At 38.8% G+C, this 576716-nt stretch overlaps 4 protein-coding genes, 1 long non-coding RNA gene and 2 pseudogenes across 27 annotated transcripts; 4 read left to right on the top strand and 3 right to left on the bottom strand.

Moving 5' to 3' along the window:
* The first annotated feature begins 108986 nt into the window (after positions 1-108986).
* ATG10 (autophagy related 10) lies at positions 108987-416653 on the top strand. 12 transcript variants are annotated; one of them, XR_004739826.3, is made up of 9 exons: positions 109179-109232; positions 119120-119236; positions 188254-188361; positions 299300-299438; positions 312639-312736; positions 395230-395327; positions 396000-396115; positions 396259-396347; positions 396754-400829. XR_004739826.3 is itself a non-coding variant. In XM_035291257.3 (8 exons), exons 2-7 carry the CDS (start codon positions 119129-119131, stop codon positions 396109-396111), a joined length of 663 nt encoding a protein of 220 aa, XP_035147148.1. In that variant the 5' UTR covers positions 108987-109045; positions 119120-119128; the 3' UTR covers positions 396112-396115; positions 396259-400829. The 12 variants fall into 12 exon arrangements, 10 of the variants coding, with proteins under 10 accessions (XP_035147148.1, XP_078222010.1, XP_035147150.1 ...); XM_035291257.3 differs by lacking the exon at positions 109179-109232 and adding an exon at positions 108987-109045 and having other exon boundaries at positions 396259-400829; XR_013532597.1 differs by lacking the exon at positions 395230-395327 and having other exon boundaries at positions 396754-396886.
* Positions 141248-141364, bottom strand: LOC118151717 (U2 spliceosomal RNA; annotated as a pseudogene).
* LOC144581584 (uncharacterized) lies at positions 347434-392744 on the top strand. 2 transcript variants are annotated; one of them, XR_013532598.1, is made up of 2 exons: positions 347434-347553; positions 392645-392744. XR_013532598.1 is itself a non-coding variant. In XM_078365891.1 (2 exons), exons 1-2 carry the CDS (start codon positions 347444-347446, stop codon positions 348438-348440), a joined length of 522 nt encoding a protein of 173 aa, XP_078222017.1. In that variant the 5' UTR covers positions 347434-347443. The 2 variants fall into 2 exon arrangements, 1 of the variants encoding a protein (XP_078222017.1); XM_078365891.1 differs by lacking the exon at positions 392645-392744 and adding an exon at positions 348029-348440.
* Positions 416654-416705: 52 nt separating the features above from the next.
* On the bottom strand, positions 416706-418930 carry RPS23 (ribosomal protein S23). The gene is made up of 4 exons (XM_002744797.4): positions 418896-418930; positions 418280-418439; positions 417043-417163; positions 416706-416901 (listed from the first exon to the last, which is right to left on the bottom strand). Exons 1-4 carry the CDS (start codon positions 418897-418899, stop codon positions 416755-416757), a joined length of 432 nt encoding a protein of 143 aa, XP_002744843.1. The 5' UTR covers positions 418900-418930; the 3' UTR covers positions 416706-416754.
* A 293-nt stretch (positions 418931-419223) lies between these two features.
* Positions 419224-459964, top strand: ATP6AP1L (ATPase H+ transporting accessory protein 1 like). 11 transcript variants are annotated; one of them, XM_054252136.2, is made up of 9 exons: positions 419224-421320; positions 437517-437562; positions 444571-444611; positions 444866-444924; positions 445002-445190; positions 446321-446556; positions 451430-451480; positions 453856-454096; positions 459518-459964. In XM_054252136.2, the coding sequence occupies exons 1-9, from the start codon at positions 421311-421313 to the stop codon at positions 459818-459820; spliced, it is 1176 nt and encodes a 391-aa protein (XP_054108111.1). In that variant the 5' UTR covers positions 419224-421310; the 3' UTR covers positions 459821-459964. The 11 variants fall into 11 exon arrangements, with proteins under 11 accessions (XP_054108111.1, XP_054108112.1, XP_078222008.1 ...); XM_054252137.2 differs by lacking the exon at positions 437517-437562; XM_078365882.1 differs by lacking the exon at positions 444866-444924.
* A 36192-nt stretch (positions 459965-496156) lies between these two features.
* Positions 496157-502221, top strand: LOC118151481 (uncharacterized). Its single transcript, XR_013532599.1, has 3 exons — positions 496157-496319; positions 499014-499058; positions 501572-502221. It is a non-coding gene; the product is annotated as an uncharacterized LOC118151481 (long non-coding RNA).
* A 42173-nt stretch (positions 502222-544394) lies between these two features.
* Positions 544395-545617, bottom strand: LOC100404353 (DNA dC->dU-editing enzyme APOBEC-3G pseudogene; annotated as a pseudogene).
* Between the last annotated feature and the right edge of the window lie 31099 nt (positions 545618-576716).

Below are 576716 nucleotides of genomic sequence, written 5' to 3'. Positions count from 1 at the left end.
GTATTTTTGGGGGGTTTTGTTTTGAGACAGCATCTCACTCTGTCACCCAGACTGGAGTTCAGTGGCGTGATCTTGGCTAACTGCAGCCTTGACCTTCCAGGGTCAAGTGATCCTCCGACCTCAATCTCTTGAGTTCTGGGACTGCAGATGCCACCACCATGCCCAGCTAACTTTTTTTACTTTTGTAGAGACAGGGTCTCACTATATTGTCCAGGATGGTCTTGAACTCCTGGGCTCAAGTGATTCACCCACTTTAGCCTCCCAAACTTGGGATTACAGGCATGAGCCACTATGCCTGGCTTCTGTTTTTCACCTGTGCAGCATTCTGAAAGATGTTAATTGTGTGGTCCAACTCCATATTACCCACAAAAGAGGTCAGAGTCATGGAAAAATCATGATTAGTAAATTAAAAGGTTATCAAAACACTACTTTGAAGTGCATTTTCTACTTATATTTAAATATGGCCACTGTGGTAAACTGGGAGTTTTCAAAACTTCGAGATGGATAATAGGTAGCTCTATCAACATCTAAAGCAGCTTCATTCTTCTTTATCAACTTTACTACTTTCTACTACCTGCTTTTCTCCTTTCAACCTTAGGCTAGGAATGAAATCTATCACTTTTTCAAGACACCAGCAGATCATCACCATCTAAACCTTGCTTAGACATTAGAATCACCTGGGGAACCTAAAAAAAAATTTAATGTTTGAGTCTCTCACAGAAATTATGTTAGTGGTCTGAAGTAACCCTGGGCATTGAGATTTTTAAAAACATCCCAGGTTATTATAACATGCAACAAAAATTGAGAATCATTGATCTAGTCTCAACACGTTATAGTTTCTATTAGCCTGAAGCCATGAAATATGTAACTTATCAGTGCCATTTATTCCAGGGACAGAGAACTAACTGTAGTCTAGCACTGCCTTTCAGAGCTTTTGCTGTACCAGAACAAACAAGGTCTGTGGTAATCAGCCATGTTAGTCAGGGTTCTCCACAGACACGGAACCAATGGGAGATACAGTATATATTTAATATTTACATAAAATAATACTTATGTGTGTATATATATATATAATTTATTTATTATAAGAAATGGGTTCATTGATTATAGAGGCTAAGAAGTCCCAAGATCTACAGTCGACAAGCTAGAGACCCAGGAGAGCTGATGGTGTAGTTCCAGTTTAAGTATGAAGGCCTGAGAACCAGGAAAGCTGAAGGCATAAATCTTAGTCTGGTGGGAGGATCCAAGATGGCCGAATAGAAATAGCTCCAGAGCGTAGTTCCCAATGTGAACAGTGCAGAGGGTGAGTGCTCACCGCATTTCCAAACAAGTTTTCACTGCCCATGGATCAGGAGATTCCCGGGCTGAAAAGTGCCACAAGTTTTCAGCACAGTGGTTTCAGTCAGTGCTGGGTTGGTGCACAGAAACTCACACAAGGCCACCATTTCAACCGGTGCCTGGAACGCCTTGGAGATAGAGTCACCCATTCAACTGAAAGGGAAGAAGCTGAGACGGGAGCCAGGCAATTTGGCTCGGCAGGTACCAATCCCACAAAACAAGCAATCTGAAAGCTCTGGATTGAAAATTTCGCAGCAATTACAGTTGGGCCCAGGGTGGTCCAGCTCAGTGTGGGGAAGGACATCCCCCACTGCTGTGGCACTCCACCACTACCAAGGCAGTTCACACAGCAGCTGGGCAGAGCCTGCCAGAGCTCAGCAATGCCCCTGCTGGCAGACTGTGACTAGACTACTCCGTGTGGGGTAGGACATCTATGAAAAAAGGCAGCAGCATGACAAGAACTTATAAATAAAGCCAACCTTCATAGGTCAGAGCACCTGGGAAAAGAGAGATATGAGTTCAGCTGCGGCAGACTTAAAGGTACCTGCCCAGCAGCTCTGCATGGAACAATGGAGCTCCCAGCACAGCACTTGAGCTCCTATAAGGGACAGACTGTCTCATCAAGCAACTCCCTGATCCCCATATACCCAAAGAGATGCCTCATAAAGGAGAACTCAGGCCGATATCTGGCAGGTACCCTTCTGGGACAAGGATAGCAGATGAAGAAACTGGTGGCAACCCTTGCTTTTCTGCAGCCCCCACAGGTGATCCCCAGGCAAGAAGCGGGGTCTGGAGTGGACCTCAGCGGTCCTACAGCAGAGGGGCCTGTTAGAAGGAAAAGTAAGAAGCAGAAAGAAATAGCTTCAACATCAACAAAAAGGATGTCCACTCAGAGACCCCATCTGAAAGTCACCAACTACAAAGACCACAGGTAGATAAGACCACCAAGATGGGAAGAAACCAGTGCAAAAAGGATGAAAACACCAGAAACCAGAAAGCCTCTCTTCCTCCAAGGGATCACAACTCCTCACCAGCTAGGGAATCAAAGATGGATGGAGAATGAGTCTAATGAATTGACAGAAAAAGGCTTCAGAAGGTGGGTAATAATGAAATTCTAAGAGCTAAATGAACATGTGCTAACCCAATGCAAAGAAACTAAGAACCTAGAAAAAAAGGTTACATGACATGCTAACTAGAATAAACAGCTTAGAGAAGAATATAAATGACTTGATGGAGCTGAAAAACATAGCACAAGAACTTCATGAAGCATACACAAGTTTCAATAGCCAAATCGACCAAGCAGAAGAAATGATATCAGAGATTGAAGATCAACTCAATGAAGTAAAATGAGAAGGCAAGAATAGAGAAAAAAGAGTGAAGAGAAATGAACAAAACCTCCAAGAAATATGGGATTATGTGAAAAGACCTAATCGATGTTTGATAGTTGTATCTGAATGTGACAGAGAGAAAGAATTCAAGCTGGAAAACACTCTTCAATATATTATCCAGGAGAACTTCCACAACCTAGCAAGGCAGGACAGTATTAAAGTCCAGGAAATACAGAGAACACCACAAAGATATTCCTCAAGAAGAGCAACCCCAAGGCACATAATCGTCAGATTCACCAGGATTGGGATGAAGGAAAAAATGCTAAGGGCAGCAAGAGTGAAAGGTTGGGTTACCCACAAAGGGAAGCCCATCAGATTCTTAGGTGATCTCTCTGCAGAAAACCTACAAGCCAGAAGAGAGTGGGGCCAATTTTCAACATGCTTAAAGAAAAGAATTTTCAACCTAGAATTTCATATTAAGCCAAATTAAACTTCATAAGCAAAGGAGAAAGAAAATCCTTTATGAACAAGCAACTGCTCAGAGATTGCATCACCACCAGGACTGCCTTACTAGAGCTCCTGAAGGAAGCACTAAACAAGGAAAGGAACAACCAGTACCAACCACTCCAAAAATGCACCAAATGGTAAAGACTATCAACACAATGAAGAAAATGTGTCAACTAATGGGCAAAACAACCAGCTAGCATCAAAATGGCAGGATCAAATTCACACATAACAATATTAACCTTAAATGTAAATGGACTAAATGCCCCAATTAAAAGACACAGACTAGCAAATTGGATTAAAAAGTCAAAACCCATCCATGTGCTGTATTCAGGAAACCCATCTCACATGCAAGGACATGCATAGGCTAAAAATAAAGGGATGGAGGAAGATTTATCAAGCAAATGGAGAGCAAAAAAAAAGCAGGAGTTGCAATCCTAGTCAATGATAAAATGGACTTTAAACCAACAAAGATCAAAAGAGACAAAGAAGGGCATTACATGATGGTAAAAAGATGAATGCATCAAGAAGAACTAACAATCCTAAATACATAAGCAGCCAATACAGAAACACCCATGTACATAAAGCAAGTTCTTAATGACCGGCAAAGAGACTTAGACTCCCACACAAAAATAGCGGGAGACTTTAACATTCCACTGTCCATATAGACAGATCAACGAGACAGAAAATTAACAAGGATATCCAGGACTTGAACTCAGATCTGGACCAAGTGGACTTAATAGACATCTACAGAAATCTCCACCCCAAATCCACAGAATATACATTCTTCTCAGCACTGCATGGCACCTACTCTAAAACTGACTACATAATTGGAAGTAAATCACTTGTCAGCAAATGCAAAAGAACAGAAATCACAACAAACAGTCTCTCAGACCACAGTGCAATAAAATTAGAACTCAGAATTAAGAAACTAACTCAGAACTGCACAACTTCATGGAAACTGAACAACTGGCTCCTGAATGTCAACTACATAAATAATGAAATGAAGGCAGAGATAAAGATATTTTTTGAAACCAACAAGAATGAAGACAGAACATACCAGAATCTCTGGGACACATTTAAAGCATTGTCTAGAGGGAAATTTATAGTAACAAATGCCCACCAGAGAAGTGAGGAAAGATCTAAAATCAACACCATGTTATCAAACTTGAAAGAGCTAGAGGAGCAATATTAAAAAAACCTCAAATCTAGCAGAAGACAAGAAATAACTAAGATCAGAGCAGAACTGAAGGAGATAGAGACACAAAAAAATCCTTAAAAAAATCAATAAATCCAGGAGCTGGTTTTTTGAAAAGATCAACAAAGTAGACAGACTGCTAGCCAGATTAATAAAAAAGAAAAGGGAGAAGAATCAAATAGATGCAATAAAAAAACAATAAAAGGGGTATCACCACCAACTCCACAGAAATACAAATTACAATCAGAGATTACTACAAAGAACTCTATGCATGTAAACCAGTAAACATGGAAGAAATGGATAAATTCATGGACACTTGCACCCTCCCAAGCCTAAATTAGGAAGAAGTTGAAATCTTGAACAGACCAATAACATTGTCTGAAGTTGAGGCAGCAATTAATAGCCTGCCAACCAAAAAATAGTCCAGATCCAGACAGGTTCAGAGCTGAATTCTACCAGATGTACAAAGAGGAGCTGGTACCATTCCTTCCAAAACTATTCCAAACAATACAAAAAGAGGGAATCCTTCCCAAATCATTTTATGGGACCAACATCATCCTGATACCAAAACCCAGCAGAGACTCAACAAAAAAAGAAAACTTCAGGCCAATATCCATGATAAACATAGATGCAAAAATCTTCAATAAATTACTGGCAAACTGATTACAACAGCACATCAAAAAGCTTATTCATCACTATCAAGTAGGCTTCATTCCATGGATGCAAGGCTGGTTCAACATATGCAAGTCTATAAATGTAATCCACCACATAAACAGAACCAAAGACAAAAACCACATGATTATCTCAATAGATGCAGAGAAGACCTTAGACAAAATTCAACAGCACTTTATGCTAAAAACTCTCAGTAAACTAGGTTTTGAAGGAACATACCTCAAAATAATAAAAGCTATTTTGACAAACCTACAGCCAATATCATACTGAATGGGCAAAAACTGGAAGCATTCCCTTTGAAATCCGGCCAAGGATGCCCTCACTCACCACTCCTATCCAATATAGTATTGGAAGTTGTAGCCAGAGCAATCAGGCAAGAAAAAATAAATAAAGGGCATTCAATTAGGAAAGGAGGAAGTCAAATTGTCTCTGTTTGCAGATGACATGATTGTAGATTTAGAAGATCCCATCATCTCAGCTCAAAATCTCCTTAAACTGATAAGCAACTTCAGCAAAGTCTCAGGATACAAAATCAATGTGCAGAAATCACAAGCATTCCTATACACCAATAACAGACTTAAAGAGAGTCAAATCAAGAATGAACTGTCATTCACAATTGCTACAAAGAGAATAAAATACCTAGGGATACAATTAACAAAGGATGTAAAGGACCTCTTCAAGGAGAACTAGAAATCACTGCTCAAGGAAATAAGAGAGGACACAAACAAATGGAGATACAATCCCTGCTCATGGTTAGGAAGAATCAATATTGGGAAAATGGGCATATTGCCCAAAGTAATTTATAGATTCAAACGCTATCCCCATCAAGCTACCAATGACCCTCTTCACAGAACTGGAAAAAACCACCATAAACTTCATATGGAACTTAAAGAGAGACTGCATAGCCAAGACAATCCTGAGCGAAAAGAAGAAAGCCAGAGGCATCACACTACCTGATTTCAAACTATACTACAAAGCTACAGTAATCAAAACAGCATGGTACTGGTAGAATAATAGAGATATAGACCAATGGAACAGAACAGAGGCTTTGGAGGTAATGCCACACATCTACAACCACCTATCTTTGACAACCCTGACAAAAACAAGCAATGGGGAAAGGATTCCCTGTTTAATAAATTGTGTTGGGAAAACTGGCTAGCAGTGTGCAGAAAGTAGAAACTGGACCCCTACCTGACACCTTACACTAAAATTAACTCCAGATGGATTAAAGATTTAAACATAAGACCTAACACCATAAAAACCTTAGAAGAAAACCTAGACAAAACCATTCAGGACATAGGCATAGGCAAGGACTTCATGACTAAAACACCAAAAGCATTGGAAACAAAAGCCAAAATAGACAAATGGGACCTAATTAAACCCCAGAGCTTCTGTACAGCAAAAACAAAACAAAACAAAACAAAAAAACCCACCAATTATTAGCGTGAACTGGCAACCAACAGAATGGGAAAAAATTTTTGCAATCTACCCATCTGACAAAGGGCTAATATCCAAAATCTACAAAGAACTAAAACAGATTTACAAGAAAAAATAAAACAAATAAAACCATCCAAAAGTTGGAGAGGGATATGAACAGAAACTTTTCAAAAGAAGACATCTATGAGGCCAAGAAACATATGAATAAATGCTCATCATTGCTGATTATTAGAGAAATGCAAATCAAAACCACATTGAGTTACCACCTTATGCCAGTTAGAATGGTGATCATTAAAAAATCTGGAGACAACAGATGCTGGAGAGGATTTACACTGTTGGTGGGAGTGTAAACTCGTTCAACCATTGTGGAAGACAGTGTGGTGCTCCGTCAATGACCTAGGAAGAGACATTCCATTTGACCCAGCAATCCCATTACTGGGTATATACCCAAAGGATTATAAATCATTCTATTATAAAGATACATGTACACGTATGTTCACAGTGGCACTATTTACAATAGCAAAGACTTGGAACCAACCCAAATGTCCATCGACAATAGACTGGACAAGGAAAATGTGGCACATATACACAATGGAATACTATGCAGCCATAAAAAATGATGAGTTCATCATGTCCTTTGTAGGGACATGGATGACTCTGGAAATCATCATTCTCAGCAAACTGACACAAGAACAGAAAATCAAACACCACATGTTCTCACTTATAGGTGGGTGTTGAACAATGAGAACACATGACAACAGGGAGGACAGCATCACATACTGGGGTCTGTTAGGGGGGCTAAGGGAGGTACAGCATGGGGTGGGGAGGTAGGGGATGGATAACATGAGGAGAAATGCAAGATGTAGGTGATGGGGGGAGGGAGGCAGCAAACCCCATTGCCATGTGTGTACCAATGCAACAATCCTGCATGATCTGCACAGGTACCCAGTTCAAGTCCCAAAGCAGGAAAGGATGAATGTCCCACCTCAGCATTCAGGCAGGTGGAGTTCCCTCTTAATAACAGGAGAGTGAGCCTTTTTGTTTCGTTCAGGCCTTTGACTGATTGAATGAGGGCTACTCGTACTAGGAATAACAATCTGCTTTCCTGAGTCTACTGAGTCAGATATCAACCTCATCTAAAAATACCCTCACAGACACACCTAGAACAATGTTTGATCAAGTATCTGGGCATCTGATGGCTCAGTCAAGTTGGCATATAAAATTAGCTATCACACCAACATAGTACTTAAATAAAGAGGGCTGATGGCAACTTTAATGGGAAATTAAAAGCAAGTTAAGCCAGAGATAACTCATATGTTTATAATCTGCAGCAGATAACAGAGATGATTGTGAAATTTTCAGCTTGTTCTAGTTCCAATTAATTGTGCACATTCTGTTGAAGCATTCTACTGAAGCACAGGAAGAGAGCAAATTCCTCTTCCCAATCAGTTAAATAATTACATACTATTGGTGCCTTCAGCTGCCCCTTAGAAGAAGCTGAAGGAAAAGAATAGGGAAAACAGAAGAGCTTAGATTGTAATTATAAGTCTTACAAAATTTCCTTCCAAGGGCTTGAATTATCAGTGTGTAAAAGTACTCAATAAATACTTTGGAATGAATGAATGTATAAAATTTAAAAATGGGACTCAACCTGTGACTTTTTCAGATAACTTTTAAGGAGATACAGGACGAGGCAAGAAGGGTAGAAGAAAGCATAAGAGATCCTCACATGGTATGATCAGGGTAAGATTTGTTAATGTGTGAATGTTCTCTTCTTTCTCACTGTAAGGAAGAAAGAAGACTCAATAGATAGGAAGGAATAAAGGAGAAGGCCATAGCCACAGGAATTAGGTTGATCATAAGAATGAAAATGGACAGGCCATTTTGTGAGCTCTCAAGGAGTGGTGTTTTAGAATTTGGTGACTAGAAGATTTTAGAATAGCTGTGGGAGGGAAGAGAACTGGAAAGGAAAGGGAATTTGATCTGGAGACATGGTTCTGTAAACTGAGAATTCATTCTCCTTTGGAAGATTGAGATTAATAACAGATTTAAACAAATTCATTTTGTTATCAGGATTACGCTTCTTTAAATACAGCTCAGTTCAGAGGTAAACCACATGCAGCTCTAGGATTTATTCAGGTTTCATGTTTTAAGTCTGGAATTCTCTCTATAGCATGTTTCTCCCTTTACACTATGTATAATCTCTTAATGACTCCACCCAACCTAAATTTATTTCCCTTCTTATAGAATGAGATATATCTTTAATTTAGAGATGGGGGTTAAGAATCCCCATAAGATAAATGAAGCATCTTTTCTCATTGGTGGTTCACCTAGTATGAATATGAGAATGCAAATTAAATAAGAATCATTTATTCTTTTTTTCTTTCTTTTTTTTTTTTGAGACGGAGTTTCGCTCCTATTACCCAGACTGGAGTGCAATGGCACGATCTCGGCTCACCACAACCTCCACCTACTGGGTTCAAGCCATTCTCCCGCCTCAGCCTCCCGAGTAGCTGGGACTACAGGTGCGCACCACCATGCCCAGCTAATTTTTGTATTTTTAGTAGAGACAGGGTTTCAGCTTGTTGACCAGGATGGTCTCAATCTCTTGACCTCGTGATCCACCTGCCTCAAGAATCATTTATTCTTATAAATAAAGGTGGAAGGTAAGAGGCTAAACTTAGGTATGCCCTGGGATTCTAGGCCCTTTATATCAATTATCTTTATTTTATTCTCATAGCAGTCATGGAAGATAGGTATGTTTCTCTTATTTTACTTAAGGTTACATAGCTGTTAAATAGTAGATTTGGATTTACACTGTAAAATTTGCTGTTCTACTATACCCTGCATAATGGGAGCTTTATTATCTGGCCACATTTTTTTTTGTTGTTGTTTATTTATTTAGTTTTTTTGAGACAGATTCTCACTCTGTTGCCCAGGCTGGAGTGCAGTAGTGCGGCTTGGCTCACTGCAACCTCTGCCTCCCTGGTTCAAGCAATTCTCCTGCCTCAGCCTCCCGAGTAGCTGAAATTACAGGCACCCACCACAACACCCAGATAATTTTTGTATTTTTAGTAGAGACAGGGGTTCACCATGTTGGCCAGGCTGGTCTTGATCTCCTGACCTCAAGTGATCCACCCACCTTGGCCTCCCAAAATGCTGGGATTATAGGTATGAACCACCACACCCAGCCTTCTGGCCAGGTTTTAAAAATTCCGTATAAGTCATTGGTCTGGCTGGCATAGTGGCTCACACTTGTAATGCCAACACTTTGGGAGGTCGAATTTGGGGATCACCTGAGTCAGGAGTTTGAGACCAGCCTGGCCAATATGGCAAAACCCTGTCTCTACTAAAAATACAAAAATTAGCTGGACGTGGTAGCACATGCCTGTAATCCCAGCTACTAGGGAGGCTGAAGCAGGAGAATTGCTTGAACCCAGGGGGTGGAGGTTGCAGTGAGCCGAGATTGCGCCACTGTACTCCAGTCTGAGTGACAGAGCAAGACTCCATCTCCAAAAAAAGTCATTGGGGATTTACTGAGAGTTACATCCTTAGGTGTCCGCTGCTTTCTGTAGTAAGACTATAAGTGAATGAAAGTAATGTTTGTGAAAGCCTTTTGGGGCATATAGCTACTTTTCCCTCCAACAAAACATCAAGCAAGCAGCTTTTCTTTTTTTTTAAACAATCCTTGTTCCAATTCTTTCATTCTGTCCATTTTGGAGGCAATGCCAGTTACTTAGCAGATTCAAAGAAATAATACAGCAATTCAGATTGTAGAGGAAGAGACTATCTCTATTAGTAGATGACATGATCTTGAATATTAAAAATCCTAAGAAATACGCATGTACAGACAGATCGACACACACACCGATTAGAACTATTAAGTGTTCAGCAAGGTTGCAGGATATAAGATCAATATAAACAGTCATATTTCTATGTACTCACAATGAACAATTCAACAATGAAATTCAGAAAACAATCCACTCACAATAGTATCAAAGCAAAGGAACAAAATACCGGAAGAGTGTTGATTCATACATTAATGTCAGCCAGAAGAGAATCTTCAGTGGCACTCACAGATCTCATCCTGGCTCTTGGCTAAGTTTTTTTGTTCAAAAATTTAAACGAAGATATAGCTGACTAGGACATATTAAAATATCAGATAAGCAAATGAAGCAAGCTGGAAGAAATGAATGGAGTGGATATTTGGAGTGAAATTTAGCTTGTACATGACTATGTAAGTAAGAAAAGAGAAAGGCTGTGTGTGGTGGCTCACGCTTGTACTTCCAGCACTTTGGAACGCCATAGTGGGCAGATCACTTGAGCTCGGGAGTTTGAGACCAGCCTGGGCAACATGGCAAAACCCTGTCTCTACAAAAGTTACACAAAATTAGCCAAGTGTAGTGCCACATACCTGTAGTCCCAGCTACTCAGGAGGCTGAGGTGGGAGGATTACCTGAACCTGGGAGGTTGAGGCTTCAATGAGCTGTGATTGTGCCTCTGCACTCCAGCCTGGCAATGTCTGAATGAGACTCTGTCTCAAAAAAATAAAATAAAAAGGAAAAGAGAAGAATTTTACATTCATTTGAAATTAAAGTGAGAGTTTCAATTCACAACGTAAATTTATGTAAATTAAACTTTATGCAAAAAGTCAACAGTCTTCTCCTTTGGGACATTATGTAAGAATTTGAATGGACAGAAATAGTTTTTACTCTACAAAAAGTTATTATGCAAAAACTATGAGCTAGGTGCTGAACTTGACATTGGGATGGAAAATATCTTAGTCCTGGTCTTTGCCCTCTAGGTTGTCATAGTCTGGGGACAGTTTAATGAGGCGTAGTATAGGTCAGGGTCCCAGGTGGAAATAGATGACACACTCAAAAAGGTAATTTGAAGTGTATTTAATTGTAAAAACATTTGTTAATGAACGCCTAAGAGTAAGAAAACCACAGATGTGATGAAGCACCCAGAGAACAGCAGTAACAAAAAGCTGGTGCTGTGCCAGCCTGATGAGACCTGGGCCATGGGCCAGGGCTGCTGAAGAGAAGCTGTGGCCTTATCTAGGTTCCAGAAATCCAGAACCTACCAAACTGTGGCCTGGCTGAGAGGAAGGTGGGAAAATAAACACCTTAACATCTCTTTCTCCCTACCCTCCAATCTCCCGACTTCCATTGGCCAAATCCACCTGGAAGCCAGGGGACAAGGGACTCTGGTTTGGGCTCTATGGTCTGTAGACATCAGCCCCACAGGGTACAGAACAGGATGGAGAAAGGGAGAGAGTGAACTTAGAGGGCCAAGGAGAGAATATATTGCACAGACCGGTAAAGCAGATCATTACCATGATCTGTGATTGTAAAAAGACCAACAGTCCGTGTTTAAGAGGGGCCTTGGAAGTTGAATGAGGGCTTGACATGTTGAGATATTTATCTGGAAAGAATAGCATGTACAGACAGGGGCATAAAAGAGTGCCTGCTTGGGAAAAGGACAGAAGTTCCGTGTACACATAGAGGTGAGTACGAAGGGTGGAGATTGCGGAAGAAGTTGTAAAACATGGATGGAAAAACACGTCTGGTGGGCAAGTCACCTTGTGAAGGACTGTCTAAGTTAGGCTAAAGGTTTAGCTGCTGTGCCAGACATCCAAAATAACAGTGGCTTAAACATAATCAAAGTCATTTCTCTCTTATATTTCAGACTGAGCTCGTGGGCATCTGTGCTCTGAGAAGTCAGCGGCAGCTCCACGCTCCTTTTATCTTGCTGCTTTGCTCTCATCCACGTGGTTCAGGACAATGTCACTATGCCCACATGGCATACTCTTTCCTTTTATAGAGACACCTAGAAATTGTATATGCCATATCTGCCCCCATCTTACTGGCCAGAACTTAGTCACAAAGCACATCTTACTGCAAGGGAAGCAACAAAATGTAGCCTTTGATCTGAGCAAGTTATGTCCCCTGATAAAACAGGGGCCTTCTGTTATTATGAGGAAGAAGGCAAGGTAGTGAAGAAAACTGACATTCTTTTCATATTGTTTTCTCAAGGTGAGGTCCTGCAAGTCACAAAGGGGACGGGTTCAGCGGGAGCTGGGGATTGGTAGATGAGCAGGGAGTAGTTTCTGTGTTCCATGTGTTGGAGTAGAAGTCTGCTTGAGTGGGTCACGTGGTAGGAGATGAGATACTTGGAGTCAAGGACATTCAAGGGTCACAGGCTCCATGTGTCATATGTGGAAACCACTGGCACATCTAGAAGGCTACTGTCACTTGATCTTGCACTGTGGATGCTGTTGCTTTTCTCATCCCATGTATGTAATAAACAGAATAAAATGGGGGCTATTCACTACAGTCGTATTCTGATCCCTGCATGGGCTTAGAAAGGAACTTTTTTTACCACATAGGATTGCAAAACTTGGTGCTGAATGAGGGATTTACACCTGCCTTTCAAACACGGGGCACTGCTGGTAGGCATAGAACACTGGGTGTGTTGATTGCTAACGTGATTTATGGCAGTCCCGTGTATTCAGCTACATTCAGTGACCTTTCTTCCACAGTGTCCTCTACATTGAAAAAATTGCTTCGTTCTACGTCAAGTCCTTTTAATCCTTTTTCAGAATCAAGTATGAAACAATTTCCAATGCATTCAACTCTAACTTTCTTTGCTCATTGTTTATTCCCTGAAGACTGAATGATACATTCAGAAGTTAAAGCAAGTCTGCTGCTTCGTCCACAGTGTCTTTAACTTTTTTGTCCAGCTTTTCAGTCTGGCCCCTAAATGAACCTTTCTTTTTTTCATTTTTTACACATAACATTTAGCTCCCCAAAGTTAATCACTTTTGTCTTCAGTTAATCATTTTTGTCCCCTGAATCATGTGGAACCATCAGTTGGGCACATGAAGGTATAACTGTACATGTGAGAAACAAAGGCAATGAAGCAGTTATGCATAAAAGTAGCATTTCCAAAAAGGGAGGTGACATAACAAAGTACCTAGAACTTTGGCCTCCGGCTGTCCATCTGTCTGTCCATGAATCATGCATCCATGCATCCATGCATCCATCCATCTGTCCATCCATCCATCCATCCATTATTCATTCAACATTCCATTCAAAACTCTTGCAGCCAATCTCTAGAGAGCCTACCAGGGTTCAAAGATTATTATCAGATGTTTCCAGTTCTTGAAGAGTTTCTATGTCATACCTGGAGCAGACTCAGTTTTGAGGCATGGATGAGAATAATTGAAGGAAGGGGGATTATGCACCAACTGTGTCTTAATTACCATGCAAAATATCACAGATTAGTAGTAGAAGACAGATGCATACATAACTGTATCCTTGTGTCATCTGTGCTATTAGATTGATGTAAAAGTCATTGTGGTTTAATATAATAAATATAATAAGAGTAGGAGACCAGATGAGGACAAGTTGACTCTGCCTGGGATGGAGGAGGAAAGCTTTTCAGAGGAACTCAAGTTTCACCTGGTGCTGATGGATGATCATGAGTTGCCCAGATAGAATGGTAGTGAAGTTGCTATAGGTGAAAAGAGCAGTGTGCACAAAAGCATAGAGATGGGAGGAACAGGGCAATTTTGGTCAATGTCAAGGGTTTCATGTGTCTGGCTTACAGGTCACTGGAGATAAACGCTAAGAGGAAAGACTAGAGAGGTGCGTTGGGATTCTGTATGCCAACCGGAGGCATTTGAATTGTATTCTGTAGCTATTGGGGAGTTACTGAATGTTTATAAGCATGAAAGTAACATGATCAGATTTGTGTTTTAGAAAAATGGCTGGAGAAAATAAAGTGGGGGGAAAGAAACTAAAACCATTATTTTTGTCTAGCAAATACTGATTGAGTGCCTACTACAAGCCAGGCATCTTGTAGGGGCTAGGCACACAGTATTGAATAAAACTGTCAAAAAAATTTTGCCTTCATGCAGCTTCTAATGGTGGAGGGAGACAGTTAATAAGCAAAAATATATAATCATTCTGGTGGTCATAAGTGCTATGGAGAAAATGAAGCAGGGAGGGAAGATAGATACAAGCTTTGCCCCTTTGTAACCACCCACTGAGAAGGAAGGGAACATTTGGACAAAGACCTGAAGGAGATGAAAGGGCAAGCCATGTACACATCTGTGGGAAGAACATTTTAGGCAGAAGGAATTGCAAACCTAAAGTCCTCAGTGTATTATGAGAGCTCTGCAAACCTCAAGGTGACAAAAGAGATGGATTAAAGACTTAAATTCCTATGTTTACATGAATGGGCACTGAGCCAAAGAAATACTGATCACCTTTTATATATCACTCAGAACCTCCAGTCATTTGTTTAAAAGTATTTGAGTATGACAGGCTAGAACAGGATCTTCTTTCATAGATCATTGTTGGGCCAGAATTCTGGAGAGAGGTAACTATGGTTTCTCCTAACACCATAGAGCAGCAGTTTTTCATTTAAGTAGTAAAGTTCAGTTACTATTCTGAAGCCAACAAAATGTGTTTCTTTGTCTCTATTGTAGTTTTAGGCCATTTGTTTCATTTTTTAGATGCTCAAAAATCTTACTTGACCACATTTAAGGGAAATTGCCTCCAAACCTAAGAGATACACTGGCTTGGACGGCACAGGTGGAAATTAGCAAGATGAGCGGAACTGGGAATGTGTCTGCTGATCATGATCTAGCAGAGTGTACTGCACACACAAGAGATAAAAATGAAGCCAGAATCTGGAATGAGATCATTAGTGTATACCATCCTGGTACTGTAGTCAGACCACACACATATTTAATGCACTGAACCCACCTTGAAATGCCCTCAGCCTTAACAGAACAAGGTACTAGAAAAAATAAGGGGGAGGGGAGGACGCTAAGTGATCCATAATGCTGTCAATGTCACAATCCATCGTGAACAGCAGAATAAAGTTAATAGGGAAAGTTCTCTAGTGCTTGTTCAGCTGCCTGCCACCCAACTGTGCAGCAGAAAAGCAAGGAGGAAACAGATACATCATTATAGAATGTATCAATAATAAATTATAGAAATGCCTTACATATAAGGAGTAGTTCCCTGTATTTATTTGAAGTATCAATCCTTAGGATTGTGTATTTGACCACTCACTGCCAAAAAATATAGACACAATCTTAAATAATTTTTAAAGACTATTGATATTTTAGTAATAAATTAAATTAACAATGTGAGTCAAAAATGTTGAAGACAGAAATTGTAAAATGTCAAGACAAAGAAATAATATTTTTTCTTGTGTCCAATAAGTAAAAATTGCCTTGGAATAAACACTAAACTTATTTGTAGCATACGTAAGAAGCATCTCTGGAAGTCAAATAGTCTATCTGAATTATGTTTTGGAGAATTTCATGGTTAGAGTAGAATATTCTCATTCCAAATCTATGTACCTTTTAGCTCCTAAAAATATTTCCTAAACTCATCCAGGATGACACTATTTGGTTCTAGAGTCAAAATTTATATAATTCAACAAACAGCTATCAAACATTTATTTAAAGGTTAAACACCTTCTGTGTGCAAGGTGCTGACTAGGCAAGGAACTGCAGAAAATTCAACTTGAGTAAAACTTAGCACCTGCCCCCAGAGAAGGTTAGGAGGTCAGTAAAAAGTCGGCACAAAGGGTCAGATTATACTCAGTGGGGTTTAAAGGAGTGAGATGACTGTGGGTTAAAGAAGTCGAAGAAGGCTTCAAGAAAAAGTGACATCTGATTTCAATAGGGAAAAATGAAGTTGTTTTGAGTGAGATGGGGGAGGCAATTCAGGTAAAGACAAGGGCATATCTGAGAAGAGCGGTTTCCATTTTGCTGGAGCATGTATACCTATCAGAGTCATGAGACAAAGCTGGGAAGGTGGACTGCAGGTATGGAGTCTCTGGGCTCAGATGTCAGCCTCAGGAGTCAGGAGTAGATTCAGGCGGCAGTGGGACTCTACCAAAGTCGATGTGACATGATGTGACATGACACTGCTCTATTTATGCTCTGATGCCCATGCTTTTGTACTCAGTTGCATTTGCCAGCTGAAAGGGTGAGGCTGGTTCTCTAGCCCCTGGGGGAGAGATTGGTTTCGTACTACAGATTTACTTAGAGGACAGAGCACAGTAGGAGTCATTTGGGCCTGCCTCCCCTTAATATTTTTATATTAATACTCACAGTAGGAGTCATTTGAGCTCCTTAATATTTTTCCAAAGTGAAGAAAAAAAAAGTCACCCACAAATATTTATTTAGTGCCTATGAGATGAACAGTGGCAGTTTGCCCTGCTCTAGATTGGTGGTAAAGTAGCAATTCCAGCCAGAAGCCAAATAAAAGCTGGAGCTCATGTCAGAAGAGGACAGCTCTACAGATGTACACCCACTAGACAGCCTGTGGACTCTCTGCTTTTGCAGTATTGAACTATTATATATTATCTTCTCAGTTAATTTTTTCCAAGGTTAGAAAAAGCAGGAAACAGTTTTAGGTATTTAGAGAGATTCGAAAGATATGATAGCCATTCCTGAAATACAGACATTCAATAGAAACATTTACCTATAAATAATATGTACCACATAACATATAATCTAAAAGTAGCATGTAAAGTCCAAGAATGTTTTCTGCTATTCCTAGGGGATGTTCAGCACGTATACACCGTGTTTAGGGATCCTCTTACTGGTGGGGAGCTGTTGTGTTCCATTGTCTGTTCTGAGCACCAGAAGCTTGGCTGCAGTGGTCAGTTGGGTCTTCCTAGTCCAAATATATATTTTACAGAATCTAAAATGATTCTTCAAGTTGAGACTTTTTAAAGATACAGAAACCTTAATTAGAAATGATTGTAGAATGAGATCTTTACAGTAGAAGCTCATATTTGATAAGAACAAAACCAGTAATGAGTCAATTAATCAAAATATTTGGTTAAAGTCCCAAATTCTAAAAACTATAATAACATGGTACACACAAATTCATTTGATAATATTTAAATGGAGAGTCAAGACCTGCCCTCTATTCTAGTATAAATCTGTATTTTGAAGTCTTTTTTTGCATAAATCACATCCATAACATATCTCTCTCCAGTTTCCATTTATCTAAACTGAATCAGACATTTCTGAGGCATTCTGAATCTAGACCATGTTGGGCTTTCTATGATTCCTGTTCTAGTCTTTTAAACTTTTCTTGCTAACACCTATTGTAATAGTCATTTTTTAAAACTGTGACTTTCCAGAGCATTCAACTCTGAGTTTCAGAATAAGAACTATACTCTTTTCTGCTTGTCTAGTTTGATGATTTTCATATTTAATTAAAATATGCTTAATTAATTAAAATACTACAATCACAATTCTAATTAACCCAAACAGGCCTGGAAACAAACACAACAGACTCTTGGTTAGTAAACAACAGCAGAAGTGGGAGCAGAAGTCCTTGTCTACATTGGAGAGTAGTTACTGCCCTCGAGTGCCCAGCATGCTGTGCACATCAGAAAATTTGGTTCACAGAGGGAATGGAGAGCATCTGTGAATCTGGCAAGTTGGTTAAGTGGAAGTCAGTTGAGAACTTTGGTAGAAAGTGAGCTAAGCAGTTAATGTGTATTTAACTATCCAATACATGCTGTGTGCTTCTGGATTAACATCGCTAAAGGACTGGTTAAATTCTCATAGACACACACATACCTAAAAGAAGAAATATTTTGTTTTGTTTTGTCTTTTAAGATGGAGTTTTGCTCTTGTTGCCCAGGCAAAAGTGTAATGGTGTAATCTCGGCTCACTGCACCCTCTGCCTCCTGGGTTCAAGTGGTTCTTCTGCCTCAGCCTCCTGAGTAGCTGGGATTACAGGCATGTACTAGCATGCCCAGCTAATTTTGTATTTTTAGTAGAGATGGGGTTTCTCCATGTTGATCAGGCTGGTCTTGAACTCCTGACCTCCGGTGATCTGCCTGCCTTGGTCTCCCAAAGTTCTGGGATTACAAGAGTGAGCCGCTGCCAGCCTAAAGCAGAAATATTTTTATCAGATGTAGATAAAGGAAATGTTACTTCTGGCCCTGTTGGGAGCTTCCTTCTCTCTGTTAATATTCTCGAGTGTTTGATCCTGAATATCTTTTTGTGGTGTAATATCTATATGTTAGTATTTTCATATTAATAACAATTTAAAAATATCTCAATAAAATATAGGTAGTATTTACCTGGCAGGCTTTTATAAGAATGAGTGAAACAATGCATGCAGAATCTTTAGCTTTAGCCCTCTCTGTCTGTTTTGCTTTTGAATGCAATTATCCAATGTTTAGGCTTTTAGTAGAGTCTACAACTAATAAATGTTGAAAGAATAATAGAAACAGGAAATGATGATTTTACAACTGTAATAATTACTTATTTCATCAAAAATTATTAATGGATGCTAAAAATCATTGCATAAAAAAAATTGAGAAATGAAATGTTCAAACAAATTTACCTCATGGAGAAATCTGGTGGCTAGAGACCTTCACCAAGAGACATACTTAGTGCCACCAATGAGGTACAAACTCACATTGAGAGGTCCCTAATTTGGTGCACACAATGTAATTGGCCCCTCCTGCAAAAACCCAAGTTTAACCAAAATCTAAGCATGAGAAAATAGTCAACCAATCAACTAAGAAACATTTTGCAAAACAAAACATCAGTAACAAAATATCAATGTTGCAAACTAGAGAGAAAGAGTGGGAACTGATGTAGGTTAAAAGAGACTGAAGAGGCCAGACACAGGGGAGTCATGCCTGTAATCCCAGGACTTTGGGAGGCTGAGGTAGGCAGATCACCTGAGGTCAAGAGTTGAGACCAGCCTGGCCAACACGCAGAAACTGCATCTCTGCTAAAAATTCCAAAATTAGCCAGGCATGGTGGTGAGTGCCTGAAATTCCAGCTACTCGGGAGGCTGAGGCAGGAGAATCACTTGAACCCAGGAGGCAGAGGTTGAAGAGACAATTGAAGAAATTCAAATATGGCCTGTATAATATGTAATGTTATCATATAATGTCAAATTTCCAGTTTTATGATTATGTAAGGGAATGTCTTTATACTTAGGAGAAAAGTGTCAGCAAAATAATGTATATGTATATAAAAGCATATATAAATATACATGAACAAATACACATATATATGTACAGTGAGAGAAGGCAAATGTTACTAATTGGGAAATCTAAATAAAGGTTAGATGGAGGTTCATCTTACTATTCTTGGAACTTTCCTGTAGCTTTGTAATCTTTCAAAATAAAAGCTGGGGGAAATAAAGGCATATCTGTAGCTTTAGTATTGCTTTTCTTAATTTGCAGTTACACAGAGCTGTGCAATATTAGACCAGGCAGCATGGAATCTGCAAGATTTTCCTCTGCCATTATCCAGAAATAGGTTTGCTTTGTGATGTGTAGTCTTTTCCATAGCCACCACCCACCTATACTAGAACTTGCAAAACCAAAAATTGCCTCTTGCAGAATAAAGCAGAAACAGCCTTGACATCTTTAAGTAGATTATATGCAGATTTTAAGAAAACTTGATAACTGCGAAAGATGTAGTAAAACACTGGACTTCTGACAGGGCCTCAGGGGTGCTTGCTGGAATCCCTACTAACCGCATGGAAGAGCAGCCTAGTCACCCGGGTTCCCTATGCAATGTATCAACCTGAAGTATCCATCGCTGAGAAGATTAGGAAAAATAAACTGACCAAAGAGCAGACATAAGAAAAGAAAGGTTGATGGCAATCCTGTGAGACATGCCACCACTGAACCAAGGAGGACTCAAACAAATTCAGGAGAAGGTATCTGACTACCCAGGCTAGAAAGGCAAATGGACAAAGAGCTTGCTCAGCTGGAGGCTTCTTAGTGGAGATTCCGGTGCCCAAGAGCAAAGGGTCAATCCTGCCACCCACCAACAGAACAAGATGCACACCACGGCACCGCCACCGTGGAAATGTGGCATTTCCTCACCTCATAGGCAGTCTTGGCAGGATCCAAATATGAGAAAGGGAGTCCTCATAGTCAGGAAAACTACCAAGGTAAACTCTGAATCACAAGATCAGAAGATTCAGACAGGCGAGAGGCACGACAGAGTAGTGAAGGCTTTCTGCCTGCAGGGTTGACTGAGACTCCAGGGTTCTTGTCTTTTATTTTTTTTGTTTTCTGAAACCGAGTTTCGCTCATGTTACCCAGGCTGGAGTGCAATGGCGCGATCTCGGCTCACCGCAACTTCCACCTCCCGGGATCAGGCAGTTCTCCTGCCTCAGCCTCCTGAGTAGCTGGGATTACAGGCACGCGCCACCATGCCCAGCTAAGTTTTTTTATTTTTAGTAGAGACGGGGTTTCACCATGTTGACCAGGATGGTCTGGATCTCTTGACCTCATGATCCACTGCCTCGACCTCCCAAAGTGCTGGGATTACAGGCGTGAGCCACCGCGCCCGGCGGGCATACTTTTCTTTTGGTGGCAGTGAAAAAGAAGCTGAAGACAACAAACGATAGTAAAAGGACCGATCCCCACCTGTGCAGGCTGTGTCATGTAGCCTCAGGATCAGGGACATGACAAGGGTATAGGAAGGCTCTGGGGCCTCTTGCTTTTGGTGTGAGAGAATGGTCTTGTTTGTTTAAGCCAGACTTCAGTAGTCTAGAATGGGAAGACATTTTGAATAACAACAGCAAAAAAGTCAGTCTTAGGAGAAATGTAAAAACAAAAAGGCCAAAGTAAACAGGCCATGAGAAGTAGTAAACACATGCAAAAGTTGTTGCTACTCCTACTTTATCATACATGGATTTTCTGCCTCTATAATCAAGTCTTTCAGGAATCACAAACATTCTCAAGAATATAAAACATCAAAAAATAAAAGAATGCTTTAAATATGGTAATGCACATGGGATAATGATACCTAAACCTTTTGAGTACTTACTCTGTTCCAGGCACTGTTCTAAGTACATTGTCTCATTTACTCTTGAATTCTCTGTGTTAGGTGCTATGGAATCCATATTACTGATGGAGAAACAGAGGCATAGAGCAGTTAAATAGTCTACCCATGGGAGAGCTAGGGTTTGAAGACAGAGCATGGTGGCCCACATGCTCTTAACTCACCATTTTTACTTAGCTTTCTAAGCAATATCTATGAAATTATGCTTTTGCTAGTGTATAGGGTTTAAAATTTTTTTTAAATTAAAACAAATGCATAACTATTAAAATCTCTTGGTTTGCAGCAGTATGAATGGCCCACTTGGGCACTGGAAGAGTATGAGGCTCCAATTTCTGGCTTCAGAATCACTTGGGTGTAGTAGAGGAAAAGGCAGATTCCTCAGTCACACCATAGATCTACTGAATCAGAACTGTATGTAAGGGACTGCCTTTTAAACAGGCTCTCCAGGACATTCTTGTGCAGCCTAAAGTTTAAGAACAATCCCATTATGGGTTCCCCCAAAGAACGTAAAATGGCCAAGAGTTGGCTATTGAAACTGAGATAATTAAAGCATTTAAGCAAGATAATGGGGATGAAATCGGGACCATACCAGACCACCCTAGGAGAGAGCTGTGGAGAGCATTAGAGATAACCTGTTGGTGGTGAAGGAGAAAAGCTAATGACTGAAAAATAAATGAAATTCCTAGTTTCTTTTGCACCAAGAATGATACCCCAGGAGAGTTACTTTGCGGTCTTGTTTGAGTGACAGTTTTACTGCTGCTAAATCTTATCAGAGAATGTATTAAGGCAGCAGTACGTGATGGTCAAGGTTAAGGTGCCTAGAAAGGGAGAGATGGAAGGCTGCCAAAAATCAGAAGTCCACAAAGAAGAGGTGTGACTGAAGCCCAGGGCCCAGTAGAACCTGATGGAGGGAGCCAGTGAAGAATCCGAGCTGTGGGCAAAGCAGAGGTCGGCTGACTCATGGAAATCAGAGGAACAACTGGAGCTGGATAAAGAAAGCTTTCAATTTTACATCTCTGCTAGTAGAGAATTTCCATGTAGGTAGAGACCCAGTCTTTTTTTAAAAGATGTTTTGGTAAGCCAGACTGTAAGGAAGCCTTAGGGCTTTGTTTCAAGGTATGAAACAAAGCTTAGTATGCAGCTCTTCTGCATACTAAGCAGGCAGAGCTGGAAAAAGCCTGGGGGAGGGGTAGCTGTCAGAGAAGAAGTTTCTGCAATGTCCTGAGGATAGAGAAGAGGTATCTACATGGATGTCTCCAGTGAGGTGCTGACATTGTGTGATTTGACCTTTTTCCACAAATTACCAGAGAACCACACGTATGAACAATATGTTGGTGACTAGATTCCTGGAAGCTGGGGTGTGAGTGATATGGTTTGGCTCTGTGTCCCCACCCAAATCTCATCTCAAATTGTAATCCCCACCTGTCAAGGAGGGACCTGATGGGAAGTGACTGGATCATGGGGGCAGTTTCCCCCTTGCTGTTCTCATGATAGTGAAGGAGTTCTCACAAGGTCTGATGGTTTAAAAGTGGCAGTTTCCCTTGCAGTCTCACTCCTGCCACCATGTAAGATGTGCCTTGCTTCCGCCCGTCACCTTCTGCCACGATTGTAAGATTCCAGCCACGCAGAACTGGAAAGTCAATTAAATCTCTTTTGTTTATAAATTGTCTGGTCTTAGGTAGTATCTTTCTAACAGTATGAAAAGGGGGCCAGGCGCAGTGGCTCACACCTATAATCCCAGCACTTTGGGAGGCCGAGGAGGGTAAATCACAAGGTTAAGAGATCGAGACCATCCTGGTCAACAATGTGAAACCCCATCTCTACTAAAAATACAAAAAAATTAGCTGGGCATGGTGGCGCACACCTGTAGTCCCAGCTCTTGGGAGGCTGAGGTAGGAGAATTGCTTGAATCCTAGGAGGCAGAGATTGCAGTGAGCCAAGATTGCACCATTGCACTCCAGCCTGGGTAACAAGAGCGAAACACCGTATCAAAAGAAAAGGAAAAAGAAAAGGGACTGATACAGATAATTGGTACTGGCAGAGTGGGGTACTGCTATAAAGATAACCTGTAAATATTGAAGCAACTTTAGAACTGGGTAATGAACAGAGGTTTGGAACAGTTTGGAGGACTCAGAGGAAGATAGGAAGATGTTGGAAAGTTTGGAGCTTCCTAGAGACTTGTTGAATAGTTTTGACCAAAATGATGACAGTGATATGGACAATGAAGTCTAGGCTGAGGTGGTCTCAGATAGAGATGAAGAAGTTATTGGGAACTGGAGCAAAAGTCACTCTTGCTATGCTTTAGCAAAGAGATTGGTGGCATTTTGCCCCTGCCCTCGAGATCTGTGGAATTTTGAATTTGTGAGAGATGATTTAGGGTATCTGGTGGAAGAAATTTTTAAGCAGGAAAGCATTCAAGATGTGACCTGGCAGATTCTGAGAATGTTCAGTCATATGTGTTTACAAAGAAATGGTTTGAAATGGAAACTTATGTTTAAAATGGAAGCAGAGCAAAAAGGTTTGAAAACTTTGCAGCCTGATCATGTGATAGAAAAGAAAAAACCGTTTTCTGGGGAGGAATTCAAGCCAGCTACAGAAATTTGCATAAGTAACAGGGAGCTGAATGTTAATAGCCAAGACAATGGGGAAAATGTCTCCAGGGCATTTGAGAGACTTTGCAGCAGCCCCTCCCATCACAGGCCTGTAGATCTAGGAGGAAAAAATGTGGTTTCCTGGGCTGGTCCCAGGACCTCCTGCTCTCCTTGGGACTTGGTGCCTTGCATCCAGCCACTCCAGTTCCAGCCATAGCTAAAAGGAGCCAAGGTACAGTTTGGACTGTGGCTTCAGAGGGTGCAAGCCCCAACCCTTCATGGCTTACATATGACTGAGCCTGGCAGGTGTGCAGAAAATAGGAGTTGAGCTTTGGGAGCCTTTGCCTAGATTTCAGAGGATGTACAGAAACACCTGGATGTCCAGGAATAAGTCTGCTGCAGGGGTGGAGCCCTCATGGAGAACTTCTGCTAAGGCATTGCATAAAGAAAATTTGTGGTTGGAGTCCCCACAAAGTGTCCCCACTGGACGACTGCCTAATGGACCTGTAAAAAAAAGGCCAGTGTTCTCCAGACCCTAGAATGGTAGATCCACTAACAGCTTGCACTGTGCTCCTGGAAACATCACAGGCACTCAGCACCAGCTGGTGAAAGCATCTGTAGAGGCTATACCCTGCAGAGCCACAGGGGTGGAGCTACCCAAGGCCTTGGAACCCCAGCTCTTGCATCAGTGTGCCCTAGATGTGAGACATGGAGTCAAATGAGATTATTTTGGAGATTTAAGATTTAATGACCGACCCGTTGGGTTTCAGACTTGCATGGGGCCTATGGCCCCTTTGTTTTGGCCAATTTCTCCCATTTGGAACAGGAACATTTACCTAAATGCCTATTCTCTTATTGTATCTAGGAAATAACTAACTTGCTTTTGGTTTTACAGGTTCATAGGCAGAAAGGACTTGTCTCAGATAAGACTTCAGCCTTGGACTTTTGTGTTAATGCTGGAATGAGTTAAGACTTTGAGGGACTGTTGGGAAGGAATGATTGGTTTTGAAATGTGAAAAGGACATAAGATTTAGGAAGGGCCACAGGGCAGAATTATATAGTTTGGCTCTGTGAACCCACCCAAATCTTATCTCAAATTGTAATCCCCATGTATGGAGTCGGGGGGACACGTTGAGAGTAGATTAGATCATGGGGCTAGTTGCCCCATGCTGTTCTCTTGATAGTGAGGAAGTTATCATGAGATCTGATGGTTTAAAAGTGGCAGTTTCCCCTGCACTCTCTCTCTCCTGCCACCATGTAAGATGTGCCTTGCTTCCCCTTCACCCCCTTCACCATGATTGTAACTTTCCTGAGACTTCTCCAACCATGTAGAACTGTGAGCCAATTAAACCTCTTTTGTTTATAAATTACCCAGCCTCAGGTAGTATCGAGCCTAAGGTATTAGAGCAGTGTGAAAACAGACTTATACAGGGAACTGAGAGTTGCCTTGGTATAGTCAGAGCTTAGTCAATTAACCCATGCAGACAAAGGGATGGCTGCTAGGTGGGTTATACAATCAGTGGATAATTTGTAGGTGCATAGACCCAGCCAGAGAATGGAGGTGGCTTCGTTTGAACACATCGCTGGGGTATGTGTGACAATGCAGGTTTATGAGAGCCCTGAAAGGCACCAAATGAGGCCCAAGGAATCGAGTCCAACTGGAGCTGGGTTGGGAGAGAAGTATCATGTGAGGAAACATTTTTGGAGGGACTTCACTCAGAAACAAAAGAAGAACCTTCACAGGGCTACTGCCAGGAACAACCAGGCTAGAGAGTTTGTAGTTCATAAGTACCAAAACAATGCAAAGGAAGAAACTTTCCCCTCAAGATGGACAAACATCGAAGCAATTGGGGGGTACATTCTCTGGTAACATGAGAAGTGTGTACAAGAATGAAGCCAATCAGTGTAAAGTGATACCTGTCATGAGACATTGTTGAAACCCTGGTCTCATTTGAAGAGGGTTTGATAAAGAAGGCAAAGGGAAAATATGGAAACCCTAAAATTAGCACAACCCTAGCCTGTGACCTGGAAGTGGTTCTTTTTCTGTAATGGTGCTGTAGCATAAGGCCCTCCAGACCCATTGACTCAGTTACTTCCTGCCCAGCAGCCTCTGGTCTTTCAGTTTAACTATTTCATACACATTTCCAAGTGGCTTTATTTTCTCAAAATCTATTACTCCTCTAAAATTCTGAAATGTGTAACTTCTTTTTATTTTTAACCCCTTTTCTATATATATGCATCATTTTGAATTTTTATTCCATTCTTAATATTAGGGGTTCTTGAGAATTTACCAGCCCAACTTGAACTTTGGATTCCCATTTCCCTTAGTTTTTACATGAAACCTCTCAAAAACTGTACATCTCCCACCCCCCCCCAAAATTCAGGGGAGCTAAAAAGGAAGGGAAAGGAGGCTGAGATTCTATGGAACTGACTATGGTGAACACCAGGTTTTAGGATGGGTAAGGCCATATATTCTGGTAGATAACATGATGGAAGTTGACTTTACTCTTCCAATATAAATGATACAGATGTCAACGAAGATATGAGATGATATCAAGTTTGTCATGATTCGGTGAATATGCCTCGAAGGGCTTCCCTAGGGAAATGCATTAGAGCAATGATGAAGGTCAGTTCTCTAAAATGTGAAGGTGGCTAGGCTGAGGGAGCATCCAAAGGGGATTTTTGCTGTATTTTGTACCTCCTACTATATCATCCTGAGACTCCAACAAAATTATTTTATAAGGTAGCAAAAACGGCTCTGGGCTAGCATTGTCATCTGGATCTAGCATTCAGGGTTGAAGAACAGTCTCTTATGTTACAGAACTACATTGCAAAACCAGCCACAGATTATAGAATTATCCCTGGGCATGGTAAAGTGAACAGTCACGCTGCAATACTATGATGATGACCAGTTTCCGTGGGCACGTGTTGTCACATGGCCAGTGGGCCATGAGGCCTAGGAGGGCACTGAGCAGGGCAGGTCTTGCCTAGCCACCACCAGTAGCTCAGCTGTTTGAGGAAGGAGGGCTTGCAAGTGAACGTTCAACAGTGGGGAAGAGGAAGGGAGGGAGTGCAGATCTGGTGCTGCAGAGCAGTTCCAACTGGCCCTAACGCATTGCTGAAAGTGAGTATGCCGTGCAGGGGAAACGTAGTGATTGATACCCACTGTACTCTGAGCACCACAGCTAGAAGGCCACTCTCTAGAACCCCCGGGTACTTCTGTTACCATAGCTGAGTTCTATAATTATCCAGACAGAGGTTATTTGCTCCCCAGACTGCTGCATAACAGCTTAACTTATCATTATTCATAAGTAAATTAAGTTTAAAATGATATAAATATATGAAATATGAATGCAAAAATCAAGGCCATCCTTTAGAAAACCTGGTTAAATATTTTGGCAAGATTCAATAAAAGTAAGTTGCTGGGCAATGATTAAAATAGAAAGGTTATTATAAAATTATTGAAGGATTCTGGATTCAGCTTGTCCAATAGTATCTTTAAGTTTTTGCTTCCCTTTAAATGAGTTGGAAACAGTAGAGGTTGTATAATGGGTTTACTTTATGCAAGAAAGACGAAGCAGAACTCCAATCAACTCACTGACATTCAAGTATAATAAAAAGCCTGGGCCTTATAGCAAAAGCTGGGCACAGTTACATTAATTTAAAACAAACATTTATATGTGTATCTATGCTTTTTCTTGTGATCCATCTCTTTAACCATCATCTTTCATTAACCAACCAACTCCCCATCCTGATTGCACTGGAGAAGAAGCCCTCTGTGGAACTTCCACTCTCATCATTCTGTTGAGCTCCATGGAATTAGGAATTCCCATCCTCAGTCTCTTCTTGGAGGTACAGGGCAGGAGCATTTTATGAAGGAGGAACTTCAAAAGGGATTGTGTAATTCAAAGGTTAGCTAATTTCAGCCTAATCATGACCAAAATAAAAAGGACACATATTTCTATTTATCAGCTGAAAGTGGCACCACTATAGCAATAGCATAAACCCAGTTACAAATCCCTTACATAACAAGCTTTGAAATTAAGATTTTTAAAATACATTTAGATGTAGTTTCAGAATTTGCATTCTTTCCATTTTGTCCACGAAGACTTTGTTAATGATTTTATATGACATAATTTCAAACGGTCCTAAATATAATTTGCAAAAATTCAGAATGCCCTGCATAAGAAGCAACCCACTCTTTCTGAGATAGCAAGAAAACTCTATTCTGGTCAACACCTCTCTTCTTGATGGCAGGGTCCTCTCCCTGAGTTTGTTTTTGACCCAGAAACTTATGTTCTTGATAAGTGGTGATGCTGATCTTTTTGAGCTTTTTCCCAGAATGAGTCACTTCTTTGAGCTCTTCTCTTTCTTCATATGCTGTAGGTCTCTAGCAATATCACTGGGCTTCAGTTTTGTCAAGTTCCTCAATATGAATCTTGCGAATGTCTTTGCAGCTTGCTTTATTTTTAAAGTACAGAACCAAGATATTTATCTACAAAAGCATTTAACATCTGTAGGCAATCAGATTTCTTCAACATGTCTCTCTTCAGCACTAGGTCTCTAACAAAAGTGTCAAACAACTCTAGACCCTTTCCAGTACCTTCAGATGACCTGTTATAGTCCTTTAGATTAAATATGAGGCACTGATACATGTTATCTTGGCTCTACCAAATGTCTTTGGCCAGTGTTTCTCAAATCGAATTCTAGAACTTAGAAAGGCCAACAGAGAGTTCTGAGGGCATTATAGAAATCAGAGAAGCAGAGACAAAAACGCCAATAAAAGGAACTGTTCCCCTCTCTCCTCACACCTTCTGTCTGAATTTCTTGCTTTTATTCAGAAATAGCTCATTTATCTGAATGCACTTATATCAATTATGCAGTTATATCAATCAACGGGTATATTTGTAGCACCCAGAAATTGAGCAAAAAAGGTCTCCAAACTCCCAAACTTTTCAAATTTTAATGACTGATATTTGAACCTTTTTCTCTTGTATGTAACAGCTTTTTCTGAATTATAATTCACATACCTAAAATTCAATCTCTTTTTTTTTTGAGATGAAGTTTTGCTCTGGCACCCAGGCTGGAGTGCAGTGGCATGATCTTGGCTCACTGCAACCACTGCCTCCTGAGTTCAAGAGATTCTCCTGTCTCAGCCTTCTGAGTAGCTGGAACTATAGGCTCATGCAACCATGCCTGGCTAATTTTTTTTAATTTTTATTTTTAGTAAAGTCAGGGTTTCACCATGTTGGCCAGTCTGGTCTCATACTCCTGACCTCAGGAGATCCACCTGCCTCAGCCTCCCAAAGTGCTGGGATTACAGACATGAGCCACCATGCCTGGCCTAAATTCAATCACTTAAGGTGTATAATTCAGTGGTTTTACACACCCCCCCCCACACACAGATATCTGTATATGGTTGTGCAAACATCTTGACCATGTAATTTCAGAACATTTTTATCACCCCCCCAAAATACTCAAACTCCTTAGCAGCCTCTCCCCAGTCTCCTTTTCCCCCAGTCCTAGGCAACTATGCATCTATTTTCTGTCTCCATGGATTTTCCTATTCTGAACATTTTATATAAATAGAATCATGCAATATGTGGTCTTTTGTGACCAGCTTTCTTTCAGTTAGCATAATATTCTCAAGTTTCATCAATGTTGTATGTTTACATCCATGAAGTACTGTATGATATGTCAGTACTTCATTCCTTTTTTTAAATTATGGTAAAATATATGTAACAAATTTATCATTATAACTACTTTAAAGTATACCATTCAGTGTCATTAAGTACATTTACAACATTGCACATTGACAACATTGCACAATCAGTACCATTACCTAGTTCCAGAACTTTTTCATCATTTCAAACAGAAACTCTATACCTACTAAGCCTTTTCCCAATCTCCCCAGGCCCCAGAAACCACTAATCTAATTTCTGTCTCTGTAGATTTGCCTTTTCTAGACATTTCATGTAACTGGAATGATATAATATGTGGTCTTGTGTCTGGTTTATTTCACTCAGTATGTTTTCAAGACTCACCCATTTAGCACATATCTGTATGTCATTTCTTTTTATAGCTGAATAATATTCCGTTGTTTGGATATATAACATTTTCTTTATCCATTCATCTGTTGATAGACATTTGGGTTGTTTTTACCTTTTGGCTATTGTAAACAGAGCTGCTCTGAACATTCTAAACAAGTTTCTATTTGAACATCTGTTTTCCACTCTATTAGGTGTATACAGTCCTGTGCCATGTCGCATAACCATGTCATGTTTCAGTTAATGGTGATGGACCTTCATATACCATCGTGGTCCCCTAAGATTATATTAAAATAATACTATGCTTTTACTATACCTTTTCTATGTTTAGATTCATTTAGATACACAAACACTCACCATTGTGTTACAATTATACAGTACTCAGTACAGTTATAACATATAGCCTAGGTGTGTAGTAACTTGTACCATCTAGTTTTGTCTTGGTACACCGTATGATGTTTGCATACATGATGAAAGAAAGCACAAGAATGATGAAATCTTCTAACAAAGCATTTCTCAGAACTTTTCCCCTTGGTTAAACGACGTTCTGGATAGTAGATCCTTATCAAGAATATAAAAATAAAACCTGTGTTTGATTAAGCCGCTCCAACTGAGTTTGTTATATACAGCCACAAAACCCTAAATGAAACTCATAAGCTTTTTCTGAGGGCAACACATGTAAAGCCTGACACATAATTCAATTAATGTTGTTATTAATTTTACTACATTTGAATTCATTTGAAGAAATGAGCCCTTGTTTCCTATGATCTGTGAGAAAAGAAAGAATAAAATTATTTAAAAGAAATAAAAAATTGAGTTCTACAGCACCTATTAGGTCTTAAAGATATTATTTAGTAAATGCTTATGAATTCCTATTATGTGCAAGACACTATGTGGACATGATACAAGGTCAATTACATAGTATGTGGCCTGTGCAATCACAAAGGGCCCTGTGCCTGCTTTAATTCTCTGCTGTCATCATCTTGAAATTCTTAATAAGTTTTCAACAAGAGGCTGCACATTTTCATTTTGCACTAGGCCCTGCACATTAATTACGTAGCCAATTCTGTTATGAGGAATAGGAAATTCTTTTTGTTCAGAATAATAGTTGATGTTTCTAAAAATTACCATGTGTTATTCAGAAAACATTAAATTCTGCTAAATAAACTGTTTAAGAAGACTGAGAAATACAGAGTACATTCTAGAAACATCTTACTGAACCTGATGTAAATAAAAAAGTTTTGACATTTAACAGGTAAGCTTTAGTTATCTGAAAAAATCACTTATTCAGAACAGTCAAGAGTCTGATAAATAAAATGTCAATGTATTTTGCAATAACTAGAAAGGGAGAAGATGCAGGCTTTGTTGTGGTAGAAGTTATTAGGGGTTGGAGATTTGTATTGCTAAGGTTTTGGGGTTTATGAAGTAAAACTTTTGAAGCAGATTTTCCCTAGCTTATTACTGGTATAACATAAAGGAAGGAACTAGTTGTGATACCCTCAATAAGTCACTTAATCTCTCTTAATCTTAGTTCCCCTTTCTGCTAAATGAGAATGACATGTCGCTGACAAGTCTATGTGGAAGATCAGACTTTTAGCACTGTGTCATATGAGGTGCTCAATAAATGTCTCCTTTCTTGGTGAAAATTTAATTAGCACAACCATCGGAAAACTGTACAGAGGTTCTTCAAAATACTAAATAGAATTACCATATGATCCAGCAATCCAACTTATGGGTATTTACCCAAAATATTTGAAATTTGTTTGTCAAAGAGAAATCTGCACTTTCATGTTCATTGCAGCACTATTCACAATGGCCAAGTTACAGAATCAACCTAAGCATACGTGAACAGATGAATGAATAAAGAAAATGCATATTTACAATATGGATAATATGCAGCCTGAAGAAAGAGGGAAATATGGTCATTTGTGACAACATGAGTGGAGTCAGAGAATATTATGTGGAATGAAATAAACCAAACACAAAAAGACAAATCCTGCATGTTCTAGCTTATTTGTGGAATTGACAAGAATTGAATTCACAGAAGCAGAGTAGAATGGTGGTTATACAAGATGGGGTGTTGGGAGAATGGGGAGATGATGGTCAAAGGATACAAAGTTTCAGGTGGGAGAAAGAAGTTGAATAATAGTTTTTTTTTTGAGACCTATTGCACAGCATGGTAAATATAGTTAGCAATACTGTGTCATACATTTCAAAATTACTAACAGAGCAAATTTCAAATGTTCTCACCCCAAAACATGGTAAGTATTTAAGTTGATAAATATGTTTCTTAGTTTGATTTAATTATTTCACATTAATTCACAAATCTATAAGGACTTTTAGGCTGACTGACAGCCCCAAGGACGCCATGTTAACCTCTGTGACCTGCCCGGACACTCCAGGTGAGTTCCTGGAAAATCTAAAGTAACTGGAAGACCATGAAAAGAGAAAGAAATGATCAACCCCTACTTAACTTTAAGACATTCTCTATTGTTCCCTATTCCTGCCCCAATTGATAGGGCCACTGGACTTTGTGACTGACAATATCCCATGACCCCCTCCCAGCCTGCAAAAAAAGCCACCCTCAACGGTAATTTCTGTAACTTTCCACTGCCCACCCCAAACCTATAAAACCAACTCCTATCCCATTGCCCTATGCTGACTCCTTTTTCAGCCTCAGCCCATCCGCACCTGGGTGAATAAACAGCCTTTTTGCTCACACAAAGACTGTTTGGGGATTCTCTTCATTCAGAGTATATGTTCTAACAAAATCATAACATAATTTTGTACCCCATAAATATATAAAATTATGAATCATCAATTTGTATTACATTTTAAAAAGCAGTTTTAAAAAGTTAAATAAATATCCCTTTCTCCCATCCTTTTCAAATATCTTTTAAGCACCGACTGTGTGCTATGATTCATTCTAAGGACTGTGGACACAGCTGAGTAAGAATCCTTGTTATCAAGATCATATTCTAGTAGAGAAAGGTGATCGGTAGGCTGAGAGCTAATTATGATCATTTTTGGTGGCAATATGCCTTCATGAAGATTAAATGGATGGAGGCTGCTTTAGTTAAATGGGTGGTCAAGGAACAGCTGTATGGGTAGGTGGCAAGTATGTTGAGATCTGAACAGTGAAACTGAGGCAGGTGGGGATCCTGGCCAAGAGTGTTCTTAGCAAAAGGCAAGGCAAGAGCAAAGTCCCCCAGAGTGGAAAAAGCTGTGTTTGTGTGGAGACCTGAGAAGCCCTGGTGACCAGCACAGGGCAAAGGGTGGAGTGGCTGCCAGCACAGAGCACAACTCGGGGTCCTGGAGGGCTCCCACTACCAGCATATGTGTGTCCTAGTTCAGGAGAGGCCTGCAGAGGGCTGCCGGCAGGGCAGATATGTGATTTCCACATCAGGAAGATTCCTCCAGCTGGCTGCTCTGGGAAGGATCAATCAGATGGAGAGGAGGGATGCAGCAAGGCTGGCCATGTGACATTTATAGGGGGGTCGTTGTGTCTTGAGATGTGGTCTTGGAAGCCAGTAAGCAGGAGTTGGATTCAGAATGGAGGTAGAGCTCACAGGGCATACTATTACATGTAAGGGTGAGAAAAGGAGAGGGTTTTTTCTTATTCCCTGATGAAAAAGTAATTCATATTTGTTAGAGAAAGCCTGGAAATCTTAGGGAAATGTTATCAGACTACCTATTTTAATGTGTAAACTTAGCTTTTCCTTGAACAAAAATTCTACCATTATTGTTACTCTTTTAAAGGTTTCAGTGTGCCTTATGAGAGGCTTGGATGATTATTGAAGTTTAAAACAACAAAAATTAGAGAGAAAAAAGTGTTTCACCCTGCTTAATACAGAATTTCCTAACCTTATTTGATCTTAAAATCTTATTTATTTAATTGGATGGCTATTTTGTATAACATCTATTACCATCCCTCTCAATTCCCACCAGAACACATGACCTAATGCTGCATTGGATCTTCCCCCTTGTTTCTCAGTATCTCTCTTACAGAGCAAATTAGATTGGCAGGTCCCAAGCTCAGGCTCGTTTATTTTCTGCACCCACACAGTTCTCCACGAAAACTTCATGAGGATTTAGCCTTGTGTTGGCTTTTATCCCTCTCTTAACATTCTAGGAGGTTAAATGTTTTCTGGTTCTTTGTTTTGTAGGTTTTGCTTGTTTGTTTTTACTGTGTTCCTAATCTAGAGCTGTTCTATCTACCAACTATTCTGAAAAAAGAGGTAGGAAACTTGTGTAAAATTATGCTTAAAATTGGCATTGTCTCACAAATGTCTTTCTCTTCATGTAGAAAGCGACAGCTAGAGGAATGTGACCTATGCTGATAACATTACCCTAGTACAGATAGGAGAAACTGAGTTTTAAAGCCGAGAATGCACATCTAAGTGTATAGACGAACTCCTTAATTTAAATTTAAGCTTGGTTATTTAATTTGTAATTTGGGAGCGACAACAGTGGGTATTTAGTGAGGGCCCAAATACCCGAGAGGGGAATTAGGGCAAATATATATTTTCTTTGTCCTTGTATGATTTGGATTGTCTAAACTGTCAAGAAGAAGAAATACCTTGTTTTGTTTTCAATATTGTGGTCAAATGTTGGTAATAATAATAATGAATTCTTTTATGCCCTGGCAGCAGTTGGTGCTGTTTATATCATTAAGGTAGACAAGGTGTCCCTTACACTCAGCTTAATTTTAAGATTTTAATAAAGGAAAAAATCTGTAGGAAGTGTGGAGTATTATCACACTTAAAGAAGCCAATTAAATTAGTCTCCCGATACAGACTACTTTATAAACTCATTTATCACACACGTTAGCTGGGTCTGACCTTTCCACTCCTTCTTGGATAAGGATGGTAGCAATTTCTCAGCAGCAAAATTATTGATTTTTTTTTGACACAGCTTCTTTTCCAGTTTGATTTTCCTTTTCCACACTTCTGTTCTTGTGTCATCTTCTCAAACAGAGACTAGGGTCCCATTTACACATTGGCAAGAAAAATAATGTTTGGGAGGGTATGGGAAGCTATAGCTTAATGTCCAAGCTAATTATCCATACTCAACCAATTTATGAGGGCATTTTGCTCAATATGGAGTATTTCCCTTATTCAATAAACAGAAAAGAGTGTTGATTATCTATTGAAGCTTGGCATGCTCACCAAGCAAATGTCATTTCCTTTTTTGTTGAACTCTTCAACCTCATGAGCTCTAATACCATTTTCCTAAATTTTAATACTGATTCCTACATGTTAAATGACAACCCATTTGTTGCATGCAATGTTGACATAACACATTTGCTAAGCTAATTAAGAATGTTTCCCTTTAGCAACAATTTCTCCTGGTTCGGGCAAGCCATCTCTTTCCAAAGAGTTAGAAGGTAACTACAGCCTTTTATAAGAGTTGAAAGATTTAAAGAAATTAACTATCTTATTGCAAAAACTTTATCTGAAGTCAGTATATGTCAAAGATAAAGATTTTCCCAGAAAAATAAGAAGGAAAGGGGTTATAGACGGGAAAGAACTTATATTCATTGAGTACTCATTATGAGCCAGCCACTATGCTGGGAGTTCTATATACATTATCTCCTTTAAAACCATGAGATGGGTCTTTTATCTGCATTCTGTAGGTAGTGAACTGAAGCTCAGAAAGCAAGAAACTCATGCAATTAGCTGATGGATGTTTGGACTGTGTAGATTTTAGTCCAAGTCTGTTGGACTAAATTCCATTCTCCTTTCTCTCCATTATGCGTTGCTGCTTCTGTTGGCATGATCAATGCAGTCTCAACACCCTGAGGGTCGCAGCAACTCAGTGGCCACAACTGGTTCAGATCTGCAGAGTTCCCTTGACTTCTTTCTCAGTACAGTTAGTTGATGGAATGGCAGGAGACTGTTATCTGATGTAACTTTAATCTCTCACTTGTCGTCAAAAGTAGGCAGTCTTCTAGTGTGAAGCTGGAACACCAAAAAACTGAGTATTCTCACAGGGACAAGCAAGACTATCACCACTTCCTAACAACGGCAGTCTTCATTTTTCTTGGTAGCTGGGCTTTTGTTCTAAGGAAGGACATTATTATACGTTTTTCTCTGTGCGATTCACTCTGTTACTGGTAGCCATGTAGGCCACCAGCACGAATCACTCATAGGTTCAATACCTTAGTATTCTAGACTATTGTTCTTAGTTTTGGCAAAACTGTAGTGATGTCTGGTTATCAGAAGCCAAGAAACAATACTAAGATGACATTCCTCATTTCTCTGGGTTATGTTAAAGTTCCCTAAACATAGTCCAGTTTTCTCAGACCAACTTTCAAAGGACTCTTGAGTTCTAAAACAAATTTGTAATATGTCTATATTAAGATTGAGAGGTAACAATTAGTCTCAGGGCCAGGCACAGTAGCTCATGTCTGTAATGCCAGCACTTTGGGAGGCCAAGTTGGGTGGATCATCTGAGGTCAGGAGTTCAAAACCAGCCTGGCCAACATGGTGAAACCTTGTCTCTACTAAAAATACAAAAATTAGCCAGGTTTGGTGGCATGTGCCTATAATCCCAGCTACTTGGGAGGCTACGGCAGGAGAATTGCTTGAGCCCAGGGGGCAAAGGTTGCAATGAGCAGAGATGGTGCCACTGCACTCCAGCCTGGGCAACAGAGCCAGACTCTGTCTCAAACAAAAAAAAAAAAAAAAAAAAAAGAAAGAAAGGAAGAGAGAAAGAAAGAAAGAAAGGAAGGAAAAGAATTAGTCTCAGGGTTGTTTGCTTGTTTGTTTGTTTTGATAAAATATAATGGCATTTCTCTTACGACAATTCCTATGATTTGCCCAGGTCAAAGTTAAAGTCATCAGATACCTTATTCTGATAGAAGCAAGAATGGATTCCACTTGAGTAATCAAGTTAATCATTTTCCAACAATTAAGGACATAGGGATCTAAAGAAATCTCAAATTTTAAACTTTACTTTTTTTCTGACTATTAAGGTAATATAATTTTACTAAAACTTTTAGAAGATACACATAAGAAAAAAAGAAGAAAATTAAAATGATCTATAATCTTTCTGCACCTAAAGATAATAATTATTTTCACTTATTTATTTGTTTATTTATTTTTGAGACAGAGTCTCACTCTGTTGCCCAGGCTGGAGTGCAATGGCATGATCTCAGCTCACTGCAGCCTCCCAGGTTCAGGCAATTCTCCTACCTCAGCCTCCTGAGTAGGTAGGATTACAGGCATGTGCCATCATGCCCAGTTAATTAAAAAAAAATATTTTTAGTGGAGATGGGGGTGTCACCACTTTGGTCAGGCTGGTCTCAAACTCCTGACCTCGTGATCCACCTGCCTTGGCCTCCCAAAATGCTGGGATTACAGGTGTGAGCCACTGTGTCTGGCATAATTATTTTTATTTTATTTATTTTTATTTTTTGAGAAAGACTCTCACTCTGCCACTCAGGCTGAAGTGCAGTGGTGTGATCTCAGCTTACTGCAACTTCTGCCTTCCAGGCTCAAGTGATCCTCCTGCCTCAGCCTCCGAAGTAGCTGGGACCACAGGAACACCTGGCTAATTTTTGTATTTTTTAATAGAGATGGGGTTTCACCACATTAGCCGGAAGGGTCTCAAACTTCTAATCTTGGGTGACCTACCCGCCTTGGCCTCCCAAAGTCCTGGGATTACAGGCATAAGCCACTGCACCTGGCCAAGATAATAATTGTTAACATTTGTGTAGACTAGGTGCAATGGCTTATACCCATAATCTCAGTGCTTTGGGAGGCCAAGGTGGGAGGATTGCTTGAGGGCAGGAGTTCAACACCAGCCTGGGCAACATAGAGAGACCCTGTCTCTACAAAAATATTTAAATATTAGCTGGGCATGGTGGTGCATGCTTGTAGTACCAGCTATTTGGAAGGCATAGATGGAAATGTGACTTGAACCCGGAGTTTGAAGCTGCAGTGAGCTATGATTGTGCCACTACACTCCAGCCTGAGCGACAGAGCAAGAAGCTGTCTCAAAAAAAAAAAAAAGTTCTTTTTCTCTTTGCATTTTAAATAACATTGGTATATTAAGTCAGGAATCTTAATTGCAAGCAACATCGTGAGCTGTCACTCCTTTCAGTAGAAAGGAATTTATTGAAGGTATTTGGTAGCTGGGAAATTCACAGGAAAGCCTAGAGAAGCAGTGCTGAAGAAGAGTAGCAGTAGGAGTAACAAATGGAAGTTGATAAGCCAGGGAGAGAGGCTGTGTGGAATTATTCTGGCATGGCTCCCACGCTGCCACAATAAAGACCTTTCACTGAAGCCTAAACCTTTGCCACTGCTGGCCTAGACACTGAGACTGGTTCTGCCATCCCTCCTGCCCTGGAGCCATCGTTGCTCTCCCTGATGGGATGTGGTTTCCACTATCCTTGCTTCTATGGGTCACTGATTCTTAATTCCAATTCCAGGTGAGTCTGGGCATCTGATCAAGTCCAGGCTCCATGCCTGCCCCAGCTGTAAAGGAGCAGTAACAGAAAAGCTCTTAATTTCTTGCGTCTCTAAAGGTGAGGGGCCTTCACTGCACATGAAGAAATCACATGGTGGAAATTCTTCAAACCTAGGAAGGCAGTTTAGATGCTGAGCAGCCAAATCCCACATGATGTTTGCCACAGTGAGCTCATCCAGCTTTATATAGCTCTGCATCCTGCTTTCCCCTCAAACATTAAATCATGACTATTTTCCTAAAACAAAATATTTTTCAAAATTAAGATTTTTCGATAGCTGTGTAATAGGAGTCTCAACTTGATCAGTAAATAGCATATGTCACATCAATGGTCCTAAATAAGACTTGAAAAGCATAGGAGTTACAATGGTAGAAGTGTCAATCTCAGCACAGACATTTGTGAATCCTTTTTCCAGCTTCAGTTAGTGCTCAGCAGGGATGAGGCCCCCTCTTGCACTCAAACCTTCGTGACTTGGGGCACTGCCTAAGATGGCCTAGTTAATCTGAGGGAGGCAGGCTAACCTGGAAGGCCAGGCCCAGGTGCTATCTCTGCCTACTAAGCTGGGCAGGCAGTGGGAGCACAGACGCAGCTGCAGGAACTGAAAGGGAGTTCAGTCCAACAGCAAAGGAACTCAATGTCTGACCCAGTTGCAGTGCAGTAGCGGCTGTCAGCCTTGGGGCATGATGACTTAGGAAGACCCCAGTGCTCTGGACATTCAGGATTGAGAGTTCCAGCTTTTGGCCTGAGGTTCAAGAGCAGCCTAGGGACTAAAACCTAAGAACAAGTTGGGCATAAGTTTTAGATGGACTCGTAAGTTTTAGATGAATTACCAAGACAAGGACAAGAAAGATAGCAGGGCTGCAGTTAAAAGATTGGTGAATAGGGTGAAAGCAGGTTTTGGAAGTCTAGGTATTGGAATTAAGGCACACATTCTGCTAGCTGCCCAGCAGTGTGATATTAGATGTCGGGCTCAGTTTTTAAAAAGTTGTTCCTGACTAAGGCTGGGCCTGGAGAATTCAGTGGCAAGAAGGGTTTGACAGAACAGCTTCAGAAGGAGGGATCCCTCTGATGGATCCCCCAGTGAGGACCACTTCTGGGGCTGGAAGGAGAAAAGCTGTGTTCACCAAGGCCATGCATCTGTGGGCAGGAAGGCAGGCTGGAAGCAAGGCATGCAGATGCAGAGTGGACTGGAGGAGCTCCACCTGAGCACTGCGGAGAGCTGTCCTCCCAGTCATGGCTCCTCTGAGGCAGTGGAAAGCCATCTCTTTTGTTCTCTCTGGGATGCCATGAAAAGGTCAGCTTCTCTTCTTGTTCGGTTTGTGTATAGTGTTCTGACCCCTGTGATTTCCTGAACATAAGAGTTTCCGATATCCCAGCAACCATTTGTAAAAACCACAGCTCAACTCCTTTGCCCTGTAGACTCATCTTTTAGGTCATCTGCAACTTATTGAATGCACAGGGATCCAGCAAGCCCACACGGAGCCAAAACCACACATTGAGTTACAGCCCTCAGGTACGATGGAATTCACTGAAATAGAAACTGTCATTCTACTTCATGTGACTTTACGTTTAATGCTTTGTGGAATTTTAGCCACAGAATGTGTCAGTAACATGTTTTGTGTTGACGAAAGAGAGAATACTACATCGGCCACAGTGTCATTACACTTCCTTCTGCATCACGACTTCCATGCCTGACGTGTGGTGTCTGCAGAGGACCGGCTGTGAACCCAGCAGACCTACGTTACCATGAATGATCGTCATCATCCCTCAGGAGGCTGCACTGCATTTGCCCACAACCATTGGATGGACCTACCTTTTAAAAATAGATGTGTTTTTGCACTCTTGAAACTACTTATTTTCTTACTCTTTGTCACAGCCAGCCTAGTTTAAGCTGATGGTAAAAAGAGGTTTTGGAGGTTTTCCACCACAAGGTTATTTAAAGTTCTTTGAGCTGCCGCCAGACCTTCATTTAGCATTTTAATAAACTTCCTGGGCCAAGGAGTAATTTTCCTGTATCCTCTTCGTCCTCAGCATGAAGTAATAGTACAAAAGAGGGTCATCATTTTTAGGCCAGTCAGCTGCATCAATTATAAAATTATCCTCATGAATAACCAGATATAAGGTCTAGGATATAGAAAAAGGGGAGCAGGTTTCTTTCTGTGATTAACATTAAGAAGGGGGGTCATAGACACATCAAGGATTTAAGAAAGTGCCAGCAGAAACATTTTTTACATGGATAGTTAGAAAGGACCTTTTAAAAACTGCACATACAGTCAAGTTACAGCAAGATAACTAGAATTAAATTGCCTAAACATTTGCTTACTTGTGGTGTCCTTATCTAAGCCTCTCTAAAAGCAGAAGTACCAATAGTCTCAAATGTTTACACAGTGATATGGAAATCGGCCTCCAAGACAGTTAGTTGTACGGATCCCCAGAGAATTGTTTGGAACCCGCATCTCTGGGTGCAGTGTGATGTCACTTTTCAGTGTTTCTAGGCATTGGGCCAAAACTCAGTTTCAGGAAAATAATTGCAAAAATGTTTAAATAATTTGCATGAGGTTCGTGAAAGCATAGGAAAGGCTGCCTACTCCATTCCCAAAGGAGATTTCAAGACACAATCAATGTTAGGCCGCAAAACACTGTTTAGACAGAATAATTATCAGCCCTTTCCTTTCCCTTTCATTATTAAACTGAGGCCTATTCCCTCTGAGGGTTTCACCTGGCATATGGAAATACTGTTGTTGCTAGGTCTCCTTTATGGATGTTCAAATAAGCTGAGTAAATTCAGTTTGCTGAATTGGCTCATTCATGGGCATTATTTGACATGAATGTTATTTCTATGTCATGAATAACTTTTTTGTTTCTCTTCATGTTATAATCAAGTATAATGGAATTATATAGGATGGCTTCCAACTATGTGGAGATTTCTTTGAAAATATATTCCAGTGCTGCATTAATTTCATTAAACGTTGACTTCTTATACAAAAGATTTAAAAAATGAAAAAATGTTGACTTCTTAAAACTGAACTCAAAGAACCCTAAACAACAAGATCTTCAAAACAATATAGAGAAGGCTGCTGTGGCTGGGATGGTATTAACCCAGAAGTGAAGCCATGCTGAAATCGCATTAGCACTATTAGTGCTCAAATTACAGTACAGTTGTTTCTTAAAGTATTAGCAGAATCAAAGTTATTTTTACAAAGATTCTTGAAATGGCATTATCGGACTTAAAGAGACCTGGCTACCTTTCATACTTCATTTTACTGATATTGATAGCTCAGGAAACACTGAATAAGTGGCACTGTGAGAGTGCAAACAAATACAAATTCACTTTCCCATCACCACCGCTTACCAAACTCCCCCCTCCATACCACATAAATGGAACTAGTTTTTCCACCGCCTTTAAGCATAGGCTATATATGCATACACATATTAAATGTGTCTACATATATATATTTGTACAAGTGTCCAAAATTTAATTATAAAAAAAGACTTAGGCCAGTAATTGCAATATATATATATATATATACACACACACAGAGCTGACCCTTGAACAACACAGATTTAAACTGTGCAGGTCCACATGTATGCAGATTTTCTTTTCCCTCTGGCACCCCTGAGACAGCAAGTCCAACCCCTCCTCTTCCTCTTGCCCCTCATCCTACCAAACATGAAGACAGTGAGGATAAAGACCTTTATCATGATCCACTTCCACTTAATGAATAATAAGTATATTTTCTCTGTCTTATGATTTTCTGAATATCATTTTCTTTTTTCTAGCTTAATTTGTTGTCAGAATACACAGTATACTACCTATACAAAATATGTTAATGGATTGTTCATGTTATCTGTAAGGCTTTTAGTCAGCAGTAGATTATTAGTAATTAAGTTTTGGGGAAGTCAAAATGTATACGGACTTGACTGCATTGCTAAAGAGTCAGCTGTATATAGATATATACACACACAGGTAGATATAGATCTAGATATATAGATTCTAGCTAACAAAATATATTTTGGACACTTAATTACGAAAAGAGACTTAGGTCAGTAATTGTGTAGGCCCATGTAATCCTTAAAACTTGAAACATAGATGTAAAGTTAAAGTGTCTCTTTCTACTTGGGCCTGCAGTGGGAAGTGGAGAGAAGTTGGCTGCTTCTCTCTTTTCCCTGCTTTCTCTTTCCTTCCACTCTGCAGGGAAGTGACTTCTAACCCATGTAGAGTTGGGAGGTGGGTGAGGGAGAAAACAAGAGATAAGGAAGCAGACCAAGTGACTGGTACGGTCCTGACTGGTGCTGGCACTCTTCAGACCAGGTGAGGTTTAACCCTAATATTTTCTTTCATAGGCGTGTCTATAGATTTCTTTTTTTCTCTTTTTTCTTTCTTTCTTTCTTCTATAATATGATACAAAAGGTGAAGTTTAAGCCTGATCTTTCTTTCTTTCTTTTCCCTTTCTTTTCTTTTCTTTCTTCCTTTTTTTTTTTTTTTTTTTTGAGATTTCCACATCATTGGAGATCTCTCACACAAAAGATTCTTTGAAAAATAGAAATACTCCAGCTGGTCTTTTCTGATTCTTTTGGTAGCACCTGAGTATCTAGCAGAAAACGCTTACCTCTCTATGCTGAGGTCTCCTCACCCTTTCAGATGAAGCAGGATCTTGGACAGCTCCAGTCTGACTTGCTCCTTCATGGCTCAATCTGGTCCACCAAACACTGACCCATTGTCCCCTCTACTCTGTGACTATAAGTGGTTTGAGCCATTATATATTTTTTCAGGTCTGTGTCAGACTCCAGCCCCCTTATCATATTATAAAGAACACATAAGACATTTTCAGGAAATGGTTCCCAAAGAGACCTTCTCACTTTTGAGGTAAAGAAGAGTCCCCCACCCTACCTTCCTGAAAGCAGTTAGGCTCTCAGCACAGCTCTCACCAATGTTTCTGAAGATGGAAACCAGGACCACTGTAAATGATTATGCAGTGTGTACACTATATAAATATGCCAGGGTAAGGGGATGAAGGAATGCTGAATTCTAGCCCTTGCTCCCGTAGCAACACATGAGGCCAGAAGAGGTACTTTATTGTAATTCATTTGCCCAGCCAAGGTACTTTTTTGCTAACTTATACAAAGGCACCTATTGCCCTGGAGCCCCCATTGAAACTGAGACAGAGTCTCACACCTGTAACCCCAGCACTTTGGGAGGCCAAGGTGGGTGGATCATGGAGTCAGGAGTTCAAGACCAGCCTGACCAACATGGTGAAACCCCATCTCTACTAAGAATACAAAAATTAGCCAGGTATGGTGGTGCCTGCCTGTAAACCTAACTACTCAGGAGGCTGAGGCAGGAGAATCTCTTGAACCCGGGAGACAGGTTGCAGTGAGCCAAGATTGCGCCATTGCACTCCAGCCTGGGCGACACAGCAAGACTCTGTCTCAAAAAAAAAAAAATGTCAATGACACAGTGACAACTGTTCAACATCATGTCAGAAAATTGCCAAGAGGCCAAACATGACATTGTCATCTTACCTCTTTTTATTAGAGCAAAGTATCAGATTTTTCAAAGTAGAGATATCTTTTCAACAAAGGTGCAAAGACACTTCAATGGGGAATGAATAGTCTTTTCAACAAAAGGTGTTTGTACAAGTGGATATTCACATGCAAAAGAATGACCTCATCTTATACCATGTACAAAAATTAACTCAAAATGGATTATAGATCTAAATGTAAGAGGTACAACTATAAAAGTCTTAGAAGAATAGGAGCAAATCTTTGTGGCCTTGGATTAGGCAGTGGTTTTTTGACAGAGATTCAATCCCAGGTTTTAGCACCAAAATATATATATATATATATATATAGAAAGAACTCTTAGAATAGCAAAAAGACAACCTAAGAAAAAGACAAATGGCAAATAATCTGAATAGACATTTCTCCAAAGGAGGTGTTCAAACAGTGAGCAAACACATAAAAAGATGTTCAGCACCATTGTCCATCAGGAAATGCAATGAAAACCACAGTAAGACACCACTGACTAAAATGGTTGTCATATAAAAAATATATAGCTATTAAGTGTTGATAAGGGTGTGGAGAAATAGGAATCTTCACACACTGCATGTATGAAAAATGTAAAATGGTGTGTCCACTTTGGAAGACAGTTCAGCAGTTCTTCATAAAGTTAAACATAGAGTTACCATTTGACCCAAAAATTTCATTCCTAGGTATAAACACAAAAGAATTGAAAGTGTGTGTCCACACAAAAATTTATACATGAATTTTCACAGCAGCAATATTCATAATAGTGAAAAAGGACAAATAACCCAAAAGTCTATCAACTGATGAATAGATAGAATTTATGCAATGAATAAATAGTACATTCATACAATGTAGTATTATTTGGCAAAAAAAGGAATGAAGAACTGATTCATGCCACAGCTTGGAAAAAGCTTGAAAACATTATACCAAGTCGAAGTCATAAAAGACCACATATATAATAGCTTCATTTATATGAAATGTTTGGAATACGCAAATCCATAGTGACAGAAAGTAGATATTAGTTGCCTAGGGCAATTATATTTTTTTACTTTTTAAATAAATAAACTACTTATTTTAAAATTTTACATTAAAATTTAAATATTTTTACAATTAAATATATTTTGGAAACAAAAATAATATCTGACATTTATTGAACACATAATGTGTATCAGCTACCTTTCCCATCTCTTAACAACACACTAATTCCTCCTGTTACCCTATCAATTAGATAAAACCATTGTCTTTGTTTTACAGATGAGACAACTTGATCAAGTATAAGAAACTTGCCTGAGATTAGAGTTGGTAAGTGGTAGAGCCAGGATCTGAAGCCAGATAGTTTGATTTGAGGGCTCATGTTATTAACCACCCACTTATTCTCTCTTCCACAGACGTGCTGGTAGAGTGAATGTTGGAGGTTGAAGGAAAGAGAAAAATTACTAAGAGATGACTTAGGATTTTGGATTGAGTTCCCTGGTAGACAGTTATTTACTAAGATAGAAATTTTAAAGAGGCTACTAATTTAGGGATGAGTGTACGTGTTTGGTGGTGAGGGGTTGTAGTGGAAGAGGGATTACTCATTATATTCTAGAAATGTTAAGTTTTAGAAATCCTAAATGGAATGTCAAGTAGGCAGCTGAATGTATGAAGCTAGGGTTTAGGAGTTAGGTAAGGACTGGAGAGAGAAATTTAAGACCCACTGTATAGTTGGTATTAAGGCCAGAGTCCTAGATGAAGTGGATCTAGAAAAGAATAAGGCCCCCATTCAAGTTCTGGTGCACTTAGTTGAAGAGAGAAAAGCAAATTAAAAAGACAGAAAAAGAGCAGCCAGCAAGGTCAGGTTGAAGCTAGCAGAGTGTGGCAGCTTGTGAATCACGAGGCAATGATTCCAAAACACAAATTTTTGAACAACCAATTCCTCTCCCCACCAATCTGAACTACCACCATTATCATATTTTCCCTATATTTATCCAAGTTTCTCTTCAGACGCTTCCGCTCTACTTGTCTATTCTTCTCAGCAAAAAAAGGTTCTGTACCAGTCATTGTTTTACATTATTAGGTTGTACTTTTCAGTTTCCAGCTGTTTTTACATATTATTTTTTTCTAGATCTGAACCAACTTGTCATATCTGAAATAATCCCATTGTATTGGCATTGAATTTATACAGTTATTTGGGGGAATATTAACATCCTCGTAACAGTCAGTTCTTCTCACTAGAAAAAGAGTATGTTCCTCTTCCATTCAGGTTTTTTTCCTATGGCCTCAGCAAAAATTTACAGGTCTCTTCCTAAAGATCTGCCAGGCTTGCTTGTAAGTTTATTCCCCGAAACTTTATGGTTCTGATGGTTAACATATATCGGCTTCTTTTTATTGCACTCCTTAACTGATTATTGCTGGGTTTATCAAGTTCTTTGTTGTAACCCACAGATACTAATTCCAACCAACATAAGCCAAAAGGAAACTGAATGGAAAAAAATGGGGGTATTTGTTCAGTTAAGAGGAATTGAAGAACCATACTCAGAATTTGTACTACTTTTCTAATAATAGGAAAAGCTAGTTTCATTAATAAACTTTATAAATCTGCCAGGTGTGGTGGCACATGCCTGTAGTCCCAGCTACTCAGGCGGCTGAGGCTGGAGGATCACTTGAGTCTAGGAGTACTGGGCTGTCATGTGCTATGCCGATCGGGTGTCTGCACTAAGTTGGGCATCAATATGGTGACCTCCCAGCGGCGGGGGACCACCATGTTGCCTAAGAAGGGGTGAACCGGCCCAGGTTGGAAATGGAGCCGGTCAAAACTCCCATGCTGATCAGTTGTGGGATCGTGCCAGTGAATAGACACTGCACTCCAGTCTGGGCAATATAGTGAGACCCCATCTCTAAATAAATAAATAAAAATAAAATAAACTTTATAAATCTAATGAATGAAATTAAAGTACATTAGTTAGGAATTTGAAATGGGAACATATTAATATCCTTATTATGTAAATAACTCCTACAATTGGTAAAACTGAAAAACACTATGATCCCAAAAGATAGGGACAAAGATAAAACATTTTACAAAGTAGAAAAAATAATTAACAAATAAATGCAAACTTATTCAGACTCACTAGTAAGAAAAAAAAAGTCACATAATGAGATACTGGTTTTTCATCCATCAAATTAACAAAGTTTTTCCTTTGTTTCTTTGTTTATAAATGATCTATTCTAGCAAAGGCATAGGAAAATGTTCTTATTAATTGCAGGTAAAAAATGTACAATAATATATGAAGTGTCAAAAGCCTTAGAGGTATTCAGCAATTATACTCAGTAATTGACTTAGCAGTTACACATTTGAGGGCTCTAGTTTTTGAATGTGATCCCAAATACAAAATAAGTTTTATGTGCAAAGATGTTCAGTGCAGCCTTATTTATAAAATAAAAATCTAGGGACTGGACATGGTGGCTCATGCCTGTAATCCTAGCACTTTGGGAGGCTGGAGTGTGGATCACTTGAGATCAGGAGTTCAAGACCAGCCTGGCCAACATGGTGGCACTACATGGCCCTTCTATAATATAATAAAAATATGAAAAAAAAAATCCAGTGGTGCCTGTGTCTGCTATGAAATGATTGCATTTTAAATTCTTATTTCCTAAAAGCAAGGACCTCAGACATGAATTTTCCCATTTCCCTTCCCTCTGCCCCGAGTCTCTCTGTGCCATTTTTGGTGTTATTTCCCTTTTCAAGGCTAGCCTGTCTTCTCTGGAATTCTGTTCTGTCAATTTCCCCCAGTCTCCAGCATCTTTAATTCCTTCCTCTTCACTGCCTCCTTCCCCTCCAGCAACAATATACAGAGTTCTCATCTTTCTTGAAACAATCATTATTTGATCCTGTTGTTTTTAATGCTTGTGATCTTTTTTCTCACCCTTTTTACCACCAAACTTCCTTTCTTTCATTATCATCATTTTTTTTCTTTGTCACCCTCTACTCAAAACATAGCAACCTTCCAGTTTGTAGATACTAAAATGACGGAGCTAACAGGTCCTTCTACACCAGGCAAGTCACCTCTTGGGACAGATTCTGGCACTGCCATTTACCGACTCTGTCACTTTAGGCTGTTCTTCACAGGTTTCTGTGCTTCAGTTTCCTTACCTGTAAAATGGGGATAATAATGGAATTCTACAATAAAGTTATTGGGGGAATAAATGAGTTAATATGTGCAGTACTTATAGCAGTGCCTGGCACAAAGAAACATTCAATAAAAGATGATGACTATTTTCTCTGTAACGACTCTTATTTCTGCCACAGATGAGAAAAAGCTTCCCTGAAGTAAGGTGCCTTGCCCAAGTAGTGGCCACACCAACACTCAGGGCCTGATTCCTCTCTTCCCAGTCAGTCTTCTTTGCACTACATTCCTTTAAATTATTTTCTAGGTTCTCTCTTCCTTGACCCTTCTGTAGCATTTGAGGTTATTGATTGTTTCCTCCTTGAAGTCCTACTTGACTAGTGATACTACTTCCTATGTCTCTTTTGATAATAGTGTTTCTCTTCTGCCTTCTTACATTTATCCTAAAGTGTGGTCCTAACCCTGTGCTCTTCTGGTTTGCTCTCAGTTTCATTACAACCTGGCTTCATTTATTCCCTCCCTGTGATATTTCCCTGCCCTGACCACAGATGCAGCTTTGTACAACTCCAGGGGGTGCCTTTTACATTCTAGTCTATGTGAATGCCACTCCCTAGAGTTATGCACTACACAGCCTTTGTGTCTGTCCGCTCTGACTGTGGTCCTGACCTCCCTCCTGACTTTCTATCCAATGAGTCAGACTGCACATCAGTCAGACATTTGGATGTTCCATTATACCCTCTAACTTGTGTATGTAAAGTGATCCCCTTACCTTATCTCTCAGACTGGTGGCTTTTTCTCAACGTTTTTACTTCCTTATAGAGAACTCCATTTCCCTAATCCTGAACCCCAGGATAATATCCTCCCTCCTAATGTCCTATCACTCATGCTTGAATGTCATGCAATTGAAGTCTATTTTTTAAAACTTTTTAAATTCATTATTATTAGTAGTATTATTATTTCAATAGCTTTTGGAGTACAAGTGGTTTTTGGTTACATGGATGAATTCTATAATTGTGAATTCTGAGATTTTAGTGCACCCATCACCTGAGCAGCGTAAACTGTACTTAATATGTAGTCTTTTATCCCTCACTCCCCCTACAACCTCCACCTTTTAAAGTTCATTATATCCCTCTGTATGTATTTGTGTTCTTGTAGCTTAGCTCCCACTTATAAGTGAGAACATACAGTATTTGACTTTTCATTCCCGAGTTACTTCACTTAGAATAATGGCCTCCAGCCTCCATTCAAATTGGTACAAAAGACATTATTTTGTTCCTGAGTAGTATTTCATGGTATACATATATATATGACATTTTCTTTATCTACTCAGTCAGTGGGCATTTAGGTTGGTTCTTAACTTTGCAATTGCAAATTGTTCTGCTATAAACACACCTGTGCATGTATCATTTCATACAATGACTTCTTTTCTTTTGGATAGATATCCAGTAGTGGGATTGCTGGATTGAATAGTAGATCCACTTTTAGTTCTTTAAAGAATCTCCATACTGTTTTCCATAGAGGTTGCACTAATTTATATTCCCACTAGCAGTGTAGCAGTTTCACTTTTCATCACATCCATACCAACATCTATTTTCTTTTTTTTTTTTTTTAACTTTTCAATTATGGCTGTTCTTGCAAAAGGAAAGTGGTGTCTCATTGCAGTTTTGATTTGCATTTCCCTGGTAATTAGTGATGTTGAACATTTTTTCATATGTTTGTTGGCTATTTGTATATCTTCTTTGAGAAATGTCTATTCATGTTCTTTGGTCACTTTTTGATGGGATTATTTGGTTTTTTTTCTTGCTGATTTGAGTTCCTTGTAGATTATGGATACTAGTTATTTGTCAGATGCATAGTTTGTGAATCTTTTCTCCCACTCTGTGCATGATATTTCTTTTGCTGTGCAGAAGCTTTTTAAATTAGGTTCCATTTACTTATTTTTGTTTTTGTTTCATCTGCTTTGGGGTCTTAGCCATGAATTCTTTGCCTAGACCAATGTCCAGAAGAGTTTTCCAATCTTATCTTCTAGAATTTTTATGGTTTCAGGTCTTAGATTTAAGTCCTTGATCATCTTGAGTTGACTTTTGTATAAGATGAGAGATGGGGATCCAGTTTCATTCTACATGTGGCTTGCCAGTTTTCCCAGCACCATTTATTAAATGGGGTGTCCTTTCCTTAATTTATGTTTTTGTATGCTTTGTCAAAGATAAATTAACTATAAGTATTTGGTTTTACTTTTGGGTTCTCTATTTTGTTCCATTGGTCTAAGTGTCTATTTTTATGCCAGTACCATGCTGTTTTGGTAACTATGGCCTTGGAGTATAATTTGAAATCCAGTCCTGTGATGGTTCTACATTTGTTTTTTTTGCTTAGTATGGCTTTGGCTGTGTGGGCCCTTTTTTGGTTCCTTATGAATTTTAGGATTGTTTTCTCTAGTTCTGTAAAAAATGATGATGATATTTTAATGGGAATTGTATGGAATCTGTAGATTGCTTTGGTCAGTATGGCAATTTTCACAATATTGATTCTTCCCATCCATAAGTATGGAATGTGTTTCCATTTGTTTGTGTCATCTATGATTTCTTTCAGCAGTGTTTTGTAGTTTTCCTCGTGGATCTCTTTCACTTCCATGGTTAAGTATATTCCTAGGTATTTAATTTTTTTCTGTAGCTGTTGTACAAAGGATTGAGTTCTTTATATGATTCTAAGCTTGGTCATTCTTGGTATATCGCAGTGTTACTGATTTGTCTACATTGATTTTGTAAACTGAGACCACTGAATTAGTTTATCAGATCTAGGAGCTTTTTGGATGAGTCTTTAGGGTTTTCTATGTAGACAATCATATCATCAGTGAACAGCAATAGTTTGACTTCCTCTTTTCCAGTTTCGTTCTGTTTTTGAAGCCAGTACAAACCTAGAGAGAATACTAGTTAAAGTCTCCTGAGCTGAAAGCTCAGGGGTCCAGGAACAGATTCTTGGCTGAGTGAGACAAGTATCAGAGTCAAGGGGACAATGTGAACTGTAGTGACAAAGAAAGTCAGGGGTCAGAACCAGAACTGCAGTGTCAAGGTCAAATCCAAGGTGTGAAAAAGAGGTGTATGAAGACAGTGAGGCAAGGAATTGGCACAGGAACAGGTGAGAAAATGGTAAAACTTACTGAAATCTCAGGCTATGACAGAGATGGGGTTTAAATCATGAAGGATGCTGCTTGTACGGCATGGAGACTCATCCCTGGGTCTTCCTTTAAAACGTGCCTTACATTTCTCCCTACGCATTCCCAGTACCATTACTTGAATTCATTGCCCATTGCCTGGTGCATTTTCTCCCTTTCACATCTCCTTGTCGCTAATCCCTCCCTGCCTCCGCCTCCATTAGATTGATTTTCTGAATTCCCTGCTTTGAGCATCCAGTTGTTACATCCCGGAGCAAACAAACCCAAAAGAAATGGGGTCTGCAACATTGACTGGGGTAGTGTGTTTTTCCACTTTAGGCTTTGTTTGTGATTTGGGTGGCAGCAGCCTGGGCAGGCAGTGGGGCCCTTGGTGGATGTTTGCATAAAAAGGCCTCCCAAGGCATCCCAGATCGGGGTCTTACGGGGAACCTAAGTAAGGAACCAGAGGCTTTATTCAAGGAGTAGCCAGTCAGAAGACCCAGTATCTCAGATGAGAACAGTGTATAAGCAAAAGTGGAAGGGAGAGGGAGGAAGGAGATTCAGACATTGGGGTGATGAGGGATTCCAGGAGCATTCCTCTGTCTCAGCTGGCTTGTGTGGACACTGCCAGACACACATGACCTTCAGCATGAATGGCACCTGTGATGGTGAATTTTATCTACAAACTTAAGTGGGCTAAGGGATGCCCAGAGAGCTGTAAAAGATTATTTCTGGATGTGTCTATCAGGGTGTTTCCAGAAGAGATTAGCATTTGAATCATACTATTTGTTTTGTTCTTCTACAAAACCCTGAATAATACAGCACCTAAATCGATACTTCACTGTAAACCAAGGCTTAGAAACACCTGGCTCTGGGGCTTTTCACACTGGGCTCTAAGTCACTTTTTTCTAAAGCAGAATATATCAGTATCAATACCTGCATGGCACAGGATGAATGCTCATGGAGGTCAGGTGTGAATCTCATAAGTAATCATGAGGCATATGCAAGAAGCAGTGTCATGACTGTACAGATGATGCTTTGCCACGCACTGTTTTTTCATTAGGTCCCTAAAGTGTAGTTTCCTGCTGTGAACAGTTCCTGGCCGAACTGGGGACTTGGATGGATGCCAGGTAGCTGAGAGGACGTCTGGTAAGATGGAAGGTGATGTTACTCAAGGGAAAACAGTTGACTAATATTATTTAATTCATCTTGACTCCTCTACCTGCATAAAAATACACAATTTCCCATTTTTATCAAACTTGAATATCTGAGTTTTTAATATCTGGGATTGCTTTTGAAGTCTCAAATGATTGTTCAATAAGCTAAGAAAGCAATGTCATGATGAGAAATAATATTCTAAGCAGCACATACATGATCTTACTTGTGGGCAAACTTTGGTGTATAGGTATATGTATGAACAACTCTGTGTATTTCAGGCCACCAAGCCTTAAAAAGGCAATGTAAAAACAAATAAAAGACAAGAAAACAAAACAAAAAAACCGATTCTTGCAAGGACATCTAAAGTGACTAAAAGGCCATGGCAGTTTTCATTATGAGAACAAACTGAAAAGATTAGGGCTCTTCATCCTGAAAGGGACTCAAACTGCAGCCTATAAATCAAGAAGCAATGGGAAGGCTAGGGTAAGTACCCTTTGTCTATCAGACCCTGGCAAGGCCACTGAATGCCATTCAATGCTCAACAATGCTCCTTTCAGAACACAGAAAGGTAGATGACAATTTACCCTTTAGGTAATAAACAAGAACTGTTTTATTTCATGGATTGTGCAGACTGAAAATACAAATACGGTTGATAAGAGTTTGTCAACATTGATCAATGGTCCATAATTGGCACATTTGGGGTGTTTGGAAAATACTCCTGGTGTAGACCCTTGAGATCATGGAGAGGGATAAATCTGACATTCTGGGTTGGGCAGATCAAACAGGTGACCTGATGTGGCATTTCCTACATAATCTTGAGGCATCTCTTTGTATCTCTGGCATAAAGTTGTAACCTTACTTCTTACCCTCTATATCTGCATTTTTATTCCTACACTTTTATTCTAAAATGGAAAGTCATTTAGGAATTGGTGTGCTGCCTTTGTTTTTGTTTTGTAGTAAAATGATTTTAAAAATATATACTTCTTTATACCATTATGCTTGGTTTAGGGAAGATGAAGCCATCTCCCAAATAATTTAAAAATTATGCTTAAATAGAATATAAGAATTGCCTGATGGAAGTTTGTTAAATATGCAGATTCCAGGTCTGCCTCAGTAGCCTGAGATCCAGAAATCTGTATTTTTGAGACAGCTCCTAAAGGATGCTAATGCAGTTAATTCCAAGGCCATGGTTTAAGAATCCCTGAAAACAGAGGATTTGCTTCAGCATTTTTGTATAGCTTATACAGTGCGTTAGTGTGAATCAGAAAAAGGCACCCCTTCCTCAAGAAACTTGATTTCCATCTGCCAGAAATTAACTACACAAATCCACAGAGGTGAACAGCACTCCAGAGCTGTGCAGTGCACAACCTGCACACATGTATACACCCTTGTTTTCTTTCAAGCTTTCTGTTGAAAGCTTAAGCGTCCTTTGTGCACAAGAAGCACCAGAGAGAAAGTGCATCTGTCCCTGGCAGAAGGCCCTGGCAAACGGCTTCTTATTCCCTTTTCACCCTTGTTATCATAATTGACTTCTGGCCAAAGCATGGACATGAGCAGAGACACCTAGACAAAGAAAAGGATAGCAGAACTGAGAGGAAGCCATAGTTTTTTTAATTGAAAAAAGTAATATATACTATAAATAATAATAATTAATACTAATAATTTAAAAATCAAAAAGTACCAAGACTGTAAGCATAGTGTTTGCCTTTTAAATAATATCAATAATGAACTCTAAGTGTGACTTGAAAAATAAGTTGCTACTTTGACTTGACATTTTGGGTTATTTTCATTTTCTTCTTTTCCATCTACAAAATGGCAATTTAAAATACTTTATGTTGTAAGTTCTATACACACAGCGGCAGTTTACATTTCTGGATATGACTCTTTTTTCTTACCAGGCAAGTTTCATTATGAATGTCTCATGTACTTTCCGTCTGTCCTGCCTTATTTCCTTCTCCCTCTCTGTGCTTTTCTCCTTTCTTACTAGTGACACACGTGATAAGCCATGTGGCAGTTTCAAAAACTGTCATTCAGTTTCATCCACTTTTCTCCATCCCTTCAGTTGTCACCTCAGCCATCTGCCATAATCCTATGCTTGGATTACTGTGTTCAGCTCTTCTTGGTGTCTCTGTCTCTGGTTGTTTCTTCTAGGCTATTCTGGATATCACAGATAAAACGGTGTCCTAAAATAATTTTTTCCAAGTGTTCTTTTCTTGTTCAAGAGTTAATTGACCCAATCTATTGGTTCTGCCTTACCTGTCCAGCTTTTCTTTTACTGCCTCCTGTTCTGTTGATTTTAGCAATATTCACCAAGTAAGTGATTTTATTGCCAGCTCAGTTCCTTTGCTCAGGCGGCTCTTCTTCTGAAGACAGCTCAGGGCAAAGGTATATATGTATATATATACACACACATGCACACACGTTATATATATATGTGTGTGTGTATATATATATGTGCACCATTCAATGGCGGCTGCTTAACTTGGCTATGCATCAGAATTGCTGAGAGAGATTTTAGAAAACATACTACTGTTCACCAGCCTTAGGGATTCTAATGGGGTAGATCTGGCTCAGGAACTCCCCAGGTGATTCTTGTGGGTAGTTTCAGCCAGTGCTGGACTTGCAGCAAGTGTTTGGTAATTTCTGAGGAAATGAATGAATGTCCCTCCCTCCCTGAAAATCTGCCAATGGCTCCCCATAGCTCCTATGACATATTTGGAACCCCTTGGCTTAGCACAAAACACCTGTCATGATCTGGCCCTCGCCTGTCTCTCTTGCTCTGTCTTATGCCTCTTCTCCACATTCAGCCTGTGCTGCATTCATTCTGGAGGTTCTCTCCCCTGAATTCCCACAGCATCCAATTTGTGTTTCTTACGGCATACAATTTCTCTTTTTGCATCAGTCATCTGTGCCCAGGCCTTTTATCTCTTGTTAGGCTGGAAGCCTCTTGAGGAGAGACCTCTCTCTGATACATTTGTCTCTCCCATAGTGCTAGCACAATATCACATACACACCACACACACACACATGCACATGCACACGCACACACACATATATTTGTTGTCTAAATGGAGGCATTTCACTAAGTCACTAATATATACTTGTTGGATGATTGAACACATTTCCCCTTCCTTTTATTGTTCATTTTAGATCAAACCTTATCATAGAATGCAAATGTTCTTTGCACCTTTAAAAAAATGCCCCTTTTGATGGAGTGTTGACATGCTTTTTAGCACATACTTTGTGTGTGAAACAGCAAATGGAGTAAACACATACACATTTTTCATTAAAATCGCCATTATTGAAGATATAACTGATAGTGAAAAAATGGAAGCCCATATACATTTCGTGGTATAATTATACCCATGATAAGCATCCTGACAACATTAGGTATGTTTCCATTTGAATTCAGAATAAATTGTTCTTCCAATTTGCTTGAAACCTAGAATAGTGTTTCTCAAATTGTGATCTACGTCAGGATCCCCTGGAGTGTATTTTAAATATGGAGTCTGGCCCCACCCCAGATTCCTCCTCAGTCAAAACCCCTGAAGATGGGAACCCAGAATTTGTATTTTTAACAAGCTCCACACGAGTGCCAGTAAAATTTGATACCCACCTGCCTAGAATTATAATAAATGCTTCACTGCATTAATTTAGTATAGATAATAGTCTGATTTTAGACTATTCTCTTACTAATGAGAAATACTTATGTGAAGTTGTATTAAATTAAGGGCTAGCTTGAGTATAAAATAACAAGATAAAAAATCTTTTTGGTATTCATTAGAATGACATCTACAGCTATGGTTTTTATGCTTCTCGAAATATCGGAGGTACTTTCTTAGCAAGAAACATTTTGGAAAGGTCCCATGAAACACGTCTCAGCAGTCTTTTCACAGCAGTTTGAGATTTTCAAACTATGTCTGTTCAGGGATGGAGAATTTACCATTCTTGAGACTCTGTGTTGCTGACTTATTTAGTAGGTCTGTGTCACTGTTAAGGCATCAGGACACATTCTCTATTATGTGCTGTCACATTAGTAACAAAGGAAGTGGTTAAAAACCCATTGAAGTGGTTTTGTAAGCTATGGAATCCCCTTTAAGAATTATATTAGTCTTCTCTTGGCTAGCTGCGGTGGCTCAGGCCTATAATCTGAGCTCTTTGGGAGGCCAAGGCAAGCAGATCACTTGAGATCAGGGGTTCAAGACCAGCCTGGCCAACATGGTGAAACCCCATCTCTACTAAAAATATAAAAATTAGCTGGGTGTCATGGCACGTGCCTGTAATGCCAGCTACTCAGGAGTCTGAGGCACAAGAATCGTATGAAGCTGGGAGGCAGAGATTGCAGTGAGCCAAGACTGCATCACTCCACTCTAGCCTGGGCAGCAGAGTGAGACTCTATCTGAAAAAAAAAGAAAAAATAAGAGTTATATTAGTCTCCCCTGGGCTGCCATAACAAAGTACCACAAGCTGGATGATTTAAACAACAGAGACTGACTTTCTCACGATTCTGGGGGCAAGAGGTCCTTGATCAAAATGTTGGCAAAATAAGTTTCTGATGAGGGCTCTCTTCCTGCAGACAGCTGCCTTCTTGCTACATCCTCACATGGCCTTTCCTGTGTGCTTGCATGAAGCAAGAGAAATATTTTGTATTGCTGCTGCTTTTTATAAGGGCACCAATCTTATCAGATTAGGGCCCCATCCTTGTGACCTCATTTAACCTTAATTACCTCCTTAAAGGCTCTATCAACAAATATAGCCACATGGAGAGTTAAAGATTCAGCATAGAAATCTGCAGTTGGGGATGGAGGAGGCATATAATTCAGTTCATAATAAGGGTGTTTAGAATGCCATTGACCTTGTTTTTCAGTTTTCCAACTCTAGGGGCTCACAAACTTATTCTTTTCACTTCCAGGGATTTTTCTCTTTCAAATTGGGCCAAACAATATCAGTTTTTCATGGCCGTAAGATCTTTCTGAGAGCGTCTCTATAGTTTATCTAATTGAGCATGCTAGCTCATGAAGGTGAAGCCATGAAAAGGTCTTTTGTTAAATGACTGTTACTATTTGTAAGTGGCCTCATTTTGTAGGCTTCATTATGGTAAGCCTTATTTTGAATTTCAGTGCAATGATAGAAAGTTGGTTTTATCTATGGTGGGTGTTACTATATATATATATATATATATATATATTTTTTTTTTTTTTTAAGATAGGGTCTCACTATGTTGCCCAGGCTGGCATGTAGGGTGCTATCATAGCTCACTGTAGTCTCCAACTCCTGGGCTTAAGTAATGCTCCTGCCTCAGCCTCCCAAAGTGCTGGGATTATAGCCATGAGCCACTGTGCCTGGCTCATCATTGATCTGTCTCATAGAACACTGAGTACAGTGAAGATCACTGAGAATATTATTAGAATATTAACCATGTAGGCAGTAGTATTAGCAAACATTTTATCTAAACACAAAAGGTTATTATCTGTAAATACAGTAAATGCAGTTATATCTAAAACAGAGCCTACCAATAGAATTATAATGCATGTTATAAATGTAATTAAAAAATTTTTAAGCAGCCACATTTAAAAATTATAAAGAAATAGTGAAATACTCAAAACATTATATTTAACTAAAAATATTATGATTTTAAAATGTGATCAATATTTAATATTTAAAAATATTGATGAGATTTTTTTATACTTTTTATTTTTAATGTCTTTGAAATATGGTGTTCATTTTACACTCAGGGCACATCTCAGTTCTTACTAGCCACATTTTAAATTGCTAGCGGCCACTGCATTAGACAGCATAGGTCTAAAATATCCATTTATAGATACAGAGGTCACAGTTTCAGAGCTGGAAGAGAAATCTAGGATGTAGAAGATTTCATTTTTGGTCACATTAAATACATCCACCTGGTGTACATTTCCATACAGCAGGGAATTACTCCTGTCATTTTTTTCTCCCTGTGATATAAAGTGTCTCCCTTTTAGGTGTCAGGATTATGACTTGAGTTCTTCCTGACAATCATTTGGTCAGGTGTCAATTCTGATAGGATCCTGTCTACAGTTTGTCTATTTGTCACTTTCCATCACAGGACAAGATGATAACGCATCCTCTTTAGGGAAGCCATGTTCTTCCAGTCCTGGCCATTGACTGATCCAAGGAAGAAACTTATTGAAAAGGTTAATGCAGCTTCCAAAAGAATCTAACAACTTGCTGGTAGTTGTGGCCTCAGGAGATGATGACTCTTCACAGGCAAGCATATACTCAATTTAAACTGCTTTGAATTTTTATTCATTTTCCCTAATAATAAGGCTCACCATCATTTGTTGACCTTTGGGAGCAATTTAGTCTTTTCTTTTTATTTGGCTTAGCCTCTCATTGTCCTAAGTTAGATTTTTAAATGTCAAATTGCAAAATGTAGCAGGGTTGATGAGGTTCTTTGGAGGAAGACACTGCAAGTGGACCTCTTGGCCATCTGTTTCAGGTGAAAACATGTCAAATCTCATGCCTGAATAACTGCCTCTAATTCATTCCCGGGTCTTCCGCAGATCCTAGCACTGAAGCCTGCACATAATAGGTACTTCAAAGGTGGTTTTGAATGAATAAGAAAATATTTTGTAGTTGGATATCCCAGTTATGTCAAAACTGGAATGCAGACATCAATTTATCTAGTGATATGAATGGGGAAAAGAGAAGTCCATTTTGTATCTGGGGCTGGGGACAGAAGCAACAATGAGATGGAGGGGACAAGATGACATCAGGTCATCCAGGCCTGCTTAGGGGCCAGGACTAATCTACATGAAGGAAAGGTCATTGTCCCCATTTTTGCACCTAAAGGACTTGACTCCGAAGGAGGGAAGATTGTCCCTGTGACATCTCAAAGATTTTGCCACAAGAGACAGAATCCTGGGCAGAGCAGCTTCCTTCCTGAGTAGCAGCAGGAGTACCTATTGGAGGCTGTGGGACCCATGGCAAGTTTGCATACTCAGTAGATGTAGAGGAGATTGGGTGTAAAAGCAGAGCATGGGCTCTTGAATATATCTGAAATTTCCCCCAGGGTGTCCCAGAACAACTTGTAGAGGGAGACATGGGCAAGACACTATGGTGCTGTGGTTAAGAAAGGTGATGGCAGTCTCAAATCACATAGATAAGGCCTCAGGATGTTTGGTTACAATTCCAAAACATCTCGAGATTGGAAGTAATGCTTAACACCCAGATATTTACTTCTATCCACACCCTGAATTTCTTCATTTTGATTTTTATTTTTTATTGTACTTTAGGTTCTGGAGTGCATGTGCAGATCATACAGGACTGTTGCATAGGTATATACAGGGCAATGTGATTTTCTGCCTCCATCCCCCTGTCACCTACATCTGGCATTTATCCCCATGTTATCCCTCCTCAACCTCCCTACCCCCCTGCTGCCCCTCCCCAATACCCCCAAAAGACCCCAGTGTGTAGTGCTCCCCTCCCTGTGTCCATGTGTTCTCATTGATCAACACCCACCTATGAGTAAGAACATGTGGTGTTTGATTTTCTGTTCTTGTGTCAGTTGGCTGAGAATAATGGTTTCCAGATTCATCCATGTCCCTACAAAGGACATGAACTCATCGTTTTTATGGCTGCATAGTATTCCATGGTGTATATGTGCCACATTTTCCCTGTCCAGTCTATCATCGATGGGCATTTGGGTTGGTTCCAGGTCTTTGCTACTGTAAACAGTGCCACAATGAACATATGTGTGCATGCATCTTTATAATAGAACGATTTATAATCCTTTGGAAACATAACCAGTAATGAGATTGCTGGATCAAATGAAATTTCTATTTCTAGGTCCTAGAGGAATCATCACACTGTCTTCCACAATGGTTGAGCTAATTTACACTCCCACTAACAGTGTAAAAGTGTTCCTATTTCTCCACATCCTCTCCAGCATCTGTTGTGTCCAGATTTTTTAATGATTGCCATACTAACTGGAGTGAGATGGTATCTCAATGTGATTTTGATCTGCATTTCTTTAACGACTAGTGATGATAAGCATTTTGTCATATGTTTGTTGGCCTCATATATGTCTTATTTTGCAAAGTGTTTGTTTATATCCTTTGCCCAGTTTTGAATGGGTTTGTTTGTTTTTTTCTTGTAAATTTGTTTTAGTTCCTTGTAAATTCTGGATATTAGCCCTTTGTCAGATGGGTAGATTGCAATATTTTTTCCCATTCTGTTGGTTGCTGGTTCACCCTAGTGATTGTTTCTTTTGCTGTACAGAAGCTCTGGAGTTTAATTAGGTCCCATTTGTCTATTTTGGCTTTTGTTGCCAGTGCTTTTGGTGTTTTAGTCATGAAGTTCTTGCCTATGCCTATGTCCTGAATGGTTTTGCCTAGGTTTTCTTCTAGGGTTTTTATGGTGTTAGGCCTTGCGTTTAAGTCTTTAATCCATCTGGCATTAATTTTAGCATAAGGTGCCAGGAAGGGTTCCAGTTTCTATTTTCTGCACATGGCTAGCCAGTTATCCCAACACCATTTATTAAACAGGGAATCCTTTCCCCATTGCTTATTTTGTCAGGTTTGTCAAAGATCAGATGGTTGTAGATGTGTGGTGTGGCCGCTGAGGCCTCTGTTCTGTTCCGTTGATCTATACCTCTGTTTTGGTACCAGTATCATGCTGTTTGATTACTGTAGCCTTGTAGTATAGTTTGAAGTCAGGTAGCGTGATGCCTCCAGGTTTGTTCTTTTTGCTTAAGATTGTCTTGGCTATGTGGGCTCTCTTTTGGTTCCATATGAAGTTTAAAGTGGTTTTCTCCAGTTCTGTGATGAGGACCATAGGTAGCTTGATGGGGATAGTGTTGAATTTGTAAATTACTTTAGGCAGTATGACCATTTTCACAATATTGATTCTTCCTAACCATTAGCATGGATTATTTTTCCATCTGTTTGTGTCCTCTCTTATTTCCTTGAGCAGTGGTTTGTATTTCTCCTTGAGGAGGTCCTTTACATCCTTTATTAGTTGTATTCCTAGATGTTTTATTCTCTTTGTAGCAATTGTGAATGTCAGTTCACTCTTGATTTCATTCTCTTTTAGTCTGTTATTGGTGTGTAGGAATGCTTGTGATTTCTGCACATTGATTTTGTATCCTGACTGCTGAAGTTCCTTATCAGTTGAAGGAAATTTTGGGCTGAGATGATGGGATCTTCTAAATGTACAATCATGTTGTCCGCAAATAGAGACAATTTGACTTCCTCCTTTCCTAACTGAATATGCTTTATTTCTTTTTCTTGCTTGATTGCTCTGGCTAGAATGCCCAATACTATATTGAATAGGAGTGGTGAGAGAAGCCATCCTTGTCTAGTGCCAGATTTCAAAGGGAATGCTTCCAGTTTTTGCCCATTCAGCGTGATATTGGCTGTAGGTTTGTCATAAATAGTTTTTATTATTTTGAGATACGTTTCATCAATATCTAGTTTATTGAGAGTTTTTAGCATAAAGAGCTGTTGAATTTTGTCAAAGACTTCTCTGCATCTATTGAGATAATCATGTGGTTTTTGCCTTTGGTTCTGTTTATGTGGTGGATTACGTTTTTAGTCTTGTGTATGTTGAACCAGCCTTGCATCCCCGGGATTAAGCCTACTTGATTGTGATGAATAAGCTTTTTGATGTGCTGTTGCACTCGGTTTGCCAGTATTTTATTGAAGATTTTTGCATCTGTGTTCATCAGGGATGTTGACCTGAAGTTTTCTTTTTTTGTTGAGTCTCTGCCAGGCTTTGGTATCAGGATGATGTTGGTCTCATAAAATGATCTAGGAAGGAGTCCCTCTTTTTGTATCGTTTGGAATAGTTTCAGAAGGAGTGGTACCAACTCCTCTTTGTACATCTGATAGAATTCAGCTGTGATCCCATCTGGACCTGGGCTTTTTTGGGTTGGTAGGCTATTAATTGCTCCTCAACTTCAGCTCTTGTTATTGGTTTATTCAGGGTTTCAACTTCTTTCTGGTTTAGACTTGGGAGGATGCAAGTGTCCAGGAATTTATCAATTTCTTCCAGGTTTACTGGTTTATGTGCATAGAGTTGTTTGTAGGAAACTCTGATAGCAGTTTGTATTTCTGTGGAATTGGTGGTGATATCCCTTTATTGTTTTTCATTGCATCTATTTGATTCTTCTCCCTTTTCTTTTTTATTAATCTGGCTAGCAGGCTGTCAATTTTTTTATCTTTTTAAAATATGAGCTTCTGGATTTGTTAATTTTTTTGAAGGGTTTTTTGCATCTCTATCTCCTTCAGTTCTGCTCTGATCTTAGTTATTTCTTGTCTGCTAGGTTTTGAGTTTTTTTTGATCTTGCTCCTCTCGCTCTTTCAATTTTAATGATAGGGTGTTGATTTTAGATCTTTCTTGTTTCTCATGTGGGCATTTATTGCTATAAATTTTCCTCATACACTGCTTTAAATGTGTCCCAGAGATTCTGGTATGCTGTGTGTTCATTCTCATTGATTTCAAAGAACATCTTTATTTTTGCCTTCATTTCATTGTTTATCCAGTCAACATTCAAGAGCCAGTTGTTCAGTTTCCATTAAGTTGTGCAGTTCTGAGTTAATTTCTTAATCCTGAGTTCTAATCTGATTGTACTGTGGTCTGTGAGATTGTTATGGTTTCTGTTCTTTCATATTTGTTGAGGAGTGATTTACTTCCAATTATGTGGTCAATTTTAGAATAAGTGCAATGTGGTGCTGAGAAGAATACAAATTCTGTGGATTTGCGGGGGAGAGTTCTGTAGATGTCTGTTAGTTTTGCTTGGTCCAGATCTGAGTTCAAGTCCTAGATATCCTTGTTAATTTTGCGTCTCGTTTATCTGTCTAATATTGACAGTGGAGTGTTAAAGTGTCCCACTATTATTGTGTGGTAGTCTAAGTCTCTTTGTAGGCCATTAAGAACTTGCTTTATGTATCAGGGTGCTCCTGTATTGGGTGCATATATATTTAGGGTAGTTAGCTCTTCTTGTTGCATTGATCTTTTTAAGATTATGCAATACCCTTCTTTGTCTCTTTTGATCTTTGTTGGTTTAAAGTCTATTTTATCAGAGACTAGGGTTGCAACTCCTGCTTTTTTTGCTCTCCATTTGCTTTGTAAATCTGCCTCCATCCCTTTATTTTGAGCCTATGTGTGTCCTTGCACGTGAGATGGGTTTCCTGAATACAGCACATCGATGGGTCTTGACTTTTATCCAATTTGCCAGTCTCTGTCTTTTGATTGGGGCATTTAGTCTGTTTACATTTAAGGCTAATATTGTTATGTGTGAATTTGATCCTGCCATTTTGATGCTAGCTGGTTGTTTTGACCATTAGTTGATGCAGTTTCTTTATTGTGTCGATGCTTTTTACCATTTGGTACATTTTTGGAGTGGCTGGTACTGGTTGTTCCTTTCTATGTTTAGTGCTTCTTTCAGGAGCTCTTGTAAGGCAGTCCTGGTGGTGACAAAATCTCTGAGTAGTTGCTTGTTCATAAAGGATTTTCTTTCTCCTTTGCTTATGAAGCTTAGTTTGGCTGGATATGAAATTCTAGGTAGAAAGTTCTTTTCTTTAAGGATGTTGAATATTGGCCCAGTCTCTTCTGGCTTGTAGGGTTTCTGCCAAGAGATCTGCTGTGAGTCTGATGGGCTTCCCTTTGTGGGTAACCCAACCTTTCTCTCTGGCTGCTCTTAGCATTTTTTCCTTCATTTCAACTCTGATGAATCTAATGATTATGTGCCTTGGGGTTGCTCTTCTTGAGGAATATCTTTGTGGTGTTTTCTGTATTTCCTGGACTTGAATGTTGGCCTGCCTTTCTAGGTTGTGGAAGTTCTCCTGGATAATATCCTGAAGAGTGTTTTCTAGCTTGGATTCATTCTCTCTGCCACATTCAGGTATATCTATCAAAGGTAGATTAGGTCTTTTCACATAATCCCATATTTCTTGGAGGCTTTGTTCATTTCCTTTCACTCTTTTTTCTCTAATCTTGCCTTCTCATTTTATTTCATTGAGTTGATCTTCAATCTCCGATATCATTTCTTCTGCTTGGTGGATTCAGCTATTGAAACTTGTGTATGCTTTGTGACTTTCTCGCGTTGTGTTTTTCAGCTCCATTAAGTAATTTATATTCTTCCCTAAGCTGTTTATTCTCATTAGCATTTCATCAAACCTTTTTTCAAGGTTCTTATTTTCTTTGCATTGGGTTAGCACATGTTCTTTTAGCTCAGAGAAGTTTGTTATTACCCACCTTCTGAAGCCTGTTTCTGTCAATACATTAGATTCATTCTCCATCCAGCTTTGTTCCCTTGCTGATGAGGAGATGTGATCCCTTGGAAGAGGAGAGGCATTCTGGTTTTTGGTGTTTTCAACCTTTTTGCACTGGGTTCTTCCCATCTTTGTGGATTTATCTACCTGTGGTCTTTGTAGTTGGTGACTTTCAGATGGGGTCTCTGAGTGGACATCCTTTTGTTGATGTTGAAGTTATTTCTTTCTGTTTTTTAGTTTACCTTCTAACTGTCAGGCCCTTCTGCTGTAGGACTGCTGGAGGTTCACTCCAGACGCTGCTTACCTGGGAATCCCCTGCAGCGGCTGCAGAATAGTAAAGGATGCTGCCGGTTTCTTCTTCTGTTATCTCTGTCCCAGAAGGGTACCCACCAGATGTCAGCCTCAGCTCTCCCTTATGAGGTATCTCTTTAGATATATGGGGGTCAGGGAGCTGCTTGAGGAGACAGTCTGTCCCTTATAGGAGCTCAAGTGCTGAGCTGGGAGCTCCATTGTTCTGTTCAGAGCTGCTGAGCAGGTACGTTTAAGTCTGCTGCAGTGGAACTCATAACTGCCTTTTTTTCCAGGTGCTCTGTCCTGGGAAGGTGGGGTTTTATTCATAAACACCTGATGTGCTGCTGTCTCTTTACAGAGATGCCCTGCCCAGCAAGGAGGTAGTCTAGTCACAGTCTGCCAGCAGAGGTATTGCTGAGCTGCCATGGGCTCTGCCCAACTGCTGTGTGAACTTTCTTGTGGTTTTGTTTACAGAGGTACAGTTTGAACTGCCTCAGTAATGGTGGTGTGCCTCAGTAATGGCAGATTGCCTTAGTAATGGTGGACTGCCTCGATAATTGTGGACTGCCTTGGTAGTGGTGAACTGCCTTGGTAATGGCTGACGCCCTTCCCCCCACCGAGCTGAACCATCCTGGGTCCAACTGCACTTGCTGCAAAACTCTCAATTTAGAGCATTTCAGATTGCTGGTCTTTGTGGGTGGTGGGACATGTTGAGCCAGATCACCTGGCTCCCTGTTTCTGCTCCCTTTTTCTCAGTTGAATGGGTGACTTTGTATCCCAGGCATTCCAGGCGCCAGTTGAAATGGCCACCAGTTGAAATGGCCACCTGGATTTGTGTGAGTTTTTGTGCAGAGACCCGCAGCACTGGCTGAAACAGCCATGGTGGAAACTTGTGGTGCTTTTCAGCCTGGGAGTCTCCTGGTCTGTGGGCAGTAAAAACTCTTTTGAAAATGTGGTGATCACTCACCCTCTGCATTCTACTCGCTTGGAACTGCACTCCAGAGCTGTTCCTATTCGGCCATCTTTTATCTCCCATACCCTGAATTTCTACTCCCTTCTTTTTGTCTAATAACATAGACATTAAATAATTCATTGTATAATTCATACTGTGTTAGTTATTAAATGGGGTATCAGAATACGATTTTAAAATAAAACAAACAATCATGACAACTTTTATTAAAGGCCAGTAGTTGTTGAGGAAATACTGAAAAGTAAGTTATTATTTTGAATAAAAGAGGCCTTTTATGGAAGGATTGGCTATGTGTGGCTTGGTAAGTATATAATTAAAGATCCAGGGAGTTGCATAATTTTATTAAAATGTAACTGTAAATCAAATGGCTTAAACTTTTACAATGTCAAACATTGGTTGTTGCAAATAAGGGAGTTCATTGAACGCCATATAATGCCTTTATAAAATGTGTAGCAAGAAACTTCAGGAATGTATACCTGAACAAGTAGGCTGCAACTCGTGAATTCTAAAAGGAATTCAATTTTAGCTCAAATGACATACTGAGCTGCTTGAATAACAAAGTTCCATAATGCTCATCAGAAGAGTGATTAACTTATATCAATAAAACACACACACACATAGACACACACACATGGACACATTTATATTTTTTAAGGTAGGACTGAATGTAGCAAAGCCTGAATTTAAGATTCTTTTTTTCTGAAAGAGTCTAGCTCCTTTGCACAGGCTGCAGTGCAGTGGTGCAATCTCAGGTCACTGCAACTTCCACCCCCAGACTCAAGCAACTCTGGTGCCTCAGCTTTCCAAGTAGTGGGATTACGGGTATGCACCACCATGCCCAGCTACTTTTTGCATTTTTAGTAGAAACAGAGTTTTATCATGTTGGCCAGGCTGGTCTCAAACTCCTGACCTTGGGTGATCTGTCTGCCTTGACCTCCCAGCGTGCTAGGATTACAGGTGTGAGCCACTGTGCCCAGCCTGAATGTTCATTTTTCTTTATCTTTTTTTTTTTTTTTTTTTTTTTAGTTGGCGTCTCGCTGTGTTGTCCAGGCTGGAATGCAGTGAGCACTGCAACCTCCACCTCCTGGGTTCAAGTAATTCTCCTGCCTCAGCCTCCTGAGTAGCTAGGACTAAAGATGTGCACCACCATGCCTGGCTAATTTTTGTATTTTTAGTAGAGACAGGGTTTCACCATGTTAGCCAGACTGGTTTTGAACTTCTGACCTCAGTTGATCTGCCCACCTTGACTTCCCAAAGTGCTGGGATTACAGGTGTGAGCCACTACCACTGGCCTTATTTTTCTAATGAGGATTCTCCTTTGCTTCTACTAGATGCTCTAGGGCATCACCAAGCAAAAAGCACCTGGTGTGAACTGTCCTAGATCATGCAGATTAGTGTGAATATTGAACTATGTGTGGGCAGGTTTGTGCTTATGACTTCACCAGGTACATTTTTTCTCCCTAACCCCATATATGATCTGCGACACTGCGCTTTCCTTTAATGGATCTTTTTTTCAGCAGAGATATTTTTCTCTCTCATCCTCTCACTATAGCCCTTCTAGGATTGTGGCTAATGTTTGGTAAGGCCTCAATTTTGACTCTCCGTTCATGAATTCAAGGTTTCTTATCTTCTATGTTGTCATTAATCTCAAGGCTTCAATATACTTTTATTGGCAGATCCCTGAGAGTAGCCTGTGGTATTTCCTTACTACTGGTTTAAACTCTCTTTTCAACCATGGCTTCTATGGATTTCCCTTTGTTGTACAAAGAGGCTCAGCATGGGCACCAGCAGTTGCACTTCAGCACCTGGTGAAGACATGAGTTTGGTCTAGGCTATAGCTGGCCATAGGCAGGGATGCTACCTCCCTCTATAGCAGTGAATGTGAGGATAGTCTATCATGAGGTGGGAGTGGGGGTATTGCCTTAACTTCTAAATACTTTCTAACTGGGTATAGAATCTGTCTGGCAAGTTATTTCATCTCAGGCATTTAAAATTATTATTATATTGACTTCTACATTATATTTGTATTATCTTCTTCCAGTCTACATTATTTTTCCTTTGTAGGAAACCTGTTTTCTCACTATGGTAACTCTGAATAGTTACCCTTTGTCTTTGATGTTTATGATTTCACTGTGATGTGTATATTTCTTTTTATTTCTGTTTCTTGGTATCTGTGATCCCTGATTCTTGAAGTTCTTACTCTGTTTATCTTACAACTCATATTCATCAGTTCTGGAAAATCCAGTCATTATCTCTTCAAGTATTTCCTCTTACCCACTTTTAATTGTTTTTTTCATATTGGAATTCTTAAGTTGAACTTTCTCATTCTATTCGGTGATTCCACTTACATCTGTTAATAGGATGACCAACTATTCAAATTTGCCCAGGATAAAAGGGGTTTCCTGGAATATGGGACTTTCAATACTAAAACCAAGCAAACCAAGGTGGCTGGTACCCTACTCTTCTAATATTTTCTATCTCCATAGTTGCTGTATTTTCTGTAATTGTTTCAGATCTACCTTCCAGTTCACTAACTGTCTCTTTAGCTACGATGATTAAACATTGTCGTGAGTGTATTTTTGGTTCTTAAAATTATGTTTTTTAGTCACCCTTTTCTTTTTTTATAATTTCTCAATTTTAAAAATAGAATTTATATTTTTAAATATCCTTATTATATTATCATATTTCATGGGATAGTCTCTATTAGATTGTTCTATTACATAATGAAATTCTTAAGGCTAAATCTTACTATTTATTCTGTCTGCAGATCCTAACTCATAGTACATTATTTTCACATATGTTTTGTAAATTTAGATTTTTAGGCTCATTTTCAAAAAAGTTTGATCTACAGAAATCCTGCACAGTATGGTTCAGGAGTATCTCTTCTCTATTTTTTTTTTCTTTTGCTTGTTTTGTTTTTTATTTTTTATTTCTTTTCTTATTTTTATTTTTTTTCAGGAGTATCTCTTTATAGAGGTTTTGAATTTTCTTCTTTGAGGTGCCCAAGGGATATCGGCAGCCCAGGATTACTTTTTCTGTTGATTTCTCAGTTTGAAGGGCTCCAGGAGTAGACAGTAGTATAAATTTGAACTCCATAGTCTGGGAATAAAAGGCCTATGGTTATAGATTTCTGAGGTAGATTTTTTCTATTCAGAACTCAGCCCAAAGTAAACTAGCTTTCTTACCTGGTAAGTGGAAACTTCGTTTTCTCTTTTATTGGCAATATAGCTTCAGGCAGCTCTCTGCATAAGCATAAAAACTCAAGTTCTTGGATTGTTGACTATCAAACCACAGTGCCTTGTCTGGTTTCTTGTTCTAGTTTGGTTTAATCATCTGCATATTCCCATATTTCTTGGCAGATAACAATGTGATGATAACAACAACAACAATAAGAGTAGCTAACACTTATATAGAATATACAGAATGGGCCAGATATTATTCTAAACATTTTAAATTTAATTCTCATATAACCCTCTATAAGGTATGTAATAATATTTTCCCAACTTTACAGTTGGGGAAACTGCCACAGAAAAGTTAATTAACTTGCCCCAAATCCCACAGCTATTAAGTGGCAGACTAGGTAATCAAATCCAGGCATATGATTCCAAAGTCTATGTTTTAATCATTAAAAAATACTGCCTCTTAATTAGTGGATTAATTTTTTCAGCAGTTCTTATATTTCCATAGAAGTTTTCAGGTTATTTAAACTGCCATATTGCCAGAAAAGGAAATCCTAAATCTTGATGTTACCATTTTATCATACTCCAATTCTCACCTTTCACCTTTCCATCTTATTATCAAGAGAATGCAATAAAACTATATGTTTATTGCAATGATAAATTACTATTTATATATGAGTAATCCTAAGGGATTCCCAAATAAAAAAATTCATAAAAGAAAATTCTGAATTTTCTAAGATGAGGATTTCTATTTAAACTTAAAGGAAGAGTGGAAGGATATACTAATAAGTGAAATAATTAAAGCTTTGGTAAAAAGATCAGGGGTTGCTGTAGTCCAGTTGCTGTCAATGGATAACCCTCAAAAGGCAGCCCTAGCATACATGAGAACTTAGAGATACAGGCTGTTGGCCTCAACCCAGATCTAGCAATTCAGAAACAGTGGGGCCGGGGAAGGAGGGAGAGGGATGGAGGATGTACCTAGAAATTTGTGTTTAACAATTTCTTAAAAAAAAAATTATTGAGGTAATTCTGTTGCACTGCAATATTTGAGAACTATTGCTATCATCTATTTAGGATTTAATTTATTGCAAACACCAATATCCTTTGTAGAGTGGGATGTTGTTTTACGTGTGACCACAGTAAGTCTCCATGCATCATAAAGCATTAACCCTCAAGGTGAAGTGTATTGCTTCTTTGGTGAAAGCAGGGATATTAGATTCCTTTTCAGCTTCTCCTTCCTGTTATATTGTAGCATGTAATACTTTCCTTTAAACATTTGGATTTTTTTAAAAAAAGGCATCCTTGTCAGTTAACTTAATGGGAAAGTGTAAAGTTTGGAAGTTAACTCTTCTTTTTTATGTAAAGACGATAAGAACAGCATTACTCTTAATGTCTTTTGCATTTCTATTTAGTAAGCAGTAGTTGAGTCCCTGGATCTTATATAGCAGACAAAAGTTTTATGACTTTACTATTATAAGTACTGACTAAAAATAGGTTGTATACAGGCTGCCTGTAAAGATTAACAGTATTTTAACTAATTGTCAAGATTGTTTCTCCAGCAGTTATTTCTAATGTCTGTGTGTAAAATGTTTTTGATGTTGTTCTTTCCTTTAGCAAACATTTATTTATCACTCTGTGCCAGGCACAGTGCTAGATGCCGAGAATACAGCTATGACCAGAACTGACATGATTCCTGTTACCACAGTGTTGACAGGTCACAAGAGCACAGGTAATTACAATACAGCATGATAAGTATTATGACAGGTCAAATAAAGGGCACTATTGGAACCGTTCTCAATAAAAATGCAACATAACTACTGTCTGAGTGATTTATTGCTCTTGATTATAAAATATGCTAGCAAGATAGAAGCTAACTCCTGCTCATCCTTCAGAAGGCAGCTCAAGTTGTCATGTACCCACATCCTCCAGTGAATCTTCCCTTCCACCCCACTACCCTGCCCCTTACACTTGAGATTAGAATCCTTTTCATGTGCATCCATCAAACTCTATCTATTTGTATTACAGTACTTCTCACATGCATTCCAATGATCTATTTAAATGTCTGTCACTCTACTATACTCTAAACTCTTGGAGGGCAAGGATTCTATATTATTTGTTTTTGCAATTCTAACATAGTGCTAGCGCCAAAACCCATTTATACTCTTAAATTGCATTCTTTAGTCTCTTTGCTATGGATCACTATTGTATTCTTTATCACTTTAAATAATGTGCTTTTTTTTCTTTTTTTGAGGCAGAGTCTCACTCTGTCGCCTAGGCTGAAGTGTAGTGGCATGATCACGGCTCGTTGCAACCTCCGCCTTACAGGTTCAAGCAAACCTCCCACATCAGCCTCCCAGGTAGCTGGGATTACAAGTGTGCACCACCACACCTGGCTAATGTTTGTGTTTTTAGTAGAGATGGGTTTTCACCATGTTGGCCAGGCAGCTCTCGAACTCCCAACCTCAAGTGATTTGATTCCCACCATGCCCGGCTAATTTTTTGTATTTTTAGTAAAGATGGGGTTTCACTATGTTGGCCAGGTTGGTCTTGAACTCCTGACCTCAGGTGATCCACCTGCCTCGGCCTCCCGAAGTGCTGAGATTACAGGAGTAAGCTGACATGCCTGGCCAAAAATGTACTATTTAATTGCTCTTTTTGCTGCTAGGAACATAAGCTCATTATAACCCCCTTCCCTTAATGTGAATACTTATATAGAACATGTGTCTTAATATTACCTTGAAATCAGGATCAGTAGCAGTTGTATCTACAGAGAACATAAAATAAATTTTAAGGGTTGAGGAGGGAATTATGAGAATGTTACCTGGTACATCATCACCACCTTACTTAGTGATTTGTTGACCTGGTTGATGGTCTCTCCATTTTTCTCCCATTCCACCCAGGCCTGTCCTTTGAAAGCAGGAAAGCTAACCTAAGCTGCATATATGGTGAGGTCTAAAATAAGGAAAGTATAAGATGCTATTGGACTACGTGGCACCCAAGCCAGACTGGCTTCTTAGAGGAAGCAACATCTAATATAAAATGGGAGGGGTAAGGGAGAGTCGGCCAGCAGATGATGAGGAGAAAGGTAGAAGAAGTTTATGCTATTCTGGTAGCTTTTACCTGACACCCACAGTAATAAAAATTAATTTTATGGCCAGATGCGGTGGCTCACACCTGTAATCCCCGCACTTTGGGAGGCTGAGGCAGGTGGATCACCTGAGGTCAGGAGTTCGAGACCAGCCTGGCCAACATAGTAAAACCACATCTCTACTAAAAATACAAAAAATTAGCCAGGCATGGTGGCGGGTGCCTATAATCTCAGCAACTGGGAGGCTGAGGCAGGAGAATTGCTTGAATCCGGGAGGTGGATAGTGCAATGAGCCAAGATTGCACCATTGCACTCTAGCCTGGGCAACAATAGGAAAACTCTGTCTCAAAAAACATTAATTTTAGTTCATGGTCCCTTTTACACACACACACACACATACACACACACACACACAATCTTGTATTTCTGAAATAATTATTCTCCAGACCTTTACTAAAAATGATACACCTTTTTGATTTTCTATCTTTTTCTATATCAATTTTTAAAAAATGTTTGTTGGGTTTACAAGGAGAAAGCCACACGAAAGTGTTATTCCTAATCTAACAATAGGAAAAAGCCATATAATCTACAAAATCAGAATTTTTGAGCTTATCAGAAAACTGAGCTTTGAAGACAACTAGTTGAATTGAATTACAAAGTGTGACAAGCCTCTCTGATGAGAGATGAGACACACAAACTGTTTCATCATCTCTTTATCCAAACTAAACAAGAGGAGCAAATCATAAAAGTGGGTAATAAGAAAATAAGTTAAATTTTAACAAATTCTTAAAGGTCAAGATAAGAATCTCTGGATGCTCCAGACATGAGAGGAATTTGCAACTACTGGCCAGCCAGTTTTTGTTGTTGTTGTTGTTTGTTTGTTTGTTTGTTTGTTTTGAGGTGGAGTCTCGTTCTGTCACCCAGGCTAACATGCAGTGGTGCAATCTCCCTTCACTGCAACCTCCATCTCCTGGGTTCAAGCAATTCTTCTGCCTTAACCCCCTGAGTAGCTGGGACTACAGACATGCACCACCACACCTGGCTAATTTTTGTATTTTTTAAGTAGAGACGGGGTTTCACCATGTTCAAGGTTGGTCTTGAACTCCTGATCTGCCTGCCTCCACCTACCAAAGTGCTGGGATTACACGTGTGAGCCATCATGCCTGGCCTGTAAACCAGTTTCTATGAGTCTACTCTGGATGCCCACATAAAGACTGGATGAGGAAAACACAAGAAAACAGATGTGAAACAGTCCCCTTGAGAAGCACAGGTATGTGAACACTGCCAGTGTTTGAGGGTTCAGTAGGTGTACCAGGAGAAGTGCATCCGTGCTCTGGCCCCAGCATGATTATAACATGGTGATCAGCTCCTGATAGGTTACAGGAATGAATCCTGCTTGTGCTCCCGTGAAACTGCCTTTGCAAACATTATGACAGTGAGAGAAATCTAACATGCCTAACATGACTGATTCCATCTTGCTTCTAGCCTCACAGGCTGGCTGTCTTCACTCATTCCTGGGTGTAGGCCAAACCAACCATGGGAGAAATTAATAGTTTAACTTTGAAGCAAGGATTATAATAGACCTTCCCTAAAACTGTCCCCCTCTTTGTTTGGGGGCTGAAACTGCCTTTGTAAATCAAATGAAAGACCACAAGATTAGGATTATGGGAGGGGCCTGAATTCTGTTAAATATAGGAATAGTTTCTAAAATCTGTTACTGGTTAGGAATCATGGGACCAGAGGTTACAAGATTTGTGACTTCTCCAATTGCTCCTATTGATGACATCACTATTGTAGAACCTAAGATTGGTGTTTTTTTTTATTTAAAAGGGAGACTTGTTCTGTCACCCAGACTGGAGTGCAGTGGTGCGATCTTGGCTCACTACAACCTCCACGTTCTGGATTCAAGTGATTCTCGTGCCACAGCCTTCTGAGTAGCTGGGACTACACATGTGTGCCATAACACCCAGCTAATTTTTGTATTTTTTGGTAGAGATGAGGCTTCACCATATTAGCCAGGAAAGTCTTAATCTCCTGACTTCAGGTGATCCACCTGCCTTGGCCTCCCAAAATGCTGGGATTACAGGCATGAGCCACCACATCCAGCCTAAGATTGATCTTTTGAGATGTTTTTCAGGCTGACCCCGCCCAAATTTGTGACTCACCCCACCCAGGGGAGGACTGTTTTCCACACCCCTGTGATTGGATTGAGAACCAATCAGCAGCACCCATTCCCTAGACCACTGCCCACCAAACTATCCTTGAAAAACTTTAACCCCCAAGCCTTTAGGGAGACTGATTTGAATGATTACAGCCTCTCCTGTTATCATTTAATTAACATGGGGCCTGGCCCATGTTAATTAAAGTCTTTCTTTGTGGCAATATCATTGTCTCAGTGAACTGTTTTTTTTCTGGGCAGTGGGCAGGAGGAACCCATTGGGTGATTACACTAGACTTTTCTGTGATATAAAGTAAAAGCCATCCACTGCTGACAGGAAGCCTGCTCATGTCCAGCATCTTTCACTGATACAAAACTGCCTCTGGGGAAGGAGCAGAACACTTGCTTACATAAAATCCCTATCTGATAGAAGGCAGAGTTTGCCTGTTTTGTGGGGCAAGAGAAAGGAAACTCCTCCATGTTCTCAACTAAGAGTTGACAAACTAGAGTCCATTTGGCCAACTCAGGTTAGCTTTTGTAAATAAAATTTTATTGAAACAGAGCTACAGCTAGTTTTTTTTTTTTTTTTTAAACTTACTGTCTATGGCTGATTTTGTGCTATGACCTAAGAGTTTAAACAGTTGGTTTGGAGACTGTATGACCCTCAAGATCTTTACTACCTGCCCCTTTAATAAAAAGATTCTTGCTCTTGCTTAAATAAATTTAATGTTTTTTAAGATGAAAAAAAGAAAAGAAAAAGAAAGATTCTTGCTCTTTGCTCTGAGGAAAAGGAAGAGCTAGTTTACTGCTGGAAGAAGGGAAGAAAAGCTGAGAAAGTCACTCCTGAAGCTGAGAAAGGTTCTCAAAGACCATCTAAGACTGAGGCTGGAAACGGAGTGTATTAGTTTGTTTTCACATTGCTATAAAGAACTGCTTGAGACTGGGTAATTTATAAAGGAAAGAGGTTTAACTGACTCATAGTTCAGCATGACTTGCTTCAAGGGGGAAACTACCCCCATGATTCAGTTACCTCTACCTGGTCTCTCCCTTGACACATGGAGATTATGCAGATCACAACTTGAGATGAGATTTCAGTGGGGACACAAAACCTATTATACCAAGGAGAACAAAAAAACTATCTACCTATACTATGAGCACTGAGAAATAAGTAAGGGTGCTATATCTGAGATGAAAGTAAGAGAGCTCTTGTGTGGTGCAGAAGAGCAAGGCCTGTGAACACTAAGAGTGGAGCACAGGTACTGAGGAAAACCCTCCAAAACTCTAAATCTTACATTGAGCACAACGTAGTCCATCACCCGTGCAATGAAACCAAACAGAATGAAAAGAAAACCCCATCCCAGCTGAATTCCTGACGAGATTGACCAGTTCTGCATGCCAGCAGCCTGACAGAAAAAGAGACTTGCCCAATTTGGGACATAAATATCATTTGCCTTAATTTCTACTTTTCTTTTTTCATATTCAAACCAAAAATATGAGATGCACACAAAAAAAAAGCAAGAAAAAAGGAATACATCTTCAGAGTATCAAACAGTCAATAGAACAAGACCTAATGATGACTGAGACATTAGAAATATATAAGATAATTATGATGGATATGGTAAAGGATATAGTGGTTCAATAAATTCATGAACGATGGGGAATTTCAGCATAGAGATGGAAATTATTTAAAAAAAAAAAACACCAGGAGGCAACGATCCAAGATAGCCAATCGCTAACATCTCGGGATTGCAGCTCCCAGTGAAAGTTCAGACAACGAGAGGATGCCACACTTTCAGACAAATTTTGGTCACTCATGGAGCAGAAGATTCCCAGTGGAGGAGCTCCAGGGGTCGCCAGCGTGACTCTTGTGGCTGGCACAGCGGTTTCATCGGCACCTCGGTGCGGCAGCTCTCAGTGCAGAGTAAACGGGACTGGTTCCCCTTCTGACCGAGGTTTGGAGGAGCCACATGGGTCGCCAGCGCGACTCTTGTGGCCGGCACAGTGGTTGTGCCGGCACCTTAGCGCAGCAGCCCTTGGTGCAGAGTAAACGGGACTGGTTCCCCTTCTGACTGAGTTTGGAGCTCCGGGAAGACAGAGTCACCTATTACGGACTCAAGAACGAAGCCAGATTATAGAGATTCCCAGGCAGAAAAGCACCATCAGTCTTAAGGCCGCTGTTTTGCCCGGCACAGTGGGTTGCTCATATTTCAGCACTGGGAATTAACAACTTGGACGTCCACTCAGAGACCTAACTTGAAAGTTGGTAATTACAAAGATGACAGGTGGATAAATTTACAATGATGGGAAGAAACCAGTGTAAAAAGGCTGAGAATACTCAAAATCAGAACACCTCTCCCTCTAAAGAGGATCACAGTTCCTCATGAACAAGGGAACAAGACTTGATCGAGAACAAGCGCATCCCATTAACAGAATCTGGCTTCCAAAGATAAATAATAAGAAACTTCTGTGAGTTAAAAGAACATGTTGCAGCCCAATGTAAAGAAACTAAGAACTTTAAAAAAAGGTTTTACGAAATCCTAATGAGAATAGACAACTTAGAGAGGAATATAAGTGAATTAATGGAACTGAAGAATACAATGCAAGAACTCTGAGAAGTATACACAGGTTTAAACACTCAAATTGTTCAAGCAGAAGAAAGGATATCAGAGGTAGAAATCCAACTTAATGAAATAAAACGAGAAGACAAGATTAGAGAAAAAAGGATAAAAAGGAATGAGCAAAGTCTCCAAGAAATGTGGGACTATGTGAAAAGACCAAATCTACGTTTGATAGGTGTACCTGAATGCGATGGAGAGAATGAATCCAAGCTGGAAAATATTCTTCAGGATATTATTCAGGAAAATTTTCCTAAACTAGCAAAGCAGGACAATATTCAACCCCAGAGAATACAGAGAACACCACAAAGTCATTCCTCAAGAAGAGCAACCCCAAGGCACATAATCATTAGATTCACCAGGGTTGAAATGAAGGAGAAATTACTAAGGGCAGCCAGAGAGAAAAGTCAGGTTAATTACAAAGGGAAGCCTATCAGACTTACAGCAGATCTCTGAGCAGAAACTCTACAAGCCAGAAGAGAGTGGGGGCCAATATTCAACATCCTTAAAGAACAGAACTTTCAGCCCAGAATTTCATATCCAGCCAAACTAAGCTTCACAACTGAAGGAAAAATAAAATTTTTTATGAACAAGCAAGTACTCAGAGATTTTATTACCACCAGGCCTACTTTACAAGAGCTTCTAAAAGAAGCATTACACACAGAAAGAAACAAGCAGTATTAGCCTTTCTAAAAATATACCAAAAAGTAAAGAGCATCAACATAAAGAAGAATTTACATCAATGAATGGATAAAACAGCCAGTTAACATCAAATGGCAGTAATCTTAAATTTCAATTGACTAAATCCCCTAATAATAAGACACAGCCAAAACCCAATGGCATGTTACATCCAGACCCATTTCACTTGCAAGGATACACAAAGACTCAAAACAAAGGGATGGAGAAAGATTTACCAACCAAATGGAGAGCAAAAATAAATGAATAAATAAAAAGCAGGAGTTGCAATTCTTGTATCTGATAAAATAGATCTTAAAGCAACAAAGATATAGTGGTAAAAGGATCAATGCAACAAGAAGAGCTAATGATCCTAACACCCATACACATAAGAACTATAAACAGACTTAGACTCAACGAGACAAAAAATTAATAAGGATATCAAAGACTCAAACTCAGATCCAGAATAAGTAAACTTAATAAATATTTATAGAGCTCTCCACTTTAAATATACAAAATATATATTGTGGTCAACACCACATCACACCTACTCATAGGTTTAAATGAAACATTGATTGGCCATTATTAATACCCATTTTTTTAGAATAAAGCAACATTTCCCTTCTCTCTCCCTCTTTTTCTTCCTCTTTCTTCCTCTCCTTCACTCCTTTTTTTTCTTTCCTTCTCTCAAAAAAGAAAAAAAAGAAATCAACTTATAGACCTCTAGATCCAGGTCGGCAATGTCTCTCTCATTGCTCGATTTCCTTCCTTCCCTTCTTTCCCTCCCTCCCTCCCTTCCTTCCTCCCTCCCTTCCTCCTTTCCTCCCTTCCTGCCTTCCTCCCTTCCTAAAAAAAAAAAAAAATCAAATAAGAATACCAGTAATGAGGGAGGGGACTCAAGATGGTGCAGTGAGAACAGTCCAGGATTGAAGCTCTCGGTGAATGCGCAGAGAGGGTGAGTCAGGGCTGCATTTCCAGATGGATCTTTGTTGCCCACAGAATGGGGAAATTCCCAGGTATAAAAGAGATGTGGGACGCCAGGCAGAGGCTTTGGCTGGTACAGCCGGCAGCCGGTGCAGCTGGCGGCAGGCACTATAGCGCAGTGGTGCTCCACAGTGCTCCACACAAAGCGCACTGGTCCGGGTGCCCTGTTGAACCGGCAATCTGAGACTTGAGAGGGCTGAACTTGAGACTGAACGGGACTTGGACAGTGAGCCAGGCCAGGAAATTCCAGGGAAACAGTGTTTGGGGTAGCGCAGTGGGACAAACAAAACAGCGATTCCAAATGCTCCGGGTGGAGAGGTTCCCTGAGGGCACAGCTGAACCCAGGGTGGTGCAGCTCCGTGGGGAAGGGGCATCCGCCATTACCGAGGCAATCCGCCCCTACTAAGGTATACGCCCATTGCTGACGCAGCCTGCCATAGCCGAGGCAACCCGCTACAACAGAGAGACTCCGCCGCAGGGCATAGCCCGTGGCAGCAGGGCGGAGACCGCAGCAGTAGGGCGGAGCATGCAGCAACAGGGCAAACCTCACACCAGCAGGGCAGAGCCTTGGCAGGCAAATAGTGACTAGACTGCCTCCTAGCTGGGCAGGACAGCACAATGGACACTCACAAAGAAAGCCCCAACCCTCCCGAGACAGAGCATCTGAGAAAAAAAGGGGTTTTTTATGAGTTCTGCTGCAGCAGAATTAAATATAGCAGCCTAACAGCCCTGAATGAACAACAGAGCTCACAGCTCAGCAATTGAGCTCCTATAAAGTACAGACTGTCTCCTCAAGCTGCTCCCTGACCCCTCTATATCCAAAAGACTGACATTTGGCAGGCATCATTGTGGGATAAAGATAGCAGAAAAAGAAACTGGTAGCATCCCTCACTGTTCCGCAGCTGCTATAGGTGCACACCAGACAAGCAGGGCTTGTAGTGGACCTCAGCAGTCATACAGTGGAGGGGCTAGACTGGTAGAAGGAACACCAAGTAACAGAAATACTTCATCATCAACAATCTGGGCATACATTCGGAGACCTAATCGAAAAGTCAGCAACTACACAGACAACAGGTGGATAAATCCACAAAGTTGCGAAGAAACCTGAACAAAAAGGAGGAAAACACCCAAAACCAGAACACCTCACCTTCTAGAAAGGACCAAAACTCCTCACCAGCAGGGGAACAAAGCTGGACAGAGAATGACTGTGATGAAATGACGGAATTAGACCTCAGAAGATGGATAATGAGAAACTTTTGTGAGCTAAAAGAACATGTTTTAAATCAATGCAAAGAAACTAAGAACCTTGAAAAAAGATTTGAAAAAAGATTCAAGAATATGATAACAAGAATGGATAACTTAGAGAGGAATATGAATGAATTAAAGGAGCTGAAAAACACAATACGAGAACTTCGCAAAGCATGCACAAGTTTCAACAGCCTAATTAACCAAGCAGAAGAAAGAATATCAGAAGTCGAAGATCAACTCAATGAAATAAAATGAGAAACCAAGATTAGAGAAAAAAGCACAAAAAGGAATGAACAAAGTCTCCAAGAAATGTGGGACTATGTGAAGAGACCTAACCTACGTTTGATAGGTATACCAGAATGTGACGAAGAGAATGAATCCAAGCTGGAAAATACTCTTCAGGACATTATCCAGGAAAATTTACCCCACCTAGCAAGACAGGCCAACACTCAAATGCAGGAAATACAGAGAACACCACAAAGATATTCTGCAAGAAGAGCAATCCCAAGGCACATAATCGTCAGATTCAACAAGGTTGAAATAAAGGAGAAAATACTAAGGGAAGCCAGAGAGAAAGGTCAGGTCACCCACAAAGGGAAGCCCATCAGACTCACAGCAGATCTCTCGGCAGAAACACTACAAGCCAGAAGAGAGTGGGGGCCAATATTCAACATCCTTAAAGAAAAGAACTTTCAACCCAGAATTTCATATCCAGCCAAACTGAGCTTCAGAAGTGAAGGAAAAATAAAATCCTTTGCAAACAAGCAAGTACTCAGAGATTTTGTCACCACCAGGCCTGCTTTACAAGAGTTCCTGAAAGAGGCACTACACATAGAAAGGAACAACCAGTACCAGCCATTCCAAAATCACACTAAATGCTAAAGAGCATCAACATAATGAAGAATCTACAACAACTAACAGGCAAAACAACCAGCTAGCATCAAAATGGCAGTATCAAATTCACACATAACAATATTAACCCTAAATGTAAATGGACTAAATGCACCAATCAAAAGGCACAGACTGGAAAATTGGATAAAAAGCCAAAACCCATCAGTGTGCTGTAGCCAGGAAACCCATCTCACATGCAAGGATACACAAAGGCTCAAAATAAAGGGATGGAGGAAGATTTACCAAGCAAATGGAAAGCAAAAAAAAGCAGGAGTTGCAATTCTCATCTCTGATAAAATAGACTTTAAAGCAACAAAGATCAAAAGAGACAAAGAAGGCCATTACATAATGGTAAAAGGATTGATACAACAAGAAGAGCTAATGATTCTAAACATATATGGACCCAATACAGGAGCACCCAGATACATAAGGCAAGTTCTTAATGACTTACAAAGAGACTTAGACTCCCACACAATAATAGTGGGAAACATTAACACTCCACTGTCAATATTAGACAGATCAACCAGACAGAAAATCAACAAGGATATCCAGGGCTTGAACTCAGACCTGGAGCAAGCAAACCTGATAGACATTTACAGAACTCTCCACCCCAAATCCACAGAATATACATTCTTCTCAGCACCACATCACACCTACTCTAAAACTGACCACATAATTGGAAGTAAAGCACTCCTCAGCAAATGCAAAACAACTGAAATCATAACAAACAGTCTCTCAGACCATAGTGCAATCAAGTTAGAACTCAGAATTCAGAAACCAACCCAGAACCACACAGCTTCATGGAAACTGAACAACTGGCTCTTGAATATTGACTGGATAAACAATGAAATGAAGGCAGAAATAAAGAAGTTCTTCGAAACCAATGAGAACGAAGACACAACATACCAGAATCTCTGGGACACATTTAAAGCAGTCTCTAGAGGAAAATATAAGCAATAAGTGCCCATATGAGGAGAATGGAGAGATCCAAAATTGACACACTATCATCAAAATTGAAAGAGCTAGAGGAGCAAGATCAAAAAAACTCAAAACCCAGCAGAAGACAAGAAATAACTAAGATCAGAGCTGAACTGAAGGAGATAGAGACATGAAAAACCCTTCAAAAAATCAATAAATCCAAGAGCTGGTTTTTTGAAAAGATCAACAAAATAGACAGACCACTAGCCAGATTGACTGAGAAGAAAAGAGAGAACAACCAAATAGATGCAATAAAAAATGATAAAGAGGAAATCACCACAGATTCCACAGAAATTCAAACCATCATCAGAGAATATTACAGACAACTCTATGCACATAAACTAGTAAACCTGGAAAAAATAGATAAATTCCTGGACTCCTGTGTCCTCCCAGCCTAAACCAGGAGGACGCTGAAACTATGAATAGACCAATAACAAGGTCAGAAATCGAGGCAGCAATTAAGAGCCTACCACACAAAAAAAGCCCAGGTCCAGATGGGTTCACAGCCAAATTCTACCAGACACACAAAGAGGAGCTGGTACCATTCCTTCTGAAACTATTCCAAATAATACAAAAAGAGGGAATCCTTCCCAAATCATTTTATGAGACCAATATCATCCTGATACCAAAACCCGGCAGAGACTCAACAAGAAAAGAAAACTTCAGGCCAATATCCATGATGAACATAGACGCAAAAATCTTCAATAAAATATTGGCAAGCCAAATGCAACAGCAAATAAAAAAACGTATCCATCATGATCAAGTAGGATTCATCCCAGGGATGCAAGACTGGTTCAACATACGCAAGTCTATCAACGTAATTCACCACATAAACAGAACCAAAAACAAAAACCACATGATTATCTCAATTGATGCAGAGAAGGCATTCGACAAAATTCAGCAGCCCTTTATGCTAAAAACCCTCAATAAACTCGGCATCGATGGAACGTATCTCAAAGTAATAAAAGCTGTTTATGACAAACCAACAGCCAATATCACACTGAATGGGCAAAAACTGGAAGCATTCCCTTTGAAATCCAGCCCTAGACAAGGATGCCCTCTTTCACCACTCCTATTCAACATAGTACTGGAAGTTCTAGCCAGAGCATCAGGCAAGAAAAAGAAATAAAGGGTATTCAAATAGGAAAGGTGGAAGCCAAATTGTCTCTATTTGCAGACGACATGATAGTATACCTACAAGACCCCATCGCCTCAGCCCAAAAACTCCTGAAACTGGTAAGAAACTTCAGCAAAGTCTCAGGATATAAAATCAATGTGCAAAAATCACAAGCATTCGTCTACACCAATAACAGACTTAAAGAAAACCAAATCAAGAACGAACTGCCATTCGCAATTGCTACAAAAAGAATAAAATACCTGGGAATACAACTCACAAGGAACGTAAGGGACCTATTCAAGGAAAACTACAAACCACTGCTCAATGAAATAAGAGAGGACACAAACAGATGGAGAAACATTCCATGTTCATGGTTAGGAAGAATTAATATCGTGAAAATGGCTATACTGCCCAAAGTAATTTACAGAATCAACACTATTCCCATCAAGCTACCATTGACTTTCTTCACAGAACTGGAAAAAACCACCATGAACTTCATATGGAACCAAAAGAGAGCCCGCATAACCAAGTCGATTCTAAGCAAAAAGAACACAGTGGGGGGCATCACACTACCGGATTTCAAACTATACTACAAGGCTACAGTAATCAAAACAGCATGGTACTGGTACCAAAACAGAGATATAGACCAATGGAACAAAACAGAGGCATCGGAAGCAACACAACATATCTACAACCATACAATCTTTGATAAACCTGAAGAAAACAAGCAATGGGGCAAGGATTCCCTGTTTAACAAATGGTGTTGGGAAAACTGGCTAGCCATGTGCAGAAAGCAGAAACTGGACCCCTTCCTGACACCTTACACTAAAACTAACTCCAGATGGATTAAAGACTTAAACATAAGACCTGGCACCATAAAAATCCTAGAAGGAAATCTAGGCAAAACCATTCAGGACATAGGAGTAGGCAAGGACTTCATGAGCCAACACCAAAAGCATTGGCAACAAAAGCCAAAATAGACAAATGGGACCTAATGAAACTCCACAGCTTCTGCACGGCAAAAGAAACAGTCACTAGAGTGGATTGGCAACCAACAGAATGGGAAAAAATTTTTGCAGTTTACCCATCTGACAAAGGGCTGATATCCAGAATTTACAAAGAACCCAAACAGATTTACAGGAAAAAACCAAACAAGCCCATTCAAAATTGTGCAAAGGATATGAACAGACACTTTATGAAAGAAGACATATATGAGGCCAACAATCATATGAAAAAATGCTCATCGTCACTGGTCATCAGAGAGATGCAAATCAAAACCACATTGAGATACCATCTCACGCCAGTTAGAATGGCGATCATTAAAAAATCTGGAGACAACAGATGCTGGAGAGGATGTGGAGAAAAAGGAACACTTTTACACTGTTGGTGGGAGTGTAAATTAGTTCAACCATTGTGGAAGACAGTGTGGCGATTCCTCAAGGCCTTAGAAATAGAAATTCCATTTGACCCAGCAATCCCATTACTGGGTATATATCCAAAGGACTATAAATCATTCTACTATAAGGACACATGCACACGAATGTTCATTGCAGCACTGTTTACAATAGCAAAGACCTGGAATCAACCCAAATGCCCATGGAAGATAGACTGGATTGGGAAAATGTGGCACATATACACCATGGAATATTATGCAGCAATCAAAAATGATGAGTTCGTGTTGTTTGTAGGGACATGGATGAATCTGGAGAACATCATTCTCAGCAACCTGACACAAGAACAGAAAATGAAATACCGCATATTCTCACTCATAGGCGGGTGATGAAAAATGAGAACACATGGACACAGGGAGGGGAGTACTAAACACTGGGGACTATTGGGGGGAAATGGGAGGGCCAGTGGGATGGGGAGGTGGGGAGGTATAGCCTGGGGAGAAATGCCAAATGTGGGTGAAGGGGAGAAAGGAAGCAAAACACACTGCCATGTGTGTACCTATGCAACTGTCTTGCATGTTCTGCACATGTACCCCAAAACCTAAAATGCAATAAAAAATTAAAAAAAAAAAAAAAGAATACCAGTAATGAAAAACATGTTATCAGAGATAAGGAGTACCTCAGATAGGCTTATCTGCAGACTGAATAGTGTAGAGGAAAGAATCAGTGATATTGAAGATATGTCAAAAGAAATTATCCAAATAGAAGCACAAAGATTTTTAAAAAGATAGAGGAAGTGGGGGCAAGAACAGTACCTCCAAGAGTTGTGGGGTGATTGTGTTTTTAAAATAGCATAAAAAAACATTAATAGTTAGATATAAATGTAACAAGAGTTGTGTATGACTTCTGCATGGCAAAGTAGAAAATATAGATGAAATTAAAGAATAACTTTAAAAATGTAGAAATAGATGATGTTCATTGATTGGAAGATAATATTTTAAAGATATTAAAATTCTCTCTAAATTTATCTATATATTTAGTGCTCTTCCAATAAAATTTTTGGCAGGCTTTTTTCATAGAAATTGACAAACTGTTTCTAACATATGGATAGAAATTCAAAGGATTTAGAATAGCCAAAGCAATTTAGAATAAGGAGAACAAAGTTGGAGCACTTAATCTACCTGATTTCAAGATTTACTATAAAGCAACAACAATCAATGCAGTGTGGTATTTGTATAAGGATAGACATATAGAAGAGTGGAACAGAATAGAAAATCCAAAAATAGGCCTATGTATTCAGACAAGTCCCCAATTTACAATGGTTAGACACAATTTTTTGACTTTATGATAGTGTGAAGGTGATATGCATTCAGTAGAAACCATGCTTTGAGTACCCACTGACCAGTCTGTTTTTCACTTTTAGTACAGTATTTAATAAATTACATAGAAATGATTCAATACTTTATTATAAAACAGGTTTTGAGTTAGATGATTTTGTCCAACTGTAGGCTAATGTAAGTGTTCTGAGCACATTTAAGGTAGGCTAGGCTAAGCTATGATGTTTGGTAGGTTAGGTGTATTAAATGCATTTTCTTTTTTTCTTGTGCAGACGAGAAAAAAAGAGGTCTTACTCTGTTGCCCAGGCTCGTCTAGAACTCTTGGGCTCAAGCGATCCTCTCATCTCAGCCTCACAAAGTGCTGGGATTGCAGGTGTGAGCCACTATGCCTGGCCTTAAACGCATTTTCAATTTATGATATTTTCAAATTATGATAGGTTTGTCTATCATAAGTCAAGGAACATCTGTATATGATTATTTTACCAAGATAATTCACTGAAGGAAAGGATAATCTTTTCAACAAATGGTACTGAAACAATTAGATATCCATATGTATATACATACATATATATGATCATATATCCTGTATATATAGGATGAGAGGCCAAATGATGCTCTGAATGAGAATCTCCTTTGCATACATCTGTACACTTATTGGCCATTTGTTTATCTTCTTTGATGATGTGTCTGTTCAAATCTTTTGCCTATTTAAAACATTGGGTTGTATGTCTTATTTTTAAGTTGTATTATTTGTCTATTCTGTATATACAAATATTGGCAGAACAGAAATTTTTCTCTATTTTTTTGAGATGGGGTTTTACTCTTGTTGCCCAGGCTGGAGTGTAATGGTATGATCTCTGCTCACTGCAACCTCCACCTCCTGTATTCAAACGATTCTCCTGCCTCAGCCTCCCAAATAGCTAGGATTACAGGCACCCACCATGGCCCCCTAATTTTTGTATTTTTATTAGAGACAGAGGTTTTGCTATGTTGACAAGGCTGGTCTCGAACTCCTGACCTCAGGTGATCTGCCCTCCTTAGCCTCGCAAAGTGTTGGAATTACAGGTGTGAGCCACTGTGCCCGACAGAAACTTTTCGGTTTAGTGGAGTAAAATTGAATTTTTTTTTTGAGACAGAGTCTCGCTTTATTGCCCAGGCTGGAGCACAGTGGCATTATCTTGGCTCACTACAGCCTCTGCCTCTTGGGTTTTGGTGATTCTCCTGAGTAGCTGGGATTATAGGCGCCTGCCACCATGCCTGGCTAATTTTTGTATTTTTAGTAGAGATGGGTTTTTGCCGTGTTGGCCAGGCTGGTCTCAAACTCCTGACCTCAAGTGATCTGCCTGCCTTGGCCTCCCAAAGTGCTGGGATTAGAGGTTCAAGCCACCACATCTGGTGTAAAAAAATTTTAAAAGGAGGGATCATATAATTGATGTTGTATTTAAGAAATCATTACCTAACTTAAAGTCACAAAGATTTTCTCCTATGTTTTATTCCAGTAATTTTAGAGTTTTAGACTTAAACTTTTGATCTGAATACCTATATCTGACCTCTCCACGAAGCCTGGGTTTATCAAGCATGGCTGCTAGGTTCTGAAGATGAGCGTCCCCAAAGGACTAGCTGGAAACAATATTGCCTTTTATTGTAACTGCTCAATGGGTTCTTCTTCTTCACTGTTCAGATAGAGCCAATTTATCAAGGCAGGGGAATTGTAGTAAAGAAAGAGTTGCATGCACATAGAGCATCCTAAACAGGAGATCACAGTTTTATTATTACTCAGCTTCTCTGTAAATTTAAAGGCTAGGATTTTTGAAGATAGTTTGACAGGCAGGGGGCTAAAGAAAGGAGAATGCTGATTAGTTGGCATGGGGATGAAATAATAGAGAGTTGGAGCTATCCTCGTATGCTAAGTGGCTCCTCAGTAGGGGCCGCAAGACCAGAAGAGCTAGTTTACCACTCTAGGTGGTATCAGCTGATCCATCAAAATTCAGGGTGGAAAGAAACCTCAAACACCAATCTCAGGTTGATATGGTTTAAATTTGTGTCCCTGCTCAAATCTCATGTTGGATTGTAATGCCCAGCGTTGGAGGAGAAGTCTGGTGGGGGGTGATTGGATCCTAGGAAAGATTTCCCCCTTGCTGTTCTTGTGATAATGAGTGAGTTTTCACAAGATCTGGTTGTTTAAAAGTGTGTGGCACCACTCCCTTCAATCTTTTCCTCCTGCTCCAGCCATGTAGGACATGCCTCCTTTCTCTTTGCCTTCTATGATTATAAGTTTCCTGAGGCCTCCCCAGCCATGCTTCTTGTATAGCCTGCGGAATCGTGAGCCAATTAAACCTCTTTTCTTATAAATTACCTAGTCTCAGGTAGTTCTTTATAGCAATGTGAGAATTGACTGGCACATAGGTTTTATAATAGTAATGTTATCTATAGTGGTAACTTCTAGCTGCATGACTCCTGAGCCATAATTTCTAATCTTACGGCTAAAATTTATTAGTTCACAAAGATCTGGTTCCCAGGCTAGGAGGCAGTTTGTTTTGAGAGATGCTATTATCATCTTTGTTTCACAGTTAAACTGTAAACTAAATTTCTTCCAAAGTTAGTTTGATCTATGCCCAGGAATGAACAGGGCAGCTTGGAGGTTAAAGGCAAGATGGAGCTGGTTAGATTATATCTCTTTCACTGTTATAACATTTGCAAAGGTGGTTTCATTATGACCTGGCATTGGAAGTTATATAGCTTCATATCTTCCATACTCCAGATTTGAGGGGAGGGGAACATTAACGCTACCCCTTAATAGTAGGGGAATCAACATCATGTGTTTAAAAACATATGTGATTGGTTGGGCACAGTGGTTCACACTTGTAATCCCAGCACTTTGGGAGGCCGAGGTGGGAGGATCACTTGAGCCCAGGAGTTTGAGTCCAGCCTGGGCAACATAGTGATACCCCATCTCTACAAAAAATAAAAAATTAGCCAGGCATGGTAGTACACATCTTTAGTCCCAGTTACTTGGGATGGTGAGGTGGGAAGATTGCTTGAGTGTGGGAGGTTGAGACTGCAGTGAGCCATGATCGTGTGAAACCCTGTATCAAATCAAATACAAAGAGTTTGTGAGATGGCACATCTTTTTGTGGCCATCTTGGAAACTGTAATCTGCCACAGCATTCAACAGTTAAAAGAGTTATTTTATCTTATGCCTTATGTTTATTTATTTATTTTTATAGGGATAGGGTCTCACTATGTTGCCCAGGCTGGTCTTGAACTCCTGGGCTCAAGTAATCCTCCACCTCAGCCTCCCAAAATGCTGGGATTCTAGGTATGAGCCACCATGCTTTGCCCTCTATCACCAAGAAAACAGGCATAATATTTGGCTAATCTCTAGATTTTGGAGATTATGCTGCCCCAGATGGTTTGTAAACAATTTACCCTGTGCACTGAACAGTTGCCAGACTTGTTGAAGCCCAGAACAAGGGGAAGCTCTCTAGATAAACGAGTGATTGTGGCAGATTCAACAACTATAAAGAACTCGTGGGAAAATCCTAAGAAGAATCACAACAGAGGCCCCTATGATTTGGAGGAAAGCCATGTCCTCTTTGGCAAGTTACTATTATCCTTTTGAGAAATACTTCTTAGCTTGCTAATCACCCTGATAGTAGCAGAAACCCTGATCATTAGGAAACTGGATGATCACGTGACTTTAGCTGACTATTACAAAATAGTTTGTCTTAAATGCCAAGTCACAAAGTCCCCAGCAGCACTCCAGAATTAAGTGATAAAGGGCATACACAAGTATATTGAATAGGTTATTTAACTTTCCATGGTGAAATTTCCACAACACTTCTGACCCACCCTCGGCCTACCTATATGGACTTGTGAGGTAAAGATCTGCATTGATGCAAATTATGTCGTTTGGGCAGGAATTTCTTTGGCTGGCTGCAGTGGCCTATAATCCCAGTTACATGGAAAGCTGAGGTGGGAGGATCACTTGAGGCAAGGAGTTCAAGACAAGCCTGGGCAACATAGTTAGTGAGATCCCATCTCTAGAAAGAAGAAAAAGGGGTTGGAGGGGAGAGAGGGAGCGAGAGAGAGAGAGAGAGAGAGGGAGAGAGAGAGAGAGAGAGATTGAGAGAGAGAGAGAGAGATTGAGAGAGAGAGAGAGAGAGAGATTGAGAGAGAGAACACTTGCTTGATTGGAAACAAGCCTTGAGAAAGAGGTTTATGGATGGATTCTTAGAATGGACTCAGATAATGTTATTATTTGTGCCCCACATGAATAGTCACCAAAAGATCCCTACTGCAGAAGGTAAGCAAGATGACTTATTCTATGGATAACTGACAGTCTTCCCCAATTACCTCAGTGCTAGGTAAATAATCTATATGTGGCAGAGAAGAAAGTGTTACTTTGGCTCAATTCTCTTGATAAGAATTCCTTTCTCTAAGGCTGACCTACGTGGCCATAATGAGTGTCTCATCTGTCAGCCATAGCTTTCAATCCTAAATCCCCCGATGTGGCACCGTAACTGTGATGGTGACCACCTGGTAGCAAGATGACTACATCAGACCTTTATCATGGAAGAAACATTGATTTCCTAATTGGAATAAACACAATTGTCTTTCTTGCCCAACATGCCCCTTCTCACACCATCACTGTAGACTTATTGAATGTCTTATGATTTGTCATAGATTCCCAGGACAGGCACAGTGGCTCACGCCTATAATCCCAGCACTTCAGGAGGCCGAAGTAGGTGGATCACCTGAGGTCGGGAGTTCGAGACCAGCCTGACCAACATGGAGAAACTCCATCTCTACTGAAAATATAGAATTAGCTGGGTGTGATGGCACACGCCTATAATTCCAGCTACCCAGAAGGCTGAGGCAGGAGAATTGCTTGAATCCGGGAGGCAGAGGTTGCGGTGAGCCATGATCGCGCCATTGCACTCGAGCCTGGGCAACAAGAATGAAACTCCGTCTCAAAATATAAATAAATAAATAAATAAATTGTCATAGATTCTCATTTGCTACTGACGAAGGAACTCACATTACAGAGGAAAAAAGCAAGGCAACGGGCTAATGCCCACAAGGTTTCTTTGTCTTATGACACATCTCATCAACAGAAGCAATAAGTTTACTTATAGAACATGAATAGCCTATTTTTAGTTACAACTCCAGCTGGGAGAAAAAGACTTTGTAAGGCTGAATTATGATTCTGCAGTATGGTCTGAAGCAGCAACCATATATGATGATGTTTTTCCTGTAAGTGAGTCAAGTAAACAAGGGTTGAAAATGGGCATGAAGATTCTCACAATTACTCCAAATGCCCATTCATATAATATTGGTTTCTGCTCTCCCAACTCTGGCTATTTGTGGTTTAGAAGATGAGTGAGGCTTCCAGAGCACACAAAAATTGTTCTGTTAGAATAAGAAGTTGAGGTTTCCACCAGGCCATTCTGGGCTCTTTTCATCTGGGGTAAATGGGCCCAAAAGAGATTCCAGTCTTGGCTGGGATGACTGATATTTATTATCAAGGGAAAATAAAAATGTTCTATATAATGGAGGCAGGGAAGGGTAGGAACTAAGAGATTTCTTGGGATACCTGCTTATATAATGAGGCCCAGTGGCTGAAGATACCTACAGTCTTATACAGGCAGGAGGCTTGCCCCATTGTGTAAGTAAATTTAGTCAGCTGAAGTTAAGGGAAACCTAAAAGGGGTAGGGTTGGAGAGACTTTACAAAATTCAAAATATGGTGTGCTGACAACATGCAGCAGTGGCTGCCATAGCATCGTTTTAGAAAAGTACAGGGAAAAGAGTATGTGTTGTGTGATCAAACTACAGATTGAAGTGAACATTCAAAATTTCTCTGACCATTAAGCATTCAAACTTGTTTCCTACTTTGAGAGCAGTTCCCTATTGTGCGAGTCTTGGTAGGTATTAGGAGCCTAACTCTCTCTGTAGAAGTCAAATTTGCCAAATAGTCCTTTCCAACTCCAGCAGCTAGATTTCATGAGCAAGAAATCTAGGCTTGGCCAATCAGACTGGGGACTTTAAATCTAAAAGGCATCATGCAAATGGGAAAGAATGGTTAAAATATATTCCAGTGACAGTGGTTCCAGCACATTGTCTGGCAGTATAGGGCCAGCAGTAGCAGCATCCTAACCAAACGTGGATGTGACCTTGTGGTTCCAGCTGTCTGATTGCCCTTGGCTTCTGCTCTTTTTTTTTTTTTTTTTTTAAGCCTTGTTCTTCAGTCTTCCTGTTGATTCTATGAGCTACTTGTTATTCTGCCAATAAATTCCTTTTCTGCTAAAATTAGCCAGTCAGTTTCTATTGCCTGTGACCAAGAATCTTATCTTTTTTCTGCCTTGCTCAAAGTGCTTTGCACTTAGTAGTTACTGAGTAAGCAGTTGTTGAATGACTATGTGGCTATCATTATTTACACCCTGCCGAAGTATGTTTTCTGTGGGACTAGAATCCTTGATCCTATTTCATGTAAGACAGAAGAAAATTTATTTTATGATATATTAATATTTTCTGCAATGTATATATTCTCTAAGACAAATGATTCCAATACAAAATTTGCAAAGCACTGGGAAGGTAGGGGGCCTCTGGCGCAATCAAGTGGAGTTTAGGGAAGCAAACACATGACTGAAATCTTTAAATCTAACCTAAGCCAAAGCCTTCCTCCTAAGGGAAGGTCAGCTTGTTTTTCAGCCTGGTATTTGTTCACTGAGTCTTATCCACAGTGAAACTCAAGGTGGCAAACCTCCCAAAGGCTTTACTGGGCCCTAAAAGCTTATGTTCAAGCCTCCTGTTGTCAGGATGTGCTAAGAAGGCTAAAAGGGACTGTTGGCTTCAGGATTTGAGGCTTGAACATTCTTGTACTCTAGGAATATGGTATCTTGTGATAAGTTTTTGTTGCTTCATGTTTTCTTCTTTCTTATTCCCTCCCATCTCCTATAGCACATTATAATCTATTTTTTTAAGTTTTGATTTTTTTTGTCGTTTGCAATTTTATACCTTATTTTGTTACATTTATTCATGGGAAGTGTTATCTCTGATTACTTGACATTGCTTACATTTTATCTTCCTGATATATTGTGTTTTTTAGAATAGAAATTTATTAATACATTGATTATATTTGTAGACATGGCAATATAAGATAACTTTTTCAAAGTGGTCTAAATGGTTGAATGTTTCTGTCTGAAATTTGTAATTGAAAATACTCTTATTGGGTAAAGCTTTCGGCATATCAAAGGAAAGATGATCTTACATATAATTTGCATGCAGTTGTCACATATTATCTACCTATAATTCATCTGTAGTTCTTTTCACTGCTCTTATCATTTGGTACTCAGAATAGCAATCTATAATAGTGTTTCTAAAAGCATCTAGAAATTTTCCATCATGCATATAACATTTAAATTTAACTTTCATGCGGTTCTTAGGTATTATGTTTTGGAAGAACATTATACAGTTCTGTGGTTGTTTTGCTATTAAAGCATTCTTAACTGATTTCCATATCAATAGATTCTGGGCCTTGTTGTAATGTAAATAACCCCTAAATATACAATAAACTAGTGTTTGCTTTTTAGTAAACAGCTCTATCAGTGACTTTTTTAAAGACATGAGAAGGCTTATCAACATTATCAATATCAATGCCTTCCAGATTGTATGCATATCTTTCCTCTTGGGAAAGCTTTGGTTGATTTAGCCTTTAACATTCTTGGAACAACCAGATCTAAACAGCCTCATAACATGTTCAGGCTCAAATTTTTTTTCTTCTTGTTTGTCTGGGGTCTTGCCGACTACAGACTCTAGCCTCCATTAAGGCAGGGGCAGCACCTGTCTTGCTCATTGCTGTGTTTCTAGCATTTAGCACAGTGCCTAGCATATGTTATATACTTAATGTGTTTTTGAAACCAGTGTATGAATATTAATTGGCTTAACACTTCCATTTTGTACAGAGAGCCAGTATGACATGGACTCACCTATTTGATACAGGTTTCCTTAAGGTCCCTAGCTTACTTTAGCCTGACTCACTTCCTCATAGCCTAGAGGTATTGCTAATATTCTCTGAGTGCCAATGTAAAAGTTTTCTTCCATTGAGCTCTATATCAACCCATTGGTATTATTATTATTATTATTATTTTTGAGATGAAGTCTTGCTCTGTCATCCAGGCTGGTGTGCAGTGGCGCGATCTCGGCTCACTGCAACCTCCGCCTCCTGCCTCAGCCTCTTGAGTAGCTGGGATTACAGGTGTGCACCACAACACCGGCTAATTTTTGTATTTTTTGTAGAGACAGGGTTTCTCCATGTTGGCCAGGCTGGTCTTGAACTCCTGACCTCAAGTGATCTGCCTATCTCAGCGTCCCAAAGTGCTGGGATTACAAGCGTGAGCCACCACATGCGGCCTTTGGTATATTATTTCCTACCTTCCTCATCACCATCTTTTTCTTAATCCTCTACATTCATTTAGACTTTTGGTTCTTGGCTCATTGTCTTTCAACCTTACCTTAAGGCCTTCATGAATGACCCTTCAACTACTTTAGTCTCATTGCTCTGTGCCTACTTAATGCTTAGGGCCTTTACTTCCATTGGCAACTGAGCTTCGATTGATCTCTGAGCTTTGTGCCCAACTGGAACAAACTGATAATTTCACACATTAGTCTCCTCCTCTCCAAACATGTCCTCCTACTCTGCTAGTTATTTCACTCTCTATTTCTATAGCCCTCCTCTCTGAAAGACGCTGTAGTATCTTCAGTCTCTTGATCCCTCTCCTTCAAATCTGGTGGTTCTCTCTTATTATTACTTCCTTACCATCCAGTCCAGACCCCATGGATCTCACTTCTATCACTCTCCAACCAGCAACCTCAATTCTCCCTATATTTTCAATTCTTTTTGGCACACCAGCAAGCATGTAGTTCTGAACTCATCTATTCATCTGCCTTTTATACTCCTTCACCCAACTAGAATGAGTGGTACTGGGAAAAACGATCACATAATTTAGGAATTAGGACGTCCACAATTAGAAGAATCCAATGTTAGCTATATTCTCAAATCCTATGTACCCCTTATCAGCTTCTCCCCTTTCCTTTAAACTGTATTTAAAAAGTTTACTTATGGGGCTGGATGTGGTGGCTCACTCATCTCTGTAATCCCAGCACTTTGGGAGGCCAAGGCAGGTGGATTACCTGAAGTCAGGAGTTCAAGACTAGCCTGGTCAATATGGTGAAACCCCGTCTCTACTAAGTATACAAAAATTAGCCAGACATGGTGGTGGGATCCTGTAATCTCAACTACTTGGGAGGCTGAGGCAGGAGAATCACTTGAACCCAGGAGGTGGAGGTTGCAGTGAGCTGAGATTGTGCCATTGTGCTCCAGCCTGGGCAATAAGAGTAAAACTTTGTCTCAAAAAAAACATTTTTTTTTAAGTTTACTTTTTAAAGTCCCTCTCCTCACTTTTATTTTATTTTTTTATTTCAATAGATTTTGGGGGAACAGGTGGTGTTTGGTTACGAGGTTAAGTTCTGTAGTGGGATTTCTGATGTTTTGGTGCATCCATCACCCTTTCTTCTCACTTTTAAAAAATGACAGTGCTTACTTCCTATGTTACAGAGAAAGTGGAAGCTATTGGAAAGGAAGTTTCCTCAATCCCTTCTTCCTGGCATTTCTTTCCTCTTAAACACAAAGGCATCTGTTTCTAGTACATGTTTCTTCTTTGCCCTTCTTATAGTTAATGGAACTAAGTACTTCGGACTCAACCTCTGTCTGTTCAAGGGCTGTGTTATCTCAATTATCTCCTCTTTCCTTCTGGTTCTTGTGCTTGGCCTATAAACTTGATCAAAGTCACACCCATTTAAAATGTGAAATACCAAAGTACTCTCCCATACCCCTATCTTTTTCCTTCTCTTCATAGAAAAGCTTGACGTCTCTACTTCCTTGCCACTCTGTACATTTTGTTGTTTGTACTTTTTTTTTTCCCCCAGACAGAGTCTTGTTCTATCACCCAGGCTGGAGTGCAGTGGCGCGATCTCGGCCCACTGCAACTTCTGCCTCCAGGGTTCAAGAAATTCTCCTGCCGCAGCCTCCCTAGTAGCTGGGATTATGGGCGCATGCCGCCATGCCTAGCTAATTTTTCTATTTTTAGTAGAGATGGGGTTTCACCATGTTAGCTAGGCTGGTCTTAAACTCCTAACCTTATGATCCACCCGCCTTGGCCTCCCAAAGTGCTGAGATTACAGGCGTGAGCCACTATGCCTGGGCTACTTTCTTTTTTTTTTTTAGAGAAGCATTCACCATCATAACACCCCAGCTTCTTTTGCTAAGGTCATCAGTGTCTTCTTAATTTCCAAAGCCAATGGTAGCTTCTCAACTCTTACCTTCCTTGGTTTTCTTTGCTTTATTTTTGATACTGTTAACCACTCTCGGGAAACTCTCTTCTTGGTTTCTTATTATACTAGTCTTTCCTCATCCCCCTCCTAATTCTTTTAGAATCCTTATAGGCTCTTCTGCCTTCTTTTCAAATATTGATGTTCCTTAAGATTTTACCCCCAGGTCTCTTCTTCTCTCACTTTATGTACTTTCCCTGGAATAGCCTCTTCTGTAACCAGAGCTGCAATCACCTGTATATTAATGATACCCAAATACAGAGGACTGACTTGTTCTGAGGGGGTTAGAATCTAAAGTCAGCGTGAAAGGCAAAAATAAAACAGAGTTAAAATTATCTTTGAAAATCTTTAAAATTTTCTCTAAAATACTGTATACATGATTTTGAATGTATATACTATCAATCAAGAAATCCTACACAGCCAGTTTTCCTCCGCTATTGGAACAGAAGGTTGTTTCTTTAGTTAAACGCCAGATGAAGTTGTTGGCTTGCATTTAGCGGCCATGTTATAAGAAAAATATGTTTTTGTTTTTTGCCAAATGCATATAGTAGAGTTAATATAAGTTAAGTAAGAATAGGAGATAACTCCAGCATATGTATTTTCAGCTTGACCCCTTGTATGAGCTCTGGACTTATGCACTAAACAACTGTCTACTGGATATCTCCTTTTGGATATTCTAATCCAGATTGTTTTAATTATATTTCTGAAAGCTGAAGAAATGAGATACCCACATTCCATTTAGCAAAGACATTTATTGAAAGGATACAGGGATGTGACATGGGTGCAGCACACATGTGAAGTGTTTTCATAACATCTTGACTCATGCTCTTATTCCAGGTAGATGTCCTCTAGCACCGTCTAGCTGTCCACACCCCAGCCTTCCTTCCTGGGACCTTAGGCAGCTTCACCTTTGTGGAATCTCTAGGCTAAGCATCACACGAGCTGGTAACCTCAGTTTGAATGAGACAATGGAATTCATAAGAATCTGGAAGGGCATTGCAATTCTTTAACTGTGGTCTTTTCAAATGCTATAATTCACCTATTGGCTGCTATATCACTCTCTGGACTGTCTTCATGAGGATCTTTTGACCAATTAGCTAAGTAAAATCCCAGTATTTCCCCATTGACCAGACTAAACATCTCACTTTTATAAGCAGGGTGTGTGTTATATGTATTAAGAACCAATATCAGAGATAAGTCTATGAGGTGATGCGTGTTACCTCCTCTTTATCAGACACATCCAACGGCATAGAAGATTAAAACCATCATAGTATGAAACAGTTAAACATTACATAAAAATGTAGCAACGTTCCTAACTGTGGGCAGTCTCACTCCAAATTCAGCATTCTAACAGCATGTAATTTTAATGGGACTGGACAGCTTTCATGGTATCCTCCTTCCCTGCCATTACTCATGTCTCATTGTATCCTGCTTTGTGTATAAATAGAAGGATGTTTCTTTCCATCTTTCTACTATCTATCTCTTCATGTTTATACTATCAGCCCCTCATATGAGGAAGACTGAACCACAAAGGGACATTGTCCATAGCCAACACCGGACTGCAGAAGGTAGGCGTTGCCCTTCTGGAATGTCCCATTATCATCCTTTGCTGGCCCTCACCTTTTGGCTTTTTTTCCCTTTGAAGTTGACCTCTTTTCTTCCATTGTTACTCCATTTACAGAACAACAGGATCCATTTATACCCAGATAACATCCTTTCTTTCTGTCCAATGGATAGTAAAGATTATAAATAATTTATTGTCATTTAAAACCACAGATATAGGGCTGGGCGTGGTCCCAGCACTTTGGGAGGCCAAGGTGGGTGGATCACCTGAGGTCGGAAGTCTGAGATCAGTCTGACCAACATGGAGAAACCCAGTCTCTACTAAAAATCAAAAATTAGCTGGGCGTGGTGGTTCATGCCTGTAACCCCAGCTATGGGGTAGGCTGAAGCAGGAGAATCGACTGAACCCAGGAGACGAAGAAGGTTGCAGTGAGCCAAGATTGCGCCATTGCACTCCAGCCTGGGCAACAAGAGCGAAACTCCATCTTGAAAAAAAAAAAGAAAAAGAAAGAAAGAAAAAAAGAAAACCACAGATATAAGTTTTAATTTTTAAATTGAAGTTAACATTTTTATTATAAAATTTTTACTTTTACTATTTATTTATTTTTAATTTTAGTTTTTTGTTATAAAATCATATCAATGATAATACATTATTTTTCTTAAATACCAAAAACATTTCAGAGGATATATGGAAAGAAAGGAAAAAAAGAGAAAAGAAAAGATAAAAAATATTTTTAAAAATACCAAAAAACATGAAGAAAAAAACTCACCTATGGATCACCTGAAGTCAGGAGTTTGAGACCACCAGCCTGGCCAACATGGCAAAAACCCATCTCTACTAACAATACATAAAAAGGCTGGGCATGGTGGCAGGTACCTGTAATCCCTGCTACTTGAAAGGCTGAGGCATGAGAATTGCTTGAACCTGGGAGGTGGATGTTACAGTGAGCCAAGATTGCATTACTGCACTCCAGCCTGGGCAACAACAGAGTGAGACTCCATCTCAAAAAAACAAGAAAACAAACAAACAAAAACACCCACGATCTTCCTACCTAGAGGTCATCATGATTAATTTCTGGTTACAACCTTTTACTGTTTTTCTACAGGACAATGAATGAGGTAATTCTTTAACACTCTTTTGTACGTAACATGGTCATCTTTCCTTGTTAGAAAATACAGATTACACAGTCACATTAATGATTGTTGGTATGATATTATTGTCTCAATGTATCAATCCCTGAAATTTAAAAATGTGTATATTTTGGTTTCCACAGCCCTGCAAAGCTGGGATTATTATCAATTCTACTTCATAGAAATACAGATCCTGAGGTTCAGAGAAAGTAAATGACTGACCAAAATTTACATACCATGGAAGGAACAGGAATTAAGCTTGCCCTGTGACTTCTTGACTTCAAATTGGTGCCCTTTCTATGGTATGCCTCCTGTTTCACTAATGAGATAATGCAGATGAAGGGGCTGAGCAAGTGCATATTATTGCTATTGCCTTAGGAGCAACTCCTGATTTGATCTGAATCTAGAGCAGCTTCCTGAATTAAATCTGCCCAGTGGCTTCCAGATTTGCAGACTAAACTTGTCTTTATGCAAAATATCATTATAACACACTAATATCAATATGCAATTGAATCCTATAATCATAATTAATTCCTGATTAGTAAACATAGCCATACAACATTTAAGAAAACAGATCATTATTGAATAAGGACATTCAAGCCTTTACTAACAAAAGATGGACCCTGGGGCATGTGCGTTGATCATATCTCATGACCCCTGCAGTATTTTCTTTACTGAATGGTGAGGGGAAAGTACAGTAGGAAAGAATATCTTGCTGCAGTACCAGGGAGTCTATCCTGGGGCCCTGAAAAAAGAGTGTGTTTAAATCAAAACTTCAGAAAAGTTTATGAGGTTCTGTAGTTCTTTTATTGTCTGTAGATTATTTTCTACCAGTTGCTTTCCAAATCAGTGAATCATGGATATAGGGTGCTGCAAATATTCTGCCGGACTCTTCTTTTCTACATTTTCCAAAGGTGGTGTACATTCTTTTATCACAATTTGCTATTGATCTACTTTATCATTTACTTCTTCTTGAGCCTTTCATCATCTTTCACCACTCTCCATTTAAGGACCCCCTGGTCAAGATTTGGTTCATTTTCCCGGGTAACTGTCTTGTGCCTACAAAGACCCTGGACCGCCCTTCCCTTCAGTGGTCCTGGACACTTCAGTGAGGATTGGGACTGAAAAGCCACGGGGGTGTAAATTTCCAGGCCTTTATTAAAAGATAATTTCAGGGCTGGACGGGTGGCTCAGGCCTGTAATTCCAGCATTTGGGAGGCCAAGACAGGTGGATCACTTGAGGTCAGGAGTTAAAGACCAGCCTGACCAACATGGAGAAACCCCATCTCTACTAAAAACACAAAATTAGCTGGGCATGGTGATGCATGCTTGTAATCCCAGCTACTTTGGAGGCTGAGGCAGGAGAATCTCTTGAACCTGGGAGGCGGAGGTTGCGTGAGCCTAGATCATGCCATTGCACTCCAGCCTGGGCAGCAAGAGTGAAACTCTGTCTCGATAAAAATAAATAAATAAATAAAAATAAAAGATAATTTCAGAAAAGGGTAAAATCATGACTTTCATACAGATATACAAACGAACATGTTTCAAACTTCATTTTACTCATATGAACCAGGCAAAATGGGATAGAACTAGTTTTTCCACTGGAGGGGTGGGGCAGTCAATTCTGGTAGATCACTACCAGACAGGATGTAATTGATGTATTTACCAATAACCTACAACTAGCTCAGTTGTAACAAATGTACCACACTGATGCAAGAGGTAAAACTATGAGTGGGTTGCATATAGATGATGGATAGATAGATAGTAATTATCTGTACTATCTGCTCACTTTTCTGGAAACATAAACATTTTCTAAAAAGCAAAGTCTATTAATTTAAAATAGTGATATGATACTGCCGAAAAAAGGGTCATATAAGAGTGAAGTTGAGAGAACTGATAACAGCAACAGCAAGGTGATTCAAGCTCTCCCTTATCAATTTATGTATGTATTTATTTATTATTTCAAGACAGGGTTTAACCTTACTGGTCAGGCTGGTCTCAAACTCCTAACCTCAGGTGATCTGCCCGCCTCAGCCTCCCAAACTGCTGGGATTACAGGTGTGAGCCACCACACCTAGCTCCCTTACACAATTTCTTATTGTTGCTTTTGCTACATGTGAAGTACATATATATTTTGGGGGCTTTGTTTTATTTTTGTATTTTTAATACATTTTGAGGTATAATTTATATACAATAAAATTCTTCCAAATTAAGTCTACAGTTCAATGCATTTGGATAAATGCATACACCCATATGCTACGATGGTCTGAATGTCTTTCCCCAAAATGAGATCTTAATTCCCAAGGTGATGGTATGAGGAGATGGGGCTTTTCAACAAACCCAGCACCAGGTACTCACTAGACTCCAAGTCTGCTAGTGTCCTGATGTTGGACTCTCCAGCTTTCATATCTGTGATACATACATTTTTGCTCTTTATATGTCACCCAGTTTATATTTTGTTATAGCAGCCTGAATAGACTAAGACATGTATAATCATTACCACAATCAAAATATTTTTATTATCTCAAAATGTGACCTCATACCTTTTGTAGTTAATCCTGTCTCCAATCCTTAGCCTTTAGCAACTACTCCCTTATTCTAGATTAGCCAATCTAGATTAGCTTTGCCAATTCTAGAAAATAATATCATACAGTATGTATATGTCTGGCTTCTTTTGCTCAGCATGATGTTTTTGAGATTCATTCATGTTGTTGCATTTAGCTGCAATTAGTTCCTTCTTACTGCTGAGTAGTATTCCATTGCATGGACATACTGTACCACAATTTGCTTCCCATTCATCTGGGAAGGACGTTTTCAGCTTTGGCTTTTATGAATAATGTTTCTATGAATAATCGCATACAAGTATATTTGTGGACGTATATTTTCATTTCTCTTGAGTAAATAGGAGTAGATATATATATTATGATCAATATGAAAATAAAAATTGTATTATACTAATATTCTATATTTATCACATTCCTTAGCTTAGAGCTTGACTTAATTGATGATTCTAATTTAGAAACATTTTTGTTTCTGAATTGGTTATTTTTATGATATTAAACATGTTTGAAAGTTATGTTTTATTTGATTTTTAGTAGTATACATATAATTACAGTATATAAAAATTGGAGACTGTGAGCTGAGTGCAGTGGCTCATGCCTTTGGGAGGCTGAAGTGGGCGGATCATGAGTTCAGGAGTTCGAGACCAGCCTGACCAATATGGTGAAACTTTGCCTCTACTAAAAATACAAAAATTAGCTGGGCATGGTGGGGCTCGCCTGTAGTCCCAGCTACTCAGGAGGCTGGTGCCAAAGAATGGCTTGAACCTGGAAGGTGGAAGTTGCAGTGAGCTGAGATCACATCATTGCACTCTAGCCTAGGTGACAGAGTGAGACTCCATCTCAAAAAAACAGAAAAACCAAAAAATCCTAGAGATTATGACTGACACTTGGGATTCAAATATTTGTATGGAAATGGCAATACAGAATTGCCATATTTTAATGACAATCTATAATTATTTAATTATCTGTGCTCCCTTAGAAACATTAAAAAGGCCAGGCATGGTAGCTCACGCCTGTAATCCCAGCACTTTGGGAGACCAAAGTGCGTGGATCACTTGAGGTCAGGAGTTCAGGAGTTTGAGACCAGTCTGTCCAACATGGTAAAACCCCTCTCTGCTAAAAAAAAAAATATATTAGCTGGGCATGGTGGTGTGCACCTGTAATTCCAGCTATTTTGGAGGCTGAGGCACAAGAATTGCTGGAACCCAGAAGACAAAGGTTGCAGTGAGCCCAGATGGCATCACTGCACTCCAGCCTGGGCGACAGAGCAAGACTCCATTCCAAAAGAAAAAAAAAGGAAAAAGGAAAAAACATTAAAAAAAAGTCCCGGCCTGGCGCGGTGGCTCAAGCCTGTAATCCCAGCACTTTGGGAGGCCGAGGCGGGTGGATCACTAGGTCAGCAGATCGGAACCATCCTGGTCAACATGGTGAAACCCCGTCTCTACTAAAAATACAAAAAATTAGCTGGGCACGGTGGTGCGTGCCTGTAATCCCAGCTAGTCGGGAGGCTGAGGCAGGAGAATTGCCTGAACCCAGGAGGCGGAGGTTGCGGTGAGCCGAGATTGCGCCATTGCACTCCAGCCTGGGTAACAAGAGCAAAACTCCGTCTCAAAAAAAAAAAAAAAAAAAAGTCCCAAGGTTACTGAATATTATTTGTAAAGGTTTTGATGGTAGCAAAGGATAAAGATAATGTAGAATTGCAGCAGTGATGTGCTGTAGCTAAGAATACATGGCAATGAGGCTGGCACTGTGGCTCACACCTGTAATCCCAGCACTTTAAGGCAGAGGCTTGAGCAATTCTCATGTCTCAGCCTCCCAAGTAGCTGGGATTACAGGTGTGCACTCACCCCCCACCCACCCCTGGGTAATTTTTGTATTTTTTGTAGAGACGGGTTTTCACCATGTTAACGAGGCTGGTCTCAAGCTCCTGGCCTCAAGTGATCTACCCCCATCAGCCTCCCAAAGTACTGGGATTATAGGCATAAACCACTGAGCCCAGCCTGCCTTTGTCTACATTTTTAACATTCTTGGTTGGACTTTTTAATCTTTCAAGAGTTTGGAGATATTTGGGAACTATACATGGAATACAATGTATAGTTCCCAAATATCTCATTCTGGCAGTGGTCTATTATTATCCAGGTGATTTCTTTCCCCTCCTTGGAATTGGTTGAGAGGACCCTATGTTCTTTTACTTTTGGGGATGTAGAAAAGCTGCAAGTGTATAGCATATCCTTCTGGGTTATCAGATTCTAGCCTTGTTCCTTGTCTTTGCGATATGCATTCTGACAAATGCATAATGTCATATATCCACAATTTCAGTATCATATATCATAGTTTCACTGTGCTAAAAAATGCCCTGTTCTCCAAGTATTCATCCCTTCCTCTTTGTCTCCCTTCCCTGCAACTCTTGCAACTCCTGATCTTTTACTATCTCTCTAGTTTTGCCTGCTAGTGTTTTTTTCTCTCAAACTTTTAAGTAAGTGCTATGCACACACAGCTTCAAGACAAGTTTTTTATCTCTGCCATCCAATCAGATTACCTCCTCTAACTCCTTTATATAATGTATCTTTTCCTAAGGACCTCCTGGAGGGTGGTGGAAGAGATCTGCCTACTATAAGCTGCAGTAGAGATAGCTTTTGTTCCCTAGTATCTATTCTTCTTTTCTTTTATTAATAAAACAATCCCACCCTGTCAAGGCTGGATGCTACATTTTCTGCCTTCCTTGAATATAGGTGTGACTTAAGGGATATGAGCAGAAAGGATATATGCATGCAAGTAATAAGAACTGACAAGATTGAGAAAATAAGACATTTACCATAGAACTTTAAATTTGTGTCCCTTTATAGGGCCATACTAATGAAAGGATATTATGAATTACTGTTTTTTAAATTGTACTTTAGGTTCTGGGGTACATGTGCAGATCATAAAGGACTGTTCCATAGGTACATACATGGCAATATGGTTTGCTACCTCCCTCCCCCTGTCACCTATATCTGGCATTTCTCCCCATTTTATCCCTCCCCAACCTCCCCACCCCCCACTGTCCCTTCCCTATTGCCCCCCGAACAGACCCCAGTGTGTGATGCTCCCTTCCCTGTCTCCATGTGTTATCATTGTTCAATACCTGCCTATGAGTGAGAACATGTGCTGTTTGATTTTCTCTTCTTGTGTCAGTTTGTTGAGAATCATGGTTTCCAGATTCATCCATGTCCCTACAAAGGACACGAACTCATCATTTTTTATGGCTGCATAGTATTCCATCTTGTATATATGCCACATTTTCCTTGTCCAGTCTATCATCAATGGGCATTTGGGTTGGTTCCAGGTCTTTGCTATTGTAAACAGTGCTGCAGTGAACATATGTGTGCATGTGTCTTTATAATAGAATGATTTATAATCCTTTGGGAATATACCCAGTAATTGGATTGCTGGGTCAAATGGAATTTCTATTTCTAGGTCCTTGAGGAAGTGCCACACTATCTTCCAAAATGGTTGAACTAATTTACACTCCTATCAATGGTGTAAAAGTGTTCCTATTTCTCCACATCCTCTGCAGCATCTGTTGTCTCCAGATTTTTTAATGATCGACGTTCTAACTGATGTGAGATGGTATCTCAATGTGGTTTTGAATTGCATTTCTCTAATGACCAGTGATGATGAGAATTTTTTAATATGTTTGTTGGTCTCATATATGCCTTCTTTTGTAAAGTGTCTGTTCATATCCTTTGCCCACTTTTGAATGGGTTTGTTTGTTTCTTGTAAATCTGTTTTAGTTCTTCGTAGATTCTGGATATCAGCCCTTTGTCAGATGGGTAGATTGCAAAATTTTTTTCCTATTCTGTTGGTTGCTGGTTTGCTCTAATGACTGTTTATTTTGCTGTACAGAAGCTCTGGAGTTTAATTAGGTCCCATTTGTCTCTTTTGGCTTCTGTTGCCAATGCTTTTGGTGTTTTAGTCATGAAGTCCCTGCCTACGCCTATGTCCTGAATGGTTTTGCCTATGTTTTCTTCTAGAGTTTTTATGGTGTTAGGTCTTATGTTTAAGTCTTTAATCCATCTGGAGTTAATTTTAGTGTAAGGTGTCAGGTAGGGGTCCAGTTTCAGCTTTCTGCACATGGCTAGCCAGTTTTCCCAATACCATTTATTAAACAGGGAATCCTTTCCCCATTGCTTGTTTTTGTCAGGTTTGTCAACTGTCAGATGGTTGTAGATGTGTGGTGTTAACGCCAAGACCTCTGTTCTGTTCCATTGGTCTGTATATCTGTTTTGGTACCAGTACTATGCTGTTTTGATATATGAATTAATATTTTAAAGTAAATCCTGTAATTGTCTCTTGAAAGACATATTTATAGTGCATTGTAATTTTTGGCAATAAAAGTATTTATTGGTTAAAGGAAAATGACTTTGAATGTAATGCAGTTTGTATAACCCTATTTTGAATTAAAAATTTTTTACATGAGTATCAGAAACTAAAACAAAAACTGAAAAAGCTGAAGTTTCAACTTCTAGAAGGCTCTGTGTGAAACACGAACATTAAAGTATAATGGACAAACAAAAGCCTAAAATAATGAGAAAAAAGAAGAGCTGCATCTGTAATCCCAGCTCTTTGGTAGGCTGAGGCAGGAGGGTTGCTTGAGGCCAGGAATTCCAGGTTATAGTAAGTTATGATCAGGCCATTGCATTCCAGCCTTGGTGAAAGAGCAAGAGACTCTGCCTTAAAAAAAAAAAAAGAGCGGCTAGACTGGGCGTGGTGGCTGACTCCTGTAATCCCAGCACTTTGGGAGGCCGAAGCAAGTGGATTATGAGGTCAGGAGATCAAGACCATCCAGGCCAACATGGTGAAACCCTGGTCTCTACTAAAAATACAAAAATTAGCTGGGCATGGTGGCAGTAGCTACTAGAGAGGCTGAGGCAGAAGAATCGCTTGAACCTGGGCGCTGGAGGTTGCAGTGAGCCAAGATAGTGCTACTGCATTCTAGCCTGGCAACAGAGCGAGACTCTGTCTCAAAAAAAAAAAAGAATAGTCACAGAGCTGGTAGGAAAATCAGGGGACTGTGGGTTTTATGCAAGCTAAAAGAAGCAAGACTTTTTAGAAATGAGCAACATGTCCGAATGAAACAAAAATATAATAAAATAAGTATTAAAAGGGATTTAATAATTAAGATATCGTTATAGAATGGGTATGTCATGAAGTTATGAAATTATCTACCTATAAAGCTTTTGGACTATGGTAAGCATTCAATGAATTTTAACTTCTGGCTGGGCGCGGGGTAGCTCATGCCTGTAATTCTAGCACTTGGGGAGGCCGAGGTAGGTGGATCGCCTGAGGTCAGGAGTTCAAGATCAGCCTGGCCATCATGGTGAAACCACATGTTAAAAAAAAATTTTTTTTTAACTTCCTCTTTTTGTGATCAATTCCTTGTTTTATTCAACGAATACTTATTACTAGTTAGGAATATTGGGACTAGAAAACAATACCTCACAATGAAGCCCTCAGAAGCAGCCTCAGAAGCAAAAGTTTTTCTCTGACCTCCTGCCTTCCTGTCTCTCACTCCCATTCTCCCTGAGGCTAGCCATAAAACTAGGCAGGCCATAGAAACCAGAACCCCTTTCCCCCAAAGCTGGCCATAAATCCTGGAAATGCTACTTTAATTTTCCCCTGTCTTTCTTTGTAAAAACTGGCCATAAAGAAATTATCTGATGTACGTTTTCTGACTGTGGGTCCTAAGACCCTCATTGCTGAGAGGGTCCTGCCCCACACCCGGAAGGAAGGCAGGAAGGAAGGAAGGAAGGAAGGAAGGAAGGAAGGAAGGAAGGCAGGCAGGCAGGCCCAGAGGGGCCAAGAAGAATCTAGACAGACAGCCCTTGCTGTGTTTCCCCACTCAGGTTATTAGCATTAGAGCATACCCTCTTGTCCAATCATATTTCTATACCGCTGTGCATACTTCATGGGACATACGAATGGACATACAATTTCCCCTGTATCTTTGGGTCTTTATTTTGAAGGCTGTTGTGTATACATGCTAAATACACTTGTATGCCTTTTCTCCAATTACTCTGCCCTTTGTGAATAAATTTTTCAGTGAACTTCAGCAATCAGAGAGGAGAGGTACAGGAGCCCTGCTTGAGCCTAGAAATGCTACGATGACAGACTGCAGCCTTAAAGCACTTTATAGAATTGTTGGGTAAACACATGAATAGGCCAATATCATTCTTTGCCATGAGGGATATGATGAGAGGAAGTACATGGAGGTTACCTGAGTTATTTCTTTTAGTTTCTTTGTTTTTGGCATGTGAATTATTAACTCTAAAACACCTCCAGTGCAAAAAATATTTTAAAAAATTAACATGGTAGTTGGTGCATTGTTTCTAAAATATTGAATACAATGTAAAGCAATGGATCCATTTTTTAAAAAGTATTCTTATTTTTAAAACATTTTGTAAAGATGAGGTCCCACTGTGTTGCTGAGGTTGGTGTCGAACTCCTGGACTCAAGTGATCCTCCTACTTCGGCCTCCCAAAGCACTGGGATTACAGGCATGAGCCACTGTGCCCAGCTACATTCTTGTTTTCATTTGTGAAATATGTTTTTAAGGTAAATACTTAAAGTTGATGGAGACACCTACTTAAACTCTCAATTTACAGCACACTGCCTTGTGTTTTTAAAAAAATTAAATGGATAATCTAAATTGGCAGCTACCAATTAATTTATATCCATAGTTGCTAAAAAATGCTAGTGTAAATTCATTTTTGTTAGTTGCACCATTTTGAGTTTTAAAGTATTTTACTTGCAGTAAAATTTATACCTCATAGGTTTTGACAAACAGTGGTTTAGTCACGAGCAGTCACAGTATAGAAGCTCTCAAGCTCCTTTTTAAGTCAACCCTATCCTCCAGACCTTCACCCTGGTCGCCACCCATCAGTATTCTCTCTTTTAAAAATACTTATTATTTGGAAATCATTTTAGACACAGGAAATTGCAAAAATACTACAACACCTGGAGTCCCATGTACCTATCACCTAGTTTCCTCGAATGGTGACATCTTACACAACTGTAGTACAAGATCAAAACCACACCATGTAGTTTGAAGGCAGGTTTTCCTTTCACTTCTTCGCCTGCATTTTTTCCTTTCATTTCCAACAAATTTAACTCTGTTGTTAAAAGGAGCAGATGCTAGTTTTCTTTCAGATGTCTGCTATTTCAGTTCGATCACCCCTGTTACTCCTACATTTTTTTTTCTAGTCTTTATCCCCATCGTTTCGCCCCAATTTAATTTTGCTGCTAGAATTTTTTTTCTCCTCTGAGATATGTGCCACAGATGGTACTATTGTCAATTTTCGAATTCCTAACTTCTCCCTCCATCCGTAAGTTTTCAAGGGGTAGCCATGCTCGTGCTTAACTGTTGTGTTTACAAGACTTTTTGTGGTGTGTGCATGCTGGTATGGCTCTCCAACCTCTTAGGGGGATGCTAGTAACCCGTTTTCCCCTAAACGAGCCGCCTTTGTACTCCGCGGAGGGCACCCCCGGTGCCTTCGGTTGGAGATGGGGGTGGGGGGGGTGACAGCTACCGGCGAAGCGAGGGGCGGGGCCTTGGCAGCGGTGGACCCGGGCGACGGGGAGGTCTCGCTTCCCATCTCTCCACCCTCTCCCAGTACTGGCCTTGGTCCCAGCCCCGCCTCTGCCCGGAGCCCGCGGCGGATCACGTCACCGGCCTGCACTAGGCGGCCCCCACGGCGCGCGGGAAGGCGAGGTGCGCATGCTCCGTTTCGGCCGCCTGAGGCGCTGACAGAAGCAGGCCGCGTAGCTTCTGGTTGGCCTGAAGGTGCGCAGGCTATGCTCATCCACCGCCCTCGAGGTCCCTACAACCCCATCATTCAGCTCCCTAGGGCCGCCGGCGCGGTGGTGGCCTCGCAAGGCGCTGAGTCCCTCTCCCCGGCTCTCCTCCCCTTGGCTCCGTTGCCCCGCCCTCGCCGGGCTGGGCTGCAGGGTCAGGGGCCGAGCCGAGCCGGGTGAGTATTCCCACAGCTCTTGTCGGTCGCCTTTTTCCGGCTCTGCTCCCACACGGTTCTCGCCCTACTCCTAGTACAGGGAGGAAAGGCGCGCGCGGGTAGGCGGGAAACAGCCCAGCCCTGAACAAAAGGCTGGGGAAGTGGCCCCTCTGGGTGAACTGCAGGCCTGTGCTAGCCGCACCGCTCGGGGCTTGGGGCGAGCGGGGAAGGGCGAAGACACTCTTTCCCTGGGGATCCGCCCCTTGTCGCGCACCTGGTGTCACTAGCGCTCCATGGCTACTACCCAAAGGCTGCGGCACCCTCGAAGTGGGTAGTTACTATCTTGTGTTTAAAATCCACATACTGATAGCAGATAGCAAGTCTTTGAGCATGTGATGTTGAAACAAAGAGTATTAAATTTCCGGGGCTTCTAGTGGCTGAGTGCAACTTAATTTGAAGTTTCAGATTCATTAAGTGTTAGGAGAAATAACCTGATATTTAGAGCCAACAGGTTTTTCTTTTTTTAAAAAACCTCCCAAATGACCTATAAAATCATGAATTGGCGGGGAGGGCGGGAGAATGTTAAAGGAATAGTTGACTGCTTTATAGAAACTTTTAGTGGCGATAAAATTACAGTGGTATTGGAAATAAGGCAAAAGGATGACAACATGTCTTTTCAGAGTCAAAATGAAGCCTGTTTAACAGGCCCATCTGAAGATGATTTAGATTTCTAGGGGACTGACTATATTTGTTTGGCATGATGATACTGATTAGGGCCTAGGTTTTGTAGTTAACATCTTTGATTACTAGAGATGCAAGTTATTTCTGAGTGGGAGAGAAAGAAGTACACTACTCCTAAAGGTTGTAGTTTTATTGCCTTGTAGGCTTTTAGGCTATTAACCATTTTTCTATCAAACCTATTAAACTTATACCATCATTTTTTCTTTGGTGTTTGTACTCAGTTTCTCAAATGCTTCTGGGTGCACTAAGCCATTCAGCTTGTTCCATTTTGAGTTTAGTAAGTCTTTGTCGCAGGTTCACTTTGAGTCATATTTATAACTTTTGTTATTGGACGATGGTCTCTATTCTTTAGTGGCAAAAACAAGTTTATGCTTCTCAGGATGGGAGAACATAGACCCTGTGTGTACTCAAATACATCATAGGATCCCATGTAGAATCCTTTCTCACTGCTTCCGAAGAGTTGAATATTGACCGGGGGAAATGTTGCAGAACCTTGACCAAAAAAAAAAAAAAATAATAATAAATCCTGAGTATTGAGAAATTACAGTCTTGAAAATTGCAGTTTAAAAGTTGTTATTGATATTTTTAATTGAAGAAATTAGTTGAAATAGTAGTTCTAAACTGCATACATTTGAATGTGAGTGTCAAAAGATTATATTCTCTGTGCCCTTCTTTTCCCTTGCCACCTCCTGTTTTATTTAGGATAAGGTTAACTGAGATTTTGCTACATGGTGGGCCATTCAAGTTAGGTATAATGTGTTGGGCCAAACTATGTTGACAGTAGTTCCTGTTGCCTAATCCATTTCTGAGAAAGGTAAAGCAGTCCTTTAGGAAAAATAAGTAGGGTAAAGGTTTCAGATTTCTTAAGATGGGCTTGATTTGGTTATTATCTTTAAAGCCTAGAGATGTGTTTGGGACTCAGGAGGTTGTATCTGAATCATACATATAATCAGGGAACCTTAAAAAAAAAGCCATAGAAATCATTTGGAAAAAAGCCATAGAAATCATTTGGTGATTATCTATTGATAACAAATGTTTTCAGGGGACAATTGGCCTGAGTATAATAAAGCAATTAGAAAGTTGGGGAATGGAGTATAGGACAATAAGCTGTACCTGAAGGAATCCTGATTAGGGAATGGTTGCTGAAAACTGCAGAGACAAGCCTTCTCTTATGGGCTTGCCTGATCACATAGGTTTATAAAATCCCGGGAGGGTGCTTAATAATAAGAGTTTAGCTTGAAAGCTAGGGTTATTTCATATCACTGTCATGTAACGTCTTTCTGAGAAAACCTGTTTATCATCTCTTCTGAGCTCAAGAACCTACAATAGTTTCCTATTGCCAGCTGTTTTAAATGGAATCTCCTTTGGGTTTTTTTTGTTTGTTTGTTTTTAAGAGGTGGGGTCTCTGTAAGTTGCCCAGGCTGGAGTGCAGTGGCTATTTACAGGCACAATCAGGAGGCACTACAGCCCTGACTTATGGGCTCAAGCAGTCCTCCTGCCTCAGCCTCCTGAGTAGAGTAGTGAGGACTAAAGGCAGAGGTACCTCTCCTAGCTTCCTCTGAGTTTTAAGGCTGTTTGTAAACTGCCTGCACGCTGTCGCCAGATGCCCAATATCCCTCAATTCATACTTTCTATTCAGGTTCTTTACTGGTCTACCTCATTTGAATCTGTTCGAGGTTCACTGTCACTGCCCCCATCCCTTCAATCTCTTTCTATATCCTCCTATAATTCAAGGATTAGCTAAAATCTAACTCCTGTAGGGCACATGCTCTGGTTCCAGACTGCCTTAGGTCAAATTGCTACATTTAACAGCTGTGTTACCTTGAACAAGTTACCCTCTCTCTGTCTCAATTTCCTTATCTATAAAATAAAGAAAATCCTAGTAGTTTATCTCAAAAAGTTGCTGTGAGGATTTGTTGCCATAGTTCTTAATACATAGTAATAGGTGTGATTTTAATTATTTTAATCCATACTAATTCTTTAAACAGGTTGTACAGTTTATCACTCTTTCATTATCCATTATTCAATGATGTTCTTTTCAGTTTGAATCTTAATTTGATTACTTTGGAAAGAATGTGTATTCTGAAAAAATAAAGTCTATTACAAACAATTGAAGGCAAAGACTGTCTATTATACTTTTTTAAAGTCTCTTAAACTGAGGCTGGGTACAGTGGCTCATGCCTGTAATCACAGTACTTTGGGAGGCTGAGGCAGGCAATCACCTGAGCTGAGGAGTTCGAGACCAGCCTGGGAAACATGCAGACTCCTGTCTCTATAAAAAACGCAGAAAATTAGCTGGGCATGGTAGTGCACATGTGTGGTCCCAGCTGAGGTGGAAGGATCACTTGAACCTGGGTGGTGGAGGTTGCAGTTTGCTGTGATGGTACCACTGCATTCCAGTCTGGGTGACAGTGAGACTCCCCTCCCCTTAAAAAAAAATCTTTTAACCCTCTCAGCTTGCTCTGGGGGCTTAGTGTAATATATTTTTTCTTCCCATCTTACATCTAGTTTTTTTTCCCCCTATTTTTAAATTTTACTTTTGAAGCTTATGGTTTTAAATTTATACTCTATTTTGTTCCAAAAGTATTTGAGGTAACTTATAAACCATATGATATATAATAACATACAAAATAAAGAGAAATCAAGATCATGAAAGTATGAAGTGTGAATAGAAAGATGTGATTAGGATGAGTTATAACTAATACTGTGAAATATTATACAGTTATTAAAGGTAGGCCACAAAGTTCTGAACTTCATGATGGTCAAAGGACGGAAGGAAACATATTTGTTGCCCAGCAAAAACATAGCTTTCTGTGTTAAAATAATTAATTGGGAGGCCATTGCTTGAGGAGACTGCAGTGCCCTGGGTTCCTACATAAGCAAACTTACACCCAACTCAGTATAAATGCTTGTATTCTAGGAAAGTGAAACTTTAGCGTAACCAATCAGAAAGCACCAACTAACTAACCACCAACTTACAGGAATGATCCAGTAAGGCTAGTCCACTTTGACCAATCACATATTTTCTTGGCCTTTCTTCTGTGTTCACTCTACAAAAGCCTTCAAAAGCTTTCTAATTCTGTCCCTTTGGTGCAGCGCCAAATTGCTTGTATTCTGGAACTGCACAATTCATTAATATGCCTAGTGTTCCATTACTGGAACACTAAGCTTGTAGGAATTGTTTATATTCTGCTTCAGGTCATTGCCAAGGTCTGATATGTCACACACAAAAAAATTGCAACCTCCAGCATAAATGGGTTAACCATTGTCTGTTCAAGCAAACCTTTTTTTTTTTTTTTCTTTTTTTGAATCGGAGTTTCCATCTGTTGCCAGGCTGAAGTGCAGTGGTTTGATCTTGGCTCACGGCAACCTCTGCCTCCTGGGTTCAAGCAATTCTTAGCCTCCTAAATAACTGGGAATATAGGCATGTGCCACCATGCCCGGTATTTTATGTTTTTAGTAGAGACCAGGTTTCTCCATATTGGTTAGGCTGGTCTCAAACTCTCGACCTCAGATGATCTGCCTGCCTCAGCTTCCCAAACTGCTGGGATTACAGGGGTGAGCCGCTGCACCGGCTATAAACATTTTCTTGCTTTTGTTTTTTGAAACAGGAACTTGCTATGTCACCCAGGCTGGAGGGCAGTAGTGCAATTATGGCTCACTACAGGCTTGATTTCCTAAGCTCAAGCTATCTGCCCACCTCAGCCTCCCAAGTAGCTGGGACTATAGGTATGTACTACTATGCCAGGATAGTTTTCGTATTTTTTGTAGAGGTGGCATCTCACCATGTTGACCAGGCTGGTCTTGAATTCCTGGGCTCAAGCAATCCACCTGCCTTGGCCTCCCAGAGTGCTGGGATTACCATGCCTGACCTCAAATAAACTCTTTAAAATTTTAATGTGCCTTAGTTTATCTTTTAGCACTTAGTAAATATTTAGTGAGTGAAATGGAGGTTGTGATCGGAGATTTTAAAGGGTACTCTGAGTACCTAGAGTTAAATTCTCTAGACTTTGTTAATTCCTTATCTACTTATCAGTATTTCTCAAAGGGGACTCTACTGGCATTATTATGGACAACTCTTCACTGTGTGAATTGTCCTGCACATTGTAGGATGTTTGTTTTACTTGGTCCCTCAGCACTAAATGGCAATGGCAAACTATAACTTCTTTTCTTTTTGACAATCCAATATGATCCCATTTATTTCCAAACAGCCCCTTGGAGAGTGGTTTCCCCATAAAATTGGGAACTATTGGAACTTACTTGCCCAGACTCGACTCCACTCAAGCTATGCTCTATCCGCTGCCATTTGTTTTATTTTTAATCCTTGCATTCTTTTCAGACCCTGTCTTCGAAGGAACTCCTCCATCTTTTTGGAGTGGTTTTCTTTCCACCTGGTTGGCCCTTACTCAAATTTCAAATTTCAAAATTTAGTTCTTTAAGAATTTAATTCATGTCTTCAGAACTTCAAGTTTTGGAGTCTTCCTTAGTTTTCCCAGGAAGTTTGACATTATTTTCTAGGAGGACACTCACAGCAAGTACTAGGGTATCGTAGGTACTGAGTAAATGAATGAAAAAACTTGTGGAAATAAGGCACATTAGTTTCATCTCTGAACAATGACTTTTGCAAGAAGAAAAGGATATATGTCTTTCATTATAAAAATGTCCAACCATTTACTTTTTTATTTTCCAAAAGAAAAATATGGTACTTGGTAGTATATTTTAAAGACAATTTTCTCTATCATCTGTATTCAGCCTGGCACTGTTTGTAACTTCTGATATTGTGTTGATTTTTTTTGTTTTTTGAGATGGAGTCTCACTCTGTTGCCCAAGCTGGAGTGCAATAGTGTGATCTCAGCTAACTGCAACTTCCACCTCCCGGATTTAAGTGATTCTCCTGCCTTAGCCTCCCAAGTAGCTGGGCTCACAGGCGCCTGCCACCATGCCCAGCTGATTTTTGTATTTTTCATAGAGATGGTGTTTCACCATGTTGGTCAGGCTGGTCTTGAACTGCTGCCTTCAGGTGATCTAACCACCTTGGCCTCCCAAAATTCTGGGATTATAGGTGTGAGCCACTGCTGTTTTTTGTTTTTTTTTATTTGTTGGATATTTTTGGCCAAGGTCGTACCCCATTATTTCCTTATTTCCTAATAGTGTTGCCTCTCATTTAAACATTGATTTGGAATATGTATTCCAATGGGAAGGCAAGGAGGGAGAATTGAGCCCTGCTGGTCATCTGTTGTCAGGACTGATCCACTTCTCTTTTGATGTATCTCTGCTATCTTTACTGGATTGCCCAGGGCCACACCTTATGTGTCCCACCCAGGCTGCTAAATGTCTTGAAATCCAGGTCTTTTACCAGCCCTGTCAAAATGATTCATCTTTTGTCTAGGGATCATGCTAGTCTTTTAGGTTATCAGGTTATCCTTCTGACCAAGGCCTAGGATCATTTAAATTTGCACTGTGGATGCTTCCTTGCTCTCTAAAATTTGAGGACCACTGCTTAAGGACCTTGCTAGGTAAGTGATTAAATTAATCTTAAATGAATTCAAGCCAAATTGCCATAAAAGTAGTGGGTTGACATTTAACTCTCCTAGCTAATATTGCATTTTTTTTTTAAAGAGTCTACACTTAGAGTTATAAATAATGTGGAATTGTTGCTAGGAGGGACAGATATTCAGGAAGTTGCCCACTTTACTAGTCAAAAATGATTTTTAATGTTTAAATGTATGCATAACATGTTCTGTGGTAATCACATTTTTGTAAATGATCTAAAGTTCCGGGAAATTTAGTTATATTTCTTATATTGTTTTGGTCCCATTATGACGCTGATATACATTGATTTATAGAATCATCAAAAGTAATGTCTACAACAAAAAAATAACAAAGAATTAGTTTCACACACATTAGATTAAAAATCACATTAACAAATATGGAGAGTGGTAGTGAAAAAATTGTTTTCAATTAAAAAGGATCGTTTAAACAATGATTATATACAGTTTTAGAATTCACTGAGGCTGCTTTTCTGGAAAGATATACGTGAACAGCAGCAGAATAAGCTGCTTCTATGCTTCTAGTCTAAGGGCAAACTTATAGTTTGGAAAGACTACCCTCACTTGGTGAGGAAAATTATTCTGTCTTTCCAATCTTTAGTCTCTACTAAAGCAGTTAGAAAAAGGTTTTGATTGAACGTTACAAAAAAAAAAAAAATCAAATAGCTCTTTAGCCAAAGTAAGACTAAAGCAAAATAGATGTATTAACAACTTGTACTTTATGACACGAAGAGTGCTGACTCATTTTTAGTTTTTACTAACAACAAGACATGAGTGGGTCATTGTTTAGGATGAGATGAGAATTGAAATTCATCTTTTTGAGTTCATTTGAGTGACTGTTGTTACCTCTAGTCTGAATTTAGTTTAAGATAACTTAAGTCTGGAAACATAGGCAGTTCACATATCTAAGGTTTTTCATTTGCAAAATAAGGATTATTCTTGCCATTATTGCTTAATAAACCACATTTGTGTTTATTTCCATTTTTAGCCATATTTTCAGCCATCTCATAATAGGAAGTTCTCAGATTCTAATTTCTGCCTCTAGTAGTTTATGAACTTAACTTGGTAGAGGACCAGAAAGTATTATAACTTGAAAAGTACATATAAAAATGTTGATTGAATTATATTTACATTTTTGAGTTGAAATATTCTTGCTTGAGCAAAGAAACAATAATTTTTCTATGATATTTCATTATGATACATGATGATGAATCAAGTTGAGATGGATATCTTTTTAGCATAGTATACTTCCTAATTTTGTAATCAAGCCATAAGTGTTTGTATTATTGTATTTAGTATCCTTCAGCAATCCTAGTCCTTAGATAATTTTAAAAGTATTCAACCAAATATTAATTAGTGTTTTGATGTTCAGTCATCTTGCTTGTAGCACAGTGCTGTTAATTAGATAAACTATGGCTATTGAGTGAATTTTATGTTTAAGTATTTTCAATACTTCAGTAAACCTCAAGTAACTGGAGGGCTTAGGCTTACTTGGTTCACTTTCTTTATTAAGTAAGAGTTTGTTGGAATTTTAAAAATTTAAGTATATTAGTATTCTTTATGAATGAAAGTTAATTTTTCTTTGATTTAGTGTCTTTCAGTATATGGCAGGGTCATCATACAGTTGGAATGGCTGTACCATGTCAGTCTTCTCTTGCTATTCTAGTTTTGCATTCTCTTGCTGATTGATGTAATGGGTTCTGTTACCATCTACATAATGTTGATGTAGAATTGGTATTTCCAGCTCAGATTTGTCTTTCCTTCTGAGTTCAAGACACACCTCAAAAATGCCTGCTAGACCCCTTTACTTCGGCATTCCATAGGCATTTCAAATTCAAACTCAGTATGGCCAAATTAAACCCATCTCTCTTCCCAAAACTGCTATTCCTCCAGAGACCTCTGTCTTAACTCAATTCACCACCACCTAAAGGCAGGAAGCTTGGAATCTTTTCTCTTCCCTATCTCCCACCAGTCTTTTCAGTTGTATTGTCCATATCTAGTTCAATAGCAGTTTATTTTTCTTAGACTCACTTTTATTGAGTCTTTTCAAGGTATTTGGTTGTCAAAATAACAGTTGTCCTTTTTTACTTTTATGTTTTTGGTTTGTTTAACATTTAATTATAGTATATATTTATGATAGGAGAATATGGTTTGTGAACACACAATTAACTGGTGGGAGCAGAGGTGCTTCAGGATCAGCATGCTGTAGACCTGAGTCAGTGTTGATTAATCTGGCAAGTTGGTTAAATGGAGGTTAGATAAGAGAGTTTCTACTATAAAATTTGCATTTTTTTATCTCCCTTTTTTAGAATATGAGCTCTTACAAGGCAAGGACTATTAATTTTTTCATTGTTGTATACCTAACCTTTACTTATTCACAGTGCTGACTGCTTAGTAGATATTCAGTATGTATTTGTTGGATGAATGAGCAAATTCTTGCATAGATTATACTAAATTTGAATAATCAGAATTAACTAGTATAGACAGGTCATTGGCTTTGAAGCCAGATGGTTTTAAAATCCTTGCAGTTTATATGATTTTAATTCAGTTGAAAAAAGGCATCTGGAATGTTTACTATGCTAAGCACCAAAGATATAGAAACAGGAATATAAAAACAAAAACAACCCCGTCTCTACTAAAAATACAAAAATTAGCTGGGCATGGTGGTGCACACCTGTAGTCCCAGCTACTGGGGAGGCTGAGACAGGAGAATTGCTTGAACCCAGGAGGCGGAGGTTGCGGTGAGCCGAGATCGTGGCATTGCACTCCAGTCTGGGTAACAACAGCGAAACCCCGTCTCAAAAAAAAAAAAAAACACAAGCTGGGTGTGGTGGCTTACACCTGTAATCCCAGTACTCTGGGAAGCCAAGACAGGCGGATTGCTTGAGGTCAGGAGTTTTAAGACCACCCTGGCCAACATGGTGAAACCCTGTCTCTAATAAGAATACAAAAATTAGCCAGATGTGGTGGTACGCAAATGTAATCCCAACTACTTGAGAGGCTGAGGTGGGAGAATTACTTGAACCTGGGAGATGGAGGTTGCAGTGAGTTGGGATCGTGCCACTGCATTCCAGCCTGGGTGACAGAATGAAATTTTGTCTCAAAAACAACAATAAAAATAATAAAAACAACAACAGCAAAAATGGAGATAAGGTGAGAAAGATAGAAAAACAAAAATGCTTTTTTTTTTTTTGAGATGGGATCCCACTATATCACCCAAGCTGGAGTAGAGTGGCATGATCGTAGGTAACTGCATCTTGAATTCCTGGTCTCAAGCTGTCCTCCTGCGTCAGCCGTCTGAGTAGATGAGACTGCAGGTGTGCACCATATGCCTGACTAACTTATTTTTTGAGTTTTTATATAGATGGAGTCTTGCTATGTTTACCAGGCTGCTCTTGAACTTCTGATTTCAAGCTGTCCTCCTGCTTTGGCTTCCCAAATTGCTGGGATTACAGGTGTGAGCCACCACGCCTGGCCAAAACCGTTTTTTAGTGGCCTTGAGGTTATTTTCCATTCTACATCCCAAATTTTGGTTTATTGACAGAAATAACTCAATTAGCAGAATTCCTTTTGATATCATTCTAAAGTTGATGCTAATATTTAGTTTTTATATTGCAGTTATTTAACATGGAAGAAGATGAGTTCATTGGAGAAAAAACGTTTCAGCGTTGTTGTGCAGAATTCATTAAACATTCACAACAGATAGGTGATAGTTGGGAATGGAGACCATCAAAGGTAAGACTGGATATGTTTGTTTGTTTTCTATCTCAATAGAGTTTTGTTTTGTTGATATGTAAAACCTCCGTAATTGAAAGTAAGGTGTGAAAACTGGTTTGATTTAGTAAAAGGCAGAAATTAAAGGATGTCTTAAAACAGATGTCCAATTTATTACTTCAGCTATATATACTTATTATTGTTGGGCTAATTAAATATTATTTTGAAAAGTTCTTAGGTAATCTGCTTTAATTTAACAGATAAAAATTAGCATATTAATTATCTGAATGTAAACAGATGTTTCTGTGGTGCTTCAAATCATTTGTTTACACTGTTAATTTTCTTAGGAAACCACTTTTGTCTAGAGTAAAAAGATAGTCTTGAAACCAAACCATAAACAATCACAAATTCTGAAATATTGAGGACCGTATTAATTGGGAATTTTCTATATATTTCAAATTTTTTTTTTTTTTGAGACAGAGTCTCACTCTGTTCCCCAGGCTGGAGTGCAGTGGTGTGATCTTGACTCACTGCAACCTCTGCCTCCCAGGTTCAAGCGATTCTTGTGCCTCAGCCTCCCTAGTAGCTGGGACTGCAGGTGTGTACCACCACACCCAGCTAAATTTTTTGTATTTTTAGTAGAGATGGGGTTTCGCCATGTTGGCCATGCTGGTCTCAAGCTCCTGGCCTCAAGTAAGCTGCCCGCCTCAGCCTCCTAGTCCTGGAATTACAGATGTGAGCCTCTGTGCCTGGTCCCAAAAATTTTTTTTGTTTTTTTTTGAGATGAAGTCTTGCTGTCTTCTAGAGTGCAGTAGTGCGATCTCGGCTCATTGCAACTGCCACCTCCTGGGTTCAAGTGATTCTTGCGCCTCAGCCTCCTGAATAGCTGGGACTATAGGCGCAGGCCATCGTACCAGCCCATTTTTGTATTTTGAGTAGAGATGGGGTTTCACCATGTTGGCCTGGCTGGTCTCAAACTCCTGACCTCAAGTGATCTGCCTGTCTCGGCCTTCCTAAGTGCTAGGATTACAGGTGTGAACCACCATGCCTGACTTAAAAAATATATATATTTATATATATTTTGGTTCTGTTCAGCAATAATAATATAAAAGACCTGTGTACTTATTTATTTCCATACTTACAATTAATAAAGTTCTCTGTCAAAAACTGTTTTTTTTTTTTTTGAGACAGAGTCTCTCTGTGTCACCCAGACTGGAGTGCAGTGGCATGATCTTGGCTCACTGCAGTCTCTGCCTCCTGGTTGGAGCAATTCTCATGCCTCAGCCTCCCAAGTAATAGCCAGGATTTTAGATGTCCACCACCACGCCTGCCTAATTTTTGTGTTTTTAGTAGAGACAAGGTTTGGCATGTTGGCCAGGCTGGTCTCAAACTCTTGACCTCAAGTGATATGCCTGTCTTAGCCTCCCAAAGAGCTGTGATTATGGGCATGAGCCATCATGTCTGGGCTCTGTCAAAAGCTTTTTAAAGAGTTCCTTGAAATCCCTTTTTTAGGGAATAGGTAAGTTTCTCTACTTAACATTTTACTTGATTCCCAAAAAGCAATAAATACTGATTCTTTGCTGGCTGGTTCTGTTTCCTGTATGCAGTCTGAGGAATTAACAGTTTGGAGTCAAGTCCTATAATTCAGAACTGGGCCCGGAAGGCGTAGGTGTTGATCAGGTCCAGAGTGTCAACGGGGAAACAAGCCATGATTTCCTCTTGGGCCATGTGCAAGCTGAACTTTGACAGTGTGGCTTATGGATAGTTCAGAGGAGAGGATCAATCTTTTGTGCTAGAGTCCAGCCCCACTCTCTAGGTAGTGATTATACAGTTGATCAGCCCTCAGGAAGTCTCCCTCTCCAGGATAATATGACTGTGCTAACACCTTTCATTGGTTTTGTTCCTGAGTATGTTTTATTTTTTTGTTAGCTATTATGTTTCAATTTTTATTCATCGTATTTCTTCTATGATTATTGCTGACATGAACACCTGTAATTTTGTATATTAATTTTGTAACCATTCAGTCACCTTGTTGAATTCACTATTGGTTTTCATGGCTTTTCAGTAGTTTCCCTTGGGTCTTGTAGGAATGAGGTCATCTGCATGCATACTAAGAAGTTTATTTTTTATTGTTTTTTAAATTGACTTCTTTGTGATAGTTCTCTCTATTATTTTATGCATGGACCAGAAAAATGTTAAGTAATAGTGGTAACAAATCTTACCTTGAACCTAAATTAATATTAATGCTTTTGTTATATAATGATTAAATAAAATATTGGTTGTTTATTCATTGAATGAGTGTAGGTTTCTGACGCCTTTCGACCTGTAATAATTTGTGTGATTATTCCTTGGAGACTTTGCCTTTAAACAAGTTTTCTTTATCTTAAGCTGGAGGCAGGATGACAAAAATTCCTGTTACCATTCCATTACCTGGCAGAATGAGGGAGGGGAAGGCTAGGGAGGGAGCTGGGACTGTGTATGTATTTGTGTTTGAAGGGTGAGGGGGCTGGATTTGAGAAGGATCTTCAGTAGGGAAATTCTCTCTGTCAGAAGCTTCTCCATTGACGTTGTAAACTAATGCCCCAAGACCCAGTTTTCAGGATTTGTTTTTATTATTGATCTTTCTCTAAAAAGGTATGCTTGAGTCTAGCCTCTGTTGGCTGCCACTGGTTGCTTAGGTAGGATAGTTCCTTACCCTTTGTAGTGAGAGTTACATCTCTAATTAAGGGCAGTTCACTTTCATGTGGGGGATGAGGCCTGAGATAGTATCAAAACATTGCAATAAATGGGTGAAGCTGCCAGAGACAGAATGATAGGAAGACTGAGTCTAGCGGTCTGTGACTGAACAGAGTGCCTGGCCTATTGCTAGGTTGGAAACATGAGCCCAGGTGTTACCAGATCTTTTGATATTTTGAGAAAAGTAAAACATTCAGAATTTGTGTGGAGATCTCTGAATTTTTAGATGCTGGCAACTAATTAAAAAAGATTATTTTTCCAACAGTGAGGACCAAACCAAACATGTCAGCGATGCCTGATGGGGTGGTCAGTTTATGACTTCTGAGATTGGGTGTCTGCCTGGTATGATTGTGGTTTCTCTTCCAGCCCTGCCTGGGCACATGCTGAGCACATGAACTGAATTAGTGAAAGGGGCTCTAGGCAAAGCAGACTCCTGTGTTCTCAATTTGGCATTTTTGCCACCTAATTTCTGCAACCCTGTGCCATTTTTCTGAAGGGAATCGTGAATCAGTCACTTGCTTATATCCTCAAACCTTTCATTGTGTTATGTAGTATCTCAGTCTTTTTCTGGGACTGTTTGGAGACAGTATTGTTATACTATTATTTTGGTTTTCAGGCCTCAGAAATTTATTTATTTTTGAATAGTAGTATTGAGGTATAAGTGGCATACAATAACCTGCATATATTTAAGGTGTATAATTTGTTAAGTTTTGACATGTCTATAGACCTGTTAACCTTTACTGCAATCAAGAATGAACATATTTGTCACCCAATAAAGTTTCCTCATACTCCTGCTTTCCAATGCCTCCCCTTGTCCCTTCTGAATTCCGAAACTTATTCTTAAAAAGAGCCTTTTTTACTTTGAGAGGCCGAGGCAGGTGGATCACCTGAGGTCAGGAGTTGGAGACCAGCCTGGCCAACATGGTGAAACCCTGTCTCTACTAAAAATACAAAAAATTAGTTGGGTGTGGTAGTGCACACCTGTAATCCCAGCTACTTGGGGGGTTGGTACAGGATAATCACTTGAACCCAGGAGGTGGAGCTTGCAGTGAGCCAAGATTGCACCATTGCACTCCAGCATGGTCAACAAGAGCGAGACTCCATCTCAAAAAAAAAAAAGAGTCTTGTCTATACCTATGTAGAGAGGCTTCTTTATTTTATTTAAATTTTCGGAGACAGGGTCTCTGTCACTCAGGTTGGTGTGATCACTGCAGCCTCAATTTCCTCAGCTCAGGTAATCCTCTCACCTCAGCCTCCAGAGTAGCTGGGACCACAAGTGTGGACCACCATACCTGGCTGATTTTTTTTTCAGTTGAGACAGGGTCTAGCTCTGTTGTCCAGACTGGAGTGCAATGGCATGATCATGGCTCACTGAAGCTTTGACCTTCTGGTCTTAAGTGATCCTGCCACCTCAACCCCCTAAGTAGCTGCACTACAGGCACATGCTGCCACACCCAGCTAATTTTTTTATTTTTGTAGAGATGTGGGTCTCACTATGTTGCCCAGGTTGGTCTTTAATTCCTGGGTTCAAACAATCCTCCCACCTTGGCCTCTGAAAGTGTTGGGATTACAGGTGTGAGCCACCATGCCTGGCCAAGTCTCCTTTAAAGAGCATACATTGTCCTTCATACCTTCAGGTTTTATGGTCACTCATATAATCACTTTGGCACCATCCATTTTATTTATTTATTTTAAAAATTAATTTTTTTTTTTTTTTGAGATGAAGTCTCACTCTGTTACCCAGGCTGGAGTGCAGTGGTGTGTTCCCAGTTCACTGCAACCTCTGCCTCCCAGGTTCAAACAATTCTTCTGCCTCAGCTTCCCAAGTAGCTGGGATTACAGGCATGTGCCACCATGCCCAGATAATTCTATTGTATTTTTAGTAGAGACAGAGTTTCACTATGTTGGCCAGGCTGGTCTCGAACACCTGACCTTAGGTGATCTGACTGCCTCAACATCCCACGGTGCCAGGATTACAGGTGTGAGCCACCGAGGTCGGTCCATTTTAATTTTTGAATTTAAACAGAATTCTGACAATATTTAGAGAATTGGTATAATTCAACTTTACAGAAAGATGTAAAACATTATTTATTAGGCAAAGTTGATGAGAAAAGCAGTGTGAATTAATGAAACATAAATTAATAAAAAGTTTTACTTAAAGTAGGCAAAGTCTTTTTAATATTTATATCTGGAGCTATGCACAATAAGGAGAATACTTTAAATCAATATTTTTCAGTGAGGCTGGAATGCTGTTGGCATCTAGGCAGGATAATTCTTCTTTTCCTACCTCTAACCTTTCCAAATCCCTCAGGAAGGTGGTACACTTGTTATAACCATTGTTTACCATGATGGTCTGTCAGGTATTAGAGATAGTGGTTAAGAGCATGGGCTTTACAGTCAGATAGATCCAGGTGCAAATACCTGCTTTACCATTTACTAACTGGATTTTAGACATGTTATGTAATATCTCCAAATTCTATATTCTTTATCTGTGAAGTGGGAATACTTAACTTTATATGGTTGTTGTATAGATTAAATGTTACTTTGCATTCAGAGAGTTTAGCCTGGTTTCTGACACATAGAAAGCCATCTCATAATTTTTAGTTGTTTGAAATTTTCTGTGTCTTTTATTACAGAAATAATGCTATAAATGAAGTTGTAGTTAGGTTTTCAGAAAACTCTGAAAAGTGTATTTAGCACCAAATACACTGTACTGGTTGCTAGTATAGTGTTCTGAGTTTCTTTAGGATTATAAAAGGGAGCCTAAGAAGGAGAATTCTCTCTTCCTTTTTCATGAGGAGCCTTACCAAAACCATCTTTTCTTTAGCAGCCCATAATCTCATTAGTGTTTCACATCAGCTGGCTCTACACTAGTTCAGGACCGTATAGCTTCTCACCTGAACCATTTCAATGGCCTGGCAACTCTTCTCCAATTCATTCAACAAATTGCTGTCATAGTTAATCTTTTAAAAAATATTTTTGTAGGAGTCCCATTTTCTACATGATTTTTTTCTTTGTTTCAGTTTGAGTTCTCTCATATCACAGAATAATATAGAAACTCCATCACGGAGTGTTCAGGGCCCCACATTGTGGCTTCCTGCTACCTCTGTAGCTTCATTGTCCACTCTAATTCATTTCTTTTCACTCTCTCTCCAGAGTCCTAAAAATGAAGGAAAAGCTATTTTGAAGAATAAATAAGTAAACTTTTATCAGCATTAGAAAACAAAAAAAGGTATCATCAAGGGATCCTAAAGCTTGATGAATTTCTCCAAGGTAGAAAGCAGGAAAGATTGGATTGAAGAAAGAAACCAGACCCCAAAGCAGGGTTTAGAGAGGACTGTGGTGAAAAAGTGGAGGGTAGGGGAGCAGAAGAGAGTGCTCCAAGTGCAGAGATTTTGGATCCAAATGCAATTCTGAGTTTTTTACTCTCTGCTTTTATAAATTGTTTAGCAGTAAGCATATTAAGCTAATAAGTTTTAATTAAAGCCTCTTTTTTACTTAATTTTGAATAATCAGCTTTACCCTTGATATCTTTATATTCACAGCAGTTTTGAAGATTCTCACTTTAGCCTTCTTAGTTTACAGAGTTAGTCCTTTTTATATTAGGAAAAATGGCAGAAGCAAATATGTGTATTATTATTATTAATGTTCTCCTAGGGTCACACTATAACCACATTGTCAGCGCATGCTTGTCACGATAGATCATAAAAATACATCCATAAGCAAAAGTGTTAAACTGTTGTTTTAGTTTCACTCATTTTGGATAAATGAGTCCCCAACGTTCTTTGGACAAAGGTGTCAAGAATCCCAGTGGTTTTCCTGCTTTTGTGCCTTCCTGGACTCCTAGATCTGCTTTCTGTTCTAGAGAGCTGAAAACATTGTATTATCTCGAATTTCATGTTGCTTTTAAGATGCTACCTTTGAGGATATTTTTCAGAAATTTTACGTGCGTGTGTGCGTGTGTGTGTGTGTGTGTGTTTTGAGACAGACTCTCACTCTATCACCCAGGCTGGGTGTAGTAGTGCGATCTTGACTCACTGTAACCTCCACTTCCCAGGTTCAAGTGACTCTCGTGCCTTAGGCTCCTGAATAGCTGGGACTACAGGCATACACCACCATGCCTGGCTAATTTTGTTTATTTGTTTGTTTTTGGTAGAGATGGAGTTTTGACATTTGGCCAGGCTGGTCTGGAACTCCTGGCCTCAAGTGATCTACCCACCTCAGCCTCCCAAAGTGCTGGGATTACAGATGTGAGCCACCACACCCAGCCTCTTGAGTTTTTAATGTTCTTTACCTACACAACTGAAAACAGTAGAGCACTTTAAGTCCAATATATCAATTGAGGCAAAAGATTTGCCTCTTTTGTGCTACCTTAAGATTTCTCACTTTGTATTCCCTTTGAGCCCTATATTACTTAAGTGTCATAACTTTCATTTCCTGTTTTCTACTCATTTAAGAAAAGGCAAAATGTGCTAAAGTATTCACATAATTGTATAAACACTAAAGTACAGACAAAAATGGTGGCCCAGGTGAAAGTGATCTGCTGGCAGGCAATGCCACCCTGTAGAAGCTCAGAATGTCCTGTCATCAGCTGATGAATAAATGTCCAAATTGGCAAAGATAGCAATTTAAGTACTTAATGTTACAATTCATAAATGTGTAGGTTATTTAAAAGTCTAATGTATAAAACTTGAGAATTGCTTTCATGGATTTTATTTCTGGGGATAATTTGTGTTGTGGAGAAATTATATAGACTGAGAGGTGTAATGACAGAAGCTGTTTTCATAAATGTAGATTTTGATGCAGATCTACTTAACTAGTTGTGATTCTACTGTGATTACTAAATACTTGATTTTACTTAAAATTATTTTATCATTTACTTTAAATTTATTTTATTATACGAAATAAATTTATTTTAATTTACCTCACTACTTAACTTTTGCTTAACTTTTATTCTTCTTCCACTAATTTGCCTTTAAAATTTTTACATCTACTAATATTTTTAGTCTTCACAAGACCCACTTTATCAGTTTAGTTCTCAGTTTGTTTGTGATATAGGGTATAGTTACTAAATGGTTAATGGTGCTAAGGTCAATACCTAGGTGCTGAGTACAGTGGAGTCATCATGGCTCACTGCAACATTGACTTTCTGGGCTGAAGGGATCCTCCTGTCTCAGCTTCCCTGAGTAGTTGGAACTACAAGTGTGTACCACTACACCTGCTTTACAATTTTTTGTAGAGATGAGGTCACACCATGTTGCCCAAGCTGGTCTTGAACTCCTGGCCTCAAGCGATCCTCCTGCCTTGGCTTCCCAAAGTGCTGGGATTACAGGTGGGAGCTACTGTGCCTGGCTGTGCCTAGGTGTTATTATTGCCAGTCCATGGCCTCTAGTGGTTGCTTTTTAAATAAGCACATCAAAAAGAATATGCATCAATAGCAAATGGCAATCATATACTGAAGGTTAGGTTAAGTTTGCAACTGAAAGTAAAGTTTGTAGACAGAATATCACAGTGGCTAAGACTTGGCCTTTGGAACTGTTTAGAACTGGGTTAAATCCTAGATATGACTGTGTCCTCATACAAGTTATTTTTGTTTTCACAGCCTTAGTTTTATAACTAGCAAATGCAGATCATAGCACTTACCATGTACATGATTATAAGGATAATGAGAAAACGAATATGAAAGTATTTAGCAGAGTACCTATATACAGGAGGCATTCAATACATCTTAGCCTATATAAAAAAAAAAGTGAATATGCACATGAAGGCTGCCAGTCTTATATCTACCAGCATCCTGCCCTGATGCTGACACTGATGCTGGTACATACAGATGCATGGATGCCAGAGGCCCTACCCCCTCACCCTGTGCCACCACTGCGAACATTCACATGGAGGCCATCAGCCCTGCACCCTCCAGTGCCCTGCCACATCCAACAAGTATGCACCCTGCTGAATTGCTGTTGTTGCTAGCATGTCCGAATGAACATGGATCCCACTGCCACCACCCAACAAAGCACTTTGGTTGGCATCACCCATCAGAGTCTTGTGACCAGTGGTCTGTGAACACCCGAGCTTCTCCAGTGCAGCAGGTTTGTAACTTCGAGGGGCTAGAGAACAGAGCTGAGGGCCCAATATCAACCCCTCAGAATTAGAGCACACAGCTCAGGAGGGCTGAAGTGAGCCTTGTCCCCCTAAAATCTTTCAGAATGAAGTAACATCAGCCCATACAGATGAGAAAGAACTCGTGAAAGAACTATGGCAACTCAAAAAGCCAAAGTATCGTCTTACTTCCAAACAACTGCACTCGTTCCCCAGCGGTGGTTCATAACTAGGCTAAAATGACAGAAATATAATTCAGAATATGGATACTAATGAAGATCATTGAGATTCAGAAGGAAATTGAAACCCAGTTTAAGGATTCTTAGGAACACAATAAAATAATGCAGAAGATGATAGAACTGGCCATTTTTAAGAAAGAACCAAACTGATCTGATAGAGCTAAAGAACTCACTTCAAGGATTTGAGAATACAATTTTAAGTATTAACAGCAGAATCAACCAAGCCGAGGAAAGAATCTCAGAGCTCAAAGACTGTTTTTTCAAAATAATTAGACAAAAAGTCAAAAACCCAAACAAAACAATAAAGAAGAATGCACAAACCTCCTGGGAAATACAGGGTTATGTAAAGAGACCACACCTATGACTCACTGGTATCCCTGAAAGAGAGGGAGAGAAAGCAAACAACTTGGAAAACATATTTCATTGCATGAATATCATCCATGCAAATTTCTCCAACCTTGCTAGAGAGGCCAAGAATGAATTTCAGGAAATGCATAGAATCCCTGCAAAATACTACACAAGAAGAGCATCCCCAATACATATAAAAATCAGATTCCTAAAGGTCAAAATGAAATAAAAAATTTTAAAGGCAGCTAGAGAGAAGGGGCAGATCACTTAACAAGGGAACCCCATCAGGCTGACAGCAGACTTTTCAGCAGAAATCCTACAAGCCAGAAGATTTTGAGGACCTGTATTCAGCATTTTTAAAGAAAAGAATTTCCAATCCAGAATTTCATATTCACCCAAACTAAGCTTTGTAAGTGAAGGAGAAATAAGATCCTTTCCAGACCACAAAATGCTAAGGAAATTCGTTATCACCAAACCTGTCTTACAAGAGGTCCTGAATGTAGGGTTAAATATGGAAAGGAAAGACTGTTACTGGCCACTGTAAAAACACACTTAAGTACATAGGCTAACGACACTAGGAAGCAACCACACAAACAAGTCTGAATAATAACCAGTGAACAACATGATAACAGGATTAAATCTACATGTATCAATATGAACAGTGAATGTAAACAGGCTTAATGCTCCTATTAAAAGACACAGAGTGATAATTGGATAAAGAAGCAAGACCCAACTGAATGCTGTCTTCAAGAGACCCATCTCACATGCAGTGACATCACAGGCTCAAAGTAAAGCAATGAAGAAAAATCTACCAAGCAAATGGAAAACAGAAGAAAAGCAGAGATTGCCATTCTAATTTCAGACAAAACTGACTTTAAACCAGCAAAGATAAGAAATGGCAAAGAAGGGCATTACATAATGGTAAAGGGCACAGTTCAGCAAGAGGACATAACTATCCAAAATATGTAAGCACCCACACAGGAGCACCCGGATTCATAAACGAAGTTCTTAGGGACCTACAAAGAGACTTAGGTAACCACACAATAATAGCAGGAGACTATTATCAACAGTATTAGATAGGAGACCCCATCAACAGTATTAGATGGATGCTGAGGCAGAAAACTACCAAAATATTCAGGACCTGAACTCAACACTTGACAAAACAGACCAATAGACATCTACAGAACCCTTCACCCAAAAAGAACAGAATATACATTCTTCTGCATATGGCACAGACTCTAAAATTGACCACACACTCAGACATTAAAAAATCCTCAGCCAAAAAAAAGAAAAACCCCACAAAATCATACCAGCCACACTCTTGGGCCACAGCATAATAAAAATAGAAATCAGTGCTAAGAATATCACTCAGAACCATACAATTAATGGAGATTAAACAACCTGCTCCTGAATGACTGGGTAAATAATGAAATTAAGGCAGAAATAAAGACATTCTTTGAAACTATTAAGAACAAAGATACAACATACCAGAATCTCTGGGACACAGCTAAAGCAGTATTAAGAGGGAAGTTTATAGCCCTAAATGCCCACATCAAAAAGTTAGAAAGATCTCAAATAAACAACCTAACATCCCAACTAGAGGAACTACAGAAATAAGAGGAAACCAACCCCAAAGCTAGCAGAATATAGAAATAACCAAAATCAGAGCTGAACTGAAGGAAATTGAGATGCAAAAAAACCATACAAATGATCAACAAATCTAGGAATTGGTTTTTTGGAAAGAATTAATAAGATAGGTAGACTGCTAGCTAGCACAAAAGAGAGATGATCCAAATAAACACATTCAGAAATGACAAAGGGGACATTGCCACTGACCAGACAGAAATACAGACAAATCCCCCAGAGACTACTATGAACATCTCTGCACACAAGCTAGAAACCTTAGAAGAAATGGATAAACTCCTGGAACCATACAGCCTCCCAAGACTGAACCAGGAAGAAATTAAACAGACCAATAATGAATTCTGAAGTTGAATCACGAATAAAAAGTTTATCAACCAGTAAAAGCCCAGAACCAGATGGATTCACAGCTGAATTCTGTCAGATGTATAAAGAAGAGCTGGTATTATTCCTCTTGAAATTATTCCAAAAACTTGAGGAGAGAACAACAACGAAAAACTTCCAGGTCAATATCCTTGATGAACATTGATATAAAAATCATCAACAAAATACTGGCAAACCACATCCAGCAGTACATCAAAAAGCGAATCTGCTGTGATCAGGTAGGCTTTATCCTAGGATGCAAGGTTGGTTCAGCATATGCAAATCAATAAATATGATTTGACACATAAACAGAACTAAAACAACCCCAAAACCATGTGATTATCTCAATAGTTGCAGAAAACCTTTTGATACAATTCAAAATTCCTTCATAATAAAAATCCTCAACAAACTAGGCACCAAAGGAACATATTTCAAAATAATGAGAGCTGTCTATGACAAACCCACAGTCAACATCATACTGAATAGACACAAGCTGAAAACATTCCCCTTGAAAACCAGAATAAGAGAAAGATGCCCTCTATTCAACATAGTACTGGAAGTCCTGGCCAGAGCAATCAGGTAAGAAAAGAAAGAAAAAGCATCCAGATAGGAAGAGGAAGTTGCACTATTTCTGCTTGTAGACAATATGATTCCATACCAAGAAAACCCTATAGTTTCTGCCCAAAAGCTCCTAGATCTAATAAACAACTTCAGCAAAGTTTCAGGATACAAAAGCAATGTACAAAAATCAGTAGCATTTCTTTTTGAGACAGTCTCACTCTGTTGCCCAGGCTAGAGTGCAGTAGTGCGATTTCAGCTCATTGCAACCTCCTACTCCCAGATTCAAGCAATTCTCCTGCCTCAGCCTCCTGAGTAGCTGGGATTACAGGCACCTGCCACCATGCCTGGCTAATTATTGTATTTTTAGTAAAGATGGGATTTCATGATGTTGGCCAGGCTGGTTTCAAACTCCTGACCGCAGGTGATACAGCTGCCTTGGCCTCCCAAAGTGCTGGGATTACAGACATGAGCCACCATGCCTGGGCAAAAATCAGTAGCATTTCTATGCACCAACAGTATCCAAGCTGAGAGCCAAATCAAGAATGAAGTCCCATTCACAGATGCTAGAAAAAGAATTAAATACCTAGGAATATAGCTAACTGGGGAGGTAAATGATCTCTACCATGAGAATTACAAAACACTGCTCAAAGAAATCATAGATGACACAAACAAATGGAAAAACATTCCATGTTCATGGATAGAAGAAATAACATTGTTAAAATGGCCATACTGCCCAAAGCAATTTACAGATTCAATGCTATTTTTATCAATCTATCAATGACATTCTTCAGAAACTTAGAAAAAACATGTTTAAAATTCATATGGAACCAAAAAGAGCCCAAATAGCCAAGGCAATACTAAGCAAAAAGAACAAAGCTGGAGGCATCACATTACCCAACTTCAAACTATACTACAAGGCTACAGTAACCAAAACAGCATGGTACTGATACAAAAACAGACACAAAGACCAATGAAACAGAATGGATAACCCAGAAACAAGTCCACACGTCTACAACCATCTGATCTTCAAGAAAGTCGACAAAAACAAGCAATGGGAAATGACTTCCTGTTCAATAAATGATGCTAGGATAACTGGCCTGCCATATACAGAAGATTGAAACAGGACACCTTACCATCAAATAGGTCATGTAAGAAAAAGATAATGCTTATTTCTTTCCATTTGATTACCAATGTTCAGACCAAGGAGTTGATGTCCTATAAACTTCTTACAAGACCTATTTCATGGTAACCAAATTGTCTAATTTTATGAAGGAAAGTTCCTCTCCCACAATTTTATCTAATAAATATAGAAAGGATGGAAGAGGCTGGGCATGGTGGCTCATGCCTGTAATCCAAGCACTTTGGGAGGCCAAGGCAGGCAGAGCACTTAAGGTCAGGAGTTCAAGACCAGCCAGGCCAACATGGTGAAACCCCGTCTTTACTCAAAATACAAAAAGTAGCTGGGCATTGTGGCAGGGGCATCTGTAATCCCAGCTACTCAGAAGGCTGAGGCAGGAGAATCAGTTGAAGCTGGGAGGTGGAGGTTGCAGTGAGCTGAGATCATGCTGCTGCACTCCACCCTGATCTGTTGCCCAGAACAAGACTCTGTCTCAAAAAAGAAGTATAGTAGAATTAGAAAATTGTCTCTCTTTTTTGTAGAGACGAGGTTTCATTATGTTGGCCAGGATGATCTTGATCTCTTGACCTCGTGATCCACCTGCCTTGGCCTCCCAAAGTGCTGAAATTATAGGCATGAGCCACTGCACTTGGCTGAAAATTATCATTTTTAAGCCCCTAATGAAATGAATTAGGCATCAATAACTAGTGGAGGAAACAATTAGATGAAAGGTTGAGGGGGAATTTACAAAGGAGAAATTGAACTATTATCACCTGAGCCTAGTGATTACTCTTTGTATTACCAAAAACAGGGCAATCAGATATTATTTACTTTCTGAAGTTTTATAACATGAATCACAGAGTACCCTATATGAAGTATTTGTGTCCCCAAAGTAGAACCTGAATAGAATCAGTTATAGGAAATCAGGTGATAGAGAACCAAGGTAATTAACACTATAGGAAGCAAACACAACAATCCATAAATCTAAAGGACACCTGACCCTATTTCTTCAAAAAGTCAATAGTAGGGTAAAGAAGTGAGAAGAAAGACTGTGTCTCCAACTTTCTAGGATTAAACACTGGGTTTTGGTTTTGTTTGTTTGTTTGTTTTAATATCCTATCCAGATAGCAACCAGTAAGTGGTCCTAGGGTGTATGATGAGTATGCCGTTCAGGTCACATGTGACTCACAGGGAGTCTGATGACTGCCAGCTTGTTCAGTGAGATGAGTCCACTCATCATTCACTTGGATGTCTTGACAGTGTTAACTTGCTATGAAATGTTTCTAAGTGCTCACTTTCCTTTTCTGTATTTATCTTGTTGACCTGTAACAAAGAGTTGAGGACCAGTAAACAATTTTTGGACTGGTAATAGTTACTTCTTAAAATGGCACCAATTGAAAACCACACTTTGATTAAAAGATAAGTAGCACTAGATTAAAAGAAATTCAAAAGATATACCCTAACTTAATATTTGAACTTATCTGGACCCTGACTCAAATCAACTGTAAAGGACTTTTTTTGAGATGATTAGTGGTATTTGGTTATGGACTAATATATAAAATGATACCAAGGAGTATAGCTAAATAAAACAAAACAATCAAATAAATAGGGATCGCTGAAGCAAATGTGGCAAAATCTTCAAGTGTATTGAATATGGATGATGTGTATATGGGGTTGATTTTGGTACTATTCTCTACTTTTTTTGTATGTTTTATGCATACTTCCTTTTCGTCTGTCTTGCAACAATTTACTCATTTTCTAAACTTAATTTATAATTACTCTTTTTGGGATTTGTGCAAAATTGAAACTCCACCTTGCTTTCTAGAATTTTCATTTTGTTTGATTTTGTGTTTTAGTTTGGGTTCTCAGTTCTCAGTTCTGTAATTCCACCTTTCATAAGTAATTAATAAAATAATTTCCCATAGATTTTCAGTTTCCTTCTCTCACTTTTGTGCAGAAAAGGAGAGAACATTCAGATTGAAAACAAAATATCCTACTTTCTTAAGATTATATTTTATACAGTTGATATTAGATCATTTTATGTATAATTCTTTCAGAAGAACTAAAGAGCCTCTTCTTTCTGTTAATCCCTTGTCTCTTCAGTTAAACATACTTGATTATATTTTGAAATATACATAGTAACATACCAGAAATATTTTATCTCCATTACAGCTTAGGAACCACTTATTGAAAGGGTTTGTTTGCTAATTTATATAGAGTAAAAGTTTTAAATTTCATTTTATTCTGAGTATAAATTTAAACTGTTTATGATTTCTTCTTTTCAGTAATTTTTGTTTCTGGTTAATCCATATTGCTTTCCTTAAAACCCTTTGCCATTATGCTAATTATATTAAGTCATATTTTAAAAATGATTCTAAAATACCTCCATATTTTACTATATTCCATCTCTGAGTACAAAGCCCACCATGGGCCTTCCCATCATTTTTGTCACCTTGCTGAATTTCTTACTTTGTTTATTTGAACAGTGGCTTTTATTTTTCAATGTCTTATTATGAAACATTTCAAGCATACAGAAATAAAGAGAATAGTATCATGAATTTTCCTGTACCCACCACCTAGCTTCCACAATTACTGACTCACAGCCAGAGATAGTGTTTTAAAGCATCTGTGTCATATATGAAGTGATGTAATATATTTCAACCTAATTAACTTAGCTTTCTTTATTTTCCCCAAATGTGTTCAAATTATGGGTTCTTCACATGTGCTCTGTAAATTTACCATTATATATTAAAATTAATAAATGAATTCAAGAAAAGACTCTAGAGACATGAAATAATTGCTTCTATAAATTTTTATTTATGTATTTTTAAAAATTATGATAAAATGAGCCTAAGTTTACCATCTTAACCATTTTAAGTATACAGTACAGTAGTGTTAAGTACATTCACATTGTTGTGCAACCAAACTCAGAATCCTCCCAGCCCCTAGCAACTACCCTTCTACTTTCTATCTTTATGAATTTGATTACTTTAGTTATCTCATGTAAGTAGAATCATACAGTATTTGTCTTTTAATGAATGGTTTATTTTGTTTAGCATAATGTACTCAAGGTTCATTCATTATTTCTACAAATTTTGATTTATAATTTTATGAAGCAAACAGCTAAAGAGAGAATTTGGAATGAATTTCCGTAAGATGATGACTTCTTGAATTACATAGCCTCATTCTGTTAGGAGATAACATTTCGTTTCTGAAGTACATTGTTAAACAGCATTAAAAATGCTTTCCATGTGTATTTGACAAGAGTAGTTTTTCACCATGTCTCACATTTGCTAATATAAACCCAACTGAAGATTTTTTATCAGAATATAATCAAATTAGAGAGTAAATAATATAATTTATATTATATTATATTTTATTTTTTTGAGACAGGGTCTTGTTCTGTCACCCAGGCTGGAGTGCAGCAGTGCAATTTCAGTTCACTGCAGTCTTCAGCTACTGGGCTCAAGTGATCCTCCCACTTCAGCTGCCTGAGTATCTGGGACTACAGTTATGCACCACCACACTTGGCTAATTTTGTAATTTTTTTTGTAGAGATGAGATCTCACTATATTGCCCATGCTGGTCTCAAACTACTGGGGTCAAGTGATACTCCTGCCTGGTCCTCCCAAAGTGTTAGGATTACAGCTATGAACCACTGTGACAGGCTGGATTCATATTTTAAATACAATTACTTTACTTTACCTACCCATTTACTTTTGTGTCTTGTATATACACACACATATGTATTTGTTGGAAATAACTATTTAATTATTTTTACTTCAAAGGTAAAATATTAAGTATCTACTTAAAAAATTTAATCTCGTTAAAGGCAATATACTTACATAGATTCTTTCCCAAAATTTAGTTACAGTTTTAAGGTTCATTAAAAGAAATAGATATTTCTCACAGGTTTTTTAGGAATAATATTGCTTTATGTGAGTAACAAATACATTTGTTGTTTTGAAATACTTTTTTACTAACGTTTATTCTTCCAGTTTACTTTCTAGATCATTCTGTATCTCCTTATTAATCCTTTCTATGGGGGTCATGAGAATGTTATTGCTGTGGTTTTTTTTTTTTTCCTTATTTTTTTATTGCATTTTAGGTTTTGGGGTACATGTGCAGAGCATGCAATACAGTTGCATAGGTACACACGTGGCAGTGTGTTCTGTTTGCTTTCACCCCTTCACCCACATTTGGCGTTTCTCCCCAGGCTATCCCTCCCCACCTCCCCCTCCCACTGGCCCTCCCCTTTTCCCCCCAATAGACCCCAGTGTTTAGTACTCCCCTTTCTGTGTCCATGTGTTCTCATTTTTCATCACCCACCTATGAGTGAGAATATGCGGTGTTTCATTTTCTGTTCTTGTGTCAGTTTGCTGAGAATGATGTTCTCCAGATTCATCCATGTCCCTACAAACGACACGAACTCATCATTTTTGATTGCTGCATAATATTCCATGGTGTATATGTGCCACATTTTCCCAATCCAGTCTATCATCAATGGGCATTTGGGTTGATTCCAGGTCTTTGCTATTGTAAACAGTGCTGCAATGAACATTCGTGTGCATGTGTCCTTATAGTAGAATGATTTATAGTCCTTTGGGTATATACCCAGTAATGGGATTGCTGGGTCAAATGGAATTTCTATTTCTAAGGTATTGCTGTGGTTTTAATGTAATACTGTATTCATTTAAATCATCTACTGTGAGTTAATGTAATATCATTTCTAGCTCCAGACGTCACTAAAGATCAAATATATTGCATTCTTATAATCTCTTGATGAAGGTAGAGTAGATTTTTTTTTTTCTTTATCTGAGGAGATTAGGAGAAAAATGCACTTGGAGCAGTAGGCTGTGTTTTTGTAGTAAACAGTAAATCCTAGTCAGTTATACTAGATTTTTCCATTCATAATTTATTGAGTGTTATGATATGATTTGTCACTTAAGCATATGCAAATCTTAAGCAATCATTTGAAGAAGAACAGGTTGTATCACTTGTGAATTTAATACTTTTGAATACTGTTTTTAAAGGTTATCAAAACTATCTGAAAAAGAAAAGCTATAATACTTCACAAATTTATAAATTAAAATTTAAAAAATGATAGTAATTGTGCAAGTTTAACAAATAAGAGCACATGCCTGGTTAACAGTGATGTTTTAATCCAGCTGTGTTTCAAAAAGCCTTATAGGAAGTTGTCTTTAGTGGTGAGTTTATCAAGCCCAGGATCTGAGCCTCAGCTTTTCAGGTTCAGATGGAATGGAATGGAGTTGTCTCCCAAATTCAGACCCACATTAAGCAATGTCAAAGGACTGATTATGTCTGTATCTAATCTTATTTATATATACTAGACATATATATGTTATTTGTATGTAAGACTTATATATGATTGGATGTATATCAGAATCAAATATATTAATTTATAATAAATAGAATTGTCAAATAACTGAAGTCATCCTCTGAGCATGATGGCTCAGTTTTGTTTTGTAGGTGAGCAAACAACCACAATTGCATGAACCCAGAATGAGTACAAATTCTATCACATAGTTGCATAAATGGAATATTTAATGGTATGATCTATAAGTGGCATCAATACATCTTGCTCTGCAATATGGGTAGTCTAACCATTGAGGCTAAATTGTTTAAAGGGTATAGTGTTAAAAGACTCTTTCTCTTGAACAGTGTAGTGAACACTGCTGATGTTTGTTTCAGTGATCTAATTTTTTAAAGTTTCAATTACTGATTAATTGCTCTTTTTTTAATTTGCCATCGAGTTCCAGTTAAACCTTGCAGGCTAGGGAACCATTTTTTTTTTTCTCTTTAAGATAATTTGCCTATATCCTCTGATCTATGATGAATTAATTTCATCTTTAACTCAGAAAATGCTTTCTTATATTTCTTATCCTCAAGGTCTTGGAGAATATTTCCAAGTACAGACAAAATTCTGATTGTGAGTATCTGTAAAAATGGAGTGGAAAAATAACCAATTATCCCACCACCTTAATACAATAGTGATTATTTTAGCAAATTCCCCTCATATATGCAAAATTTCATTTTGGTTCCTTTTAAATTTATAAATTTAGAGTGAACTATATGTAAACAATGTTGTCTTCCCTTTTAGGAACATGATAGGTTCACTTTTGAAAGTCTTCAGTGAAGTTTGAAATTCATTGTTTGAATGAGGCCTTAATTAATTAATTAATTTGTTAAGTTGGTCCATGACTGGATAAAATACAGATAGATCTAGCTTTATTTGGAGAGACTGGGCTTTTCCCCATTTTAAGGTCTAAGGTTATCGCGGATATGTAGGTAAGATACTGATTTTACTAGGTGTGTTTTGTGACTGATTACCTTACTGAACACTAGGTCTAATAGTATAAAAAGTCATTCTTTGGTGCTTTCCATGTTATCTGATATAATGAAATATCGTTTCTTTTCTAATATTTATGGCTTCATTTTGGTCATATCGTGTTCGTTAAAGCTTCCAGAACAAGTTGTGCACTATAGCAGCAATTGCATGTGTTCTTGTTTTACAGCATTCTTCTTATGCACACAACACTCCCTTAAGTGTATAGGACAGTCTTATTTTCTTTATTTCACATAAAGATAATTTAAGTAAATGGATAAACTTAACACCAAGGTAACAATTGACTTGTCCAACTTTGAGCTAAAACTGAAACAGGAACCCAGGTATTTGGACCACTGCATTACCATATTTCCATATGCTACTTATCTTTTTCTAAATAATAAATTTTATACAAAGTTTAATAATGTAGCAGTCTCATGGATTAAGTTTTATAAATCTCAAACTCAACATGATTAAAACTGAGCTTGTCATTTTTTTGCCTTCCATGTCCATTGCTCCTTCTGAATTATTTTTTTTTCTTTCCAGTTGGCTCCACTATCCTCTGACTCAGGCCATGGCCTTGAAGGTTTTACATTCCTCTGCCTCAATACATATACTGAATGGTTCATTACATCAATTTATTTCATCTTTAAAAATCTTTCAAGTTGGCTTACCTCTGCCCTCCTTGCCCATCACCATTCTTTTTGTTCAGGCTACCATTATTTTTGCTTTGTCTCTAACCTTGCCCTCTGCCAATCTACCTCTAAGCCTGAAAAGGTGATCTTACAAAATGCAATTCCAATCCATTACTCTCTGGTTAAAATCCTTTAGTGATTATTTGTTACTCAAGATATAGTTTAGTTTCCTTAGCTAAGCACACAAAACTCTTGCTTAAAAAAAGATTACTCTTTTGAGCCTGGCCTCTTTCTATCAATGGTACATTTGTGCAGTGGCTTAATTGCTGATGATTGGTCAGAGGTTATGCTCAAACACTTGGAGCTAGTAGGCGTCTCCTCTTTCCAATGGTTCTATGTGGGTTGGAGAACATATTCGAAGTTTAGTGTTCAAGTCTGCCTTGTCTTTTAGTTTCAACCATGTCTTCTGTACCTGTGCAAAGCCTCCCTGTCAGCCAGGATGTGTGGACAGCTTGAGTCCTCTTAGCTCCCCCTACATGTGAGTGGAAAGCTGCCATGGTTGTGTGTAGTTTCTCAGGCTCTTCTGTGATCCCTTATTTCCAGGATCTCCCTATTACTATTCCTGTTATGGTGCTGGTTGGTTGGTTGCTTGTCCCAACTGGGATGACTACCTCAGGCTTGCTACAGAGATTGTTACTTTTACTGGCATTGCTGCTGGATGGCATATTTTCATTTTAGCTTCAGATCAATTGAGCCCTTCTGGCAGTAAGGCTGCTAGTTTCACAGCCTGTGGTCCTGGTAGAACCACCATGCTGACCATCTGGGAGCAACCTCAGGGAGGAATGCCACAGACTCTCACTGTTCTTGCCTGAATTTCAACAGTTTTTCATGAATAAGTGCTTCTTAATATGTTATTTGCCTTTGGTTGATTTCCAGTTTCCTGAAATGGTTGTTTTTAACAATTTTGTTCAGTTTCAACGTTGTTTTTTGAAGGGGATTTGTAGTCCTGTTTCCTAAGGCCACATGATTTTAATTTGCATTTTCTAAAAACTAGTTCATTTGAGCACCTTTTCATATGTTTATTAGTTATTTGGTACTTTCTTTTGTGATTTGTAGGGCTGTCTTTTGCCCATAATAACTACATATTTTTTTGTGATTAAATCTAAGCATCACTTACTTCAGATGGGCAACGCTAACCTCCCAAGTTTGGCTTAGATCCACTCCTCTGCGTTTCCATACAATTGGTGTACAATTCTATATGGTGATCATCTATATACTTGCCTAATTCCCAGTATTAGTCTGAGAGCTCCTTGTCAGCAAGATGTTTTTGCTTTTATTGTTTTTTGTTGTTTGGTTGGTTTGTTTGTTTTTTATAAAGACGGGGTTTTACCATGTTGGTTGGCCTGGTCTTGAACTCCTGACCTCAGATGATCCACCCACCTTGGCCTCCAAAGTGCTTGGATTACAGGCGTGAGCCACCATGCCCGGCCTTGTTTGTTTGTTTTTTGAGACAGGGTCTCACTGTGTCATCCAGGCTGGAGTGCAGCGGTGCAATCTCGGTTCATTGCAACCTTCACTTCCCAGATGCAAGTGATTCTCCCACCTCAGCCTCTCCAGTAGCTAGGATTGCAGTTGTGTGCCACCATGACTAATTTTTGTACTCTTAGTAGAGACAGGGTTTTACCATGTTGGCTAGGCTGGTCTTGAACTCCTAACCTCAAGCGATCCACCTTCCTTGGCTTCCTAAAGTGTTAGGATTCCAGGTATGACCCGCAGTGCCCAGCTTGTTTTTTTTTTATATTTATGTATCTTTGGTGCTTAGCATAGTAAACACTCTAGATGCCTTTGTTCAATTGAATTAAAATCATATAAACTGCAAGGAGTCGAGCCAAGTTTTTTACTTGTTTGAATACATTTCATTTTATTCTATTCCATTGCATATTTTTTGAAATCAATGAGTCATTTGAAATCAATGAGTGTTTAAAGACTCATTTGTTTTTTTTAAAAAAATTTTTTTGTTTTTGTTTTTTACACTTGATCTTAGCCAAAAGGCCAAGAAGCAATTTTTTTTGTTTAAAAAAAATTTTTTTAAACATAAAATTCTCTTGTAGAGGGAGTGCAGCCCTGTGGACATCTTGATTTCAGATTTCTGGCTTCCAGAACTGTGAGGGAATAAATTTCTGTTGTTTTAAGCCACAAAGTTTGTGATAATTTGTTATGGCAGCTACAGAATATTAATATAATTCACCTATTAATGAACATCTGGAATGTTTTCAGATTTTGGCTGTTATAAATAATGCTGTTCTGAATATTCACATACATGTCTTTCGGGGGACATAGGTTTTCCTTTATCTTGGATAGATATCTGGGAGTGTAATTGCCAAGTCATATGATAAATCAGTGTTCAACACTTTAAGAAACCACCAGTCTCTTTTTGAAAGTGGCTATGCAATTTATATCCCCACCAGCAAAATATGTGGGTTTCTGATTTCCCATACCATTATCAACACTTGGCATTTCCTTTCTGTTTGATTATAGTCGGTTTGGTGGGTGTAAAGTGGTATTAATTGTTAACGATGCTGAACACCTTTTCATGGGAATGTTAGCAACTTGCATATATTCTTTAGTAAAATGTCCATTCAAAAATTTACCTGTTTTTAATGAGGCTGTTTTTCTTCTTACTATTGAGTTGTTTGAGTTGTAAGGTGCTGTTTGTGTGTGTGTATGTGTGTTTAAAGTAGACTTTATTTCTAAAAGAAATTTTAAGTTTCCAGCAAAATTGAGCAGAAGGTATAGATACTTCCCATGTACCTCTACTCTCACACACATAAATGGCCTCCCCTTTTGTTATTAACATCCCTCACCAGAGTGGTTCATTTTTTTACAACTGATGATCCTACATCAACCATCATTATCACTCAAGGTGCATAGTTTACATTAAGCTTCCCTTTTTTGTCATACATTCTATTTTGACAAAGGTGTAACATGTATCCACGATTATAGTGTCACACTATAACAAACAAGTTTTACTGCCCTAAAGAATATTCTGTTTTCCATCTATTTATCCCTCCTTCTCCGCTAACCTCAGGCAACTACTGATTCTTTAACTGTTTTCTTAATTTTTTCTTTTCCTGAGTCACATAGTTTAAGTCATACAGTATGTATCCTTTTAAGATTGGCTTCTTTCTCTTAGAAATATGCATTTACATTTCCTTCATGTATTTACATGGTTTGAAATTTAGTCTTCCAATCCAGGAACATAAAATGACTTTCCATTGACATTTTTTTTAATTCTCCTTAGTAATGTTTATAGTTTTGCAGCACAAGTCTTTCATATCTTTTAATTTTTTATATTTCAATAGGTTTTTGGGGACCAGGTGGTGTTAGGTTACATGAATGCATTCCTTAGGGATGATATCTGAGATTTTGGTGCACCTATCACCCGAGCAGCATATGCGGTACCCAAAGTGTGGTCTTTTATCCCTCATCCAGCCACACACTGTTTCCCCAAGTCCTCAGAGTCCCTTATATCATTCTTATGCCTTTGAATCCTCATACCTTAGCTCCCACTTGTGAGTGAGAACATAACATTTGGTTTTCTATTTCTGAGTTACTTCACTTAGAATAGTGGTCTTCAATTCCATCCATGTTGCTGCAAATGACATTATTTTGTTTCTTTTTATGGCTGAATGGTATTTGGGCTGGTTTCATATTTTTGCAATTGTGAATGTGCTGCTATAAACATGTGTGTCCAAGTATCTTTTTCATAGAATGACTTATTTTCCTCTGGGTAGATACCCAAGCATGGGATTGCTGGATCAACTGGTAGATCTACTTTTAGTTCTTTAAGAAATCTCCACACTGTTTTCCATAGTGGTTGTACTATTTTACATTCCCACCAACAGGGTAAAAGTGTTCCCTTTTCACCACATTCATGCCAACATCTATTGTTTTCTGATTTTTTGATTATGGCCATTCTTGCAGGAGTGAGGTGGTATCACATTGTGGTTTTGATTTGCATATCCCTGATAATTAGTGATGTAGAACATTTTTTCACATATTTGCTGGCCATTGGTATATCTTCTTTTGAGAATTGTGTATTCATGTCGTTAGCCCACTTTTTGGTGGGATTTTTTTTTTTTCTGATTTGTTTGAGTTCCTTGTAGATTCTGGATATTAGTCCTTTGTCAGATGTATAGATTGTGAAAATTTTTCTCCCAGTCTGTGGGTTGTCTGTTTATTCTGCTGATAATTTCTTTTGCTGTGCAGAAACTTTTTAGTTTAATTAAGTCTCATCTATTTATCTTTGTTTTTGTTGCATTTGTTTTTGGGTCATCAAATCTTTGCCTAAGTCATTGTCAAGAAGGGTTTTTTCCAATGTCATCTGCTAGAATTTTTTATGGTTTCAGGTCTTGGATTTAAATCTTCCATCTATCTTTAGTTGATTTTGTATAAGGTGAGAGATAACAGTCCAGTTTGATTCTTCTACATATGCCTTGCTGATTATCCCAGCATCATTTGTTGAATAGGGTGTCCTTTCCCCACTTTGTTTTGTTTGCTTTGTTGAAGATAGTTGACTATAAGTATCTATACTTTGGCTTTATTTCTGGTTCTTTATTCTGTTCCATTGGTCTATAGGTTTACTTTTTTTTTTTTTTTTAAACCAGTCCCATGCTGTTTTGGTCACTATGGTTTTATAGTATAGTTTGAAGTCAAGTATGTAATGCCTCCAGATTTGTTCTTTTTGTTAAGTCTTGCTTTCACTATGTGGGCTCTTTTAGGATTGTTATTTTCCAGTTTTGTAGAGAATAAGGGTGGTATTTTGATGGGAATTGCACTGAATTTGTAGATTGCTTTTGGCAGTATGGTCATTTTCACAATATCGATTCTATCCCTCCATGAGCATCGGATGTGTTTCCGTTTGTTTGTATTATCTATGATTTATTTTCAGCAGTATTTTGTAGTTTTCCTTGTAGAAGTCTTTCACCTCCTTGGTTAGGCATATTCCTAAGTATTTTATTTTATTTTTGTTCAGCTATTGTAAAAGAGGTTGAATTCTTGATTTCATTCAAAGTTTGGTTATTGTTGGTGTATAGTAGGGCTATTGATTTGTGTACGTTGATTTTGTGTCCTGAAACTTTGCTGAATTCATTTACCAGTTCTAGGAGCTTTTTGAATGAGTCTCTAGGGTATATGATCATGTCCTCAGCAAACAGTGACAGTTTGACTTCCTCTTTACTCATTTGGATGCCCTTTATTTCTTTCTCTTGTTTGATTGCTCTGACTAGGACTTTCAGTACTATGTTAAATAGAAGTGATGAAAGTGGACATCCTTGTCTTCTTTCAGTTCTCAGGGGAATGCTTTCAACTTTTCCTCATTCAGTGTAATGCTGGCTGTGGGTTGTCATAGATGGCTTTTACTGCCTTAAGATATGTCCCTTCTATGCTGATTTTGCTGAGGGTTTTAATCATAAAGGGATGCTGGATTTTGTCAAATGTAAAAAAGAAAACTATTTGTTTTATAATAATTTTCATTAAATAGTAAAATTTCTTTTCTTATTGAATTAGCCATTGGGTCCAATATTATTGTGTAATGTTACCAGTGATGTCTAGGCTGCTAAATGCACGGTTACATTATTTGATATTTTAGCATCACTTGACAGGATTGATTATTCTTTCCTCTTTGATATACTTTTTTCAGTTCATGTCCTTACATTCTTAGTTCACCTTCTGTATTACTCTTTATTCCTTTTCAGTCTCCTTTGCTGTTTCTTTCTTTTTTTCCACAATCTCATAATATTAGTGCCCACAAGCAGTCCTGTGTCTTATTCTCATCTCTAGCTATTCTCATGACCATGGAGGTCTTATCATTTAAATTCCCTCTAAATGCCTGTTACTCCTAAATGTATATCCTCTGCCCAGATGTCTCTCCCGTAAGGCCAACTTCTTACTTGACACTTCTACTTTGATGGATTCACTTAGATCCCAAAGCCAACATGTCCAAAATTAAGCTCCTAGTCTCCTCCCTCCCAATTTTCTTCACCTACTACCACCCAAACCGGCCCTCTTTCAGTTGATGACAACTCCATCTTTCCAGCCGATGAAGCTACTGGGGTTATCTTCAACTCCTTTAATTCTTTCACACCCCACATCTAATCTATTAGGAAATCCTGCTTGCTCCCTTTTTATAATATCCAGAATCATACCATCTGTCATCATCTTCCCTGCTACCACCCTGGTGTAAACTATCATCAACTCTTCCTAGGATTACCTTCCCAATGATCTGATGGTTTTCACTCTTGCTTTCCTAGGATTTACTCTTAAAATACAAGTCAGATGGTATCACTTTTCAACTCAGATCAAAAGCCAAAATATTTACAATACACCATAAACTGTGCAATTTGCTTCCTTCTCCACCTTCTTACTCCCCTGACTTCACCTCCTATTTTTCTTTCTTTTATCACAACTGTCCAGGCACACTCACCTTGCTGTTCTTTAAATACTCCAGACAAACACTGCCACCCTGGGGCCTCTGAACTGACTGGCGCCTCTCTCTAGAACACTCTTTATCCAGATACTGCAAAGTTATCAAGGTCCTTTGTGTGGTTGCTCTTGTGCCGCCTCCTTAAAGAGGCCTCCCTGCCTGCCCTGTTCAACATTTCAAACCATTTGCTAGCCACTGGCTTGCCTATCTGACAGCCTCACTCTGGCACGCCTGCTTCCCTTATCCTACTTTACTTTTTTTCATACTGCTATTTTCATCTTCTTACATGCTATTTAATTTACTTATTTATTATGTTTATTGTTTAATATCTCTCTTTCTTTGCTCAGTCTATGAAGGTAGGAATCTTTGTTTTATTTGCTGATATGCCCGAAGCAACTGGAATATCGCTGAGTATACAGTAAGCACAAAAACAAAGTTTTGTTAAATGAATGAGTGAATATCTGTTTTTCCAGAAAAAAATAAAATTCACAATTTGAAGAATTTTATTACACCGAAGTTTGTTTGTTTGTTTGTTTTTCAGGCAGAGTCCTGCTCTGTTGCCAGGCGCCAGGCTGGAGTGCAGTGGCACAATCTTGGCTCACTGCAACCTCCGCCCCCCGGGTTCAAGCAAGTCTCCTGCCTCAGCCTCCTGAGAGCTGGGACTACAGGCGCACGCCACCACACCCAGCTAATTTTTGTATGTTTAGTAAAGACGGGGTTTCACCATGTTGGCCAGGATGGTCTCGATCTCTTGACCTGGTGATCCGCCCACCTCGGCCCCCCTAAGTGCTGGGATTACTGGCTTGAGCCACTGCGCCCGGCCTACACACAAGTTTTATTTGAAAAATTTTGAGAAATTAAAAAACAAGTCAGTGTTCCTTTTTTTAATCCCTTAATTGATGAATTAGGATCCATGAAAACACCATAACATTTACATAAAAAGTTAATAAATATCATTCAAATAACCTCTTCAGGGCAGTCTTTTTAATAAAACTGGCATTTTGGTAAAAATGGATTTTTTTCTATAATGATATGCAGTATAGTAGAATTTAATGCATATTTTAGATTTAAAAATAACCATGTAACAGTGTGTTGAGTGGGACCTTTTTATCTTGTTCCAGAATTGCAGCTAAAGCCCCAAGCTGAAGACAAAAGACTCTAAGTAACTAATTTTCTATATTTGGATTGCTATGAATAATCTGCTAGCCACTGGGGCCAGAAATCTGCCTGCAGAGACTGCCCTGGGGAACCATTCTTGAAGAACTGAGATCCTCTACCCCAATATGAGAATGAGTCTCGACAAAGGGGGAGTGCAGTGTTCTTAATGAAAAACCACTCTCTCCCCTCCCAAAGGCTCTCTTCCCTCTTCAAATAACCACTTGTAATGAGTTTGGGGTACCTACAGATGGGGAGAGAGGGAGGAATGGTCATTTCATTGCTTAGTTGGGTATTTGCTTAGCTACTGATTTGCTCATCTGTCCTTTTCTGCCTGAGCAGAGGTACAGGGAGTTGAGAGCAATAGTGGGGATAAGAAGGGGGATTGTGTTTAACTTGTTTAATATGATCACTTCAAAGAGTAGCTAGGCTTGACCTATTTTTTCTGTTGTCCTATTCAAGAAGGCTGATAATCAGGTAAAGGGACCTCAGCAGTTGTAGAAGGGGATGGTAACTGCCTAGATTAGGTAAGCGTGCCAGGGGTTGGTCTCCCTGCAGGTACCTCTGAAGAGTCCATGCAGTCACCCCATGGGGGAGTTAGCTTTGTGTCTGCCACATGGGGAGATACTGACACTCAGGCAGTGTCAGAGAAGCAACAGCAAACAAGAAGAGGACTGCGACTGCATCCAGTTAAACCAGTGGATGACCCTCCTTACTTTTTCCAGTTTTCAAGCCATGGGCTCCTAGAAGAAGTAGTGAGGGGCAGGAGGCTTTTCTGAGTAAGATCATGCTTCATTTCTCATTCTAAGCTGCTTTGGGTTTGGTTGAACTATAGGAAGGAAAAGGACTTCAAATTGATTTTGAGACTCAAGTCTTCAGAGGAACAAAAATAATAATAGGACCGAGTTTTAATTATTTGGAGAAGGATAGAGTTCTAATAATTGGAAGCATCTAAAGTGTTATGGACTGGGACCAAGTTGTTATTTAAGCATCCCTAATATATCAGTGAGATATTGTTGTGTAATAAAACATTCCAAACTTAGTGACTTAAAACAACCATTTATTATTTCTCAGAATCTTCAAATTGACTGGACCATTTTGCTGATCTGTGACAAGCTCAGCTGATGTGCACAGGGCTTGCTTATGCATATGCTATCAACTGAGAGTTGGCCGGGGGCTGGCTAATCTAGGATGGCCTCCTTTGGGATGATTCTGCTTGGTTCCATGTTCTGGCAGGCTAGCCTGAGCTTGTTCTCATGTTGGTGGTAAAGGTCCAAAGAGAGAAAGTAGAAACACTCAAGTACTTTTTTAGACCTCTACTTGAGTTTTTCTAAGGGACCACATTCAGAGTTACTGTGAGAAGGCAATACCAAAGGGCATGAATATTGGGAGTTAAAAATTGAGATTATTAATTAAATCAGTCTGCCACACTTACCAGGTACAACAGGGGTTTCCATATAGGAATGTTAAAGGCAATTATTGGCAAAAATAAAACCATTTCATGTGTACTCTGAGTAGAGGTCCCTTAGTAAACACCTTACAATTGATTTGTATTACTTAGGTTCCTTAGACAGAGATTGCTTCTTTTATATATGTATTCTTCCCAATGTATGAGTTTAACAGAAGTCATTTTAAAAATAATCCTGGTTTTTAAATTCAGGGGTCATGCTGAATTTGAATATATATAATCTCCACAATAATTCAGTAGATAATGTCTAAATTTGGTATTGAATAGTTGAAGAAACAAGGAAAGTTGCAAATGATTGCATCTGGATAGGCTGACCAGGGTATGTGGAGGGGTTGAAGGAGGGGCTGCTGACTTCTGTTATACAGTCATCCCTCAGTATCCCTGGGGGATTGGATCCAGGACTAGCTTCCCATACCAAAATCTGCAGATGCTAAAGTCCCTGATATAAAATAGTTTAGTTGTTGCATATAACCCATGCATATCCTCCTGTGTACTTTAAATCATCTCTAGATTATTTATAATACCTGACACATTATAAATGCTATGTAAATAATTGTTATACTATATTATTTAGGGAATAATGATAAGAAAAAAGTCTGTACATGTTCAAAGCTGATGTAGTTAAAGAATATTTTTTCTGAGGTTGGTTGAATCCATGGATGCAGAACTTGCTGAAACGGAGGGCTGGATATATGTACGTATTTTAATGCATGTTTGCTTTTTAAAATATGTGCTGTATGACTTTGGCTAAAATTAGTACTTTTTTGGAGAGGGGGATGGAGTCTCGCTGTGTCACCCAGGCTGGAGTGCAGAACCTCCATCTTTTGGGTTCAAGCAGTTCAAGATGCTGCCTCAGCCTCCTGAGTAACTGGGATTACAGGTACCCACTACAATGCCTGGCTAGTTGTTATATTTTGAGTAGAGACAGGGTTTCACCATGCTGCCCAGGTTGGTCTCCAACTCCTGACATGAGGTGATCCTCCTGTCTTGGCCTCCAAAAGTGCTGGGGTTACAGGTGTTAGTCACCATGCCCAGCCAATACTTTTTATTTTTAAAGAGGAAAGTCTATTTTCAAAGCACCGTCACTGTGCTGTTATTTACATATATCTCATTTAATTTAATCCCACAAAGTCTCTATGAGCTATCTGTTATTATTTCTACTTCAGACAAGGCATATAGACTTAGAGAAAGTAAATGATTTGTCCAAAGTTATATAGTATTTATGTTCCAGGCAGGGTCAAGACTGGAACGAAGGTGTGTCTGCCTCCAAAGACTATTGTTTTAACTCCTAACCTATAGTTTAATATTTGAATATTCATTGACTAATTTAGAAGCTGAAGTTTTATCTATTCTATGCCACTACTATGTAGTCAACACAATGGAACTGGATTATGTATACATATATATGTGTGTGTGTGTATATATATACACACATATGTGTGTGTGTGTGTATATATATACACACATATGTGTGTGTGTGTGTATATATACTTATTTTTCTTCACAATGCCCCCCTTGCCCCAACAAACTTTAGTTGCCTCTTATCAATGTGTAGTATTGAAATGAAAAAGTAGCTATTGGGCAGATTCTTCCAGTGAGAATATGATGACTACCCAGCATGACTTAATTTGTTCTAAGGAAAAAAAAATACTTTTATTTAATACTTTGAGTATTATATTAGATGTTTAGATTTCAGATGCTAGATTATAGTAGCACATATATTTAGATTTTTTAAAAAGTATGCTTGTACTTTTAAAAATTTGTGTATATGTGAGTGTTTCAAGTTATCAATATCCAGGTGTATTATTCTACTTTAGGTGTTAAATTTGATACAGATTTATATACTAATTGTCTTTAACAGATGCTGTAGATATTTATTGCAAAATGTCATTGAAAAGACAGATTTAATATATTAGTTTAGTATATATGGTGATTTAAAGTTTAGAATACATTAAACTGTGTCAGAAATTATAAATAAACTAAAATGAGTAAAATTATTCTTAAATTGCTAGACAAGTCTTCACATTTAATTTTACATTAATGAGTTTTGTACAGAGACTGTTTAGAATAAAATCCTTTTTCATCAGATGTTGCACATATGCTTTCACTGTTTGTTTTTCTTCAAAGTAAAACTTAATGAAACAGCTAATAAAACCCAATTTTGCTCCTGATTCTTGAAAGAAACAAGCCCTTGAAGTGCACCCGCTGTTTATTCTTTTGCACTGGTTTTTGCTACTTTTCAGCATGTAAATTTTCCAGTAATGGAAAACAGTCAAAGCCGTAAACCTTTTCTTCCAAATCTTATAAACCCAGTGTTTATTTCTTACTTGTAGAGCGATTGCACAATGGAGACATCCTTTGTACACATACAGAGAAGTTTGGTCTCAGATCTTCATGTTCACCTCCTGCTGACTTCACAAGAGTGTAGTGCATGTGCATTTAAATGGCTCTTTATTATGTAAATAACCAAAAACCAGAATAGGGGTTTTAACTAACCTAGAAAACTGAGAGGTTTCAAAGTAAAAGATATGTATGAGACTGCAGCCCTGTTACTCTCATAAACCTCAAAGTGTGTTCGATTGGTAGTAGTTTATGAAAAGAGATCAGCTTCTATGCATTAGAAATGTATAGATGGCAGATGTGTATGTATCCCAAGTGGCTCTTTCACTAACCATAGAATATATTATTCTGTGTCTTTCAGTTTGTTTCCGAGATGGATTGTTTGACTCTTCTGACAGGGTAGAGGTAGATATTTGGGTTGGGATGAGAGACTGTATTCTAAGGCAGCATTACTCAAAGTATGGTCTACACTGGTGCCAGTGCAAGGAGATCAGTACAGAAATGGAAAATTAGTGACTAAAAACTTAAGCAGTGTGACAGAGTAATTTCTATGTCTGTTAATTTAATAAAAGAATTGAGGCTTGTGATTTGTATGTTTTGGATTTTTTTATTTCATTTTTTTCTCGTAATTCATTTTTAGTTTTTTTCACAAAAGTATGTCTATGACAGATTGGAAATAAAATCCTGATCTTTCACCACAGATGGTTTGAAAAGCATTTGGTCTAGGATAAGATTTTCAAATGTTGATTTTTGTCCCTTTGCCCCATAACATAACATTAGGTATTAAAGTTTGAATAAAGAGAAAGGTCATCATTTATAATTCCAGTACCCTAAGAAAACAGGGTAACTGAATGGATTAATAAGCTACTGGTTGGATGGCAGAAACTGAAGTAGAGATATTCTTTGTTTTCTGTTAGGGCAGGTCCATATGCTCTAAGTGACCACTGAGTGGAGTTGGTGTTGACAATTAGCAAGTTTAAGCAGGATTTATGTCTGAAGGAGGTGGACTCTTGCCAAATTGAGATTTTAAAAATTGGGACAGGTTTTTAGGTGGAGAAAAGGAAAGAACAGAGAAAATTGAGCTGTGTACTTTGTGGTTTTGAAAGGTAACGTAAAATAGTCAGGAACTTTGGACTGCCATGAAGCATTATGTATATCTTGTCAAAAAGTGAAGGTAGGAATGGGAGAGCATGAATGACAAGTTTCATTTACCTCTCAGTTTTACCTAAGATAGCTTAGTGCTACTAAAAATCATGAAGCATGCCTTTTTGGTATGTATTTTATTCATTGCTGATACCCGGACAAGCAATCTGAATATAAAGCTGAGATTAATGTGTTATATAACATAGGGTCATAAAAACTTACATAAGTCATAGAAATAGAGGTTTAGAGTTAGAAGGTCATATAATTCACCTTGTTCCGGACATTGATTCTATTAAGGCTGCTTATGATGCATTAGCTTTTTTGTAGCTACTCTATGAGTTCTACTTATGAGGGTGGGGTGTGCTAGAAGGGAAATGCCTTTCATTATAGCATTCAAGAAACAGAGGTCCCATGCCATGGTTCAGCTAGGATGAGACTTACCCAGATGATTGTTCAAGAATGTGCGGAGACTGGGGAGATAGGAGGCTGATCAGGGAGAAAGCTGAACACTGGGGATGAGATCAGAGCTTCTTAATTTAATAAAAGAAGCTTGTGGCATATTACTGTGCCACAAACAGGCTGCAGGTGGACTCAATATGCTGATGGTCATAATTAACAGTGTTTTGTACAACCATTCAGAAACATAGGAGTTGAAATATTTGAGTAGAATTTGAAGGACTTCCTATTTAAACACCCAAATCACTTATTATTTTGGACTAAAAATCTTTAGATGTAGCACCTGTGCCCTGAAAATTCTTTGTAGTAGCTGTTCCAGGTATTACCTACCTCTGACCTTGAACTTTGAATCGTCCCAGTATATTTGATTATACATTTCTGATAAACTTGTCATCATCAGTAATTTTATTTTTTTAAATTGTGATAAAACACATAACTTAAAACTCACCATTTTAACTGCTTAAAATTTAAAATTTTAATTTTGGCAAAAGAATGATAGAAATCACTGTCTTAACAATTTTTAAATGTATGCAGCTCAGTGGCATTAAGTGCAGTCACATTGCTATGTAACCATCAGCACCATCCTTTTCCAGAACTTTCCATTTTCCCCACTGATACTTCGTACCCATGAAACAACTACTCCTCATTTCCCTTTCCTCCGGCCCCTGGCAACCACCATTCTGCTTTCTGTCTCTATCAATTTGAGTACTTTCAGTAACTCATATAAATGGTTTCATATATTTGTCCTTTTGTGACTGGCTTATTTCGCTTAGCATAATGCCTTCAGGGTTCATTCCTGTTGCAGCGAGTATCAGAATTTCCTACTTTTTTAAGATCAAATGATATTGTATCGTATATAGGTGCCACATTATGCATTCATCTGTGAATGGACATTGGGGTTGCTTTCATCTTTCAAAATTTTGTTTTTTAATGCATGTACAATATTTGTATTTTATTTCAATTTTGTTTCCCATTTTATTTTATAGTTTTACTGACTTAGAACATACATATGATTCTTTTTATTGCTTTAACAACCATTTTCTGATACTAGGTGTTCCTAAGTAAAACATTGATTTTGTTACTTCTTGACTACTTAACTTAGGTTTTGCCTTTGGTGTTAATAATTAGCCAAAGTTATGTTCATGATAGAATTTCATAATGATTTATTGTTTTTTTGAATTAAAAAATACTTTTATTTCTAAAAATCAAGTAATAATTCAATAAAATTTAATTAAGTTGATTCATTTAAAGGCCTTTTAGCTTAGAAAATAAATTTATTGGCAGGGTATGGTAGTTCATGCATATAATCCCAGTACTTTGGGAGGCCAAGGTGGGAGGATCACTTGAGCCCAGGCATTTCAGACTAGCCCTGGCAACATAGTGTGACCTCATCTCTCTACAAAAAATTTAAAAATTACATGAGTATGGTGATGCATGCCCATAGTTGTAGCTACTCAAAAGGCTGAGGTGGGAGGATGGCTTGAGCCTAGGATGTTGAGGCTGCGGTGAGCTATGATTGCGCCATTGCACTCTAACCGGGGTGATAGAGTGAGACCCTGTTTAAAAAAAAAAAAAAAGAAAATCAATTAATCAAAATATTTTAAATCACACATGAGTATATGTATTATACATATTTTTTAATATGTATATTTTATATACATATTATATGTATATGTTATAATATATATATATAATATGTTTTAATTTTTGAAGTAAACAGACATCAATGATTAATTTTATGAATTTTGATGAAATTTATTTTAAAAACATTTTGAGTGCAGAAAGTTCCCTAACTCTGTAAATAGATTTTATGTAATTGAAAAAGTCCATAGGCCCCATTCATTCCTTATACTTAAAAAAGATTTACTTTTTTTTTTTTTTTTTTTTACAGATACTGTTCTTACTTTTCAATCTCATTGGATAACTTTTCATTAAAGCTACAAAGCCAGCATATTCACAAAACAAACAAAGTATCAAAAAAGTTAGTCATGAGTTAGGTAATGAAATGACAGTCATCTCAAATTTGGATGTATGTGCTCAGTAGCTCTTTTTTTTTCCACAGCCTAAATGCCTTACTGGCAAGGAAAAGTTATGAGTTGAAGACAAGGTGCCAAGCAAACTGTACTGGCACCTCACTACAAAAACTCAGCAGGAAAAGATTTGAACATTTTAAAGTTCTGCAAAGCAATTAGGAAAACCAAAGCTCTTTTTGAGATTGGTTCCAATAATGTTAGATTATGCTAAATAAACCAGTTACAAGGTCACACCATTAAAAGCAAGGATAGAAACCCTCATTTTACCACCTAGTATGCCAATTGAGGCCAATAAAGAAAAGGAAAAAGTGGCACTCTCAGATAATACTAGTGAATGTATTGACATTATATTGGATAGAATAAAGATAACATTAATCCAGATTATTATCAAATGAGTCAGATTTTACTTCAGATTGATGAATCTATACATGTTAGAAACTGCTGAATTACTATGTGAGTTATGATTCCTTAAGAGAAATTCTGGGAAAAATGTCAGTTCTTTGTAAAGAAGTACCAAAACAAGTTACTGGGGATGAAATATTGAAGGTAGTAAATTATACTTTGCAACAAACAGGATATGGAAACAGGCTTGAATTTGTATACTGATGGTGACTGCAATGATAGGAAGGCATAATGGCTTCCCATCAAGGGTATGTAAAGACAAAGTAGGATTCAAATAATTCAGTATTTTATTCACAGAGAAATTCTTGTGTAATATACTTTTTATGTGTAAGAGTTCCACACTCTGATGTGTCTAAATAATCTACTACAACTGAGGCTGCTTCATTTATATCTGTTTTCAGTTTTATGTGAAGTAATGAAATTGGAATACAACTTTCCACTGTTTCATACTAAAGTGCAGCAGATGTCCAAGGGAAAGTTTGTCAACAGTTTGGGAACTAGAAGGAGAACTGGAAATTTTTTGGTAAACAGTCCTTTGAATATTTGTTAAAAGGTAGTTAGTTATTGGCTTGACAAATAGTTTAATTAGCTGAATAAATAAACCTAATAGAAAATTACCAGGATCTCATGATAATATATTCATATATACTGATAAAGTTTATGGATTCAAAAATTAAGGCAAACACTTGATCTTGGAAATGTGAGATCAAAAATGATACAGTTGTGATATTTAGCTGTGTCATTGAATAGTAAAGCATAATTATTAAGACAAGTAGAGCAACACTGGTATATGTAAGGAAGAGATACAACATTGGTTTGAAATACATGATTCAGTTTTATTCACAATTTATTCATATTGTCATAAGAAATTTTTGCATTACATTTGTCCATGAAAGTAAACGAAGATCTATTTGATTTGCTGAATGATGGCACTGGTACCATTTAAGTTTGAATTATCCAAATTCTGGTTAATAATGAGAAAGGCATTTCTATCATTTGGAGAAAAGTGATAAATATTCTCTACAGAGACAGAAAATAGATTAGTGGTTGCCTAGGGCTGAGATAAGAATGGGGATTAAATGTAATAATTATACAATATAAAGAAAATGTATTTAAGATTTTATACAAAGTTTCATATAAACACCACAAAATCCCCTCTGGTTTACCCTATTATATTATTCAAATGTGAATTTTTATGTGTGTCATGATGTGAAAAGGGTTAGAAAACATTGGACTGAATCATATGACACCAGAAGGCTGAGGCAAGAATGTCAACTATGACAGGTCCCAAATTCAGCAGCTTAAGAAATTTCAGAAAATGGAATAAAAATCAAGGACTGGGAGAGTATAACATGCCTGTGTCTTTTGATTTACTGATGGGGGAGATAAGGGTCAGCAGTAATGGGATGGGGTAGATGTTGGAGTGTGATGAACCAGACTGAGCTGGACTAAGCCAGTAGCTGTTCAGATGATTTCTGAATTAGTGTGGAAGAATAAAGGCCTGAAAGGAGAAATAAATTATCCTGACATTTTATATATCACTCATAGGGATAGGTCAAAGTAAGTTAACTCTTGGAACCTATTTTTTGGATAAAAATACTCATCAGTAATTACTTTCTACTAGGCTCTATAAATGTTTTGCCTATATTCACTGAGCTTATCTTCAAATTGGTTAGTGATAGTACCCATTATAATTCTCATTTTATGGATGAGGAAACTGAACTCACATGTACTGGTGGCAGAGTTGGGATATTAACTCAGGCAGTTTGGCCTTTGAGTCTGTGAACTCTGTAGTGACACTAACCACCAATCTCCTTCTAAATACCAACCTCTGGTCTCAAGTCAGGCTATTCTCATACCCTGGGGCTTCTTTGGTGTAGGATGTGGCCTACATTGGATGCTACAATAGGGTCTCCTCATGGACTGTGACTTGGGTATTTCTGGACTCCATCATAGTCGTTTGTGGGAAGTCTGATCTTAAAATGTTGTGGAAGAATATTTAGTTTGCAACAGCCCATCATCTATGTAGCTGTGCTTAAGAATATGGTAGCCACTAGCCATGTGTGGTTATTCAAATTGAGATTTAAATTAAGTAAAATAAAATAAAATTAAAAATTGGATTCCCTAGTTGCATTAGCCACATTTCAATGGCTACTGTGTACCATTTTGGATAGCACAAAGAGCAGTTCTATCATTGCAAATGATTTTATTGAGCAATAACATTCTCACTTGTCCACTTCTGCAAGTCGGCCACATCAAAAGTGAGAACTCATTTCCTAGTAGCTTCTAACTCCTAGGAGAGTAAGGAGAGTTTTCCTTACTTCTGATCAGCTCCACTGATTCTGTCTTTCCTCATATTGTAAAATATGGTGATACCAGAAAATAATATATTATTTTGGTGATCACTAGTTGCTGGTTTATACAAGATTTGCTTTCTTAAAACACTTCTGGAATACTGTTGACCTTACTCCCCTTACCTTATCCTGCAAGTATAACAATTACAAACTAAAGTCTATATAATCCTTACATGATGGCCTCTCACATTTGGGCTCTTGTTGAACTTGACAGCATTTATAGCTCTTGTGTCTTAAAATTGGGTGTTACTGTTAAGCAAGAGTTTCTCTATTTGTGCAGCTGGATATTTTTTAGCCTACATTTAGGATTTTATTGTTATTCATGATAGGTATCATCTTATTTTTGCTTGTGACTGTTTTAAAAAATTAAATCTGAATTTGTTAACCTCACAAATCATTATTATTATCATCATTTTATACCCAGCTTTGATAAATAACATTCCTTTGTAAGTTGGTTAAAACTAACTCCCCTGACCAATCTTCGTAGGTTGCTCAAAACTAACCTCTTATTTTATTTTTATTTTTTGAGAGAGTTACCAGATGCTGTAGAAGTAGTGAGTTTGATCTCATCCAAATAATTTAGAATGCTTTCAGAGGTGGGCAGTCATGTGAATTAGGATTCTAGAAATTATAGCAAATATGAAGAACCTGACAATATTGGATGTGGAGAAAAATAGACTATTTTAGATATTCAAAGGACTGTGTTGAATGAGCAGTGTTGATCAGAAGGAAAATTTATTGTATTGGGAGCAAATTTATCAGGTTAGTTATAAAAAAAAATATGTGTTGTTAGTGTACTCAGAGGAACACACATAGGTTACCAAGACCTTGGAGCAACACCAGATAAGAAGGGGTAACTGTATGATATTTCCATTCTTGGGACCACAAAGGTGAAGTGAGCCACAAAACACAGTGGGAATTCAACAAAGTAGGGTTAAGTTTTCATTAAAGGCTGTGCCTGCATTCACCACTCCTGGTTGCCCTGGTAACGGGGCTCCCTTGCATGCTAATGACATTATAATGTGAAAAAACACATGCAAATGAAGTAAATAGTAATTAGAGGCAGAGGCATACATGGAGTAGTGAGCTCCACCTTGGGAAGGTCTGGAAAGAGTTGGCGATGGATTTGTACTGAAGACAAAGAAAGAGGTGGTGAAAGAAGGGCTTTGAGTTACACATTAAAAGGGTTAAGTTGAGTCTGCATAAAGCATTTGTGTCCTGCTAATAATACATATTGTTTCTCCAGCAGAATGTAGTCAGTCAGAAGTCATGCTACTTGTACATCCAAATTGTCTTAACTATTCTACCTGTTGGCAACACTGTATAGAAAGAATCTGAGCTGTATTTGGCTGAGGTTTGGAGGAACTATAGCCGCCTACTGCTTGGAATGCTCTCTCTGCCCACACTGCAGGGCTGGGCCTGCCCAGACAAGGTAGCGGGAACAGAGTATGTAGCCAAAATTCTGTCTTCCTGAAGAAAGAGAAGTCTTAATTCTATGTTGCTTCAGATGAGACAAGTAGGACCAATGAGAGACTCTGGTTAGTATAAGGTGTAACTGACAAGTAATATATCCAGCTTGCCCCTGGAAATATGTAAGGAAATAATGGTTGACTGCCTGTCTCAGGTGTAATAGACATGGTTTTTGATTTACCTGAATGGTTACACTCAGATTCTATGTATCTATGCTCAGTTTCATTCTTTCCTTTCTTTCATTTTATTCAGGCTCTTTTCTATTTTTATTGCTATATATCTGTCTATGTGTTTTTCTTCAAAATGGCTAGAAAATGTTATATTGCCTGCTTCACAATATCCCAACTCTTTGATTGATCTTTTTGGTGTCAGTTGAACCATAGGTCATTGACTTAAAGTTGCCAGGGATAGCCATTGAAATCCATAAACTTTTACTATTCGTTTTCCTCTCTCAATTAAAAAAAGGTTAAAAATTTCATAAGGAAAGCACATATACTTTTGTAAAAATTTGCATTAGTATATTATTAAAAATTCAAGTAATATAGAAATATATATGGTAAAATGTTTAAGTACCTTTCTGTCACCTTTCACCCTGTCTGCTAATTCTCAATCTCAAACTCCTCCTCAGAGATTATCAGTATTAACAGTTTGGGATTTGACTTAAAAAATTCTTCCTATGCATTTATATATGTTGTTATTATACATTATAATATATACTGTTATTATTAATGGCTAATACATACTGAGTGATTGCTATGTGCCAGACATTGTTTACACCTTTTTAATATATTAATTCATCTAATCTCTTTGAGGGATTTTATAGAAAGAGAAAGGAAGGCCAAGAGAAGTTTAGAAACTTGCCCAAAGTGGCATGCCAAATTTATATGCCAGGAAGTCTCCTTGGGATGGAACTCATGCTTTTTCTCGCCGTACTATCCTGCCTGCTTTAGTGGTAACATATACATACAGAATGATTATTCTTCAAGTAGCCTTTTTTTCATTTAATATTTAAGAAGTCATTGTATATCAGCAACTTTCTTCTGCCAACTTTTGAACATTGTTGTATTCTCTTGAGCAGATGCACTCTAATATAACCATTCCCCTATTTTTTTTTTGTCTTTTGTGACGGAGTCTTGCTCTGTTGCCCAGGTTGGAGTGCAGGCACAATCTCAGCTCACTGCAACCTCCACCTCCTGGGTTCAAATTCTCCTGCCTCAGCCTCTGGAGTACCTGGGACTACAGGTGCGTGCCACCATGCCTGGCTAATTTTTTTTTTTTTGTATTTTTAGTAGAGACAGTGTTTCACTGTGTTAGCCAGGATGACCTTGATCTGACCTTGTGATCCACACACTTTGGCATGTCAAAGTGCTGGGATTACAGGCATGAGCCACCGTGCCCAGCCAATCAGTCCCCTATTAATGGGCATTTAATATGCTGTTTCAAAAGATAACAATAAATATCAATGTAATACAATTTTTATGTGTACGTATATATTTCTGTGGAGTAGATGGTTCAAAGTAGAATTGCTGAATGACGGCATGCTCACTTTACATTTTGACAGATAATGCAAAATTGGCACAATTATTGCTTCTTTCTTGAAGCATTCTTTGCTTGGCATCTGGGATGCTGCCCTCTTGGCATCTGGGATGCTGCCCTAATGACTGTTCCTTTTTGACTTCCTCTGCTGGTTCTTCTTCATTTTCCAACCACTAGATTTTGGAGTGCATTACTGTTCAGCTTTTGAATTTCTCTTCTCCAATTCGACTCACCTTATAGGAGATCTTATTTAGCTCTTTGGCTGTAAATACTATACAGACCCACATGCACACATACACGTGTATATATATGTATACATATATATATATATATCTGTACTGTATGTGTATATATACACATGTATATCTGTACTATATGAATATAATATTTATGCACTATATGTGTATATATACTATATATGTACACATACATGTATTACATGCCTATATGTATTATATATGTGTGTGTGTGTGTGTGTGTGTGTGTATTTATATACATATATACTGATGACTTTTCATTTTTAGTGCCTAGCATGTTACTGAACTTCAGGCTTTTGTATCCAACAACCAAATTGACACTCCATTTGAATGTCTACCAGCCATCACAAATTTAACTCATTTTTACTACCCAGCCCCCAACCTGTACCTTCCACATACTTCCCTATCTTAGTAATTATTAGCTTCCAATTGCTCCAGACAAAAACTCGGTGTTACCCTAGACCACTCTCTTTCTCTTTTATTCCGTGTTTGATCCATTAGCAAATCCTAATAACTCTGTTTTCAACATATATTCATACTCAACCACTTTTAACACCTTCATTGTACCACCTTAGCCCAGGCTGCCATCGTTTTTCACCTGGCTTCCTAATTAATGCCCATTTAGACTCTGGTCTCTAAACAATAACCAGAGTTATCCTTTTAAAATGTGAGTTCAGTCATATAACTCTTTTACTGAAAATCTTCCAGTGACTTTCTATTTAGCCTGAGTAAAAATCAAAGCTTTAACTATGGCTTCCAAGGCCTTAAATGGTTCCTGTTGCCTTTCTTCTCTAGTCTTGGTCTTTTATTATTCTCCCACTCCTTTATTCTGCTCTAGCCATCCTAATATCCCTGCTGTTTCTGTGGGGCCTTGGCTCTTCCTGTTCCTACTATCTGTTGTATTCTTCCCCTAGATAGCTTTATGACTTGCCCCCTTACTTGCTTCATATTTGTGCTCAAATGGCACCTTATCAGTGGATTCCACCTGCCCACACTACATAAAATAGCATTTTCTCAATACTATCATTTTCAGTCCTTCTTACCAAGATTTATTTATTTATTTTAATTTTAATTTAATTTTTTTTGGGACAGAGTCTCGCTTTGTTACCTAGACTGGAGTGCAATAATGGTGCAATCTTGGCTCACTGCAACCTCCACGTCCCAGGTTCAAGTGATTCCCCTGCCTCAGCCTCCCGAGTAGGTGGGATTACAGGCATCTGCCACCGTGCCCAGCTAATTTTCACATTTTTAAAATAGAGATGGGGTTTCATCTTGTTGGCCAGGCTTGTCTTGAACTCCTGACCTCAGGTGGTCTACCCACCTCAGCCTCCCAAATGCTGAGATTACAGGCGTGAATCACTGTGCCTGGCCAATTTACTTATTTTTATTGCTCTTAAAACCACTTGCTCTACATATTTAGTTGTTTGTTGTTTATCTTCTGCACCCTACCCTGTCCTCCAAGATGCAAGCTCCAATGAGGGCAGGAACTTGTCTGTTTTGTTCACGGCTGTATTCTTAAGATCTAGCACAGCACACTGCATGAAGTAAGTGCTCAATAATATTTATTGGATAAATGAGTGAATGAGTTAGAAAATGGACAGCATTTCCCTCCAAACAGACTGTACCAATTTATATTATCAAAAAATATATGAATATGCTCATTTTCCTCATATGTTCTATAGAATTGGATATTGCTGATTTCTAAATTTCTTTCATTCTAAATGATGAAAAATGATATGTTTTTAGATTTGCATTTTCCTTATTAATGCTAATGTTGAGCATATTTTCATATACTTATTGGTCATTGGTATTTCTTTTAGGCATTTATTGTTTATGTCTTTGTTTTATTGTGTTTATTTTAAAATACTGATTTGAAAGAGTAACACATATTATTACTATAGTTCTTCATTTTCTATAGGTATTGTAAATATTTTTCCAAATCTGTTACTTTTCCTTTTTTTTTAAATTATACTTTATATTCTGGGGTACATGTACAGAATGTGCAGGTTCGTCACTTAGGTATACATGTGCCATGGTGGTTTGCTGCACCCTTAAACCCATCATCTACATTAGGTATTTCTCCTAAGGCTATCCCCCTTCCCTAACCTCCAACCCCCTGACAGGCCCTGGTGTATGATGTTCCCCTCCCTGTGTCTGTGTGTTCTCATTGTTCAACTCCCACTTATAAGTGAGAACATGTGGTATTTGGTTTTCTGTTCTTGCGTTAGTTTGCTGAGAATGATGGTTTCCAGCTTCATCTATGTCCCTGTGAAGGACATGAACTCATCCTTTTTTATGGCTGCATAGTATTCCATGGTGTATATCTGCCACATTTTCCTTGTGCAATCTATCATTGATGGGCATTTGAGTTGGTTCCAAGTCTTTGTTATTGTGAACAGTGCCACAATAAACATACATATGCGTGTGTCTTTGTAATAGAATGATTTATAATCCTTTGGGTATATACCCAGTAATGGAATTTCTGGGTCAAATGGAATTTCTATTTCTAGGTCTTTGAGGAATTGCCACACCACTGTCTTCCACAATGGATGAACTAATTTACACTCCCATCAACAGTATAAAAGTGTTCCTAATTCTTCATATCCTCTCCAGCATCTGTTATCTCCAAATTTTTTAATGATCGCCATTCTAACTGGCATGAGAATGTGTTTTTGATTTGTATTTCTCTAATGACCAGTGATGGTGAGCTTTTTTTCATATGCTTGTTGGCTGCATAAATGTCTTTTTTTGAGAAGTGTCTGTTCATATCCATCACCCACTTTTTGATGGGATTGTTTGTTTTTTTCTTGTAAAGTTGTTTAAGTTCTTTGTAGATTCTGGATTTTAACCCTTTATCAGATGGGTAGATCACAAAAATTTTTTCCCGTTCTGTAGGTTGCCTGTTCACTCTGATGAGAGTTTATTTTGTTGTGCAGAAGCTCTTTAGTTTAATTAGATCTCGTTTGTCTATTTTGACTTTTGTTGCCATTGCTTTCTATGTTTTAGTCCTGAAGTATTTGCCCATGCCTATGTCCTGAATGGTATTCTCCTAAGTTTTCTTCTAGAGTTTTTATGATTTTAGGTCTTAGATTTAAATCTTTAATCCATCTTTAGTTAATTTTTATATAAGGTGTAAGGAAGGGAATCCAGTTTCAGCTTTCTGCGTATGGCTAGGCAGTATTCCTTATACCATTTATTAAGTAGGAAATTATTTCTCCATTGCTTGTTCTTGTCAGGTTTGTTGAATATCAGATGGTTGTAGATATATGGTGTTATTTCTGAGGCCTCTGTTCAGTTCCATTGGTCTATATATCTGTTTTGGTACCAGTATTATGCTGTTTTTGTTACTGTAGCCTTGTAGTATAGTTTGAAGTCAGGTAGTATGATGCCTCTAGCTTTGTTCTTTTGGCATGGGATTGTCTTGGCTATGCAGGCACTTTTTGGTTCCATATGAAATTTAAAGTAGTTTTTTTTCCAATTCTGTGAAGAAAGTCAGTGGCAGCTTGATGGGGATTGCATTTAATCTATAAATTACTTTGGGCATTATGGCCATTTTCATGATATTGATTCTTTCTATCCAGGAGCATGGAATGTTTTTCCATTTGTTTGCGTCCTCTCTTATTTTCTTGAGTGGTGGTTTGTGGTTCTTCTTGAAGATGTCCTTCACATCCCATGTAAATTGAATTGTTAGTTATTTTATTCTCTTTGTAGCAGTTGTGAATGGCCGTTCACTTATGATTTGGCTCTTTTGTTTGTCTGTTACTGCTGTACAGGAATGCTTGTGATTTTTGCACATTGATTTTGTATCCTGAGACTTTGCTGAATTGCTTATCAGCTTAAGGAGATTTTGGGCTGAGATGATGGGGTTTTCTAAAGAAACAGTCATGTCATCTGCTGAGACAGTTTGACTTCCTCTTTTCCTAATTGAATAACTTTTATTTCTTTCTCTTGCCTGATTGCAGTGGCCAGAATTTCCAATACTGTGTTGAATCGGAGTGGTGAGAGAAGGCATCCTTGTCTTTTGCTGTTTTTCAAAAGGAATGTTTCTAGCTTTTGTCCCTTCAGTATGATATTGGCTATGGGTTTGCCATAAATAGCTCTTATTATTTTGAGATATGTTCCATTAATACCTAGTTTATTGAGAGTTTTTAGCATAAAGGGCTACTGAATTTTGTCGAAGGCCTTCTCTGCATCTATTGAGATAATCATGTGGTTTTTGTCTTTGGTTCTGTTTATATGATGGATTATGTTTATAGATTTGTGTATGTTGAACCAGTCTTGAATCCCAGGGATGATGCTGACTTGATGGTAGATAAGCTTTTTGATTTGCTGCTCGATTCAGTTTGCCAGTATTTTATTGAGGATTTTCATTTGATGTTCATCAGGGATATTGGCCTGAAATTGTCTTTTTTTTGTTGTGTCTCTGCCAGGTTTTGGTATCTTGATGATGCTAGCCTCATAAAATGAGTTAGGGAGGATTCTCTCTTTTTCTATTGTTTGGAATAGTTTCAGAAGAAATGGTGCTAGTTCCTTTGTACCTCTGGTAGAATTCGGCTGTGAATCCATCTGGTCCTGGACTGTTTTTGGTTGATAGGCTCTTAATTGCTGCCTCAGTTTCAGAACGTGTTATTGGTCTGTTCAGGGACTTGACTTCTTCCTGGTTCAGTCTTGGGAGAGTGTATGTGTCCAGGAATTTATCAATTTTTTTTCTAGATTTTCTGGTTTATTTGGGCAGAGGTGTTTACAGTATTATCTGATGGTAGTTTGTATTACTGTGGGTCAGTGGTGACATCCCCTTTATCATTTTTTATTGCACTTGATTCTTCTCTCTTTTCTTCTTTGTCTGGCTAGTGGTCTATCTGTTTTGTTGATCTTTTTAGAGAATCAGCTCCTGGATTTATTTTTTGAAGGGTTTTTCATGTCTCTGTCTCCTTCAGTTCTGCTCTGATCTTAGTTATTTCTTGTCTTCTGCTAGCTTTTGAATTTGTTCTTGCTCCTCAGTTCTTTTAATTGTGAAATTAGGGTGTCGATTTTAGGTCTTTCTAGCTTTCTTTTGTGGGCAGATAATGCTGTATATTTCCCTCTACACACTGCTTTAAATGTGTCCCAGAGATTCTGGTATGTTGTATCTTTGTTCTCATTGGTTTCAAAGAACATCTTTATTCCTACCTTCATTTCATTGTTTATCCAGTAGTCATTCAGGAGCAGATTATTCAGTTTCCATGTAGTTATGTGGTTTGAGTGAGTTTCTTAGTCCTGAGTTCTAATTTGATTGCACTGTGGTCTGAGAGAGTGTTTGTTATGATTTCTGTTCTTTTGCATTTACTGATGAGTGTTTTACTTCCAATTATGTGGTCAATTTTAGAATAAGTGCAATGTGGTGCTGAGAAGAATGTATATTCTGTTGATTTGGGGTGGAGAGTTCTGTAGATGTGTGCTAGGTACACTTGGTCCAGAGCTGAGTTTAAGTCCTGGATATCCTTGTTAATTTTCTGCCTCTTTGATCTGTCTAATGTTGACAATGGGGTGTTAAAGTCTCCCACTATTATTGCGTGGAAGTCTAAGTCTTTTTGTAGGTCTCTAAGAACTTGGTTTATGAATCTGGGTGCTCCTGTATTGGGTACATATATATTTAGCATTGTTAGCTCTTCTTGTTGCATTGATCCCCTTACCATTACATAATGCGCTTGTTTGTCTCTTTTGAGCTATACTGGTTTAAAGTCTGTTTAACAGAAACTAGGATTGCAACCCCTGCTCTTTTTTGCTTTGCATTTGCTTGGCAAATCTTCCTCTACCTATTTATTTTGAGCCTATCTGTCTTTGCACCTCAGATGGGTCTCCTGAATATAGCACACCTATGGGTCTTGACTGTTAATCCAATTTGCCAGTCTGTGTCTTTTAATTGGGGTGTTTAGCTCATTTACATTTAAGGTTAATATTGTTATGTGTGGATTCGATCTGGCCATTATGATGCTAGCTGTTTTTTTTTACCCATTAGTGGATGCAGTTTCTTCATAGCGTTGATGTTCTTTACAATTTGGTATGTTTTTGCAGTGGCTGGTACCAGTTCCTTTCCATGTTTAATGCTTTTTCAAGATCTCTTATGAGGCAGTCCTGGTGGTGATAAAAATCTCTCAGCAGTTGCTTGTACATAAAGGATTTTATTTCTCCTTCACTTATGAAACTTAGTTTGGCTGGGTATGAAATTCCAGTTGAAAATTATTTTCTTTAAGAATCTCTACTGACTTGTAGGGTTTCTGCTTAGAGATCTGCTGTAAGTCTGATGGGCTTCCCATTGTGGGTGACCCAACCTTTCTCTCTGGTTGCCCTTAGCACTTTTTTCTTTCATTTCAACCCTGTGAATCTGATGATTATGTGTCTTGGGGTTCCTCTTCTCAAGGAGTATCTTTGTGGTGTTCTCTGTATTTCCTGAATTTGAATGTCGGCCTGCCTTGCTAGGTTGAGGAAGTTCTTCAGGATAATATCCTGAGAAGTGTTTTCTGACTTGGTTTCATTCTTCCTGTCACTTTCAGGTACACTGATCAACATAGATTAAGTCTTTTCATGTAATCTCATATTTTTTGGAGGTTTTGTTCATTTCTTTTCACTTTTTTTTCTCTTATCCTGTCTTCTCACCTTATTTCATTGAGTTGATCTTCAATCTCTGATAGCCTTTCTTCTGGTTGATCGATTCAGCTATTGAAACTTGTGTATGCTTCATGAAGTTCTTGTGCTGTGTTTTTCAGCTCCATCAGGTTGTTTATGTTCTTCTCTAAACTGGTTATTCTATTTAGCATTTCATCTAACTTTTTTTCAAGGGTCTTAGCTTCATTGCATTGGGTTAGCACATGCTACTTTAGCTTGGAGAAGTTTGTTATTACCCACCTACTGAAGCCTGCTTCTGTCAGTTCATCAAACTTATTCTTCATCCAGTTTTGTTCTCTTGCTGGCAAGGATTTGGGATGACTTTGAGAAGAGGTGTTCTGGTTTTTGGAATTTTCAGCCTTTTTGTGCTGGTTTCTTCCCATCTTCGTGGATGTATCTACCTTTGGTCTTTGAAGTCGGTGACCTTTGGATGGTGTCTCTGAGTTGGTGTCATTTTTGTTGATATTGAAACTATTTCTGTTTGTTTATTTTCCTTCTAATAGTCAGGCCCCTCTGCTGTAGGTTTGCTGGAGTTTGCTGTAGGTCCATTCCAGACCCTGTTTTCCTAGGAATCACCAGTGGGGGCTGCAGAACAGCAAATATTGCTGACTGTTTCTTCCTCTGGTAGCTTTGTCACAGAAGTGTACCTGCCAGATGCCAGCCAGAGCTCTCCTGTATGAGGCATCTGTCAGCCTCCACAGAGAGGTATCTCCCAGTCAGGATACACAGGGGTCAGCCACGTGAGGAGGCAATCTGTCCCTTACCAGAGTGTGAATGCTGTGCTGGGAGATCTGTTGCTCTCTTCAGAGCTGCCAGGCAGAGACGTTTATGTCTGCTGAAGCTGTACCCACAATCACCCCTTTTCCCAGGTGCTCTGCCCCAGGAAGGTGGGAGCTTTATTTATAAGTCCCTGATGGGCTGCTGCCTTTTTCAGAGATTCCCTGGCCCAGTGAGGAGGAAATCTAGTGACAGAGGCCTTGCTGACCTGCCGTCGGCTCCACTCAGTTCAAACTTCCCAGTGAATTTGTTTACATTGTGATGTTAAAACCACCTACTGGAGCCTCAGCAATGACAGATACAACTCCCCCACATTGAGCTCCACTGTCCTGGGTCAAGCTCAGACTGCTGTGCTGGCTCTGAAAATTTCAAGCCAGTGGAGCTTAGCTTGCTGATCTTCATGGGGCTGGGACCCACTGAGCCAGTTCCCTTGGCTTCCTGGCTTCAGCCCCCTTTCCAGGGGAGTGAATGGTTCTGTCTCACTGGCAGTCCAGGTGTGCTATAGCGGGCCTAGAGTTAGAACCAGAGCAACGCCATTTTATAAGACAAAGCTGTTTTTCTAAAAAATCTGCCCCATTCTCCTTGCAATAACTGCTGACCTTGGCTTCTGTAAACAAAACTGCTAGCTTGCTCTAAAGAATGAACTGTCTGGCCTTTGCTTATCAGTAGTTACCAAAATAAGCATCTGTAAAGTTGCTTGCCCTGCATCCACTCAATCCTAAAACCAGGATGTGGTTTTTCAGCTTAAATACCCTGTTCCCCCTGAGTTCGGGGCCACGGGTTGGAGAGACGTGAGTCCTCTGTGGTCACCGGTAATAAAGACCCTGCAATTTGGCATACTTTTGTCTTGGTTGATTATTTCAATCTCGCATCCAATACTTCACAGGTGCCACGGGGGTATGAAAAAAGAAACTGCTGTGGCTAGTTTGGTGTCTTCCCAAACAGTCGCCCAGTTTTGTGTGGGAAACCCAGGTCCCTGGTGTGTAGGCACCAGAAATCTCCTGGTCTGCAGACTGTGAAGCCATGGGAAAAGTGCAGTATCTGGGCTGGAGTGCAGGGGACAGTTCCTAATGACTTCGCTTGGCTAGAAGAGGAAGTTCCTTGGTCCCTTGTGCTTCCCAGGTAAGTCAGCTGCCCACATTGCTTTGGCTTGTTCTGCTTGGTCTGCACCTATTGTCCAACCAGTCCCAATGAGATGAATCAGGTACCTCAGCTGGAAATGCGAAGATCACTTGCTTTCTGCGTTGATCTCTCTGGGAGCTATGTACCAAAGCTATTTCTATTCAGCCATCTTACCAGCCAACTAGAAGAAGATTTTGAAGTGAAATGCTAAACTTAAACTTTGAAATGAAATGCTAAAAATCACTTAAAATTTAGCGTACAATTACAGTTGTAATTAAACTGTAATAAAAATTAAAAGGGAAATGTAATTTAGGAAATATGTGTTAAAAAGTATGCAAGATAAAATTTAGTATCTTTATTCTATAGAAACTCAAATATATTATTAGAAAACATTAACACCCAAGTGTACTGCATAGCCGATAATTCACAGAAGAAAGTATGCAATTCATGTATCAGCTACATCTAGCTTTGTAACAAGATCTCCCAAAAACAGCCTTATGAAACAAGTTAGTTATATCTCTTAATTTTGTGGGTCAGGACTTCAGCCAGGGCTTGGTTGGATGATTCTTCTGCTTTATGTAGTGTTACCTGGGATCACTTGGTAGTGTTTGCTTGGCAGCTAGGCTGGTTTGGAGAGCCTAAGATGGTTTCCCTACCATGTCTGTTGCTTGACATGACAACTGTTAAAGGTAGATTAGGATCTTAAGGGGTCATGGGACCTCATTATGTGATCTTTTCAGCAGGGGAGTTGGACTTTCTACACAGCTTCTCAGGGCTCCAAACATAAATCCAGAAACATCTAGTCCTCTTTAAGGCTAGGCCTGGAACTGACAGAGGGTCATTTTCCTGGGATTAGTTGAAATAGTCACAGGCCAGCCCATGTTCAGGGAGAGGAGAAACAAAACCCCCTCCTCTTGATGGGAGGAGTGTCACAGAACTTGTTGCCATCTTTAATTTGCTACACTTATTAATAACCAATACAAAATAAAGGCAACATTGAAATAAAGCTTTTGACACATCAAGTTAGCAACAAATAAAACAAACTGTATAGATTTATAAAACAACCAGAATGATAAAGCCAGTTCTGGCATGGGTGCAGTGAAACAGGCATTCTCATACATTACTGGTGGCATTGAAAGGCAGATTTTGAAAAGACCTTGGCAATATAAATCAGAAATATTAAAAATATCAATATTTGACTAAAAATTGTACTGTTTGAATTCTCAGGGGAAAAAGTATTTTCAAGGATACACTTTATTTGTAAAAAACTTAAATTTTTAAAAATAGTGAATGTACTTATGTGAACAATTATAACCACCCATATGCAATTTTATGTAGTCATTAAAAGTGAGGTTCACAAAGTTTATGCTATGATGTATCACTCTTATTTGAAAAAAAATAGATTACAAAGTTTTATTTATGGTATGATTTAAACAGTTCCTAAGAATTAAAAATACACTAGAAGAAAATACATTACAATTTAATAAGGCTTGTCTTTATGTGATTAAATTACAAATTTTTTTTCCACTGTGATTTTATTTGTTGAAGAAAAAAGCAGTTAAGTGTTTTATGGCCTAGTATTCTATTTATAATTTCAGCATAAACAATTACAATAAAGTAGATAGAGATATAAACCCCTAGTCATGGCCAGCAAGTCCCTAGATGATCTGGCTCTATTGGCTTTTTTGTTCTTCATGTATACCAAACTCATTCCTGCCACAGGACCTTTGCAACATTGTTTTCTGTCCACAATTCCTTTCTCCTAGATTGTGGTGTTGCTTGCCTCTTTACTTCATTTAGATGCCTTTGTTTTATTCAAATGTCAAGACTTATGAAAGGATTTCTCAGGTTATTTGTATGAAAAGATGGCTTTCTATACTTTTCCAGTAGTTATTCTCTCTATTTTAATCTTCAGTGCATTTATCACTATGACATACTATTATATAACTTTAACTTTACTTATTGTCTATCTTCCTTCATTTCTCTCATGTTCTAAGAGGGCAGAGACTATGTTTTGTTCTTGTTTTCTTTGTAAAAGTTATTACTGCCTAACATTATGTATTTTATTGTTTATGTATTTATTTGCTGTTTCCCATATCAGAATGTAATGTTGCCAGGGCAGAGATTTTATGTATCTTGCTCACTGGTGGCTTCACTAGCACATAAAACAAAACGTAATAAGCATTCAGTAAGTATTTTTGGATGAATGAATGGGTTTAGAATTCATATAAAAACTATGTTTTGAGATATTTGTCACATATTTACCTCTAGTCAAAACAGTGATACCTGAAAATTGGGAACAAATGTTGGTATATTTCAAGTATAAATTACCTTAGGGCTGGGCACAGTGGCTCATGTCTGTAATCCCAGCACTTTGGGAGGCCGAGGTGAGTGGATTACCTGAGGTGAGGAATTTGAGACCAGCCTGATCAACATGGTGAAACCCTGTCTCTACTAAAAATACAAAAAATTAGCCAGGTATGGTGGTGGATGCCTGTAATCCCAACTATTCGGGAGGCTGAGGCAGGAGAATCGCTTGAACCGAGGTGGAGGTTGCAGTGACCTGAGATTGTGCCACAGTACTCCAACCTGGGCAACAAGAGAAAAACTCTTGTCTTAAAAAACAAATAAACTAACAACAACAACAACCCCCCCACCCAAAAAAAAAAGCACCTTAGAATAATTGGGCAATAAGAGCTTTAAATACTCAAAATTAAGAAAATACAAAAAGACTCCTAAAAAGAAACAGAAATAGATCTAACCATATAGTATGTAAAACACATTTATTTTTATGAATATTTATTACAAATATGAAAATACAGCTGAATTGCTTTAGATAGATGAGCTTTAGAAATCCTTGATATGTTTAAAGTTTGATAAACTATGAAATGATACTTAGAGCTCCAATTATATGTTTTTTTAGGCCACTTAATGAATCACAGCTCACTATGCTCTATTTATTTTTTCAGTGTTTTTTTTTTTTTTGGTCCTTTTCATTTTCCTGCTAAATTCACTAAGCTTACCTTCTGCAGTCACTAATCTCCTGTTAATAATATCCAGTATATTTTTCAGTTTGGATATTTATTTTTTTTTATCTCTAGAAGTTTGATTTGGATTTTTTAAATATCTTCTATTTTTCTGCTCATTATTTTCCTGCTTTCTCCTACTTTCTGGAACATATAAGAGTGTATTTATGATAGCTATATTCATGTCCTGGTCTGTGTTAGTCCATTCATCACACTTATATAAAGAACTACCTGAGACTGGATAATTTATAAAGAAAAGGGTTTTAATTGACTCACTGTTCTGCAGGCTTCACAGGAAGCATGACTGAGAGGCTTCAGGAAACTTACAATTATGGCGGAAGGTGAAGAGGAAGCATGCATATCTTCACAATTGTGGAAGAGGAGACAATGAGAGAAAGAGAGAGAGAGAGAGAGGAAGAGGTGAAGAGGAAGCATACACATCTTCACAATTGTGGAACAGGAGACAGAATGAGAATGAGAAAGAGAGAGAGAGAGAGAAAGAAAGGGGGAACTTCCATATACTTTTAAACCATCAGATTTTGTGAGAACAACCTCACTATCACAAGAACAGCAATGGGGGGAGATCTGCCCCCATGATCCAATCACATCTTACTAGGCCCCTCTTCTAATACAGCATGAGATACACAAATCCAAACCACATTATTCCACCCAGCCCCTTCCAAATTTTATATCCTTCTCACATTGCAAAATACAATTATATCTTCTCAACAGTCCTTCAGTCTTAATTCATTCAGCATTAGCTCAGAATTCCACATTCCAAAGTCTCATCTGAGACAAGGTAAGTCACTTCTGCCTATGAATGTATAAAATAAAAAACTAATTACTTCTAAGATACAATGGGTACACAGGCATTGGGTTAATGCTCCCATTCCAAATGGGAGAAATTGGCCCAAACAAAGGGGCTACAGTCCCCATGCAAGTCTGAAACCTAGCAGGGAAGTCATTAAATCTTAAAGCTCCAAAATAATCTCCTTTAACTCCATGTCTCATATCCTGGGCATGCTGATGCAAGGGTTGGGCTCTCATGGCCTTGGGCAGCTCTGCCACTGTGGCTCTGCAGGGTACAGCTCTCATGACTACTTTCCCTGGCTAGTGTTGAATGCCTTCAGCCTTTCCAGGTGCCCAGTGCAAGCTCTTGGTGGATCTATCATTCTGAGGTATGGAGGATGGTGGCCGCCTTCTCACAGGTCCACTTGGCAGTGCTTCAGTGGGGACTCTGTGTGGGGGCTCCAACTGCACATATTCCCTCTGCACTGAGCTAGCTGAGGTACTTTAAGAGGGCTCTGCCCCTGTAGCAGACTTCTGCCTGAACATCCAGAAATTTCCCTACATCCTCTGAAATCTACATGGAGATTCCTAAACCTTAATTCTTGCCTTCTGTGTACCCACAGGCCTAATACCACGTGGAAGGTGCCAGGGCTTGGGAATTGCACCTTCTGAAGTCATGGCCCTATGACTTGGCCCCTTTTAGCCACAGCTGGAGCTGGAGCAGCTGGGACACAGGGTGCCATATTCTGAGGCTGCAGAGAGCAGTAGAGTCCTCGGCCCAGCCCACAAAACCATTTTTCCTTCCTAGGCCTCCAGGCTTGTGATGGGACAGGGTGCTCTGAAGATCTCTGAAATACTCTGGAGACATTTTCCCCGTTGTCTTGGCTATTAACATTCAGTCCCTCTTTACTTATGCATATTTCTGCAGCTGGCTTGAATTTCTCCCTGGAAAATGGGTTTTTATTTTCTATTGCAATGGTTGGGCTGCAAATTTTCCAAATTTTTATGCTCTGCTTACCTTTTAAATGTAAGTTTTAATTTCAGACCATATCTTTCTTCATGAATATGAGCATGCAATTTTAGAAACAGCCAGATACTGTGAATACTTTCTGTTTAGAAATTTCTCTTGCCAGATACCCTAAATAATCTCTCTCAATTTCAAATTTCCACAGATATTTAGGGCAGGGGCAAAATGCTACCAGTGTCTTAGCTAAAGCATAGCAAGAGTGACCTTTACTCTGGTTCCCAGTAAGTTCCTCATCTCCATCTGAGAACATCTCAGCCTGACTTCATTGTCTGTATCACTATCATCATTTTATTCAAAATCAGTCAACAAGTCTCTAGGAAGTTCCAAACTTTCCCACATCTTTCTGTCTTCTTCTGAGCCCTCCAAACTGTTCCAACCTCTGCTTTACTCAGTTCCAAAGTTGCTTCCCCATTTTCAGGTATCTTTATAGCAGTGCCCCACTCTTCCAGTACCAGTTTGCTGTATTAGTCTGTTCTCACACTGCTATGAAGAACTGCCTGAGACTGGGTAATTTAAAAAGAAAAGATGTTTAATTGACTCATAGTTTGCAGGCTTACCAAGAAGCATGACTGGGAAGCCTCAGGAAACTTACCATCTAGGGGGAAGGTGAAAGGGAAGCAGGCACATCTTCACAGTGACAGAGCAGGAGAGAGAGCGAGCAGAGGGGGAAGTGCTGCAGTTTTAAACCATCACATCTTATGAGAACTCACTCACTATTTTAAGAACAACAAGGGGAAAATTCACCCCCATGATCCAATTACCTTCCGCCAGATCCCTCCTCTAATTCAACATGAGATTTGGGAGACACAAATCGAAACTATCATGGTCTCTAATTCTATCGCCTGCATATTTCTGGGTTCGTTTCTATTGACTGATTTTTCTTTCCTGTGTCAGTCATATTTACCTGTTTCTTCTCACACTTGGTAATTTTTTCATTTAGATATTTTCAGACTTTTTCTGGAATGCAGTTAAGATCCTTGGAATTGGTTTGATCTTTCAAAGGTTGATTTGTGAGGGCAAACAGCCTTTAGACTAGATTTAATTTGGATCACAACTAAGGCATTTACTTTCTGAGGATGCTGTTCATTGCTGTGCATGTTAGGATGGTTTATACTCTCACTGGTGGGAATATGAACTGTTCCTAGTCCTTTGTGGGTTCTGAGGATTGTTCTGTGTACTTCTTTTTACTGTTTCTTGCTAGATATCAGTGGTTTCTTTATGTCCATATGCAGATTACTGCTTAGTGAAAGACTCACAAAAGGCTCCTCTGAGGATCTTGAGAATTCTTTCTTTTTTTTTCTATTTATTTGTTTGTTTTTTTATTTAACTTTAAGTTCTTGGGTACATGTGCAGATCATGCAGGCTTGTTACATAGGTATACATGTGCCATAGTGGAAGTTTGCTGCATCCATTGCCCCGTTAACTACATTATGTATTTCTCCTAATGCTATCTCTTCCTGATCCCCCCACCCCCTGCTATTTCTCTGCTAGCCTCCCACCCTTTAGGCCCCAGTGTATGATTTTCCCCTCCCTGTGTCCGTGTGTTCTCATTGTTCAACACCCACTTATGAGTGAGAACATATGGTATTCAGTTTTCTGTTCTTGTGTCAGTTTGTTGAGAATGATGGTTTCCAGTTTCATCCATGTCCCTGCAAAGGACGTGAGCTCATCCTTTTCTATGGCTGCATAGTATTCCATGGTGTATATGTGCCACATTTTCTTTATTCAGTCTATCATTGATGGACATTTGAGTTGGTTCCAAGTCTTTGCTATTGTGAGCAGTGCCACAATAAACATACATATGCATGTGTCTTTGTAATAGAATGATTTATAATTCTTTGGATATATACCGAGTAATAGGATTGCTGGGTCAAATGGTGTTTCTATTTCTAGATCCTTGAAGAATTGCCACACTGTCTTCCACAATGGTTGAGTTCTTTCTTTCAGTGCCTCCCTTGTACTCTGCTGCACAGATTCTTATCAGTCTGTTTCTCCAGACTCTGAACTATGTCTCCCCAACTTAGTAATACTGGGGGCTCTGTGTGGATATCCTATCCCTGTACTGTCTAGAAACTTTCTGTAGCTGGGATACTTGTCAGGCTCACCTTGTTTATTTCTCTTCTCTCAGAGATCACTGTTCTGCACTGCCTGTGTTCAATGTTTGAAAACTCCAATTTTATATTTTGTGTTTGGTTTTTAGTTGTTTACTGTGGGAGGGTATGTCTATTCTGTTATTCTATTATTGGTGGGCCAAAGAAACACTTAATACAAAAGTATTTGAAGGATACCCCATTTATGTGAAGTGTAAAATTAACAACTATAAATTTTAGATTAAGATATTATTAGATGTATGATCATCAATTTAAGGTCGCCTATTTTCGACCTTAAAATTAGGATCCCAGCAGTTGGAGAACATGATTAACTCATGGAACCTAAGGAGAGGAGATATTTAAGGAAGATTCCCTAAGGTTTGTACGTTTGGGGGTGGAGTGAGGTGATGTGCTTCTTCTCTTGCTGTTGTGTTGTATGCTTCTGCCTTGATGCAGAGGCAACAGCTTTCCTCCTTTTTCTGGGATATTAATGCCAAGCTATGGGAAGCAGGAGTTCTGACAGATGACACAGAGAAAGAGGGAGTTCAGTATAAGAGCATAAAACCTTCATAGGCTTGGATAGAAATGACTAGGAGGGCAGAGATTGTGACTCATTCTGGGAAATATGTCAAGAAACTTTTGTTACATTAATAAAAAAGGCTGAGTGGATTATATTCTCCCTCTCTCCTTCCATGTCTTACCTTCTTGTCCCTCATCTCTGCTGACTATATGAGTCTGCCATGTGTCTAGTACTGATCCAAGTAGTGAATATTGAATGTTCTTTTTGGCAAGCAGAATGACCTCAGTAAAGTTTTCAATCTCATCATATCCAGACTCCATAGATAAAAGGCAGTGATTGTACTACCATGTAGCCTTCTCTCAAAGCTGTCAGTATCCACAGCCTCATTCTTGGTTAAAGCCCTTTTGGTTTCCATCAGTAGCACTGAAAATCTGGCCTAGTGTCCCCAGGCTGGAACAGTTTCTAAAGCACTGGCCATCAACTCTGTCCTACCTCAGCTGTTCTCCTGTGTGAGCTGTCTCCAGGTTAGATGATAACGCTAAGGAGCTACATTTCTCCTCCCTCTTCCTGCCTTTCCACCTGTATTGAATTGAATAATGTCTCCCCAAATTCATGTCCACCTGGAGCCTGTGAATGTGACCATATTTGGAAATGAGGTCTTTGCAGATATAATCAAATTAAGATGAAGTCATACTGGATTAGGATGAGTCCTAAATCCAGTATGACTGGTATCCTTATAAGAAGAGGGAAATTTGGCCACAGAGACCCAGACACACAGGGGAGAAGGCCATGTGAAGACAGACGCAGAGACTCGACTAATACGTTTCAAAGTTGGCAACAACCAGAATCTAGGAAGAGGAAACAGTCTAAAGAGAGAGCGCGGCCAACTCCTTGATTTCTAACCTCTAGCCTCAAGAGCTGTGAGAAAGCAAACTTTTGTTGTTTTAAGCCACCAGTTTGTGATACTTTGTACGGCCCATCCCAGGGAGGCCTTTCTTACTTTCCCTGTTCTTCTCTTCACCCTGTAGCAGGATCCTTTTCTGAGGAGTTAAACTGCTGAAGCTCAGGCACCTTTCATTTCACTAAAAACTGGGAAAGTTAATAAATTATTTGTACTGCTTTTCAAGGAGAGTGCTTTGAAATCAAAGTGACAACTTGCTACCCTGATAATTTTTTTTTACCATCAGTACTATCAAATTTCTTTCTATTTATTAAAGTTATAAAATTACTTTAATTTCTTAATTGTCTTGAGTAATTTTCATATAATAGCCAATGGTTTAAAAACAATAATTTATGAAAGGAAAAGATTTGGAGTAACTTTAAATCTAGAAATCAAGATGAAAAAGGCTAACACTTAGGTCATCTGTACTTTTTTCTTCTTCTTATTTTATCTACAGTATTGGAGAAGCAAAACTAAATCTTTAAGAACATTTCAGTGAGCCAACAGACATAATATAGCAAAATCTCTCCAAACTTAAATTGGAAGCAGGAACAAAGAGAGAAAAAAATAGATTTCAACAGCAGGCCCCCTACATCCCCTCCGATCAGTTATAATATCCGTTGGCTATTCCTCTGGCACAAATAAGGAGCATTCTGAGAGCCAAAACCAAATTGTTTAATATAATAAAAAGTAAGAGGGCACATATGGAGGTCCCATGTCTATGAACTGAAAATTGAAAAATCAAAATAGGCAAGTTGGAAAACCTGACAACAAACTATTATTAAAAAATGAAAGAGGAAAAAGAAAATGCTTAATAGTGAAACCTAACATTGTGGAGATATCTGTTAAAAGTAATTAATAAGGAAAATGGAACTAGTGTGTTTTAAACTTACTTTTGATGCTTTGGGTTTAAGAAGAGGAAGAGACTTAGCAACATTTAAACTGTAATCATTCTTTAGAAACTTGTGTTTGATAAGCAGGCTGTGGAAGAATATGTAAACACATATGCATGTGTGCTTCTTCCCAAATCAGGTCACCAAATTGCCCCCAGTAACCTTCTTTTCTAGCCTGACAAGTGGCTGATTTTTTCTGCCACTTATTCCTTGGGGCCTCTGTCGTTTCTGTGCTCTGACCTGCATTACCGCAATGGGGAACCAGTGTTATACTGCTTATCTACGAAGTTAGGAAGGGGCTGGAGGTGAAAAGAAGGGGGACTTGGTAGGTTTGAGAGCTGCCAGGAAAAGGGATTAGGAATATTGTAAGAAAACTAACTTCTTATACAAATGAGCACAGTTCTGGCATTATTGGATGGAATTGAAAATTGAAAGTCCTAAGTGGCATAAAAAAATGTTAACTTGAAAAACAGAGTGAAGGTGTGCTGTAATTAGGTAGTAACCTAAGAAAGAAGTATTGGCCCCATTTTGGGTTAGTAACTGGAGAACAAGTTCAAAAAGGAGAGAAAATAAAAACAAAAATTAGCTCTGGTTGTCAGAACATTTTATGGTTCTTAGAATCATATTTATCACAGAGTGAAAGGAAAGTTTTAATGAAGTTTTCTTACTTCTGACTTAGATCTCAGTCTCCCTAGTGCACTATTACTTTTTCTTTCATGGATTGGGTCTTTATTCTACAAGAAAAAATAACACATGATTTCATTTAAAAACGTTTAATAATACGTAGATATATATAAAGTAACAATGAAAATCTTTCCCTACTTCTCCTCGGACCCAATTCTGTAGTTTTTTTCTATGCACATATAAATATATGTATATACATTTATATATGTGTTTACATAAATGGGATCATTGTTCTATAACTTACTTTTTCCACCTAACGTTTTATCATTGACATTTTTCTTTGTGAGCTTATACAGAATTATCTTATTATTTATAATAGCTATGTAGTATTCCATTGTATGGATGATCTTAATTTGTTTAATGGAACCCCTATTGATGATGAACAATCCCTTAGTTATTCTCATGGTTACCCCCATAACTTTCAATAACATATTTCTCCTTCCTAATTTCTCATCTTTGGAAAATAACTATTGGTTCCTGCCATGCTAATTCTTTGAAGGTGGTATAGGGCTGGGTGAGGTGGCTCACATCTGTAATCCTAGCACTTTGGGAGGCTGAGGTGGGTGGATCACCTGAGGTCAGGAGTTCAACACCAGCCTGGCCATCATGGTGAAACCCCATCTTTAAAAAAAAAAAAAAGAAGGTGGTATAATCCTCTGTCACACTGCTCATTGACAGAGACTATTTCAAGTCAAATCAAAATTTTACAAATTCTTGGCTGGGTGTGGTGGCTCACACCTTTAATCCTAGCACTTTGGGAAGTTGAGGCAGGAGGATTGCTTGGGGCCAGGAGTTTTAGACCAGCTGGGCAACATAGCAAGACTCCATCTCTTAAAAAAAAGTCAGCCAGATGTGGTGACCTATACCTATAGTCCTAGCTACTTAAGAGACTGAGACAGGAGGATGGCCTGGGCCCAGGTGTTGGAAGCTGCAGGGAGCTGTGATTATGCCACTACTCTGTAGCCTGGATGACAGAGTAAGACACTATCTCTTTTTTTTTTTTTTTGAGACAGAGTTTCGCTCTTGTTACCCAGGCTGGAGCGCAATGGTGCGATCGCGGCTCACTGCAACCTCCGCCCCCTGGGTTCAGGCAATTCTCCTGCCTCAGCCTCCTGAGTAGCTAGGATTACATGCACACGAACACCATGCCCAGCTAATTTTTTGTATTTTTTTAGTAGAGACAGGGTTTCACCATGTTGACCAGGATGGTCTCAATCTCTTGACCTTGTGATCCACCCGCCTTGGCCTCCCAAAGTGCTAGGATTACAGGCTTGAGCCACTGCACCTGGCCTGATACTATCTCTTAAAAAAAAAAATTCTAAAAACTCTCTTTTAGTTTTATACCATGACCACACTAACAAACCTCTTTTAAACTGTGCACAGACAGAAAACCTTCAATCATGGATCAAGTGTTACAGTGTTTTTCTGTGGTTTAATTCCCAGTTAGTGAACAAATGTATTCAGTGGGACTCACAAGTTAGGTCACACAAATGAAAGCAATAATTGTGGATTATATCATGAAGATGGTGAATCAGGTGGGTACTAGCCTCTATTGGGCTGAACACATCCAGAAGGTTTAATTCTTTCCCAGAAAGAAAGGTTCAGTTTCCTTAAGTGGAATTTATTATTTTAAATGTATCTCTAGCCCTTTCCCCCAGGAAATTCTGAGGTATGGGTGGACTATTTAATTAATGGCTGTGTCAGGTTTAATAAACCCCAAAATACCACAGGACCAAGGGAAAATTGGGGCAATGCAAATTTCTTTATTGAAGGTGAAATATATTGTATCCTTATTTTCTTTCACTCTTGAGTTTTTGTCTAAATGAGCTGGAGGCTAGCAGTTACCAATGAATCACTTTGACTAGAGCTGATCACTCTTTGTATGAACTCACCTTTGTATATAATATAACCAGAGGCATCAGAGTCTGCCCTGGCCAAGATCCACTCATGCATTTGGAAGGTGTAACACTATCAGAAACTGTAGTCAGTGTTACGGGATCCGGTAGATATTTGGGGTGTGGGGAGGACTGGTATTAACATATTCAGGATTGTGTTCTGGAGGATCTTCTACATCCATAACAGTTCCTTGCCTACATGACTTACCTTTACCTTTTAAAACATGGATGGATATTAGTTTAATGTCTGGCCTATCTAGTGTAAACTTTGCTACTTAGCAGTTTTTACTTTCTTCTTTTTACCCCAAAGTTAATCAGTTTTGAGCAGCTACTGGTAGTATTGGTTTGATCTTCTATAGAAGCAAAGAACAGTCACTTGAGATCTTTGGCCTAGGTTTGACCTATTCCTCAGGGCTCCATTGACCATGAAGGCCTTGTTTGATCAGTGACCTAGAAACTTCAGTTGTCTTCCTCCTTAGTGGACTTGTCAATCTCTTCCTGCATCTGATGATTCTGGGCAGTTAACTTGAGTTGAAGTCCTATATAAAATGACTTATTCTGAAGTATAGCTAAGACCCATTGATAACCACCCATTTTCTTTTAGATGTGTTTAGAGAAGATCTTATTAAACTCAGCAACAGAAGCCCTGTAATTATTTTGTTAGCTGGATTCCAGCAGGTATAACATAGCTTGCTGGGTGGCATAGCCCTATGACAGCCTGTACTAAAACAGACCCAAACATGTTCTATCAGGAAATCCTTAGATCTCCATCCAAAATGCAATCAGCACTATACTAGAAATCTTGCTTGTCTCTCTTGGATTCTGTAAGGCCTATAGGACCTTTTCTCCTTAAAAGTTCAAGATTGGAATCTGCCCCAGCGATGTGGTGGTCTGGAGGCATATGTGCAAAGGCAATTAATTATTTGTTTAAAATCAAGTGCCATTTATTTATAGGCACAAAAGGGTTTTACAATAAAAAGTTCAGTCTCCTTTCTAACGCTTCCACTTTCTTTACTCAAACCCTCAGAGGTTGACACTGACATTGTCTTGGGTATCTTTCCAGATATATTCAGTGTACACGCAGCATGCACACTTACATTTAAGTATATGGTAGCATACATGTGTTCATACTGTGTTGCACTTAAAAAAATAACTTAATGGTCTGTCTTGGTCATTACTCAATATTTACAGAACTCATTCTTTATTTTTTGTGGTTGTATACTATCCCATTATTTGGATATAAAATAATTTATTTAGCCAATCCTCACTGATGGAAATTTAGGTTGTTTCCAACTTTATACTATTAAAATAACACTTTAATAATCATTGTATGAATTTTATATATTACATATGTGACTATACCTATAAGATAAATTCTTGGAAGTAACATTTTTGAGTCTAAGATATGTGTATTTTAAATTTTGATAGTTTTTGCAAATTTTGATGCTTTTTGCCAACTTGTTCTTCAGGGATCTTATGCTAATTTAAACTCCCCTGCCCCTGGCAATGTCATTATGAGAGTGCCTCCTTGTTTTATCCATGTCTTTGTCTATGCAGTCCCTTTCATACTTTTTTTGATCTTTGCCAATCTGATGGGTAAAAAATGTTATCACAGTTTTTAATTTGCATTTTTCTTATGGCTAACATTGAACATATTTTTATCTACATGTATTTTTTTTTTAGTAGACTATCTGTATTTCCTTTGCTTATTTTCCTATTAGGTTGTTGGACTCTATCTTATTGATTTGGTGGAACTATTTATATTTTGAGGAAATTAAAGCTATTTTATATTGAAAAAAAATTAGTTCTTTTCTATGATATAAGCTACAAATCCTTTTTCACATTTTGATATGTCTTTTGACTTCATAGTGTTGAGAGTTTGTTAGCCTGCAGTAGAATTTATCAGTCTTTTATGAATTCTGGGTTTTTATCATATTAAAAAATACGTATTTTTAGCTGGGAACGGTGGCTTACACCTGCAATCCCAGCACTTTGGGAGGCCAAGGTGGGTGGATCACCTGAGGTCAGGAGTTCGAGACCAGCCTAGTCAACATGGTAAAACCCTGTCTCTACTAAAAATACAAAAATTAGCTGGATGTTGTGGTGGGCATCTGTAATCCCAGCTACTCAGGAGGCTGAGGCAGGAGAATCATTTGAGCCCAGGAGGTGGAGATTGCAGTGAGCGGAGATTTCATCATTGTACTCTGGCCTGGATGGCAAGAGTGAAACTCTGTCTCAAAAAAAAAAAAAGTATTCTCCTATATTTTCATCTAGCACATTTAGGGTTTTTTGTTTTTTATTTTTTCTCATTTAAATATTTCTTATTTTGGTCTAAGGTGAAGGGCATTCTATTTAGATACTGGAAGAGTTTTGGCTGTGAGAAAGTATTATCTTTTTAATTAGTGTTTTCTGGGATATAACAGCTGGATATTTCTTATTAATTTCTCTTCTATAGTGATAGAGTGAAGCAACATGTTTTGTGGTGAATGGACAGTAAGGAGTCCTAATAGGTGAAGTGTAGTTGAACATGGAACAATTTTAAGTTACAAGACTAAAGTTTCATGGGGCCTGGTCAAGACTGGCCAAGTTACCAGAAAGTAGTTTTTGAGGTAGTGGTAAAGACCACATGAAAGGCAGTCTGAGCATAGAAAAGCCTCCAAGAAGAGAGCATTGACAGAGGTGATTTTAGCATTTGGAGAGCTCCAGGTGAGTTACGGTGTTCATGAAGATCTTGAGTTGTTTGTGGACTTTTCTCCTGAGGTAGCTGTAGATTACCTGATTGACTGTGTTCATTGAGTTCAAAAGGGGGCTCCAAGGAATTGAGTGCAGTGGTTTTCAAGTTTGGCTGCTGTGCTAGAATCTGCTAGGTAGATTCTGACTTAATTGGTCTGAGGTGAGACCCCAGCAACAATATTTTGAAAACTCCCCAGTAGGGGTCTAATGTGCAGCTCCAATTGCAAGTAGTTTGCTGTCTCTTTGAGTCGGGGATTGCAGTACATGCCTCAGTACTTCCAAAATGTGCATACAGATCACCTGGGGTTCACATTTTAAATACAGAATCAGGAAGTCTGGGGTGGAGCTTGAGATTCTGCATGTCTGTCTAATAAGCTCGCAGCTCATGCTGTGGCTGCTGGTCCCACATCACACTTGAGTGGCTTGAGTTTGTTATTTAAAGTGCAAAGCACTGGCCCACACCAGTCCATGAGAGTCAGTAAGCCATGGTCCTGCTCTCTGGCAGAATTTGCTTAGTGTGCTAGAAAGAATACTCAGGTCAAGAGATCCACTTTCTCTACTTCCTGCTTTGCTTCCAGCTAATTAGCTCTAAGACAAGTTTCTTAGAAGTGCTTTACTCCTTCACCCTCTTATCTCTAAAATAAGAGGCTTGAATTGGATAAACTGGAAGCTTCCCTTTGTTATTACATCCTTACCTGCTTGTCCAGGGTGTTTTCAAACACTATATGCATCAGGTTTTTATCTGGAACAGAATCTGGTTTCTTTAAAGACCTTGTCATCTCTTAGAGGCTGGGGGCCTAGGCCCTGAGCTTATGATCTACTGGGAGAAATAAAACTAACAAATGTTAAAAAATTAAAGAAGAGTTAAATATTGAAGTGTAAGCTATGATAAGTACAAAAAGGATGCAGGGAAGCAAGAGAGAAGTGTTAATTGGAATGGTCTGGAAAACTTCATTGACAAGCGGGGATTTTAATTAACATCGTTTACTGGACTGGATGGACTGCAGGGCTGACAGAGAGTGGCAGTTCTCATGCTTTTGCGTTTGTCTCTAAAAAAAGCATCTTCAGCAGAGAAGAACAAAACATATTTTTCTACCTTAAATTAAAACAAAATAGGAGAAAGACCCAGTTTTGTGGAAGTGTTTAAAGGGAAATCAAAATCCAAAAAACTCTATATTTAATTTTTCAAGGCTAATCTTGACTGAAAAGGTTGGATCTGAAAAAATTCACTACTACCAAATATAGAGCAAAAACCCAGTGTACTTCCCTATGGATAATAATAAATGCTATTAGAAATTACCTAAAATATAAGTACAGATTCCTCACATTATAAGTAATATTGAAAGTGACATATCTCTTTATCTTAACTCACTGGGAAAGAGACCAGATAATTTATTTAGATTTTATAACATAGGTGCACAGGAATTTTTGACTCATCTCTTTTAATGTCAAAGGAGATGTATTTTGCATTATAATTAGAATTTTACTAAACGTTATGTTCCCTTAAGAGGAGATTGTATGACCAGGGCTCAGGTATAGAAAAATACAAAATAGAGCAGTTACCCTTATTTAATGAGTTATATTTAGTGCACACAATGCAACTTTGTGTTCTCAGAATATCCTGAGAGTTTTGGTTTTTATCTCTATGACTAGATCATTTTGAAATTGCAGACTTTGAGTAATTTTTCTCACAAACACATGCTATTACAGTTTTACTGTATAGTCATGCTGCATAATAATATTTCAGTCAAGGACAGACCACATATACAGTGTTCCCATAAGATTATAAAACTGCATTTTTACGGTACCTTTTCTTTGTTCAAACATGCTTAGATATACAAATACTTATCATTTTATTACAATTGTCTGCAATTAGTACAGTAGCATGCTGTACAGGTTTGCAGCCTAGGAGCAAGCAACTATGTCATATAGCCTAGGTATGTAGGAGGCTATACCATTCAGGTTGTGTAAGCACAGGCTATGATGTTTGTACAATGACAGAATAGCTCAATGACATGTTTCTCAAAAGGTATTCCTTCCATTAAATGATGCATAACTGTGTATGGTAAATCAACTTTTATATAATCAACTATTGATTATCACAGTGAGATTGATGATACAATACAATAGGAATCTTCTATTTTTAAACTATTAAACACAATTTATGTTACTTAATAGCAAAATTATTTTGGTTGCAAGTGACATAAAACCCAACCTATTGGGTGAAGCCAAGAAGGGACTTTTTGGGGTCATGTAATTGAAAAATTGAGGTAGAACTAGTTTCAGATATGGTTGGTATAAATAACCTAGTCAGAATCTGGTTTCTTTGCATCTCATGGTCTTACTTTCCTCTGAGTTGCAAAGCAGACTTTGTTTAATTACCTGGTGGCTGCCAGTTGGTTTATTTTATTTTAATTTTTGGTCTGTCTTGTTAAAACTAGTGGAAAAGAGAACAGCCACTATTCCCAAACTCCCCAAACCAAATCCTGAATTGTATCCCATTGGCTGTGATTGTGGATAATTTGTCCTTCAGAGTCTCTGGGGCCAGCTGTATTGATTGGCAAGATTGGAGTCGTGTGTCTATCCCTGGAGCTGTAATTGGAGGAACAGTAGCCAGTGCTCCTCTAAGGAACCATTGCCTTCAAAATCAGGGAATGGTTCCTTAAAGGAGCAATGACTAGTGCTCCAAAAGAAGGAAGAATAGATGTTTGATATGAAACAGTGGCAATGTCAACAGTCAGTACATATATGTTTCTCAGTTTAAGCCAATGTTAAATTTACATGTTTCTGAATACAAAGGTTTCAATGGTAGAAGACCATCACAGGGTCTGCTTTGTGATCAGATAGTGTAGAGCTGGAATTTAAAACAGTAATTCCATCTACACAGTGGATATCCTTAATGAAATAATTAAAAATTACATTATTGGATATCTGTTGGTCTACTTTACAGTCAGGAATGTTATTAAAAATATTTAACAACCTGTGGCAGAGGCATCAACCAATCAGAGTGAGCTGGATCCAACCAATCAAAACTAGTGCTGACAACAAACAACCAGTGCAGCCACCTGAGTGAGGGCTGGCAGTTTGTCAGCACAACTTACTGGGAGGCATTGTTAAGGTGCTGCCAATTATCTTAAAAAAATAGAGTTACTGTTTTAGTTTCCTAGGAACGTCATAACGAAATACCACAAACTGGAAGACTTAAAGTAACAGAAATTTATTGTCTCACAGTTCTGGAGGTTAGAAGTCTGAAATCAAGATGTTGGCAGGGACCTACTTCCCCCAAATGCTCTAAGGAAGGAGCAATCCTTACTGCTTCTAGTTTCCAGTGGCCGATGGCAATCCTTGGCGTTCTTTAGCTTGTAGATGGACCTATCCCGTCTTTATCTTCACATGGCTTTTTTCCTCTTTGTGTCACTGCATCCACATTTCCCTCTCCTTATAGGAAGATTAAGTAACCCCTTAGTCCTTAGTATTATTTTAATTCTGTTAAAATATAAATGTTGGTGTGACAATTTGGTGGGGAATTAGTATTTATTGGCATGTATGTTTGTGCTTGGGGAGGTAATATATTCTTATTCATGACTTTATTGAATTCAAACAAGTGTTACCTTAAAAAAAACGGAACTGGGCCAGGCCCGGTGGCTCATGCCCATAATCCCAGCACTTTGGGAGGCCGAGGCGGGTGGATCACGAGGTCAAGAGATTGAGACCATCCTGGTCAACATGGTGAAACCCCATCTCTACTAAAAATACAAAAATTAGCTGGGCATGGTGGTGTACGCCTGTAATCCCAGCTACTCAGGAGGCTGAGGCAGGAGAATTACTTGAACCCAGGAGGCGGAGATTCGTTGAGCCAAGATCGTGCCATTATACTCCAGCCTGGGTAACAAGAGCGAAACTCCATCTCAAAAAAAAAAAAAAAAAAAAAAAAAACCGAACTGGCCACAGCTAGATGAACATCATTCATCAGTGTATATAAGAGCATGTACAAGAAACAGGAGAGAAATACTAGTAAAAAGCTTGGAAGCCGTATCTTGTAAGGAGTATTTGCAGATGGCAGTCATTTCTTCGTTCTCCGAACAGCTGTGCAGAAAAGGGATAGACTTCAGAGGGCAGAACTAAGTAAGTTTAAGTTAAAGTTAAAGGAAGTGAAATATGGGACAAAACTTTCTTAATGTACAGTGCACCAAAGGAAGTGGCTGCTGTGTAAGGGAATAGCAAGCACAGGTTCCTGGAGGTACACAGGCAGATGCTGAGATGCATAATTACCTTTCTGGGACATTTTCATAAAGATCTCGCCTTGAGAAAAAAATTGAAATGGAAGCTCTCTTCCAGCTTTGAGATCTATTGCAGGTCCTAAAATTATTCTTTATGTGTATGCCATGAAAATCAATATTAATTATGTAGCAAGCTATTTCTATAAGCTTAAGTGATTTTGGTGATATGGACTAGTCAAGAAAAAAAGAGGAAGGTTTAATCTAGGAGGGGGGAAACATCTTTAATAAATAAGAAAGGAGAATAAAACATGCATTTATTGAGACCTACTATGTGCAGGATGTTGGACTAGTCTCTTTATCCATATAGTCTCATCTCATTTGGTACATTTAGTTTTTCACTGATCAGTTTGGAACTTATGGGAAGTGGTTCTTAAAATGATGAATTCTTAAAATAATTGAGGTTTTATTGTATATTTTTTGGTGATGAAACACAGGACTGTTCTGATGGCTACATGTGCAAAATACACTTTCAAATTAAGAATGAGCCTGTGATGTCACATCCAGGGACATCTGCTTATGGACAGACATGTCTTCCCATGGAGGTGAGTAGTTTAATGTATCATGTTCTTCTTTTCAGTCTCTGTAAAATATACATTTAAACATTTAATTCTTGTTAAATAAATATTTTAAAAACTTTAAACTTCTTCCCATTGGATTCTGGGCCTATTGTAGGGGAAGAAGGAGGTATTTTCTTTTGTAATACTGAAAGCAAGAATTGTGGTAAAGTTATTTAAGATCCACTCTGACTATCCAGATTGTAGTGAGCCATCATTCGTTTGGTTTCTGTTGGATCTGAATACCATAGATGCCTTCTGTTATCTACTGAGTTTTTTTTTTTTTCCCAAGTAAAATTCCCTGAAGATAATACAGCCCTAGCCTCAGGCTGCTTAATACTTGACTGGAGACCTCTTTGCCTGCTCTGCCTATAGCCCTTTTTCCCTTGAAAATATGCTGGATCTGGGTCTTATTCCTTAGGGGATTTTAACCTTGAATTGAAAATCTTGCTGAACCAAATTTTATTATGGGACTAATGATTGAGTGGTTTTCTGAGATATTTTCAATTTTCTTTATATCAAAATGCAAATAGCCTTATTGTATTTCTTGTGAAAAAATTGTGTATACCCATTTTAAAAATAAATAAGAGAAATACATAAAAAGGATTTTAAAATGTCCCATATGTCCTTTCATAAGTTACCACTGTTAACATTTTAGTAAGTATCCTTTCACATATTTCTATCATATACACACACATACATACTTGTTTTTGTTGTTGTTTACAATGAACAGGTATATCATGGACATCTTTCCATGTCAGTAAATGCAGAATTCCATAGTTCTCTTAAATGATTCCATTGCATTCTATCCTGTGGAAGTACCACAATTATGTAGTACTCATATTGAAATAAAATACTTGAATTTTGAAAGAGGATTGGTGATGACCAAATTATTTCAGCACAGAAGAAGAAATCACTAGTGCTTGAATTCTGAGCATCCTGGGAAAATGAAAGAGGTGACTTTTTTTGTGCAGTAAGAACTCTTTCTCAGAACATGTTAAATCAGGACCATTTGACAATCAGACATCAGTCCCCTTGCCCATATGTGATGCTAGCCTGAAGGTAACTTTCACCTTTATAATTTGGTTTGGAAGTTATTCTTGAGAGTATTGTGCTTGGTAACAAGCTAAGTACCCCCAGATGGGTGCTTGGATCTTGATTACTGCTTCGTGGTTCCAATAACCAACATCAAATCTGAAGCCAAGCATATTAGGAAGCTTTTCAATTCATTATATATTAACTTAAAAAAGTTTTAAAAATTAACATAGAAATGATGATTTTAAAAATGAATTACTAGTTTTTGCCTAACAAGTTGGCAGAGATTTGAAAAGCACTAAAAAGTGGTGTTGACAGTGTGAGGGAACTGACACTTTCTGGTTGATGTTTTAACTTCACAAAGTTTAGAGATGTGCACATACTATGAATAATCTATTCCAATTCTAGGAATTTAGCCTCATAAAATATAATTTTTTTCAACATTTTTCATTTCCAACATTTTCCAATAAATTTGAAACATATGGAAAAGTTAAAAGAATTTTGCAGTGAATATCTATATGCTTACCAACTAAAGTCTACCATTAACATTTTGCTGTGCTTGCTTTATTATATGTCGATCCCTCTATCAGTACATCTTATTTTTTTGATGCAATAATTTTAATAAAAATAAATTACACACAAATACTCAAAATATTTGAATATGCAGAGATTTACCTGCAAGTATATTCATCTCATATTTCATTTAAAAATACCTCAGATGGCTAGGTATAGTGGCTCACACCTGTGGTCCCAGTGCTTCTTTCGGTCAAAAGGGGAGGATCACTTGAGTCCAGGAGTTTGAGATCAGCCTGCACTATAAAGTGAGATCCCATCTCTACAAAACTAGAAAAATTAGGTGGGCATGGCGGCATGCAATGCACCTGTAATCCTAGCTACTCTGGAGGCTGGGACAGACTTATTGCATAAGTCTGGGCATTTGAGGTTACAATCAGCTATGATCACACTACTGCACTCTATCTAGTATGGGCAACAGAACAGGACTCTGTCTCAAAAAAACAAACAACCCCCCCCAAAAACCCCAAATATCTCAGAATTAATGTTTTATCTTATTAGATAGCACATTTGTGATATCAGTAGACAATACTGTGACAATTTAAGTGGGATATAATTAGATAAGGGACAGTCATCTGCTAACATTTTTTTTTTTTTGAGACAGAGTCTTGCTCTGTTGTCCAGGCTGGAGTGCAATTGCACGATCTTGGCTCACTGCAACTTCTGCCTCCTGGGTTCAAGTGATTCTCTCTCCTCAGCCTCCTGAGTAGCTGGGATTACAGGCACCCATCATCATGCCCAGCTAACTTTTGTATTTTTGTAGACACGGGGTTTCACCATGTTGGCTAGGCTGGTCTTGAACTCCTGATCTGAGGTGATCTGCCCACCTCAGCCTCCCAAATGCTGGGATTACAGCCATGAGCCACCATGCTCCACCAAACTGCTAACATTAAAAAAAACTGAGGCCTAGAGGAGGGTAGAAGGTCAGAGGAGGGAGAGGATCAGGAAAAATAACTAATGGGCACTAGGCTTAATACCTGGGTGATGAAATAATCTGTACAACAAACTCCCATGACACAAGTTTACCTATGCAACAAACCTGCACATGTACCCCTGAACTGAAAAGTTTTAAAAAAATTGAATATTTAAGCAAATTTCATGAAAAAGATTGATTGTGCTCAGGATAGACAGAAGAACTCAAGGGATAATCCTAATTTTTAAAAATTATCAAACTTAGTTGTAAGTGAATATACAGACTAGACTGTCTATCATGAAAAATTATTGGTAATTTTGTGATATTTAATAAGTTTCATAATCTTGCAAGCAATTGTATAAAACAACATTATTTTTCATTTCAACCATCACTAATCAAAAGATACTTCAACTCTGCACTGAAGAGTGATAAACTCTTATTTAACTATTGCCCTTGGGATTCCAAAACAGGATTTAGGTAAAATACATCCTCTCTTGATCATAAATATATAATGATCAAAAGTCTTAACTTTTTTTTTTACGCTTTTCTTCTAAATTAGTTGTATTTGTAGATAGTTGACAACTATATGCAAGAAATGTAGATATGTAATGGATATCAAGTTTGAGGAAAGGGTTTTTGTGGAGTTAGAGAGCACTATTTGCTTAGCTCCCAATATTTTTATGGGATGAACTATTAGATCAACACTTTTTATCAATGACTTTAACAGTTTCTCTTTCAACACACATTTATGACAGCATTAATGCCTTCATGTATTAACATTTTAATTCCCCTAAAATAATCCTTATCATGGCCAATTATTGATTCTCTATTATATGGCCACTTTACCTTACTAGTGGCTTTTTTATCTTATTTAATCTTCACAAAACTCTTATGACAATGGATATTAATATTAATATGGCAAATATATGCACAAGATTAGTGAAGATGGATAAACACATAGTAAATAATAATAACAATATTATAATAAAGACAGCAGTCTAAGTTTATGGAGGACTGTGGGTACTGAGCTAAGTGATTTGCATATATGAATTCATTTCAATTCATGATATGGATATCTTTACTATCTTCACTTTATATATGAGGAAACTGGGACATGACACAAGGATTAAGCTTGCCTAAGGACAATAGCTAGGAAGTGACTATGTTTGACTCCAGAGCTTATGCTCTTAGCCATTTTAAGAGTCTGTTACTTTAGTGGGTATCAGAATCACCTGGAAGGCTCCTTAAAAACAAGTTGCTGGGCCCCCACCTTCAGGGTTTTTTTTTTGGTTTGTTTTTTGAGACACAGTCTGTCTCTGTCACCCAGGCTGGCACTGCAACCTCTGCCTCCCAAGTTCAAGGGATTCTCTTGCCTCAGCCTCCCAAGTAGCTGGGATTACAGATGCATGCCACCACCAGCTAATTTTTGTATTTTTAGTAGAGATGGGGTTTCAGCATGTTGGCCAGGCTGGTCTTGAACCCCTGACCTCAGGTGATTCATCTGCACTGGCCTCCCAAAGTGCTGGGATTACAGGCATGAGCCACCACGCCTGGCCCAGGTTTTGATTAAGTAGGTGTACAGTGGGTCTGAGAATGACTGTACTACTTAATAATGGAATGCTTGGCATAAATGGAATGTGGTGTAGCTGAAGATTAATTAATACGACGTAGGCCAGAGTCAGTATTGCAATATAAGCAGAGCCTGAAACGGAAATTCTTGTTTAAGTGATTTATGACGGATGTGTTCTTGGGTGAAAGGGAGTGGACGAAACAGGACAGAGCAAGGTGTAAAAGCTAGGAAAAATGGGGTCTCATCTAGAAGCTAACTTTAGTCTGATAACCTAGGAAGCCCCAGAGCACAAACCATACCACAGAATTAGTCTCACTTTGTGTCGCTGGAGCCAGTCTTTTGTACTCTGTGACAGTCATTAGCCTAACAGTCAGTAGCTGAAGTGTAGGTGAACATAGCTTCTCAAGACAGATGGCTCCAGTTTTACTGAGTACTCTCTAGAGAAGTGTGCTGCTGTGAGTTATCTGACCATTACAACAGCTGGATAGATCCATACAACAGTTAGGATAGATGCACCAGCCTTAAGGGGGATCTAGGCATGGTACAATAGTATAACTATCAAAGAGTAATCTGAAATCCACAAAATGGAATCTATGGGAAAATATATGTGTAAGGTCTGCCTTTACATGAAAAGAGGAGGCCTGACTTGACAGCAATTGTTTGAGAAAGAGCAAGTGATTTTAGTTGACCACAAGCTCAAGAAAGCAAAAAAGAATACCATGGATACTAGAAAACTAGGAACTTAAGCTACATTAATTGAAGCATAAGTGAAGCTCAGATATGGTCTGGGAACCCCTTGAGACCTCAGAGACACTTTCAAGAGGTCCACAAGATCAAAATTATTTTTATAATGATATTAAGATGTTGTGTGTATTTTTTTATAATTTTTTTTTCAGACAGGGTCTCACTATTGGCCAGGCTGGAGTACAGTGGCAAGATCTCCATTCACTGCAGCTTCGAACTCCCCTGGCTCAGGTGCTTCTCCCTCTTCAGCCTCCTGAGTAGCTGGAATTACAGGTGCACACCACCATAACCAACTAATTTTTTTAAATTAAGTAAACATGGGTCAAAATATAGCACTTGATTTTTTTTTTTTTAGAAAACTTTTATTGTCAGTTGCGGGGTTACATGTACAGGTTTATTACTTAGGTAAACTCATATCATGGGGGTTTGTTGTACTGATGATTTCATCACCCAGGTACTTAGCCTAGAACTCAATAGTTATCTTTTCTGTTCCTCTCCCTTCTCATATCCTTCGCCCTCAAGGAGACCCCAGTGTCTGATGTTGCCTTCTTTGTGTTCATGAGTTCTCATCATTTAGCTCCCACTTATAAGTGAAAACGTGTTATTTGGTTTTCTGTTTCTGGGAAGGTTTTCTTTTGCTAAGGATAATGGCCTCCAGCTCCATCCATGTTCCCACAAAAAGACATGATCTCGTTCTTTTTTCTGGCTGACTAATTTTTGTATTTTTTGTAGAGACAGTTTTGCTGTATTGCCCAGGTTGGTCTCAAACTCTTGAGCTCTCCCTGTCTCAGCCTCTCAGCCCATTATTTGTATTTTTTACTCTCATTTTCCTCTAGGTTTCCAGAGGCCACCTGATGTGTAATACTGCAGGTAGATTGAGTACAGAAGCAGATACAATAATCCAGCCGTATTGTATTAAACCAGACATTTAAAAAATTTGCAAAAAATGTAAACAATGTCACTTTTCTTCGTAATGTATTTTATTTTGGAAACTGCATTTTTCAGAGAAACATGTTATGTTAACAATTATTAAGTGAATTATTTTATTATTATTTTAAACTTTTAATTTCTAATACCATGACTATTAATAGCTCTAACTCTCTTAATTCATCTTATTGGGATTCTCAATGAATTTTAAAAGTGTAAAGGGGTCCTGAGACTAAAAAGTTTGAGAACTACTGATCTAGATTAATATATTGTAGTATTACATGTGAAGAACAACATTGATGACCATTGTAAATAAAAAATTAATATGTAAATAAGAGTTTTAAAAAGAATAATAAATAGGATTTATTCAGGTAGAGGAGCATACCAACAGCAGGGGATGTGCCTGAATACATATTATTATGAGGATTAGTAAAAAAGAACTTTAATAAGGATTGTCAAAGTAGAACTGAAGAAGAATGAAGGTTAATTGCCATTAGATTTCTAGAAGGCTTTACTGTGAAAGAGAGAGTGGGCTTATGTTGCTTGTTGAGGATAGCACTAGTTTTAGTGTCTGGAAATTATTCTAGACAACTCTCCCTTTGTTTAGAGTTCCCTACAATTAAATTGGTCAACTTGCAAAGCTGTGAACTCCCTTCCCTTTAAGGAGATGTTCAGCCGCAGAGTAGACAGCCCTCTCCAGTAACAGTGGTTACAGACTCAAATGCTCAGATGCTTAAAGCAGACGGGCAAATGAATGAGTGAACGGGCCAATTGGAAGTAATGGGAGCTGGGACATATAGACAGGGCAGGCCTTCTTTCTCCAAAGGGGCAGTAGATACGCAGCTCCAGGTGAATTTTCAAGAAAAGGCAGGGATCTAGATTGCTGTGTGTTGGCTTAATTTTTTAAAAAATCCTGTGCAGGGCATCTAGACTATATCTGTGGGCTGCAGATGATCATCAGGCCACTGATTTATAATCTCTGGCCTCAAATAATTCACAAAGGATTCCTGTATTGTATAAAAGACTGAGCTGTAGAACCTCTAAATTCTAGAATTTAATGATGAATAGTTCTATTTGTATATGTCATATTTCCTGTTTAAAGATGTCTAGAAGGAATGTCTCTGCAATACTTATTTTTTTTTAATTTGACTTTGTATAATGTGGAAAATCAATTTATTTCACTGTTCTATTCTCAACCAGCCGTCTTGACTATAGAAAAATAGATAGATTCTGATGGAATTGGAGATCGTTACATGAAATAGGCCCAGCACGGAAAGACTGCATGTTCTTACTCATATATGGGAGCTGAAAAAGTGAATCTCATGAAAACTGGGTAAATTGGAGATTACTAGGGGCTTGGAAGGGTGGAGGGAGGGATGAAGTAAAGTTGATTAATAGGTACAAATATATGGTTTGATAGAAGAAATAAGACCTGATGTTAGATAGATAATAGGGTGACTATAGTTTATAGTAATCCATTGTATATTTCGAAACAGCTAGAAGAGAATAATTCAAATGTTTCTAGCATAAAGACAAATGTTTAAGGTGATATATATCCCAAGTACACTGATGTGATCGTTACAAATTATCTGTATATATTAAATTATCACACATACCCCAAAACGATGTATATTTATTATACATCAATAAAATTGAAAAAAGAAACATAGTTAGATTTATGAGTTTTATGCCTGTAAGATTATTAAAAAGAGCATGTACATAATCATAGGATTTAAAAAATCAAAGCAGAATGTAATAGCAAGTGAAGTCATTTGTGAAAATCATAATCTCTGCCTTCTTTGGATTTTCTAAATCAAAAGTTAACTTAAAATGATAGTTAAAAGAATGAGATGATACTTAGAAATCTACTAAATATGTTAGGGTGTCTTTTAGTTCTGACTTTGGGAAACAGTAGTTCTTACAGGTTAGTCATATTAAATAAGACATTTTTCGAGAGTAGGTAGTATGATTTTTGCATGTGGCATTTCTGAATTTGTGAGATGAAAGTGAGACCAGCAGTTTTTGAACAAGATATTTTCCTTACCAGTGACCAAAAGAAATACATTGCGTCAATTTTAAATCCTCTAAACATAGGGCTGGGAGTTATGGCTTATGCCTTTAATTCCAGCACTTTGGGAGGCCAATAGGGGAGGATCACTTGAGGCTCGGAGTTCAAGATCAGCTTGGCCAACATAGTGGAACACTGTCTCTATTAAAAAAAATAAAAAAATTAGCCGGGCATGCTCCTGTAATCTGAGTTACTTAGGAGGCTGAGGCAGGAGAATTGCTTGAACCCGGGAGGTGGAGATTGCAGTGATCCTAGATCGCACCACTGTACTCCAGCGTGGGTGAGTGAGCAAGACACTGTCTCAAAAAAAAAAAAATCCTCTAAATATAAATGAATATTTACAACAGAAGCAAGCATAATCAACACTGACTTGGGATATCTTATTTTATGTGACATTTATTTTCATAATGGGTATTGGTACTACCATATCACTTTATCAACTTATGTTTTTTTGTATTTAATTGAAGACTTTTTTTGGGAAATTGAGATACCATTTAACAGTAGTGAAAAACATGATTTAACAGTTGATCTACTTTAATGAACATGTGCATATTGTCCTTATTGAAGCCTTATACATGAAATAATAACTTACATGAAATGATAATTTACAAATAGAAGTGGGAACACAAGCCCTATACTTCGATTAGACAATTTTTGATGCAAATTAGCCATTATTACTCCTTAAAATTTATGTGGATATATTATTGCAAAATAACTGCTAAATTAAAAAATTTTTTTTTATGATTCTAAATTAACTTACTGGCTAATGAAGACTAGAGAAACTGGAGTTGAGAAATAAGGTGTAAGTTATTTTTTTTCTTATTCATGTTTAGCACTCATCCACTCAGTAAATGGAAACAATATCTATTTAACTTAGATACTGATTTTTAATAATGAGTAGTAAATATTATTAGTGAATGCTCAGAAGGGGGAAATATCTGAAAATGTTTCCAATGTAGCTAGTGTTCTGGCCAACATTGCTCTGTTTTTCTTTTTTTTTTTTTTGTCTCTAATGTCTTCATTTATGAAATTTTGAATCATTTTTCATAGAATAGAGATGACCTAGATTTTGTCTTTTAATTCACATAATTCAGCTACCTATACACATTTACTTTAATAGGTCAATAATTTTTATATTATTGAACTTCGTGTTCTGCTTGAAGTTCGATTACTGTGGTTCCTCCTCTGAGGTATCAGAAATGGGTACCAAGCATATTTTATTTATTCATTTGCTATCCTCATTACTTTAGAGCCTCAGGTTGCACCTTCAGATTACATTTTTAAAAACTATGAAAATGATAGAGTCATAAAAATAGTGATAATATACTAGTGGAAGAAAAAAATTTTGTCTTAGGGCTTTGTAGTTCACTAACTGTGATTTTCCTTAGACCAGGACGGGTAGAATATTATAGAAAGCGAGGCCCTTAACATAAAACAACCCATCATAAATTCCCTGAAGCATAAAACTGAGAATCAGTAACAGGCGATGATCTCAGTTGCCAAAGAACATATTCAAAGAGTGATGATCTTCTGAGGTAACCAGGCCTTGAAACACACTCATTTGCCCTAAGGATTTTATTAGGTGGCTTCTAGGATGAGTTCTATTTTGTATGTCCAAAATAGACTCATATGTCAAAATATTATGGTTTTTTATAATGGAATAAATGGTGAGCCACAGTTCTCAGTAAGCATTAACAATTTATCTGTAAAGCAACTGCTGTTTTTGGACTGAAGTATAGACATGTTGATAAATGTAAATGATGAATAAGAAGCATGATTACTACTGTATTTGGAAATACAATTATTAAAGCAATGTTAAAATACCAGGAAATCTGTTATGTTTAATGTGTGTAGATGCAAACGAAGCATGTTTAGTAGTCAGTAATTATTTATTGAACAAATCAATCTAATGCTAACAGATAAATGGATTTTAAAAAAAGCAAATGTGAATGCAGCAGACCCCAATCTCACTTTTGTGTTTTACTTAAGATATTATGAAAGGGTTCAAAGACAAATTAAAATTTAATTCTGTTTAAAGTATAAGTATATGCTATACAGTGGTATGGTCTCTGAGAGGGGAGAGTATAGAATATTCTGAAAACCAGTCATATCAGATTAGGATCTTTAATTCCAGTAAAACTGAGGATTATATAAATATAAATATATATTTGTAGTAAGATCTACTATATTATATAAATATACTATTTATTATGTAAACTATGTATCTTTAACTAGTATATAACAAAAGTGTTTGTTTACTTATTCTTGGAACCCATCAGAAAGCAACATATAGAGATGTGGCACTGAAACTATTTGAACCATCTAATGAAATTTGTGACTTAGGGGATCTTAATGCAATTTAGTGTTCTGTTATGAAGCCAGGAGTCTTAGATAGAAGCAAGGTCATACTTCACATTCTGCTGAATCTTATTTCTGCTTTAAGCCCCTGGTACCTGAGTAATAGCACTTTGCAAAATTTAGAGTGTGTTAGGTTCGGTGAGAGTGTATAACCTAAATGGCTTCTTAAGGTTACTTCTATCTTTGAAATTCTCTGTGCTATATTTTCTGTGGCAAAGCAAAAAGAAAATCTATTTTTTGAAATAAATCAAGTTGACTAAATGCGGATACATAACTAATTCTCTTTTTATTTATTAAACTGGTAGAAAAGCTTTTGTAAAGATATGTGCCATAGCCATTGGATTTAACTCAGCAGTGAGTTATACCAGAAAGTTTTCTTTACATATACTTATAATTGTTAGGTGTTTTTAAAAAAATTCAGAAGTAAACTCATTTCTAGCTGCAGCCGTATACTTCAGAGAATACTGAGCTGATGTTTCTGTACAAAAATCTGACAGGCTTTCGTTGTCGAGTACTTATGTCCAATTATAAAGTTCTTACTTAGGAAGCAATTGTTGCAGAGGAAGGCCGTTTAGTGCATTATTTTAGTTGCCCTAATTACATATTCCTCCCATTTCTTTTAATGAATTTGGGATGCTTTTCATAGCAAAGACTTGGAACCAACCCAAATGCCCGTCAATGATAGACTGGATAAAGAAAATGTGGCATCTATACATTGTAGAATACTGTGCAGCCATAAAAAAGGATGATTTCATGTCTTTTGCAGGGACATGGATGAAGCTAAAAACCATCATTCTCAGCAAACTAACACAGGAACAGAAAACCAAACATCACATGTTCTCACTCATAAGTGGGAGCCGAACAATGAGAACACACAGACATAGGGAGGGGAACATCACACACTGTGGCCTGTCAGGGGGTTTGAGAGGTAGAGGAGGGATAGCATTAGGAGAAATACCTAATGTAGATGGCGCGTTGATAGGTGCAGCAAACCACCATGGTACGTGTGTACCTATGTAACCTGCATGTTCCACACATGTATCCTAGAACTTAAAATATTAAAAAAAAAATTCTTATCTGGAAAAAAAAAGACAATAGATTTTTGGGAATTTGAAACTTTATGTGGCTCTTTTTTCATGAAGAATTTCTGAATAAGATATCTTGCCTTCATAATATGATAGAATCTAAAATAAATGAAAGTGAAACTACTTCTTAGAACTCTTTTCTGCCCCTTTGATATTTTTTTTGAAGCCAATAGAAACTCCATATGTGGAGAGAGATATGTTACTTACAACATATTACAGTAAGATTTGATCTCACAAAAGATTAAGTAGAATCTAAAATTTGAGTTTTTAAAATTATTTTATTAAGTATATTTACAATTATTTTTATTCCTTAAAAAGATTAATTTAAAAACATTTTATAGAATGAAAGGAATACCCATTAGCATAATTTTCTATGCAGGGCTCAGAAACAATCTTCTCATATATCCGAAAGGAATTCATTGTTGAAGTTGCAATGTAGAATCTCATGGTATAAATGGCAAGCTTCAGATATTAAAATGATTGCTGAATTTTTTTGGTAGCTTGAATGAGATTAACTACTTGTCAGGATTTTTTTTTTAACTCTCAGGTAAAAACTAACCATTGCATAGAGTATTATTTTTGCATAAAAATCATTGCCCAGAACAATGGCTTATATAGCCCTGATATTTCATTCGCTAATACCTGAAGTGCTCACTATGAAATAGCCTTTATTAAAAATGCAGATGAATTATTTTGGGGAAAGGGAACAAAACATTTTCAAACTAGAATAGTGGTTCTGAACCGTGTGACTGGAGTCTAAGTATTGTTTGATCATTTCCATCACAACGGTGTCCTTAGCATCTAGCACAGTGCCTGGCACATAAATGCCAGAAACTGATATAACTTGTCTTTTGATTTTTCTGAATTAGAACTATCTAGAATTTCTCTTCTCTTCAATACACTGCAAACAACTAAAAATCAGCAATATTAGTGTAAACGTGTTGTCATTATCAGTTTATTATCTATTTTGTTAAAGGATACTTATTAAATAAAGTGGCCAGGAATATCTTGTTAAAGTTTACTTCTGAATTTATGTGGTTAAGGACAAATAATAATTTTACCTTAAAGTAAACGGAAATAACCAAGGATTGCATTGTTAAAGGTTTTTAAAATGAAAAGCTAAGGGGAAAAACTCTTTAAGAGGGAGACATCAAAGTGTTTTAACAGTATTGTTTTTGATTGCATAAATGTGATATGGAAACTTCAATAATGCTCTTCCATGTGGTGCTTACAAATTTGCTGTTTTAGATTGTTTGCTCTTAGCAAATTGTAAGTCTTAAAGTATTTGTGATAAGCATTGAGAGAAGCTACAAGTAGTTCCAGCTAATCTCAAAGGAGCCTTAGGGTAGCGATTACATGTTTGTCTTAGCTACGGTTCAGAATGTATATGTAGAGAAAAGATCAGGAAGGCTGTCAAGTTGGCAATGGCACCTAAAGACTGTCCGGATGGATGCCTGAGAAAATACCTGTTTTGGTCAGTGAATCAGAGGGTACAACAGACTGGCAGACTAAATCTCATCTCTATGCTCCACCTTCTCAACCCTAACTTATTTTGAAGGAAAAGAAAAGTAGTAATCTGGAAGGGACAAGGTATTTTTAAATAAGATTGTTAAAATGAGTATTGAGTATTCTGAAGTAACATTATTAAATGTCCTCTTTCCAATAATTATTTGTGAAGCATTTCACCCCCAGCTTTCCTTTAGGTTTTTTAGATATGAAAAAGAAGGGGAAAATAGCAATATAACAATTATCTCAAACTCTGAAATTCTTCTCTCTGTTCACAGCCTCCTTATTTTCAACTGTATTTATGCTTCTCTCTGAACATGCTTTGTATATATATTCTTTTTGTCTCAAGGCCCTCAATGACATCAGTCCTCTTTTATTTCTTTTGTCTTCTTACTTAGTCTTGACCTTGGCTACTTCAGCAATGCCCACAACAGGACCTGGGTCCCATGGTCCTTGGCCTTATGCTTTATGTTATACCTATATTGCCATTTCCGAACCCTCTTCTACAGTCCCCTCCATCTTCTTTCTTTCGCTCCCAAGTTTTGTTAATAAGTAATCTATAGTACTTTTTTATCACTTGTTCAACTTCAGCTCTTTTTCTTTTGACTTCTACCAAAATCAAGCTATGGAAATTGCTTCCTTCTAAGTTACTAGTTACCTTACAGTCATCACATCTAATGTCTTCACCTTTCCTGACCACATTGTAACATTTGACACTACTGACTAAGCCCCTTCTTCTTGAAATTGTCTCATTTTTGTCTCTGTGACACTGGTGACAAGGTATATATTTTTTATTCACCCTTTCTAACAGGTCATTATAACTATGATTCTATGGCAGTAGTTCTGACATCTCCCCTAAGTCAGTATCTTTGGGGAGGGTTGGAGGTCAACCTATGTAAACCAAGATGAATCCAGAGAGGAGACATGGGGCTGAAAATGATAAAGTAAGTCAAGAGGCATGAATATAGATCATAGGGGCTACCGGGAAATTACTTCCAATAAAGCAAAAGTGCCCCTAGCTTTCCATTTTGACAGCAGGCATTTTGATAAGTCAGACTGACTTATAAATACATTGTTGGAATCTGGCAACAAGAAACTTGAAGGCTGAGGATGGATTCTATCTCTCCCTCTGTCTACCTTATGAACTTATCAACCAATCCTGGCTTCTATAATCACTGGGTGTTCCTGAGGTGGGATGCCAACTTCCAAAAATGTTTCTTCAAATCATACTCCTTCCATCATGCAGGGAGTTGGAATTAATCTTAGTGCCAGAGAGTCTAGTACCTTTTCCTCCTTGTATCTATATCTTGGGTCCTTGGGGATGACTGAGAGAGGTGCACATGGTGCTAAGTATAGAGGGTGGTAGAAAGCAAGAAGGGCTCTGCACTAAAGAAAGTAATTGTGAGCAGAACATGAAGAGTGTTGAGTTGTAACTTAAATTGGGCTGAAACGTAGTCAGCGTTTTTAGCAGTTTGTGTGAATCTCCCCTCCAGAGGGATATTAGGCTGACTGTGCTAGGATATTAGCCAGGTTGCTGGTGTGCTGTTAGCTTCCTGAATCTGGCAATCCTATTCAAATTAGCAGGGAGTACTCAAAGTCAGAGAGATAGACCAAGTCAGAATCCATTAAGGGAAGCTGAGATTTAAACACCAGGAAGTGTCGGAAGAATTGGAGGGAGTGATGGTGTCAAGCGTTTGAAGTTAGGCAGAGGTGAGACTGCATTGAGATTAGGTGGGGATGAAGTGAGGAGGATCCTGAGCGATTGCCCTCACTAATTTCAAGAATGCTGGAACTTCTTTGCAGTTGATGGTTGGATGGTGCAATAGGTTTGAGGGGTTAGGCAAAGCTAAGAGGTAGTATGAACGTGTCGGTGGAAGAACCAAATGGAATCTATAATTTGCATGCTTTCTTCTGTCCCTGGTCCTTGTCCATGTACTGTTTGTGTTAGTCTCTTGCTTGCTAGAGGTTATCTCTTGAGTCTTCCTGGATGTTATACAGCTGTTGCAGGGATTGGTTGGTAGCTGTGGTTGACAGCTCTGCCCAGTGGTTCTGGGAGGCAGCTGAGTGGAAGCAATATTATCTAGGGTTATATTTCCCCTAATCAGCTGCTTATTCCTTAAGTGTAAGATCCATAGCTTATTTATCTTTGCAGCACTTTCCCAGGGGATAATTTTGAATAAATGACATACTGGAAAGTATATTATAAAGAACAATGAACTTTAACTCTGTAGAAAATCTTTCTGTGAAAATGACCAATGTGACATTATTGCTCTACAATGGGCAGTTTATGAAATAATGAAGAAAAAATTGAGAATATACTTATATGCATCTGCTCCAAGGTATATTAAAATGAAATTTTAATTGCTGTTTATCCCAAAGGACCAAAAGTGTCTTATTGGACACAAGATCTTTTTAAATAAGAGTTGATCCACCTTCCACACTGGAACTTTTACATATAAGATGATTAGCAGTTTAGTGTTCTTTTTAAAAATAATAAACAAATGAATGTTTCAGGAAACCTGTGTTAGACCGAATCAGGTGGAACTGATTTAATGTTATGGATAATTACATAATTAGTGCTGTAAAAAATAAACCATACTATCTACTTGATGGACTGGAGCTGCTGTGAAGGAGGTGTATAATTATATAATCAGCTTCCTCCTCCTGTGCTGATTCTAGGTAATACTTTTTCTGCCTTGTCTGAGAAGGGGTCCCCTGTCTTGTGTTTCCTGATGTGAAGAGAGCTGAGCATTGAATAGTTCCCAATTCATGAGTTAGGACTATGTGAGGGCATCCTCTGAACCCAATGACTTTCAAACTTTTTCTAAATATAAACCCACAATAAGAAATCCATTTTACCTAAAAACCCAGAATACTCCATATATGCATACCCAAAACCAAGGTTCATGAAATAAGTTTTATTCTTTCTTATGTACTCTACTTAGTCAATCTATTCTGCTCTATTTGGTTTTTTAAAAATGCTAGTCAAGGCCTAGCAATTGATTTCAGAACTTATTAATGGCTCATGAGTCACATTTGGAAAATACAACCTTTGACCCTTAGTGGTTGCCAACATCATCAGAAGGGATTTGGAAGGTAACATATGGGTCTGCCAGAGGCTTTGTGTAGCAGGTGGTGTGGCATGGTTGAAAGAACAAGGGCTTTAAAGTTAGGCAAATTTGGTTTTACATCCCTACTTTCCCTCCCTCTGTATGACTTTGAAAATGTTGCTGAACCTCTTAAAGGCGCAAATCTCTCATCTGGAAAACAGGATCCCAAATTCGGGAGTTGGGAGGTTGGGAATTGGGAGCCGTATGTAAGCATTTGTGTGTGGATGTGCATATTATCATGAAATTAAACACTTGGCTAATGCTGTGAAAGTAAAACATATATGTGGTAGGTGCTTCATTAAGTCTAGTTTCCTCCTCACATCTTTCTCAACCAGACACCTCAATTGGAGAGGGATGTCATTACAATCCCTACTCCACAGGTTAGCTATGAGGATCAAATAAGATGATGGGAGCCAAGGTTTACAAATGTTCACTTTTATTAGTGTAACTTTAAGGCAGCTTTACTGTTTCAGAATAAATTTTTGAGTGAATAGAATGGTGAATCCTACAAATGGTAAGTGACAAAACTCGAAGACAAAACTGGTTTTGAAATTCTGTATCATAACTGTTAGTAGCAATTGTTTGGAGATACAGTGGTACTGTGTGTTGATATTGAAATGCTGCTCCCAAAACTGTGGAAGGATGATTTGTAGTGTTTATATTTCCTATTATAAATCAAAATATACATTTGAAGTTCCATATTACATTCTATATAGAATTTTTTAAACTTTAAAATTATTCCACAAAGGACTTTGCTTCATCAAGACCTGGAAAACGAACATGAAGACGACTAATTACCCTTTTGTATAATATTTATATCAATTTTTCTTTACCTGAAGTAGAATATAGTATAATAATTTAATTGTGAGACTTAGAAAAATGTAACCCTGATCTCACAGTGTCAAAGTTTGGGATGGTGGGGGAGCTTTCTATTGTGCATTTCTATATTTTTATAGAACCCCTGTTTTTAAAAATATGTTACAGTTTTTACCACTTCTGAAACAGTTCATGACCTTGAAATGCTAGTTCCTTTCTAGTTTTAATTTTGGACTTTTTTGCCTGAAAGGACATTTTTTGGTTTTGTTACTATTTGTGCTTTTCTCTTTCATTCATCTTTTCTCTGGGATTCTACTGAGATTGTGATTATTTAGTGGTAACCTGGGCTTTGTTGCTTGTGTGGAAGGGACATAAATCAGCCAAGGCAGGTATGAGGCAATGACAGCTACAAAGCATCTTTTCCATATTTCTTATTCTCCACAGTATCTAATCTCTGGTTGCCCCAAAATGATTAATTCTCACTTTAAGCATGTGTTAGTTGATTACACTTAATTTTTATGCCATTTCTAAGTTTCCAGTCCCTTAAATCCAGTTAGGAAGTCACCTAACACTTTATGTAAAGTTTGAATCACACTTAGAGATAATCAGGAGAAAGGACCTGGCTCCTTTAAGACAGAAACACCTTTTTTTTCTCTGCCGGAAAGCTCATTGTAAAATTGAAGGACTTAACCAAAAAGGGTTTCAATGTAAATTGAATATTGATAGAGAAGGGAGGTTAATTGGCCTTAGTTACTTGGTTGCCAAGGAAGCATTAACCTGATTGGGAGGAAAAACTCTCCTGGGCGTTGCTCAGTGTCTTGTGGACCTAAGATGCTTTGTTTTATCTCTTGCTTTCTGTTTCTGAGTTGGAAGAGGAAAGAGCAGAAAGCTATCATAGGAATGAAAAGCTGCATGAAGCAGATGGTTAGGCTCTCTCTTTGCTACAGAAAGAGAGAGCTAAATACTGACTAGCAACAAGCCAATGCCAGCAAGGACTCTTTGTTTAAGGCAGACAGTTGGAAAATACCATAAGGGCAAGATATAAAGAGCTTGCTGGGAGGACATAGAGAGGTTAGACCAGGTTTTTTTTTTCAGGGCCTGAAACATGTAGGCAAGAGAAATGAAAGGCTATTTTGAATAGCATCTAATACCTATGTTAAATCATGGGGTTAAAATGTTTCAATGTGGTTAGTTTTATTAAGAAAAGTTATTTAGCTTGTATTTAGTTGTTTGTGTTTTGCAGGTTTTATACTATATTGTGTATTATGTTTAGCAAATTTAGAATTTGTTAATTTATAATTATTTTAATGAAGAATATTAGTTATAAATATCTCATTATTGTATAGTTTGTCACTCAGTAATGAAAGTAACTTTGAGCTAACAAATTACATATTTTTATTTAAATATTTTTCAAAGTAAAAATGTCTTTGTAGGCTGGGTGCACTGGCTCATGCCTGTAATCCCAGCACTTTGGCAGGCCAGGATGGGTGTATCACCTGAGGTCAGGAGTTCGAGACCAGCCTGGCCAACATAGTGAAACCCTGTCTCTACTAAAAATACAAAAATTAGCTGGGTGTGGTGGCATGCACTAGTAATCCTAGCTGCTTGGGAGGCTGAGGCAGGCGAATCACTTGAACGTGGGAGGCGGAGATTGCAGTGAGCTGAGACTGTGCCACTGGACTCCAGCCTGGATGACAGAGCAAAACTCCATCACAAACAACAACAACAACAACAACAAAAGTCTTTATATATATGTCTATTCATATATGCTACGATCTCTGATTATACTTGAGTAGTGTGTAAAGTTAGTAGTTCCACATACTGAATGATACTCCATTAACCCTAGGGAGTTAGTGCCTATATTTATATTTTGCTTGGTTTCATTTTTTTTCTTACTGATTCATTCAACAGGTGTTTTTTTGAATATCCATTAAGCATTGGTATCATGCCGAAGGATACAAAGCATAAAACATTCTTAGGAAATAGTGACACCCTTCTCAGGAGAGTTTGGAAAATAAAAGTATTTTTACTGGTATTTTCTGATTTGTAATAAGTTTCTTAGGTCTTCTTCATTACGAGTATTGAATATTATTATTTGTACTGAGTCTTATTATTTAAATTTTAAATGGCAATTTTAAATTGTAAAATCTTTCCAGCAGTACTATTTGGATTATTTTTGTGGACGTATACTTAAAGAGAAGACTAGAATTTCTTGACTCCTCCTAAAACCCTGGAATGTTATAGGAGGATACAGAAATCCTCCTTGGAAACTTTTCTTCCATTTACTTTAGGTTTCGTGGCCACGTAGTTCTTGTGTCGTGAGTGTAGCAGGAGGATCTCTGAGAAAAAGAAGATTATGGTAATACTTTTGAGGGCCTCTGTGATTATAGTGATATTCTCAGGAAAGCTAGTTTATATCCAGAGGGCTTAGTAAAGGTATGGATGGTTATCTGTGATAATCTTACACTAGAAAGTCAGGTAATATTATCAAGTAAAAAAAAATCATAGAGTAGTAGACTAAATCGGACTCCCTCAATTCCATAGTAATAGAATAGTATGTTAAACATATGAAGATTACTCAATGGTCCTTTTTCCTTATAAATGCTGAGACAGGTACATTCTGGTTGTTTAAAGAAAACCGTATGCTAAATCTACCTTTTTCAGATTGCCTTAATTCTAATCTTGTTTTACAATCCATTGGTCTAGGCTTTTGGTAGCTTTTGTAATTTGGGTTGTCTTTAGAAGATTTGGAGGTTTAGTAAATGATAGGTGTCTTCAGGGAGAAGGGAGAATAATAAATATGAGATCCAGCTGGGTGCAGTGGCTCACACCTGTAATTCCAGCACTTTGGGAGTTCAAAGCTGGCAGATCATTTCAACTCAGGAGTTCGAGACCCACTTGGGCAACATGGTGAAACCCCATCTCTATTTTGAAAATACAAAAAATTAGCCAGGTATGGTGGCATACACCTGTGGTCCCAGCTACACAGTAGGCTGAGGTGGGAGGATCACTTGGACCCAGGAGGCAGAGGTTACAGTGAGCAGTGCAGTGAGATCATACTATTGCACTCCAAGTCTGGGTGACAGAGCAAGACCATCTAAAAAAAAACCCCACTGAAAAACAAAACAAAATATAAGATTCAGTGTTCAAAGGTAAATATTTTATATAGATTTTGAGCAGAATCATGAATAAATGAGAGAAACTAGCATTTGTAATAATATTTCATGTGTTTTTGGATGTCATGTTTATTTTAATTCAGTATTCATTACTTTATAATGTAAGTGTATTGCTTATTTCTTTGTAGCTGTAAAAGAGACTGTGCTGAGCTCAGATTAAAAAAAAATTTTTTTCAGAACTCAACTGTTTCTATTAAGATGAAGCTCAGCTAGTAAACTCATTAAGTAAGGACCCTAGGCAGTTCTCCAGTGTCGAGTCTGAAAGCGCAGTAGTGCAAACATCTTTGCATCACCGTCATGAATGACCTTGAAGGAAGCCAGCACTTCATAAAACAAAATCCTGTCTGTGGCACTTCGTTCTGATTTGATTGATGCTTTAGAAAAAGCTGTAAGAGTTTCTTTTCTTTATAATGTGGGGTATATATTCTTTATGCTTCATAGATTTTGCACTTGTCTGGAGTATTTTGTTGGCAGGTTCTTATAGGTTCTGATCTTTCATTGACTGTAGTACAAGGCAGGGATGAAATCACTATCTTTTGATGAATTATTATTAGGGAGTAAGGTCTTAGTGCATTGGGATCATGGTTTTTAACAATGGAAAAATACTGACTTTCTAACTTAAGTGTAATATGGTCATTTTTCTTCGATCATAATTTTCCAAGCATCTCAGTTGATGAAAGTTTCTTTAAAACTGAGATTCTATGATTTATATTTTACAGAGGATATACATTCTTGTCTGGCCACTATCCAATGTACTTTCTTAAACTGATAGTTCCCCCTCTTTTTAGTTTTTTCCTTTCATGTGCAGTAAAGGCTTTTAGTACATATTTTTGTATCCAAAGAAGACACCAGAAATCTTAGAAGATAAAATGATTATTTTACCTGTTTGGAGTTACTTGGGCATTTTCTGCATAAGAAGTTGTCAGACAAAGGCACAATTATTCCTATGACTACTGTAACACTGCTATAGGAACAGTGGGGAAAACTTCAGCATTTGGCTTTGGATAATGTGTATGCTGGGTATGGTGACATGTGTCTATAGTCCCAGCTACTAAGGAGGCTGAGGCAAGAGGATTGATGAGTCCAGGAGTTCTGGAAGGTAGTGCACTATGTCAATTGTGTGTCTTCACTAAGTTTGGCATCTATATGGTAACCTCCTGGGAGTGGGGGACCACTAGGTTATCTAAGGAGGGAGAAACCAAATTGGAAATGGAGAAGGTCAAAACTCCCATACTGATCAGTAGTGGGGTGGAGCCTATGAATGGCTACTGCACTCTAGCCTGGGCAACATAGTGAGACCCTTCCTCTAAAAAAGAAAAAAGAAACTTTTAATAAACCAAAAAACACAAAGTGTGTATCAGATATATTGGGCCACTGGGGCTAGGTGTTTCGGGATTAACACAGGCATTGGAGTTAGGTAAAGGTGGAGTGCATATCAGTTGCAACCTGGTGAATTGCAGAGGCCATTAAGAGTCCCCTCTCTACCAAGTTACTGTGACAGCCGGTGAATTCAAACCCCAGTGTCTTACCTTCACTCTTCTGGATCTGAACTCAGTGCTTCTGACCTATGCATGCTAATGGGACTCTGTATTCTGCCTCTTATTTCACCCTCTTCTGCTTCTATGCGCACTTTGTCCAGTCTGAGTCTCCATGTATTTCTAACTTCATTCTTATAATTTGATTCAGATTCTTTATCTATCTCCCTTGGTGTCATGATTTGGTTTGATGCTGTTTGATTATATCTGGGCAAAGCCAATTGTATTAGTCAATTTTCATGCTGCTGATAAAGGCATACCCAATACTAGGAAGAAAACGAGGTTTAATGGACTTACAGTTCCACATGGCTGGGGAGGCCTCACAATCATGGAGGAAGGTAAGGGGAACAAGTCACATCTTACATGGATGGTGGGAGGCAAAGAGAAAGAGAGAGAGCTTATTCAGGGAGACTCTTGTTTTTAAAACCATCGGATCTCGTGAGGCTCATTCACTATCATGAGAACAGTTCAGGAAAGACCTGCCTCCATAATTCATTTACTTTCTACTGGGTTCCTCCTATGACACATGGGAATTGTGACAGTTACAATTCAAGATGAGACACAGCTAAACCATGTCACCAATTTGGGGACACAGCAAAACCATATCACCAATCATTCAGTTTTCTTGATAGACTTTAGGTCCTGCCCTCTAAACATCTGTCATATGAAAATTAAAGAGTAAAATCAGACTGGCTTTTTTCCTAGACCACTTGGCAACAATGATTTATAACAATTCATATATTCTGGAGTTCAGTGTGAGAAGGTCGTTGAAATATGAGAAGGATAATTCAGGAATACCTAAACACCTATTTTCTTTTATCTTATATTTTCAAAATTTGTGGAACCCAGAAATATCTCAGTAAACAGGCACTTAGGCTGAGTTTCTTTTCTTTCAATTACTTGATTAACGTCATGTCTCATGGGCAGCTTCATTTTAAAGACCCTCTTGAGAGTCTTTGAACATGCTTAATTTATTCCAGATCCTTTTTCTAATATATTTTCTGGCTGATGGACTTTGAGATCTTTTTCCCTTTTAAAAGTATACTACAAATACATTGAGACTAAAATAAATTCTCAGCTTTTTATCCAACTGTTAGTAATGTTTCATCTTTTTTTTAACTGAACTAACTAAAATGGTTAGAAATTCATTCACTTTCATGAAATAGAAAACATGCCAGGAAATATGGAAGACTGGGGTTTTAGTAAATAGAGATATATTTGTAATTTTTCCAGGTAATCCCAATTACGGTTTTCTTAGAAACTAGGTTTGTAAACCAGATAAACAACTATAGGGGAAAATTTAAAAGTATTAATGATGAATATAGAATATAGAATTGCAATAGGTACTCACTAAATTTAAAAAAAAGTTATTCTATTAAGTTAGTAAAAAATGGGTATTTGCAAACTCTAGGTAAAATTTTTAAACAGGTTTTTAGAGGAGAGTTTTCTATTTTTGTTCAAAAGCTATATTAAAGGATTGTTTTACTTATTTCTAATTATCCCCTATTAGACCCTCAAAATACATTTAAAAGTCAAATTATTTTACTTTTATTTGTGAATTGATTGTAGGTTTATTGCTATATACATTTTGGAGTAATAATAGACTTTAGGTCCTGTCCTCTAAACATCATATGAAGTAAATATTGAATTAAAATAAGAACTTAACAATGTTAAATAAACATGACAACAGATGTCAAGTTAAAAATCTTTTATATTTTAAAAATTCTTAACTGTGTTAATGATAGATTCAGTAAAAGATATTTGATTGAATTATTCACCAAATGATCATTTCCCATTATTTACTAATTAAATTCTCAATCTTTATTGAATAAATACTGTATTCTTCTTAGTATAGAGAAAAGAATAGTCAAGAGATTATTCTTACTTTCAAAAAGTGTTTTAAAAGCTACATATTTTAATAAACAATTGAGTGGATTGTACAAACAGAACATGTTTTCTTGTTACTGTTATTAATAAGCCAAACATATTTTATAATATGAAATAATGGAATAAAATGTAAAATTACAATAAAATTACAAAATAATACCATGAAAACAATAACAATAGCCAAATAAAATAGTATAATAATAGCTTTAGGGATATGACTGAAATAAAAAACATATGTTTATTATAATCCTGTTTTGCATGTGTGCCTGAGTGACTGTGTTTTAGTATGTGTTTTGGTTATATATGGCTGCCTAAAAAAACCGCATAAAACTTGGTAGCTTTAAACAACAATCTGGGGCTAGAGTCACCATAAGCCTCAATGGAGTTGGATATCCAAAGTGGCTTTTATATTCACATATTTGGCACTTCAGCTGGGACTGACTGGGCATCTCTCTCTCTCTCTCTCTCCCACTGCATGGCCTCTCTACATGGCTATTGTAACCTTCTTCCAGCCAGTTTCAGGATATGGATATTTCAGGATAGTTGGACTTTTTAGCTGGTGGTCTTCATGCTCTAGAGCACATAGTTAAGAGACTCACATGGTAGCTGAAGGACTTCTTATAACCTGTCCTTGGAAATCATGCATTCTCTTGGTCAAAAGTGAATCTCGGGACCAGCCAAGATTCAAAGGCAGGAAACAACACAAGTGCATGTGTATCTGGTTTATTCGTAGAAGTGTGTGAGAGAGAGAGGAGAGGCATCTTAAGAGATTAGCTACCACAATGTATAATATTCTTTCATAAGTATATAATCATTTCAGTGGATATTTAGTAAACATTAGTATACTGCTGAAATTAAAATTCATATTAATTTTATGAGTAAAAATATTTTGTAGCCAAAATATATTTTCATCTGTATATTTGTAAGAGTTTTAGAGTCTAGATCCAATTTTGTTGCAATGAGAAGAATATCTTTTTAAAATAATTACCTTCACACTTTCATTTGAGTTTATGTTGAGTATCTACTGGGTACAGGGTATTGCCCAAGTCATTAGAGGAAAGGTTCAGGGAGTTATAAAACCTTTTGACCCTTGACCTGGAATTCAATAAAATGTTAGTGTTTTAGACAAGGTTTATTAATCAAGAGTCAAATGGCAATTCACAGCAATGATACAGATTTTCAAGGAAGGGGAAAAAAACATGGTTTGAAATAGTTTAGGAAGGCTTTATAATAGAACTGAAACTAAGTTAAAGACTGAAGGATGGGTTATATTTTGAGTGAATAAGTGGTCCAAAGATGGTACAACCTGAGTATGTAGAAGTACTCAATATATTGAAAAATGCTGTGAAAATTATTATTAATTGGGCTTAGAGGATCTATCTGAGTGGAACAGATCTACATAAGGTATGGCTAGATGGTGGAGAGCTTTTGTAGGTGGCATCTGTGGCTTTTCCCTGTCTAGCACTCATTTTCCACTTTTTTGACTATGTACTTCTATATTCTCACTTATTAATTCCACAAATATTACTGAGTTTATATAATAACACAGATACTGACTGCTCTATCTGCTGGTGATATAGTGGTAAACCTGACTGTCAAAGCCCTGCTCTCAGAGTCTTCCCTTCTCCACCCTAACTGGAAACTACTTTGATAGAACAGTTAGTCAAAATACTCTGCCTTCCTCTGGCCTAGGGTGAACATGACTAACCTGAGAGTGGCACAGGGATGATATCCCTAAAATTTTGCCAAGAGGGTAGATCTTATGTTAAAGATGATGATGATGATGATGATGATGATGATGATATCATCATTATAAATAAAGAGGACAGGAGGAAACTTTTGCAGGTGATGGATAGGTTTGTGACATAGATTGTGGTTATGGTTTTTTGGGTGTATACTTATTTCTAAACTCATCTACTTGTAAAGTATGTACAGCTTTTTGTATACCAATCATACCTTAATAAAGTGATTTAGAAAGAAAAGAAGCAAAAAGAGAAATAAAAGAAAATAAAAAGGAAAGAAAATGGTTGGTGTTGACTTATTCCAGTAGTGTTGCCCTGAAGAGTATATTGGCTCTTTCCATCTACTTTCCCAGAGATAACATAGTTCCTTCTTCTGGCATACTTTTTTAGTTGTCTTTAAATTGTGGGACCTACCATTCATCTTTTTTTTTTTTTTTTGAGACAGTGTTGCTCCGTTGCCAGGTGCCAGGCTGGAGTGCAGAGGCGCAATCTCAGCTAACTGCAACCTCTGCCTCCCAGGTTCAAGCAATTCTCTTGCCTCAGGCTCCCAAGTAGCTGGGACTACAGGCTCACGCCTCCATGCCCAGCTAATTTTTGTATTTTTTTGAGTAGAGACAGGGTTTCACCATGTTTGCCAGGATGGTCTCGATCTCTTGACCTTGTGATCCTCCCACCTTGGCCTGCCAAAGTGCTGGGATTACAGGCATGAGCCAACACACCTGGCCTCATCTTTTAAGTAATTTTTTTTTCTGCTCAAGTTAGCCCCAGAGTCAATTTCTGATGCTCGTAGACAATAAACCTTAATACAGTATTACATGCCTATTTCTTCATCTGGGAGGTATGAACTATATTAGGTAATCAGTAAGACTCTTCACAGTTTTTGGATACAGAGAGAGTTATTTTAAAGAAGACTTGGGTAGTATTGATAGGTTAGAGAAGGGAAAAATTGCAGTTAGACTGACAAATTAGAAGATTGTTGAAATATCCAGGTATATATAGTAATAAATAATTGAATTAAGGTGATTGCAGGGGAAGAAAGAAGTGATGAGGAAAAGCAGACCTGGGACGAGGGTGAGGCAAGAGAGAAAGGCTCACCTACAGTGCATTCTTCCTAACATATTGTGCTGTAGGTGACTCTGTTACCTTATGCTAGTCCCAGCCCTGGAGATGATATTTAAAGAAAAAATTGAAAGGCTTCTTATGACTGATTGGATATAGAGAGTAATCATAATTATAATGACACCTAATATAATGTGCAAGTACTATTCTCAGCACCTCTGTCTTTAACTCTTAAACTACTTGTGTGGGGTAAGATTTCTTCTCTACATTGTCCTGTTGAGTAATCTGAAGGAAGCACAGTTAACATGCCTAGGTCACTTAGGTAGAAAGGGACAGAGCTGTGGGTGAAGGGGAGAAGCAAAGCAAAGCACACTGCCATGTGCGTACCTACGCAACTGTCTTGCATGCTCTGCTCATGTACCCCAAAACCTAAAATCCAATAAAAAAAAAAAAGAAAATGGATAGATTTAACATAATTTCTATCAAAGTTCAATAAAATTCATTGTAGATATAAATAATATAGTCCTAAAATTTATATGAAAAGGCAAAGGAACCAGAATATTTAGAACCATTTCTTTAAAAAGGGATAAAATGGGAGGAATCTAGTATTGAGAAACATATAAAGAACTATAGGAAACTAGTATTGAGAACATATAAAGAACTCCTGGAAGTCTACCTGATTCTAAGACTTGTGTAACTATAGTAATCAAGATTGTGTGGTATTAGTGGAAGGATAGACACATAAAGCAATGAGATAGAATAGAGAACCCAGAAGTATATCCACATAAATGTGTCCAAATGATTTTTAACAAAAGTACAAAAACAATTTAATTGTGAAAAGAGAGCCATTTCAATAAATGGCGCTTAGCAATTGGATATCCACAGGCAAACAAACAAACACACCCTGACTTCAGTCTCACACTTTTTACAAAAATTATCTCAAAGCAGATCATGGGATTTAAGGATAAAATATAAAACCATAAAACTTTCAGAAATAGAAAAAACAGAGAATCTTGGGATCCAGGATTAGCCAAAGAATTTTTGGATTTGAGACAAACAGCATGACCCATAAAAGGAAAAATTGATAAATTGAAATCCCCCCAACTTAAAAACTTTGCTCTAAGATCCCATTAAGAGGATGAAAAGAAAAATTACAGAATCAGAGAACATATTTACAAACCACATATCCAAAAAAAGGACTAGTACTGAGAACATATAAAGAACTCCCAGAAGTTAGCATTATAAAAACAGCCCAATAGAAAAAATGAGCAAAAGACTCAGAGTCATATAGATGACAAGCACATGAAAAGGTGTTTAACATTGTTAGCTTTTAGAGAAATGCAAATTAAAACAACAATGAAATATCACTGTACACCTATTAAGATGGCTAAAAGAAAACCCAAAACCAAACCAAACAAAAACAGTTGTAGCACTAGATGCTGGCAAGGATGCAGAGAAACTGAATCACTCAATCATTGCTGTTGGGAATGTAAAATTACATAGCTACTCTGGAAAACAGTTGGGCTGTTTGTTAGTAAACAAAACATACAATTACCATATGACCCAGCAGTTATGCTTCTGATCATCTGTCCCAGAGAAATTAAAACTTACATTCACTCAAAACCCTTGTGTAAACTTCTTACACAAGTTTTTATAGCTTTATTTGTAATAGCCAAAACTTAGAAACAACCCAGGTGTCCTTTAGTGGGTGAGTGGTTAAACAAACTGTGGCATATCTATTCCATTATTGTATTCAGCATTGAAGAGGAACAAATTATTCATACCACAATTTGAATGAATGGCCAGAGAATAATGCTGAGTGAATAGAGTCAATCTCAAAAGGTCGTGCAGTGAGTGACTCCATATATGTAAGATTTTTAAAATTATGAAACAATAAATTGGAGAACAGATTCCTGGTTGTCTAACGAAGGGGTGGGGATAGTGGTGGGTGTGGCTGTAAATGGGCAACAAGTAGATCCTCCTGAGGGTGGAAATGCTCCATATCTTCATTGTATCAGTGCAAATCATCCATGTAATTTTGCAGTATAGTTTTGCAAGATGTTGCCTTTGGGAGAAATGGAGTAAAGGACATACCATATCTTTATGTATTATTTCTTACAATACATGTGTATCTTACCTATCTATGCATAATGATATCAAGATTAAAAGTTTAATTAGAAAATGATTTTAAAGCTAATAACTGGGAGGATGAAAGTGCTTTTTAATATAATTAGGAAAATTTCCCTCCTTCAATGTGGGTGATTTCAATAATCCATTTGAAAAATCCAGTGAAATAGTGAATTCAAACAACCATGATGATGTTCGATAAATTCCTACACATCTTAGATATATTTTTAATTTTAGAGCTTACTGACGGAAATGAATCTCTAATTGTTGTGCTTTCAGCCAACATGACCAAATCAGTAGAACAACACTAGCAGTATAGGAGATATTTTTGGGGAAGGAATAATGCATAGGCAGCCTCTCTTTTCTTGGGACTCAATCTAGGAGTCAGCTCCCTTTTGCTATTTTGGCCTTTTAAAAATTTGCTTTCTTTTTTCAAGAGATGGTATCTTTCTATGTTGTCCAGGCTGGTCTTGAACTCCTGGCTTCAAGCAATCCTCCTGCCTCAGCCTCCTTAACAGCTGGAATTACAGACATGAGCCACCATGCCTGGCTTATTTCTGCCTTTTTAAAGTTTCTTTTTTTTTTTCTCTCCAATTCAATGGCTTCCATTGATACATATAAGAGAAGATTTGACAATGGAGTAGAACTAAAAGGAGGCAATTCAACTGTGATCGTTTGAACATATACTTCACTTGAAAATTAGGAACTGGGTTTCTCTTTTAACAGAGATCTTCTTAAACACTGCTAATTTGCTTTGTTGGCAGGGAGATCAGATTTAATCTTACTATTATTTTCATAAAATATCTTCTCATAGATTTCACTGTAAAGGACCAAGAAACTCCTAGGAGACCTGTATGTTGACAAAGTCATACCCAGAATTTAATGCAATCTATTTTTGCCCCATATTTTTACAATGTGGAAAAAATTGACTTGAATTTTATCTCATATTTGTAGATTGCAGTGAAGACTTCTCAAGAAGCATTTTCAGTTGGATAAGTGCTGACTTAAGGTCATTTGGTTAATACATAGTCAGGGAGCTGTAGAAACCACATTATAAGACCAGGGTTAATTAGTACCAGTAAAATCATATTACAGTGAACACAATACTGAAAAGCTTTCTGAATAATAAGACTATTTCCACATCAAAATGTTGGAAAACATATGTTTCTGATTTTCTTCTTGAAACATAGAAGAATATTTACAAGAAATTATGCATATACTTAAATGGATATATGGAATTTTTTATATGAACACTACCAATTTAGTTTAATAGCTTTTATATTTGAAGGTGGGTTTGAACATTTTACTTTTGGATTGTCCCATTAAGGTATTCTCAAAATTTAGTATATGGTAAAAGTAACTACTCAAATCAAGGAGAAAGAATGGTTATTTATTAAATGTTATTAGGATAACTATTTGGATAAGCAAGATTTGGGTACTACATTCATATCATATGCCAATGTAAATTAAACTGCTAAACATACAGAATTAATGTATAAAAGCACCAGAGGAAAATATAGGTTTACATTGTTATAGTATGGAATGACAACAGCTTCTAAAACATGATATTGATCATCAAAAATAGATGTTTCTGGTATCTATTGATATATAACAAACCATTTCAGAGCTTAATGGCTTACAGCAACACGATTTCCTATTTCTCAAAAGTCTGGTTAAACAGCACTGTAGGTCTCACTTGGAGTCACTCCTGAGGCTGCTTTTACCTGGTGGGTGGCCAGAGGTAAAAGGACTAAGAGGCTGCTACCTCTCTTTCCCTGCAGTGTCTTACTATTCAACTTGGCAGCCCATGCTTCTTTACACAGTGGCTGGGTCCCTGAGACTGAAGGCAGAAACTTTGAGGCTCCTGGAAGCTTATGCTCCAGAACTCATGCTCACATCTGTCACATTTTATTGGTCAAAAGAAGCTGCACGCTCAGCCAGATATTAGGGTGTGAATAAATAGACCCTACCTCCTGAGCAGCAATGTCACAGTACAAAAGGAATACAAACATGGTGAGGTATAATTTACTGGAAGCCATTATCATCATGACCTCCTTTAGTATCTCCTGATATCCAAATGTTCTGCCTGAAAACAAGAACGAATAGGTTTGGACAAATACTTTAGATAATTTTTTTATTATCTGACCTTTTGCTACTTGCTACCAGAAATTCAAGATCTAGATAAGTTTGGATTATTTTGTAAGCTTCTGATCTAAACTTGGCAACTGTACTTGTACTATACTAACTCAGAAATATAATAGCTTTATTGCTGATGTTAAGCAATTTAATTATGTTTGCTGTAGTTTTCTTCATGTTTCTTGTTTTTAAGGTTCATTGAGCTTGTTATATATGTGATTTTATAATTTTAAACATGTTTATCTCTCTCCCCATTTGTCTTATTTGGGGACTCCAGTTACACATATATTAGGCCACTTGAAACTGCCACATAGTTCACTGATTCTCTGTTCATTTCTTTAGTATTTTTTCTCTTAAATTTCATTTTGGATAGTTTCTATTGTTATGTCTTCAAGTTCACTAAGCTTTTCTTCTGCAGTGTCTGTTCCCTTCTCAGACATTATAGTTTTTATGTCTAGAAGTTTCATTTGGCTTTTTTGAAAAATATCTTCAGTGTCTCTGCTTAACATATTTAACCTTTCTTCTAGCTCAGGGGATGACAAATAGCAGCCCATGAGTCAAATCTGGCCTACCACTTTTGTAAATAGTTTTATTGGAACATAGCCATGCCCATTTGTTTATGTATTTCTGGGTCAGTTTCAATTGATTAATTTTTATCTTCATTATGTCTCATATTCTTTTGCTTCTTTGCATGCTTGGTAATTTTTTACTGGATGCCAGACATTGGTGGATTTTTCCTTGTTGGATGTTGGATATTTTTGTATTCCTATAAACATTTTTTGAACTTTGTTTTGGGATACAGTTAGGTTGTTTGGAAATAGCTTGTTCCTTTCAAGTTGTGCTGTTAAGTACTCAGCAGCCATTAGTCAAGGGGAAATTTTGCCCCATTACTGAGGCAAAGCTTTTCTGAGGACTTTGCTCAATGCCCCATGACTTACAACTGGTGAGAACCCAAATGATCCCCAGCCTTAGTGTCAGATATTGTTTCCTCTAATTGTTTTGTATGATTCTTTTCTTGACCTGGGTTCTTTCCTTATACACATGAGCCAGTCTGTACTTAGCTGAAGATTTGAGGGACTTGCTTTTCTTTGTAGCTCTCCCCAGCTTCAGCACCTCATCTTAGGAAGCCTTATGGATTTTTTCTGGGTCATACCTCCCTGCACTGTGGCCTGAAAACTGTCCAGGTAATAATCTGGGTAACTTGGGCTTGTCTTGTTTGTTTTTCATATCTCAAGAATCACTCACTACCCATTTGTTGCTTCATGTGTTGAGAAATTATTATTTCATATATTTTGTCCAGATTTTTAGTTGTTTCAGGTAGCAAGATAAATCTAGTTCTTGTTACTCCTTGGCTCAAAGTAGAAATCTTCAGAAGCCTAATTACTTCAGATGGCAAATGGTATTTGCATTGTACCATATTACAAATAAATAATGCTATAGAATACACTACAAAGTTGAAAGACAAGAAGAGTGAGAACTATTTTCAAATACTGCATTTAAGAATTAATAGCCCCAATGTGTAAAGCAAGTCTTATAAATCATGAAAAAGATAAATAATTCCAATTGAAAAATGGGAAAAAGTATTTTTATTTGTTTGCTTTTGTTAAATGGCAGTTGTCAAAGAAAGAAATGAAAATGAACAATACATACATGAAAAGATTTTCTGTCTCCATGCTAATCAAAGATATACTAATGAAATGACCAACAGATACCATTTTTACTTACCATATGGTGAAGGAAGAAAACAAATGATATGTGTAGGCAACAAAACGGGCACTAATACATTTTGGTGAGAATGAAAATTGTTACAGTCTTTCTGGAATGCTGTCTGGTAACATGTATCACAATTTAAAATAGTTATTTGATGTTGCAGTTCCAAATCTAGAAGTATATCCTAAGCAAATACTCTCATAAGTTTTAAAAATATTTATTGTAGAATTATTGATAAACTAGGAAATAACTTGAATGCCAGTTATTAGTCAATTTTTCTATATGCAAATATTTATTACTTAAAAATTCTATAATAATTACCTTTGCAATTTTTTTTTTTTGCAAATGTGTCCTCAGTTGTTAAATATATGCATGTATACCTTCAGGATACCACTATTTTCGTATTACAAATACTAAGTGGATATTTATTAACATGAAAAGATGTTATCAGCATATTAAGTGAAACAGCAAATTACAAACTAGTATTACAGATGATACAATGGAAAATATACAAACACATACACACTTACATATACATGTATAATATTCCTCTGAGATGTAGAAGTAGAGATGATTTTCATTTTATATTTTCTGTTCTTATATACAGAATATTAATAATAAGCATGTATAGCTTTTACAGTCAGCTAAAAATTTAAAGCTTTTACTACATTTTAAAAATGAAGATAACAGATAATAAATCTACGTAGAGAAGGCTTACGAAGTTCATAGAAACTAAATTGTAAAATAGAGATAAAACCTGTTATTTATTAGTTGGGAAGTCTGAGTGGTGGGAAGCTGGACCTAAGTCTGAGCCCTCGCTTTTTCTTTTGTAGGTAAGGTGATCCTGGGCAAATTACATAATATCTTTGACTTTAATAAAGTAATTATTTGCAAATTATAATACCTCATAATATCGTTATATTTATGTCACAGGTATTATAAACACTTGGCAAAGAATAGGTGTTTTAAAATTATTTTTTAAATAGGGGAATAAGAATAGTTTTTACCAGGCATAAAATCCACTTGGATTATGGGATGCGTTTATTATTATCATGGTGCAGTTAGCAAATACTAATTATCTCTGTATGCAAGCTGCCATCTTTAATTTCAATTAAGCTCAATTTTTGTCTAAAATCTGATCTTCAATTAAGGGAATCACAGAGTATTTTGTTTCATTTAATTTTAACCGGGAGTGGTGTGTATACTTGCAGCTGGTAGTTCCTCTTGGCTGCTCTTCCCTCAGTGTGTCTCAGCCCACCATTGTTCTGCTTGACTGCCCCATTCTGGCTGGGGAGGGCTAGCTAGCTTTAGGCCGGGAGGTGCACAGGCTTATTGTATTACTGCTACAGAAGTCACAGTGACATTGTGCCCTTCCTCATGGGAATTTCTCTGTTTCTTACCACCCCTTTGCTCCTAGGGATAAACTGGCTCTTAAAAACAAGAGCAACTGTGTTTTTCTTAAAAGAAGTTATTAGTAGGAAAATTAACAGACATTAATGATGAACTCTTCTAATGAAAGCATTTTTTAACTCTTTTACACCCGTATGATGGTCCAGCTCTGGAGACTTCACAGTGGCAGGAAGTCTATCAGATTATTTCCTTTGTATTAAGTATCGTTGCTTGCCACTAATACTGTAGGCTAGAAACTAGTATTTATTACCAAATACATCACTAATCTTTTAAGTAAAAAATACTGGCATATCAGTTGTCACATGGATATCATTTTGTAGTCAAATTAGCGCTCAAAGCATCAGTGCTACAGTCTGTCTGGGTTTGGAATATTTTTATGCACTGCTGTGAGAAAAGCAGGTGCACTTACACATCTATTTCTAAGATTTGTCTATTTTGTCTGATGATTTGGTTTTAAAATTTCTGCAGATGTCAATTCAAGCCATATTTGCTATTAGTAGAACAGTTTAGAAGTTAGCTCTTGTAAGTCTCTCAGATATATATTTCCTGTGGAATGACTTAAATCCAAAGTTAGCTCAAAATGAAACCCTCCCCCTGTTGGAATATTGCTGTTTCAGCCTCACAATCTTTTCCAGTCATGGTATCAACACTTCTTTGCAATTTCTTTTGCTGCCCTCTAGCCCTTGGCTTCACCTTCCATTATTATATTTCCTTGATGAGAGCATGTACCAGGCTCTGAGATGTAGAAAGAGAGGGTCCATAGATTGTGGCTAGCTGGGCTAGCTTTGTCACTGAAGTCTTGAGAGTGTACAACGGGTCCCATCGGTCTATAACGGTCAGCGTTTGTTTGCTGATATTGGCATCCTGGTGAGAAGTGTGAGTTAGATTGATAATTTTGCATTTCATCCTAAGGTAAAAGTTTCTGTGAACCAACATTATGTACACTAATGGCCTTGCTAAACAAAAGAGGTCATCAGTTAGTAATTCCATATCCTTTCATACTGTGATCGGCCACTTCTTCACTGCCCCAATCTTTTTTTGTAAAATCATCTGATCAAATAATATCTGCTCTCTTTTAATTACTTTCATATTATTATGTTTATTTTTCTTAAATTACCTACAAAGACATACTTACAAAGATAAACCTATGAATTACCTACAAAGAAATATCTTCTGATTTACCTCTAGGTTAAGGTAAATTAGCTTCATTTGCTTAGTAGTGTGTGTGTTGTGAAGCAATAAATATTTGATTTTTAAATTAAGCAAAATTTAATCTCTTATAAAATTATAGCTCTTTATATCTAAAATAGCTTTTTTATGTGTTTTGTAGAACAGGGTTGTCATACAATCTTGATTTTTTTATTAAAAAAGGAATTTTCTTTCTTGAGGAAGAATGCTATGAAAATACAAAGTATTTTTATTGTTATTGTGGATACTAATGACCTTTATGCCTCTACATATTAGTATTAAAATTTAAAAACACCTTCCTTTTTGCCAAACTCAAATACTCCTGAATAAAGCTCAAAGGTTACAGAATTAAAATTATCCAGTAGTAAAACAGCAAAGTATTTAATAAATTCTTTTCACAATTGCTTAAATTATGTGAAAAGGTTTATCAAAATTTTATCAATATTTATTTTTAAAATATATTTAAACCATTTTCCAATATATTATAGGTTGGTACAAAAATAGTTAAGGTTTTTGTCATTAAAAGTAATGGCAAAAACCACATTTACTTTTGCTTAATAACAAAAACCTTAATTACTTTTGCACTGACCTAATAGCTCAGTTTCAATAATCAACAATGCTAGCCATTTAGGGTACAAAATAATAGGCATATTTCTACTCTAGTAGAATGTTTTTAACTATTGTTCTTATTGGTCACAAAACCAAAACAGTATTGTAAAATGGCAGTGTCATTAAAACATCTTAAAACTGTTTTAACAACAACAACAAACCAGCAACAAACATGACATTTTTAAAAAGGATAGACTGTTGCTTCTAAGGAAATCTTGTTTCCCACTGTGACATTGAGTCTGGATTCTGCTGCAGTCTTGACCATTTCATTCAACAGTGGCCAAGACAGTCATCTTTCAGCCCAGGCTTTCAAAAGCTAAAACCAGGTAAGATGTTAGGTACTTTTAATTTAGATTAATTAATCAATTTTAATATATAAGAATGAAACATTTAAGTCTTTCCTTAAGTTTATTATTTTAATATCTAAAGAGATAGACTACATGGCAATAGTGAACCTAATTTTTTAATTGAACTTCGCTTTAAAAATTTTATTTGCTAATGTTGGTTTTCTTTTTTTTTTTTTGAGATGGAGCCTTGCTCTGTTACCCAGGCTGGAATGCAGTGGCACAATCTTGGCTCCCTGCAACCTCTGCCTCCTGGGTTCAAGTAATTCTCTGCCTCAGCCTCCCGAGTAGCTGGGATTACAGGCGCCTGCCACCAGGCCTTGCTAATTTTTGTATTTTTAGTACAGACGGGGTTTCACTATCTTCTCCTGACCTCATGATTCACCCCCTTGACTTCCCAAAGTGCTAGGATTTCAGGCATGAGCCACCACACCCGGCCATGTTGGTTTTAACTACCACTGCAAACAAAGGCGTTATTGCTTATAGACTTCCTTACTTGATTTGACTTGAAGACAAAACCATTAACTAAATGGGATGGATAAAGAATTTTCAGGTCATTCAGAATTGAGCAAGACTTGTAGAAACAGTCATAGCTGCAGGAACAGTATGAGTTCACAAGTGCTGAATAGAGAGTTGTTCTTCTTTTTGAGATGGAGTCTTGCTTTGTCGCCAGGCTGGAGTGCAGGGGCAATCTCAGCTCACTGCAACCTCCGCCTCCTTGGTTCAAGTGATTCTTCTGCCTCAGCCTCCCCAGTAGCTGGGACCACAGGCGCCTGCCACCACGCCCGGCTAATTTTTTTGTATTTTTAGTAGAGACGGGGTTCCACCATGGCCAGGATGGTCTCGATCTCTTGACCTCGTGACCTGCCCGCCTCGGCCTCCCAAAGTGCTGGGATTACAGGTGTAAGCCACCATGCCCAGCTGAGAGTTCTTCTTTAAGTGGTCCCCAACAAGTCAGCCTGATGCAATTGCATGGGTCTTTGTCCAACTCACCCACAACATTTAGACTTGTGGACAGCATTGAAGTAAAATAAAAATATGAACTTTATAAAAGCAATAAAATAGCATCACATCTTGAATTTAATTTAGATTTAACCAGGGACTTGAACCGATATGAACCATGAACCAAAAGCTGGGCAAAACTACTAATTTGCTGATCTTTCTTTTCCTACCAAAAGGAAGAGAGAAAGCTATCAGAGTGGTTCACACTGCAACTTCACTTAGGTTTCTGTTTTCTCAGATTATTCATTATAAAAGATGCTAGAAGCTCTAAATATTTGTCAGCCAAACTTGAATATGGTATTTAGTTGGAAAAAACTTTATCTCTAAAAAAGGAATGGATGCAGTTTGTCCCTATTTCATGGTAGCCTGGTAATTTTTTAAAAATTAAATTGATTGGATAAAAGATTGATAAACATATTTAATAATTAACTTAAATTATAATTTAAGTAGTGAATAATTTTAGTTATGATGTAACTTAAAGGATATTGGTATAATTATTAATTTAGAAAATGTTTAGTACATTAATATATGTATATTTAAACATTTCTGTATTTTTTTTATCAATAGAATGACATAGGCACAGAGAACTCTTAATTTATAGCAACTAAACCTACAGAAAATTAATAGTGACAATGAAGATAATATCCAAATGTTTGGCATTGTGTATGTTAGATTGCATCTTTTGTTCAGAAAATAGTTACATAGCTCTTCTAAAGTCAATAATAATAATCATAAACAAGATAATCCCATCAGCACAAGTCAGTCTTACTCTGTATATTAATTTAGCATAGTATTACATTTAGTAAACTATCATTAATCATAAATATGTTTTTACATGTGCATATTTAAGGTCTTTAAAATTTGCAATCTTGGTTTTTCTGAAGGGCTAAGGTAAAAGACATTCATTTCAAATTTGAAAAGCAGCATAATCAGTCTTTTGAACCTACTGCAATCAATATCTATGCAAATAGGATGCTTATGGAATTTACACTGCTTTGTCAATCACTCACTAGTCAAGTTCCCACCTTACTCTCAATGTACTAACAGATTTTTTCTTTTTTAAAGAGACAGTAATTTCTTTTTTGTTTTTCGTTTCTTTTTTGGAGCCAGAGTCTCAATCTGTCGCCCAGACTGGAGTGCAATGGCATGATCTCGGCTCACTGCAATCTTGGCCTCCCAGGTTCAAGCCATTCTCCTGCCTCAGCCTCCTGAGTAACTGGGATTATAGGTGCCGGCCACCATGCTCTGTTAATTTTTGTATTTTTAGTAGAGACAGGGTTTCACCATGTTGGCTAGGCTGGTCTTGAACGCCTGACCTCAGGTGATCTGCTTGCCTTGGGCTCCAAAAGTGCTGGGGTTACAGGTGTGAGCTGCCGGGCTGACCCAGTGATTTCTTCTTTCTGAGTATTTGTTATATAAATGGGTGCTGTTGTTTTGATTGCCTACCCCCCGCCACCTTTTCCCTGAATAAGTACTCAGCTCCACTGTGTCAGCTCATACTGCCAGTCTCTCTCTCTAGGTGGTAGTAGCTGGGGAAGGGGGCTTCCTGAACTCCACCCACTGGGCTTTCCATGGCTCAGTAGTTGGCTCCTGAATTCTTAGAAAGAGGAACAGATCTTTGGGAATTCAGAGCTGCTTGAACCAGCATCCCCAGAGCATTCATCATTTGCTTCCTGCCCACTAGGAGAGAGATCTTCAGTGGATAACTGAAGGGCTCTGTCTTTTGCCTTGATCATGTCATCTTAAGTTCTATACTTATGTTAAAGAGAAAAAGGAAAGGCTGAACATATGCAAGACAGGGAAAGTCTGGTTTAATGGCACTTCCAGTACATAAAACAAAACAAGAACTAGATTTTTTTTGACTCTCTATACTTACAGTATGAGTCTTCAGTCTAGAGGAATGCTGAAGAAGCTAATGCATAAGGCTGTCTTGTTATGGGAAAAAAGGAAGTTAATAATTCCCCTATTCTTTGAACTGGTCAGATATCCCATCTGGTGGATTGCATTTTAAGCTGTATTATGAAGCATTTAAGAAAGATTCCAAGTAACTTCAACCTGTATAGAAAAGGATGACTCAGATGGTGAGGAAGCTAAAAATTTATTTTTAAAGTAGAGAGGATATAGGTAAAATGTGATGTTGCTCTTCAAATATTAAAAACTTTTCCATAGTCTCAGTATGTGAGTTAGGAATTGAGTTCCTAATTAAGTTGTGGATAACAAGAATATACACATAAGGGTTGTTCTTTTATGTAAACAAAGTCTGGAGGTAGTAAAGCAGCTGCATTAAGTCATTGAGTACTCCAACTTTGATATCCTACATGTATGATTATTTCCATCTTCAAGATCACCTCATGCCAAGTTGCTCAGACTCTTGAAATCACATCCATTTTCCAGATAGCAGGCAGAAGGGTGGGTTTGGTGTGGAGGAGGTACTTCTCTTTTTAAAGAAGACTTTCTAGAATTTCCCTTTCTACTTAACATCTTTTTTGGCCACAACTTGGACTTGTAGCCACACCAATTGCCCAGAATTCTATTATTAGGGAAGAAGGAGGACAATGGATATTGAGAGGCAAAAAGCTCTCATCATGTCTAAACTCAGAAGGCAGAATGGATCTGTAGGTAGCAGTTCAAAGAGTTACATTTTACTAAATATAGAGAAGAATTTCCTAATAGTTTCATCTGCCCCAAATTGAATGTGCTTTTTTAGAGGTACTGATGTCACTGTTGTTGAACCTTCAAAAGCAGCTGGTAAATTGCTTATTAGGGAAGTTTTAGGGAGAGACCTGATTTGTAGTTTTTTCCAATACTATGTGCCAGGACTATTTCAATATACATATGCAGAACCCATGCTGAGTTTTAGTTTGATTAACTTTTCTTATAAGAGATTTTGATAAAATAAGATTTCTGTTTACTACAATCAATAATGAGAAATCTTCCTTAAAGTGAACACTTAGTGCAGAAGTCTTGTTTTCATATTGTGCAGATGCCAGCATATTCTTGTAATGGAAGGCACTATTGAAATAAGATTCTGTGGACACATACTGACTTCACACACTTAGCAGTCTTTCTGATACATAAGTTGTGTGCCTTATGACTTTTATTATTGAATAATTTGTTACAGGAAAGATTTGATCAATTGACTCAAATATCACTTAATATAGCTGTAAAATAGATACCTTTTAAGATTTGTGGCATGTGAAATGTATAGCCTTAGTCTTATTTTGTGGTGGACTTTTATTGTCCTGAGTTGTTTCAGTTATATATATGTTTCTTCAGAAAATATTAATTAAGATGTTGGTTTGGTGTGTATTTTGGATTTGTATTTATAATTCTCTAATTAAGAGATCTAGACATATTAGAATTATGTAATTTTAGACTTTTGTAATTTTAGACCGTAGTGTCCTTCCCTGCCTCAGGAGTCTGTAGGAAGCAGACTGAAAGTACTCCAGTACATTTAAGGCTGTGCTCATTCTTGCTGACACAGATAATATTAAGTAAACACAATAGTTATTGAAAATCTACTTCAATAGAAACAGGAGAAAATCTATTATTTAACAAATTAGAAAAATGCCATAGATAAAAGAAACATCATTTTAGAGATTCTAAACAGGTAAACCAAGTATCAGTAAGAACACAATGACAAACACTGTTGAATTGGGCTCTTTTAAAGACTTAAATAACTCTTCCAATACATAAAAAGACCAGCCACACATAAATTGGCCTATATACATTTTCAAGGCATGCTTTTGACCATCCTTCCTACTAGTGTTTAGCTGATGCCCTAACCTTCTAATACATATTCAACCATGTACAGTTCAGCTGTGCTTTGTGGAAAAAACTGTTGGATCCTAGCTGCTTAATCCACCTCTTCCTTGGCATCCAAGCCTCATTTTGCACCCAATTTTAATACTTTTCATTTGAGGAATCCTAACTTGATCCTTGGATGAAATATTTAACTAGTATAATATGCACTGTGTTGAATTGAACCATGTTTTCTAAATACAACAATTTATTTTTTTAGGGAGGAGATAAGAGTAAAAAAAGAGGGATTGATTATTTGTCTTTTTCTTTCCACCTTCCCAACTCATCCCTAAGAAAAAAAGGGCCAACTTTCTTCTGCCACTTTTTATTTATAAAATTTTGCACAAATAACTCATCTAGGGCTCAGGTTGTTTATCTGTAGACAAGGACAATAATACCTATTATCTAAGGGTTATGACAAATTTAATAAGAATGTTTTGATCTTTTTCTGTGTTCTTGATCTAGTAAAATGTAAAATAATTTTATTTGTAAAGCTTTTATCACAGCACCTGATACACATTGATCAAAAAACTGTTGATTTCTTTTGTATTTTAAAATGAAGTCCTAACGTAGCAGGGACCCCACTAAGCCAAAAGTTCCCACGCTTTATCCCATGGACCTCTAAGCTTAGCGTCCCCTTGCTGTGCTTGTGGTTTTGGGATTCACTCTTACATAAACCTGTGTGCCCTCTCTCTCTTCTTTTTCTACCATTTATGTGTGGCTTGTTAATAGTTATATTTCTTATCTTCCCTCCTTCATGCTGCTTCCCACTTGTCCTGTTCCCCCTGCCCCCAAAGACTTACCTTTAGAAACCCATACTAAGTTATGAATGTATGCCTTGGGTGGGCTTCAATTGCTCTCCACATCTTCTGCCTACGAGTTTTTTCAAAAGCCTGATGAGAGTTCATAAAGTGATCCTGCTCATGCAAACAATACTTGATCAAGAAACAGGACTTTACCAGTACTCAGGACTCTCTCTTGACATTTTCAGTCACTACCTGCTCCCAACAGTCACTAGTGATGGACTTCTTACACTAAAATTTATTTTTCCTCTTTCTTCTTAACCTTACGTTAATCGTACATATTATTTCATGTCTTCTTTTGTGTAAAATTCATCAGACTTGCATGTACTTATTTGCTCATTCTGCTTGCTATATCTAGTTCCATTATGCAAATATACCATGTTTTGTTTATACAGTCTACAAAATGATAGTGGTTTATGTTCCTTCCATTTTTTTGGCTATTATGAAAAGTACTGCTATGAACATTCTTAAGTATCTTTTTTGGTGAACGTCTATACATATTTCTCTTGTGTTGTAGCTAGTATTGGAATTAATGAGTCATTGTGTATGTACATGTCTACCTTTAGTAGAGTCTGCAAACAATTTTCTAAGGTAATTGTAATAATTTATGTAATAATTTACTTGTCAAATAATTCTGAAAGAGTTTGTTATCTGTCCATAGGGTTAAGTGGGTGAACTCCACATTGGTATCTTCTCATCTTCTCTCTTGAAAATTAACTGTCAATTTTTAGATCATGCTGAAATACTTTTTTTCAGTTTTAGATGAACCTTTGTGCAATTATAAGTTATTAATATAAAAAAATTGATGCAAGTAATTTGTTTTTCTGAACCCTATTCAAACAACTGATTTAACATCAATTTTACAGCTAAATTAAGTAGTAATGTTAAAGGACCAGATTCCATACTGGTTTTGGTTGTCATGTTAGGATTAGCTGAAGGCAATAGAAAGAACAGAGTTACAATAATTTAAAACTCAATCGTTTTTTTCTTAAATATCATTATTTTATCAAATTATCTGTTCAGCAAGGATCTGACAAATAATACCTTTAGAGACCTGCTGATTTAAAGAAGAGACAACTTAAGTTTTATTGTGAAACCTATATATGAGACTATAATGAATTGTCTTATAGAAGTCTTTCGTTTTTATTTTCCAGAGGAAAAACACCTAGAATATAAAGTTATAGTCATTTAAATGTATTTTTGTTTCAAAATTTCTAGTATTTGTTGATGATGTAGGTGTTTTGAAATAAATGTAACATAGTTGAATTGGTTTTGTGCTCAGTTTATGTTGCATCAATCTAGAAATGACTGAGTTATTGTGGTGAACACCTAACAGTGTCAGTGTTTGATGTTACCACACACATGCACATAATGACGTCAATAAAGTGGGAGCCCAGTTAATGGCTTTCTTCTTTACAGAGCTTGTTCAGTAGTTTGCTGCACTGATATTAGTTAATAGGGTAAATGGATTACTGTAAGAAATGCAAAAAGCATAGCTTTTATTGGATACTACTGTTTCTATTTTGCAATAAACCACATCATACATTTCCTGTGTTCATTCATCATTGGGTTTATATCATGTTAAATGAAAATGAATCACATTTTCTGAATATTTTTCTTCCACACTTCGAAATGTCTCTTTAGATATTGTCTGCCAGCTAATTTACAGCTCTGAAACCTTGTTGTATCATTTGGAATAGAGCATTTGATTATTTAAAGTGGAACGAATCATTGCTTGATAAAGAATTGCTGTTAAGTCTTTTGGGATGTAAGAATTTCTTTGCTGCAGTCATATATGTAACTGTATATTTCAATGAAAATGCCCTCTGAACGTTAGAGGACATATTCATGAATTGAAATTTTAAAAACAACTCTAATGATTTGACAGCTTTGCTCAAAAACAGAAGCTCAGCATTTTAGAGGTTGCCATGTACTGGATGAGTCACAGTGAGCCTGGGAATACCCTTCTGTATTCTGACTCTCTTTTCCCCTCTTCTTTGTGCCTGGCTGCCATTGTCCTATGGCACCCACCTAACGGAGTGGTACCCACTCACCAGCCAGGCTTCAATTCTGTCAGTTGCAGATGCTAACAGTCAAGAATCTTGGCACAAGAATGCCAATAGTAGCTTACTGCAGTGGCTAAACCCTTATTCTTATTCACATGGAGATTTCTTAGGGAAAAATGATTTTCAAGCTATGCAGAATAGACTAAAAATACAGTTTTGACTTTCTGATACCTGATTTCAATAAACATTTTTAATGTCTAAGAATTAAGCATGGAATTAATATTTTTATACATTATTTGAAAGTAACTATAATCAGATCAAATATAGTGACTATTTTTCCTATTTGGCTTCTTCTGACTAAACTGTTGCATTTAATATTACTGCACTTCATTTTTATGGATAATCAAGAATGTGCATGAAACCTTAATTTCCAGCATAGAGGATAATTGCTTAGTAATCATTTGCTTTCTTTGAAACATAACTGCATATAAACTAAGAGAAAGAGCTATATTTAAAAATGGCATTGAAATGTACATAAGATCAAATAGCATATGAAAAATATACTCACCTTGGTGTTATTTTACAACCTTTTACCTCAGTAACAAAGTGGACCTTTCTAATTCACCTGTTTAGTCACGGGATCATAGCAGCTTGCTCATCACTAGTGGTCTGAAGCTGTATTTGAGAGGTTTCCAATAGAGCCTACAGTGTTATGTCATTTGCTCAGTAACTGAAGTAGCTTCAGCATGCACACCTCTAAACTGCATGAATCCACTGGCTTTTCTACTTGCCTGTGGTTTACTGTTGTTCTTTGTTTCATTTACCAGGGTGAGATCTCATTTAACATGTTTTAGATTACAGAAGTTTTATAGTAGAGCTAAAAGCATATAAAACAAGAATTTATTAGAAAGGACACTGATCTTTAACAGCCTCTGCTGGTCTCAGGTTAATTTTACTATGGTATCATTTTCTTAACAATGGAATGTCATAATCTATATCATAGCTCTTGTACACATATATGCAAAACAATTAAACTATAGTGTGTGAATATGCATTGCCTGATTCCCACCTGATTTTCCTACCCCCTTCTATGAGCAAGCAGATGGCCATTTTATAGTAAGGTAAGTGGAGGAAAAAAGAGAAGTAATGAAGGGCAATTTGAGCAGTAAGTGTACTGTGGTATCCGTGAGACCCTTCTCCAACTTCATGTGATAGCATGCAGTATAGAAAAGGTTCTTTCAGCAAGTGTTTAGGAAAATATGTTCCAAAAGATCTGCATAACATTAGTGTAACCAAGTGTTCCTCTCTCTGGCTTCCTGTTTTGGAATTAAATGCCTTCAGGGTACTCAGAATAACTCTGTTTAGGAACACAAGAAGAATTTAACCTCTTATGTTCCTAATCAGTTTTTTAAAAAAATAAAGATTAATTAGAAAGCAAAAAGGTCCTATTCTACTTTGCTTCTCAACAGTTTCAGCTAAAAATTAAAACTTGATATATAAAGTAGGTGGTTTAGTTAGAAAACAAAGGTATAAGCAAGAATTCTGACAAAATTATTATCATCAAAATTGTAAGATCAGTTTTTTCTCTGTAAACAAATTTCATAGAGAGACCTTTTTACATGTAGGATTATTTCCAAATGAACTCAATGGAAGATTTCTTCTCTGAGTGTTTGCAGGAGGTATAAAAGGAGCAGCTAAGCTGAATCAATGTTTACTTCTTTGTGGTGTTATTGTTCAACATTCTTAAGTTGCTTCTGCAAAGCCAGCAGAGGGAGCACCAAACAATATTTTTGTTTACCTTAAAGCTTATAATGTATTTTCATTTGCATTAAAAAATGCCTACAATGAATAATTTGTTGATTTTACCTTTTTACTATATAGTTTTAACTTCTCTGAAATTAAAAGACTTGGGGGGCCTTATTTATGCAATTTAATTCTACAAACATTCAGTAAATGCTTACTGTATGTAAGACTTGATGCGTGTTGGAGAGTCAAAGTTGAATACTCCACAGGTTCTATTCTGCAGTAATTTATAATTTAGTTGGAGAGAAAGAAATGTAAAGATCCTCTCCATACAAGGCAGAAGGATAATGAAAGTAGAATATGGGCTAATTCTTAGTAAAAAACAACTGGGGATATTATGGAGAAGGAGATATTTGAATTGGACCTTGAATAAAAGGTTTCCAAAAATGGAAATTCTAGACTGTAGGAGCAGCATAAATGCAGGGTGTACTTAGAACAAGACAATTCTAGGCCTGGGGCTGAATAGAACCTGGATGATAGAGGGTATGTGTACTGGGAGGTGAGGTCAGAATGCTAAGGTAGAGTTAGATAGTGGAACACCTTGAAATCCATGCTAAGTGCTTTTGAGTTTATTCTGTTGTCAAATGAGAGCAAAATGCACACCATTTGAAGGATACAAATAATGTTTTGATTAAAGAATTCTTGTTTTAGAGTGAAAGGTTGCCTGGAGGACTGAGAGATTAAAGATTGGACATTTTTATACTAGGTAAGGTCAGACATTATTTCATCGTGGCTAATAACAATAATGTTTGTAGTAATACCTTTCATTTGTATTTGTGTGTATACATGTACTACCTTTCATTTGTATTTATGTGTATACAAATATTTGAATTTGTGTATATACATACATATTTATATATGTATCTGTAGAGAACCCTAGACACCTATATATATGTGCTTATATATACACACATAGTATATACAATAATATAGTTCTTATATATTTGTATACATATCATACATGTATATATGAGTATGTATAACATATGTGTATATATCTCATATATATGTGTGCATATATATCTCTTGAGATGATCCCATGATTTGAATATTTATATTCAAAATGTTAAGTAATATGTATATGAGGTCTCATAGCAAATTCAGAACTGAGGTAGTACTCACATTCTAGTATGTCTGAGTCTAAGCTTGATATTCTTTTTATCATATTATGCTGTTTTTGCATTATATGATGTCAGTGTTGATAGGAAGGATGGAATGTGCATCAGAGACATTACAAAGGTATAAAATATGTAAACACAAGGCAGAGGAGGGAGTCGAAGACAGCATTCAAATTTTCAATCTATATGACCGGGAAGCAGGAATGGTATTGCCATTGCCCCCATATATGTAAGGGAAGGAACAGGTAGGGGAATGGGATGAGAAACAGGCATGGGGGAGAAGATAATTCAGTTTTGGCATGTCATATTTGAGATCCTGAGGGCATTCTTATAGAAATATGTAGCACATACTTTAAATTTTAGATTTGGAGCCCAGAAGAAAAGACAGAGCTAGAGCTTGAGAATGGATGATATATTTCAGAGAATGTGTATAGACTAAGAAGAGAAATGAAATGAGAGCCTAATCTTGGTGGAAGCCTACATATAGGAGGCTAAGGAAAGACAGAAGGAGCCTGCACAAACTCTGACAGAGATGAGAGTGGTCAGGAGAATGTTCTGTTTATCAGTCAGCAAATATTTGCATTCCTGCTGTGTGCAAGACCTTTGCTTAGAATGTGGAAGAGGGTGCTGTAGCAGAATCAACTGTTGCAGGGGACAGTTTAAGATGGGAACTGAGGAAAAGTCATTAGGTTTGTTCACTCAAAAGATCAGACTTCCTAAATATGCACAGAGCTTTAGTTGTGCACTAAAATACAAAGTAGACTTCCACCTCATGACTCAGTTTATGAGAAGTTAAAAGATCCCAGAGAACTCACAAGATGGCCTGAAATCTGTGAACTCTAACTTTGTTATCCAAGAGAGTTGTTTGTGGATCAAACTTACTATTTTAGTTTCCAAAAGCTGTATAATGTTCTTGTAAGCATGATTTCTTATCTTTATTACCACTTATTTTATTTTTTATGACTAAAAAATTAGTATTTTTTAAATGATATTGTTCACTATAAAAAAATTCAAATACAAAAAGGGGATTAAAATATTACCCCTCAAATAACCACAATACATTAGATAACCAGAAATAGAATTTTCTTCCCTTTCTAATTCTTCCCTCCTTCCCTTCCTTCTTTCCCTCCTATTGATCTGCTGATCATACTATGCCTGTTATTTTAAATAAAAAGTATTAAAATCTTTTTACTTACATTTATAAAAAGGAAACAAAAAGTACCAAATCGAATTGTAGAACTTTGAATTAAGTGCTTCTTTACTACAAGCAATAGTAGTTATGTCAGAAGATCTGTCTAAAGTTAAGAAAAGAGATTATGATAAAAATTAACAAGTTATGGTTTTAGGAGACATAATTTCTGTTTAGACGATATACATTGATCTGTTTTGAAAGATGCTTACATATACTCCACCTTCTTCCCTTTCCTATTTCTGTTTGTTAAAATGGTATTTTTACTTATCAAACTTTATAACATTTACATGGACTTAATTTTGTAATTAATGCCTATAGTTGTTTTAATTTTAATTCCATATTTAACTGGAATATATTTAACTGGAATTAGTCCTCACCATAATTTTTTACCTTGACTTTTTCTAACCCAAAATTTTAATTGTGACTCATATTTTAATTGTCTAGTTTCTATCAAGTAGAATTCTCCAGGAAAGTCTTCTGGGTGACTGCTTCGTGTCATGGATGTCTTCTGTTGTATGGTGTACAGACATCTTGCTTATGCTGACTGCTCTCAAGTCATGCTTTCTTATCTTCAGAACTCTACAGCTGCTGGTCAGTTATTCTCTGGTCATGAAAGTTACAGTGGAGTGTGAGGCTAGACTAATAGTTCTCAGTTTTGTATGTGATTTTCTGTTTTCATTCCTTTAAAAAAATTTTCTTTGTCTCCTTTCAATTTTAATGTTATAAACAAATGGAAAATGAATTAAATCTAACCCTTATTTCATAGTGTGCCCCAGAAAAAATACGAGATAGACTGAATAATTACACGTTTAAAGTAAAACTGTAGAACTAGTTGATGAAAACACTGGTGATCATCCTCAAATCTTTCTCAAATGGTCTCAAGATAGAAATGATGAAGTGATGATCTATAAGTTTTTCTATAACAAAGAGAAAACCCAGAAAACATAAAGAAACCAAAATACTAATGAGAAAGGAAAAATTACAATAGGTAAAACATTTACAACAAGTGATATAGAATGGATATTTGTGTTCATGTATATGTTTTGTTCATGGTCAAACTAACATTACAAAAGAAAAGTAGTTAAAGGGCATACAGTGGAAAAATTCAAAAGAAGAGAAAACTACTCATTTATTATAAATGTAAAGGTAAACTTTTGATAAATCAGAAAGAATTTTTTTCTGTTTTGAACACAGGTTTTCTTATAAGTAATTACATATATTGGCTTAAATAAACATGAGCATCTCTTCAAGCTATTAATTCCATGGTTTGGGATGTGTATGTATTATCTTTGCTGTCAGATTGTTCCTTCCTTCATAATTACAAGAAAGATGTCTTATGCATCTTTCTGCTCTTCATCAGGCAGGTAGAGGTCCTGAAATAAAAATTTATTAAATGACAATAATTTGAATTTTTTTAAAAAATAATGTTTGTTAACCATTATTTAAAAAATATATTTGAGGGGTATTTGAATCTTTTATATAGATACTTTAATTGTGACAGGCCTTTTTTCAGATTTTGGGGGGTAATTTGGTCTTCTGTTGAGAATTCTGATTAATGCATTTTATTCCTTCCATAGAAAAATTTATTATTTTATATATCTGATAAATACCTAAATCTCATTTTCAAAATTCTATTTTTGTTAATTTTACTAAATGGTGATACGCAGTATTGCACTTTAAGATCCTGATTCCCACGAATTGCAAGAAGAATTTTATTTATGCATGATTTGTTGGACATTAGTGCTGTGATTATTAAGAATCTTCAAAATAATCAATTGTAACGTGAAATGACAAAACTATGGCATAAACATGCATTTTACATATATGGTTAAAATTTGGTGATAATTGATCATTTTTGTCATGTTAAGTAGGGAAACTAGATTTTCTTAAATCAAGGTACATATTTAAAGTGATAAGATGATTTTACTGGCTTCATAACAGCAAACTTTGTTTGGAGAACCATATTGTGAAAGTGGTTAGTGATATTAAAATTGGTATCAGCCTTGGGGTATCAGACGTTTTTATTTTTAACTTTTATGCAGATATAGTTATTAAAATGTACATTTCAAGTACACATTTTGAGTGTGTTTAAAAGTATTTTTGAATTATTTCCATTTGAGAAGTAAGAAGCTAGGTTTGTTAGTTATTAATCCAAATATAGTAATATAGCTTATTTTATTGATCTTTCTATGATTTTTAAATTAGGAGTGAGAAAAGTCACACAAGCAGTTTGTTGACATATTGCAATCCATATGTGTGCTTTTTTGATAAGGAAGGTATAGCATATACTATTCCTCCAGAACGTTTAGCACCAGATTTATGATTTTTCTAATTTGGTTTGTAGCTTGCCAAAGAGCATGTGAGTGCATATTTGATCAGAAGCATATTTTGCCTTGAATCAGATGAAGAATACTTAATGAGTCAATGCTAAGAAGCAATGCAGAGAAGATTGCAGACTAGCAAACTAAAAAGGCTTTAAAATAGCTTAATGTGAACTATAATAGAGATAAAGTAATATTATATAAAAAGTCAAATTTTTCAGTTTTTCATGTTCATCCCCTTAATAACATTCTCTGTCATAACCATTAGGAATGATATTTTATATTTATGTGATGCAACTTGCATTTTCAGTCAGATGAAGACTTATTTCAAGTGTATTGTACTTACTATCTCTTGGGAGCTGGAAAGAAGCTAGTTCTATGTGAGAGATGCCAATAGCCCTACTCCCTCTAGCAGGCCTCCCTCTAACAATGAGTGCTAGAAATTACTAGTTAAAATTAATTGAGTTTTTTTGCTTGTTTGGTAAGAAAAATTATCTCTTTGTTTTGACTTATATTTGTTTATCAGTAAAACTAGAAATTTTTCCTGTTTACTTAGCTGTTTGCATTTTTTCTTTCATAAATTGCTTATCCTTGTTCTTTGTCCATTTTTCTCTTAAGGTACTAACTTCTTACCGGTTTATGAGATTATTAAGGATGTACTTTGTTTTGTATGTTACAAATATTTTGCCTTGTTTTTGTACTTTGATTTTGTTTGTTTTTAGGCATACATAATTTAAAAAATAATTATAGTAAAATCTAATAATTATTTAGTCTATGATTTTTTTCTTTGTTAGGATTTGAAAGACCTGCATCAACCCTACATTATATAAATTTTCCTTTCTTTTGGGACTGTGATGTAAGAGGGAGTAATCAGGCAAAGGCTTTATGTTGCTTGGCTTAAATAAATTATAGGGAATTGCCTTTGTTGGACTGTGGTTCTTATTTATAATGACTTACTTTCAAGTATCTTATATGTGTGATTGCCTGTTTTACCTCAGGCTGGGGAGGGCTCTCCTGAAGTACAGGAAGTGTCCTTCCACTTTCTGTTCTTTCCTCCTTGCTACTTATTCTCTGCCATGGTAGAGGTGGAGAAAGGGGAGAGAGAAATGAGACATGTTTCCAATGACACTCTCTTCTCATCTTCTGTACCATTAGGAACACTTTTATGCACATATAAATTATACTGTGCATACCAAACCAATTATTTGGTTTCCTGGCTAGCCCACAATAGCAGTATTAGTTTTTCCTAGTGTTCATTGTATAAAATTACAGCGATATATTGAGTCAATTGAGGCTTTAAGGGTAGCTGGGGAATCTAAATAAAATTATTTCAAGATTAAAGTAGGTTACAAATGAACTTTGGAAGCATTGTGTATCTGTAGGTTGTGGGCTGTTGGTCTCCCTTCTTGAGAAACCAACTCTAAGGACCAGGAGTCGTCTAGTTTGTCTTAGATGACACTGGAAAGTCCCCAGTGATTCTGCACCTTACGTTTAGAGTGAGACTTGTTTTCTAAGTTCTGTGTAGTGGGAGGTAGTCTGACTGGCACATAGGTAAATCTCTTTGGGATCTAAGACAGCATTAGCCAATAGAATTTCCTGAAGTTATGTAAAATGTGTACTATATGACTTCGTTTACTGGTGGGAGAAATATTCAGTATCTTTGCACTACAATGTGGTCACCATTAGCCCTTGTAGATGTTAAGCACATGAAATGTGGCTAATATGACTGAGAAACTGAATATTTAATGTTATTCAATTTTAATTAATCTTAATTTCAATTTAAATAGCCATGTGTGACTAGTGGCTATTATATTGAAAAGCATAGTTTTAGAGGTTTGTGTTGAATGGAGTAAACCACAGAATTAACTTTCTTTTTATGTTATAAAAACGTCATAGAATTCATAGATATTTGGATCCTGTATGGAAGAAACCAACTATAAAAAGCGTAAAAGGCATTTTTGAGGCAGTCTTAGAAAATTGAACATGGATTAGGGTAGTAAGTGATTTTTTGGAATGAGTGTTAATTTTGTTAGGTGTGATAATATCAATAGGTTTATATTATTACCATACAGCAGTGATGTTTTCAGATGAAATTACATGATACCTAGGGTTTGCATTAGGAAAAAAAAGTATTGGCTAGAGAGTGGATGAGATAGGATTGGCCAATGTTCACAGTTTTTGAGTTGGCTGATGGACACATAGGATTCATTATACTGCTTTCACACTTTTGTGTGTGATTGCAGGTTTTTGTAACGAACAGTATTGAGCTGAGGGAGCTCCTTGCAGGTCATATAGTCTTGCCTTTTGACCAGATTCATTTACCCAGCCATTAAATCGCAGAGATAGGATTCAAATATGTCATTTGGCTCTAAGTTCTATCGATTTTTTTGTAACATCATACTGTATCATACTTTAAACACATAGTTCTACACCCCATCTGCTTCATGACCTTTGAAAAGTTGTTTTGCACATTTCCTTCTTGTATAGTAAGGCCAAATTCGTTAGCAGAGCTGGCCACATAGATCAGCAGAGGCAAAGGGTAGGGTCTTTTATGGCAAGTTAGATCAGGCTGGGATTTATTGGATTCGGATTCATGGGCTGAATATAAGCAGTAGCTTGGGAAGGAAACCAGAGTAGAGGTAGCAGTAGCAGATTCAAGAGAAGCAGCAGCAAAGTCAAACTCCTAAAAGATGTGGAATTGATACAAGGTGGGAATAGGTAAAAAGGCTGAGAACACAGTTTGTGTAGAAAGTTAAGTGTGTTGACTGCTAATTCTTACTGGGAAGTGGCTACATATTTCAAGGGTAATTTAGCTGACTTGGCATATAGCCAGACTGACATTTCCCATTTTGAAATTCATGTTCTACTATGCTTGTCTCTATTTAATCTAAAATAATTGTAATAATATAGAATTTTTGTCCAGAAGGGGCGGTTGAGGTCATATAATTCAACCAAATTATTTGTGTTATCAAATTCATATTGCATTTCCAAACAGTAGTTGGCATTGAATTAGGTTCCATAAGGATAGTAGAATTTTAGTTATACATGCTGTCAAGAAGATTTTGAGAGCATGAGTAGATAATAGTTATGATTACTCAAGTAATACAACTATTTCATTAAATTGATTATTGGTTAGAGAAGAATTATTTTATTTATTAATAAATATTTATGAAATATTTTGAATTATATTTACATTTAAGTTTCTAGTCTCAGGGCTATTGTTGAGCAAGAAGTTCTCTAATCAGTAAATGCACAGTCACACAGTGTACATTTTACGTGTGTACTGCAAATGTCTATGTTGTATGTTTTATTTCAGGAGTAAAGGAGGGGAAATTTGAGCTAATAAGCCATTAATGTCTAGAAATAAACTGCTGAGTGGAAAGTCTATTATACTATTGCCTCACTAGGACCAAATTATTTAAAAGCAACACAAAACAAAACATCATTTGGCCAGGCCTCCCAAATCCTATTTCAATCAGGATTCCAATGTCTTCAAGCCAATTTTATTTTTTGGAGACCAGGTATTAGAAAGGAAGATCTGAGAGAATGAAGGTGTAATATGGCTAGAGACCAGGGTACAGCATCATATGGGCATTCCGATATGTTTCTACTTGTATGTATTTGCATTTTTCTTGGGCTCCTATTTGATTTTTTTCTGGTCCACTTCTGAATTTTTAAGTCAAAACCTAGAAAAAGCTTTTAAGTTTCTCATCCTGTACCCAAACTATTCTATAGTCAAAAACAACAGCTCCCAAAGTCAATTTCTAAGTTTAACAGCAGATCTTTTTATTTATTAGGTGCCATTAAGTTAGGACCACCATGCTTATTTGCTCATTTGTTAATTCATTTAATAACTTACTATATGTTCTCATTGAGAATAAAAGGATGCCTAAGACATAGCCCCTACCCTCATGATGCTCCTATTTTAGTTGAGTAAACAGACATGGAAGTAATTATCATTGAGTGTGCCAGTTGTTATAATGGAAGCATATGCAAAGGACTATGGGCATGTTATGGAGAAGAGAATAAGGAAATGGAATGAGGTTTGAGTATGGACAGTTTTCACTGAGAATAACTTGAAAGAATAAATTGGAGCTGATTAGATTTCCTAGTATATTTATATTAGCAACTGTGAGAACCAGATTTTAAATAATTCATGCAAGTCATCTGTCAATTAACTTTGAAGTTATTACTTTTTTTTTTTTTTTAATTTTTTATTCGATTATAGGTTTTGGGGTACATGAGCAGAGCATGCAAGACAGTTGCGTAGGTACACACATGGCAGTGTGCTTTGCTTTTCTTCTCCCCTTCACCCACATTTGGCATTTCTCCCCAGGCTATCCCTCCCCACCTCCCCCTCCCACTGGCCCTCCACTTTTCCCCCCAATAGACCCCACTGTTTAGTACTCCCCTTTCTGTGTCCATGTGTTCTCATTTTTCATCACCCACCTATGAGTGAGAATATGCGGTGTTTCATTTTCTGTTCTTGTGTCAGTTTGCTGAGGATGATGTTCTCCAGATTCATCCATGTCCCTACAAACGACACGAACTCATCATTTCTGATTGCTGCATAATATTCCATGGTGTATATGTGCCACATTTTTCCAATCCAGTCTATTATCAATGGGCATTTGGGTTGATTCCAGGTCTTTGCTATTGTAAACAGTGCTGCAATGAACATTCGTGTACATGTGTCCTTATAGTAGAATGATTTATAGTCTTTTGGATATATACCCAGTAATGGGATTGCTGGGTCAAATGGAATTTCTATTTCTAAGGCCTTGAGGAATCGCCACACTGTCTTCCACAATGGTTGAACTAATTTACACTCCCACCAACAGTGTAAAAGTGTTCCTTTTTCTCCACATCCTCTCCAGCATCTGTTGTCTCCAGATTTTTTAATGATCGCCATTCTAACTGGCGTGAGATGGTATCTCAATGTGGTTTTGATTTGCATCTCTCTGATGACCAGTGACGATGAGCATTTTTTCATATGATTGTTGGCCTCATATATATCTTCTTTCGTAAAGTATCTGTTCATATCCTTTGCCCACTTTTGAATGGGCTTGTTTGTTTTTTTCCTGTAAATCTGTTTGAGTTCTTTGTAAATTCTGGATATCAGCCCTTTGTCAGATGGGTAGACTGCAAAATTTTTTTCCCATTCTGTTGGTTGCCGATCCACTCTAGTGACTGTTTCTTTTGCCGTGCAGAAGCTGTGGAGTTTGATTACGTCCCATTTGTCTATTTTGTCTTTTGTTGCCAATGCTTTTGGTGTTTTGTTCATGAAGTCCTTGCCTACTCCTATATCCTGGATAGTTTTGCCTAGATTTCCTTCTAGGGTTTTTATGGTGCCAGGTCTTATGTTTAAGTCTTTAATCCATCTGGAGTTAATTTTAGTGTAAGGTGTCAGGAAGGGGTCCAGTTTCTGCTTTCTGCACATGGCTAGCCAGTTTTCCCAACACCATTTGTTAAACATGGAATCCTTGCCCCATTGCTTGTTTTTGTCAGGTTTATCAAAGATTGTATAGTTGTATGTATGTTGTGTTGCCTCCGGTGCCTCTGTTTTGTTCCATTGGTCTATATCTCTGTTTTGGTACCAGTACCATGCTGTTTTGATTACTGTAGCCTTGTAGTATAGTTTGAAATCCGGTAGTGTGATGCCCCCCGCTGTGTGATTTTTGCTTAGAATTGACTTGGCTATGCGGGCTCTCTTTTGGTTCCATATGAAGTTCATGGTGGTTTTTTCCAGTTCTGTGAAGAAAGTCAATGGTAGCTTGATGGGGATAGCATTGATTCTGTAAATTACTTTGGGCAGTATAGCCATTTTCATGATATTAATTCTTCCTAACCATGAACATGGAATGTTTCTCCATCTGTTTGTGTACTCTCTGATTTCGTTGAGCGGTGGTTTGTAGTTCTCCATGAAGAGGTCCCTTACGTTCCTTGTGAGTTGTATTCCAAGGTATTTTATTCTTTTTGTAGCAATTGCGAATGGCAGTTCGCTCTTGATTTGGCTTTCTTTAAGTCTGTTACTGGTGTAGACAAATGCTTGTGATTTTTGCACATTGATTTTATATCCTGAGACTTTGCTGAATTTGTTTATCAGTTTCAGGTGTTTTTGGGCTGAGGCGATGGGGTCTTCTAGGTATACTATCATGTCGTCTGCAAATAGAGACAATTTGGCTTCCACCTTTCCTATTTGAATACCCTTTATTTCTTTTTCTTGCCTGATTGCTCTGGCTAGAACTTCCAGAACTATATTGAATAGGAGTGGTGAAAGAGGGCATCCTTGTCTAGTGCCAGATTTCAAAGGGAATGCTTCCAGTTTTTGCCCATTCAGTATGATATTGGCTGTTGGTTTGTCATAAATAGCTTTTATTACTTTGAGATACGTTCCATCGATACCGAGTTTATTGAGGGTTTTTAGCATAAAGGGCTGTTGAATTCTGTCAAATGCCTCCTCTGCGTCAATTGAGATAATCATGTGGTTTTTGTTTTTGGTTCTGTTTATGTGGTGAATTACGTTGATAGACTTGCGTATGTTGAACCAGCCTTGCATCCCCGGGATGAATCCTACTTGATCATGGTGAATAAGTTTTTTGATTTGCTGTTGCATTCGGCTTGCCAATATTTTATTGAAGATTTTTGCATCTATGTTCATCATGGATATTGGCCTGAAGTTTTCTTTTCTCGTTGGGTCTCTGCCGGGTTTTGGTATCAGGATGATGTTGGTCTCGTAAAATGATTTGGGAAGTATTCCCTCTTTTTGGATTGTTTGAAATAGTTTTAGAAGGAATGGTACCAGCTCCTCTTTGTGTGTGTGGTAGAATTCGGCTGTGAACCCGTCTGGACCTGGGCTTTTTTTGTGTGGTAGGCTCTTAATTGCTGCCTCGACTTCTGACCTTGTTATTGGTCTATTCATAGTTTCAGCTTCCTCCTGGTTTAGGCTTGGGAGGACACAGGAGTCCAGGAATTTATGCATTTCTTCCAGGTTTACTAGTTTAAGCGCATATAGTTGTTTGTAATATTCTCTGATGATGGTTTGAATTTCTGTGGAACCTGTGGTGATTTCCCCTTTATCATTTTTTATTGTATCTATTTGGTTGTTCTCTCTTTTCTTTTTAATCAATCTGGCTAGTGGTCTGTCTATTTTGTTGATCTTTTCAAAAAACCAGCTCTTGGATTTATTGATTTTTTGAAGGGTTTTTCGTGTCTCAATCTCCTTCAGCTCAGCTCTGATCTTAGTAATTTCTTGTCTTCTGCTGGGTTTTGAGTTTTTTTGATCTTGCTCCTCTAGCTCTTTCAATTTTGACGATAGGGTGTCAATTTTGGATCTCTCCATTCTCCTCATATGGGCACTTATTGCTATATACTTTCCTCTAGAGACTGCTTTAAATGTGTCCCAGAGGTTCTGGCACGTTGTGTCTTCGTTCTCATTGGTTTCGAAGAACTTCTTTATTTCTGCCTTCATTTCGTTGTTTACCCAGTCAACATTCAAGAGCCAGTTGTTCAGTTTCCATGAAGCTGTGCGGTTCTGGGTCGGTTTCTGAATTCTGAGTTCTAACTTGATTGCAGTATGGTCTGACAGGCTGTTTGTTATGATTTCAGTTGTTTTGCATTTGTTGAGCAGTGCTTTACTTCCAATTATGTGGTCAATTTTAGAGTAGGTGTGATGTGGTGCTGAGAAGAATGTGTATTCTGTGGATTTGGGGTGGAGAGTTCTGTAAATGTCCACCAGGTTTGCTTGCTCCAGGTCTGAGTTCAAGCCCTGGATATCCTTGTTGATTTTCTGTCTGGTTGATCTGTCTAGTATTGACAGTGGAGTGTTAAAGTCTCCCACTATTATTGTGTGGGAGTCTAAGTCCTTGCCTTATGTATCTGGGTGCTCCTGTGTTGGGTCCATATATGTTTAGGATCGTTAGCTCTTCTTGTTGTATCGATCCTTTTACCATTATGTAATGGCCTTCTTTGTCTCTTTTGATCTTTGTTGCTTTAAAGTCTATTTTATCAGAGATGAGAATTGCAACTCCTGCTTTTTTTTGCTTTCCATTAGCTTGGTAAATCTTCCTCCATCCCTTTATTTTGAGCCTTTGTGTATCCTTGCATGTGAGATGGGTTTCCTGTATACAGCACACTGATGGGTTTTGGATTTTTATCCAATTTGCCAGTCTGTGTCTTTTGATTGGTGCATTTAGTCCATTTACATTTAGGGTTAATATTGTTATGTGTGAATTTGATACTGCCATTTTGATGCTAAGTGGCTGTTTTGCCTGTTAGTTGTTGTAGATTCTTCATTATGTTGAAGCTCTTTAGCATTCAGTATGATTTTGGAATGGCTGGTACTGATTGATCCTTTCTATGTGTAGTGCCTCTTTTAGGAGATCTTGTAAAGCAGGCCTGGTGGTGACAAAATCTCTGAGTACTTGCTTGTTCGCAAAGGATTTTATTTTTCCTTCACTTCTGAAGCTCAGTTTGGCTGGATATGAAATTCTGGGTTGAAAGTTCTTTTCTTTAAGAATGTTGAATATTGGCCCCCACTCTCTTCTGGCTTGTAGTGTTTCTGCCGAGAGATCTGCTGTGAGTCTGATAGGCTTCCCTTTGTGGGTGACCCGACCTTTCTCTCTGGCTGCCCTTAGTATTCTCTCCTTTATTTCAACCCTGTTGAATCTGACGATTATGTGCCTTTGGGTTGCTCTTCTTGAGGAATATCTTTGTGGTGTTCTCTGTATTTCCTGCAATTGAGTTTTGGCTTGTCTTGCTAGGTGGGGGAAATTTTCCTGGATGATGTCCTGAAGAGTATTTTCCAGCTTGGATTCATTCTCTTCGTCCCCTTCTGGTACACCTATCAAACGTAGGTTAGGTCTTTTCACATAGTCCCACATTTCTTGGAGACTTTGTTCATTCCTTTTTGCGCTTTTTTCTCTGATCTTGGTTTCTCGTTTTATTTCATTGAGTTGGTCTTCGACTTCAGATATTCTTTCTTCTGCTTGGTCAATTCGGCTATTGAAACTTGTGCATGCTTCGCGAAGTTCTCGTATTGTGTTTTTCAGCTCCTTTAATTCATTCATATTCCTCTCTAAGTTATCCATTCTTGTTATCATTTCCTCGAATCTTTTTTCAAGGTTCCTAGTTTCTCTGCATTGATTTAATACATGTTCTTTTAGCTCACAAAAGTTTCTCATTATCCATCTTCTGAAGTCTAATTCCGTCATTTCGTCACAGTCATTCTCCGTCCAGCTTTGCTCCCTTGCTGGTGAGGAGTTTTGGTCCTTTCTAGGAGGTGAGGTGTTCTGGTTTCGGGTGTTTTCCTCCTTTTTGCGCTGGTTTCTTCCCATCTTTGTGGATTTGTCCGCTGGTTGTCTGCGTAGTTGCTGACTTTTCGTTTGGGTCTCTGAGTGGACACCCAGAATGTTGATGATGAAGTATTTCTGTTGCTTGGTTTTCCTTCTACCAGTCTAGCCCCTTCGCTGTACGACTGCTGAGGCCCGCTCCAGACCCTGCTTGTCTGGGGTGCACCTCTAGTAGCTGTGGCACAGCGAGGGATGCTACCAGTTTCTTTTTCTGCTCTCTTTGTCCCAGGATGATGCCTGCCTAATGTCAGTGTTTTGGATATAGAGGGGTCAGGGAGCTGCTTGAGGAGACAGTTTGTACTTTATAGGGGTTTAATTGCTGAGCTGTGCACTCTGTTGTTCATTCAGGGCTGTTAGGCTGCTATGTTTTATTCTGCTGCGACAGAGCTCATTAAGAAACCCTTTTTTTTTTTTCCTCAAATGCTCTGTGTTGAGGGGTTTGGTCTTTATTTTTGGATGTCCGATCAGGTGTCCTGCCCAGCTAGAAGGCAGACTAGCCACTGTTTGGCTGCCGAGCCTCCGCCCTGCTGTTGTGTGATTCGCGCTGTTCCTGCCGGCTCTGCTGTGGTCTCTGCCACGCCCTGCGGCGGAGTCTCTTCGTTGTAGCGTGTTGCCTCAGCAATGGCAGGCTGCGTCAGCAGTGGGCGTGTATCTCAGTAGGGACGGGTTGCCTCGGCAATGGCTGGCTGCGTCAGCAATGGGCGTGTATCTCAGTTGGGGCGGGTTGCCTCGGCAACGGCTGGCTGCGTCAGCAGTGGGCGTGTATCTCAGTTGGGGCGGGTTGCCTCGGCAACGGCTGGCTGCATCAGCAGTGGGCGTGTATCTCAGTTGGGGCGGGTTGCCTCGGTAGTGGTGGACGCCCCTCCCCCACAGAGCGTCTCGGACCGTCTGCTCTGGATAGTTTGAAATCGCGGTTTTGTTCGTCCCACTGGGTATCCCAATCCCTGCAATCCCCTGGGCTGGCCTACTGTCCAAGTCTCGTTCAGTCTCAAGTCCAGCCCTCTCAAGTCTCAGGTTGCCGGTTCAACAGGGCACCCGGACAAGCGCGCCCTGTGGGGATTGCTGGGTAGGGCCGGCCGCCGCCACCCCGGCTGCCGGCTTCGCCAGGCAGACCTACTGCCTGGCGTCCCGTGTCTTTTTTATACTTGGGAGTTTCCCCGTTCTGTGGGCAACAAAGATCAGTCTGGAAATGCCGCTCTGACTCACCGTTTGCGGATTCAACGAGAAGAGCTCCAATCCTGGGTTGTTCTCACAGCGCCCTACTTTTTTTTTTTTTTTTAATTTTTTATTGGATTATAGGTTTTGGGGTACATGAGCAGAGCATGCAAGACAGTTGCGTAGGAACACACATGGCAGTGTGCTTTTCTTTCCTTCTCCCCTTAACCTACATTTGGCATTTCTCCCCAGGCTATCCCTCCCCACCTCCCCCTCCCACTGGCCCTCCCCTTTCCCCCCAATAGACCCCACTGTTTAGTACTCCCCTTTCTGTGTCCATGTGTTCTCATTTTTCATCACCCGCCTATGAGTGAGAATATGCGGTGTTTCATTTTCTGTTCTTGTGTTAGTTTGCTGAGGATGACATTCTCAAGATTCATCCATGTCCCTACAAACGACACAAACTCATCATTTCTGATTGCTGCATAATATTCCATGGTGTATATGTGCCACATTTTTCCAATCCAGTCTATTATCAATGGGCATTTGGGTTGATTCCAGGTCTTTGCTATTGTAAACAGTGCTGCAATGAACATTCGTGTACATGTGTCCTTATAGTAGAACGATTTATAGTCTTTTGGATATATACCCAGTAATGGGATTGCTGGGCAAATGGAATTTCTATTTCTAAGGCCTTGAGGAATCGCCACATTGTCTTCCACAATGGTTGAACTAATTTACACTCCCACCAACAGTGTAAAAGTGTTCCTTTTTCTCCACATCCTCTCCAGCATCTGTTGTCTCCAGATTTTTTAATGATCGCCATTCTAACTGGCGTGAGATGGTATCTCAATGTGGTTTTGATTTGCATCTCTCTGATGACCAGTGACGATGAGCATTTTTTCATATGATTGTTGGCCTCATATATGTCTTCTTTCGTAAAGTATCTGTTCATATCCTTTGCCCACTTTTGAATGGGCTTGTTTGTTTTTTTCCTGTAAATCCGTTTGAGTTCTTTGTAAATTCTGGATATCAGCCCTTTGTCAGATGGGTAAACTGCAAAAATTTTTTCCCATTCTGTTGGTTGCCGATCCACTCTAGTGACTGTTTCTTTTGCCGTGCAGAAGCTGTGGAGTTTGATTACGTCCCATTTGTCTATTTTGGCTTTTGTTGCCAATGCTTTTGGTGTTTTGTTCATAAAGTCCTTGCCTACTCCTATGTCCTGGATAGTTTTGCCTAGATTTCCTTTTAGGGTTTTTATGGTGCCAGGACTTATGTTTAAGTCTTTAATCCATCTGGAGTTAATTTTAGTGTAAGGTGTCAGGAAGGGGTCCAGTTTCTGCTTTCTGCACATGGCTAGCCAGTTTTCCCAACACCATTTGTTAAACATGGAATCCTTGCCCCATTGCTTGTTTTTGTCAGGTTTATCAAAGATTGTATAGTTGTAGATATGTTGTGTTGCCTCCGGTGCCTCTGTTTTGTTCCATTGGTCTATATCTCTGTTTTGGTACCAGTACCATGCTGTTTTGATTACTGTAGCCTTGTAGTATAGTTTGAAATCCGGTAGTGTGATGCCCCCCGCTGTGTGATTTTTGCTTAGAATTGACTTGGCTATGCGGGCTCTCTTTTGGTTCCATATGAAGTTCATGGTGGTTTTTTCCAGTTCTGTGAAGAAAGTCAATGGTAGCTTGATGGGGATAGCATTGATTTTGTAAATTACTTTGGGCAGTATAGCCATTTTCACGATATTAATTCTTCCTAACCATGAACATGGAATGTTTCTCCATCTGTTTGTGTCCTCTCTGATTTCGTTGAGCAGTGGTTTGTAGTTCTCCTTGAAGAGGTCCCTTATGTTCCTTGTGAGTTGTATTCCAAGGTATTTTATTCTCTTTGTAGCAATTGTGAATGGCAGTTCGTTTTTGATTTGGCTTTCTTTAAGTCTGTTATTGGTGTAGAGGAATGCTTGTGATTTTTGCACATTGATTTTATATCCTGAGACTTTGCTAAAGTTGCTTATCAGTTTCAGGAGTTTTTGGGCTGAGGTGATGGGGTCTTCTAGGTATACTATCATGTCGTCTGCAAATAGAGACAATTTGGCTTCCACCTTTCCTATTTGAATACCCTTTATTTCTTTTTCTTGCCTGATTGCTCTGGCTAGAACTTTCAGAACTATATTGAATAGGAGTGGTGAAAGAGGGCATCCTTGTCTAGTGCCAGATTTCAAAGGGAATGCTTCCAGTTTTTGCCCATTCAGTATGATATTGGCTGTTGGTTTGTCATAAATAGCTTTTATTACTTTGAGATACGTTCCATCGATACCGAGTTTATTGAGGGTTTTTAGCATAAAGGGCTGTTGAATTCTGTCAAATGCCTTCTCTGCGTCAATTGAGATAATCATGTGGTTTTTGTTTTTGGTTCTGTTTATGTGGTGAATTACATTGATAGACTTGCGTATGTTGAACCAGCCTTGCATCCCCGGGATGAATCCTACTTGATCATGGTGAATAAGTTTTTTGATTTGCTGTTGCATTCGGCTTGCCAATATTTTATTGAAGATTTTTGCATCTATGTTCATCATGGATATTGGCCTGAAGTTTTCTTTTCTCGTTGGGTCTCTGCCGGGTTTTGGTATCAGGATGATGTTGGTCTCGTAAAATGATTTGGGAAGTATTCCCTCTTTTTGGATTGTTTGAAATAGTTTTAGAAGGAATGGTACCAGCTCCTCTTTGTGTGTGTGGTAGAATTCGGCTGTGAACCCGTCTGGACCTGGGCTTTTTTTGTGTGGTAGGCTCTTAATTGCTGCCTCGACTTCTGACCTTGTTATTGGTCTATTCATAGTTTCAGCTTCCTCCTGGTTTAGGCTTGGGAGGACACAGGAGTCCAGGAATTTATGCATTTCTTCCAGGTTTACTAGTTTATGTGCATAGAGTTGTTTGTAATATTCTGTGATGATGGTTTGAATTTCTGTGGAATCTGTGGTGATTTCCCCTTTATCATTTTTTATTGCATCTATTTGGTTGTTCTCTCTTTTATTTTTAATCAATCTGGCTAGTGGTCTGTCTATTTTGTTGATCTTTTCAAAAAACCAGCTCTTGGATTTATTGATTTTTTTGAAGGGTTTTTCGTGTCTCAATCTCCTTTAGTTCAGCTCTGATCTTAGTTATTTCTTGTCTTCCGCTTGGTTTTGAGTTTTTTTGATCTTGCTTCTCTAGCTCTTTCAATTTTGACAATAGGGTGTCAATTTTGAATCTCTCCATTCTCATCATATGGGCACTTATTGCTATATACTTTCCTCTAGAGACTGCTTTAAATGTGTCCCAGAGGTTCTGGCATGTTGTGTCTTCGTTCTCATTGGTTTCGAAGAACTTCTTTATTTCTGACTTCATTTCATTGTTTACCCAGTCAACATTCAAGAGCCATTTTGTTAAGTTTCCATGAAGCTGTGCGGTTCTGGGTTGGTTTCTGTATTCTAAGTTCTAACTTGATTCCACTGTGGTCTGAGAGGCTTTTTGTTATGATTTCAGTTGTTTTGCATTTGTTGAGCAGTGCTTTACTTCCAATTATGTGGTCAATTTTTGAGTAGGTGTGATGTGGTGCTGAGAAGAATATATATTTTGTGGATTTGGGGTGGAGAGTTCTGTAAATGTCTATCAGGTTTGCTTGCTCCTGGTCTGAGTTCAAGCCCTGGATATCCTTGTTGATTTTCTGTCTGGTTGATCTGTCTAATATTGACAGTGGAATGTTAAAGTCTCCCACTATTATTGTGTGGGAGTCTAAGTCTCTTTGTAAGTCATTAAGAACTTGCCTTATGTATCTGGGTGCTCCTGTATTGGGTCCATATATGTTTAGGATCGTTAGCTCTTTTTGTTTTATCGATCCTTTTACCATTATGTAATGGCCTTCTTTGTCTCTTTTGATCTTTGTTGCTTTAAAGTCTATTTTATCAGAGATGAGAATTGCAACTCCTGCTTTTTTTTTGCTCTCCATTTGCTTGGTAAATCTTCCTCCATCCCTTTATTTTGAGCCTTTGTGTATCCTTGCATGTGAGATGGGTTTCCTGTATACAGCACACTGATGGGTTTTGGATTTTTATCCAATTTGCCAGTCTGTGTCTTTTGATTGGTGCATTTAGTCCATTTACATTTAGGGTTAATATTGTTATGTGTGAATTTGATACTGCCATTTTGATGCTAAGTGGCTCTTTTGCCCGTTAGTTGTTGTAGATTCTTTATTATGTTGATGCTCTTTAGCATTTAGTGTGATTTTGGAATGGCTGGTACTGGTTGTTCCTTTCTATGTGTAGTGCCACTTTCAGGAGCTCTTGTAAAGCAGGCCTGGTGGTGACAAAATCTCTGAGTACTTGCTTGTTCGCAAAGGATTTTATTTTTCCTTTACTTCTGAAGCTCAGTTTGGCTGGATATGAAATTCTGGGTTGAAAGTTCTTTTCTTTAAGAATGTTGAATATTGGCCCCCACTCTCTTCTGGCTTGTAGTGTTTCTGCCGAGAGATCTGCTGTGAGTCTGATGGGCGTCCCTTTGTGGGTAACTCGACCTTTCTCTCTGGCTGCCCTTAGTATTTTCTCCTTTATTTCAACGTTGTTGAATCTGACGATTATGTGCCTTGGGGTTGCTCTTCTTGCAGAATATCTTTGTGGTGTTCTCTGTATTTCCTGCATTTGAGTGTTGGCCTGTCTTGCTAAGTGGGGGAAGTTTTCCTGGATGATGTCCTGAAGAGTATTTTCCAGCTTGGATTCATTCTCTTCATCCCCTTCTGGTACACCTATCAAACGTAGATTAGGTCTTTTCACATAGTCCCACATTTCTTGGAGACTTTGTTCATTCCTTTTTGCGCTTTTTTCTCTGATCTTGGTTTCTCGTTTAATTTCATTGAGTTGGTCTTCGACTTCAGATATTCTTTCTTCTGCTTGGTCAATTCGGCTATTGAAACTTGTGCATGCTTCGCGAAGTTCTCGTATTGTGGTTTTCAGCTCCTTTAATTCATTCATATTCCTCTCTAAGTTATCCATTCTTGTTATCATTTCCTCATATCTTTTTTTAAGTTCCTCAGTTTCTTTGCATTGATTTAATACATGTTCTTTTAGCTCACAAAAGTTTCTCATTATCCACCTTCTGAAGTCTAATTCCATCATTTCGTCACAGTCATTCTCGGTCCAGCTTTGCTCCCTTGCTGATGAGGAGTTTTGGTTCTTTCTAGGAGGCGTGGTCTTCTGGTTTCGGGTGTTTTCCTCCTTTTTTCGCTGGTTTCTTCCCATCTTTGTGGGTTTATCTGCTTGTCGTCTGCGTAGTTGCTGACTTTTTGATTGGGTCTCTGAGTGGACACCCAGATTGTTGATGATGAAGTATTTCTGTTACTTGGTTTTCCTTCTACCAGCCTAGCCCCTTCGCTGTATGACTGCTGAGGTCCACTCTAGGCCCTGCTTGTCTGGGGTGTACCTCTAGCAGCTGTGGCACAGTGAGGGATGCTACCCGTTTCTTTTTCTGCTATCTTCGTCCCAGGATGATGCCTGCCAAATGTCAGTCTTTTGGATATAGAGGGGTCAGGGAGTTGCTTGAGGAGACAGTCTATACTTTTTTGGAGCTCAATTGCTGAGCTGTGAGCTCTGTTGTTCATTCAGGGCTGTTAGGCTGCTATGTTTGATTCTGCTGCAACAGAACTCATTAAAAAAACCCTTTTTTTCTCAAATGCTATGTGTTGGGGGGTTCGGGCTTTATTTTTCGATGTCCGATGAGGTGTCCTGCCCAGCTAGAAGGCAGACTAGCCACTATTTGGCTGCCGAGGCTCCACCCTGCTGTTGTGTCATTTGCCCTCTTCCTGCAGGCTCTGCTGTGGTCTCCGCCACGCCCTGCGGTGGAGTCTCTTCGTTGTAGCGTGTTGCCTTGGCAACGGCAGGCTGCGTCAGCAGTGGGCGTGTATCTCAGTAGGGACGGGTTGTCTCGGCAACTGGAGGCTGCGTCATCAGTGGGCGTGTATCTCAGTTGGGGCGGGTTGCCTCGGTAGTGGTGGACGCCCCTCCCCCACAGAGCGTCTCGGACCGTCTGCTCGGGATAGTTTGAAATCGCGGTTTTGTTCGTCCCACTGGGTATCCCAAACAATCTGTCCCTGCAATCCCCTCGGCTGGCCTACTGTCCAAGTCTCATTCAGTCTCAAGTCCAGCCCTCTCAAGTCTCAAGTTGCCGGTTCAACAGGGCACCCAGACAAGCGCGCCCTGTGGGGATTGCTGGGTAGGGCTGGCCGCCCCCGCCCCAGCTGCCGGCTTCACCAGGCAGACCTACTGCCTGGCGTCCCGTGTCTTTTTTATACTTGGGAGTTTCCCCGTTCTGTGGGCAACAAAGATCAGTCTGGCAATGCAGCTCCGACTCACCTGTTTGCGGATTCAACGAGAGCTCCAATCCTCGGTTGTTCTCACAGCGCCATCTTGAGTCCTCCCTGAAGTTATTTCTGATTTCATTTCCCTGTTGTCTGCTTTAGATATTTTTTTGTTCTCCAACCTTTGATCTTTGTCTTGTCTGGTTTTGTCTTTGAGTTCTGGTTGGTACTGATCCATTTTAGATGATTGACCTTACTTCGAGCTATCTCCTGGCACTCTCAAAGTATGCTACTTCTTATAACTATCTTGTCCTTGACCTATTTCAGCTTAAAGCAAGAGGAGTCTCATTCGTATGATCTGGCCAGGCCTCCAGAATCTTATTTCAATCAGGATTCCAGTGTCTTCAAGCCAATTTTATTTTTCTGAGACCAGATATTAGAAAGGAAGATCTCAGAGAATGAATATGTGATATGCTAGAGACCAGGGTACAGGGGATTGAGAGAGAATATACTGAATATGCAAAGTCAAGTGATGGCTGGACTGTGACAACCATGAAAATACTGATTTGGGGCTTTATTCTTCAGTCCAAATGGGGCCTTTAAACATTTTTTAGGAGGATTGTGGCACTATCACAACAGTATTGTAGAAAGATAGCAGTTACGATTAGACAGTAAGAGGAGATGTTGCTCTCAGAGAGACCAGTTGAAGAAACGAGATGATGAAGCCTTGTATTGAGCAAGACAATAATAATGGAGAAGAAGAAATAAATCAGAAAAATTTCAGAAATGGAACCAGTAAGAATTGGAAGCTAATTGGAAATTGAGGGTGAAGGAAAGAAAAATATTTAAGGTATTTTCAACTTTTCTGGTTTGACTGATTGGACAGTCTATATTTCCTTTGTAATTACACATGTAATTAATGGGAAAAATTAATTACATGTGTAATTATTTAATGGCTGTCTTCTTCTTCACTAGGCTGAACTCCACAAGAGCAGAGACTGTCTTTCTTGCGTATATATATGTATGTATATATATATATATATGCACACATATGTATATTCCCTAGCACCTGGCCCAGTGTCTGGCTATATGAATGTTCTTAGCTAATAGTTGTTGATCAGTCAACTAGTTTCATTTGTTTACTAAATTTTGTATCAGTGACCAGGCATTATCCTAGAGGAATTTTAATGCCTTTAGCTAAAACATGAAATGCATGAGGATGAGCAGGTTCATTGAAAAGATAATGGATTATATTTTGGACATATTGAATTGATATGCCATGGAACATCCAGCTGGAGCTATGAATCTAAACTTCAAAAAAGTGATCTTGTTTGGAGACTCAGATTTAGGATGTTAAGTGGATGCTGAAGCCATGGGGTTGTTTGGGATTAATAGAATGAGTAAAGTGAGGCATGATAATGACTGAAGACAGATCTCTGGGGAGTACAAGTACTGAGGAGGTAGGAAGAGAAAGAGGAACTAACAAAGCAACTGAGAAGGATGCCCAGGGTCTTAGGAGAAAAATCTGGGGATAATATTGTCATCAAAGAGAAAAGAGGAGAGAGTTCAAGGAGAGCAATGTCTTAGGATATATTATTTGGAAAATTTGAATTCTGGAAGAGTTTTAGGAAAGCCAGAGATTTCTGGAATATTTTATCCTTTGTTTTGCCTCAGAATTTATGTTTGAACTATGTTAATTGATAGTCAAATTACTTTAACCTATGGAGATTTTCTCCTACTTCAAGCCTATGAAATCCAAATAAAATTCCTTCTTTATTAATGTGGTTCAGTTTATAAAGCCTTAAGATTGTTTGTTGCCTATGAGAAGACAAAATTTGGAAATAAGTTTCTGCTTTTAAATGAAGTATGTAATCTGTTTTCTTTACAAATTTTTGTGGTCCATTGCCCCTTTAACTTGAAAAAGTGCTGCTTTTCAATCATGATAACACTTTTAAAGCAATTAAAAGGCAAATGAATTTCTAGCCATTATAAATGATTGTTAATGCATAAGGGTATTATTATAACATTTGTGCAAATACTAGTGTGTGTGGTAGAATGAGAAAGCTGTAATTCTTTGATTTGTAAGGCTTTATTACCATGAATTTTTTTTTTTTTTTTTTTTTTTTTGAGATGGAGTCTCTCTCTGTGGCTCAGGCTGGAGTACAGTGGTATGATCTTGCCTCACTGCAGCCTCCACCTTTTGGATTCAAGTGATTCTCTTGCCTCAGCCTCCTAAGTAGCTGAGATTACAGGCATCTGCCACCATGCCCATTGTATTTTTAGTAGAAGTGGGGTTTCACCATGTTGGCCAGGCTGGTCCTGAACTCCTGATCTCCGGTGATCTGCCTGCCTCTGCCTCCCAAAGTGCTGGGATTACGGGTCCTAACCACCATGCCTATCCTGGATTACCATGAATTTTAAAAAACAACAATAAATATTACAATCTTGCTTGTATTCTCCTGGTTTTCTTTGGAAAAGCAACTTATTTTAGCAGTAAACTAGGTTCCTTTACATTTAAATAGCAAGAGAGAACTAAAAGACAAAACAACAACAAAACCCTTTCTATGGAAATGGAAACACTTGAAGAATTATTTGGCTGCAAGGGTTCACCATTTATTGTATATGCCCAGCCAAATAATTCTTCAAGTGTTTCCATTTCAATAGAAAGGGTTTTGTTGTTGTTTTGTCTTTTAGTTCTCTCTTGCTATTTAAATGTAAAGGAACCTAGTTTACTGCTAAAATAAGTTGCTTTTCCAAAGAAAACCAGGAGAATATAAGGAAGATTGTAATATTTATTGTTGTTTTTTAAAATTCATGGTAATCCAGGCTAGGCATGGTGGTTAGGACCCATAATCCCAGCACTTTGGGAGGCAGAGGCAGGCGGATCACCTGAGGTCAGGAGTTCAGGATTCTATCAATATGTACTTTAGGCTGGGCGCGGTGGCTCAAGCCTGTAATCCCAGCACTTTGGGAGGCCGAGGTGGGTGGATCACGAGGTCAAGAGATCGAGACCATCCTGGTCAACATGGTGAAACCCCGTCTCTACTAAAAATACAAACAATTAGCTGGGCATGGTGGCATGCGCCTGTAATCCCAGCTACTCAGGAGGCTGAGAGGAGAATTGCCTGAACCCAGGAGGCGGAGGTTGCGGTGAGCCGAGATTGCGCCATTGCACTCCAGCTTGGGTAACAAGAGCGAAACTCTGTCTCAAAAGAAAAAAGAAAAAAACAAATGTACTTTACTACCCCTGCATGATTGATAAATTTGGGTTGAAAGATTATTATTGACAATATTTAGAAATTACCTAATGTTTCAAAAATGCTTGACTTGTTGCAGTTATATGCAAAATTTTGAGTCTTCTGATTCTCCATTAGTTGTTTTGTTTAGTAGAAACTTCTCTGGCTCATTGATAGTCAGGTTGGAGCCACTGATGTTTTTTAGCCAGGTTCCAGGAAAGTCTTCAACAATGCCATAGTTTGCTCCGGTACCATTAGCCTATCAGGCAGTTTCAGAGCCTGTGGGATATACATTAAAAGGTCACAAATAGATGAATTTGAACACGTATTTAGGACTAGTCAGGCAGGGAAAAACTATGGAAAGAATTGTTCAGATTTTTGATTTAGGCAAATCTTACCCCAAGTCACTGTGGAAGTGACTTGATTAAGTGGAATTCAGCTAATAGTTCTTTCCCTGATTTCTTGATAGAGACTGATTTTGATGATAGATAAAAGATAGGTAAAAGAGAATCCCTGCTATTAAATTTTTCTGTTTTTCTTAAGCCCCTGCCACTTCCCCTAACAAATCTTACTGTGTATATTTATATTATATTCTTTCAAAGCAACATTCAGTCTCCTTTGGCTGAACAGAATAGTAAGACTTGGCCTCAGCCAAGATTTAAGACAGGAAACATTAAGATAATTTAGAGGTCAAGTGGCCTTAAGCAGGGTAGGGAATAGAGATGTTTACTCATTTACATTTAAAAGGTTCTAATATTTCTGACAGGAAGATACATATTTATTACCTTGCATTTGTTTGAAAATCTTGTGAACTCTGTTTATAAGTAATGTCCTTAAAATGATTGTTAAATGAGTGAAATGATAAAATTATATTCAGCAATATGGTATTCAGTAATCCTACCAAGGACCCAGGAATAATGGTTAGAAGCTCATAGGGTCTCTTTTCTTTAAGCAGTCATGATACTGGTTCTTTTATACTTAATTCCTCTGCTTTGTGTAAACGGAATTGTAACACAGGAACTGATGGGAACTCTTGAGGTGGTCATAGATAGTTTCAGTCCTGTGTTTTTGCCCATAGGAGCTACTAAGAAGGTGACAAAGGACACGAATGCCCTCTTCACACATTTTCTATTTTGTCTTCTCATAGTTAGACATAATTGGGTATCCTGAAACTTTACTGAAGTTTATGAACTGAAGGAGCTTTGGGGTCAACACTATGGGGTTTTCTAGATACAGAATCATGTTGCCTACAAGCAGGGATAGTTTGACTCCCTCTCTTCCTATTAGAATGCCCTTTATTTCTATTTCTTGCCTGATTGCTCTTGCTAGGACTTCTAATACTGTGTTGAATAGGAGTAGCATGGTGATAGAGGGCATCCTTGTCTTGTGCTGGTTTTCAAAAGGAATTCCAGCTTTTGCCCATTCAGTATGATGTTGTCTCTGGGTTTGTGAATGATGGCTCTTATTAATTTGCGGTATGTTTCTTTGGTACCTAGTTTATTGATAGTTTTAAACATGGAGGGATGTTGAATTTTAGCAAAAGCCTTTTCTGTATCTATTGAGATAATGATGTGGTTTTTGTTTTAGTTCTGTTTATGTGATGAATCACATTTTTTTATTTGCTTATGTTGAACCATCCTTGCATCCTAGGGATGAAGCCTACTTGATTGTGGTGGAATAACATTTTGATGTGCTGCTGGAATCGGTTTCCAAGTATTTTGTTGAGGATTTTTGCATCGATGTTAGTTGATACAAAGAAGATTATGACAGATTATACCCCCTATCATATCCACAAACAGATGTGTTCTTAATTTGCTTTTCCCTTGTGAGTCCTGCATCATTTGAAAATGTTTGTGCAAAGTGGTATCCTGAGGTGCAGCATCACTGTCTCAACACACCCATCATCCTAGTGGGAACTAAACTTGATCTTAGGGATGATAAAGACATGATTGAGAAACTGAAGGAGAAGAAGCTGACTCCCATCACCTTTCCACAGGGTCTAGCCATGGCTAAGGAGATTGGTGCTGTAAAATACCTGGAGTGCTTGGCACTCACATGGCGAGGCCTCAAGACAGTGTTTGACGAAACAATCTGAGCAGTCCTCTGCCCACCTCCTGGGAAGAAGAAGAGAAAATGCCTGCTGTGATAAATGTCCCAGCCACTCGTTCTTGGTCCTGTCCCTTGGAACCTTTGTATGCTTTGCTCAAAAAATGGTGGATCCTTCACACTCAATGCCAACTTTTTGTTACAGATTAATTTTTCCATAAAACCATTTTGAACTAAAAAAATATTGGCCTTAAGGTTTCTTTTTTTATTGTGTCATTTCCAGGTTTTGGTATCAGGATGATGCAGCCCTGTAGAATGAGTTAGGGTAGGAGTCCCTCCTCAATTTTTTAAGAGTAGTTTCAGCAGGAATGGTACCAGATCTTCTTTGTACATCTGGTAGAATTTGGCTGTGAATTCATCTGATCCTGGGCTTTTTTGGTTGGTAGGATATTCATTACTGATTCAATTTTGGAGCTTTTTATTGGTCTGTTAAGGGAATTAAATTCTTGGTTCAGTGTTGGGAGGGTATATAATCTTCGACAAAGCTGACAAAAACAAGCAATGGGGAAAAGACTCCTTATTCAAAAAACGATGCTAGAATGACTGGCTAGCCATATGCAGAAGATTGAAGCTGCATCCCTTTTTTTACATCATATACAAAAATCAACTCAAGGTGGATTACATCCTTAAATGTGAAACCCAAAGCTATAAAAACCCTGGAAGACAACATAGGGAATACCATCCTGGACATAGGAATGGGCAAAGATTTCATGGCACAGACACCAAAAAGCAATTGCAACAAAAGCAAGACAAGTGAGATCTAATTGAACTTAAGAGTTTCTGCACAGCAACAGAAACTATCAACAAAGTAAACAGACAAGCTACAGAATGGGAGAAAATTTTTGCTAACTGCAAGCTATCCATCTGACAAAGGTCTAATATCCAGCTTCTATAAGGAACTTAAACAAATTTACAAGAGGAAAACAACCCCATTAAAAAGTGGGCAAAGGACATGAACAGACACTTTTCAAAAGAAGACATACATGTGGCCAATAAGCACATGAAAAAAAGCTCAGTATCACTGATAATTGGAGAAATGCAAATCAAAACCACAATGAGTTACCATCTTATACCAGTCAGAATGGCTCTTATTAAAAAGTCAAAAAATAACAAATGCTGGTGAGGTTACGGAGAAAAGATAACACTTGTACACTGTTGGTGGGAGTGTACATTAGTTCATCCATTGTGGAAAGTAGTATGAAAATTCCTGAAAGAGCTAAAAGAAGAACTACCATTCAACCCAGCAATCTCATTACTGGATATATACCCAGAGGAATATAAATCATTCTACTGTAAAGACATATGCATGTGAATGTTTATTGCAGCACTATTTACAATAGTAAAGACATGGAATCAAACTAAATGCCCATCAGTGACTGATGGGATAAAGAAAATGTGGTACATATACACCATAGAATACTATATAGCCATGAAAAAGAACAAGATCATGCATTTTTCAGGAACACAGATGGAGCTTAATAGAGGCTATTATCCTTTAGCAAACTAATGCAGGAATAGAAAACAAAATACCATTATGTTCTTACATATAAGTGGGAGCTAAATGACAGGAACTCATGAAGACAAAGAAGGGAGCAACAGACACTGGGTTCTACTTGAGGGTGAGGGGTGGAAGGAGGAAGAGGGGCAGGAAAAATAACTGCTGGATACTAGGCTTAATACCTGGGTGATGAAATAATCTGTTCAACGAACCTGCATGATATGACTTTACCTATATAACAAACCTTCACATATATCCCTACACCTAAAATAAAAATTTTTAAAGACATAATTAAATTAGGTGGGCTCTTTATAAAACTGTGAAGTCTAACTAAAATTTTTTTGGAAGCTAGATATTTTGCTTTATAAGACCACTTTTTACATTTAGAAGTTGGAAACAGAGGCCAGGCATAGTGGCTTACACTTGTAATCGCAGCACTTTGGGAGGTGCAGGTGGGAAGATTGCTTGATCCAGGAGTTCTAGACCAGTTTGGGCAACACAGGGAGACACTGTCTGCACAATAAACAAACAAACAAACAAATAAATAAAGTCACGTGTGGTAGTGTAAGCATATTGTCTCAGCTAGTGGGGAGGCTGAGATGGGTGGATTGCTTGGGCCAAGGAGGTCAAGGCTGTAGTTAGCCATGATTGCACCACTGTACTCCAGCCTGGATGACAAAGCAAGACCCTGTCTCAAAACATAAACATGAAAGTAGTTGGAGATAGATCCTGAAAAATCTATTCCAACTCATAACCACTATTTAAACAAAGGAAATGGTTGAGTTAAAAATAGGCTATCTACTTGTTTTTTTCCCCCTTATATTCCATGGATTCTTTTTCTATATATACATACTTTAAGTTCTGGGATACATGTGCAGGTTTGTTTCATAGATATACATGGGCCATGGTGGTTTGCTGCACCCATCAACCTATCATCTACATTAGGTATTTCTCTAAATGCTATTCCTCCCCTTGCCTCCCATCCCCTGACAGCCTCCACTGTGCAATATTCCCCTCTGTGTGCCCGTATGTTCTCAGTGATCAACTCCCACTTATGAGTGAGAACATGTGGTGTTTGGTTTTCTGTTTCTGTGTTAGTTTGCCGAGAATGATGGTTTCCAGCTTCATCCATGTCCCTGCAAAGGACATGAACGCATCATTCTTTGTGGCTGCACAGTATTTCCTGGTGTATATGTGCCACATTTTCTTTATCCTCAATATTATAATACATTCAAATTTATTTTGGAATTTTGTTCTATCTAACATTGATGGGCAATTGGGTTCATTTCAGGTGTTTTCTATTGTGAATAGTGCTGCAATAAAGATACATGTGCATGTGTCTTCATATTGAAATGATTTATGACCCTTTGAGTATATATCCAGTAATGGGATTGCTGGATCAAATTGTATTTCTAGTTCTAGATCCTTGAGGAATTGCCACACTGTCTTCCACAATGGTCGAACTAATACTCCCACTAACAGGGTAAAAGCATACCTATTTCACCACATCCTCTACAGCATCTGTTGTTTACAGAATTGCTTTTTTTTTCTAATTTAAGTATCTTAATTTTTCAAAAAAATTATACTTCAAGTTCTGGGATACACATGCACAATGTGCAGGTTTGTTACATAGGTATGAACATGCCATGGTGGTTTGCTGCACATGTCAACCCATCACCTATATTAGGTATTTCTCCTAATGCTATCCCTCCCCTAGACCACCACCCCCTGACAGGCCCCAGTGTGTGATATTCCCCTCCCTGTGTTCTCATTGTTCAATGTGTTCTCATTGTTCAACTCCCACTTATGAGTGAGAACATGTGGTGTTTGGTTTTCTGTTCCTGTGTTAGTTTTGCTGAGAATGATGGTTTCCAGCTTCATTCATATCTCTGCAAAGAACATGAATTCATCCTTTTTTATGGCTGCATAGTATTCCATGGTGTATATGTGCTACATTTGGGTTGGTTCCAAGTCTTTGCTATTGTGAATAGTGCTGCAATAAACATATGTGTGCATGTGTCATTATAGTAGAATGATTTGTAATCTTTCGGGTATATACCCAGTAATGGGATTGCTTGGTCAAAGAGTATTTCTTGTTCTAGATCCTTGAGGAATCACCACACTATCATCCACAATGGTTGAACTAATTTACACTCCCACTGACGGTGTAAGAGTGTTCCTATTTCTCCACAATGTTTCCTGACTTATTAATGGTTGCCATTTTAATTGGTGTGATATGGTATCTCATTGTGGTTTTGATTTGCATTTCTCTAATGACTAGTGATGGTGAACTTTTTCTCATATGTTTGTTGGGCACATCAATGTCTTCTTCTGAGAATTGTCTGTTTATATCCTTTTACACTTTATGATGGGGTTGTTTGTTTTTTTCTTGTAAATTTGTTTAAGTTCCTTGTAGATTCTGGATATTAGCCCTTTGTGAGTAGGATAGATTGCAAAAATTTTCTGCCAATCTACAGGCTGCCTGTTTATTCTGATGATAGTTTCTTTTGCTGTGCAGAAGCTCTTAAATTAGATCCAATTTGTCAATTTTGGCTTTTGTTGCCATTGTTTTTGGTATTTTAGTTATGATGTCTTTGCCTATGCCTATGTCCTGAATGGTATTGCTTATGTTTTCTTCTAGGTTTTATGGTTTTAGGTCTTACGTTTGAGTCTTTAATCCATCATGAGTTAATTTTAAGTATAGGTGTAATAAGGAAGTAGTCTAGCTTCAGTTTCTGCATATGGCTAGCCAATTTTCTTAGCACCATTTGATAAATAGGGAATCCTTTTTCCGTTGTTTGTTTTTGTCAGGTTTGTCAAAGATCAGATGTTTGTAGATGTGTGGTGTTATTTTTGAGACCTCTGTTCTGTCCCATTGGTCTATATATCTGTTTTTGGTACCAGTGCCATGCTGTTTTGGTACCTCTAGCTCTATAGTGTGGTTTGAAGTGAGTAGTGTGATGCCTCAAGCTTTGTTCTTTCTGCTTAGGATTGTCTTGGCAATACAAGTTCGTTTTTTGGCTGCATATGAAATTTAAAGTAATTTTTTCCAATTCTGTGAAGAAAGTCAATGGTAGCTTGATAGGGGTAGCACTGAATCTATAAATTACCTTGGGTAGTATGGTCATTTTCACAATACTGAGTCTTTCTATCCGTGAGCATGGAATGTTTTTCCATTTGTTTGTGTCCTCTCTTATTTCCTTGAGCAGTAGTTTGTAGTTCTTGAAGATGTCCTTCACATCCCTTGTAAGTTGTATTCCTAGGTATTTTGTTCTCTTTGTAGCAATTGTGAATGGGAGTTCACTCATGATTTGGCTCTCTGTGTGTCTATTATTGTTTTATAGGAATGCTTGTGATTTTTGCACATTGATTTTGTATCCTGAGACTTTCCTGAAGTTTCATATCAGCTTAAGAAGATTTGGGGCTGAGACAATGGGATTTTCTAAATATACGATCATGTCCTCTGCAAACAGAGACAATTGGACTTCCTCTCTTTATTTTTGAATCCCCTTTATTTCTTTCTCTTGCCTGATTACCCAGAACTTCCAATACTATGTGGAATGGGAGTGGTGAGAGAGGGTATCCTTGTCTTGTGCTAGTTTCAAAGAGAATGCTTCTAGCTTTTGCTCATTTAGTATGATATTGGCTGTGGGTTTGTCATAAATAGCTCTTACTATTTTGAGATATGTTCCATCAGTACCTAGTTTAGTGAGACTTTTTAGCATAAAGGGTGTTGAATTTTATTGAAGGCCTTCTCTGCATCTATTGAGATAATCATGTGGTTTTTGTCTTCAGTTCTTTTTATGTGATGGATTACATTTATTGATTTGTATATGTTGAACCAGCCTTGCATCCCAATGAAGCCAACTTGATCAGGGTGGATAAGCTTTTTGATGTGCTGTTGGATTTGGTTTGCCAGTATTTTATTGAGGATTTTCACATTGATGTTCATCAGGGATATTGGCCTGAAATTGTCTTTTGTTGTGTCTCTGCCAGGTTTTGGTATCAGGATGATGCTGGCCTCTTAAAATAAGTTAGAGAGAAGTCCCTCTTTTTCTACTGTTTGGAATAGTTTCAGAAGGAATGATACCAGCTCCTCTTTGTACCTCTGGTGGAATTTGGCTGTGAAACCATCTGGTCCTGGGCTTTTTTTGATTGGTAGGCTGTTAATTACTGCCTCAATTTCAGAACTTGTTATTGGTCTATTCAGGGATTTGACTTCTTCCTGGTTTAGTCTTGGGAAGATGTATGTGTCCAGGAACTTATCCTATTCTAGGTTTTCTAGTTTATTTGCATAGAGGTGTTTATAGTATTCTCTGATGGTAGTTTGTATTTCTGTGAGATTAGTGGTGATATCCTCTTTATCATTTTTTATCATGTTGATTTGATTCTTCTCCCTTTTCTTCTTTATTAGCCTGGCTAACAGTCTATTTACTTTGTTAATCTTTCAAAAAACTCAGCTCCTGGATTAATTGATTTTTTGAAGGGTTTTTTGTGTCTCTAGCTCTGTCAGTTCTGTTCTGATCTTAGTTATTTCTTGTCTTTTGCTAGCTTTCAATTTGTTTGCTCTTGCTTCTCTAGTTATTTTAATTGTGATGTTAGAGTGTCAATTTTAGGTCCTTCCCACTTTCTCCTGTGGGCATTTAGTGCTATAAATTTTCTTCTGAATACTGTTTTAGCTGTGTCCCAGAGATTGTGGTATGTTGCATCTTTGTTCTCATTGATTTCAAAGAACTTATTTATTTCTGCCTTAATTTTGTTATTTACTGAGTAGTCATTCAGGAGCAGGTTGTTCAGTTGCCATGTAGTTGTGCAGTTTTGAGTGAGTTTCTTTTTTTTTTCTATTTTATTTTATGTATTTTATTTATTATTTTTTATTGCATTTTAGGTTTTGGAGTACATGTGCAGAACATGCAAGATAGTTGCATAGGTACACACATGGCAGTGTGTTTTGCTGCCTTCCTCCCCCTCACCCACATTTGGCATTCCTACCCAGGCTATCCCTCCCCAGCTCCCCCAGCCCGCTGTCCCTCCCCTATTCCCCCCAATAGACCCCAGTGTGTAGTACTCCCTTCCCTGTGTCCATGGGTTCTCGTTTTTCATCACCCGCCTATGAGTGAGAATATGCGGTATTTCATTTTCTGTTCTTGTGTCAGTTTGCTGAGAATGATGTTCTCCAGATTCATCCATGTCCCTACAAATGACACGAACTCATCATTTTTGATTGCTACATAATATTCCATGGTGTATATGTGCCACATTTTCCTAATCCAGTCTATCATCGATGGGCATTTGAGTTGGTTCCAGGTCTTTGCTATTGTAAACAGTGCTGCAATGAACATTCGTGTGCATGTGTCCTTATAGTAGAAGGATTTATAATCCTATGGATATATACCCAGTAATGGGATTGCTGGGTCAAATGGAAATTCTATTTCTAAGGCCTTGAGGAATCGCCACACTGTCTTCCACAATGGTTGAACTAATTTACACTCCCACCAACAGTGTAAAAGTGTTCCTATTTCTCCACATCCTCTCCAGCATCTGTTGTCTCCAGATTTTTTAATGATCGCCATTCTAACTGGCGTGAGATGGTATCTCAATGTGGTTTTCATTTGCATCTCTCTAATGACCAGTGATGATGAGCATTTTTTCATATGTTTGTTGGCCTCATGTATGTCTTCTTTTGTAAATGTCTGTTCATATCCTTTGCCCAATTTTGAATGGGCTTGTTTATTTTTTTCCTGTAAATCTGTTTGAGTTCTTTGTAAATTCTGGATATCAGCCTTTTGTCAGATGGGTAAACTGCAAAAATTTTTTCCCATTCTGTTGGTTGCCGATCCACTCTAGTGACTGTTTCTTTTGTCATGCAGAAGCTGTGGAGTTTGATTAGGTCCCATTTGTCTATTTTGTCTTTTGTTGCCAATGCTTTTGGTGTTTTGGTCATGAAGTCCTTGCCTACTCCTATGTCCTGAATGGTTTTGCCTAGATTTTCTTCTAGGGTTTTTATGGTGCCAGGTCTTATGTTTAAGTCTTTAATCCATCTGGAGTTAGTTTTAGTGTAAGGTATCAGGAAGGGGTCCAGTTTCTGCTTTCTGCACATGGCTAGCCAGTTTTCACAACACCATTTATTAAACAGGGAATCCTTTCCCCATTGCTTGTTTTTGTCAGGTTTATCAAAGATTGTATGGTTGTAGATATGTTGTGTTGCCTCTGATGCCTCTGTTCTGTTCCATTGGTCTATATCTCTGTTTTGGTACCAGTACCATGCTGTTTTGATTACTGTAGCCTTGTAGTATAGTTTGAAGTCCGGTAGTGTGATGCCTCCCGCTGTGTTCTTTTTGCTTAGGATTGACTTGGCTATGCGTACTCTCTTTTGGTTCCATATGAAGTTCATGGTGGTTTTTTCGAGTTCTGTGAAGAAAGTCAATGGTAGCTTGATGGGAATAGCATTGATTCTGTAAATTACTTTGGGCAGTATAGCCATTTTCACGATATTAATTCTTCCTAACCATTAACATGGAATGTTTCTCCATCTGTTTGTGTCCTCTCTGATTTCGTTGAGCAGTGGTTTGTAGTGTTCCTTGAAGAGGTCCCTTACGTTCCTTGTAAGTTGTATTCCAAGGTATTTTATTTTTTTTGTAGCAATTGTGATTGGCAGTTCGTTCTTGATTTGTCTCTCTTTAAGTCTGTTATTGGTGTATAGGAATGCTTGTGATTTTTGCACATTGATTTTATATCCTGAGACTTCGTAGAAGTTGCTTATCAGTTTCTGGAGTTTTTGGGCTGAGGCGATGGGGTCTTCTAGGTATACTATCATGTCGTCTGCAAATAGAGACAGTTTGACTTCCTCCTTTCCTAACTGAATACCCTTTATTTCTTTTTCTTGCCTGACTGCTCTGGCTAGAACTTCCAGTACTATGTTGTATAGGAGTGGTGAGAGAGGCCATCCTTGTCTAGTGCTGGATTTTAAACGGAATGCTTCCAGTTTTTGCCCATTCAGTATGATATTGGCTGTTGGTTTGTCATAAATAGCTTTTATTACTTTGAGATACGTTCCATTGATACCGAGTTTATTGAGGATTTTTAGCATAAAGGGCTGTTGAATTTTGTCGAATGCCTTCTCTGCGTCAATTGAGATAATCATGTGGTTTTTGTTTTTGGTTCTGTTTATGTGGTGAATTACATTTATAGACTTGCGTATGTTGAACCGGCCTGCATCCCTCGGATGAATCCTACTTGATCATGATGGATAAGTTTTTTGATGTGCTGTTGCAATCGGCTTGCCAATATTTTATTGAAGATTTTTGCATCTATGTTCATCATGGATATTGGCCTGAAGTTTTCTTTTCTTGTTGAGTCCCTGCCGGGTTTTGATATCAGGATGATGTTGGTCTCATAAAATGATTTGGGAAGGATTCCCTCTTTTTGAATTATTTGGAATAGTTTCAGGAGGAATGGTACCAGCTCCTCCTTGTGTGTCTGGTAGAATTCGGCTGTGAACCCATCTGGACCTGGGCTTTTTTTGTGTGGTAGGCTCTTAATTGCTGCCTCGACTTCAGACCTTGTTATTGGTGTATTCATAGTTTTGGCCTCCTCCTGGTTTAGGCTTGGGAGGACACAGGAGTCCAGGAATTTATCCATTTCTTTTAAGTTTACTAGTTTATGTGCATAGAGTTGTTTGTAATATTCTCTGATGATGGTTTGAATTTCTGTGGAATCTCTGGTTATTTCCCCTTTATCGTTTTTTATTGAATCCATTTCTTTTTTATCAATCTGGCTAGTGGTCTGTGTATTTTGTTGATCTTTTAAAAAAACCCAGCTCTTGAATTTATTGATTTTTTGAAGGGTTTTTCGTGTCTCAATCTCCTTCAGTTCAGCTCTGATCTTAGTTATTTCTTGTCTTCTGCTTGGTTTTGAGTTTTTTTGATCTTGCTCCTCTAGCTCTTTCAATTTTGATAATAGGGTGTCAATTTTGGATTTTTTCACTCTTCTCATATGGGCACTTATTGCTATATATTTTCCTCTGGAGACAGCTTTAAATGTGTCCCAGAGATTCTGGTATGTTGTGTCTTCATTCTTGTTGGTTTTGAAGAACTTCTTTATTTCTGCCTTCATTTCATTGTTTATCTGGTGAACATTCAAGAGCCCGTTGTTCAGTTTCCATGAAGCTGTGCGGTTCTGGGTTGGTTTCTGAATTCTGAGTTCTAACTTGATTGCACTATGGTCTGAGAGACTGTTTTTTATGATTTCAGTTGTTTTGCATTTGCTGAGGAGTGCTTTACTTCCAATTATGTGGTCAATTTTAGAGTAGGTGTGATGTGGTGCTGAGAAGAATGTATATTCTGTGGATTTGGGGTGGAGAGTTCTGTAAATGTCTATCAGGTTTTCTTGTCAAGGTCTGAGTTCAAGCCCTGGATATCCTTGTTAATTTTCTGTCTGGTTGATCTGTCTAATATTGACAGTGGAGTGATAAAGTCTCCCACTATTATTGTGTGGGAGTCTGTCTCTTTGTAAGTCGTTAAGAACTTGCCTTATATATCTGGATGCTCCTGTATTGGGTCCATTGAGTGAGTTTCTTAATCCTGAGTTCTAATTTTATTATGCTGAGGTCTGAGAGACTGTTTGTTATGATTTCTGTTCTTTTGCATTTGCTGAGGAGTATTTTACTTCCAATTATGTGATTGATTTAGAATAAGTGCCATGTGGTACTGAGAAGAATGTATATTCTGCTGATTTGAGGTGGAGAGTTCTGTAGATGTCTATTAGGTCTGCCTGGTCCAGAGCTGAGTTGAAGTCCTGAATATCCTTGTTAATTTTCTGCCTCATTGATCTGTCTAATATTTGCAGTGGGCTGTTATAGTATCCCACTGTTATTGTGTGGGAGTTCAAGTCTCTTTGTAGTTCTCTAAGAACTTGCTGTATGAATCTGGAATGATCCTGTATTGGGTGCATATATATTTAGAATAGTTAACTCTTCTTGTTGCATTGATCCCCTTACCATTATTTAATGCCCTTCTTTGTCTTTTTTCATCTATGTTGCTTTAAAGTCTCTTTTATCAGAGACTAGGATTGTAACCCGTGCTTTTTTTTTTTTTGCTTTCCATTTGCTTGGTAAATCTTCCTCCATCCCTTTATTTAGAGCCTATGTGTGTTTGCACGTGAGATGGGTCTCCTGAATACTGCATACCGATGGGTCTAAACTCTTTATCCAGTTTGCCAGTCTGTATCTTTTGATTGGGGCATTTAGCCCATTTGCATTTAAGGTTCGTATTGTTATGTATGAATTTGTTCCTGTCATTATTATGGTAGCTGGTTATTGTGCTGGTTAGTTGATGCAATTTCTTCATAGTGTTAATGGTCTTTACATTTTGGTTTGTTTTTGCAGTGGCTGGTACTGGTTGTTCCTTTCCATATTTAGTGCTTCCTTCAGGAGCTCTTGTGAGGCAGGCCTGGTGGTGAGTACATCTCTTAGCATTTGCTTGTCTGTAAAGGATTTTATTTTATTTTCATTTATGAAGCTTAGTTTGGATGGATATGAAATTCTGGATTGAAAATTCTTTTCTTTAAGAATGTTCAATATTGGCCCCCACCCTCTCTTCTGGCTTATAGGGTTTCTGCAGAGAGATCCACTGTTGGTCTGCTGGGCTTTCCTATGTGGGTAACCTGACCTTTCTCTCTGATTGCCCTTAACATTTTTTCCTTCATTTCAACCTTTGTGAATCTGACCATTATATGTCTTGAGGTTGTTTTCTTGAGGAGTATCTTTGTTGTGTTCTCTGTATTTCCTGAATTTGAATTTTGGCCTGTCTTGCTAGGTTGGAGAAGTTTTCCTGGATAATATCCTGAAGTGTGTTTTCCAACTTGGTTCTATTCTCCCTTTTTCTTTCAGGTGTCCCAATCAAAGTTAGGTCTGGTCTTTTCACATAGTCCTATATTTCATGGAGGCTTTGTTCATTCCTTTTCATTTTGTTTTTCTTTAATCTTGTCTTCACCCATTATTTCATTAAGTTGATCTTCAGTCTCTTATATCCTTTCTTCTGCTTGATCAATTCAGCTATTGATACTTATGTATGCTTCACAAAGTTCTCGTGCTGTGTTTTTTTTTAGCTCCATTAGGTCATTTATGTTTTTTTCTAAACTGGTTATTCTAGTTAGCAATTCCTCTACCCTTTTTTCAAGGTTCTTAACTTCCTTGCATAGGGTTAGAACATGCTGTTTTAGCTTGGAGGAGTTTGTTATTATCCACTTTCTGAAGCCTACTTCTGTCAATTCATCAAACTCATACTCAGTCCAGTTTTGGTACTTGCTGGTGAGGAGTTATGATCCTTTGCAGGAGAAGATACATTCTATTTTTTGGAATTTTCAGCCTTTTTGCACTGTTTTGTTGTTGTTGTTGTTGTTGTTTTGTCTTCATGGATTTATCTACCTTTGGTCTTTGTTTTGGTGACCTTTGGATAGAGTTTTTGTGTGGTCATCCTTTTTGTTGATATTGATGCTTTTCTTTTCTGTTTGTTAGTCTACCTTCTAATAGTCAGGCCCCTTTTCTACAGGTCTGCTGGGCTTTGCTGGAGGTTTCCTCCAGACCCTGTTTGCCTGGGTATCACCAGGGGAGGCTGCAGAACAGCAAGATTGCTGCCTGCTTCTTTCCCTGGAAGCTTTGTCCCAGAGAGGCACCCATCAGATGCCAGCCAGAGCTCTCTTGTTTGAGGTGTCTGTTGACCCCTGCTGGGAGGTGTCTCCCTTTCAGTAGGCACAGGAGTCAGGGAGCCACTTATGGAGGCAGTCTGTCTCGTAACAGAGCTTGAGTGCTGTGCTGTGAGACCAATTGCTGTCTACAGAGCTGGCAGGTAGGAATGTTTAAGTCTGCTGTGGCTGTGCCCACAGCCACTCCTTCCCCCATATGCTCTGTCCCAGGGAGATGGGAGTTTTATCTGTAAGCCCCTGACTAGGGCTGCTGCCTTTCTTTCAAGATGCCCTGCCCAGAGAGGAGGAATCTAGAGAGGTAGTCTGGCTACAGTGGGTTTGTGGCACTGTGGTGGGCTCTGCCAAGTTCGAACTTCCTGGTGGCTTTGTTTACACTGTGAGAGGCTGTGAGAGGAAAACCTCCTACTCAAGCCTCAGTAATGGTGGATGCCCCTCCCTCTACCAAGCTTGAGTGTCCCAGGTCAACTTCAGACTGCTGTGCTTGCAGGGAGAATTTCAAGCCAGTGGATCTTAACTTGCTGGGTTTCATAAGGGTGAGATCCGCTGGGCTTTGTGAGGGTGGGATCTGCTGATCCATGAGGGTGGGATCCGTGAAGGTGGGATCCACTTGGCTCCCTAACTTTAGCCCCCTTTTCAAGGGAGTGAATGGTCCTGTCTCGCTGGTGTTCCGGGAGCCCCCTTGGATACAAGGAAAACCCCCTGCAGCTAGCTTGGGGTTTGCCCAAATGGTCACCCAGATTTGTGCTTGAAACTCAGGGCCCTGGTGGTATAGGCACCCATGGGAGTCTTCTGGTCTGTCTTCTATACTGGGAAAAGCATAGTGTCCAGGCCAGAATGCACCATTCCTCATGACACAGTCCCTCTAGGCTTCCCTTGTCTAGAGCAGGGAGTTCCCCAACCCCTCATACTTCCCAGGTCAGGCAGTGCCCCACCCTGCTTCTGCTAACCCTCCATGGGCTGCACTCACTGTTTAATGTGTCCCAATGAGAAGAGCTGGGTACCTCAGTTGGAAGTGCAGAAATCACCACCTTCTGCATTGTTCTTGCTGGAATCTGCAGACCAGAGCTGTTCCTATTTGACCATCTTGCCCAGGAATCCATGGATTCTTTTTAGTGTATTTAGCAATTAAAAATATTTTTGGCATGTTACTATCAATAACACTATTACTATTTAAATTTTGGGATTTGTTTTGATAAGAACAGCAATTTGAAGCTATCTAATGAAGACTGAAAGTCAAGTAGGATATAGTAATTAATAACTGTTACTTGATATTTTTTTGTTATTGAAGCCTGTCATGTTTTAAAGGTTTCTTGAACTGATACACTTGATTCAGTCACAATCATTACTTATTAAGCTAATTAAGAAAATTGCTTTTTGGGTTTTAACTTTGACATGTCCTTTACTTAAAATATCTGTGGAATTGCAGAAAATGTGTTTCCTGCCTAACACCCTCTTTTGGTCTCAGTCATAATCCCAGTTTGGAGAGGGTATAAAAATGAAGAAGTAATGCTAAATTATCATTCGAAAGTATCAGTCACACTATAACCATAAAAGACTGAAGCGATGAAAAAAAAATAAGCTAAACTGGGCAAAATGACTAGAGATGCTAACAAATATAGCTTACTTTAGATCAGAAAAAGGGAAATAATAATGAGTATATAAATTTATGCATAGGATTTAGACATCTTCCTTTGCTTGGGGTAGTCTCCTTTTTGTCTTAAGGATCATTTTTACATGTTTTTGTAATTCAAAATTCTAACTAAGGGATGGAGTTACACACACACACCCATATGACTATTTGAAAAAAAAAAAAATCCAATTGCCCACAGTATAGCCTCCTTCACATCATCTTCTCAACATGTGTAAAGCACTGGTTCTACCTTTTTGCCCTGTCACTTTAGCCTATTTTTAAAAAGCTTCAATTTTATAAAATGCAAAGTTATTTTCATTTTAATGCCTTGACTTAAAAAATAATTCTTACTCTACCAGTGAATATAGTGTTACTGTGCATATTCTGGATTATATAGAGCCTAGACATGGATGAGGCAGCGAAAAAATGAGTATGAGAACAAGCCTCTGAATTATTTCATGTCTGTTGAGCATCTCTGAGCCAGGTGCCAGCTGTGGGGTTGCAAACACTATAGGCACAGTTTTTTTCCTCAAGCCAATAGTCTAGTGGACAGACTCATGTATAAACAATGAAAATACAATAAAATAATTGCTGTCATGAAGATATGTACTAGATAGTATTTGTGTGAGAAAAGCAGTGTCCAAGTTTGCCGAAAAGTATCTGAGAAATTTTCTAGTGGAGGCAGGGTTTGAGCTGGACAGGAAGGATAAGTAGGCATTTTCTAGGTGGGAAGTTGAAGGGGGAGCTCTTCTTGGCTGGGATGTCACATATATAAAGGCGCAGCAGTCATGAGAGAGCAGAAGAACTACCAGTAGGAGCAGAATGAGAGCAAAGGATACTAAGAGTGGACAGGTGAAAGATAAGGGTGCACGTTATGGGCAGAGTGGTTCCTGCAAGCAAAGAGCCTCAGATTCCATGCTTGGAAATGAGACTGAAATTTGACCTGTGTAACTGCATCATCATGTGCTAGAAAGATACTGTGGTGGCTCTGTGGAGGGTACATGGGAGGTGGTTGAAATGTGAATTAGGACATCAGTAAGGACATTATTTTAATATTCCAGGCAGAGGTAATAAGGGCTAAACTAGGAGAGTGGCAGTGAGTATGGAAATTGAGAAGAGATTATAGGAGGTAGAATCATTTAATTTGGTGATAAATGTGGAGTAGAAGGGGAAAGGAATACATTTGGGATAACTCTTAGACATCTGGGCAATATGAACATTCCATTGCCAAAAGAGGGAATTGAGGAGGATAAGTGTTTTGTTTTGCTTGATGAGATAATGGCTTTAGTTTTTGCCTTCTATTCAAGAGGTCTGGGCTAAGGTTTAAAATGTCAGATCTTTTGGCAGAGAAGTAATAGGCCAAAGGAGAGAATAAGACTGTCAGCAATGGAGTGGTTGTTATAGTCATAAATGAGTAGGCATTTTCTAGGTGGTTCTAGTGCTGTGGGAACAAGGGAGACCACCTTCACAGGTACAGTTGTCAGAGCTACTACAAGTTAGAACATCTGTATCAGATGTTCATCAGGGCTGTGCGAGTAAGTGAGACCATCATTATAGAAAGTCAGAGACATGGAGATGACTGAAACTCAGTATAGACCTAGTTTTCAGAGCCATGTGGGTAAATGAGCCCATTGCACAGAATGGTCATTAGAGTCATGAGAGTGAGTGAGGGGGAAGTGAGATCATCTGTACTTAGGCGCATGTTGGAGATACGAGAGTGTGGAAGGTGCTCTAAAGTGGGAGATTACCAAAGTGAGAGCAGTGTCTATGGGCTGAGGATGGCAGCCAGATTGCTCTGTGCAATGAACAAGGGGTGAGGAAGTCCAGACCAAATGGAGGTTACTCTAAATGTTTGTGAATGAAAGGATAGATTTATGACAATAGCAAGTGGGGGAAAACAGGGTCTTGGATGAATAATGTTTCTGTTTGTGCAGACTTTAAAGATGAGAGGCATTATAATACATTTCTTATATGTTGGGAGTAAAAGAGAGATTGGAGACAAGAGGCTCAAAATGTAGAAATGAGCTTATTATCACTGTCCTCCCCTCTAGTTTTTTCTGCCAACACAGGATTGGTTCTTAACATATTTTGGTAGGAGAAGGGATATTGACTTATAGTTTTCTTTTCTTGTAGTTTCTTTGTCTGGCTTGTTATCAAGGTAATTTTGTCCTTATAAAATGAGTATAGAAGTGTTTATACTTCTTCTATTTTGGAAAGATTTTGTATAGAATTGGTATTTTTCCCTTAAATATTTTGTAGAGCTTTACCAGTGAAGCTATCTGGGCCTGATGCTTCCTTTGTGAGAAGGTTTGAAACTATAGCCAACTTCTTTAAAGGTATAGAGCTATTTAGAGTATCTATTATTCCTTTTGTGAGCTTTGGTATTGGTTCGTTCATGGAATTTATCCATTTCATCTTAACTGTTAAATTTTTGGTGTACATTGTTTATTATGGTTTTTTTTATTATCCTTTTAATGTTTATAGGATTTTTAGTGGTAATCCTTTGTTCATTTCTGGTTTTGATGATTTTTGTTCTCTCCTTTTTTTTTGTCAGTTTTGCTAGAGGTTCATAAGTTTTATTAATCTTTTCAAAGAATAAATTTTGGTTTTCTTATTTTATCTCTGGTTTGTCTGTTTTCTATTTTGTTGATTTTGTGCTTATGTTTGTTATTTTTTCATTTTATTTGCCTTGGGTTTACTTTGCTCTTTGTAAGGTTGAAAGTTAAGTCACTGACTTAAAACCTTTCTTGTTATTCAGTAAAAGGATTTTAGCTATAATTTTTCCTCTAAGCACTGATTTAACTGCATTCCAGTCATTTTTATTATTAAAGTTTTAATATTTTATAACTCACTTTATGATTTTTAAATGTGACCCATGGATTATTTAGAAGCATATTGTTTTATTTTAAAATATTTAGGGTTTCTCTAAGAATCTTATGGTACTTGAAAAGAATTAATATTCTACAGTTTTGGGGTCATACTATTTTATAAATGTAAATTAGGTCATAAATCCTCTTTTGCCTAAAATTTTTTTTAGTTTTTCTATAAAGTGCTGAGATTAGGGTGCTAAAATCTCTTACTATGATTGTGGACTTGTCTATTTATTCTTTTAGTTCTGTCAATTTTTGCTTCACATAATTTTAGGCTCTGTCAGGCACATATACATTTATGACTAATGACTATCTGAAAAAATGCCTCTTGTCATTATGAAGTATCCCTCTTTATCTTCAGTAATACTCTTATCTTAATCTGTAGAAAACTTTTGTCTCAGGAGAAGCATTATCTCTTCTTTTTATACGCTTATACCACTTACTTCATCTCCTATAGCATCACTACATCTGAATCTCTCTTAGCATCCTCATTTCTTTCTCTTTTCTCTACTGACTCATTCCATTCAACATACAGATAAACGCAGATTGAATATATATTTCTGAAAACTCTTACTTTGACATTTATATTCCCTCAAGCTACCTATAATTTTTCTGTTTTTCTCCATAACTTCTCATTAGGGTTATCTACTCTTAATACTGACACTTCCTTACCACGGATTCATACCACTCTTTATAATTCTGCATTTTCTTCCAATATGTATTTGAAATTTCTTTCTTAAAAGACACTGGTGACAGCTGAAATATCGTTCAAATTGTGTCTTCATATTATCTTTCTTCATTTTTTTGTAACATCCAAAGTATTGACCGTGATCTGCTGGAAGCTTTCCTTCTGTGATTTCCATCTTTTTCTTTTTTGTGTGTGTCTATCAAGCTCTTCCCATTGTGGGCTCCTGTTTTCCACCTATCTCTGAAATATGGCATTTCTCAAGATTTTCCTCTGGCCTTATCTTCTTTCTGCATTAGAAATTTTATCTACTTTAGTTGTTCCAGTTATTCTTTTTATGCTAATGACTCCAATCCAAAATATATACCAGCTTTAAAGTTATGTACACTTTAAACTCTAGCTCTGCCTCTTACTAATTGTGACCTTAGGCAATTTGTGTGGCAAAGATCTTTAGGACTCAGTTCGGGTAAAATAATAATGCCTTATCTCATAAACTTGCTTATTATATTGGCATGCACAGTTTATAGTATTCATGTAGCACATAGTTAATGCTGAATACTAGTAACTCTTAATAAAACCATGTCTGTAGTCTCCATTTCTCTTTAGACTTTTGATCTAAAAATTTAGTACTCTGTGGGATTCATATTGCCTTAAATCGATATCTCCAAAGTAGTACTGCCTCTTATTGTTAATGACACCACCATCTTCCCAGTTACTCAGTCTCAAAACCATGGCATTGTCTAATGAATGCGCTTGCTCTTTGGCCCCTTAAATTCAACAGTAATTTGCTTTAACAAATGAATACTCTCTTGGAACATCTCTGTCATTTGTTCCCTCCTTCAGTACTGCTCCCAATCGTTTATTTTTTAAAGATCTCTTACTACCTTTCTTTAGGATCATGGTATTTAAATGCCCTTCTAACGGATCTCACCATGTCTTCTCTTTCTAATTTCCAATCAATCCTTCAGTTAATTGCTACATTATTCTTAAGCAAAATTCACATAATTTTACTCTACCACACCACTAGTGACAATAATCTAACATTATTATTTTCTTACATGCAAAACAGAGTCCTAAATATTTTACATAGGTTATTTCATTCAGCCCCATCAACAGCTCCATGAACCGGGTATTGTTATCGTCATTTTCTGTTGAACAAATGAGGAAACTGCTTTAGAGAGCTTGAGTAACTTGTGATGTCACATAGCTGAGTAAATGGTGCAGTCAAGTCCTAAACCAGGCAGAGTGACTCCAAAGTCTGCTGTGTGCATTTTTAAGCTATACTGCCTTACATCTACTTCCTTATGATCCCCAGTGTCTATCAATTATAGTTTAAATTATATACTTTGGTTCTCTGCAGTCTGACTTGAGGCTAACAGTTGAGTCCTATTTCAATTCTGTTATATAACTCTATGTTCCACACAAACAGGGTGACTTGCTAAGTTGGCCGTGAGCTTCATTGTCTTACACCATAGGTCCTGCTACCACTTCTGCCTGGCTTCATTTCTATCACTTGGAATCATTCATTGTTCAGGCTAAATGGCATCTTTTGAACTGAGACTTCCTGCATCCTTTCCAGTTCATGGGACTGAGGTCTTTGTCTCTAATCTCGTGAACATGTTTACAACTCATACGGCCATTATCACAGTTTGCTGTGGATTATAGTCACCCAAAGGTATGATTTATATGAATTGGCTGTCGATATGATTTATATGAATTGGCTCCCTTACCTGATTACATAATTCTTATATGAATGACGGTGGGGTTTATTTTTCATATTTCTAAAAATCCACTGAGTACACTGTCTTTTATGCTCAATAAATGTTTATTAAATGAATAAATATTTGTTATTGTGGATCTCAATAATTAGGATTATTCGTTTGGATTTCCGAAGCATATGAGCTTGAGAGCCTGATGTGGAAATTCTGTATGTGTTAATTTAATGAGATCACCTCTTTTTAAATTTTTTTTTTTACCTTTGGGTTGGGTTTTGATTTTTCTAGGGAGTTTTTGAAGGTGTAGGGTTTTAATATTTTAAATAGTAATTTTAACACTGTTAACCATGATGGATTATGGTAAAGAGAAGACTCTAAGAATCTCAGTAATAAAAAGTAATTATGCAGTTAGAAAGCTTTATTTTTTACCTCCCCTGTTCATCGCCTTTTTTTTTTTCTGGATTTTAAAATTTGACAACTGTTCAGTAATCTACTCAGTACTTTTTGACCAAGGAAATAATATACTTCATCAATAATTATTTTATTTATTCTTAAGACAAATTCAACAAGAAGGTAGAAGTCACCAAAACACTACATGTCCATAATCCTTGGGCCCTGATATGTTTTGGAGTTCCGAATTTTAGAGATATTAGAAAAGTAATTTTATAAAAGTAAATTCTGTGATATTTTATATTCCTGGTAGTATTTGGACAGCATCTTATCCTCAAGCATATTAATATTTCTTTAGTGAAACAATATTCATACAAGGTAGAAAAAATAAAAAGCTACAGGTAAGAATTTATCACCAAATGAGTTTTGGGCTCAACTTATACAAAGATTAAAAAAAAATTTCCAGAATCTTTGGGATTTCAGAATTGTAGATAAAGGGTTGTAGACTGTTAGGCTTTTGCCCAGATCAGTGGCAGTGGTCTCTAGCCTTACCTGTATCCCTGTGACACCTGCTGTTCCTATGCACTCCAGGGTCTGCTCCAGTGTGAGATAGCCTCGCAATTCCTGGAGTTAACACCCCAAAGCCTCCTCAGCAGTAAGTGGAAGGAGTTGGTGAATACACATTCTCCACTCCCTAACCTCTCAGGTGTGAATACTAGGCAGCTTGTTCTGTACAGTATCCCAGAGATTCTAATTGTGACCTTAGGAAAAGTGTGTTGCCAAGATCTTTAGGACTCATTTTGGGTGAAATAATAATGCCTTATCTCATAAGCTTGCTTATCATATTGGCAACCAGGGCAGCCCCACTGGTAATCTGTTTACTAATATACTCCGTATTTACTTTTATCTAGTTTTACCCCAATGGTAAGTTGTTTACTAATATACCCTGTATTTTCTTTCTATCTTACTTCCTTGCTCTCTTACTGGTGCTCCTGAAATTACTTTCCAAATAGATTACTTGCACTCACATCAAAGTCAGCTTCTGGGAGTAGCCCATTCTGACACATGGACCCCGAACAGAACTTGGATCTTGAATTAAAGAACAGTCTTTTTGCAGACTTTCATATGGTTGTTAACCACTTTTTTTCAAGTTTTAAAATTTATGTTAAAGTTAAGGCATTTTATTAGAGTAAGAGGAACATGTTATCAATTTATTAGCTACCAATGTTCGTGTGTTCTTTTCCATGGTTTTGTTTGTAAATACTACTTGTCTTCTTTCTGCTGCTGCCCAGAGTGTTGTACCTGCCCCCTGTTCTATAAGCCCACTGACAGTTGGAAAATCTTGGCTATGATTTAAAAATTTTTAGCTGATAATGATTTTAAGTATTTGGCTCTATTCTCGGAGAAAATGCATATTCTCCTGGCTTGAAAACCTTTAAGGCACAAAGAAATTGATCTCCAATGGCAAATTCTCTGTTTGACCTATGGAAAGGTGGTAGAATGATTTGCTCTGGAAAGGCCTTTCTTGTACTCTCAAATTTTGTCATAAGGCTTAGTCTGACCTTTTGTTAGTTATTGCTGTAAATGATTTTGTGTTCACTTTCTTACAAGTGAATTGCTTGAGTTAGAAGTTAAGGTTCTTGACACAACTTTTAATCCATTAAAAAAAGTTAAATTCATTTATAGAGGAACTGAAATCATTAATTACGTTGTAGCTCCTTATCTTTTTTATGATACACCTATTGCTGTGGGTACAGTGCTTTAAAAACATCTGCTCAATAGTCTGCTACTGAGGCACAAGAATGCTTTTACATGAATGCAATAAAGTAGCAGATGCTTCTTAATGACAACTTCTCAATTCATTTAGGAAACAAGTCAGTTCTGGATTTTTTTTTTTCCTAGTATGTCAACTAATCAGGCTCATGATTCCAAAGAGATTAGAACCGACAAATCAAGTCACTATGTATAATTTTTCAGGGTGCTGCAAGTTAGGCTAAAAGCCTCATTTAATAGCACTTTAAGAAAATTAGCATTTTTTTCCTATGCAAATAATTCTTTGCCATTATAAATAACCAGAAAAATACATCAATTCAGTATTACCAGCCTAAGCTTCTTTTATTTTCTTCTTTGGAAACTTCTGTTGAATGTTGATTTATTATTAGCATTGCAAATAGAAAAAGTAGTACAATTCCCAGGCTTGGGAACAGGGAGACATAAGGGTCCAGGATTTGGAAGTCAAACATAGCTCCTTCCAGGAGTAATTTCTGTCACCTCACAGAGAGAGATCATGAGGCACTGGTGATGTCCATATCCCCCTTCACACAGTCATCTGCAGGGCTGGGCTTTCCTCAGTACAGTAGGCAGTTACACAGAGGGTGTGTTCCATAAGGTGCCAGAGTAGCCACTGTCACTGCCCCACAGACTGTGGGCTCTGTAACAGAAACTGCATGATTGGTGACTTATTAATATTTGCATGTTCAGAGAACCTTCCTCTAAAAGCCAAAGAATCTTGGTAGGATTAATATATCTAAACTGTAACATTTAGTATTGGTAAATTCATCAGGTGTCCTGTGAAGCTCAGATTAGAGGGCTGGATTTAAGAGCTTTGTGCTGAAAGAGGCAAGCAAGGCCATGAAAAGCAAGATGTGGAAGATGCCAAGAATCAATTTTGCTTTCTTAATTTTGTTTAATAGTGGCCAGGTCACGAGCATAGAGTCTTTAACATGAATGCATGCCCCCAGAGGGCTTGCAAAACAATCCATTGAGATGTGGGAAATAACGTTAGAACTATGAATTATATTTACTTCGATTTTTTAAAAATTAGGCTTTACTAATTTTTAACTCTTTGAAAACTTTAACAAATTTTTTATTTTAAGAGAGAGGAGGTCTTGCTATATTGCCTAGTCTGGTCTTGAACTCCTGGCTTCAAGCAGTTTTCCCTCCTCACACTCCCAAAGTGCTGGTATTACAGGTCTAAGCTGTACCCAACTACTACTCATATTTAAATATAGATTGATGCTGGCTTGCCATTCCATGCATTCATCAGAAAACCAGATGCCATAGAGGTTAGTTATGCAAGGCATCTGGGACCTAGATGATAGGAAGGAGCCATCAGTGGTGTTTTCAATCCTTTCATTGCATGTTATGCATTGTAGTTTACCTGTGCCCTGATTTGCTGGGTTGATATTATTCAATTTTAGTTAACATAGCTCTTAGTTTTCAGACTAAGGGCTTTAAAAGCTTCCTGCAAAGAATCCTTGGGGAAAAAAAAATGGGAGTAGGTAAAAATAACAGTCTAATCAGATCTTTCAGAAATTGGCTCTCCAAATTTAAAATTAAGATTATTTGAAATATGGGTTTATATTTGCTGTTATTAATGATGACCCTTAACCTGTGTGTATGTTGTACCTAATGATAGTATGAAGCAATCATTGACTAGTGACTCATTGAAAAGCATCTAGAACTTGAATATAAACCTCTTACAGCTAGAGAAGGGGACTGAAATAGTAAGTCATGATTTGCTAAGTACGGCCAGTGATACACTTTCCTTTTGTGGGTCTGTAGATCTTTCTCATCTATTGTAGTCATTGAAATCACCTATCAAAACAATGTAAAAAGACCTGAACCCAGATGTTTTAAATGTCATATTACAGTCAAGATTTAAAACACACAAAGAAGAACAAAAAATTACATATTCAAAAAATACTACTGGCAAGAAAGTGTCTGCACCATTACTAAATAAAATAAGTTTAGTTTTCTGTAGCATTTTATTTACCGAATGGATTTACACGTTTGGAACCCAGGGCTCTTTGACTATGTGCAGATTAGGACATGATTCTTTATGACGAGAAAGGAAATTACCTCTGGCTCTTTAGAGTCCACTTTGAATTAAGGCTGCTGCCCCAGGACTACTGAGCATATGAGATCTAGACATTTGGTTTTTGGGTGTCTAATCATCCGGGACTGTAAGCAGGACTGGCTGGCTGCTCAGCAGCACTGACTCTGAAACCAGGAGTCCTGGGAAAACCAGGTAACTGTGTGCTCATTTGCCTGCTATTTATATCTGTCACATTTTGAGGTGCTAACTTTTCAATGAGTACCTTAAAATCAACATTTCTGCAATTTTATTCAGCCACAACCACTGACTCAGAAATCTGAGAGTAAAATAGGCAAGATACTCAGTGAGGGATGAGGGCAGAGGGCCAGCCAAGGCCTTTTGGTACCTGAGCAAAGAACTGAGCAGGAGGGCTACTTTTTATTAGTACCCAGATCATCACCCAACTAAAATATGACCTTGAAATATTTTTTCTTCACCTTTGTCTTATCCTTTAAAATTTTATATTTCTTTTCAGTGAGGATGTGTGTTAAAGAGAAAAATAAATAAAATTTTATATTTTAGTGTATTTTATAATATATAAAGTATATTATACAGAAATACATATTCCTAATTGATCAAGAGGTAAATATACACATATTAGGGTTAAGTGCTTAACTTTTTTACTCCTAGTGTCACAATAAAAAAAAATTTAGAGATCTTTGATCTATAGGATGGAAATGGCAACAGACAATTTATACTCATTCCATTTATTTATTTCACTTAATATTCAAATACTGATTGAATGCCTACTATTTGCCAGGTACAGTTCAGGGTGCTTGGAATACATAAGTGATTAAGACAGGCGAAAACTCTGCCTTCACTCACATTCAAAGGGACATGTGTGCTGTAATAGGAGCCTTTCCAACTCTACCAACTGGATAAGTCCTCAAGATGCATTCTTACATTCTTATGCCACTTGTAGCACTATAGTCAAATAATTGTTTATACAATGATTTTTTTCTCCCACACTCTCTCTAGTTATAAGTTCCTTGAGAGCAAACACCACATCTGTTTGCCAACAAATCTTCAGTGCTGGCATATCTGTTTGCCAACAAATCTCTAGTGCCTAGCTCATAGTAGATGCTCAGTGATTAGATTAGTTAGTTGAATGTATATGTGTGCTGTCCATGCCTATGTAAGTGGGCATACATGTATAAGTGAGTTATTTGTAAAACTGAGAAAAAACGAATGGGGCATTCTCAAACAGAAACTATTGCTGGGGCAACAGAAAATGTGAGCAGAGACTTTTTAGTGGGCTGCAGCAAGTTTGTCAGGAAGGAGCTTGGATTATCAGAGGTGAAAGATTCTAGGTGGCAGTCTGATAAACGGACAAAAACAGTTTCTAAAAATCTATCTGGGTGTGTGTTGTGATCACCGGACTAAAAATAAACTTTGGTTAAGGCTGAGTAGGATAGTAAAATGATCAGTGCTACATAAAACTGGTTCACACTTGAATGAAGCTGAAAAAGAAAGATTAAAATCTCACTAACCAAATTTATAGATTTGGAGGTAAAATTGTATGTACTTGGGGACTATGTGTATTTTCTCTAATAGTATTTGTTGTAATTATCATTTTAAACTTCTTTGTGTGATTATTGTTTAATGTAGTTCCTTATATTAGGACATAATATCTACTATTGTTCTCTCTTCTATTCCCAGGCCCCATGATAGTGTCTAGAACAGAGGATGGCAAACTATGGCCTGCTGCCTATGTTTTTTCTCTCTTTAGAGACAGGTTCTTACTCTGTTACCCAGGCTGGAGTGCAGTGTATAACCTTGAACTCCTGGGCCCACCTCAGCCTCCCAAAGTACTGGGATTGCAGGCATGAGCCACGACACCTAGCCTGCTCTGTATTTCTGTACAGCCCACAAGCTAAGAATGGTTTTTATATTTTTATATGGTTAAAAAAGAATTTAAAAAAGAATAATATTCTGTGACATTAAAATGATAAAAAATTTAAATTTTAGCGTTCATTAATGATGTAACCATTGGAACAAAGCCACAAATTAATTTACATATTATCTAGTCTCTTTTCATGCTGCAATGGCAATGTTGAGTGGTTTTGACAGAGACATGATGCCCAAAGACTGAAATATTTACTATCTGGCCCTTTAAGAAAATGTTTGGACACCTTTGATCTAAAACATTTAATGTATCCTATAACATTTTTTGAATAAATGTATGATTAATTAGTATACCTACTATGTGTCAGATGTACACATTTATATCTCATTTAATCACACAAAGCAAGGGAAAGGTGCCTTTATTTAGCAAATGAAGAAACTGAGGCATAGAGGGGTCAAATGATCCATGAGTGGCAGAGCCAGGGATTGAACACACATCTAGGTCCAAATTCTATGCTTTTTTATTTTTGCCTATACTATGCTTCTCTGAATCTAGGTGGTTTTTTTTTTGTTTTGTTTTTTTGAAACAGAGTCTCACTCTGTTGCCAGGCTACAGGCTGGACTGCAGTGGCACAATCTTGGCTGACTGCAACCTCCACCTCCCGGGTTCAAGCAGTTCTCCTGCCTCACCTCCCGAGTAGCTGGGACTACAGGCACACGCCACCATGCCCAGCTAATTTTTTGTATTTTCAGTAGAGATGGGGTTTCACAATGTTGGCCAGAATGGTCTTGATCTCTTGATCTTGTGATCTGCCTCCCTTGGCCTCCGAAAGTGCTGGGATTACAGGCTTGAGCCACCACGCCTGGCCCCATCTAGGTATTTTTATCTGAGGTTTTGAGTGTCTCCTTGAATCCCAGTAGAAAGCTGAGAGCTTCATCTTGCTCTTGTTACCGCTGAAATATTATAGTATTATTTAAAAGCAACACCAGGAAGAAGTTGAAACCCTAAATAGACCAATAACAAGGGCTGAAGTTGAGGCAGCAATTCATAGCCTACCAACCAAAAAAAGTGCAGGTCCAGAAGGTTGGTAGGCTATGAATTGCTACCTCATAGCAGGTCCAGCCAAATGCTACCAGACGTACAAAGAGGAGCTGGTACCACTCCTTCTGAAACTATTCCAAACAATACAAAAAGAGGGACTCCTTTCCAGATCATTTTATGAGACCAACATCATCCTGATACCAAAACCTGGCAGAGACTTAACAAGAAAAGAAAACTTCAGGCCAGTATCCATGATGACCATAGATGCAAAAATCTTCAATAAAATACTGGCAAGCCGATTGCAACAGCACACCAAAAAGCTTATCTATCACAATCAAGTAGGCTTCATCCCGGGGATGCAAGGCTGGTTCAACATACTCAAGTCTATAAACGTAATTCACCACATAAACAGAACCAGAAACAAAAACCACATGATCATCTCAATAGATGCAGAGAAGGCCTTTGACAAAATTCAACAGCCCTTTATGCTAGAAACTCTCAATAAACTAGGTATTGATGAAACGTATCTCAAAATAATGAAACCTATTTATGACAGACCCACAGCCAATATCATACTGAATGGGCAAAAACTGGAAGCATTCCCTTTGAAATCTGGCACTAGACAAGGATGCCCTCTCTCACCACTCCTATTCAATATAATATTGGAAGTTCTAGCCAGAGTAATTAGGCAAGAAAAAGAAATAAAGGGTATTCAGTTAGGAAAGGAGGAAGTTAAACTGTCTCTATTTGCAGACGACATGATTGTATATTTAGAAGACCCCATCGTCTCAGCCCAAAATCTTCTTAAACTGATAAGCAACTTAGCAAAGTCTCAGGATAAAAAATCAGTGTGCAGAAATCACAGGCATTCCTATACACCAATAACAGGCTAACAGAGAGCCAAATCAAGAGCTAACTCCCATTCACAATTACTACAAAGAGGATAAAATACCTAGGAATACAACTAACAAAGGATGTAAAGGACCGCTTCTAGGAGAAATACAAATCACTGCTCAAGGAAATAAGAGAGGACACAAACAGATGGAAAAATATTCCATGCTAATGGTTAGGAAGAATCAATATCATGAAAATGGCCATACTGCCCAAAGTAATGTATAGATTCAACTCTATCCCCATCAAGCTACCGATGGCCTTCTTCACAGAACTGGAAAAACCCACCTTAAACCTCATATGAAACCAAAAGAGAGCCCACATAGCCAAGACAATCCTAAGCAAAAAGAACAAAGCTGGAGGCATCATACTACCTGACTTCAAACTATGCTACAAGGCTACAGTAATCAAAACAGCATGGTACTGGTACCAAAATAGAGATATAGACTAATGGAACAGAGCAGAGGCCTCAAAGGGAACGCCACACATCTACAACCATCTGATCTTTGACAGACCTGACAGAAACAAGCAATGGGGAAAGGATTCCCTGTTTAATAAATGGTGTTGGGAAAACTGGCTAGCCATGTGCAGAAAGCAGAAACTGGACCCCTTCTTGACACCTTACACTAAAATTAACTCCAGATGGATTAAAGACTTAAACATAAGACCTAACACCATAAAAACCCTAGAAGAAAACCTAGGTAAAACCATTCAGGACATAGACATAGGCAAGGACTTCATGACTAAAACACGAAAAGCATTAGCAACAAAAGCCAAAATAGACAAATGGGATCTAATTAAACTCCAGAGCTTGTGTACAGCAAAAGAAACCATCATTAGAGTGAACTGGCAACCAAAAGAATGGGAAAAAATTTTTGCAATCTACCCATCTGACAAAGGGTAATATCCAGAATCTACAAAGAAGTAAAACAGATTTACAAGAAAAAAACAAGCCCCTTCAAAAGTGGGCGAAGGATATGAACAGATACTTTACAAAAGAAGACATATATGAGGCCAAAAAACATGTGAAAAAATGATCATCATCACTGGTCATTAGAGAAATGCAAATCAAAACTACATTGAGATACCATCTCATGTCAGTAAGAATGACGATCAGTAAAAAATCTGGAGACAACAGATGCTGGAGAGAATGTGGAGAAATAGGAACACTTTTACACTGTTGGTGGGAAAATTAGTTCAACCATTGTAGAAGACAGTGTGGCGATTCCTCAAGGACCTAGAAATAGAAATTCCATTTGACCCAGCAATCCCATTACTGGGTATATACCCAAAGGATTATAAATTGTTCTATTATAAAGACACATGCACACGAATGTTCATTGCAGCACTGTTTACCATAGCAAAGACCTGGAACCAACCCAAATGTCCATCGATGATAGACTGGACAAGGAAAATGTGGCACATAAAACCATGGAATACTATGCATCCATAAAAAATGATGTCCTTTGTAGGGACATGGATGAATCTGGAAAACCATCATTCTCAGCGAACTAACACAAGAACAGAAAATCAAACACCACATGTTCTCACTCATAGGCGAGTGTTGAACAATGAGAACACATGGACACAGGGATGGGAGCATCACATACTGGGATCTGTTGGGGGGTGCTGGAGGAGGGACAGTGGCGGGTGGGAAGGTTGGGGAGAGATACCATGGGGAGAAATGCCAGATATAGGTGACGGGGGATGGAGGCAGCAAACTAACTTGCCATGTGTGTACCTATGCAACAGTCCTGCATGATCTGCACATGTACCCCAGAACCTAAAGTACAATATAAATGAATGAATGAATGCAACAACCATGTCTTTGTCCCAGCACAAGCATAGTGCCTGGCACGTCAGATACTTGTGGAAATTTTAAAAGGATTCTCCTAGTAAAAAGCAAACAAATAAACAAATCTTTATTCACATCCATATAATCCAGAGACAGTTTTGAGCAAGGGAAGGAACTAATGGCTTACTCAAATAGTTCCTTGCTAATTCTTAGACATGATGTTTCTTGTGCATGTGTGAGAGGGCCTGTGCTTTAGGATTCACAGTCCTCTAACATTCCTACAATGCTTGCCTCTTGGCCTGTTTATCAAGGCTTTGTCATTTCACTCTTTGGCAGAGAAATTTACTCATTTCTGGATTTGAGTATAGAAGTTTATTCATGTGCTGAAGGAATTTGCAGTTTATTCATCAAGACATTTAAAAATCCCACTTGTTTAAATTAAGGTAGTGCTATCTCTTACTTTAGAAAATGACTTCAGCCAAACTTCAGCCCATTGGATTTAATTATCAGTGTCCTTTTAAGGCTCAGAATTTCTTATACCCTCAGGAAATGTAACATCCTATGACAGGAAAAAACGATGCAAAAGGGGAAGGAGTTCACCAAATGGAGACACGAGTCCTTTAATAAAATTCTGTTTAGTGCTTATAAAAGTACAATAAAATATAATTTAAAAAGGCCTTAAGATGGATTTTCAGGGGTAGGCAAACTAAGGTCTATGGACTACAGCTTGTTTTTGTAAATAAAATGTCGTCGGAGTACAGCCACATACCTTTGTTTACATGTTGCCAGTGGCTGCTTTCAGGCTATAGCCGCGGAGGCCTATGGCCCACAAAGCCTAAAATATTTACTACCTGGTCCTTTAGAAAAATGTTTGCAGATCGGTGGAACTAGAGATATAAGAAAAATTAGATGAACTAGGCTTATTTAATATGAGGGACAAATGAATTTGTTCATATTCTGTAAAAATGATGACTTTGTTCTTAATTTTCTGCAAGGATAAGTCTAGTGGAAACTGATTTATTTTGTAGCAAGGAAACAAGGAAGAATTTTCTGGCTCTAGAGTTAAAACATAGAATGCGTTATAAGTCAAGTTTCACAGATTGGTGGTTACATGTATGGTACAAAATTTATTTCTTTTTGGCACTCCAATTCCACTATTAAAGATTCCTTTTGATTAGGGTTATCATCCACAAATCTACTGTTGAATATAATAATTGACAAAAGAATGACATACTATGCCACTAATGGCCATTAATACTTTAGCAAGAATTAACTAATCAATTAGAAGTAAAAGGACAAAATGAAGGAAATTTTTATATAGGAGGAGATGAAGGAATGGGGGACTGAACTGAGAGTTGGGGGTGATAAGCTGAGGTCTTAGGTTAATGGAAGTGCATTAGGCTCCCTCTGAGAGGAGACCGACCACATGAGGTAACAGTGGTCCTGAAAACAAAGATGAGCAGGTAGTGAAGGCAAACCAGTTCATGGCATAATTTTGGCTCTTGGTGAATAAGTTTTCCTGACTTTATAATTCCATAGACTACAAAAGTAAAGAATCACAAAGTAGACCCTTCATATATATGTGAGGCAAGACCTGGAATGGTCCACTGACCACCTGCATAGCATCACAGGAATACTGTTGGTAAGGTAGATTCTTAAAACCCATCTCATAAGTCCTGGATTAGAATTTTGGGGGTGGAGACCGGTAATACATCTGTTTAGCATTTCCCACCCCCGAGAATCTGATGATCCTTACAAGCTGGAAAGAACCCTGGGCCTGGAGCCTGAAGGCTTGGGTTTGTGCCCTGGTTCAGTTTCTTACTTGTTGGTGACCTTGGGCCTTCCTTCCAGAGCAGAGGAACAAATGACAAAACGCACATTAATTGGGTTAGAAAAACTAAACTGTTACAGTTGATGCTGGCCTTTTGTATGTCACGTGTAAAGGGTAACTCAGAAGAGAAGCACATTTGACCAACTTCTGAAGCTTGAGAAACTTTCAAGAGGTCAAACATTTTCCCTCTCCCTCTAGTTTGTCATGATTTACATAAGGAATTACTGGTTTTCAAATCCCTTATTCTGCTAATTCTTTCACTTGGCTAGGAGTGGTGGCTCACACCTGTAATCCCAGCACTTTGGGAGGGCTAGGCAGGCGGCTCACAAGGTCAAGAGATCGAGACCATTCTGGGCAACGTGGTGAAACCCTGTCTCCAATAAAAATACAAAAATTAGCTGTGTGTGGAGATGTACATCTGTAGTCCCAGCTACTCAGGAGGCTGAGGCAGTAGAATCACTTGAACCCAAGAGGCAGAGGGTGCAGTGAGCCGAGATCATAGCACTGCACTCCAGCCTAGTGACAGAGTAAGACCCCATCTCAAAAAAGAAAAAGAAAAAGAAAAAGTGATAAGTGCAATTAAGTATTATTACTATTTTCTCCTGCCAAAGAGCCTGTGTTTTTTTTAGCATGGACTCTAAGAGACAGCCTCTTCCACATTTCCATCTTTTACTTGGCCTGTTTGCTAGCTTCCCAGCTCCAGGCATTGGCTCTCTTGCTGTTTCCTATATAGTCTTAAAAGAAACAGGGTCTAGGAAGCACAGTAGAGCCAGCTGTAAACATCTAGAAAACTGCCAGATGTGCTCTGGCGGGTTTCTCCATCCCCTCCCTCTTGCCTTGCCCTTGAGCATGCCAGCCTGCAGAAGAGGATTTAATCCTGCACAGGAAACAGATTATTCCTCTCAGTGGGAACCCACGTTGGCCATGCTGATTCTAATTCACTTTGGTCTGATGTAGCAGGGAGAGCAAAGAATGGCACCTTTTTTACCCTCTTTGAAAACAATTAGTAGTAGTAGTGATAATATTACTGGGAAGGGGAGAGGCTCACTAAGATATTATCCTTGGGATCATCTTGTAACCACCTTTTTTTGTTTCAGTGTTGCCTTGGATGCTGTTAGACATATGTCAAACCTGCTGATATGTACCAGATACAACATTTATAGTTGCTAAAAGAATGACGTTACTTGCAAACGTTCTTGTGACAGTCACTTACTCAGAAGCCACAGGGATCATGGAAAAACTCATTCTGGGAATTAAGATAGTGAAAAGATCACTCCACTCTAAAATGAGGAGCTATGAAACAAACAAAACAAGAGCTGATTACTTAAAGTCCCACAGATTATCTTTATAATTCACTTTAAACATTTTAATAATTAAAATTCTTTATTTCTTAAGAACTTGATTTTTCAGTGGTTTGTCAAAAGCCTTCATCAATCTTGGTCACTTCCGAAAATATTAAACAGCCATTGGCTCAGGAAAATCAGCAAATAAAGAGTTTATTACATCGCATCTTTCCATTGTGATAAGATGGTTTATGTGTCCAGTCAGGACTGTCCTTGAACCAGCACTGCCCCTCTGTCACTATTTGGTTACATAGCTATGATTCCAGCCCAGTAATGTTACATTTGAACTAGAGACTTGACTGGTAGGAGATAAACAAATCAACTCTCTTTTCCTCAAGGGATGTTATAAATAAAGCTCATTACTTATGTTTGCTCAGTAATAGTAATAGAGATTATTAGTGATAGAAGAAAAGTTTTTCTTCCTTCCCTGTAGGCTAAATAGAGATATAGATCTCATTTCCAGGGCCCAGTACACTATTTGGGTTTGCTTTCAATAAAATATCTATGAAGTGTCTTCAGCATGATCCCTATTTAATGGGATTTAGTTGTAAAGCTTAATTCATATCAGATTTTCTAAATGAGAGATCACTGTCAACTTATTGTTAATTGAATTCAATAAAATCAAGGTTTCTATAATTAATGTGAACCACTTAATCTTTTAGCTCTTGAATGAATGTAATTTTCTAAATATACATATCTTCATGAAATGGCAACATTTTGAGAAAAATCAATATATTGTGACTTCTTTTTTCAGTAACTCTTAATATCAAATTAAATACAGCTGGCCCCCCTATATATGTGGGTTTCACATTCATGGATTTAGACAACCAAGATCAAAACTGTAGTTAGAACTATAGTGATTGAACTGACTGAGCAGCTACAGACCTTTTTTTCCTGCCATTATTCTCTGAGCAATATAGTATAGCTCTTTACATAGCATTTACATTATATTAGGTATGATAAGTAATATAGAGATGATTTAAAGTATGGGAGGATGTGTGTAGGTTATATGCAAATACTCTGCCACTTTATATAGGAACTTGAACATCTGTGAATTTTGGTATCATCGGGTGGGGGATTCTGGAGCCAACCCCCGTGTATACCTAGGGCTCACTGTCTACCCAAATCCTTTCAAAATCACATAGTAAAATAAAAATAATAAAAATATTAACTAACTCAAAGTGTTATTATTATGGGGTTCAGAACATCAGTCCAGATGAAGCATAGTAATAGTTAAGTGGCATACTGCAGTATAAAGAGCAGTGGCTTCGGTGTCAGTAGACAAAGGTTGTAGCCCTTTCTTTACCTCTAACTATAGTAGTCCTCCCTTGTCTGTGTGGGATATAGTTCAATGGATGCCTGAAACCACAGATAATACTGAGCCCTATATATACTATTTTTTTTCCTATTCATAGCTATGACAAAGTCTAATTTATAATGAGCAGAATAAGAGATTAACAACTTCTTTTTGGCATATCCAAATTGCCAGCATCACTACCCTTGTGTCTTGGGGCCATTATTATGTAAAATAAAAGTTACTTTAACACAAGCACTTCAATGTCACAACAGTAGACCTGTAAACCCAGATTGCTACTAAGTGACTAATGAGCTGGTAGTGTCTACAGCATGGATTCTCTGGACAAAGGATGATTCATGTCCCAGGAAGGCAGGATGGCAGGAGATTTCATTACACTACTAATGGTGCACAATTTAAAACTTACTAATTTTTTATTTCTGGAATTTCTCACTTAATATTTTCAGACCGTGGTTGATCATAGGTAACTGAAAACTGTAGAAAGTGAAGCTTTCGATAAGGGGGAACTACTGTACCTAGGTGGTATTGGGTAAGTCACCAATAAGAAGGGTATTGTTGTTTGTATCTGCAAGATGAGAGTGTTGGACTGGGTGGAATGATTCAGGTTTCTTTTCATTATTAGAGTTCTCTTCATTCTGTGTTCTGTTCTGTAAAATGGTATCAGAAACTTTTTTAATTTTTTATTTTAAATAATTTAAAATATTTCTTAAAGTAGATAGATCGGTACAATGAACATCCAAGGACCCATCAAACAATCTCAGCAGTCACCACTCCATGGCCAGTCATACTCCTTCTATACTTTCATCCACTTACCCCGCTCCTGTATTATTTCAAAACAAATCCCAGACATTAGACTCTGTTTATTAACATGGTCCCTCTGTCATCTGTATTATTCATACCTTGAGGTCTTAAAATTTTTATTTAGATTTTAACAAGACTCAAATTACCTCACTGTTTCTATGCCTTCTAATTTTTAATTGAAATTTTTTGAGATAAATATAGATTCACATTCAGTAATAAGAAGTAACAATCCTATCTACCCTTTACCTAATATCCCCCAGTGGTAATTTCTTCTGAAACTGTAGTATAATATCAGAATCAGGATGTTGACATTGATATAATCCACTGATCTTATTCAGATTTTCCTCGTTTTACTTATACTCATTGTGTGTGTCTGTGTGTGTATATTTGGTTCTGTACAGTTTTATCACATGTGTAGGCTTACATATCCACTACCGTGGTCAAGGTACAGAATAGTCTCATCACTACAAAGATTTCTCATGTTGTCCTTTTATAACGAGCCCTCTGACCTCCGGTCTCCCAACACTAATTTGCTCTTTGTTTTTTCATTTCAAAAGTTTTGTCACTTCAAAAATGTTATATAAGTGGAATCATACAGTATATAAACTTTGGAGATTGACTTACCACTTAGCATAATTCCCTGGAGATTCATCCAGGTTGTTGTGTGTCAATCATTGGTTTCTTTACATTTCTAAATACTATGGTATGGATGTAACACAGTCTGTTTAACCATGGCCTATTGAAGGACACCCTACTGTTTCAAGATTTTTGCTATTCTGAATAAAACTGCCGTGAACATTCATGCACAGGTTTTTCAATGCTCTGGGATAAATGCCTGAGTGCAGTTGGTAGATTTTATGGTAATTATGTGTTTACTTATATGATAAACTGTCATAATGATTTTCCAGAGAGGCTGCACACTGTTTTATATTTTAACCAGCAGTGTATGATCTAGTTTCTCTGCATCTTCACCAACATCTGGTGGTGTCCACTATTTTGTTGATTTTTGCCGTTCTGATAGATGTTTAGTGAGATCTCATTATAGTTTTCATTTGTATTTCCCTGATGGCTAAGGATATTGAATATCTTCTTTATGTGCTTATTTGGCATTGCTGTATCCTCTTTGGGGATATTTTGTATCTTTACTCCTTCCTCCATTTACTTGTTTTTAATCTTTGGGGTGGGGCAGGATTGCTGGTAAATTACCTACGAAATTGTTAAAAGATACTTAGAGAGGAGGAAACAGATCTTCAGACTGAAATAGAAAATGTTGCTTACTAGGGTTCTCAGCTCTGTACTAGAATCTCCAGGAATACAAAAATGAGTAAGACAAGAACCTTAGTTTTGAACTTCTAAAACCATCTGGCACTTTTAACTGGAAAGACAAGCAGAAAATATGTGGAAGTCTGAGACTTCCAAATTGCATGACTTCAAGGAATGATATTTTCATGGACCTCATAAAGGTGGCGATGAATGATGGAAAGATCCTAGCAGACACAAATCAAGGACTCAGATTCATCAAATATGAGTAAAGCATGCAAAAATGTCATTGAACATAGACGACTGCCCAGAGCAACACTGGGTGACATAGTAGGAGTCCTAATTAGAGGACAGGTACCCCTGGCATTCACAACCCACAAAGACTCTCAGCTGCCAGTGAAAACAATGACTGGAGTGAGACTTCTAACAGGCTTTTCAAGAAGCTTGTTCTGTCCCCTCTCTCTGATTTCTTGAGCCTCCTACCTGTTCCAGAAAATATGGATCTATGCCTATTTGATCACCATTTCAAGTACCTGGTGCCAATCTCAGCACATTCCTGAGTGCATAATTTGAGTTTAGGTAAAGGATTTTTTTTCCCAAAAATTTTATCTTTACTAGCAGCACTGGGTCTCAGGCAGTCCATCTATTTCTGCACTTTTCTGCAGAAATTAATGACCCAAATACTTTGATTCAGTATGCACTTAAGAATTGCACAGTGATGGTCTAAGAAGAGAAATCACGCAATAGAGAAGATTAGAGAATAAACACGCAGACACACACACCAAATTTATGGTATGGTGACATTTAAAATCAATGGAAAAAAGATGGACATTGAAATCATCTGGGAAAATTCTTACCTCACACTATATACAAAACTGAAGTCAGTTGGATTAATGATCTAAATTTTGATTTTAAAAGGTGTGTATATAGTAAAGGAATTTAACATCTTTATAATTTGTAAGACTGAGGTGGGGTACAGCAGGAGGCCTTCTGATGAAAAGATGTGACTCAGAAGCTGTAAACAGAACAGGTACAGATTTGATTACATAAAAGTAAAAAAAAAAAACTGTAATAAAAAAGTACAACAAACAGTTGAAAGAAAACAGAAAGTGTTGTATATATGTGTCTGTATATGTGTATATGTTTTACACATATCTTTGCACACCTCTATTTTTCTGTGTTGCAGACATATATTTTTATCTAATAGTAAGTTATTATTTCCAGTATACAAGGAGTTTATATAATTCAATACAAAAAATGCAAACAGAAAATAAAGAATAAAAACAAGCAAATCATGGGAGAATACCAATAACCAATAGACATATGAATAGCTACTCACCTTCACTAGTGAGTAACCAAGAAACTAGAAATTAAAACAATGAAAAGTTGACACTTAAAAATTCATCAATAGGCAAAAATTAAAAACAATATTTGGTATTTATTAGATATAGGAAAAGGGCAATCTTTGACATTTTTGCTGGGAGTATAAACTGATGCAGCCTTTTTCTGAGGATGGAATTTCTCAGATTCAGTATCTCTTGAAATTTAAAATGCTCATACCCTTTGATACAGTGATTTCACCTTTAGAAATCTGCACCATAGAAAAATAGAGGTATGCAAGAGTATATGTGCTATGATATTCATTGCAGCCTTATTTGTAAGTAGCAGAAAACTATAATCAACCTAAAATATCTAGCAATATGGAAATGTTTAAAAAAAAAAAAAAAACTATGGTGTGGTCATGCAATGAAATATAGTGAAGGCATTAAAAGGCACTAAATCTACAGCAGTGACTTGGCAGCACGTGGCAGGATGCCCATGAGTGAAAATATTCACTCTAGGAGCATATGTATATATAGTAGAATTTAAGCAGGGGCGGGGGTGGGGAGGAGGTATATGTGTGTCTATGTATGTATGTGTGTTTGTATGCCAAAAATCAAAAAGTCTAAAAGAATACACTCTGGCCTGTTAAAGATGGTTACAAATCTTAGGTATAGGACTGCTGGGATTAGGGCAGTTTTAGTTTTTCTTTTGTGTGTTTGTGCAATATTTGTAATTTTTTACCATTGAGATAGAATTATTTTATATTAAGAAAGAAAGGAAATTATAAATGCTAAGCAAACCAATTATTGACCAAAAAGAAAGAATTAGGTTAAAAGAATTAATGTAATAGAAGGTACATATACCTATGCCTACTGAAAATTAAAAAACAAAATAGAAAAATATTTTTCTTGCTACTGTATTAATTTTCTGTGTCTGAGATATTTATTTCTGTGATTTCTTTCTGGTTATTTTATTGTGTTTAATTGGTAGTGTTTACTGGAGTTTAGTGAAAAATATTTTGTGAATATCTCCAGTTGTGATTTATCCATTGTAATATCTCCCCAATGAACTGACTGTGAGTAGGGAATTGCAGAATTATCTGTAAAGGAGATACAGATCTTGAAAGTAGTCTGGGGCTTTGCTTATCTCCACAGAAAACCTCATTTCATATTGATAAAGTGTGAAATCTTTCCTTAGTTATTTCTGTTTGTTCATTGTTGTCACTGTTTTAATGAGAGGTAGAAATGAGCTAAACCAACCTGTTTCATTCCTTCTAGTACTAGTTTAATTTCAAAGGAAATTCTTCAACCCCCATAAATAAGTGAATGTGAATGGAACCATGCTCTGACTCACTGTGTCCAATTAATTCCTTTTAAACACCAAGATACATTATTTTAAAAGCCCTACACAAAATAAAAAAATCAACCAGTAAAAAAATGACTAGGTGAGATGTGAGATGACTATCATCATCTCTGCTTACAAAACTGCTTACAAAGTTGACATAAATATTTGCCATCTACTCTATCATAAAATCAAGATTTATTTTAGAAATATACCAAAGACAGCACAATAATGAAGAAAACAGAATCATCTCAGATTTTGAAATATGCCTAACAAATTCAACCTCTTGCAAAATAACTTTCTTATTCAAAATGGAACTGGGAATTGTTCAGCACACAATGAATCATCTTTTGGCAAGTACAATAGAATCTTTAGGGACATTTCACAGCCTCTTGTTCAATTGTTAGGATGTTTTTAGCTTTCACAGGTAGGGAAGAAGGTAGCTTGTATAGCCATCATCTTGTTGCTAAAATTGTACAGTAAAGATGTTTCCCCTCTCTGTGTTCATGTGTTCTCATTGTTCAACACCCGCCTATGAGTGAGAACATGCGGTATGTCATTACCTATGCAACTATCTTGCATGTTCTTCACATGTACCCCAAAACCTAAAATGCAATTAAAAAAAAAAGATTTTTCAGGCAATAGATCTTTTTGTATTTTGTTTCTTTGTTTTTCTTTATCCAGAGCTGCTTTGTCTCTCAAAAACAATCTGGAATTACTTAATGCTAATGTTTTCTGGTTTTACTATTTACTCAGGACTCAAATGTTAAACATTAATATGGGAAACTCCCTTTTCCTTGCCTCATAGCCTTATATTTATTTAACTGTTATTTTGCAAGAAGAAAATCTCCTCTTTTCCTCTCTGTGTTAATATTTTTCTTATTAACAAACCCATTGTGTTTCTGTTTTTGCTTTTTTTCAGGAGGCTTTTGAGCTACCCTCAGATGATTGTGAAGTGACTGAAGCTCCAGCAGCATCCCAAGTGATTAAATATGAGTATCATGTCTTGTATTCCTGTAGCTACCAAGTGCCTGTACTTTACTTTAGGGCAAGCTTTTTAGGTAAGACCATGTCTAAAGCTAAAAGTAAATTTACAACATTTACATATAAAGCAAAAAGCATATTTGGAAAATTATTCTCCAGAGGGAAAGAAAAATAGAGTTAAAAATAAGAAAACTGTGGGTGAGGTAGGGTTTTACCAGTAAATTTTCACATACTTCAGAAAGGGTATCAAGACTTCAGCATGAATGATATCATCCTAGCCTTAAGTCTGATCTTCAGATTCTTGGCCTTTTGCCTAAAGTTGACTAAGCCCCCTGGCCCTTTTTCTTTTCTTTACTTTAAACAAGTAGGAACAACTTAAAGCTACAATATTTATTTACTTCTAACTTTGCAGTAAAAATTTCTTTTAATCTCAAATGATCCCATCAACTCAGAAGCCCCTGTGTCTGCTTCCCCATAAGCTAATAATTATTTTAAGAAGTGTTTATCAATTAGCTTAAGCTGCATTTTAAAATAGCACTAACATTTCCTTCAGCCATCTATACATCTCCAATGCCTTAACTTCCTGTTACTCAACTCATTCCCCTGCCAAGAAGGTGGAACACCCTGTCTCCTTGGAGGCCTTAGCTAATAAAGCTTATTTAATCAGCAGCCACATGGCGTCCTCACCCTGCAGCACAGCCATGACTCCCGGCTTGGAGTTCACTGCCTAAACCGGGTCAGCATTGGTATGTGTGCTGCCACCCAGGCCCAGGGACCAAGATGAGCCTCCTGTTCAGGCAACCTCCTGCCCTATTTCTCCTTTTGTATCTGGCCTTATCAGCAGCATTGTTCACTTTGAACAGCTTTCTAACTTTTTTCTGGATAGCTAAGACATCTGAATTTAGCCAATGATATTTTATTTTTAATTAAAAAGTAGCTTAAGCTGCTTGAATATGTGTTTGGTAGATTTAATCACTTGCTGCCTTATATTGTTTAATGGTCTCTAATTTTGCAGTGTTGGCGGTTTAACAAGCACTTAGGATTTAAAACACAAGAAGAAATTCTCATAGACTCCCTGGTGAGAAGATTTTAATCTGAAGTGCAGTTCCTAAGAACTGACAATTTGGGGCAAATTTTCAACATGGGACATGGGGAATGGAAGACACTGATAGTTCACTAATTTATAAACTCTTGCTATGGATTTATCCATATAATTATCACAAGCCTTTAAAACACTCATTTTACGGTAATTATATTTGGTTTAGAGCCCAGAGGTTAAAGGAAGTTTCTTGTCACTGAGCTGTGCTTTACTAAAAAGTAGGAAATATATTTGTTTATTCGGGGGAGGAAAATGTCTTTTCTTGGTTCTAGTTTGCAGTGGCTCTACCTTCTAGATTCAGAGATAAGTTGAGGCTGCAGGTAGAGGAAATAGGACACTACTTCTTCAATACTGTACTTTCATATAATTAGTATTCACCATAAGCAGTTAATCACCAGAGAAGAGCTCCCAGAGACAAAACAAGTTGTTTTGCTTGTCAGCATTAGGGAATCAGAGGTGTTGAAACATGACTGCTTCTAGCTGGAAGTGGGTCTTGCCAAGGCCGGCTGATGAGCTCATATGTGTGCTTTGCTCTTATGTGCCGACAGCTCCCCTTACAGTACAGCACAGTAATTGTTCCTGCAAGTCCAATTATATTTTAATGACATTGGTGTAGTTTCTGTGATCCTTTCTTCATGATTTTCTATTCTTTAAAAATAACACAATTTGTATTCTTGGCTTCTATTTGTATACTTTTAAGATGCCCTCTATTTATGCCTAATAAAGGTAAACAAAAACAAGTCATTTATTTTTATATAGAAGCATTCACCTCCCCATGACCACTGCTTTGTGTTGTATAGAGTGAGTATTAAGAATTCAAAAATTCATTTCAGCCCAGAATTCATTTAGTGCTTATTCAGGTACATTAAAGTATTAAACTTAATTTTTGTGAAGCATAATGAATGTTTTCTGGTAGAGAAACATGAAGAATCATTCTTTCTTTCCTTTATCATATACTAATAATGTATTTTTTCTTACCACCTAACTTAACCTCATGGATATTTTTTAAAATGTATCAACCTTTACTCTGGAGTCGACAATTTTTCATTTATTCCCTTCAGCCTTTCTTATTCTCCTTACCTTTTCTTGTGATATCTGATTACTCTGGACCTTCATCTGTTTGTTAAACAAATCTCTGTCAGTGTGGTGAAAGGATTCCTAATGTCTTCCTCTTATTCCAGGCCCGGATTTTTCTTTGTCTCATTCTAAGAGAATTCCGACCTAGAAAGAGGATGACTGTAAAATTTCTTGCCCAGGGGTCTTTTTTTTTTTTTTTTTGCTTCAAAAATAGTTCACTTAGCCTTGTTTTTGACAGATATTTATAATTTCTTTTGCATTTCATTGTTAGTAAAAATTAATTTCTTTGCTTTGCTTTAAATTTTTTCCCTGTACCTTTTTTAAAAGAAAAGCAAAACAAGTAATAGTTTCCATTTAAATTTACATTGCCCTTTCTTTTATCAACTGGTTTAGATTTCAGAAGAAATCTTCACTCTGTTTCACAAAATGCAAATCCCTTAGACTTTGAGTTCCTTTTATTCCTTTATATGGTCCAGTTTCCACCAGGCCAATTACTAGTAGCCCAGGCTTAACTAACATGCCATCTATTCTTGTCACTTCCATGTCATATTATATCATATATCATATCATATCATATCATATCATATCATATCTTCTTTCATATCACAAGTTACACTATTGCAGAAATAATTGTTTATATCTACAAGATTATATGCTTGAAGATAGAGCTTTAAGGTAGAAAAAAGAGTGAAGGAAATTGGTATTGAGTACCTACAAAGTGAGAAGCTTTATGGCTTTGTGTGTATGTATGTGTAAGTTATATACACACACATACATGCATACACACAAAGCTATAAAAGCTTTTACATGCATACACACACAGCCATATACATACATATATATATATATATATATGTATGTATGTACGTGGCTTTTTCAACTGTGGCACAGCATCAAGTATTTGTTAAGTGAACCGATAATGAAGAATTTCTAGCATTTAAAATATAGCCTCAAAATGGAAACATTGTGATGGTGCCCACTTTCACTGTTATACCAGGTTTTAAAAGAGGAAGTAATGCTGGTGTCTCCAGGAGACCTACGACCCAAACCATCTATGTATCTTTATTCTTTAGTCTGATAATTTTCCGAGACTATAGGAGTAGTGGACTTAGAAAAATGGAACATCCTGAGGACTTAAAAGTAGGTATCCAAACTAGCTGAAGCAGCTGTTCCACTTCTATAAACACATATTTTTATTTAATCCTTGAAGGCAGACAGCCAAGTTGAGACAGCATTCTGCTTCAGTAGAAATAAGATGCCTCTCATATCTACTACCTTGGTGTACAGGAGCTCAGTTACCAAGTGCATAAGAGAAGAAATAAGCCCTTCCATCCCAATGTTCTGTTTTTCTCTAACCTTTGGTCATTGTAGGTTTGGGAGAGGTGGTGGTACACAGTTAATACCATTTGTCACTCAGCAGAGGGTGAGCCGTAATTGCACTTTTGTTGAGTAATAATAAATAGCCTACATTGGAATAGTGCCTTGTAGTTTAGTAAATCCACTCCTACAAAGCATTGACATCTTCAAGTGCATGCTGGTTTTTTTTCCCACTGTTTTTGAAGCACACCATATTAAAGAATTTTTTGTGCCATACCAAAGCCTTCTATCCACTCCCTGTATTTTTATTCCCTGCCTTTTTTATGTCTCATTTTCCCTTTTGAGGGCTCAGCTTTGATCAAAAGCTGGTGGCAAATGTTACAAAGGTGGTAAAACCCTTAGGCACATACATAATGGCTTTTTGCCTTACCAGAGGCCTTGGCTTAAATATTTTCTTCTTACATATAGCGAGAGATTTCTGTATTTATTTCATCTTGAATTCTGATTCCTTTCTTTCTTTTCCTTTGTTCTCAATCTCTATTGAAAAATGGACCAAGTGGTTCTTCTCATTTTCAAAACATTTAATTCTCTGGATGATACATGAGTTCTTCTTGAGAACTGTTTTGACATATTTCTTTAATTAGTCAGAAGGGCTGCATTTGAATAGAGGAGGAATCATCTTTTCCTCCATTCAGCAAAGGAATGGCTGTCCTTTCTGGAGACCATTCTGTTAATGGCCCAGGAAATAAGGGTATACAATTAAAAATGTAGCCTAAATATTTCATGTGAAAGATGTGTCCACTTGTTGTAGGCCTGAAGGATGCTCATAGAGAAACGGGACAAAATAAATAGTCAAAGAATAGTTCCATCTCAAAGTCAGCATAACCAAACTAAGATAAAGGCCAGGATAAAGAAAGAATAATGGAAAGTTTGGAATTAAAGCAGCATATAAATCATCAAGGAGGAAAAGGATTGCCCATGATTTTCAACAAGAGGAAGTCTTTGTAGTACATAGAGGTGAATGACAGCAAAACAGGAAAGATGGGTGTTGGAGGAAGCTAAAGAATAAAAGTAGAATATCCATAGCTCTGTCCAACAACCTGTAGAGGACAGCCACAGGTTGGGTTTCTTGAAGAGTTTAGAAAAAGCATTGGAAAAGGGAAGGAGAGTGAGTGCCAAGCTGTGGGGGTTGGAGAGAGCCCAGCATATTTGGGGAACAGTGAAGGACCAGTTTGGAGAAGGGGTTCACTTAGGATGAATTATGGAAGAAATGGTCGAAAAGATATGTTGAGGTCAAATTACAGAAGAAAAATAGATAGGAAGGGATTGTAAGAAATAAAGAAAAGGTGAAAGAGATTGAGCAGAAGTGAATGAGACCAGACGAAGGATTTCCTAGAAATTGTGACTGAGTAAAACAGAAAGAAAATGATTAAAGGGTGAGAATGAAACTTGAAAAATAAAAAAAGAAATTTGGCTTTTTCATTATTGTTGTTATTAACCTTATAAAAATTTAAAAACAAAAACCTCTTAGATAAAATGAGTTGGAAAGAACATATTTTCAGGGAAATAATGAGATTTGTGCTGTGCACACAGTAGGCATATTAGTCTATCTTTAAAATATGCTAAAACAAATCACTGCCCAACTTGTAACTGATGTATTATTTTTCTGCTCCTTCAAAGTCATCAAAGCAGTGTTCAAGTCTGTATGTTAGGTGCTATTCTGAGAAGGCAGAGACTGCATTCCATGGGAGGGAGACCAGGTTGGATGGTGGAAGAAGGGTATTCAAAGTGCTGGTATAGAATAATGCAGTACTAATATATAACGTGGGGGTATGAGGTTTGGGGAAATCCAAGAGTACAAATTGCTGGGTATTAATCCCAAGAATTTGGGATCAAAACCTCAGACTACTTTGGATAGGATTGAAAATAGAGTGTCACAATACAAAAAAAAAGATAAAAAATAAAATAAAATAAAATGCACAAATGGCCACAAAAAAAAAAAAAAAAAGAAAAGAAAAGAAAATAGAGTGTCGGCTGGGCTCAGTGGCTCACACCTCTAATCCTAGCACTTTGGGAGGCCAAGGCGGGTGAATCACCTGAAGTCAGCAGTTTGAGACCAGCCTGGCCAACATGATGAAACCCCATATCTACTAAAATGCCAAAAAAAAAAAAAAATTAGCTGGGCCTGGGCGCCTGTAGTCCCAGCTACTCGGGAGGCTGAGGCAGAGAATCCGTTGAACCCAGGAGGTGGAGGTTGCAGTGAGCTGGGATTGTGCCACTGCAGCTATGGAGGGAGACTTTGTCTCAGAAAAAAAAAACAGTGTCTTCTGCTTTAGAACCAGCAGAACTTAGGCTATCGATATCCAGCTGGTAGTATGGTCCTCAGATTTCTGAATCAATAGTGGTATCACAGGGTTGATGTCTCAGATATATTGTGGATGTAATGTTGCTCCCCTTGGGACCATTTTCTGATTCAGAGGTTTATCAAGAAGGTCTTCTATGTACTTCTACTAGGTTAAGTGCTTCACTTAATTTAAATGGAAAGGTATAATATCACTTGCATTATTCTAAGTTTCTTAACACTGTGTGGACAGTTTAAGATGATTCACAATTGCTCCTTTATGTGCTGCTGGGCATATGTTCATAAAAATAGATTGTAACACACATAAACTTTCTCATATAATTAAAAACCATCTTACATTTATTTTTCTCGTCAAGATTGCTAGACAAATATATAACATTTTACAAATTGGGGCTAATTTTGAAAATATTTATTAAGCAAGACTTTTAAACCATCTATTTGTGCTATATTAGATATGTACCCCTGATTGGCAAATAATTTGATAAGCAGGAAAAGACTTATTGAAGGGTAGATCATGGAGTCAACTGAAGGTGGTAGAATGATAAAATGAGGGAATATCTGCCTCCCTTTAGCTTTAGTGGTAGAAATGGGGCCCTGCCTCCCACTTACTTTGGAATTCATCTCCCAAATTGGAAGTGTGTTTGGATACTGAGAAATCATAGATCTGCTATAGCTGCATCTGCTTGAGTATGAGGGTTTTTAAAAAATATAAATGTAAAACATTTAATCAATGAATTTTATTATGATTACTCAGTCATTATTCTTAGAATGTGCTAATTACTCTAGAAATAATGTTGAACTTTCATCTGTTCATTCATTTGAAAATATTTATACTCAAGGCATAAATATGTTTCTGAAATGCTGAGATAAATGAAGGAAATCAGAGATGGATGATACCATCAAGGAGCTTACAGTCTAGTGAGGGAAACAAGACAGGTCTGAACTGTAACATATTCAAGCAGAATATATTAAAGACCATAAGAGAGGTAAAAATTGGCACCAGGGCTCAGAGAACTGTGACTCTCTTGAGCTGTGGTGATCAAGAGAGGGCTTGGCTAGACATGGGATTTGTCCATGAGTGTCAGAGAAAGGGTGAGCCCAGGACTGGAAAGAAAACCAAGGCAAAATTCTAGATACTCATAGTTTAGGCAGTGTTGATGGGGACCACTAGTAATAGTAGGAACAAGAACAATACAACTGATATGTATGTGTAACGTTACACTTTACAAAGAGCTCCTGTGCACAGAGGCACATATAATGTAGTGGTGAGAAGTGCAGGGTCTAGAGTCAGAAAGCTTTGGTTCTGATTCCTAGCTCTGCTGCTTACTAACCATATGACCTTGGGCAAGTTATTGAACATTGCCATTTCCTTTCTTTCATTATCTAAAAAAAAACTGAGTTAGTGATAATACTGATTTCAGCGTTTCGAGGATTCTGAGCTTATGTTGGAAATGGGGCTTGACACTTAGTGCCTTTCAACCATGCTAGCCAAATTATGTGTCTAGATCCTCACAATAACACTAGAAGGTAGGAACTGTTATTATCCTCATGTGAAGACATAAAAACTGTTCAGAGGGGTTAAATTATTTATTCAAAGGTACATAGAAAACTATATACGTGGGCCTTAAACTCTATAGCCCATTTTTCATTGCATGACACTTTCATCAAGTAACTGAAATTTAAGAACCATATAGGCTAAATTAATTAATTGATGTTATATGCAAGCAAAAAGAAGTTGCCATAGTTCATATTTTGGGAATTTTATTTAATTATTAATTATTAATCTTGAGATTAATAAAGATACAAAGTCCTAAAATACTTATATGAATGAATACAAATTACAGAATTAGCCAGTATAGTAGCTGATATGAATGTACATGAACAATTGCACTCATTTCATACCCCAATTTAATTTTCTCACTGAAGCAAAAATGAATTTTCTCCTTTGGTGGAGCTTCATCTCTGCCTTACTGTGGAGTATGACATGAATTTTTATATCTTTCAAAGCTCTGTTGAAGACAATATATTGAATAATGATATCTTTTGTTGTGAAAAGTCCACTCTTTCCTTTGTATTTCTAGTGGCTACATTCAGAACGTTATTCTTAAACTTACTCTGAATTATTTATACTCTCTCTAGTCTTCCTTTTAGGAGTTAAAAAATTTTAGTGAAACCATGGCACATTAAGGATAAAGGTGACTCCAGCGTGCTTGCACTAGAGTTAGTGCTGGTGAAATATCTCATGCTGTTATTGGCTTCATGAAAACTAATAGCCCTGAGAAATTTAATTTAGAAAGCTGTGCATTTTGAGAAATATGTAGATTACTTGACATGTGGGTTATTATTCAATTGAGAGATTTTATATGAAAATGTTAAATGCTACTGGCAGTTGCTAAAGATTGTACTTTTAATTATTCTATTTTTCACCTAATTTCTCTTCTTTTTTGTCACTGACATTTTAGATTACTGACAGACCATTCCTTTAGTTTAAATGTGTATTATTCCAAGTGATACAGGCACATAGTAGGCATTCACTAAACACTTGTTATATAAATGACCTCAGTTTACCATGCTAACTATATAGGTTACTACTGAAATTATTTTGGCTTCTACTTCAATTTTTCAGGTATTCAAGGGATTTTGCTGAGCTTCTCAGCCTCAATGTGATTAATGAAATTTCTAAGCATGTTAAAATTGGAGCTATCAAGTATCTTAGGTCTGAAATGAGGGCATTGTTGACTGAGTATGCTTATGTTTCCTCTGACTGAGGCCAGATGTAACAAATAGACTCTCTTAACATGGTTTAAAGTTTCTTATTGAAGATACTTTGAATTGAACATGTAGGCACATAATAATGTGTTTCATGCACTTAGGCAAGTATTTATGTCCATATTTTAATTTTAAGTTTTGAGTCTTTAGTTTTCATAAATCAATGGATATGTACAACATTCTTCAGGTTTCTGCTTTGTTTCTATGATGTGGTTCTTTATACCTATATAAATATCCCAATTCAATTGTTTCAGTGGGATTTCTCAAGTATCTGTTTTGCTTTTGAAATAATGAGTCATGATCATATTTGAATGCATTTTAGGTATCAATAATGTATACCAGGAGTTTGAAGATATTGCTGATTAGATTATGTCTTTTTGTTTTTGTATGAAAGATCCCAAAAACTAACTTTTGTATGTCCTTGATGATGAAGGTGTAAACTGTGCCTAGGCAAACCAGGGATGAAGGCTTAGGGAAGAGAACCCATATCATACCTCATTAGGTTATTGTTGTCATAGAGACAAAGCTATGTTTACCCAGACCTTTTACAGTGTAAATGGTCAGCCAAAACTGGAGAGATTTGCAGAGATACAGAGGAAAAGCAAAATTATATGCTTTTGCCAACCATACTCTGATTACACAACATATTTTGGGAACTGCTGGTTTTGAAACTTCTTCCAGTCCTTGTGGTTAAAAGTTGGAAGATGGTTACCCATTAAAGGTGAATTTGTTTGGAGACATCAAAATCATTTGGAACTAAATATGTGGAATAAAATAAGTATAATTTTTTCCTTTGATTTAAACCTGTTTGGGACTAGTAAATAATTAGTTACTTGTCTGGCTCCAAAGGGAGTTCAAAAGTTCAAAGGCAGTTCCATTGACAGCATTGCAGCATTGTTGGAAATGAATATTTGTTAAATTTGCTGAATAGTCAGGTAACCTCCCTAGGTGACAGTTTTGAAGAACAGTGGTCTTTTGAATATTTAAGACTTGATATGTTTGTTTTAAAAACATGTAGTCCCACCAGGCCTAGCATGCTACCAGTAGGGGGTGCCAAACACAGAACTTCAGGAGGTCCTAAAGAGACTTTGCAATAGCCCTTGAGGTATAGCCATTATACGCCTAGAAGAAGCTGATATTTTAACAAAAGTATTGTAATTGCTTGTTGACCTTCCTCAGTTTTTTTAAGGGGGTTATATTTTAGAAGTTGGAGACCATGGTTTGGAGAGGCTAGTCCTGGAAGTCATGACTGTTTAAGCATCTCAAGCGGTTGCATCCTTGTGGATGCAAAACAGACTTGGGCTCTCTTATAACATTAACTTTTCCATCGGTTTCCTCATTTGAAGAGTCTACTTTTCAAACAAAGCTCTGGTTACAAGAATCAGAAAAGCACCCACGTTAAGTTCAGAAAATTGGGTGAGAAGAAAATAGGGCTTATTCTGCAGAAAAAGAAATAAAGCTTTGCCAGGCCTCATTGGGACTGCAGCCAAAGGACCCCACTGAGGTAAATACTTTCCTGGCATCTTGTCTCTGCCCTTCCCTATATGGCCACATTTTTGTAAAGATGGAGTCTCACTTTGTTGCCCTAAATTGAAGCCTAAATTGAAACTCCTTGCTTCAAGCAATCCTCCCATCTGAGCCTCCCAAATTGCTGAAATTACAGGCATGAGCCACTGTGTCCCACTGTTTTTTTTTTAAGGTGACGAGTGTGTGCTAAAATTGATTGAGGTGATGATTGCACAACTCTATAATTAAATTGTATACTTCACATGGGTAGATTGTATGTATGTGAATTATATCTTGATAAAGCTGCGTGATTCTTTTAAGTCATTGTCTTTAAGTGATGAATGTTAGTGATCTGCATGTAGTGCTAGTGATTCCCCTGCCCACCCCTGGTGGTCTTTCCACTGGTTGGTCCCTTTCCCTGGAACACTGTGCCTCCCAGTGTTTGCACACAAGTTACTTTCTCACTGAAGTCTAAAATTGCAAACTTGCCTTTGGCTGGCACTTCTTAGCCTGCTCTACTTTTCCTTTTCACCATAGTATGTATCACTTCCTGACATAATATATAATTTACTCATTTATTTTGTTAATCATTGATTGTCACACACACGAACACACACACACACCCCAAGGTAACATGTAACCTTCATGAAAACAGGCATGAATGTTTTGGTCACTGATGTATCACAAAGGCTTGGAACAGATGCCTGGCATATAGTAGGTGCCAAATTATGTAAAACATCTCCTTCTAAAATTATCTTCTATCCAAACCGTTTACTCCATACGTACATTGTTGCCTGAAATACTTTAAGGAATAAAATTAAAATCATTACTGATTACCAGATATAAAACCCAGTGTTCTCTAGGCCTGTAAAGCATTATTTCAGGGGAAATAAGAAAGGTATTTTTTTCATCATTTGTCATTTATTCAGTAAATAGTTATAAACCATATGCAACACCTTTGTCCTCAGAGGCAGCGTGGACCAGCAGGAAGAGCACTGGTGAGTCCTGAGATCTGGATTCAGACTTCAGTCATGAACCGGCTGCATACTTTTGGCAGATGCATATTTCCTAAGACGTTGGCTGCCCTATTTATACAATTAGTGGTTATACTAGCTCTAACCTTTTATTATCCTACTACAGGTATTTGATTTCTTTTAACTTTGACATGTAAAAATTACTTTAAAATCATGTCATTATTCTACAATTTGATTATTTACTATTTGACACTAAAGTACTTAAGATCTTATTTGCCTCTTCCATACCAACGCACACACACACACACACACAGGCATGGCATGTGCATATTTCAAAGGTGCATAATGCTTAAGAGCAGAGTTTGGCCCTACTCTGTAAATGTGTTCAGAAAACAATATAACACAGATACCAAAGGCAGCTTGTTTTTAACTTGTAGCTAAACATGACATTCAAATGTTAATTGGATGAATAAATCTTGTTCATTTTACAGACATGGAAATGTCAATGGAATAAAACTATTTATCACACGATAATGGTCTCCTGCCGCCAGATAAATGCCAAGATGAAGATACTTATTGAAAATGTATCAAAATATTCTATTGCTATTTATTGAAAATAAAGGTTGAGGAAAAGTTCAACTTTTATGTGAAACATGAGAAATGCCCTGCTTATGATATTAGTATGTTACTATATCAAAGATGATATGAGTGATATCTCAACATGGGAAAATTCTAAGAAATCACGTCTAGAAATGAATCTTTCAGCTTTGAGAATTATGGGAATAATTGTATGAGGACTGGAAAAAGATTCCTAATATTTATTGAGCTCTTATTGTGTGCCTAACACAGTCCTGCGTGCGTTCACTAATGTAAGCCTCAAAAGAACAATACTCAGAAAGGATTATTATTCTGATTTTGTGGTTAAAGTTAAAAGCAAAATAATTTGCAGTCATATAGAACTAAGTGCCAACCCCAGGATTTAAACTTAGTCCAAACTCCAAATCTAGTGCTTTTTCCCAACACCATACATTTCTACTGATACTTGAAAGTCTGAATACAGTGATTTTTGGAGCTCTTGAGTAGATTATTTCCCTTAAGCTTTGTTGCCCTTGATGATCAAATACTTCTTTGGTCTAAATATTCAGTATATTGCTGTGTGAAATATTTTTAAGTGGTATCATCCATTAGCCCAAAAGAGCACACCTATAAGTCTTGAGGGCTTTATAGCTCTGAATGGACCAAGTTGTACTGGATTCTAGTATTAAGACACCTTCTTTCCAGCAGGATGTAGTTTGAAATCTTTAGGTGACTTCCTCTTTCTGCTTTCTTTTTAAAACTTAGATACCTATTTTTCTACTTTACTTATCTTGTGTATATTATAAGTGCCATAGTGGTCTTCATAAAATACATCATTTGGGTGGATACAGATGGATAATTGAAACAACTTAAAGAGCATTATTGTTCAATAAACCTTTTACTGCCCTCTTCATGCCAACTCTGTTCTCCTGTCCATTGACCCCAAGAATCTGTTTCTCCACCTGCCATAGACACCAAGTGTTAATAACTCTCTTCCTTAGACCATCAGTGAGCTTTAATCTTCTTCAGCCAGAGACCACTCTACTATAATATACTTATGGTTTTCTCAGTAGATGATAGGCTCTTTACTAGGAGAAATTGTGCATTTTGCTTCTCTCTATTCTCCATGGTAACTGATGAAGTGATTTGGAAATTATAAATACCCTACAAGAATGTGAAAGATGCATGGGTATGGCTTCTTTGTTTTAAGGACTAGAGGAAGTACAAAGGATTCAGAGTATTCATAGTTCACTTTTGTGAATATGGGAGACTGTTTGTCTGTTCCTTTGCCTGTGCTTGTATCTATCAGTTCTCTCTAAAACACATTTGGATTTTATTTATTTTGCAAAATTCCTAGAGGCAATGAATGAACAGATAATTTAAATGCTAGATGGATACAAAGCTGAGAAGCTTGAATGTTTAAATTTCCCTCAGGAAGAAAATAGTAATTCATATAGCACTCTCTTGATATATAAATAGCATGTGCACTGAAGATCTTTCTAAAAGTCATGATATTCTTCCAGGAGTTTTAGATTGACACCAAGTACCATTGTGTCACATGAATTACTAACTCAGTCTTTACCATGCACTTTCACAGATGGGAGACCTTTAACTCTGAAGGACATATGGGAAGGAGTTCATGAGTGCTATAAGACGCGACTGCTACAGGGACCATGGGAAACTATTACACAACAGGTTGGAGAGCATTGTCATTTTATCATATGCATTTTATTGTATTCTTTCCCTCTGCTCATCTTTTCTTCTGGTTCCCTCTCCCCAACTCTTTTCCCTATTCCACTCCTCTATGTCCTTACATATTTCACCTCACAGACAGTTTCCTTAAAAATACTTTCCCAGACCCAGTCTTGGTTTAGCCTCCCTATTATAAGCTCTCATTGTGCCCTATAATTTTCCTTTAGAATATATATTTTAATTTTAATTACATATTAGAATGATTTTTAAAAAATCATTTGAGACCTATTTATTCCACCATACAGATACTCTTTCACTTATAGTGGGGATACATCCTGATAAACCCATCGTAAGTTGAAAATATCTTAAGTAGAAAATACATTTAATACACCTAACCTACTGAACATCATAGCTTAGCCTAGCCTACCTTAAATGTGCTCAGGACACTTACATGCAATTGGACAAAATCATCTAACACAAAGCCTTTTTTATAATAAAATGTTGAATAGCTCCATGTGATTTATTAAATACTTTATTGAAAGTGAAAAACAGAATGGTTGTATGGTATCAAGGTATGGTTTCTCTTGAAGGTGTATCACTTTTGCACCATTATAAAGTGTCACAATTGTTAAGTTGACCCATCCTAAGTCTGGGATTGTCTGTACTGTGAGCTCTGACATAGACAGACCATGTCGCTTTTATTCTTCATTGTACATACAGCACCAGCACAATACTTATCATGTAGTAAGTGCTCAATAAAAATGTATTAAGCAAATGAAAATAGAAACTAAGTTGGCTTATATACTAAGAAATAGATGATTAGGCTTATGTAATCTATACTGTTTTACAGTTTTACTCATGGATGCATTTGCAAAAAAGAAGAGCTTTTGATTAATATGTCTGCAATAGTGATTTGGAAAAGTAGAGAAAATAGATCTGCAAAAGTAGATATAAAAAGTCGATTTGCAAAAGTAGAGAAAATAGATCTGTCAATCAAATAAGTCATTATTACTGCCTTGCTAAAATCAACAGTTATTTTGAAATTTAAAAATACTCATCACCTTGCAACCAATCATGATCTCCTTAAATATAATTTTTACTTATATCAAAAATCTAATTTTTCCACACTCCTGTTAAGCTTAATGAAAGCTTCCTTTAAAAATGACTTTATCAGTTATTAGAATTTTTATGCCCTCTTATGTGTTTGATCATAATGACAGTTTACCTCCCAATCTACATAATAATCCTCAGCATCTCATAAGTAGTTCTTTAATAATGACCATTTTCTAGGTTTTAATTGAGGACAAAACTAGCTTTAAGTATTTGTATATTTCACACTGCCCCCCTCAAATTAATCTTTTCTCTTCCCACTATCACCTCTTAAATCAGGCCCTCTGACCTCATGTGGAACAATTAGTAAAGCTTATCTATGGTCTTCTGTTCCTTTCCTCTCTGCCCCTTACCTGTAGTCACATCTTTTTAACCACTGTTACACTTATCTTAACTGTGCTCAAACCTGCAGTAGTTCTCTGAGGGCCTATGGGATGTGGTCTAAATGCCTTGCCTGGGCATCAGAGGTTGCCACTCCCTGGCTCCAACCTACTCTTCTAAGTTTATCTTTTACCTCTTCACTCTTCACAGCTCATGCCAAACATGGTTATTATTCATCTCTCTATACTCCTCTTTTGTAGTTTGTTCTTGGAATTTTTTCTAGATATTATGCTTTCCCTCATTTTTCTGTATGCATTACCTGTTACTACCTGTGCTCTCATAAATTTCCTTCTCTGAAACCACCTCAACTCACAAAAATGGCCCCTCTGAAATCCAAGTCTGTAGACCAGGTAATGGTGGTTGCTATGAAGAAGGGTAATGTGAAATATGAGCAAACCAACCCTAAAAGATTTGGCAAGAACATTTTATTTTACGCAAACTATTTTAGATTAACCTTTAAGTATGTCAAGATGAGTGCTAAGAGTTCCAACTTCTAGTATCTTGTCAATGGCCACAAACTGTACAAAAATTTATATTGTAGAGTCCTTGTCCACAGGGCCCAGAAACTGTTTGGTTGTAAGGGTCAAGAAAGATGGCAAAAGATACAGGAAAAGAGTATTCAAAAATATATGGGTATTTAACTTTATACCCATTTATCAACTCTTTCTCAATTCCATTTTACTCTTGAATCCAATTCTTATCATTTTCCTTTTCCGTCTCTAGCAGAAAATTAATCTCTTCAATGTAGCACCTATATATAGCACCATTTCTAGTGATCTGTGACATTTTTATTTTAATTCTGTGTGTCTCGGTTCTGACCCATGACATAAGAATAAGATTTTGATACAATTTTGCCATAGATTTCTTTCCATTGATAGAACTCTTTTTTTTTTTTTCTATTTCTGCATTCTCAATTATTTTCTTTTTTTTAATTGCATTTTATGTTTTGGGGTACATGTGCAGAATATGCAAGATAGTTGCATAGGAACACACGTGGCAGTGTGCTTTGCTGCCTTCCTCCCCCTCACCCACATCTGGCATTTCTCCCCATGCTATCCTTCCCCAGACTGCCTCCCCCCACTGCCCCTCCCCTATTTTCCCCAATAGACCCCAGTGTGAGGTGCTCCCTTCCCTGTGTCCATGTGTTCTCATTGTTCATCACCCGCCTATGAGTGAGAATATGCAGTATTTCATTTTCTGTTCTTGTGTCAGTTTGCTGAGAATGATGTTCTCCAGATTCATCCATGTCCCTACAAAGGACATGAACTCATCATTTCTGATTGCTGCATAATATTCCATGGTGTATATGTGCCACATTTTCCCAGTCCAGTCTATCATCGATGGGCATTTGGGTTGGTTCCAGGTCTTTGCTATTGTAAACAGTGCTGCAATGAACATTCGTGTGCATGTGTCCTTACAGTAGACCGATTTATAGTCCTTTGGATATATACCCAGTAATGGGATTGCTGGGTCAAATGGAATTTCTATTTCTAGGTCCTTGAGGAATCGCCACACTGTCTTCCACAATGGTTGAACTAATTTACACTCCCACCAGCAGTGTAAAAGTGTTCCTATTTCTCCACATCCTCTCCAGCATCTGTTGTCTCCAGATTTTTTAATGATCGCCATTCTAACTGGCATGAAATGGTATCTCAATGTAGTTTTGATTTGCCTTTCTCTGATGACCAGTGATGATGAGCATTTTTTCATATGTTTGTTGGCCTCATGTATGTCTTCTTTTGTAAATGTCTATTCATATCCTTTGCCCAATTTTGAATGGGCTTGTTCATTTTTTTCTTGTAAATCTGTTTGAGTTCTTTGTAAATTCTGGATATCGGCCCTTTGTCAGATGGGTAAACTGCAAAAATTTTTTCCCATCCTGTTGGTTGCCGATTCACTCTAGTGACTGTTTCTTTTGCCGTGCAGAAGCTGTGGAGTTTGATTAGGTCCCATTTGTCTATTTTGTCTTTTGTTGCCAATGCTTTTGGTGTTTTGGTCATGAAGTCCTTGCCTACTCCTATGTCCTGAATGGTTTTGCCTAGATTTTCTTCTAGGGTTTTTATGGTGCCAGGTCTTATGTTTAAGTCTTTAATCCATCTGGAGTTAATTTTAGGGTAAGGTGTCAGGAAGGGGTCCAGTTTCTGCTTTCTGCACATGGCTAGCCAGTTTTCCCAACATCATTTATTAAACAGGGAATCCTTTCCCCATTGCTTGTTTTTGTCAGGTTTATCAAAGATTGTATGGTTGTAGATATGTTGTGTTGCCTCTGATGCCTCTGTTCTGTTCCATTGGTCTATATCTCTGTTTTGGTACCAGTACCATGTTGTTTTGATTACTGTAGCCTTATAGTATAGTTTGAAGTCCAGTAGTGTGATGCCTCCTGCTGTGTTCTTTTTGCTTAGAATTGACTTGGCTATGCAGGTTCCCTTTTGGTTCCAATATGAAGTTCAAGGGGGTATTTTCGAGTTCTGTGAAGAAAGTCAATGGTAGCTTGATGGGGATAGCATTGAGTCTATAATATAATTACTTTGGGCAGTATGGCCATTTTCACGATATTGAGTCTTCCTAACCATGAACATGGAATGTTTCTCCATCTGTTTGTGTCCTCTCTTATTTCGTTAAGCAGTGGTTTGTAGTTTTCCTTGAAGAGGTCCCTTACGTTCCTTGTAAGTTATATTCCTAGGTATTTTATTCTCTTTGTAGCAATTGTGAATGGCAGTTCATTCTTGATTTGGCTCTCTTTAAGTCTGTTATTGGTGTATAGGAATGCTTGAGATTTTTGCCCATTGATTTTATATCCTGAGACTTTGCTGAAGTTGCTTATCAGTTTCAGGAGTTTTTGTGCTGAGATGATGGGGTCTTCTAGATATACTATCATGTCATCTGCAAATAGAGACAAATTGCAGAGGGTGAGTGGACGCTGCATTTCCAGATGGATCTTTATTGCCCACAGACCAGGAGATTCCCAGGTCTAGGAGCCCTACGGGCCGCCAGCGCGGCAATTTGGGCCAGCGCGGCTGTTTGGGCCGGGGCCGCAGTGCAGTGGCACTCTGTAAAAAATACACTGGTTTGCTTACCCTGTTAAACTGGCAATTGGAGATTTTGGAAGGCAGATTAGCACATTCATCTGATTAAACGGGACTTAAACAGAAAGCCAGGCCAGGAGATTCCCGTGCAACAACGTTGTTTGAGCTGGTGCAGTGGGTCGCTGCACGGGAAATCACACAGATCCCGGCAACCTTGCAGCAGGTGACTTGAACACCTGGGAGAGAGTCAACCATTCAACTTAAAAAAAATAAAAAAAGGGCTCTGAGGCAGGGAGCCAGGTGATCAGGCTTGGCGGGTTCCACCCCCACAAAAACAAACAAAACAGTAATTGGAAACGCTCGGGGTTGAGAGTTTCACAGCAAGCACAGCTGAACCCAGGACAGTGGAGCTCGGTGGGGGAGGGGCGTCCACCATTACCGAGGCACTCGACCCCTACGGAGGTACTCTGCCATTGCTGACGCAGCCTGCCATTGCCGAGGCAACCCGCCATAACAGAGAGAGTTTGCCACTACAGAGGCAGGTCACCATCGCCACCACAGTTCTAACCACACCCATATAAACAGGACTGCAGGGAATTACACACGGCAGCAGGGCGGAGCCCATGACAGCAGGGAGGAGCCCACAGCAGCAGGGCGGAGCCCACTGCAGCTCAGCATAGCCTTTACAGGCAGGCAATGATTAGACTGCCTCCTTGCTGGGCAGGACAGTGCAATGGATACTCATAAATAAAGCCCTAACTCCCCAGGACAGAGCACCTGAGGGAAAAAAAGGGGGCTTTATGAGTTCTGCTGCAGCAGACTTAAACATACTTGCCTAGCAGCCCTGAATGAACAATGGAGCTCACAGCTCAGCACTTGACCTCCTATAAAGTACAGACTGTCTCCTCAAGCCCTGACCCCCATATATCCAAAGAGTCACCTCACAAAGGACTGATCAGACTGACATTTGGTGGGCATCATTCAGGGACAAAGATAGCAGAAGAAGAATCTGGTAGCAACCCTCACTGTTCCGCAGCTGCTACAAGAGTTCCCCAGGCAAGCAGGGCCTGGAGTGGACCTCAGCAGTCCTACAGCAGAGGGGCCAGACTGTTAGAAGGAAAACTAAGAAACAGAAATACTTCATCATCAACAATCTGGATGTCCACTCAGAGACCCAATCGGAAAATCAGCAACTACTCAGATGACAAGTGGATAAATCCACAAAGATGGGAAGAAACCAGCGCAAAAAGGAGGAAAACACCTGAAACCAGAACATCTCGCCTCCTACAAAGGACCACAACTCCTCACCAGCAAGGGAACAAAGCTGGATGGAGAATGAGTGTGATGAGATGACAGTATGACACTTCAGAAGGTGGGTAATGAGAAACTTCCATGAGCTAAAAGAACATGTTCTAAATCAATGCAAAGAAACTAAGAACCTTGAAAAAAGATTTGAGGAAATGATAACAAGAACTCTTAACATTGTTAAACTCACCACTGAACCATCTGTATATAGATTGTATTTAATAGAATTGACTAATGTCTTTCATTTTATAGTTATTTGACTGTCACACAGATAGCCTATTAGTGTACCATCTTTTTCCTCCCTATTATAGTATGGTATTACAGATCAAATCATATCACAACAGGCATTACTATTTCTAACACCAAGGCTGGGGCTGACTTAATAGGAGGGCTATTTGATAAAACCACACTACAACACAATTATAAAACTTAGGTGATCCTTTGGAATTTGTCTTATTGGGATTTGATCTGTGAACAGATATCCTATTTCTAATAACAATATTTATTTAAGCTTTAGAATTGCTCATCATGGTGCATGTCAAGGCATTAAAGACCAAATAAGGGAAACTCATTTGTAGCCATTGAACTACTTGGCACTTGAAAAGCATCATGAATATTTCCTTTGGAAATCTTGGCTTTTAATTCTGGATTGATTAATACATTGGTATTTATATCCTGTTCTTTGCTTGAGATCTTTGGGAGAATAGGTCTTCATTTTTTAGTACCAAATATGAAGAAAAATCAAGGTATCCTCAGTGAGATGGAAGGGGAGAAGATGATACAGCACTAGGGAAGAATGAGCTGATAGAATATTGGTGATGTTGAATAGTAGATACCATTTTGCAGAATTATACTAAGGAATCATTAGCTTGCAGACTGAACATGATAATAATATGCTGTCCTCCGTGGCTTAAAAACAAAAGAAGCCTTTGCATAATATAAAATGCATTTCACTTCATTTTCAGGCCTGATTGTGCTCATATAGTTTGTTGCTCTTCATTTTTAGTAATCACACTTCTGTTCTTTCAGCATTTGTCTTGATGATAAGGACCTATTCATGTCAGACATAAACTCTCTCTTTTGAAGACAAGCCACTCATAAATCTCATACATTTGATTATGGTGATTACTTACCTGCTTTTGTCCAATGTTACAGACTACCTATTATATCAACCCTGTAGCCTAATAAAAAACTTCTGAAAGAAAGTTAACAGATACTTAGGTTGGATCTGCCTTAATTGTTATAGTAAGTGTTATAATAATGATCACTGGAAGGTGTGGGCTCTATGTTTTAAGCAAAGAATTCCTGTGATCTCAGCATGATCTAAAGTCACAAGATAAAAAAGTATATCTTCAGTTATACTTGAAGAAATGTGTGTTTATATGCAGGGATATATAGTGGTCAGATAAGTAATTTTTTCTTACTGGATTCTTTTTTTGAACTTTATGTTATGGAAAATGTTAAACACATACAAAAATAGAGATAATTGTATGATGCACTTAGCTGATAAAGAGCTTATTTTTTTTCCATATCTTATCCATGTAGGAACTTTTTTGAAGCAATTCCTAGCATCATTTTATTTCATCCCTATATATATAAGTACTTTAAAAGATAAGGGTTCTACTTGAAAGTTTATATCAGTTTTATTTATAATAGCTCAAAATGGAAAAGAAAAAAAGACCCAGGTGTCTTCAATGGGTAGATGGTTAAACAGAAAGTAGCATACCATTACCATGGAATATTACTCAGCAATAAAAAGGAACCAACTATTGATACACTCAGCAACCTGGATGAATCTTCAGAGAATTATGCTGAGTGCAAAGAGGCAATCCCAGAAGTTGCAGAGTGTGTGATTCCATTTCTAGAACTTCTAGAACATTTTTGAAATGACAGAATCATGGACTGAAGAACAGATTTGTGGTTGCCAGGTGATAGGGAGTGTGAATGGGAGGGAAATGGGTGTGCCTATTAAAGGCAACATGAGAGAACCTTATGACAGTGGAAATGTTCTCAATCTTTACTCAATCAGCGTCAGCATCTTGTTTGTGATACTGTACTATAGTCTTGCAAGATGTTACCATTGGGAAAAACTTGATAAAGGATATGTGATATCCTTTGGTAACTTTTTAATTTTTATTTTTAAGGTAGAGATGGGGGTCTCTTGAACTCCTCGCCTCAAGTGATCCTCTGTCTTGGCCTTTCAAAGTGATGGGATTACACGCATTAATCACTGCACCTGACCTCTTAATATAATTTCTTAGAACTAAATGTGAATCTATAATTATCTCAAAATATTTAATTTAAAAAGGTAAGGACTAAAAAAAAAACCATAATTCTATTATCACAAATAGAATTATTTATAATTTAATATCATTAAGTAAGCAATCAATGTTTAAATTTCCCAAGTTCATTTTTTTTTTTTAGTTTGTTTATATCAGGATCCAAAATAAGATTTACACATTAAAACAGTTAACATGTCTTAAGACTTTGGGAATCATAGATTCTCATTCCTCCATCTTTTTTTTTTCCTGGTAATTTTTTGTTGAAGAAACAGGTTGCTTGTTCTGTAGTTTTTGCAGTCTTGATTTTTTTTTTCTAATTGTATTACTATGGTGTTTAGTACATTCCTCCCTGTATTTTTTATAAACTGGTAGATCTTGAGGCTTGATCAAATTCAGGCTTGATTTTTTGGCAATACTTCATGGTTGTTTCTGAGTATGCCATCAGGAAGCACATTATGTCTGGTTATCACTCTTTTTTTGTGATGTTAGCAGCCATTGATGATTAGTGCCTAGACCCATTAATTCATTAGTGGTAGCAAGATGGTGATGTTCTAAGTCTGTCATTCATTATTTATTAGTTGGACTTCTTCTATAATGACAGAGTTCCTCTCTCCATCTTAGTTACCTGAGGTATGCCTTGATTAGGAAAGGCAGGATAAATGCTTGATTCTTTCCCTTTGTGAGCTAGCTTTCAAGATAATGAGTTGGTTCACTAGTATCCTCTAAAGGTAGTTGAGAACTTTAAAAAAATGTTTTTATGGACTCATAGATATAAATGTTTTATATTTGTCAGTTCATTATAGTGGTTGTCTTTATTGATGTTCAGTTTACCTCATCTTTAGCCAGTGGAAGTCTAGCCAAAGACATTGGCTCCTGAGTCGTTTTGATACAACCCATGTGACTTTGATGGCTTCCTTGTTTAGTGGTGTGACAAGTGGTTGCACATACATGTTTTACAATTCCTGCCCAAACTTGTTGGAGTCAGTCAAGGAGAACTGGTTCCTTTGGGAAATGGTAGTGCCTTTGCCTGGGTGTTGGAACCAGAGGGAGTCAGTCAAGGAGAACTGCTTCCTTTGGGAAATGGTAGTGCCTTTACCTGGGTGTTGGAACCAGAGAGAGTGGATTTGTCTCTGTATGCCACCACTTACTAGCTGTATGATCTTGGTTAATTTACAAGGATTCTGTGTCTTAGTCTGGTTTTCCATTAGAGATAACAGTAGCATCTACACAGAGTTGATAGGAAGACTAAATGAATCAATATATGTAAAATACTTTGAACATTACCTAGCATATAATATGTAGTAAATATGTAATTATTATAATCATAATCCTATTATTTCCAGGTAAACATAGTTATTTTGGTGATTTTTCTCAGCCATTGAAGATTAAACTGTGCCATATTTAGGATCTCTCTTTCCATCCTGGAGTTGATACTAAACTTCTGGACCCTAACCAAATATATTTACCCCAGGGGCTCTGTTTCAGTTCTGTGCTGCCTCTTTCTCCTTTGTCTCACCCTCGCTCTCTCTCTCATCAAATCTTTGCTTTCTAGGATTATATCCTGACTTTTGTGGGCCTTAGACACAGTTATCATCACAAACTCCTTTCTCCATAAAAAGGTATTAAAAATTATATTTTATAGCTGTATTGAGAGATGACTGTATTCATACTATATATTAAAATACTTTCTTTGACCTATGTTTATTATTTTGTGTTTTTAAAAAAGCAATTAAAATATTTTCATGGATTCCTTCTAAAGGTATTTGTAGACCCCAGGCACTGTGCCTACTCTGTCTAATGAATAAGTCGGCCCTGCTACACCTCACTCTTTTCTGCTCCTGCAATAGGGCTGCAGAAACATCAGGAGGCTGTCTTCAGTCCTGCTATGCTCAGAAAGGTCTGGCTGCCGCTCCTGTTTTACAGCTGCCTAAATATAATGATGATGATGATGGAAGGGACTTTTCTTCATGAAACTTACCACGTACTAAAACCATATCCTCTCTATTCTCAAATTTTCAAACCTCAAGAGATTCTATTGTGTTGTGTCATTTTATACACATATATATGCACACACATGAGCTCATGCACATACACATGCCCCTCTTGGGAAATGGCCTTTTCAAAATTGCCTTCTCTCCAAGCCCTTGCTTTACTTCCCAGCTCTGAGGGGAGAGAGTTGTAGATGGAACTCAATCTGTATCTTATCTCCTTTTATATATATTCTTTCTAACACTTGAACTGTGTGCTTAAATTTGGAAACCAAGACTTTGGAGGTTCTTTATTTTCTGATCCCATATGTCTGGAGAAGGAAAGTACAAGTGAATGAATGGGGTTGGATGGATCAAAGTCAGAAGAAACTTGTTGATTATTTTTCCTCATTTGATCCTACCATGCAAGTATTTAATACTATGTAAGAGTCAGGTTAAATGTTTGTATGGAATGGAATAGGAGGAGCCTGTGCAGTACACATTTTGCATGTCCCAAATACTACTGAGTTCCTTTTGAAGAATTTGGCATGCCTAAAACATGTAAAAACATGATAATTAATTTCAGTGGGTTTCATTATCTTTCCATGATAAATTTCTCAGGGTAAAAAAGAAATAAAAACACAACCAAAAAAAACATAACTCCTTAGGTACCTTCTGGTGAATAGATTACTTTTGACTCTCAGTGATGCAGGAAGTCACTGGTTAAGGATTCTTAAATGATGAAGCTTGATATGTTGCCTGGTGATTTATAATGATGGCTGATAAACTGAAGATTTAATTGTGCTTCCTCTAGTAATAATCTTAAGTGCTCAAGTGAAGTTCCAGTGATTGGCTTTCTTCTGAACTCAATCTCCCTGGAGTCTTTAGGCATCTCTTTTACACAACATCTGATAACTGACTTTTAACTGTTTCTATTTTAAATAATACAAATCAATTAAAACACACAGCTGTTTAACAAAATTTCTCAGTGTTGGTATAGGTCTCGGTGGGTATTTCCTGATGGCTCATAATGACATCAATTTAGTGCACCTGGTAGGATCTGTGTGAACTGGAAGTGGTTTAATTCTTAAATGATGAGAAAATTAAGAAGCCTTTATGGATTGCTGCTGCTTCTTCAGAATCACTGCCAGCTCCTTTGCAGGCTTCTTTCATGGTGGAACATTATTTAAATGAGACTACAGATATGATGTGATTGTTTTCTCTGTAATTTTTGCTAATTTATTGAATCTGAGTTTCTAGGTATTGAATCTAAGCTGTGGGTATTAATGAGTCATTTAGGGTGCAGGTTTATGGCAGCACAGTAAATGTAGCTACCTTGCAGGATTTTTGTAGAAATCTTCCTAGGTTTTAGCAGTATTCAGTGATTCTGCCACACTTTATTGTCTTAGGAGTGTGAAATACCCTCTCTTTATTGTATCCTTACTTTGGTATCTTAGAGTAATAATAACAATGCTGTTTATTTCTGTCTCTACTAGTAATTATTTTTAGATTGTCAGTCTGTACATGCATTGTGACTTTTAATGTTTATTAAATGTTGATGCTATGGGTACCATACATTGTCAGGGTACTTTCTGTATTTTTTTTTTTTTTCAGAGAGAGTCTTACTCTGCCACCCAGGCTGTAGTGCAGTGACGTGATTTCCGCTCACTGCATCCCTCACCTCCGAGGTGAGGATTTCAACTGCCTCAGCTGGGATTACAGTCGTGTGTCATCATGCATGTATTTTTGGTAGAAAAAGGTTTTGCCAAATTAGCCTGGCTGGTTTTGAATTCTTGACCTCAAGTGACTCACCCACCTTGGCCTCCCAAAGTGCTGGGATTACAGGCATAAGCCACTGCACCCAGCCCATATTCGTTTTTTAAAATCCATTTAGGAATGTTTACTGTCATTCATACTCCATTGTGCTTTTCCTGTTTGGGGAAAAAAAAGCACATTTTAATGGATTTTGTTGGTTCCTGAGACTTTCCCTACATTAAGAAATATATGAAGAATGGCCAGGCACAGTTGCTCACATCTGCAATTGCAGCTACTCAGGAGTCCAAGGTAGGAGGATTGCTTGAGCCTAGGAGTTTGAGGCCAGCCTGGATAACATAGCAAGATCCCATGTCTTAAAAACAAAAATGCTTATTTGGGTGTAACTGATTTTTACCAGAAGTGTCCAGAAATCTCATGTTTAAAAAAAGGCATATGGGCCAGACATGGCAGCTCACACCTATAATCCCAGCCCTTTGGGAGAGGAGATCACTTGAGATCAGGACCAAACTGGCCAACATGGGGAAACCCTGTCTCTTCTAAAAATATAATAATTAGCCAGGTGTGATGGTGGGCACCTGTAATCCCAGCTACTCGGGAAGCTGAGGCAGGAGAATTGCTTGAACCCCTGGGAGACAGAGGTTGCAGTGAGCAGAGATTGCACCACTCCACTCCAGCCTGATGACAAAAGAAAAGAAAAAGATAAAGGCATAGGAAACTTTGTTCTCACTATCATTCACTAAGTAATTTCTTTTTCTTTTCTTTTTTTTTTTTTTGAGATGGAGTTTCGCTCTTGTTGCCCAGGCTGAAGTGCAATGAAGTGATCTCGGCTCACTGCAACCCTCTCTCAGTTCAAGAGATTCTCCTTCCTCAGCCTTTCAAGTAGCTGAGATTACAGGTGCACACCACCTTGGTCGGCTAATTTTTGTATTTTTAGTAGAGACGGGGTTTCACCACATTGGTCAGACTGGTCTTGAACTCCTGATCTCAGGTGATCCACCCTCCTTGGACTCCCAAAGTGCTGGGATTACGGGCATGAGCTATCATGCCTGGCCAGTAACTTATTTTTCTTAAATTTTTTTTGGCCTTACTCCTTGGAGTGTTTGTGGAAAGTCTTAAATGCTTTATTAAATGCTATTTAGGCATTGGTATAATAGTGCTTTCTCATCTAGCTTTTACTTTCTAAAATTTTCTGACTACTAACCGCTCATTAAGTGTTTAAATAAAAGGGGAGTAGATTTATTATTTGACCTCCATTTTATTAATTTATAAGATGTTTTATCCCATTTTAATGGGAGTTTAAGATATATAGTTAAACAGAATATATTTCTTATAAACAACCAGGATGTTGGTATATTTGGATTTTACTTCTTTAAGTTGAAGTTTATTTCACTATGTAATAAAAACAAGAGGCTGGTTAATGTTCTTTGTTATGTGTACATCTGGTTGAACAGAATATTGCTTAGCTCTTTTCCATCAAAGTTACACTTTTGACTCAATATATGCTTTGAATTATACAACGGCCTTATTTAAAGAATCTCCCAGCATTTCATTGATCCTTGGAAATGCTGTTTCTTAAAAAGGAATAGCTTATCAATATAAAAATAAAATATCATTTAAAATATTGAATAATTAATTTTTATATGATTCATCTTAGCACATTTCATTTTGATAATTACTTACCATCAATTTTTAATTTTTAATAAACATCTTAGTCCCCAGACTTCAAGTTTGAGGAATATTTATATTCTTATTTCCAGTTTTTGCAAAAGAGGTTTATGGTGGGTAGGCAGTCAAGCTGCAGCTTGGGGCAGGTGAAGAAGGCTGGGTGCTGGGTGCTGGGTGCTGGGGCTCGGGGTGGGGACCAGAGGCAGGCACAGGACCTGGAGGGGAAATAGAACACAGGCTCCACAGCTACACTTACCCAGATATGTTTTGAGTCCTTAGTAAGGAGTATATGCCACCTCAGAAAGATGCTATTTGTTTTATTTTTTGTACGATAGTTGCTGTATACACATAATTTCACCATGCAGTCATTGCACATTATTTTCTTTCCACTTTCTACTCCCTTCAGCTTCTCTTCTCACTTGTCATTTTCCCTGGTTCTCTCCTGTGTCAGCTATAAAATTCTCCCTATTACATTTGCAGTCTGTATTTTTAGGTTAAAAAGTTGGTCAATAAATAGAGATAATACCAAAGTATATAAATTGGTATTTTGTGTCAGTTACGTTTTTTTTGCATGCTGATGTTATTTTTTTCAGCATATTAATGCAGTGGTCCTTCCCCTCTATCCAATCTGAATTCCAAAACTATTTCAAGTAGTTTGTATACATACATTCTAATATGCTAATAATACATACATATACTATAACCATCAAAGCAAGTGAATAATAACTAAATGATGGATGGGAAAAGACAGTTTTAATAGAAAACATAAGCAAGGAAAGATTTTGAGTTTTCTAAGATAACAAATAACAAAAAGGGAAAGCCAATTAAATACATTGCTTTCATTCTGTTACAGAAGGAGACAGACAAGATTATCAGGAGAGACAAATTTTTTCTTATACTAAATTCTAGATAGATCATTTCACAACTATGGAAAAATATTGTCTTTTATAGATACCACTTAAACCAATTCTAGGAGATGGGGAGGGGGTAATGCTCAGCTGTAGTTATGTGAGAATGTTACACCAATATACTTTGTGTAGGTTTATACTGTTTAAGTCTTTACTGGCAGCTTACTGTTCAGATTCAGCCTACAGATGTTATTTTAAATGTTTTTTGTTTTTGTTTGTTTGGTTTTTCTTAGATAGGGTCTTACTCTGTTGCCCAGACTGTGGCACGATCTCAGCTGACTACAACCTCTTCCTCCCAGGCTCAAGAAATTCTCCTGACTCAGCCTCCCAGATAGCTGGGATTCCAGGTGTGCACCACTACAGCCTGGCTAATTTTTGTATTTTTAGTAGAGAAGGGGTTTCACCATGTTGGTCAGGCTGGTCTTGAACTCCTGATTGCAAATGATCCACCCGCCTTGGCTTCCCAAAGTGGTAGGATTACAGGTGTGAGCCACCACACCTGGCCATTTTTTAATTTGAATGACTTTAGACTGGATACATGCTCTGTGTTTAATCATGGTCAACTCCTTTTCCTACTTCCTCATACTGTCTGTCTATTTCACTTATTTACTTTGCCTGCCTGTGTGTTCAAAAAGCATTTGAGTTTGCCTATTCTTTTATTGATATAAGATGCAAAGAAAGAGCTTAGAGATTCTGTATGGATCTGAGCATGAATCCCAGCACATATTTTGCATTGTCTTCAAATAAAAGTGGTATTATCTGGGCTTAAAATTTTTTATAGTAATTATTTTTTCCCACTGAAAAAATAATATGTATTGAAAATTTTTAATAAAATACAAAATATCATAAAGAAGAAAATAATAATTATTCAAAATCCCAAACATTAAAAGTTATTACTGTTAACGTTTTAGTGAATCGCTTTCCAGAAGATAATATATAGCTTTATCTATGACATATATTCATATACATATATAAATACACAATCATACTATGCACCCATTTATTTTGAAATTTACATCAGACATTTTTGCATCCCAATATTTAAATACATCTTCATTCCCCCCTAATAATTGTGTAGAATTCCATTGTAAGGTAATGCTATAATTGTTTTAACTAATTTTGTTGTGAATTGAGCTTTTAAAAAATGTGTATTATAAACAAGTTTCTAAGTGAACATTTTTGTGTATGTAATTCATGCAATTGTCAAATATTATTTGGGATAAATTCTTAGAAGAGGAATTGGTGAGTGAATGAGCATCCACATTTTAAAGGTTTTGTTAGATATTCCCATGTCAATCTCAAAAAAGATGTACTAATTCTAAGATGCCAGCAGTGTCTTAGACTACTCATTTCTCAAAGTGCTCACTGATACTGGTCATAATCATTCTTCTTAATGTGTTACAGTCTGATGTCAACCCGACTTTTGATTGGCAACTTAACACTGAAGTTACTGATAAATAGCTGAAATGTAGGTTTTGCTTGCAATTGATTGGCACATACATTTTAGACACTGGAGTAATTGACATATTGTCGGAATTAAAGGCTCTGATTTATGTTCTTGTCAAAGCTGAATGTTGTTTCTGCTGTTCAGAGTTGTTCTCCAGGAATACCTGCCAGCAGGCTGCACTTTTCTTTGTAAAATTCATTAGATTTGCATAGATGGTTGAGCAGAACTCCATGGAAGCCCTTAAGTGTTCTGCTCCTTTAGGCATGGAAATATTACTTCACACATATTCTTTCACTTAGTTTTCGAACACCCTTATGAGGTTGATACTGTTCTCCATATTTTAGAGAAGGGGAAACGGAGACACCAAAAGGTTAAATAACATGCTAAAGGTCAAACATCTACTAAGTAAGAGAACAGGAATTGGAACTCAGATGCCATACTAGGGAGATCATGTCTTTAACCAGTATGTTTTACTTCCTCGCACAATACTAATCTTATTCTCAAAATGGTATTATATTAAAATTATTATATTAAAGCAGATCTGATCAAGTTTTAGGTCATGAACCCTTTTTGAGAATATTATGAAAGCTCTGGACTCTTTCTCCAGACACACAAAATATGGCAGCCCTAATTGGGAGTCCCCTAGACCTCGGCAGGACATCCAAATCCTTGGAACTTGTAATTAGCTGTAGTGGATTAAAACTCAACTTCCAATCTGCCCCTCTCTCATGCACTTCCTGTATTGCAGACACTAGAAAGCTAACACACCGTTCTCACACATTTCAAATAGGGGCCTGAATTTGGTTCAGGAATATCATACTAGATGCATTTGTGCAGGATTTGGAAGGCATGTGGAAACTGCTCTTGTCAGAAGCATTTTTGGCCTGGAGGTTGTCTGTGTGACCTCCACAGAGACTTCACTGTCCAGAGGAGGGGGCATTCATTTTGCTGGTGTGAGTTGTAGCAGGTGTGCTGTGGCTCTAGAGGTGGCCACATAGGGTCAGCTTTTTGTTCATTGGAGTGGGATGTAATTCTAGAATGACAGATTCCTGACCCAAGAAGAGGCAGTAGGTTGGATGGTGTTCAGTTCTGCAGGGTTGCTTCAGGAATTTTTCCTAGAAAGTCATCTAGAATTTGTTTATTCGGTCCTTTCTCCCTATTCAGCTAGCCAGAGAGCCTCAAGTAGAGAGTAGATTCTGTTTTTTGCAACTAAACCTTGACTGATACCGTATTATATAGCTTGACCCAAAGAGAGTTCCTTCAACAGGTTAGGAGTTGGGCTCTGAAGTCAGAAACGCTTGGTTTCTTACTCAGGTTCTTCTACGTATTAGCAATGTGACCGAGGATAGTTATTGGGCCTTTCACCTTCCTCATCTGCAAGACAGGAAATTATTTCTACATAAGGAATATTATAAGGATGATTCCAGTGGGTTGTTGTGAGAATTATGTGAGTTAATGCATGTTGTTATTGTGATTGGCACATAGTTGATACTATGAATATGAGCTATTATCATTAATCCATAAATATGAAAAGGAAAAGCAGACACAATTCTATTTCTATTCCATATAATTTGTATTCCATAGAAATTTCTATTCCATGTAAAATACAGCACTGCCAGTCAATAGAAGAATTGCTGAGCTTCCGGTTTACAGCAGTACATTCACAAGCCAAGGCTGATCGCTTATTGAGGAGGAAGCTGACATAGTGTACTTAGTATATTTATCTACCTACATAATGAATTGTGTAGTTTTCATTCAAAAGAAGATTTAAAAAATTGAATTCTGTGGTAGCAAAATTCCTTCCTCAGGAGAGACCTTTCAGCTTTAGATGATTAGTTGGATATGCTGTTTACTATGAGGTGGGGTTGGCAGATCACAATAGGTATGTCCCAAGGCTGCAGTGGCAGGAGAAGTAGACCATCTGGCCTCAGTGAGAATCTGCTTTCATAGTGCTTCTCCTCCAGCCATGCTATTAGCAGTTGCATTCTACAATCTAAAGTTGTTATTGGGCCTGTCCTACAGTACATCTAGAATTGAATAGTTCCAATATTGTGCTCAATGTTTTAAACCACTTGTTGGTGAAAGGAGTTAAATTGAATACATGTCTAAGTAGCTTCCTCTGATCAATAGGCTCATTTTCTGACAGACTTTCTCCCCTATCCCCATCCCTTGCCCTATTCACATCATCTTTAATAACCGAGATTGCAGTGGTTGGTCCTTCACAGCTTCACATGGCAGTTCGGGTTTTTATAATTTAAACTTGTTCATATACACCTAGAATAAAACCTCTACCTGAGGATAATCAGAACAAGGCAAAGCCTTAGACTCTGGAAGGTCGCTTATGGTAATCCATTTAAAGGTTTTTACAGCCTTCCTTCTCCTACCTCTACTTAAAGTTCTTCATGTAATCAAATTAATTGCAAGCAATTGTTAAAGGAGAAAATAAGTTTAAGAGTCAATTCTGTAAAATTATCACTTTTGATTTGCCAAAGTCTATCTCATTGGTAGAAATAAACAGCGAAATGGAATTATTTTTTACATTAAAAAATTTAATTTCAATTTCTTCACAAGCATGTTTGACATCAGTTCCTTTATATCCACCAGTACAACCCCCTTGGAGGCAGTTGTACCAGAAAGGCTAAATGATCAACGGTGATAGTTTCTTGGATATGCAAATGGAATTTCTCCTTGGACTCTGCTTTAGGAGAATCAAGTCTTAACTTTACACAAGTTTGGTGAAATGTTTTCCCCATTTATCCAGGCTGTCCTTATACCTTGGGGACCATGGGGAAACAAATTGTCTCACAATAGGTCTTTCTTCTACTGATGAGGCTTTAATCAGATCATTTTCTTATACTCCCGTCTCATGAAATTATTGTGTCAGCTAACTTGCGTTTCATATTGGGTTCAGGAAAGCCCCATGTGTGAGCGAAGGCACATTGGAAGTATTATTTGTGTGTGTTAGGGTGTATGTGTGGGAAAAGGGACACATTTGGAAGAAGCCAATAAAATTGATGGGTCTTTGGAGCCCTCCACCTTATTTCAATCAGAGTACCTCCATTTTCTTCTGCTTTATGGTATCTTGAAAGGTCTTATTTGCAGAAAGTGTTCTGCTGCTTTAAAATGTTTGTAAATGGCTGAACTACAGGGCACATTGCCTAGATGTAATCTGAAAGACTGTCAAGTTAAAGGCAGGAAACTGACATTGATTGTCAAAGATTGTCAAGTTAAAGGCAGGCAAATTGACTTGTGTTTGGACAAAAGAAATTTTAGTATGAAGATATGAACTTATATATTCCTGATTCAACAGGTCTATATTTTAAGAGACTTTTCAGGAATATATAAGTCCATTTTGTTTCTTACAAGTTAAAAAAAAAAAAGGCTCTGTTGATCTTAACTGAGATCAATGTGGCCAGGTCTACCTTTGTATCTGCTAAAATTATTTTGTTGAGTGACTGAATAAAAATAGTGCTTAGATCCCATAGCCTTGGATATTGGATATTATGGATTTCATTCTTGCACATTGAGGCAGCTTCTAATCTCTAAAAATAGGGCTCAAAAAGAAGACGATCAGGGCTTTTGAATTTAGTTCTTCTTCCTGGCATCTTATAGGAGACAGGCTTTTGGCCCTGTAGGTATGCTCTGGAACTCCCATGGAATCAGAAAATGTAGCCAGTTAACTTGGAAACTAAGGAGCTTAAGTTTCTATTGCTACCATCAGAGACTCCCTTGCTTCTGGGTCATTAAGCTAACCTAGTTCACTTGTACCTTTGATAAAGATGGCCAAACTGCACTACCGAAGTGGCTCAGGGAAGTCACCTAGGTCACCCCATCTTCTTTGCTTGTTCAGTCTGCTTTCACTCTTGTATCATTCTTGTCTGGCTTTGAACACTTCAACCATTTTGCTTTGTAACCTAATGTTGACCCTGCTGGTCCCATGAACTTGGTATTTTAGAGAAGACTTCTTCTTTTTTTTTTTTTAGACAGAGTTTCGCTCTTGTTACCCAGGCTGGAGTGCAATGGTGTGATCTCGGCTCACCGCAACCTCCGCCTCCTGGGTTCAGGCAATTCTCCTGCCTCAGCCTCCTGAGTAGCTGGGATTATAGGCACGCACCACCATGCCCAGCTAAGTTTTTGTATTTTTAGTAGAGATGGGGTTTCACCATGTTGACCAGGATGGTCTCGATCTCTTGACCTCGTGATCCACCCGCCTCAGCCTCCCAAAGTGCTGGGAGAGAGAAGACTTCTTGATGCACAAGCCTGAGCTCTCTCTTGCTAACATTTGCTTTTATCTTGGCTCCCTATATTACTTGAAGAAAAATTCCTCCTGTCTCGTTCTGGCTTGCAGATAACACTATCCCAAACTTGGCAGGACCTCTGTAATCATCCCAAACTCTTTTTAGCAGGAATTGGACAGAGACTGAAGGGATCAACCAGTCACTGCGATGGGAGGTTTTCTAAACCAGTCTAAAGGCAGTGGTGACTGTCTGGGTGATGGTTTGCAAATATTAAGGGGTTTCACCATGTTGTTCAGGCTGTCTTGAACTCCTGACTTTGTGATCCTGTCTCGGCCTCCCAAAGTGCTGGGATTGCAGGTGTGAGCCACTGTGCCCGGCCTTGCAACTGGTTTTAATTTGAATAATTCTGGCTATATTCTATTAGTGATTTAATCCGATGTACCACATTGCTGGTAAAACACATCCCATCAGAAGAACCCAGGGCATATCTTGACTTTTTTTATGGAGCTATAATTTACATAACATAAATTCACCACTTTAAAGTGTACAATTCAGTGGTTTTAGTTTATTCACAAGGTTGTGCAACCATCATTACTATCTAATTCTAGAACATTTTCAACTCTAAAAAAGAAGTGCTATACCCATCAGCAGTCACTCCCATTCCTTCCTCCTCTCAGCCCTTGGCAACTACTAATTTATCTTTTGTCTCAGGATACGAGTTGCTTATTCTGGAGATTTTATGTAAATGAAATCAAACAATATATGGCCTTTTGCTTATAGCTTCTTTCATTTGGAATGATGTTTTCAAGGTTCATCCATGTTGTAACACATATAAGTACTTTACTCCTTTTGATGTCTGAGTAACATTCCATTGTAATATACATATGACATTTTGTTCATCCAGTCATCAGTTGATGAACATTTTGGTTGTTTCTACTTTTTGACTATTATGAACCATGCTACTATATGCATGTTTTTGTGTAAATATGTTTTTAGTTTTCCTGTATATATAACCTAGCAGTAGAGTTGCTGGGCCATGTTGGTAACGCTATGATTTAATTTCACGTAACTGCCAAACTAGTTTTTACAGAGGCATCACCATTATATTCCCACCAGAAATATATAAGAGTTACAATTTCTCCCCATCCTTGCCAATTCTGTCCCACTGGCATTATCTTTCTTTTTAATTATAGCTATTCCACTGGGTGTGAAGTATCCAAGTGTGTTTTGATTTGCACTTAGCTAATGTCTAATGATGTTGAGTATTTTTTCATGTGCTTATGGGCCATTTGTATATCTTGTTTGGAGAAATGTATATTCAAATCCTTTGCCCACTTGAAAATTAGGGTTTTTTTTAATTGTCAAGTGGTGGGAGTTTTATAATATATTTTGATTACTAAACCCTTATTGGCTATATGATTTGCAAATTTTCTCCCATTCTATCAGTTGTCTTTCCCTTTCTTGATAGTGTTCTTTGGCTCACAGAAGTTTTTACTGTTTGTAAAGTCCAATTTATCTATTTTTTATTAGATTTATTATGCCTTAGATATTGTATCTACAAAACTGTTACATATCCTAAGGGCACAAAGATAAAACCTTATGTGGTCTTCTAAGAGTTTTATGGGCCAGGTGCAGTGGCTCATGCCTGTAATCGCAGCACTTTGGGAGACTGTGGCAGGGAGATCACAAGGTTAGGAGTTCAAGACCAGCCTGGCAAACATGATGAAACCCTTTCTCTAGTGGATTGGGTCACTGCACTCTAGCCTGGGCAATGGAGTGAGACTCCCTCTCTAAAAAACAAAGGAGTTTTATGGTTTGGCTTTTACATTTAGGTCTTTCATCTATTTTAACTTATTTCTGTATGTAGCAATGAGGTAGGGGTACAAATTCATTTTTTTGCATGTATTAATAGATACCCAGTAATCTCTGAATCACTGTTTGTAGACTACTCTTTTCGCACTTAATTGTCCAGGCACCCTTGTCAAAAATCAATTTACCATAGATGTATGCATTTATTTCTGGACTCTAAATTCTATTCTACTGTTTTATATGTCTACCCTATGTCAGTGTCCATTCTCTTGATTTCTGTGGCTTTATAACTGTAAAGCTTGATAGTCATTTTTTGAAATTGGAAAATGTGAGTATACCAATTTTGTTCTTCTTTTTGAAGATTGTTTTGGCTAATTTTGGTTCCATGCATTTCCATATGGAACTTAGTGTCAGCTTCTCAATTTCTGCCAAAATGTTAGTTGGAATTTTGATATGGATTGCACTGGATCTATACTTTAAATTGAAGTATATTGGAAGAATCTATCTTCCAGTTCATTAACACGGAATGTCTTTCCATTTACTTAGCTTTTCTTAATTTCTTTCAACACTTTTTTTTATAGATTTTCAGGTTATAATTCTTGCATTTTTCATTAAATTTATTGCTACATATTTTGTTCTTTTTGATGCTGTTGTGAATGGAATTGTTTTTTTTTTTTAGATGGAGTTTCACTCTTGTTACCCAGGCTGGAGTGCAATGGCACGATCTCGGCCTCCTGAGTTCAGGCAATTCTCCTGTCTCAGCCTCCTGAGTAGCTGAGATTATAGGCACGCACCACCATGCCCAGCTAATTTTTTGTATTTTTAGTAGAGACGGGGTTTCACCATGTTGACCAGGATGGTCTCAATCTCTTGACCTCGTGATCCACCCGCCTCGGCCTCCCAAAGTGCTGGGATTACAGGCTTGGAATTATTTTCTTAATTTCATTTTCATATTGTCTCTGCTAGTGTATAGAAATACAACTGATTTTTTGTGTGTATTTTTTTTGTGTCCTACAGCCTTGATAAGTTTTTATTAGTGCTAATAGTTTTTTTTAATTTATTAAAATTTTCTATATAAAGATCATGTTATTAAGGCATGTCTTGATTTTTGATGACACAGAGAAACGGGTAATAGCATGTTGTCTGAAAAAGAAATTTTTCAAGAACTAAAATTTTCCAACCCTAACCATACTATCTATCGATTTGTCTTTCCTGGGCATATGACCTATATCTGTGTCCATCCTTTGGTATTTGGATGTGTCATGAATCCTATTTATATTACTTCCCATTGTTCTCAGTCATTTTCTGTCTACCCACCTTCTCCGATCATTAATTACATCCTTCTCTGATTACACCTTACTTCTCTGTCCCTTTATCTGTCTATCTATCTATCTGTCTGTCTGTGTCTCTCTATCTGTCTATCTATCTATCTATCTATCTATCTATCTATCTATCTATCTATCTATCTATCATCTATCTGGCTATCTGTCTAGCTATATCTATAGATAAAATGATTTGTTCAACCAAACTAAGTTCTTTTTACTGTATCACATTCAGCAGTTCAGGTGACTCATCTCAGCTGAGCTTTAGTACCCTGAGAACTCTTTTGTCAAGGGCTGGAGTTTAGTAAGAAGTAAAGTCCATTTCCTGATCTATGATGTTTTCCTCAGTTTCTGGCTAATGCCTGATATTGTGTGTACTGTTCATGGAAAAATAGAACTTCTCACATACTTTAGAGTGAAATATGAGGGAAATTGAGAAACACAGGGGGACTGGGCCTGGGGAAGATTGACTAAGGGGATTTAGCTGATAATGCAGAGTATTTTCCTAGAGATTTTATTTAATTCACTTGCTTAATTCTAGGTTTTTGTGGAAATTTACTTTTTAGACATTTTTAATAAATGATATTAGACTACATAAGGAGAGAGTGGTATAAAAAATTTACCTTTACTCAAGTGAAGTAGAAGGTGAGCAAAAGAAACCACATTTGCATTTAATAGACAAAAATAGAATGCTGTCACCTGGGCTGGAGTGCAGTGACAGGAGCATGGCTCACTGCAGCCTCCACCTCCTGGGTTCAAGTGATTCTTGTGCCTCTGCCACCCAGCATGGGAGGTGGTTGGGATTATTGGTGTGTATCACCATGCCTGGATAATTTTTGTATTTTTAATAGAGACGGAGTTTTGCTGATCAGGCTGATCTTGAACACCTGGGCACAAGTGATCTGCCTGCCCCCGCCTCCCAAAGTGCTGGGATCACAGGCGTAAGGCACCAAGGCATCCAAGGATGTGCATTTTCTACATGTTTTCTGTAGTTTTAGCCATAACTTTAAACTCACTCCCCATAAACAGAGATTCTACAACCTGAATCTATGGTTTAAGAGGTTATCGCTCTCATTTTGCCACATTTTAAGGACAAGCCACTGTTACTATTTTAATTGAAGAAATTTCCAAAAGGGAACAGTACCTGGGATTGGGAGACTTGCTTGAAACAATTTAATTGCTGTTTTTCTTGACTTTTCACATTGACTGTTCTGAAGACTGAGCATCTTGATGATTTTATCAGTGAAGTATTACCTAATGTTTAGTATGATCATTTACCATTAGCTTCCTATAAGGAGCATGATATGTAGTAAATATTTCCAGGTACAACATTCAGCTTTCACTGTGTACATTATGTAGCTAATTTTCTCCTGGTTTTTCCTGAAAATGTTCCAGTTAAAAGCAGGCAGCTTCTTCTGATCATTTATCTCAGCCACAGGTAATCTTCAATGCAAAATGCTCATATTTATTTATTTTTTAAAAGAAGTCTGGTAAAAATTTTGAAATTTTAGTGGGAGTAATGAATGATTTCTACTGTTATTAAAAGAAAACAAGGTAAGGAATCTTCTAATTAAAACAATATCACTAGTATTTATTGAGTAAACCTTTCCCTGGGCCTGTATTTACTGATTTTTTGGTTGATTTTTCTCAAAAGAGGAAAACTACATTTATTCATGGTAGAATTTGTGTGATTGTGAAGGAATATCTCAAAATTTTGTTTTTAATAAATTTTCCAAGTCTTAACAGCTAACTAGACTTGCGAGTCTTTGAGTTATATTGAAAGGAGCATAGACTTTATAGCAAGAGAGAGGCAGGATTCGAAGCTGGTTCTCCCCTTGCTATGTCTTGGGGTAAATTATGTAAAAATTACTTTCTCTGATATCAATATCACCATATTAGCTTTATTCTGTCATTTGTCTGGTAAATCTTTCTCTACCTTTTAAGTATTAAACCTGCTCTGGTTTATTCATTTCCTTGCCTATAGAACATTATTTTAAAAAATTTATGTACAGTACAGTTTACCTTTTTTGGTGGGCAGTTACATAAGTTTTGGAAAATGCAGAGATGTGTAACTGATCAAAATCAAGATACGGCACACTTCCATCCTTCCTCCACCCAAATTCCCTTGTGCAGCCCCTTGTAGCTAACCTTTTCTCCCACCCTAACCCTTGTTCTCTGTCCCAATTGTTTTACCTTTTTCAGAATGTCATATTTAGATTTCTAGGCTTTTGAATCTGGCTTCTTTCACTTAGGACATATATTTGAGGTTCATTTATGTTGCAGTATATATTGATAGTTTATAACTTTTTAATTGATGAGTAGTATTCCATCGTATGAATGTACAGTGTTTTGTTTGTCCTCTACTCGCTGAAAGCCCTTTGGGCTGATTCTAGTTTTCGGTGATTAAGAATAAAACCACTAAAAACACTCATTTGTAGGGTTTTTGGTTGATGTAAGTTTTCATTTCTCTTGGACAAATACTTAGGAGTAAGATTTCTGGTCTATATGGTAAATGTTTTTTTAATGCCAGACTATTATGGGAAGCATTTTATACTCCCACTAGCAATTTCTGGGAATTCTGTTTCCTCCACATCTTTACAAGAACTTGGTATTGTCAGTTTATTTATTTACTTTAATCATAACAATAGATGTGTAGCAGTATCACAGTATGGTTTTATTTTGCACTTAATGACTAATGATGTTGAGTATTTTTTCATGTGCTTGTTTGCCATTCATAGACTTTCTTTGGTGAAATATCTTTTTAAATCTTTCCTCAACTTTTTTTTTTTTTTTTGAAGGACAGGGTCTGACTCTGTTGTCCAGGCTGGAGTGGAGTGCAGTGGCACAATCATGGCTTACTGCAGCCTCAAACTCCCAGGCTCAGGAGTGATCCTCCCACCTCAGCCTCCTGAGTGGCTAGGATTATGGATGTGTGCTACCACTCACAGCTGTTTGCCCATTTTAAAAATTGAATTATTTTATATTCTTATTGTTGGGTTTTGATGTCCTTTACATATTCCAGATATAAGTCCTTTGGCAGATATGCGATGTGTAGATATTTTCTCCCAGTGTATGACTTCTTTTTATTCTTTTGACAGTGTTTTTCACAGAACAAAAGTTTTTCATTTGTATGAAGTCCAGTTTATTTTAAAATACATAATTTATTCATTTATTTTGAGAGAGTCTCACTCTGTCACCCAGGCTGGAGTGCAGTGGCGTGATCTCAGCTCACTGTAACCTCTGCCTCCCGGATTCAATAGATTCCCTGCCTCAGCCTCCCAAGTAGCTGGGACTACAGGCACCTGCCACCACACCTGGCTAATTTTTGTATTTTTAGTAGAGATGGGGTTTTGCCATGTTGGCCAGGCTGGTCTTAAACTCCTGACCTCGGGTGATCTGTCCGCTTCAGCCTCCCAAAATGCTGGGATTACAGGCGTGAGCCACTGCACCTGGCCTAAAAATATATTTTTTAAAACTACTGCACTTTTGGTATTGTATCTAAGAACTCTTTGCCTAACCCAAACTCACAGATATTTTTTCCTAGACATTTTTATTATTTTATTTTTAAGCTTATGTCTAGGATTTATTTTGATTTAATTTGTGTGTAAGCTGTGAGGTTTATTTTATTTTGTATATGAATGTCCAATTGGTGCAGCACCATTTATTGAGAATACTGTGCTTTCTTGATTCAGTTGCCTTTGTACCTTTGTCACAATCAATTGACCATATTTGAGTGGGTCTATTTTTGGACTCTCTGTTCTTTTTCATTGATCTGTTTTTTCTGTTCTTCCACCAATACCACACTGCCTTGCTTATTGTAGCTTTGTATTAAATCTTGATATCAGAGAATGAGTCTTCCAACTTTGTTCTTTTTCAAGAAAGAAACTTTACCTTTCTATATAAATTTTTGAGTCAACTTCTGAATATCCACAAAAAACACTGCTGAGATTTTAACTGTGATTGTATTTGCTTTATGGGTTGATTTGGAAAGAATTAACATCTTAATGAGTCTTTCAGTGTGTGAACAAGGTATAACTCTTAATTCTTGTATGTCTTCTCTGCTTTCTTTCATTAGCATTTTTTGTTTTAAGCAAAACAAAATATATACAGATCCTGTATACATTTTCTTAAATTTTTACCTAAATACTTCAATTTGGGGTGTTATTATATTTAGCATTTTTTTAAAGTTTCAAATTCTAGTTGTTTATTGCTAGTATATAGAAATACAATTAATTTTTGCATATTGTCCATATGTCCTGAGACCTTGCCAAACTCACTTATTAGTTCTAGGAGCTTTGTTGTAGTTTTGGGAGGGATTTTTTATATTGACAATTGAAGATAGTTTTGTTTCTTCCTTTCTAACCTGTATGCCTTTTTCTCCTTTTTTCTTTCCACATTGCACTGGCTGGGAGTTAGAGAATGATGTTGATTAGCAATGATATGAGAGCCATGTTGCCTAATTTTATGTCAGTTGGCTAGGCCATGGTATATAGGTATTTGTTCCAACATTATTCCAGCCATTTCTGTGAAGGTATTTTTAAGATTAAATTAATATTCAGATCAGTAGATATTTGAGTAAAACATATTGGTAGGTGGGCCTGATCTGATCAGTTGAAGGCCTTAACTGGCAAAAAAAAAAAAAAAAAGAAAGAAAGAAAGAAAGAAACCTCACCTGAGCAAGAAGAAATTCTAGCATCTTTTGGACTCTAAATGCAACTCTTCCCCCTGCAGACTTTTGACTTGCCAGGTGTCTACAGTCATGTTGGCCAGTTCCTTAAAATCAATCTGTGTCTCTTTACAGACAATGGTGACAAAAATTATAAATTAAACTATTTTTTAAAGAAAAAGAATTTTTTAAATTAATCTCTGTCTCTCTCTTTCTCTTTCTCTACCTGTATCTATAAAGGGGGTAAGCCAAGACTTTTATCTGTACACAGAATTAGGTGATCCATTTCTCCAGCTATGTGCTCTCCAGTATTTCTCCCACACTCTAGGGATCTCAGAGGCTCCTTTTCCTGGGATTCTAACTAAAAAGACAGGGGTTCTCTTAGAGTTTTAGCTTCCAGATCTGCTGTTGCATGTAGTTCCGTGTGACTAGTACTACTCTTGAGCAAAACAGCAAGAGAAAAGAAAGAAAAACAAACAAATTAAAAAGCAGATATTCTACTGCAGTCTTCAGGCCATACTGTTCCCTTTCCAGTTCCCGTGGCCTAAAACACATTTTTCTCAAGGGTTTAGGCTGCCATTGCAGTGCAGGGCTGTGACAGGGACTACCCTTTCTTCAGGGGTATGAGAGAAGAAAGAAAAAAAAGACAAAAGACATTAACATGCCTGTAATCCCAGCACTTTTGGAGGCTGAGGTGGGTGGTTCACCTGAAGTCAGGAGTTTGAGACCGCTCTGACCAACAAGGTGAAACCCACTCTGTACTAAAAATATAAAACTTAGCCAGACATGGTGGCGCATGCCTGTAATCCCAGCTACTCTGGAGGCTGAGGTGGGAGAATCGCTTGAACCTGGGAAGCAGAGGTTGCACTTAGCCGAGATCATGCCACTGCACTCCAGCCTGGGTGACAGAGCGAGAATCCACCTAAAATAAATAAAATAAAATAATTAATGGGGAACTTCACCTTTCCAGGTTGTCTGGCCAGAATTGGATTTCTTCCAGTGTTTTGGTTGTTTATACTTCCTGCACAGTTCCACAGTGGGGCAGCCATTGGGTCAAAGCCAGGAAATAAAAGAGGAAAAGCCAGGGAACTTACCCCCAAAGAGGTTATTTGAATTTTAGCTACTCTTGCCAATCTGCTATTGTTAACTTTTCAGAGTCATAGTGTAGTTGCTTTTTAAATTTTGGTTTTTTTTTTAGTTTTAATCAGTGGGAGAGATAGGCTATGGTGGGTTTACTCCATGTCGGTTGGCACTAAAAGTCTTGTGTCCTTATGTTTAAGTGCTATATATATATATATATATATTTTATATCATATTGTTGTCCTTAAAAATTTCACTCTATAGTTTTTGTCTGTAAGCCAGGGGACAAATATGTTTGACTGATATGTTTCAGTTTTTTCCTTTTATCTTGTGTTTCTGTTTGTGCTTTTTTATTTCCTCTTATGACATTCTGCTCCAGTCTTAAGCAAATGATGTGACTCTTGTGACTGCTTTTTAAATATCTAAAATGGAGATAAAAGGGTCTTTTACCAGAGTGTTATCTTAAAAATGAAGTAAGATAAATATTTAACATTTTTTGCACAGTCCAAAGTACAATCAATTTAATTTAATAACATTCATTGAGCACCTACTATGTACTCAATAACAGAATAGATAAAAATTGCTGCTTTTATGGAACTTATATTCTAGTGGGGAAGACAACAATAAACAGAAGAAGTAAGTTAATTATATTGTCTGATAGAACGTTAAAAGAGCTATGGAAATAAATAAAACATGGAAGAAGATAGGGAGAACACCACAAGGGTAGAAGTGACAATTTTAGACTGGCAAGTTAGTTATTTTTGCATGCGGGAAGTAGTACTGCTTTGTTTTTTGTTTATTTTATTTGTATAGTGTTTTATATATCATTTTCCAAAGTACTTTAACTTTTATTCTTATACATTGATTTAACAATAGTGGCCAGACTTATGCGAGACTCTGGGGTACAATGAAGAGCAAAAACAGACATGAATGACATCCCTGTGAAGTCTTTAGAGCATTTCTCTATTACTTCCATATTAGATGAAGTCAATAATGCCAGTTTATTTATCTTTTTAATAAATAATTTTGGAATTTTACAGTGTACCAGACACAGTAATTGCGAGGTTAGCAAGATAGGCATGGTCTCTGTTCTCTTGAATCTTATAATTTAATGAGAGAATAAATTTTTAAATAAACAATTTTGGCATACTCTGGCTGTACTATGGAAAAGATTGGAAGGGAGCATGACTGGAAGCAAGGAGAGACCAGTTAAGAGGGAGAAGTAATCCAAACAAACTAGGAGGATGGCCTACATGGTAGCAGAGGCATGTGGAAATAAAGAATGATACTAGAGGTAAAAAGAAGCTACATTTAGGAGGTGGAATTGACAGTGTTGGGGAAACTGGCTTATGGATGATGCAATTCATAGATGAGGGTTAGAATGAATTCAGTTTTCAAGATCCTAAGTTTAAAGCTCATGCAAGATATCTGAGTGGCATGTCTCTGAATCTCATGAGACATGTCAGGAATAGAAATGTGAAATTGGACGTTATCAGCAATAAATGGTAATTGAAGCCATGAGAATAGATATGGTCTCTAGGCAGATGTAAAATGAAAGAAAAAAATAGCCTAAGAGATAATTCTGAAGCATATAATCTTTTAAAAGAAGAACAGAAGACTGACTGTGAAAGGTACTAAGAGAGGGTGGTCAGAAGTGTAGGAGGAGATTCTGTAGCCCTGGAGGCATGTTTTTTGTTTGCTTGTTTGTTTGCTTGCTTGCTTTTCAACACTGTCAGCCTATGCAATGCTTCAGAGAAGTCAGGTAAGAAAAGACTCAAATGTGCCCATTGGGTTTGGCAATAGCAACATCATTTGTGTACCATGGCGAGTAAGCAGACTGTGGTTTGATGCCTAAGTTGGGAGATAAGGAAGTAGACAGAATAAGTAATTTTTAGGAAGATAGGGTGATTCTTGGAGAGGGACATGGAGGAGAAGGAGGGGTTTTTCATTATAATTTGTTTGTTTTTAAGATGAAAAAGACTTTAGTATTTTAAAAACTGAAAGGAAAGAGCCAAGAGACAGAAGACACAGGAAGAAGAGAACTGAAAGAGCAAAGTCCTAGAAAAGGTAGGATGGTGGCAGGACAAGGGATAACTTCCATTTTAACAGAAGCCATAGAGGACAAAATATGGGTATGGATTCAGATGTATTTTTAGTTTGGCAAGAAAGGACATTTTATGGTTTTTAATTTTTTTCTGTGAAATTGGATACAAACTTATCTGCTGTCAGAGAGGGATTTTATAGCTTTGGAATAAATGGAAAAAATTTGACTTTCTTCCATGAGGAGATGGAAGAGTAGACTAGAGAAATATATTAGGACCAGCAGGAGGCATGGAAGCTCCACTTGAGGTAGGCCAAGTTATGTGATTTCTTAAGCAGTGCAACTCTGATGCATGTACAAAATAGAAGCAGCCAAATTTGGGATTTTTGCCAGATGTTAAGATGGAAAGACAGTAGACAAGGAAACTGATATTATTGGTAAGAAAATGGTTGACATGACAAATAATAGAGCTTAAGTTTAATAGGGAAGAGAGAAAGAGAGCTATAGAAACAGGGAGAGATCCCTGTGAAGTCAAGGAACAGAAATCTTGAGAATAGCTGACTAAGAGATCTGAAAACAAAGGATATTTGGTCTGAGAGTGGTTTTAAAGTGGGGAGTGATTCTTGTATTGATAAATTTCTGAGTGTGGCTACTGGAATGCTATGCTAACACGGAAGTCAAGAAAGAGACTGTAGCATAGGATGGGGCAAACACATGGATGTAAAGTCACCTTGGATGATAGTGGAACTTGAGGTAGAAGGAAAGACTGTGAATCAAATGCTAAAATCTCGGAGAGAGGCTAACATAGTAAGTAACAGAAAGAAAGAGGGATGGGAAAGTAATATAGCTAGATGGCATGTATATCAAAGGAACTGATTTTTAAATACATCTTCTCATTGACATATAATGTAATATACACCAGAAAAATGCATGAATCATAAGTATACAGATCCTTAATTATCATACAACTCAATGATTCTGTGTAACCTAGTCAAGAAAGAGAACATTTCTAAAATTATACTACAATCACTTTTTCTCCCTTCTTCATAGATACAATTGTCCTGACTTCTAAAGACATATATTATTAGTTTTACCTGTTTTTTGAATGCTGTATAGATGAAATTATATTCTATTCATTGCATTTTTTTTTAATTTTGGTTACTTAAACCCAATTTGTGTTTGTGAGAATCATCCATATTGTTCTATGTAGTAGGAGTTCATTAATTTTTATTGCTATATAATATAGTATTTGATTTTATGACTATATCACAATTTACCTTTCTACTATTAATGGCCATGTAGTTCCCCCTGCCCCAGGTTTTGACTATGATCATTCTATGACCATGTCTTTTGATGCATATATGTATGTATGCATTTCTATTGGGTATATACCAAGAATAGAATTGCTGGGTCATAGGGAATGCATATATATGTTTAACTTTACTAGGTAATACCAAACAGTTTTCTTAAATTGTTCTATCAATATATATATATTCTTGTAAGCAGTGTAGGAATTTCAGTTGCTCCATGTTCTGATAGACTGTTTGATACTGTCAGTCTTTTAAAATTTAGCCCTAATGGTGGATGCATTTTGGTATATCATTATAGTTTAAATTTTATATGATTAATGAAGTTAATATACTGTTTTATAAAATGCCTGTTCATGCCTACTGCCATTTTTTTCTATTTGGTTGCCTTTTTAAAAAATGATTTATAGGAGTTTTTCATAAATTTAGGGTATGAGTTCTTTGATGGATGTATATATATATCAAATAGCTTTTTCAGCATGGTAGCCTGACTTTTCATTTCCTTAGTTGTGTCTTGATAACCGGAAGACTTTATTTTAATGTGGTCTAATTTAAGAATCATATCCTGTATTGTTTATACTTTTTGTAGATGTTCGAGATCATTGTCTACCCCAAGATCATGAAGATAGTTCATTCCAGCACTGTCCAATAGAACTTTCTGCAAAGACATAAATGTTTATATTGCACTGTCCAATGCAGTGGTCAATAGCCACATGTGACTATTGAGCCCTGGAAATGTGGCTAGCATGACTGAGGAGCTGGATTTTATATTTTATTTAACTGTAATAAATTAAAATAGCTACATGTGACTGTTATGTTATTGAACAGATTTATTATCTAGATGTTATGTAACTAATTTATTATGTTATTTAGATTATATCTATGAGCCATTGAGAACTAGTTTTAGTTTATGGTATGAGATAAAGGTCATATTTTATTTTTTTCCCATATGGATATCCAATTGGCTCAGCACTATTTATGAAAAAGTTTGTGCTTTCCACATTTCTTCATCACCTTAGTTACACATAAAGTTTCCACATGTTCTTGGGTCTATTTTTGGATTCTCTGTTCCATTCAGTTGTTTCCTTGTGTCAATACCGTACTACTTTTATTACTGTAAGTTTATAATAAGTCTTAATATCTAGTAAAAAAAAGTTTCCTAACTATTCTTTTTTTTTTTCCCTTGCCTACTCTGGACTCTTTTAATTTCCATTTAAATTATATAAGCAGATGGTGAAATTTCACAAAGTAATACTGAGAGTTTGGTATTATAAGTTAGATATAGAAGTCAATTTGAGGGAAGTGGACATTTTTACAGCATTAACTCTTCCAATCTATGAATATGATATATCCCTCCATTGATTAGTTTTAAAATTTTTCTTTTAATATTGTTTTATAGTATTCTACTTATAGAACTGACATGTCTTTTGTTGCGTTTTCTTAGCTTCTTGTTTTGTCTTAGAGCCACCTGTATATTGTTGGGTGGAAGTGGTGATATGGATGTGCTTATCTCATTTCCTTCAGAGGGAGAACTTTCAATATTTTAAGTACGAGGTTTCTATTAGATTTTATGCTAGATATTTTTTATCCAGTTAAGGAAGTTTTCTTCTATTATAGTTTACTCAGTGTGTTTGAGATATTGATATTTTTAAAAAATCAAATACTTTATTGGCATCTTTTGAGATATTTTACCCCTTTAATGGATTTTCAAATGTTAAGTCAACTTTGGATTCTGGGGGAAAAAATACAACTTGGTTGTAATACAGTATCCCTTTAATATATCGCTGGATTTCATTTGCTAACATTTTGCTTAGGACATTTTCATTCATATTCATAAGAGAAATTGGCCTGCATTTTTTTTCTTATAATGTCCTTGTCACTTTTAGATGTCAAGCATATGTTATCTTCATAAAATGAGTTGGGAAGGGATCTTTTTTTTTTTTCCCCTCTGCAGGAGTTTATGTTTTGCTGGTGTTATTTCTTCTTTAAATGTTGGGGAAGATTAATCAGTGAAGCCATCTGGGCCTGGAGTTTTCTTCTTGGGAAGATTTTTAATAAAAACTTGATTTCTTCAATAGATATTAATCTCATATGACTTCTTTGAAGGTAATCTTTCTTAAATTTTTTGTTCCTGGCTAGTTTTAATATTAACTTCATGTTTTTTCCTACTATTATATATTGCTGTACACTGAATGTTTGTCTTCCCCCAAAAATTATATGTTTAAACCTATGCCCAATTATATGTTTAAACCTATCCCCAATGTAATGGTATTTGAAGGTGAAGCCTTTAGGAGGTGATTAGGTCATCAGAGAAGGGTCTTTGTGATGAGATTACTATGCTCATTAAAGGGATATCAGAGAACTGCCTGCCTCTTCTGCCATGAGGACACATACAGCCAAAAGATGGCCATCTATGAACCAGGATGCAACCTCTTACCAAGTACCATGTCTGCTGCTACCTTGCTCTTGGATTTCCCAGATTCCAGAAGTGTAAGAAACAAATTTCTGTTTATAAACCACCCAGTTCATGGTATTGTTGGTCTAGCAGTTTGAATGGACTAAGTTATGTATCTATATACTGTGTAGTCTTTATGTGTATCATCCTGAGATTCATGGTTTCCTTTTAATATGTGGCTTGATGATTTTCATTGGTTTTTAAAAATTTTTGGCCATTTTGTCTTTAAATAGATTGCTTTTGCTCCAGTCTCTCTATCCCTACTTTTTGTGACTCCAGTTACAGGTATTTACCATATCTCTGGTATTTACCATTTACCATACCAGATCACCATATCTCGTATATCTGCTATGCCTCTCCTACCCCACTGACTTTTGTTTCTCTGTGCTTTGTTCTGGATTTTTTTCCTGATCAGTCTTTCAGTTTTATCTTTGTTAATCGGCTCTGAAAGTCTTTCATTGAATTCTAAATTCGTGATGTAGTAATTTCAGATATGGAATTTTTATTTAGTAAATTAAAAAAATTCCACTTCCGAAGATGGCCGATCGCTAACATCCCGGGATTGCAGCTCTCAGGGAAGGCGCGGAGAACTAGAGGACGCCACACTTTCAGACAAAGTCTGGTCGCTCACGAAGCAGAAGATCCCCCAGTGGTGGAAACACACGAGTCGCCAGCGCGACTCTCGTGGTCGGCGCAGCGGTTCCGCCGGCACCTCGATGCGGCAGCTCGGCGCAGAGTAAACAGGTCCGGTTCCCCTTCTGACCGAGGTTTGGAGCCCGGGGAAGGCAGAGTCGCCTACTACGGAAACAAGAAGGAAGCCAGACAGGAGAATCCTGGGCAGAAAAGCACCATCAGTTTTAACGCCGCTGCTCTGGCCCGGGGAACTAACAACCTGGACATCCACTCAAGAGACCTAATCTGAAAGTTGGTAATTTCAAAGAGACAGGAGGATAAATTTACAATGACGGGAAGAAACCAGCGTAAAAAAGCTGAGAATACTCAAAGTCAGAACGCCTCTCCCTCTAAAGATGATCACAGTTCCACATCAACAATGGAACAAGGCTTGATGGAGAACGAGCACCTCCTGATGACAGAATCACTCTTCAAGGAATGGATAATAACAAACTTCGGTGAGTTAAAAGAACATGTTGTAGCCCAACTTAAAGAAACTAGGAACTTTGAAAAAAGATTTGATGAAATCCTATTGAGAATAGACAACTTAGAGAGGAGTATGAGTGAATTAATGGAACTGAAGAATACAATACAGGAACTCCGAGAAGTATGCACAGGTTTAAACACTCGAATTGTTCAAGCAGAAGAAGGGATATCAGAGGTCAAAGTCCAACTTAATGAAATAAAACGTGAAGAAAAGATTAGAGAAAAAAGGATAAAAAGGAATGAGCAAAGTCTCCAAGAAATGTGGGACTATGTGAAAAGACCAAATTTACGTTTGATAGGTGTACCTGAATGCGACAGAGAGAATGAATCCAAGCTGGAAAATACCCTTCAGGATATTATTCAGGAAAATTTTCCTAAACTAGCAAAGCAGGTCAACATTCAACCCCAGGTAATACAGAGAACACCACAAAGATATTCCTCAAGAAGACCAACCCCAAGGCACATAATCGTTAGATTCACCAGGGTTGAAACGAAGGAGAAGATACTAAGGGCAGCCAGAGAGAAAGGTCAGATTACCCACAAAGGCAAGCCTATCAGACTTACAGCAGATCTCTCGGCAGAAACTCTACAGGCCAGAAGAGAGTGGGGGCCAATATTCAACATCCTCAAAGAACAGAACCTTCAGCCCAGAATTTCATATCCAGCCAAACTAAGATTCACAACTGAAGGAAAAATAAAATCTTTTATGAACAAGCAAGAACTCAGAGATTTTATTACCACCAGGCCTGCTTTACAAGAGCTTCTGAAAGAAGCATTACACACAGAAAGAAACAACCAGTATTAGCCTTTCTAAAAATACACCAAAAAGTAAAGAGCACCAACATAAAGAAGAATTTACACCAACAAATGGATAAAACAGCCAGTCAACATCAAATGGCAGTAACCCTAAATTTCAATTGACTGAATTCCCAATCAAAAGACACAGCCAAAACCCAACGGCATGTTACATCCAAACCTGTTTCACGTGCAAGGATACACAAAGACTCAAAACAAAGGGATGGAGAAAGATTTACCAACCAAATGGAGAGCAAAAATAAATAATAAATAAATAAAAAGCAGGAGTTGCAATTCTTGTATCGGATAAAATAGATTTTAAAGCAACAAAGATATAGTGGTAAAAGGATCAATGCAACAACAAGAGCTAACGATCCTAACACCCAGATAGGAGACTTAGATTCAAAGAGACAGAAAATTAATAAGGATATCAAGGACTCGAACTCAGATCCAGAACAAGTAAACTTAATAAATATTTATAGAGCTCTCCACTTCAAATACACAAAATATACATTCTTGTCAATACCACATCACACCTACCCATAAGTTTAAATGAAACATTGATTGGCCATTAGTAATACCCAATTTTTTTCAAAATAAAGCAATATTTCCATTTACTCTCCCTCTTTCTCTTCCTCTTTCTTCCGCTCCTTTACTTATTTTTTTTTTTTCTTTCCTTCTCTCAAAAAAAAAAAAGAAATCAACTTGTAAACCTCTAGATCCAGGTCGGCAATGTCTCTTTCATTGCTTGATTTCCTTTCTTCCCTTCCCTCCCTCCCTCCCTCCCTCCCCACTTCCTCCCTTCCTTCCCTCCTTCATCCCTTCCTTCCTCCCTACCGTACTTATTCCCTTCCTTCCTGCCTTCCTCCCCACCCCCCCAAAAAAAAAAAAAAAAAATTCCACTTCCTTACTAAAATTCTTAAGCTTGTCTTGAGCACATTAATAGAAATCTGAAGTCCATGTCTGTTAATTCCTTTATCTGGATTAAGTGCATTGTTTCTATTGTCTGTTTTATCTCTTGGGTTTTGGTCAAGTGTTTTTATAGAGATATGTATGTAATAGCTTCTTTTTATTTAGAGCCAGATGTTGTCCATATAAAAGTTACAGGGATAATTTAAGACTCTGTAAAATGTTATTTTTCTCCAGAGAGGATTTACTTTTGCTTCAAGGAGGCAGTTAGCTTAGGGGCACTAGGAATTTCTGATCACATTAATCCAGCCAAGGATTGAGATGTTTCCAAGTTGGGTTTCAGTCCCTATGAGAGCTGATCTGTTTCCAATACCCTTACTTTTGAAGTTTAGTCTTTCTGAATCCCATCTAAAATACTCTGTGTTTATCAGAGCCCCTCTTCCTTGGTACACCCTGAACTTTCAGGATCAGTAATCTTCCAAATACCAGGCTCATTTCTCTCGGCTAACTTTTTCTCCTGATTCTTTGACCCAGAATTCCTTGGTGTTTTTGTAACTCTCTGATGCCTTCAAACAGATTTTGTTAATTTTTTTTCCAGCTTTCTTAGTTCCTAGTGGGAACCCTATTGGACATGGAGTGCATTTAAGCTGGGGCTTTTGAAGGAGGTTGATGGGGAGGGCAGAGAACTTTGGAGTTGGCAGTGGGAAGTGATAATACCTGCCTCACCTCAAGGCACTGCGTTTCTACTTTAAAGGGCTGCAAGGAAAATAGAGTCCTTAGAGGCTGTCAGGCTGCAGTCAGGACAAGAATATATGATATATGCTGAGAAGAGACTTGGAGAGTTTGGAGTCAGGGAGAGTTAATATAGTTTCTTTCTTTCTTTCTTTTTTCTTTAGGACGGGGTTGGTTGAACTAGATGACATCTAAGTGTCCATGTAATTTGAAATTCTAGGATTCTATTAAATGAGCTGGGCTTCCATTTAGGTTAATTTAGAAGTTTAATTAGAACTTAAAATTCCTCCTGTAGAGATAAGGAGGCTTATCATCATAAAGAAAACTTCTGGGTTTTAATTTCAGCACGATAGCTCCCAGTTGTAAAACACTGAATTGACTTCTTTCCATAGTGCATGATGGGATTCTAAATTCTTATGTCCAAAGAGAACCAGTTGCAATATTATCTGCTAGGAATTTACTACTCTGTGGATCATTATGTAGTACACATTTATGAAAACTGCCTCATTTCTTCCTATCTTATAGTGTACTATGATTTTATTATTTCTTATGTATAATCTACAGGTTCTGTATTATTCTCTGCTCATGATGTAAATGCCTCCACTCATCTAGCCCTACATGCCTGAGTCCTTATATGTATTCCTGTCTGTTCTTTCTCTCCTCTGACCCTGTTTCCTACTTCTCTGGAATTCCTTTTTCATGGTGGAAAGGTTCCCTACATTCTCTGCCCTTCATTGAATATTTCTTTTAGCTATTGTCCTCAACTGAACTTTGGCTCTCTCAAGAGGATTCTGCTTCCCCTGCACCTTTTCTTTCCTGCATATCTCAAGCTGCCATTCCAGGCTCAGTACTCCTCCATCCCTATGGAAAATCCCCAGCTCCTTTGGGGCATGGGCTAACCTACTACCCACTCTCCTGATTGCTTTCAGGTACTCCCTGCTTCTCATACTCCCATATTTCAACTCTAGTTTCCCCCAGCTTCACTGGGTTCTTCACCTATTAATGCCTCTACTTCTCATTGTTACCACTTCCACATCTCAACTTTCTCACATCTCTCCATGCCCAGTGTAGATTCTATGGCCTACATCAATAATCATTCTCTTTCAAACTCTTTAATATCCTTGTATCTCTCCCATGTTGTACCCATATCCAAGCAATTGAACACCTCTGGAGAAAAATCACACAACTCTTTTGTCAAGTCTCACTTCAAATGGATGATCATGAATCTTAAGGGACATGCAAAACTGCCAAGTCTTTCTATTCCACTCCCCTAATAATTCACTTTCCCACTCCCCAAGGGCAATATTTCACAGCTTTCCTTCTGGTGTCCTAAGCTCTTCTTTGCTTACTTACACCTCCTAGTAAGAATAGATATAATCAGAAGAGAGCCACCTCATCTTCTCAGCATTATTCGAGAGCCTCCTGATATCTGTACCCATACTCTCTGCCTTTGCTCTGTTACTATGGGAAAAGATGAACTCCCCCTTTCTACTGCCAGCTCTCTCCCTTGTGTTCTGAGTCCTAAACTCTTCCTTCTCAAGGATGTGACTCCTATAGTAATACTTTCTCTCTTGCATCATTATGTCTCCTTGCCATAGGATTCTTCCCATTGGCATACAAGCACCTTTGTTATCAACTATCTTGAGAAACCCTTCAAAGATCTTGAACCAGACAGTTCACAGACTGGTACAAACAAGTACCTTAAATATTTGAAAAGATACTCAAGTTCACTAATAAAAAAGAGTAATACAAATTAATACTACATGGAAGTGCCATTTTTAACCTACCATATTGGCAAAGATATAAAGGTTTGAAAGCACGTAGTATTGGATAGGGTATGGGCCCTTCATACCGTGCCCTTAGGAGTAAATAGGTACAACTTCAATGCAGGTCAATTTGATAAAATCTAGCAAAATTATTGAATGTATATGCCCTTTGACAGGGCAGTCCCACTTCTCAAGTTCATCCTATATTAGACATGTACATGTTAGAGTACCCCCAGGCTTTGTATTTGACCCTGTTCTCTTCTATGTCTATATTCTCTCCCTAAGTGGTTCTATCCAGTTCCATGTTTTTAAATACCTTTTATATGCCAGTGACTCTAATGTTAAGCCTTCAGCCGAGAAACTCCTCTGCACTCTAGACTATTTTATCTAAACTGCCAATGTGATAATTTTATGGTATCTCAAACTTTCAGGTAGTCCCAATGGGATTGATTTTCCTTCTCTCTAAATCCACTTTCACTCTTAACAAGCCTTTTCATTTCAACAAGTGATACCACTATCTTCGCAGCTTCTCACACCAAAATAACCAGCAATGTCTTTGATTTCATTTAGTCTTGAACTTTTTGCATCTATTTATTTCCTGACTTTATTCCATTTTGAACTTAGTTTAACTCAAAGATATTGACTTTGTTCTTCATACACAAATTTCTGTTTTTAACTTCCTCTTTGGACCTGAAGCAAATTAACATATTCCAGATTAAGAGTTGGTTCCTCTTGACTGTGGTCTTGGCTAGTCATCTCTCCTTGCCTTGGCTGCTTCCAGATACCTCTCCCAGTCCTACCTGGTGAGCTTTCTTCCTCTGGCTACCACCTTGCTTTAGCTAGTTTGACAAAACACAGAGAATGCTAACCAAACTCTTAGGTGACTGATATGGAAGACTTCGAATGCCAGTGTATTAATTTAGAATGATGAATTGTAACTGCTAAGTAAATTGGAAAGCTTGTGTCAGCAGATCAGAATTCAGGAAGATTATTGGAAGCCACCTTATAATGAGAATATTACCTGGTGAGCCTAGAAGCAAAGCAAAAGAGTTAGATTATCTTAAAGATAACATCCAACCTTGTGTGGCCAACTCCATGCATATTCCTGCCAGTTTGACCAGTCACGCTGTCTGTCATCTTGTCTACTAGAATGTAGAGTGCCTAAGACAAAGTTCATGTCTTTTATGCTTTGTGAGCACTGCCTAAGTCTGCCCTCTGCCTCCTATCTTTCTCTGATCTCTGTTATTATCTGACTTCCGTTGATATATTCTTTCAGAATTATTCAAAGCAGAGTTTCTCTCTCTTGACTTTGGGCCTTAGACGTTGTATTCTAAGGTGACTTTTGAGCAAATGTGATCCTGACTACTTTGATTTGCTTTCATCAGTTTCCTTATGAGGCTCTTCCTCACTATCATGTCCATGTATTATCTAAACTGCTCTTTGACTTAACTGTGCTGCCAGAAGCTAGAAGGGGAAGATGCCTGCTCACACCTGCTCATACCACCTGGACTTCCACATGGTAATCTTTGACCATTTCATAATTTGTAAATACTTAGAATATATCATAATCCACAAATTTTTAAATATGAATTACTTAAGACTTTTCAAAAAATGTAACTAATCTTCAAGAATGCAAATTTACCACTAAAGAATGTGCCACAAAATCTGTGAATATAGTTAACTTTTCTCATAGGTAAAACTACGCATTGTAATTCACTAAATACGAGTACAAAAAATACTTATTGTAATTCACTAAATGTATGATATTTTGTAAGCTTGATAGGAATAATATAGAAGCAAATGAAGACTACTAATTTACAAAAGATTTGTAGCTGCATTGTTGTTACAACAATTGTAATTGGTTTCTGATCGTAATTACTATTATGATTAGGCTAATAGGATGAAGATTTTTTTTAATATATGAAAATTTTTATTTAAATCTCATTCTTACCTTTATGTATAAAAAGAATCTGAGCATGAAAATAGCACTACCTATATATGATGGGGATCTTGTTGTGCCTGAGAAGAGGACTTCAGGCCCCTTGCAGCAGGGAATAATTTTTCAGACCAGACTATAGCTCATCAGTGGCCTTCTGCAAGAGAGTGGATCTCTCAAGGTGGAGGGACTCTTTTACCAGGTGGCAGCTAACCCTCATCAAGACTCCCATGGGGAAGTAAGTGCAAACTTGTAGCCAGGAAAGAGCATACAAAATCATCTCCTGGGCCCAGAGGACAGGGATCATGTGTGTTTCATTCTCGACTGTATTCCCAGTACCCAGCCAAGAGGAACTCTAGTGCACCTTGCACATAAAAGGTGCTATTTAGGCGCCATACTAAATAGCATGGATGAGGACATGTATTTTAGAGCTTTTATTTTTATATAACAATTATTCAAACTTTAATGGTTTAAGATGCTTATAATCTTAGAGTTTTAGTGGGCCAGGAAATCAGGCATTGCTTCGATGAGTCCTCTGGTTCTGGGTCTCTCACTGGGCTGAAGTCATCTCCAGGCTTGACTAGGAAGGTTGGCAGGACCCAGTTCCTCACAGGCTCTTGGACTGAGGCCTCCCTCAGTTCCGTGCCATGTGGGCTTCTCCATAGACCATCTCACAACATGGTAGTTTGCTCTATGAGAGCCAGGATATGAGAAGGCAAGAGAGAATGCTAGCAAAAGAGAGTGTTAGTAAGGTAGACATCACAACCTTTTGTAACCTAATCATGGAAGTGGCTTCCCATCACTTTAACCATATTCTGTTTGTCAGAAGCAAGACAGTAGGTCCAGCCTACACACAAGGAGACACAATAGAATTATTGAACTATTTTAGAAAGCTACCAACCAGACCTTGAGTTTTTTGATGATGATTTTCTCAGAAAGAAAATATTAATTTTTATATACCTTTTAAAAAAGCAATGGAATTAAATGTCATGTGTGTTAGGACATCAGTTCATTTTGTCCTGAAACAAAGGCTAACACTGATAAACACAACACCTGCATTGACCATATTTTTAAAATATTTCCAGGCCAGGTGCAGTGGCTCACACCTATAATCCCAGCACTTTGGGAGGCTGAGGCAGGTGGATAACCTGCAGTCAGGAATTCGAGACCAAGCTGAATGGAGTTTTGCCAACATGGTAGGAGAATAGCTTGAACCTGGGAGGTGAAGATTGCAGTGAGCTGAGATCACCCCACTGCACTCCAGCCTGGGCAACAACAGCAGAACTCCATCTCAAAAAAAAAAAAATCCAGATTGTTACATTGTAATAAATAATGACCTTCTCAGAATTCAAAGACCCAAATACAAGGAAGTGTATTGCAGCAGGCTTAATCAATGTTTAGGGATGATGGAATATAAAATCGAAGAGCCAAGGATAGAAATCAAATTGCCTTTCTGCAGAAAGATCCTCAACAATTGAAAAACTGCTCTATAAAACTAAAGAACAGCTTGATGATTTAGAAAATAGAAATCGCAAAAATATTCTGTAGCTTCTAGATATGTTCCCACTGCTTATTACCTTGTCGGCTTCAGAGTGAAAAGGAAGGGCAACAAAAAGAGATTCAAATTAGTGATTTTTGGTTTGGCCTGGAGCCACCCTGGCTTAGGACGATTAGCTAAGTATATCCTGGTCTAAAAGTAAATCTTCTACCCTTTTATTTTCAAGTAACTTTCCTTTTTCATATCCAAACCATAGAAGAAACATATATTATTAATTTACATCCGACTTTGATAGATTCTTTAATGAATGGATTTTGATGTTCTGATATGGTAAAACTTGCATCACATTCACAATAATAGTATTGTTTTCAAATAACAGAATCAAGTAAGCCACCTGAGCAACTTGTGAGACTTCAAGCATGCTAATTGGATATGAATAGAATGGGAGATCAATGACAGACTGGCAACAATTCAGCAAAAGCCACTTCTAGATACTTGCCCTATGACCCAAAATGTCTTACACTAGCAATAGATTACTGTAATATGCCAAACCAATAAAAGTCATGCTATTAGGAGTTTCATTAGATTTATTTGAGTTTAAACTATAAGAATGAAGATGGTAGCAACAACTATATTCTCTTTTTACTTGAGACCTATTTAATAGAAACAGGTTACTTAACCACTGTGTAAGAAGGCCTAAATCTGTAGTAAAATTGGGAAGATCATGAGCTTTGCAATCAAAGAGACATCAGTCTCAGTTCAGCCTCTTACTAGCTGTTGGCCTTGGGCAAATTACCTAACTTCCTTGGAAACTCAGTGTACTCCTATATAAAATGAGAGAAATCATGGTGGTGGTGATGATGATGACCGTAATGAACATCATTAAGCACCTGTTATTTACCAGGCACTGTGCTATTTATGCACATTAGTTTATTTACTACTTTTATTACATAGTAATATTACGTTTATTATGGGTTAATTCTTATAAGGTGTAAATGCAATCTTGTTCCTAATATGTCCTGCCATATATGTGTGTGCGTCAGAAGTTATTTTTAGCCACATGAATCTTTTGTGACATATTGTAGAATATATATACATATATATACACACATATACCCATATACATATACATATAGGACATAATATTTCTTGGCAGCAGTTTACACAGGCAACATGCTTTACATGCATTGTCTCATTTAATGCTCAAAACAGCTGGCCAGTTGTGGTTGCTCACACCTGTACCCCGCATTTTGGGAGGCTAAGGCAGGAAGACTGCTTGAGCCCAGGAATTTGAGGCCAGCCTAGGCAATATAACAAGACCCCATCTCTACCAAAAATAATAATAATAATAATTAACTGGGTATGGTAGTGTGCACCTGTGGTTCTAGATACTAGGGAGGCTGAGGTAGGAGGCTCTCTAGAGCCCAGGAGGTCAAAGCTGTGGTGAGCTGAGATTGTGCCACTACATTCTAGCCTGGGCAACAGATCAAGACCTTGTCTCTAAATAAAAACCAAACAAAACAAAAAGACAGCCACATAAAGAAGGTTATAACAGAACACTGTTCTCTCTTTTCAAAGACACACACACACAAACACAGAGAGAGAGAGAGAGAGAGAGAGAGAGAGAGGAATTCTTTCAATCTATCACTTATATGGTGGTTTCACAGGTTTCAGTTTAATCAACCCAGAACCACAATAACAGATTTTGGCTAGACTCTGACTTTCATCTACTAATGATAGTGACAAGTTCCCTCTGGAAGTTTATAGCCCCACAGATTATTAGAGACCATTTTTGCGTTCTGTACCATGTGATTCTTTTCTGCTATAGATTCCAAATGATTTTTTGTCCATTCCTAATGCTTTTCATTTATACTGATTTCTTTGGTTTGAATAACCTTGAATTCATATATCTCATTTATTTTTTGGGGTACAGAATGATCATTGCTATTTTAGTTTGCTTGTATTAAACAGGTTCAGTTGTTTTGCTACAACAGCCAGGAGGGAGTGGTGGAGATAGACCCATCATCACTGGGATATGTCATTTTCCTTCAACTCCTATTTACTATCCAGATCTGGGGCTATTGTTACATGAATCCAGAGTCTCTGTGTTTTTTTCTCATATGTAGTTAACAATCTGAATGACACATTCTTTATAGTACCACAATAATTCCGTCCATTACATCACTTAATTTATGGGAGTGCTAACACCAAAATCGATAAACATTATTTCTGAAATGTCAGGAGTGTTAATGGTGTGATTAAAAAAGAAAAAGATTCTGAAATCTCTCTGCACAGAGCTCTTTGATATACTGTTGTTGAGGCGCACCTAACCCAAGCTGTGATATGGGAGACTTAAATCATTAAGACTCTGTCAACTTTAAAAATGTGTGTCGGAAGCTATTTTTAGCTGTACGAATCTTTTGTGCCATATTGTGGAATTCTGTTAGTGGAGAGAGGGAGAGACTACATGTCTCAGAGAAGATTGTCTCAGGTTGTTTTGAGACATATCAACAGTTGCTAAGGAACCGTCGCTAATGCTTCTGGGAAATTCTGTAATATCTCACTTAGAAATTGGGAGAAATTTTTATAGAGCAAAGCTTCTTAGACAAGGAAAGCATATGAAAAGTGATATTAGAGAACAGTTTCAAACTGGAAAAAAGTATTCTAAAGTTTTCTAGAAGACTGAGTTTAAAAAGGGTTTCATAGTACCATGTATACTGTAATCGCCTCTTGCAGAATCCTGGAAGCTTTAATTTACATCTGATTTTAGAACAAGTAGCATTTTAAAATCTGGTCACATTTCAGTTTATTTTCCATGATTGATGCTTTAAAATGGAGATTAGTACTTCTTTTCACACAGAGAATTAATTAGCATGCTAGCATTGTGGTTCCACTGATTCCCTTCTCTTCTGGTGAAAATGTATGTTAATAGGAAACATTTAATAGGCACTGACTGTTTACTAGGTCCTGTTTACATAGTCTTGGCATATAATGGTATTATAACCCGGATAGTCCTCTCATATTAACTGTGGCTTTGTAGCTAGTGAGACTTTCACAGGCCACAAGACTGCTTGAGCCCGGGAATTTGAGGCCAGCCTGGGCAATATAACAAGACCCCATCTCTACCAAAAAAAAAAAAAAACAAAAACCAAAATTAACTGGGTGTGGTAGTGTGCAACTGTGGTTCTAGCTACTTGGGAAGCTGAGGTAGGGGGCTTGCTTGAGTCCAGGAGGTCAAAGCTGTGTTGAGCTGAGGCTTATATTGCTTAGGAGTCAGACTAGGAGCCTAACACCAATCCAGCTGCACCATCCTGGCAAGGACTGTTGGGCCAATCACCAGCAACACCTTCACTTCCATTAGCTGCTGCCCACCTGGCCACAGAGAGAAGGCTCACCTCACATTCATTACTAACATTACTTTTAGCCAAGCTGATTTTAAGTATACTGTTTGCTCTACATGCTTTATTACTTATGGATTTATTAGAATCTGAGGAGGGAGTAGAAGTGATTGATTTTTTTTCCTCTTTCTCTCATTCACAAATATTAAATGAGCACGTATTATGAGCAGTTGTCATGGTTAGTGCTGATGACAGAACACAGCTAACACATAGTCCTTGCCCTCAAAGAACTTATATTCTGGTGGGGGGATGGCTCTGCAAACAAGCAATTGCAAAACTTGGATTTAGGAGAAGGGCCACTGTAAAGGTGGCTAAGGAGTTAGGAAGAAACTAGTACAGTTTTTCTGCCTGGGAGAATAAGCAAAGGCCTCATAGATGGAGTAATCCTCCAACTTAATCAGAGTTTGTTGGTCATGCACATGGGGAGGGGAATAACAGAAAGTGAGCAGTATGTGCAGGGTTGCAAAGACAGGAGCAAACTCTAATTAGAGCTAATGCTGGTGCCTGGGAGCATGGGAGAGAGTCAGGGACAGAGCAGGACAGGCGGGCAGTGGAAACCTTGTGTTTTAAAATCACAAATGCAGTGATTTTCTAGCTTTTTAGACCGTAGTATCCCCTTTTTTGGTTGGAAGATTACTGCTGTGGGTCAATAATAATAGGAATGGAAAAGAAGTAATAATATTAGAAGGTAAATCATATTAGAGGAAAATATTAGAAAGTAAAATCTGTAAAATTTAGTAAAGAGACCGGGAGGGGGTAGTGCAGATTGAGGAAATGTATGATCTAGCTCTCCCCTTCTTGTGTTTTATTACTTTTCTCCCTCATGTTCTCTCTCCCCCTCTTTTTTTTTTTTTAAGATGGAGTCTCACTCTGTCACTCAGGCTAGAGCGCAGTAGCACAATCTCGGCTCACTGCAACCTCTGCCTCCCGGGTTCAAGTGATTCTCCTGCCTCTGTCTCCTGAGTAGCTGGGACTACAGGTGTGGGCTACCATGCCTGGCTAAGTTTTATATTTTTAGTGGAGATGGGATTTCACCATATTGGCCGGACTGGTCTTGAACCTCTGACCTTGGAATCCACCTGCCTTGACCTCCCAAAGTGCTGGGATTACGAGCATGAGCCACTGCGCCCGGCCCTCCGTTTCTCTTATGATTCCCTATATATACCATGCTGTTTATGACTCCAGGCCTTTGCTTCTGTGGTTCTCTCTCTGGAACATCCTTCCCGCCTGGCCTAGGTTTCCTTTCCCAGCCAGCATGGCTCCCTTCTGGGCCTTGTGATGCAATGCCTCTGCATTTCTCTCTTTAGCGTTCCCAACTGGAAACTGTTCAAGGCATTTCTCTCTTACTGAATTGCTACCTCTTCTATAGTAGGAGCTATATTTTGTTTTGGGTAACATGCATAAGTGGTTTGTAACCTCTAACCTCTTCATAAGTTTGTGCATAACATTTATTAATAAATGTTCAGTGGCATGACTGATCTCATAGAGTTCTTGAAAAATACTATGTAGATTTTTTTGCCTTCTGGTTGCTGATCAGTTCCTAAGCACAATGATAATTTAGAAGACACCCAGATGTCAGATAATCCCAGGGACAGGGCAACCTAGACAACATGTCTTGGTGTTGCTTGGAGTCTAGTACTCTGAGGCTTTTCCAGCAGCCAGGGAAGCCACACCAGCCAAGGCAGCATCAGACCATTTGACAGGACTCAGAAGCCATCATTTATTTGATAGGATTCAAAAGCCACAGTGTAGAGATGGCTCAAGGATGTGATGCTAGCAATATAAGATACATGCATGCAAAAATATAATTTGAAATGAGTAAAAATAATGATAGCAAGCACATGCTATGTTGAGACTGTTTATGTGCTAGAGGAGTATAGAGGAGATACAGATGGCCAGTAGCCCTTGAGTATATTGTTAGCAAACTCAGCATTAATTCTGAGTCTGAAGCCCTGACTTTGCACTCCAGTCAGAATATTAACCAAAGAAAGCTTTTGCTAGTCTTTTAGTGAATATGTTAACAGAAAATTTTGTATGAGAGTTGCATTAAAGGTCATGCTTGAAGTAGCCAAAATGTGATATTGATTAGTGAGTTTCTTCCTATGTTAAAGAAACAGAAGTGAGAGAAAATGTCGGATGGTTTGAAGGGTACTCTTTCCCCAATGTTACAGACAGAGCAGCAGCCTTTTTCATTTGTGATTTTGTGCTTGTATTTTTCCTCTGCCATGGCATGACAGGGTATAGTTGGTGATACACCACCTTCCCAATTTAATAATGAAACTGGTTAAATGGAAAATGGTATAACATAGTGGTTAAGAGCATTTGATTTTTAGAGCCAAACTGCCTGGATCAGCTGTTGGCTTTTCCAAATTAGTCTGGAGCAAGGTACTGAGCCTTTCTATGCCTTAATTTCCTCATCTGTGACATGGCGATACTAGTAGTACATCCCTTATGAAGTTGCCTGGATTAAATACAATAGTAAATATATTAGAATAGGTCCTATCACATAGTATGCAATCACACTGGCTAGTACTGTTATTAATGATCTTGTCTCAAGTTGATGATGAACATAGTTTCCATTAATTTATTCACCACATTCCAAATTAACACTACTATGTGGTTAGTATAGGACATAAGCTCAAGTAACAAATAATGTTATATTTCAATAGAGAAAGATTCATATATGTATTTTTTTGCCATCAAACAATCATCATTTGGTGGGCCATCTGGTAGTGATTATAGTTTTATGGAAATCTGCTGCTGAGGTAAATAGCTACTCACGTGGAGATTGCCCCAGGTCTGGGAAAGCAGAAGACATTCTTCAGGATTTCAAAGGCACATCAGCTGTGCAGTTGCACAGGCATGAGTATACTGTACATGCCAGGATAACAATCAGGGCATATTGTTCTTTCAGGTTTCAAAGAAAACAAGGATCATGCTTAAGAAATGTAGTCACACTATCCGTGATACAGTCCTAAGAATAGTGTTGTAATTTGTATGCCGGGTACTTGGTTTTAACAAGGCATTTAATTCTGTTAAGCAAGTTGGTCGTTTGGAAAATCCTGCAAAGGCAGGCTGTGTGGGGAAGTTTATAAGCAACATTTGTTTACTCTGTGAGGAAATGATGGTGAGAGTTAAAGATGCAGACAAGAGATAGCAAATACATTTACAGTGACTAATAGCACCAAACAAGGCTGCAGTTGTATACCATTATCATTTGCTATCTGTGTTTTTGTTTGTTTTAAGATGCTCTTTGTTGCCTTCAAAAATTGCAATTCACGTATTAACATGAAGGTTAACTCAGGAAAGAATGCATCCAATCTCTACTGTATTTAGATGGAAAAAGCAAATTATTATTTGGAATATAAACAATCTTATTACATATTGTCTGCATGCCAATGTCTGCACACTTGTGGCTCTTAGTCACAATGATGAATAACAGTGGTTAGGTTGGTTTGCTAAGTTGTGCATCACTTTGGTCATATTATCAATCCTTAAGCAGTGAAAGACTCTCCTAAATGTCTATAGATCGCTCTTGAAAGTTAGAGATAAGTTTCATCATCTTGGTGGCATCATCTTTTGCAGTCAATCACCAATAACCAACAAATAGAGATTTAGTGGTGTTGTGTATAAAAGGCACTGTGAGAGACAGCATTGCTCAGGAAATAGAAATCTATAGTGGTCTTCTTTCTCCAAAAATGGGGCGATAATGCACGGATTACACAGAAGAATTAATCAATAATACCAAATTACATAATAAAACAACCTTTATAGTCTTATATAGATGTTACAGGCATATATGATAAAGTGCTAGGTCACTGACGGAGATGATAAGAAGAGAGTTTGTTTATTATGAGCTAAAATAATTCTAGAAAGATTTCTTGAGAATGAGAGAGGTTTGATATTATCTTAGAATATTTGGTAGATGAGGAAAGATATGAGGGAGTATTCCACATAGGGGGATGAGCTCAGAGGTGAGGAAACACTGGGTATCCTGTGACTAGAGAGCAAACCAGAGCAAGAGTATAAAATGCATGTGGAGCCAGGCTTGTAAAACTAAGAATTGCATACCTTTGGAGATATGCAGCAGTTGGCCAAGGTGAGACAAGGCACAGGATGACTATGGGTCGACAGAATATGAGAATAGCAGAACCTTTGTTGTTGTGTTTGCTGCTATGTATTTAGGGCTTAGAATAGTCCCTGGCATGTGGTAGGTGCTTAATACAGCCTTCACTCTTTTCTGTGATTAGGGGCACTCTGATAGATAATGCTGGAAAATTAGTTTGTGCCAGCCTGCAGGGAAACCAAGGAGAGGGCCATGCAGTTGAAAACTTCATTATATAGGTTTAGGTTTTTGACCTAGAGGTCCCAAATCCACAGGCTTCAGGTTTCCTTTAAACCACATGCAACATGGGCAAAAAAGCCTGTGTACATTATGCATTATTCTGAGGTTCATAGCTTTCATTGCATATTGAAAGGAATCCAGGCTCCCAAAAGGTTCAGCTTTACCTAACAAGCAAGGGAGTAATTAGAAATCATTTTGAGCAAGGAGGTGGCCTGAAATTAGTAATTGGGACTATGAGTCGGGTGTTTGCATGCTGGGGGGAGGAGAGAATGGAGGTGCTAAAGCAAAGGAAAGCAGGTGGGAGATTCTGGCAGGCTGGCGGGAAAGAGATGCTTGTGAAAGCCCACTGTGGAAGTGATGGTCTTAAAGGAGATAGAGTGAAAGGGGGGACTACACACTGGGGTCTATTGGGGGGAATAGGGGAGGGACAGCGGGGTGGGGGAGCTGGGGAGGGATAGCCTGGGAAGAAATGCCAAATGTGGGTGAAGGGGAGGAAGGCAGCAAAACACACTGCCATGTGTGTACCTATGCAACTATCTTGCATGTTCTGCACATGTACCCCAAAACCTAAAATGCAATTAAAAAAAATTAAAAAAGGAGGGTGTTTAAAGGAAAGCTGTATTGGAGGAATACTGACAAAATGCTTGTGGAGAAGGTGGGGGAATGGAGGCCAGTGAAGGTAAAATCAGTTTCTAAAGAAATCCGTCAGCTAACATTTCACACCTCTTTCGTCTTTACCACTTTGGTATAAGACTTTGATGTTAGGGTGCTATTCCTGTCACAAGGGGAAGTTAGACCTTCCTTGAAATGCCTGACTGGAAGGATTGGGATGTCCGCCTCCCATGTATTAAAAATAAGGACATCACTGTTTTGTAAACTGCAAGCTACATGAATACTGACATTAAATTAGTTTCTTTCAAAATTATCTGATTTCAGATTTCCAGTTAAATTCATGGAAGCTGACATTTCTTCATTATTTTTGGTGCTCCTGTTCTGCAGGTATTTAATTGACCAATAGAATAATTGAGTCCTTGCACCCTTTTATTGTTGCACACTCACAGGTGAAGCGATTTCAAGTTTTGTGGGTATCTCAGAAATAGAGTCTCTCACTGTGTCAGTGCAAAGTAGTTTGGCTTGATCATATTTAATGAAAGAATATTAGAATCCTGACAAATAACTTACACCTGCTGACTGTGTAGTCAAAAAATCTTATCCCGTCCCCTAAGGTAATACAAACACTTGGGGACCATAACATGAGGGGAATGCTTGTATTTGCCTTTGATCATCTAAGTCAGTAGGGAAAATGAACCTCCTGGGTTCTAAATTAACCCCACTCAGCTATTTACAGATCATCACATCTGGAAAGCAGGTCAAGAGGAAAGGAGATGCTCTCTGAAAAGGTAAAAGCACTGGTTTACAAGCAGATTCCAAGTCAATCTCGCTGCTACTTTGTAGGCAAGCCACAAATGGTCTCAAAATCAAAATGGCCTTGGCCTCATTATCTGACAGAGAATGTGGTTGTAACAGGGCTACTGCCTGTGGTCTCTGCTGCCTTAACCGATGCCAAAGCCCATTACAGACATCCTGGTGCCTTCCTTGCCGATTTCCACAATGGCAGGTATATTAAGGAGTGCCTCCGTTCCTACCGGGTGATGGATGGCTCTCTGGCGGTCTCTGGTGGTCAACATTATAATTGCTTCTAGAGGGAACGGGAATGCTTGACTCCATTAGAGCGAATGCAAAAACAAACATTTGGAGGAATATGCTAACATTCTCTAGTGTGAACCTAAGTCTGATGCTAACTTCTAGCTATAACTCAGATGGATCACTCTGGTGTATTGTTTATATGTGATAAAGAGTAGCATCTTAGAGTGAGTTATACATATTTAATTTCTTTTCTTTAGTGGAGGAAGTTGAAGAATTCATCCGTTTAAAGTCAATTCATGTTTATTCTCATTCTGTCTCTCTCTCTCTCTTTCTCGCTCTATAATTTTCCGAAATTCACATTTCTTGAATCGTTTTTATAACAGGCAATTTCCAAGATGCGACTGTGGGCGTGTTTATGGGCATATTTAAGTGTGTTAACTTTTTGATTGCCAGCTCTCTGTAGATTTGAACATCAAACCATTTAATTACCACACTGCATTAGCAGCTTGCTATCTTGTACCAGTGAGTGAATTGGAGATAGGTAGTTGTTTTATTAAAGAGTACTGGTGAATGTGCTTCAACACATACAGTTCCACACTGCATGTTACTAGGTACACGACGCTCCTTTTTACTTCTTTTTTTTCTTTTTAATTCTTGATAGACTATGCATAATTGGTGAAATAAACATCATCCATTACTCAGTTCAGTCTTCCCTGAAGTATTAGTATTCCAAACAATCCTATTACCAAGGCATTATTTTGATACTTTATTAAAAGTCCTACAGCTCTAGCATTGCTATACTCAAGCGCAGCTTTATGCAATTAGGATTATAATGGAAGCTTTATTACAATGATATATAACTTGTATCATCCTAATAAAAGTTTCTGTATATAGCAAAGCTTTAATAACATTGTTTCTGTAACAGTGATCCCTTAGTAATAGAGCTTCTCTTATAGCAACTTCATTATTAGGAAATGATTTCGGTAATAGAAATGCAAATAAAGATTTTGAAAGGAGTATTTTATGCATAGCACTATTACTAGCCTGCTATCTTTTCATGCATTATATCTAACCATCATAAACCTGTGACATAGATTATAGTTATGCTTATTACTATCCTATTACCCTTTAGCATTTGTGTCCTTTCAAATTATTGAAATTAACTGCCATTTTAAAATAAAAATTCAAGGGTTAAAATAATTTAAATTTTAATTAAATTTTGTTTCTAAAGCATTAAAAATGTTTCACGAAATCTTCTCTAATTTGTATTGTATTAGAGATTATGTAAACCAATGACATTCAGCCTGGATTATATGTACTCTTGGAGGTTCGTGAAGACTTCCAAACATACACGGGCATGGGAGTTTTAAAGGTATTAATTTCCAAATCTTCTATTCCAATATGCCCCCCTCTTGTAAAATCCATCTGCTTGAGAAGGCACCTGTGGTTGAGATTTTACTTGTTCCCCTCCCCTTTTTTACTTTCTTTCAGTGTACAAAAGAAAGACAACTGACATCCATCCCTTACCATGACATGTTGCTTGGCCAGGTCACTGAAAAAGGATATATTTGACAACCCCTTATTTAAGTATCCCCAGGTCCCAATTCATATATATTTGAGATAGGGTTTCTCTCTGTCACCCAGGCTGCAGTGCAGTGGCACGATCTCAGCTCACTGCAACCTCCGCCTCCCAAGGTCAAGTGATTCTCCTGCCTCAGCCTCCCGTGTATCTGGGACTACAGGTGCCCGCCACCATGCCCAGCTAAATTTTGTATTTTTAGTAGTGACAGGGTTTCCCCAAGTTGGCGAAGCTGGTCTTGAACTCCCAATCTCAGGTGATCTGCCCGCCTCTGCCTCCCATAGTACTGGGATTATAGACATGAGCCTCCGTGCCCAGCCCCAATTCACATTTGTAAGTCGGGATGTATTGGGTAATCATTAAGTACTTGGGCTGTTACATCAGAGAATCTGTGCATAGATCCAGATTCTTCAGTTTGCTAGCTCTGTGACCTTGAGGAGTCATTTACACTTTCTCTACCTTAGTTTCTACATCTATAAGATGGTGATTATAATAATAGGTTATTGTGGGGATTAAATTGATTCATACATATGTGAAAAAAAGCATATACTATAAAAAAAGTATGTATAGTCTGGGCGTAGTGGGTTGTGCCTGTAATCCCAGCACTTTGAGAGGCCAAGGTGGGTGGATTGCTTGAGTCCAGGAGTACAAGATCAGCCTGGGCAACATAGAGAAACCCCACCTCTACAAAAAATACAAAAATTAGCTGGGTATGGATGGCATGCACCTGTAGTCCCAGCTACTCAGGAAGCTGAGATGGGAGGATCACTTGAGCCTGAGAGGGCAGGGCTGCAGTGAGGAGACATGACTGCACCACTGCACTCTAGCCTGGGCAACAAAGTGAGACCCAATCTCAAAAAAAAAAAAAGTATATATGTACTATTAAAAGTATGTACCAATACTATATAATGCTATTAACTGATGATTTCTAAAAATACTTTATATGTTTGCTTATCAAATTTTATAATATATTTATGTTGTTTTGGTCAATTGAATACTAGCAATAATTATGACAACTCAATCAGACATCTAAGTTAACATAGAACAAAATGGCCACAGGAAATTTTAAAACATAAATGCCTTTGTCTCTATATTTTTTGGTTACAACAAGATGATCAATAAAAAGCTTTTAAGCATAAAATATACATTAGGGTGAAGTTCTTTGAGAGGAGGACAATAGAGATATGAATTCAAGGAGAAATATATAAAATGTCCAATTGTATTGCATATATTTTTAAAGTTAATGATGATGGTTCATTTTCAGTTGAATGTATTTAAGAGAATGATGTAATGTTAATAGTTGTATTTAAAATTGTCAACATGTACAGTACATTGGAAATCATATAATTTTCAACTATTTAATGAAGATCTTTAGAGGTAAACTTGTGTACCTGGGATATATAGACATCTGTTTTTAAAAATGTAGATGATACAAACAAGTTCAAAAACACTGGAATAAAACACTGATTTAAAGGATTAAGGATATAAGGGAAAGTGGAGGCATAAAAATTATCTTTATAATTTATGTTTTCCTGAGTACCAGCTATAAGAACAATACCTTCCTTATCAAGTTGAGAAAGTAGGTAAATTATAGAAGCCTGAAGTTCCCCTGGCAGAAAGTCGATTTGACTTGTGTGGACTAACTTGACTGAAATATCTTCAGTGTTTCACAGAGAAGGTCAGTGCATAAAAAAAACACATCTACTCTCAATTTGATGAGTAATTCCTAGGAGAGATCCCTTGCCTCTGAAGGGATTCTGGATTTGTCCTTTGAATTTTTGTGAAACAAGCTACTTCGAAGTGGACCCCTCTCCTGAGGCAGAAATGGAGAGGCTGATGGCTTGGATGGATGCTCTGAGGCAGTTTTACTTCATGCTAGAGATAGCAGCTGTTACAGTATCAGAGGAGCACTGGCTAAGACAGCAAGGAATAGACAAGCCTCTTAGGAGGAACATGCTAGAAAGGAACTATTTTCTACTTAAAAAAATAAGTGTTGAAGAAAATGGGCATGCCCTAAGGCATGTTTACTGCTAATTATATGAGTTTGACAGGCACACTTTTGACTTAAATTTTATTTCATGTCATGCTTCAAGTTGAAAGTTCGGATGCCACTTTCTTATTGGGCAAGTTTTATGTCAGCATATCCATAGGTTTAAACGGTAATGAATACCTAATTTTGGTGTGCTGGTTTTTCCACTTAATATTATTTTTCAGACCCTTGCCAAGGAAAATAGAGCTTTTTAGAGAAGTGGTATGTTAATGCTGTAGCCATATTTTATACAAACTGGCACAGAATCTGAGTAAGTTGTGAGCCTTAGTTAATATGGCTTCTTATTTGCATGGCCCTTGAAGACCAAAGTACAGTCAGTCTTCCATGTATACAGGTTTTCATATCCATGGACATGGAGGGCCAACTATGCTAACCACTTTACATAAGGGACTTGAACATCCATGGATTTCGGTATCTGTGGCAGGGAGGCAAGGGTGTCCTGGAAACAGTCCCTCTGGATACCAATGGATGGCTGTACCAGCTTAGTTGAAACTCACATCAGGTAATGCAGGCCTGTTTATAGAGATTAGAGCCTTGGGAAAGTATTTTTGAAAAGTTACCAACCCCTGTACTGGTCGATCCGGAAAGGCATTTTCCAGGACATAATATGTTTGTAAACATTCAAGAAAGTTGCGCATCCCTACCCAGAGCCCTAAGCCTTCTCAGCATGTTCTCTTGCATCAAGTAACTAATTCCTGAAGGTTACAGCCTACAGCCAAGTCAAAAGAGGCATAAAGGCTAAGCTGGTTGCCTAAAGTATTTGTGGAGACTATGTGATGTTTTTGTGAACTATTTCAAAGGAAGGATTGATTCTTACATTAAGACAATGCTACCTCATACAGTGAGGGACTAGTAAAGCAGTTTGTATTCGTAGCAATAATGGAATTTCATCTTTTTGGAGGGAAATATGATCATACAAATCAACAAATATGAAATACAAATATTCTCATTGTTTTTATTCATCCCAGAGTTTTTATTATAAGAAAATAATTCATGAAGAAGAATAGTATAAGACTGGAAAATCTAAATGTCTGTGGAGTGATGTAAATATCCATTATGATATATTAGCTGGATGGAAAATTATGTAACTAAAAAGAAAGTTATAAGGACTATATAAAATATAGAAAAGTATATATGAAATAATGTCAACAGGTCAAAGGAAAATGGAATGACAAAATTATATATTCACCATGAACATAACTATGATAGATAATAGATAACTGTTAATAAAATTTGAGAAGACATCAACCTTTAAGAGGCCTGGCTGGTCTGAAGCATTCATGAACTTTAATGAGTGTTGCTGGCCTGAAGGGCCACTGGGGAGAAAATGATGGTAAGCTCAGAGCTCAACCTTTAAATAAGAGTTCATCTCACGAGTTCATGTAGAAAGCTTTGGTACTAGTTTTCCTTTTGGGTCTTAGACTCTCTTTTTGGATCATAGATTTTCTTGTCTAGAAAATACTGAACTAGATCCAAACTATTAAAAAAAACAATTCTTAAAATTCCAACAGAAGTTGGAGAAATGTAAGAAATTGATATGATCAGGAAATGGGATTAGACTCTACTTTTTAAAAATCTTGACATTATTAAGTTGCTCAAAGTTTTAATAAAAGATTTTTTGAAAATAAGAAACTGTCATTCTTGTCTATACGTTTATTTCTCTCTCCTAATACTTGCTTGCAAAATACCAGAATACAACTGTAGCCTGAAAAGCTCTATTACTATATTTATTTGTAGGAGCATATGATTTCTCAATACTGCAACCTATTAGTAGGATAGTTTTCTGTTACTTAGTTTTAAATTATTAGTACTCTAGAAAGTGGGAGAAAGGCCTCATAGTAGCTAAGTTTTTATAGGACAGATCTTTAACATTTTTCATTATGAGAAGGAGAATCACATATTTTGTAATGGGATTATCACATGCATATGAGTTTTCTTCATGGAGTCTCTTTGGAGAGAGCTTCTAAAGAGAAAAACTAATTTTAGCTTAATGAAATCACTGGGAAATCTGCTTCTGGGAATAAAAGGAATCCTTATATTTTCAAAGTTGGGTAAGAAGCAGAAAGGAAAAACAACGGTTAGGAGCTATAGATGTAACTGGAGTATTAGAAATTTATACTGATTGTATTTATCTAAAGAGAAGCATTATAGTATTTTTAAAATCATCTTGAAGATTCATCCGTTTTCTGTTGGTTTAAAATAATATTTGGCACCATTCTGAAAAGTAATGATAGTAATTGATTGCTATTTTATTTTGTGTTGCTCATAAAATATCTTCCTATGTGATAGTTGCCAGGCATTAGTATCTGGTTATCAATAAATTAGGCTGGTTTTGTGAATATAGTCTTGGAAATATTTGAATTTTCTGATTGTTGATTTACGGGGGTGTTCTCCAACACACTTAGCTCAAAAATGGTGTCCTTGGTTTAGTGTGTGTCTCAGAAATAGACTTTAGCCAAAAATTTTCATTGTCATGTAATATTATGGAAGGAAAAAAGTAAAGAATTAATGCTTGGAAAATGTAGGCTTCCAACTGTTTTACTTTAAGATAAAAATAGAATAAATGTACCACCTGAAAGTTGTTTCATACTGAAGTTCTGTATTTAGTTTTAGCAAGCTTGGCATTGGAAGGACTCAATTCTGTTCTCAAATCTGGACATAAGTCTTAACTCAATCATTTGTGCATTCCACAGCCTTGGATTAGCCATTCCTCTGAACAAATTTCTACAAAATGGGAAGAATATCTACTTTATAGGATTGTGAAAATTAAATTGGGTAATATATATTAATGTATAGCTTGGATTTCATCTTAATCCCAATCTAACAGCAATCCCTGCAATTTCTAGTTCCCAATATATCTCAAATCCATTTATTTTTCTCCATCCTTACTGTCTTCACCCTAATCAAGCCCCTTCTTTTGTGATACAGTAGCTTTCATGGTAGTTTTCTTCCTTCCTCTTTTGCTTTCTTTTGTCTTCTTGGATTTATTCTCTACCCAGCAGCCAGGATTTTTTTTTTAAGTGACTAACAGATTTTTCGTGTCTCTATCTCCTTCAGTTTTGCTCTGATCTTAATTATTTCTTGTCTTCTGCTAGGTTTTGAGTTTTTTTTGATCTTGCTCCTCTAGCTCTTTCAATTTTGACGATAGGGTGTCAATTTTGGATCTCTCCACTCTTCTCATGTGGGCACTTATTGCTATATATTTTCCTTTAGAGACTGCTTTAAATGTGTCCCAGAGATTCTGGTATGTTGTGTCTTCATTCTCGTTGGTTTTGAAGAACTTCTTTATTTCTGCCTTCATTTCATTGTTTATCCAGTCAACAATCAAGAGCCAGTTGTTCAGTTTCCATGAAGCTGTGCAGTTCTGGGTTAGTTTCTGAATTCTGAGTTCTAACTTGATTGCACTGTGGTCTGAGAGACTGTTTGTTATGATTTCCGTTCTTTTGCATTTGCTGAGGAGTGATTTACTTCCAATTATGTGGTCAGTTTTAGAGTAGGTGTGATGTGGTGCTGAGAAGAATGTATATTCTGTGGATTTAGGGTGGAGAGTTCTGTAAATGTCTTTCAGGTTTGCTTGTTCCAGGTCTGAGTTCAAGTCCTGGATATCCTTGTTAATTTTCTGTCTGGTTGATCTGTCTAATATTGACAGTGGAGTGATAAAGTCTCCCACTATTATTGTGTGGGAGTCTAAGTCTCTTTGTAAAAAGTCATTAAGAACTTGGCTTATGTATCTGGGTGCTCCTGTATTGGGTGCGTATATATTTAGGATTGTTAGCTCTTTTTGTTGTATCGATCCTTTTACCATTATGTAATGTCCTTCTTTGTCTCTTTTGATCTTTGTTGCTTTAAAGTCTATTTTATCAGAGACGAGAATTGCAACTCCTGCTTTTTTTTGTTCTCCCTTTGCTTGGTAAATATTCCTCCATCCCTTTATTTTGAGCCTTTGTGTATCCTTGCATGTGAGATGGATTTCCTGGATACAGCACACGGATGGGTTTTGGCTTTTTATCCAATTTGCCAGTCTGTGTCTTTTGATTGGTGCATTTAGCCCATTTACATTTAGGGTTAATATTGTTATGTGTGAATTTGATACAGCCATTTTGATGCTAGCTGGCTGTTTTGCCCATTAGTTGATGCAGATTCTTCATTTTATTGATATTCTTTAACATTTGGTATGTTTTTGGAGTGGCTGGTACTGGTTGTTCCTTTCTATGTGTAGTGCCTCTTTCAGGAGCTCTTGTAAAGCAGGCCTGGTGGTGACAAAATCTCTGAGTACTTGCTTGTTCACAAAGGATTTTATTTTTCCTTCACTTATGAAGCTCAGTTTGGCTGCATATGAAATTCTGGGTTGAAAGTTCTTTTCTTTAAGGATGTTGAATATTGGCCCTCACTCTCTTCTGGCTTGTAGAGTTTCTGCTGAGCGATCTGCTGTGAGTCTGATGGGTTTCCCTTTGTGGGTGACCTGACCTTTCTCTCTGGCTGCCCTTAGCATTTTCTCCTTTGTTTCAACCCTGGTGAATCTGACGATTATGTGCCTTGGGGTTGTTCTTCTTGAGGATTATCTTTGTGGTGTTCTCTGTATTACCTGGACTTGAATATTGGCTTGCTTTCCTAGGTTGGTGAAGTGTTCCTGGATAATATCCTGAAGAGTATTTTCCAGCTTGGATTCATTCTCTTCATCACATTCAGGTACACCTATCAAATGTAGATTAGGTCTCTTCACATAGTCCCACATTTCTTAGAGACTTTGTTCATTCCTTTTTGCAATTTTTTCTCTAATCTTGCCTTCTCATTTTATTTCATTGAGTTGATCTTTGACCTCTGATATCCTTTCTTCTGCTTGGTCAATTTGGCTGTTGAAACTTGTGCATGCTTCACGAAGTTCTCATGTTGTGTTTTTCAGCTCCATCAATTCACTCATATTCCTCTCTAAGTTGTCCATTCTTGTTATCATTTCATCAAATCTTTTTTCAAGGTTCTTAGTTTCTTTGCATTGAGTTACAACATGCTCTTTTAGCTCACGGAAGTTTCTCATTACCCACTTTCTGAAGTCTGATTCTGTCATTTCATCACACTCATTCTCCATCCAGCTTTGTTCCCTTGCTGGTGAGCAGTTGTGATCCCTTGTAGGAGAAGATGTGTTTTGGTTTCGGGTGTTTTCCTCCTTTTTGCGCTGGTTTCTTCCCATCTTTGTGGATTTATCCACCTGTCACTTGTGTAGTTGCTGATTTTCAGATTGGGTCTCTGAGTGGATGTCCAGATTGTTGATGATGAAATTATTTCTGTTTCTTAGTTTTTCTTCTACCAGTCTGGCCCCTCTGCTGTAGGACTGCTGAGGTCCAACATCTCCAGGCCCTGCTTGCCTGGGGATCACCTGCAGCAGCTGCGGAACAGTAAGGGTTGCTACCTTTTCTTCTTCTGCTATCTTTGTTCCAGAATGATGCCTGCCAAATGTCTGTCTGATCAGTCCTTTGTGCAGTGACTCTTTGGATATACAGAGGTCAGGGAGCTGCTTGAGGAGACAGTCTGTTCTTCATAGGAGCTCAAGTGCTGAGCTGTGAGCTCCGTTGTTCATTCAGAGCTGCTAGGCAAGTACGTTAAAGTCCGCTGCAGCAGAACTCATAAACCCCGTTTTTTTCCCCCCAGGTGATCTGTCCTGGGGAGTTAGGGCTTTATTTATGAGTATCCGTTGTGCTGCTGCCTTTTTTTTTTTTTTTTCAGGGCTGCCCTGCCCAGCAAGGAGGCAGCCTAGTCACTGCCTGCAGAGGCTTTGCTGAGCTGCTGTGGGCTCTGCGCTGCTGCTGGCTCCGCCCTGCTGCCATGTGAGCTTCCCTGCAGTCCTGTTTATATGGCTGTGGTTAGAACTGCCTCGGCAATGGTGGCCCACCTCTGTAATGGCGGACTCTGTTATGGCAGGTTGCCTCGGCAACGGCGGGCTGCCTCAGCAATGGCAATGGCAGACTACCTCCGTAGGGGTGGAATGCTTCGGTAATGGCAGATGCTCCTCCCCCACCGATCTGCACCATTCTGGGTTCAGCTGTGCTTGCCGTGAAACTCTCAACCCCGAGCGTTTCCAATTGCTGTTTTTTGTTGTTTTTTCTGTGGGGATGGGACCCGCCGAGCCTGATCACCTGGCTCCCTGCTTCAGAGCCTTTTTTTTTAAGTTGAACGGTTGACTCTCTCCCAGGTGTTCCAGTTGCCTGCTGAAAGGGTGCCGGGATCTGTGTGATTTCCCGTGCGGCGACCCACTGTGCTGGCTGACACAACAGTGCTGCCCGCAAGTCTCCTGGCCTGTCTCTTTGTTTCAGTCTCGTTTAATCAGATGAATGGGCGAATCTGCCTTCCCAGAGCTCCAATTGCCAGCTTAAAAGGGCAACCAGACCAGTGTATTTTGTATGGAGAGCTGCTGTGCCAGGGCACCGGCAAAACAGCTGCGCCGGCGGAAACAGCCGCGCTGGCAACCCGTGGGGCTCCTCCACCTGGAATCTCCTGGTCTGTGGGCAATAAAGATCCATCTGGAAATGCGGCGTCCACTTTAGGAGCAGCTCAGGATTGCAGCTGCAATCTAAAGTGTCATCTTGGATTTCTCTCCTCTCCTGTTACTCTTTTCATCATCACTGTTTTAAACCAAAGAGTGAGAGTTTGAGCTCATAATCACATGATGGCATTGCCAGCCCATGGGACTCTCCCTCATGTACCTTCTGAGTTAAATGAACCAGTGCTCTGTTTGAATTCTGGGTACAGATGCTCCATCATTTTGCAGTTAACAGAGAGCAGTTCCAGAGAAGGCCCAGGCCTCTCTGCCCCCAACTTCCTTACCTGTCATCTCTCTGTTCCCAACTTTCTTGCTGTATAGGAGAGAGAAAAAAAAAACTTTTCTGTCTACCCTCTAATTGACTTCCTAGGTCCTGCAAATTAAATTCACAAAAAACATATTAGCAGGAGAAAAGCCATACAAAGTTTACTTGATGTTAACATTTTAGTTTTTACATGCACTAAGGTCCTTACAGAAAAGGTGTGGAGACTCAGAGGGGCTATTGGACCCTGCAGCTTATACACCATTTTAACAAAGGGTGATAAATTTGCAGAGAAGTCATGAGAGAAAGCAGAGGGATTTGGGCTTCCAGGGGCACAGATTATAAGGAGGTAAATATGAGGAAAAGCTAATGGAAGATAAGGGCGATTTTAGTAAGATTTGTTTGTGCAGACCCATCTCAGTGCCAACATTCTGTGTCTGGTGATAATGGATATTCTGTTCCAGCTATGGGATAGGGGAGGTAAACACCTTCACAAAGAGAAGAGTGTGTCATGCTTTTAGACAGATGGGGGAGGGTAAAGAGATCTTTCTGAATTTGCTGCCTTTGAATTGCCTTTAGCTCAAAATAGTCCTTAAACCAAAGTAGCATATTGGAGGAGAGATCCTTCATCTGCTCTCTTTCCCACAGCCCTCAGCACTGAGCAGGTATCAAGGCCCACTCTGCAGAAGCAGGGCTTAGAGTAACTGATGTGCAGGACCACTGCTGGGCTTATTTATAAAACTCTGCCCTAGATTCATGCCTTGGACCCCATTGCCCATGTGTGCATCCGAGACCCCAGATTACCTCAGGCAAGGGACAGGTGGAGAGACATGCTAAGAATTGAGTGTCATTTCCTCTATGTATATTTGAAGGTCAAGTTAGCTCTGAAAAAATGTGGAAAGTAAATCAGGGACTTTGAAATCAAACCTCAAAGTTAGATGACCTTGGGCAAGTTGACTGGCATCTCTTAACCCCTTTTTCCTTATCTTTACAACAATTATGTGTCAACCTCTTAGTATTATTATTAGAATTAAGTGAGAATCCTAGTAAATGTTCAGTTCATGCATTTGTTTGTATTATTTCCTTTCAGAGGGTGCCTGTACCCATAGTCTACCTCAGACTCACCTTCCCTGATAAGCTTATTACCCACACATTAGGTGCTCTGTGACCTAATTCTTTCCTTCTTTTTTGACAACAAAGTATTACTGGAGAAAAATGCAGCATTTATAATTTAAACTACTTATAAACATATAATTTGTAACCCGTTGTATGTTTGTGCTGTTCCTCTTTAATCCTGCCCTTCAGTTCTTCTCACTGCTTTTCTGGCAGCCCCTGGAGTATGCATCACACGCAGAGTCAACTGATCCGCACAGACTCCTAGGGGATGGGTGTGCCTCCTATTTTGCAGAGGGGGGCGGGGGATGTTGTGAGAAACCATGTGCCTTGTGTTTCCTTCTGGAATCAGCTGTCATTATGACTCTCTTCTTTCCTTCCCTCTATTCATGCTGGAGAAAGCTAGCCTTTTCCTCTAGGGAAGCAAATGGCCCTCAATCTTTAATGAGCAAGAGCATTCCCTTGGGAGTTAATCACAGATTTGGAGTGGGTCCCAGGAAACTACATGGTCAAAAAGCAACCCAAATGATTCTGATGGTTCTGGGATCACACTCTGAGAAATCTGCTCTGCTTTTGTATTGCTCACTTCTCCTCAGATTTTACTCCCACTCTTTTCTTCTCTGTCTCTTCATCTTTAATCTGACATTCTTTTTGGGATTCTTCTCTATATCTTCAGACTGTTTTTTATCTCAAAACAAACAAACAAAATAATTGTTGTTTTCATTGACATGGAAAAAATAATGTAGCTCTCTATTCTCCACTATCCACCGCACTGTCACCCTCAGGTGGGAGCCGAATAAAGGTTCTTCTTTCTGCCCCTCCGCACAATCAGGAGTTTGACTAGAGAGACAAAGAAATTAACAGTATCCTCTACTGACAGCACCTCCCATCAGGCACTTTTTTAAAGTGGATGTTTTTACTGGAACAAAACATTTTAATGAAAACATTGACATGGAACATAACAAGGCTTTTAAATAGAGACTTGGAGTCCTTTTTGTCTTCATTTAAATCTGTTTTATTTTTCTTTCTGTGATGCTATATAAAATCTCATCAATATACAAAATCATTCAGAGCCTCAGATTTTCTCATTTTCTCTGGATGAGAGCTTTGATTAGCTTTTTACAAGTTCTTCATTAGTAATTGGCTTGCTTTTTGTTTTGTTTTTGGCTGTTGACTCTAATAAGTTTATGTTCTATCAAGGAATTCTTTGAGGATGGTCTGAAAGATGATACTCTTGTTATGTTATGAAATATTACAATTTAAGACTCTTTATAAAATGCAACAAGTGCTATTAGGATTAAATGTTCATTTCTTCTTCTTGAGGCTGGTGGCTAGGGTGGGTTGTTCAGTCTTATCATCATGCCTGACCTAGTTGTGCAGCCGTGACTGTTTAATTAATAGACATTTACATAAGCCCCTGATTTTCCCCCAGCAAGCTTTATAATGGTCTTCGTGGTTATCTCCTTTTCACCCTGTGAAGTATCAGCAGTGTATTTTCCATTTTGCATATCAAAATACAGAGAGATTAAATTATGTACAACAAATTGATAACTGAATAAGTTTGGGAACTAGAGTTCTGGCATATTAATAGTCTTGCTTAAAGCAAGAACCCATATAGACTCTATAAATATATTCAGACTCTGCTCTCCAATCCAGGAATTGGAGTTGGGACTGTTAGAAACCCAGGGAGGGAGCCCTTTGTAGATTTATGCAGGGGTGGGAGAATTAGTTTCTGGGCTCTCTATGGAGCCACGAAAGAAGGTTTTGTTAGTAGAGGAGGTGGTATCTGAGAATTACTGCTATGATGTCTGTAATTTTTAATAAAAATTCTAGAAAGCCTGATGGTGTCTATGTAGCATATGAATTTGATGACTGCTTTTTTAAAAATTTTATTTGTTGTTGTTGTTTTTTTAAACCACCTTCCCAAACACCATTAGAAGTTTCTTCCTAATAGGCCACAAAATGTCAACAGGGACAGCTAGAGCAAAGTGTGTGGTTCACTTGTCTTCCTCTGTTCATCCTAGAAATGAGGAGAAACTTGCTGATCTTTCTGGGTACTTAAGTGAGACTTTCATTTCTTTTCCACTTACTGTTTTCTTAAACACTTTCGTGAGAAAGTGTTTTTTCTATGTATATTCTCATATACCTATGAGAGATGGAAATCTGAACTGGGTTTATTTATTCTTTCCCCATTTTTTTTCCTTTTTTAAAACTGTAAAGTAATATTGCTTGCTGTTTATATCTTACCTCTTTGTCTTGACTACTTCCAGAAAATACTTGGACCATAAAGGGATTGCCTCAATCATTTAACACTAACACCAGCAAAACAAAAGCAAACAAAAATGGGCACTTTTTCTTCTCCAAATTTATCAAACTTCTGAGTCTTACCTAAAAGATGGAAGTTGGTATATCTCTGTTAATTCTTTTCCTATTAAACTTGGAGTAGGCTATTTCTGGCTTAAATTCTACAGCCACACTTTGTTCTTCTCCTCCCTGAGTCCTGCCTATCTTTTAAGGTCTAGACCAGATTAAATACCAAACTTTTTTTTTTTTTTTTGAGACAGAGTCCTCTTCTGTTGCCAGGCTGGAGTGCAGTGACACAATCTCAGCTCACTGCAACCTCCCCTTCTCGGGTTCAAGTGATTCTCCTGCCTCAGCCTCCCAAGTAGCTGGGGCTACAGGTGCATACCACCATGCCCAGCTAATTGTTTGTGCTTTTAGTAGAGATGGGGTTTCACCATGTTGGCCAGGATGGTCTCGATCCCTTGATCTTGTGATCCACTTGCCTCGGCTTCCCAAAGTGCTGGGATTACAGACCTGAGCCACCATGTCCAGCCTTAAATAGCATATCTTTAAGAAGTCTTTGCTGCCTTCTCTCTCTCCTTTCTTTGAATTCCCATATTCCTGGATTTATACCTTTGAGTAGCCAGGATCACAACCAATTTCTTATGTATAACAGTTATTTCTGTAATCCTTGAATGTTAGATGCCCTAATGGAGTATGGGGAGGAGAGAGGAAATTCCAGATTTCATTTGACTCAGGATCTCTCATAGCTCATGAAAATATACATCCTGCTATACAGACTGATGTTTCTAGCTGTTGCCACTCAACACAGTGTTACAGAAAGCAGACAATTGAAACCATACAGCAAACATTGGATCTGCCTTTAAGAAAATAGTGATTGAGTTTCAAGGCAAGCAAGATCTTACTAGGAGTATCATCCCAGGGAAAAAGGGGTCTTTCCATCCATGGAGCCTTAGGCCTGGGCCACCTCTCCATCAAAGTTTTCCTTTATTTTGCGGGTAAGCTCCTCTGTGACCCTCAGGCACCTCAGACTGTCCTTGGAACACCCTCCATCTTATAGTGAGGAGTGTCTCATTTTTTGTTACTGCCACTATGATCCCTACATGGTCTCCTCTGGAAGTGTGAGGATTACCTGTGCCTTCCCTCCAAATGATGAAATTAATTGCTGCCATAGAAGGAGTCTTTCTTACCAGGTTTTCCTAGTCACAGTCCTATTACCACCACCAACCCACCTGCTACAACTGCCCAGCTATCAGCGATCCCTGCTATCCTCACTAGGGATCTGCTTTTTCATTCAAGGGTGGGGCATGAGTATTTCACCTTTGGGATTCTTTCCTCTAGAGGTACAATTCAAGACTTGTAGTATTGCAGGTGCAACTGGTCCATAAACTCCATGAATTAAGAGAATGAGATGCTGTTTTATGTCTTTCTAGTACCTATAACTGGAATGTAAATTCTATGAGAACAAATTTTGCTTTGGTCTTTAGTATGCAAATATTTGTAATGCCTAGAAAAGTGCCTGGCATATATATAGAATGTGCTCCATAAATGTTTGTTGAATAAATGGATGGGCAAATGGATGGATATGAGTGTTTAGCATGGAATCTTATTCACAATAAGTATCCAGTGATGTTTACTGTATGCATGAGTAAAAAACATATGGAGTAACAAAGGTGGGAATAAAGTAGGAAGGCATGTATTTTGGTAGTATTTGAGTCTGCTTCTTAGTCTGGCAGATACAGTGGTGTGGCAAGGAGTAGGCAAACTCACAAAACTAAAATATGTATCTTAGTGCATCAATTTTCCATGATGGTAAAAGAAGATGCTATTTTTTTTTAAATGTGGAAGCCAATAGATACAGTAAATTACATGTAGAGGGTTATCCTAACCATGCCCTCAAATCCTCTCTTTTGTTCTTAGATACACATTAGAAAAAATATTTGAGAAAACAGATACTGAAATTTTTATCTTACCTTGGGACCCCTGTAATGTATAGAAGGTGCTGTCTCCAGTTTTGTGCCAAGGAGAGAGAATGGTGTTCATACAGTGACATAGGGGCTATGGGTGCCCTCCACACAAATATTCCCATTTATGGAGCAGGTAGCATATGCCAGTAATAACTTACTTTGGCACAATAGGCTGTCCTTGTCTAAATAAATTCCACAAATATTTATTGAGTACCTACTAGATGAAAGGCACTAATCTGGATGCTAAGATTAAAATAGTAATCAGAATACTTCCTCTGCCCTCAAGGAATTAGAGAGTAGTAGAGGAAGACTTTTATAAACAGTCAGTTGCCTCTACAGAACAGTATGGAATTAGCAGTAGACTTAGGCATGGGATACAGTGGGAACACAGATGGAGGGGGCCTGATTAGTCAGGGATTAGTGGTGAAGGAGGAAAAGAGGGTGCTTCAGGCAGAGAGAACAGCATGTGCAAAGGCCTGTAGGTAAGAAGAAGTAGTGTGTTTGGGGAACACCAAGTAGTTTAATAATAAACTATATATAAATATTGGGTCAAAAGCTTCTGCACAGCAAAGGAAAGAATTAACTAAGTGAAGAAATAATCCTACAGAGTGGGAGAAAATGTTTTCAAACTCTTCAATTGGCAATGATTAATAATCAGAATATATAAGGAACTCAAGCCAATACCAAACACCCTCCAAATAATCCAATTTCAAAATTGGTAAAAGATCTGAGTATACATTTTTAAAAAGAAGACATATAAATGGCTAAAAAATATATGAGAAATTGCCCAACATCACTAATCATCAAGGAAATACAAATCAAAACCACAATGAAATATCATCTCACTCCAGTTAAAATGGCTGTTATCAAAAAGAGAGAAAATGGCAAATGCTGGAAAGGACATAGAGAAAGGGGAACACTCTTACACTGTTGGTGGGAATGTAAGTTAACACAACCACTACGGAGAACAGTATTGAGGTTCCTTTAAAAAACTAAAAATAGAAATGCCATATGATCCAGCAATTCAACTGCTGGGTATAGATCCAAAAGAAAGGAAATCAGTATGTGAAAGATATCTGCACTCCTCTGTTTATTGCAGCACTATTCACAATAGTGAAGATATGAAATCAACCTAAATGAAAGAGAAAGGATAAAGAAAATGTGGTGTGTGTATATACACACACACACACACACACACAATAGAATATTATTCAACATTAAAAAATAAAATATGTTATTTGCAATAATATGAATGGATCTGGAGGACATTATGTTAAGTGAAATAAGCCACGTACAGAAAGACAAAGGTTGCATGTTCTCACTCATACGAGGGAGCTAAAAAAAAATGGATCTCATGGAGGAAGTGAATATAGTGGTGGTTACAAGAGGCTGGGAAGAGTAGTGAGGAGAGCAGATAAAGGGGTTGGTTAATGGGTACAAAAATAGATAAAGTAAGATCTAATGTTTGTTAGCACAATAGGGTGACTTAAGAAATAATTTTTTGGATAGTTCAAAATAACTGAAGGAGTAGATTTGGAATGTTTGCAACACAAAGAAATAATAAAGGTTTAAGGTGATGGATATCCCAGTTACTCAGTTACATTGTATGCCTGTATCAAAATATCACAGGTACCCCATCAATATGTACAACTATTATATATCCATAAAACTTTTAAAAAAAGAAATAGCAAAGGAGAAAAGTTATAGATTTAATTATCTAACATTACATTTCACATTGCCAAGTCATCATGAGCAAAATTTAAAGACAAATAACAATCTGGAAAGAAAAAAACTTGGAGTATTTCAACACCTTTCATGACAGCAGAGGTTATCTGTTTATTCATTGTGATATAACTAACATTTAACCCAGTGCATAGACCACAGTGATGGCTGAATGGATGAAAAAGATCAATATCCCAAAAGCTGTTAAGTAGCAAATATAAATTAATAAGAAAATCCCCATAAAACCTGAATAGACAAATAGTCAAGAAAATGTGAAAAGGCATTTCACCTTGGTGTCATCGTTGGCTCTTCTCTTTTTCTTACACAACCTATCAGACCCTTTAGTAAATCTTGTTGGCTCTACTGTCAAAATAAATCCAAATCTGACTGTTTTTCCTCACACTACTCTTGCCTTATACAAGTCATTATTATGTTTTGTCTGGGCTGCAACAGTAACCTCCCAACTGTTCTTCTTGCTTCCCCTTTTGCTTTACAATATCAAGGTAATGTTTTTAAATGCAAATTGGAATGTATCACTTTTTTGTTCAGAATATTCCAAACTCTTCCCATCACACTCAGAATAAAATCCCAACTCCTTTCCATGCATTTTGAGACACTACATGATTCTGCATCTTGGCTATCTCTCTGGTCTTACTTCCACTGTCATTCCTCTTCATTTCACCTGACCAGCAATGGTCTTGTCATTCTCTGAACATTCCCAACCCCCTTCTGCCTTATGGTTCTAGGGTCTTTTCATTTGGTGTTCTCAAGCTGGAAATACTCTTTTCACACAGAACTGCATGACTTGCTCCTCTCTTGGTCAGGTCTCTGCTCAACTGTTACCTCTGCAATTAGGTCTTCCCTTACCAGTTTACATAAAATAGCCCTCCTCCATCATTCTCTATATATTTAATTTTTTTCTCTCTTCTCCATTTGACTCTCTCTACCTTATTATGTCCAGAACAGATAAAAAGAGGAAAATAAAATCTCCCCAGAAAATCTATAAACACAGGCTCACCCTCAAGTCATGGAGTTGGAATTCCTCCTAGGGACCAGTCAGAAGCATATATAAACTTCTTTGGTGGGATGCACTTTCAATGTTAGGCCTCAAAGAATTATCATATTTAAAGTCCTACTATAAAGTCATGATAAAAAAAAATACAGAATTTATAACGAGCCATTATGAATGAGGGCCAGCAGACAACAAACTAGTAGCGGACCCATAAAGCCAGATACTGAAATTATTCAGTGCAAAAATATAAATATATTGAACATATTTTTTAAATGGATAAAAATATTAAAGTATGACATAGGAAGAAGACTGTAGAAAATGATCAAACTTAAGAAATAATCAGAACTTTTAGACAAAGAAAAGTACATAATGTCTGTTCTAAAAAGCAGGTAACTACAGTTAAAGAGAGGATTAATGTACTAGAAGAATCTGAAGAATTGCATACATTGTAGCAAAAAAAAAATAAGAAAGAAATAGTAAATACGGTAACACATTAAGAAATGTAAAGGATAGAGGAAGACTAACATGTCTAATAAGTTCCAGGAGGAAAGGCTAGGGAGAATGAAGTAGAGGCAATATTCAAAGAGCTGATGCTGAGAATTTTCCAGAATTGTTGAAAAGGCACTGATATTTAGGTTTGGGAAGCTCAGTGAATCCCCACAATGAAAAATGAAAAGAAATCCACACCTATGTACATTACAGTGAAATAGTAGAGAGAAAGAGATGATCTTAAAGGGAATGACAATTATACTGATAGTCAACTTCTACCCAGAAAAAATGGAAGCCAGAAGAAAATGGGATAATATAATCCAAGTGCTAAAAACAAAAAATCATTGTAACTTAGAATTTTATACCTACAAAAACCTATTTTTCAAAAATAAGGGCAACATAAAGCATTCACAGGATGGGACAATTTACTACCTACAGATTCTCACCAAGTGGTGTTCTGAAGGACATATTTCAATGACAGAATATTGTTCCAGAATGGATGCTGAGATATAGGGAAAAATAGTAAGCAAGAAGAACAGCAAAATGTGGGTAAATTTTAACAAACATTGAGCTATAAAGTACTAATAATATCTACTTTCTGGGGTTAACCAAAAATATAGTGGAAATACTAGACAACAGTAGTACATAAATCAGGAAGGGTGATCAGAGTACTGAGGACTTGAATTGTTTGGGAAAAGATAAAGATACAGAATAATCGTAGATTTTATTAAGTGAAATAGCTATTTTAAAATTTAAGGATAACCACTAAATGTTTAGGAATATACTAACAGTATGTAATTTTTCAAGCTAATAAAAAGAGAAAAAGCAGTGAGAAAAAATTTTAATCCTGCATTTAGTATACAAAGAAGGAAACAGGAAGAAAAAAAAGGAAACAAAAGGAAGAAGCATTAAAAATAGAATGAGTAAAAAGCCTACAATAAGATGGAAAAAAAGAAATCAAATTATGTCAGTAATCACAAAGCCTGTAAGTGAACTAAACACCCCAATTAAGAGACAGATTGTAAAGGTGAATGTTTAAAAATTCATCTATGTTCTTTTTTAGAAAATATCTTAAACATAAGGATGCAGAAAGACAAGAAGTCAAACAATTTTTTAAATGAATACTATAAAAAGAAAGTTGATGTAGCTATATTAATATCAGGTAAGAATTATTTTTGGCAGAAAACATAATTTGAGATAAATATGATCACTTCATATTAAAGTTTCAGTCTTCTAAGAAGATATACTTCTGGGCATTTAAATAACACAGCTTTTGGATATATAAAGCAAAAATTGACAAACTACAATTGACAAACAATAATGGGCAAATCAACTGTTATACGGGAGATTTAAATTTCTCTTAGAAATTAATAAATCAAGCAAACAAGGATATACCTGTAAACAATACAAACAGCTAGCTTAATCTAATGAAACATGTAGAACACTGTAGCCAACACTGAAGATTACATATTCTTTATGTATAACTTTTTCAGTACCTATGGAAATATAAAAAAAAATTAAGAAAAACAAAATAACCCAAACAAAAATATATGGAGGCAAATAATAAAAGTAAATGCAGAAATTAGTAAAACAAAGGACAAATATACCTAAAGAGGATCAACAAAAGACACATATGGTAGGGACTGGCACTAAGCACAACCATTAAATATCTGTTCAGTGAATAACAAGCAACAGAAAGTATAAATGTGTATAAAAAGGTCTTAAATCTGAGTTAGGCTATTTGGGATTAGTTGCTTTTATTCTTTGTTCTTGGTATTTTCTGAACTCCATGTGTATATTACTCTTATAATTTTATGAAAACACATGATTTTAAAATCAATAAATGGATTTTTGAAGGAGTCGACTAGAGGATGGAAGTCAGGAACTACCCTAGACATTAATTCTGGTCGGAGGCATGAGGAGGTGCAGCGTAAGTGTGTGGACTTAGGAGGTAGAGAGGCGCTCTGCCCCTCACTACCCGGAGTGGCAATAATAAAGACTCACTCAAAGAGTTTTTGTGGTATGTGGCCATATAAAGCACTTAGTACAGTGCCTAATCCTGCAGATCACAATGCTCGGTAGTCATTTTTCTTCCCCTGCTAGAGGGGTTAGGATGAGGGAGATACCTCCCTCCATTTCTAAGGAATGTGCCTAGAGTGGAAGGCAAATTTGATCAATCTGGAATATGAAACTGGATGAAAGCTTAATATGTGAAATTATTTTTGCACCCTCCCAAAGAGCCCAGAAAATTAAGAAATGAACCAAGTAACTCATCATATTTTTTACTTGTAAGAATAAAGGTGCAGTATTATCATTTCCTTGTGATCGTCACATCTAATAGTTCTAAAACCAATTCACAGTATTCTTGTCTGACTTTATGAGACATTTAGCCATTGCTAAATTAAATTTCATGAGGAAATATGCTTATATAACTTCTCTGGAGTTACAGAGATAGGAATCTGACCCATCCTTTCTATTTTCATGGAAAACCATTTAGCAGAACTTTGTTCCAGTAGAAGTGTTTATAGAGTTGTAAGCCTAACACAGTTCATTGGCTGTGTGTATTTCCACACGAACATTTTTCTCAGTGCAGATTTGCTCAGTTCATTATTACTGACAGCAGATGGTAGCACTTTCACATGAATTTACCTCCTGAATCGATTTCAGAAATGTCACTAAAAGGATCCCAATAGTTTTGATGTTCTTCTATTTCTGCAAAGGGTATGTTAAACAAATAAGGAGTAGAGTTTAGATTTTTTTTAAAACTCTTAACACATAATTCTTAAACCAACTAATGACTGCTTTCATCTTTGATTCTGGCTGTCTGAAGAAAAATAATAGAAAATACAGATAATCTTTCTTGATAGCATAAGCCTTACAAAATCTCCGTTGGAAAATAATGGCTCTTGGAGAATATTATCCAGATTGATTGTCTGCACTAATCACATGTCTCAAATTACTTGTAAATTCTGTACTCCACTTTCTCTGAATACAAATTGCTAGGGCTTGCAGAATCAGCTGATAGAATGTGACTGAAAAAATAGTATTGGCTCAGGCTACTATGCTAACTTTTGAATTCTGTGATTTCTGCAGCATTAAGATTTCCATGAGATTAACCACAGTTTTCACCCATTGCCTTGATTGAAACTTAAATCAATTTAAAATTATCAGACAAGATGATTTAATGTTTGATAAATGAATGATATATGAATTCTAGTCACATAAAGGAAACTTGTTTTTCTATATCATATGACCATTATTTCATTCTTCATAACTCAAGACTTTTTATTCAATAGTCCTATATATTTAGAAACAAGGATTTATTTGGAATACTCTAAAAATTAATTTTCCATTTGTATTTGAAAGTAATTAAGGATTTGGCTAATTTGCCACAACTAAAAGAAACTGATACATTTTAGAAAGTATTGAGTGTTGAAGCATGTACAATTTAACCATGTAAATTAATTATGGATGCTTTTGACACATTGCTAGAAGAGTGGTCACGATTAACAACATACTTAAAGGATTTGCTTCACAACAAGAAAAAGCTTTTGAGTTCCATAAGCTCTCAAAAACATCTTTACTAACATTCTAACAGAGGCACAACTTAATACTGACTTTTTTTTTTTTTTTTGAGTCAGAATCTCACTCTGTTGCCCAGGCTGGAGTGCAGTGGCACCATCTCGGCTCACTGCAACCTCCGCCTTCTGGGTTCAGGAAATTCCCCTGCCTCAACCTCCCAAGTAGCTGGTACTACAGGCATGCACCATCATGCCCAGCTAATTTTTGTACTTTTAGTCGAGACAGGTTTTCACCATGTTGGCCAGGCTTCTCTAACTCCTGGCATCAAGTGATCTGCCCACCTCAACCTCCCAAAGTGCTGGGATTATAGGCATGAGCCACCGTGTTCTGCCAATACTGACTTAATTCTGGTAAAAGATAGCAACTTTGGGCCAGGTACAAGGGCTGATGCCTATAATCCTAGCACTTTGGGAGATTGAGTTGGGAGGATGGATGAGTTCAGAGTTCAAGACTAGCCTGGCAACATAGACTTTATCTCAAAAAGAAAAAATTTATTTAAAAAATAAAATATAGCCACTTTGTTAAATATGCTTTCATTTCTTTCCCCTTCCTTTGTACCATTATTGTCATGTATATTACATTTATGTTACAAACTCAACACTGCAGTGTTAGGATTTTTGCTTATATAATCTTACATCGTTTTTAAAAAATCAATAAAAGAGAAAGTACTTAGTCTTTTGTATTCACCATTTATGACACTTTTCATTTTTCTCTGTGGATTTTAGTTACCCTGGTATTATTTCCTGAAGGACTTTTTTTTTTTTTAGTATATCTTATAAGGCAAATCTACTAGCAAGGAATTCTCTCAAGTCTGTTTCCCTGGGAATATATTTACAGTACTTTCATTTCTGAAGAATGCAGAATTCTTGGTTGACAGTTTGAGTTTTTTCAGTCATTACTCTGAACATGTCATTCTGCTCCTATCTGGACTGATAAGAAGGATATCTGACTGATCAGCTGTTTTTTGAATTGCTATTCCTCTTTATGTGATGGGTCCTAGAGGACTCTCTTGCTGTTTTTAAGATTTCTCCTTATCTTTGGCTGTCAGCTATTTGACTATGATGTGTCTAGATGTGGGTCTTTTTATATTTCTACTTAGAGTTTGTTGAGCTTCTTGGATCTGCAGATTAATGTATTTCATCAAAGTTTAGAAAAACTTTGATGTTTTTCTAAAACATCACAGTTTCATCTTTGGCTATTTTGTCTGCCCTTTTCTCCCCTTCCTCTTTTTCAGATTATTATTATATGTATTCTGGTACAGGTGATGTTTTCCCACAGATGTCTAAGGTTCATTTTTCTTCAATTGTTTTCCTGTCTTTTCTTCACATTGAAAACTTCGAATCCACTAATCCTTTGTACTGCTGTCGTATATTTACTGTTGAGTCCACCTAGTCAATTTTTTATTTATGGCATTGTACTTTTCAATTCTAGAATTTCTATTTAGTTCTTTTTATAGTTTGTATTCCTCTATTGAGATTAGGTATTTGCAGAGCCAGTGTCATAATTTTTCGGCTGTAATTCTAGTTTTCTTTAATTCTCTGAACATATTTGTAATAGCTGCTTTTAATTCTTTGTAAATCCAGCATTTGAGTCTACTCAGAGTTGGTTTCTAATAATGATTTTTCTCCCTTGTATGAACTACACTTTTTGGTTTCTTTGCATGTCACATAAATGCCTTTGAAAACTAGACATTTTAGATGATATATTGCAGCAATTCTGGATTCCAATATTTTTTCCTGAGGGTTGTGTTTTCTTGTTGTTGTTGTTTTCGTTTGGTTTAGTAACTTTCCTAGGCTTTAGCTGCAGTTTTTTTCCCTGTAAGTGTGGCCACTGATGTCTCTGCTACTGGGTTTTTAATTCTTATTTTTATTTTTTAGACTGCCTTCCTGAGGGTTATCCATCCAGCTATGTCTGTAAAGCTTGCAGGTTGGCCAATGATTGGACAGAAATGATTGTGCTTAAATACCTCAAGCCTGTAATGCCTTTTCCTTTTGCCAATGGATGTGTACATGAATTAGAAACACACTAAAAATTCAAGTAGAATTCATGTTGGTCTTGGCTCTTACTTCCCATCAGGCCTTCTCTTGTCTCCCCTGAACATCCCCTTTCCATCAGCCAGTGGTGCCTGGAGAACTTATCTACTCCTTTTCTGACTGTCTTATTTCCAGATTCTCCCCATTAAATTACTGGTAGTTTGCTGCTTGCCTCAACTGGGATTGCAACCTCTGACCAGCAGAGCTGCAGTTTTTCCTTTTCATTTAGTACCTGTTTTGCTGTTTTTGTTGACAGTGCTGCTGAGCAATAGTTTTAGCTATCTGTTGGAAATCAGGCCGGCCCCTCTGGCCACACAGTTATTGGTTCTTATGGCCAGACTGCTCTGGTAAAACTTCTGTTGATGGAGGGGATCATCAGAAGTACTTCCAGGCAAGAAGGCTTCAGATCCCCTCTGTTTCTTACTTGAAGTTTAGCAGATTATCATGAACTAAACACTTCTCAGATTTTATATTTGCCCTTGGCGATTTCCAGGACCCAAAAATGGTTTATTTTTAACAATTTTGTTCATATTTATACTTATTTTCTGGGGAGAGGATTTCCTGACCTCTTTATGCTGTCACAGCTGGAAGTCCACTGCTATTGTTATTAATTTATAGAATTCTTCTAAAAGATTACATAAGTATATCTTATAATTCCTATTTTAAGCTGATCAGCATATCATAGGCTTTAAACCAAAAGCATTTTGTAAAAACAATATAATTTTTATCTTAAAATCCAATTTATTAATACATTTAAACTTATAATTTTAAAGACAGTCATTCATTTTAATATATTCTATTTAATTTTAATATAAGGGCTCAGTATAGTAAAGGTAAAGAATTTTTTAAAGACGGCCAAACCTGCATTAAAGAAATGCTCAAGCTATTCTAAAAGCTCTTCAGAGGCATGAAAGTTTTAATTATTTTTAAAAATGTTTTACATGAACATCACCGTGCATTTTATTTTATTAGAACATAACCTTAAATGGTAATATGACTGTTTTATGTTCTTTGAGGAAAAATGAATATTATAATGTTAGAGATTACTGAAGAAGAGTTTTTGAAGTACCTGAGCTTTTAATTTAAATTTATTTTAATTATTTTTCATTAATTTCATTTTAAACCTGAATCAAATATCATGATAGTTCTAGTTGCCATTATAGACCTAGACTTTTTGCTAATTTAGACCTTTCTTCCTTTCACCTATAATCAGTTGTCAAATATTCCTAAACACTTAGGTACTGGTCAGTGATGCTTTTAATATGCTACTTAATTTACAGGAGCTTCCTATTTTTAGATTGAAATTGGGCTTTAACATAGGGTACCATAAGACTACTTTCTGAATGTCTGGCTGTTATCCTTTTCTATTTAGATATCAGTGGATTAAATAATAGGCATCAGGTCCTGTTCTGTGTACTTCTATGGTATTATCTAATAGCATATCTAAGGGTCAGAGTCAAGTCTCTGAGGCAGATGGTATCATTAGCCACAGTTACCAGATGAGGAGACAAAGACATAAAATGGTTAAGTGACTTTCCCAATAGCTCACAGCTACCAAGTGGTAGAACAGGACTTGACCCCAAACAGTATTAACTGCAGAGCTCATGCATGCGCTTACCCACTTGCTATGTGGAATGAGAAGAAGAAGACTTATATAAGTAAAGTCCAAGTCTTTACAAAGCAGCATTGAATGAGCAGAGCTGCAGTGTGCCGTGGTCCTAAGACTCCTCCAAGAAAATAGTTCCCTGAACTGTAAGTGCCTATCTACCTCTTAGATAAGAGATGCCTAAGGGAGAGCGGGTCTTGGAGAGAGTGGAGGCTGTGTGATTGAACTGATTCTCTCGATTATAAGTGTTTCCGTCCCGTGGAAATTTGGAAATCTAGGTTTCATTTTATTAGAGAAGATAATGTGTCTTTACATCAATAAGATTGGATTGTAGCTCTTTATTCCTTCCATAGGTAACTATGTAAGTCATCCCAAAAGAATTTAGACTACTTTTATCTTTTTAAATCCCAGCTTTCTAAACAGTCATTATTTTAGTCCAGAATAATTCTGTTTTTGTTTTTAGTTTGGTTGGGTTTTTTTTTTTGCATTTTTCCTGCATGTTTCCTGTGTTCATTTCCCCTTAGGGTCATCTGCCTCAACATTCTGTTCCTAAACCTCTGCATGGGTGTTTTTTTTCCTTGTCATTCTGATCTCTGATTAAGTGGCACCTTGTCTTAGTCTATTTAGGCTGCCATGACAAAAATACCATGGACTGGGTGACTCAACAACCAACATTTATTTCTCCCAGTTCTGAAGGCTACGGAATCCAGGATGAGGGCACTGGAAGATCCAGTGTCTATTTCATAGATGCCATCTTCTCACTGTATCCCCACATGATAGGAAAAAGGTGAGAGAGCTCTCTGGGTCTTTTTTATAAGGGCACTAATCCCATTCATGAGGGGTTCATGCTCATGACCTAATCACCTGCAAAGGGCCCCAACTTTTAATACCATCACTTTGGTGGTTAGGATTTCAACATACGAATTTTAGAGGGACACACACATTCAGTCCATTGTATCACCTCTTCTGTGAGGCCTTCCCTTTCCAACTCTAATGTCATCACAATCCCTCCAGAATCATGTCACCCTGTTGTTTTTCCTTCATAGGATGAATAATTATCTGGATTATCTTATTTATTTGTTCTGTGTGTTTATTGGCTGTCTCCTGTACTGGAATGTAAGTTCTAGTGCATCAGGAATTTTGTTTATCTAAGAGATACAGTAGTCTCTATAACTATACCTAGAAGTATTCTGGCAGACACATAAAAAAGATGATTGATTAATATGTATTGAATTACTAAATGTTAGTTTAAGGCAGATAAGGGAAACTAGAGTCAACTTGAACAGGAGGACTTGACATAGGCACAACACATCAGGGCTTTGAGCCCAGGGCCCGGTTAGGGATGGCAATGAAGGTTGGGAAGAAAACTGTAGAGAGGAAGCTGATGCCTTGCTGGAAAATCAGGCTACTGGTCAGAGTTACCTGGAGGTGGTACTCAGGGAGAAAAAAAATGCCAGGTGGTACTAAAAAGGCCAGACACATGCAATAACCTATAACTAGTGGATAACTCATCCCTTACCACCGCCAACCCAAATCTCCATACCCAGTGTCACCAATACAAGTGGAACTGTCCTTCCCAGTTCTTGTGAATGACTTGTGTGCATATGCATGCACACATAAATGTTCATAGCTGAGGGGTGGAGGCAGCAGGGACAGCCACATAATTCTTCCCATCAATAGCCCTGAGTTCAACTTCTCCTTGGGTTGGCTAAGAGAAGAAGCCAAGAGAAGAAGCTAGGCATCCCCTAGTCTAAATCCAGCCTATAAGCCTGTTTTATTTGTTCCGCTCCATGTTTAAAAATAAATTGTGCCAACACATAAAAGTAGTAGGTTTAACATCAACTTTGGATTTTCTAGGTTAGTTTCACAAATGAGAAGGTCTGGCATGCTGAACCTGCATTTCCACATGACACAGTGGCCAGAGCTGAGTAGCCAGCATGGCCTCGGATGGGTGCACTCGGCAGTTCCTCATGGGCCCTGTCATCTGCTGGTGTATTTAGCTGGCATTATCCCCTTAGGTCACCTGCTTCTTCTTCATAGGTATTTGAGCTTGCAATGTCTAGCATAATGGTTAATCCACAATGTAAATAATCAATAATGCATCATCAATAATAGTGTTCATGTTGGTAGAACTTGTGCAGATTACCCACTAAATGGAAACCTTCTAGGGCTCCCCATTGCTTGGCAAATAATGTCCGTGTCCCTGATGTGGGTGCAGTCTGAGCTATATTTTATAGCCAATTACTACCATATAAAAGGAACAGAGCTAGATTTTAGGCTTTTAACTTATAGAAACAGCCCTGTAGGCTTGGGAGAAACAGAAGGAGAGAAATGAGGAAAAAGAAAAACAAAAACTATGAGATAGAGATGAAAGAGAGAGAGAGAGAGAGAGAGAGAGAGAGAGAGAGAGAGAGAGAGAAAGAGAGAAAGAGAACAGCTTAAATAGTGCAAACCGTTGCCTTTCATCTGCCATTCCACTCATGGAACATGTGCCCACTGGCATGGGATACAGGTAGGCTTGAATCAACATGTTGACAAAATTTGTGTAAATATGCAAGTGATTTTGATTCTCTTACCACTGACAAAGAGGTGAATAAAATGAACTGTTTAGGTTGTCAAAGTGCTGAGCTTTGTGAACATTCTTGAGGGAAAACTGAAGAATGATAGGCCAAAGAGAAACACTAGCCAACAGAGAGAGGGAACTGATAAAATGCAACTATAGGCCGGGAGCGGTGGCTCAAGCCTGTAATCCCAGCACTTTGGGAGGCCGCGGCAGGTGGATCACGAGGTCAAGATCGAGACCATCCTAGTCAACATGGTGAAACCCCGTCTCTACTAAAAATACAAAAAATTAGCTGGGCATGGTGGCGTGTGCCTGTAATCCCAGCTACTTAGCAGGCCGAGGCAAGAGAATTGCCTGAACTCAGGAGGCGGAGGTAGCAGGGAGCCGAGATCGTGCCATTGTGCTCCAGCCTGGGTAACAAGAGGGAAACTCTGTCTTAAAAAAAAAAAAAATGCAACTATAGTTTGTATTGTGTAAACAAAGCTGGGTGCCCTGCTATACTCAACCATAATGCTTCATCAGTGAGTAGCCCCTTCTCACCAACTTTTTCTGATGTTTGGATTATAAATTATAATTGAAAATACAAAATAAGCCTGTATATTAATTCAATAACTTGGAATTTAAGACAAACCTTTTTTTTTAAAGGAGTAAACCAGATAACCTTTTCAAAGTAACTCACACTGACCCTGGACCAACTCTGATTCTTACAGGAACATCCAATACTTGGGCAACCCTTTTTTGTACTTCATCCCTGCAAGACGAATGAATTCATGACTCCTGTATTAAAGAATTCTCAGAAAATCAATAAGTAAGAAATACCCTCAAGATACATTGGCTTCTACTCTGATTTTAAAACTGTAACTCTTTTTATGTGACTCTAAAAACTAGGCTAAAAAAAGAAATATTCTTTGTAATCATAATAATAATAATAATAATAATGGCTAACACATTGATTTTTATGATATGCTAGGTGCTGTTCTAAGAGTTTTAGATATAGTAAAGGACTGAATTTTTGCAGCATTCTTATGTGCTAAGTACCATTTTTTTTTTACCCAGTTTACAGAGGAGAAAGTGATGGAATGGAGGAGTTAAGTAACTCAAACAAGGTCACACTGCTAGTTAACTGGTGGGATTTCAGTCTGAGCATTTTGGCCTCAGAATCATGCTCTTAATCACTGCACTCTACTACCTTAGTAAGTGCTGTAAACTGTTAAGGGTAAAATTTGAATCAAGGGGAATCAGGAGCCCCAGTGCCTTACCTCATCCTTCAGTCACCCTAATGAGGGATCCTTGCAGGCTCTCTGGACCTTAAATTCTTGTCAAGCAATGGGGCTGGCATTCAGCAATGCTGAGATTCCAGGTGGTAGGTATACATCTTTGAAGAATGCCTCATTTCGGTTAGTGACCGAATGATATTCTACCATTCATCCAAAACTGCAATGGAAACATTAGCATGGCCTGTATTTCATTTATTTCCTAGGAATGTCAACTATATCACGTCATGGCTGAGCATTGTAGGGCCGGTTGTTGGGCTGAATCTACCTCTGAGTTATGCCAAAGCAACCTCTCACGATGAACGAAATGTCGATTAACAAGGTAAAAGAAAAGCCTGGATTTAATGTTTTGCTGTTACAAAGATCAGTGTCTCCATTGAATTTAGACTCATCCCACTAAATATTAAATTTGCTTTTGTCATTAGTGTGCACACACTGACTTTTATTTTTTATTTTTCCAATTAGTCCCCTACCAAGTTACTTAGGACAAGGATCCCCAATCTTCCAGCCAAGGTCCACAATCAGGCCTTACAGCAGGAGGTGACCATCGTCTGGTGAGCAAGCAAGCCAGCATTACCACCTGAGCTCTGCCTCCTCTCACCTCAGCTGCAGTATTGGGTCCTCATAGGAGTGTGAACTCTATTGTGAACTGCACATGTGAGGGATCTAGGTTGCATGCTTCTATGAGACTCTAACCAATGCTTGATGATCTGAGGGGAACAGTTTCATCCTGAAACCATCTTCCACTCAGTCTGTGGGAAAATGGTTTTCCCTGAAACCGGTCTCTGGTGGCAAAAAGTTTGGGGTCCATCAATCCAGAAATATTTTACTTTGCTGTAAGTAGCATGCATTCAATGACAAGAGTGGATGGTTTTCTTTTAGTACTGATATTCTTAAATAAGTCTGTACTGCTCAGTGAATCTTCTTTTATTCTGTTGGCTTTTGTTTTATATTCTTCAGATACTTCTATTGAGCTTAGAAATTGTGGCGCAAACAGCACCAAGAGTTTACCTGGCCAGTCCTGGCTTTAATAGGACCAATACCGTGGAATATTTCATCTTACCAAGATGCAACATGGCTTATTTTTCCTTTGGATGCAAATGTCTGTGGCAACTGATATTTGATAGACTGAATGTTTAGAAGAAACACTTCAAAGATGTAAATCATGGACAAGCATGGTAGCTCACACCTGTATTCCAAGCACTTTGAGAGGCCAAAGTGGGAGCATCACTTGAGCCTGGGAGTTTGAGACCAGCTTGGGCAAAAGATTTTGTTCAAACCCTGTCTGTACAAAAATACAAAACTTTCCCTAATATAGTGATAAGTGTCTATAGGCCCAGCTACTCAGGAGGCTGAGGTGGGTGGTTGGCTTGAGCCCAGGAGGCAGAGTTTGCAGTAAGCCGAGATTGTGCCGCTGCACTCCAGCCTGGGTGACAGAGCCAGACCCTGTCTCAGAAAGAAAAAAAAAAAAAAAAGACACAAATTACTATAAATAGCAAACAATGAGTCTAACTTACTAATACTAGGAGTGCCAACATTTCACTTGCAGGTTATTCTTTTCTAGGCCAAGTAGTTTACTTCCATTTGTCTGATATGGAGATTGAGGGAGAACTGTATTTGTGTGTTCATTTTAATGTAAGATATACAAAAATTAAATTACTAGATTTACATGTTTCTGAAACTGGTGTTATAAACATGACGTATCTTAAATGATTCTCCCACAATCAAACTCAGGAACAATAGATTATTTCTGTTTTACTGTGAGAGAGAGAGAGAGAGTGTGTATGTATATGTGTGGATGTTCGTGTAGACAGATAGAAGTAGAAGAAAGAAAAAAACACAGTGTTTTACGGTGTGATAAGATGTTTTACCAGCAAGGTGTGGCACAGTAATTAGAAGTTTTCTAAAAAGCTATAGGAAATATTCAAACATTAAAATTTCTTTTTGACCTATAGTAATAAAACAATGGTCATTCTATCCCTCTACTTGTCAACCCCATAGTTGCTCTGCTGTACTCTTTGAGGGCTCTTGAGCAAATCTTCATGTCCCTGAGACTTATTTTCTTCATCTTTAATTTGAAAATAACAAGCTACCTCATAGGGTTGCTGTGAGAACCATATGAGATCATTAATGCATGATAAGATATTGCAAAGTATTATACAAATATTCATTAAATCCTTACCTTTCTTGTATATAATTGGTATTCACTCAGGCTGTAAATAAGTTTTATAGCCAGTTAGGTATTAAGATAAACCTAGTCTGGAAAAATGTTTTGTTTTGGTGGCTTGTGTTTTTTTTTGTTGTTGTTGTTTTCATTTGCTAGGAGCCAATTATCACTGGCTTTTTAGATAATCTAGATTAGTGTCTTTGAATGAGGGATATACTTAAAATCACCTGAGGATCATTTACAGCTACAAATGCTGGGGCCACTTGACAGTTTCTCTGGGGTGATTCTGCTCTGGAGAACCTTTGGTCTGGATATACCTTTATTGTAGCATTGATTTGTATTGTTTTGCTCTGACAGGTCTCTTCCAATCCATTCAAACTGGACTTGGTTCCTAATGTTTGTCTAGGCCTTACATGGATAGTAAGGAAGCTTAGGAGACACGTCCATGAGGCAGCCCACTTGTAGGAAACCAGTTCAGGTGAGGACATCATTTGCCAGGGGGCCACCAAGCACCATGACAGCACCCACAGTCCATATCTGCAGATTAAGAGCTGAACTCTCACAGAAAAAGTGGAAGTATAGAAAGGGTTAATTCAAACTGCTAGAAAAGCTAAAAGCAAATTTTAAAATGCTGAGTTGCACATATTCATGCTAGGATGAGAGCCAGCTTAAATGCTTGCTGGGCATTTTGGTATTTACCACTTAACGTGTTTTCAACTTCTTTGAGGGATTTCCCCCCGACTCTCCCTAATGTAAACACAGATTTCTCAGCAAGTCATTTCTCAAGCCATGTCATTTCTAGTGTAAAAAATTATAATAATATGTCTCTGAATAGTGTTCTTGTCTGCAAATATTAGTTATCCTTTGCTAACGGATTCTGAGATGAGAGTCTATCAGTTTGGAGCCAATGTTTATTTTTTTTAAAAAAGTTAAAAATAAAACTTTTTCTCTGATTAACAAAGACCTAAAAAGACATTTGTGGCAGAAAAAAGTTCTGAGGAGCTCCTGTAGACTGGGGAGGCCTTTCTCCCCAGATAGATCTGTCTCCTCAGGCAGCTTGATTTCTTTCTAGAATTTTTTTCACTTAAAAAACTTCTAATTTTTGGTTGATAACAATTTCCATTTTTAAAAATGCAGTTATGCTAACAGAAGGTTATCCTGACAGTTATTAAACATTAGAAGATAACTTGGTTTTGTTGAAGTAACCGTTCTTTATCGGCAGTCTGAGGAATTTTTCTCCCTGTTCCTCATATTATACATATCTTCAATCAGAAATAAGGCTGAGTAAAGCTGCTTCCAGCTAACCTCCCAAATTCTGCTTCTGTGTGACCTTGGAAAAATTGCTTCACCTCTGTGGTCCTCAGTTTCTTTATTTGTAAAATGGGGAAATACAGCTATGTGTCTTTTGTGACAACCGTGAATTTTTGGGTCTGTGAAATAGAAGTCCAGAGATCTAAACTGTGAGGCTGGTTAGCTGCTAGTTGTGTGACTTGGGCCAATTTTCTTATCGACTTTTTAAACTATTTCTGTAAAATAAAGCCCATAGTATCTATGCCACTTACCTGACAAGGGCATGGAGAAGATCAAAATGATGCATAAAACTGAATGTGCTTTATAACCAAGGCAGCAAGGCATGGAGTGAGGGGTGACAGTGGATAATGACCTGCTCCTTCAGGGACACTGGCATGCCTGCTCCTCCCCACCTCATTACATGCCTGAGCCCTCCCAGGGCCAAGCACTCTCTGATCTGGGGAGTCGTCTTCACACCCTTAGCTGACTGTTGCTTATGCTGGTGCCCACCTGGAAGTTCTTCCTTTCCCACAGGTCTACCTGATTCCCACCCTGGTATTGGCGATTCACTCTCACAAAGCCATCTCTGACCACCACAGCCTTCAATCAGTGCTCCCTTCATTACTCACTGTCCTTAGTCACTATGAGCTTTTAGCTGCCTCTCTTCCACTCTGATTGCTCCCCAACTTAATGATAAGTATTAAGTCATTTCAGGTGACGGCCACTGTTCTTGATTTGCTCTGTTTCAGCATACACAGAAGATTGTCTATGTGCGCCACCAAAGTGGAAAGCCTCTTGTGTTGGGAATTGGAGAGGTGGGAACTCTTTGAGTGACCAGTGGAGGGAGCAGAGGCTGTGTTGCTCAGCAGATACTAGCCTACAAGCTAGGTTAAAAAAACAAAATTTTTACAGATGACATGAGAGTATATTTAGAAAATCCCATATTCTCAGCCCAAAATCTCCTTAAGATGATAAACAACTTCAGCAAAGTCTCAGGATACAAAATCAATGTACAGAAATCACAGGAATTCCTATATACCAATAACAGACAAACAGAGAGCTAAATCATGAGCAAACTCCCATTCCCAATTGCTGCAAGAGAATAAAATACCTAGGAACACAACTAACAAAGGATGTGAAGGACCTCTTTAAGGAAAACTACAAACCACTGCTCAAGGAAATAAGAGAGGACACAAACAGATGGAAAAACATTCCATGCTCATGGTTAGGAAGAATCAATATCGTGAAAATGGCCATACTGCACAAAGTAATTTATAGATTCAGTGCTCTCCCCATCAAGCTACCATTGACCTTCTTCACAGAACTGGAAAAAAACACCTTAAACTTCATATGGAGCAAAAAAAAGAGCCCATATAGCCAAGAAAATCCTAAGCAAAAAGAACAAAGCTGGAGGCATCACGCTACCTGATTTCAAATTATATTATAAGGCTACAGTAATCAAAACAGCATGGTACTAGTACCAAAACAGAGACATAGACCAATGGAACAGAACAGAGACCTCAGAAGTAACACCATACACCTAAAACCATCTGATATTTACAAACCTGACAAAAACAAACAATGGGGAAAGAATTCCCTGCTTAATAAATGTTATTGGGAAAACTGGCTAGCCGTGTACAGAAAGCTGAAACTGGACCCATTCCTTACACCTTATAACAAAAATTAACTTTAGATGGATTAAAGATTTAAACATAAGACCTAACACCACAAAAACCCTAGAAGAAAACATAGACAATACCATTCAGGACATAGACACAGGCAAGGACTTCATGACTAAAACACTGAAAGCATTGGCAACAAAAGCCAAAATAGACAAATGGGATCTAATTAAACTCCAGAGCTTCTGCACAGCAAGAGAAACAATCATTAGAGTAAACAAGCAAGCCACAGAATAGGAAAAAATTTTTACAAGCTACCCATCTGACAAAGGGCTAATATCCAGAATCTACAAAGAACTAAAACAAATTTACAAAAAAAAAAAAAACCCATCAAAAAGTGGGTAAAGGATATGAACAGGCATCTTTCAAAAGAAGTCATTTATGTGGCCAACAAACATATGAAAAAATGTTCATCATCACTGGTCATTAGAGAAATGCAAATCAAAACCACATTGACATACCATCTCATGCCAATTAGAATGGTGATCATTAAAAAATCTGGAGAGGATGTGGAGAAATGGGAATGCTTTTACACTGTTGGTGGGAGTGTAAATTAGTTAAACCATTGTGGAATACACTGTGGCAATTCCTCAAGGATCTAGAAATAGAAATACCATTAGACCCAGTAATCCTATTACTGGGTGTATACCCAAAGGATTATAAATCGTTCTATTATAAAGACACATGCAAAGATATGTTCACTGCTGCACTGTTTACAATAGCAAAGACGTGGAACCAACCCAAATGCCCATCAAGGATAGACTGGATAAAGAAAATATGGCACATACACACCATGGAATACTACGCAGCCATAAAAAAGGATGAGTTTATGTCCTTTGAAGGGACCTGAGTGAAGCTGAAAACCATCATTCTCCCCAAACTGACACAAAAACAGAAAACCAGACACTGCATATTCTCACTCATAAGTGGATATAGAACAATGAGAACACATGGACACAGTGAGGAGAACATCACACACTGGAGTCTGTTGTGGGCTGGGAGGCTAGGAGAGTGATAGCAGGAGGTGGGGAGGTTGGGGAGGGGTAACATTAGGAGAAACACCTAATGTAGGTGAAGCGGGGTTGGAAGCAGCAAACCACCATGACATGTGTATACCTATGTAACAATCCTGCAAGATCTGCACATGTACCCCAGAACTTAAAGTATAATTTAAAAAAATTTCACCTTCCCTCCCAACAAATGCTTATTAAAATCAAGAAAAAAAAAAAGGCCAGAACTGGCTTTTTGCATGCATTTCTCCTATGGTAGGTATATAGTGCTTTTTATTCATACTCCCCAAATATTAGGAAATAGAGCTCTGCAGTGTCAAAACCAGCTCTTAGATAATTTGGAGATATTCCAGTGAGTTTTTTAGGATTAAAATTTGAGAGTGAGAATATGAAAATACTCACTCCAGCAGATTTCCTCTTACATACTGAATCCTAGGCCCGGTGCTACAGATAGCAAATGGGAAGATATAAGAATGCCCCAGTCCAGTGGAGAGGACACACAAGAGGAAGCTTCAGGAACAGTAGGCTGCATGCTTGGGCAAGTGCATGCCAAGGAAGGCTTTGCAGAAGAGGAATGTGAGTGGAGTCTCGAAAACCTTATGACTTAGCCAGTTCAAGAGTGAAGGAAGAATCTTGAAGGTGCTTGTGGGGAAGTGGTGAAGAATCAAGCTGGCTAGCAGGACTGGGGCCAGCTTGGGAAGAGCCTTTACTGTCTCACTGAGAATTTGTATTTGGCCTGAAAACCACAAACAGCCACTGCTGGGATTCAAATAGAAAATTAAAATGATCACGTTTGCATTTAAGGAAGAACCTGTATTTTTTAAATGGCTGCTGCATATAATTATTCATCCATATACTTTCTGAGGTGTGGTTTCATTTTGTTTTTACTGCAGTGTCTTAGCCACAGGATTTAGAAGGTTGAGGAGCATGGCAGGGGCTGAGACTGTGCCAAAGACACTTTTCAATTTTTACCTGCGGCCTTCTAAGACAAAACCTGCCAGTGTTCTGAAGAGCCATGAATCCTGGCTGCTGAGTTACCTGGGGCAAGTCACTGCATCTCTCTGAGCCTCTGTTTTCTGATATATTAACATAAGGAAGTGTATTTGATTCAATAAAATCAATTTATTGTTTTGTAACAAGTTTTTTTTTTCTTGAGATAAAGTCTCACTCTGTTGCCCAGGATGGAGTGCAATGGCTTGATCTTGACTCACTCCAGCCTTGACCTCCTGGGCTCAAGAAATCCTCTCATCTCAACCTCCAGAGTAGCTAGGACTACAGTAGCATGCCAGCACACCTGTTTAATTTTATTTTTTGTAGAGATGAGGTCTCACTATGTTGCCCAGACTGTACTTGAACTCCTAGACTCATGAGATCCTATCTCAGCCTCCCAAAGTACTGGGATTACACAGGCGTGAGCCACCATGGCCAGCCAGTTGTTTGTTTGTTTGTTTTTTTTAAATGAAATAGAATATATAAAAAAGAAAATGTCAAAGAGCATTACACATAGTAAGGGTATTATTGTTTTGTGAAACTTTGGTTTTGCCAATACACACACTCACACACACACATACGAAATCAGTATTTCTGTGTGTGTGCACATGTGCACTAAGTTGTGAAATAGAGTGTCTAGCACCAGAAAATAGAAATCTGAAAACTGGTGGACAAATAAGCTTTCTTCCTATTCTTTTTTTTTATTATTGTACTTTAGGTTCTGGGGTACATGTGCAGATCATGCAGGATTGTTGCATAGGTACATACATGGCAAGGTGGTTTGCTGCCTTCATCCCCCATCACCTATATCCGGTATTTCTCCCCTCATTATCCCTCCCCACCCTTCCCAACCCCCACTGTCCCTCCCCTAGCTCCCCATAACTGACCACAGTGTGTGTGATGCTCCCCTCCCTGTGTCCATGTGCTCTAATTGTTCAACACCTGCCTATGAGTGATAACATTCGGTGTTTGGTTTTCTGTTCTTGTGTCAGTTTGCTGAGAATGATGGTTTCCAGATATATCCATGTCCCTATGAAAGACAGAAACTCATAGTTTTTTATGGCTGTATAGTATTCCATGGTGTTTATGTGCCACATTTTCTTTTTTTTCCTTATGCTGCTGACCAGTAAGTTGTTGAAGGCTATTCTATTAATAAAAGAGTATAGGAAGTACTTAACAACTATACTATTAATAAAAGAGTATAGGAAGTACTTAACAATTATTGTGTCTGTGGCATTTCACGTGCACAAAGGTGTCTGAAGCTACTCCTCAGGATTTTGATAGGGCTTCTCTATAGAAGCGTTTTCACATTTTTATTTCTTTATGGTAATCCTGGGATCTCAAGCCCTTGCTTTAATTTTGTGTTGTTAGTAGCGACATCTAGTGGTTCTGTTGCAAGTATCCTGCATTCTAGACCATTAGAGCTGAAAGTGATTTTAGAGACCACCAGGTCCCATTTTGTAAATTATTAAAAACAAACTGAAAACTCATAGTATTTCTACATTCACATCAACTCTACATAATAATAAATAAAACCTATAGCTGTGTAATGCTTTCTTGGATTACTTTGAAACTTTTCAAATACCCAGAAGTCACTGTTGGTTTTAACCATGAGAAATTTAGCAAAGCATGCCCTGATAAATTTAAAGAAAATCATAGTTCAAAGCTACAGCCTTTGGTGCATTGCTATTTACAGGTGCATGCCAGAGCCTCAGGCTTTTGCATGGTGCCTGGTGTTTGGTAGCACTCAATAAATCTTGGTTGAATGTTTGAATATGTGGGTGATCGCAAAATTCTAGAGAAGAATCCCCGAGGAAGTAGGACTTGAAGGACAGAGAATTTGATAAATGACTAGAAGGCTAAACTTTTAAGTTAGGGGCCATGGGCCAGGTGCAGTGGCTCACACCTGTAATCCCAGCACTTTGGTAGGCCAAGGCGGGTGGATCACTTGAGATCAGGAGTTCAAGACCAGCCTGGCCAACATGGTGAAACCCCATCTCTACTAAAAATACAAAAAATAGCTGGGTGTGGTGGTATGTGCCTGTAATCCCAGCTGCTCCACATGTGCCTGTAATCCCAGCTGCTCTAGAGTCTGAGGTAGAAGAATGGCTTGAGCCCAGGTGTGGTGTTCGCGCCAAAGGCTCGAGACAGTTGACTCGTCCCAGTTTGGCTGCTGGACCTGTACTGCATTTCCTCACCTCGAGGGCTGTCGAGTGAGACAGGGCCGTAAGCTGACTCACTAAAAGCAACAACAGAATGCAAAGCAAAGGCCTGCGGTTTATGAGGACATTGTGCTGTCTGCTTCCATGTCCCCCTTCAGTCTCTGTGTAAGCAATAAACTTGCTGCAATTGCAATGTCTAAGAGGAGCAGAGACCTCTGCCCATATTTTCTCTGGACCCAAGCCTTTGTTTTAGCTCCTGATGCAAAACAGGTTTAACCAGCCACCTTAAGGGCGCCACTGTATCTTTGGAATGTAAAATCATTGAAATGTAAACTACTACCACTAGCCCCCTTAAACTGCTTCCTGAGCAGGATATCACAAGCCCCGGATATCTATTTTATGGAGTTTGTTTCCTTTCTGTTTTCCCCTTTGTTTCTTTCTGCTGAGATGAGGTAAATGTAAACAAGACAAAAGGTATAAAAGCTGTAACCCACAAAAATAAATTTGCTGTGTTTTGGCCATAATCTTCACGCAGCCCTCCAGACTCTACTTTTCTATGTTCTTTCTTTTCCGCGCACTCTCTCTCTCAGGTTGAACGAGACATCTACGTTGGCGGTCTCGGGGACTCCCGCCGGTCGGTAGTCCCCCGGCAGACGTGCCGGACCCCGACATCCAGGAGGCAGAGATTGCAAGATTGTGCCACTGCACTCCAGTCTGGGCAACAGAGTAAAACTGTCTCAAAAAAAAAAAAAAAAAAAAAAAAGTTAGGGGCCATGGAAGGCCAAAAAGGAACCATGAGTAGGACCCAACAGAGCACGTTTGAAGGTTTTAACAGAGAAAGATGACCATGTGGAGTTCTTGAAAGCCTCATTTGGAAGTGGTAAATTGGATGGATTAGAAGGAAGAGAAACTGGATAGAGGCCAAGAAGCTAATTTAGTGGTGAAGTGATGAGTTTCTAAGTTAGGATGATGACAGAGGAAAGAGAAAGAGATCAGTTTCAGAGATACTTTGAAAACCAGAACTTGGTGTGAAGAGAATGAGAAGACACTTGTCATGACTTGGTTATGGCTCAGATTGTATACCGGATGTCCCTGTCCATGCCTGGACCAGCTTCCTTGGTCTCTGTTCTGCAGGTATCAGGGACTGAACTTGCTTTCTTCTTTCCAGAAATGCCACACACCCTATCCTGTGAGAATATTTCTTTCTTCCAACCAGCAGCAGAGTGAGATGTAGTCTCCTCAGCGCTGTCCTTCAAAAGATTCAAAGAAAGAGTCCCCAGGCCCTTTCCTGCTTATCCATTGGGAAATGGCGAAATAAAATGTTGTACTATGTAGCAGTTAAGGGGATGAATTCAGTATCTTTGTCTCAAAATGGGCACATCTCAAAAACATTATTGAGTTAAAACAGAAAACAAATAGTAGATGTTAACTATGGACTGTTTGAGTGTCCCCCGGCCAAAAGCATGCATGTGCTGGAAAGCTAATCACTGTTGCAACAGTATTAAGAGGTGGGACATTTAAGAGATGACTAGGCCATGAGGACTCTGCCTTTATGAATGGAATCATGCCATTGTGATTGCATTCGTAAGGGCAGAGTCAAAAGGGTGAGTTTGGCACCCTCTTGCTTACTCTCACCCATGTGATGCCTTCTACCATGTTATGAAGCAGTAACAAGACCCTCACCGGATGCAACCCTTCGATCTTGGACTCCAAAGCTGTGAGCTAATAAAGTTCTGTTCATTATAAATTACCCAGTTTGTAGTGTTCCATTATAGCAGCACAGAACAGACTAAGAAGTCACTATGCATGCAGCTTGATGCTGTTTATATTTTAAAATGCATGTATTTTCTGTAGGTACATATACTGCAAGGGTATGAAAAATATAAAAAGTGATCTACAAGGAAGGACACCAAACTTGTAAAAAAAGGTGATCTGCAGCTAGAGTGTGGGAACTTGGTTTGGAAGTGATCAAAGAAGATTTTGGCTCTTTTTGTAATGCTACACTTATCTATCCATAGAATGTAAAACTAGAAATTCCTTTTTAAAAAAAGATTTGAGTCCTTATAGATAATTTGGGAAACAGAAGAATTTGAAGGAGAATATTTAAAAATCACTGAAGTGTATATCATCTAGAGATAACTGCTTTTAAGTTTTTTATGTATTTCCTTGTGCTAGTTTAAACATATTTAATTAGGATCATCCTGTATATGGATATGGTTTTACATCCTGATTTTTTCCACTTAACATTATATCTGGAACTTTTCTCATGTCATTTAATGTTCTTTGAAAATACTAGTTTAAATGAGTAACTAGGATTTCTGCTATTCCAAAATGTATCAAATAATTATCCTATTGTTTGACTTTTGGTCTTTTCTAATTCCTCACTGTTTATTTAACATACATTCATTACAGCACTTACTTCCTGCCAGGAACTGTTCTAGGAATATAACAATCAATAGGGCAGACAAAACCCCTACCCTCAAAGAGCTTTCAGAATGTAATACAATGAGCCCGGTGCGGTACCGCCTGTAATCCCAGCACTTTGGGAGGCCAGGGCAGGCGGATCACCTGAGGTCAGGAGTTTGAGAACAGCCTGGCCAACGTGGCAAAACCCCATCTCTACTAAAAATAGAAAACCAATAGCTGGGTCTGGCGGTGCACACCTGTAATCCTACCTACTTGGGAGACTGAGGCAGGGGAATTGCTTGAACCCAGGAGGTGGAGGTTGCAGTGAGCCAAGATCACGCCATTGCACTCCAGCCTGGGCAGCGGAGTGAGATTCTGTCCTGGAAAATAATAATAATAATAATAATAATGTAATGCAATGAGAAATGTATGTAGAAACCTGTGCTCACATTTTGTTTCTTTAGGTTACACAATTAATAATGGAATTAACAGATCAAAGGATATAGAATCATGTCACTTAATTGTTCCCCAGTAAGCATATAGCAATTTACATTCCCAGCAGCAGTCTGTGTATTATCATTTTCTTAAATCTTTGAAAATTATTTTACTTTGCTTTAATTACTGAATTGAACATTTTTCTCTTCTTGTCCTGCTAAAATTTCTTCAGCTTCATTTCTTCTTAATATATTTTTCTCAGTGTGTTAAATTTAGTTTTCTCACCTTCTTGTGACTTGCTTGCCCCCGACATGTCCATTGTGCCCCTATAAGAGCAGATTGTCCATGTTCTGCTTCAGTTTAACCAGAGAATATGCAGTTAAACAATTAGAATACGTATGTTATTTTTAAAAATTATTATGGAAAATTTCAAACATATGCAAAAATAGAGAAAATATTACAATTAACCCTCACCTATAAATTGGAATCAACAATTACCAAGATTTTGCTGTATTTGTTTTACTTAGCTCTTTTTTTCTTACTGTGCTAAAATACTTTAAAGCAGTAACAGACAGTATGTCATTTGTTTTTACAGGTGCGTAGTGAACATTTTTATTTGATTTATTCCTTCCATTTTTACTCCATTCTTAGATGTTAAGAATATCTTTGGGTTTTTTTCCTCTGCTTTTATTCCTGAGCATATTATTATATGCCCTCTTTCGAATTCTGTCTTTACCAATAGCATGGGGAACTCTTCTCTAAAATGACCATAATTAGGGCAGCTGTGAAATAAAAGCAGAATGTAAACTGTACATTGTGCATGTTCTGTAGACTGGATCATCTAAAGAACTGCACAACACTGGAAACGCTCATAAACTATGTCAGACCACAGGCAACTTCTGTCGATTGTTCTCAGCTGTGATTAAAATGAAAAATTATGTAATATGTCACTAAGTGCCTATTGTTGTGCAGATTGAAATAGTAGCTGGTTTCTTGTGTTAAGAACTCATATACACAAATATACACACATAGTCAGAAAATTCTGCATATAGTTTCAGGAGTTCCTAGTCCCACTAAAATCCACCTATGGGCCAAACCCTATCCATCCATGGGAATCCTGGCAAATAAATTCCACTCACAATGGGTTTCTTCCATTATTTACACACACACACACACACACACAAACACACACACACACAGAAGCAGGAGGAAGATGAGTATGTTGATAAGGAAAAAAGTGCCTAATTATAAACATATAAACATAAGAAAATGTGTAAAATACAGAACAAACAAAATCAACTGTTATATACTGAAATTAAGATCCTGGAGAAATACTTGGAAGCTATTAGGAACTTGTGGAAGGGAAAAGTGGTCATACTACCTGCAAACACACACAAACAGGGTACCTAAAGCTGTCAACCGTATAGGAAAAAAAAATCTTATTATAAGCTGGATAAATAAATTCATAAAACTATTGGGGGAAAAAGATATGACAAAACAATCTATTTCATGCCAGCTTCCAAAGCAAGAAATGGATAAGACATGTTCTCTCTACTGTTCTCAGCTGTGATTGTAATGAAAAATTATTTAAAGCATGTCTTACTTTGCCCATATTGTATAGGTGTAAACATTAGCTGGTTGCTGAAAGAGGTAAGTAAGCATTATAATACATCCATTAGCATATACACTTTGAAATTTGGGTATGCTCTGTATGTCCTATACTTTTAGCACAGCCAAGTAATGTAGCCTCTTCTTTTTTTTTTTTTTTTTTTCTTTTGAGAGGGAATCTCACTCTGTCACCCAGGCTGGAGTGCAGTGACGTGATCTCGGCTCACTGCAACCTCTGCTTCCTGGGTTCAAGTGATTCTCCCACCTGAGTCTCCCAGGTTGCTGGGACTACAGGCATGTACCATCACACCCGGCTAATTTTTGTATTTTTAGTAGAAACGGGTTTTCACCATGTTGGCCAGGCTGGTCTCAAACTCCTGACCTCAGGTGATCCACCCACCTCGGCCTCCCAAAGTGCCAGATTACAGGAGTGAGCCACTGCACCTGACCTTCTATTTCTAATCAACTTAATAAAAGAATTTTAGAAGGCTAGATTTAAAAATTTCTCCCGCACTGTGACTAGAGAACAGAATTCATGCCAACAATAACTCATTACCACAAATAAGCAGATCACTGGTAGAGGGAGCCAGCACTTCTGTGGCTAGCTCTGATTAGTGACCTGGGGACTTTGACTTCCTTCTTAACCCTCCTGACCATCAGAATTGCTGTTTGCAAGCTTCAGTTCAGCTGGAAAGCAGAGTGCATTAAAGGAAGGAATTTGTGATGCTGCTCGTCACGTACATCAGAGCTGTGTGTGAGTGGCTCCCTTGTTTTTGAAGATAAACCACACATTGGAGGCTTTAGTGACCATCTGAATGAGGTGGCAACTGGGCATGTGCATTTTTGAGAATATTGGTTATTTGTCACTCCTGGTTCCCTTCAAATGTGTCACTCTAAAAAACTATTTTCTCCTATGAGACAAGTCATGCTTTAAAACATGTGTTAAATGTTTTAATGGTTTGCTCTACACCTGCTGTGGTGACATTACTGTGACAATTTATAAGCTATAAAATCCACTTCTATTCCTCAGGTACTAACAAACATGACATCACTTTACCAAACAATAAGGAGAGGATTTGTGTTAGAAATGAAGACTGCTCAGTATAACCAGTGAAGACAGTGCCCCAGCTACAGTAGCATAAGAATGTGAGTTAATGCTTAAATGATCCACTCACATAGATTTTATAGGTTAAAATAAAGATAAGTTACTGTTAGTGAAAATTTTTATTGTCATATGGTAATTCATTATCTTAGTCTCTTTTCTTGGCTTTATGCAAAGCCAATAAAGAAAAACACTAGCTACTTTGACAATCTTCCAACAGATTCCAGGAATATTATCCATAGTGTAACCATTATGACCAATCCTACAACTAGATATTTTCCTGGAATGAAATACAGGAATCCAATACACATACAGATATACATTTGAATTTGTGTAGCTGTCAAATTAGAACCGCGTCTCTCAGTGCTATAAAAAAATAACAGGAAAAAGCCCACGTTTATCTGAGGTGTTGTGTTTTTAGACTTTCAAATTTTTTTTCAAAGCATCAGTAACTGGAGTATTTCAATATTTTCATTTAAATACACAGAAAATTTACTAATCACATTATACCTCTCCTCTTCCCTTCACTCTTACTAAATACCCAAATAAGTTTATGCCTGAATTTACTAAGAAGCTACCTGTAAGGCAGTGTTTATCATTTTGCAATGGGGTGTCTCTGACAGAAATAATTCCATATGGAGAATAGACTATTGTTCTGATTTGAGCTGCACCGATTACTTGGGCAAATTATTTCTAAAATACTTAAAAGCTGCGTTATTTGGGCTTCTGACTTATAAGATGAAAGCAGTAATTCCCACAAATGCAGAAAACAGGAGGTGGCTACATAAGAACTACCTGACAGATTTTTCCTGGATACCCTCAAGATGGTTTCCCAGGGGAATTCTGATGTCCCTGGGTTTGGGAACCGCAGTACTAAGTGATATCCTGATTGTTTTTGCTGTAACAATTTCTGATTTGTTTGGACTTTGCTAGGCAAATAAAGATAATCTGTATTGATGAAATAACAGACTACCCATTCATAAAATTTATATATACACACATATAAGAATACATTACTTTTTATTTATAAATAAGGCACACAGAAGTTGCAAAAATAGAATAGTTTGTTATATCCTTCATCCAGCTTTCCCAAATTATAATATCTTTTATAACCAGAGTATATTTTCAAAACTGGGAAATTGACATTAGTACAAAACTATTAACTACAGAATTTACTCATTCACCAATTTTTACATGCTTTTATTGTGTGTATATTACTATGAAATTCCATTGCAAGTATTGATTTACATAAACATTACCAAGATCAAGACGCAAAGTGTCTTCATTCTTACAAAGAAACTCCCCCATACTAACCTTTCTTTTATTGTCAGACTCTGCCCCCATTTTTAATCCCTAGTGATCACTGGTCTCTTCTCCATTGCTATAATTTTGTCATTTCAAGAGTGTTATATAAATGAATCCATACAAGATACAACATTTTGAGATCAGCCTTTTGTACCCATTATACAACCCTAGAGACTCATAGAAGTTGTTTTATGTAATAATCTGGCTAAGTAGTATGTCATTTATGGGTATACCACAGTGTATATATTTGCCCATTGAACCATATTTAGGTTGTTTGTATTTCTTGGCTGTCCAAATAAAGTTGCCATGAATATTTATATACAGGTTTTTGTGTGGACACATATTTTCATTGCTGTATTTCAATCCTCTCCCCAGGAGTACAATTTCTGGGTCATATGAAGTAACTGTTTAACTTTATAAAAAACTGACAAACTTTTCAAGAGCGACTGCAACATTTTTCTGTCAACAATGTATGAGATTCAGTTACTCTACTCTCTACATTCTCACCAGTACTTGGTATTATCAGCATCTTTAGCTTTTTTTTTTTTTTTTTTTTTTTTGAGACAGAGTCTCGCTGTGTCACCAGACACCAGGCTGGAGTGCAGTGGCATGATCTTGGCTTACTGCAACCTCCTCCTCCTGGGTTCAAGCGATTCTCCTGCCTCAGCCTCCCAAGTAGCTGGGACTACAGATGTGCACCACCACGCCCAGCTAATTTTTGTATTTTTTTAGTTGAGGCGGGGTTTCAACATGGTCTCGATCTCTTAACCTCGTGATCTGCCCACCTCGGCCTCCCAAAGTGCTGGGTTTACAGGTGTGAGCCACTGTGCCCGGCCAGCATCTTTAACTTTAGTCAGGTTATAGTGACAACTTGTTGTGGTTTCAATTTGCATTTTCCTGGATGTTTAATGATTTGATCATCTTTTCATCTGCTTGTTTGCCATCTTCTTTGTGAAGAGATGTATATTCATATATTTGACCACTTTTTAATGGGATTATCTGTTTTTCACTTTTGTTTAGAGAATTCTTCATCTCTTTTAGATCTAAGTCCTTTATTGGCTATGTGACTTGCAAATACTTTCTCCCAGTCTGTAGTTTGCCTTCTTATCCCCTTAACAGGATTCTTTTTTTTTTTTTCCAAGTCAGGGTCTCACTCTGTTGCTCAGGCTGGATTGCAATGGCACGATCATAGCTCACTGCAGCCTCAAACTCTTGGGCTGAAGCGATCCTCTGATCCTCTCACTTCAGCCACTCAAGTACTTGAAACTACAGATGTACACAACCATGCCAGGCTAATTTTATTTTTTTTGTAGAGATAGGTGTATGGCTTTGCTGCCCAGGCTGGTCTTGAACTCCTGGACTCAAGCTATTAACATCTTCCCAACTCATTCTCCCAAAGTGCTGGGATTACAGGCATGAACCACAGTGCCCAGCTTAACAGGACTTTTCAGAGAGAAAAAGTTTTTAAATTTTGATGAAATCCACCAATTTATCCATTTTTTTCTTTTATGAAATGTGCTTCTAGTGTAATGTCTAAAAACTATACCTAAGCCTAAGTTGTAAAGATATTCTGTTTTAAATTTTATAGCTTTCCATTTTATATTTAGTTATATGATCCATTTTAAATTTCATAATACGTGTGAGTTTTGGGTTCCTTTTTTTGTTTTTGTTTTCGGCAAATGGAAGTCCACATCATTTATCGAAACTATTCTTCCTCCATTGGTTTTAAGATAAATCCATTGGTCATACTTATGAATGTCTATTTATAGATTCTCTATCTTATTTCGTTGGTATTTCTGTCTCTCCTCCAGAGAAACGTGGGCCTCTGGCAGGATGGCTCCTCCAGCAAGTCTTGATTACTGTAGCTATAGTCTTAAAATCAAGTTTTATGATTTTTCCACTTTTCTTTTTAAATATTGTTTTATTTATTCTAATTGCCTTTCTATATAATTTTTTCTTAATTTTTATTATTTTTTTGAGATGGAGTTTCACTCTGTTGCCCAGGCTGGAGTGTAGTGGTGAGATCTTGGCTCCCTGCCACCTCCACCTCCCAGGTTCAAGCGATCCTCCAGCCTAGGCCTCCCAAGAAACCGGGATTACAGGTGCCCAGCACCACATCCAGGTAATTTTTGTATTTTTTTTAGTATAGATGGGGTTTCTCCATGTCGGTCAGGCTGGTCTCGAACTCCTGACCTCAGATGATCTGCCCACCTCAACCTTCCAAAGTGCTGGGATTACAAGCTTAAGCCACCGAGCCTGGCCTCTAAATACATTTTAGAATTAGCTTTTTATTTATTATAATTATTTTTTTGAGATGGAGCCTTGCTCTTGTTGCCCAGACTGGAGTGGAATGGCGCGATCTAGGCTCGCCACAACCTCCACCCCTTGGGTTCAAGCGATTCTCCTGCCCCAGCCTCCTGAGTAGCTGGGATTACAGGTATATGCCACCACACTTGGCTAATTTTATATTTTTAGTAGAGAAGGGGTTTCTCCATTTCAGCCTGGTCTCGAACTCCTGACCTCCTAACCTCAGGTGATCCGCCCGCCTCAGCCTCCCAAAGTGCTGGAATTACAGGCTTAGCTTTTCAACATCTACCAAGAAAAAAACCACTGCTAGAATTTTGCATACATTTTGTGCCCAAGGTGAGTGTATTGTTCCTCTTACCATAGACCTGGGCTTGCAGTCAGGCCTGGCATCCATGTCATGTTGGATACATGAAGGAAGGGGGCCTCAGCCATAAGGCAGTGAGGAATGGGTAGGCCACACAGCGAAAGCAGAAGGCACTAAGACCAGGCTCAGCTGCTTTTGTATCTGAGGTGCTGGAGGTGTATTTTTGGGTCAATTTGGCAGCCCATGGGCCTCTGGCAGGATGGTTCCACAAGTGAAAAGGGCATCCCGGGTGCAGCCAAGAAGCTACAGCTGCAAGGCATTGTCGAAGGTGTCTCGATGAGTCGCGAAAGCAGGGGAACCGGGACAGGTCCCTGGGAACCCGTGCTGTCCCAGCCCCTGCCTGGTGCACCCTCCCTGCGGTCACAAGAACCGCATTGCCTGGCAAGAGCTGACTGCCTCGCGCCTGACGCCTGGGGCCTGGAACCATGCTGCAACGGTAGTCTCCATCCCTGGTTCTGACCCGGTGAGCAAGGCCCAGCAATCTCTCCCCCGTCACTAAGGCTTCGGTCAGCTAAGGCCCATCAGAAAGCACAATACTGACCGCAGCTACACCTTAGGAAATGCCGGTGCAAACCAACAGGCAGCCTTTCCACCCTTGTGGACAGAGACTGTGACCATCAAAGAAATAAGCACATGTGTGCTGGAAAACAAGCTCTGAAGTAAGAGCAAATGACATGCAAGGTACCCTAATAACAGGAACAGAGTCCTGAGGCTGGGTGTTGAACACAAGTTTCAGCGTGAGCAACTGAGACCAGTGTTGCTAGAGCAGAGACTGCAAGAGAAAAATGGCAGGGTAAGGCTGGAATATGCAGGGACGAGGCATAACCTGGGTTCTTCTGTGCCATGGCAAAGGTTCTGCTCCTGATCCAATGGGAAATGGGCAACCAAAGCAATTGTTTCCAAAGCTCCTAGACAGTGTAAAGCTGGTCTCTAACTCCTGACCTCATATGATCCTTAGGATTTGATCGAGGCTGATTAACCTGTATTTACTATTAACAGTAGTTTCTTAGATCAGATTTAAATCAGAAGGTCAATAGCTTCATTTCAACCATGTCACTGTATCCGTGAAAATTCTGAAACAAGTATTTGTGAAGGGCAAACCCTGCATGTACTCAGCACCTAGCTTAATTAAAAAGAACCAATATTATCTCTACAGTAAACCACATCCATTGCTGACTGGTCTTTGAAGACATGGAGGTTGCTGACAGATTCATGAGAAAATACTGATACGTATCTGCTATCTGTTGCCTGGCATATACTTCCACCAACTAAATGATTCAATGCCTGTATCCTATTTCAAACACAGTAGACACATCACAACATAGATCCTGACTTTTTGAGATGAAGTTTCACTCTTGTTACCCAGGCTGGAGTGCAATGGTACTCGGCTCACTGCAACCTCTGCCTCCTGGGTTCACGCAATTCTCCTGCCTCAGCCTCTTGAGTAGCTGGGACTACAGGAGTGTGCCACCATGCCCAGCTCATTTTTTTGTATTTTTAGTAGAGATGGGGTTTCACCATGTTTACCAGGATGGTCTCGATCTCGACTCTGTGATTCACCCGTCTTGGCCTCCCAAAGTGCTGGGATTATAGGTGTGAGCCACTGTGCCCAGCCGATCCTGACATCTTTAAGTAATTCAATAGAGTGGGGAGCAATTTTGAGGTTACTATTTATCATCTTGGGTCCCTAAAAGATGGATACGAGAATATGCATTTCCAAGGGCACCTAGGATTATCTATGGGAATGAAACCTGGCAACTGCTTGAAGAGTCACACTAGATACAGAAAATACCAAGAATAAAAAATAAATTATCTCACTAGAATTTCTGTGAATTTTTTGAAGTTCCATTAAAGTTCTTAAATACAACACCACACATTTACTCTAGATCTATCTCATTTTCTTATTCCACAGGATGAGGGTAATTGTGCCAGGGTATAAACCTAGAGAATCCTAAAACAACTGTCTTATCATCACCTGAAATTGCTAAAGGTCCTGTGTTTGCTGGCTTACGATTCAAAAAAAAAAAAAAAAAAAAGCAGGTAAAGAACACAATCTTTGTGGTGAGAACAGGGAACAATAAGATACATTTTTTGGCATATGAAAATTTATTACTACAGTGTTTTCACCATTAAAATTTATGATCTTGGTCTTTCCTTCTTGCCTTTGTATAGCGCCAAAAGAGAGACATTGGCTACTTTGACAACCTTAAAGCGAACTCCAGGAATATCACCAACAGCATGACCTTTGCGACCAAATCCAGCTACCAGAACTTCATCGTTTTCCTGGAATAAAATAAAAAATGTATTTATGGTGTCAGTGGCAATCACAAAAATACTCTTATTCAGGTAACTCCCTTGGGTCAGATAAAAATGTGTGAGAGGCCACCCCAAGAACAGAAGCTACAAGAGAGTTGAAATGCTCACCTCAATAAAGTTCAAGCAACCATCATTGGGTACAAAGGCTGTGATTTTCTTGCCATTCTTGATCAGCTGGACCCTGACACACTTCCTAATGGCAGAATTTGGCTGCTTGGCTTCAACTCCTCTGAAACATAAAAGGCATAGCAGAGTGAGCTGGCTTTCTGAAAAAGGATAATTTTTTCACATAAACTAGAGGATTAATAAGAAACCGTTTCTATCTTTTTAATCTAACCTCAAATGGCTTAAGTCCTGTGATGTCAACCAAGTTTTCTGTCAGTCTTAATTTCATTAGCACAATGGGGGAAATTTCTAGACCCTTTACAGTTGTAAAATTAGACCAGAGTAGCAGTGTGGGTCTGTAGTCCCATCTACTTGCCAGGCCAAGGTGGGAGGATCTATGCCTAGAAGGTCAAGGCTGCCAGCCTGGGTGGATTTTTTTTTATCTCATTTAAAAAAAAAAAAAAAAGAAGGAGGTATCTGCGATAAGAACTATAATAATTAGAAAGTCTAGGCTGGGCACAGTGGCTCATACCTGTAATCCCAGAACTCTGGGAGGTCGAGGCGGGCAGATCACCTTAGGTCAAGAGTTTGAGACCAGCCTGGTCAACACGGCAAAACCTCATCTCTACTAAAAACACAAAATATTAGCTGGCATGGTGGTGGGCGTCTGTATTCCCAACTGAGAGGCTGAGGATGCAGGGAGCTGAGATTGCGCCACCGCACTCCAGCCTAGGCGACAGAGATAGACTCCCTCTCAAAAAAAAAAAAAAAAAAATTAGACAAAAAGATGGCTCTACCATGAAATAGAACTGAACTATATGAAATTATCATTTTTAAAAGTCAAAACCAGTCAAATATTGGCAACTTCATGTCTCCGCCTTAGGTGTACGACCTCCAGTCAAGTCTGATGTAAGTCACTTCTCTTCACCTTATCTTTATCAAGCAGAAAAATCATTTCATTGCAGATACAATGGCTGACACGTGCCATTTACTTATAACATCTCCCACAGTAGAAGCGTGTCCTTTACTTCATCATTGCTAGTATCTTCTGCAATTCCTACCAGGCCAACTTAAAAAAAACAACCCTAATTACCTAATTCCCAAGCGCTAATTTTACCCCGCAATGCCCAAGTGAACACCACTACACAAAATCCAGTAATTACTTTAAAAACAGTTAAGTTTGTGTCTCGAGTTCCTATAATAAACTAACCCTTGACGGGAGCAATGGACTTTCACTTACACTTTTTCTAGCACGATTCCTTTTGCATGAGAAGCACCTCCAAAAGGGTTGGCCTTCAGGGCTGTGCCCAAATGGGCTTTCTTGTACTGTTTATCATGCCACTTCTGGTCTCGTCGGTGGCTACGGAGCTTCCTAGCAGTACGAAGTCCACGACACTTACCTAAAAATTAAAATATTTTAGTTCTTCCTCAAAAACACGCCATCTACGTGTTCCATGTCTTTTTAAACACTCGCCTCACCTGGGATAAACCCGTAAACCGACTGACTCTCGTATATTAACTCGTGGGCCAAACAATTGGCCTTCCCCTGAACCGGCTAATGAACGTTCGAAGAGATCTCTGGAGGGTGTGTTCTCCTAAAGGACGAGGCCGCGCTCGAGTGCTCGGGGGAAGCGCCGGTCTCCCTGCGTCCCTCTGTACCCCGACCTGGGCGGCATACGCGCGGCATAGGCCCTTTCCGCGTCCGACCATGTGCCTCCTGAAGCGGCGCTTCCCCGGCCCTCCCCCATGGAGCCTCTCTGTGGCATCCCGCTCCCTACTCTATTCGCATCCGGCTACCTGTTTCCAAGACCCCAAGTCCCGCTTGCGGCGCCCTCAGACGGGCCCCGACAGCTCACCCATCCTGCCGGCGTCACGGGCCTGAGCGAAAGAGAGAAGCGGTGCAGGAAGGAGCCACAAGCCACCGCGAGCAAGCCCCGCCCAGCCAAGGACCCCAAGCCGCGGTCTGCGCTGCGCCTGACCCGAGGCTGGAGTCGTTCCTTTGAAAACGACGTGTTAGCATCACTTTCCTGAGCCAGAATCTGCGTTTTATTTAATTTGTACGAAATTAAGAGATATCTAATTTACATGGGTTTTCCCGTCTTCTTCATGTGAATGCTGGAGACCGGAGGAACGTGGACTACCAATCCCAGAATGCTTTGCATGGGACCCACTCACCACGCAGGCGCCCTTGCCAAAGCCAAGGCGCGTAGGGTGCTGGGCGCTGGGCGCCGGGATCTGTTAGTCGGAACTAGGTTTGAGGAAAGAGAGGTCGCTGAGCTGAAGCTTTGTGGAGTGGAATGGAGTGGGGCGGGAGTCCTCTGAGTAGGATGGAAATTTAAACTTCTGAGCTTTAATTCATACTCACAAGCAACATAGTAAATTGTAAAATGTAGTGAAGCAGTGTGGTGTAGTAACTAAAACCCTAAGCTTTGGAGCCAGACTGTGCCTCTAACTTTAAAGCTGCCATTTATTTTAACTGGTGTGCGACCTTGGGCGAGTCATTTAATTCCCTTTTTTTTGAGAAAGGGTCTCACTCTGTCACCCAGGCTGGAGTGCAGTGGTGCGATCTCGGCTCACTTCAACTTCTGCCTCCCGGGTTCAAGCGATTGTCCCACCTCAGCCTCCTGAGTAGCTGGGATTACAGGTGTTCACCACCCACTAATTTTTGTATTTTCAGTAGAGACGGAGTTTCGCCATAGTAGCCAGGCTGGTCTCGAACTCTTGACCTCAAGTGATTCACTCGCCTTGGCCTCCCAAAGTGCTGGGATTACAGGCGTAAGCCACCGTGCTCCGCCATTTAATTAACTCTTATACTCAGTTTCTCCTGTAAGATGAACTAGCTATGAGAGGTTTCTGGGATATTGGTTCACTCAGTAAGATTTAAAAATATGCTTTCTATGTGCCAGATGCTGTTGTAGGTACCGGGAATATGGCGGTTAAATTAATAGGGTAAAAGTTTCTGTTCTGATAGAGTTTATTTTCTAAGTATGAGAGGACAGATTAGGCAGACAGGTGTAAATTAAATAATTTTAAAAATGCTGTAAAGTTATGGAGAAAATATAGCTGGATGGGTGATAGTGACTTGGGGATGAGGGTGGCTACTCTGGATAGGGTAGTTTAAGGAGACATTTCTGGAGATGGCAGTATGGGCTAGTGCTTTTTTTTGTTTGTTTTGTTTTTTTTTGTCTTGAGACAGAGGCTTGCTTTTTTGTCCAGGCTGGAGTGCAGTGGCACACCCTGTGCTCACTGCAACCTCTGCCTCCCCAGTTAAAGCGATTCTTTTGCCTCAGCTTCCTCAGTAGCTGGGATTACAGGCGCCTGCCACCATGCCCAGCTAATTTTTGTATTTTTAGAGATGGGGGTTTCACCATCTTGGTCAGGCTGGTCTTGAACTCCTGACTTCATGATCCAAGCGCTTCAGCCTCCCAACATGGGATTACAGCTGTGAGCCACTGCATTCTTCCGGGCTAGTGCTTTTTAAGAACTGAAAGATCAGTGAAGAAGGGGAGCATTGTAACTGAGGAGCAGTGTTGGCTCTATATGGGGTCTGAGAGTTACACAGTGACATGTGGAGCCTGTAGCCCATGGTAAAGCCCTTTTCTACTCTTCTGGTGATTTAAGGCCATAGTAAAATTTTGAGCATGTGAGTAGATACCAAAAATTTGTATTTTTATGGGATTACTCTGGCTGTTGAGAGGAGAAAAAGACATGAGTCTGAGAGGCCACTTGGGAAGTTATTGCAATAGCTCAGATGAGAGATGGTGATGGCTTGGACCCTCAGTGGAGATGGTAAAAAGTGGTTGGGTAAGATATACTGTTTGGTGGTAGAATGAACAGAATTTGCTCAGTACTGTAGGATGCGAGAGAGGAGTTAATTAGAGCACTATGATTTTTGACCTGAGCACTTGGTTGAGTTGTAGAGTTGTGAGTTGAGTGAGTTGCAGAGTGGGAAATACTAGGAGAGGAGCAAATTTCAAAGGAGGAAATGAAGAATTCTGGTCTGGATGTGTCAAACATTCAGGGATGTGAAGGGGACAGTTGGATATGTGATACGAAGTTCAGGAGTCATCAATGAATAGATAGTATTAAAAACTCTGGCTCTGACTGAGATAGCTTAGGCCATGACTGTAGGTAGAACAGAGAAAGATTAGAGTCCTGAGCACACCAAAGTTTAGTGGTACAGAAGAGAAGGCAGGTGAAGTAAAATAGATGAAGAAAGAGTGGCCAGTGTTATATTCTGTTCAAAGCCAAGTGAAGAAGAGTGAAGAAGTATGAAAAGAGGTAAGATGACAGAATTGTCTTCTGGACTTGACAGTGTGGAGGTTACTCGTCGTTTTATCAAAAGGGGATTCCATGGAGTATTGAAAGTGAAAGGCTGATGGGATTGGAGTGAAGAGAATATGGGAGGGAAGGAAGTCTAGACAGCAAATAGAGACAATTTTTCAAGGCATTTTTTATTATGTGCAGAGAAATGGGACCACATTTGGAGGGGAATGTGGAATTAGGAGGGTTATATTTATTTTATTTATTTGTTTATTTTTGAGACGGAGTTTTACTCTCGTTACTCAGGCAGGAGTGCAATGGCATGATCTTGCCTTACCGCAACCTCTGCCTCCCGGGTTCAAGTGATTCTCCTTTCTCAGCCTCCCTAGTAGCTGGGATTACAGGCATGTGCCATTACACTCAGCTAATTTTGTATTTTTAGTAGAGACAGGGTTTCTCCATGTTGGCCAGGCTGGTCTTGAACTCCTGACCTCAGGTGATCCACCTGCCTCAGCCTCCCAAAGTGCTGGGATTACAGGTGTGAGCCACCACACCCGGTGAGGGTTTTATTTTTAAGATGACAACTTTTATGACATTTTTGTATGCTGATCAGATTGAGAAAATTAAAATGGGCTATTCAGCAGAGAAAGGGGAGAATTGCAGGAGCAGGTCTTTGAGTGTACTAGAAGGGTGCCCAAGTGGAGGAGTTAACTGTAGGAACAATAACAGTTTATGTACAGTAATAGAGTGATGGGAACAGCTGCAAGTAAATTGGAAGATTTGATGATAGGAGGTTGTGGAACTTCTCTTCTGACTTATTTTTTCAATGAAATAAAAAAGCCATCAGTGAAGAGAAAGAGTGGGAGAAAAAGGGTAAGATGTGAAGTCATCATCAACAATAACAATACAGGGATTAAATAGTACTTACTATGTGCCAGTTGCTATTTTTGGCTTATATGTATTAACTCATTTTATTTTCATAAGGAATTTTACTGAGGGATAGATATACAGAAACTGGGCTTTGGTGAGTTTAACTTTGCCCAAGGTCACATATTTAATAAGTGGTAGAACTAAGATTTTAACCCAGGTAATCTGGTTTTAGAATCTTATATTTGACCCCATATTATACTGCCTCCTAATCTAGAATGGTGGGAAAATGCACTGACAAGAAAATAGGGTTGTCGAGCAGTTCTGAGAGCCCATCTGAAATCTGTTTATGAAGTGACATCAGTGAGTTATGTGTATTTCTTCAGATTCATTCACTGAAATAACTGAAGAGGTGAGGAGGTAGATTTAAATGGCTGGGGTTGAGGTCTAGTCAGATAAGTATGGTGGAGGGAGGGCAAAGGAATTAAGAGTATTTTCAGGAAAAGAATTACAGTGATGAAAAATGAAATCAAAGCTGGAGGAGTAAAGGGCTTCGAATAGCCAGAAAGCTTCTGGAGAAGGACTAGCCCTACCAGATATGGGAAATTTTATGCAACTAAAAGAATACAACTAAGAGAGTACAGTATTGGCACAAAGTAGACAAATTGTTGAATAGAACAATCACAGAACAAATAAGTCCCAGCAAGAGATTCATATGAGTATAGAATATTATTAAATGACAAAAGTAGATGTCAGATCAACGGGTGAAGGAGGGACTTTCAAAAAGATAGAGCTAGAAGTCCTAGCCAGAGCAATTAAGTAAGAAAGAAAAGGCATTCAGTTTGGAAAGGAAGAAATTAAATTGTATTTCTTTGCACATGATGTGATCCTGTGTATAGAAAACACCATTAAAACTTCTTAGAACTAGTGAATGAATTAGCATAATAAATAAAATATATGTAAAAAACTAATGAATGAATTAACTAAAGCTGCAGTATGTAAAATTAACATACAAAAATCTGTAGTGTTTCTATACACTCAGCTATCTTAAAACGAAATCAAGAAAGCAATCCCATTTACAGTGCTACTAAAAGAAAAATAAAATACTTAGGAATAAGTTTAACTAAGAAGGTGAAAGGTCTGCATTCTAAAAACTGTAAAACATTGATGAAAGAAATTGAAGGGGACCCATGCAAATGGAAAGACATTCCATGTTCACAGATTGGAAGAATTAATAATTATTAAGGTTGTCTATAATATTGAAATGGTTTACAGATTCAATGCAATCTTTATGAAAATCTCCCTGAGATAGGAGAAATTCAAGAGCCTGAGGTAGGAGAATCTTATATGTGGAATCTAAAAATTTTGATAGAAGCAGTGAGTAGAAATGGTGGGCATGGGAGTTTGGGGGCTTTGGGGAGATGTTGGTCAAAGTGAAGGAATGTGTTCTCTTTCTGGGTCCACAAGGGGGCGTAGTTTTAAGGGCAAGAACTTTCCAGCACCATGCCCCCCTCCCATCTTTCTCCATCTGGGAGATTTAATGGTCTCTGTTTTAATTTTTGAGGGCACAGGGAAGGGTCAAAAGTCAATCACTCCAGCGGAATTTCCAAGGAACTCTTTCATTGGCCAGAGGTCTTGGAGAAGGTGGGGGTTCCTCCTAAGTTAAAAGTGCCCTTCTTCCACACCTCTTTGGACTCCATGTTTGGGTCCCCTTCCACAAATAGCCCCTTTGTGGAAGCTGTCTCTCTCCTGGATTTCCCCTCTGGAGTTCCCTTCCACACTCTTGTGGAAGCCTGTCTTCCCCTCCTAAACTCCATCTCTCTCTCTATTCCCTTCCACTCAGTGTGGAAGCTGCTTTCCTCTCCTGGATTCCATCTGTCTGGATTCTCTCACTCATTGTGAGAGTTAGCTGTTTCTTTCTCCTTCTCCTGTTTCTCTCTCTACCTAAATACATTACTTTCTACAAACACTTTTGAGTCTGGAATTTACTGCACACTGTGCTGTGGTCTCCTCTCCCATTCTTGGGGGAGTGGTAGACCAAGAACCTGGAGAAATGTCTCAGGGGAACTGAGGGCTTCCCTGAACCCCTGAACCCCAACATTACAAAAGGATAAAAAAGGTTAGTTTGATGGGAGGAATACATTTTCAAGAGACTTGTTGAATAACATGGTGACTCGACTTTACCCACAAACAATATGGGTTTGAATTGAGCAGGTCCACGTATAGACAGATTTTCTTCTGCCTGTGACACCCCAAGAAAACAAAAACTCCTCTTCCTCCTTCTCCTCCTCCTCAGCCTACTCAATGTCAAGACTGTGAGGAAGAAGACCTTTATGATGATCCATTTCCATTTAATGAGTAGTAAATATATTTTCTTTTCTTTAGAATTTTCTTATTAACATTCAGTTCTCTGGCTTAATTTATTGTAAGAATATGTAATGCACGAAATGTGAAATATGTGTTAATAGGCTGTTTATGTTATCAGTAAGACTTCCAGTCAACAGTAGGCTATTAGTAGTTAAGTTTTTGGAAAGTCAGAAGTTATATATGGATTTTCTACTGTGTGGAGGTCAGCATCCATAGCCCTCATGTTGTTCAAGTTGTTCAAGGGTCAACCGTATGAATAACAAAGTATAGGCCAGGTGCTGTGGCTCACACCTGTAATCCCAGAACTTTGGGAGGCTCAAGTGGGTGGATCACCAGAGGTCAGGAGTTTGACACCAGCCCAACTAGCATGATGAAACCCCATCTCTACTAAGAATACAAAAATTAGCTGGGTACAGTGGTGGGTGCTTGTAATCCCAGCTACTCAGGAGGCTGAGGTAGGAGAATCACTTGTACCTGGGAGGTGGAGGTTGCAGTGAGCTGAGATCATGCCAGTGCACTCCAGCCTGGGTGACAAAGTGAGAGTCTGTCTTAAAAAAAAAAAAAAAAAAAAGACATGAATAGGCATATTATAAAAAAGAAAACGTGTGACCCATAAATATTTGAAGAGGTCTTCCTCATATCTGATTATGATGTAAATATTCAACTGTACTTGAAATTAGTTGGAGGAATACTTTCTCTTTTCTGTTGTCTCTAAGTGTTCATATAAAATTGGGATGATTTGTTTTTTGAAGGTTTAGTAAAACATCCTGTAAAACTGTTGGGGCCTGGTGTTTTCTTCATGGTAAGATTATTAGTCACAGCTTAAATCTCTTTAATAGTTAAAGAAATACTTGCAAAACTGTAGGTTTTTTTCTCAGTCAGATCTGGTAAGTCATTCTTCCAGGAATTTATCCATTTCATCTAAGTTTTCAAAATTGTTTCATAGAGCTGTTATTCTATCGTGGGGTATGTATATGTATGTATGTGTATATATGTATATATTATATGTTTTGTGTTGAAAGGTTCTAAACTGTGACTTCAATTTCTTTAGTAGATATAGTGCTATTCAGGTTATTTTTTTCTTAAGTGAGTTTTGATGGTGTGCGCCTTTCTGGGAATTTGTCCATTTCATTTAAGTTGATTAATTTTTGGCTTGACGCTGTTTGTAATATTCTCTTATCTTTTTAATACCTGTAGATTTATAGTGATGTCTCATCTTTCATTCCCAATGTTGGTGATTTGTGACTTCTTCCTTACTCTCTTTCTTGTTTCTTGGTCAGTGTATTAGTCAGGATTCTTAAGAAAAACAGAAGCAAGAGAATGTATATGCATGCACATACACACAGAGGATTTATTATGAGAATTTGGCTCCTGCAATTGTGAGGCGATGAAGTCCTACGATCTCCTGTCTGCAAGCTGGAGACCAAAGTTAACAGTTGTTTAATTCAGTCTGAGTTTGAAGGCCTGAAAACTGGGGCTGCTAACCGTGTAGATCTCAGTCCAAGGGCCAGAGAAGAAGAGATGATGTCAGGGAGGAGTAAGGGGCAGATTCCTTCTTCCTCTGCCTTTTGTTCTATTTCAAGCCCTCAATGAACTGGTTGATGCCTACACTGGATTGGGCAGTCTACTTTACTGAGTCCCCTGACTCAAAAGCCAATCTTATCCAGAAACATCTTCACAGATACACCCAGAAATAATGTTGAATCTGGGCACCCCTAGGGCCAGGCAAGTTGATACATAGAATTAACCATCACAGTCAGATAGAAGTCTAACAATCTTATTGATCTGTTCAGAGGACCAGCTTTTTGTTTCAATAATTTTCTGTTATTTTTATTTATTTATTTTACTTTTTTCTTTTCTTTTTGCAGCAGAAACTATTAAGCAATCTATTAGGTTTTTGTTTTCAATGTCATCAATTTCTGCTCTTTATTATTTACTTCTGTTTGTTTTGGATTTAACTTTGTTCTCTTTTTTTTAGCTTATTAAAGTGGAAGCTTAGGTAATTTTTTTTTTAATTATTTCTATTGTCTCTCTGGAAAGTAGCTATAAAATGCATCCTTGCTGTGACGGGTCTCCCTGATTGTTATGGATTCTTAAAACGTACATTTCATGGGACACCTCTTTATCCTGAGGGATGGATGGCCTGATGTCTGTTTTACTGACAGACACCTTGTGGTTCTTTGTTGACCTGTGTCTAGTTTATTCCTACTAAGATAGCCTTTCTCTAGGAGAGCCCTGACCAGGAAAGAAGTCTGGGTGTGTCAGCAGGTGAAACACAGAAGAGGCAGCACAGCAGAACACATCAAATAACAGAAGCATTTTGATTACAGAGCTCAGAAAGAAGAGGGCAGCACACCTTGCAGGGCTGTTTGGGACACACATGCTCAACCTGTAGGCGGGGGGCCAGAGAGAGACAGAGACAGACAACTTGTGGGATTAAAGCCTTTATTGGGGTCCGAAGTATTATCCAAGCAGGTTTCCCATGGGGAATTTTCATTGGTGGGTTTAAAGCAAGCAGGCATATGTTCTGTGGGGCCATGCTGTGACTGAAAGATGGTCACTGTGACATTTCTGTGCGGTCCCTGTGGGGTGTAGGGGTCAGTGGGGCACGCCAAGGGGGGTGTATCTAGCTTCCCCATAGGGAGCTGCTCAACCGGAGGTGATTATCGGGGGCTACATGGATCAACCACACTGAGGAACTGGAAAGAAGTAGAGAATTGTGAACTGTGTGAAGTGTGAGTAAGCCCTGCTCTGGCATAAGAAAGTTCAACTTATATTCAGAATTGATGCTGAGGTAACATAACCTTATAGAATTGACTCCAGTCATTGATTTGAAAACTTCAGTCTTTTCTAATATATTTAATGCTCTACATATCCCTCTAAGCACTGCTTGAGTTGCATGCCTCAGGTTTTGGTACGTTATGTTTTAGTTTTTATTCAATTCCAAATGTTTTTTGATTTCTCTTTTGACTTCCTTTTTGAATCATGGATTTAGAAGTATGTTACTTATTTTCAAATATTTGGGGATTTCCAAATATATGTGAATTTTCTATGCACATTTGAAAAGAAAGTATATTCTGCTGATGTTGGGTGAAACATTCTATAAATGTTAACTAGCCCAAGGTGTTTGATAGTGCTATTCAGATCTTCTACATCCTGTATTCAGGATGATAGCGACATTAGTGAAGGGAGGTGAGGATCATATTCGGATGTTGGATCATATTTGGATGTTGGATTATGGCTTTCAGTAATGAGATTAAGTAATACTTTTTTTTAAGATGGAGTCCAGCTCTATTGCCAGGCTAGAGTGCGGTAGCATGAACTCATCTCACTGCAACCTCTGCCTCCTGGGTTCAAACGATTCCCCTGCCTCAGCCTCCCAAGTAGCTGGGACTACAGATGCCTGCCACCATACCCAGCTAATTTTTTTGTGTTTTTAGTGAAGACAGGGTTTCACCGTGTTAGCCAGGATGGTCTGGATCTCCTGACCTCGTGATCCGCCTACCTTGGCCTCCCAAAGTGCTGGGATTACAGTTGTGAGCCACCACACCCGGCCTATTACATTTTTATACATTTTAAAAGTCCCACAAATAAGGCATGAACCAATGGTCAGAGTGTGTTATGAGCTAAGGATTATGATTACTGTTTCTCAGAAAAGAAAAAAAAGGGATTTAACTTTTGTTTCTTGGTGCTTTAAATTTTGAATTTTTCACCTTGTGATGAAGAACTTATTACTTAATTTGGAGCCGGAATGGAGAAGGGACTATCCTTTGATATTGGACTCTAAATATCCCTAAAAGAGCCCCCCCAAGAGAATCTGCTTGAAGAGTTAGAGGAAAAGAATGAAGGCCCCAGGGCTGCAGGATGGTGAGCCGGCATGAAAATAGGGGAAGGTGAAGTCAGAGAAGTGGGCAGGGCCAGCGTGTGTCCAAATGGTAGGCTGGGATAAGAGTTTGGGGTCTTATTCTGACTGTAATGAGAGACACTGGAGGGGCTAAAGTAAGAGAGTGACAAGATCAAATCTACAGTTTAAAATGCTCGGCTGTGCCTGCTATAAAAAAACCAGGACGGCCGGGTGTGGTGGCTCACGCTTGTAATCCCAGCACTTTGGGAGGCCGAGGCGGGTGGATCCCGAGGTCAAGAGATTGAGACCATCCTGGTCAACAAGGTGAAACCCCGTCTCTACTAAAAATACAAAAAATTAGCTGGGCGCGGTGGTGCGTGCCTGTAATCCCAGCTACTCAGGAGGCTGAGGCAGGAGAATTGCCTGAACCCAGGAGGCGGAGGTTGCAGTGAGCCGAGATTGCGCCATTGTACTCCAGCCTGGGTAACAAGAGCAAAACTCTGTCTCAAAAAAAAGAACCAGGACACAGGGGCAAAACTCTGTCTCAAAAAAAAAAAAAAAAAAAAGAACCAGGACACAGGGGCAAGGCCTCAGGTCATTCAAGGAGGGGGCTGCTACAGTAGTCCAGGTGAGAGGGAGTAGGCAGTAACTTTAGAGGTAGAGAATGTTGTATTCTTTGGGATATATTTTGGAGTTAGGTCATGAACGAAAGAGCTAAAGAGTGGACATCCTCACTATCACCATCACCTTTTCTCATACGTATTGAGTGTTATTTTGGTGCCAGACATTGGACTAGTAAGCATTTCATATGCCTAATATCTTTTAATCCTCAAAACAATCCCTATGTGGTAGGTGCTATTGGCCCCATTTGACACAGACAAAATGGAGACTTAAATAAGTTAACTTGCTTAACTTCTTTGTTGGTTTTTAGATTAGTAATAAGGTAGAATTTTGATTTCAAGTTTAGAAAAAAATTTAATGAATGTGAAGTAAATAAGGCACAAAATAGATGGAAACAGAATAGACAAACACCAGGAAAACTAGAGAGTTGTTGTTAAAAGTATTTTTATTGTAAGTTGCAACCTGCTATTTTGGGGTTACTATAGAGTATATGAAAACCAAGAGACACCGTTACAAAAGAATCTTATTTGGTATCTCTTGCAATGTGGGAGAAGTGGGAACAGAAGGGAGAACAATTTTCCCTCTTTTCTGTTATCTTCCGAGTAGAAGGAGTTTAATTAATAAACTGGTTTCTGTGTCACTTTACTCATTACGTGCCGGCTGGGGATGTGTGACATCTGCAGCACATTTAGAAAGAGTAGTCTGGGCATGTTCAGCTTTTCCTTGTTGAGACCCAACCACAGAGCATGCATTTCCCCCATTTTCTCCTAGGCAGACCTTTTTTTCCCACCAAGAGCCCAACGCTGCTAGGATGGGCTGCCATGTCTCCCTTCTGTTGGAAGGGCTCAGTTACAATCCATTTTGCTCCTACTCTAAGCTTTCCTCCATTCTCTGTCCTGGCCTTGCATGCCAATACAGGTGGCATTTGGGCCTCTGCTTGTCTTACCCCTTCTGCTACTTCTTTTTATTTGGTTTAACATTCAGTTGGGGTAGAAATGCATTTCGATTTGATTTCTCTCAGAAAAAACCCCACTTTCTCCAATTAAGAAGAAAGGTAGGTCTTCATACATTAGATTAGTTGATGAGGAGATTTAGGTCAAGAGTGGTCATGATTCTTGATACCACCCTGGGCAGAGCTAGCCATTTTGGTAGAAGAGCCAAAGGTTTAAACAATGTTGATGATTAATACTGGAACATTTAGGGTGGTTGAAAATGGTTCCTAGTACTTTAGCTATAAAAATGGAGACAGCAGTTGCTATGGAAATGTGACAAGTTAAAATAACAGCTTTAAGTGAGCATGAAGAAGCAGTGAGGGTAAGACCGATGATTACGTGCTCTGTGTAACTACTCTTGATGAATGTTGAGTGCTTAATTTTCCTGATTAAATTTTTAAACACCATTTTTTTCATTATCCAAAACGAATGGAATTTCTCATTCTCTCACTCTAGCTACTGCTTGGTGCAGTGATTATTTCTTCTCACACAGATTCCAAGGCAGACCTAAAGAAATATGTCTGTGTTGCCATATGATCTTACTAATATTCAGAGCTGATGTTTAAAATCCTGTCATTATAATTAAACATCTGTGTGGGATCTCGGGGGAGTTGACAAAACTGTTCTTTGATGCTCTTCGTAAAATTCCTGGAAGGGAGCTATAATTTTAAGATGCATATTAAAAGTTATTCTCCAGGTGTCCTTGAGCTTGGCTGAGAACCAAGCAAAGGGAAATAAGCTTCTATTTCAGTAGGGACCTTTGAGTTCTAAGAAAAGAATGATAATTTTTCTCACTGCAATGTGAGAAATGTGTTAGAATCTCCTTCCCTGGAGAGATTTCAGAACTGGGTAGTCGGACCAGATATGTGTTGTCTATCAGTTCCGTAGGGAAACAGTTGATCATTGGTGATGGAGAATGGCATAGGCGGCTCTTTGAGTCCTTGCATTCCACAGTAAAATGAAGTCATCAGGATTATTTTTTCTTTTTTTTTCTTTTCTGGAGACAGAGTCTCACTCTGTAGCCCAGGCTGGAGTATAGTGGGGCAATCTCAACTTATTGCAACTTCCACCTCCTGGGTTCAAGCGATTTTCCCACCTCAGGCTCCTGAGTAGCCGAGACTACAGGTGTGTGCCACCACACCCTGGCTGATTTTTTTTGTACATTTAGTAGAGACGGAGTTTTACCATGTTAGCCAGGATGGTCTCAATATTCTGATCTTGTGATCCGCCTACCTCGGCCTCCCAAAGTGCTGGGATTACAGGTGTGATCAGCCGTCATCAGGATTATTTCAAGATTATTCAAATATAATGATATGTAAATGATTATAATGCATATATATATATATATATATATATATATAAATTCCTACCCAAATAAATATGCAAAATGTTGGACATTTTATATTAAGACTTTATTGCTTAAAGGATTTTAATGTAAATCAATTTTTTCCTTTGACTTGAAAAAAAAAAACAAGAAAAGTAAGGAAATAGAGGAAGAAAAAAAGAAAAGAAGAGAGGGGGTTCCGGGTTTATATAGCTATACAAAAGAACAGAAGTAATTTTTCTATTGATTTAAAAAATTGCTTCTTGATCTTGTTGGTTCTAGCAGTCATTACTAATTATGAGGTTAGATGAAATGAATGACTCTGTAGCCAGTTCATAGATATAGCTATTCCACCATACTAGGGAACAGTGTGCCCATATACGTGTGGATTTTAAAATTTACTTAGATGGGTTTTAACTTATAATTCACAAACATATTTATATTTAGAAAATAATAACTTGCAGTTGTTACCAAGTAGTTGTATATAATGCTCCCTTTGAAAACAAGTATATATGGCCAGGCATAGTGGCTCACACCTGTAATCCAAGCACTTTAGGAGGCTGAGGCAGACGGATCACCTGAGGTCAGGAGTTTGAGACCAACCTGGCCAATATGGTGAAACCCCATCTCTACTAAAATTACAAAAAGTATTGAAGCATGGTGGCTCACGCCTGTAGTCCCAAGCTACTCAGGAGGCTGAGGCACAAGAATCGCTGGAACCCTGGAGCTGGAAGTTGCAGTGAGCTGAGATCACACCATTGCACACTAGCCTGAGCAACAGAGTGAGACTTAGTTTCAAAAAAAAAAAAAAAAAAAGATAGAAAGAAACTAAGTGTGCTGGTTAATTTATATCCAAAGAATTCATTTTGCCCTTGTTATAAATGTGACTGCAAGGATACAGCAGCATCACATGGCACATACTCTCAACCTGAATTTGATCTCAGTGGAGATCAGACTGTCAAGGTGGACCCCCCCAGCTGCCTCGTGAGAGCATTTTTTGAGGGTAGTGGAGGCCTTTTCCTTCCCTGGGACCTAGGTCTGTGAGGCTCAAGTCTTTCTTCCTATTTCATGCCTTGATTACCACACTAAATGTGTCCTTTAGCAAATCCTTTTGCTAAAGCCTCTTTTGCACTTCAAGTAAAGAAACCCATTTCAGAGTGTCTTGTCTATTATATGCCTGTCACTCCATCTCCTTCATTTAATCAGTCATTCCCTGGGGTAGAGGTGGGCTGACCTGAAGCAAGGTCACTGGTTTGCTGGGTGAATATCCCAAAGGTGTTTACAAGTTACTGGGCTGAGAGCATTTTGGGGGTCAAGAACTGTATTTTTGACTTTGGATTCCTGGTAAAGAATCTAGCACAGTGGCAATCAGTATTTGTCAAATGCACAAATTTGTTTCAAGTGCTGGCCTCCTGTCTTAGTTTAGCTTGAGCAACCCAGAACGCAAATAAGTGCCATTAATCTGGCACATGTTCTGTATTCTAAGAAGTTAAAGGGAAACCTGAAGTGAGAAACATGAACATTTAAATATTTGATGTACCATCCTGATTCTAATTAATGCAGAAGTTGATTTGATGAAAATTGGTAGAAATCATGGCAGCAATTTTGCTCTGAACTTGATAAAGGGTTATAGGGTACCTCTGCTCCTTGGGGAATGGGGGATACTAGTGAACTGATGTAACCTGGATTTTGTTTGTTTCCATTTTCAAAGGACAGAAATCTATGGAAACTTGAATTAATTGATTTTCCTGTTATAGATGCCTGAAGACTCAGGCCCTGGGAATCATAACCATATGGCACAAAGTGGGAATTAATTATGCGGCATTTTTTGATAGGATCTTTCATTCATTCTGTGTATTTAACTGAGCACCATCTTGAGCTCCAGATATATATCAGGAGCATGCCTTGTGATGAACGAACAGCCTCAATAAGTACACAAGAAAATAAATCTCTCAGTGCAAATTGTGATATATGCTATGATGAAAGTGAATAGAATACAGGGAGAGCTAGAGAGGTGTGAGGTGACACTCACAGAGAGAGCAGTATGTGCAAGGTCACTGGGGTGCAATGGAGCTTGGCATGTTGAGGGTGCTGAGAAGCTGAGTGCGAGCCAGTGTGCCTGGAAAACATGTTCAGGAGGAAGAGTTGGTATTAAATGAGGCGAGAGAGACCAGTAGTGGCCAGGCCATGCTGGGCTTTGTAGGAGGTATGTGGATTTGGATTTTGAATCATGATGCAAAGACCATTATAACTGATTTAAACATGAATGCAACTTTTGGTCTGAAAGCATTGAATGAATCGAGACTTGTACTCATGTTAGAGTCTTCTTAAGGTAAATATTAGAATTCTTAAGTTAGATCCATTTTTGTTCTCAGGGGAACACAATTCTATATGGTCACATATGATTATGGGAAGATAGATTTTTGATATTCAAATATTCAGGTAACATTTCATTTAGTTATATGTAGTAAATCAAAAAATAAAGCATACGCAAGTTGTTTCCAGTTTTAAAGAAGGCAGCTTGGATGTACAGCTTCCTGTTCTCCCGTGGAGACTGTAGAGGGGAAATTTTCCAGGCGCCTCTGCATTTTCTGCATGTATTGTGAGCTAGTCCCTAACTGCTCTTTGTTCTGGAATACCTTTTCTTGGATGTTTGTATAGGGAGAACACTTGAAAGGTAGAAATCATGTCCTTTTTGTAGCAAAGGACAGGCTTGCTTATAGTATTGGAAAACAGAGATAGTGTTTCCCCTCAGAGCAAAGGGCAGATAGGTTTACTACTCACTCTAAAAATCTGGGGCTCCTTGAGTGCAGGGTGTCTCTCCTGAAATGAAGCATGCTTCTAGGCCTACCTACATTACTCCATGGGCAAGGGGAAATGACCAAGAATATATTGATGCTTGTGCGAGTTGCTGTGTGGTGAGTAATAAAGTCATTTTCTCTGACCTAGGAGTCTGTGTCTTCTGTCAGCATACATAAAACTGGCAGGCTAACTAGTTAGTTTCTAAGTGAGTAAAATCTCAGACCCTTCATAGTTCTTCACAGAGGCTCCTCAGCAGTCCGAGCAGGAAGGTACAATGCCAGGTTGGTGACATCCTAGTGCTTTGCAGCCTCTAAGATGTGCAATTAGCATTTCTTGTCACTGTTTTTCTCCTCCAAAGTCACAAGATGAGCTATTCTCAGATAGTCACATCTTAAGTGTGACTTCTAGTTTAAAATATATGTGTGAAACTCACTAGCTACTAATTATTATGCCTTGAATATTCTTAACCAAGTGGGAGAATATTTCAACAACAGAATACTACGTTAAAATTTTGGGATCCTCAGGACATAAAATATAATATGATGATACTTGATTTAAAATAAAAAATATTGTATGTCTGAAATGTCGTTCTTTTCTGAGAAAGGAGAGTGTTAGTCCCGTAGTGATTATCACATAAGACTGTTTCATGGAAATATGCTTGGTTCACAGAACCATTATTGTCACAATGCGGGATCATCACTGGCTTGGGCTCTTGCTTTCTCCTGACCAGGGACTTGAGGAGTAGGCACTGCCAATGCTCCCATAGGACAATACCAGGTCCTGCTCTGGCAGTTCCAGGAGATGTTCTGTATCTGCAGTGTCTGATACAGTGGGCACTAGCCACAAGTGTACACTGAATGCTTGAAATTTGGCTTGTTTGAATTGAAAGTAGTATGGTGGCTCATGCCTGTAATGCCAGCACTTCTAGAGGCCGAAGCAGGAGGACTGCCTGGGCCCTGGAGTTCAAGACCAGCCTGGGTAACATATCGTGACCCCCGCCTCTACAAAATATATAAATAAATAAATTTAAAAAATTATACAATAGAGTTCAGATTTAGGGCAGAAAAGGAATGTCAAATGTTTCACTAATAATTTTTAAAATTGATTATGTTTGGAATGATAGTATTTTAGATAGGTTAAATCAAAATACTATTAAAATTAGTTTCACCTCTTATTTTTACTTCCTTTTAATGTGACTTCTAGAAAATTTTAAATGACATATACAGCTCTCATTCTATTTCTATTGAACAATGCTGTTCTGGATTCTTGCTACTCAAAGGGCAGTTCTCAGGGGAGCAGCATCACCATCATCATCATCTGGGAGCTGGTTAGGAATGTGGTATCCTACACCCCACCCCAGACTTACTGGGTCAACACTTGCATTTTAACAGAATCTCATGTGATTTTTATGCACTTTACTTCCCCAAGACTAGAATTGACTGGTTCAGCAAACTAAAAATATAAGATGACCAGTTAAACTTAGTTTTTAAATAAACAATAAGTTTTAAATATAGTATGTCCCAGATATTGCATTGAACATACTTATATTACAATTATTTGTTGTTTTTTTGACATTCAAGTTTAACAGGTTATCCTATAGTTCATCTGTCAACATTACCTAAGACTAAACTTCTCTTGTCCAGACCTGCTTGTTACTTGAAATTCCACAGAATCAGGAAAAAAACAGAAAGAGAAAAGGAGAGGTGAAGAGTAGAAGCTGGGTGAAATGAAAGAACGGAGAGAAGAAAAGGCAGTATGAAGAGGCAGTAGGAATTAGATGGTTCAGAGAAAGGCCACATTTAAGGGCAGAGACCCTTTTTCTTTTATATTTTTTGTTAGCAACTTTCTTCCTTATTTCTGCAATTCTCCCACTTCCCCTAGTCATTCTGCTTTATTTAACCAACAACAGGGCAGCTTTTTCTTCTTATTTTCTGTTGGGGTCCCCTGAACTATGTTGGAAGACAGTGGTGTGTGAGAGGAATAGGAATGTCTCCTCAGCACCAAGACCCCAGCTTTCAGATAGTCCATCATCTCTTTGAAATGTCACTTACAAATAGCCCTTTTCTGCCATAGATACTTTGTCTTTAAGCCATCGAGGTTCCTGAGTGCTCCAAATGGTGACACTTGACACGTCTCATTTTGGAGGATTTTCTTTATTGTGGCATTTTAATTGTAGTTTTTTAAAAATGTATAACGACTCTTAGGAATTTTGTCATTTGTTTTTGTTTTGTTTTTTAGGGGAGTAAGGTGAAAGGAGAGGCCAGCAGGGAAGGAGTAACAATAGGCACTCTGTTTACTTAAGCATTGAGTTAAGAAGAGCCTTTCATTTAGGGCACAGTGGCTCAAGCCTGTAATCCAAGCACTCTGGGAGGCTGAAGTTGGCAGATCACCTGAGGTCAGGAGTTTGAGACCAGCCTGGCCAAGATGGTGAAGCCCCACCTCTACTAAAAATACAAAAATCAGCTGGGCGTGGTGATGCATGCCTGTAGTCCCAGCTACTCTGGAGGTTGAGGCAGGAGGAGTGCTTGAACAAAAGGAGGCCGAGGTTGCAGTGAGCTGAGATTGTGCCTCTGCACTCCAGCCTGACAGAGTGAGACTCTGTTTAAAAAAAAAAAAAAGAGCCTTTCATCCATGATCCCATTTAATCTTCACAACAATTAAGCACCTCTGTCCCCACTCTGCATATAAGGATACAAGGCTCAGGAGGGAAAATAACCTGCCTGGTGTCAGCTTGCTCACTAGTGAGGGCTGGAGCTGGACAGGCACTTCAGCTTCTGACTCCAAAGCCAGTACTCCCCACCAGTGCTGTCCACACCACTTGGCAAATGGAGGCTCATGAATTCAACAGGAAACTGAACTAGGACCTATATGTAAATTTAGGGAAGTTCCCTAGATTTTTATTTATTCACCTGAAAAATACATGTGAAAATATATACTTCATAGATTTTGGGGAGAAATTAATAGCTTCCTGAAGTGTAGTATGAAATATATAATAGTATGACATATATGTAGTATGAAATATATAAAATAGTCCTAATAAGAATTATATGACAGTATCAAAACAATTCACATTTCTAAAATGAGCTTAAGTGGCAAATATATCTTCTTTAAAACTTGGCTCCTTAATAATCTTTCCATGAGATGAATAATTAAAAACTTAAATACTGGTTTCACTCTAAGCATAATCAGACCCCTTTCTTCCTTCTCTCCCCATGGAATACATTCTGAGAAAGCTGCCCTGTTATTGGTTAAATATGCTGTCAGTCACATGGCATGAAAAGTACTGCCTCTTCTCTGTTTGCATTTATGAATTAACAGATGTGCTTGCTTTGGAGAAACTGATTCTTGATGGGCAAAAAAATCTTGTTTAGTATTTCACTGATTTTTTTATGTATAGGATTTTCACTAACTTTGGAGCATATATTTGCCAGGAAGAATGTAAGGTGAGTAACTGCACATCTTTTAAAGCAATGCATTTGTGAACTTCAGTGCAAGTATGAAATTAGGTGGCTCTGTAATTTCTTTATGTTATTTCATATCTACATTTGTTTGTCATTCAAAATGGATAGCTAGATCATACAGGTAGCTTCAAAAATATTGACCAGAGTTTATGCTTGAGGTAAAAAATAAGCTTTATTATAAGAGACAAGGGTTATTTGTTTAAAACATTCAATAAACTTTTGTAGTATGTATCAAAGTATTCATGAGAAAATGACTCCTTAAATCAGTATTCTGATTTCTTTTATACTTAAAAGTAAATGTTAATTTCACAGTGTCTTCTGCCATTATTACCTGAGAAAAGAGTAAGAAAAAATTGAAAACCTCAGAAATATATATCCTGTCCTTCAAAGGAAAGGTGTTAAATCGTTTTAACTGTTAAGAGATGGCAATTGTGCATGATATATAGTATGTAAAATTTTACATACGATAATAAGCAAAATTTCTGTTTCTATTTCTGTTGTCCCTTTGATTTCCTTATATACCATATAAGGAACATTTAGAGTTTTTTTTTTTTTTATAAACAATAATATTCAAAATCTGAAAAGCAATGAAGGTAGTCATATCTCCCACTGACTCATTATGTGTCATCTCAACAAATGCATCAGGGAGGTTAGTGTGAACACAGGAGACAGCAGCAAGCAGGAGAATCTGGCAAAGCTCGGGTTAAAGACTCCTTAGTCAACAACTGATAAAAGCTATGCAGATTATAGATGTTAACAGTTTTTTTCTTCAATTGTTTCTGAATCAATTGATGCTTTCCTTTAGGTTCACTTTTGAATAGTAAGTAACTTATATTCCTTAGGTGGTTAAAACTTACTACCTGGGTCACACAGAAATGACTGATTTGTATATTACACTGGTAAAATGTACACCAAAAGTTAGGAAAGTCCCAGTTCTGTTTTCAAGACAAAGATAATAGGCTTAATTTTAGCTTCAGAAGCCTTAGATCTTAGAAATCTCATAAGTCAATAATCATTCAAATCTCGAATAAGGCTCATTAATTCATTATGAAGGAAATAACAGTTGCCGTTTTGTGTTTTTTTTTCAAATCATGAATCTGAAGTTTAAAATATCTTTCAACTCCCTGGGGCTATTCAAGATTCTGTCTGTGGGAAGGATGATTGTATTTTAAGCTCAATACATGGTTTCTTAACATAGAGTGAGTAGGGGTCATTATTCTCGCTTTGCACATTTCTTCCTTAAGTTGGGTTTATCTTTGATCCAAAAAGAAAATCCTGTGTGTCCTCCCATTTTCCACTTAGATTTCAGAGTATTTTCATAAATTTGTTAGTTCATTCATGCATGAACACATTTAAAAAATAATTGGTGCTTTTAAGTAGTGAGGCCCCATGCTAGGTGCTGGGTCTACAATGGTGAGCACAATAGGCACAGTTCAGTTACTTGAATGCTTCATGGTCCGTTTTTCCCTTAGCACCTGCTGTTCCCTCTACCTGGAATGTTCTCCATCCTCCTAGTTATTTTCCACACATCCTTCATATCACAGCTTAATGATTACTTTATCAGGAACACAATTCCTAACTTGTGTTAGTTCCAATCTCCCTATTGTATGTGCTCATTGCTTCCTACACATTTCTTTCACAACACATTTCAAAGTTTATTTGGAATAATAAATATCATTTGGTTAACAAGGGCTTTCCTATTAGACTTAGTCCATGAGGGCATGCACATGCAGACACCTGTAACTTCTGCAGAACTGCCACACTGTTGCTTCTGCTCATATTCTATTGGCCTAATCAAGACATATAGCTGAAACTGGAGAGTTCCCTGACCCCCCTCTCAGGATGTGAAACAGGGGTGTGGCTCATCTGTTTGGCCACTGTAATGTGTGCTCAAACTTTTTACAGGAGGGGGAGCATGCAGACGGGCAGGTGCAGGAATAGGGCAAGTGCTTTTGGTCTCTGGCCCCACGGGAGCATCTAGGGGTAGGTGCCTGTGACTCTCAAAGCCCCAGTGGGTGTGCTACAGTGCTCTGCCATCTGTAGATGGCTTAAGTGTTAACCAGCTCAGTGACCTCTTGGTACCCAGCTCCCTGTTTCGCATCCAGGAAGAATGGTCCTTGTTTGGCATCCAGCTTCGAGCCCAAAAAGGGCTTGAAGGATGGTGAACGTGGGGGTTATATTGAGTGGTGGAGGTGGTTCTCAGTGGCATGGTTGGGGTGCTGGAAGGGGAATGGAGTGGGAAAATGATCTTCCCCTGGAGTTTGGCTGTCCAGCAGCTGATCTCTGTGACTGTCCCCAGCCAAACTTTTCTTGATGTTTAGATGCTCCTGCTCATCTTTCCTCTGTCACATCATTCTGCTGCTCCTCTGTTCATCTGCTGTGGAGCCTGGGGTTTGGGGTGTATATGGGTATGGGATAGGGGGCCATGGCAGGCCAAAAGGCAACATTTGGGCACAGAAACAGGAATGCCTGTTCCCATTTAGGGCAGTGGGTTTCCAGGCTTAAAGGTGGGGCCCTACCCAGGGAATCCCCATCTACCCAGTGTTTCTCTGTCTCCTGTTGGTGTAGTAGCTAAGCCCAACGGGGCAGGAAGAATTCTCCACCCACAGGGAGGCACTGCGAGTCATATGGCCTAGGGGGATGCAAAATCCTCTCCTGGAGAAGGAAACAAAGACTTGGTAACAATTGTACAATTCACCATACCGCCAGAATATCCAAATAATACGCATAGATGATTTCTCCATTTATGCATGTTAGATTTTATGACAAGTTCCTGTTATTATTGACAAAGTTTCTGTCTCCAACAATGTCCTCATGTTTCCTTCCTTCACCCGCCTCCCACCCCCCAGTATAGATACATTACTACTTTCAGTTCATCCGTGCTTGCATCAATATGACCATGTATATTGTTCACAGACAAGCCAGTTAGTAGACTGTAATTTTTTTTCCTTTTTTTTTTGGACAACCTTTCTTTTTCCCTTGAGTTAAAAATGGTCTTTTTGTGGCTGCAATTTTAAAACATGCATAGTCTTAATTCTTTTCACATGTTCTTTCCTCTAACATGCAGTGGTCTCTTAAGTGACCCCTTTATTTAGACATCTCTCTGTAGGTCTTTCTTTTTGCTGTCCTCTCACTCCAGTCTGGATTGATTCTGTGTCTGTACATTGGTTAGTCCTAGGTTTCTCTTCACCACTCTTCTAATGAGATTCCCTGTTTATGAGAGCCTGTGCTTTCTCTTTGTCAGCTTTTGCCCTTACGTTGTGGGAGCATGTCCTCCAATAGCTTCTGTGAAGGGGTGGGAGAGATGCATTGGCTGAATCCTTGTTTACTTCTGGGAGCTTAATAGGACATTTTCTTTATCCTTAGCTCTAAAATGTTATAAATACCGTAGCTCATAAAAATCGACTCAAAATGGATCACAGACCCAAGTGTAAAAATTAAAATTTAAAAACTTCTAAGAGACACACAAGAGAAAATCTTGGTGACCTTGTTAGGCAAATATTTTTTTTAGACACGAAAAACATAGGTTATAACAGAAAAAGAATACATTAGACTTTAGGAAAATTAGGACTTTTGCTCTTTGAAAACCACCATTAAGAAAATAAAAAAGGAAGACAGAATGCAAGAAAATATTGCCGGTGCGTATCTCTGACACAGGACTTGCATCCAGAACATATAAGAGCGCTTATGGAGGTCAATGAATTTAATTTTTAAAATGAGCAAAAGAGTTAAGCACACTTCACAAACGAAACCATATGAATGCTCAATAGGCATAAGAAAAGATGCTCAACATCATTAATCACCAGGGAAATGGATACTGAAATCAAACTGAGATAGCAACCCACATCCATTGGAATGGTTAATATTAAATAGATTGGTGATACCAAATGTTAGCAAGAATGTTGAACAACAGAAAGGCCAAAATTAATTGGCAGTTTTCTAAAAAAGTTACTCCCTTCTATTATGTGACTTGGACATTATTCCTGGGTATTTATTCAAGAGAAACAAAAACGTATTCACACAAACTCCTATACATTAATGTCCTTACATCTTTATTTGTAGTAGCTCCGAACCAGAATCACCCCAAATACTGACAAATGTGCGCATAGGCAGATAAAATATGGCATATCCATACAATAAAATATTTCTTAGCACTAAAACAGAATGAATTTCTGACATATGTGACAACATACATGAATTTCAAAGTCATTACAATAAGACTGAAAGAAGCCAAAAGCTAAGGAATATGCATGATTCCATTTATACGCAATTGTAGGAAATGCTAACTAATCTAAAGTGACAGAAGCAAGTCTGTGGTTGTCTGGGCTTGAGGATGGAGGGAATAATTCTTAGCTGCAAAAATGCATGGGGAAACTTTTTTGGGTGATACAAATATTCTGTATTGTTGTGGCGCTGGTGTCGTGGGTATGCACCTGTGTCCAAACTCATAGAATTGTATAATCTATATGAATGCAATTTACTGTACATAAATTATATACCTTAATAATGATGAAAATTAATAAATTGCATTTATGCATAAATTTATTAATAGCACCTAGTAGACATCACAGTCACCAATTTGTCATCTTCCGAAAGTCTCATTAGATAATAGGGATCATATTGCAAAGAGAATGGTGCATTTAATTTGTAATTGGTTCTGTAGAATTAATTCTAAAACACATTACTGTGATATAGATTTAGTAACTCTTCAGTTACGATAATGTTTTGCATACATATCTTGTAATATATATATTTCCCTAATTATAAAAATGTTGAGTTTATGTGATAGTGATATATAGAAACCTTAGATAGGAATTGTTAAGTATACAGTTTGATTTACATTCTCATATATTATAGGTAAAACTTATAAAAATATGCAATAAACAAGCTGTTAAATCTTTAGGATATTTATGACAAAACTGGAGATTTAAACACTGACTTTACATTAAATAATTATCAGTATTTTCTAGATGCAATTGTGCTGTTATTTTAAAAAGTTTTTATCTTTTAGGAGTATGTATTGTATAATTTTTTTTTTTTTTTTTTTTTGAGACGGAGTTTCGCTCTTGTAACCCAGGCTGGAGTGCAATGGCGTGATCTCGGCTCAACGCAACCTCCGCCTCCTGGGTTCAGGCAATTCTCCTGTCTCAGCCTCTCGAGTAGCTGGGATTACAGGCATGCGCCACCATGCCCAGCTAATTTTTTGTATTTTTAGTAGAGACAGGGTTTCACCATGTTGACCAGGATGGTCTCGATCTCTTGACCTCGTGATCCACCTGTGTCGGCCTCCCAAAGTGCTGGGATTACAGGCGTGAGCCACCGAGCCTGGCGAAACAATATAATTTTTGATAATTTCTTCAAACTAATATCACAGTGGAGAAGAGAGTGAGCTTGTAGGTGAAATAAGATTGGTTATAATCTGATAATTACTAAAGCTAAATGATGGGTCCAGGTATATGGGGCTTATTATATTTTTCTGTTTATATTTGTGTATGTCTGAAATATCCTGTAATAAAAAATGTGTATATCTTCTAATTTAGAAATTTCACTTCAAGGAATTTATCTTAAGGAATTTCTCTTGGGTGTTAACAAACAACCCATAGTAATGTTCAATGCAGTACTGTTATAATGCTAATAAAATTGAAAACAAATTCAGTACTTAAGAGTGAAAATTTGGTTAGATACATTATGATACATTTTTATGATATACTACCATATGACATTAAAATGTGTTAAAAATACATAATTACATGGAAAATATTTGTGATACAGTTTTAAGAAAAAAATTGCAAGCTCTAAAACAGTATGTCCACAAAAATTTGTTTTTTAAATTTTATAAAAAGTAAATTATATACATATGTGGGGTGTGTGTGTGTTTGTGTTTGTATGCATATAGAGAGGATACATACACACACATACACACATGGTGGGATATCTCTCATAATTTATATGCTCATAAGTTTCCAGTATAACTTTTTGGTAATTGAGTCTGTCTTTTTTTTGAAAGGGTAGATGTTTTGGCTTTGACATGTTAACAATGCAATGTAGTATAAAATTTCACTGTAAAATGTTTTATATGCTTTATTGCTTTGTTTTTTTTTTTATATATTTGTTATTGGTTAAACCTGAGTGTGTATCACACTGCTTGGCACATAGTAGACCCCACATAATATTATTCAGTGAATAAGAATCAGGGTTGATTTAAAATAATTTTTCTGGCTGGGCATGGTGGCTCATGCCTGTAATTTCAGCACTTTGGGAGGCCGAGGCGGGTGGATCACTTGAGGTCAGGAGTTCAAGACCAGCCCGGCCAACATGGTGAAACCCCATCTCTACTAAAAATACAAGAATTAGTCGGCTGTGGTGGTGCATGCCTGTAATCCCAGCTACTTGGGAGGCTCAGGCAGGGAAATTGCTTGAACCCAGGAGGCAAAGGTTATAGGGAGCCCAGATCATGCCACTGCACTCCAGCCTGGTTTCATATCTCCATTATTTTTTAATACATTATTTATTTATATTATATTTATTTATAAATTAATGTATAAATATTATTTATTTATAAATTAATATATGATTAATATTTATAAAATATTTTATTTTAATTATTTATAAATTATTTTATTTATTTTATTTTATTTCAGATGGAGTCTCACAGAGTGAGTCTCACAGTGAGACTCCATCTCAAATAAAATAAAATAATTTTTCTTTCTAAAAGCTTTCTAAAAGATTTTCTTTCTAAAAGCTTTCTAAATATTTTGAAGAACATATATTACTTTCTCTCTGTTAAATGCAGCGACAACAGGGGAGAGACATATTACTTTTTAAATGGGAAATTCACTATTAAAAAATGAATGGTTTTGGCAGACTGTTTCTGCCCCTCTATTCAGCGATGTAGTAAAGTGAAATATACTTCTTAAAATTTTGTGTAACATCTGAATTGTATATATTTATTCAGCATCTTTTAAGGTTTTATTTTTTTCCTAATTTCAGTTCTTCAACATCTTCAAATAAAGAAATGGTTATGAAGAATGGTAAGACTCCAGTTGCCCACATGATTCCTTGTGGGATGGGGAAGGGCTTTTCCTGTGATAGAATTCCCTGACCAATGGTGTCTCTATTAGGAGGCGCTCATGTGAAATCTTTTATACTAGTGTATTCTAAATTATGAGCCAAAGGGGCTTAAGCTTGATACATGTGACAGTGCTTAGCATATTACTGTCACTCAATTCCATTAATAAATAAAGGACATCTAGCATTGGTAACCACATCATTATTTATTTGACAGATCAGAATAATGGAGATATGAAACCAGTCCAGAATTTCACAACAATACCAATCACACAGGTATGGCTATGTCAGGAAACCATATTGTAATGTATCTCTTAAAAACTTAAACACGTATTTCTTTTTTTTTGAGACAGAGTCTCCCTCGTCATCAGGCTGGAGTGCAGTGGTGCCGTCTCATCTCACTGCAACCTCTGCCTTCTGGATTCAAGCAATTCTCCTGCCTCAGCCTCCCAAGTAGCTGGGCCTACAGGCGCGCACCATGTCCAGCTAATTTTTTTTTCTTTGTAATTTTAGTAGAGATAGAGTTTCACCATCTTGGTCAGGTTAGTCTTGAACTTCTGACCTTGTGATCCACCGGTCTTGGACTTCTAAAGTGCTGAGATTACAGGCATGAGCCACCAAGCTCAACCTTAAAAACATATTTCAATACTGTCTGTGCTCCTGTGAAAATATAAATAATAATTGTATCAATAATTAACATATTCTTGCTTGAAATTTGGATGGGGAAATGTATTATGGAATCTTTTTCTTTCTTTCTTTTTGAGACAGTTTCACTCTTGTTGCCCAGGCTGGAGTGCAATGGCATAATCTTGGCTCACTGCAACCTCTACCTCCCTGGTTCAAGTGATTCTGATTCTCTTGTTTCGGCCTCCCAAGTAGCTGGAATTACAGGTGCCTGCCACTACACCCAGCTAATTTTTGGTATTTTTCGTATAGATGGGTTTCACCATGTTGGCCAGGATGGTCTCAAACTTCTCACTTCAGGTGATCCTCCCTCCTTGGCCTCCCAAAGTGCTGGAATTACAGGCATGATCCCAGCCTGTAATCCCACCATGCCTGGCCTGGAATCTTTTCTTTTTAAAAGTCAATTTTTATTTTGGATACGGGGGTCCTTGTGCAGATTTGTTACGTGGGAATAGTGCATGTGGGGCTTTGGGGTATGAATCCCATCACCCTGATGGTGAGTGTAGTACCCCATAGGCAGTTTTCTAACCTATCCACTCCCTCCACCCTCCAGTGGTCGAGTGTCGATGGTTTGCATATTTATGTCCATATGTCCTCAATAGTTAGCTCCCACTTATAAGTGAGAACATGTGGTATTTGGTTTTTGTTTATTAGGGAATCTTATAGTTGAGAAAAACCCAAAATGCTTAATTTCACTTGCTCTCTTACATTTTTATTACAATATTCAGCTTCATTTTTGTTGCTATAATAATAATCTTTGGTTACTGATAAGCTTGAGTTGCTTCTATTAACTAACTTTTATCTGTATTTACACTAGAATAATTGGTATAAATTTATTTATTTGTATTGTACATTTGATGGGTTTTGATAAAGGAATAATGACATGTATTTACCATTAAGGATGTGAATTAGCTCTTTCACTTCTAGGAAGCCTTTTGTACCATAGACACAAATTCATATCTAACATTCTTTTTATTTGGTTAATTAGGCTCTCAACTACAATCTAAGCAAAGAAGGGCATTTAGAAAAAGAACCGTGGAATGCATTCAGCCATCATGGCCCAGTTAATGTCTCCATCGATGGAATGCCTTGCATTCTCTTCTGGGCCAAAAGAATCACGATTAAATTTAAGAATCAAACCTGGCTGGATCTTACAGGCGAGGCATTTGGTCAGAAGGCAACAGTGGACCCTGACAACTCAAATTGCAGTGAAGAAAGTGCTAGGTAAGCTGATCTCTCAGTTTGAGGAAGCCCTTAGTGCTACTGCCTTTTGTTAACTGCATTCAGGTTTTTTTTGTCATTTCAGAAAAAACAAAAAGTAGGCTCCATTGTATAGGACCCTGACACACATCTTTGAGGAAGTATTTACTGTCTAACATGAAGGAACAAGTCAAAAGTTAACTTTAAAAATTGTTATATTTTCTCAGCAGTTTTCTTCTGAACCTTTTTTGCTAATTGTCAGAATAATTTGTAGAAAATGAGAGTTAGGAAAGGGAGGGTTCTCAAACTCATTCTGAAAACTACAAAAGATTCCAGGCTTGGTCCTACCAAATGTTGGTGTCAAACTACTTTTATCCTATCAAGGAAGAGATTGCATATCACAGCAGCGTCCTATGCATTCTAGTGGGTGGCACACTAGGCAGGACAAATGCTTGACTGCGGGGGGCAGAGGTGGGTCAGTGTGCAGGCACAGGTGAGTGTGCAGGAATATTGCCTGTTTGCAGATGTGCAAGGGTACTTTTGAATGGCTAAATTCCAGAGAATTCTTTAGGATATTTCAAAATGATTGGAATAATTAGTTTTGATTTGAGATAAGCAGATTAAACAAATAACATGTTTGAAGGGCAAATTAATTTCCAATGCCTTTCTCTGCTTTTCAGTCATCCAGGCAAAAATTTTTGCTTTTATTTATTTTGGTCCAGGGAGAGGAAATCTGGCATGTCCCACTTGCTTTCTATAAAGTTTCTTTTCAACATTTATTGGTAAAATAGATGCTTTTGGAAGATTTTCTGCATTTGTTCTGGTCTGGTTTAGATGGGTAGGATGCTTTATATAAAGCATAACTCTACGTGTGTGTGTGTGCTTTTTCTACTTTATGACTTTGGCTGGGAACATCCTTTTATTTCTAAATTTTACTTCTCACTTAAAAATTCTTGGCAATGGGAAAAAATGAATTCTATTAATATACAATTTAAAGTCATATTACAAATCTTAGTATCTTGCTGTTCCGAATGACTGTCTTTTAGTAGGGATTTAGGGAATTATAAGTGGAAGCATCTACAGTCCTCTCAGATTTGTTTATACTGTTATTATAGTACAGCTATCCAAGACTATCAGAGAGGCTCCTGCACGCTGAGAGCTCAGGACCTTTTCCTAGGGTGCTAATTAATTCCCCACAAGGCTCTTTATTTGTGGTCAGTTGCATGGAGAGAGGCTGACTGCTTGGGGATAATCTTGCCCATCTATGGCTGACTGGCTCTCCTTGATTCCACTTATCCTGACCCTAGGACATTTGCCGGGGTGAAAATCAGGGTTCTATAGCTTTTTTTTTCTGGGTTTTAGAGCCCTTGTGATTACTGGGAACCTAAAGACAGGAAGAATGAAAACTTGGCTTCTAGGCCCAGTTCTACCAGTGAGCTTTGTGACTTTACAGGTAGGACCTGTGGGATCATCATCTGTCATATGGAACTGATAGCATCTATTCATTATAGCTACAAGGCCCTGAGCACTCACTATGGGCCAGGCACTGTGTGAGGCTTCACAGGCCCATACCTGTTATTCCTCATAGTAACTCTTGGAGGCACAGGCAGTTCTCATCCTTTTTCCTGGTGTTCCAGGAAATCAAAGCTCACAGAAGTTAGAAAACTTGCTAAGGTCATGGAGCATGTATGTTTAACAGAGCTGGAGTTTAAAATGTCTTTAGAAATGACAATTTATCTCCTTCCTCTTGGCCTTATTCTTAAGGTTGTGATAAACACATGAGGAAGTATATGCATAAGCATTTTGAGATCTTGTCGAGTGCTATTCAAAGCATTAATAGTAGTAGCATTCTTTTCCTTCCTGACATCCAGTGATAACATCCCATTCTCCCTTAGTGAAATGGTGTCTGATTTCTTCAGTAAGCTTTGAGTCCTGCAGGACACAAATTAACAATTGGGTAGGACCTGACTGTCTTTTTGGTCACTGCCTTAGAATTCTATTTAGGTGTGAGCCCTGAGTGTGCAGCGTTCACCTGCTGGAGTCCTGCACAGGTGAGTGTGCAGGCATCCTGGACAGCTTGCCCAAAGAGGAGAAATAGGAGGCTTCTGGGAAGGAGGTGTCAAGAACCAGATGCTGAGACCTAGTGTCTGATTCCTGTGAATTGTGTGGATGAGCGAGGCAGTCTTGGAGTGCTGGCAAGGAAATCTTAAGATCTTAAGAAGCAGAATGGGAGTTGCTGAAGTAACAAACCGAAACAAAGACATAACCATGTAAGGTCAAAAGCACAGATTAAAAAAAGATGACCACATTTTAGCTCTTGGAAACAAAATGTTCAGAGAGAGGCAAATTGTTGGCAGATGGATTTGCTACGGAAGTCTTTTTAAATAGTGAAAACCCTGCAAATAGAACATAATCCCAGCATCTGTGTGTATTTGGAATTTAGGCAATTATAGCCTGAATAATTCAGAATCCATTTTACATGTGTGAGAGTAGGGCGCTGGAAAGAGTAAAAAGAGCTCCTTTATTAGCAACTGTTGTTCCAGGTTGTGTTTCTCCTTTGTATTCCCAATTGGTGGCACAGTGCCTGGTACTTAAAAGATCTCATGGCCAAGCACAGTGGCTCACACTTGTAATCCCAGTACTTTGGGAGATCAAGGTGGGCAGATCACCTGAGGTCAGGAGTTAGAGACCAGCTGGGCAAACATGGCAAAACCCTGTCTTTACTAAAAATAAAAAAATTAGCCCAGTGTGGGGGTGCGTGCCTGTAGTGCCAGCTACTCATGAGGCTGAGGTGGGAGGATCGCTTGAGCCTGGGAGGTGGAAGTTGCAGTGAATGGAGATTGTGCCACTGCCCCAGAGCCTGGGTGGCAGAACAAGTCCCTTTCTCAAAAAAACCAAAACCAAAACCAAAAAAAACCAAAAAAACCACAAAAAAACAAAACACATTTTCATCTGCCCCAAGGTTTCTGTGTGTTTCTTTGTAATCCATCTTTCCAACCACTCCCACATCTCCAGGTAACCACTGATCTATCATATCATTTTGCATGTTCTGGAATTTTATATAAATATCACATGTACACTATTTTTTAGTGTACCCACTGTCACTCAGCTTAATGATTTTGATAATCTTCTACGTTATTGCATGTGTAAATGGTATTTCCCTTTTCAATGCAGAGTAGTAGTCCATTGTATAGATGTGCACCACAACTTACTTATCCATTCTCCTGTTGATAGAAATTTGTTTTTCTCTCACTTTTTATATAACTTTCCAAATAAAATCACTGTAAATATTCATGTATGAGTCTTTGTGGCAGCAGATATTTTCATTTCTCTTAGATGTCATTCCAACCAGGGGTAGAATGCCTGGATCATATGGTATGTGTATGTTTACCCTTTTAGAAAACAGCCAAACTGTTTTGTTTTGTTTTTTTTTTTGAGATGGAGTTTCGCTCTTCTTACCCAGGCTGGAGTGCAATGGCGCGATCTCAGCTCACCGCAACCTCCGCCTCCTGGGTTCAGGCAGTTCTCCTGCCTCAGCCTCCTGAATAGCTGGGATTATAGGCACGCGCCACCATGCCCAGCTAATTTTTTGTTTTTTAAAGTGGCTGCATCATTTTTTCCTTTTCTCCAGCATTGTATGAGAGTTCCAGTTACTTCACATTCTCAGTAATAATTTGAATGGTCAGAGTGAGACTAGAGAAAGCATTTTTGTATTTCTGCATGTTTAGGAATTTCTGAACAGTTTTTTTTTTTTTTTTTTTACTGGGAACTGGGTTAAAAGATAAGTGTTAGAGTTAGTGACAGATTTACTTCTTGGAAGGAAAGTATTCATGTATCAAGTGGTAATGAAACTTAAGGTCATAGAGACATTCGAGGGGTTAGAAACTCAGGAGGCTTATCTTTGGGTCGGAGACATGTATTTACATACCATGGGTATGAGACCTGCAGCCATTTGTCTCCCTTATGGTGAACTATTTGCTTCCATCCAAAAGCTAATTAAACTCTTCCATTCAAAGACTAATCATCCCTCTTCTCTTCCTAAGGATAATTTACTGACACTAGGAGAGCAAATGTTTCTCTCCCTCTCTTGGGAGGTGAGAAGGGAACCACTGTCTCTCTCCTATATAAACTCCCAGATTCATAATTTTGGTGTTCCTCATCTGTATTATAAATCCCCACATGTGTAGGATGACATCTGGCTCTTCTCATGCTGCCTAGAAGGGGAGAATTGGATTAGAAGGAGGAACCAATATGGTTGTTCCCGTGAGTAAGTCTTAATTCATCTGTCTTTGCTCTGGGAAATCATATGTTTACTCTCAGGAAAATAGGAATAAATTTAGGCATTAAAAGCTTAAGAGTCACTTGAAATAACCATTCTGATTTCTGTACTGCGTTATCTTTATTGGGTTTTGATTTTATGTTTTCCAAATGTCTAATGATCCTGAGCATCTTTTCATGTACTTATTGACCATTTGTATATCTTTCTTTAAAACATGTGTGAGTCTTCTGACAATTTTTATGATTTTTATGTTGGGCTGTCTTTTTGCTAAGTTATTAGAGTTATTTATTGTATTCTGGATAAAGTTCTTTATGTATATGTGTTGTGAGTTTTTTCTCCTGTTCTGTGGTTGCCTTTCTTGTTTCCTTAAACAGTATCTTTTGAAGAGCATAAGTTTTGGATTTTAATAAAATGCAATTTATCAGTTGTTTCTTTTATTGTTTATGCATTTGTATTTTATTCAGGAAACCATTGCCTACCTCACGATTAAAAAAATGTTCTTCTACGCGTTTTGTAGTTTTAGGTGTTATGTGAACCACCTTGAGGTAACTTTTGAGTAGATTTGAAGTTAGGATCATTCTTATTTTCATAGGCTGAGTTGTTTTTTGTTTTCCTTAGGTTGTCTTTGAAGCTTGGTGATGCTGAAAACCCCAGAAGTCTTGCTATAAGGTAGGCAGGACACCAGTTTGGATAATTTCAGTTTCAGCCCTTCAGATTAGCTCTATAGAATTTATTCATTTCACATGCGTGAAGTAAGGGCTTGCTGTATGCCCAAGCACTGTGACACATCACATGCCACATCGACCTAACTACACAGAAAAGTTGGTGCTGCGATATGATGGGACCCTCTAGTAATGCTTTCTTTCTAAAAGTTTCTACCAAAATACCCATAGTTCTTCCCTCTCCCCCAACCCCCATGCCACCTACATTAGGGACTTAAAGCTAATTCCCAAACCTGAGAATGTAATATCCTTTTCCTCTGAGAAAAAAGTAACATATAAATAACACTCTCAGGGCTGGGGTTCTGGTTTGAAATTATTTTCTATAGCTTTTTATAATGAACTGCACTTACCATTTAACAACAATGAAAAAGCCTTGTTACTTGTATTCCCCAGCAGACAATCAACAGAGGCCTACAGTTTTTTGGTGTTTAGGTATGGAAGGATTCATCTGCCAACAGTGGCTTTAGCCAAGCAGTTAGGAACTGCTCCTGAGGTGGAGGGAACAATTTGAAGGCATTAATTTTTTTCTTATAAATATCCAGTGCTTCCCTTCCTATAAGACAAATGGCCAAACTCGTTAGTGGAGATAAATAGTTGTGTCTTTAACAGTATTTGGAAAACTAGCAGGACTGTGCTAGGCAGTCTTTCTTAAGCTTTGCTCTATGGGATACCTCTGCTCTGGGAAAATATAAGATTTTACAAAAAGGGGGTTCTGTGGTCAGATGTGTCTGGGAATGACTGTAAGTCATGTCTGCTCATTGGCAATTCACAGTGTAAATTTGTATGTTAAAGTTTCTGAGAAGACATAATCTACAAGACTATTGTACTTTGTAACTTTGACTAACTCGGTGCTTCCTCCGTTTAACTTTGGAAAGCCTTCTTCTTTGGAACACTTGTCTACATATCATGGGGCACTAGTGTTTCACTGATCATAATTTAGAAAATATATGCCATCATCTTTCAGAGCAACTTTGCAAGTAAATAGAATCCCACAAGGTGACAAAACACACATATCCGTTTGATGTAGAAATGGAGAATATTTTTTATCTGGAATTGCACTTTTTTCCAAAATGAAAAATTATTATCATTTAGTCTGGTAAGAAGGTATGTAGCAATACCCCATTAATACCTACGTGGCCCTTTCCATTTGACAGCACTGTAGCCTACCTGCTGAACTTTCACCTCCCAGCCTCTCTTTGCCTAAAAACTTTCTTGGGCCCATTGCCCCCAGTCCTTAGCCCACCACCCTGCTTCAACTAATGACTGAAAGAAACATACACACACCTCAGCTCCTTCCCTCCTGCTCGGGTGAGGTAACTCAGCAGCATGTGCTGTACTCTGGCACCCAGGTTTCATCACGGCCATGAAGCCCTGCTTGTCCACTTTGGAAACTTGCTTAATAATGTGCCTCTTTTAGCTGCCTTCTCTTCCTCTGTCATTTCTTTTCTCTCCATTTTACATATTTTGAATGGCTAAACTCCTCCAAATATTTCTTATATTCATACCCTTGTCTCAGGGTCTGCTTGCAAAGGAGCCAAACAGAGACAAGAAAAACTAATGAAAACAGAAAAATGAGAAGATATTGAGCTACAGAAAGAAGAAAATGAAAATCATCAATAATCTAAACACCATTTGCAATCACTACTAATGTTCTAATCTCTATCCTTCCAGACATTTTTTTCTATGCGGTCACATATTTTTTTTTAAAAACTGAAGTAAAAATGATAGTGACAAGTAAATTATGACTTTTTCATGGCTGGAGACAGTCCATTCCAAAATAGTTAAGATTGAATTTGAAGGCCAGCTCTGACACTTACTCTCCAAGTGAGCTTATTCAAGCCCTTTGTGTCTTAAATTCCTCGGCTATGAAATTAGGAGGAGGACATTATCGCATGGTGTTGTAGTGACAATTAAATACAATATACATACACAACACTGAAGCTATTAAGAGAGCTGTTACTCTTATTTTAAACCACAGTTTAGCAAATTCTTCATGGATGCCCATTTTTTTTCAAAAATTTTCAGTAATAAACCCATAATCAAGTGTTGATTTTAAAAAAGGAAAAACAAAACCAAATAAACCCAACCCTGTGTGTTTTTTCTTTGGTAGGAATGTGTACTGTCCCCTTTGGGGGCGGGGGCATTGGCTCTTATCCAGCCATCCATCCAGGGGAGGCTGCCGCAAAAGTGAAGCCTCTACCCAAGCCCATTCTGCCGCCTGACAAAAGAGGGCGCCATTGTACTGTTCATAGACGATACCTTGCGTCAGCAAATGTGGGAAAAGTGCTTTGCTTGTAAATGCTGTTTTATAACCATTTTCAGATTCATCCTTACCAATTACAACAAGTTGTCCATCCAGAGTTGGTTTAGTTTGCGCCAAGTCGAGATTGTTTCGAACAATTCAATCCAAGCAGTCTTTAACCCATCTGGCATATATGCTCTGTCCGGTTACTCCTACCGCTGCCAACGCGTGGGCAGCCTGCAGCAGGACCATGCCCTCTTGCTGCCCAGCGACACGAATGATGGGTCGAACCTGTGGGAGGTCACGTTTATTGATTTCCAGGTAATAAAACCTATGCTCAATGCACTTGCGTTTTTGACCAAAGGAACTCAATGTTTGTTTAAAACACCTGAAACAAACCTAGATGCTTACGGAGAAGAGAAGTAGATATCTTTAAAAGAATATTGTTTTTTTTTTCCCCCTTTGTCTTTTAAGGTAAGAAATGGAATAGGATAGAGAATTTTCTCTCCCTATGGCTCCCACCTCCTACCCAGGGCTTGCTTTTACTTTCAGGTTTATCCGGCACAAATAATTGTCAGTGAGAAATGCCAGCCATCTAAGTCCTAGTGAAGCTGTGGGTGAAGCCAGTGACTGACATTTCCTAGACGGAGAGGCCCTTCTGGGGAGAGGCATTGTCGGACAATTATTTTATTTCCTTCAGGGAGTGGTGCAGTGATCCTATCAGGGAAGATAAGATGTACATTTGCAGTGTGAGTGACAGCTTTGGCAGTTAGTAGGAAGGGACTCGGCCAGGAGTCAAAAATATCCCAAAGATCTTGAAGGTATTTAGGGAAAGGAATGGGGTGTAAGAGATTCCTTTTCACCACCAGAATCTCAGGCTGAGAGACATCTGTCAAGTTTCTCTATCCTGTTTACCTGTGAATGAAGCTTAACTTGTTACCACCACTCACCAAAATAGTAGGCAGGGCTTTGCATATATCTTTCATGGGCGCATTTCAACCTTTTCCAGATATACATGGCCATTCCGCATATATACGTATTCTTCCCTTCCGTCCTTCCCAAACTTGGAGAAGTGTGGTGTTGATGAGAGGCAGTTTGGGGTAGGGAAGGAGCCTGCATTTTGGAGTCAGGCAGACCCAGTTTCAAATTACTCCTCAGCCACCAGGGCAAGTTACCTAATCTCTCTCACTTTCTCACCTATCTTTATTAATGTAAAGAACACATGGCCTAATACATGTGGAAACACTCAGGAGTGTGCAGGCGTGGACTAACAATAATTGCTACCTGTGAGCACCCATGTGTGTTGGTGCTGCTGCTATTTTATGTACTTTGTCTTCAGAACTTACCATAATGCTGCAAGATCGTTTTACAAATGAGGTAACTGAATCTTTGATAATCACATAATCTTTCTAAGGAATATAACTGGTAACTGGTAGAGGTAGAACTCAAATTCCGGACAGTTTGGTTCCAAGGGTTCCTTGGTGTGTGGTTGTGTGTGTATATGAAGTTTATAGATATTATTAATATATATTATGTAGGTGTATGTCTCTCTATGTATATGCGTGTGTGTATATATGCACATACAGAAATGGCAGTGAGGAGATAAGGACAACAAGGAATATTTTACAAATAATTTCACCTAATTAGACCAGGGGAATTGATTGATTTATACCTCTACCTTGTTCCAAAAATGACTTGAGTGACGTATGGAAATGCTGTTTATGAAAAATTACTTTAAAATGTGAGCAAATCACTTCACATCCATTAGGATGGCTATAATGATAACAACAAACAAACAGAAAATAACAAGTGTTGGCAAGGATGGGGGGAAGCTGGGACCCTTGTGCATTGCTGTTGGGAATGTGAAATGGTGTCGATGAGGTGGCAAACAGTATGGAGTTACCTCAAGAAGTTAAACATATAATTACCAAGGGCTCCAGCAGTGCTACTTCTGGGTATATACCCCAAATAATTGAAAACAGGGACTTGAAAAGCTTTTCACCTATGTTTATACCTATGTTCATAGCAGCATTATTCACAATAACTAAAAGGTGCAAGCAACCCAAATGTCTATCAATGGATGAATGGATCAACAAAACCTAGGGTATATGTACAATGGAATATTATTCAGCATTAAAATGAAGAAAATTTAGTGGCTGGGCATGGTGGCTCATGTCTTTAATCCCAGCACTTAGGGAAGCTGAGGCAGGAGGATCACTTTTGAGCCCAGGAGTTTGAGACCAGCGTAGGCAACATAGTGAGACCTCCATCTTTGCTAACAATTAAAAAAAAATTAGCTGGGGGCATAGTGGTGTCACCTGTAGTGTCCCACTGTGGTGTAACCTGTGGTGTCCCAGCTACTTGGGAGGCTGAGGTGGGAAGATTGCTTGAGCACAGGAGATCGAGGCTGCAATGAGCCAAGATTGTACCACTGCACTCCAGCCTGGGTGACAGATGTCTCAAAAAATAAAATAAATAAATTTAAAAAGAGGAAGGAAATTTGGATACATGCTATAGCATGAATGAACATTGAAGTGATAATGCTAAGTGGAATAAGCCAGCCACAAAAGGACAAATGTTGCATAATTTGATTTATATGAGATACTTACAGTGGTCAAACCCCGAGGTGGAAATTAGAATAGTAGTGGTCAGGGACTGAAGGGAGGAGGGAATGTGCAGTTAATGTTTAGTGGGTGCAGGATTTCAGTATTGCAAGATGTGAAAGAGTTCTGGAGATAGATGGCGGCTATGGTTGCAAAACAATGTGGATGTGCTTAATAGCACTGCACTGTAGACATTTAACACGGTTTAATGGTGAATTTTATGCTATATATATATATACATATATAAATATATATTTTTTTGAGACAGAGTTTTGCTCTTGTTGCCCAGGCTGGAGTGCAGTGGCACAATTTCAGCTCACTGCAACCTCCTCTTCACCAGGTTCAAGTGATTCTCCTGCCTCAGCCTCCTGAATAGCTGGGATTACAGGTACCCACCACCATGCCTAAGTTTTTGTATTTTTAGTTGAGACAGGGTTTCTCCATGTTGGCCAGGCTGGTCTCAAACTCCTGACCTCAGGTGATCAACCTGCCTCGGCTTCCCAAAGTGCTGGGATTACAGGCATGAGCCACTGCGCCCAGCTCTCTCTCTATTTTATAACAAAAAGTTAAAACAAAAAATTTAGCAAAGACATGGGGGTGAAGAAACACAAAGGAAGAAAAGTCAGAGTCACCAATGAGGTTAGGGCACAAAACCACTGGACCATCTGCTTGCACTGGTATGAGGTGGCACAGTAATTTGGCTTTGATGTTCTGGAGCAGCTAGTATGTGAAACATTCAGTTACAATTTCACGTGATCCCTAGGACTACAGTGAACACATTCATCCATGGTGTTGTGAGATGTATACATCCTCATCAGCATTCTTACCATAAACACAGTTTCAGGGGGACAGGTGGGCCCTGTTGAAACCCCTTTCATGAATAGAAATGGCAGAATGCAAGCTGAGTCCAGGGAAGAGGAAGTGGTGGTGATGGTGGCTGAGGTATGTGTACAAAGGGCTGCTGTCCACCTGTGCAGCTTTGCTGGTCTGGCTTATGGTGGGAATAGAGTATAGAGTGATATGGCCTGTGCGGCAAACTCAAGTACCTTGGGCAACTGGTGAAGTGCCTGGGACTGTGGCAAAGGGTAGCCTTCATTACTATGAGCAATTTACAGATTCAACTGCAGCTGATTTTTACTTTGTAGGAATGCAGGGCTGGTGTTGCTGGATCTTTTCAATAGAAGCTAGAATGGTTGATCCTCACAGGAAATTTTCAGGATATTCTGAGCACTGGGTCAAACAAAACTTACCTGTGGGCTAGAAACAGCATGTCTGTATAACCTCTAGACCAGGAAATGGGTGGACAATATATCCTTCAGGCATTCTCCACACTTACTGTTCTCAGCCAAGTCTTGTTAAGAATTAAGTGGCTGGGCGTGGTTGCTCATGCTTGTAATCCCAGCACTTTGGGAGGCCAAGACAGGTGGATCACCTGAGGTCAGGAGTTCAAGACTAGCCTGGTTAACATGGCAAAAACCCTGTCTCTACTGAAAATACAAAAAATTAGCTGGCATGATGGTGAGCACCTTTAATTCCAGCTACTTGGGAGGCTGAGGCAGGAGAATTGCTTGAACCTGGGAGACAGAGGTTGCAGTGAGCCAAAATCATGCCATTGCACTCCAGCCTGGGTGATAAGAGCAAAACTTCATCTCAAGAAAAAAAAAAAAGAATTATGTGGCAGTCAACCTAAGGACATTCTCCTGGGCTGAAGTTACAGAATCAAGTGAGGTTCTCTTTTGTCATGGAGGAGCTCGACTCTTCAGCTCGAGTCTGAAGAGAAGGTCACTCTGCTTCTTCACAGGAGGGGCAGGACAGGGATCCCCGAAGCCAGGACGAGTCTCCTTCAGAAGCTGCTTTGGGTTCAATGGTGAGCACAGACAGTTGGGTGATCTAGTCCCCTTGTGTCTATGGAGTGATGGGTGGCCTCGATAATTTTAACACAGGACAATGCTAAAGTGCTCACTTAAACCATCAAAGTGAATTTTCAGTAAAGCACTCATGGATAGTTCAGTTTTCAGATGTACTCTTTGAAAACCGAGTAGGTGTCTGAATGAGGCAATATTGTGTAGGTCATACTTTTAAAGCCAGCTAAACAGGGAGCTGTCTTCCACATTTTAAAGTAATTTCTCTGTAGTCCTGTTTCATTTTAACAGTGCCAGTTAGATATCAGTGCCAGTTCTCTATTTGAACCTTCTTCCTTCCAGGTAATTATACCATTTCATCTGCCCACAGTGGAAAGCTTTCCTTTCTATTTGGTTGGTGCAAAAGTGATTGCGGTTTTTGCCATTAAAAGTAATGGATAGGGTGCAAGGAGGAGCTGGTATCCACCTCGTCCAGAAATGGGACAGAGTCGTATGATAAAATCAATAAAGAGAGAGAAAGAGGGTAGGGAGGAGGCAGAGTCAGAACCCACCAGGAGCTGTGGAGTATGAGTCTGACGCACACTGCTTGGGTTTCAATTATACCATCACAATATTTACTGTTGTGTGACTCTGGGCAAGTTACTTAATTTTTCTGTGCCTCAGTTTCCCCATCCATAAAGTTGGAATAAAATAGTAACTTACTCATAGGCTCTCTGCATACTAAACAAATTAAGGCAATATAAGGTACACAAAAACCTTCAATAAATGTTAGCTTTTATGATTATTTTTTATGTTTTACTTCATTGAGGATCATGACAACCCCCCCTTCAAAGACTCTTCCTAATTCCTGTCAGTCAATAGAATCAAAGGCAGAGGAATGGAAACTTAAAATCTTTGTGAAACTTATACTAACCTTATAAAATTTTGAGTGTGCTTTGAATTGTAGAGATACCACAGCAGTTGTGGTTTTTACATGAACTGGAATATTTCTAAGGATCAAATTAAAAGAGGTTTTATTTCAGTCTTGAATTTCATGAGCCTCCTAGTTATGACAACCATACATCCCAGAATTTCTGGGTCAGTCCTAATTTAAGGTTAAGTTGCACTGTCTCCCTCAGTACAATCACATTTGTCAAATCATGTGGTTAAATTATTCAGCAAATATAGCGACAGTATATTAAATTTGGCTACCTAGGGGCCAGAACTGCCAGCCCAATGGGAGGTAGATCCTAGGAGACAAGGGATGTATCACTTCAGCTCCTTCCTTTCTCCTGCAGATTCAAGGTTTTGCCATTAAGGGGGGACGATTTACCAAGGCCCGAGACTGCACCTCCTCCTCCTCACCCGCTATTCTGATCAGCCTGGCAACGTCCCTGATCCTGCTGCTGGTGTTGGCCTATGCCCTGAACATGCTCATCTACCTGCGGTATCTGGACCGGCACTATGATCCCCTTGTCTCGCCTGCCCACTTCCCACAGCTGAAAGCTCAAGACACCGCCAAAGAGAAGGAACTGCTGAGGAGCCTAGAGGCCGAATGCTATGAATTGAGAAGCCAGCAGCTCAGCAAAACATATGCTTAGCAGCGCAGGCTGCCCCCTACCACGTCCACAGTGGGCTCCGAAAATTGTTTCTGTTCTGTGCTATTTGACTTGTGAATTAAAGATTTTCACCAAATGTCTTGATTGCAAAAACAAACAAAAAATAAAAAGGAAATACATAATGAATTCTTTTTGAGCCATACTCTGGCCTACTTAGGTAGACTTGGGCCAATGAAAAAGGCATCTCAGGGGTCCCACACACACAAATATGGCTGTTAGTTGCCTCAAAGTACCCCAGAAGCAAAGGGGTATTTCAAGTAGGGAAATAGAAGAAAGAAAGAGAAAGAAAGAAAGACAAGAAAGAAAGAAGAAAGAATAGAATGATTGGCAACACAGAGAAGGGAAAATACACTTGGTCCTACTTGCCTGTGCCAGTTTGAATGTGATAATTATAGAAATAATAAACCCAAGGTTACCTGGAAGTTCATAATTTCAACTATTTTGTAACATAATTTGCATTTCTAGATATTATGTCCCAATTTTGTTTTAATGAATAGTCTTTTTCTCTTTCATAAAAATATTTAGAGAGGACTCCACTCCATGTAGCACAGCATGTTATTTAAGGACCTCCTTGTCCTTTATTTTGCTACTCAGAAGCAGCACAGCTCCATCTGTGAAGTAGGAGTAATAGTCTTGGCCATATTTTACCTTTCCATCTGGTCAGGGTGCCAGGGTTGTCTCATTTGTCTGATTTAGACCTCCATGAGCTCTCATAGGTCCACTTGAAAGAAACAATAGAACTAAGCAATAACTGCTTGCTATGCAAACACAGCTTCAAGATATATCCCCTGACCTTCCTTCCAATAAGATAGTGTCCTTTAAATGCTTCCTTAATAGGAATTCTGGAGCCACCACTGATATTCTTGCCATCACTGTCTTTCATATGCATTCCTCATCCTTTTCAGCCCTTGGCAGATACTGAAGATTGATTAATTCCTCATCTGCACCAAAGCATCTCTAATAATATGCCTTCTGTCTTAAAGAGATCTTAAACATAAAGATGACATTGCATTTTCCCAGCTGGGGTTCGATATAGCACCTAGGTTATACTAAGAAGATACTCCTACATAAAACTTAGAATGCAGATAAGAACAATATGCAGGGTTTGAGGGTCACACACAGAGCAAGAGAATCTTCTGGGCAGCTGTGAAAATGGGTCTGCTGTCTAGTCCCATCCTAGGTGGCAAGCATTAGATGATAACGACAGTGAGTTTTCTCATGGGACGGTCTCATGTTGGACATTTATTCTGGCTGCAATTTTCTTGGCTGTGAATGTAGGTTTGGTTCTGGCCCTCTCAGAATTCTGTAAGATCCCATACTTTATAGCAAATTTTTTTCTGCTTTAATACAGAGTTGATTCTGTAGTCTGCAACAAAGAATCCTGATTTATGTAGTTGTTAGTACCAAGAGGATTTCAGGAAACAGACACTCAAGAAAATGCAAATCTGTGATTGATTATCTGACTCCATTTGGCTTTAAACCAGTGGAAACTGTCAGCCTTACAGAATGATATTCAGTAATAAAACAGATTTTTATTGTGGTTCCCTTGAGTATCCACTGGTGTTATAAGTGGCTGTTTGCTACATTACAGGTATGTGAGGGGTAAATATGTTGTTCAAACTAGGACAGTTTTGAAAGAGAAAGCAGGTGTTGTTAATTCTCAGCAGACATAATAGGATGGTGCCAAGGAAACTGGAATAGATAAGTCACTCTGGTATGGACAGTACCCTGCAGGTTAGGCTGGTTCTTTCTAACCATGCCCAATGGCTTATAGACTGGGAAGTTTCCATGACTGATCTAAAGGGATTCCTTTCCTTTTCTGGCTTGGTGGAAAATCAGACACAGTTCAGATCCGGCAAACGGCTTACCTGCATTGCGGGTGAAATTCATAGCTTTGCTGGATCTCTTATATGAACACAAGAATATTGATTACAAAACAAAAGAACTCTGACAGTCTAAGAGCAGTGGCTCACACCTATAACCTCAGCACTTTGGGAAGTCAAGGCAGGAGGATCACATGATGCCAGGAGTTCAAGACCAGATTGAACAACATAGTGAAACCCTCTCCATACAAAAACAATTGAAAAAAAAAATAGTTAAGGGTGATGGTGTGCACCTATAGTACTAGCTACTTAGGGGGCTAAAGCAGGAGCACTGCTTGAGCCCAGGAGTTTGAGGTTGCTGTGGGCTATGATCATGTCACTGCATTTCAGTCTGAGTGACAGAGTGAGAACTTGTCTCTAAAAATAAGATAAAATAGGCCAGACACAGCCTGTAATCCCAGTATTTTGGGAGGGTGAGGCAGATGGATCACTTGTGCCTCCTACAAGTGATCCAGGAGTTTCAAAATCAGCCTGGGAAACACAGCAAGATCCTGTCTCTACAAACAACAACAACAAAAGTTAGCTGGGCATGAGCCACAGTCCTAGCTACTCAGGAGGCTGAGATGAGGCTGGAGGATCACTTGAGTTCAGAAATGTGAGGCTGCGGTAAGCTACAATTGTGCCACTGCATTCCAGCCTGAGTGACAGAGTAAGACCTTGTTTCAAAAATAAAATTAAATTAAAAATATAAAAAAAGAGAAACATTGAGAATAGAAATAGTAACTTTCAGTAAGATTTAAATTTTTAAGAATATTGAATTCCCAAATTCTACTAAGTTTTTTCTTGTTAGCAGAAGCAACCCCTGTAAGACAAAGCTATTCCTGCCTTGCACAGAAGACACTGATAACTTCACCAGAAATAGTTGTCTTGCCAGGGGGTGTCAATTTGCCTCATTGCCTCTAGGCAATTAGAGACACATTCTGGCATATACCAGGGAACCCATTGTAAAGTCAAATCTGTGATAATAAAATTGCAAAAATGGTTTTGCCAACTTATGCAACAAAAGATTTGGGAGATTATGTGTGGTAGTGGATTCTGGAGGCACTAGCCCAGGGAATGAGCTGTATGATTTTAGACTGGGGTGAATATTTTGGATATGGGTTCTCTTACCAGAGATTTTGGATTAAGTGTGCTGGTTTGAGCAGCTGGAAGTGTTCCTAACAGTTTGCTCAGTTTGTTGATTAAAACCTGGATTCAACAGTGGCACATATTAAATGAAGTAGAGAGATCAGTCGTTTCTTAGTATTAGAGAGAGAAAGAAGAGAAATGTAATAACTTAAATCATTGGGATGTAGAAATGGATTTATCATGTGTGAACTGCTCTCCCTCCCCATAACTATTTTTTTCTGTAAAGGCCTAGAGGACACTCCCTTTGTCATAGCACTGAGGAATACACTGGGAATGTGGCATCTGCTCTTTTGAAAAGTACCCTGGTGGCTGTCCTCTGTAGCCTACGGATGGAGGTAGATGTTACCTTTGAAACAGAATGCTTAGTCTCTATAGAGATGCTGAGATCTTGGAGTGGCAGAGGGCGAGTAGCAGCCCAGTAACCTTAAAAAGCTGATGGGTAGAAGTGTTAATCAGATTAGATTATCTTTGTTAACGGTAAATTGATCTTTGACATATGTGGCTGGACAATCCACTGAGGTACCTTTTGATCTGCATAATAATAACAATGTTGATGATATAATCTAGATTTGGTATAAAAAGCCTTACTCACACCATCATGGTAGATTCCCACAGCCGAGTCTGGTCGTAACTCAGATCCTTTGAGTGAGAAACAGACCGCTTAAGACAGGATCCTTGGTCCTTATGTCTGGTGTTGAGAATTATTATGAACGATTGTGTGCTTATCCATCAGGTCTTCGCCTTTTTGCATCACTTCTGGTGTGTTCTGATCTTCAGGTAAAGAACCCACACTATTCATATGAATACGTTTACTGTAAACCCATTAGATATGTGATGATTGCTCAGAAATTGGTAGTGCTGCAGAAACATAGCCTAAGAGCTATCTGTCTCCTTGGAGATCTGGAACAAAATAGCAAAAAAAAGTGATGTTTGACACAAGTTGGAGTTGAAGGCAAAATGAAAGCATGGCAGAAGGAAACATATGTGCAAAGTCTAGGCTCTGTCATGTATGGAGAACTATGAACACGTGTGTGGGTAGGTATACAGAATGTGTTTAGAAGAGTTAAGAAAGAGAAGCTGGAGATGAAGAGAGAGACCAGATGCTTGTATTCACTTAAAGACTTAGAATCTTGACTTGAGGTAATTGAGAGGCCCTCAAGAGGATTTTGGAGGATTTAGAGCAAGACGATTACATGGTGTGGAAGTGTGAATACAATAGAAAGAGAAGTGCTGATTAGGAGATTATTGCAATAGCTCAAGCAAAAAATATTAAGAACTGAACTAACCCAGTGGGATGGAAGCCAGAAGCTAAAAGAGGTGTTAGGAGATTGGCAATCAATTAGCAAATCACAAGTGAATGGCAGGTATCTGATTTGGGGTTGTGAGGATGGTGGTGTCAGGCTCTGTGATCAGTGAGAAAACACTTGAGGGTGGGAGTGGGAGGGCCCTGGAGTCCGACGGTAGAGGTCCGAGTAGGCAGTTGGTTGTATGGATCTGGAGTAAAATAGAGCGATCTGAACCAGAAACAGAAATTTAGAAATGTAGCAGATGCTGTCTGCATTTCATCCATATTGCTTTGGCACTTACCATTTTGATGCATTCTGGCACGTCTTTCCATTGCCAACAACTTCCTCAGGGGCTTCTCTAGCTATGGTCGTGGCAGGCTGGAAGGGTTAAGGAGCTAATGCTTTCTGGGAGTAGCCCTCAACCATGACTCTCAGGGATTGTGTACGAATGCAGCAACTCATTTGCCCTTCGCGTGGGATAACTCTAGAGTATGTTTTATGCTGTTCCCTGGAGGTCCCCAGCAGGTCTAAGCTCTTTTTGCCTGCTGTGGAATCTTTCTTAATAATGTTTACTTTATGGGCTCCTTTCTATTCCCTGTCTCACTTCCCATTCCCTTAATGGTGTTTCCAGTCCTCACTACCAAAACAAACTATTTGCATCTGAATCCCTGTTTCAGGATCTACTTCTGGGGAAACCCAAACTAAGACATGTAGTAAGTAATGGGCATATGGGGAAAGTTGAAAATTAGGTGGTAGTGGTGATGAAGAAATAAAAGAGATCACCCAAGAAGAAAGGATAGGTTGATAGCAGACCCCTGGGGAATGCTAGCGGTTATGGAGTAGGATGAGAAAGACACATCTGTAGATTTGGAGTAGGAGAAATCAGAGAGGAAGAGAGCAAACCAAGAAAGAGTTGTGTCTCAGAAATCAAAGGAAAAACAGGCTTTCAGGATGAAGGGAGTAGTCAACCATGTCAAATGCCGGAGAGAGATCAAGTGAGGAAAGAACTAAGGAGTGTTTATTTCCTGCATTTGCCCAATAGGAAGTTGCTGATGAACATCACACTCCATGGAAAAGTGGAAGTAGAGAGAGCTCAGGATATTTATCCCTTGGTGCTCTCCGAGAGGGAACATTTTCGACTGGGTTTCATCCCTTCTCTGAATTTCACTGTTCCTTTCAAGACAGCCTCCTCACATTCTCTCCTTCTGCGTTTCAGTAAGTTCTTCCCTTGTTGCTTTGGACTCAGGAATGATAACTCCATGGCTACTAGCCCCAGGTCACCACACTATCCCTTGTGGTTCTCTTGTACCCTACTGAGACCCTCATAAAAGGTTCCTGTTTAACTAAACCCCACTTAAATCATCCTAATTTGAGGGTGCCATCTGTTTCCTATTGGAAACAGACTTACACAGGGGTTTAGACAAACTCAAATTTATTTGTTGCTTTGTTAGTTTTACATCTAGCAGTTTTAGAGGTTTTCAGAAAGGATTTAAGGCAACCATTTTAATAAGATTTTAATAAGATGGAAGAAACTTGAGTGCATTGTAGAGTAAGGCATTAGTGACGAGGTGTTTGTTTTGCCTGCTGCAACATTATGAGTAATGCGGTTCACATGTGTAATACGCTCCCATAGAAATGCCCACATGTTGTTAGCCTATATCCCAATTTTTGGGCTTTCCAGCACTCTCTTCCTTTGAGATCCCTGGTGCATAAACGTCCACAGGTAGCTGAGATAGGCTGTGGGTTATGGATAATTCCCAGATAGCAAACTCCAGCTTTCTCACTCAAAAAAGCATTGCGGAATATGCGATTGATATTACAGAGCAGCTCTTCTAATTTATATAAACAGCATAAGAAATCAGTGCTCACAAGCCACACATTGCTGAACTCCACCAGGTTCACTACCCCTGAAGTTGGGAGCCCCTGTACTTGCTGGAGGAACAGGGCAATAGGGAAAGGTTAAACAAATGTATACTAGAGAGGGGAGAAAATTGGACTAGAGCTGGGTCCTCAGAGGAATCAGTGTTATAGGATCCCCTTCTTGGGGGTGGGTGAGGAAGAGCCACTTGCCCTTCGTTGGAGGAGACACAGAAGGGACACAATCTTCTAGGCAGCTGTCCTTCTGCCTGTGTCCCTGTCTGTGGCTTCCACGACCTCAAACCTAAAGGTTATGATTAATGAAAGGAATTGACCCAGCATTTCTGTGTAACTCGTTGAGATGACCTGCCTTTATTTCAGATTTCTTTCAGTGCGATAGAACTTGCAATGTTTGCTAGGTGATGCTATTAGCTCTTAGATCAACAACATTTTATAAGAACCAAATGGTCCAGAGCAAAACCTCTAGTTCCAAAGAACTGGAATTTAAAATGCGGTTTGAATCTTCTGAAATTTTTATTAAGGAAAAATAGGGCAAATGTAGGTGATCAAATTAGTTGTTTTCTTTGCAACACATGTAACTCTGATGCCACCTACCCAGATGTCCCCAATTCTCTGACTTTCTGCGTCAGCCTTTCGTTTACTTTCCTGTAAAGTGGCTTGAGCCCCTACTTCGTGTGAGAAGTAAGTCTGCTCCCCATGGTAGCTGGACATCGGCAGGAGGCTGGACTGGGTGTGTGTGGTGGTGACTCACATTCTCACTGTGCCTTTTAGTTCTGATTTCCTGCCTCTGGTGGTTCTCAGTTACCTCTCCAGTGGCTTCACCTTCTCCCCTACCTCTCTGTTATGAGAGCAGCTGATGTTGGCATGAGTATCACAGATTTTCCTAAAAGTTGAGGAATAATAGGATAATTATGGTCTAGGGAAGAAAATCATTCCAATTCTCTTTTCTTGGACATTTAATGCAAATACCTGTCACAGAGAATTTCCCACTGGCCATGCTTGTCTCTTGGCCCCGAACTTTCACTTTCTTGAGGATCTCCCTTTTTCGTCCCCTAAATTCTTTATGCATTCCCCAGTCTCAGAGACCTAAAAACTTCCTCTTCCTAACCAACAACCAGAGGCTTCCAATTCTTTCTTTATCACATAGAATGCTTTGATTCTTCTTTATTGGAACTCTGTTATGTAGGTTGAACTCTTGAGAATCTCACCTTTCACAACCAACATGCTAGATATGGTATTGTTCTTAAAGAGCCTTTCTCTATCATGAGAAGTTTTTTTTTCCCCACCTAGCTCGAACTGCAGCAAGGCTTAGAATAACAGCTCTTTATGTGTCCACCCCTCCCTTCTCTCCATCCATCCAACCAACCATCCATCCATCCATCCATCCATCCATCCTGTTTTAGATCTGAGATAAAAATGGTTTTTAATCTTAAAAAAAAAAGATGGCTGGGTACAGTGGCTCATGCCTGTAATCCCAGCACTTTGGGAGGCCAAGACACCAGATCACAAGGTCAGGAGTTTGAGATCAGCCTGGCCAACATGATGAAACCCTGCCTCTACTAAAGATACTAAAAATTAGCCAGGCGTGGTGAAACACACCTGTAGTCCCAGCTACTTGGGAGGCTGAGGCAGGAGAATCACTTGAACCCAGGAAACAGAGGTTGCAGTGAGGAGAGATCATGCCATTGCACTCCAGTCTGAGTGACAGAGTGAGACTCACCATAAAAAAATATCTAAAATATCTATACATGTAGATGATGGGTGGATGGATACAGCAAACCACCATGGCACATGTATACCTATGTAACAGACCTGCATGTTCTGCACATATACCCCAGAACTTAAAGTATAATAATAAAAAAATCTATATATTTAGGTTATGAAAGATGCATATTATTTCTTCAGTATAAAAATTGTCACAGAAAAACTTAGAAATGTGAAGATTTTTTTGTAAAATGCTTGGCTGGAGGAGAAATTATTATTGTAGTTTTTGGTTAAGGAGCTAAATTTTATTTCCAAGTGATAAAGTGTTTCCTAAAATGTTCGTCTTTAGCCAGCAATGATATCATTCTGAGCAAAACTCATCTCTGGCCTTAAAATTTTGTTGTCACATTAGGTGTGACATTGAACTTAGAAATCTACTCAATAGTCTCAATGTTCTCCTCAAACAAGGCACTTTCCATTTCCACCTCATTTCCATTTCCAGTCTCATTCCAGTAAGAACTGAGACTCTCCTTACATGTTAGTAATTTCTCTGCTCATTGGGAAGGTCCAGGGTCCAGAAAAATGCATTGATGAAGATTTTAATGTTCTGGCCTTAATTTGTCTTCAGCTTCTTTGTTGAGTCTTGTGCCCTCAGCTGCATCTGGTTCTTCTGGTTGAGGATGTGCATATTCTGATTATCCAGGATACCCCTTCTTCTTTCAGTGGTGTTTTCTTAATACAAACTACAATGAAGACTTAATTGGTGGAATTCATTTGATGTTTAAATGCCTGAAGTCAGAACTCAGGACTTGATGACCTTCTTCATTCCTCTGTAGTTTGCATCTTTTTCATCCTACAGTTGCAAAAGGGTTATTCGATTTGTTTTCTGGGATATCAGCTCTGAACTGACATCAAGTGCAGCTAGAGCTCTGTAAAGCCAGATGCAGATTTTGAAGCATAGACTATTTTCCTTCCTATAGAGGACCCTCTCTAGGAGAATGACTATGAAATTAGAAGTATAAACTAGGTATGAAAGTGATTCTCTGTTAAGAAAGAGAAAGGAAATCATAAGTAGTTACAAATTTTGAAAGTTGACTGATCGTGTTCAAAATAGCTTATTTTGAAAACTTTTCCGGAAACATACAATCATGAGAACATAATGCTAGGAACCCTTCTGGGGCCATGGAAGGATCCTGTATAAATGTGTGTGTGTGTGTGTGTGTGCGTGCGTGCACACGCGTGTGTACAGTTTTTAAAATAAACTTTTAGATTCAGGAAGTACATGTGCAGGTTTGTTACATGGGTAAATTGTGTGTCATGGGGTTTGATGTATGAATGACCCCGTCACCCAGGTAGTGAGCACAGCACACAGGACCTGACAGTTTTTGAACCCTCACTCCCCTCCCCTGCAGTAGTTGCTACTTTCTATTGTTCTCATCTTTGTGTCCTCGTTTAGCTCCCACTTATAAGTGAGAACATGTGGTATTTGGTTTTCAGTTCCAGCATGAATTCCTTTAGGATTATGGAGTCCAGCTGCATCCATGTTGCTGCAAAGGACATGGTTTCATTTTTTGTATGGTTGTGTAGTATTCCATGGTGTATATGTGCCACACATTTTCTTTATCCAAATCACCATTGGTAGACACCTAGGTTGATTCCATGTTTTTGCTACTGTGATAGTGCTGTGATGAATATACAAATACAGGTATCATTTTGGTTGAACAATTTATTTTCCTTTGGGTATATACCCAGTAATGGGACTGCTGGGTCAAATGGTAGTTCAACTCTTAATTCTTTGAGAAATCTCCAAACTGCTTTCCACAGTGGCTGAACTATATATGTTAATTTTTGAATAGAGATTTGACATTATATACAATTGTAGGAGCTGATTAAATAGTCTCTGTGAACCTATCTTCAGGTCTTACACTATAATTTGAAGTCTGCAGGCAGGCCTTTTGGAAAGGAAGGAGGGGATGTAAAGTCAGTTAGGGCAAGGACATCCTGTGCATGGTAGGGCATTTAGCAGCATCCTTGACCTTTATCACTAGAGACCTAATATCTAGGAGCACCCTCTCCTCCCGTTGTGATGACCAAAAATGTTTCCAAGCACCGCAAATGTCCCCTGCCAGACAAAAACCGCTTCCAGTTGGGAGCCACTGGCTCCTCCTGTGCCTGTGGATTCACAGGTTTGAGGGCCCTAAAGTGTCTATGTGGCAGTCTCAACTTCCAGTTGAATGGAATTGTTTTGTCTCTTGGTGGAAGCATTTCTCTTTTTTGTAACTAAGAAATCAAAACCAGCCAAGCCGAAATTAGTGGGTATGGAAAGCAAAACCTTTGCTAGTGAATCATCAGGGGTACTGGTGAGAGGGTTACTCCTATTTCCATCCCTTAATTCCCACATTCATGAAGCCTGGTTAAGGGAGTCAGGTTGCTATAACTTGGGGCCAGTTCTACCTATACTCTCGTTTCTTCTCCTCTAAATATTATAGATCACGACAAACTTATAATCTGGCAAGAATCTTTTGTTTGTAAAACTAAGACACCCCCACACCACCTCTTCCAGCTCACTTATGTAAAGAAAAATTAGTCTCAGGCTATCTCATGTATCTCAAGGTCTGGATCCCAAGACCCAGGTAGGTCTTCTTGAGTGACTAGACCTGGATTTGAATACAGTCTGGAACGAAGGGCGCTACTTTCTCTGCCTTGTCTTCCCATCTCTTTCTCTTTGGCATAAGATCTCTCATGGCTTTTGCATGTTTGCTTTCTCTCTTCAGCTCTCTGCCTGCACGTAGCCTCATTGTGCTCTTTCTAAAATGGTAGTCTTAGTCTCTGCAGGGCCTTCCAGCTCACTTCCCACAAATCCAAATTCCCACTCAGAGAGAATCCCTTTGGCCCACTGCGGTCAGTCAGGTGTGCCTGAGCAGTAATTGGCAAGGTCAATAAAAATGCCCTCATCTTGACACTGGATAGTCCTCTTTTATAAGAACCAAAGGGCTGGATTTCTTTTCTTCATGTCTGCTGTTGACAGAAGCCACCATATTGAGTTTCTGGAACTCTTTCTACTCAGTCACCAGTAGAGTAGTGACTTTGCTCTCTAGTGGCTGACCAGCTTTTGTGCCTTCCACTGGAGGAAAATGAATAAGTGTGCACAGCAAATTCCTTTTCCCTTGAGCTACCAGGCTGGGTCAGGGCATGGGAAAGACCCTAGCTCAGGGCTCTGTTTCATGTCTTTCTGGTGCTCCTAGTGCCCCAAGATGCAGGAATTATATCCTCTCCTTCTCATAGAGCTGGTTCCAACAATAACCATGACATTCTGTTTAGCATCTGGGTCTATCTTCCTTTTTCTTTGGTGGGGAGGTGGGCAGTGGCGGGGTGAGAGGGGTGGTGTTTCATTTTACCACAGTCAAAATCTAGACGTCAGCCAGTTAAGATGCCCTCTAGTGGCAATATGTATTTATGATGATTCTTCTAGATTTTGCAGACTAAACAATTTTCAAAACCAAATCAAGGTACTGACGTACGGTTACCAGCTCTATATTTTGCCACATAAGGTCATTAGAATCTCCCATTCCAATTATAATTATTTGATGTTAGGTTGAACACTAGCAAACTGCTGCTTTTGTAGGTCAAAAGTAGCTGAATATTGGCAATTTCCTGTGGTTCAATCTAATATAATAAAGCATATTCTAACTTGAGAACTATAGGAAGGATATACCACACAATAAAAGACTAGCTCTAAATACAAATGTGTTTAATTTTGTGAAAAATGTGCTATTCTTTCCTTAATTTTCTTATTTCATCTTGGACCATGAAAACTTTATCATGCTGTGGTAATTGTTTTTGGTCTATCTTTTTTTTGAAATTCTGGCCTAGTGAAACACACATGGGCCACCCTCTCAGGATCATTCTCATTTCTTATAACTCATTTTTTCTAGTCTGAGACAGGATGTTGGCCTTACTTTTGTCAAAGCCATGTTTAAAGAGCAGTCATGTTCTCCGAGATCCTCTGAGGCTGTCGTTGGGTGAATGCCTCACTTGCACCAAACTTAGGTATTTAAGGGACATATCTGCCAGCACACAATTTATTTTTACACTCTGCCCATAAAGAACATGATCACATCGACAAAAGGAGCCCAGTCACCTCCTACAGTTCGAACCATGCAGGAGTTCTACCAACCACAAGTTAAGGTGATTACCTTTGGAATCATCTTTTGTCATCTTTGTGTATTTGGCACTATTTTTCTATCATCTCAGACAACTCCCCCGTCACCCTCTATTTTCTACCCAAGGGATCTTCATCTCTCTTACAAGCTAAATCCAGACAGATTGTATAACAAACTGGCTTTGGTTATTAAAAACATCTTTTTAGCTCTTGGCATAACAAGCAAAACCACTCCTGATGAAAAGAAAGCCTGTCCCATATGGTTCTCGAAAGAAGTACAATTTTTTGAATTTACTGTACATGTGAAAATAATAAACAATTTGCATTTCTTTCTTTTTCTAGTAATTCAAACTCTAACCTGAGGGTCTTTAAAGAATGGATTTAGTAATTCCTACATTGTACCACTTTCTGAAATATTACTGATTCTCAATGAAGTAACTAAGCCCTGGACAAATGTTTTAGTTTATTTTTCTCTCTTTCTTTTTGTCAATCTGTAAATGCCTCAGAAAAACGTTTACTGTAATGTTAGAATGTGCATGTGTTGCCATTAAAAGTGTGGTTTTGTCCTTACAGGGAATCAAATAGAAGCAATATTACAGTTAATTCCTGATCTCTGTGGTAATGGGGAACAGACAGTTTGTACCAATAACACTTGAAAAATTTATTTTAGAAATTAGGTTGAACCTTGTCCTTCACCAAACTTTTGCCAGAAAATCCACATGCAGTCAAGTTGTTCTTTCTTCTCTGCCTGGCTCTGCCTCACACTGGGGTAGGGACATGGCCAGCAGGAAAGAAGGGTGGAATCAAAAGACCTATGCCCCAATCTCATGGTCATTAGGTGGTTCTCAGCATGATGACTAGAGCTATTTGTTGGAAAAGGAAAACACTCTGTAAAAAACCAGGATAACAGTTTCCTGACTCTTTCAGTAGGTGTCTTGCCTTTCCATGTGGTTTAAGAGAGATCCCCCCGGAACTCCTGTTATCTCCTTCCTAAATTCAGTTTCTAGTTAGCAACTGAAAGAAAGCAATAGAAGGAATTCAAAGAACTCTGAGGCCTCTTCAAAGATATTCTTTCAAAAAATGATTTGAAATCTAGCTGAGTGGGAAAGATGCCACCACAGAGCCAACCACTTCTAGCCAGGAGCCTGCAAGAGAAAGGCCTTATTTAATGTAGCTTAGTCTCTAACCTTTGGCGGGAGGTAAGCTGTATGGTCTCATGGCTCCCCTGGGTGGGTTTCTATAGACCCGAAGGGGCAGGGGTGTGCTTATTCTGAATCAGTCATGTTTCTTGAATGCAAGCAACTCACATGCTGACAGAGACAAGAGTGCACTGCAGTCATGGTCTCCAGATGTGATGCTCCAATGATGTAAGCCAGTAATTTGTTCTGGAGCTATTACTGTTATCTGTTGAAGAAAATTTAGAAAATGACTTTAAGTTAAAAAAAAAATATGCCAGAAAACTTTCTAACTCTAAGCTACTAATAGTAGTAATCCTGGCACAATTCTTCAAAATCTTTGGAATATATATATAGATTGCCTCCAAATATATCTCCCATAATGTAATAATATATATGGGATTATAGTAGGGTTGGGAGAAGCCCTAATTGGCTGCATTAGAGAAACTCAAAATACAGAGTAAAATGACGGTTTTAAATGAGGCTAGATATCATAATTAATCCCAGATGGTTCTTTTGTAATCAGGAGGGTTTTACCAAACAGCCACATTACCTTTTTGAATGTCAAAATAGAAAACAAATTAGGCTCCTGAACTGTTTCTTAAACAGCTTCTCTGGGGCCTTGCTTTGTAGGCCTTATGAGATGCCCATTGAGACAAAAAGGTTATGTTTTCCATGATACATGCTTCACAAGGCTGCAGATGTTCTCAGAACCAATGTCTATGTCTTTGGAACCAAGAGTTTCTCTGTCCTCCTGGCTTTCTGCATTTGCTTTTGGTTATGGAGAACATTTTCTCTTTCACTAGTTCATCTGCTTAGGATGCTCACTGCCCTTGGGCAGCGGATCTCCTAGGTCTCAGGGTGTCATCCTCACTTTCAGGAAAGCAAACTCATCACCAGACAGGGAGCTCTGATTCCCACGGGAAACAGCCAGGCAGATCAGAGACAGGCATCTTCAAGTAAATCCCATTTGCCATGGAAAATCAGGGGAAATCAGACCAAAGAAGACCCACAGCTGATTGCCAAAGAGGGTGTTGTCTTTAGTTTCTTCCAAGAGACATCAGTTGTTCCTTAATATCTCCAGTAGAAAAGTTGTCAGAAAAAATAATTTGTTTCCAGTTCTATTGTACTAACAGGTTTTGCCCATTATGTTACCTAATTGATTGCAGTCATCAGTAGGGAGAATGTAGACACACCCAATTTTTGTTTTATAAGTTACTCTCCCAAATCTGCATTTATTTGTTGGGATCCAGAGTTCCTTTTTAATATCTTCAAAATATTTCCATTTTAACTAGATGGATTAACACACACAATCTGTTTCTCCCTAACTCAAAGAAAACTAGTGATTCATTGCTTTTCCATGAGCTGGTACTGGATTTAGAACAGGATGAAGCCAGCCTTATCTCCCACCATGAGGATGTTTAATTTCTAAGTCCACTTGATGGTTACCATGAGTAGAATAGGCATTTTCTATCTAGTCAGATTCATTTGTATTTAGAGTGAATGATAAATGTTTATTATTTAATATTTTGATGAATAAACAATGCTTTTCTGTCTCTCTAGATTAACATACTCATTTTATATACTCTTTTATTTTCAATTAGTAATATAATAAAATATAACCCATTTTATAATAAATGTTCTCCATAGCTGACCAGTTAATCACACTAAAATTAAGTTTCCCACGGAATAAAGATTACTCATTACATGTAGCTACCAAATTTTTAGAAGAAAATGGGCTATACCCATATCATATGGAACATGCCAGCCCTTACAGTTTTGTATGCAATTTCTAGTGGAATAAGCAAAATATCTTTCCCCTTTTGAAATATCTGGATAGTTGCTAAAATTTCCCTCTTTTTTATTCAGTGAATGTGGATCAAAACCTGGATTTTGAAATATAGATACATATTTCACTTACCGATATAAAAACACCCAATTTCTGTTTTTAATCACCTCATAATTTTTATTTTTTCTGTAGGACATCTTGCTTTTATAACAGATTTAAAGATTTGAACAATACATGAACATTGACCAACTAGCAATTTTTCATAAGCTTAACATTATCTTATTAATGTCAAGATGATACCAATTGGGTTGTCAGGAATTATCAAATGTCTGTGTGGCATAATAGCATCTAAATATGAGTGCACATATTAAATTAATTATAATATGTGTTATATTAGTATTGATACATTTTGCTAACATATCACCTATACTCTTGACTTCAGTCTTTGTGCCTGTAAATTCATGCAGATTCCCATAGCTCCGTTGTGATATTATCTTCTAATAACTTCTTGCTGGAGCTGATTTCACAATCTCAGCATTTTGGGAGGCTTAAGAACACTAACAATTTGATATTAGAAGTGTGAGAAAATAGGCAAACCATTTACAGTTTTATGTTATCTAAGGCTTCAAATGCTGTGAGACAAAGCAAGCATGCAATGTCTGTTATTAATGCTGTATTTGTCATCCTTAAAATAGGCATCGGGAACAAGTGCTGTTAAATTAATTAATTTACTTATTTATTTGTCATTTATTTAACAAATATACACTGAGCACCTACTATATGCCAGATACTCTGGTAGGTGCTGAGACACATTGGTGAGGAAATTCAGATGCAAGCCTTGCTCAGGGTCTGGAGGGATAATCACTAACTCTTACTGAATATCTCATCTCTGGTTGCCTTTGGAATTCTAACATTCCATGAAATCTATGAGCCATTCAGTTGTATTACAGCATCTGTAATCCTGGTTTACAACTTGTCAATCAGGCGGTTTGCCTACATATTATCCTGCCTTCATATGCCAACTGAGCTCTAGGCTTGTCCCTGCTTCTTAAAGTCTCTCCCTCTGGTTTTCTGATTGGATTTATTTATCTGTGACTTCTAAGACACTGGAGTAGGCCATGCACTGATGCCAGTATGGAGTGCCAGGAATGATGGTAAACTGCTTATGGAGATGTTTAGGTTATGCTTTAGGAGTTCAGTGACTTTTGTTGCACGTAAGATTCTTGTCTTTCATCACTGGATGATATAGTAAATTTAACCAACTGACATGTAGTTTGGGGTCAGGCTGACTGCAAGTTTGCCTTACCTTTTGTTGGTAGGCACAGAGTCATGGATGAATTATGCTGAGGAACTGGGTTACAGGAACTTCTATTTACCCACAAGATAGTTTAAAACATTCAAACTGAAGTTACAATCCCTGCACTCTCTTCCTCAATAAACAGACGTTCTTCTAGTGGAGGCGCCAACCTGTTTCCATCCAAAGTCAGTCTCATTCCTAGAATAGCTAACAAACACAGCTAAATATTTCCCAAGTAAACCCAGCTAAGAATAGTTCCTATTTCTAGAGCTCTGACACAGGAAACTCAACACCCTGTTGGAGTCAGATAAGCTGAACCTTTTTCAAGAGCTTTGTCAAAGTGAGACTGAGGAGGATGGAGCCAGAGAAAAATCCAGATTGAGCCTTGTTAGACTCTCCACATTAGCTATCAGGTGCTGTCGAGTGAGGCTGCATTAGACTCAAAGTGCCTTTGGGCATAACTAGATCCTGAACTGACTGTCCGTCCCTTGGGCACCAAAAAGATTTACATTAATTCTGACCAAAACTCAAAATATTAAAAAAATTTAATATTTACATTAACTCTGACCAACACTCAAAATATTAAAAATTCATTCTTAATATTTTGTAGTTCTTATATGTTAGTACTCCCTGACATCTCTCCCACTTGTTCTACTAAAAGTTGCTGGAAAGCTGAAGCTCCATTTTGCTTCTTTAAGCCAGAAAGACATGCTTACTTCTTAAAAGGTTCAATTTATAAGGGCTTATTATTAGTCCCCAAATATACTTTTTTGCTATTGATATGGTACTGGATACTCTTTTCTTTCTTTTTTCTTTTCTTTTTTTTTTTTTTTTTTTTGAGACAGTGCCTCACTCTGTTGCCCCAGCTGGAGGCACAATCTTGGCTCACTACAACCTCTGTCTCCTGGATTCAGGCAATGCCTCAGCCTCTTGAGTAGCTGAAATTGCAGGCACGAGCCATCATGCCCAGCTAATTTTTATATTTTTAGTAGAGACAAGGTTTCCCTATGTTGACCAGGCTGGTCTTGAACTCCTGACCTCAGGTGATCCGCCCATCTCAGGCTCCCAAAGTGCTGGGATTACAGGCATGAGGCACGTTGCCTGGCCTGGATTTCCTTTCCTAAGGACCCTGAGAGGGCAAGCATAAAAATCATCCCATTCTTATTAATGAGAAATAGAAGCTCAGATGTGTACTGAATCATGTTTCATATTTAGCAAATGACAGATCTGGGACAAGATCCCAGGTCTTTGGACTTCCTTTTATCATATTCCCATGACTCATACCATGCCCACATGTCTAAATGTCCAAGGCCTGCCCACCCCAGCTACTCTCCCTCATATAACTGTTTTAGATTGGCAAGAAAAAAAAGCTTTCTAACTTTTTTAGGAATGGGTTTCAATCCACAGCATAATATCTGAGGCAAATGTCCTAAGTTTTTCCAGTACCAAAAGAGATCATTTCTATATTTCTTATATCTGAGTTTCCAAAACCATAAACATGTAGCAATATTCTTTGACTAAGGCACTAACTCTATTGTTTCAGCATGGCTGCATTTGTTTAACGTAAATGGTTTGCATTTAGACTGCCTTGCATTTTCTTCTCTGATCTAAAGTATCTCTTCCAAGTTAGAATGCTTTTTCTTCTTTGGCATCCATTAAAAATCATTGCCGACATGGCCACATTCCAGAAACACTTCTGTAATGCCAACCACAGGACTAGATGTCTAAAAATAAGAATTGAAAAATAGATTTAAGTTAATGCCCAGAAAGAAATATTGCCATGTCTTTACTGAAATTTGGTAAAATCCATTCTAGGGAAAAGTGTGAAATACATGAAACCCTTATTGCTGCTTCCTGTAAAAACCTCACTAACTACTTGGCTGAGTAGTTAGTGAGAGCTAATCCTTTTTCATCTGTCTCTCTCCTATTAGCCACTTTTCATCCTTGACTTAAGGTTGTGTAAGTTCAGGAGAGATTCTGATTCTGTCTGGAACCCACAGCGGAGCAGGCTGCCTGGGAAGAAGCTGGACTAACAATGCCCAAGCTGGTGAAGTTTGTTTCCATTTGGCCACCATTTGTTGCTTCTTTTATGGAAATGATTACACTCACCAAATGATGAAACATGAAATCAGATAGTTTGGGAATAGTGTGGGCAGTTTAAAACTGGTTTGAAATACAGTGTGGAAACTAAAATTAAAAAAAAAATCAGTGTTAACTATCTGGGATCTCCCTACTCATCTTCCATTTAAAATTCACTTTCAGTTTATTTCACAAGAATACTTATATCCTGAAATAAATCATTCTTATTTGTCTTTTATAAGTCCTTACTCTGCGTTCCCATAGATTTTTCATCTTACTTCTGATTTTCAAACACACAGTCAAGAGATAAAGCCCTTTGTGCAGTCCAATCATTTATAACTCATGAAAGGCATCATGTCTTGCTAGTCCTTCTTTATTTCTTCTTCCTCCCCTACCTACCTCCTTTCCTTTCTCCCTTCCTTTGTGCACAGGAACTATAAGACATTTGTAGGGCAGGCTGCTAGGAATTAGCAATAATTACAATGACTTTTTCTAGAAGATGTAAAAATAAAAATCAGGCTGGACCAAAAATGAGACAATAAACACATTTAATTTGTAATAATGACTGACTTTCTTTCTTATTGCATTTTCAAAGCTTTTATGTGGCTGAAAGAAGTGTAAGAAGTGTCGTGGACAGTAAGTCCAGAGAATAATAGGACAGTTTCCTAGCTGTTCTTCCTCCTCAATAGTCTATAATATACCCCATGCACTAAATTTCACAACCTAGCCCAGATTTACATTTAGATTAATGAATTCATTCACTCCTCCAGGTTTGGAATGTGTCAGCCTTATTGATACTTACTAAAAGGAACTTTAGTTTATTTACTCTCTAATGTCATGACTGTTTTGTCTACTGTGGATTACGGTTGATTTATACAAATGTAAAACTTATTTTTCCCAGAATATTCTTGCTCTGAGTCTTTTGGACTCATGGACTTCTGGTAGACCTCCTCTTGTGTGCACAAATTATGATGTCACAAAGTTATGGATTTTAAATGTATATGGTAGCCCTTAGGAGGTATTGGCTTTCTCTTTCCTTCCTTCTTCCCTTCCTCCCTCCCACCCTCCCTCCCTTCTTCCCTCCCTCCCCCCTTTCCTTCCTTCCTTCCTTCCTTCCTTCCTTCCTTCCTTCCTTCCTTCCTTCCTTCCTTCCTTCCCTCCCTCCCTTCCATTTTCTTTCTTTCTTTCCTTTCTCTCTCTCTCTCTTTTTCTCTGTTTCTTTTTCTTTCTGACAGAGTCTCATTCTGTCACTCAGGCTGGAGTGCAGTGAAGTGATCTCAGATCACTGAAACCTCCACCTCTTGGGCTCAAGTGATCTTCCTACCTCAGCCTCCTGAGTAACAGGAACTACAGACAAACATCACCACTCCTGGCTAATTTTTGTATTTTTAGTAGAGACAGGGTTTCACCATGTTGTCTAGGCTGGTCTTGAACTCCCGGGCTCAAGTGATCCACCCTCCTTGGCCTCCTAAAGTGCTGGGATTACAGGTGTGAGCCACTGTACCTGGCCTTTTTTCAATAAGATAGTCTTAGCTTTTGTCCTAGGCTGAGACTAGACAAAGCAGCTTTCAAAATGTTGAATTTCTCTCACCAGTGAGATCACTCTAGGACCTAGTGGATCAAAAGAAGGATTAACACGTCTATATGGTTCATAGCCTCTTATTTATTTTTAATTTTTTTTGCCCCATTAGAACCTTATTATTTAATTTTTCCAAATGGACAAAGGCTTATACAATCTTGTCAATATGCTAAAAATAATTGTCTTTAAGATCATCAGCAAGGCCTGGTGCCTTAGGCCTGTAATGTCAGCACTTTGGGAGGTTGAGATGGGAGAATTGCTTGAGCATGGGAGTTTGAGACCAGCCTGGGCATCATAGTGAGACCCCATTTCTATAAATTTTTTTTTAATTAGCCAGGTCTGGTGGTACATGCCTGGAGTCCCAGCTACTTCGGAGGCCGAGGTGAAAGGATGGCTTAAGCCCGGGAGGTCGGGGCTGCAGTGGACCATGATGTGCTATTGCACCCTAGCCTGGGTGACAGAGTGAGACCCTGTCTCAAAAAAAAAATTCCTCATGTATTTTCTGTAAGTTTGCTCAATTTCTGTGAGCTCTTCCCATTCTTGATTCTGTCATGAAAAAGCTGGTTTTTGCAAATCTTTCTATCTGCAGGAAAATTTGTGTATGTCTGCCGCATGGTTTCTCATAAGCCCAGGCAAACCTGTGTAGAGCCACGCCCTGCAAGTCCGTCTGGTTCACATGCCTCGATATGACCTTGCAGGCTCTGCTCTTTCCTCTGCTCTTGTCAGCACTTTCCCAGGGGCTGGGGAAAGACTTGAAGCCTCTGGATGTGAAATCCTTGAAGAGAATTCCAAGTTAGGAGATTATTTTGCCAAACCTTTCCCAGCAGATGCAGAGCTGGGTGATGTCCTGCAGATTTCCAAGGTGTTGTCAGCAGGGCTTTCTTGAGTAGCAGCAAATCCGTCTGTGGCAAAGACAAGGCGCAGTTGTCTTTTTTAGGGAAATCTGTCCAGCTTCCTGTGGCATGCCCGACTGTCTGGGGTCACCACTGCTACATGTGTGCTTTGGGGAGTGCAGTGCATATGCCAGTCACAACAAGCAGTATCTGTCATGGAGGAGACACACAGAGGCCAGTTTTGATGACCTCTTGTCTTCACTGACCATCAACATGTTGAGAAGGGTTTATAAAGATATAACAATTAGCCAGGTGTGGTGATGTGTGCCTGTAGTCCCAGCTACTCAGAAGGCTGAGATGGGGGAATTCCTTGAGCCCAGGATTCAAGGCTAGTGAGCTATGATCATGCCACTGCTCTCCAGCCTGGGTGGCAAAGCCAGACTCCATTTCTAAAAAATTAAAAAAGATTTTTAAAAAAGGGAATGATGTATAAACCAAGAACTTAGTCTTTCAAATTAAAGTATAACATCTGTGAGTTGCTTATAGGCTCTGAGGGTTTAAAGATGATCTAGTATTGGCTGGATGCGGTGGCTTTCGCCTGTAATCCCAGCACTTTGGGAAGCCGAGGTGGGTGGATCACGAGGTCAGGAGATCGAGACCATTCTGGCTAACATGATGAAACTCTGTCTCTACTAAAAAGACAAAAAATAAGCTGGACATGGTGGTGCACGCCTGTAGTCCCAGCTACCCAGGAGGCTGAGGCAGGAGAATCACTTGAACCTGGGAGGTGGAGGTTGCAGCAAGCCAAGGTCGTACCACTGTACTCCAGCCTAGGCAACAGAGAGAGACTCTGTCCCAAAAAAAAGATGATCTAGTATTATATTTGCCTAAGCCATTTTAAATCTCAAATTTGCTATTATTTTGAGGTCTCAGTTTATTCAGTTCAATGCATTTGGCACTGTAGCCAGAGGCTTAGATCCCAGTCCTGGTAGAAGGTAGGAGGATGGGGAGGACCAGGGGAAGGAGCCTGAGGGTCAGTGCTTTTGTGTTCCTCCTGCCCACTCTGAAGTCCACTTACGAAGGGGCTTGGACGGGGGTCTGAGAAGCCCCTGTCCTGGGAGAGGGCATACAGTTGGACCTCATGGGTGATCCGTTGCATTGTTTGCACTCATTTGGTGAACTGAGCATGTGACTTGTCAGGAACATTTTTCTTCAGTGTTGCAGCATGTGGCCAGTAAGGGAAATTTAATCCATATGTGTCAAAGATTCACTTACACTTAAATAATTAAAGCATTGTTCCGAGTTTTTGATGTCTAATGAGTCGTTTGGCTTTTTCCAAGCAGTGCTAAATCCTTTGCCAAGGGCAAGCCTAATCCCCAGCACCAGAAAATTCAGGCTTTTTCCTTGAGTTGAAAACCCTTTCTTCCATCTCAGGGAAAAATTCCTCAGCAATTCAGCATTTACCTGCCCCCATTTCTGAGTGTCTCAGAGGAGCAGAGCTTTGGAGGGGGAAAACACGATATGGCCTGAGTTACACATCTGGCCCCGATCTGGGTCTGTTTTTGAACTTGGCAGGAGGGATAGGATGCATTTGACTTTCATCGACCTCTGCTTCACTGGAAGGGGCACAAACACTAGACGTTTCTGAGCTTATGTGGTTGATGGACATGGAACAGAAGAAGCCTCTCTTCCCTGAAAGGACTTAAGACAAAATATTAAAGAGCATCAATGCTCAGAGAAGTATGGCATTTTTTTTCTCTCCAAGACAAGAACTACTCAGTTCCTGTTGGATTTGAATCTTACCAATAGCCCTTTGTTTCTCACCTCACTACTAACTGCAGTTGCCTCAATGAGAGTTAGGGCTGGTCCTAGGGTACTGTGGTGACTCAGTGACGGCTGCCCCTGGAGGGAGCTTTTCTCAGCATCTCCCCTTCTTACTCTTTTTGGGGCACATTTTCTGTACTCCTACCCTTAGAAATCTTTTTCAGGAACTGTCCCAGTTCCTTCCTGTCATTGAGAAAAACAAGGGATAAAAGAAGTCCTATGCTCAACCATTGTGGAAGACAGTGTGGCGATTCCTCAAGGATCTAGAAATAGAAATAGCATTTGACCCAGCAATCCCATTATTGGGTATATGCCCAGAGGATGATAAAGCATTCTATTATAAAGGCACATGCACACGTATGTATATTGTGGCACTGTTCACAATAGCAAAGACTTGGAACCAACCCAAATGCCTATCAATGATAGACTGGATAAAGAAAATGTGGCACATATACACCATGGAATACTATGCAGCCATAAAAAAGGATGAGTTCATATCGTTTGCAGGGACATGGATGACTCTGGAAACCATAATTCTCAGCAAACTGACACAAGAACAGAAAACCAAACACTGCATGTTACTACTTATAAAGGGTGTTGAACAATGACAACACATGGACACAGGGAGGGGAACATCATACGCTGGGGTCTGACGGGGAGGTGGGGACCTAGGGGAGGGATAGCAGTGGGTAGGGAGATAGGGGAGGGACAGCATTAAGAGAAATACCTAATGTAGATGATGGGGTGATGGATGCAGCAAACCAACATGGCACGTGTATACCTATGTAACAAACCTGCATGCTCTGCACATGTACCCCAGAATTTAAAGTATAATAATAATAATATTAATATAGAAATCCTAGCATTGTTCCTGAGAATATGCTACTTCCCCAGGACTGGTGACCTTTGAATTATGTCTCTGTTATTACTCTGTCATTTCTGGTACAGTTCCTAGCACACAGTGGGTGCTCAAGTAATGTTTGCTGAATGAATATGGAATTTTTGTACATGAGAGAGTCATGCTAACTCCAAAGGCTGAGCCCTTAATGGTAAAATTTCAGCTGCAGACCTAATCTTAACAAGCATCCTGGTCTTTCTGTATTTCTTCTAGTGGTTTCATTCATTAACACCCAGAATGAACATTCACAACTAAATGGCAACCCACGGGACAATGCTTTTGAGTGGAGGTTTCTCTGCTACTCTCTAATCACCACAGAGAAGTCAAAGGTGATCCACTGCTCAGGACAGAAGGAGGCTGACCCTTCTCTGCTGTTTGGCTCAGGCTTGTGTTAAGGCAATGCATTTTCTGCATGATTCTAGTTTCTTCTTTCTGTTGACGTTCTTTCCTCTGTAGTGTGAAGGCTAGATTAGGTCAGTTGTTCTATACCTTTCATCTTGTATGTACTTTTTCTGAGGCTATTCTGACTTTAGAAAGGATTAGGTTTCCAGTTATTTGGAAGAGGGACACAGCCAGATTATATCTGGGTCTCCTTGCTGATATCTCAGCAAAACTTTTTTGAAAGTTTTGAAACTTTTTTTGGCTCATGTGAGCCAAATTGTTCTGTTTTATTTGGTGAGTACTGGTAGCCTCCCACAGTTAGATGGAAGTGGTAATTGGATGTCTCTTTCTCCACACCTTATTCACCAGGCATTACGTACCAGCGAATGTCAGTCTCAGGCAGAATTCTACAACATAATTGGATGTTTATTAGTAAGCAGTCATGCAGCCTGCTCCAGTACACTTGATGAGGTCTTTGTCCTTTTAGGCACTTGGACTAGTGCCCTGCGTGAAAGTTCATTTTAAGGCAGACAGAACAATATTCTTGGAATGGGAGGAAAAAGCTTTGAGTTTGAAGAGGTAACACAGTCCACCACAAACTGGTGGAAGGCTAGACAAGACCTAGGGTGGCACTGAAGCTGAAATTGGTGGAGATTTTTGTACTTTGTTCGTGCAAAGGTTGAGGTGCCTGCATACAATTTTCATCTGACCACATATCTGGTGCACTCCTTATTTTACCAATGAAAATTTATTTAATATCCTTTATGCTAAGCAATGTTCTGGTGCAGATTTGGAAAGCAATCTTTAAAGTTGCTTACAGTAGGCTTCTCTGGGAGATTTCTTGGTTAGGATGTTTTAAATTGCTGATTGCCCTTTGGAAGTTCAGGTTAAGGTTCACACAGAGATATAAAGCCCTGTTTGCACAAAAAGATTCTTAAAGACACCATAATACAGTATTGAGAACAGATAGTCTCTGTGTTTCTATTGCTAAAAATGATTAGGGTCTTTCCATGAGTACATAAAAAACTGAAACATCAAACCAAAAGCCACTTGTAAGAAACTTAAGAGAGTTTTGCATGATTTTTTACTTTAATGTCAAGCAATACTCCAAATTATCTCAAGCATCTGCTGTTTATAATGTGCTTATTTTAAATAAAAAATTGAAATAATATTTTAAAAATTATGTAATATTTTTATTTACTACATAGTTAATTAACATAGGTATTTTTAAGTCTTAAAATGAAATATTTTTGAATCAGTTATTTTGATAGTTTTAAAATTATCTAATGTGACCCCTTTGTGAAGTGATGCATTTGCATAAAAAAATTCATTTTAGTCACAACAGGAGAATTAGTCAACTAACTCAGTCAAGCACAGCTCTTACATTTGTTAGCAATATAGTAATTGTATTCTCACTTAGAAGATTGTTTTATTGTCATTATATATTTAGATTTCAGATACAGAATTAATTGCTGTCATATCTTGCCAAAAATTAGACAGATTTCCAAGCAATCTACATTATTTATTCACAATCTGAGCATTTTTTTCTAATATAAAAAGGTCTCCCTTTTATCAGCCACACGTAAATTCTGACGCCAAAGTAGACTGATGTATGGATGTGATGGTTACATGTGGAGGCGGGACTACTGCTTCATTCATTCTATATTTCTCCCTAAGTAAGTGCCTACTATGTCCCAGGCACGATGCTGAACACAGGATTGAATGTGTGGGTGCAGCAATAAGCTGGCAGGTGTGTCTCCAGCCCCATGGAGCTACAAACATACCAGAGGAGAGGTGTACATTGGTTTAATGGGCCAGATGACAATCTGTGTTGCCCACTCTGAGTTCCACTGTAAGGTCGGGTTGTCTTATAAACTTTGTTTGTTATCTTGTAAACTTTGTGTGTGTGTGTGTGCACGCATTTGATGCAGGGCAGTGGGGGGATGGGTAAAATATTACAGCAATTAATTAATTCTGCATGTAAAATACTATGTACGTATGATAACATACACAAAGGTAGGTGAAACTATCTTCTATGTGCTGGGCATTACAGAAGTCTCCCTGGGGAATCACATCCACTTTCAAAATATTAATTGCTACTCAAATACTGATGATTCCAAAGTATTAATATGGTTCTGATGGTTCATATTAATGGATATGGGGAATATGGTTTCCCTAGAGATTTGGACTTGCATATACAAATGCCAGCTGTCTCCACGTGGCCATCCCTCAGGCACCTCAAATGCAAAGTGACCCAGGGAATCCCATCTGTTCCATTTAGACCTGTGCACCTCACTCTCTTTTCAGTTGACGGTGCATCAGTGCTGAGGCAGAAGCTTGGGAGCCTTTCTGGACTTTCCCCACTCTTTCAGATCCACATGCAGTACAGCATCCAGTCCTCCTGATCTAGTTCCTCAGTCCTTGTGGCCATCGCCTTCTCTTTATCCCTGCTATTTCTGTTGTCAGTATCTCTGTTGTTCCTGCTGTAGTGTGAGCCCTCGTTCCAGACCACCTTGAGAATCAAAAGAACCTTCTGTGTGATCTGTTCCCTTCCATTTATCTGCCTCAAAGTCAATCTCCACACAACCCAGAGAATAACTTACTAAAGTAACAAATCCAACCAGGCCCTTCCTTGCTGATATTCCTCAGTGGCTTCGTATGCACAATGGCATCATATTTCTACTGTGGGTAGGATCCCATCACTGGGTTATGAAGTCAGGCTAGTCCTCTATGACCAGAGTTTTAAAGAAAAAATTAAGTAGGATAAATTAGGATTGAATAGGCTAAAAAACAAATAATTCTTTTACTTTTTAATTTTTTCTAGAGCTGGGGTCTCCCAATGTTGCCACTGCTGGTCTCCAACTCCTGGCTTCAGGTGACCCTCCCACGTCAGCCTCCTAAAAGGTTGGGATTACAGGCATGAGCCACCGTGCCCAGCGTAGATAATTCTTACAACACAAGAGGTAAGTAATGTTTGCAAAATTTTTGTTTCAGGTATCTGTGTGTTACTGGGTAGCTATGAAAAATGTATTTTCTTTTTAAACTAGGAATCCTGATTTCATTTTAAAAAGCTATTGATATAAAGAGCTTCTCAAAATTTGCTATGGAAATACACTTAGAGACTGCAGAGGATGAATGCAATCCCCAGAAAACATGGGACATCTTATTTATAAGAGAAAGTATTTTCTTCTTTTATCCTTACAGTCTACTAAACTTTTACATTCTGCTCATTGGTAAACCTACATTTTCCTGATTATAAATAGAATTTTAAAAAATTACTTATCTTTAAATATGTTTCTTCACCCTAAGCATTGGCAAACTCCTGCCATACCACCCGGGGTCCTCATTCCTTGGTCTCAAAGCCAGACCCAGATGTAGCTGATCAAGCTCCCTAGCGCAGGTCACACTGCTTTCTGGTGGTTGCCCCTGGCTACTCCACCAAGGCACTCCTCTACCTGGTACTTGGGTTCCAGAAATTCTCTGGCATCTCTTTCTATTCCATGACTCTTTCTTTCTTTCTTTTGTTTTTGCTCCAGCTCTTAGATGAAATGTTCAGCCTCCTTCCTTTCTCCAGGCTAACTCTTCTTCCTGTGTCAGAGCTCAGCTAAGGAGTCACTTTCCCTACAGGAAACCTCCCAACCCTCCACACTGCTGAGGGGACCACACAGATGCACCACCCTGACCCAAGCTTGCATAGGTGAGATGATAGGGAACACAAGTATGTTTTAGAAGTTCTGGTTGCTTTGCATTTCTCTAATGACCAGTGATGATGAGCTTTTTTCATATGTTTCTTGGCTGCATAGATGTCTTCTTCACATACTGGGGCCTGTATGTCCGGGGGGTGAGGGGCTAGGGGAGGGATTGCATGGGGCGGGGGGAATAGGGGAGGGATAGCATTAGGAGAAATACCTAGTGTAGATAGCAGGGTGATAGGTGCAGCAAACATGACACATGTATACTTATGTAACAAACCTGCACGTTCTACACATGTACCCCAGAACTTAAAGTATAATAATAAAATAAAACTACATTGCATAAGGAATAAAATATCTTACATATATTTAAAGAAAAAATTCTGGTTGCTGTTGACCTGGGCTCAGCCAGGCACAATTTGACATATATTTCCTGGCACGCTATGGCAGCAGACTGTTATCTTGGGATATTGATTTGTGTTGCGCCTGTTCACGTTCCGTTTCTCCTTTTATGCAGGTGGCTTAAGACTTTGGAATCTTTACCTCCAGGACGATAGGAGAAACTGCTTAAGTGAAATCTTTCTGCCTATTTTCCAGTGACTGTGTGAATTGTACTGGATGGAATGGAGAGAAAGGGGTGGGATCGTGGAGGGTACCTTTGTGGACAAGCAAGAAAAGAGAGACTCCCCAAAGGGACAAAGGCAATAAAGCTTGGTAAATCTGGGCAGGGTCCTGGGCCAGCAGAAGGACCTCAGAGATGGGACGAAGAGTGTTGAGGAGGCTGGACCCTTTCACAAGGTCTCCAGCCTGGCCAAAGACTCCTGATCCCCAAGAGAGGCCAGAAGATGTCAGAGCTGCTGGGCATAAAGGGATTCTGTGGGCCAGGACATCAGGTACCGCAGCAGAAACCAGAATAGTGGCATGAGATGGATTAAGGACACCTTCTTGACATCCCAGGGCTGTGTACGTCTCAGCTCTGGGAGGCAGGAGCCCTAGCAGGACTGTGATAGCACTTTCTGTGTGCGAGAATTGGTCTCAAATTGATTTAAAGAAAATAGAAAGGCCAGGTGCAGTGGCTGACACCTGTAATCCTAGCAATGTGGGAGGCCGAGACGGGTGGATCACCTGAGGTCAGGAGTTTGAGACCAGCCTGGCCAACATGAGAAACCCTGTCTCTACTAAAAATACAAAAATTAGCTGGGCGTGGTGGTGGGCACCTGTAATCTCAGCTGCTCGGGAGGCTGAGGCAGGAGAATTGCTTGAACCTGGGGCGGTGTTGGTGGAGGTTACAGTGAGCTGAGATTGTGCCACTTCACTCCAGCCTGGGCAAAAGAGTGAAATTCCATCAAAAAAAAAAAAAAAAATAGAAAAAGTGGTTCTTCTTACCCATCTAGCTTTGTGGGCTAATGTGGGCTAAGACTCACATCTGTCATATTATTGATTTTGGCTTTATATTGAATATTTTGTTGTTTTCTAAGGGATAGCTGACATTTATGTACATTAGCACCTTATATGCATAGACTTATTCCCACAGTTCTTACAAGGTTGGCCCTATTGTGATCTTTATTTTGCAAATGAGAGAATAATGATAGAAAGAGTCTGCCCTAATTTCCAGCTAGTAGGTGGTGGAATGGGATTTGAACCCAGGCTGGCTAGATGTGGAGTCTGGTCACTCCCTGCTCCCTCCTCCCCCACCGCCCCCCACCGTGCTGCGTTGCTGGTAGATGCCACTTCTTTGAAGACCATGCTGTGTGCTTCCGTTTTCTTCATGAGGCTTAACTCAATGAAGGGCATCAGAGGTAATCAGCCATCATGGGTTGATTCTCTGGTTGCTGACATCATAGGAATTTACTTTCCTGTGCAAGGAGCCTGGTGCCTCCGTCCTGGATCTGCTGGACACTGGCTGAGAGGTGAGGGTGGTTAGAGCTGAGCTCTCTTCAGCACTGTGCTCCGTCTCCTCCATGCTTTCTGCTGCCCGCCCAGCCCTGGGAGGAACAGCTGGTCACCTTCAAGCTGTCTGTGTGTCCTCCCCATGGTTTTGGTCTTTCAGGCTCTGTGAGGGGTGACTGGACTCTGGAACTCTGTGCCACAGTCACGCTCCTCTCTTTGACACACTTTGCAGTGTGACTCCCAGGAGTGATTGCGGAACGATCCCCAGGGAACCCGCTGATGAACAGCAAAGATGTTGAGAGCTGGGGTGGTGACAGAGGGAACCCTCTAGACAAGTCCTGATTTTTGTTGGAAGACATTTAAAAGTCTCATCCAGTGCAGAGAGACAAGGCCCCCATGGGAGCCAAATTCCCTCTCAAACTCAGTTTTGTTTCCAGAAGAGGTCACTTTTAGCGCTTATAATTTTAATTTGAAATTAAATGTGCCTTTGGGACAGAAGCAATCTGTGCTGGGGGTGTCTTCACAACAAGGGTGACAGTGTGAATGCTCATAGCGTGCAACACCAGGGCCTAGCCAGGGACCACAGAGCAGTGATTCATGCCATCTGGGGCCTGCCGTGCCGTGAACTCCAGGAGGAAGCTGCGTGACTGAGAGCTTTTGTCGCTCAGGGGCTGGAGGGTGAAATATGAACCCTTTCTGTTTCCTTGCCTTGTTCTTGTCTGAGCCCAGACAGTGGCCTGAGCTGAGGTCTGGGAGACAGGCAAGCAGGCTGTTTCTAGCAGGCTCGTGCTGGCCTCCCACAGGACCATGGGTCTCTTTCTGCTGTCCCTGTCAGGCTGACCCCAACCCGCCCAGTGTTAGGATTGTCAGACCATCTCTCAAATTCAGAGCAACTCCTCAAACATGAATAACCTCAGACTGAATCGGCCTTTCCTGGAAGATTCACCCTTGGCAGTTTGGGGTTTTGAATTTGGTGGTTTCTGAAAAGCACACACACAGCTGCTGCAGAGGAGGCTGTGGGGCTATGGCAGCTCCATGCTGGGCATCCGATCCCACAGACTGTGCGCTGCCCCCACTCCCCAGCCAAGACGGAGAATAACTAGTGACAGGCTGTGTCTCTCCAAGGGTTGCTGGAGAGAACTAGTCAGGCGCTGGTCCTCTGGCCTTTGTTTAGGTTTCATGTATGTTGAGTTGAACAAACCAACCTGCCCCGCACATCGCAGAAACAAAGACGGCCTTTGTTTTTCATGATGACATCACTTTTCTTCTTTTTTTTTTTTTTTGAGACATGGTTTCATTCTGTTACCCAGGCTGGAGTGCATTTGTGCGATCACGGCTCACCCCAGCCTCAAACCCCCGGGCTCAAGTGATCCTCCCACTTCAGCCTCCCAAGTAGTTGGGACTGCAGGGGTATACCGCCAAGCCCTGGGTCATTTTTGAAATTTTTATAGAGACAGGGTTTCACCATGTTTCTCAGGCTGGTCTGGGCCTTGGCCTCCCAAAGTGCTGAGATTACAGGCATGAGCCACCACATCCAGCCACTTGTTAAGATTGAGAACAGAGTTGCTGGCCCTCCTTCTATGTAAGCTCCCAGTCTGTCTGTAGAGGCCAGCCTTAAGGTAACTGTACCTGCTGCTCAGATGGCCCAAGCAGGAGGATCCCAGGTGTGATATTGAGTACATTGGTCATCCCCCTGCCTCCCACCTGAATGGAAACAGTCTGAGAGCCCCCTCTGTGGCTTGGTGCTAGGCAGGACCTTAGGGCTTGCAGGTGAATTGATGAGGGAGATGAACACTGACCTGCGTCCTCTTCCCAGCATGGGACTTGAATGTTGCTCTTGGTACACATTTCTGCAGATGTGTCTCTGGCTCTAAGGATGCAGAATATTGGTGGGTCCAGTGTAGGGGCTGCCAAAGGGGGTGTCATGTGCTCTGTGGATATTCTCACGATTGTAATGGTCCCCACTGAAGTGTTTCTGTTTGTTGCAGTAAAACCTCTCCTCAGTGTCTATTACTTTTCTCTATATTCTTGGTGAAGGAGAGAGATGCTCATAGGGGCCTGAATGAGGTAGGAAGAGCAGATGCTGTTCTCTGCTTCCTCCTCTTCACCAGCATTCCTTCTGCCCTGTTTTTCCTGGCAGGATCAGCTCTACTCTGGGCAGTCCAAGCCTGTGAACCAGCACACCGAGGATCTGTGTTGGAGCTCAGTCGACTGTTTTGGAAGAGTCGCCCAGAGAAGCAGTGTGGTCTCCCATTCAGCAACAGAGTATGGGATGGTCTCTCTGAAGGGCAGAGGGTCTGAGCACTGCCTGCTTCATGGCATCTGAGGCTGAAATGCTGAATGATGCAATGAGAGGATTACAGGGGAGAAAAGGAGCTGTATGTGGGCTTGATTCTTTGCTCCACAGCTGGTGGACACAGGACAAGAGGTGGAGCTGGAGGCCAGGCCCTCCACTGACCCAAGTACACTCTGCTTTGCAGTTGTGCCCTGGGACAGGCTTCTAATCTCAAAGTGTTATGAATTCCCGCCACTGGACTCTGCCCTACTTCTGAATAATCTTCTTGGGTTGATAGTAGCCTCTCTAATTTCTGAATATTGCTTCTCATGGGCATCATGGGTTAGTTATTTTCCTTTAACTTTTTGATTAAAGAAGACCTGTAGATATGAGCTTTTTGTCGGAGATGATCTTTCCAGGCCCAAGTCTAAACTGTTGACCCTCTCTCACAGAATGAGGGCTGGCTCTTGAATTTCAGGCACTTTGGCATTTACTGAGGGAAAGAAGGAGAATGGAAGGAGTGCCTGTAGAGCACTGCCCTGAGCATAATGGCAGCTAGATGCAAGCCCAAAGCCTGCAGATGATTACACTCTCCCAGCTTGAGGACAAGCTGTCCAATTTCCCAAAAACCAATCTGACCATTGTTGAATAATCAATTTGCTGAATTAGATGAATTTACTAATTTACCAAATTACTCATTTCTTTTATGCATTTCTAAAGACTTGAGCAATTGGCATGGGCTGGGTTGGCAAGACCTGAAAGGGTTTGGGGAGTCAGAAGCAGTCGTCTCTGGGAACAACCCTGTAGGTGGCGCCGCTCCCCAGACTGAGGGGCACTGGCCGGATGCGTGAAGAGTCAGAGGAGGCTTCACAGCAGACATCCCAGCCTGCTGGCTTTTCGGTTCTTGTTTTTAAAGCAATACTTATTTTTGACTAGCTTTTTTCCTAAAAGTCAGTCAGCTCACCACTGTGGATTCTTCCCTGGCTACCTGGCCATACACACTTCCCATCCTCACACCACATCACTTGTTTAGCTCTTCATCACTCTCCTACTCCTTCACCCTGGAGCAACACCAAAGCCCTCTCATGTCCTCCATGGAGCCCTTCCAGGACTGCATAGTCATCAACTTACTGTTTTGCTCTTATGACCCTCAGAACTTCAGGGGCTCACTTTCCCACAGCATGTAGCCAAAAGAAAGAGGATTTCCTTCCTAAGAGAGATTATAGTATCAGCTCTTCAAACACCATTAAATTTTTGTTTCCTACCCTCTTATGGTTTTGGAAAATGGGAGTAGTATAAAACCAAAATTTTTGCAAACTCAGTGTGAAAACCTTCATATATTAGGCATTCAATACATATTTTAGTGATTAACAATTTTTTTTTGAGACTGAGTCTCTCTCTTGTTACCCAGGCTGGAGTGCGATGGTGCAATCTTGGCTCACTGCAACCTCTGCCTCCTGGGTTCAAGCAATTCTCCTGCCTCAGCCTCCCGAGCAGCTGGGATTACAGGTGTGTACCACCAAGCCCACCTAATTTTTGTATTTTTAGTAGAGATGGGGTTTTGCCATGTCGGCCAGGCTGGTCTCAAACTCCCTACCTCAAATGATCCACCTGCCTCGGCCTCTCAGTGCTGGGATTGTAGGTGTGAGCTACTGCGCCCGGCCCAAATGGGCCTTACCCTCTTATAACCAAATACTTGTGTCAGAGAAACTAGCTTGCTTTTATATCAAGATTATCATCCTGGATTTTGATAATGCTGCAGAAATATTGTCAAGCGTTGTTCAGTCGGCTCTGCTCTTTCCAAGTTAAGGTGAACTAAGGGAGCCAACCACAGGAAGGGTTTCCTGCCTCTTTTTTCTCCTCCCCTTAACCCTTTGCTTAAAAAGCTCTCTGAGGCCATAAACTACTAGGACACAACTCCCTGGTAGTCATTTATAACTATGTTTCTGTTTATTTTTTGGACCAATAACTTAATTTGATAGGGTTATGGCAAATCCTGTGGTCCTGTAGCTGAGAAGAGTGTGGGTCCAGACTGAGGAGGTCCTTTGGGATCTGTTGCTTCTATCATTGGCCTGACCCACTCTGGAAAAAAGAGGCTCAAATTCAGACCTCTTGGAGAAAAAGAAGAAAGGGCTTCATTCGAAGTGGGGATTTAAGAAAAAAATGAGTCAGAGACATCTATTTGTAGTCTTGAACTAGATTTTAAGGCAAAGCAGGATCTCAGATGAGATTGATAGATGATGTGCTTGGAGTCCACATCCCATTCCTGTTGATATGTTTCACCTCTTTCTATTACCGGGATGTGATTACTTCAAAGCCAGGAAGAACTACAATCTAATTTTAGAGGGATGCCCTTCTTGTACACATTGGAGAGTATATATGTTAATATATGACATATATATCTATATAATTTTAGTGGTTGTATAAGAAAAACTGGGATAGGTAAACAAAAAAGACCAGCTGAAAGTCTACCTATGAAGGATTCAGGTTAACATAGTCACTTATATTGCCTCTACTACAGATCTGTGGGGATGATTTTTATGTGTTGTGAAGGGTTGTCTCTGAATTTCCTGTAAAGTTTGGCATTTTTAAATTTTTTTGACTCTTCTCCTTTTAAATATATATATTGGAAACTTGGCTGTTTGTTTCCAGAGCGTCACAGTGAACCAACAGACCAGCACCTCTTCATATGTAACCACCTCTTCATATGTAACCACCTCTTCATATGTAACCACCTCTTCATATGTAACCACCTCTTCATATGTAATCCACCTCTTCATATGTAACCACCTCTTCATATGTAATCCACCCTTCATATGTAATCCCCTGGGACAGTCCATCTCAATGCCCCAAAGAAACACTCTCCTGGCAGAATAAGGGTGAAGATAAAGAGGGCGATGGCCTATTCCTGTGCCTATCTGGGAGCACATGTAGGTATGAGTAACAACACCAAGAGATGCCAAGGGGAAAGAAGTTGTGGGAGCCCATGGAATGCAGGAGGGAAATATGAATCCTGTGAAGGGCAAGGTGGTTTCTTTGTGTGGACAACCCTGATAAAGCAATGAAAATGGATAAGGACAGTAAGGACAAGTGCCCTCCAAGGCATTAAGGAAAATGAGATTGTAGCATGGAGAAAGAAAAGAAAGGAGAGAGAGAAAAAGTAGTTGGAAAAGTAAATGACTCAAACCTTCCATTACTGAAAGTTCCAAATGTTTCTTTAATGGCGATCACCAGATTGTAGGCCTTCATTTTGCCCTGGCCAGCATTCCTCATCTTCCTGTTCATAACAAAGATGAGTTTCTCTTCTGACCACTAGAGGTCTCTAGAGACTCACAGATCAATGTCTGAAGTCTGATACCCTCTTGCTATCAACCACTCTGGGAGGTTTATTTTTCCAAAATGAATAGTCACATAGTCACAAGAGATCCAAGGCCTGAATCTTAAATTTCTAAAAATTAAAAAATATATATAGCTGCTTCAGTGGGTAGCTGCCTACTCAACTTCAAGCTGGCACTGACCATCATCCCTCAAATATGTCCCTTGCTATTTTGATGGTAGAAATTCTGCTGTTACTCTGTGTAATAGAGCCTAATTTATACAATATGATATAGAGTTATACCATAGTATGAGTGACTCTGCTGGGTCTTTGCTATTGTGATTGCGAAGGATGACAGATCAGGGTTGGTGGGGAGACGAGGAGGGCAATGAAAGAGGAGCTGAAGACAAATTTCACCTAGACACCATTGCAGAGGTCTGACTCCAGGTCCTCTTCCAACTTCCTGCCCCTCAGTAAGTGCTGCGGGCATGTAACCCAACTCTGGGGTCAAGTGAACAAACTGCCCTCAGCTTCCTTAAGCCTTTCTGTTCAAAACGATGACTTCCAGACTTTCCTGGGACACTGACATTATCATCTCTGGAGTCCTTGATGTGACTCTCTTCCTGGCCACATGGACCGTAGCTATTTTGGGCGTGACCAACATGTTTGATAGTGCCGGTGATGACAAGTGTACATTTCAACATTCTGTTATTTAGAATACTCATGTAATTATTTGTAATGAATCATTGATGACATCTGGAGAACAATGAAGTCTTCTTTAAATGTTTGGACAATTAGCTATGGGAAATTTTTACTTTGATGAGCTTTCATTTTTATCTCAAGAATTTTGGAATTATTTCCTGTTGCATTCTGGTATGCATTAATTTTTCCTACATTTATCCACCCATCAAACATATATTGAGAGTCTATTATTTTCCTCTTCTGCAGAAGGCTCTGTGAATATGAGGATGAATAGGAAGAATAGGGCAGGGTTCTCAAGAAGTCCATCAGTGGATAAGAGGGTCAGAGTGTTGAGGTGGTTACAAAGTGCATGATAAATAGAGAAGTAAAAAGTGCATTGGGACTAGGAAAAAATAAAAAAATACTTCTAGAAAAATAAAGTTATCTTTCTCAGCTTGTTTGAAAGTCATCATCTGTTGTCATTGTTTTTTTAGCAGGGAACAGTAATCTGTTAATTCACCCTGATGCCTTAGATACAATTATTAATTGCTTGTTGCTCTTTTAAAAGGTGCTTACCACAGGGCTGAAGGGTAGAGTGCATGGAAGGCAATATGGCCAGAGCCTACTGGTGTAATCCATTCCACAGGAGTGACCTCTCATCTGTTCAGAGGAAGACCAGTGGTTGGTGGGGTTGCCCGTGTTTTCACAGTGGATTTCCTGAAGCTCCTGAGGTTGGTACTGCTGGAACACAGAACATTCTCTGCTGAAGAGAATGTTATAAAGCGCATATGTTCTTTACTTGTTCAATTGTCAAGGACTGTGCCCATCTCTCAGCAACCTAGCCTTTTTTTGAAGCCTTGCTAACAAGACAGAAAATTAGGTGAATGGCTGATATTTAGATGTGGATATCTACAAAGGGGGAGAGAATAAACTGTCTTTTGAGCAGAGAGGTGGGGCAGAAGCTCACTACCTTCTTGGGTCCAGTGTTCTGGGGAGGCCACGTCTTTTGCTGAGGACGGCTTCCTGCATTGTGCTGTGGGTTTGTTTTATTTCTGACCCCAAATAGCATTTGTATTCAGTTCTCTCAATGTGAGAGTGGGAGAGCAAATTTCATTTCTTCATTGAGTCTTGTGCAAAATGATACATGTATTTATAATGAACAACTCCATTTGGCTTTTTAGTTTTAGGTGGGCACAGACCTCAATTGATGCCAGATCCTCCTTTTTCCTTGGAAAATCACGTTTGTACTTTCTTAAATCACATCTATCTACCATTCTGCATTTTCTTTACTCTGATATTCTTTTTGGAATTTTTTTTTCAAATCTCCAAATACAAAGTGAAACAATGGGGAAGATGTTTTTACAAGTGTGGGGTGAACAGGACAGACGTGTTTGGATGTCTGCTATACAGCTTGCTGTAGACCCAACTATTGATCAATAACTGAACACATGTGAAGACTGTAAGTAGGAAACTTACTTACCAAGAATTAAAAGGCTTCCTAAATCCAAGCTCGAACTTATTTTCAACGCACTAATGTAGGCTACTGGACATTTGTCACGTGCATGGCCAGATTATGGAGAATGGGAGAACCTGAAATTGACAGTTGCCAGGTTAGCATCTTCATGTTCCCTGAACAGAGGAAAGGATATTGAGGTTGTCATGACATCACTCACAGAAGGCCCTTGCATCACTCTCCTCATCTCCCTTTTGTTACTAGTCAGACTTAGAATCCCAGAGCCTTTTGCTTTGTTTTTCTGCTTCTGTGCTTCAGGGGACCTGGTACTATATAGTCATCACATCAATGCCCTGTAAGGCCCAAAGCCTGGAATCATATTTGCATCCTGTTGACATAGTTATATAGGTTGCTATCATTATCTATTTTTTTCCTCATCTTAAAGGGGCTTTGAAAGCACAATTATTACATATTATCATCTTTGAACAACAATGTCTTTCTTTGATGTCTTTGAATTTGGAGGTCTTAGAACCAATTTGTTATGAGTGAAAATTACAAAACCTAGGTGTGGGGTTGGGGGGAAGTTGGAGAACAGAACAAGGCCATTGACAACTTGATATTCCAAGAGCAGAGAAAGCTATTTCAGGATATGTTTTCTCATTTTGGACATCATATGTCTGTCCATGTTCTGGAAAATGTGGCTCAAGGGTTGCATGAGTCCTTGGCAGCCCTTGATCTGAAGTCCCTCATCCTGGCCTTTGGTCTCCCACTCCTGTACTGTATCCAGGGTGGAGGGTGATGGAGTTGAGTTCGGATCAGCATTTGAAGTAATGCCATCCTCACACTGCCCTCTGCTCAAGTGTACTCAAGTTCATTACAGGGGTGGGGTTAGAGAGCCATTTGTCTTGGGCCTCAGATTGAAGAAGGGCCTCAAAGCTGAACTTTTGAATCTTTCTTCAAAAGATCGTGTGCATATCATTATTAAAATTACTATTGGGACAAAAACGCTTATTTGCTAAGTGTAAATGTACAAAAAAAACCATAATTTTTTAGCAGTATTTTAAAACATTCATTTTTTAAACATATTAGAAGTTTCCAAATGTGGAATTGGCTCAGACATCTCTCAGCCTCTGAGAAGCTCAGAATTTACCACCAAACAGAAGCCAATATATGAAGTCCCTTTGACTTTTGTCCCATGCCACATGACCCAGCTGGTCCCTCTGCTGATAGAGCCTAAGAACAGATTAGATTCACTACGGATCCTGCTCTTTGAGTATGTACTTCAAAGTGGGGTTTTGAACATCAGTTTTTAAACTTTGATCTGCATGCTTGCAGGACATTAGCATTTTTTTACTTGTAAGAATTAATATTTTACCCGTTGAAAAGTATCCTGACTGGGCGACGTTTCTAACTATTTAAATTGGGAGAAAAAATGCTGAAATGCCCAGAGTTCATGTAACAAAATGTGAAATAGGATCTGCCAATATCTGTTAGTACTTCACAGGAACAAAGCAGTGGAAATGACACTCGGTGTTTGGGCTGTGCATGTGTGTGCGCATGTGTGCACACGTGTGTGTGTGTCTATCTTTGTGCAGTTGGCAAATCAACCCTGAACAGGCCTCGTGTGGCTGAGGCTCATGCATGCACAAATCCAGGTGGTGGCCTCCAAGTGCAAAAAAATGTGTTGTTTTGCCTCTCTCTGGGCAGAAAGTGCTGCCAATAATATCTGAGTAATATCTGGAGCTCATTTTCATTTGGATGTGGGCTTAGGTCTCTAGAATTTTCCAGAAAAAATGTCTGACTGAGCCAATAGGGGAAGCCATGATGCAATCTTAGTGGACTCATTTATTCTTTTCCATTTCCTGTAGATATCTATGTTTATACATTACAAGGCATAATGTGCTTCATCTTATTATGTACCATTATTTTAATTTTTCCAATGATAAAGTAATGCATGCTTTTTCTTTTGTAGAAAATTTGGAGAAATATATCCTATCAAGAAGCTTGAAGGAATCAGGTATAATCTCACCAAGCACTGTTATCTCACGCTGACTTAATTCTAAAAATAATTTTAGCAATTTTTATTATATACCAGTCATTCCATTGAAAATAATAATGACAGAAACACTGGAGTTTTAGGTTTGGCAATCAAAACCTGTTTACCGTGACCCTAAAATACAACAGGGACCTGTTGGGATGCCATCTAAATTCCAAAGGTTACGTAGATACATCCTCAAACCTTTTGTCTCTGTTTTAAAATGATGGTGATGGTAAATATTTATTGTTGACTCTGTATCCTTGTCCTAATGTTTTTATGTGAATCAACTATTTTAATAATTACAAGAACCTTAAAGGAAAGTGCCATTGGTAGAATCCCATTTTACAGATGGAAAAATTTAGATGAGAGAGATTAAGTAACTTGGCCAGGGTTACAGGCTATTACGCTGTAGAAGTGAGCCAGCCTGTCTTCCAGAAACCCTGAGCATCTACCCTTCTAAACTTGAAAGTGTTTAGTTTCTTCAACTAAGGGCACAACTGAGTCAGTCAGGATGTATTTGAGCACATGAAAGGGAAGCAACGTATATCTTTTTGCTTTGATTTCTGTAGAAGCATGTCCCCTGTGTTAAGTGGTGACAAGCCGTGTGGGGGTTTGCTCAGGCGACAGGCTGGAAATGCATGTGTGGCAGGCGGGCTTGTGAGATCACATCGGAAGCTGGCTGGACTCAGTTCAGTCCTTTGGAGTGTCGATTCAGATGAGGGGGGAGAAGAGGTGAACCCCTCTTCTGTGGCTTAGAAGATTACGGATCTGTAACTTCAAAAGCTGTTTGCAATTTTATATTTGTGTCTCACTGCCAAGGTGCTTGTCTTATCTCCACTCTGTTGGCTGGGGCCGCCATGAGTAAGCTGGGCGGTTTCCTCCTGCATTTGGAAGGAGGTTACAGGGGCGAGAAGGGGGGTGGGTGGTGGAGAGGTGAGTGGCTGAGGGGATGACACCAGCGGAAACAAGGGAAATAGGCTGGGAGGAGGGCCAGATGAGCAGGGTGTGTGAGAGTGAATTGGGGGAGAGAAGAGGAAAGGCCCTTTCCTAGTCTGCTGATCTGGAGGACACACCATCTAAACAGGAAGAGCACAGAGTGGAGTCAGACAGACCTGCTTGGGGTTCTTGCTTGCTGGGTTTAGGGCTTTGGGACCTTGGGCAATTTTCTAAACCTCTACAGTTCACCTTCCTCTTCTGTACTGTTTGCTGTGTGGTCTGTTTCTTGCTAGGCTCAGGTGATAATGTTGTTCTCAATACTCCATGCCCAACTTGTTAGAAGGAGGAATGCTGGTCTAGGATAGATCTGGGCAGATTTCCTGTCCTTACTCTTCAGCAGCTCTCTGACCATGGGCAAGACTAGGAAGTGTGTGACTTCCCTGCTAAGTTTCTCAATCTGTAAAATGGGTATAATAATACATACCCTTTGAACTCCACAAGGTTTCTGGGAGGCTCAAAGAAGATCAGGTGTTTGAAAAGATTTTGAAAACCTAAAAGGATTATACGATGAGCTATTCTAGCTGCTGGGCGAAAGGTGCAACTGAGTACACAATGCTGGTGTACTGCTGGTTCTCACTCGGGGTTGGCATCAGGGTTTCAGTTGGTGAGCCAGCTCTCATTGACTGGTGGTGGCTGCCTGGAGCTCTACCTGGAGAAGGATTCTGAGCTTTGGCTGGGTTCTGTGGGAAAGAGTGCTGGTGTTGATGAATAATGTCTGTCATGGACAAAGGAGTAGGAGAAGTGCTTCTTGGACTGTGTGTTTGCTCTTTGTGCTTTAGCCTAGTGATTTCTAAATTTGGTTGCTTATTTAGAGTCACCTGGTAAAAATGCCCCATCAGGCAGATTTCTCATTTCATAGGCCTGGATGAGACCTGGGGTGAAGGCAGAAAATCATCTTCTTCTTTTTTTTTGACAGAGTCTTGTTCTGTCGCCTGGCTGGAGTGCAGTGACATGATCTCAGCTTACTGCGACTTCTGCCTCCCAGGTTCAAGAGATTCCCCTGCCTCAGCCTCCTGAGTAGGTGGGACTACAGGTGCACACCATCATGTCCAGCTAATTTTTTGTATTTTAGTAGAGATGGGGTTTCACCATTTTGGCCAGGATGGTCTTGGTTTCCTGACCCTGTGATCTGCCCATCTAGGCCTCCCAAAATGCTGGGATTACAGGTGTGAGCCACTGCACCTGGCCAGAATCTTCATTCTTTAAAGAAAGCTTTCCTTCCTGGTTGTTTTGATAGTTGTGCAGGTGTGGTGAGGTGGGGCAGGCATCAAGTCGCAAGGTAGCTCCGAGTGAGTCTCACAGAGCATTGGAAGAATGGAGCACAGAAGAGTTAAGCAACTTTTCTAGACATGGTCATAAGTTTAAAAAATGTAGATGAGGCCTGTGGTTTTCAGTAGGTTGCCTAACTCTTTCCTCATTAAACAAATGGGTTGTATTGTCTGTTATGATGATTCTCCCACTAGCTTCAGGCCTGATTCTTTTTCCTTGTGGTTCAGACAGCTGCTCCAAAAGGGTCAGACACTGAGATCAATTGCCCATCCTTGGTTCCTGCTCTGAATCGACATCAGTTTGCAACTAGTCATTTCATAAATCAAGGAAAAGAAGAAAGGTAAATTAATGACTCTGTTAACTAGAGGGGCTCTGAAATTTCTGCTTTACATGTACTCATTTCGGATTTCACTTTTATTATAACCAACTTGCAAACACAGCATTGCAATTGTATATGCACCTCCCAAAGATGCTGGGAAGCAGCGGATATTTCATCATTTGAGGACAGCTTGTGCCTGCAAGTGGCAGAGGTGCTGGAGGAGACAAATAAAAGGGATCTCTTTTCCATGAATCTCTGTCTTCTGAGCTGAAAGACAATTGACAAGTTGGCTGATAAGACCTTGGAGAAAGAAGATATTTTAAAACTTTAATTGAAAATCCCCATTCCTTCCATTCAAGAAGCAAAAGAGGAAACTCTAATGATGGGCACACTGGTGCTAGTATCAGCCTTTTTGATCACACGGTGTGGACCAGCCCACCTTGGAGTTCACTGTGCTGGTGGCCTGATCCTAATCCAAGTCCTAATGGAGCTCTGGAAAATGGCTGTAGCTTTTCTGAGCAGGAGCAAATCTGTTTCTGGTTCTTAAGGACTAAAAAGGTAAGGTTGCAGTTTTGGATGCTGGCATTGCTTCAGGGCAACACACACACACACACACATACACACACACACACACACACACTGTACTGTAAGTCATCCTTTCTCATGTATAGGAAGATGTGTACATTTTTTTTCTTGAGATGAAGCCAGACTGAAGACGAAAGAACAGAAAAAAGAATCGCAGGCCCACAGCTTACAAGTCATTCATACAGGCAGGATTCAGAGGCCTCAGCTGCTGCCAAAAGAATCACATTCTGCACGCCTAGTTCTTGATAATAAATATTGATTTCTACAGCAGCAAATGCTTTTAACTGCCCCTATCTCTGCTCTATGAGCCTTGAATGCATTGGAGTTTGAGGTCTGTGAGTTAAATCTTTGTCTGCCTGCACTTTCCAAGAACTCATGTAAGAATGAAAACACACAGACACACACACACACACACACACACACACACACACACACCATAAAAAACAAAGCAAATAAAAAAACAACAAACACCAAAGCATTGTGACGTGAAACTCTGGTGCTCATTTCTCTGAGGCAATACATCATTTTAAAGCTTCCAATTTCTCAGATAGGAAGTACATTAGTTGTACCAAATCAATTTTCAAATTCTAGGTACTCCAGGATTTATGCTGATTCTAACTTCGAGGGTTGCACTTTTTTTTTTTTGAGACGGAGTTTCACTCTTGTTACCCAGGCTGGCTCACTGCAACCTCTGCCTCCTGGGTTCAGCAAATTAATTCTCCTGCCTCAGCCTCCTGAGTAGCTGGGATTACAGGCACGCGCCACCATGCCCAGCTAATTTTTTGTATTTTTAGTAGAGACGGGGTTTCACCATGTTGACCAGGATGGTCTCGATCTCTTGACCTCGTGATTCACCCGCCTCGGCCTCCCAAAGTGCTGGGATTACAGGCGTGAGCCACCGCGCCCACCCGGGTTGCACTTTTAAGTTTAATTTTGTCTTGTTTTAAGCATGGGAGTGAGAGGAAATACAGGAGTGCACAAGTAGGCAAAAGGGCAGGCATGATTGATGGCCATAGAAAGTCCTGACAAATTTGTAGTCAATATTGTTTGTCTAGAGAAGCTTGTGTGACAAAAGAAGTGTCAGCAGCCACTGAAGTCTCATTCTTCAGGACTGGGCCTCCAAGTTAGAATAGGGGGCTTGAGTGAAATGCCTGTCCTGCTTAATTGGAAAAATCACTCCAGATGAGTGAGAGAGGCTGACAGTTATGCATTACAGAGAGAATTGAGTGTGTCTTACAAGGTTGATACAGGCACCAAAAGTGACTGGCTTTAGCTTTTCCCTATTAGGAAGGCCACTGGAAGGATAAAAGCCAAGAAAAGAAGCTACTACTTGCTTCAGATTCACAAGTGCTTGTAAAAGACTTCCACCGTCATTACTTTCATTGTCACCCTGGTCTTTACCTTAATTCCTTTTTTTTTCCTTAGGTTTTCATTCTGTCCTTTCTTTCTTTCTTAAATACCAGGGACAATTTCACTGGCATACAGTGGAGGAAGAGAAACCATAGATTGTTACTTATTCTCTCTCGGTCTCTCTCTCTCTCTGAGAGTGAATGTTTGCCTGTCTTTGTGGAATTGGTCGTGAACATTTCCAGCCATTGCTTCCAGTGCATGAAGGCTAAACTCACCTTGTCATTTAGTAATTTGTTTATCTGTCAGCATCTCTCACCCTGAAATGATGTGGCTTTAAGAGAGCTGTGGTTTCTCATCTAGGTGAAATGTGACAGCCTGTGATTCTATAAGGGCTGGAGAGTTTTTTTTCATTTCATTTTGTAATTTTTATTTATTTAGTTTTAAAAATTATACTTTAAGGCTGGGCATGGTGGCTCATGCCTATAATCCCAGCACTTTGGGAGGCCGAGGCGGGTGAATCACGAGGTCAAGAGATCGAGACCATCCTGGTCAACATGGTGAAACTCCGTCTCTACTAAAATACGAAAAATTAGCTGGGCACGGTGGCGCGTGCCTGTAATCCCAGCTACTCAGGAGGCTGAGGCAGGAGAACTGCCTGAACCCAGGAGGTGGAGGTTGCGGTGAGCCAAGATCACGCTATTGCACTCCAGCCTGGGTACCAAGAGTGAAACCCCGTCTCAAAAAAAAAAAAAAGTTATACTTTAAGTTCTGGGGTACATGTGCAGGTCATGCAGGATTGTTACGTAGGTATACACATGAAGGGCTAGTGAGTTTGAGAGAGGAGGTGGTTAACTCGTTCTCTGAGTCCTGGGAGCCTGCTGTTTCAGGGCTAGCACCACCAACATTTGGACGCGTGGGTGCAATTTGCTCATGGGTCTCTTCAGTTGAATTTTCATCTTCCTATTGTGTGTTTAGCATTTTTCTCTGTAATCGCATAGATTTTTGAGAGGTTTCTTTGGCCTGAAGCTTCTGAGCCTGTTTGACCTCCATGACTTCAGCTACCAAGTTGTCGTACAGCAGTGCTTCCTTTGGGTTGTCCCTTGGTGATGTGTTGGGGCTGGTGGCACTTATGAAAAGGATGTGGCCTTAAAGACTGCATAATTTAAAACTTGTATAATTCAGGCCATATCCTGAACTCAGTTTTACAATTCATTTGGCCTGCCAGCCTTAAAATACTTTGATCCTCAGAAAGAAGTAAATTTGAGGCACTTATGTTACTTCACATTTTGAGTATGAAGAGACTACATTAATTTTTCATATTGCACTATTTCTAATTTGTGTAAAATATGGCCACATTAGAATATTCTACTGGGGTTTGTGTCTGTTAACTCTTACAGTTTTCAAAAGTATAATCTAATTCATGGAGCTAAGTATCCTAAATCCTACTCATGGAAATGTGAGTCTAAATCTTTTGTAAGAGAGAGGGTAAGCTAACAAGACTTGCAAAGTATTTTGAGGTAAATGTTAAGGCTGTTATTAATATTTATATGGTACAGCCTGAAATGCCTCATTGATTTAATTGAATTCAATAAAGATTTATTTAGTATCTACCAAGGGCCAGCCCAGCAGAATAGTGGACATTGGAGCTACCACCAGGATCAGGAACTGAAGTCAGTGAATTGAACTTAAGGACCTAAGAATGGTAAACTCAAGCCAGCCATATGTGATCTTTAACATTGCAGAATTTATTTATCTTATTCCCTTACCTTTTAAACTTATTCTTTTATGAAGAAAAACATAACACTGTCACTTGAAGTGAGGAGAAGTGTAAAAGTATTTAAGACATTTTTGAGAATGCCCAGGGACAGAATGGAAAGTCTCTGTGCATTTTTTTGTTCAAGTTTGAAGCATAACACTTATTTTTCACTGTTGAGGCTCCATGCCACTTCCTAGCTGTGTGTCTTTGAGCAAGTCACTTAACCTTGTCTGTGCCTTCATTTTACCTTCTGTGAAAATGAAGAAAATAGAAGCCACTATCACTAAGGGTTGTTACAGGGATTAAGTGAGTTCACATTTGTTAAACTCTCAGAACATCCTGACATATTCTAAATAAATGGTACACTAGTTTTAATAAATAATATATTTTTAAAATGCCTTCATCTTTTTTTTTTTTTTTTTTTTTTTTTTGGTGTTAGCCTGTATGGTATGCTTTTGCAATGGGGTCTTTGTCTATGATCTGGCAATCTTTCAATGGCAGCTTAATGTTCACTGTCCAGAATGGCAGCTATAAAAGTTTTAGAAGGTGGAATTTAATGTACTCTGAATACAGAACTCAATCCAGATATCAAATTGCCTTGGTGAGATTTACTTCTCTGGTTAAAGTACAATGCAGATAAAGTTCCAATCTTGACTAATGCAGTTATAGTCAAAGTATAATCACATGTTAGAAATGTAGTATTTAAGTAGCATCTGTCACTTAAATACTTTCATAAATGCTGAGCCCCATGGTGGTATTGATGGTCCGAAAATATGTTTTTTCAAGTGCTTTCACACGTGAAAAGATGTAGCTAAAATGTCATTTCTCTATTCTACTTAAAATTAGGTTTCTTGGAGGAACTTCTGTTTTCTGAAACAAACATCTCATTGAGCCTGGTGGTATGTTTAAATATGGATTCACTAAATGTGGGTTTGCTTAAAAACAAGATATGCCCAGCAAACTTTGCTTCCTTTTTTGATAGAGTGGGGAGACTGGTGGGGAGGGGAAATTCCACAGACAAAATGTGTCTGGATTTCAGGAAGACGTTTGATAGAGTCTCTTATGACGTCCTCGTGGGAAAGATGAAGGTATACGAGCAGGGTGACAGTGAAGCTAGGAGGCTGCATGGCAGGCTGGACAGGGCAACGTGAAGGGCACTGAATTCCAGTTGGTGCTCCTTAGGAGGGAGGCTTCTGGGCTGTCTGTGGACCTCACCTTTTTGGCCATCTTGACCTGAGGTTTGGATGATCTCAGTGAGGAGAAATCAAGAAATCAGATCAGTACTAGAGATCACATTTCCCTTTTATGGGGAGAGCTGCTACACAGTCTAGAGTGAATCTGGGTAGTCAAAGGCCTGCAAAACGACTTAAACAAGGAACAGCTGAAGGACCCTGGGAGCATTTAGCTAGAGAAGAGAAAGCTGAGAAACAGGACCAGTGACCTGATATGTGATTTCAAATATTTAAAGGAAGGTCAGGCTGGGCGCAGTGGCTCATGCCTGTAATCCCAGCACTTTGGGGGGCTGAAGTGGGAGGATCACGAGGTCAGGAGTTTGAGACCAGCCTGGCCAACATGGTGAAACCCTGTCTCTACTAAAAATACAAAAAGTAGCCGGCGTGGTGGCAGGTGCCTGTAATCCCTTGCACTCCAGCCTGGGCAACAGAGTGAGACTCCGTCTCAACAACTAAAAAAAAAAAAAAAAAAAAAAAAGAAAGAAAGAAAAAGGAAAATCAAGTAGAATAGGGAACAAACTGCTGCATCACTCTGGTAGACAGGATCAAGACCAAAAAGGTACAACACAGGGTAATAGGAGTTATTTAAGCAATGAGAGCTGTTAGGTAATAGAATGATTTGCTCATTGTTGGATGAATTTGAGGAGAGGAAACAGGAAGGCTGTTTAGGAAAGTTGTAGATGCCACATATCTGGAGGGCTAAAAGCATGGGCTTGGGTGCCAAGTGGATTGATGCTTGAGTTCTGGCTTTGCTAGTGGCTGGGTGACCTTGGGCAATGCATTTGCTATCTCCATCTATACAATGCAGAAAATAATAGCTCCTTTCTGCTGAGGTGGTTGTGAGGATTTAAATGAAATACTTCATGTGAAATGCTTATATTACCTGGCATGGAGTTAATACTGAATAAATGACAGGTATTGCTATGACCAGTCCTGATGTGAGGGAGGGCTGGAATAGATGCTCTCCTTCCAAAATCTTCCATTTCATATTTCTGATCAATGTAAGTATTAAAAGGGACAAATGTATCTAGGTTATAGCTCTAGAAAGTCTTTAATTGCTTTTTTCCCCTTTGTTCTACTCAGAGCTCCTTTCATCTTCTTGAGGGGTGTATCTTAGGGAAGAAGTGTCAGTTTTCTTTTTCTCAAATACATATCATTAAAAATGAAGTGGCAGTGTACTTGAGCAGGTGCGCCCATTCTGAGGATCCAAGGGGTGTGCTTTTGCTCATGTTCTTGGGAAATGGTGATCAAATTATGCAGAAAACCAGAAAAGAATATGCGTAATTTAAAATCGTGTCATAGATTTTTATGCCTACCAATTTGTCATTGCTTCTATGCCTCATATTAATATAATATGAGTTGGGTAAGTATTTAAATCATTGTGCAGTGAAAAAGAAGTATTTTCATTGTTAGAGACAAAAAGGCAAATGCAACAGCGGCGATGTAACCACGCGTTATGTTTTTATCCAACTTCCTGGTCGAATCCTGCCACAGTTTGCTGACAGTACACCCACGCCACATTTTTAGTGAGAAACAACCATTTCCAGGAGTCTAGCTTTTCTTCATTCTTTCCCACAGCCACCTCCTGCCTCTAAAGTGCTTGAAGACACAGTAGGAAGGCACCAGAGGGCATTCTCAGACCATCTATTATCAAGGAAATACAGCTGGAAAGTACAAAACAAGTCTCCACTTTGGCCAGTTTTGGATGTAGTGGTGGTTTCTATCACACACTCAGGAACACTTGGAGTCTGAAAGCTGCCATGCTAAAAAAAAAAACTGCAATTCAACCCGGGGGTATCAGCAGAGGCATTTGAATGACTGACTGCAGGCTGCCCATCCTTCTGCTCCTGTACTGATACCAAGGATGCCCTGGGCAGGCAACATGGACAAGCAGAGATACCTCTGGCCTGAAAGATCAGAGATGTGGGGATCTTGGTTCCAGCATTAACTGCTTTCTTGACCTTCAGCAAATTACTTTGTGCTCCAAATCTTAGTTTTCTCATCTGTAAAATGAAGATACGAAACAATACGTGAAGATCATTTTGAAGTCTCTCAGTGGTTGAATTCCTTCCTTTTTTTACTCTCCTTCCCTCCCTTCCTTCCTGATTAAACTGAAGGAGAAACTGGGATATATTAATATCATGTTTGGAGTAGATATGTTATGACCTTCTAGTGCTGAAGAGACAGCCTCTGAGGATTGGCAATGCACACTGCTCATTGTCGAGTTGAAAGCTGAGCACCTAGGGTTTGAGTGGCTTTCAAGTTGATTCAGGCTTTTCTGACTGGGGCATGTGCACCTTCACAGTTGGAACAGCCATGGGACATATATAGTCTAGCGTCTTGGAACATTGATTCTACATGAGAATTCTGGAGAAAAATATGACATTTTTAGTGTTAAACAGAGATATTATGGAACATAGGTTGAATTTTTGCTGCATTTTTGCTGTGAAAAAAGACTAAAAATATGGGGTTTGTGGTTGGATGCTTTTGGGTGTACTTTCGTATCTCCTGACATTATAATTATCTCTTTGTATTATTTGGAGTGTACTGGAGGGAAATTTTGGGGAAGCTTACCCCTAGGGGTACATTTTGAATGTATCTCAGGTTGAGTTTCCTTGAAGCAGAGCCTGAGGCAAGCATTCGCCCACATGCCATTTCCTGAGAGCCTGGCATATTCTTTATGGGGAACAACTTGCCAATAAGTGAGAGAAGCAGGATAGGAAAGGGCAAAGAGCTGTACAATGATGTGGTCTCAAGGAATGTGATCTGATTCATTGTGTGTGTGGGTGGGGGCGGCTGGGTTCTGATGAATAATTCACTCCACAGAGTTGACCACCTGAGGCAAGGGGGATAGAATTGTGTACACCCATATCAGTTGGTCATCATTTACAGGTATATATGGGTGAAGCCTAAAAGGGGACACTCTTCAGTCAGGAGGCAATTCCCCAGAGAAAGGAACAGCTATAAGCTGTATGTAGCCATGGCATGCTGGAGTCAGCTCATCACAGCTTAAAATTGCTGACTGCACATCCCTTCCCAAATGCCCATTCTGTGACTTCACCCTGACAGCCTGCAATCGGCCAAGATGGAACCATTTACATCATGAAAATCAACAAAAGCTACAAATCCCAGGCCTTAAACTCCCACAAGCAGCCAGATGTTAAACGTTTACCAGCACAGCCCTGGCCAACCTTCTCTGCAGCAAGAGGCTGGTGTCCTGGCTGGTGAAGGGGATCAGAGCAGGGCACCAACAGCATTTACTGCATTGGAGTTACAGAAGATTTGCCAACAAATTATCTCCCCAGCTAATTTGTCAGTTGGCAAGCCATTCCTTTAGGAGTTGCCTTTCCTAACCAGAAGAGGAGATGCATACAGTATTGAGAATCATAGGACTAAGAATCCACCACGCTCCAGTCAAAATGACTGAGTACGTTTTATAAGTGCAAGAGAAGGGCAGAGAGGAGGTGAGGAAAGAGTGTGTCATCTGAATCACCTGCAGTAACAAGAAAGGGCTTTGTTATACTGTCTAGGGGCAGAATTTAGAATAGCTATAACACTATAGTATTTTTTGGAAGAATTTTTTTTTCAGAATTTATTATTTAAAACCCTGCACTTGACTGAGATGATGGATAGTTAGACTTCTTATTATAAGATTATTAAGGAAAAGTTCAAATATACATAAAAGTATACATAAAAGCTAATGAAGAGTGTAATAAACCCTCACATACTCATCCCTCAGATTCAAAAATTAACTTATAATCAATCTTATTTCATTCACACCTCTACTCACTTCCTCGTGGGAGCATGGGAAGTTTTGGAGACATAGTTAATTGAATTAAAGTTGAATGTGGGTAGCAAAAAGCCAGAGGCTGGGTGTGGTAGCTTACACCTGTAATCCCTGGATTTTGGAAGTCTGAGGCAGGCAGATTGCTGGAGCCCAGGAGTTTGAGACCAGCCTGGGGAACATGGCGAAACCCTGTCTTTACTAAAAATACAGAAATTGGCCAGGTGTGGTGGTTCATACCTGTAATCCCAGCACTTTGGGAGGTCAAGGTGGGTGGATCACAAGGTCAGGAGTTCGAGATCAGCCTGGTTAATATAGTGAAACCCTGTCTCTACTAAAAATACAAAAATTAGTTGGGTGTGGTGGTGGGCGCCTGTAGTCCCAGCTGCTCGGGAGGCTGAGCCAGGAGAATCGCTTGAACCCTGGAGGCAGTGGTTGTAGTGAGCTCAGATCATGCCACTGCACTCCAGCCTGGGCAACAGAGTGAGACTCTGTCTCAAAAAAACCAAACCAAACCAAAATCAAAACCAACCAACCAAACAAAAAATACAAAAATTAGCTGAGTGTGGTGGTATGTGCTAGTTACTTGGGAGGCTGAGGTAAAAGTAAAATGCTTGAGCTCTAGAGGTTGAGGCTGCAGTGAGCCATGATTGTGCCACAGCCCTCTGGCCTGGGTGATAGAGCAAGGCTCTGTCTCACTGAAAAAAAAATAAATAAAAATAAAAGGCAGATTTGAGGAATTTACCAAGGAGTGTGGGAAAGGATTTGACAGATGGAAGACACAGCAACTAATGGACCACTTCCCTAACCTATTAGGATCTAGTAGGAATCATTAGAAGACACATGAAATGCATTGCATGAGACATGTATTCTGATTACCCTGGCAACTTTTATCTCCAGCTCTTTCTAAAATGAAGAACCAGTAATGAAAAGAAGAGTTACGAGGTTCCTATGAAAGGAACTCGGTACTTCTTTGCTCTGTGAATACTTCTTTTTCCCCTGGGCTTTCTCTTTCTCTTCAGGTAGGCAAGAGAAAAATGTCAAGACAATTTCTGGGTACAAATTCTAAATGATATTCCATCCTAAAAGCAAGGCTTGTTGCCACCGTAACAAGATAAGAATCTTAATTCTTTTTTGATGGGCAAAGAAATGTTATTAGAAAACAGAAGCAAGCTTGGACCTTCTTATGATAGGTTTACTGGACTTACAGTGATGGATTATGGCCTATACACAAGACTCATCTTTCTTTTTCCTTTCACAGTCTTTGTTGATCTGTGATAAGAGATGGCTTCTGACCTTTTTCTAAGAATAACAGGTTTCCTTCTCTGCTTTCTGGCCATTCTGCTTTCCCTCTTACTGGCTCCTATGCCAAAGATAACACATGTGAGTGCTTGACAATCTGGAGTTGAAAGAAGTTGTTTGAAAGAAGTTGTTATGGGGCCTCAGGAAGCACATGTTTGAAAAATTAATTAATTTGTATGAATTAATAAACTAGGGAAAACTTGGTTCAGTCATAATATATTTATCACTAGAATCTTCTACCAAGGATAGTTGGAAGTAGACAAATGACTTGAAAAATTAGACCTTTGGGAGCTTCAGAAAGTCAGTGCTGAGGGAAGAGTAGATACAACAGCAGAGAAACAGCTCTGTCTAGATTACTGTCTAGCTGGTTTCTTTTTTTTTTTTGAGACAGAGTCTCACTTTGTCGCCAGGTTGGAGTGCAGTGGTGCAATCTCTGCTCACCACAACCTCTGCCTCCTGGGTTCAAGTGATTCTCCTGCTTCAGCCTGCTGAATGGCTGGGATTACAGGCATGTGCCACCACGTCCAGCTATTTTTTTTTTTAATTTTTAGTAGAGACGAGGTTTCACCATGTTGGCCAGGATGGTCTCAATCTCTTGACCTTGTGATCCTCCTGCCTCGGCCTCCCAAAGTGCTGGGATTATAGGTGTCAGCCACCGTGCCTGGCCTTGTCTAGCTAATTTCTAATAAAGTGGCTGAAGCTACTTAATTGGAATTGCCCTAGAAAAAGCCCTGTACTTTGTTCATGTGGGGAACCTGAGAAAGAAGCTCCCAGATGCTATAGACAAGTGCATGAGCTATTTATTGACAGAAGGTTTTCACTTGCCAGTTGTGTGGAAGAGGTTGTTGACAGGTTGTGACTAAAAGGCAGAAAATAAAAGAAAGCATTCTTTTCTAAGGGATGGTTATGAGTGAAGATTGGAAAAGGCTGTGCAAGCATCGATTCCTACAACTCATCTCTTCTAGCTAGTAAATCTTGAAGATAAATTTAAGTTTAAAACTGACCATAGGCTGGCTGAATTTCTGTTGAGGTTTTTTCACAGTTATTGGGAATCAGACTTAATTCTTTCAGTGGGCTTCTTGGCCTCTTTATTGGAACCCACTTTTCATTGTTTCTTTTTCACTGAGATGTCATGATGTGAAAGTAAAAGCAATTTGCAATCAAGGTACATAAATATTTCTGACCTCTTACCAAACAAAAAAACAGAATAGTATTGAACATATACATGTATGTGTGTATATTAGCAAAAGTCGATTTGTTAAAAAGACTTTATTTTTTAAAGAAAAAGACATTTTAAGAGCAGTTTTAGGTTCATAGCAAAGCTGAGAGCTCTCCCTGTATCTCCCTATATATCCCTGCCCCAACATATGCAGAGCTTCTGTCATTATTAACATTCCCCCCTACCAGAGTGGTACATTTCTTACCTACATTGACACACCATAATTACCCAAAGTCTGTGTTTAGATTAGGGCTCACTGGGTGTTGTACAATCTATGAGTTTTGACAAATGTACAATGATATGTATCTGTAGTATCATATGGAATAATTTCAGGATTTCATTTAAAATAACTTTATTCTTGATAACTTTTGTTCTCTCAGGTTGCCCCTGACTTGGCCCCAGATCAAGCATGGTAACTGCATGTTACAAGATGCATATAAGTTCATGTTATAAAAAGTGCAATGAGATCACACGTTTTTGTAAGAGAATATACTTGGTGAAACCTAGGGGAAATAATTTTGAAATGCAAAATTGTTACCCAAAGCAACAAAATCCACAGGCAGAATGAAAATGTTAGTGTTCACTTAGCCCAAGTGGAGGGCTCCTTAAATTCAGGATCATTCTTGCACATTGATTCTGAGTAGAGACCAACAGACAACGGGTCTTCAAACACTCTTTTACAAGAACCTCCTTTGAGTTCGTTTTGAACTTCTGTGACCCAAGTTCTTTCAAAAGGAGAAAACATAATCACTTGGGAATAAGTTCCAATCAACCTGATTCACATTAGCTTGTCTTTTGGGTAGAACAAGTGCCAGTTACCTTTATTTTCCCCTGTGGTATAATAAATGGGATAATTTCAGGTAGCCTCCGTGACCAAATCCTAAATCTACTTTGACAGTAAATATGTGGCAATGGCTTTAATCACCTTAAAATTTTGACTGTGCAACGAGTTTATGATCTAAAGGCTGAGTGAAAGGAATCCAGATTTCTGATTATGCAGCCAATTTGTTGTGATGGGGATAAAGGGGAACTAGGGGATTAAGATTAAATGAAAGATATAAAAATGTAGATTAGGGAAATGTTGGGGTATTAATTTCAAAAAGCATGTGGTTAAAAACATATGAAGTGCTACTGAATGTATATATGAATTCTTTTGTCCATTAACAAGTGTATCAGTGGCAGTCCTCACATGGCACAGGGCAGCACTGTGAAGGAAGAGCCTTGACTCTGACACTCACAGAACTAGGCAGAAGCATACCTGGAACTAGAGCAGATGCATCCAATACCTACCTCGTGGGTTGCTGAGAGAACTAAAGGAGATAATATTGTGTGAAAAAAGTACTCTGTGAGCTACAAAGCTCTAGCTAAATACTCGTTATTATTTTAATATAAGAATTAGTACTTATTCAAAAGATCTTGTGGGAAGACTAACAAGAATGAAGTAAACTGCATATAATTCAATTTTAGATTGAATTATATGGATGAATGATTTCTTTTTCTCTTTCTTTCTTTATCTTTCTTTCTTCTTTTCTTTCTTTCTGTCTTTCTCTCTTGCTCTCTCTCTTTCTTTCTTTCTTGATGGAGACTTGCTCTGTCACCAAGCTGGAGTGCAGTGGCACGATCTCGGCTCACTGCAACCTCCACCTCCTGGGTTCAAGTGATTCTCCTGCCTCAGTCTCCTGAGTAGCTGGGATTATAGGCTTGTGCCACCATGCCCAGCTAATTTTTATATTTTTAGTAGAGATAGGGTTTCACCATGTTGGTTGGGCTGGTCTCGAACTCCTGACCTCGTGATCCACTGCCTCAGCCTCCCAAAGTGCTGGGATTATAGGCATGAGCCACTGAGCCTGGCCTCGATGGATGATTTCTGCAGGACACCAGTGATGAGAAAAATACAGATAAGCTGGAGTGCTTTGCAAATGCTCAATGAAAGAGAAGGGATTTGAGCTTGTCTTTGAAATGTAAATGGAATAAACCAGGAGAATAAACCAATGGGGTAAAGTGTTTCAGACTGGAAGAACTTTAAGACAATGTAGGTAGAAACAGAGAAGGTGTGTTTTGGGACTTGTGAAGAAACAGGTTCCTTCATTTGTTCATTCAGTCATCCAACAATCTTTTATAGGCTCCAACTCAGTGTCGAGTGATGGAGACAATAAACGAAGGTCTCTGCCCTTAGGGAGCTCAAGTCTGGTGCACATGTTGAAAGTGCTGAACAGGACAGCCCAGGTGGGGTGCAGAGCTCCAGGAAAGCTATTCGGTGAGGAAAAGTGGACTTCTGCTGTGTAATTATGGTTAAGGAACATGAGAGGAAACTTGTAAAGGCTGAAAGAACAGCAAAGTGAAAATCAAGATTTAATTTTTATACTGAGTTATTAACATATAAAATTAGGCACATTCATATTGTAATATGTTTATTTAAACAGATAGTGATTCATGAATTTCATGAATTGGGCATCACCAGACTGTAAGCAGTTCAGGGTTCCCCTGAAGGTGTGCAAAGATAAAACTTTCATAATGTGTTTTTGAAAACAAGACAAATAAAATATTTCATTGGTTAAAGTGGGAAGTCCCTAGTTAGAGGTGAGTTGACAGTTTCTGATTAGTTAAAGACTAAGTTTTGTTTTACTGTTTTCAGTGAGTTGAGTTTCTGTCTGCTTATATAACCCAAGGTGCTGGAGCCATCTCAGCCTAATGGCTTCCCAATTAATTGTTTTAACAGAGTCCAACTCCTGACTGGCAGTGGGCCCTTGGATTTGTTGCCTAATTTTTCCCAGCATTAGTTTCTTTAAATGAGGGAGTGAGGGTAGATGGTATGGATAGTCTGTGTCTTTCCTTGATGTATTGTTAATGTTAGCCTTTGGGATACCAGTGTCAAGGGAAAAGGGGAAGGGTAAAGAATTAAGAGCATAGGAAAGAAGTGCAGAGAATTGGGAAAACTTTAGAAAGCAGAAGAATGAAGAGAGCAGGGATTAGTGGGTAAAAGCCACATAAAGATGATTCCAAAAAGAATAGGGAACACACTCAAGTTAAACATAGTAGAACACAAAGACTGGGGAGGAAGTGGGCCTGTCAGTAGTGGGTGGCAGCTGCCATGGAATGGAAGCTTGAATGCCTGCTCTACTACTTGATAACTGAATGATGTCAGGCGAGTCACAGTCACCTGATTGGCATAAAGGTTTCCGAAGATAATGCAGCTAGAAGCACCTGGCACGTAGTAGGACTCAGCAAATACTCAGATACCGTTCATCTAGGAAGATGTGGTCTGTTTTAACTGTAAATACAAATAATTAATGAGGGTAAAACGGACTAGTGTATGAGTTTAACATAAGGAACTGTAAATAAAGCAGGGCAAATGGAAGACTGGGTGGCGTAGCTGTGTGCACTAAAAGGCCAGTGTTTCAACATACCTTGGCTAAGGGCTATTTATTTATTTTTCTCATTCTCCAAGGCAGTGATATTTACTGATGAGGTAAAGCTAATAAGCATCTATTTGATTTTCCTGCCAGTAGCACCCTGATGTTGCCCACCTGCTGTTTCCCCTCTGAGGTCACTTAATTAAGGAGTATTTTTTATGTGACACCTCATTAGATCCTCCAGGATGCCATGTGTGGGAAGCAGTTCTGCAAGAGCCCTTATCTACCCCATACATGCTGGGCTGCCTGGAAGAAACACTCCTACCCCGACAAGACCCTGCATTTAGCAGCCCTTTGAAGGCAAAGTCTGTGTGACCACAGACCTGGCTTTTGGTCCAAATAGAAGCTGCCATGGATGTCATTTGGGTTGAGGCATGACAGTCATCAAGAGGTGTGGGTTTGAGGAACAGCAGATCATAAAGCATTGTGGTCACAGCAATGGTTTGGTAATTTATGTCTGTGTGACTGAGCCAAGGGGCTGACGAAGAGGTATTCTCACATCTTATATCAGAGGGAACTGGAGATCTGGAGATGCTGCTACTTGTGGGCTGTGAAAAGCAGGGTGTTACTTTTTTATTTTTTTAAATTTGCATTTTTATTCGATTGTTTTAGCTGAAACTGGAAGTCAGAAACTGAATAAATGTCTCCAAACCTAGTTTAAGTAATACAAGAATCTATTCAACCTGGCTCTGTCTGGAAGGCTTGGACTTGGATTTTTTATTTTATTAACAACTTTATTCTCTGCTATTTGCCAAGCTTTGGTTCAGGCATTTTGCTGAATTGAGAACTATGGAAATTTGTTGTAATTGGAGGGGAAAGAATCACATGTGGTTTCTTCCAAACCTTTTTCCAATTCTTCTTTTTCTTGTTGTTTTGAGTACCATGGGAGAATTACTCAGAATGGTCCTTTTCTCCTTTAATGATGCAACAATGCTTGGTTTGATTTGCCTGTTTTTATTTTCTAGCTGCATTATAATTACATTTGCCCACATGACTTATTTTTTTTCTTCCAAATTAGTAGATATAAAATTCTGATGGTTCTTTAGGGAGCTGATCTTCAGAGATTCTCTCCTTGGGCTGTCCTTTGTGTGGGAATAGATGATGCTGGACAGCCAGACCCTTGCCTGCCCACTTAGTGGCAATCCATCACCCCAGGCCTTTTAATTAGCCGTTGCAGGTGAATCACTAATTGGACCCACATTTGCATACATAAGCCAGAGATTTTCAGGTTTACAGTTATAAATCTTAGTCACGCAGGCAGGGCAGAAATGTTAGCGTTCATCCCTCATTCCTTATAATTGCCTCATCAGCTCTTTACAATGGATTTTCCTATCTTGGTACTTGTAAATGGGTGAAAAATGACTTGCTTCATTAATTTGTTAGAAAAAAGAGGTGTTTTTTGAAGAAGAAAGGAGTAAGAAAAAACAAAGAAAAAGCATTTAAACAGGCCTCCTTTAGGCAGCAGCAGGGTGACGTGGTGCTTGAAAAATAGCAGTTAGTTTAATTTTTTTATTGCTTAGAGATTTTTTTGTGTGTGGCAGTAGCATGGTGAGCAGTAGCAAAGACGAGACTCTTAAGGAGTTTATACTTTCCCGAGACAGTCAAGGCTTCCTTACCTCGAGCCTACATTGATTCTGACCTTCAGGAGCCTAAGGAAAATTCAGGCTTAATGTTAGATATATCAAAGGGTCAGTCTATTTTCAGAGCTCCTCCTGACTGAGTGGTCCTGGCACATGATCTGAGATGATGCTGTGGGCCTTCCGGTGGCTACTTTGCTGAGCAAGGTTTGTGATCCTCAATGTATCTGGAGGCAGAGAAGCTCCCAGCTTCTAGTCATTTCTTAGAAGATCCCAACTGGTCATTCAGTTAAGGACATTTCAACCATAATCAAATACTTTTTGCCAAGGAGCTGCATGTGTCAAGGGCGAGACTGTTCATGATACAAAACCTACATTAATATCAAGTCCTTGGTCTGCCACACAGCAGGATGGAAGTGCAAAGGCAATTGGTGAGACAAATGTATTGACTTATTTAAAGAGAAGGCTCTAAGTTATATTTAGTTTCATATAAGAGAGAATGTCACTATTTATTTTTAAGGCCATGATCATGGGCCACAGGGTTCTCAGGTCAATACAGGGTGTAGAACAATCAAATACGTATGGGCAGTCTTTACAGGCCTGGATTAAGTTCCCCCCAGCATACTTTCTCATACCAGGGCCCAAATGCCACCTCTTCCTTGCACATAAGTCAGTTAAAGTGGCTTAATTTTTATTTGAGATGTTTATACTCCTCCAATTGGACCAGAGATGACACTGCCTCTGCTTCCCTCCTTGCTGACTTCAGCTGCACTGATTTTATTTCTCAGTCTTAGAGGCTGCCTCCCTTAATATAGCATGATGTCACTTTCCCCATCATTATGTAGGTAATATGTTTGCCTTCTCCCAGTCAAGTTGATTTTGTACTGTGTATTCCAATTTAACTCTCCTGTCCCTTCCTAAAGAAGCAGAGTTCTTGCTTGCTGGGGATGGAGACAGGGGAAGCAGAGGGAAAGGAGAAAAGTCTCATTGTGTATCAGCTTTTGCTGTGATATGCTGTGTAACAAATACCACCAGATCTCAGCATCTTACATAGCCAGACATTGATTTTTTCATTCACAGGTTTGTGGTCAGCTCTGGTGACTTCATTTCAGGCTCTGGATCAAGTTCATGTTTATTCTATGTGTTTCTCATTTCAAGGCTTCTTGGAGCTTTTTCTTCTCATGGCAGAAAGCAGATAGAAGTGAGCACAAGAGACCAAGTCAAACTATACAGCACAATTAGTGTCTGCTTGGTTGTGGGATACATTACATCTGCTCTCATTGTTTTGGTCAAAGCAAGTCACATGGTCAGTATTAATGGGATGGGGAAGTATATTATTCCCAGAGAGGAACAGTCAGAAAGGAGAGTGTATCATTAATACAATCTACTCTTTATGGCTATGTTTCAATAGAGAGTTTTGAAAAATTTAGCAATTATCAGTCTCTGAAAGTAGTTCTGGGCCCTAAAGAATTGGGAAAGAGAAGAAATAGGGTTTAAAATTTGTTGTTGCTATTTTTAAATGGGGTCATATTGGTCTGTTTTCATGCTGCTGATAGAGATATACCTGAGACTGGGTAATTTACAAAATGAAAGAGGTTTATTGGGTTTACGATTCCATATGGCTGGAGAGAACTCACAATCATGGTGGAAGGTGGAAGACATGTTTCACATGGTGGCAGACAAGAAAAGAGAGTTTGTGCAGGGAAATCCTTTTTAAAACCATCACATCTCATGAGAGTTATTCATTATCATGAGAACAGCACAGGAAATACTTGCTGTCATGATTTCATTACCTCTTACTGGGTCCCTTCCATAACATGTGGGAATTCAAGGTGAGATTTGGCTGGGGACATAACCAAACCCTATTATTCCACCTCTGGCCCCTCCCAAATCTCATGCCCTCACATTTCAAAATCCAACTGTGCCTTCCCAATAGTCCCCCAAAGTATTAACTCGTTTCAGCATTAACTCAAAAGTTCACAGTTTAAAGACTTATCTGAGGCAAGGTCTTTTCTATCTTTGAGCCAGTAAAATCAAAAGCAGGTTAGTTACTTTCTAGATACAATGGGATACTGGCATTGGGTAAATACATCTGTTCCAAATGGGAGAAATTAGCCAAAACAAAGGTGCTACAGGCCCTATGCAAGTCTGCAATTGATCAGGGCAATCAAATCTTAAAGCTCCGACATGATCTCCTTTGACTCCACATCTCACATCCAGGTCACACTGATGCAAGAGTGGGTTTCCATAGTCTTGGACAGCTCCACCCCTGAGCCATTGCAAGGTACAGCCTCCCTCCTGACTATTTTCATGGGCTGGCATTGCGTGTCTGTGGCTTTCCCAGGCACATGGTGCAAGCTGTTGGTAGATCTATCATTCTGGGATCTGGGGGATGGTAGCCCTCTTTTCGCAGCTCCACTAGGCAGTGCCGCAGTGGGGACTCTGTGTGGGGGCTCCAACCCCACATTTCCCTTCCACACTGCCCTAGAAGAAGTTCTCCATGAAGGCCCTGCCCCTGCAGCAAACTTCTGCCTGGGCATCCAGGTGTTTCCATACATCTTCTGAAATCAACATGGAGGTTCCCAAACCCCAATTCTTGACTTCTGTGCATTCACAGGTTCAACATCACATGGAAGCTGCCCAGGCTTGAGGCTTGCACCCTCTGAAGCCATGGCCCAAGCTCTACATTGGCCCTTTTCAGCCACGGCTAGAGTGACTGGGACACAGGGCACCAAGTCCCTAGGCTACACACAGCATGGGACCCTGGGCCCAACCCATGAAACCACTTTCTCCTCATAGGCCTCCAGGCCTGTGATAGGAGGGGCTGCTATGAAGATCTCTGACATGCCCTGGAGACCTTTTCTCCATTGTCTTGAGGACTATAAGGACACATGTACACGAATGTTCATTGCAGCACTGTTTACAATAGCAAAGATCTGGAATCAACCCAAATGCCCATTGATAATAGACTGGATTGGAAAAATGTGGCACATATACACCATGGAATATTATGCAGCAATCAGAAATGATGAGTTTGTGTCGTTTGTAGGGACATGGATGAATCTGGAAAACATCATCCTCAGCAAACTGACACAAGAACAGAAAATGAAACACCGCATATTCTCACTCATAGGTGGGTGATGAAAAATGAGAACACATGGACACAGAAAGGGGAGTACTAAACAGTGGGGTCTATTGGGGGGAAAAGGGGAGGGCCAGTGGGAGGGGGAGGTGGGGAGGGATAGCCTGGGGAGAAATGCCAAATGTGGGTGAAGGGGAGAAGAAAAGCAAAGCACACTGCCATGTGTGTACCTACGCAACTGTCTTACATGCTCTGCTCATGTACCCCAAAACCTATAATCCAATAAAAAAATTAAAAAAAAAAAAAACATTCAGCTTCTTGATACTTAAGCAAATTTCTGCAGCCCACTTGAATTTATCCTCAGAAAATGGGATTTTCTTTTCTATTGCATTGTCAGGCTAGACGTTTTCTGAACTTTCATGCTCTATTTCGCTTATAAAACTTAATGCCTTTAACATGCTCAAGCCACCTCTTGAATGCTTTGATATTTGAAATTTCTTCTGCCATATACCCTAAATCATCTCCCTCAATTTCAAACTTCCACAAATCTCTAGGGCAGGGGCAAAATGCCACCAGTCTCTTTGCTAAAACATAACAAGAGTCACCTTTGCTTCAGTTTCCAACAAGTTCCTCATCTCCATCAGAGACCACCTCAGCCTGGATTTCATTGTCCATATTATTATCAGCATTTTGGTCAAAACCATTCAGCAAGTCTCTAGGGTGTTCCAAACTTTCCTACATTTTCCTGTCTTAACTGCTGCCTGCTACCCAGTTCCAAAATCGCTTCCACATTTTTGGGTGTCTTTTCAGCAGGGCTCCACAGACTAATATAGTAAACTGGTACCGGTTTACTATATTAGTCTGTTTTCATGCTGCTGATAAAGACATACCCAAGTCTGGGTAATTGACAAAAAGAAAGAGGTTTATTGGAATTATTGTTCCACATGGCTGAGGGACTTCACAATCATGGTGGAAGGTGAAAGGCATGTCTCACATGGTGGCAGACAAGAAGAGAGAGTTTGTGCAGGGAAATTCTCCTTTTTAAAACTTTTTAATCATATCTTGTGAGACATATTCGCTATCATGAGAACAGCCCAGGAAAGACTTGCCCCATGACTAAGTTACCTCCCACTGGGTCCCTCCCATAACACATGGGAATTCAAGATGAGATTTGGGTGGGGATACAGCCAGACCATATCAAGGGTCTTTCAGAAATGAAGTAAATTATTTGAGTTACTTTTAAAGTTATTTTTGGTGTCTGGACTTTCATTTCCTGAATGTAATATTACTCTAAGTTTGTACTACATAGATCCCTTGGCTTTTATGGATCATACACATATTAATTAAAATTTGGTGCTAGACCTGTGAAGAGTTTGAAGTAAATTATTACTATTACTCATTTGTTTGCAAATGTTCTCACTCATTGGGTAAGTCTATGTTGTTTGCTATCATGCCTCTACTCCTTGAAAAAGGGTATGTGATCTTCATTGGCACATCAGTTAGGATGTCTCTATGGAGTTCTGCACAGCAGACCATTGGCAAGATTCTGATTTATCATAAGCTTTATTTATCACACAAGAAATACACAACTCTATGGACATATTGGATATATGTGCTAGCCAAGTTTCTTTTAAAATTAGCACTATTTGACAGTTTTTCCCAAGAATGATTACCCAACTTGAATCAAGAATTTCCCAATTATATTTATTTTCAAATATTCAAAATATCAAAATATTACCTGTCTGTATATTTTTCAATTTGAAAGTGACTTTGCACTGAAGAACTGGTTAATGTTGCCTACAAATGGATTTCAGCTACACTAACTGTGAATAACAGCTGACTCTGAGTTGGGCTAATTGTGAACTAATTCGAATTGCTATGTCACTGTGGGGAGTGAGGAGAGGCGAAACCTGTTCTTTTCCTTCTCAGCAAATTCTTTTTATAAGAATAGTGATACTTTGGACATGATGTTTATTTCCCATGAAGACCTCACATTACTTGATAAGTAGATTTGTTTTTTCCATCGAACAGTTTCTGTTTCAAATTAAAACAGCTTCTTTATTCTTTTAGAGTTATTTAGTAAAACGATGGAGTGAAAATAAATTTTTGTGAGCCAGATCTAATAGTCAAAATAGTAGGTTTTGGACTCATAAAAACCTGGGTTCCTTCCCAAATCTACTCCTTTGATATGACATATTCTTGGTAAATTTACTTCATCTCTCTGTGCTCAGTTTCTTCCTCTGCAAAACGTGGTTAATAATAGTAACTATTGCTGGGTGTGGTGGCTCATGCCTGTAATCCCAGCTCTTTGGGTGGCCTAGGCAGGATGATCACTTTAGTCCACAAGTTAGAAACCAGCTGGGCAACATAGTGAGACCTTGTCTCTACAAAAATGAAAAAACTTAGCTGGGGATGGCACTGTGTGCCTGTAGTTCTAGCTGCTTAAAAGGCAGAGGAATGGGTATTGTTTGAGTCCAGGAGTTCAAGGCTGTAGTGAGCTATGTTTGTACCACTGTACTTTAGCCTGGGCCACAGAGTGAGCCTAAAGAAAAAATAATAATAATTAACTATCCAACAGGGTTTGCTGTGGGGACTAAGTGAGGCTATTGCAAATTACTTTGCACAGCGTCTTGCTCATAGTAAATAATAAATATTAGCTATTAATATTACTTGTAACACTGTTATTAGTGTAATGGATAATGAATGGATATATGACATATCCATTTATTTCATATAAATCATTTAGGGGCAAAATTGGTGTGGGTTTGCAAATCTTCCCTTTTCTTTTTAAGAAAAAGAAAAAGTTTTTGAAAAATCAACACTGAGAAATGCCAACTGTAATTTGTTAGCTGACCATTCTATGTCAGATTTTTTTTGGTAGTACAAAATTTTAACTTTTTTTTTTTTTTTAATCTTTGTTGAGGTTATCTAGAAACTCTATCTGGGACTTTTGAACATAAGAGAATTGAAAAAACTCTTTGAGTCTTATGCATGTCTTATCTATTCACTGTTACTCTTCACTCATCCCTGTTATTGAAACCAGCAGTTCTCAGCCCTAAATAACCCTTATTTTAATGTTTTCATTTTATTGTAAATTGGCAATTTATAATTGAATATGGATGTACTGTAGAATCACCTGAGAAGCTTTTGAAAATTCTGATGCCTGAGCCCCACTTCTGAGTATTCTCATTTATTTGGTGTTATGTTGTTGAGAATCTCTGGACTAGATCTCATTTTTAGAATCTCTCAATCACTTTCTTCTCTCTTTACAATATGATCAAGTCTTACCTCTCTACAAAGCCGTCCTTTTCAGCTAGGAGGATCGAGGTTATGCTGCAATACCAACTCCCAAATCTCAGTGGATATAAAAGAACAAAAGGAGGGACATTGCAATGCATGTCCATCCCGCAGGAGTGGAGGGGTTCTATTACCTGGCACCTTCACTCCACATGTCACTGCCACGTCTGCTTTAAGGTATTTTGGTCAGAACTGGCCACCCGGCCACACCTAACTTCAAGGAGAGCAAATACGCCATCCTATCATGCTCCCAGAAGAACAAACCAAAACATTTGTGAGAAGCACTCATGTCTACCACATTTGACAACACCTTGCCACACTTTGCTCCCCTCTTCTGAATTCTTGCTGCACTCATCTGTACCACATTAAGGTCTGCCACTTCATTGTATGCTATTTTGAATTTTAGATTTCCAAGGATAAGACCTCGGAAATCATGTTATCTAACTACCTTGCAGGTCCTTTGATCCTTAAAACAAAGATGGATTCCAATTTGTTTATTTTTAAACAAAATCATTAAAACAACCCATGTCATCAACTCATTTCTTTTTCTCGGTGAAAGACAAAACAAATTCCTAGTTGGAATGGAGAGCTACTGGGAGGAAATGCATTTCTGCATCCGTCTGCTTCAGAGTGCATTCCTCATATAGACAAGGTCCCATGTGTCATAGTACATTTCCAGAATGGTTACCTGTTCCCATTTGGTCTTGTGCCTGCTTGTACTTTAGTAGCATTAATGGCTACTAAGGAAATCAGACTTTTGGAGAAAATGATATTCTAGTCATTTCAAAGTTTTATTGAATACATTTTTTTTTTTTTGCTTTGAAATAGCCTTAGGAGATCCGCTGGCTAATAAACCAGACATGATAATCACATCATGTGTATGGCAGAAATTATGCTTATACCCCAGTGAAATAAGATTTCTCAGGTCTCAGTGGAGGCAGATGAATTTATCATTCTGAAACAGCAGGGTGGGTCATAGCCTGGGTGGCAAGCTTTGTAAATATTAATGGAGATTCCAAATTCCACTGTGTCTGCAGTAATTTAGATGCAGTGTTAGCAGAGGAGGGTCAAGGGCAAGAAAACAACAAAAAAAAAATGATGTGGGTGGGACTTGAATCTCTTCTACTGTAAGAAAAATTTTTTTTGGAAAATTCTTTTTGTCTCTTCAGTGTCTGTGGCCATTTGAAAACCTCTACATGATGTCAGACCATACTTTATTCTGAAAATCCACCAATAAGGTTATTTGACCTTTTTCTGTCTAATTTCACAGTGTCAGTCTTTGAGCTGAATAATTTCAAACAGATTTGACTCCCAAGAGCCCTTTTCTTTGTGGAGCAAACCATGAAGAAACACTTGAATAGTGGGTGAAATGACGACTACTCTAAACCTCACAAACTATTAGGAATCAATTTCTCAAACATCATGCCTAATTATTCTCCCTCCCCATTTCAATTCAGGAATCTCAAGGTTAAGGAAAAGCAGCTGAAAAAACAGTATGCTTGGTTGAGGTTCATGTACTGCCCATTTTTTGTTTTTTACAACTGTAGGATAGAAAAGGGAGAAACTTCTAAAATCTGTCCTTTTCATTACCAAGAAAGAACACTCAGAGAAAGAAAAGTTTGTGCTATTATGCAAAGATGATAGTGTTGGCAGGAATTGTAGGGAGTCCTCTTGTTTAGGGGTTCTCAAAATGTGGTCCTCATGGAGATATCAGGGGTTTTCTGAGTTGGGAGGGATGGAAGAAGGAAGGGCTGCTGATTCAGCTGCTGTGGTGGCCACATGGTCAGGAGGAAGAAGTGGATACCACAGAGGCTTCAGTGGAAGGCAGGGAAGTTGTAGGTGATGTGAGGATGTGTTTGTGAATAATCACACCGGGTATGTCAGTGCTGTCCTAGTATTTGTGCTTGTGGAGGTGCAGAAGCAGCAGGTGACAGCGAATGGAGGGTGCTTGGAATTAGAAAGCAGGGATAGGTAGTTTCAGTGCTCAGTGGGGTGGGTAGTCTTTGGACCATTTCAGCAGGTCCAAGATGTGTAGAACAAATAGTTTAAGAATGATGCATCAGTCTAGGCTTTGTTCTGGGTGTAAAGTTATTCAAGACAGTCATCTGAGATAATTTGAAGACCAAGAATAAATTTCACATACGTACTTTGTAGTGAGTTTAATGGTTTAGCCCCTTTAGAGTCAAAATTCATATAGAACACGTCATGTCTATTATGTAATTTCTGCTGAAGTATAAGACTTCATATCTCTTGTTAGGTTGGTTGAAGATGGAGAACAACTGATGTCAAGACACGTTTTGGTTGTAAGGGACAGAAGTCCAAATCCAACTAGCTTGCCAAGGATGGAACCTCCTGGCAAATATAATCAAACTGTGGGAAGGGCAGGGCGTGGTTAACTTCAGGATTCTGGAAGCAGAGTCTACAGTGCTGTGTTGCCCCTCTTCTCTCTGCTTCTCTCTGTACATTGGCCCTATCTTCTCAGTGGGGCACCCTTCATGAACAGCAAACAGCAGCCATAGGAAGCACCAGTGTCAATGTCTCCCACAACTTTCCACCAGAGAAGCATATCAAAGACATCCACAGGCAGGACTTTGTGTGACCCAGTTTGGGTCACATGTCTTTATTTGGGGCCTGGAGGAGATGGATACAATGATTGCGGCCCTCACACAACCTCATGTTCAGAGGGCCAAATTTCCTTTCTCCAAAAGTGAAATGTTGCTACTGTGCATTCAACTGATGAAAATCTCCCTTTTCAACAGGGAAGCTATCACGATGTTTTCTATTGGGCTTCAGTTTCTTAGAGCAGTAATCTTAAAAATTAAACTGGTATGGATAATCTGATTATGAACTCCTTGAGGGAGGGGACCATATTATATCATACTTCTGTGTCCTCTGCTATTTCTTGCAGAGTTTTGAAAATGTACCAAGTGTTGACTTGGTTTGATCACTTGCGGGAATGGAGAGACCCATAATGTTAATAATCAGTGGTGTTTGTTAGAGTTACTTACCCAAAACCTTATGAATGTAGTCTTCCCTACAGATTTAGCTTCATAATTTGTTTGTATAAGTAAGCAAACACTAAAAAGGGATTGGGGCAGGTTGTGAGTGAGTTGAGTAGTTGGGGAAAAGACAGTTTGCAGTTTTGTTTATGTCTTAGAACTTGACATTTTTTGTTTGCCTGAGAGGCGGTACTTTTAAAAATTCCTCTTTTGAAAACAATAAAATTTTAGATTTTGGATAACAGATATCTCTGCATTATATACCTCACTTAAGAGTTTCAATGTAATGTTTAAAAGTGGCTTTTATAGTTTTTCATATCTATAGGGATGTGAAAAAGGGAAGGCCAGGGTCATTTTTAACACTTAACTATGCCCGATATCTCCTCACCACCATAAAGTAAGGTCAAATGTTGGTTAAAGCAAAGCTGTCTGGAATCACCCTGTCAAAAGTACTGATTTATAATTTTGCTACTCACATTTCTTACTGTGGTGCCTTCCCTCTTGTTGGCTCCTACATCTTTGCGGTACAGGGGGAATGAACTAATATGGCAGCTCCAATATGCAATTAATCCTGCCAATGGTGTCTCCCCTGGAAGTGTTTGAGAGCAGAATTTCTTTTCCCAGTATGGATTTATGTAAACATTTGTTCCATTCACGAGTAGCACATTAATGCCTAATTCTGGAAAAAATACAAAGAAAAAACGTTTTCTGCCTGTCTAGACAGAGTCTTGTTAGTGTATGTCTGATCATATGGGTACTCATGCCGGTAATATTAATTGGTGGGAAATGAGCCAAGGAAAGACAACCCTATCTACCAATTAAATTTGCTGAGCTTACAGGGTGGTTTATAAAGTCAACATGCTGGGCCAGGCTTACATCTGACCAGGGAAATTGTTGTTTTCTGATCCCCAGTTGGCCGTCAGCCACCTCAAACACGAGACAGATGTTGGCTTTAGTAGGGTCAGGGTTATCACAGGGTGGGATGAATAGTCTTTGGCGCTGGGGTTTGCTACTTTTTCTTTCCTGATGAATAAGAGCAAATAAAATTATTTCTGAATGCCTTGGGGGTGGGGGTGGGGTTAGTTTCCTAAAGCTGGATAGGACCACCGCATACCAACATCCCAGGGACAACGTTCCATGTCTCAGATGTTCTTAGTTCAGTTTGTTTGATCTGAGGTCGACTGATTCCATTATCTCAAAGGGCAAGGGTTAATGCCTTCTCATAAAGATAGCAATGATAAACAAAAACAAGGTATTCACTCAGATATATTGGGTTCTTATCCGGGGATCAAGACAGAAATGTGGGAGAACTGAAAACACAGAGTGTGAAGTAGCATCAAAGTAATTTGCCAGTTTTTGAAGTAGGAAGCTTTTTATTAATATGTTTTCTTCCAATGGAATTGAAGTATAGAATAGTGTGAACTAAATGAAGGCTGTAAAATTGGGAGGTGTATTTTGTGTTTGCTGTGTCAAGTGTGTGTGGACTGCACATGGGATTCCTATCCATTTATGTTTGTTCTTAGGAATGAATTGGTTCCCATTAGGTGCTAAGGAGACTAGCCAAAGACCGTCAGCTCCCGCAGGATGAGAGCCATACCCGAGAGATCCCTGTCTGTGAAAAGGCAGCACTTGCAGGGGAAGGGTGCAGCGGGAGGGGTCCCGAGTGCTGGGACTTCAGGATCCATGTTGGGGACTGTTAGGAGATGTCATCTGATACTGGGCAGTGTGGGGAGAAGCAGGAGACTGTGAATTAGTAAAACTTTGGATGCACTTCTGGGAGAGGAAAATACACATGCACCCTTTCACAAGGCTGGAAATTTATAGCTACATTGAAATAATTTATTCTGGGAATTGCCTATTAAATTGTATTCCAGACACTAGGTTATATTTGGTGGTCTGCTAGAAAATAGTATACCACGTATCTATTTAAGGCTAAAAATCTCCCAGATTGCCTTTTAAGCCCACAATTGCCTATGAAAATAAACAGATATCTCCCTCCTTGCTTGAACTGCCTTTCTCAACTGCTCATTTTGGAATGCTCTTATAAAAGTTATCTGTCTCTCTGACCACATTAATATTTCAGATTCTTTCCTTGGTCAATGGCGGCCCCTCTTGTCACCTCATCCACGTAGTGTTCCAGACTTCGTCTCACTTTGGCTTCATTTGGGGCTTCTGGGGCCAGGACTCATTCCTGTCCCTCCCCTCCCCTCTCCTGGCACCCTGACTCTGAGCGTGTGGTCACCGCTGGGCCAGGCCTCTTTTTCCCTGAAATCCCTCCTTGGTCTCCCTGGACATCCTTGATGTCCCTGTTGTCTGTCATGCTGTGCTTGGATTCCCTTCTTTTGGGTGCCCCCTTTGCTCCTACGCACCCAGTGCTCAATAAATTGAGAACTCCCAACTTCGGACCTTTTCCAGCTGGAGCCTTTCAGCTTGCCCGGCATCGTCTAATTGTCCTTAGGTGCCCACCGGGAGCGCCCTTATTATCTCCTCCATTTATCAGACAGGATGTTTTAGGAACATTTTTGCCTTTTTTTTTTTTTTTTTGCTGCTTCTCAGCCTACGTGAATATGACTTCAGCATTGCCATGGATGAAGTGCAGCGTGCACTGGATGTAAGGATCCAACACAGTGCAGGCTGTTCCCTCTGTGGATTGTCCTTCTCACCCTAGGGCCGTGTGGACAAGCCCGGGCCTTTGCAGTGGAGGGGCTGAGGCAGAGAAGGGCTTGAGGACTCGAGTTAGGCTCTGGTGAAGCTATCGGGGAAGTCATCAATTCAGGCCAAGCTCCGCTCTCCATGTGTTCCTTCGTGAAGTGATTAAAACACTAGCTCTGACAGTAGAATGAGTCATTAGGTTCACAGAAATGTTAGGCAGCAGAGATGCAGTTATGGAATCACAGGTCATAGCTTTTTCTCATTTTTCTTTTACTTTGTGGCATCGTTGTTGCTTTGTGGAAAATTTTCTTTCTCGAAGTTGTCCAGCTGTGAGTCAGTTTCTTTGCCGGAGAACATTGTCTGGGGCAGCAGCAGCGCTGTATTTTTCCTTCAGCCTCTATCACTTCTTTTATCTCCCCAAAGGAAAAAGTTAGTCACATTATCTGACGTGTGGATTTGATTCTGGGTTTGTAATTGACTGATGGAAGCTCTCCTGACTGGGAGTGTAAAGGGAAATAGGAAAGGAGAAGAGGATTTCCGTTGGAAAGCAGTGGTCCCTGCTGCCCAGAGGGGCCATAAGTAGTGGTTGCTCTCGGTTTTGCTGGGGCAGTAGTTGAGATGAACATGCATGGTCCCTGGGTTTTCTCCACCTGCACTGCCCTACCATTTCAGGAGTGATGGACTGAGTGTTCACTCTGTGCTGGGTACTATGCTAGGTGCTTTAGGTATTCTTTCTGTCCTTCCAGCAACCCTGTGAGATAAAAATCAGTGGCCCTATTTGAAAGATTTCTATTTTATAGAAAACTAAGGTTTAGAGAGGTAAAGTGGTTTTCTCAAGAGCACACAGCAAATTAGCAGAAGACCTTTGTGACATGCTCTAGATCTGTCCAGCATCAAGGTCATAGTGACCCCCTATTTATGCTATCTCTTTACTTTGCCAACCTCTAAATAACTGAAGGTCAATTCTATTATATCCACCTACCTCTCTCTGATGATGACCCAGAGATATTAATAGTGTTCTCTATTTAATCATACCACCCAATTAGTATGTGATGACATTATGTTTTATAATATTATAATGTAAATGACTATATGAGTATAGTTTCTCCCTTGATAGCCACTTGAAGACATGGTCATGAATTAGGTGTAAGTCTACTTACAGTGCCCCATTCAAAGGAGTAGAGGAGGGAGAATGACAATAGGCTTAAGATTTGACAAAGACAGAAATAATGTTCACTATAAAATAGAATGAGTCTAGAGCAAGCTGTCAAACTATAAATGAACAGAAAGTGAAATGCAACAGGAGGTTGTGAAAGAAAGATAATTAAGACAAGGTACAAATATGTTTGGAAGATGAAAGTAAAATTCTGAAAAATAAGCAAGGATAAGTGGCTTATTTTTGCTGAGATGACAAGATGAGTATATTGAAAGTATGAAGCAACATATCTTGATTTTGTAGTAAAGTTTGTTCCTTTGTATTAAATCTGTCAAAATGAATTCAGATTAGCATTAAAATTATTCCTAGAAAAAGCTATAGAAATGTAATGAAAAGAGAAGAGATAATTATTATTTATTTTACAGCAAGCTTTAATTAAATTGATCTAATAATTTGAATCAATTTTGGGTATATCTGGAATAAATTTTGGTACCACAAAGCACATATATAACATAAGCATGGTGATAACCTTTTAACCTATTTAAAAGATTTATTTTAAAATCCTTGAAATGATTATTAGCATATATATGCCTGTATTATTATTCATTGATATGGTTCATGTTAATTATAGTTGAAAATACTAAAGCATATTTAAAAATCATATAATTAATATTGTTGAATACATTGGAATGATATTACTCCTGATTAATTTGATGAATGATAAAATCATCAATAAATCAAAAATTTTCTGAGTCCTACTATGAATGAACTTCTAGGACAAATAAAAAGAAACATGATTTAGCTAGGGAAGGTATTTAATAGAAATTACATTTAAGAAATAAGAAAAATTGCAAAAAGATTGCAGTTGATATGAACATTACCAATGTGATCAGAAGATGAAAAGATCATTGCAGGTTGAATTGCTACAATTCATTCAAGGGCTTTAAGGAGAAACACTTTGAATTGATTCATGAAAATCATAAATGTGGGTCAGGTAGAGGTGATGGATACAGTCTGGGGATCACTTTGGCAGTCTGTCAGTAGAATGTTTTAGCATGAATTAAGATTTCTGTAGAGGGGAGTGGAATGGTAAATTGGGGCTATAATATGGAGCACTTTAAAAGTTAGGGTAATACATTTAAACAATGGAAAGTTATTAAATGTTGCAATGGTCATTCCTTACCAGACAGTTTATCTACCTCCACTCAAAGTACATTTATTGAGCATCACCTACTTGTAAGGCATGCGCTGTTATAAGAAAATAAAATGAACAACCATACCTCCTGCCCTCAAGTCATTTGCAGTCTACATTAGGTACATATAGTTTATATTGGAGAAAATATGTGTACACAAATGACTATTGAATAAATCAGAATATAGATATAATTATAAGAGATGTAACTGTAAACCAAGTATTAAGATACAACAGGAGAAAAAGTTAATTCCAGCTGGGAGGATCAGCAATGAGCAGACATTTAAGTTGGTCCTTGAAAGATGGGGGCAACTTTGACAACACCTTCTCTTATGAGGGGAACATGCTTTTTAAATAGGAAAACCAAGGACGTGGGGGTAGGAAATTGCAGAACAAATTAAAGGCCTAGAAAGTAGTTTAACTTGGCTAGAACCCAAAGTATTTAAGGAGGATGAGTGGGAGGTATGGCCAGAAATGGAGAATGAGGCCTGCACTTGAAGGGGCTTTAATACCAAGCTTAGAAGCTGGAATCTTAAAAAACCTTTCCTGTCATGCTCATAAGCACCTCCAGGGATTCTTATCCTGGTAATTGATACACATATGTGAATGATAAGAACCATACTTTTGGAAACTAATAGGAAAGGACTGTGAGTGGGATGAATTGGGGAGATTACAGGCAGGAAGAGCGTTGGGAGCCATCACAACAGTGCAGGTGGGTCTGTGAGGATCAGAGCTAGTGAGTTCTTAATTAACCTCTCATCAGTCTGCATTTTCCACATGGGCAATGACAATATTAAATAGGAAACAGATTTCAAAAAGCTTTGCAGGCATAATAGGGTTCAAAGACTGACTAGGTGTGGGGATCAAGGTTAAGGAGAAATTACGGATAATTTCATGATTTAAATCTTTAACTAAAATATAATGTCTTTCTTAAAATTAAATAAAACATGAAGAAAGCAGAATAGAAGGGTTATTCCGATTGCCTCGAAAATAGTGCATTCCAAGATTTCAAAATGGCAGGTCAAGCATGTTTATTTAACTATCCTTCATCTTTAATCCCATTGAAATCACAGTAAAATAGGCTAGAAATTCATAACAACCTGGAGAAAGGGAGGCAGAAGTAATCAGCAGATGACAGTTTTAACAAATTTCTGGATGATAGAACACAGAGAAGTGTGAGAAGAGAGAATGGAGGAGATAGGACTCATGGGCAGGTGGAAAGTGGAATGGAAGATCATTCAGGACCAAGTAGGCAGATGTGGGATGCAGGACCTGGAAGCGGTGGATGCAGGTTGGTCTATGCAGTGCAAGGGGTGTGTCCCTCCCTACCTCTGTGTATGGAGCTGCCAGGAGACCTGGAGGGGCCTGGAGTTGCCAGAGCTGCTGGGGACAGTCTCTGGCTGGCAGCAAAGTACCCCTATAAAAAATTACTTTTGATATATTTAATGGTGTGAAAGAGGTTGGCAAGCAGTGCTCTGAAGAAAACCTGGAGAAAATGGAGATTTCTAGTAAATTACTGTTCTCATTCTGGCAGTTTGAATGCCCACTTAACATTTAAAATCCTCCCAGCCCATACTCTTGTTGATGACCACATAATTTATGATCATTCTTCCCATTCATGGGAGGGGCCTATCTAAAACTAGTACAAACTCCTACAAGATACCTAGAATAATATATCCAGACTTACATGTTTAAATATGGATGGATATTCTAGATACCAAAAACTAAAGAAAAAGTAGTAGGAAAATAATGATATCAAACTTAGAAAAGAAAGAAAAAACCCAAGATAAGCAAATATATGTTATATGCATATAAATATAAACATATATGAAATATATAAAGATATATATTGACCTGCGAGGAAATGGAGGTAAGTTAGAAAACAGAAGAAAACTTCAAAAAATTCTATTTTATTAATATTGGTATTCATATTTGAGAAAGTGTTACATCCATAAAACAAAAGCAAGATTTCATGAAAAAAGAAATAAGCAAAACAAGAAGTTACTTTTTTTTTTTTTTTTTTTTTTTACCAGGAGAAATAACTTTATTTGGACTGAGCTGGAGAACGAGAATAGGACCTGACACAGTATATTGGGCTAAGGAGAAGAGGTGAGGTTCCAAAACGGCAGTCAAAGCTCATCGACCAAATGGACTCTACTTCCCAGCAACCTTGCAGTTAGTGCAACCAACAAAAGGCCTGCTGGGGAATGTATTTGCCACTAAATTCTCCAAGTATGCCAACGTTACAAAAAAGATAGAGGTTCTTCATCATAATTAAATTTCCACAAACCCCTCAATCAAAAGTATTATAAAAGGAAGTAAAAATCACATTTTACAGATCTCAAACCTGTCTTCAACATTTAGTTCATCATCTTCAAAAAATAGCTCCCCTGCTAAACTTATTAGCTATATGATCTATCCCAGCAGCAAGAAGACAGCCATGCCATGGCAGTCCTCTTCCCATTTTTCCTAGGCACTCAGGGCTGAACAGCAGGGTGAGGCTCAGGTGGGGGTGAGGGAAGGGAGCACAAGGGCTACTTTCCCCCAGTATAACATGGCATCTGAAGCTTGATGGGAGAGCAGAACTGGTGAGACCCCAGAAGGGTCCAGGGCCTGTATTCAGTCAGAGTCACTGCTGGAAGAGGAGGAGGAAGAGGAGGAGGAATGCTTGCCATGCTTGTGGTGCTTATGGTGCTTGTGCATCTTTTTATGAGCTTTCTTCATTTTCTTCTGCATCTTCTTGTCCACTATCACTGTTGGTCCAACGATGCCAGGAGCCAAGGGATTCACAGGAGGCATTCCAGGGGCAGGGGGTGGGTATGGAGGAGGGTAGGGACCAGAGGGTTGGCATCCTGGATACCCTGGCGGCATTGGGGTTCCACATGTTTAGGTGTGTCCTCCACCCCCTTCACCTTTCCACCACCGCCCGAGCTTGACGCGTTCTCCCAGAAGTTACTTTTATAAATTATAAGTGATTGTTGAAAAATAAAACTCCAAAATATGAGATAAGATATTACAAATCTGAAAAGCCCCATATCAGATTAATAGGAATTCCAGAAATGGAAAGTAGAGAAAAGAAAGGGAAATGAATTAACAAAATATTAGAAGAAAATTTCCCAGAGCTTAATTTAAGATTAGGAGAGCTCACCAAGTCATGTAAAGGACAGTCAGAGATACCCTCCCAGGGATACGTTGTTAAATAAATTGCAGAACACTTAGGATGCAGACAGCATCCTAGGGAAGCGTTTAAAAAGAAACATGTCCCAAAAAAGGAAGGAGGATCAGACTGGTATTAGGCATCTCATCAGGCACACTCAGTGTTAGAATATAACAGAGTAATGCCTTCAAAGTTCTGAGGAAAAGTTATTTTGATAAAAAAGTTCCATACCCAATCGATGAATCAAGTATTCTGGTAGAATCAAGATATGTTCAGACATACAAGGGCTCACAAATTTACCTCCCAGCTGCACATTTTAAAGAAGACATTTCTTTTTTTTTTTTTTAATTTTTTATTGGATTATAGGTTTTGGGGTACATGAGCAGAGCATGCAAGACAGTTGCGTAGGTACACACATGGCAGTGTGCTTTGCTTTTCTTCTCCCCTTCACCCACATTTGGCATTTCTCCCCAGGCTATCCCTCCCCACCTCCCCCTCCCACTGGCCCTCCCCTTTCCCCCCCAATAGACCCAAGTGTTTAGTACTCCCCTTTCTGTGTCCATGTGTTCTCATTTTTCATCACCCACCTATGAGTGAGAATATGCGGTGTTTCATTTTCTCTTCTTGTGTCAGTTTGCTGAGGATGATGTTTTCCAGATTCATCCATGTCCCTACAAACGACACGAACTCATCATTTCTGATTGCTGCATAATATTCCATGGTGTATACGTGCCACATTTTTCCAATCCAGTCTATTATCAATGGGCATTTGGGTTGATTCCAGGTCTTTGCTATTGTAAACAGTGCTGCAATGAACATTCGTGTACATGTGTCCTTATAGTAGAACGATTTATAGTCTTTTGGATATATACCCAGTAATGGGATTGCTGGGTCAAATGGAATTTCTATTTCTAAGGCCTTGAGGAATCGCCACACTGTCTTCCACAATGGTTGAACTAATTTACACTCCCACCAACAGTGTAAAAGTGTTCCTTTTTCTCCACATCCTCTCCAGCATCTGTTGTCTCCAGATTTTTTAATGATCGCCATTCTAACTGGCGTGAGATGGTATCTCAATGTGGTTTTGATTTGCATCTCTCTGATGACCAGTGACGATGAGCATTTTTTCATATGATTGTTGGCCTCATATATGTCTTCTTTCGTAAAGTATCTGTTCATATCCTTTGCCCACTTTTGAATGGGCTTGTTTGTTTTTTTCCTGTAAATCTGCTTGAGTTGTTTGTAAATTCTGGATATCAGCCCTTTGTCAGATGGGTAGACTGCGAAAATTTTTTCCCATTCTGTTGGTTGCCGATCCACTCTAGTGACTGTTTCTTTTGCCGTGCAGAAGCTGTGGAGTTTCATTAGGTCCCATTTGTCTATTTTGGCTTTTGTTGCCAATGCTCTTGGTGTTTTGTTCATGAAGTCCTTGCCTACTCCTATGTCCTGGATAGTTTTGCCTAGATTTCCTTCTAGGGTTTTTATGGTGCCAGGTCTTATGTTTAAGTCTTTAATCCATCTGGAGTTAATTTTAGTGTAAGGTGTCAGGAAGGGGTCCAGTTTCTGCTTTCTGCACATGGCTAGCCAGTTTTCCCAACACCATTTGTTAAACATGGAATCCTTGCCCCATTGCTTGTTTTTGTCATGTTTATCAAAGATTGTATAGTTGTATGTATGTTGTGTTGCCTCCGGTGCCTCTGTTTTGTTCCATTGGTCTATATCTCTGTTTTGGTACCAGTACCATGCTGTTTTGATTACTGTAGCCTTGTAGTATAGTTTGAAATCCGGTAGTGTGATGCCCCCCGCTGTGTTCTTTTTGCTTAGAATTGACTTGGCTATGCGGGCTCTCTTTTGGTTCCATATGAAGTTCATGGTGGTTTTTTCCAGTTCTGTGAAGAAAGTCAATGGTAGCTTGATGGGGATAGCGTTGATTCTGTAAATTACTTTGGGCAGTATAGCCATTTTCACGATATTAATTCTTCCTAACCATGAACATGGAATGTTTCTCCATCTGTTTGTGTCCTCTCTGATTTCGTTGAGCAGTGGTTTGTAGTTCTCCTTGAAGAGGTCCCTTACGTTCCTTGTGAGTTGTATTCCAAGGTATTTTATTCTTTTTGTAGCAATTGCGAATGGCAGTTCGCTCTTGATTTGGCTTTCTTTAAGTCTGTTATTGGTGTAGACGAATGCTTGTGATTTTTGCACATTGATTTTATATCCGGAGACTTTGCTGAAGTTGTTTATCAGTTTCAGGAGTTTTTGGGCTGAGGCGATGGGGTCTTCTAGGTATACTATCATGTCGTCTGCAAATAGAGACAATTTGGCTTCCACCTTTCCTATTTGAATACCCTTTATTTCTTTTTCTTGCCTGATTGCTCTGGCTAGAACTTCCAGTACTATATTGAATAGGAGTGGTGAGAGAGGGCATCCTTGTCTAGTACCAGATTTCAAAGGGAATGCTTCCAGTTTTTGCCCATTCAGTATGATATTGACTGTTGGTTTGTCATAAATAGCTTTTATTACTTTGAGATACGTTCCATCGATACCGAGTTTATTGAGGGTTTTTACATAAAGGGCTGTTGAATTTTGTCAAATGCCTTCTCTGCGTCAATTGAGATAATCATGTGGTTTTTGTTTTTGGTTCTGTTTATGTGGTGAATTACGTTGATAGACTTGCGTATGTTGAACCAGCCTTGCATCCCTGGGATGAATCCTACTTGATCATGATGAATAAGTTTTTTGATTTGCTGTTGCAATCGGCTTGCCAATATTTTATTGAAGATTTTTGCATCTATGTTCATCATGGATATTGGCCTGAAGTTTTCTTTTCTCATTGGGTCTCTGCCGGGTTTTGGTATCAGGATGATGTTGGTCTCATAAAATGATTTGGGAAGGATTCCCTCTTTTTGGATTGTTTGAAATAGTTTTAGAAGGAATGGTACCAGCTCCTCCTTGTGTGTCTGGTAGAATTCGGCTGTGAACCCATCTGGACCTGGGCTTTTTTTGTGAGGTAGGCTCTTAATTGCTGCCTCAACTTCAGACCTTGTTATTGGTCTATTCATAGTTTCAGCTTCCTCCTGGTTTAGGCTTGGGAGGACACAGGAGTCCAGGAATTTATCCATTTCTTCCAGGTTTACTAGTTTATGTGCATAGAGTTGTTTGTAATATTCTCTGATGATGGTTTGAATTTCTGTGGAATCTGTGGTGATTTCCCCTTTATCATTTTTTATTGCATCTATTTGGTTGTTCTCTCTTTTCTTTTTAATCAATCTGGCTAGTGGTCTGTCTATTTTGTTGATCTTTTCAAAAAACCAGCTCTTGGATTTATTGATTTTTTGAAGGGTTTTTTGTGTCTCAATCTCCTTCAGCTCAGCTCTGATCTTAGTAATTTCTTGTCTTCTGCTGGGTTTTGAATTTTTTTGATCTTGCTCCTCTAGCTCTTTCAATTTTGACGATAGGGTGTCAATTTTGGATCTCTCCATTCTCCTCATATGGGCACTTATTGCTATATACTTTCCTCTAGAGACTGCTTTAAATGTGTCCCAGAGGTTCTGGCACGTTGTGTCTTCATTCTCATTGGTTTCGAAGAACTTCTTTATTTCTGCCTTCATTTCGTTGTTTACCCAGTCAACATTCAAGAGCCAGTTGTTCAGTTTCCATGAAGCTGTGCGGTTCTGGGTCGGTCTCTGAATTCTGAGTTCTAACTTGATTGCACTATGGTCTGAGAGGCTGTTTGTTATGATTTCAGTTGTTTTGCATTTGTTGAGCAGTGCTTTACTTCCAATTATGTGGTCAATTTTAGAGTAGGTGTGATGTGGTGCTGAGAAGAATGTATATTCTGTGGATTTGGGGTGGAGAGTTCTGTAAATGTCCACCAGGTTTGCTTGCTCCAGGTCTGAGTTCAAGCCCTGGGTATCCTTGTTGATTTTCTGTCTGGTTGATCTGTCTAGTATTGACAGTGGAGTGTTAAAGTCTCCCACTATTATTGTGTGGGAGTCTAAGTCCTTCTGTAAGTCATTAAGAACTTGCCTTATGTATCTGGGTGCTCCTGTGTTGGGTCCATATATGTTTAGGATCGTTAGCTCTTCTTGTTGTATCAATCCTTTTACCATTATGTAATGGCCTTCTTTGTCTCTTTTGATCATTGTTGCTTTAAAGTCTATTTTATCAGAGATGAGAATTGCAACTCCTGATTTTTTTTGCTTTCCATTAGCTTGGTAAATCTTCCTCCATCCCTTTATTTTGAGCCTTTGTGTATCCTTGCATGTGAGATGGGTTTCCTGGATACAGCACACTGATGGGTTTTGTATTTTTATCCAATTTGCCAGTCTGTGTCTTTTGATTGGTGCATTTAGTCCATTTACATTTAGGGTTAATATTGTTATGTGTGAATTTGATACTGCCATTTTGATTCTAAGTGGCTGTTTTGCCTGTTAGTTGTTGTAGATTCTTCATTATGTTGAAGCTCTTTAGCATTCAGTGTGATTTTGGAATGGCTGGTACTGATTGATCCTTTCTATGTGTAGTGCCTCTTTTAGGAGCTCTTGTAAAGCAGGCCTGGTGGTGACAAAATCTCTGAGTACTTGCTTGTTCGCAAAGGATTTTATTCTTCCTTCACTTCTGAAGCTCAGTTTGGCTGGATATGAAATTCTGGGTTGAAAGTTCTTTTCTTTAAGAATGTTGAATATTGGCCCCCACTCTCTTCTGGCTTGTAGTGTTTCTGCCGAGAGATCTGCTGTGAGTCTGATGGGCTTCCCTTTGTGGGTGACCTGACCTTTCTCTCTGGCTGCCCTTAGTATTCTCTCCTTTATTTCAACCCTGTTGAATCTGACGATTATGTGCCTTGGGGTTGCTCTTCTTGCGGAATATCTTTGTGGTGTTCTCTGTATTTCCTGCAATTGAGTGTTGGCTTGTCTTGCTAGGTGGGGGAAATTTTCCTGGATGATGTCCTGAAGAGTATTTTCCAGCTGGGATTCATTCTCTTCGTCCCCTTCTGGTACACCTATCAAACGTAGGTTAGGTCTTTTCACATAGTCCCACATTTCTTGGAGACTTTGTTCATTCCTTTTTGCGCTTTTTTCTCTGATCTTGGTTTCTCGTTTTATTTCATTGAGTTGGTCTTCGACTTCAGATATTCTTTCTTCTGCTTGGTCAATTTGGCTATTGAAACTTGCGTTTGCTTCGCGAAGTTCTCGTATTGTGTTTTTCAGCTCCTTTAATTAATTCATATTCCTCTCTAAGGTATCCATTCTTGTTATCATTTCCTCGAATCTTTTTTCAAATCTTTTTTCAAGGTTCTTAGTTTCTTTGCATTGATTTAATACATGATCTTTTAGCTCACAAAAGTTTCTCATTATCCATCTTCTGAAGTCTAATTCCGTCATTTCGTCACAGTCATTCTCCGTCCAGCTTTGTTCCCTTGCTGGTGAGGAGTTTTGGTCCTTTCTAGGAGGCGATGTGTTCTGGTTTCGGGTGTTTTCCTCCTTTTTGCGCTGGTTTCTTCCCATCTTTGTGGATTTGTCCGCTGGTCGTCTGCGTAGTTGCTGACTTTTCGTTTGGGTCTCTGAGTGGACACCCAGAATGTTGATGATGAAGTATTTCTGTTGCTTGGTTTTCCTTCTACCAGTCTAGCCCCTTCGCTGTACGACTGTTGAGGTCCGCTCCAGACCCTGCTTGTCTGGGGTGCACCTCTAGTAGCCGTGGCACAGCAAGGGATGCTACCAGTTTCTTTTTCTGCTCTCTTTGTCCCAGGATGATGCCTGCCTAATGACAGTCTTTTGGATATAGAGGGGTCAGGGAGCTGCTTGAGGAGACAGTTTGTACTTTATAGGGGTTTAATTGCTGATCTGTGCACTCTGTTGTTCATTCAGGGGTGTTAGGCTGCTATGTTTGATTCTGCTGCAACACAGCTCATTAAACAACCCTTTTTTTTTTCTCAAATGCTCTGTGTTGAGGGGTTTGGGCTTTATTTTTGGATGTCCGATCAGGTGTCCTGCCCAGCTCAAAGGCAGACTAGCCACTGTTTGGCTGCCGAGGCTCCGCCCTGCTGTTGTGTGATTCGTGCTGTTCCTGCCGGCTCTGCTGTGGTCTCCGCCACGCCCTGTGGCGGAGTCTCTTCGTTGTAGCGTGTTGCCTCAGCAACGGCAGGCTGCGTCAGCAGTGGGCGTTTATCTCAGTAGGGACAGGTTGCCTCGGCAACGGCTGGCTGCGTCAGCAGTGGGCGTGTATCTCAGTAGGGACGGGTTGCCTTGGCAACGGCTGGCTGCCTCAGCAGTGGGCGTGTATATCAGTTGGGGCAGGTTGCCTCCGTAGTGGTGGACGCCCCTCCCCCCCAGAGCGTCTTGGACCGTCTGCCCGGGATAGTTTGAAATCGCGGTTTTGTTCGTCCCACTGGGTATCCCAAACGATCTGTCCCTGCAATCCCCTGGGCTGGGCTACTGTGCAAGTCTCGTTCAGTCTCAAGTCCAGCCCTCTCAAGTCTCAGGTTGCCGGTTCAACAAGGCACCTGGACAAGTCCGCCCTGTGGGGATTGCTGGGTAGGGCCGGCCGCCGCCGCCCCGGCTGCCGGCTTCGCCAGGCAGACCTACTGCCTGGCGTCCCGTGTCTTTTTATACTTGGGAGTTTCCCCGTTCTGTGGGCAACAAAGATCAGTCTGGAAATGCAGCACTGACTCACCGTTTGCGAATTCAACACTGGCTCCAATCCTGGGTTGTTCTCACAGCGCCATCTTGAGTCCCCTCCGAAGACATTTCTTAATCGTAGCCAAATGAGGGAGAGACCCAAGGAAGAAGTCATGGGTCTAAGCTAGGTGTGAACATTGGAAAGCAAGGCTGAAAGCTGTGTGGAGGCCCCGCAAGCCATTGGTCCATGTGTGAGGAGGAGGGCCCAGGACTGCCTGTCAGAGACCTGTCCCTGGGAAAAAGTAGATTTTGTCATATGGTTGAGAGTATATTTCAGGATATGGTAAAAGTATACGTTTCTTCTATTTAGGAGGGAAAAACAAGATAATTAAACATCTCCTTCCCTCTGTCCTCCAAACTGAACGAAATATAAAAAGTGTAAGAAAGCCATGGTTCAAATAGAAAGCAAACAAAAATGTGACATGATTGAGGGCAATTGGGGCCACATGATGAAAGAATCTTTTTGGCTGGGATGACAGGAGTGCTTCTTTGCGCTGCCCAGTGTGGTGATGTGACACTATTGTGAAGGACAGGTAAACCAGTGCGTTTCTTGACTTTGCAGTAAATAATGTTTAAATAGTCATAATGGCATAAATGCTGTTACTGGTTTTTAAATTTTGAGAATTGATTTGTGCACCAAACATTACAGATAATTATGGTTATAGTACAGAAGATACGTTGTAAAATTAAAGGTTTAGATAATAGAATTTAGAAGAGAACAGGGGGCAGGAGAAGTGGAGGAAAGGGCAGGGGTGCTAATATCTTCATCATCGAACACACTGAGAAGTCACTAGATCATGTCAAAAGTTGACAGAATGAGACATAGAGGTTTTAAAATATTTACATTTCATATGTGACTAATAAGGAAATTAATAACTACAACATGTAGGGAGGCTAGGGGAGTGATGGATTGAGCGAGCTAAATGCTCATCTTTTATAAGCTTATTTTTGATAGTTTAAGAAAAGAGGTAAACAACAGCAAAAGTAAAATCAGCACTGTTAGAAGTGCTTACCTCCAGGGATCAGGTGGTGTAGGCCATCTATTTTAGTTAATAGGGTAGTTTAGTAAAATTAAACAACTAAAAACGAAAAGAAAGACAACTAAATACCAGGTTGATGCAATGATAGATAGTCTGAACATTTTCTTATGAGAAAAATAGATCGATTTCTAAGAAGTCCGCCTGTTTACTAGGCTAGGACACGTGGCAAAAAGCTCCTTAGGTGAATTCCAATGGTAAAGTCTGAGGATCAGAAAACTGAGTCAGAGTACAGAGAAAAGCTAAACTTCAAGGGAAAGCCATGTTGGGGTAGTTAGTTGCTTTAGGAAGTGCTGTATTCTGTGGTAGTTTCTTAAGGATATGGTGGCCCCCAGTTCAAAGACTTTGAAAAAAATTTTCTTTTTCCGATTATAAAAGTAATAGATGTTCGTGTAGAAAACAGGAGAATTACAGAAAGTGTAAAGATTCAGCCTAATGAGTGTGTGGCACCCTACCATCTCCAGTCTTTTTTTCCTCTTCCTAGAATTTTCCTCTTCCTAGAAGCACATATGAAATGTAAATATTTTAAAGGTAATGAAATTACCTCCCACCTCCACTACCACCCCCAGGTAAAAATCCTCCCGGGAGCAGAGCAAAAATCAGTAGTTAGGACAGGTAAAGCTGTTGAGCCTACTCATGGTATTCCTGAGCCACCATCCAAGCTTTCTAGATAATGGAACACACTTCCTCCTACCACCCTGTTGCTACTTCAGCTGTCAGTAGAGAAATTCACTAACATAGATTCAGGTGTCGAGCAGAGATGATGCAGTGAATTAACTGCTTCTCAAAATTTAGTGTGTATAAGAATCATTTGTGGAGCTGTTCAAATAGTGCTGATTTCTATAGCTTCCATTGGCCAGAGGTGGGCCAAGAAATCTGAATTTCTAAGCACTTGCTACTTAAATGTGGCCCATGGATTAGCAACATTGGCATCACCTGAGAGCTTGCTGGAACTACAGCACCTTGATCTACGGACTCAGAATATGTATTTTATTTATTTATTTATACTTATTTATTTTAGTTTTTTAAATATGAAAATATTTAGTATTTCATTGTATTCCTCTACATGTAAAACCAATTCAAATTGTCACTGGATTAGTAGGTTTGAAACTTTTCTGAGTATATTGAGCAGAATCTTACTACTGTAGCACATACATTTTTGATTAAAGGTAATTCACTCTAATTTTTAAAAGAATCTACTTGGTCAGGAGCGCATTGCTTTGCTGGCGTCTGTGATCAGCTGGAGATTGTGGTGAACGGCCTGGTTGCATTTCTTGGAAGAAGATCTTTTATTCTGCTGCTCAACCCAGGTCTCTGCCTTCCTTAGAGACTGAGGCTCATCCATCAGTTTCCCTGGAAAATGGCCTGCAACCTCCCACTCAGGGCTTGGCTGTGCTCATCTAGGCCCTCCCAGGGCTGGAAGGGGTGTCCCTGGTGATCCAGAAAGTTGTCCCAGCAGTGCCTAAACTCACTGTATTTCATCCTGGAAATTGGGGCCCCAGCTCTGTCCAGCCTGCACAGGCCCTTTTTATATCCTTGCTGATAATCATAGATGCGGGCAGCGAAGATGCACAGGCTTGCATATGGGTTCTCTTGAGGAAATTCAGCCACCTTCTTGGCACAGCTGAAGCAGGGGCTCCAAGAGATGAAGCAGGTGACCCTGTAGCACTGGGCCTGTTTCAGCTTCCAAAAGGAAATCAGGTCCAGGAGGCACAGCTCTGCATGGCAGCCTACAGGGAAACCAGGATTATTTGAAGCCTCGTTGAGTATGAAGTCCCTGTGCTGCTCCAGCGAGATGCAGGTGCCATTGTGCAGGTGCTCCACCTAATAACACAGGTAGGTTTGGTGCCGTCCAAGGACCAAAGGGTGTCATTGGTAAAGTTGCAAGTGAATGTGCCTGGATCCATCAGGTGTCTGAGAACCTTCCCCAGCGGGATGCACAGTAATGTATAATGTTTAGGCAGCTTATTCCAAGGCTTGTACAATTTTTGGTTGTACACGAACTTGCCCCAACAGTGCTGAAAGTCACCATAACTCATAGTCTTCATGGTGGCATGTGGACTGTCTCTTTTCTGACAGTCTGTGAAGCTCCTCCAGGAATGTGGGTCCCAGAAGTAGTAGAGGTGGGCCACGAAGATGGTCAGGGTGACCTTCGCGTCCTCAGCCAGGAACTTGGCCACATTCCTGGCACACACTGGGCAGGGGCTCCAGGATACATACCAGGTGACCTCGTACTCTTGGTCACTATGCAGCTTCCATTTGTGGAACCACTGGAAGAATCTCATCTCTGGGTGGTGTTGAGGCTTGGAATAGATCTGGCCTTGAAAGATCTTTGCAACCAAAGGGGGCCTTGAGCGGTCAATTGTTTTCATTTTCACTTTGTAGCACAGCCAGTGTTCCAATGAGAAAGGACGGGTCTATTATAAAAGTTGTAGAAGAATGTGTCTGGATCCATTCAAGCCACTTGTTTCTGGTCTGAGGCTTCATCTGTGGCCAGCTAGTCCCAACCATGATCATGAGGGTTTCACTTTCTGCTACAAGCTCCAGGTTTTAGGACAGCCCCTATTTATTTATTTATTTATTTATTTATTTTTGAGTCAGAATCTCACTCTGTCACCCATGCTGGAGTATAGTAGCACCATCTCAGCTCACTGCATCCTCTGCCCCCACAGGTTCAAGCAATTCTCCTGCCTCAGCCTCCTGAGTATCCGGGATTACAGGTGTGCACAACCCGGCCTGGCAAATTTTTTTTTTTTTTTAATTTTTAGTAGAGATAGGGTTTCGCTATGTTGGCTAGGCTGGTCTCAAACTCCTGACCTCAGGTAATCCACCCGCCTCAGCCTCCCAAAGTGCTGGAATTACAGGTGTGCCACTGCACAGAATATGTATTTTAACAAGATCTCCAGGTGATTCGAAAAGCACTGGGGTAGGTGATCTTATTGTTCTGGGTACTGATTTTTTGGTCAAGCACCATCTAGCTGGTCTTAATTAAAGCACTCCACTCAGAGTCAGTGGCAGTGACTCCTCACCACCCTCTCTTCTCCCTTCTTTTTTTTCTTTTTGGGGCACTTTAATCTTTTCACGGACACTTAGGAAGATGTTAACGATAACTTTTTCAGGTTTGACTTAAGTCAGAATCAAAGGCAGGAGGCCTGAAAACACCTGTGGACTTTGTAGGGTGATGGATCAGCTGGAATGAGGGAGGAGCACATTCACACAGGAGCAGCTACGGGGACCCAGGGTCCCTTTTCAGCTGGGTCCTCCCTAGATCACTACCAGGGAATACGTTAGGTACTGGTCAAAGGCAGTTATATGAATGTTTAGGAAGATCTGTGGCATTTTGTGGTGTTTTTGTGTATACAGCGAGTTAGTTGATAAGGTAAATTAGCACTTGTTCTTAGGTCCCAGCTCCAAGAAAAAGGAATCTGTGAGGAGAAACAATTCAAGTCGATAGCTGAGGGGTTTTCGGTAGCTGATGCACACTTAAACATCTGAGGTATGACCTCGAGGACACTGATTATCATGGGAAAGATTCATACAGGTCAGAAAATGTTTAAGTGGGACTAACATTTTTGAATCTATAAAATAGAACCCTCTCAAACCCTTTGATCTGTTTTTTTTAAGTGAAAATTTGAATTTATGTTTTCTTTACATATTTTGCTTCCTTTGAAATTTGATTGGAAACAGTCTGGGTATGTGTACGTCAAAATTGTATTTTATTCATTGTTGGTTCGTCTCTTTCCCCAGGGCAAAAGTATGTGGGATTCTTCTTGTCCAACAATAGGAGATGCTTTTTCTACTCAAAGCTTTCTTCCTAGGCATGGACTGTAGACGTTATTGTAGCATGCAATCATTCAGTTGCTTAGCACACAGTTCATTCCCTGGCCGCTCTGGAGATGGGGATGGCGTGCTTGTATTGGGTGTGAGCCAAGTCTGAGCCACGTCCGTCTGCTCGGGGCTGACCGGCTGTGCTGTGACTCTGGTCAGCACTGGTTGTTACTCTCCTAGTCATCTTTTTATCTTCCTGGGTAATCTTGGGCTTAATTTGGTTCCTGCCTTTAATACTCCCATCTGGCTTCTTTCTTTCTTTCTTTTTTTAAAAAACATCTGTCTGAAGCTTATATAGTCATCCTCATGACCACTTGGTTATTTAGAATAATAATTCTCTTCTGCGTGGACCTGGGATCCACGTTAACTCCTTATATAGAACACAGAAGAAGTTAGCTGCAAGTTTCGTGTAGCTCTTTAGATGCCTTGAGAACGTTCAGGTCATTTTCTTCTTAGGTCTTTCCGTTGGTTGGTACCTGTTCGATAAGCTATTTTGGGGAGCAGAGACTTTGTCCCTTCCTGCAAATATTCACCATCTCTGAAGATGATATAGTCCTTGGAAGGTGATATAGTTATGTAGGCACTCTGATCAAACTGATGCATATAAAAGTAAGATGTGCATAAGCTCAATGTTAGAATACTTCTCTGGAGGCAGTTGTCTTTATAGTCTATGCCTTTGTTATTGAGATCATCTCCTGATTTTCATAATTTGTCTTGATACTTTTATTGAGGGATTAATTTAAGTTATTATCGTAGGTAACAGAATTTGTCTTTCACTTACTTGCTGTTAACATCAGTGGCTAAATTGATGAACCTCAGAGCTTGCTTTAAAGCAGAATCCTAAGTAAAAGAGGCATGTGGAACTTTTTGAAGTGAAGAATGTGCCCAGTATGTTGATTGCATTGATGGTTACAGGACTGACTCTATACATTTGTCAGAACTCATCAAATTGTGCCTTAAAATTGGTGAAATTTGATGTATATAGATAATATATCAATAAAGCCAATTAAAAAGAAACATAATGCTAAGTAACAAATTACCCAAATCTGAGATTTTCCTACAACATTTTAGATTGTTTTCTTCCAAATCACGCAACGTTACATTCTTCCCTGTGCTCCTTAGAGCACATCATGGCCCGCTAATGGTCGCAGGTGATAGGGTTTTAAGGGCTGGACAGATTCACTAGATTTGTGCTCATTTGTCTTGGAGAGATTAGATAAACTAGTGTGAGGTGGATCCTTGTAAACTATTACTCTTACGAGTTAATAGAAATGGTCAGAGGAGCAAACCATTCATTAATGATTACATATTTGCATGTATTCATTCAACAATTATCAAATGTCTCCTGTGTGCCAAGCTAAACACCAATAAGTGTGCTTAATTTGTATTTCTCAGACCCTAGTTCATTAATGCATGGCCTAAGCTTGTTTTCCTGAATCAAACTAGTTTGGTTTTGCACTTCTCATTCGTCTTCCTTGAATTAAAACAAACAAACAATAAAAAAAATCCCAAAACCTAATTGCTTCCCATTTTAACAAAATTGCTTGTGCATTGCTTTATTTGTATCATTTTGCATACCTTTTATCTCCCAGATGAGATTGTAAGGTCTCCAAGGGCAAGTGCCAGGTATCTCCCATGCACCAGAAAACAATGCCATGTGTAGAGTAGTTTTTTTTTTTTTTTTTTAATATGAGACCAAGTCTGGCTCCGTAACCCAGGCTGGAGAGCAGTGGTGTGATCTCGGCTCACTGCAACCTCCGCTTCCCAGGTTCAAGTGATTCTCCTGCCTCAGTCTCCCAAATAGCTGGTATTACAGGCACCCGCCACCACGCCCAGCTAATATTTTTGTATTTTTAGTAGAGACAGGGTTTCACTATGTTGGCCAGGCTGCTCTTGAACTCCTGACTTCACGATCCACCCACCTCCGCCTCCCAAAGTGCTGGGATTATAGGCATGAGCCACCGCACCCTGCCTAGAGTAGGTTTTTAATTCATGTTCTAGTACTTGCATGCCTCTATTATTGCATTTACCACACTTTACTACATATATCCTCATGTTTGTGACCTTGTGAAATTATACACCCCTAAGTGGCTTGACTGACTGTATGTTTTTATTCATTATATTCTCAGCATACAGTACTGTACTTTGTAAGACATTTAAAAGCCTTATTGACAAAGCAGGTTTATTGATGTAAGGGGTGCTGAAAGACCCAACTAACCAAAATATTTATCCTTTTATTCTGTAAACATATGTGAAATCTCCGACTTCTTTCTTTTGTTTTGTTATTGTACTGTGACCCATTTAAGACCGTATGTCATGTGAGTGGAGTGCTACACTAGGAAGCTCATGCAGCCAGGTTTAGTTTTTGGTTCAGTGTTTCTCAAAGTTTTTGGATAGTAATTCATTTTAAGAAGATCATTTAACCTGGAACCAGGAATATAAAGCTGTATTACATATATGCAGATATATATATACCATACTTACCCCTTAGCCTTATTGTGGTGATACACTGTGATATTTTCTTCTCTATTCTGTTTTATGAAATTTCTATTTTCAAAAATACAGGTTGTTAAAACTCACCTCATTGATTTCATGACTCCCTAATGCAGTTTGAAAAACACTGGTTTGGTTTATTGCTTAATCCATTATGATGATCACACATCTATCTATTCTAGGCATGGAGAAGAAAAAAAGAATTCTGAAATGTAGTTCTGGATGTTGAATGTTGCTAGAGGAGTGATGGTTAGTAAAGGAAAGACCCATACGCCCCTGGATTAGATAAAAGAGGGGCATTCAAAGGCAAAGGGATGTGAGAAGAGCGGGCAGCAAAGACAATTTCTCTTATTTCTCATTGTGCTGTTAGTCTGATGTACAACTATCTTTCCAAATGGACTGTGAATATTTATAGGGCACTAACTACACATTATTCATCTTCATTGACAAACAAGGGTCCTGGGCTTACTAAATGTTTGCTAAGTTGAGGATAAATAAAGAGCTCATAATGATTAAGCACCTACGATGTACCACACAGGGATGTATGGTAGATGCTGTTGGTTTCCTGTTCAGCTCCCCTTACCTGCTTTAAATATTGATTGTTAATACAGCCACCCTCTTTATAAAATTACCATCTGGCTCCTCTGGTCTCTTTCTTCCCCTAAATCTCTAACCAGCGACCAATGGCCAACTGACCACAGAATATAAGAGTCCAGGCCCCTGCCTCAAGATGAAACCAACCTGCAATATAATCTGTGTTCCAGAACTCCCCGTGGGGTGAGGCTGAAGCTAGTCTCCAGCTGAGACCACATCTCACTCAACTCTCTTCCCTTGCCCCATTCTACTTCTCTTACTCCCTCAAAAAAATCACATGAATGAGAATCCCCACCTCAGCCTTTTCTTTGAGGGAATCCATCCTAAGACAATATGGTTCCCAGCAACTTACAGTATTATCTGTTTAATCCTTAAAGCAACTCTTGGAGAGAGCCATTTATAAATGAGAAAACTCAGGCACACTGTGATGGACTGAGATCTGCACTGAGGCAGTCTGAGAGCTCATGCCAAAGCTCTTAACCATTGCATGAACTGCCCCCAGCATCAAGTTGGTATCTGGCTACCAGGACATGTGGTGATTCTCTTGATGGGTCAATGGGAATTTTGGTAGAGGAGGTTGGTTCCCTAGTTCTGCATATTGAGTTATTTGCTAGTACTATTAAACTTACGTATGAAATTATTTAAAGTTTTAGAAAGTATAACATGGAAATATTTATTTGTTTAATCCAAAGTTTGTGGGTAGATGAAGGAAATCTCAGGTTCTGTACTATCAATTCGGTAACAGAGAATTAGTTTTAAACATTAGACTAACGTGATAGATGATATTGGTGTATGCTCACTTTTCCATTGAACTTGACGAATCCAGACATTTGATTGAAAACCTGCTGGTGCTAGTGGTTGGAATCCAATTTGCAGTAAGTCACTTGTTTACTGCTAAGGTTAACAGTTTCTAAGCTACAGAAGGATGAGGAAAGCATGCATAATCAGTAAATTACCAGTCTGCTATTTTTGAAAAAGATGATTCTGGCTTTTTGTGTTTCATGTATAAGGTATGTGGTTGCTGCTACCTGCTATTCTAAAACTAGATTATCAATCACTGTGGCCAGCACCAAATATACTTATCACTGTATAGACACTTCTAGTGTTTTCTTTTTAATACTGAAATTTGGAGTATTGAGCACTTGGTGATTTACTGCCTCAGTTAATGAGTGGTGGTTAAGGACAGTTTTTTTTATCAGATTATGTTTCCATTTTCTGGTTGTGTGGTGCAGGGTATGTTATGCCACATATCTAAGCTCAATTAAATTATCTTTAAAATGAGGTAATTATACTTTCTGTTTAATAAAATTGCAATAATAGTTCAATAAGATAATAGATGTAAGGTGTTGACATAGTGCCTAATACGTAGAAGGCACTCATTAAAAGCTAGATCTTTTTCTTATTATTGGTATTTGTTGTATTTTAGCCACCATCATCCATTTGTTTTTGTTTTGGTAACATGACCTTGATTTCCTTTTGGGGACTGACCTTTCTTCTGTTGTGAGCAGTCTTGGTGGGATTGTCATTAAAGCTGGTTTGACCTTTCTTAGCTGATATGTGCTGTAAGAGAGGCTGTTAGATTCTCTCTTCTGGGACTCTGCTGCCTGAGAGGGTAGATACCAAAAAGGAAGCTAAACCAACAGAAGATGGCTGGAGCATGCTTATCCATGTGGCCGCTCTGATGAGCTGCGGGAACTCAGGGGTGACTCTGTCCCTATCCTGCTGAGCTTGCTTTTTCAGGCCTTTGGTTGTCTAAGCCACATATGTCTTTGCAATGAATTGCCATTTATTCAAATTACTTGGAGTAGGGCTCTGTTTCTTGCAACCGACGAATGCAAAATGATATAAATATTAATTATATGGCTATGATTAAGGCCGTTTTTTCAAGGCAAGAAAATCATGCTATGAGTGTGAAATACATGATTTCTCAGACCTATGATACCATTAAAGCTGTAATAGGTATCAATGAGCAACAAGTAAGACTTCCACTGTGGTAAGATTCCCACTCTTGTTCACTGATGTTCCCTGAGTACGGGACCTGGTGCTCAGTGAACATTCACTAAGCAAATGGAGGAATATTCTCAGCCTGCCTTCTTAGGTTGCATCATTCTTGCAGTTAGAATGATGTTGCTTCTTTTATAGCAGTTATTATCTAGAGCCTCTTTTGAGGATGGAGTTCGATTGTGCTAGTTCTTTAAATGTATTGCTTCTCTAATCCTTGCAGTGATTCCAAAAGTTAGGTGTTTTAAATTTTCATTTTAGATTAGTTAACTGATACTCAGATAATTTAAGAAAATCGCCTAAGGCCATACACTTAGCAAGAGGCAGAGCCAGGGTTTGAACACTGCTGTACCCAATATCCAGACTTTATGTGGTTTTTCAGTACCTTCAAATTCTTCTCTTTATTTCATAACCTTTTGCTTCTTATTCTCTTTATTCATGAAATTGATGGCATTCTATTTGTGTGCACTTTTTTGGGATAAGTACAAAGAATGGTGTTATGACTATTAAGTATACAACTGACATCTAAACAAAATTTTTTTTTTTTGAAACAGAGTTTCGCTCTTGTTGCCCAGGCTGGAGTGCAACGGCACTGTCTCAGCTCACTGCAACCTCCGCCTTCTGGGTTCAAGCGATTCTTTTGCCTCAGTCTTCAGAGTAGCTGGGATTACAGGCGCCTGCGACCATGCCCAGCTAATTTTTGTATTTTTAATGGAGATGGGGTTTCACCATGTTGGCCAGGCTGCTCTCAAACTCCTGACCTTAGGTAATCTACCCATCTCAGCCTCCCAAAGAGCTGGGATTATAGGCATGAGCAACTGCGCCCAGCATAAACAAGTATCTTAAAGCTTGTACAGCCAAGTGAGTATTGCCCCTTTGGAAGTGGTCATCTCGGGAAGCTGTGCTCTCTAATGCTTGATATATTGTTTACAGGCCTGCCTCCCATTCTCTTGAATGCTCTTAATGTGGAAACTCTTTGTTCTTTGGGGTGGAATTTGATCTTGAAAACAGCCAAAGGCATTTGGAGGGCAATCTAGTGAAGTCATTCTGGGAAGGACCATTTTTAATGAAAAATGAGGTATAAGCACAAGAGTTGAGACTGGTCCTGAGCGTGGCTTTTGAATTGTTTTGAAGGCTGTGCTCCACTGGGGATCCCTAAAGCCTTTCCTTTCATCTAACAAATGTGATACCCTGTGCTAAGCCCTGAATATACAGAGATAAGCAAGACAGGTATGTGCTTGGTTCTCCTGGGGTTCCCAGTGTAGCAGTGAACAGATATAACAACAAATGATGGGTTTCCATTACATTTGTGACACATGCACTAAAGAAAAGCCCAGGCTGTGTTGAGAACCCATCCCAGAGGAGTCATGGAAAGCTTCTGAGTAATTGCCATTGAAGCCAAGGAGGGAGGGCAGGGTTTCTCAGTCTACACATGACTGACTTTTGAACCAGATAATTCTTCGTTGTGAGGGGATTCTCCTGTGCATTATATGATGTTTAGCAGAATCCTTGGTCTCTGCCAACTAGATGCTAGTCAGTAGCAACCCCTTCCAGCTGTGACAACCTTTACAAATCTCCAGACATGATTAAATGTCCCCCAGGGGACAAAATCACCCAGAAAAAGAACCACTGGTGGAGGTGAGAAATGAATGAGAACATTCCATGTAGAGCGAATAGCATGTGCAGGGCCTCAGGATGGGAAGCGGGAAGACGGGCATTTTGGTGGAACTGAAGGAATGCTAGTGAATTACTGGTGAGACCGCTGTGCTGCTGGGATGGTTTGTAGCCTCCTTGTAATGAAGACGGTTGTCCCTGTCCTATTTTTAAAATAGTTCAATCTCCTACTCTTATGCTCTAGAGTTAATCTCTGCCCTTATCTTCCTGTTCCTTTTCTTTTCTTCCTTACTCCTGTATTCTTTCTTTGGGTTTTGTAGAGTCTACTAGGAAACTTGGGTGACGAGAAGTATGCCAGGTCATGCTGAATCCATTCATTGAATATTCAGGAAAATATTTCTGTAGCAGCCTTTTCCTCCATTGGTTTGTGATCTTATAATAAACTGAGCCTGCTTTGAATTAATTAAGATTAAAATAAAAGCACAGTGATAAGCTGGGAAAAATCCCTGTAGGGAGAGAGAAGCATCTAACCCAGACGTCATAAAAAAAGCAGGGGCTACCCTGTGCGTGTGAGGATGTTCATCACTGGCGTTCACCCACCAGATGCCAGTGGAACTAGGGTGTTTACACATTTTAACACACTGAAACAACTTGTCTGTGTTGTTGAATGAGGAAAACAGCTATCTCCCCATAACTTTCTTGCTGTAGTAAAGGAAACAGGCAGCACAGGCACTGTGGGAAGCATGTACATTAGATGTGGGAGTCGATACTGATCCCTAATCCCTAGGAGGGACCAGGATGTTCAGAGGTGTCAGGTGGCTGCCTTTGTTTGCAGCCTTGTCTTTATATTTATAAAAATATAAAGGATGTATATTTATAATCATTGCCTCTATTGTCCATACTGTAAGAATATTAGAAAGTGATGCTAGGTAACCAAACTTGCTAGAACATGGTATAAAATAGTATATATTGATCTTAAATGAATGGTCTTGGTCTCTTTCATTTCCAAAAGGTTTTGTGTTACAAGGCCACGATTTAGCAGCTCTTCTCAGATACAGTGATTTATATTTTAAGTATTTCACCCTAACGCCATTCACATAGATGACAATTTAGGTGTCTGCTGTTGTTACCAGAGCACTGCTTTTGGCGTACTGCCTCTGATGTGACCCATTGCTATTTGTTTATTGGAAACCACTTTGATACTCAGATGAATGGGATAATTCCTTTTATTGGAAAAATAATCCAATTTAACTTTCTTTTTCTTAAAGGGATGGGTTTTGAGCCTCTGCCAGTTATTTTTGGTTGCTGTAAGAAGGCTCAGAGAGCATGAACTTCTCTGTTTAAAGACTGTTTAAAGTTCTCACTAAGACTCTAAGCCTCAAAAGGAAGCAGCCACGTCTGTTTTGTTCACATAGCACCTCCATTGTCCAACAGACATACAATAGGCTCTCTGTAAAAAATGTGTTGAATTATAATGGTGTCTTAGTCTGTTTGTGTTGCTGTAAAAAAATACCTGAGCCTGGGCAATTTATAAAGAAAAGAGGTTTATTTTACTCATGGCTCTGCAGACTGTGCAAAAAGCATGGCACCAACATCTGTTTCTAATGAGGGCCACGGGAAGCTTCCACTCATGGTGGGAGGCAAAGGGGAACCAACATGTGCAGAGGTCACGTGATGAGAGAGGAGGCAAGAGACTGGGAAGGTGCTAGGCTCATAGCACCTTCTAACAACCAGTACTTGGGGAAACTCTTGTGAATACTAGTAGAGTGAGAACTCACTCTGTGCCCCCAACCCCAGGGGGTGCATTAATATCTTCATGAGGAATCCATCCTCTAGACCCAAACACCTCTCATCAGGCCCCACCTCCAACCTTGGGGATCAACATCCAAACCATAGCAAATAGTCATTAATTTAAAAAAGTGGAGGAACCCAAGTAAAGAGTACTCTGAAAAGGATAAACAGAGAGATGAGAGGAATTAGATTCTTTTACTCTTATTTTTTTACTGGACATAGGATATAATCTGGAACAATTTTTTACTCTGCCCTTAAAAGTTTGGCTGACTCCAGCGCATATTTGACTGACTCCAGCTTAGATGTGATAAGAATTTTGTTACAGTTTGTGAAGACTAAATACACATTTGCTATTTTTAAGTTGCTTATTTGTACTGAATAAGTGCCTTACCACATTACGTGAATATGAAGTTCACAGGCTGGTATTTTATATCAGTCTATTCATACTTGGTTGGCTTTGCATGTAAAACAATGAAGGAGGGGCAGGTCACCTCAGAGTAAGAGATGAAAACTTTTTTACTGCTGTTAGCCTAAACTGTTAAGAATGCCTTCTAAAAGTGGAAATTGCCTCTGTGGCATCAGGCAGAGTTAGGGGTGGGGACTGGCAGCCCCTTCCCCTTCTGCTCAACTTGAGTTTAATTTCTCAACCAGTTGGCACCTCTGCATGCCTCACTGCTTTCCCACCCTCCACCTCAAAACATGTGCCTGAGACAACAGATAATTTTGGAGTGGCTTTTATGTTTAGGAGCAGGCCGATACTAAGAACATATTAATTTAAACAGTAGCAGATTAGCATTTTGTCAACATAAAAGGATTACTTAGGAAGTTCTGGCCATGCAGTCCCAAGCTTTCCCACAGGAAGGAGTGCATGTTGTGTTGAGGAGAATGTTTCTCTGAAATACATAAGCACAAGTCACTGGTGGTTAGTGAATCATTCCCAGTCAGATTAGTGAACAAAACCCTCTAGGTTAGGCAAAATCAGGCAGAATTTCAATTTAATTCCACAAACACTTGTTGAGCAAGACCTGGGTTTTTATTTGCTCTGCCCCATATATAAGAATTGTTCTCCATTCTGTATTGAGGCAATGTGAGGAGTAGAAAAATTGCTTTAGACAAACATTACTGTTTGGAAATACTCGACCTAAGTGGATTCAATTACTTTCTGAGAGTTCAGTGAGGTTGGAAAGAAGACTGTAATTTGAGTTGTGTATAAAACAGGGAAAGAAAAACATTTTGCCAACTCTCACATTCATATATATTTTCCATCCCTAACATGATTATGTTTTTATATTTCCCCAATTAGATTTTAAACCATTTGTAGGGAGGAAACTGGGTTTCTTTTAACAAGGGCTCCCAGACACGGATTGAGGGGTTAAGTACCTTATAGACTCTGGGTCAATACAAACTGCCTGAGGGGAAGTGGGTATTCCCAAGGGTGTTTCCTCAGTGTTTGGTTGGTATTTTCCGTGAGAAGCAGACCTCATGTGGAAGCCTCGCTCCTTTAAGTTGGGATGGTTTCCTGAAACGTTTTAGCACAATGACACTGATTAGCTGCCAGACTAATTGCTCAGCACCACCAACCTTGTTTCGTAGGCAAACTGGGCCCGAGGGTAAAATAACACGCACACTGAGCCAAACTTTCCAACATGTGCTCCTAACCCTTCCCCCTTGAATTCAGAAAGTGACCTTTTGGTGAACAAATGTTCTTTCACCTTCCCTGTTTAGAAGTTGTTAACACCGGGCCAGCGACGTGATTGATGCACGTGCTTTCCCTTCCTCGGGAGTAGGTTCCACCGTTTCCCCCTCAGAGCTGTGAGCTTTTATATTGTTTTCCTTTGATAAGGTGGCTGGGTTGCCCATAAATTTGAATGTATGTTTTAATGACCTGGTGGTTGCTGAAAGAGTGTTATTCTGCTTTGTAGGCTTCTGGCTTTTCTTCTTCAAGGCACACTTCTGGCTAAACATTTTCTGAACGTGGCCTTCTCTTAGTAATCTGTTTGAAAAGCTTGTGGTTTTTTTTTCTCCTCCCCCCTGGTCCACCTTCACAAGCCCATCTGGGTCTCTTGTTTGCAGTTTAATTAGTTTAATTCTCAGGAAAATGAAAACTCTTTTTTGAATCTAAGGATGCCAGATCTTTATAGTCACTCCTTCCAGCAAGCTTCAGTTTTTCAAGTAGAAGAAACATAAGGAAGGATAAAAAGATCAGTGCTGGTAATTCTCAGTTATTTTTAATTTTGAGGGGTAGGGGTGAGCGTGAAGAGTAAGGGTAAATCCTTCCTCAAAGCCCAACATTGCAGATACCAGTGAAAGGGGAAATGGAGGCAGTAGAGAAGAGTGATTAAAGGTACCGACTATGGGGTTAAGTGTGTGACTGGGCAAATTGCTTATCCTGTCTGTGTCTCAATTCCCTTTCCTATACAGTGGAAATAATACCAATAGTACCTAGCTCATAAGGTTGTTATGAAGAGTAAATGAGCTAATATATACAGATCGCTTAGGCCAGAGCGCCTGGTGCATTGTAGGTGCTACGTGAATGTTAGCTAGTATAGATTCTCCAAAAATTCTGCAATCCCAACAGCTTTGATGTCAAACAATGGTTATTTTTCAATTTTTGAAAGTAATTTATTTGGTGGCAGAACTAACCTGAAGTGTTGAGAATATTTTTGTCTTTATTCCATTTAATGTGAATATTTATAAGTTTTGCTATGGAAATGTTAATGTGTTTGATGTGGGGACTGCCCCAGTCTACTAGGTGGGTTATAGATATATGGTATATGTACCTTATTGCATTTACAATATCAGAAACATGCTGAATTCTGAAATATATCAGACAGCAAAAGTTTGGATAAAACACCGGATGTATGCTGAATAGAAAAATATATTGGCAAAAATACTTCCTATTTATTATCTATCCTGCTTCTTCTTGGTTATACTCCTTGGTGTTTTCTCATAAGATTGAAAAAAGATAGAAATTTCACAGGCTGTTTATTATTTATGAATATTTATTAAACCCATACCATGTGCTAAGCCATAAAGATCAAGGTCCTCTGCTGTCAGGGAGCTGATTGGCCAGTGTTAGCTATACATTATTGAGGGCCTACTATGTGCAAGGCCTTTATCTAGATACATTATTAACATGATCTCTAGTCCTCACAATAATCAGTTCTACAAATAAAGTAAAAAATGTTCTGAGACATTAAATAACCTGCTCAAAGCTGGTCACCCATTCAAAGCTGGTGAATGGCTGAGCTGGGACTTCAGTTCCAGTCTGGGTGGCTCCATGGCCTGTGCTCTTTCCACTTTACCACATTTCCTCTTGCTAAGAGCACTCAGACCTAATGGCTTTTAAAGAGAGTTTTGTAGACTTTAATCTCTTTGTGATATGCCACGTTCTGTGAGGCCTGACAAACAAGAAAGGCTCACCGGTACACTTGACCTCCCTGGAAAGGTTGTGTCACCATGTGCAGGGGACACGTCAGCAGTCAGTGGACAAGTCAGGCAAGTCACAGATGAACACTATGGAATGCAATATGCATGAAATACTGGAAACTAGTTTGTATAACAACCATCTGTAATACTTGTGGAAGTAAAACATACCATTGAACTAACAGATCTTAACTGTCCAATTCAATGAATTTTGGTAAGAATTCCACACCTGCATATCCACCACCCCAGAAAGTTTCCTTGACTTCTTCGAGTCAAACCTCACCCCTTAGGAACTACTGTTCAGATTTCTTCTCTGCAAAGTTTAGCTTTGGCAGTTCTTGAGCTCCATATAAATGGAATCAAACAGAATGAACTGTTCTGTAAATGGCTTCTTTTGAACTGTGCACTATTTTTAAGACATCCAAATTGTCGTGTACAGCAATAGTTCATTCTTTAATATTCTGTGCAGTATTGCACCATCTGCATAGACCACAGTTTCCATTTTCCTGTTGTTGGATATTTGAGTTGTTTCCAGTTTGGAACTAGTTAATAAAACTGCTATAAACATTATTGTATAAGTCTTTAATGGAGGAAAATGTTAATCTCCTCTGGGTACATACCTAGGATTGTAATGGATGTATTTGAATTATAATATATAATCTTCATAAGGCAGATGTATATTTGGTTTAACAAGAAACTGCAGAACAGTTTTTTAAAGAGCTTGTTCACATTTTCTACCATCAATATCTCAGAATACTAGTTATGCCACATCCTTGGCAATGAGGTGTCATCAGCCTTTTAAACTTTAGCTAGGCCAGTGGGAGTGAAATGATAAAGCATTGTAGTTTATGTTTGTATTTACCTGATAATTAATGATGTTAATTAACTACATTTTAATGTGTTTATTGTCCATTTGTATATTTTCTCTTTGGGAAATGATTCCTCAGGATATTAATTCACTTTTTGCTGGGTTATCTCTTCATTGATTTCAGGAGCTCTTCATATATTGGGATAGTGAGTCTTTCTCAGAGATATCCGTGTCTAGGAAACTTTTGTCCCCCATTGTCTCGAAAACTACCAGGTTGGATCTTTAAATCTCAAATTTCCTAGATAAGATGACCTTGGGTTTTGGTTCCTGTCTCATGCTGATTATATTTGTTAGGATGGCTTCCTCCTTCTAACAAGTTTCTTTGCAATTTACAAGAGGAGGAGCATTTGTAAAAAGAAGCCTATGTTGCTTGTGGCTTCCAAATTATTCCCTTTATAGACACTCCTCTGAAGTTTTAATGAAAATATGTGATTCCCTCTTCAAAACTGCTTTGTACCCTGTTTAGATCATTCATATTTAATTATGTAAAGTAAAACTTACTGGACAAATTAAAAACACAATAGCTAAAAACTTTCTTTCCCCAAAAAAGGGACTTTTAGAAGTGTGTGGTAATTGTTTAGAAGTTTCCTTAATTATAAAATAAAACACATTTCATGTAATGTAAATTGGCAAATTTTTAAGAAAAGGAAAACTGAGCATTGAAAGTTAAAATTAGAAGTTATTAAAAAGCAAAAAAACCCATAGATTTCTGACCTTCAGGATTAGTCTTTACTGCACTTTTGTATGCTGTATTTTTTTCTGAAGGTAAATGTATTAACAGTTCAGGAGATATCACTGGATTGGCTCCTGCTCACATAATTAAGCCAGATCCTTCAAAAGGCTGAGAGGCAGAATTGGGCTCATTAATTTCCAGTGTCAAATCTACTTCATATATGTTCCTGTTCAAACTCTCACCTAATTTGAGAGGATCAAATAACAATCTAAGGTCACAATTAGGGGAAGGAGGCATGAGTGTCAGGCAAATTTTATCCTTTTGAGTTCATACTAACTGCAGCGATGAAGCATTTTTCCCATTTGGAGAGTGGCAAAGTTGGGCTACTATTCACAGAATTCTCTCTTATCCTGTGGGCTCAGTCCCTTTAGAAAGGGATCACGTCTCCAACCCAGGTTTCCTAGCTCCTTTGGCACATTCCTGTTTGTCTTAGTGGTTTTTTTCTTTTTTTTTTTTGAGACGGAGTTTCGCTCTTGTTATCCAGGCTGGAGTGCAATGGCGCAATCTCGGCTCACCGCAACCTCCGCCCCCTGGGTTCAGGCAATTCTCCTGCCTCAGCCTCCTGAGTAGCTGGGATTACAGGCACGCGCCACCGTGCCCAGCTAATTTTTTGTAATTTTTAGTAGAGACGGGGTTTCACTATGTTGACCAGGATGGTCTCGATCTGTTGACCTCATGATCCACCCGCCTCGGCCTCCCAAGTGCTGGGATTACAGGCTTGAGCCACCGCACCCGGCCAGTGGTTTTTTCTTAATTCATAGGCTGTTGTTTCTGTTATGGGGTGAACTGTATCCCCTCAAAATGCATATGTTGAATGTGACTATCTTTGAAGATAGGGTCCTTCAAGGGGCTATTAAATTAAAATGGGGTCATTAGGCCAAGCCCTAATCCAGTGTGAATGATGTTCTTATAAGGAGAGAATATCCAGACACAGATGGTTAAATGAACAGAGGGAAGACTCTGTGAGGACGCAGAACAGGGATGGCCACCTGCAAGCCAAGGAGAGAGGCCTTAGAAGCAACCAACCCTGCCACCCTTGACCTTTGGTTTCTAGCCTCCAGTTCTGTGAGAAAAATGCAATTATGATGTTTAAGCCCCCGTCTGTGGTACTTGACTGTGGCAGTCCTAGAAAACTGATGTAGCCTCTAATGGATCATCACTCCTACGCTGTGAATATTAAGTTCTGCTAGTTCAGGCAGACCCTGAGCTAAATGGCAGTCTATGTGTTATTCAAAAGCTCAAAACGTTAATGCCAATCACTTCTTTCTAAAAAATTCGTTAATATTTAAAATATATATATATTTATTTGATGGTTTCAAAGTATTGCATAAGTTTGGCTGAGCATGGTAGCCCACACCTGTAATCCCAGCACTTTAGGAGGCCAAGGTGGGTGGATCAGTTGAGGTAAGGAGTTTAAGACCAGCCTGGCCAACATGGTAAAAACCCATCTCTACTAAAAATACAAAACTTAACCAGGCACGGTGGCTGACAACTGTAATCCCAGCTACTAGGGAGGCTGAGGCAGGAGAATCATTTGAGCTGGAGAGGCAGAGGTTGCTTTGAGTCAGAGAGGTGAAGGTTGCAGTGAACTGAGATTGTGCCACTGCACTCCAGTCTGGGCCACAGAGAAAGACTCCATCTCAAAACAAAATCAAAACCAAAATATTATACAAGTTTGGATTAATATATATCTCCTGAATTCTACCTGATTTTATACCAAATAGGCAGTCATGTAAAAAGTACCACATATATTTTAGAACTTAAAAAAAAATCTTTTTTTAAGACAGGATCCTGCTCTGTCACCCAGGCTGGAGTGCACTGGCGTGATCACAGCTCACTGTGGCCTCTCCCTCCCAAGCTCAGGTGATCCTCCCACGTTAGTCTCCCGAGTAGCTGGGACTACAGGTGTGCCACCACACCAGGCTAATTTTTGTATTTTTTGTAGACACAGGGTTTTGTCATGTTACCCAGGCTGGTTTCAAACTCTTGAGCTCAAGTGATTGCCTGCTTTGGCCTCCCAGAGTGCTGGGATTACAGGTGTGGGCCACCACATCTGGCCTATTTTTGAACTTTTAGAATGAAAGACAAAAATATTTATTTAGATATGTAGCCATAAAATTACTTTCTTCCTGGGAGAACTTACTGAACATTTCTGTGCCTCAATTTCTCCTCTTAAATGGCAGATAATAACAGTGCCTATCTCATGGAATTTTTGGAGGATGAAATAAGATTTTTTACTAAGAATAGTGTTGGTACATGATACTTATTAGATAAAATGCTTTGGAATCATACTGATTTTCTAAAGACTTAACAGCTCAGGAATACATCTGCACACATACACACCATTTTGTTTTTTTCCTTAATGTACTCATTGTGTTACTTACTACCAGGACAGAGGGAAAAGTTTTCAAGGTGTGAGAACCCACTCTGAGAAGTGGTGGTGTTTCCTGTTTCTTTTCTTTTCTCTCTTTTTTTTTTTTTTGTGATGGAGTCTTGTTCCCATTGCGCTGGCTGGAGTGCAATGATGTGATCTCAGCTCACTGCAACGTCCACCTCCCGCGTTCAAGAGATTCTCTTTCCTCAGCCTCCCAAGTAGCTGGGATTACAGGCATGCACCACCATGCTCAGCTAATTTTTGTATTTTTAGTAGAGATGGCCACATTGGCCAGGCTGGTCTTGGACTCCTGACCTCAGGTGATCCACCTGCCTTGGCCTCCGAAAGTGCTAGGATTACAGGCTTGAGCCACTGTGCCCAGCCTCCCTCCTGTTTCTCTTTCTTTCTTTCTTTCTTTCTTTCTTTCTTTCTTTCTTTCTTTCTTTCTTTCTTTCTTTCTTTCTTTCTTTCTTCTTTCTTTCTTCCTTTCTTTCTTTCTTTCTTTCTCTCTTTCTTTTTCTTTCTTTCTCGTTTTCTTTCTTTCCCTCTTTCTTTCCTTTTCTTTCTTTCTTTCTTCCTTTCTTTCCCTCTTTCTTTCTCTCTCTCCTTCCTTCCTTCCTTCCTTCCTTCCTTCCTTCCTTCCTTCCTTCCTTCCTTCCTTCCTTCCTTCCTTCCTTCTCTCTCTCTTTCTTTCTCTCCCTTCCTTCCTTCCTTTCTTTCGTTTGTTCATTCATTCTTTCTTTCTTCTTGTTTTTTGTTGACACAGAGTCTTGCTCTGTTGCCCAGGCTGGAGTGTAGTGGCATGATCTCGGCTCACTGCAACCACCACCTCCAGGTATCAAGTGATTCTTCTGCCTCAGATTCCTGAGTAGCTGATATTACAGATGTGTGCCACCACACCCAGCTAATTTTTGTAATTTTAGTAGAAACGGGGTTTCACCATATTGGCAAGGCTGGCCTTGAACTCCTGACCTTGTGCTCTACCCTCCTCGGCCTCCCAAAGTGCTGGGATTACAGGTGTGAGCCACTGCACTGGGCCCCTGTTTCTTTTTAGCACTTCTGAGTGGTTGGCTTCAGGAGGGAGCTTTGGACCCTTCATTAGGGGCCACAGGGGTCTTTCTTCTGTTCTCCACCTGGACTCTGTCACTGGAGGAGGGGCCAGAAGACCACTTCTGGGGAATGACTTTTGGACCCCTCTCTCCCCATCCTGCCCTTTGCTTACTGAAGCCTCTAGTTTATTAATATGAAATTGAGGGAGGTCATCTTCCCCAGAGTCAATAAAAATTGGCTGGTCCCAGTTCTTCAAACGTGTGGAAGCTTCCTCTCCTCAAAATGTAGCCCTCCTTCAGGGCATTCATTAAAGTTGATAGCTCTTTAAAGAATACACAATTTCTGGGAAGGATACCCATTAACCATTCACCCGCTCAGAGCTTGTGACTGAAGTCCGATAATGGCATTTTCCCTTCAGGAACTGGAGGGCACAAGCAGGCAATGAGGCTGGAGGAGCAGGTCTGAGCAGCAGATGAGGCTGAAGGGGCAAAAGGCTATGGAGAAGAAGAAACGCAGCACTGGGAACTTGGAATGCAGTGCTTAAAGGGGCAGCGGGATAAACATGGCTCTTGCAATAACTGTTTAGGGCTCTGTGAAACTTTTTTGTTGCCTAATAGGGACAGAGTTTACCAGCACCCCCATCCCCATTATTTATTTTTTTTTGAGACAGAATCTCGCTCTGTCACCAGGCTGGAATACAGTGGTGTGATCTTGGCTCATGGCAACCTCCATCTCCTGGGTTCAAGCAATTCTCTTGCCTCAGCCTCCCAAGTAGCTGGGACTACAGGTGCACGCCACCACGCCCTAATGTTTGTGTTTTTAGTAGAGACATGGTTTCACCACCTTGGCCAGGCTAGTCTTGAATGCCTGACCTTATGATCTGCCTGCCTTGGCCTCCCAAACTGCTGATATTACAGGTATACACCACTGTGCCCAGCCCCCATTATTTGTTTATGGGAGCAGTGCTGGCCTGAGGCCTGGCACTGCTGGAGGTGGAGGCTGCCCTCCTCAACCTCATACTGTGTTTACCTGCCCTCCCTGTTTCTCCCTCAGCCCCCACCCTGCTGTGCTGCCTCATCTCCAGTAGTTCAGGGCCTACTTGGCCAGCATTAGCGTTCTCTCTGGGATCCCAGATTCAGATTTGTGTTCCCGCCTCTAGAAGTGCTGAGCTGTCCTTATCTCTTTGCCTGTTTCTCCTCCAGAATTTACACAGATGTCACCTCCTTAGGGGAGGCCTTGTCTGAGTCTCCTGAACGTGGCCAGGCTCCTCTCTCTCATAGCTCCCAGCAACATCATCCCATCCTTCCCAATGCATACCTAAGTTGGCAGTGACACATTTATTTGTGCAATTGGCGATTAATGTCTACTTCTTACACTAGACTGTAAACCCTGTGAGGGAAAGCACATCTGTCTTTTCCACCATTGTGTAACCAAGTCAAGTACAATGTTGAACATGAAGTGAACTCTCCATAAATGTTTGTTCTAATGACTGAACCAGGACATCCAAACAATGAAGTTGTCCTTGCCTTATAAGGAGACTGGCATGCGCACATGGACCAGAGTAATTCAGAGGAGCAGACCAGGTGCTTCCAAGGCCTCCTGAAGCTCTGGCCCAGGTGACTCCCATGAATCTTGGAAACATGCAGTAGGCATGGAGGGTATCACAGGTGGCAGGGAGCAGGGGAGCTGGTTCTGCATGGCTGGGTCTCCTGGCTGGTGGCTATGGAGAGCACAATCATGGTTTATGTGTTTATAAGACGTGTTCAGAGGAGCGGAAATTCATTAGATGCAACTTTGGTCATTTCCCCTGTAATTTCAACTGTGACTTTCTCCCATTAGGAAAGGTTATAATAACCTAAAACCTTATTTGAGCTGATTGTACAATTGTTGACAAATGATGCAAACTTCCATTTTCTCTGAATTTTGCACAGTTCTGGTGTATTCATGACTTTATATGGTTGTAGCTCTAAGGCTTTAATAGAATGTCTTATTTCTCATTCCTGTGGTTAGTAGAAATAGAAAAGCAAAGTCTCACTTACTTTTGTACACAGTTGTGAAATTTTGATGATTTATTTTCAATGAGGTTGAGTTTTTTTTCATGACCACAAAATAACTGCCAAACCTCATTTCAGTGTATCAGATGCATGAATTATAACGATGAGAACTGCTTGCGTGTCTGTTACCTACAAAACTTGTGTTTTATACGTATTAAAAAGTATCAGTGAAACTTGGGATTTAGAGACACTTGCAGTTATTTGCATTTTCTTTTTACTTTCTGAGATTGGAAGTCTGATTGTTGAGTGCTGAGACTAAGTTTATAGTGCTCGGTGCTCCAGAGTGTGGAGACTGGTCTAAATGGAATGATTCATGGTCTATAGATTTAATATTTGGGGAGTAAAATATAATTACATCAATGAAAACTGGAGACCTTTTTTCCTGGCTAAAACGACTTTCATTCTTTTAAGGATCTGAGGTTCACAGTCTAGCCTAATATTTTGTATTTGGAAGAGGCTCTCTAGGACAATGACAGTGTACCAGAAAGATACTGGATCAATTCCAACTCTGCCATTCCCTAATTATGTGACATAGGCCAAAACACACTGAACTCTCTACATCTTCCTTTCATTTGAAAAATGGAAGTTGTAAAATCTGTCCTAACTGACCTCACAGAATTTGTGGTGATGACTTAAAAAAATAAAACAATGCTGGTAAATTGGTCACTCTCTACCTGGGCTGTTTCTCAAGGTTGTGTTTACAGCCAGTATCCTTGCCGGGTGCGGTGGCTCATGCCTATAATCCCAGCACTTTGGGAGGCCGAGGCAGGTGGATCACAAGGTCAAGAGATCGAGACCATCCTGGTCAACATGGTGAAACCCTGTCTCTACTAAAAATACAAAAATTAGCTGGGCATGGTGGCACACGCCTGTAGTCCCAGCTACTCGGGAGGCTGAGGCAAGAGAATTGCCTGAACCCAGGAGGCGGAGGTTGTGGTGAGCCGAGATCACGCCATTGCACTCCAGTCTTGGTAACAAGAGCGATACTCCGTCTCAAAAAAAAAAAAAATAAAAGAGATGGGGTAATGTTTCCCTCTGTGACAAAGAGCAGGCTGCTGCAAAAGCAGCAGATTCTCCACATTTAGCATTCATATTCATTTTCTGGGGCCACCACAACAATGTACCAGAGACTGGGTGATTTCCACAACAGAAATTTGTTTTCTCATTGCCCTGGAGGCTAGAAGTCCAAGATGAAGGTATCAGCAGGGTTGGTATCTTCTGAGGCTTGCAGATGGCTCTTCTCCAAGTCTTCACGTGGTCTTCCCTCTGTACCTGATTGTGTCCAGATTTCCTCTTCTTAGAAAGACACCAGATACACTGGATTAGGGCCACATTAATGGCTGATTTAACTCCATTACTTCCCTAAAGACCCCGTCTCCAAATACAGCCACATTCTGAGGCACTTAGGGGTTAAGACTGGAACATATAAATTTTGGGGTCACAATGATGTCCATACCAGTGTTCCTTCCTGTGACTCAACTTACTGCCCTCTTTGTCACCACTGTAGGACTTGAGCGTAAGAGGTGCTAACATGATCATGCTGTTTGCTGTGCTGTGGGTAACAAGACCTACTGTTTCCAACCTAGGTTTTTGGTGTCTTCTAGCATCAAGGAAAGAGTAACATGCTAATCATCAGATTATAGATAAGGTAAAATAAAATCCCAGACCTGACTTACCTTGCACATGACATCAAAAACAAAATTTTCCATAGTATCTCATGACAGATGCAAATGTAACAGTGGGAGTGACTATAATAGTAGCCTGCCTGTTGAGAAATCACTAACTGGTCCTATTCTTTTCCTTCTTGTTGGAGTGAAATTTGTCTCTCAATCCTCCATTCCTACATAAGGTATTTAAGCCTTTCACTCTCTCGTTCTAGGGTGTGCATGTGTCTAGGACCCCTGAAGAGTAGCCTGTCCACAGATGGTGAGTTGCCGATGGGCTTCATTGGAGATCAGCTTCTACTGCTCATTCCCTCCTTCCTGTGGCAGAAGAGTTTGTTCCCTCACCCCTGACCTTCAGGAGCCCTCTTCCTTCCTGTATGCTTGTCTCCCTTTCAGGTCATAACTTTGCCTCATCTCCACCCTTCCCTGAGTTTATCTAGTCTCTGGGATGGGGAAACTGGCTTTGTAAGCAGGACTAAAAGACTCTTCACCTTACACTTGGGGCAGTTTCTTTGGAAATATGTTTTGGCTTTTGTGGAGGAGGAATGCTCTCTTCTGAGGGCCCCTGAATGAAAGAGGAGGAGGGATGTGCACAAGGACGGCCAAATGAATATCTCAAGCTGTGATCTGCTATGCAACTTTGACATTTCCATGTCTTGCAGAAATGAAAACAATAGTTGCTAATGTAAATGGTATTCCTAGCACGCAGGCAGAGTGCTCTACACGAGGTCAGTTGCTTCAGAAATAGAAGCCTCAGCTGAGATTCAAGAATACTGAGATCAGATCCTGGACCACTTTGAGAATGTGTTATTAAGAAATGACCAGATTAAAACTCACAAGTTGTGATAGGAGGCCTTGTTATGTGGGATTTTAGTGGCAACAATCTCAAATGACTAACAAGTGGAGAATGTATAACCCAGTCTAGGTGTGGTGCTTCATTCTGAGTGTTGATGGATGGACATAGCATTGGTAGCCATCTCAGCCCATGCTCTGTGGCTTCCCCACGTTAGAGGTGATTCGACTTTGGTTACAGTGGAACCTGAACAGACAGAAAAACTGTTGGCACCATTTTCTCACAAAGCCCTATGCCAACATCACTGGAGTGACTGCATCTCCAAAGACATGTGTGACACGCCGGGAGGACACCTGAGCTGTGTGTAGAGGCAAGCCACTTCACTGAGAGGCCCCACCCTTCAGGGTTAGGGGATGATGTGAAACCTCCTGCCAGAAAGGCTAGTAGAGAAGGCCTTCTAAGTTCACAATTAATCCCCCCTTCTGTCTCCTGTTATGCTCTGAATTGCGACCCCAAAATTCAAATGTTGGTATCCTAGTTCCTAGTACATCAAAACGTGATTGTATTTGGAAAGTGGGTGTTTAAGGAAGTAATTAAATGAAAATGAGCTCATAGGGGTGAGCCCTAATTCAGCGTTACTGGCATCCTTAGAAGAGAAAAATCTGGACACACATAGGTACAGAGGGAAGGCCACGGGAAGAAGACAGCCATCTGCAAGCCCAGGAGAGATGCTGCAGAAGAAACCAACCCTGACAACCTCGATCTTAGACTTGCAGCCTCCAGGACTGGGAGAAAATAAGTTTCTGTTGTTTAAGTCACCTGGACTGTGGCACCTTGTTGTGGCAGCCCCAGCAAACTAAAAACCACCTCCACCCCCCATCCCTGTGTATACTCCCAAACACATAAAATCATAGGTAAACTAGAAATATCTAGCCATGTTTTAAAATAAGGTAAACATATCAATGGGTGAGATTTGCAATATAGTCTGAGGGGCTAAAGCTGTATGTCCGCTAACGGAAGCTGTTACCAGCCACTACCTTATGCTAATTACTACATGCTTAGTGAATAGGAGATGGAAGGACATGTATAAGGCAAATGTACATTGCCTTGAGCCAAAATGCTCCAGTTAGATGTGTGGTATCTCCAGTGTCATTGAGGGACAAGAGCTTTAAACCCTCGTTTCCAAGTCTCTTAGTTCTAGACTAGGAAGTCCAGGTAACTGCAAAACTGCTCTATAGGAGGAAGGGAGGGAAACGGAGACAAAGAGAACTTCTCACTCAAGGAAAATCTGCAAACTAAAACCCCAAGCATGTAAAGAAAATTAACAACCTGAACTAATAGCCTATACATTGAAGAGTTGAAAGGAGGATCTTCTTAGGTGTTTTGCTGCCTCGAAGTGGGACTTTTTGCATGATAATCTCTTTCATTCACTATTTCAACCCTGTAATCTGGTGGCAAGATGAAAACTGAAGGGCACTGCTTTAAAGACTCTCCATGAGCTGGTGGCTACTTACTGTTCTTGCAGATAAAAGCATCTTGCAACAAAAGATCTTATTTAAAATGTTCAATTGGCATACTTTTCAGGATGCTACTGTAGACACCCAAAGAATCATTTCCTTGTATGGAAACTTAACAAGAAAAATCTTCTGACATTGATTTTTTTGGTTTTATTTTACCCTTGAATAGTAACCAGATGTATAAGATGACAGAAATAGCTTGGAAATGCTAATGATTGGAAATGCTTTACTGGTGTCAAGAGCTTTATCTGGGCCAGTTGATACATGGTGACAAACATAGCCTTTCATGGCTGCCCAAGTATTGTGTACCTAAGGTGATGGTGGTACCTGTACTACAGGATTTCAACTGATCATGTGGCTTGTGAGTTCCTGTGGTGTATGCAAGACTGATTTAAGGTGGGAATGCAGCCTCCACCTCAATGAAGGGCTGGTTGTTAAATGTTTACTTCCTCCATGCCTATTTTAATGCTCCTCACTTATTAGCTGAGACTCTGAAGGAATAAATTTGGCCAGGATCCCAAATTGTGAACTCATTCATCAGTCATTTCTTCATGTTCCTGGGAGGTATGTATGCCAAACACTGCAGCAGATGCAATTACTGTATAGTGAGTTACAGAAATCTGTAACTGAGATAACTCCAGGACCTGCTCTGCTGGTGTCTCAGCAGGACCACACATGGTTGAGAGGATTCCTTTTGCCTTCCGAGATTAAGGTATCTCCTGAGTCTCTCTCTTCTGGATTCACTCCTTATCTTAGTCTTCTTGACACTGCCATTCTCCCTAATAAAGAGGTGTGGAAAAGTGAGTTCAAATAGAGAATTTCCCTGTAAGACCTAGAACAGAACTGGATTAAGTGACTTACTTCCTAACCATAAAGTTTCCAGTGGAAAGGTGTCATCAAGATACTTTTCTTTGGAAGACAGAAAAATGCCATCCCAAAGTTTACAAACATGGATGTTTGTAAATTTAAGATTGTAACTTATTTTTGCAGAAGCCTAACATTTTGATGGGAAAAGCCACTTGAGTTAGCTCCTTTACTTAAACACATATAGGACAAATACCTTTTCTCCCCCCATCTTTGAGAAAAATCTTGAATGCTTTCATGTAGCACAAAACTAAGTACTTTAGCATCTAGTTAAATGTTTTATTTAGTAATTGGAAGAATTTTGCCTCTGCAAAATTAAGTGTGTTTTCCTCTTAAATTTGGAATTAGACCATGTTATATTTGAAATTATAATATGTTTATTTTTTGCAGGGGGGAGGTATGTATGTGTATATGTGTTTGTGTTTCATAGCATGTGTGTTATTTGGTCACTTCTAGGAAATTGGAAGTAGGACTTTGATTATGACAAAGGCAATGTATAGAATTGATCTTCTTGTCTAATGTTAGAGGTAAGCTCAGGATTTTGACTAAGCTGGTATAAGACATGCTGGGCTGGATTACTGGTATCCTACATTTGGTGTTATCTCAGATTAATTAAACCACACTTTGAAAAATACATTCTCAAACTTATAGATTCCTACAGAGTTTCTGGCCTAGTCTTTGATGTCAGATCAAATGCTTGGGTAGTTAAGCAACTCCAAGGGAATGGCTACTCCCAAAACCCAATATCCCAGGAAAAGACTACTTTGGGATAAAAATAAGACAGCTTGTATTTGGAGGACAAAAAGTTGGTATTTTCTTTCTAGGGGCAGTGAACTCTAAGCCATGGGAATTAGTGTGGAGATAGGGCAGGAGCCAGATAGGGAGCTGGCCCGGGAAGGGCCTCTGAGGTCATATTCAGGCCTGCAGACTCTTGGAGTGATAAATTCTAGCAAGAATCATCAAGTTACTCGGTTTTGCTTCTATTATCTCCTAACCATCAATAAAATCTTGTTAAAAGTTACCAGCTGATGTCTGGGGACTGAGGAGCCCTTGTGCATGTTTCAGGACTGACAAAAGGGGATCATTTTCCCCTCCCTGAGGCCAGGATGGGAGGACAGGCAGCAGGCACAGGCGAGGACAGTTGAGTTCAGCAGAGAAGCCTCCCATTAGTTTGTGGTTAGAAAGGACAGAGTGTGTCGGACAAAAGGAGCTCCAGTAGAGGAAGCTGGTGACTTTTGCTGAGGCAGAAATTAATGAGCATTCTTGGAAACTGCTAAGCTGATCTAGGCCTAGATTCCAGGAATTGGGATAATGGGAACTTATGTCATAATAAATTGGGAATACAAAAGAAGTACAAACTCATTTCCTACTCATGGGCTGGCGAAGAATCATGTGGTTACATTGATTTCTCGATTTGCAATCTCATCCTGCGTGTTTTAGGTCTCCCAGCAAATCAGGGGCTATCCTCTGTGGGAGGAGGCCTCAGCCCAACTGCATAGAAAGGAGGAAAGAGAAGGGATTTAGAAAGGGAGAAAATGTACGTGCAGGAGTGGCAAATGCTCTAGCACTCCTTAGCTGTGATATACGGAGAATTGCATTGAATCTGTGACCTACTTTAGAGCTTTTTCTCTACAGGTGACATAAGCGGCTGATGTCAGACCTCCAGGCCACTACCACCCAGTTCTCTCTGTTGCTGCTGCCCTCAGCCCCTGTGGCCCCTAACCTGCTTCTGCCGCCACGTCTGTGTCACTCACTCACTTTCTTTCAACCAGGGCCTGGCATCCATCAGGCATCATGAGCACAGTGTGGAATACCCAGGGGTTTTCATAGGCTTACAATGATGATTAAGTCATGAAAAAATCCTATTGCCTCCAAAATACAACATGAAAAAACTGACCAAACAACAACAAAAAACCCTTCAAAATGAGAAATAATAAATCTTCAATTAAAAGCCCATACGTCTCCTTTCATCACTATATAAAAATTTCTTTTAACGTTGGGCATGGCTGCATTTTAAAACATTTGTTGTTCTGTAAAGTGGGTGTGGTTTCCAAAACTGAGAGCGCTTGGGGTCTAAAAGGCCTTAAAATAGAAGCAAGTTTTCCCTGCCCCGTTTAATCTCTTGCTTCCCTTTAACTCTTTTTCATATTATCCTGTCATCCTCCACCATCCAGCTTTTTTTCCACTAAACAGATGGAATATCATCCAGCAGAAAAGAAATATAATAAAAGCCCAATGAAAAAAGACATGCGTTTTCTTCCCAAGGCCCAAGTCCCTGGTGCGTAGACCGCTTGTACTACAGGACACTGACTTGGAGCTGTTGCCATCTGGCCTGGGGTGAAACAGGTGTTCTGTTGAAAGGGAAGTAACTTAGGCTGGAGAGAAAAGTGAGATGCTGCACGGTTGATTTCTTCTCAGCCAGTCCCTGGTGAGCAGGATCCTTTTTCAACCTGCACCTGCATCTTCCATCCATCCAAAGCTGGGGCCATATGGGGATGGGAGCAACTGGTTGCTGTTTTGCAGTATCTTTGGGGATTGGACTTTCCTTGGTGCCAAGAAGGCACTTTCCCTTTCCTGATCATGGAGGGCCAGATTCTAAATATGTAAAACTGGAATATATATAAAAACTGGAGAGAAAGTTTCCGAATTACATTTTTCATCAGTTCTTTAGATTTGTAGTTGCTGTTTTGGGTGTGGGCAATACATGAAACAGGTAGGGCTTGGACATCTGTCCTTTCTAATCAATACATCATTCTCTCTAGCTCCCAGGCTCAGGAAGCAGAATCTCAAAGCCCCCTTGGGGAAGTGAGTCTGTAGGCTAGAAGATGCAAGTTGTGAAATACGAACCATGGACCAGGCCTGGCAAGGTGGCAGTTTCTAGCAGTAGAGCATTAAGACCAATAAGCTTAATCTGAAGCACATTGTATTAGTCTGTTCTCACACTGCTATAAAGAAACACCTGAGACTGGGTAATTTATAAAGAAGGGAGGTTTAATTGGTTCACAGTTCCCCAGTTTGTACAGAAAGCATGGCAGCATCTGCTTCTAGGGAGGCCTCAGGGAGCTTTGATTCATGGTGGAATACAAAAGGAAAGCAGGCATGGACAGAGCAGGTGCAAGACAGCAAGGGAGGGAGGAGATGCTACACACTTTTAAACAACCAGAACTAGCGATAACTCACCCACTCTTACAAGAACAGCACTGAGAACATGGTGCTAAACAATTCAGGAAGGATCTGCCCCAAAATCCAATCGTTTCCTACGAGGCCCACCTCCAACACTGGGGATTACAATTGAACATGAGATTTGGGTGGGGACACAGATCAAAACCATATCACACATGAACCACTGGAGATGGAAAAAATCACCTGGCACTATGTCAACACCGTCACTCCAAGTCTAGTGTACTGGTGCTAAAGATGGATAATGATCTCTCTACGTGGCCTTACTCCAGTCCTGGCCTGATTTTACTTCCCATTCCTGTTAGTGAGTCATAGTTCAATGGTTGTTATCGTGATTCCCTAAGATCATTGAATTGGGACCTCAGGTAAGCTGGATTATGGCCATTAATTAGTTGAAGGATTTGGGGCAAAACCCGTAATCCTTCTATATATAAATTTCTCACCCATAAAATGAGCACAGTCATACAGTACCTGTCTTACAGAGATGTATGAGAGTAAAATAGGGTAGAATACTCTAGAAACTTTTATATAGACGTAGCAACATCCTGCATAAGGGAACTGTGGTCGCATGGAAAAATAATGAGCTTGGAGCTCAAAGACCAGGGTTCTAGTTTGTGATTTGCCATTTACTAATTATTGAGTTTAGGGCTTTATTTTAGCTGGGGCTCTGGTGCCTTAAGGGTGCATCACCATTATTATATCTTAGAAGTGTTGCAAAGGATAAGCGAGATACTATAAGTGAAAAGATGCTTATCAATTACAAAGTGCTATACAAATGTTAATCAAAATAGTAATTAATTTGGTGCCTTGCTCTTCTCAAGCTGATTAGCTGGCTTATTTCACTTTAATTGAACATTTTGGCTATTATAGCCCTGATAAATCTCAGATTCATTGAATGTTGGATTCACAAGGCTTGCCCCTAACATGTTCCCAACCACATTGGGCAGAGGAGAGAGCAGGACTGCTGTTTCTGGTAGCCCTTTCTGTGTAGGAGCACTCTGTACCAGTCCTTGGGGATGCCAGCACATTCCAACACTGCCCTTTCATCTGCTTGTGCAACTGGAGGCTCAGAGGTGGGTTCCAGGAGGATGGTCCCCATGACGCTCAGAAGGAGTGCTGTGTTTGGCATCATTGCTTGGCTTGGGGATTTCTGTTGGTACACGTGACCACAGCTTCCTGGACCTTGCCTGCTGCCTGGCTGGATGCAAAGTAGGGAATCAGATTTAAAATGCTTAGACAAACTAAGGGTGACAGAGTTGCAGGCTTGTTGACCTCCAGGTGGCGAGGGTTGGGGTGGGGGTGGGGGGGGCAGCGGACTTTTGGTCTGCTTTGTGGAGTGCTTATCCTTGGAGTTCTGTGGGTTTTCTGGAAAGGCACTGCTGGATGGGGACTGAACCACTGAGTGGACTTCTTGTTTCCTTGTGTTGTGCCCTTTCCCCTCTGGCTCATCAGAGGCCACGCTGTTGATGTCAACACCATGCCCGGAAGAAAGTGCAAGATTGCTGCTCCTGCTCTTTTTTCCCTTTCAGCTGGCTTTGCTGCTTTGGGATTTGAAGTATGCTGAATTTCAGTTTCAGATTGCTAAGGCTGCAAATGAATAACCTTGCTTTTGGGTATGAGAAGAAAAGCTCTGCAAGGAAACTACCTGTTCCATCTTTCCATCTGTTTAGCCCCACAATAATCCCACAGAGGGAAACTGCAGCAGGTTGGGCAAGAAAATCAAGCCACTGTTTGTCTACATGATAAAATCTGAGAAGCCCCGGCAATTTCAGGAAAGATGTTTTCAGGTCTTTAAGCAGGGATTCAAGACAAACCAGTGGTCGTGTTAATGGAGTCATGGGCCAGGCACAAGTAAAAGAAAGTCAGAAATAATTAAGTAGAAGTAGCCATTTCCTAAAGATAGATGGATATTGCATATGTTTATGGGACTTCAAGCAGAAGAATAATGAAAGCAGGTTCTCTTGTTCTCATATCTTACTGAAGACTGGAATAAAAAATTTCAGAGGGGTTGAGATTGCCTTTTTACTTATAGGCTGTGGTACAAATGGTGCAGCCAGAATGCGTAGTGTTTACAGGAAGTTAGTCAATGGCCTTTGGTTGATTTTGTTTCTGGTACAGTTTGCTCTCTACTCACCATGTAATATCTTAAAAAATAAGTGCTGAAAACAAACAAAACAAACAAAAAATGAAATAAGGCAGGAACCAGGAGCTGAAAAATTCACAGGTTTATTGCAAATCCATGAAGGGATACAAGGCAGTTATACCAGGATAGATTTTTCTTCCTCTTTATATCATGGATGTTCTTTTTAAATACATTTAAATGTGATTTCATAGAAGCAGTTTATATGATCTTTTCTCTTTGGAGGAGAGTTGGTCCTTGATATTCCTCTTTGCCTCCCTAAACGGAGAGCCTCCTCAGAGGACATATAAGTTGGAGGCAACTCAGCATTGGGAATACTTGACATGCTGCCTCCGTTGGTCAGCTGCAGGTGCCATTGGAGCTGGAATCATAGGCTTTGAAGTGTTGTAGGGGGAGGATAATTCCTTTCACTCCTACTGGAAAGCTGTTCTTGGAGTAAGAAATAGGAGTGGCAAGGGGTTTTAATGTTCAAAGTTATCTGCACAACAGTTGCCCTGTTTTCTTGGGTTGACCACATTTCCCTCATGTCAGGCTATGTATCAGCAAGAGTTGGTGCTCATGCTTTGACTCAAAGAGCCCCTTTTTGCTCTGCTGATAAGAAA

The sequence above is a fragment of the Callithrix jacchus genome, chromosome 2 (assembly GCF_049354715.1).
Source record: "Callithrix jacchus isolate 240 chromosome 2, calJac240_pri, whole genome shotgun sequence".
NCBI lineage: Eukaryota > Metazoa > Chordata > Mammalia > Primates > Cebidae > Callithrix > Callithrix jacchus.
This window is presented reverse-complemented; position numbering and strand designations above follow the sequence as displayed.

Coding starts and splice junctions, on each gene's coding strand:
- RPS23 (XM_002744797.4), bottom strand. Junction 417,164..418,279: donor GGAATCGTGCTAGAAAAAGT/GTAAGTGAAAGT, acceptor TTTATGTTTCAG/AGGAGTTGAAGCCAAGCAGC. Junction 416,902..417,042: donor GTTGCTTGAACTTTATTGAG/GTGAGCATTTCA, acceptor ATTTTATTCCAG/GAAAACGATGAAGTTCTGGT.
- LOC144581584 (XM_078365891.1), top strand. CDS start 347,444: ATGAGGACACATACAGCCAAAAGATGGCCATCTATGAACCAGGATGCA. Junction 347,554..348,028: donor ATTTCCCAGATTCCAGAAGT/GTAAGAAACAAA, acceptor ATTTTTATTTAG/TAAATTAAAAAAATTCCACT.
- ATP6AP1L (XM_054252135.2), top strand. CDS start 437,468: ATGGGCAAAAAAATCTTGTTTAGTATTTCACTGATTTTTTTATGTATA. Junction 444,925..445,001: donor CAACAATACCAATCACACAG/GTATGGCTATGT, acceptor TTTTTGAGACAG/AGTCTCCCTCGTCATCAGGC. Junction 446,557..451,429: donor TGCAGTGAAGAAAGTGCTAG/GTAAGCTGATCT, acceptor TGTTTTCCTTAG/GTTGTCTTTGAAGCTTGGTG.
- ATG10 (XM_078365884.1), top strand. CDS start 119,129: ATGGAAGAAGATGAGTTCATTGGAGAAAAAACGTTTCAGCGTTGTTGT. Junction 119,237..188,253: donor GGGAATGGAGACCATCAAAG/GTAAGACTGGAT, acceptor GATGAAACACAG/GACTGTTCTGATGGCTACAT. Junction 312,737..395,229: donor GGGAAACTATTACACAACAG/GTTGGAGAGCAT, acceptor TGATTCTTACAG/GAACATCCAATACTTGGGCA.